The 576,716-nt window shown below is 37.6% G+C and overlaps 2 protein-coding genes and 1 pseudogene across 2 annotated transcripts; 1 reads left to right on the top strand and 2 right to left on the bottom strand.

The window, feature by feature from the left end:
- Nucleotides 1-76,349: 76,349 nt before the first annotated feature.
- On the top strand, nt 76,350-186,277 carry SLC12A2 (solute carrier family 12 member 2). Its single transcript, XM_032628141.1, has 27 exons — nt 76,350-77,585; nt 104,527-104,646; nt 105,872-105,947; nt 106,254-106,349; nt 120,700-120,839; nt 122,533-122,643; nt 123,216-123,324; nt 134,271-134,398; nt 134,495-134,579; nt 137,054-137,205; nt 142,582-142,689; nt 143,773-143,896; nt 144,941-145,042; nt 146,877-147,032; nt 147,625-147,724; nt 152,289-152,400; nt 153,857-153,997; nt 164,552-164,658; nt 166,656-166,735; nt 169,033-169,158; nt 171,945-171,992; nt 173,948-174,070; nt 175,553-175,664; nt 177,394-177,480; nt 178,759-178,894; nt 181,733-181,800; nt 183,047-186,277. Exons 1-27 carry the CDS (start codon nt 76,851-76,853, stop codon nt 183,180-183,182), a joined length of 3,618 nt encoding a protein of 1,205 aa, XP_032484032.1. The 5' UTR covers nt 76,350-76,850; the 3' UTR covers nt 183,183-186,277.
- A 9,242-nt stretch (nt 186,278-195,519) lies between these two features.
- On the bottom strand, nt 195,520-195,617 carry LOC116752385 (annotated as a pseudogene).
- Nucleotides 195,618-233,682: 38,065 nt separating this feature from the next.
- Nucleotides 233,683-481,251, bottom strand: FBN2 (fibrillin 2). The gene is made up of 65 exons (XM_032626668.1): nt 480,354-481,251; nt 479,465-479,547; nt 473,867-473,965; nt 470,848-470,943; nt 462,634-462,729; nt 409,440-409,637; nt 388,297-388,422; nt 353,492-353,617; nt 342,679-342,831; nt 340,959-341,192; nt 339,899-340,036; nt 335,939-336,058; nt 334,167-334,292; nt 333,216-333,338; nt 331,433-331,555; nt 326,018-326,170; nt 323,532-323,585; nt 321,825-321,950; nt 319,777-319,902; nt 314,937-315,056; nt 308,942-309,079; nt 308,299-308,349; nt 307,392-307,517; nt 304,536-304,763; nt 303,580-303,705; nt 299,090-299,218; nt 298,189-298,314; nt 295,792-295,917; nt 295,214-295,336; nt 294,928-295,053; nt 294,476-294,601; nt 293,261-293,383; nt 290,840-290,962; nt 289,135-289,260; nt 283,560-283,682; nt 282,576-282,698; nt 280,051-280,212; nt 279,254-279,322; nt 278,676-278,801; nt 277,358-277,483; nt 276,597-276,749; nt 271,941-272,009; nt 270,930-271,055; nt 270,623-270,748; nt 268,667-268,792; nt 266,743-266,859; nt 265,096-265,224; nt 264,564-264,683; nt 261,638-261,763; nt 260,828-260,980; nt 259,967-260,032; nt 259,527-259,652; nt 258,826-258,945; nt 257,802-257,924; nt 257,237-257,368; nt 252,156-252,281; nt 250,633-250,839; nt 249,557-249,682; nt 247,838-247,960; nt 246,371-246,487; nt 245,623-245,751; nt 243,790-243,909; nt 239,044-239,275; nt 237,427-237,598; nt 233,683-235,577 (listed from the first exon to the last, which is right to left on the bottom strand). The coding sequence occupies exons 1-65, from the start codon at nt 480,605-480,607 to the stop codon at nt 235,203-235,205; spliced, it is 8,739 nt and encodes a 2,912-aa protein (XP_032482559.1). The 5' UTR covers nt 480,608-481,251; the 3' UTR covers nt 233,683-235,202.
- Nucleotides 481,252-576,716: the final 95,465 nt, after the last annotated feature.

Raw genomic sequence — 576,716 nt, 5'->3', positions numbered from 1 at the left:
GATAAACAACCGGCTAGAGAGGAAGACAGACGCTTTATCAGAAAATCCAGGGATACTGGGTTGGAGCACAAGGGGTAAAATTATACTTAAGCCCAATAAAGAAAGGGGGAAAAATAAGAGATTAGAAAATCCGGCCCCGTAAGGTTTATCAAACACCCGAGATCCAGTGATTTGGTGATTCGGAGAAGATCTTTAGAAACATTATAAACATTCAGCATCGAGTAGTAAAAAATGATTGGTAAGCATGCTCCAGGATTACAGAAAAGGATTCACTTTGTTAATAAATCATTTACTATAAAAGTACCTCTGGGGTGTGTATTAAACAGCAGTTCTTCAAGGGTGGCCGCCAGACCAGCAGCAACAGCATCTCCAGGGGAGTTGTTGGGAAGGCCAGTTTCTGGGCTCCAGAGCAGACCGACTGCATCAGGAACAGGGGGAGCTCAGCCAACAATCTGTGTTTTCACGCGGGCTCCAGGTGATGCTGGTGCTCAAGTGTGACAGCCAGCACCTCATGGAGGAATGGGAATAGAGGCCTGCAGGTGGTTAATGAGGCTGAATTGGCCAGAGGGAGAGCCCCCGGCAAGCCTCTTGCTGGGGGCCGCTGCTCTGGAAAATGGGAAAAAGCACTGAAGCCCCCATGGGAGGATTTTCGGAGTGAACTCACAACAGCTTGTCTGTCGCCAGTGGTAGTAAATCAGAGAGAAATCTGAGCAATGATTCTGCTTCTGCTAGTGAGACAGCACAAGGACTCTTCCTGCTTTCAGAATATCTGCAGGAACGCTCTCCTTTTCCTCTACATGTTTCCTTATTGGGGATGTAGCTGCAATTTATTATGTAGATTTCTTCAAATATTTCAGAATGTGTAGTCATATCCCAACATTGCCAAGAAGCTTTTTAAGTTAGGCCCATCTGTTCTGACTATCCAAATATTTCCTTTTTTTTTTATGATGTATTTATTTATTTAGGTTGTGCCTGGGCTTTTTTTCTTTTTCACTTTAACAAAACAGCTTTATTGAGACTTAATTCGCGTACTATACAATTCACCCATTTAAAGTGTACAGTGGTTTTGTTTTTTTTTTTAACATCTTTATTGGAGTATAACTGCTTTACAATGGTGTGTTAGTTTCTGCTGTGTAACAAAGTGAATCAGCTATACATATATTCCCATATTTCCTCCCTCTTGCGTCTCCTTCCCACCCTCCCTATCCCACTCCTCTAGGTCACGAAGCACCGAGATGATCTCCCTGTGCTATGCTGCGCCTGGTCTTAAGATGGCACACGGGATCTTCATTGCAGCATGCAGGGATCTTTTAGTTACGGCATGCATGTGGGATCTAGTTCCCCAACCAGGGATCGAACCTGGCTGGGCCCGCTGCATTGGGAGCGTAGAGTCTTACCCACTGGACCACCAGGGAAGTCCCTATCCAAGTATTTCTGCAACATAGTAGTTCAGTTGGTGATTTAAGGAGGCTCATTAGATGTGGGTTGTTTTTTTTTTAATCTTTGCTGTTTTTTCTGTCATGGAATATCTGGACACAAGGACCATATAAAGCTAATAGTAAACCCCTCCGTCCATATTAGACTAAGCTTATGAAACCTCCTTAACCTATGTATATTTCTTTTATATCATCTTCAAGTTTAATAAATATTAGCATGTTTCCTTTGTGTCAAAAGCATTCTCATTTTTCTCAAACTGTCCTGAGGGTCCAACTTAATTCCACATCCTTAAGGCTGTGACCTGTTCATCACTCTTGCTGCCTGCCTGCCCCCATCCCAGGTGTCTAGGCAGCACTCAGAAAAAAAAAGATCCAGTACTCTGTCTTGGTTCAAGGCCAGTTTCCCAAACCATCTGTGTCCCACCTGACTTTCCAACCTTCTGATCTGTGGTCTGGTCACTTCTCTAGAGCATCACAATAATGATTAGTGTGATGGTATTGGTATTACCAATATTGGTATTACTTCTTTAGTATGTAGGGGAGGAAAAAGTCTCTTCTACTCTCTTAGGGTCTCTGGCTAGGCCTAAGAATTAAACTGACAAAAGATAAATTAACGGGAGAAAAACATGCAGGTTTTATTAGAATTTTACAGGTAAATGGCGACCTTCACAAGAGAATGAAGACCTGAAGAAGTGACCAGAGCAGAAAGCTTTTATACCTTTTAGACAAAGAAATGATAAATTATAAGAAATAAGACAAAGAGGTTTGAAATAGAGGCAGCACATGGTGGGAAGTGAGGAGGAGATACCTGGAGGGGCAAAACTAGGAAGATAAGGTTATTTTAGTAAGTTTGTACAGACCCATTTCAGCACTGTTTCCAGTCTCTGGTATTAAGGATCAGAGACTTCTCTTGCTTGTACAGGAAGGCATCTTTCTCACTTTATGGCCTGTTTTTAGGTAGAAAAAGGTAGGTCAGAGAGCCCTTCCTCCATCTGCTGCTTCTCAAGTGCCTTCAGCTCAAAATAGTCAATATGCCAAAACAGCATATTTTGGGGTGGCATGTCCTGAAGCCCTTCAGGTACTAACCTCTTGCCATGATCTGCACTGGTCCTGGTCTACTTCTGGAGGTTTTTGATAACAATTGCACAGGATCTAGGAAGCAGCCCATTTCTACCAGTCTTCCCAAAGAGAGCTGGACACCTGGAACCATTTTTAGAGTTTCACTATTTAAAAAAAAAAAAAAAGGTGGTAAATGGAAGTTTTCCACGAATTTTTTTTTTTTTTTTTTTGGCTGTCCCAGGTCTTAGTTGCGGCATGTGGGATCTTTTAGTTGGGGCATGCGGGATCTAGTTCCCTGACCAGGGATCGAACCTGGGCCCCCTGCGCTGGGAGCGCAGAGTCTGGACCACCAGGGAAGTCCCTTCCATGTAGTTTAAGTGATAATTCCTCCAAAAATAAAAACACAGATACTCATTCTATGCTGGTGCCTGCTGCTGGCTAAATTCTGAATGTAACCTACCAGCTGCCCATCTGTGCGTCTGCGATTATGGAATTTATTCCTAATGCTGAAGGCAGTGCACAGCATTCTAATTAGAACTTTTATTAAGGAATGAAGGATTGCTGAGCCAATGAAACTTAAAAGGGAGGAAACATAATTTCTAAAACTTTGATAGAAAAGGACATTATTTTTTAATGTCATAAAAATATCATGACTCTTAGAGTCGGCGTTTCATGAAAATAACGTAGCCTAAATAGAAAGGATTAGATATGGTGAGCCAAATGGAAATTTTAATGCACTTCTTTCTCTTTCCTATTTTATTTTAGTTTGACCTCCTTAGATCCAGTGCTTGTGGAAGAACTAGTGGTTTTATGTGCAACAGCAATATTTTTATGTCCCCATTACTGAGCACAGGAGCCAATGCGCTAGGTAGCTTTATGTATCACTAAAATGCCAAAGTTCATAAGTAGTTCAGTTCAGTAATAATAATAACAATAATAATAATGACAATATAATGCTAGGCTAAACCATAGTAACAAAAAAACCCAAATCACAGTGGATTAACACAATCAACTCTTATTTCATGTTCACACAACGTCCAAATACAGTCCAGAAGCTCTCCCGTGAATTCTCCTTTGACAGTGACTCAGGGATCCAGGATCCATGCATAGTGTAGCTACACCATCACCAAGGTTGCTGCTGCAGAGGTAGAAGGAGATGCAGGAAATACACTGGCTTTTAACTGTCTTGGCCCATAAATGCCACTTTCCTCTCACATTTTATTGGCCAGAGCTAGTCACAACCTAACTGCAAGGGAGGCTGGGAAGAAGAGCACAAGAATATTTGGTGAGTCTTTCCTACAAGTAGTGATAATTTATTGATCAATGCCATCTGTATTCCAAGTACTGTGCTGGTTAACTTACATGCATTATCTCAGATGCTCAAAACAACCTTTTAGGATATGTGCTATTAATTTCACTTTATAGATGAGTAAACCAAGGCTCACAAAAATTAATTTTCATGTATTATCTCAGATGCTAGCAAAAACATTTGAAGATATATATTATTAACTCCATTTTACAGTTGAGACTCATAAAAAATCTTTCAAAAGCCAAATGGCAGAAGTGGGATTTGAACTTTAGAATAGGTTCATCTTCTTGCTTCTCCACATGGTATGTGCCAAGTATAATGCTAGGCTCTGGGAATACCAGAAACAAAAGGAAAGGTGGGGAAGGGAAAGAAAGAGGTCCACTGCTATTCCCTGACAGCAGAACTGCCATCAGCACCATGCCTGGCGCCGCAACGGGGTGTTCACCCCTGGACCAGAGATATGAAGAACATTATTTCCAAAGGCAAAAATCCCAGCACGTGGTCAGAGTCAGGTTTTCTGTGCAGTTAATAGCATTTATGGTTCAGAATCCTCACTTTCATAGGCACCTTCCAAGGCCCTGGGAGGGACCCCAGCAATGTACTCAGAGAATATTACATTTTTATAAAATATGGAAAAGGTCTTGTAACAACCATTAGTTAAGACCAAGGTCTCTTTCTACTCCTATGTCCCGACTGTCACTTAAGTTCTCATGTTAGTGGTGACCTGCCTGTAGGCATGTTTAAGATCCAGTTAAATAGAAATTGAATAGGGTATACATTTACTTTGGCTTGAATGAGATATATTGCTATGATTCACAATTACTCCATTATAAATAAGTTATTGCCAACCATCCTGGTGTAAGGAATGGCTTCCAGGAATATCCCTAATGCCTACTATGCTGACTCACCAGACGTCACAACACAAATGTGCAGAGCTAGAGGTAGTATTGTGACTTGAACGTCCTCTATGGCCCCCAGGGACAAACGTATATGGGTGAAAAAGGAAACGTGAGTCTTTGGAAAATTCCTCCAATCATCAGACTTGTAAAATTGTGAACAGAGGATGTAGTTCCCATAAATATCTAGTCAAAGTAAAAGTTCTCTTTCTGTCATGAATATACTCAATAATGCAGCATATACAATTATAAACACACCATATTTTTCCTTTTGATGGCAATTGCATGAAATAAAATATATTTATTACATTTCTGTGTTTGCAGGAATACTAGAGACAGTGCATATGTGAGTGAAACTTTTAGAGGTTTCCCAAATTTGACAACAATCAATAATTTTCATGACCAATAATGGGTTGTGGAAATAAAAGAAACATTTATAAACTATCAATAATGATAAAAAAATTTTCAACCAACCATGCTAGTGAAAAGATTAATTTATTCTATTTCATCTACAGAAAATGATATACAATTTCAAATTGTTGGTATATGAAGAGGTAATCAAAGTGCATATACCCAAAAATATTGGGGAAAGGGCAGTTTAGTTTCAGATATTTAATCTGATATTTATCAGCTCTTTTAAATTTATTTTTGTGTGTAATTTCTTTTTCTATGTATAAATTCACCATCATACCTACTTTGTGTTCTTTTTCTTAGAGACTTCTCTAATTATGTAAGCTTTAGGCCCTTCTATAAACTGAATGTGTCTTACCCCTCCCCCACCCAATTCGTATGTTGAAAGCTAATCCCCAATTTGATGGTATTAGGCAGTTGGGTCTTCGGGAGGTGATTAGGCCATGAGGGTGGAGCCCTCATGAATGGAATTAGCCCCTCATAAAGAGACCTCAGAGAGCTCCCTTGCCCCTCCCACCATGTGAGGACACAATGACAAGACAGTTATCTATGAACCAGGAAGCCAGCCCTCTGCTGACACCTTGATCTTGGATTTCCCAGCCTCCAGAACTGTGAGAAATAAATTTCTCTTGTTTATAAGCCACCTAGTCTATGGTATTCTGCTGTAGCAGCCCAAACAAACTCAGACAAGCCCCCCCAAAAACCTGGATCCACCCTCACACTGGCATACATTAGCAGATAAAATGTCCATATTACTGACCCAGCAGACCATCAACTGTTGTAACATTTGAAAAACATGAAAAAATAAAATAATAAAGGATCTAGATGACAATAAAGTGGTTAGTCTACATGCCAGCCATTTCAAAGCAAGTAAGTTTTTGATGTTTTAAATTATTCAACCCAGGAGATAAGTATTTAATCTGTAAAGACATGTGGATTTGAAATTCCACTGCCAAAGATAAAGAACAGTCTCTAAATTGTTACTTGTTATATCTCCATGCAGATAAATATAATCAATCATCGGTACTATTCAACTTTAAAGGACGCCTGTGGCTAAATTAGGCCAGGAAATAAAGGTCCTTGGATAAAAGTGGCCTTCATAGAACGAAGAAAGACGTCCTTCTAATCCACTCTACACAATTTAAAGTCTCTAGGGAGAATTAGAGTTTCTATCTGGCACAAAGTGAAGCCACCCTCTTGTTAGTGGATATAGGATACTTTTTTTTTTTTTTTGGATATAGGATACTTTTAATCACCAAGATACGCAAAGAAATTAGATAGCACCCAGGAAAAAAAAAAGGGAGAACTTAATGCTGATGATTTGAAGCTTAATAAATAATGTGAATGCTTAAGGTTAATAAATATCTGATTTTTTTTTTTACAGCATTGTTATTACCATGAACATTTTCAAAAGTTCTGCTTGGAAAGCAAAAATAGGATTTCTCATATTGAATGTTTTTAATAGCATGAAGGGGAAAATGAGACTCAAATAAGACATTGTCCTTATCACTCTTTATCGGAATATCTCAAAACACATTACAGAAATTAACTTGGTAACCCTTAAGTTCTAGATAATTCTGAAATAATACATTAGCTGTTCATTAGCTGAGCAATCTGTGGCCTAGAGAGATGAAGCAATTGTTGAAGGTTAAGTAGTAAAGCAAGTGCAAAAATAAAGTTGGGGAGGAGGGGACTGGAAGCTAAAATCCTGAGCACAAATTCCTGGACTAATCCATTCCAGGAAGTTTCTTCCTAAAATACATACTCTGTTTCTTCTTAAGAAGACACTAAGGCCCTGTTTTCAATAAACTAATAAAATTCCAGAGAGGATTTAATGGTCACTCTGAGAGTCATTCAAAGGATCTAATTATATTCCAATCTTTCTAAACATGTGAACCACAGGTAATTTTGAAAAATTTGATTCACAGAAAATCCACAGAACAACAAATCAATGAAAAATGTGTTTATGGTAGAAAATCCCTATTGGATGAAAATAGTCCTGTTCACACTTTGTACTTCCTCCGAATTCTATTTCACTCAAATTCTGGGAAACCAAAAGAGAAGCAAATAAAAAATATTGAAAATTAGATGGATGTAATCCTAGAATTTTTTTTTTAATCAGGAAGGGATTTTATAGATCATCCAGTTAGCCTTCAATGTTCATGTTCTACAGACCCAAAAGTTTAAATGACATGTCTGAAATAGTCATTTAGTTAGAGGCAAAGTTAGGACCAGAAAACAAGTCTCCATTCCTACTACCACAGGACCATGATATATCCCAAACCTCTACCCTACTCCCCTCCAGAAAAAGATATAGAAAAAAAATTTACAGTGGATGATCACATTAAAAAAATAATAGTCCTAGGTTACATGAGCAGAATTTCTAAGAGAGCTTAATTTCTTAAATTGTTTTTAATCAAAGTAAAACTCATCCTCCCAAGAGACAGGTGAGAATGCTATTTTGCTTTTAAGATTAGGGCTGGTGTTAGCACAGAGGTGAAAGAGAAAACTATGTGAAGGAGGAAACTACACAGAACTATACACTCAGCAACCCCATTAAAGCCATATGCTGGATACAGAGGAAAAGGAAATGAAAAGCTTTGAAATGCAGCTGTCCCACTCCCTGCTATTTCCACTCAATCCCAACTATTTTTCCATCAGGATCCAACACATGTGCAGTGACACATGGAAACAGGGTGAGCTCATGAACCCAGGGGAACAGAGAGTCCAGCATTCCCAGAGCAGCACCCTGGAAGCACATGGCCACTCCTAACCTCCACCCCTATAGATGGTGGTGGAAGACCTAGTGATGGAAAAACTCACTTCACAGCAGAAGAGGAAAGCCAAAAGATAATTCAGACACCTGGTTGCTATTTACTAGTTATGCCAGCAGACAAAATCTTTAGATCTAAAACTAATCTAGTTGGACAGTATCTCTGTTTATTAAAATCAGAGCAAGGATCTCCTTTGGGACATTGGAAGGTAGTGGTACCAAAAACTAGTAATCAATGAAGGTTCTACAAACATAGTGGAGTAAGTTGTTCTGTCCATGTTCCTTAGGTAGGTCTTATTTAGAAAACCTCTCGGCTGAACACAGGGCATGACAAAACTCAATGTGTAGAATGGAAGGAAGGCTTCTATTTTTCCATCTTTTCTTCGTGTTTGTATGTTTCTGACACTGTGGTATTAACATTTTAAACTGAATCTATAAATAAGCACTATGATGACAAGCTTCCCTTATTGGGAAGGCCAGGCTCAGTAGATGACCTTAAGTAAGATGATCAGCTGCTTTGTTTCCGGTAATCTGGTTTCGTGATATATCCTTCTCCTAGGTATTAAGGTCTGGTTTGAATTAACTGTACACTCAGCAACCCCAGAACTGCTCAGAGCTGTAAGAGTAACTGAAAGGACTTATTTTTAACTGGTGGCCCAAAAAGGCTTCCTTGTGGTTTGTGGCATACAGTTTATTTATTTAACTACTTACTCATTTGATGGGCATTCATTGACATCCCACACACATATGCCAAGCACTGTGCTAGGTGTACATATAAAACATGACCTAGTTTCAAGCCCTGTTTCTGCCAGGTATTTACAGTGGGTCATGATATTTAACCCCTCTGAGCCTCTGTTTCCTCATAGGTTTATTGTAAGAAATGAAAGAGATAATATATGTAAAGCTTAATAAATAGTGGTTTTAAAAATACAGCCTCTGCCTTTGAGTAGCTCAGTCTGAAAGTATGACATGTACATAAACAACTAAAATGTAATTTGATATTTGCTACAACAGAAGGTGTACGTACCAAGTAATCTGAGAATACAGAGAAAGGAGTGGCCAATTCTGTCTAGAGTGGGGACGGGGGATGTCATCAATGAAGTGTCAAAGAGCAGGTGACCCTGAAGTATGAGTACAGCACGGGAGGGAGAGACATTCAGAAAAGTTAAAATTGAATTCACCAGGTCCCTGGAAAGTGAGAAACCCCTCCAGGTAGCAGCAGACAAGTTTACCCCTAAGGCTTGCGATGCTCCTGTTCTTAGAAGCTGGAAGTTGCTAAGGTGTTGGCCTTTTCCAACTTCACACCACACTGCATGGCCCTGATGCCATTTCTTCTCACTCCCACAAGCACAAACTGAGGGGCCTGACTCTCCCAAGGCAGTAGTTTGGGAAAAGGATAGGGTAGATGGATCCAGTCAGTAGATGGATCATAGAGGAAGCAGGGAGGAACTACTGGATAAACCTAGAGTTAAAAAAAATAATTCAAGTACATAGTACACTCAGGGTATGTAGGACTTAGTAAGCATTCTGTTAGTAGAAAACATTTCCAGTCCCCAAATATTGGAGTGGCTATTTCTTCTAACACGTAAGAACAGTAATGTACAGTCACAAACTAGTAATTTATCACTAATGAAGCAATGACCTAGTAAGGAGACGGCAAATAGAAGGTACCATTGTCCCCTCCCCAGCCCTGGGCAGACATTATTTATCAATCTTGGCATGCTTTCTCATTGAGCCTAGACACAACCTCAGAATCTTGGCTCTTATTGTCATGCCTGAACTAGTAGCTCTGTGGAGAACATGCTAAAAACAAAAGACCGTGAAAAACATGACATAGTGCCTACAGAAAGATCAGGGTTGCAGTCTCATCCATCTGATTAAGAGAGTCATGCAAACCCAAAGTTCAGCTCTAGATATTTACTGTAAATGGGGCTGAAACACTGTGTTGGATAATTGTGGATTGACTTACTCAGCATTAAGGCCAACTCCCTTCTAGCATCTAGAAGCTGCAAAGCTAAGAAATGACATCTGGTCCCTTTAAATTTACGGTTTCTGATTTTGATTCAGAAACACTCATAAAGAGAAAGGCAGGTCTGTGACAGATGCAGCATTGTCCTGTGGTTAGCAGAAGTGATGGGCCTCCTGACCCAGAGACTTCTCCCTCCCTGGTGGAGGGAGACTGAAGCATCTCACACCAATGCCCAGGTCTGGAATGAGATTTGAGGAGTCATTACTGGAAGTTCAACCTGGAAGCTGTTTCTTCAGCTCCCTCCTCCACAAAGATTTCACAAACTTCTTAATAGCCAAATATCTTTCTGCTTAAACAGGCTAGATTCTGTTGCCTACAACTGAACTCTGACTGATAAAGGCATGAAAAAACCTACCTTAAACCATATTTTCTGGAGGAAATATATTTAGCAAAAATAATTCTAACAGCATGAATGTTTTAGTTAAAGCTCATATTTCTATAGCATCAGCTAATAGCTCTGTGAAAATGAATTCAAAATCTGTATTTCTAACTCCAGCTTCTGACCCTGTCTGCATTCTCTTATCTCAGATTGCTTCCTGGACTTCCACACTTGGATTTCCTGTCAGCACCAGGAAGTCCTATGTCAATAATTTCATTTTTCATCTTCTCTTTCATTATCCCGGCCACCTGAACTCCAAATTCCAGCATAATCTGACTTCCCCCTTTCTCCCTCACCAAACCCCGAAAATTCTTCCGCATAATCTCTCTTTTCCACCTCTTTCACTATCATCAGTCTAGTTCAGGCCTTCTTCAGCTCATGCTTGCCCTATTATATTATTCTATCTGGTTTCCCTACTGTCAGTATCCCCCCAACCCCCTTAGCCCTCAAATTTACCCTAGCCATGGCAACCCAATTAATACTACTAAAAATCATTCTCATCTTGATACTTCCCATTCAAACATTTCCAGACTTCCAATACTTTTAATATAAAATTCAGGGACTTCCCTGGTGGCACAGTGGTTAAGAATCCGCCTGCCAATGCAGGGGACACGGGTTCAAGGCCTGGTCCAGGAAGATCTCACATGCCACAGAGCAACTAAGCCTGTGCGCCACAACTACTGAAGCCCATGCACCTAGAGCCCGTGCTCCATAACAAGAGAAGCCACCGCAATGAGAAGCCTGTGCACCTCAACAAAGAGTAGCCCCTGCTTGCCACAACTAGAGAAAGCCTGCACACAGCAACAAAGACCCAATGCAGCCAAAAAAGATTCAAACAACTTAAGTTGGCATTCAAGGCTTTCACGATCTGACTGCCAACTATCTACCCAAGGTTATTTCCCACTACTTCCCTCATTGAATCAATAGTCCAGCCAACTACAGCCAAACTGACCTCTTTACTTCATCTTCTTATTAACACACTATTTTGAAAAAACCTGCCTAGTACACACATTTTCCCTTCTTGCAGTGCCCTTACTCTCTTCTCTGCATTTCATGTAATATTGAATGGAAAATCAAAATTCCTCCTCCATTGAAAGGGAAAAGTAGCAGGGAGGTGGACACAGACTCCAAAAGGTATCTGAATGACAAACAGGAGAAAATGTACTAAATTGAGAAAATAACATTTTAGATTATTTTTATTGTTTTAGTCAACTGACTATCAGACATAAATTTTATTTAGATTCTGGAAGAGCTGCAGCCTGGTGTTAATCTTGTGGCTCTCTGGGATTGAAAATACTGTTTGAATGGGCTGAGGCCATTAGACTTTTATCCACGCTGGATGAGAAATAGTACAGCTGACTTACAGAAATGACTTTCTGGTGAATGTAATAGTCACTGAGGCCGGACAAAACTTGGTTACCTTCAGCCTAGTGAAACATCCAGGCAGGTGACTGGCTAGCTGAAACCCTCCATCACCACCATATGTTTTCTCTGTGACAATTTTAGGATCTGCAGCAGAAGTGCATTGTTCATTATACCTATCTCACCAGATGGACTTTACTTGTAGAGCAAGGAAACGCTTTTCTCTTCCTTCATCCTCTCTCCTATTCTGCAGTTTGCTTGCAGGAGCAGGTAAAAGGATTCCCTCCCAGATATGTAGCTTCTTTTTTTTTTTTTTTTTTTTTTTTCAGTACGCGGGCCTCTCACCATTGTGGCCTCTCCCATTGCGGAGCACAGGTCCCGGACATGCAGGCTCAGCGGCCATGGCTCACGGACCCAGCCGCTCCGCGGCATGTGGGATCTTCCCGGACCGGGGCACGAACCCGTGTCCCCTGCATCGGCAGGCGGACTCTCAACCACTGCGCCACCGGCTTCTTAACACATCATCTCTACCCTCTTTCCTGCTGCCACTGCCCTTTCCCACTGTGGGCTATGGCATAGTACACTGAGTGAGGCATCTAATTTCAAACTTGTTGATTATGATCTTAGGCTCACTTTGTTCACCTTGTTTGCTATCTATACCCATATGACACAAGGGATGGATGTCTAAGGCTCCAAGGGTTATTTCTGGTGCCCTGCCAATTGTCACTTGTCAAAACCTGAGAAGCTCCCACAATCTTCTTTCCATGTCAACCGGTGTTTCCCTAGAGGGCTGGGTGTTTCTCTTCATCTTCTCCCCATCTCCTTCATATTTAGTTCTAAGAGCTCTAGACCCGGCAAATGCCTGTTTCTCTGTTCTAACAAGATGTGCCCCAGCCATAGCCAAAAGTCTATCTTCCTATTATTTGTAGCTATGATTTAGAGATTTAAATCCCATCCTCAGATCCCATCTTGGTAACTAGTCCTTACCTTTTAAATTCTCATCAGTCATCTAAAGTCACAGAACTTAATTGGAAAAAGTGAATGACAATTTTCCTATGTCTAAAGTCCATCAATTTATTTTCTAGAAACTTCTTGACAAAATAAGCTTCCAAACCCATTCATTTTCCAATAAATGGGCTCAATAACTCTTTTTAGACTTTCCATACCAACTGTTGCACTGGGGAAAGACAAGCCACATCAAATCTGCAGATTTGATACAATACAAAATTTGATACATACAAGAAATCACAGTGTCCATTTTTCACTCAAAAGGTTGATTTTCACCTAATACTTAAGGCCCTCCTGGATGAATCACAATTCTTCCCAGGTTAGTATGCCATTCTTTGTCCCATATTCTTTCCTTTTATTTTTCCTCTCGTCCAAGTCACATTCTTCTGCTCTCCTTTCTCAAGAGCCAGGTATTGGTTCACCATTATTCTCAGGAGTATGCATACTCCTTCTTTTCTAAAATGGTCCAGATTGTTATACACTTTTTGATATGAAGAGGCTCACACGTACCATCCTTACCTCTCCTTCAGGTAGATTTTTATATCTTCTTCCTCTTCTTATATTTCTCTACTTTTTATTCTCCTTACTCAGGTTTCAATTCTCTTCCATCTTACTAGAATCATATGTTGTCTGGTTTTCTCAATTCTCTCCAAAAACTTTGCATCCAATATTTTTTTCATTCGCAAATTTCCGTCACACTCTGCTCAAGCCAGATTGCATTTAGTTCCTGTATATCTGGTTCTTCCCTCTGACAAGAACATAAACACATTCTCTAGTTTACCCTGAGCTCCATTCCTAGGAGCTAAGGAGCTCTAAGAAGTTCCAGGGTTGGAATCTGAAATGGAATCTTCATTCTTTGTGACTCCTCTCCACAACTGATTTGGTTGACAAAATGTTTAATCATGTATCTCCCTACCAAAGAAGCTGATAATTGCTCTGGAAATTACCCACGTACTTCATTCAACTACTCAGCCACATTTAAAGCTCAGGAGAGGGTGTCTTGGGCCCCTTTGGAAATGTAAAGCACTCCCAACTTGAAAATAGAATGATAAAAGCTTGGAGTCCATCATTCAGCAGGCCTAGAGAGGTAACCCCTGTTATAAGATCTCAGGGGGTTCTGTACCTTTCTTCACAGTTATCATCAGTTAGTTCAGTGATTAATTGCTTAATATCTGAATTCTTAACATTGACACCTACTATTACCATCCAATTTGCTACTTGTTACCCAAAATATGAATCACAGGCAATAGGTTTCACAATCATCACACTGAGTATTCAGCAGTTTATGGAGAGCTAACATTTCAACTTGCAGCAAAGCAAACAAGAAGGACGATGCACTTGTAGGCATGTGCTCTGAACGCAGATGGGTGACAGGCCACAGGCGCTGCAGAAAGCAAATGAAGGACCTTCTGCTTGGGCTACAGAGTCACTGCTAAAGATTATAAACTCCCTTGCTCATACCAGAACTTCCTGGGCAACAGAGCCACAGGAGACATCTCAGTGGGAAAGGCTGCTTGGCTTCAACTCTAATAACCTGAACAAGATGCAGGGCCATTAGTCCCAGGCTGTGCCCTCCAGGGCAAGCTTTTGGTCACCTTGCAACAGGCGTGCTTTCCTCTAGTGGTCCAGAACAACCTCACACTCGTTCCACCCTCCGTGATCCTCCATCCTCCAGGAAGAATCTAGTTTCTTTTCTCCTGCACCAAACTATAACACATTAAACACTTTTTCTCCTGACCATTTAGCAACTTTTTGCTCTTAGGTCATGGAAATTGGAATTAGAACAAGTAATGAAATGCCCTAGGACAAAAGAGAACTGAGTTCTAATCCTAATTTTGCCTTGAGCAAGTCACAGTTCTGGACCTGTTTCTTCAGCTGTTAAATCAGGAGGCCATATGCTTCAAGGTTCAGTTTGGTTTTATTTTTACTTAGGGTAGACCCTCTAGGACAGAGTCTTTCAAGCTGGGGGTCAGAATTTACTAGTGGGTCATAAAATTCATTTTTGTGATAGAATGGAATATATCAGAGTACATTGAAAAGAATAAGAGTATTGTTTATGCAACTTTTGTTGTGTCTTCGTGTGCATCTATGAGTTGGATGTCGAACATATTTCTTCTTGTGGATAAGAGTGAAAAATTTTTTTAATCTCTGCCCTACAGATACAGACAGAAATTAGATTAGTGGTTGCCTAGGGCTGAGGGTAGGACTGGGGGGTGACTGTAAAGGGACTGAAGACTTCTTTTTAAGGCGATGGAAATGTTCTAAAGTTAAGTTGTGGTGGTGGCTGTACAACTCTGTGAATACATTAAATTAAATTACATGCTGAAAATGGGTGAATGTTATGGTATTTAAATTATATCTAAATAAAGTTATTCAAAAATAAAACAGAACACTGCTCTAGAGGTACATGGATTTGCTTCAGGACACCAAAATTATATCATGAATTTTATCTTTCTAAGGAGAAGAAATGTAGCTTTTATCAGACTATTAAGTGATCCTAGACTCACAGAACTATTTGAACCAGTTGATCAAACTGTCAATCTCCTTCTAGTGCTAAAATTCTATAATTGTAAATCCTTAAAGTTCATTTTAACTTTAGTTCATTAAAATTACAGCGATAGGGAATTCCCTGGTGGTCCAGTGGTTAGGACTCTGCAGTTCCACTGCAGGGGGTGTGGGTTTGATCCCTCGTTGAGGGGACTAAGACCCCGCATGCCCCTCAGTGCAGCAAAAACAAACAAAATTACAGTGATAAAGTTTTGCCTCCAAAGCATTTCCAAGAGTCTATCTGTCCAATAATCTGGGTGAATGGGATTATATGTATTAAAATACTTTTAAAAATAAATTATTGTGCAAATTTGAAATATTATTAATAGCCTATCAAGAATTAAGTATTTTATTTTTATTAAATATTATTTATTTTATTATTAAATAGTATTTATTTTATTATTAAATATTTTATAATATTTACCTGCATTTGGTCTATATCCACAGTGTTTTGTGTTTTTTTTGTGGTACGCGGGCCTCTCACTGTTGCGGTCTCTCCCGTTGCAGAGCACCGGCTCCGGACGCGCAGGCTCAGTGGCCATGGCTCACGGGCCCAGCCGCTCCGCGGCATGTGGATCTTCCCGGACCGGGGCACGAACCTGTGTCCCCTGCATCGGCAGGCAGACTCTCAACCACTGCGCCACCAGGGAAGCCCCACAGTGTTTTTTTTTTTTTTTCCCACAGTGTTTTTAATCATAGCTATATCTGCAATTCATATGTTAATTGAATATTGCAATGGTATTTGTACCTCCAATTTTTTTCTCTAATTGATCTATAATACCAAGGATGGTGAAGCTCACAGATCCTCCACAATCCTTTCACTAGTGTGCAAGCTCTTTGGTCCTGAAGTAAACCAGAATATATCACCCCAAAGTATGCCACTTTGGCATATTGACTATTGTCAATAGTCAATATTGACTGTTGGCACTTAAGAAATAGCAGGTGTGAGAAAGATACTCTGGCTCTCCTTTTCCTTCCTAAAAACAGGAGATAAAGGTGCCCTCCCTGCACCAGGAGGAAAGAAGACATTTTTATCAGCCCAGAGATGGCACCAGAGGAATCTGCAAACAAACCTTACTGTATCCACATATTTACCTTCCCCCAGTCTGTGCCCTTGGCAGCCTGCAACTACTTTCCTCTATCCTGTCGTTACTTTACTAATCTCTTGTTCCTGGTTGAAGATGCTATATAAGCTGGAATTCTAGGCCACCATTTTGAGTTACTTTTGGTTTAGGTTTCTCTCCCACGATGTGGGCTGTACACATCAATAAACTGTTTTTCTCTTGATAATCCGTCTTTTTGTTAAAGAATCCCAGCTGAAAATCTAAGACGGGTAGAGGTAAAGTTTTGCCTCTCCTAAAGTACCAAAGATGAAGACTCGAGACAAAAAGGGAAAAAAAAGGTGGGGGATGGTTCCTATATCTATGTAAAGAGAAAGGCAGACTGGGGATTTTTAAACAAAGTGGCAATATCAAGACAGGAAAAAGTATTTCTGGGTGATGTTGGATTCTTATGTACAGGCCATGAACTGTCAGCCAACTACACTTACTAGGTTGTGAGTTCCTTGATGGCAAAAGAACACTTCTAATTTATCTAATAATGTTTGAAATAGGGCTTTATACAGAGTAAGTATTTAGTGTTTGTTAAATTGCAATGTTTGTTAAAACGCACAGTGGTTGATAATAAACTAAGGACTGGATGCAACCTAAGTGTCCATCAAGAAGGGACTGGTTAAATAAATGGATACTTTCAAACTGTTATAATAGTGAAGTATGTTTACATAGACTGTTATAAAATGATCTCCAGAGTACAGTATTAAGTGAAAAAAGCAATATGTAGAATATCCTCATGAAGTCCAAGAAAATTAATCTCATCATGCCACTTACATTAAGAAGTTCATAGGAAAAATACCAAATGGACATCCTCTGGCATACAATATTTTGTGCCACACCTTTTTGCAGTAGGCTAAAAATTTTCCCCTAAATCATAAAACTCTAGGTTCTAATCTGGAAGAGTTAACCCAATTTTTGTAAATAGTGAAAATCTTTTTGTACTGCATGAAAATTCATCAATAAAATGGTGTTCATTCACATTAATTATAGTGGTGATTGCTTACGGCTGTGCCGGATAATATAGTCCAGGCTCAGGTTCTATTTTTAGACAACTGCTCTGAGGATCATTAGACACCTGTCCTATTTAGCAGCTGGAACAGTTAAGCATCATAGTGCTTTTAAAATAGCAGACAAGCCAACCACAAAGACATATTTTAAACAAGGGAGTTTTAGTACTGAAGATCATGATTTGAATTCTTTCAATGCTATCTTAATAAAAGTATTTTAAGCTCTAAGATATGATCCAAGCAAAGTCAGATGGAGAAAAAGGTGGATTTGCCTGAAATCAAATGAAAATAAAAATTTCTTCCCCACCTCTCCACTTCTATACCTTGGTTGTAGTACCTAGAATCAAGTAAGAATGAACTTGGACCCCATAAAATTCACATTAGAATGGAGAAGGGAAATTTTTAATAACTCTAATATGCCAAGGTGTCTTTTAGGCTGAAAAGAATCTTCAGAGATCTAGTCTAACTTCAATACCCTTGTTTTACAGAACAGGAAACTGGGGCTCAGAATGTTAATGTGATGGTCCCAATGTGGATTCTAAAGACTGTCCGAAGAATCATGGTAAAAATGAGATTCAACGTGACTTGTAATACTATATATAAAATAGGTAAACAGCAAGGACCTCCTCTATAAAACAGGGAAATATACTCAATATCACGTAATAATCTATAATGGAAAAGAATCTGAAAAAGAATATATATATATATATGGTATATATATATATATATATATATATACCTATATATATATACATATATATATATATATATATATACCAAATTATATATATACCTATATATATATATACCTATACCAAATATATATATATATATATATATATATTTGGTATATATATATATACCAAATTACTATGCTGTACACTCGAATCTAACACAACATTGTAAATTAACTATACTTCAACATAAAAAAACCATAATGTGACTTGTATTTCTCATCCAGTCCCAGGGTAAGCGAGCATGGTAATCCATCCTCATTTGATGGAGACTGGGTTACAGGTAGGTATGTAGCCCAGCATCAGTCAAACAAATATAAGGGAAATTTTCTATGGGGGATGGTTTCTGGAAAAGATTTATCTGTAATAAGAAGAAAAACAATGATGAGGACTACATCTTCTTCTGGCCGTGAATGCAATAGTTTCAAGATGCAATTCCTGGAGCTACAATAGCCATACTGAAACCTTCTACGACAAGCATTAGAATGAAAAGTCAACCCATTGAGGTTGAAAGGAAAGATGCAAAGAACGGTGGCTACCAATAGCATTGTTAAACTGCTGCACCCAAGTAGGGGTACTTATCTTTAGACTTCTTATTATCTGACATCATTAAATGTCTTTAATATTGAAATACTGATAATCTGATAAACAAGTATTGTGCGACTTACAATCAAATGCAGTCCTGTCTTCTACAGGGCCATAAAAACCAAGTCTAGGTAATTGATTTATTTGTACTTGACTGTGAACCCTTAGAAAGCAGGGACTGTGACTTTTCTTTGAAACCACAGAAACCAGCAGAGTCTAGAAAAAAAAATAGGTCTCAGAATGTTTGCTGTCATTGGGATTACAAATGGCACAGCCACTTTGGAAAATAGTTCTGGTCGTTTCTTATAAAGTTAAGCATAAGCTTACCATGTGATCCAGGATTTTCACTCCTAAGAATCTACCCAAGAAAGTGAAAACATATATTCACACAAAGATTTGTACACGGATGTTCATAGCAGTGCTATTCACAATAGCCCCAAACTGGAAACAACACAAATGTTCTTCAGCTGGCGAATGATTAAACAAAACGGTATATCCATATATGGAAGAGTATTCAGCGATAAAAAGGAACAAAATACTGATAAATGTTACAGTATAGATGAACCTCAAAAACATTTTCTTAGTGAAAGAAATCAGACACAAAAGACTCTATATTGTGTGATTCAATTTGCATAAAATGTCCAGAATAGGCAAAGTTATAAAGTCAAAATTGATCAGTGATTACCTGGGGCTGAAAGTAGGAATAGGGGTTGACTGCAAATAAGCACAAAGGAATTCTTTCTGGAGGGGTAGGTGATCAAAATGTTTTAGAACTGGATTGTGGCAAGGGTCACACAACTCTATAAATTTACTAAAAATCATTGAATTGTATACTTTCAATGGGAAAAATTTATGGTGTGTAAATTATACCCCAACAAAGCTGTTAAAAATAAAACTGTGTTGCATTATTGAAATAAATAAAAAACTTTATTGTTATTGAAATATATAAAATCACTCAGTCAAGGATTTGATGCAGGCAACTGTTTACTTAGTAGTGCATAAAGTACCTAGTAGTGCAGAAGGCATGAAGGTGCAAAGACGTTGCCTTCCAGTGGGTTAAGAGACATTGTTGTGGCTGAAAAATTATAACAGTTCAGCCCAAAGTGAATGAAGCAGATAAGAGACTACTAAAAGTTCAAAGCAAGAAATAATCATTGATAGCTGGATTTTAAGGAAGATACTCTGAAGATGCAGAACTTCAACCAGGCTTGGAAGAAAAAGAAGTATCTGGGGCAGAACAGGAAGCTGTTTACCATACTCTGGCAGCAGAAAAACAAATTAGGGAAGGGAAAACATACAATGTTAAATGTTACGTCCGGTGTTTTAGTTTGTGTTCAAAACGGGCTATTTACAGTTATTTAGGTTTCAAAGTAATATTCAAAAAAATTTTTAACAATGTTTTCTTAAGCCTTTGAGATCAACATCCAAATCTTCCACTTAAAAATCTAATTGTTATATAAAACAGGAAAAACCATTTTCATATATTCCTTTATTAATGTTCAACTAACTTTTGTTGAACAGATTAAAATCACGTAAGAAGTTCTGTTTAAATACTTAGTTAATTACATTTTGTCTCACATTTTAAATTATACATTTAATAAATCTGAGTTTTGGTAAGCATTTCAAATGCCTGAACAGACACATTTACAGCCCTAACAAGAAAGATCTCCCTCAGCTCCTACGTAACTCTTACAAATATAATAAATTATATCTACAAAAAATATGAATCACAATTGTCCTAATGTCCTTAAATAGTACAAAACTGATGTTTTAAATTATTCCAATTTTATTATATTTCTCCACTTAAGTCACATGTCTAAACCAAATACATATTTCAAATGGAAGTCACATGTGTAATCTCTCAGATTAGGTAACAAATACACACATTTTCCTAATGATTGTGTAAAATGTTCTTATATAAAGGTAAATTACCATGGGCTTGATTTATTTCATTGTATTCATATTTAACTTTAAAACCTTCCTGAATATCAAGACATTTAATTAATGGTGATTTATCACCTCAGGTAGAATGAAGTGATTAATTCAAAGTTCTAGGACTTTGATATAGTTACTCATAGCTCAGAAATTTAAGCCTAGAAAGTGGGACTTGAGATCTACATATCCATTATTTTGCTGAAACCACAAGTGGACTTACCATTTTTATATAAACTGTGTTAACAACCCCATGCCATTCATGAAGTCAATTTTAATCCCCGAACTGGGATATCTCGAATTCTGTACCCTCATCCTGGTTGCAATTAACTTCCTTCATGCTTTGATTTGATTCTATTAATCACTTTACTGCATCATGAGATGCTGCAAACTTTTCTATTCATTTAGTCCTGATTGGATCTTGCCTGCCTCTCATACTTTGTTCTGGCTCTAGATATGACCTATAATCTTTTTAATGACACAACTGGCTTTGCAGAGGATCTGGCCCACAGTGTCCTATGTCTTTTACCAGAAATCTCTTACCAAGGAAGAGGTGCTAAAGAAGGTCTGATATAGATGGCCGACAGGCACATGAAAAGATGCTCAACATTGCTAATTATTAGAGAAATGCAAGTCAAAACTACAATGACATATTACCTCACACAGGTCAGAATGGCCATCATCAAAAAGTTTACAAATAATAAATGCTGGAGAGGTTGTAGGGAAAAGGAAACCCTCCTACACTGTTGGTGGGAATGTAAATTGGTATAGCCACTGTGGAAAACAACATGGAAGTTCCTTAAAAAACTAAAAATAGAGCTACCATATGATCCAGCAATCCCACTCCTGGGCATATATCCAGAAAAGATGAAAACTCTAATTCGAAAAGATAAATGCACCCCAATGTTCATAGCAGCAGTATTTACAATAGTCAAGACATGGAAACAACCTAAGTGTCCACTGAAAGGTGAATGGATAAAGAAGATGTGGTACATATATATACACACACACATATATATATAATGAATGGATGATGAATGGATAAAGAAGATGTGGTGTGTATATATACACACACACACACACACACACACATATACAATGGAATATTACTCAGCCATAAAAATGAATGAAATAATGCCATTTGCAACAACATGGATGGACCTAGAGATGATCATACTAAGTGAAGTAAGTCAGACAGAGAAAGACAAATATCATATGATATCACTTATATGTAGAATCTAAAATATGATACAGGGACTTCCCTGGAGGTCCCATGGTTAAGACTCCGCCCTTCCGCTGCAGGGTGCACAGGTTCAATCCCTGATCAGGGAACTAAGATCCTGCATGGGTGCGGCCCAAAATATAAAAAATAAATAAATTAATTAATAAAATTAAATATGATACAAATGAACTTATTTACAAAACAGAAATAGACTCACAGACACAGAAAACAAACATATAGTTACCAAAGGGGAAAGGGGGGAGGGATAAATTAGGAATTTGGGGTTAACAGATACACACTACTATATATAAAAGAGATAAATAACAAGGACTTACTGTATAGCACAGGGAACTATATTCAATATCTTGTAATAAACTATAATATAAAAGAATCTGAAAAAGAATATATATGTATATATATATAACTGAATCCCTTTGCTGTACACCTGAAACACTGTAAATCAACTATACTTCAATTTTTTTTTTTTTTTTTTGCGTTATGCGGGTCTCTCACTGTTGTGGCCTGTCCCATTGCGGAGCACAGGCTCCGGACGCGCAGGCTCAGCGGCCATGGCTCACGGGCCTAGCCGCTCCGCGGCATGTGGGATCTTCCTGGACCAGGGCATGAACCCGTGTCCCCTGCATCGGCAGGCGGACTCTCAACCACTGCGCCACCAGGGAAGCCCCTATACTTCAATTTTTTTTTTTTTTTTTTTATGCGTTACGCGGGCCTCTCACTGTTGTGGCCTCTCCCGTTGCGGAGGACAGGCTCCGGACGCGCAGGCTCAGCGGCCATGGCTCACGGGCCCAGCCGCTCCGCGGCATGTGGGATCCTCCCAGACCGGGGCACGAACCCGTGTCCCCTGCATCGGCAGGCGGACTCTCAACCACTGCGCCACCAGGGAAGCCCACTTCAATTTTTTAAAAAAAAAGGAGAAGAAGGTCTGTGAGGTCATGAAATTGAGGTCCAGGTCATGGAAAGCTCAAGGTGGAAGGTAATCTACAGTGTTGGAACAGTCAGAATAGAAGTCAGGCAGAGAGCAAGGTCAAGGGGGCCAAGGAAGACTTCACTGAGAGAAATGATAATAGCTGCCTACAGAGGATGCAGAGCTATGAGAATGTGGTCCTAAAGGAGAAATGACTCTATTCAAAGTCTCTGGGAAATTCATGACAGAAAATCTAGGGTAACGCCATGCCCACTTGTGGAAACTATGTGGTGAAGATGAAGATGTACAAGGTTACAGAGACTCAGAGATTTAGAATGAGCCTAAGGTTTACTAATGAAGATGTAAAAAGCATTAGGGTTGATGGCAAAGGTAAAGTGAAGAAAGAAACTTGATCCCAGAGGTCCAGCAATGGAGCAGTGACAGCCCCATGGCAAAAAGTCCCAAGTCAACTAACATTCTGTACAATCCAAGGATCTAAGCAACCAGTCAGTTACCCCTTTGTTTCAAGTGATATCTGAAACATCAAAAATCCCAACTATAACAAAAACTGAGAAAGTACAGCTACTTTAGAGCTGGTGGTGATGTGGGTATTTGATCTATGGCAACTTTAAAACTCGTTTTGTTGAAAGTAAAGTTATGGGAATGTTATAAAATGATATCCCTGTTCTTTTCTGCATTTACTAATCTCATCCATATTTAAATTTATATTCCAAAATTGGTCTGCCCTGTCTTTTATAAACTTGCAAACGTTTCTGAATTAGGTGGTCTGTGTTTCAAAATGAAAAACTAAAATGCAGAGGTTAGGAAACTTCTCATTTCCCATAGAATTCCTAGCAGAAAAGAAGAGGAACAACTATTGACACTCAACTTGTTTCTCTAATTGTTATATGGAATTATCACCCCATCCTTAATTCGAGTGTATTTGTTAGAAATTTATCAGGAACAAGCAAAGACAAATTTAACCTGACCTTTGTCGAAAAATCAACTATATTTTTGGTGCAAATTTTAGTTCCAAATAGAGTTTCCATATTTAGCAAGTACAACTATGAAATACTTAGTTAAATTTGAAATACAGATAAACAACTGTTCTTTTGGTCACATGTCACAAACATTCCATGGGACATAGTTATACTAAAAAGTCATCCCTTGTTTATTTAAAATTCAAATTTAATTGGGTGTGCTGAATTTTACCTGGCAACACTAGTTCTAAAGTGAGTGGTTTAGCGACTTGAAATCAATGGGCCATGAAACAGGAGTATTTGACAAATACACTAATAAAGGTAATAACCTAATCCAAGCTACTAATCTCCTTTCCTTCTCTACCCTTCACTCCTATCTCTGTAATACAGGTTTTTAAAAATATTTATTTATTTGTTATTTATTTATCTGGCTGCATCCAGTCTTAGTTGTGGCACTCAGGATTTTTGTTTTGGCTCATGGGCTTCTCTCTAAGCTGTGGCATGCAGGCTCAGTAGTTGTGGCATGTGGGATCTTAGTTCCCCAGCCAGGGATGGAACCCACGTTCCCTGCATTGGAAGGCAGATTCTTAACCACTGGACCACCAAGGAAGTCCCATCCCTGTAATATAGTTTAAATTTAATCCATATTTTTATACAGCCAATCAGAGACTCAAGTGAGTAGTAACTCTGAAAAGCTGCTTGTCTCTAACAGAAAATCAATCCTTTAATCAGTCAGAGAAGGCATTCTAGATGAAAATTCCTCATTTATTTACATCAATATTTTAGCTTATAAAATAACAATAGTTTATACATAGTTGTTACAACCTACTAAATCAGCTAAAACTTTGCCTGTTTTTTTTTTCCTTTTTTTTGTTTGGTTTGGTTTGGTTTGGTTTGGCCACGCCGTGCAGCTTATGGGATCTTAGTTTCCCAGACCAGGGATTGAACCCTGGCCCTCAGCAGTGAAAGCACAGAGTCCTAACCACTGCACCGCCAGGGAATTCCCAAATTTTGCCTGTTTAATAACTGATTTACATGTCATATAAATGAAAATAAGTAACAGTAGATTACTGACTTCAGATTAATTGAAATTAAAACACAAAATACTGAATTCATTATGTGTCAGTAATAAAAAATCATCCCCATTAAACGTAAGGTGTCAAATGCTTGAGAGTAAATGAAATTCCTGAAAGAAGGGCATGAAGAGAAGACAGAATGTTCATGATTATCAGTACAGACAGGGAGAGGAGAGGAATAAAAGCATTAGCAAATGAATGTCTACCAAGGTACGGTAGGCAGAATAATGAACTCCCTCCCCCAAATATGTCCATGCCCTAGTCCCCAGAATCGGTGAATATATTTCCTTACTTGGCAAAAGGGACTTTGCAGATGGGATTAAATTTAAGGATCTTGAAATGGGGAAATTTTCCTGGATTATTAGGTGGACATAAACTAATCACATGAGTCTTTAAAACTAGAGAACCTTTCCTTGCTGCACAGAACCAGAGAGATGGCAGCATGAGAAGGACTCAACACAGTTGCTGGCTTGGAAGATGGTGGAAGGGGCCAGGAGCCAAGGAATGCATGTAGTCCCGAGAAGCTAGAAATAGCAAGGAAATGGATTCTTCCTTAGTGTTGCCAGAGAGAAACTCAGCACTGTCAACACCTTTATTTTAGCGCAGTGAGACTGGTGTCTGGCTTAATAAATAAACATAAATTTATATTGTTTTAAACTACTACATTTGTGGTAATTTGTTAAGGCAGCTATAATACAAAGCTAACACATAAGGCTTGACTCTTTCCACTTAAAACACTTATAGAATTCGAGATTAGGCAGTTTCACAGGGATGGTCTCAGTGTATGGAACTCTGTGAAAAAATAAAAGAATTTTCTCTTGATATCTGGATGCGGATTTGCATGCTGTCTCCCACTGATGATCACACCTTCTCCACTAATTTACAGAGTTCCCAAGGGTTGTCAAAATACCCCACTTTTTTGCTTTGGAATCTACCCATGTGGCTATGGTGACACATATTATTTTTAAGTCACAAAATAAAATTCAAAAAAGAGGGGTATTCCAACTAATATTTAAGTTCTGAAAGCAGAAAATAGTTCAAAATTTTATTTCCTAGGAAGACTTGCATTCTGTTAAACATATACCAGAAACTCACAACTTTAAAGGATGTTTTAAAGAAAAGATTTCTATGTGGGTGTGAATAATGTCATTTAATATGTGAATAATAAAAGTCTTAAATTTCTATTTTTTAGAAAATATTAACGTTTTATCATAGAATTTATGTTACAAAGGACCTTAAAGATAAAATAATCCAGCATCATTCATTTATTAAGCAAATGCCTTTTTACCCATTTTCATGTGACATAAAAACAAACTGCCTTAACAAAATGAAGACAGAATTCTTAATGGGATGACAGTAGTATGAATAATTCAATAGAAGCAAGGAATTTTAGTACGGATGCATGGATGCACTTCTAAAGCTAGGAAAACCTTGTCTGTTGTCTGTAAAATTTCTCAGTTAAATTGGAGAAAACCCACTCAGCAATAGAATGAACATTGAGAACTTTAATCCCGGATGATGAATTGGTTAAAGAATTTGGTGGCAGGTTATTAAATAATTTTCATTCACTAGCAGAACACAGCTGCACTATGGCAAAAATCTATCTGACTTAAAATTGATGTATTTGCTAACAAAGAGAATGTAATTTACAAGCAAGTCTAGAAATTAGCAGGTTAACACCATATCTTTTCAACATCTACATTCTCTTCTTTATGGATGGATTCAGCACCGTTTTTAAGAAAAGCCCTCAAAATTTGACTTCTCTCCTGCTTCCTTGCCAAGAACAGATGAATGTAACATGACACCGTTTCTAACTATGAATGAATGCCACACACAAAACATGATATTTACCAATGGAAAGTATATACTTTTCAAATACATCCGGGAATTATATAAACAAAACACAGCCAGTCAGTGTTGATTCAGAGGGCATGCTTTTGAATAACGTTTTGTCTGCACTTTTGGCTTTTCTTGGCTTTTCTGCTCACCTAACTTTCCTTTCTTGTCTTCCTTTCTCAACACTACAAAGATTTTTAGTTTATTCTAGAGTACTCATCATTGCCCAGCTTATAATTTCAAGCTAAGCATGACTCAGAATGCCCTTGATTTTGAACCTTCCACAGCCTTTGGTTATCTAAAGGTTACCTCTTTCCGATGTCCTTATCAGTCCGCTGACGTCAGGAAACGAATCCTACATTTTAATGATTTTCCTCAGAAAAGTGAAGACAACTGTTAGGTAGTCAGTCTGAAGCACTTGTAGTTTGAATATAAACCAGGTGCTTCTTATATTTCAGTTCTTTTTTTCCTTATCTGTATTTGGCATTTCTCCGCAGCATTGTAAAGTAACTATAAGCCAGCTGAGAATTTTTAAAAGTGGCAATAAAAGTCCTGAGGTAAATTCAGTGAATTATAAGCTTTCCCATGCATAATTCTGATTTAGGTTAGCTCTTATTTGAAGGTCAGGGCGGAATCCATGTGAACCGATGCTTTCATTCATGTGAAAGCTGTAATAATTTGAAACTGCAGATGCTAACTAAATTTATTATACAACATAAACAAACAGCAACACCTTCCAAAGACAAAGGATGAATGCTCTGTGGCTAAAAGCAACCAAGAAAGAAAAGGTGTGGAAGATAGACAGACTGCGCTGATCCCATGAGCCCCGGGATTTTGCATTCCCTTGAGATGTCTCAGTGCCTGGTCCACAGCTGGGGGAGGAAAGGTCAAAGTGAGCTGCACCAGTAATCAATAGTATGGAGGCAGAGTAGGTGGCCGAGGAGGGGAGGGGAAGAAGAGATTTAATAGTGGGAATAAGAAGAGGAGGGCATTCTAAGAATATAAATTAATGGGTTCGGGATGAGAAAAGTAACACTCCAGGCTATGGGAATGGCTAATGCACAAACTGAATTACGATGAAATCTGGTTCATCCTTGGAATGCTTTTATTTCTATAGTTTCTGATAGTCTGAATAAAGATTCCGACAATTCCAAATTTCTTCTCCAAAAGTTTAAGCATCAGTTAATTTAGAAAATATACACTTAGAGTTTGAAAAAACAAAAAATATTATTTTAATAATAAATTTGCAGACTTGTTCATTATTTAATTTACTCCAAGTATAACTTGCAGTTGGAGGTCCTATATTTAAATGCTCATGAAGTATAAAATAATCATATATAATCCACTCATTTCAGAGAGAAAACATGGATAGTTAGTATTTTTTTTAAAACATCAATAAAGGATCTACTTCAAATTCCCATTAAAATTGCCCCATAAGTGCTAAGCTTTATAGTTTTTAAAGCAAAAACCAGGAAAATTTACTTAAGTTGAGTATACCAGGTAAATAAATAGGTATTTTTAAACTTTTGTTCAAATCATGACTTTAGCATATTGTAATTTAGAGAAAAAATTTGGGGACCTTTTAGTCTAATTCCCTTCATGGTGGAGGTGAAGTAATGATGCCCACTAACACCCTGGGTACCCAAGTTCACACTGCACATCAAGATCCAACGCAAAAAGTGAATCTAGTTCTCTTAATTCCTGGTCTACCTTCCTTTCCATTGTATCACACTTTACCAGAGAAAAATAATTTTAAAAAATAAATAAATACCATAATGCTAAGATATGGGCAGAATGCTCCATTGATAATGTTATGCTTCATCCTGGTCAATGTTCAGTATAAGCAGACTATAGTCAAAATTAAAGAGAAGATAGAAAAGAGGAAACATATACTGGTATAGTTACCATATCTTGACAATGTATTTGTAAAACTTAGGGAAAAACTCTAGATTTAGCTGCCTAGATATAAGTTGTATTTAAAGAAATATGGCTATTCTGGGAGATTTTTCAGGCAAAAAGAGAAAAATTAGGATCGGTTTTGCTGTTATTGTAGGAGTAGTAGAAGTAGCATAAATTCATCAATTACTCTTTTTTTCTTTTAGGGAAAAGAGATGACCAAGGGCCAAGAATTTGCATAGACCACCAAAAGGAAGCACAGATTGTCTCACATTTGTTTCTCTTCTCATGTCCCAGAGAATGAAGAATTGTTTAGGCATTTTTGTCCCCACTAATGTGTGATGTGTCCCCATCACTGTATTAGTGTGACCACTAATACAGTGATGGTTGCCCTGTGGTTTTCAGATTTGATTAAAATGACTGGTAGAATAAATGTGTGTTATGGTTGATAGCCTTCTAAATTTGATAAAGAAAACTATAATTACAGCCAATCTTACCTGATGCTGTAAACAAAATAGTTACAATATGCAATGAGGATATCTTTGTCCTATTTATGACCTGTAAAATGGCTTAGAAATTATAGTTTAACTGGATGCTTTGATATGATTAAATATATATTGACCTGACTACCTAAGGTATCCATGACAAAAATAAAAATGTAAGCTAGTGGGGTTTTGTTTGTTTGTTTTAGTTTCCCTAAGAATTATTCACATCTGCAGTCAAATGTAGATTTTTCCAAGTAATGCCTATTAGACAGAAAAAGAGAATAAAGGATAAACTATACCTTTTTCTGAAAAGGGCTTCTATAATTTTAAATAGATGCAATAGGACTTACCTGGCGGTCCAGTGGTTAAGACTCCACACTGCCACTGTAGGGGGCATGGGTTCGATCCCTGGTCAGAGAACTAAGAATCCACATGTCACACTACGTGGCAAAAAAAAAAAAAGAGATGCAATATTTAGGGGAATCATATAAGTCTATAGCAAAAAGAGACTTGGAAAAACTAGAAAACAAAATGCAGCTCTTCATCCTATTTCAAATATAAACAGAATTAAGATCTTCTACTTAGGTTTTTTCACTTTTCATTATCTTTAGTATCTTTAAATTCTTCTCTAAATTTTTTTTTATGGTGCAAATCTCTCTTCCCATGATTTGAGCCCAATTCTCATTTTCCACCTTCAACAGAGGTAGAACTATTGGTGGGGACTATAATATGTGATAACCTCCAATAGAATAGTAATTACCAGCTCATGAACAAATGTTTTGTACTGTTAAGGATGGCTTATAAATATGTTGTTTCTATTGAAACTGTATGCTGGTGAAGGCTCTGGTCTGTTATTCTGATTACAGCCTGAGGTATAGTTCCTTCTCAGGGTCATTTGTACCTAATGACAAAGAACTCTCTTTCTTGTCACCTCTCACTATCCCTTTATCCAATGAGAGCAGGTGGGTGGTGGGACGGGGGTAATAGTGGTGTATTTCTCGCTCACATGAATGTCTATAGGCAGTCATACATAACTGCCTCTTAGATCCCATTGTCCAGAACTGAATTACCTGGCCATAACCAGCTGCAAGGGAGGGTAAGAAATGCAGCCTTGATTTTGGGCAGCCATGTACGCAGATAAATACCAGGGGCTTTATTAATGGAGAATAAGTGGAAAATGGATTTGAGGGAACAACTAACAGTCTCTTCCACACTCCGCACCACACATTTTAACTTTGTATTAATAATCAAATGAGTTGTGCCTAGTTTCTGCCATAGTAATTTCCTTAATTTCGGTTGGACCCTCAACCAAACTAACATTATTCATAGTTTTCAAGATACTCAAATGTACTTCTGCAGAGAAAATATAAATTGGAATCAAGGACAATACAGAAGAAAAAATCTCTAATCATCATGTTACCTAGAATTTACAATGAGATAAGCTTATTGCATATTTTAGAAGTGAAGAAAATAATTACATAGATTTCGCTCTAGGGAAATCTCTTATAAAAATTGATTTATTTTATGTATTAAGGGCTTGGCTCTGATCTTTTTTTCTAGCGACTTGCTGCAGTTCTTAAAATAATATTAAGTGTTACATTAAAGGGACAGGACTCAGCCACAAAACTTAGCTTTGTTTGGGAATTCTAAAACACGGCCAGTTTATTGTCATGCCAGAACATTTCAAGGTGCTTCACAAAAGATGTACAATTACTTATGAACTGTAATGCAATCTGTGGTCCCAAGATAAGGATTGAAAACAGAAGGAAACAAGTGAGTCATTACAATTATTGGCTTCTATTTTTGATAAGATTATAAAAGAATTGCCTGCTTTCAGTCTTAGCTGCTTCCTATGTGAATATGCACGAAGAATGTAGGTGTGGCATATAAAACAGAAGAAGCTATTTTCATAACATCTTGCACATACTTTTAAACTGAGTTAATTGAATGCTATCTAATCTTCAAAAAATTATATTACATTAAAAATTAAAAGAAAAATAAATAAAAATTAAAAGAAAAAAGCAGATAGCTCTTCCTATCTTTGCTAAAATAAGGTTCGGATTTGGTGTCCTCCGAATTCCTGCCTACTTGCATTCTACATAGTATTATTAACATTATCTGTATTAAATCTTTCAATATTTAAATGTTTTTCTTTTTCCTTTTTGGCCAGGACTATTGGATATACAATCACGAACACTTCTAGGTTTCTGGGCTTTATGTAGGAGCTGGGGGAAAACTGGATAAGAAAGAATTTTTTTTCTTCAAAACTATATGATTTTCTGACTTACTATAGCCTCAAGCAGAGTCACTCTCTGATCCCCATCTTTCTGATGGGTTCACAGTTTCATCACTGCCATTTTGACCTTCCTGGACTTTGTATACTTTTGGCTTAACTCTTTGTGTCTTTAATAAACATGCACAGAAACCTGAAGGAAGGCCTTGAAAAGATGACTAATTGTCAGAATGGTAAACACAAATCTGGAATTTCCAGTGAGGATGCCCTGTGATGAGTTTAATTTAATTTCAAACTAGGGAACTCTAGCAGCACCTAGCAGATATACCTGACAATGAGGGTTATAGAAATCACAAGTTCTATGCTAATGAATTTTTATCCTCAGCATTTAACACTTTTTCTTTAGTGGTAATAACAGTATCAATAGCTAGTGTTTATCAAGCATATACTAGGTATGGACAGTGTTGTATATATAGTATGCATTCTCTAATTAAATTCTTCTTCTAATAATTTATAAGGTAGGAATCATTTTCTTTCCAGTCTAACTTTTAAGGTAACTGGACCACAAAGAGGTCAAGAATTTGCCCAAGGTCACACAGTTATGATATAGCAGATGGGAGATACCTACCCAGGCAGTCTAACTCTAGAACCCATCCTCTTGATCTCCACACTAACCCGTCTTCCTCCTTTGTTCATGATGTAAGTCATACTTTCAAAAAGACATTTCTCTTAAAAACAAAATTGAAGATGTCTTGGAACAATCTATGTTTTGTGGCTCTTTTAGATAACATTTGGGTTGTTGCTTCCTGATCTGATAACTACTGTCTATTCTCCTTCCATCCATATGGCTATAATGGGAACACCAATTGACTCTGTCTTCTAGACCAAAATTTACTGATCCATGTGTGAACACCTGACTCAAGATAAGCCCCTGAGATCTTTTCCAGGATATATAGCGTTGGTTGAGGTTCCAGTTATAGCCTGGTTGTCTTCTTGAATAGTGAACACATAAATGAGGAAGCTGGTAGCAACGGTCATTTTCTACCACACGGACAAGGTAAAGGAAAAAAACTGGTGTGCAAATGAAAAATAAAGCAAACCTTCACAGAAAAGCAGAGCTGACTTCCTGGGTTTACTGTAGTGGGTAGATTGCAAACCTGATTCCAATTCTTCACTCCCCTTCCTATACGTCCCTCCCTTCACAATATGACTTTACAGCTTTTCCCATCAACAGGCAGAGCTTAGTATCTCATCTCTTGAATCTGGGCTGGCCTTGTGACTTGGTGAAAGTCAGAGAGTGCCAGTTTCAAGCATAGATTACAAAAAGCCTTGCATGTTTACCCTTTTTCTCTTTGATCCATCCACTCCCTGAGAACATGCTTGGCTCACTTGCTGGAAGGATAAGGAGCACGACTATAGTGCCCTAACCAAGGTCATTTTAAGAAGCCAGTCCCTAAAGGATACACAAGCTGACCAAAGAGACATGAGGAAACCCAGAGGAGATCATGCAAGCCCAGTCTACCCAACCAACCCACAGACTCATGAAAAATAATAAATGATTATTATTATAAACCACTAAGTTTTTTACTGTTATTATACACCACTGAGTCTTTGTTTGCTGTACAGCATTCGCTAACTGATAGTTACCTACAGTGCTTCCACCCATGGTTTTGGAGGCCTAGACACTTCCCAGCACTGAGGTTCTATGGCTCACACTTACAATAAATTTTCCAATTTGTCTTGTTTCCTCACTTGAGTTTCTGTCATTTACAACCCAAAGAATTTTAACTAACTAGGGTTTGATGGGATCTGAGACTAGCAGGGACAACATCTTACTCTTACCCAGGGTCCCACGAGAGGTAACCAGATCTTGTGATAGGATGCCTCAAGGATACTAGGTAGGGGAGATACAGGGTTTGTTAATCAGTTTCTAGTCAAGAAAACAAAACCCAAGTCAGATATTCCAGTTAGAGGAAATTTAATCCAATTGCTTATAAAAGTACTAAAAGAGAGAAAACAGGGAAGGAAGGAGATGGAGGATGACAAGCAAGAAGGATGATACCCAAAGACTAGAAACTGCCAGTGTTCCTAGGCTGTGGTTCACAAGCCTGTACCTGCCACTCTGCTGATAGTGAGTTCTGGATGTGTTTGTAAGGTGCCACCCCAACTGCGGATGGAACTTTGGCAACCCTGTCACTGTAGTCATTACCATCATTGCTGCCCGAGATACTGTCAGAAACTGGAAGCCACAGAATGATTATCTTTTCCTTACTTCCTGACTTCCAGCACCCTGCTAGTGCCTCCTATTAGCAGCCCCAATCAGAAGCCTGCTGGCAAGGGACCCTGGGAAATGTAACTTGCAGACTTTCAGCTCTCTAGAATATTAAAAGAGGAAAGAATACCAGCAGGAACAGAGCGGAAAGCAAACAGAAAAATGACTGGTATAGGAGAGGTAGCAATACATTTTAAGAGGATTATCTTGGAGGGTTGTTAAAGGATCCTCATGGTCACACTAAGGGTAAAAGAAGCTGAGGTACCGCCACACAAGGCCTTGCAGAACTGGACAAGCAACATGTTCACACTGCTTAGTGTCGAAGACCAGAGGTTTACTCCTAGATGGGTGGGCTGCACAATGTCCCTGGGACTCTGGCAGAATCCTATAGCAGGGGAAAAGAAGTCTGAAAAAAAGATTGACATTGAATTTTCCCTCAACACAGTAAAAGAGGAATCAAGATTCAATTTTATTTGGGAAAGAAAAGAATGTGACATTTCTTACAACCAGAGCATTCAAGCCAGAGTCGTACACACTCTAGAATGGTGGAGTTCCAAGAGACATCAGCATTCCATAACAGGATGGATAAGGAAACTGAATGACATGCTCAAGGATCGCACAGTTGTTACAGGGCAAGGCGCACTGACTCCTGAGCTAATCTTTCCACTGGATCACGCTGCTGCCACCATTACACAACAGTGAGCTAGAAATAGATGTACCATGAGATCCACGGTAAAGGCTTCAATGTATTTGTGACCAGGTTTCTACTTTTGTTTTGTTGGTTGTGATATTGGCAGTATTTTTTCTAAATTATATAACTAATATATGACTATATTCTCATTGCAACCATTTGAAAGTATACATATGCCTAAAGCATGAATATGAAACCCCCTTTGCCACTCACACCCATAGTTAAGACCCTCCTCAGAGGAACTGGCGTAGGAGCTGAGATTACTAATCAAGGAAAAAGGACCTTGAACTCATATCTGTACTGAAACCTGGCCAACTGAAACCTGGATGGAGATGAAAACCTTACAAAACTGTCAATACAGTGAGCTGCTTTTTATGGTTTGTTTGTTTTGCAGTATTGAATCTACTTTTAGGGCAGATTGCTTCTTTGATCTGATAATCCTGACTAGGCCATTTAGTTATGTAAGTATTAAGCTGATCCCTCATTCGAATAGAAGGTGTTTGAGTTGGTGAGCCTCCCAGCCTTGAATGTTTTAGAGGTTCACATAGGAGGCTGCCTACATGGGGAAGCTAAGTGTTCTTAGCTTACATGCATAAGTGCTAACTGTGTGACAGGTATTATTGTTTGAGAGAACTGTTTTGTTTTATATATTTGGTTTGAGATCTCACTCTCCTAAAAAATGTCACTTGTTCTTACAGATAAGGATAAATATGTGTATCTGTTTGTAGTCTTGCTGACAGGAAATTTAGAGCTGAGCTCTGAGAAGCTGAAAGAGCTGTTTTCTCCAGAGTCATGGACATGTCAATGCTGCTTTGAGGTCCATGAGATAGTTGGCAGCCTTCTAAGCACTGTGAGATGGAAGGTTCCTTCAAACGGGCAGGGTGATGGTGAGGTTCCTTCAGGGCCGTTTTAGTCAGTGGACATGGACTCAGGGGAGCCAGAGCAGGGAGGAAAGATGGTGGTGTATACCTCCTGGGGATCACGACAGACTGACTGCACAACAATTAGAAATAATGTGAGTATTAGATATTAATGCAAGCCCAGTTTTCAATTTCAGACTGTCAAAGCTTGCAATATACCAGTTAAAATTTATATAAATATATGCTCCCCAAAATTTGTTTTTTGAAAGAATACACAGCAAACCAGCACAGACTATCTCTGGATAATAGGATGAAGGGTGCTTATGAATTCTTTTTTGTACTTTTGCTTTTGAGTATTTTCTATTTTTAGCAGAGTACATGTACGAGTTGCATAATTTTTTCTAAATAACTAAAAATTATTCCAGAGGAGGGAAACAAAAGACTATATGCTACATTTCAGTTAAGATCAACACTTACTCTGTTTTATGCTTGTGTGACAGCTTTTGAAGAGCACGTGAAAACATCTTTTACTTTTTGAAATATCATTAGTTAATACGATTTCCATTCATTAAGACCAGATTATCTGGAGCAACAGCATTTGGGTGTGTGCTGATAATTTGGTAAACATAGTCTTTTACAGTCACTTGGGACTTGGTCTGTTTATCTGTTCTTTGGGGGAAATAATAGAGCTGTGATTGGAGGACTTATCCTGGTAAACAGGTCTTCAGGTCACTGAGGTTACTTGTTTGGTCCTGTTTGCTATACATTTAACACCCCTCTAAGTCTCCAGAATTCTGCAGAGCAGTCACAGGAAGAATAAATAAGACATCTGTTCTTCAAGTTTGCTCTGGTAGAAGATCATGGAGTCTTAAAGATGGACCTTCTTATTTAAGTACATATAGAGTGGCCAAATATCTTTGATTGCTCAATTTTAGATATTGTCAGGCCATTTGTCTTGAAAAATACAGTTTAAAAGTAGGGGTCTTTGGGGAATTCCCTGGCAGTCCAGTGGTTAGGACTCTGAGCTTCCACTGCAGGGGGCACGGGTTTAATCCCTGGTTGGGGAAGTAAGATCCTGCAAGCCACGTGGCCAAAAAAAAATAGGGGACTTTATACTTTAAATGAGTGAATTGGATGATATGTAAAATATATCTCAATAAGCTGTTTTACAAGAGGAGGCTAGGGCTTCCCTGGTGGTGCAGTGGTTAAGAATTCACCTGCCAATGCAGGGGACACAGGTTCGATCCCTGGTCCAGGCAGATACCACATGCCACGGAGCAACTAAGCCTGTTCACCACAACTACTGAGCCTGTGCTCTAGAGCCTGTGAGCCACAACTACTGGGCCCACGTGCCACAACTACTGAAGCCCACGCACCTAGAGCCCGTGCTCCGCAACCAGAGAAGCCACTGCAATGAGAAGCCCACAACAAAGAGTAGCCCTCGCTAGCCACAGCTAGAGAGGGCCCGCGCGCAGCAACAAAGACCCAACGCAGCCAAAAATGAATAAATAAAATAAATAAATTTATAAATAAATAAAAGAGGAGGCTAGAACACAGGGTGACGTATTGGAAAACTTTAAAAAACACAATACACTGAACTCAATAATTATTTGCTGAATAAATTAATAAATGAATAATAGCCTAAAAAGAGAGAAACATTTAATCAACCTATTTTTTAAAATAAGTATAATATGTATAATTCAGAATTTAGATCATTGGTAAAAATGTAAGAAACCCAAGCCCTAAACTTTGGACTATTGGAAGAAAGTCTCCACATACAAACCGTAAAATTACAATTAATTTGTAGCATTATAGTGAGTACCAAGAAAAAAGTAGAAGGGAATCAGATCTAGAGATGTAAATATAAATCAAGTTGTGAGGGCAGTTTTTAAGATCTGAGAATGGTGTATGTGTTAGCCAGCCTACAAGATGATCCCCAGTGATTCCCACTTCCTGGTATTCACATAATCCCCCGCCCCCAAGCCCCTTAATGTTAGAGTTGTTCTACATGACCAGTAGCATAGGGCAGAAGTGATGGTTTGTCACTTCCAAGGCTAAGTCATAAAAGACAGTGTAGATTCTATGTCCCCCTCCCTACCAACTCTCTCAGGTAATTTGCTCTGGAGGAAATGAGCTGCTGTGTCATGAGCCCTACGGAGAGGACCTTGTAGTGAGGAAATGAGGCCTCCTGCTAATGGCCACACGAGTGAGCTTACAAGCAGATCCCCCAGTTAAGGCAAGCCTTCAGATGACTGCAGCCCCAGCTGACAGCTTAACTGCAACTTCACGAGGGACCCTGAGCCACAACCGCCTGGCTAAGCTCCTCCTGGATTCCTGAGTGTCAGAAACTGTGTTGGATAATAAGTGCTTGTTGTTTTAAATAAACTAAATTTGGGGGTAATTTATTACTCAGCAATAGGTAAATAAAGTAGAGAATAAGAGAACTGAGAAACATGTAGAAATCCCAGACTTATATAACATTATAGCCTTTTCTAGATAACATAGAACTGGTGAAATTCTGTTCACCTTGTGCCTTCTATCCTATTATTTCCTTCTTCTCCAAAAGATTTCAACATGCTTGACTGGAAGATTTCACTCTCCTGTGGAAATGTTTTTCTAATTGCATAATGAAAGTCTGTAGAAAATGTAGATTTACTTTAAGTTGGTCATGGTTTTTCTTTATAAATATTAATGTTCTATTCTTAAATACTAGATGTACTTTTCTTACAATAACCATAAAATTCATTATGTAAGAAACATTATTTTATATTTAGGTCTAAAAGAGAAGAGTTGACAAATTTTAAGATTGTTTTTCCATCATAGAATTTTCTTTTTTTTTTCTAATTTTTTTAAATTGAAGTATAGTTGATTTACAATGTTGTGTTAATTTCAGGTATACGGCAAAGTGATTCAGTTATACCTGTACATATATGTAGTTACACATATATATGTAGGTTATTAGAAGATACTGAATATAGTTCCCTGTGCTATATAGTAGGTGCTTGATGTTTATCTTTTTTATATATAGTAGTGTGTATCTGTTAATCCCAAACTAGAATTTTCTTATTCTTATTATGATTTTGACAATAGATAATTTTTCATTTGAGTCAAACTAGATTGTAGAGGATGGTATCTCCTTTGTAGAAGTATAAGCTGAAAAATATGTAAAGGTGTTGCTGTCCACTGTCGGATAAAATGAATTCAGTCTTGGAAAAAGCTATTCTTATTAAAGAAAGAAAAAAAGAATTTACTTTCTTTTGCTGGTTTAACAATGCCAATTTATTACAATGAATATCTCAAAATAAAAATGTGTGTGATGAGTGACGGAATTTATAGATCATCTCCCCAGTCCCTCTTTTCCTCCCTACCATTTATATGGCTATTGGGTGACTCTTGGCAATCAAGTTCACCAAACAACACCCTTTGGCCCAAGTTGATTGTGCCAACGTGAACATCTGCTAATCCTGGAAATCTGGAATTGTGAATGGGGTGGGGAGATGAGAAAGGATTGGGATCGATTTAGTTTTTCTCAGGATGGCTGAATCTGTGACATATAAACTTGGCTGCTGTCTGTGGCCATGTAACATGAAGCAGCGGAAGACTGTTGGCTGAGAGAGAGGTAATGAATCAGAAGTACAGAGACGAGTATACATAGGAGTCGAGAGAATATTTCCAGCTCCATCCTCGTCCTTAGGTTCCTCAAAATACCCCTGGTGTTCGTCTAATATATTCCTCTTTTTTGTTAACTCAGGTGGGTTTCTGTTACTTGAAAATAAAAGTTCTAATACAGAAATAATGCGGTATATTCTAAGGATTAATTAAGGAAATCAGGAAAGATTTAACTACACAGCTGTTGATCACAGCATTGAGAACACTAAACACAGCAGAAACTAACACAACATTGTAATCAACTATACCCCAATAAAAGTTTTAAAAAAAGAAAAAGAGACCAGATTTGTGGTTATCAGAGGCAGGGTGTGGGGGGATAATTGGTTGAAGGTAGTCAAATTCCAGTTATAAAATAAATAAGTACTAGGGATGTAATGTACAAGATGGTAAATATAATTAATGCTGCTGTATGTTACATATGAAAGTTGTTAAAAGAGTAAATCTGAAGACTTCTCATCACAAGGAAAAAAAGATTTTCCTATTTCATTAATGTTGCATCTATATGAGATGATGGATGTTCACTAAACTTTCCGTGATAATCATTTCATGGTGTATGTAAGTCAAATCATTATGCTGTACACCTTAAACTTATACAGTGCTACATGTCAATTATGTCCCAATAAAACTGGAAGAAATTTTTTTAAAAAAACACTAAACATTTAACAGAAACAGATTAGTACCTCTATAATGTACCCAATATAAATCATGTTGTAGGGTAATATTAGGATAAGATTATGTGTTTATGATACATGCTAATGAAAAAAGTAAGTTTGGGAAGGTTATATCATATTTAATCACATTTTTGTTTATATAGACATACGAGAAATTATGACATTGTATAAACTAAAATGTCAGTAGTGGTTCTCTCTGGTAGAATTGCAAAATTTTTATTTCCCCTCCTTTTTAAAAATCTCATTATCAAAAAGGAATTTGCGGGCTTCCCTGGTGGCGCAGCGGTTGAGAGTCTGCCTGCCGATGCAGGGGACACGGGCTCGTGCCCCGGTCCAGGAAGATCCCACATGCCGCGGAGCGGCTGGGCCCGTGAGCCATGGCCGCTGAGCCTGCGCGTCCGGAGCCTGTGCTCCGCAACGGGAGTAGGCCACAACAGTGAGAGGCCCGCGTACCGCAAGAAACAAAAACAAAAAACAAGAACAAAAAAAAAGGAATTTGCATTTCTTGTGCATTGAGAACAAAGCAAGTTTTACACCAAAAGAAGAATTAAAATAACATGTGGAATGTTTGTCAGTCCACAAGTTAAGCAAAACTAAAAGCTGTAAAAGTTTAAAAAGAGTGAGAGCTCAGCAGTAGTCTAATATCAATTGAAATAATACCATGGTCATAAGAATGTGAAACAAGAAAAACAAAAACAAAAAACCTCCTGCAAGTGCATTACAGTTTGATTGTCATAGTTATATTGTATAGATAAGCAAGAGGTTTATCACAACTAATTGGATAAACAATATGTGGTTTGTAAGGCTCACTTATTCTCTGTGGGCAACTAGCCACTGTCTGTAATCTCACTCATTCAATAACTATTTAATTCAAAGTATAAGTCCAACAGATAATAAACATACCCTGGAGGGATGAAGTGTGCTAAAATCTAAGCACACAGTGATATACTGTCATTTATATTTAAAGCAGATGGTTGAAAATCACCAAAAAGAAAACATTCAATGGAAAAGTAGAAAATGATCAGATTGCATATTGAAAATATTTTTGCAGAAACAGATTAACTAAACCATGATTCATTCAAATATAAAACATCAAAGTCAAACTCTCTCTCTAAATACCTGCATGGCATCTCACCCTTTCTAACCTGTTTTATATCAGAGAACTTTAATCGCAAGATGCAGTTGGCAGTATTTCAGAAATTCTGTTCAACAGTGCAAAAGCCTTTCTTTGGAAACCAGGATTAGCTTACTGCAAATATGGGTATGTAAAAGTAGGCACTGAGTTATGCAATATTTATGCAAGTGGAATTCTTCCAATATTTTCTGGAAGAGAGGTACTTTTCAATAATGGTCTAATGTAGACCAACATCTTAGAGAAAGTGCTTATGAGTATGCTTTTTTTTTTTTTAAATGAGTGTTCTTAAGAATAAAAAGGCAAGAAAGTGTGAGAGCAAGATAAATCTCAATTTTTAAGTAACTAATGACTAATTTCAATAAGTTTATTTAGAAATAAAATAAGCTCAGGATATATTTTATATGTAAGTTCTCTCCACTACCTTTTATCCATTTATTAAGTTCTGAAAAAAAAATTGCTCAGATTTACAAGCTTCTAACCTCTCTCCTTCAGTTCACAATAGCAAGCTTGTGTGTCAGGAACGAACTATCTCCACCTACATCATGTGTGCAGTAAGCCCTCTCCATCACTGTCTCCATCTCTTCACTGTGTATTACCTATTTTCATCTTGAGCCTCTTCAGTCTGATCCCTGATCTGATGGTAGAATTGAACTATATGTTCCCTCCCACCATTATACATAGCCCTAAACTCCTATTTTCCTATGTTTCTTTCTTTTTTTTTTTTTTTTTTGCGATACTCGGGCCTCTCACTGTTGTGGCCTCTCCCGTTGCGGAGCACAGGCTCCGGATGCGCAGGCTCAGCGGCCATGGCTCACGCGCCCAGCTGCTCCGCGGCATATAGGATCTTCCCGGATGGGGGCACAAACCTGTGTCCCCTGCATCGGCAGGCGGACTCTCAACCACTGAGCCACCAGGGAAGCCCCTATGTTTCTATTTTTCATTAGTTTTTTTCTTTTTCCTCTTGACTTCTGAAATCTGATCATTATCTGAAATTCAGTCTATAGCCATTGGTTATCTCTTCAAAAGTCTTCTTTTAGAGAACTTATTCACTCTCAAGTTTTCAACTCTCAATTTGATTCCTAAATCCTAGTCCCAACTGCCAGCTGGGTATTACCATTAAATTATGACCTCATCTAGAATAGAACTCATCATCTTGCTCTCTAAGGTCACTATTCTCATTCTTCATTATTTTATTACTGAGTTCTAACAATTCTTTCGTAGAGTCTCTGAAATCCATCTCTCGATTTCAGTTTACAATTACCTTTCTTAGGCCATGGCCTTATCATCACATTGATTTCTCCCTGCCTGGTGTCTGACATTGGGTCTCTCAAAAGAAAAGCTAAGATAGGCTTGCATATTGGCAGTTTATGTGGGCAGTGATCCCAAGAAGCATGATTAAGAGGCTGAGGGAGTGGGACAAAGAAGGAGGGAGAGCCAGTCCAAAGATGCCTTATTGAATTGGCCCCCACTGTGAGTAACTGATGCCAGGTCTCACCAGGATCTTCTAGTGAGCCTCATGAAATGCATCTCTGGAAATCCACTGGGAGATGAAAGGAGGAAATATTTATTTATAAGATCCTGTCCCCCATTGATTAAAGATGGCTCTGCGGGCAATAACTCCCCTGTACTTCCTGATTGTACATGCATGAGACTATGCATTTCTACTGGCCTTCGAGAAGCTCTAGGCAGGAAGTAGTAGGTAACTGGCAGGAGCTTACTTGAGTTTTGTCCAGTTATAGGTCTTTTGTCCAAGACCTATAAGATGTGGCACAGAGGGAAATGAGTGGCTTATAAAAGGCATATGATGTATCTTATTATTTAATTTGCCGTGTGTATGTCTCTTGTCTCTTCAACAGGACTCTAAATGTCTCGGTGGCATATACCCGATCAGTAGAGAATTTTACCAACAAATACTACTGCTACTTCCAGGCTCTTCCACCAGCCAAAGCACGCCCTGCCACACACACACACACACACACACACACACACACACACACACACACACAGAGTTTTTAAAGTTTGTATTTCGAATTGGTTTTTTCATGATATCACTGTGCTCCTATTATCTGCTTTCCTTAAGACCATAGAACATCTATGTAGGAAGTCTGGCTAATTTAGCAACATAGCCACTGGCTAAAGAAATATACCAAGGGAGTGGGCTGTCTAAAGCTGGAATGCTGGACTTATTATCCTTCACATTCCAGCCAACTAGCCTAGTAACTTAAGTAACTAACCTAGTAACTTAAGGTTAGTTTTCATCACATTTTCTTATTTTTACATCCTACAGCTTAGACAGATATTTTTTGCATTCTTTAATCTAGTCCATCAAGATGGGTTGGAAGACTTTAGCTGTTATAATGATCTCAAACTATGTTTATGTCCTACATAAATAGAGTTTATTTCTAAAATGTTCTAAAAATGAAAAGTGAGAAGACAAATTCACCTTTTCATCCTCTGGGTACAATATAACATCCATAGAATTTATCAAGCCCTTTACTTACTTGTCAGTGGTTTTCAAATGTTGAAGACAAGTTAGCAGAATACCTCTCCTAGAGGAAGTCTGAGGAGTTCTTCTGACCTGAAATAAATGTCCTTAATGTTTTTAAGGGAGAAAAATTCAAGAATTTGAAAAATGTATTCATTCACTTCACAAATATTCATCGAGGTTGTTGTGAAAAAGCACTACAGTAGTCCCCCCTTATCCACTTTTGCTTCTCACAGTTTCAGTTACCTGCAGGCAACTGTGGTCCAAAAATATTAAATGGAAAATTCCAGAAATATATAATGTATACATTTTAAATTGTGCGCCGTTCAGCGTAGCATGATGAAATCTCGTGCCATCCTTCTCCGTTGTGCCTGGGATGTGAACCACCCTTTTTCTGTACATCCCACCCATTAGTCATTTGGTAGTCCTCTGGGTAGTAGTATTGTGTCCTAGTAACCCTTATTTTACTTAATAATGACCCCAAAGAGCAAGACAATGCTGACAATTCAGATATTCTCTTACTGTGCCTAATTTAGAAATTAAACTTTATCATAGGTATGGATGTACAGGAAAAAACCTAGTAGTATAGGTGGGGTGCAGCACTACCCGTGGTTTCAGGCATCCACTAGGGACGTATGGGCCATACCTGCCATGGATAAGGGGGACTACTTCACTTCAAAACCTAGTTTTAATCGCTTCAAAACCTAGTGTTTATTGTTCTACTTATAAAAAATTAACTATACTCTCTGCAAAATAAATAAACAAACAAAAAACTTAGAAACATAAAAGCACCTGTAATCACACCACTCAAAGAGAAACACTATTAATCTCTTATGGATGGCTAGTGCTTCTGTGGTGGAGTCCTCTTGAAAATGCTTTCATAGGAACAAATAGAAGGTTAAAAAAATTCAAGAATCTCTATTCCAGTAGACTCCATGTTTTCCCATCATCAGGATTATGTTTTACTCTCCATGGTATCTACCCCAAGGGCTGACACATATTATGGGTTAATAAAAATATTTGGGGGGGCAGTTCCTGAGTCTCATTAAAAACTAAACCAAAAAAAAAATACATTAATAAGTCCAGTTCCCCAGAGTGTCCGCTGTTAAGTGAGACATTTAGAAGGTTTAGTCACATTAACTCCTTCTGATCATAAAGGGACATTCACCAACTGTAAATAGAGTTTCCATAGGTTCACCACAAGATGATAAGTTTTGGTGTTTATTAGGAATGGAATTTGGTGGCACAGGCAAGAAAAATCTATACTTACCTGGTTGTTGAAAATCAGGAGTGTGGTATCATTTGAAGCACATATGGTGATGGTGTCAAGTTCTCAACACTCTTTCATATCACTTCAATCAGAGGAGTAAGACAAAGACTGATTTATCGTATCAGTGACTCATTTTCACATATGATAAAAGGTGACTGTATTGGGGGAATCTTCAAGATGGCAGAGGAGTAAGACGTGGAGATCACCTTCCTCCCTACAAATACATCAAAAATACATCTACATGTAGAATAACTCCTACAGAATACCTACTGAACCCTGGCAGACTTCAGACCTCCTAAAAGATGCCTGAGGGAGACCTACACACAGAGGTGGGGCCAAAACCAAAGCTGAACCCCAGGAGCTATGTGAACAAAGAAGAGAAAGGGAAATTTCTTCATGCAGCCTCAGGAGCAGTGGATTAAATCCCCACAATCAAACTGATGTATCCCGCATCTGTGGAATACCTGAATAGACAATGAATCATCCCAAAATTGAGGTAGTGGACTTTGGGAGCAACTGTAGACTTGGCGTTTGCTGTCTGCGACTGATTTCTTTCTGACTTTTATGTTTATCTTAGTTTTGTTTTTAATGCTTGTTATCATTGGTGGTTTTGTTTATTGGTTTGGTTGCTCTCTTCTTTTTTTAAATTATAATTATTTATTTTAAAATTATTTTTTTCTTTCTTTTTTCTCCCTTTTCTTCTGAGCCTTGTGGCTGACAGGGTCTTGATGCTCCAGCCTGGTGTCAGGCCTGGGCCTCTGAGGTGGGAGAGCCAAGCTCAGGACATTGGACAACCAAAGTCCTCCCAGTCCCATGTAATATCAATCGGCGAGAGCTCTCCCAGAGATCTCCATCTCAATGCTACAACCCAGCTCCACCCAACGGCCAACAAGCTCCAGTGCTGGATGCCCCGTGCCAAACAACTAACAAGACAGGAACACAACCACACCCATTAGCAGAGAGGCTGCCTAAAATCATACTAAGTTCACAGATACCCCAAAACACATCATCAGACGTGGCCCTGCCCACCAGAAAGACAAGATCCAGCTCCACCCACAAGAACAGAGGCACCAGTCCCCACCACCAGGAAGTCTACACAACCCACTGAACCTACTTCATCCATTGGGGGCAGATACCAAAAACAATGGGAACTACAAACCTGCAGCCTGCAAAATGGAGACCCCAGGGGCTTCCCTGGTGGTGCAGTGGTTGAGAGTCCCCCTGCCGATGCAGGGGACGCGGGTTCATGCCCCTGTCCAGTAGGATCCCAAATACTGTGGAGTGGCTAGGCCCATGATCCATGGCAGCTGAGCCTGTGCGTCCAGAGCCTGTGCTCTGCAACCAGAGAGGCCAGAACAGTGAGAGGCCTGTGTACCGCAAAAAAAAAAAAAAAAAAAGGAGACCCCAGACACAGTAGGTTAAACAAAATGAGAAGACAGAAAAATACAGAGCAGATACAGGAGCAAGGTAAAATCCCACCATACCCAAACAAATGAAGAGGAAATAGACAGTCTACCTGAAAAAGAATTCAGAGTAATGATAGTAAAGATGATCCAAAATCTTGGACATAGAATGGAGAAAATACAAGAAACATTTAACAAGGACCTAGAAGAACTAAAGAGCAAACAAACAATGATGAACAGCACAATAAATGAAATTTAAAATTCTCTAGAAGGAATCAATAGCAGAATAACTGAGGCAGAAGAACAGATAAGACAGACAAAACACTCTTTAAAATAAAGACTATTACAAGAGACAAAGAAGGACACTACATAATGATCAAGGGATCAATCCAAGAAGGAGATATGACAATTGTAAATATTTATGCACCCAACACAGGAGCACCTCACTACATAAGGCAAATACTAACAGCCATAAAGGGGAAATTGACAGTAGAACAATAATAGTAGGGGACTTTAACAACCCACTTTCACCAATGGACAGATCATCTAAAATGAAAATAAATAAGGAAACAAAGGCTTTAAATGATAACTTAGGCCAAATGGGCTTAATTGATATTTATAGGTCTTTCCATTCAAAAACAACAGAAAACACTTTCTTCTCAAGTGCTCATGGAACATTCTCAGGATAGATCATATGTTGGGGCACAAATCAAGCCTCGGTAAATTTAAGAAAATTGAAATCTTATCATGTATCTTTTCCAAACACAATGCTATGGGACTAGATATCAGTTACAAGAAAAAAATGTAAAACAAAATGAACACATGGAGGGTAAACAATATGCTACTAAATAAACCAAGAGATCACTGAAGAAATCAGAGAAGAAATTAAAAAATTCCTAGAAACAAATGACAATGAAAAGACGACGCAAAACCTATGGGATGCAGCAAAAGCAGTTCTAAGAGGGAAGTTTATAGCAATACAATCCTACCTCAAGAAACAAGAAACATCTCAAATAAACAACCTAAACTTACACCTAAAGCAATTAGAGAAAGAAGAACAAAAAAACCCCAAAGTTAGCAGAAGGAAAGAAATCATAAAGATCAGATCAGAAGTAAATGAAAAAGAAATTAAGGAATCAATAGCAAAGATCAATAAAACTAAAAGCTGGTTCTTTGAGAAGATAAACAAAATTGATAAACCATTAGCCAGACTGATCAGGAAAAAAAGGGAGAAGACTCAAATCAATAGAATTAGAAATGAAAAAGGAGAAGTAACAACTGACAATGCAGAAATACAAAGTTTCATGAGAGAGTACTATGAGCAACTGTATGCCAATAAAATGGATAACTTGGAAGAAATGGACAAATTCTTAGAGAAGCACAACTTTCTGAGACTGAACCAGGAAGAAATAGAAAATATGAACAGACCACTCACAAGCACTGAAATTAAAACCATGATTAAAAATTTTCCAATAAACAAAAGCCCAGGACCAGATGGCTTCACAGTCAAATTCCGTCAAATATTTAGAGAAGAGCTAACGCCTATCCTTCTCAAACTCTTCCAAAATATAGCAGAGGGAGGAACACTCCCAAACTCATTCTATGAGGCCACCATCACCCTGATACCAAAACCAGACAAAGATGTCACAAAAAAAGAACACTACAGGCCAGTATCACTGATAAGCATAGATGCAAAAATCCTCAACAAAATACTAGCAAACAGAATCCAACAACACATTGAAAGGATCATACACGATGATCAAGTGGGTTTTATCCCAGGAATGCAAGGATTCTTCAATATAGGCAAATCAATCAATGTGATACACCATATTAACAAATTGAAGGAGAAAAACCATATGATCATCTCAATAGATGCAGAAAAATCTTTCAACAAAATTCAACACCTATTTATGATAAAAACTCTCCAGAAAGTAGGCATAGAGGGAAGTTACCTCAACATAATAAAGGCCATATATGACAAACCCACAGCCAACATCGTCCTCAATGGTGAAAAACTGAAACCATTTCCTCTAAGATCAGGAACAAGGCAAGGCTGCCGACTCTCATCACTGTTATTCAACATAGTTTTGGAAGTTTTAGCCACAGCAATCAGAGAAGAAAAAGAAATAAAAGGAATCCAAATCAGAAAAGAAGAAGTAAAGCTGTCACTGTTTGCAGATGACATGATACAATACATACAGAATCCTAAAGATGCTACCAGAAAACTATTAGAGCTAATCAATGAATTTGGTAAAGTAGCATGATACAAAATTAATGCACAGAAATCTCTTGCTTTGCTATATACAATAATGATGAAAAATCTGAAAGAGAAATTAAGGAAACACTCTCACTTACCACTGCAACAAAAAGAATAAAATACCTAGGAATAAACCTGCCTAAGGCGACAAAAGACCTGTATGCACAAAACCATGAGACACTGATGAAAGAAATTAAAGACAAGACAAACAGATGGAGAGATATACCATGTTCTTGGATTGGAAGAATCAACATGGTGAAAAAGACTATACTACCCAATGCAATCTACAGATTCAATGCAATCCCTATCAAACTACCAATGGCATTTTTCACAGAACTAGAACGAAAAATTTCACAATTTGTATGGAAACACAAAAGACCATGAATAGCCAAAAACTCTTGAGAAAGAAAAAGGGATCTGGAGAAATCAGGCTCCCAGACTTCAGAATATACTACAAAGCTACAGGAACCAAGACAGTATGGTACTGGCACAAAAACAGAAATATAGATCAGTGGAACAGGATAGAAAGCCCAGAGATAAACCCACGCAAATATAGTCACCTTATGTTTGATAAAGGAGGCAAGGGTATACAATGGAGAAAAGACAGCCTCTTCAATAAGTTGTACTGGGAAAACTGGACAGCCACATGTAAAAGAATGAAATTAGAACACTGCCTAACACCATACACAAAAATAACTCAAAATGGATTAAAGAACTAAATATATGGCCAGACAATATAAAACTCTTAGAGGAAAACATAGGCAGAACACTCTATGACATAAATCACAGCAAGATCCTTTTTGACCCATCTCCAAGAAAAATGGAAATAAAAACAAAAATAAACAAATGAGATGAAACAATGAAACTTAATGAATGAAACCTAATTAATTAATGAAACCTAATGAAACTCAAAGCTTTTGCACAGCAAAGGAAACCATAAACAAGACCAAAAGACAACCCTCAGAATGGGAGAAAATATTTGCAAATGAAGCAACAGGCAAAGGATTAATCTCTGAAATATACAAGCAGCTCATGCAGCTCAATATCAAAAAAACAAACAACCCAATCCAAAAATGGGCAGAAGACCTAAATAGACATTTCGCCAAAGAAGATATACAGATTGCCAACAAACACATGAAAGGATGCTCAACATCATTAATCATTACAGAAATGCAGCTCAAAACTACAATGAGGTATCACCTCACACCAGTCAGAATGGCCATCATCAAAATATCTACAAACAATAAATGCTGGAGAGGGTGTGGAGAAAAGGGAACCCTATTGCACTGTTTGTGGGAATGTAAGTTGATACAGCCACTATGGAGAACAGTATGGAGGTTCCTTAAAAAACTAAAAATAGAACTACCATATGACCCAGCAATCCCACCACTGGGCATATACCCTGAGAAAACCATAATTCATAAAGGGTCATGTACCACAATGTTCATTGCAGCATTATTTACAATAGCCAGGACATGGAAGCAGCCTAAGTATTCATCGACAGATGAACGGATAAAGAAGATGTGGCACATATATACAATGGAATATTACTCAGCCATAAAAAGAAATGAAATTGAGTTACTTGTAGTGAGGGTGATGGACCTAGAGTCTGTCATACAGAGTGAAGTAAGTCAGAAGGAGAAAAACAAATACCATATGCTAACACATATACAGAATCTAAGAAAAAAAAAAAAAAAAAGAAGTGGTTCTGATGAACCTGGGCGCAGGATAGGTATAAAGACTCAGACATAGAGAATGGACTTGTGGACACGGGGAGGGGAAAGGGTAAGCTGGGACGAAGTGACAGAATAGCATTGACATATATACACTACCAAATGTAAAACAGATAGCTAGTGAGGAGCAGCTGCATAGCACAGGGAGATCAGCTCGGTGCTTTGTGACCACCTATAGGGGTGGGATAGGGAGGGTGGGAGGGAGGCTCAAGAGGGAATTTACATGGGGATATATGTTTGCATATAGCTGATTCACTTTGTTATACAGCAGAAACTACCACAACATTTTAAAGCAATTATACTCCAATAAAGATGTTTAAAAAAGGTGATTATATTAGTAAAATTATCATTTTAATATTTGTGCCAGAAGATTGAAATCAAGCCCATTATTTTCCTTTTGTTTGGGAATTACATAGTACTTTCCTTCAGAAAAATTTGTTTTCCAGCAGTTATTCGTATTATGGATATGAACAATTAGCCTTTTTTAATATGGAATATTTTCCCTTCTACACTAGTATTCAAAGGAAGATTCTGATACATCTTTGGAGAAGAGAACCCATCTTTGTACCCTCAGGACATAAAACAAATATTTCCAATCTTCTTCAAAGAATGGAGATGAGTCCCATGTTTGTAAAACCAAGTTCTTTTTTTCCCTTAAGGAAATGAAACCAGCTTTTGTTTTTTGACAATAACTTTTGCTATAGTTTTACTATGCAGTCAAGCTTTTTATGAAAGGAAAGTGTAGATCCTTTGAGTTGAGAGGTTAAAAAAAAAGTAATAGGTCTGACACAGGAGGCCTGGGGGCGATGGATGATTGTACCATTAGAATCAGTTATGTATGACTAGTTGATGCCTGTGATAACAGAATTCAACCTCGGTCCTAAGTCCCTAGCACTGGTTTGTTTAGCTGAATTTCTTCCTCGGTCCTGGTTCTCATTCTGCTCCAATACCGCAAGAGTAATGAGAATCCTGTCCAGCCCGTGTGAGGCTCCTTTACTGGGGCTTGATATCAGCCTCTCCCATTGAATGGCAGGTCAGTAAGGAGGACCATTATTTAGGGACAGGCCATGCAGGTGTTACTTCTGGTTTGTCTTCCAAGGCCAGCTAACTGCTTTACCTAGAATCCATGTTGAACAGTTTTTTTCATCAAACCGTCTGTACCAAGATGGCAGATCATCGGTCATTTAGAAGTCAGGCCTCTTCCTCACCTCTCCACCTTGTGAAAAATCAGCTTTATCCCAGTCGGTTCTGAGAGGGCCAAGTTGTTCAGTTAAGAGGACAGGTTTTCAGACTATCCATCTGTTAGCTAGAGAAAATAATATGCTATGGGATGAATGGTCAATAGCATAATATGAGAAACTAAGAATAATCAGTGTCTTTAAGATCCCATCAAGAAGGAAAAATATATGCAAAATAGCTTCAATCACTAGTTTGTAGCAGTTTTCAATAAGGCACCTCTGTTTTAAGTTATGTATCTCAAAATGTGACAAATGCCGCTTTTTCAAAATAAGGCTTAAAATTCTGAAGTATGGAGTTTGAATTATCAAGTCATATGAATGGTATAGTAAAGGAAAATTCAGGCTAATTGACTGAAAAAGCCCTCAATTACCTTGGCAATGTAGAAAAATTAGTGTGTCCTATCCCGATTTACCCAAGTAATTATGGTTATAGACCTGAACTATTGCCTTTTTATTGTAAATAATGTTCTGATTTGAGTTGGCAGTCTTTTAAGTGACGTTTTAGGGGTCAGCTTCTTTCTTAGGAGACAGAAAACTTAAGAAAGAGGTCTTTTAGAAGACCTTGCTTTGTAATAGTTGCTAGTAAACGAGGAATAAATTCCACAACCAGAGAGACGAGTCTGAAGTTGAGTCTATGCTGACATTTCATAGATAAAATTCTAATTTTCTAGTGTAAAAAGACATAATCAAATGCAAACATAACTGGTTTTAAAAGAAGTTAAAGATTTATTTTATTGAAAATATTAAAATTGTTTGTTTCTAATCAAATTTCCCAAGGCTGCCAAACTAGCTCTCTCTTACGCATTTTGTCAGGCTGTTGTAAACGGATCTTGACTTTATTTTATTCAAGTCTACTGTAGAATCACTGAGGGGTTCTTAGCTCTAGAATTCACTCCCCCTGGTGGTCCAACAAATTGTAAACTTACTAGCCTTCAGGGAATGGCATTAAATATTTTCATCTTGGCAACTTTGAATGCAAAATGATATAATGCTTTCATGTCAAATGACCAACTATAGTTTTTTTAAATGCATTTTCATAAACAAAATACAGTATATGTTTTTAGAAACTAGTAAATAATTCTATTAATATAGTTATACCAATTGTTTAATATCCTAATAATAAATAAAAGCTTTATTGACAAACAAAATAGCAATTACCAATTTAAAGTAGTCAGTTAATAAGCCTGTTTATACTCCATTGCATTTGTGTAGAGAGCACCTAACATATTTTTATATTGATAATGCTTTCCCAGGCAAAGTAAACCAAATATTTATCTGGTGAGTTGAGGCAGCAGAAGAGAACATTGGCAATTTATGTGTTCAAGCCAATTTGAAGAGAAGTTACATACCTCCTGCAAGTAATATAACCTAATATCCAAATCTTCTGACCTATCCTAAACTTACTAGGATTTTGCTCACTCCAGCTCCTGAGACCTTCTATGAAAGTCTATAACATTATCAAATGGCAAAAAAGATGACATCTATTAATAAGATGTATTTTTCCCAGTAACTCATAGGGTGCTATAAATGCTAAGCATTTATAAAACAACCGATGACATGAGAGGGTTACCAAAGCAAAGATAACATTTTTCTGTTTCTCCTTTGAGGGCCAAAAAGCCGAATAAAATGAAGAAGATATAGGTAAAAAACAATAAAAACCCTCAAAAAACCCCACCTTGAGTGACAACCCAGAACATCCATGGGAAGCCAGGTAGAAGGTAGAAAAGGTAGGAACAGATCTTAGCAGATATTAATTTTCTTGAGTCACCCAAATTATTTAGGACAACTGCAATTAATTCTAAGGCAAGTTTAACAATCAAGAAGAAATTGATTTGGAAAAGTTAGGTTGAGAGTTTAATTGCATATGAGCAAAAAGGGATGAATCAGTAATTGAATAACTATATAAGAAATGCTGATCCAGGAATTAAGCAAACTGGCTGAGATCTATTAAACGGTTCAATCTTCCCATAATTTCTCATCTGCTACTGGTGTCAAGGCAGAAAGAGTAATTTTCAAATATCGATAGTAACCGCAAACATATTTGGAGTGCTGTGCTAAGAGCTTCACCAGATTAACCTCAGTTATTCTCACAGCCTCCTGTTGAGACCTACTCAGACCCCCAGAGTTGGTAAGAAGATAATTTTAAACTAAAGACAGTTGAGGGTTTTTTTGAATTTTATTTTATTTATTTTTTTATACAGCAGGCTCTTATTAGTTATCAATTTTATACATATTAGTGTATAAGACAGTCGATATTTAACAGATGCAGAAAGAAGTCTTTTCAGAGCTTCTCTTACCAAAATAAAGGCAGAAATTTCTGGGAGTGAGGATGTCATAAATTCCCTCTCTAGGGGAGCTTTACTGGCCAGAAAGAAGATGGAGAAGACCACCGGCACCTGCATCAACAAACATTATCACAATCTTTCTTACTTCCCATTTGTTCCCCTAAAAACGCATTTGTTCCTCCCATAGAAGCCTTTTCTCCCCCTGCCCATTCCTATTAACTGTTTGGAGAGTCTCATTTTACCTTGTGCTCCCACGTAAATAGTTGATTAAAAGCTGTCTTTTCTCTTGTCTTTTCTCTTTGTCAGCTTAATTCACACATCCTCAATTATTGAACCCAAGAGGGTAGAAGAAAGGTTTTCCTCTGACAAATCCTGCAATGTAAGTAATTTCATCTTCATTGTAGACATGAGGAAACTTAAGACTCATAGAAATTAGGAAACTTGCCCGAGTTCTCTGAACCAGAGGAATCAAGATCTAAATACAAGGCTATATTGCTCCAGAGTATATATGCTAGTTATCAATTCATTTAATTATTCATATTGGGTCTAAAGGTTCTACCATCCCAAGTGCTTAAACACAATTCTTCCAAGACCCTACCACTGATGTCTTCATTCTGAATGTATTGGTATTTACCAAGAGGGACATTATTCAGATGACTGCAAGGTTTACCCAAATTTTGGGGTAAAAACAAAGTAAACAAAGCATTTAACTTTATTTTACTTCCTTCACAAACTGGTTTCTAAGGTTGGTATGTTTAATTCACTGGAAGAAATTCTTTACATACAATTGGAAAACTGACTCAAGGTGAAAGAATCTAGCATGAGTAAGACTGCATTGGTCATATGTTACAAAGAGGAAATTGAGCAGACAATACACAGGACCTAGAGCAGTCAGAGACCAATGTCTCTGAAGCCCTAGACATGCCCCAACTTTGCAAAGGTGAAGAAGCTGCCCTAGAACATCCATTACTAACAGCCATAAAGGAAGGCAGCTAGCCAGGTCACAGAGAATTAACTGCAGCTCAGAGGATGAAGATTAAGGGAGAAGTAATCTGGAGATGGGGGTCAAAGGGAAGTAGGATAGAGGTGCAATGGCAGAAAGAAACTTCTTGTGATGGACACAGAAAAACAAGTAGCCTGCAAAGCACTGGAGTAGGTAGCACCACAGAGCTAACTGTGTTACAAGAAGCTGGAATAAATATTACTACCTTCCTCCAGTGGAAACAATTGGGGTGAACATGGAGAGATTTCCAGGATATTTTTGAGAAAAAAATCAAATAACAAAACAATATGTACAATATGACACTATTTTTGTTTTTAAAAATCCATAAAGCATCCAAAGAAGACATACAGATGACCAGTAGGCACATGAAAAGATGCTCAAAATCACTAATTATTAGATAATTGCAAATTAAAACTACAATGAGGTACCACCTCACACCAGTCAGAATGGCCATTATTAAAAAGTCTACAAATAACAAATGCTGGAGAGAGTGTGGAGAAAGGGGAACCCGCCTACACTGTTGGTGGGAATGTAAGTTGGTGCAGCCACTATGGAAAACAGTACAGAGCTTCCTCAGAAAACTAAAAATAGAATAATCATATGCTCCAGCAATCCCACTCCTGGGCATATATGCAGAGAAAACTCTAATTTGAAATGATACATGCACCCCTATGTTCATAGCAACACTATTCACAAAAGCCAAAACATGGACACAACCTAAATGTCCATTGACAGATGAATGGATAAAGAAGATGTGGTACAGATATACAATGGAATACTATTCAGCCATAAAAAGGCATGAAATAATGTCATTTGCAGCAACATAGATGCAACTAGAGATTATCATACTAGGTGAAGTAAGTCAGAAAGAGAAAGACAAGTGCCACATGATATACTGACATGTGGAATCTAAAATATGGCACAAATGAACCTATCTACAAGATAGAAACAGACTCACAGACATAGAGATCAGACTTATGGTTCCTAAGGGGAAGGGGGAAAGGGAGAGGGATGGACTGGCTGGGAGTTTGGGTTGGTAGATGCAAACTATTACACTTAGAATGGATAAACAATAAGGTCCTACTGTATAGCACAGGGAACCGTATCCAGTCTCCTGGGATAAACCATAATGGAAAAGAATATAAAAAAACCAATGTGTATATATATATATATATATATATATATATATATATATATATATATATATATATATATAACTGAGTCACTTTGCTGTACAGCAGAGATTGGCACAGCATTGTAAATCAGCTATACTTCAATTTAAAAAAATCTATAAAGCAGTATATATTTCCCAAGCGTACATATGAATATCCATCTGTAAATGCATAATAAAAAGACTGGAAAGCTATTGTGGAAATAAACAAATGAGAATGATAGAAGGATATTTATACAGGGCTTGCTATAGCAAGGGAGTCAGCCACCATCACTGATATTTGGCAGAGGCTGAAAGACAGGCAGGGGAGTGGTAAAAAGAAGTATTATAGTGGGAAAAGGGAAGTCTTCAGGTATTTTGTGATCAGAAGTTGTTGGCATGGAAAGCTAGAGGCTGGCTAACTTGAAGCAGGGGTATCTTATGTGATTGGTTTAGGGAACGTACTTTGCTCTCTCTAGTTGGTCCTGAGTTGGAAGCTGACAGTCATCGACCAAGCTCAGACACTTCTGGACCAATTGCTGCCGAACTTGTGGTTTGACTTACCAGTCTGGGTGCTAGAGAGAGTGTGTGTCAGAGTTCTATTGATATACATGGTCTGGCTCTTGTTCATTTGTATATTCAGTCCCTCGTTATGCACTAAACTGATATTACTAGTTACCATTAGCAAGGTGGGAAGGGGTATGGTCATCAAAGACTAAATTCCTTACCTGTAATGTTTTACTTTCTTATAAGGAGAATACATTTACTCATTTTTTAACTGTGCAATTTTTTAAAATTCTGAAGCAAAATGCAGAAGGACAGTAGTTGCCATTTCTAATTTTTACAACACTGCAAGATGGGTCCTATTGTTATTTACTCTTGAGAATACTAAGGCACTAGGAAGTTAACCTCCCCAAGATGACACAGTTGATAAATAGCAGGCAGAATTTAGTTCCAGGTATATCTGATCCTAAAAGCTACTTTTCATTATGCCATGCTGCTGCTTACAAAGGTATAGTTATTCCATCATTAAAAGAGAGAATGGTCAGTTATACCATTTACAAAGGGTAAGCATAAGACATTTTGGATTAGCACAATATTAGCATCTATTAGTACATTAGACTCTATCCACCAATATGATATTAGAACTCAGAAATGATTGCTGCCCTTTTCAAATTGAATTTATAAAGCTATCATATAACAGTCCTGAATGAATTATTACAAGTCTGATCCTTCGTATTTCTGGAAGGGTAGCTTTGGCTTTTGAAAGAGATAGCGTCTAAAATGCAGTTATAACTAGTGAGAAAACAGGATAGTATAGAACCTTTTTCTATCTTTCAAGAATTCCTTGCAGAGCACAATTTGTCACCTATACTGCTGAGGAAATGGCACGTGCCAATTTCTCCTCTAGGAGATGCTAATGAATCCATTTCCTATAGGTTTAAAGCACATGAACAAGTTGACTGTTTTTCATGTGTTAATGTAGCTAACCTAACTTCATCAAGTTGATTAAGAGCTTATAAATGTGTTATATTTACCTCTGGCTTAAGGAGTGCAAACCAACACTGAATTCTCCTCTTTCTTTAAATCTTTAATTGGGATCACAGGTTATGATGGCCTATGAACTTTTAAGTAATTTTCATAACAAGTAACTATAGTATTCACATGAGACAACAGATTATCTATAAATATTTTTGTTATTTTTCTGTCTTGAATATTATCTCCGTGATTTACACAATAATCTAGTGGTTCCACACTGAAAAGGCACATTAAAGTCTTCTGAAGAGTTTAAAAAATAATATCACTGCTTCACCCCTCTCCACCACCAACTCTCACCCAAGAAATTCTGATTTAATTGGTCTAGGGTAGAGTCTCTGCATCTCTATTTTTAAAAAGCTCAGCAAGTGATTCTAACCTGCAGCATGAGTTGAAAAGCACTGCTATAGATAGACTGTGAAAATTAATAAACAGAAACCTTAATTAAAATAGAGTCAGGAGGCCAGAAGGGGGAGCTCTCATGCCCTAAGAGGATAGCAGAGACCAACAGGACTCCTTCTTCCTGCTTGGCAAGAGCTCAGCCAGTGAGAGACTGTCACAACTCAGCCAATGAAAAGTCACTATACTTCCAACTCTCAATTCTTCCAAAGGACTCTTTGTTCACTATAACTCTCTCAACTTCCTTTCCCCTCTTAAAAGAATTCTCCTCTCCTTGTGGTTGGGGACTTGCTCAGGGCACACCAAAGTGGTAGACTCCAAATTGCAATTCTTTTATTGATCCCAAATAAAACCATTCTCGCTGGAGAAATAACTAGCAGTTTATTTGTTTTAGGTCAGTTAAGACCAAGATAGTTGTAATGCAAAGGATTTCATGACGCAGTTGTTTAGTTTGTTTGCCAGCATCCATTCCTTTGGGGAATCATTGTCTCCTCTGCTATGAGGTCTTGGCAAGACTGACTTTACCCCTACCCATCCACAGCCAGTCCTAGTCATACGCACACAACCCAGTTCAAGGTAGTCCAGAGCGTGGCGGGAGACCTCCCCGAGAAGTTTCTGTCAGTTAATGGGAAGTGTGAATGACAAAAGATGTTTATCCTCTACCCATCTTAGGTTCAATGGCGGGGGTTTAAACTGACAAAAGAGAGATTAACAAGAGCATACAGAAGTTTATTAACACATGCATTGCACATACACACGGGAAAGTTCAGTGATGAATAAGTAACTCAGAGGTGTATTTAGAAGTGGGGCTTATATATGCTCTTAACAAAAGAGAAAAAATTTGTAGAGAAGTGACAAGACAAAGGAAAGGGTTTTAGACTTCTAAGGGTAGCAAACTGTGGGAAGGTAAATATATGGGGAAACTAATGGAAGATAAGGGCTAGTTGGTAAGGTATAGTATGTAGATTTCCTCTGGTGCCATCCCAGGGCTGATAAGAGTCTAGAGTTATCTCCAATGACTAAGGGTTGTTCTGCCCTTTGTGGTACAGATGGGGAGGCCAGAGAGTTTTTCTTGTCTGTTTTTTCTCAATTGCCTTCAGCTCAAAATAATCCATAGGCCAGAGTGGCATATTTTAGGGTGGTACACTCTGAACCCTTTCAGAAGTCCTCTTCTGTGACTGTAAGCTGAAAGGACAATGTCAGGAATGGCTTATGGCATCTTTATTACTGCATGGAGGAATCCTTCACCAATGGAAGAGAAGTGATGCTAACGTACGAAGAGGAAAAAAAAAATCTAGAGTTGGAGAAAGAGCTCTGATTTTCATTCAATAAATATTTATTTACTATGTGTGTTGGCTGGTGGTGAAACAGAGCAGGACCCTATGGTCCTTGCCCCTTACGTCCTCCACCTGCCCTTTGTCTGTGGCAAAACTTCAGCCAAAGAATAAGTTTAATCAGAGATGTGAGAAAATGCAGAGACAAAGAAAAACAGTCTAACAAGACTAAAAATTAATAATTTAGTCGTTAAGAATAGTTAAGGACCTTCAGTTCCTTCTCGATTGTTATAGGTAATATTCTGAGCCATACCCGGTGAGCTGCCTTGTAGATACTGAAACCCTCACCAGATGGAAGAACTACATGATGACCAGACTAGAGCCATGACATAAGCTGCCATAATTCTAAGAATTGGCCTCAAGGAAATGGGAACAAACTGACCCTGGAACTAAAGATGAATTGTACTTAAAACAATCAAGATGTCGCTGGTCAGACTACCAATGACCAACTTCAAGATGACTGTCAGAGCTGACTGCGCTGTTTCTGCATGTAGCCCCCTCCCTCTGTCTATAAAACTCTTGCCCACTGATAGTCAGTAGTCAGTGGTGGGGGTGGGGGAAGTCGGCCTCAGGCGTCCTCTCCCCCACCCCCACCCCGTTTTCTGGCATCCAAAACAAAGCAAACTTTCCTTTCCACCAACTTTGCAAACTTTCCTTTCCACCAAGCTTCTGGCCTCCACTTTCGGTCACAGTGGTTGATGACTGATAATGAGCCCCTGGATCCATCATCAGAGTTTCGTTTAGATGTTCTATAGAACTAGCTTAAGCTATTTCATGCCAGTTTGAGTTGGGTTTCTATCGCTCGCAACCAAAAGTGTCCCAAAAAATATAATACGCGTTTAACATTTTTGTAACATCAGAACCATTTTTTGAAGTCATGGAATAGCTTACTCCCCTCTCCTGTCTTCCAATCATGGTTTTAAAATCTTTTTGTGTGTGAAATAGAACAGCCTTATTGCCAGTTGGAGAAAGTTTTAGTGGTCTGGATAGAAGATCAGATGAGCCATAATAACATTCCCTTAAACCAAAGCCTAATCCAGAGCAAGGCCCTAACTCTCTGCAATTCCATAAAGGCTGAGAGAGGTGAGGAAGCTGCAGAAGAAAAGTTTGAAGCTAGCAGATGTTGGTTCATGAGGTTTAAGTTTAGAAGCTGTCTCTATAACATCAAAGTGCAAGGCGAAGCAGCAAGTGCTGATCAGAAGCTGCAGCAAGTTAACCAGAAGACCTAGCTAAGATAACTACACTTGGCTACACTACACAACAGATTTTCATTGTAGATGAAATAGCCTTAAACTGGAAGAAGATGCCATCCAGGACTTTCATAGCCAGAGAGGGGAAGTCAATGCCTGGCTTCAAAGCTTCAAAGGACAGGCTGACTGCTGTCAGGGGCTAATGCACTTGTGACTTTAAGTGGAAGCCAGTGCTCATCGACCATTCTGAAAATCCTAGGGCCCTTAAGAATTATGCTAACTCTACTGTGCCTGTGCTCTATAAATGGAGCAACAAAGCCTAGATGACAACACATCTGTTTACAATATGGTTTACTGACTATTTTAAGCCCACTTTTGAGAACTACTACTCAGAAAAAAAGATTTCTTTCAAAATATTGTTACCTAACTAAACTTGTGTCTGCTCACCTGCATGCAGCAAAGCCAATCTACTGACACCAGATTGGGGTGAAGGAAAGTGCAGCATTTATTGTAAGGCACCGTACAAGGAGTCCAGGACAGCTAATGCTCAAAAAGCCTGAACTCCCCATGGATTTCAACAAAGCATTTTTAAAGTCAAGTTGAGGGAGGGGAGTCTCAGGGTAAGTGATCAGCTCATGTACAATTCTCTGATTGGTTGATGGTGAGGTAACAGGGTGGTGTCACAAGGGTTAACATCATCAATCCTTAGGCACCAGTAGGCCTGAGGGCCTGGGGGTCATCAAGTAGTTGACACCTTCCATTTTGTGGGGGTTTTAGAATCTGTAAAACAACCCAGGAAATGTGCTTTAGATACTACTATCTAGGTACTTCAGAGAGGAGCTAAAGTAGAAGATATGGGGGAGAGGTCTGTCCTGGGAAGCCCTCATAGGATCCTGCTTGGTTACAAAATTACTGCTCATAGACCATGCACCTGGTCACCCAAGAGATGTGATGAAGATGTACAATGAGATTCAAGTTGTTTTCATGTCTACTAACACAACATCCATGCTGCAGCCCATGGATCAACGAGTTATTTCAACTTTCAAGACTTATTCTTTAAGAAATACATTTCATAAGGCTATAGCTGCCATAGATAGTGATTCATCCGATGGATCTGAGTAAATTAAAAAACCTCTGGAAAGGAGTCACCTTTCTAGACGTCATTTAGAACATTCATGATTCATGGGAGAGATCAAAATATCAATGTTAACAGGAGTTTGGAGGAAGTTGATTCCAACCCTCGTGGATGACATTGAGGGATTAAAGACTTCAGTGGAGGAAGTCACTGTAGATGTGGTAGGAATAGCAAGAGAATTAGAATTAGAAGTGGAGCCTGAAGATGTGACTGAATTGCTGCAATCTCATGATAAAACTTGCATGTATGAGGAATTGCTTCTTAGGGATGAGCAAAGAAAATGGTTTCTTGAGATGGAATCTACTCCTGGTAAGGATACTGTGAAGACTGTTGAAATGACAACACAGAATTTAGAATATTACATAAACTTAGTAGATAAAACAGTGGCAGGGTTTGAGAGAATTGACTCCAATTTTGAAAGAAGTTTTACTGTGCATAAAATCCTGTCAAAGAGCATTGCATGCTACAGAGAACTCATTCATAAAAGGAAGATTCCATCAATGTGGCAAACTACATTGTTATTTTTAAGGAATTGTCACAGCACCCCAGCTTTCAGCAATCACCATCCTGATCAGTCAGCAGCTACCAACATTGAGAAAAGACCCTCCACCAGCAAAAAGATTACAACTCACTGAAGGTTCACATGATGGTTAGCATTTTTTAGCAATAAAATCTTTTAATTAAGGCATGTACATTTTTTAGACATAATGCTAGTGCACACTTAATAGGTTACAGCATAGTGTAAATATAACTTTTTGTTTGTTTGTTTGTTTTCGGCACGCGGGCCTCTCACCGTTGTGGCCTCTCCCGTTGCGGAGCACAGGCTCCGGATGCACAGGCTCAGCGGCCATGGCTCACGGGCCTAGCCGCTCAGCGCCATGTGGGATCTTCCCAGACTGGGGCACGAACCCGTGTCCCCTGCATCGGCAGGTGGACTCTCAACCACTGCGCCACCAGGGAAGCCCTAAATATAACTTTTATATGCTCTGAGAAATCGAAAAAATTGTGTGACTTGCTTTATTGTGCTATTCACTTTATTGGGGTGGTCTGGAACTGAAATTTAGCCATCTTTATAAATTTACAAAACAAATGACAACATGTGAAATAGGCTTCTAAGCAATTTTCAAGTTATGTACAACCCCCAAACCATAAAAAAGATTAAAACTTAGTCCAAAAAAGTTACAAAAATTAACTACAAAATAGGAAAATATTTGTTAACACATAATAGGCCAAAAGTTTATTTCTTTAATTTATAATGAGTTTTACAAATCACTAATGAAATTGAGCATGAACTCGCAGGGCCCTTCTGGACGCAAAAGCCTTTCCTTGTCCCCTGTTTCTTGTTCGTAGGAAAAAGGCTTCAGCCTCCTAGACCTTCCAAAGGTACCAAAGGGCAGATTCAAATACTTGCTAATCAGAAAAGTGAGGGAATGCAGAAACAAAGGAGGAGCAATCAACAAACAATAGTGCAGCAGTAAAACAGAGTTCCAGCTCCTTTTCAAGGAATACACATAACAATATATCTTTGAGTTCTTTGGTAGGAAATAAGGCCCCCACCCGGGTGGAGGATGGTAACTCCAGGCTGAGCACCGAAGTCCTAGAACATTGTCCTGTTACCTCACCACCAACCAATCAGAAGAAAGTCACACCCTGTAGCCCTCACCCCTAATTTTGCCTATAAAAACTTCTCCCAGAAAACCATCTGGGAGTTTGGGGTTTTGAGCACAAGCCACACGTTCTCCTTGCTCGGCCCTGTAATAAACCTTTCTCTGCTCCATACTCCAACGTTTCTATTTGTTTGGCCTCACTGTGCATCGGGCACAAAAACTTGCATTCAGCGACACTAAGAGAAAAAAATGCAACTACCCAATACAAAAACAGGCAAAGGATATTAACAGGCAGTTGAAAGAAAAAGAACAACAAATAGAATCATCCTTAACTTCACTCATAATTAAGTAAATGCACACCAATATTTTTCAATGATCAGAAAAGCAAGCATAAAGTATTCTGCTAATGCACAACGTTGGCAAAAGCAGGTGATGGAAATGTAAATTGATACAACTTTTTGGAGGGCAATTTTGCAATATCTATCAGAATTTAAAATGCTTGTACACTGTGAACTGTAAGTCTACAGCTAGGATTTCATCCAGTGAATAAACTCTCAACAGTTACCAGGCATATGTTCCAATGTATTTACTGATCCATCATCATTAATAACAAAAACCTGGACATGACCTAAATATCCATCAGTTAGTGTGCTTGGTTGAATAAATTATTATATACCCAAACAATTCAACATTATTTAGTATTGCAAATTAAGAGTTATACATGCTGTTAAAAGAATGGAATCATACATGCTGTTACATAAAGTGAATATAAACAAAAAATACTGTAACAGGAAAGAACAAAATCTGACTCCATGTTGGATCTGTTTCTTTTACTTTAACCTCTGCTCTCAGTTGCTTTTTGTATGTTGTCTATAGCTATTGGCATACATAATGGCCTCCCTGGGGGAAGCCTGTCTCTCTGCCTAAATATTAAACTACAAGTGCCTTTGCTGATCTCACAGGGAAACATTCTGACCCTGCCCACCTGTGAATGGCTGCAAGAAAGAAGAAATTAACACATCCTCTACCTGAGGCTGGCCAAACCAGCAGATGTTTTGTAAGACTTATGGCCTTTTTACTTTACTTTCACACCTCCTCCCCCTCTCTGTTCTATAAAAATAAAACTAGCATCGAGACCCCAGTAAGATGGTACTCTAGGACATTAGTCTGCCATCTTCTCGGACTCCCGGCTTTCCGAATAAAGTCGTATTCCTTGCCTCAACACCTCATCTCCTGATTTTTTGGCCTGTCATGCAGCGAGCAGAGCGAGCTGGGACTCAGTAACAATACCATATATATTCTCATCTGTTTATGTACATGGAGAAATATATATAAACAATTTTCCAGGAAGCATACAAAAGAAACTGTTAATTAGGCAGTCAGTTAAGGCAGAACTTTAGGGAGAAGAATTAGTAGAGACTTTACTTTGCATCTTATGACTTTTGCTTGATTTAAAATTTTATTTTACCATATATATTTATCTATATTATATATTTATGCTGTATTACATAGTATATTTGATATATATTTACACATTATATTATATTATATGAATATATCATTGATAAATTATATATACTATATTTTATATATTAATACTGAATAATTTATAATATAATAAATATTTTATATAAGATATATTAATATATCATCCATATTGAGATACCTTTTTAAATCATGACTGGGAAAGAATGGGTTTCCATCCTTTCTAGATGGTGTTTTAAAATTTATTTTATAGAAACTAACATAAAGCAACTATACTCCAATAAAAATTAATTTTAAAAAAATCATCCAAAATAGCTTTAACATAATATCATTTTCCTGATTATTTTAATTATTATTTCCTTCTGGGTGCTTATGGTTTGTTCATTCTACAATCATCCATCTTTCTTAGCAGATAGGCAAAAGAGATGAAAATGTGTGGTGAATAAAATGTACTGTTGTTTCTATAAAATAAAATTTTAAAATAAAAACAAAATTTATTTTATAATAAAATACAATACCATAGTATAACCAGTTTGTTTTCCTCTCTCAAGAAACTTTTAGCAAATATTTGAAGATATGGTAAAGAATCTTAAAAATAATACCATTCTTGGTACAACCACTTGGAAAAGTTTGCCATCTATGGTTTGTCACCTTCTATAGAAGGTGAAGAACATACCCTACGAACCAGCAATATCCTCCCAAATATAGACCCTACAGAAACACACATATATTCACCATCACGTGTACTAAAATGTTCACGACAAAAATGTTCCCAATAGCAAAAACAAAAGCTAACGTGGAAACCACCAAAATATTCATTAACAGTAGAATGGCTACATAAATTGTGATACAGCCATACAAGGCAAAGCTATAATGTTGTGAAAATAAATGCACTATGACACATCAGCGTGGATCAACTGTACACACATATGCTGAAAAGAAGCAAGACACAAAGAAACATGCAGTATGAATCCATTTATATTATGTCTAGGGGTGTATATACAGATAGGAAAACCAAGGAAATGACTATCACAAACTATCTGGGAGTGGGACAAAAGGGCTGTAAGGACGAAAAGGCATACTTGGGGGCTTTTGGAGACCTGGCAATGTTATGTTTGGTTACCAAATCATGATTTATACAGATATTTGCTTTGTAATTTTCATCAAAATGTACATATATGTTTAAACACTTCCCTGTATCTGTTATATACCATGATTAAAAACTATAAAAATAAAACAAAGCACCTAATACACAAAACCAATATTCTGTCTATGATACCAAAGAATATTTTATGTTAGTTTCCAAGGAGTCATCTTTTGGGCTTGCAGGATGAATTCTAAGGTTTGGGCATTTATAACCCCAAAATAAAGTACAGAGAAACTGAATATAAAACTGTGCCCAAACCATCACAATAAAAATCAGTCCCATTACTGAGTATATTTAGAATAGATGAGAAGATAGAACTTCAGATTATTCTTCATTATTAGATCTTTAATAGTTCTTCCTAAATCAGATATAGGCCATTCCTTTTCAAGAACATAGTATTTCTTGATGAATTTACTACATAAATTGCAAATCCTCTTAAATATTCATACTAATGTATTCTTCCTATCATCATTGCTTATATTTACCCACCCTGCAAAAAAGGAATCTGAGAGCTGAACAAAAGAAGTACGTGAGATATGTCAAGAGGCTTAAAATCATCTAATTAAAAGAAAATCGCTTCTCAACTTAAGGTCCACATCCAAATACATATTGGTGGTGATGGTGAAGGAAGAGGAAGAGAAGCTTTGAATTGCTATGGTACACCATCACACACACACACACCATTTTGTATGGGGAAGCCCCCACAAAATGTTAGCTATGTATAATTTTCACTTAATATTTCTAGGTACATTTTCAGTTCCATGTTCAACATAATTGCCATTTTAATAGAATGTTTTATAACCCTTCAAAATGCAGATTTCTACCCACTGGCGGGACTCATCATCAAAGGGAATTCCAATTCCATGGGTTTTGGCTGGCCACATGACTGCCCAGTAAAAGATGACATTTCCTAACCTGCTATGCATAGCCAAGTGCCTAAATTTTGGCCAGTAAGATGCAAGAATGCGAGTATGTGTGTGTGTTAGTATGTGTGTGTGTGTGTGCACGCACGTGTGTGTTATTAAGGAAGTTGCTTGTTTTCTACTCTCTAGTTCCCACTGACTAGAAAAAAGCAAGATAGAAAGTAACTGCCTCTGACCCAGAGATGAGAGCTCCTGATGAGAATGGCAGAGCTACCTGGCCAGTTTGAGACACAGTTCTGCACTATAGTCTGAGTAAAAGATAAATGTTTATCTTATTTCTGCACTGAAATTTGAGGATACTGTTTAAAGTGGACTTTAATATAAAAGCCAAAATACAAATTATTTGAAGAAAATTATTAAATCATTGCCTTATACCAAAGCAAAAGTAAATGTTATAAGAATTAGGAGATTAAACATTAAATGTTTAACTGAAACATATATACATACTAATTTTATGCACATGGTCTTGTAATGGCAAGGTTCTCTCTAAGCATTATATAAAAGGTAAAAATCACAGAGGAAAAGATTGAGATATTTGATCGCAATCTGTTTTAAAAATAACTGCATGTCAACACTAGGATGAACAAAACTACAATGCAACTGATAAACTGAAGAGAAGCAATTGAGTTTAAGGTTTATGTCTGTGATACCTAAAAACTCCTAAAATTGGTAAGTAAAAGACATTGGAAAAATGGCAAGGAACATTGATAACTATATATACAGAAAGATGCTCATGTTACTGGTAAGTTTCAAAAATTACAAAACAAAATATATAATAAATCTTTTTGTAATATCAAAAAGCAAGCCATGGGAGCCAACTCTGGTTAACTTAAGAGTGAATTACTGGGAGAATATAGGAAAGCTAAAAGCAAAGAGAACTGGATGCAAAAAGGACAAGAGAAGTAGTTCCAGAGGGACTACTATACAGACTTTTCTGAGTGCTATCACTGAAATAAAAGGACAGTTCCATGGAAACAGTTTGAGGTGGAAGATGAAGTTTCGCTGGTGACTGCTTTCCGAAGATACTCCTGTAAGGAAATGAGGAGGCGAGACTGGGCAGAGGAAGAAGCCAACTAATGCTGCAGATGCAGCTGGAGCCTTAGCCAACCCCACAGGGAGCTCGTCAGAGTAGTCCCAAGGAGAGGCAAAGGCCTTTGTTTTGTCCCTTTCTCCAGTCCACCCTTCGGCTGCCCATAGGCAAGGCAGCTCTCTAGTTAGGGAGGCAGTGAAGTACGAGCAGCTAACAGACCCAGCAACCAGACTTACTTTCTGACTTTGCACCACACCCTGCAAAATTCAAAAGTCTTAGGAGAACCAGACTGGCACATTTGGTCATGTGCCCACAGTTAGGCTGGGGCAGTCAAGGTCCTCCAATGTTCTGTCCTTCCAAAACTGCACAGAGAGGCCATACCCACACCCCACCAAAAAAACATTTGCACGCTATTACCAAAACAAGGCAGAATGGAAGCCAGACTTCTAGGATACAGAATATGTCTATTATAGATATCAACAGGCAATTCAGAAATAATGATATGTAAATGATGAATAAACTTTTAAAAGTTCACCCTCACTAGCAAGTGATGATCTGAAAATTAAAACTTGCTAATGAGACTGACAAAGATTAAGAAGGATCTTTCTCAGAATTTCTAAGGATGGTGGGAGACAGGCACTCAAATACAAAGCTAATAGAAGAATAAACCGATATAACCTTTCTGAAAATCAATTTTGCAATGTATGCCAAAAGTTTTAAAAATACACATACCCTGAAATTTCACGTCTAGGAACTTAGCCTAAGAAAATAATCAATTATAAAAAAATTTATATGCACAAAGACATTCAATGCAACATTGCTTGTTATATTTATAAAGGAAGGAAATAAACTAAACATTAAAAAATAGGTGATAGGGGCTTCCCTGGTGGCGCAGTGGTTGAGAGTCCGCCTGCCGAGGCAGGGGACACGGGTTCGTGCCCCGGTCCGGGAGGATCCCACGTGCCGCGGAGCAGTTGGGCTCGTGAGCTATGGCCGCTGAGCCTGCGCGTCCGGAGCCTGTGCTCTGCAGCGAGTGAGGCCACAGCGGTGAGAGGCCCGCGTACCGCAAAAAAAAAAAAAAAAAAAAATAGGTGATAGATTCAGTAAATTATGGAAAATCCAAATAATGCAATATTATGAAGCTATTAGGACTCATGCATTTGCAAGATAATTATATATACAGAAAGATGTTCATGTTACTGGTAAGTTTTAAAAATTACAAAACAAAATATATAATAAATCTTTTTGTAATATCAAAAAGCAAAAGGTAAATGCTATTGTAGGGTGATGGCATTATAAGTACTATTTCCCTTTGATTTTTCCTATGACTTCTTTATTAAACATGTGTTACCTTTATAGTTAGAAAAATATTATAAAAATCTAATTAATTGACCTCATAAATGTGGATTTTTAAATTTATATTCTGGAACTTTATGTCTTTAGAAATTGGTTGAAATAGTGGTGGACTTTCAGTTCAAAACTCTTAAAAAACAAAAAACATTTTTTGACTTATCGGAAGAGTTGTTACTCAGGGTCATCTTCGAAGTCAGATGTGGTAGCCCAGTTTAAAGAAAAAATAATTACTTGAATTGTAAAAGTCTGTCCTTAACTTTATGATCTGTTGTTTTTTCTGTTTTGTTTTGTTTTTTGAATTTTGGCTGTGCTGGGTCTCAGCTGCAGCATGTGGGATTTTCCTTGTGACATGTTTTAGTTGAGGCATGAGGGATCTTTTATTTGCAGCAGGCGGACTTCTTAGTTGCAGCACGCAGACTTCGTAGTTGCGGCATGCGAACTCTTAGTTGCGGCATCCATGTGGGATCTAGCTCCCCAACAGAGGATCAAACCCAGGCCCCCTGTGTTGGAAGCACGGAGTCTTACTCACTGGACCACCAGGGAAGTCCCTGTTGTTTTTTTAAGTGGAATATTGAATTTAATAGTTTTGGCCCACATATAAAGAAGATTAAATTACTTGGAAAGATCCCAGAGAAAAGTAATAAAAATAATTACGTACCTAGAAATTGGGCTCTATAATGACGTGCAAGAGGAAATCATTTAGAAAATAAAACCAAAAATAACCTTACATTTTATGGGTTTCCATAACCTCTGAAGGACATGAAGCAAAAAGTCTGAATTGTTAGAAGAATAATTTAGTTTAGCCATTAGGAAGAATATACTGTTCTTAAATAAGTATTTGAGCATTTATTACATGTCTAATACTATGGCTGTAAGGACTTGTAACCATGAGTATGTGTTACTAAAGGAAAAAAAAGTTTGTTTTTTTAAATGTCCAAGGCAGAACAAGTACTCTATTCCTCAATATAGGGGTTTACTATATAATCCTTTAAGATCCCTTCCATATTTATGACTTTGAATTTCAGGAATCTTACACAATTACAAAAACATATCTCAATTATACTTGTGGCTTTTTGAAAGCGAAAAACTGGAGTAATCATTAAGGAATATAATAGAGGATAAAAAGTTAGAGATTTTTCATTAAGAGTGCAGAAAATGCAGGGAATTCACTGGTGGTCCAGTGGTTAGGACTCTGCGCTTTCACTGCCAAGGGCACGGGTTCAATCCCTGGTCAGGGAACTAAGATCCCACGAGCTGTATGGTGCAGCCAAAAAAGACAAAAAAAAAAAAAAAAAAAAGTGAAGAAAATGAAGGTATGTAATTCAGTTATGGGGTACATTACAATATTTGACTCCATAAAGTAGGTGCAATTTAATTCTTAAGGCCTGTGTGTTTTGTTAAAGTGTTGATGTGTGTATTTTTAATCTTTATTTTTGGGAAAGTATAGTGAAATAGAGACAAAACATTCCTATAGCATACTTTAGTATGTAACATACATTAAGTGCATAATGGTTTTAGTAACAAACCATTAGTTTTAAAGGGCACAGTAGGAGGAAAAATGGATTTAAGGTGAATAAAAAAGAAATCCTCAGTCTGGGCTGCTGTTCTATCTTCCAAATTAAGTGGCAGTGCAACTAAGGAGTCCATGTGCTGCAACTAAGGAATCCATGTGCCGCAACTAAGGAGCTGGCAAGCCGCAACTAAGGAGCCCATGTGCCGCAACTAAGGAGCCCACGTGCTGCAACTGAGGAGCCTGTGAGCCACAACTAAGGAGCCCACCTGCTGCGACTAAGACCTCACGCAACCAAATAAATAAATATTTAAAAAAAGATTTAAAAAAGACAAATTAAGTGGCAGCAAAATAATTATACTAACAACTGCTTAAAAAACCCCAAATCTGTAACAGAAAAAGATAGCTTACATGCTACTCAAAAATCATTTAAAAGCTTCTCAAAATCAAAATGAAAAGCAAAATTTAAAATTAAACAGGACACACTCCCCCAAAAAGATACAATTTAAATGTTTAGCCTTAGAGCCATTTTTTTAAAGTTTCAGTAAAACATTAAATGCTTCAAATAATTATTTAATGTTTATATATATTAGGGCTTACCATGTATCAGGCACTGTCCTAAGCAACTTATAGATAGTAATTAATGTAATCCTCATAACTCTATGAGTTAGCTACCATCATCATCTCTATTTTACAGATGAGAAAACTGAGGCACAGAGGTCACACTAGTCCACGTCACATGACTAGTAAGTAACCAGTGAAGCTGAGATTCAAATCCAGGTTATTTAGCTATGGGGACCATGATTGTAATCACTTAGCTATTTTGTAAAAGTATTTATTTGACATATTAATATTTGATAACAATTTTGAACTTTATTGCAAATGTTCACAGCCTGCAGAATTAGAAGTAAATCAGTGCAGACACAAATAACTTTTCCAATACAAAATTTTAGTGATTTCCTTGATTAGCTTTTTTCTTTTTTTTTTGCAGTACGCAGGCCACTGTTGTGGCCTCTCCCGTTGTGGAGCACAGGCTCCAGATGCGCAGGCTCAGCGGCCATGGCTCACAGGCCTAGCTGCTCCACGGCATGTGGGGGATCTTCCCAGACCTGGACATGAACCCGTGTCCCCTGCATCGGCAGGCGGACTCTCAACCACTGCGCCACCAGGGAAGCCCCAAATTTTGTTTCTTATAGTTAACTAGGAGTTAACAACATTTATCACTTAGAATATTTCTAGTAATTAATAATGTTGGAAAAATATTGCATATCTATTCTTGATTAGCTTTATGACAAACACATGTGTAGGTGGAGGTAGGGAATGAGAAAAGAGATTGTGTTTACTTTAAACGTATTTGTCGTGAATTTACTGCTTGGATAAACAAAACATAAAAGATTTCGATTCAGTAAAATCTTGGGCTATGTTTTCTGAAAGACATAATTTACAAATACTAATTTAAGTGTTATTTAGATAAAAAGCAAGTCAGATTTTGATTAATGTTTAATTCTATGACTGACTTTAAAATCTTTATATTTTTAATTTAAGAAGAATATGATCAGACTTAGATAAGAAAACAAAATTGTAACATTTATAGCATATACAAGCTTCTCTAGGGTAACTTATTTTTCCCATGATAATCAATTTCTCAAGGTCAATACCATTGACCTAACCTGTATGCTGATTGCTAGCTAGTAAAAGTGGGAAACCATAACCAGGTAGAATGTGAGCACAGCAAGCACATCTAACTAAAACTCAGTGTAAAAAAAAGATAAATAAAAACTGTGACTTTAAAGCTCCACAAGGTTTTGTATCTCACATTCTCTAATGGTGCAAGATGTGAAGAGTTGCAGGTCTAACATAATTTTTATCTCCTTTTAGGACATTTTAGCATTTGTGAAATGAGAAGCTTGGAACAACATCCTAAGTCCCTTCTAGTCCTAAAATTCTGAGTACATTCGATACATAGTAAGGACATTGGTACATACATGGCCAGACCGACTTCCTGGCAAAAGGGGAAGATGAGCAAAATGCCTGGGTTACTCCTCCATCGTGGCCCTTAGAAGTCTGTTCTCCTCAGAGTGTCTCTAAATTGACAACCGGTAAATCTGATAAATGTTTGGTAGCAGTGAACTACACGAGACTTCTCCTGACAGTGTTTCTACAAGTTTCACATGCATACTTTGATTCTATCTCCTGGAGCCCTTGCTCCCTCTCTCATTACCCTCTCATTATGTTGGCTAATATATGTTACTAAATTCAATATATATTCACCTCTCATCTTCTTCCACCTCAGGGCCAATTTAACACAGCTGATCCTACTTTGCAAATGCCTTCATCTGGTTTTCTTCTCATATCTCAGGCCACTTCTCCTTTAATCTAGTCATCAAATGTTGGAATCACACAAGTCTGGGCCCTAGGCCTTCTTTTGAACTCTATACCTATGCTGTTTTATATGGAAGCCACTAGCCCATGGGGCTGTTTAATAAACTTAAGTTAACAGAATTTAAAAATTCAGTTCAATTGCCCTAGGCATTTCAAGGGCTCAAAAACCACAAGTGGCTCATGGCTACTGTATTGGGCCACACTGATACAGAATGCTTCCAACATTCTATTGCACGGCGTTGCTCTATTCCATCTTACTGAGTGACCATATTCATGCCCATGGTGTCAGTTACTATCATCTATTTGCAGAAAACCCTCACATCTGAACTCTCACACAAACTTCTTTTTTGAGCACAAGACCCATGTAGCCAAATGCTGTCTTAATTTTCCACTTGGATATCTCAAAGCCCAAAATGCCCCAGACCAGCTTTTTCATCTTCAAACCTAGCTTTAGAATGTCCTTCCTCACTAATGTCACTGCCAACTAACTCCAGGTGAACAAGTTTGAAAACTCGTTATCCTTCATTTTCCCTCATTCCTTCAATCCATTTCCAAGTCCTCTGAGTTACATCTTAAGTACCATATCGTTCAAATTTTTCCCCTTCCTCATTTCCCTGCATCCTCCATAATCCAAACTCCTATAGCTTGATTAGTGGAGAAATCTCCCTGGATTTAAATCTTGGTTTTGGCTGAGTGACCTCAGACAAGTTTCTTAAACTCTTTTCCTTAACCAAGCTTTTCATCTGTAAAAATAGGAATAATACTATAATGTTCTTCATAGTGTTGCTGTAAGAATTAAATAAGACTATGAACGTAGAGTTTAGCACAGTATACAGGAAATAAATTCCCTATAAATGTTAGCTACTATTATTACTATCAGCTCATGCCTAGATTACTGAAATTGTATCCCGACTTTCCATACTTATTCTTGCTCCTCTCCAATCTTCTGCCCGCAATATAATAACTAGAGAGACTTTTAGTAAATGTAAATCTGATCATTTGTGCTCCCCACCCCAAATCTTCCTGGAAACCCATTTTATAGGTTTTATAGGGCTTTTAGAATAGACTCATCTTTTATTACTCTTGTCCCTTAATCCCTATTCTTTAACCAAACTGACCAAGTTCATTCCAAGAGGCCTTTTGCTCACCGTATTTCCCTTTTCTCAAACCCCTATGAAAGTTATAGTTTAATTCTAGTCATCCTTCAGACCTCACTGAAGAGTCACTTCCTCCCTGACTAAGTTTGGTCCCTCTCTTTTGCATTCTCATTGTACCATATTCCTCTCCTAGAACTTCTCGGTTTGCCATCACACGTTTATGAGTGACTATTATTTGTTATTACTATACATTTCTTTGTTTCCTCCAACAGACATATCCGTTTGAGCTCATGATATTCCTCCAACCCAAGCCTGCTCCATTCACCATCTTCTACATCTCAGAAAATAGCAATATCATTCTTCCAGTTGCTCAGGCCAAAACTCTTGGATTCTCTACAATACTCCACATCCATCAGCAAATTCTATTGCCTCCACTTCAGAGCTTGACCACTTTCCTCCCATTTCCACTGCTACACACAGTGGTCAAAGCCACACCTTCACTTCCCGGATTGCAGCAATACTTCTTAACACATCCCCTTGCTTTTTTCTTTGTCACCACTGCTTACCCACTTGTGTATTTACAACAAGGCAGCTAGACTGATCCTTTATATATCATCAAATCATGTCATTCCTCTACTCAGACCCTCCAATAACTTGCCATTGCTAGGGACTGTACTGTGTCTCCCCAAAATCCTTATGTTGAAGTGCTAACCCACGTGACTGTATTGAAGATATTGCCTTTAATGAGGTGATTAATGTTAAATGAAGTCATAAGGGTGGAGCCCTGATCAGATAGAAATGGTGCCCTATAGAAGAAGAGACATCACAGTTCTCTTTCTACCATGTGAGGACACAGTGAGAAGGCAGCCCAAGCTAACATACCATCCCACTCAGAGTAAAAGCCAAAGAGGTGCTATACATTCTGGACTGTCATGTCCCCAACCCCTAAACTCTCTGACCTTTGATTCTCCCCATCCCTTAAGCAGCTTCAGCCACACTGGCCTACATGCAATTCCATCAACATTTCAGGCATGCTCTCACCTTCAGGCCTTTGCTTTTCCTCTGCTTGGAACACTCTTTTCCCAGGTATTTGCATCACTCATTTCCACACTCAAATGTCACCTTCTCACTGGGGCCATCCTATGAAAAATTTTACCACCTCCATCTTACACACATATCCCATTCCCCTTTCCTTAGCACTCACTACTAGCATGCTACATATTTTACCTATTTATCTTATCGCCTCTCCCGCTAGACTATGAGCTCCACGAGAGAAGGGATTGTCTGTTTTGCTCATTGCTATATCCCCATAACACAGAGCACCTCATAGTAGGTGCTTACTATTTGTTTAGATCAATGAATGTTGAATACCCACAGCCACCAAATTAGCTCTGGAGCTAAAAGGTACCACATGCATCAACTACTAAGGCAGCAATCTTGTAGTAGAAACTGTACTGCCTAAAGGACCACCTGATTGTTCTGGCTTCTTCTAGTTTTCTAATATTACTACAGCTCATGAGGGACTTTAAAAACTGTGGCTCCATGATCCAAGAGTGGTTCCTTCCTCTCTCCATCTTTACAACAGAGATAATAAACTGAGATGAAAAGTTGTGAATGTCAAATAAAATCACGGATAGGACAATTTTTTTTTTTTTTTAGGACAATTTTTTGAAAATTGCCTGGTTGCATCTTTCTTGGTGGTATTTCCAAACAGTTCCGCAAACTCTGCCTCTCTTTGATCATGCTTCCAGGATTCAGCAAAGGATGTGTTTATTCCCATTAATAAAATTTAAAATTACGTAAACATCAATACAAGACTAAAAGACAAGTGATGGAAGAAACCATTCATGGTTATCTGTTTATGTAGGGCTGTGGGTAGAATTTAGGTTAAAATGGATTCTACCGTTAAGAAAGTTACAAAGTAATTATATTCCCTTATTTTTTAAAGAAGAGAAAATAGGCCTGCACAGAAGAAGTACCTTTCTGTTTTACTTGAAATAGCGGGATTCTTCACAACTTAAACCACGTCGAAACTTCCCGGTTAGTGCTCCACGGTTAGTTATTGCTCTCAGTGTATTCATTTCTATGCTTTTTGGAAATGCCTCCGGTTAAAAATCGTCTTGAAACAATACGGTATCACAACTAGGCTCCCTTCTCACCTTCAAACATCACAGCTTTTAAAATGAAGGTGTCATAGGAAATGTGGATACACTCAATGCATCACGACTGGAATTAGTATCTGGTTATGCAAATCTAACGCTGCCAGGCAGGTAAACGCCTCAAAGGCAGCACAGAGGAAATCCTGCCTCCGTCTAGGCTCAGGCCTGGAGTGAGTGAGGGGAGTCGCGGCGGGCCGGTGCTCCGAGCAGGCCTCGCCGGGGGAGGCGCCTCCCCGGGAGGCGCACCTTGCCCGCAACTCCGGAAGCACCTGCGGTCCGGACGGGATAGCCCCCGGCATCACCCGCAGGAGCTCAGGGCAGCCCGCCGCTCCTGCATCGCCTCGGGTACCACGTGCCGCAGGGGAAGCGGCCCGGTAGCCCTGGCAGCATCTCGCGAGATCTCGCCGGCTCAGCCCCATATTGAGAGCTTAGAACTTAAAAAAAAAAAAAAAAAGCGAGCGGGCGACTGCCTCCGGAGCCGCCGCCGGAGCATCAGCAGTCGGCGTGAGCCGAGGCAGGGCCCGCGCGCCCTTTCTCTGGCTGGGTGGGCCGGACACCGTCCGCAGCCTGGTCTGCCGTGGCTTGTGCCGTCGGCCCACTGACGCGCTGACCCAGGGGCGGGGAGAGAGGGAGGAGGCCGGGGGGCCCCGCTCCTTTTCGCCGCAGAGCGGGGCGGGGGAAGGAGGTGGAGAGGTGGGAGGAGGGCGACGGAAGAGGAGGTAGCGGCGCAGAGATCTTCCCGGCTACGGCGGCGAGGCGGCGCTTGGCCGCTCCCGGATCGCGGTGCTCATGCTGCCCGAGGCCCGGCGTGGACGGGCCGGACGCGATCCCTGAGTGGGGTAGCGCAGGAGCCAGGACTGGCCGAGAGCCGAGGGAGCCTCCGCCGCGCGCCACTGCGGGACCGCGGCTGGGCGGGCTGAGGGGCGGACGAGTCGCGGGCCCCGCCTCCCGCGTGCTGCAGCGGGAGCCACCAACGCCGCGGCCCCGCCGAGGCTTTAAACAGCGGGCCCCGCGCCCGCCGCACTCGCGCGCAGACTCCGCTGCCGGAGGCGTTCGTGCCGGCCTGGGCTAGCGGCGGCGCGTGCGCGGCTTGGAGAGTGACTCCCTCACCTGGCGTTGCGGCCGCAACCACCGCCGGCCGGGGGCGCGGAGGGCGTGCAGCCCGCCAGGTCCGCCAGGCTCTCCGGGTCCGCCGAGCGTCGGGCGACGATGGAGCCGGGGCCCACGGCGCCCTCCTCCGGCGCCGCGAGGCTGGCGGGGGTCGGGGAGACGCCTCCAGCCGCCGCGCTGGCCGCCGCCGGGATGGACCTGCCCCGCACGGCAGTGCCTTTGGTGCCGGAGGATGCTGCGACTGCGAGCCGGGGCGGCGGCGGGGTCCGCGGGGAGGGCGCCGCGGCGGCCAGTGACGGGCTGGGCAGACCTCTGGGGCCCACCCCGAGCCAGAGCCGCTTCCAGGTGGATCTGGTTTCCGAGAATGCCGGGCGAGCGGCTGCGGCTGCGGCGGCGGCTAACGCTGGGGCGAGGGCCAGGGAGACCACCGTGGACGGGAAAGCTAGCGGCGAAAGCGGGCTAGCCAAGGGCAGCGAGGAAGCCAAGGGCCGCTTCCGCGTGAACTTCGTGGACCCAGCTGCCTCTTCGTCGGCAGACGAGAGCATGTCGGATGCAGCGGGGATCGGAGGCGACGGGCCCAACGTGAACTTCCAGAACGGCGGGGACACAGTGCTGAGCGAGGGGAGCAGCCTGCACTCGGGCGGCGGCGGCGGCAGTGGGCACCACCAGCACTACTACTATGACACCCACACCAACACCTACTACCTGCGCACCTTCGGCCACAACACTATGGACGCCGTGCCCAGGATCGACCACTACCGGCACACGGCAGCGCAGCTGGGCGAGAAACTCCTCCGGCCCAGCCTGGCGGAGCTCCACGATGAGCTAGAAAAGGTGAGCTCTCCCGGCCCTCTCTGCAGCCCTCTCGCCATCCCCCCCACCCCAGCCGCTGGTCCGCGCTGACCGCGGGATGTAGCTGCCGGCTCTTGTCTGCTGAGGCGGCGTGAATGGACGTGCACAACTCGCTGGCATCTCTGGATTCAGCTGTCAAGGGTGGAATTGCAGAGGAATGTAACTTAATCTCTTAAAAGTTGGCAGCGGGTTAGGCTAGTTACGTGATACCGCAGAGGCTGCATTTAACAATCTCCCCCATCCAGTTATATATCTTGTGTATGCTTTTTTTTTTCTCACCCACTCTTAACAATTACCATCCCTCTGAATGACAGTTGTACTTTTAGGCCCCGAGAAGGGAATGTGCAGGAGGTTTAGGTGGTGAGGACGTTTCTCAGGAGGGAGTGGAGAGCACCTACCATCCGTGTCTTTTTTTAAAGGTTGTGTTGTGTGGCTTATGTACACCCGTTAGGGGTCCCAAGAGTGGAAACATTAGTATTTGAAGGGAGAATCTTAGCAGGGTGTGTTTGTGGTGTATGAATTATTAAAGCTCAATTCCTGCAATCTTGATATAGAAATCTTAAGTCTTGGGACAAGCTCTTCCTGATAATGGCATAAATCCACTTTTATAATGTAAACCTTTTGGAAGAGGGTTACATCAAAAAGGCGGGGGGCAGAGTCTAAGAGAGAGGGAGAGAGAAATAGAATTGTTTTTTCTGTGGAGGATGTCCAGAAAGACCTTCTGGGGTTTTGTCTAAGCAGTTATACTTGGTGAACAGAAACCATCCCTATAAACTCTATTGATTTCTGTAATTCTTCTTTTATGGCCGCATACAACTTTTATTTTTTCAGGGTACAAAATCTTTTTCTTTTTTGTTCTTTTGAGATGACATTGATGCTTTTGAGATTTGATTAATAATTTTTTATGATTTGGGATTACTTGAAGACTGCCTTTATAAGTGTATAAGACTACATTGATGGAATTTTGTGAATGCAAAGAGTTAGCACCATATAGTTTGACACGATCGAAGTGTCGGAAAGTTTAAATACAGAAAGTATGTAATTTCTTTTGGATATGATTATTTGACTTCATACAGTCATTTCATACAAGACTGTACTTGTCCCAGTATTTGAAAATGTAACATTCATAACATTCATTGAAATAATTGCCGAGGTCCCAACCCTTACAGCTTATTGATTGTTTAAAAGCCTGACATCATTTAGCTTTGGGTAATACTACTTCTTTCATTCTGTTATGGTATTTTGTCATATAAGAAGAAAAATGATTTTTAAAACACTTATTTCATCCATATTCCTGTAGTTTCTTTCAAATCTATTATATTTTCCTTTCAAAACTCAAAATTCTCATAAAGCAGATTATATAGCTGATAATTTCCCTTTTAGAGCATTTTTATTATTGGAAATATTATATAGATGGTTTCAGATTTCACTAAAGCCCTGTAGTTTAGTAGTAAAACAGTCTGTATTTACCCATAAGTCTTAAAAGCTTTTTTAATTGAAGGATATTATATACCTTGATCTTGTATGCTTCCTAGGAATGTTTTTGTTATTTTAAACTAAATTCTGTCAATAACAAAGCCCTTCCAGTTCTCCAGATTTTCAGGTTTTTGTTTGTTTGGTGTTTTTGGTCAGTTCACAGTATATAAAAAAGAACACCTGTATTGTTTAGATGTATAGTAGTTGAAGAAGTCACCTAGCTTCTCAGCCTCAGCTTCCTCACCTTTCAGAGTTATTTTGAAGATTAGGGGGAAAAATGTATGCAAAGGCCCACGTTCAGTGCCTGCAAAATAATGCTAGTATAGTTACCATTTGAATCTTATATTGGCCCTTAAGAAAATACATCGTTAAACTTTAGGACTTCAGTTTTAGATTCTCCTAATTTCTGCATTTTTCAGTGAATGTAGTATCTAAAATGTTATGTTCAGAATTTCATTTGTGCAGCATGTAGTGTAATGAGTTCTTTGTAGTTTTTTACCTTTTACCATTTGGGCCCTTTATGGGCAGCAAAAAAGGTTTATTAGGTTAAATAAGCATAGAACCTCCTCTTGAAGATAATTTTGTTTAGAATTGAGTGAATGGATTAAAGAGATGTGTCATGTTAAGGAATACAAATCTGGCTATAGATAAACCACTGCTGAAGGAGGGCAGGGGAGGCCTGATAGTATAGGTTGGCTCGATCCCCAAAAGTTGTTCTTCACTTTTTAGATTGACTCTTACTCCTTAAAACCTTTTCTGATGCTTGTAGCTCTAGGTGAAATCATAATACTTAGAATTCTGTAACATTTAATCTTAGCTCTTGAGTGACTGTCATGTAGTCTGCTTGGGTCACTGAATGCTTAAATATCTACCATGGATCTAACTTTGTGCTAGGAACTATGGAAGAACAAAAGAAGTAAAAGAAATGCACCCCAGAAACTTGTTGGGGGAAAAGACTATAGTGTCTTCTACGTGAATTCCTTTTTTTGCCCAGCATTGTGACTTTTTAAAGTATTTTGCCTAGAAATCCAACTGAAGGGGAATAGTTAAATAACCATGGTGCGTCTTGCTATATTATGCAGCCATTCTAGGGCCAGGACTCATGAGTTCTCCATTTTATCAAATATTTATTGGGGAGAAGAGTTTCTTAGGTGTGGGCCACCTGGCTGTGGCACTGCGGGATGATGCCATGATTAGCAAAACAGATACTGACTCTTGTCATACTCAGGCATACGTTAACCAAATGGTTGCACAAATAACCTAGTTACAAACTTTTTTTTTTTTTCCCAGTGCTATGAAAGAGAAGGGTTAGAATGCTGGTGAGGATATAATAGGACCTAATTTTAACTGGGGTTTGGGAAGCCTTTTTTTTTTTTTTAACTGTGATTAGGTATTACCAAATAAAGTAATAAACAACTCTTAACTTAGAGTGCAAAATGAAAGCACCTTATTATTTTAAAGGTGCAAAAGCAAGAAAATACAGTATAAACTTATCCATTTTTAAACAGTCGTCTGTGTGATGGGTATACAAAGTATGACATTGAAGCTGAAACCTGAAGGCTAAGTTGATGATAGGGCAGAACAATATTCCAGGCCAAAGGAACAAAATCTGTGAAGATAGTGAGGTGAGAAAGTGGTATGTCAAAAGAACTATGAGGAGGCCAGTATAAGATTTTATTATAAAGGTAGTGCGACGTTATTGAGTTTTGTGTGAGGTAGCAACATGATCTGTTTTGTTTTGACACCTTTTGATTGCTGGATGGAGAAGGGTGAGAATGGAAGCAGCTTTTACTGTGGTCTCCTTACAGATAGTAAGGATTGGGGGCAGAATGAGTGGGATGTAGGTGGATTGGATGTGGGAGTGAACGAGAAGCTGATTCCCAGCTTTTGGACTTGAGCAGCTGAATAGATGGTTGGTACTTTGCCTAAGATGGGAAAGGCTGGAGAAGGAATATAGATTGGGGAGGAAAGAAAATGCTTTCGAGTAGCCTGCAAGATATCTTAGTCCAAGAGTCATTTTGAGGGAGAAGGGGCAGAATATATTTTATATGTATATGAAATATATGTGTGTATGTGTATATACATATATATTTACATACATATGTACATGTATATATATTTATGTATTTATCATCTAAAGTTGTGCATGAAATTACTTGGGGAGAGTGGGTAAATAAGAGAACAGAAACAGGGTCTGGGATTGGGCCTGGGGAATGTCTAAAGGTCTACTAGAGATTGTGGCAACACTAGCAAAGGAAATTAAGAAGGAGCTGTTAGGCTGGTGAGAAATAGCCAGGAGAGCAGTGTCAGGGAAGCTGAGAGAAAAGTGTTTTAAAGAAGGCACAAAGTCTTCAGAGATATGCCAGTAATTGATTTTTTTTTTTTAAGTATTTCAAAGAATGAAACCGAAGTAGTGATTCCTGCCCCTATAAGAAGAAAGTAAAAAGTGGGGGGTAAACAAATAAGTATTTGATAGACAACTTCAACATGTATGATGGAAAGCATGATTATCAAATGTGGGAAAGTGTGTGGTGGAGAATCCATAATAGCTCCTACTGGATTTGGATTTTAAAGTAGTTTGAAAAGAGTGCATTACCACTGCAGTTTTGTCCGTAGGCCAAGACTTGGAGCCTTTTGCTGGTGGTATGTCAAATCTTTGTATGTGGCCTCTCTATTTTAGCCTCTCTTATTAATAAAAAGGGAAAGGTCAAGGGAACAGCTGTATCAAGTGTCTTATGTTTCACTGAACTTGTTGGTTTTTTCATTTAATTCCTAAGAAATAAGTCTTATATACATTTTACTCATGATAAAATGGGGTCATAAAAAGTGAAGAAATTGCTTAATGCCGCTCTCACAGAAAGTGGTACAGCTGGCATTCACACCCAGGTTTTTCTTATTAATGCCAGGACATGGTAGCTCCTCTTTATTGTTATTTCTTCTTTCTCCCTATCCCGTGGACCTGCTCTGAGATGGCAGGGATGTTGAGGGGGACATGTTGGGGGTTGCCAACATCACACTTCTATCTTGACCTCCTGAGAGTAGAATGGTTACATAACTGAGAGAAAAGAGGAGGAATTCTTGTGATAATGTAATTACTGACCAATATGACTGTCTCTTTCACTAGGATCTGAGCTGGTGTCTCATTCATCTCCAGACGGAGAATAGGTAGTTAATAAAGATTCGTTTATCGAATGTACCAGGGTGGGCAGTTCCTCCCACTTAACAGGGACTTTAAAACACTAAACAAGTGTAGCTGCTGCTCTAAATGTGCTGTGCTGAGTCGTGGACAAGAAATTCCACACACTACTAATCACGTCAGTACAGAGCTTGAGTCTTTGAAGGTCGCCCTGGGGGAACCAGAATGGGTCACATCCCTGGGGATAAGGAATAGAGTAGGTCCAGCAATGAGTAAAGGTGGGACCTTGATCAGAAATAGTTGTGCAGGGCACAAACTTGCAGTGTTTCACAATTTTGCCAGGGGCCCCACCCTCTAAACCCATGCCACCAGAGCTGAAGTCTGGTTTACCTGTAAGACTGTACACATTCTCCAAGTATATACCAACTAACTGCCTGGGGAGAAGGAAAGATAAATTTGGGGATTTAAAATCTGGCAAAAAATCTGTACACTGCTGTCGTAATCAGCGTCTTCTCTATGTGTGTTTGGGTTCATAGTCACATTCCCAATCTTGTTAGACCAGAATTTGAAGGACCAAAAGAGCCTTTCTAGGTTCTTATGTATTTAGTGTGTTTGTTTTCACTAATTTTTAATTACATGTTTCATACGTGTTTGTAAAGTCTGTAGCACTAGTCACATTGGCTCCATGCTGAAGTGAAATGAATGTGAATTTAGTTATTCAACAAATCTTGATTGAGCATCAATAATAGCCCTGTTCTGAGTGCTGGGGTTACAGCAGTGAGCACAACAGACTTGTGGAGCTTTCATTCTAGCAGTAGGAGAGAGTAAACAGATAGGTCAGTGTAACTGCCGAGAAGAAACCGAAAGGTGGATAGATGCTGATAGCTGGGGTGGTGTTATTCTGGGGGAGTTAGAGAAGCCCCCTGTGGTACATGAGCAGACACTAGACGGGAGTGAAAGATCAGCCCGTGAAAACACCCGAGGGGAAGAACACTAGGCAGAGGACGGCAAACACCAAGACCTTGAGATGGCAGTGTGCCTGGGGTATGCTTGGCATGACTGAGAAGCAAGAGGGCCAGCAAGACTGGAGTGACTAGCAGGAGAGTTATAGGGGAGGAGGTTAGAGCAATAGTGAAAAGCAAACAGTGTAGAACTTGGTAGATCGTGGTGAAGACTTGGGGTTTTACCCTGAGTGAGGTAGGGAGTCATGGAGAGCTCTGAGCACAGACTTGACATGACCTGACGTACATTTTTAAAACATCACTCTCATGCTGTGTGGAGAGTATCCTGTAAGGGGGTAAGAGTGGAAGCTGGGAAACAAGTTAGAAGCCTACTGCAGTGTTTTAGTTAAGATGATGATGACTTTTATGAAGGTGATAGTGTTTGATACAATGACAGCTGTTTAGATGCTGGATATGTTTAAAAGGTGGAATTGTTGGGATTTGGTGACTGTTTGGATGGGGGGTTTTCCCCTGTTGAGAATGGAGTCGATATTCATGAAGAGGTGGGAGACTGGGAAGAGCAAGTTTTGGAGGTGGACTCAAGAGTTGGGTTTCATTTCTACAAATTAGTTCTACAATGGGGCAAACACTTATAAAATTGCAGCTACTGGTTTGTGAAATAATAGAACCTAAGAAAATGGGTTTTAATTTGTAGTATAAAAATGTGCTTTTATGCTGCAAATTTCAGGTAAAACCATGAGAACCGGTAGTTTTTCAAATAGAGTATAAAGCGGTGGGGAACTAGTGGGTTGACGCCACAAAGTGAGAGAGTGAGGAATGGACGAGGAAAACTACTTAAATACTGAAGTTAAAAATATATCAATGGTTTCCCATTAAATATGAAATTTATCATCTGCCATTGGATTTATGATTCTTCCGTTTTTCACTAGAACCTGTAGTAGTGCTTTCTTAAAGCTATTATGAAAAACTTGGAGCCCATGGAGGACTTGGGGATTTCTGATTAGAAGAAGCGGGAAGTCTGAAAGGCAAACATAGCTTAGTGGAATCTTGTCTCTCTGCAGAAGCTGATTGTGGCTGGTGTAGTCATAGTACCCTTGGGCTCAGAAATTTCTCTGCCTTAAATTTTCACTATGCTGTTCCTGAACGCTGACAAATTAGCTATTCATCTAAAGTAAGAATACTAGAAACCTCTGGATGGTTCTTTGTTGGGTTGGTATGAATTGGTTCCTTCAATGATGTAGCTTCTAACAGAGTTTAGCGTGTGAGTCATTTTGGGGCTTTTTTGTGGGTAGGTGGCTTGGTAGAGCAGGCTTTATTATACTCCAGTGGAGGAAGACTTAAAGGACCTATGAGGACCCTGATCATCTGCTGTAGCATGACTTTTACCCCATCGTTTCACCTAAATAGTTCTTTTTTTAAAAGATTTATTTATTTTTGGCTGCACTGGGTCTTCGTTGCTGTGTGCGGGCTCTCTCTAGTTGCAGAGAGCAGGGGCTACTCTTCTTTGTGGTGCGCGGGCTTCTCATCGCGGTGGCTTCTCTTGTTGTGGAGCATGGGCTCTAGAACGCAGGCTCAGTAGTTGTGGCACATGGGCTCAGTAGTTGTGGCTCACAGGCTCCAGAGCGCAGGCTCAGTAGTTGTGGTGCACGGGCTTAGTTGCTCCGTGGCATGTGGGATCTTCCCGGACCAGGGCTTGAACCCGTGTCCCCTGCATTGGCAGGCGGATTCTTAACCACTGCACCACCAGGGAAGCCCCTCACCTAAATAGTTCTTATTAAAGTCACCAGTGACCTTCTCCATCCTTATCACCAATTCCAGCAAACGTTTTTTCTCAGCAGCATTCAGCCTTCCAGCAGCATTTGATATTCTTTTGAAGTCTCCTTGATACTTCCTTGGCTTCTGTAACACCACTCTCTCCTTTAGTTTTCCTTCTTTCTCTCTGGCTCTTTCAGCCCAGTGTCTTCTGCATTTTCCTTCGTCTCTAAACTGGCCATCCTCTAGGCTTGATTCTGGCTTTCCTTCTTCCTCTGCCGTCTTCTCTCTCTGTATATCTCCTGTCTATATCACCTGTAGGCTAACTGCTCCCCAAATTTTGTCTCCTACTAATACTACCTTTGTGAGTTCTGGGCATCCAGAGCCTGCTGGACGTTTTTGTCTCCTGTCTAAAGGACACCCCACACTCACAAACTTACGATTTTTCTTCCTCTACCTCTGAAAACAAAACCACCCAGGCCCTCTTCCTGTGCCCTGTGTCTCTGTGAATGGTACCACCATTCATCATATTGCACAAGTGAGAAAACTGAGTGATCCTTGACACTTTTTCTCACCTCTCTACATCCAGTTCATCACCGAGTTCTTTGTATCACCTTTATTTCCTAAATATTATTTTCATCCTCACTGCTACCATCCTAGAGCAGTCTGCAGCATATCTTTCTCCAGTAGCCTTCTATGGTTTCCCCTGTTCACTATGCCCTCCTATTACTATTGAGCCTGGAGTGATCTTTCTAAAACAAAATTGATCATGTTATTCCTTGGCTTAAAACTAGCCCTGCATTGTCTAGTTCTGGCCTGCCTCTTCTTTAGTGTTTCAATTTCTCAATGGCACAGTACTTCCTCTGGCCATAGTGCCTTTGTATGTAATACTATCCATGATTCTTCCTCCCTTCTCCTCCATACCACACTGATAACTTTTCAGTCTTAATATTTCACTTCAATCTTTATTTCCTGAGAGAGGAAGCCTTTATCCTCCAGTCTAGGACAAACCTCTTTTCTCTTCGAGCCCTTATTTCAGTTAGTGGGAGTATGTTTGTTAAGATGGTTATTTGAGTAAACTTGAGTTGACTTCAAGTTCCATGAGGAGCAGACTATGTCTGTGACTGTTTATCATTATGTCCCTACTACATAGCAGACCCTCAATCAATACACGTTGAATAATAGAACTATTCTTTATAAATTATTGTAGTACAGAAGAATCTTAAACTCTTTTATGTACCTTATATTGTCATCTAGAATCTCTAAAGGACATTTGACAGGCAGATGGCCCCAGTTTGCACATTTGGAATTTAAGACACAAAAGAACTAAGTAACCTGTCCAAAATCATAAGACCTGTAACTGGCAGAGCCACGGCTGGAACTTGCAACAACCATTTTGACTCCCAGTTGATGTTAATTCCAATGTCCTACAGTTTAATACTGTGTAAGTTCTTGCTATTTTGGTTTTTTTTTTTTTTTAAATTCCCATGTCAGTTGTGTTTTAGTTCATTGAAGATAAAGTAGAAAAGATTTGGACCCCTCAGTTTCCCTGTATGGATAGATCTTTTCCCAATAGAAAAATATTTTAAAAAAAATTTAAGTATAAGAAAGTTTCTTATAAATGGAATCACAGTAAGTTTTGGTTTTTTTTAAATTTCTTCTGCTTTTCTTATCTGTATCTCCCAAAAGTGTGATGTAAATGTTTAAATGTTCTAGTGTTGCACTTTTCAGTACTATAACCACTAGTCACATTTGGCTGTTAAACTAAATTTTTTTATTTTTTATTCTTTTAATATTTATTTATTTATTTATTTATTTTTGGCTGTGTTGGGTGTTAGTTGCACACGCGGGATCTTTCACTGCAGCGTGCAGACTTCTCTCTAGTTGTGGTACGTGGGCTCCAGAGCACCGGCTCAGTAGTTGCCGTGCACGGGCTCCGGAGTGTGTGGGCTCTGTAGTTGTAGCAGGTGGGCTCTGTAGTTGTGGTGCATGGGTTCCAGAGCGCGTGGGCTCTGTAGTTGAGGCATGCAGGCTCTCTAGTTGTGGTGCATGGGCTTAGTTGCCCTGCGGCATGTGGGATCTTAGTTCCCTGACCAGGGATTGAACCCGTGTTCTCTGCATTGGAAGGTGGATTCTTAACCACTGGACCGCCAGGGAAGTCCCTAAACTAAGTATAAATTAAAGTTAAAAATGTATTTACTTGAGCCAGATTTTAAGTGCTCGATACCCACATGTTGGCTAGTGGCTACCATACTGGACAATGAAGATACAGAACATTTCCCTCATCGCAGAGAAATCAGTTAGCCAGTGCTGTCAGGGGAAGTGATATTTAAAGGAACTTTTCCCTTCCCTCATTCCTCCTTTCTTGGATTTCTCCCTTCCTTTTCTTACATGTTAAATAGTCACCACTAGTTTAAAATTATTAAACAGTCAAATTTTCTCTAATTTTTCATGAGATCCTTCCTTAAATAAAGTTGTCTAAACATATTAGGCCCTCAATAAAATGTTTGTTGAATCAGTGGACTTTATCTCTGTCTGAGAATGGAGATCTGGGTCTTTAATATTGCAAAGGCTGTGAAGAATTTCTTAATGTTGTGTAAAGTGTTAAGTTTACAAAGCACTCTTAACTCATGTATCTGTATTTGATCTTCAGATCTATCTTTGGAGGAGATGGGTTTTCAGAAGGTCGTAGAGTAGCAGTCATATTTTGCAAGGTTGTGGTTTGCCTAAGCACTTAACTAATACTTGGTAAGGCTGCATCTCTTTGAAACTAGCTCTCTGTCTCCCTTTTCTTTTGGACTAGTGATTCCCAAATTTCTAAAAGAATTACCTGGAGAAAAATTACAGATTCCTCTCTCTCAAAGAATATACATGCCATTTTAAAAAAGCTTTCCTGGTGATTCCCAGAGAGCCAGGTTTGAGAACCAATGTCCTAGACAGACTTTGGTTATCATCATGACAGTAGTACATAGTTGTGGGGTTTTTTGTTGCTTTGTTTGTTTGTTTTGATATGCTGATTGTCAGTTTTGAAACATTCTACTATAGGAACCTATCAAAGATCTGGATTTAACCCTTAGATAACTGTATAATGAATTGTATAATGTTACCAATTATTCAACATCTGTCATGTTTCAGGAGCAGTCTGTAGTCTGTGCACAGTAATCTTCCAAACCAGTTAGTTTACAGATAGACAAACTCAGAGGCTAATAGCAACTTGCCTAAGTCTCACAGCCAGTGAGTGGTAGATGCTGGATTTAAACATAGACACGTTAGTGAAAGCTCACATGTGAGGTGCTAGGACAAATCCTGTAGGGAAGTCAGACACACAAGTACTAACTGGTAAGTCTGAATCCTGATGAGTTCACATGGAATAGTTGGAGTGAGATATTACCTCTCTTTTATAGAACCTAATGGTTTCAGACACAAATAATCAGGCTTTACTATTTTAGAAGTTAAGCTTTATGATAAATTATTCTTAGTACTGGCTTACCTGTAAGTTTCCAGAAATAATAGATTTGGCTTGTAGCACTTGAAAAATTATCGTCTCACCTATTTCAGTCCCAATTATTTGGCAGATTTGCTGATTAGAAACAAAGCTGATTCAGTAATTAAGCAAAGCAGCAACAATAACAACAAAAAGGCCTCATTTAAAAGGGTTCAGCACACCTGCACTTGGGGACTACATAGTTAAACTTTATACACAGTTATAACAAATATGGCCTTCTGGTTTTCAGAACGAGGGCAGATTAGAAGAGAAAACGAACACTGGCAGAGGTGGATTCAAAGATGACCAGCATGTTATACAGATAGAAAATAAGAAAATCATAAAAAGCAGAAAATAGCAGTCTTAGAATAGCTCTTGAGTAGACGCAGAGACAGGACCTGAGTTTTGGTTGTCACAGTATCTCCGTCTAGCATAGTGCTGGCACAAAGTAACCATAGTGTTTTAAATCTCAATACAAAAAGAGTCAGCCAGCTACACATTTGGAAAATTTCAGTCTCATGTCATCCTAGAGTATCGCATTTTAAGAGGCTAAGTATTAGTCCTTTTAAGAACCAACACTTTAAAAATTTATTCCAAGGGTTTTGTTGTACTTTGTTTATTTAAAATGTTTGTTACCGTATCATTATGAAGAGAAGATAACATAGGAGGTTTGAAAAACAGAGAAAGTTAAAGACCTCAAATCCTTAACACTTTTACATTTTTATACATGTAAAAATTATGATTTTATATCCTACTCTTCCCACCTAGCATTAAATAACTAATCATAAGTAATCAGTTTCCTATGTCACCCATAGTAATCTTCTATTTAAGTGAATGTTTTTATGATAGTCTCATACATGTATCGTATGATATGTGTACCATAACTTGCATTTTCTCTGCAGACTCTTTAGTTCATTTACATTTATTGTGATTTGGCTGTTATTAGGCGTGGTATTTTGCTATTTGTTGGTTTTCATACCCATTTTTGTTCCTCTAATCCTCTTTTCCTGCCATCTTCTATGCTAATCAGATATTTTTTAATATCCATTTTAATTCTATTTACTTTCTTCTTATATATCTCTTTGCATTATTTCAGTGGTTGTTCCACTTACAGAGAATATTGAATTTTTTCAGCTAAAATATAGGAACCTTAAAACAGAATACTTTTCTTAGTACTTTGGTCATCGTGTAAATTACAAACCCAGCAATACAGTGTTGTACTTTTTGTTTTCAACAAAAGTCCTATGACTTTAAAAAAAAAAGGAAAGAATGCTTATATGGTGTTTTATTTTTTTTATTTTTATTTTTTTTTCCCACTTCTTCTTGTAGATCTGTGTTGCCATCTGATACTATTTCCCTTCCTTGAGTAGTTGTTGTAAGGGAGGTCAACTGGCAACAAAATTCTTTGTTTTTATTATCTGAAGATGTCTTTACTTCACTTTTAAAGGATAGTTTTGCTGGATGTCAGTTTCCTGGTTGCCAGAATTTCTTCTTTCAGTGGTTTGAGTATGCACTTCCAGTGTTTTCTGCCCACCATTATTTCTGATAAGACAACCATTAATCATACCATTGCTCATCTGTATATGATACATTGGTTTTCTGTGGTTGCTTTCAAGATATATTCTTTACCTTTGGCTTTCAGGAATTTGTACGTAGGGGCTTTTCTCTTTGTGTGGATCCTTTTTGGGTTTAAATTTCTTCTATCTGTAAGTTAATGGGTTTCACTGCTTCCTCCAGCCATTTCCACTCTGCTGTTGAATCCATCTAATGAATTTTTTATTTCAATTATTTTGATTTTCAGATTAAGAATCTCTAATTTTTAAAATATAGCTTCCATTTCTCTGTTGAGATTCCCTCTCTGTTACTCACTGATACCGTATTTACCTTTAATTTTTTAGTATGTTCATTATAGCTATTTTGAAGTCTTTGTCTCTCATATCTAACATCTGGGCCCACTTGGAGTTAATGTCTAATGACTTTTTTTCTTGATTATGGGTTATATTTTCCTGTTCAGTAATATTTTGGGGTAAAGACTAGACTTCTATGTAGATAACACATTGTAGCAACTTTGGGTAGTTGTTTTTTTCAGTATTCTCCTAAGGATTATTGTTTTTTGTTCTAACAGGTACTTAAGTTGCCTAGATTCAAACTGCACACTGAGTCCTCTATCCCCACTATGCTGTACCTGATACCTCTGTTGTGTCCTGTGTTTTCAGCTGCTGCTTTTTTAGCCTGTCTCTTTGCGTGGGGGTGTGTGTGTGTATGTGTGTATGTGTGTGGTGCAGATCCTCCCCTGTACCTGTGTGATTTAGTGGTCACCTGAGATTTGGGGCTTACCCTCGCTATCATTCTGTTTTTTTTTTCCTAGAGATTCCCACTTAATTTCTAGTTCCTCTTTTGGCTCTTGGGCTCTCTTTTCTAATATTTCAAGCTAGGAAGGCTTCACTTTAAGCCATCCAAGTTACACACACTTGGGGAAGTGCTCTCAGTTGAAAAAGAAAGCAAACTCAGTGCAGCTGTATCTAAGAGTATTTCCTTTCTGGTCTTTGCTTTTTTTCAATCTCTCCTAGTTTTTTTTCCATACATAGGTAGTTTAGCTGTCAGTCAGGGGTTTAAATCTTGGCCTTTCTGCTTAATGCTTGTGTAACCTTCAGAAAAAGAACTTGTCACCTCAGAGTCTCAGTTTCCTTCTATAGAAAATGGGAAAGATGATAATTCATAGTGAGAAATAGCACATATTCATGTGAGAAATACATGAACTATCAAGTGCACACCACATGCTAAATGTAGTTTTTGTTATCGCGTGGTTCTCCATGTATATTGCTTTTCTAATACTTTACCCATTTAGGATATTGCTAAGTCATATATTTATATCTTTGACAACTTTTGGTTCTCCTTATTTTAAAAATAAAACAATTTGAAATGTAAATGACACAGTTATACCTTCCAGTATCACTTAATAATATAAGTTTTCTGGTAAGTTGAATTAAAATGTTTTTAAGCTATTTGTTGACATTAGCAAGTTGTGTGGGATTTGAAATAATGTATAAATTATGCTATGCATAATGCATTTTGTTGTAACTCAGTCTTGAACACGATGGGCTAGGTAGAGGACTGAATTCTTTGACTGCAATCAGCAGTTCTGACTTGGTTCATTGTAAAGTCACATGCTCACAGCATCCACTTTTATCTGTGGCACTTGAGTTTTGAGCTTTGCATTAATGCCACTGGATATTAATAGACCATTGTTAACCAGAGCAGATTGGATTCCTGTAAAACAATACCTTGTTTTGAGAGCATAGTCTGTATGGGGAGCATTACACTGAATACACCAATCACCGACAGCACGGATAGGAAATGTTGGTAGCTTTGGGGTGATATAATTGGCTAGTACTTAAAGAAAAAATGGTTAGAATAAGCCCAGCCACTTTGGCATCTAAATTTGCATATGTATGCGTCCATTTTTAGTTACTGATTTGGCTTTGTTTCATAATATTAATTTAACACTTTAGCTTACTTTGGTATTAAGAAGATGCTATTAAACTATATGAGAAATTCTTATCCAAAGTATCTTGATGAATACTTTAGTTCAGAAGTTTGTTTTTAGGATTTAAATACCATTTTTTGGTGAACTTTAACTTTTTTGAAGTGTAATTTTGGGTTTTTTTTTTGAAATCAATAATATGCTGCTTGTAAAGAAAGCAGTGAATTCTTTTATACTAACTGTGCCCTGAAAAGATTCCCCACTCCTCTGAGTGTCAGTAACAGTGATTTTAATTTGCTTGAATAAAGCTGGGCCCACAAGTTATGCTTCTGTTCTCCTACTGTACAATTTAATACTAACCCTAGCTAGTGGTGCTCTGATGTACTCATCAGGTGCCACCAAAGAAGACAGCACAGGGAGGAAGCTTTCATTTATTAAACACATTCTTAGCACTAGAGAAGTTACAAAAGATTTCTAGTAGTGGGATCATTGGTCCTCAAAGCCAGGTTCTTCACACTATATCCTATTGACTTGTTGATGGTGTAGGTAATAAATCTTTTACCACCATTCAGAATGGAGATGCCACATTTCTATATATAGGTCAGTGTTTTTGTTCATTCTTCCAGAGGTAATCTTCAACTGCCAGTATTATAGGAAGCAGTGTAGTAGAGTCTAGATTAATAATGTTTTGCAGTACTTATTTTTGTATATTTGTTCAACATCCAGTTATTTAAACTCACCCCATGGGCAGTTGAAATAATCATTTATTTGTTGTTTATAATAATAGCCAAAATTTATCAACCACTTACCCTGTTAATGTCAGACAATGTACCAAGCAGTTAATACATTTTGTTTTTTAATCTTTTAAAAGTCTTTTTATTTTATTGTTTTGGACATTTTGCCCATTGCTTTATTTATTTATTTATTTTAAAATTTTTATTTTATTTTTGGCTGTGTTGGGTCTTTGTTACTGCGTGGGCTTTCTCCAGTTGCAGCGAGCGGGGGCTACTTTTTGTTGCGGTGTGCAGGCTTCTCATTGCAGCGGCCTCTCTTGTTGCGGAGCTCGGGCTCTAGGCACACGGCTTCAGTAGTTGTGGCTTGTGGGCTCCAGAGCACAGGCTCAGTAGTTGTGGCTCACGGGCTTAGTTGCTGTGCGGCATGTGGGATCGTCCTGGACCAGGGCTCGAACCCGTGTCCCCTGCAGTGGCAGGCATATTCTTAACCACTGTGCCACCACGGAAGCCCTAAAGGTCTTTTTAGAATGGTGGTATATAGCAGAGAAAAAAAATGTGAAGACTAAATGCATAACTTAATCAAGTGATCACCACCCAGATCAAGGAATAGAACATTGCTGGCACTCCAGAAACCCTCTGTGCACCCCATACTGATCTCCCTGTGCCAAAAGTAGCCACTATCCTGACTTAATGGTGATCATCTATTTGGGTCTGGGTCTTGGTATTTTGTTTGTTTGTTTGTTTTTGTCACCTTTATGTATTCTGGAAGACCATTAGTCTAGTTTTGCCTGCTTTAAAACTTTATATGGAATCATACAGTGCTTTTTTATCTGTCATCTTTTGCTCACTGTTATGTTTGTGTGTATTTTTACTTCATTCATTTGTATTGCTAATTATCTTCCATTATATGAAATGCTACAATTCTGTAGTTGTGGACGTTTGAGACTGTTTCTGGTCCTTGGCAGTTTTTAGCAATGCTGATATGAACATTTTAATATACGTGTCCTACTTCATTTAAGTGTTGTTTATCTATAGGGATATATCTAGGATTAGAATTGCTGGGTTAAAAGGTATGCATTTTTTTCAGCTTAAGAAGATAATGCCCAAACTTCTTTTCCAAAGTTGTGTACCAATTTATATTCCCACCAGCAGTGTACGAGAGTTTTTGTGTTCTATACAATCATGATATTTTCTCACTTTATCTTCTCAAACACTATGGGATAGGTAATATTATCTCCATTTTACAGATGTGGAAACTGAGGGCCAGAGGTGTTAAACAACTTGCCAGAGTTCACATAGCTAGTGATAGCAGAGCTAGATTTTGAACTTGGATCTGACTCAGGAGCAGACACTTAAAATTTTACTTGTTACTATTTCAGGACATTATTTGGAAAACAGGGATTGCCCATAAAGACTTAATATTCATTCACTATATCTTTGATTAAAAATGACAGGGAGAGGTCTGTACCCTTGTGGACCTTCCATTTTAATACACATTGAAGGAGTGGAGGTAGGTACATAGATTACAAGAGCTGAGTAAAAAAAAAAATAATTACTGGGTGTGATATATGCTATGAAGAAATAAAAAGGGGCACTGCTGAGAAGAAACTATATGTTGGGTGGTCTGGGAAGGAGGCTACACTTGAGCTAAGACCTAAAGTTTGAGAAGGAGCCAGCCATATTCAAAGTGTGTTAAAGACAGGGAATAGCAGGCAAAAAGTCCCCCAGGAGAAAATACTTTAAAATCAACATTTCAGCAATAAAGCAGTATTATATCAAATTAAATATTTGATAGAACTCTTTCAGAAATTTTCTAACTTAAAGGATAGGATTTTGAAGGTGTATAAAAAACTTCAAGGAAAATTAATAGAAATAATAAAGTGGTGTATGACTGGAAAAATACAGAGACTTCTAAAACAGACTAATATTTACTTTTTCTTTAATCATGTCAAATCTTACTATGTGTGGTAATAAAACATTGATGACAAATCTCAAGGATTCTGTGTGGATAATTTTCTTTTTCAAGCCTTCCTGAAAGGGCATGGACGTGTAAGTGGACCCAGGGGTGAAGAGGTTGCAATGGTAAAGCATGTACGGGAAGAAGGAACCTAGTATGACCAAGAGCATTTGATCAGAAGGAGTTGCTAGCTTGCGCTGCTAATGTCGGTTTTTAATTGGAAAAAGAAAATTCTAGGTAACATAGAAAGTGAATGATTTATTGGTCTGTTTTAACTACCTTGTCTACCACCATAGCCTCCAAATAAGCTCCTAAAGTTAAATAACTCGTATAACTCTATTTAGGACACAATTTCATATTAAACATTTTACGTGCCTTCCAGGTGGGTTATATCTGTACACTAGCAATTGTTTCTCCTCCGTAGGAGGTCTGATCCAGCTGTCTGTAACAGTCCTGTAGGGCAAAGAGTTTCGCACACACTGTAGACCCTGGGGGAATTTCTACAAAGAGCAAAGAGATTTTAAAAAATACCCTCTGGTGTCATACACAGCGCAGAACTTCTGCTGTCATTTTTATGAGAACTGTGTCAGAAATCCTTAGCTTCTGTAGATTTGGAAGCAGAGGAAGGAGGGAAGGATGAAGCAAGGTAAAGAGTGAAAATAGCTGAGGAATTGGGAAGTTTGAGCAGGACAGTTTCTTAAGTTGGGCGATTTGTCTAATGTCTCCTTGTCCAAAATAGGTAACTTAAAATAATTCACCTTGGCTCCCTGTAATATGTGGAATTCTACCATTTAGAAGATTCTCTGCATTGCCACATTAATAGCTACACGGTTTGGGGTAAGTTAACCTGTCAAAAGACTGTTCCCACATTTGTTAAGTGGAGATTAGATCTGTCTCTCAAAGATGTGCCAGTTCAGGGAAATAGGGTGTGAAAGCATTTAGGGAAGTGTCTGGAACACAGTAGTATTTCAGTAAATGTTGGCTGTAATTAAAGGAAGCCGGAGAGATTATGAGGGCCTCCTATACTACGAATTCTTATTTTACCCCATGAGTAATGGATAGCCAAACCTAGATTATGTACCACTGTATTTTGTATGAAACTTTTATTTCTTGACAGTAGAAAAACTACTGTTTTGATGTATCTTGCAATATTACTTAGCACAAAAAATCTGGTGTATATCACAATAAACTTGAATTGGGTTGGATTCTATGCCAGGGTTCACCTTACCCCAAATATGCAAAACCAAATTATTGCCTAACCTATAAATCAATTCTTATCCAGAGTCAAACTCCTTAAAAGTCATGGAGAAAAAAAAATCATCCTTTTCCCTGTTATATTTTCCAAGTGTGTTTGTAGTTATAGGAAATAGTAAGAGAATTGCTCAGAAAAAGATGGAAGAGGCAGATTGTTACACTGCTAAATAGGCTTTTCCATCTTGTTTTTCATTTAGTACAAATACTAATTGGGGAGAATTTAAAACTTCTGGAATGGATTATTGTTTCAGTTCTGTTTATGTGTGATCACCCTTCATGTTGAACTTGTGACCTTTTTGGTAGTTGTAATTAACAGAAATTTTTAGCATTTAGATGATATGGTCTGCCAGAATAATTTGAAATCAGATAATTTGAATGAGGGTAGACAGTTCTGTATATTTAAAAATTTCTCTTATTTCTACCATAGCTACTACCCTGTACATAACATCTTCTAAATAAGTAGTTGTTAAATGCATGCAAAATTTTATAAGCTATATATCTGCCCCCCACAACATTGTTTTCCAGTTGAGGTAGTTTTTTTTTTTTCTGTTGCTTAAGATTATTTGGTAAGGTTGATTTACTGTGTAAAAAGTAACATCAGTTGTGATTGGGATCCAAATTTTATTTCATAGATCAAAATGCTAGGATGCAGTGTAGTTCCCTAGTCTTCATTTGGCAGGGTAAATGATTGTTTGATGCATATTTTGTGGCAGCCAGAAAATGATTAGCCAATACATATAATTTTGTTATATTGAAAAAACAAAGCCATCTCATATCTTTATTCCTTTGCAGCTTTCTTCATCTTCAATAATTTTAGCTTTTTTTAAATGTAAACGAATACCTTATCTTACCCAATCCTCACATTAACTATGTAAGTTAATGTATTAGTTTAATAACCACTTTCTAGTTGCAGAGATAATGCTAATAGAAAATTTTGTTTCCCTATGGACTTCCCCGGTGGTGCAGTGGTTAAGAATCTGCCTGCCAATGCAGGGGACACAGGTTCAAGCCCTGGTCCGGGAAGATCCCACATGCCACGGAGCAGCTGAGCCCGTGCGCCACAACTACTGAGCCTGCGCTCAAGAGCCCGCGAGCCACAAGTACTGAGCCTGCGTGCCTAGAGCCCGTGCTCCGCAACAAGAGAAGTCACCACAGTGAGAAGCCAATGTACCACAACGAAGAGTAGCCCCCGCCCGCCACAACTAGAGAAAGCTCACACGCAGCAACAAAGACTCAACACAGCCAAAAAGAAAAAAAAAAAGAAAATTTTGTTTCTCTAAATAAATGAACCTTAACACAGAAGCATGGATTCATAATGGATCCATAAAACATGATCAAGATATATTTCAGAGATGCAGTGTGGGGACAAAAGGAGGAGGACCCTTAGTTGCAAGAGGAGTTAAGGGATGCTCACTGGCATGGGTTTTGGTCCTCCGTATTAACATGGAGGACCTTTTTATAACATTCATAAAAAATGAATATATTTGAGTTTGAGCTTCCCAGCAGGTGCCACAGGAGCAACACTGACTGGGCGCTGAGAGCATGTACAGCCTCACGGAAAAGAAAATGCTGCCTTTGCTCTGATAGGGTCAACTGAGTGTGTAATCTTGTTCTTGTTGAGAAGTGGCTGGGCGTTGAAAAGCCAGGCCATCTAGGAATAATTTTCCTACTAATCCTTTTGAAGTGTGTAACTGTGAGTCACACTTTTACATTTCTAACATGGCACTGAAACTTAAATTGCTGTATTATAATCAAGCTGTATCAGTTGGCTTGATAGTCAAGCCCGAGAAACCTCAGCTGCTTTATGTGGCTGTAACACATTGATCTTTATTTACAGTCTTGAGACTCCAAGGAAATGGTACAGGTGGTCAGGGATTATTATCTCCATTTTACAGATTAGGAAACTGTCACAGAGAGGCTGTGACTTGAAAAGAGGCATCAACTGTTCTGTTTTTCTTTTTTTAACTGGATTAAACAATTAATAGAGGCTTCTTGGTATAGTAGAAAATGCCCTGGATAGAAGATAGAAAACCTACCCGTCATCTCTAGCCTCTACTATAAAAATATCAACTCTGGGAGGGCTGAAAACTCCCTAGCATGGTTCTTGATAAAACTGCTTAATAAATATTTGTTTAATGAATGAGTGGAAGGATGTGGTTGTGGTTTATGCTCAGAAACTGCTTTTTGCAACTGTAGAATCTTCAGGTAACAGAAAAATAACAGAAGTTACTTTAAGGGACTGGTACATTTCCCTCTTCAAAAAGTGTCCATACTTGAGCATCCTTAAGTCTACCTGGAAACAATATTGTAGCAGCCATAGACCTAAAGAGATAGTTTGGTACAGCTTTGCTCAGTTGTTCTTTGAAACACCAGTAAGACAAAATAAAAACCCAAACATTTTCCCCTCCTCCCAAATTTTAAAAAAATTATGTAGGTTACTGTCTTTTGCCTACTATGGCCTGAAATTGCTGAGCTGATATACTTTTGCCAAGTCTTTACCAGTTTAACTATAAAAAAGAGAATAAATTTGTATAAAAATGAATATATTTGGTAATAGGCTTTGCCAGAAATATGTCTTATTCTAACTGTACTCAAAAGTTGCACTGTCTAGACAGTCTTGATTTTTCTTTGTACAATGATAAGCACCTTAATTCAACTTTGGACAAAACATGATCATAAATCATTGTGAGCACTGCACAATCATCTTTCATGGGTATTAACATCCTTGTCCAGTGATGTCACAAAGACCATCTACACTACCTTGTATACGTGAGATGAAAGTCTTGTGGACTTAGTAACTGGGATGTCTGAAGAAAGAAAATAACTGACATTTTAGTGTAATGTGTACCTAAAGCATTTATCAATGAAAAGTGTGTTGGTGTGCCCATGATGAGGATGTACACAGAAGACAATACTGCACTCTCGGTTACAGAGCCAGTGAAAGCAGTGTTAAGGTTTCTAACTGTAATTTTTTAAAAGCTTGGATAAGTATTTTTTCCTAAAGCTTTATTGTTCATCACTTTAAAAAATCTGTCTTCATCCTAGGTTGTCTCTAAAATACTGAAGAAAATTCTGGTGTTAGGGAAGAAACAATAGCTTGAATTTTTAAGAATTTTTTTACTGAGAAATCATCAATAAGTCTAGCCTTTGTGTTCAGTTGTATTTTTTTTTTAGGTCAAGCAGAGTATGAGTTATGACCTTTGATATGTAAAGGGTAATTTAAATCAGTGAATTCAAAACAAGTTAATTTTTGGATATTGGAAACTGAAAAACTAAAATTTTAAGATGTGTATTGCAGAATAAATCTAAAATCAATTTACATTATAAAGGATTTTAATTATTAAGAATTTTTTTGATGGAAAGTTTTTTTTAAAATTTTATTTAAGAAATTTTTATATTGGAGCATAGTTGATTAACAATGTTGTGTTAGTTTCAGGCATATAGCACAGTGATCCAGTTATACATGTATCTATTCTTTTCAAATTCGTTTCCCATTTATGTTACTACAGAATATTGAGCTCTGTTCCTTGTGCTATACAGTAGGTCCTTGTTGGTTATCTGTTTTAAATATAGCAGGGTGTACAAGTCACTCCCACATTTCCAATCCATCCCTCCCCCCTCCCCTTCCCCCCGCCCCCATGGGTAACCATAAGTTCGTTCTCTAAATCTGTGAGTCTAGAACGTACTATCTTTCTGTTCAGATACCTTTTTTGATATTTAAGTGTCCACTGAAACCTTTAAGAATTAAAAACTAATCCAAAAAAGAGAAACTGTTTCCCTCTCCTTTTCATTTAGAGGAAAGTTGTTTGTAGTACACTGACAATTTCTTTTTTCTTATTTGGTAAGAATGGAGTAGTAAAAGTAATGAACTATAAAAGTGGCAACATCAGTATTTTACACACAGGGCTGATATTGAGAGGGGAGGTCTGATCTGGAAAAGTATGGGAGCCGTCACTTATTACTTATCACATACGGATGGTGTTTAAAGCTACAGGTCTGGTGAGATGTCCATAGGAGAAACAGAGTGAAAAAAAGAGATGGGTCTAAGACCAAGTATTGAAAGGACTCTTACCATTTAACTTCTGGGTGGAAGAGGCTAAGAGAGTGTGGTATTTCAAAAGAAGTTTGAAGAAAGAGGGAGTTGTCAACAGTATCATGAGCTGTTTCAAAAGTCCTTTGAGACAGGGACTAAAAACTGTACATTAGATTTATTAGATTTGGTAGCAGAGAAGTCCTTGGATGTCTTAAAACTATTCCAGTGTTGTAGCATGGTGAAGCCAGGTTGGTGTGCATTGATGAACGTGGGGTAGTATTTCAGCACGTTTGGCTGGACATTTGGAGGTGGGGTGTGTGGTGTGCAGCAAAAAGATAACTATGGTTAGAGGACAAAGAATGATCAAGTTGAGGTAGAAATTTGAATATACAAGGGAGAGTATCCACAGTGCAGAAATTCTCCTTTACTCCCTGCAAAGAAATAAATGACCATGGAAACCAGAGTTCCCTTTCATTCTTATGTTTTCTGTATTCTCAGAAAAATGCTCAGCTACTCAGGTTTTCTTTCCCAAAGTTTCTCTTTTCATTCTTTTTCCATAGCTTCACCCACTAGCTCTTTATCCCTGGCCCCTCTCCTAATTTCCAGTCATGAATTTTTTAACAGCCTGGTGGAACTCTTTGTTTCATGGCTCCTCAAATTAAGAAATCCTTCCAGTTACTGAGGGTCTACCTCTCCGTGTTTTCCATTGTTTCCTCTGTCTCTTCCTCTCTTCCCCACTCTTGTTCTCATGCCCAGTATTTTTTTTTTTTTAATTTATTTTTGGCTGCTTTGGGTCTTTGTTGCTGTGCACGGGCTTTCTCTAGTTGCGGCGAGCGAGGGCTACTCTTCGTTGCGGTGCACGGGCTTCTCATTGTGGTGGCTTCTCTTGTTGCAGATCCCGGGCTCTACGCGCGTGGGCTTCAGTAGTTGTGGCTCGTGAGCCTTTAGAGCGCAGGCTAAGTAGTTGTGGTGCACGGGCTTAGTTGCTCCGCGGCATGTGGGATCTTCCCGTACCAGGGCTCGAACCCGTGTCCCCTGCATTGGCAGGCTGATTCTTAACTACTGCGCCACCAGCGAAGTCCCTCATGCCCAGTCTTAATCCTTGCTTTGTAGACTCAGATTTACAGTGCTACTTTTTGAAAGATTATTTCCCCAAATAAATTTAAATTAGTTTGTTCCACCTCATTTAATATGGTGTTATCCAAAAAATCATGTTATTTTTGACATTGTATTCATTATGTGAAAAACAGTAAAAAACACAAACCCTTCATTTCTCTGAAAATGGTAGGTAGATTGAAGATTTTATTTATGTACTTTTCTATCAGTATAATTTATAGTTCATAATTGTATATGTGAAATTTTCCTGGTAATAAGATTTGAATACAGTATTTTGTGTGTGTGTGTGTTTGTGTGTGTAGATAAAACGCCATACTCAACAATTTCCTTATTTCTCTGAAACTAATGTATTTATAGAAACAAAATGTATTCTACCTTGGTTTCCTGTTATTTCAGGAAATAAATATAAACCCAATTTTATTTAACTTAAATCTGTTGATTGAAATATAAAAAATAACATACTCAATTGATTTTAATTTTTGAATTGTATTTTAAAGATTAATAACACTTTTTAAAATAGAGCTATTGGAACATGATAAGGAAGTTAAACTTAAATTTTATTTGGATTCATTTTTGTTTTAAAATATGTTATACATGCAGAAAAATCTTACGGTGTTGTTTGAATATAGTTGTTCATAGTATTGTGGAAACTGGTATAATTATTGCTAGATCTTCAGTTTTCAGGTGGAATTCTAATAAATACAGCAAAAATATTAAGACGCCTGCCTGCTTCTGAATTATTAAAAAGACATGCACATCAGAATTTAGCCTTGGAGAAAGTAGCCTATTAAGTACACACATCTTTAGTTTTCTTTTAATAGAGATGGGAATAGAAATATCTCTCTGTGTATAATTATAGGCATTGTATTTTCTTGTGTATTATTATAGGCATTATATTTTCCTGTAATACTTGCAGGTTATGTAATATTTTATGTTATTTTATAACTGAAGAGCACCAAATATCCTAGAGTGAAATCTAAGGAACTTCTGTCTACTTTAAAGTTGATTGAGTTAATAGGCAAACATTTTTGTTCTGGCTTTATTTGAATAATTGAACAGTTGAGCCATCAATTCTCTTTTTTTTCTTTTTTGGGGGCAGCATTGGGGGAATTCATCAGTGATGTCCTACTGTATAGAACATAAACAACAGTGGACGTAAAGCCAAAGTGGGTTGCTAAGCTACACAGGCCCCTGATTAGATTTTTTCCTGTTTGTACGTATTTCTCACACGTTTAACTATTACTGGTTTCCATGTTTATACCAAATTCTAAGCACAAAAGAGGGATAAAAATAGACACATGGACTAAAATGAGGAGTGAGAGTCTGCAGACTGATACAAAAGAAGAGGTGGGAAAGACAACCAGAAATAGTCATTGCAAAAACTATTTCATGGCCCAGAAATTCTAGGTATATACCCAAGGTAAATGAAGAACACATGTCTACACAAAAACTTGTGCACAGATATTCACAGCAACGTTATTCATAATAGCTAAAATGTAGAATAGGCCCAAATGTTCATCAGCTGATGAACAGATTTTAAAATGGGATATATCCATACAACAGAATATTATTTGGCAATAAAAAAGAGTGATATGTACTATAACATGGATGAACCTTGAAAACGTTATGCTGAGGAAAAGAAGCCGCACACAAAGGCCACGTGTTGTATGATTGCATTATTCCATTTATATGAAATATCAGAAGAGCAAATCCATAGAGATAGAAAGTCAGTAAGTAATTGCCAGGAGCTTCAGAAAAGGGGAAATGGAGAGTGACTGCTCACGGGCGTGGAGCTTCTTTTGGGATGATGGAAATGTTCTAAAATTGACTGTGGTGATAATTGTACAACTTTGTGAATATACTAAAAATCATTGAAATATGCACTTTAAATGGGTGAGTATGTGAATAAGAGCTCAGTAAGGCTGTTTTAAAAAGTATAGAGGATTGGGGTGATTACAGAATTTTTATGAAGTGTCTTATATGCCATAAGCCTGGGGCATCCTTTTTAAAGTACAATAATCATTTGATACAGTAGACAGTAGTTATGAAACTGTGCTGTAAGGGAAATTATTATGATTTATTTCTCAGGATCTGTTTTTAAAAGTTTGTGAGCTGTCAGAATTAGTCAACATTAAAGTTAATTTTTAAGTTCTTAGTAATATTAAAATGAGTTATTTTCCATGTATTTCATGTAGTTGAAGTTATAGCTATGTCTTTTAGCGTAAACGTGGAGATTAGTTTAAAATTTGATTATTTAGAAGAGCCTAGGTAAAATAATTTCAGAAAAATATACTTAAAGAAATTACTGCATCTGACTTATTATACTGTTTCTTCTATTGCTTAAAAATCTAAGAATTTGCAGTAAGTACATTATAAAAATATGGAATATAAGAGCTGATCTAGGTTGACAGCACTTTGAAAGGCCATATAGCAATAATGCATTAAGGGAATTAAATGAGTCTACTTGGCTAACAGAAGTCAAAGAAAAAAAGGAAGTTTGGACTATTACATAGTTTCTTCTCTGTTGTAACACAGAACTTGCTGCAGCTCATTTCTATGAAAAAAATTATATTCAGAATTCAGTAGAGGGTATAACCACTGAAAATGATTTCTTAAAAAAGTATTGTAGGAAATCTAGATCACAGTGTTCAGGATTAAATGATAATTTAGTTGGCTCTTTTTCATTTAAAGACTGAATGTTTGAAATATAGCTGTACTTTGTTCCCTGCTGTTGAGATATGGGTAGAGGAAGAACTATGGGGCTAGTGTTAGGGACAGGATTCTAGATCTAGAACATTTTCTATTTCCCAGCACCCTTCCACCCTTCATGATCTGTTTAAGGCACTGCCACTGGTTTGGAAGTTTGTCATGTGCCTTGGGTGTGTTGGGACTGAACAAAAGTTGAGAGCCATGGAGAGAAGGAAAGAGAATATAAAGAAGAAAAACTAAGAATTATAGAATCAGACATGAAACATAAAAGCCTTAGAAGGAGACACTAGTGAAAATGCATTGTGTCAACCAGTTCACGTCTGAATCTGAGAAAAATTAGAAAGGAAAGAATGAAGAGTGCTGAGTGACTGAACTCAGGAGTGAGTAAAGGCAGGAGTTAGGGGTGAATCTTGGGATCCACGGAGTGCCGCTGTCAGAGACTATAAAGGGAAAACTGTTCACTGGTGACGAAGAGGAGTTTTATATTGTTAACACTGAAAGTCCAGATAGGGGAAGGGTGGCATCCAGGTAATATAAAGTTGTGGTTGGAGAGACAAGGTCTGAATTGACTGACCTGGTTAGCCTATACTTAGCAAATAGTATTTTTTGTGTTCTCCAGATACCAGCAAAATGTAATTAAAAGTTTAAATTATTAAAATGGGTTTCATGATAATTAAATTTTTAAAACTCAGTCCTTAGGTAAAATATTCAGAAACCCTTGATTCTTGTAAATACACTAAGTGTACTTAGTGATGTTTGTTTTTATCAGGTAATTTTAAATTTTAAATAATTCTTAAGCATAATTCACATTTCCTCTTATAACCAGGAACCTTTTGAGGATGGCTTTGCAAACGGGGAAGAAAGTACACCAACCCGAGAGGCTGTGGTCACATATACCGCGGAAAGTAAAGGAGTTGTGAAGTTTGGCTGGATCAAGGGTGTGCTAGTATGTACCTATAGACTTAATTTTAGAGTTACACATTTCTGTTTATTATACAATCTTCCTAATATCATCATTCTCGAGATAATGCTTTCTCTTTTTTAAACGGTTTTATCTGATTGTTATGGAGGACCAAATTAATACTTGCACCTCCTTTCCTTGTGGGTATTAAATTCAGTGAAGTAAATATATTTATTAATTTAATCAAATTATATTTGATTACTTCTAAGTTATATTTTATAACCTCTTCTGAATCTCACATATTGTCACTTTTCAAAAATTAAGTATGAAGCTATTAAATTGATGAGAGCAACGCAATCAAGAAAGCTGGGCAGGTAATATAGCTGAAATGTGCCTGCTTCCTTTCCTGCTACTGTATTGTCTTTTGAAGAGAAATGTATAGATGTTAACAAGCAACAGAATAAAGGAGACATAAGTGTTGGGATCACTTCAGTAGACAGGTTTAGGTGATTAAGGTTCAGATTTACTTTCTTTTTCTGTGTTTAAATAGGCACTAAGGATCTGACTGGAGTAGAGAGTCTCATTGGGACTTTGGAAGCACTAATATAGAGTTGTATTGACATTTAGGGGAGAAGTAGAGGGAAAAATACCAGTTCTAGTAGTGATTTTATTGTCTAATCAGTAGAGTGTATTTTAAGCTCTGAGTTGTATTGTTTGCCTATTCTTAGATTTTCCTATTTTGGAAGGCTGTATTCTATGTACGAGCATAATAAATAAAAGTAAAAATAAATTGAGGATGCTGTCTTACAAAGAGTAGGTTTTCGAAATATGTGTGAACAGTTGTCATTTTGTGTTGACAGATATTACATAATACTTAAATCTGCTGTAGAAATCATGAAGTGAAGACGTTATAAAAGAATAAGTAAAAAACTGACTTGCATTGATAAGGGGGAACGTAAACTCCTTTTTTTAGGGCTGAAGTCTTAAAATATTCCTTGTGCCTTTCTTGTTCTTTTGCTTCTGCTGCTTCAGATAAATGTGTGTGTATAAAGTACATACACCCACATATACTCGTATATTACATTATACTTTAATTAGCTCACATTTAAGCTCTCAATAAAGCTCTTTAAAAAAAAACTGTTAAAGGGTGGGATAAGAGATTTGAAAGGACCTTCTATAGTTTAAAATGTATGTTATCCTACTATTGGCTAGTTTAGCATTTACTGTGTATTTAATTACTTTTCATCTGTGACTTGGCCTCTTTTTCTAGGTACGATGTATGTTAAACATTTGGGGAGTAATGCTCTTTATTAGATTGTCATGGATTGTGGGTCAAGCTGGAATAGGTAAGTGAAGTGACATACTGCTTGATTCATTTGAGAATGAATAGGGAAAGGGCTGTGTGCATGTGTAGTCTGAACCTCATAGAATTCAAGCAGTTGGAATCATTCTACATTATGTTCTCCTTTGTATCAGACTGTTGTCTTAATGTCACTTTTTTCATAATTCTGATTTGATCTAATATGAGATAAAAGTAAGATAATTTATAGGTTGTAATGTAAATTCAGTATACTTAGACTAACCAGTTCTAGATGTGGCAGGTTTAAATGAGAGTGTAAGTATTCTCAAGTCTCTTTTCTTTTTCGCTAAAGGTCTGTCAGTCCTTGTAATAATAATGGCCACTGTTGTGACAACTATCACAGGATTGTCCACTTCGGCAATAGCTACTAATGGATTTGTACGAGGAGGTAAATTCAGTCTTTTTACATCATCAGCATTGGATTACTGATACTAAATGAATTGAGATTTTAAAATATCTCTAGTTATTTTTTACCTTAAAGAAGCAACATATCCGGTTCTATATAGGCAAGAAAGTTGCTATCAAGTACTTTTTAACTAATATTTTGAATATAAAATTTTAAATTGATCCATACACAAACATGTATGCTTCAGATTGTTCAGTGTGTTTGGTAACAAGAATGGAGCTTCTAACTGGGTTTCTTCTCCACCAAGGCACCCCTTGTTGCCTTCTCCCAGGCTTCAGCCCTTGGATCAGTGGTGTACATCCTGCATTTGGTCAGTATTGTACAGGTGTTCCTTCCCCACTGAAGGAAACTTAGGCAGAGTTCTGTCCTCATGGTCTAATAGCTTGTGTGAGTTACACCTGGGACTCTGAATCCATGCCCTCAACTCTAGCTCTCTTCTCTGGGTACCCTGAGGCCTATTTTATTGGAGCCCACAAGACCTGCCTTGTGAGGTTTTACTCTTCCCAGGGAGAACACCCAGGACACCAGGAGAATGGCCTTGGGACCCCTGAGAACAAGAAGAAAAGAAATCCATTTTCCAAACAAAAACTCATCATTCAGCTGGAGGAGTGAGGGGAAGATCCTAAGAGAAAGAAGAGAAAATGTATACCAGCTTCTGTAAATTCATCATAGCAGATCAAATGAGAAAAGAATCTACCTGTTCCGTCTGCCTCAACTATTTTGCAGATCTGTATTTGACATTATATACATGCAATTTCTGCTTTTTCTGCATTAGTACTTGGAGAAAGAGAACTGGATTGAGCTTTTCATTTTTCCCCAGTCGTCTTCATATTTTTTTATATACCAGAGAATTCAGATCACTATGGCCCTAAGGGAAGCTGGTAGCTCACATCTATAGTTATGACTGTGCTGAGCATGCATCACCGCTGGCTGAAGTTTTATATGTACGTGAATCCGGGTTGAGCAGATTGGGGTCCAAGATGTGGTTATGTCCAACAATTGATCAGACAGTGCTGAGAGATTCTTGGTTTCTTATGTAACTGGGTGCTCCATGCTTCATTTCATTCTGCTGCTATTGGGGAATGGACATAGGGGGAGAAATGGGATGCTGTGTTAGGTATTTGAGAGGATCAGCAAATCATCATCAAATTTCTCCTTGTCTTCAGCCCTTCAAATCTAGGTTGTAAGCCTCAAGGGGAGTGGGGCATGGACCCACTGTCAGCACAAACCCCATTCTGTTCTCTGTGTGAGTGCAAACTTAAGGAAAGTATAGATTTTCCTGCGTTGTGACTAAAAAGCCATTTCATGTTTCAATACTACCAGTAGTTTTCATATATTTTTATGAATACCTCAGAGACTTGTATCTAGTTTTCTGTCCTGGACACCAAGGAAGTATGAGAATATGGAGTGCATGAAGATGTGTCCCAGCAAAGTACCATATGTTGTTGCAGTTTTGCCTGAGTTCCCTCAAAATGATAGTTCGCAGAGAGTAACTAACTACAGAGAAAAAAAAATTGGATTATACAATTTGGAATTCTTCTGTTATCATTTGTTCATAAATGACAAAGTAAATACATTTGCTGAAATAATGAAACCTATAGAAAAAGAGAAAGCCATTAATTTAAAGAAGTGACGAAATGCTTTGAAGCTTTGCTAGAAGGCATTGATTTTTCCCTTAGATCAGTTAGTGATGTTAGAAAGCTGGCTAATCCTTTATAGAATAATAAATGAGCTGCATCGTCTGCAGTGAAAGTTCCCGGAGATTCTTGCAATAAATGTAAACCCCTGTGTCTTCTCTCCATCTGCTTTGTAGACTTGGAGATCCCTAACAGGATTTATTTTGGTTTCTTGGAAAAACGGTATTTCCACAAGGGAGAAAGTAGATATAGGTATAAAACTGGTGAGATTACATTGTATTCTGTATTCATGGTTCTAAATTGAAAGTATCAGTATGACTCACACATTTTATCCCAAAAGTATATATTTCTTAGCTCTGTCCACAAATATCACCTGTAACAAATGACCAGCCCAGTATCAGTGAACACCCTTAGTGCCCACATTGTGTATTTCCATTCAAAGGAACCAGGGAACCTTGGAGAAAGCATTGATTCCAGATCTGGATAGGAAATGTACTAGAGAAGTCTAGACATCTTTTCACATCAAAAAGTAAAGAAGGTAACAAAGCCTACTTTGTTTCATGTCAAAAGGACCAAGGAGCCAACTTGAAGAAACTAACACTGACTTAAATTTGGATAGAACAGCAATACTACTACTAATAGTAACTGATTTAAATGAAAACATAAAATCCCTAGGTTCACAGACATCACACACACACAAAAATGTCATTTTCACCTTTGAAGAATGCTAGAGAACTAAAACTTACTTTGAAAACTGATAAAGAATCTAGTGTGAATCAAGTTTTCTGAGTGAAAACTCCTTACCTGAACTCATTGTAAGCAAAAAATTGATAAGAGATTTATCCTTTGGGTAATTTTTCTACAAAATAAGTGAAGAAGAAAAGGGAATATTCCAACTTTGTAAATGTTTTACTTAATAAGACTACCTGTGAAATATCGAATATGAATCACATCATGCCTATAGCTTCAGGAAGCATAGAGTATTCAGGGGAGAGAGGAACTTACTAAATGACACTGTAGGATGACGACAGCAAATGCCAGACTAGGAATCTCTCTGGAACAAGGAATCCTTGTTCAATAAAACTTTCCAAGGAGCAAAAAACAGAGAGAGGGAATTATGGTTTAAAACAAACTTTAAGAGACTTAATGTATAGATGCAGTTTATTTGCTGTTCTTCACAATAAGCTTTTTATCTTTTAGTAATATGGGACCTAGGGTGCCTGCATTGGATGCCCTCTAGCCCAACCACTGAGGACTTTATTTGACTTCCTTCCTTGAAAGGGCTGCGTAAGAGGAGAGCAGTAGAGCTAGAGCTATCTGGAGGGTCAGGGTGCAAAGACTTAGGAGAAATGGAGGGATACTATGGGAACAGAGATGTCTGGAGATCCATCTTAATTTTCTGTGGACTGAAAGTTGACTATTAAGGGCATTAACAAGGAAGTATTTTACTCAAAATATTGCTGACAGGTTGTGGCTGCTAATTTCTGTCTTAAGAGCCCTTTTGTAAACTTGTGTGTGTAGATATTAATATAAAGAACTATTTTGAGGTAGTGCTTGACGTTTTAATTTGTTTTATTTATCTTCACTCTTAACTGAATTATGACATGTATTTTTATATTAACACTGAATAATATTTTATTCTTGTTTTGTGAGGTATATGTACTTCCAACTCCATGTAAGTGTGTGAAATGTGTACTTTTCCTAGTGTTGTGTGATTTATGCCACAGCTATTTAATGTTACTAAATAGCCTTAACGTTGGCTTTAACAGTACATTTTAGAGATTAAACAGGTACCAATCTAGAAAAGTGTAGTTTTTTAAAAAATATAAATTAACTGTCAACTTGTGAACAAATGTAATAGTGTCCGATTATGAAGTCTAGGATAAAAATAATGTGGAAATATTCAGGGTTTCTGGGAAAAAAAGTAAAAACTTAGAAAATACAAGATTCTGCGTTTCAGTCTTGATTAGACTATAGTAATATGGGGGGTTGCTATTTAAAGCTACTGGTGGCAGGTTAGAGAACCATCCCCTAGGTCCTCTGCCTCTACAGAATAAAACTAGCACCAGCAACTAGCTGATGGAGTCACTGGCATACTCCCTGCCCTAGCACACATATTCAGGCACTACAGATTGTTGCACCTGGGAGCCCAGAGCTCTTTCCTGTTCTGCAAATCCTCCCAGTGTCCTTGAGATCTTGGATTTTACAGAATTTCCTTGGACCGTGTGCAACAGGTTCTGCAACTTACATGGCGCTGGCCAGCAGCCACTGTCACTCAGGTCTGCATTTCCTAGATTTCACAGACCAGAGTCTCTTCTGTTCTCAGATAATTAACCTCTGAATATCAACTCATCTGTGAAATAGAGAACAACCACAGGCAACCTTTTATAAGATGGAAATGTAAATTCTGCTTCTGGATTATAGTGTATTATGTGAACTGAGCAATAGAAGGGAACAGTTCTTCAACCACTTTCTGGTTTGGAGTATTAAAAACAGAGGTTAGTACACTTTCACATAAAAGCCCAGGCTACATCAAATTTGTGATGGGCAGTTCTGAGAATCTAAAGTCAATAGAAATCTGCATAAGTGACTAAGATCAAATTTTTATATTCCTTGTATTTCAGTCAATCAACAGATAATTGTTGAGCACTTTGTGTCAGGCACTGGGTTTGTAACAATGCAAGCCAGACAAGACCCTATTTTCTTGGAGCTTATGTTCAGATAATAGTGACAGTTATTTTTTGAGATCTAACTGCTAGGCATGGTACCATGGTCTTTGAAATACATTGTCTGATGTCATACAACATTGATGTTGCATTATGCAAAAATGAAACAGCCTTTTTTTAAACAAAATTTAATTTTATGCAAATTCTACTGGTAAACCTTTTAAAAATGTCTGCAATATGTCAGAATTACCTTCACATACTGGTATCTTTTTCTTCTCTCTGAAATAATTGACCTCCTCACTTTTGTATATAGTTAAAGCCAAACCATTGGAAGTGAGGAAAAATTAACATTTTTCACATCTTGTAAGTGACAGAAAGTACTCTCTGTATTGGTAAAAAATCAGATTATCATTGATTGTCAGATTTTTTTGTTTAGCCCATTGTATAACTTTATCAGTTCCTATCATTACCAACCAAGGAGTTGTAAATTAGATTTCAGCTCTATAGTTCTTTCCTTTTATTGCTAAATTATTTCAAATTGTAGTTTTTCAGATCAGTGAAATGTTTGAAGAAGCTGTAAAAAGCAGTTCTATAACAGTTGGGACTTCCCTGGCGGTCCACTGGTTAGGACTCCTTACTTCCACTGGTTCGATTCCTGGTTGGGGAAATTAAGATGCCGCATGGCCAAAAAAAAAAAAAAAAAGAATAAAAAATAAAAGCAGTTCTATAACTTATATTATGAGTTATTGGACTTAAACATAAACATTGTGTTTTCAGTTCAGTAAAGCACTACTTATGCACCACAAGTAACTCAAACGTGAATCTGGCAAGTAATTGTAAATAATTTGGCTTGGGTTTTCTCTTTGACTCATTTGGTGACCTTTCAATTTTGCCAGTCTTTAATGATTCAAAATACTTTAACTTGGTTCCCAAATTGTCTGCTGCAGAATTAGAGCTACATGTCTTTGATTTTAAAGTTTAACGTATTCAAGTGATCAGTCACAATGATAACATAGTACCGAATTATGGTCTGAAGATTGCATGTTTGTCACTTGGCCTTTTCCTGTATGGCTTCATAATGGCAACGGAATAGAGGAAATTTACTGAATGTTAACAGGCAGATTCCTTGTTGTGTATTTGTTAACCAGGGTATTAGGATATATTTCCTAGAACAATAACTAAAATGGATGTTGAATCCATTTGGATCCATCATCACCCCATAGCATTCCTAAAGTTGTTCCTCAGAATTTTATACAAGGTGTCTTTGAATAGACTGTTAAGTGAGTGTACAGAAGTAGGTAGCTTACTGCTCTGACAAATAAAGGATTCTGGAGTATTTGCTAATCATACCAGATGAACTCTGAAGAGTAATTGCTGAATAGTTTTCTTTCTATACTCAAATCTTTTGCCCAGTGTTTTGGAGGGTATTTATTGAGTTTATTTTATTGTGGTTTCCTACTATTGAGTTTTGAGTTCTTTATATATTTTGTATACAAGACCTTTGTTGGTATGATTCGCATTTTACCTTGTATCATGTATGTATTAGTCTGGGTTCTCCAGAGAAACAGAACCAATAGGAAGTGGACATAGGTAGAAAGAATTATTGGAAGGAGTTGAGTTATGTGATTGCAGAGGCTGGGAAGCCCAAAATATTCAAGAGTGAACCAGCAGTCTGAGGACTCAGGAATGAGCTGATGCTTCAGTTTAATCTGAAGGCCATCAGGCTGAATATCCAGGAATGGCCTGAGTTCACATGTGAAGGCTTATCTACTATAGAGTTCTCTTTTGTTGGAGAGGGGATGTCTGTCTTCGTTCTATTTAGGCCTTCAGCTGATTGAATGAGGCTCACACAAATTATGGAGGGCAATCTGCTTTACTCATAGTCCATCAATTTATATGTAAATCTCAGCCCAGCACCCTCACAGAAACATCTAGAATAATGTTTGACCACATATCTGGGCTCTAGGGCCCAGCCAGATTGACACATAAAATTAACCATCACATTGTCACTTCACAAAACTGTTTAAAACTGGAGCTTATTACCTTTCAGACTTTATTAAATTTTAAATGTGTTCATTTTTCTACCTCGTAGTTGTAGTTTGTATTTTAAATTGAATGGCCTTCAAGCTACTCTTCGAAAGAAATTCATTTTGATAGAAAATGTGTGTCAGAGTTTGGTTTTGTTCAGAGATTGTTACCCACAACCTTGAGTCACTGAGGATGTCCTAGGCCACATGCTTGCTGTGATTTTTCAGCATCACAATGGACAGTAAGATTTGTTGTCCAACTTTTGTCTAAGAGTGAGCATTAGTTACAATAAATGAAGATTAAATAGTCCAAAAGAAATTAACTTGGAGTTGAACAGGTTTGTTAGTGTTTCTAAAAATTCAAATATTTTTCACATTAATATGAAACATTTAGTCCACCTTAGCACATAGAGCCATATGGTGCTGTTGAGCCATGTGTGATTTATTTTTATTTTTATTGGGATATAATTGACATACAACACTGTACAAGTTTAATAGGGCATAAAATGACTTGACTTATATATATTTTAATAATTACCACATTGTTTAGTGAACATCCATCATCTGTTATAGATACCAAAGGGAAAAATTTTTTTTTCTTTGTGATGAGAACTTTTAAGAGCCACATGTGGTTTAAGAAATGTCTGTTTTGTGGCATAGTTATTAGACGGACATCCAGAGTGCCTGGTCAAAATTTAATAAATACTGCTCCTACCTTCCTGCGTATAGTTGTTTGGGTTTTTTATCTTTGTGCATATTACTTTAAAGGTTCTATGTAGTTTGAGTTGAAGTCAGTTGTGAGTATTCGTGAAAGCTGTATCTGATAATGCCCCTTTCCAAAAATCTCCTTTTGAAGTCTAACATACATGATTCTTCCTATCTCATTTTGACTATGGTACAATTTAAAAAATGTTAGTTGTTGACAGTTGATTTATAGCTTATTAAATAAGCATTATTGAAGTAAAATTCACATGTAGTGAAATGCACAGATTTTAAGTTTACAGTTCTGTGAGTTTTCATAAGCGTGTAAACCTGCGTAACATCTAGCTCAATCAAAACATGGAATATTTCCATCACACTGGAAAGTTTCTTGACAATCAGATCCTCACTGGTAGCCCAGGCTGGATTATATAGAAGGTACTCTTTTTATGTCTCATCTCTTTCACCTAACATAATGTCTTTGGAATACATCCATTTTAGTAGTTTCTTCATTTTTGTTACTGTGTAGTATTCCATTTTATCACTATAAAATTTGTAATAGTAAAAAATGTGTTTATTTAGTGCCTATTGATGGACATTTGGGCTATTTTTTTGTATGAGGTTATTATGAATAAGCTGACATGAACATTCTTGTACAAGTCTTTGTGGTTTTGTATGTTTTTGTTCATTTTGGGACACTACCTAGGAATGACTTCTTGATTCATGGGGTAGGTATACTTTTCAATTATAAGAAACTGCCAAGTGCTTTTCTACAGTGGTCGTACCATTTTATACTCCCATCAGCAATCTATGAGACTACCAGTTTTTCCACATTCTTGCCAACACTTGTTACAGCTTTCTAATTATAGCTGTGTTTATGGAGGTTTAATAGTGTCTTACCGCCACTGCATTTCCCTGATGATGAATGATGATGATGATAATTATCTTTTCATGTGCTTGTGACCACTTGTGTATCTTATCTTGTAATATTTTCATATCTTTGGCCAGTTTTTAAAGTGGGTTATCTTTTTGTTTCTGATTTGGAGGAGTTTTAAAAAATATATTCTGGATACAAGTCTTATGTCTAACGTGTATTGTGTATATTTTTCCTAGTGTGTGACTTGCATCATCTTTTTTTATCGTTTTCTAAATCATGTCTTTTGAAGAGGAAACGTTTACCATTTTGAGGAAGCCCAGATTCTCAGATTTATTTATCTGTCTATTTAATTTATTGACTAGTGCTTTTATTGTTCTGTCTTGAAATCTTTGCTTATCCCAAGATCATGATGATATTTCCCTATGTTTTCCCCTAGAATCTTTATAGTTTGTTTTTAGATTTTTAACTATGGATAGCCTCACATTATGTGAGACAGAGATTGTTCTTCTCTCCCCTACTCTTATCCCCCCATATAGATAGCCACTTCTTCCAGCACCATTTGTCAACCAACTGTCTATTCCATGTTGGATTAGTTTTGGTACTGTTGTTGAAAGATCAGTTTTCTGTGTATTGTCCGTATTGTATCCTGTTCCACTGATTTGTTTGTTTATTCTCTTATGCCAGTTATTCTAAGACTACCCAGTTTTGATTGCTTAGCTTTATATGTCCTAAGTCTTTCAACTCTGTTCTTTTTCAAAATTGTTTTGGCTCTTCTAGGTTCTTTGTATTTCCATATAAATTTTTGAATTAGCAATATCAATTTCTACAAAAACAAAAAACCTTGCTGGGGCTTTGGAATTTCACTCTTAAAAAATCTTTTTGGGAAGAATGGTCATGTTAACAATATTGGATCTTCCAGTCTCTAAACATGCTATATCTCTCCATTTATTTAGGTCTTTGGTTCTCTCAGTAATGTTGTATATTTTCAGTATACAGGTCTTGCATGTTTTGTTAAATTTACCCATCAGTCATGTTTTTCATCTGGTAAATGGTATTTGTAAGTTTCATTTTCCAATTTTTTTATGATTGTGTATAGAAATGCAATAGACTTCCATATCTTGGTTCTCTATTCTGTGACTTTGCTAAACATAAACAGTCATGTCATCTGTGAATAGAGATGGTTTATACTCTTTCTTCCCAATCTTTAGTATTTTCCTCTCTCCCTCTTTCTCTCCCTCTCTTTTTTCACACTGTTCAATTAGGTAGGACCTCCAATACCGTGGTGAATAGAAGTGGTGAGAATAAACATCCTTGCCAGTTCCCAGTTTTAGAGGGATTGAGTTCAATATATCACTATTAAGATGTTAACTATGGAGTTTTGGAACATGTCATTTGTCAGATTGAGACAGTTCTATTTCTGAATTGCTGACTGTTTATTATGAATGGATGTTGAATTTTGTCATGATTTTTCTACATCTGTTGAAATGGTTATATGGGTTTCTTCTCTTATTCTGTTATTATCACAAATTATATGATATTTTGAATCTTAATAACCTAGCATCTGTGGCATAAACCCCACAAAGATCAAAGATATATTTGGTCAAAGATATTATGCTTTCTGCTACTTTTTACTTGCTAACATTTTGTTAAAGATTTTTAAATCTATGATCATGAGGAATATTTGTCTAAAATTTTCTTTTTTTTGTAATAAACTTTGTCAGGTTTTGGCGTTAGGATTATGCTAAACTCATAAGGGGTGTTGGCTAGTATTCCTTCATCCTCAGTTTTCTGAAACAGTTTTTGTAAAATTGATCTTATTTCTTCCTCAACAATGGAGCTACCTGTGCCTATGGTTTGTGTGTGTGTGTGTGTGTGTGTGTGTGTGTGTGTGTATTACAAATTTAATTTCTTTGATAGCTATAGAATTATTTCAGTTTACTGTTCTTGTTATAGTTTTGGCAGGTTTTTCAAGGAGTTTGCCTATTTTGGCCTTATTGATTTTTCTTTATTGTTTTCTGCATCAGTAGTTTTAACCCTTTATTATTTTTTTATACTTTAGGTTTACTTACTTTTTTCTGCTTTCTTAACGTAGAAGCTTAGATCATTGATTTCACCTTATTTATTTATTTTTAATTGAAGTATCATTTTTTTAATATAAGAATTTAAAACTATAAATTTCCCTGTAATTCCTGTTTTAGATATATCCCACTAATATTGATGTTTTCTTTTCATTATCATTCAATTCAAAATGCTTTTTAATTTCCCTGTGGTTTATTCTTTTACTAGTGGGTTACTTAAAAGTGTGTTGCATAATTTAGAAATATTTAGGCGAAGTCTATACATTTAATTTAACACTGTTGTGGTCAGTAATACTGTCTCATTTCAATTCTTTGAAATTTATAGTGACTTATTTTATGGCCAGTAATCATATGGCTCTTGATTAACCTAGTCAGTGTTTTGGTTGTTGATTTGAAATCTAGTGAGAGCTTCAGGGGCATGTGTCCCCAGATCAATGTGTAGTAATAATGGAACCCAGTGTATATAGTATTGTCATTACTTAAGTATCTCTCGTACCTGACTCATTGATGTCTTCTACACTCAGGAGACAAGGCATTTTATGGCCAAATTATGAGAGTCCATGAGGATATTTTTTCCATATTGACTTCCTGTGTTTGCTTGAGCAGTAGATTTTTTGTAAATAAATAGTTATTTTTTCTATTGTTGCCTCTTAATTCATCATAATTTTTTTCATACTCTTCAGCTTATTCAGTGATAATAAAAAAGCTAATTTAATTATACCTACTGTACCAAGTAAGCACACAAGTCAGAGAGACCTGAGTTTAAACCTACTTCTTCCCTTACTATTTGCATGACCTTGGTCAAGTTATTTAACTTCTCTAAGCTTTAATTTTCGTATATGTAAATGGGAATCGTAATAGTACAGTTGTCCCTTGAACAACACATAGGTTAGAGGTGCTGATGACCCCTGTGCAGTCGAAAATCCATGTATAACTTTGAAGTCCCCCAAAACTTAACTAATAGACTGTTGACCAGAAGTCTTGCAGATAACATAAACCATCAATTAACACATATTTTGTATATATGTATTATATACTGCATTCTTACAATAAAGTAAGCTAGAGAAAATAAAATGTTATTAAGGAAATCGTAGGGAGGAAAAGGTACATTTACAGTACTGTACTGATCCCATATGTTTTACATCATCTGTTTGCAAGATGTATCATCTGTCACTACCTACATCAATATTGTCTTATACAATACAAAACACTGTGTAGTGTATGTTACACACATTACTAACACTAGAGATAAATATGAAAAGATTCACTTTGCTGTACACCTGAAACTAACACAAGATTGTAAATCAGCTATCCTCCAACAAAAAATTTTTTTTAAATATGAGAAATTTAAAAAACATTAAAAAAAGAGAGGCTAATGTGGAAAAAGAAATTTGTATTTATTTACAGGTATAACAATTCATACATTGATAACAAAGAGGCAGCAATATGATTGCTTTATTGTAACCCAGTATAATGATACGATTGTGTCAGGATAGCCTAGCCTATACACTGAGTGAATCATTGTACAATTTTTATGGCATATAGCAGTACAGTCATATTCATAATACAGTATTGTAACATTTAAAAAAAACACTTATCTGTGATGATAGTCAGTTTCTCTAATTAGAAGAGGTGAGGGGAGATATGGCACATACTGAACGGTAATTAATTCTCTGAGAGCAAAGTTACATAAAAAACTAAGAAAATTAACACATTAATTTTATATTAAATATCACTCAACTCATACCTATGTAAGGATAGATGGGTATCCACATATATTTTATGCATTCATGACATACGTAACCTTGTCTTAATCTTTTCAATATTTCTATGCTGTGTGATTCGTCTGTGAGTTTTTTCAAATTGTCGCAAATCTCCAAAAAGTTTTTCAATATATTTGTTGAAAAACATCCACGTATAAGTGGACCTGCACAGTGCAAACCTGTGTCATGCAAGAGTCAATTGTACTTGCTAGAATTGTTAAAAATTTAACAAAATTTAAATTTAATAAAAATTTTAATTTAAGATGCCACTCTATGCTGATTAGTAAATAGACCAGTCTTTCAGAGTAGTAGATCTTTTATACTATCTATTTTGTTGCTAAGGAAAAAAAGGGGGAGAAAGCTGCTCTTAAAACTGGTTACCTCTAGGATGCAGGAATGGAAGTGAGAAGAAATAGGGCAGAGTACTTTTGCTTTTCATCAGGAATTTAAAGTATAGGACGATAAGCAGATGCTTTTATATTCTTCATGTGTAACTTTTTCTTAAAAAAAATAAAAATCTTTTAAAAAGTAATGAAACTGCGTCCTAGGTTTTAAGTTTAGGTATCCCAATTGGAAGAAGATTTTTAAATAGTTCTGAAATGTCAGAATTTGTTACTTATATTCATTTCCCTTCTGATTATCTTTATTCATATAAAGAATATTCATATTTCCCTTCCCATTATCTTTACCCATGTTAAATGCCCCTTAAGATAGATATTTTTGGGGGGCTTCCCTGGTGGTGCAGTGGTTAAGAATCCGCCTGCCAATGCAGGGGACATGGGTTTGAGCCCTGGTCCCGGAAGATCCCACATGCCGCAGAGCAGCTAAGCCCGTGCACCGCAACTACTGAGCCCGCACTCTAGAGTCCACGAGCCACAACTACTGAGGCCCGCGTGCCTAGAGCCCATGCTCCGCAACAAGAGAAGCCACCGCGTTGAGAAGCCCCTGTACCACAACGAAGAGTAGCCCCCGCTCGCCGCAACTACAGAAAAGCCTGTGCACGGCAACAAAGGCCCAATGCAGCCAAAATAAAATAAAATTAAATAAATAAATTTTAAAAAGATATATATATTTTTAGTAATAGAAAGATTTGAAATTTCATAAAATCAAAACTTTAAACACATAACAAATGAATTCCATGCTTTTATAGGCTCTCGGTGATATTTATCATTCTAAAGTTTGTATTGTCAACTACTGAAGCACGTGAATGGCTGACTGATTTCAATTAACCTTTTATTGTGACTTAATTTTCTTATCTATAAAATCGGGATACATAATACTTTTCTTAATTCATTATTGGTATTGGGATTAAATGAAATAATTTACATGAATTTTGAAAACATGTTTGTTAAATGTAGGCTGTGATTAATTATATTCCAGGGATTTTCCTTTTGATTAATTAAACTTGTCATTATATAAGTCCATTAGAATTTTTAGTGTTCAGAAAGATTTGGGGGAAATTTTTAAGTCATTTCATCTTATAAAAAAAATGAGACTAATACTAAATGGTCAGGTTGCAATTCTTTTTCTTCAGAATTTTCAAGATGATAAAAATTATTAGTAAAGTGAATTACTAAGGTAGTTTTGTTGGATAGGTTTAAAGTATATAATATTTTGAGAAACTTGATAAAAATTAACTACAAAACCTATTACAGATATTTCCAAAATAAAGTTTGCACATTTAGTAGTTTATTAAATTGTAGAATCTGTTGTTGCGTTTGTCTTCATTATACTGGGAAAGCAGTAGAAATAAATATTAAGCTGTTTAATGGCATTTCATTATATGGTCTTAAGAATAAATACTTCATCAGTGTCTAGAAAATGTATACAACTTACTGTAACTTCATTGTTATTAAAACTAAGTTTTGATTATGACCTACAGGCCAAAAGTAAATTAGAATTTTAGGAGAGCTCTTAGTGACTTCAACTAAGCATTAGACTGACTCAAAATCATACTGATTTGTTTTTCAAGTTAGAAAAATACTTGCTTCATGACAGTTTATTTAATGTCTTTGTCTACTCTGCCATTTAGGCAGGATTTATTAGAATATAAACTATTAATATATCTGTATTATATATATATATAAGGGTGCCAGTATGTGCTATCCTTTAAGTTTCTTCTGATACTTTCTTTTTTGCCTTAGTATTCACGTTACCAGCAAATTACCACACTAATTTAAGTAACTGGAATCATGTCGATTGTGAATTTAAATGTTACATTAAGATTAAAACTATTACTTAGAAAATCATTGGGAAATGATCTTGGTGTCTCTGAATATGAGGAAGAGGCTGTTACCCATTTTAATCTAAGTTTTAGAAGAGAAAGATATTTAAATAGCAGGATGATTTTATATTTAACATGAGGAGAATTCTCTGGATATTCAGAACTGTTATGAATGAAGTGGGTTGTAAAGAATTCTTTCTGGGTGTTTCTTCCTAAAAATATGCTCACCCACTTGCCTGTGAGTTTAACTGCTGTGTTTACTGGTGGCATGTGCTTTGTGAAGTCTTGTATAATTAAAAGGATTGACATTTAAAATTCTAACATTAATACTTTTGGTGTGTTTTTTTTTCCTTTTCTTTAGGAGGAGCATATTATTTAATATCTAGAAGTCTAGGGCCAGAATTTGGTGGTGCGATTGGCCTGATCTTCGCTTTTGCCAATGCTGTTGCAGTTGCTATGTATGTGGTTGGATTTGCCGAAACTGTGGTGGAGTTGCTTAAGGTAATTCACCTTTTTCCAGTCATTTGTTTCCCAAATCTTTATTGAGGGTTTATGTGCCACTTACCATATATGATGCTAGGAAAGCAGCAAGGAACATGAAACTCGCCTTTCAAGACGTTTAGTATGGGAGATAGACAAAAAAAATTATTATAGAGTGTCAGAAATGGCTAACTGTAGGGGGCCGTGGCAACACAAGGGGGATCACTTAGTATACCATCCAGGAGTGGGGTGTCAGAGGAGTGTCAAGGCAGGGTTTTCCAAGGAAGGGAGTCTAGCCATTAGCAGGCAGATAGGAGAGGTAAAGTATGGTATGAGGGGAATAGGGAAGAAAAGGAAACAGATCTAGAAGGAGTAGAGTATGATATATTAAAAAAGAAAAAAGAAAAACAGAATATTTCAGTATGGCTGGAGCACTAAGTGGCAAGAGATGTAAGATGAGAGGGAGAAAAAAGGATCATGCCAGGAAGGGTTTTATTTGCTCTTAAATTTGAATCTTACCTTGACTGGAGTTGCGGATCCATGATAATCAGATTTGGGGCCTAAAGAAACATCTGACCACAGTATAGAGAATGTATTTGAGGGATCACAACTGGAGATGGAGACCATTTAAAAGGTTGTTGTAGCTGTCCTGAGAGGAGATGGTGGCTAATATTAAACCAGTGACCGGTGAGGCTGGAGAGATGTGGGTGTATTTGAGAGATTTTTAAAAAGTTGAGTAAGTGGACTTGATGGATGAGATGTGGGAAATTAGAGAAAGAGAAAGGAAGATGTAGATGGATGGTAATGCCATTTACTGTGAGAGAGAATGCAGAACATTTTCGCTTTGGATGTCTAATTTGGTATATCTATGTAGAGCTGGCCAGAAAGTGGTTGATAATATTGCTCTGGAGTTGAGAAGAGAACTTGTTTGAAAAGAGTAATTAGTATGTGTGTAGTTAAAGCAGTACAAGTGAAATAGGATTCAGTATTATTAAATGAGAGGAACCTTGAGTAACACCTATAGTTGTCATGTTAGGTTGTAACTGTTCATCTACTGTAGTACATGGTATGTTAGGAAGTGTGACATCTGAAAGGACTGACTCTTGCATTGGCGTTGACCTTAGCTGTGTAGGCCAAAGAGACAAAGCAAAGGAAGTAAGAAAGCGGTGTAATCATTAAGAATTCATATTCATTCATTGTTTAATTTAGTATATGTTTTTGATGTCATTGATATTTAGCCACAAGTAATTTTGCTCTTAGAACGGATTGGTGTGATTTGGACAGCTGCATGATAGTGTGTTCATCTCTTTTCCTTATGCAACATAAGAGACCATTAAAAGAATGAGCTCACTAACCACAATGAATGCAAAATATATTTCTGCTTTGTAACTTTAAAAAATGCTATTAGTACTACTTAGTCATATTATGATTTTTTCCTTACTTGTAGCAATTCTTTTTTATATTTGAGTCTGTATAAAATACAGCAGCGTTAATAATTTGATCATATTTTTGATATCTTCAGCTGCTTGAATGACACCTTAATAGTAAACAGTAATTCATTCCTTTTCCCTAGGTCTCTCTATTCATTCCTTAAGTAGGCATTTATTCAACTTCTGCATGTGAGGCACTGTGATAGTTCTAAAACTTTCAAAGAGAATTGAAGAATTTATCTGAACTAACTAATACTGCTCATCCTATTATTTTCTTTTTGTAGGAACATTCCATACTTATGATAGATGAAATCAATGATATCCGAATTATTGGAGCCATTACAGTGGTAATCCTTTTAGGTATCTCAGTAGCTGGAATGGAGTGGGAGGCAAAAGTAAGTAGTGATATCATTGGAACATTTGTAAATGTTGAATGTACAAACTTTTAGACCTTGTGTTTTAGGAATGTTCTAAGGTGTAGTAATATTTTCAGATTTTGAAGGTTCCTAAGTGGCCATTTTCAAAGAAGTTCACGTATAAGATCATTTTCTATTTGGCGACGTAGTGAGGATTTGGAGATAACAGTCATTTTAAGAGGTAATCAGAGTATGTAGGAAAAAAAAGAATTATAGGGTATGTCAGGGATTTAGTAAAGGTAATATAAGTACTGTGATTTTTTTTCCTATATTTTTAAAGTTTCTGTTATTTGTTAACAGGACATGCACATCTTTAATTCATTTCAGAAATATATGGCCTGATCCTACTTTTGCTATTCATTTTGGATAGTTCTTTAAAGATTGTTCATTTAACAAAAATTTATTAAGCACCTGCTTTGTGCTTGGCATTGTGTGAGGCACCAGGGAAACAAGACAGAAGCTTTCCCTCATGGAAGTTATATTCTAGTCGAACTGAATTAATGTATAGACATGGTATATTTGATTTTGATTTTTCACGTTTAAAATTTCAGGCTCAGATTGTGCTTTTGGTGATTCTACTACTTGCTATTGCTGATTTCATCATAGGAACATTTATCCCATTGGAGAGCAAGAAACCCAAAGGTTTCTTTGGTTATAAGTGTAAGTAAGAAAGATAGAATTTTTTTTAAAGGTGCATATCACAGCATTCTAGTGTTAAATAAATTTAGTACATTTTACATAGTTTGTAATGTAATTGAGTTTGGTGTAGTGACTAACAGTAATTGACTGTCCAGTTTAGTTTGGTTCCTCTATGTTTGTTGTGTAATTGGAGTAAAAAAAATCACTTTTATTTACATCTTTCATTTCTGATTACTAGCAACACAAGGTGATAGAATGTAGAGAAATCAGTGCTATTGAGGAAAAGTGCTTTTGTTCTCTTCTCATTTGGAGAAATTGTTACTGAAATTTTAAGTTTTGTTCTAACATCACTTTTTCATTCTTTTAGTTGTATTTAAACACAATAATCTAAAAGTGCCTAAGAGTGAAAGCAACTAGAAATATTAGTTTCTTGGTATAATTGCAACCTAAGTTTTTCTACAGTTTACATTATTAATTGTGTGAGAATTTTCCAGTTTTTATCTTCCATAGCCTCTTTCAGTCTGCATCTAATTTTCACTACAGGTGAAATTTACTTGTCACTTATTGTTTCCTAAAGTGTCTTTCTGCATCTCCTCTTCTCCCCACTCCCTCCATTGAGCAGCCGTTCTGAACCTATCTCTGCAAGGTAGAATGAAAGCCAGAAAGAATAGTTGCAGTAGCATCAGAGGTGCTTATCACTTAGGGTAATAGGTGTGTCTGTCTTAAATTGACAAAAACTCCTTGTTTTGAAGCCTTAGAAGGAAAAGCCTAGCTCCACTTCTCCTGAGTTGTTTAGCCCAGAGCTATGCATACAGATTTGTGAAAAGATGCAGAATGTACAATAAATCAATGCACTTCTTCCTTCAGAAAGTCTTACTGGAAAAAAATTAGTTGACTAAATTTTGGATCCTAGAGACCTAGTTGATTTACCTTCTGGTGTAAGCTCCTTCATCTAATTGCCGACTGGTAACACCACACCATCCTTGGAACATATATGAGTCGCGCTTGTTTGGCCTGTGTCTGACACTGACTTGGCTGGGCAGTTTTCACATAAGAGTTGTTTCAAGGTGCTTACCTTAAGCAAGAACACCTGCCTGCAATAATTTTACCTACTCATCCTGAGTTGATAGTGTGATGTCTGTTCTGGTTACTAGCGCTTATGCCTACTTCTGAAACCAGGCACTAAATATCTAATCATGATTTCCTGAATTAGGGGAAGAGGTATCTTTTAGGCATGCCAGAAGTGAAGATTAGTATTATTAGTTAGATAATTTTCTGTATTTCGTTCTCTCATAAATTGTATTTGTGACATTTCTTCTAATTATGAATGTGTTTTTTACTTAAATTTTTTTTACATTATAGATTTTTGAACATTCGTTTTTGCCACCTTTATTTCTAAAATTATAGTAGATGGTTACTTCTAAAAAGATTCCTAATATGTATTTTCTGTTTATGGCTTTAATTGATTTAAAAATATCTGTAAATATCTGCTAGGCCATATTTTTCATTTCCTTTTTTTCAGATCCATCCTTATCTAGTATAGTAATAATTTATATTGTATTCAAATAGCACATCTGGGCTTATCTCAATCTGAGGTAAATAAATTTAAATATACTTTGGAATATGACTTTTCCTTTTTAGCAGTTGATACTGCTTGGCCTTCCTTTTATTAAGGTAGTGTCTGCAGTGAACAGGTTATGTTAATAAACTTGTCAGTTCAAATGACTACCTAATAGGGATATTCATTTTCTCCTTTTTCCTTTTTGATATGAGAAATATCTCCCTTTTGCCAAAGACCGGTGCCTCTGCTGTGATCTAGATCCCATTTCCTTTACTTTCTCAAAGGCATTTATCTTTTGGTAATTTACTTGCTTCCCTACATCAAAACTGTCAGCTCTGTATAACCTTACATACTTGCTCTAGTAATTCCCATCCTTGAAAATACTACCTCTGGTCTTTTATTCTCCTCCAGTTACCACCTTACTTTCCAGGCCCCTTTCACAAATTTCTCAAATCCTTACCTCCCATTTATTGCTTGTTATTTCAAAAAAAATTGAAACTTACAGACAACTTGAAAAATTAATACAATAAATTCCTTGGAGGCTTCCCTGGTGGTTCAGTGGTTAAGAGTCTGCCTGACAATGTGGGGCACAGGGTTCGATCCCTGGTCCAGGAAGATCCCACATGCCGAGGAGCAACTAAACCTGTGCACCACAACTACTGAGCCAGCGCTCTAGAGCCCACGAGCCACAACTACTGAAGCCTGTGTACCTAGAGCCCGTGCTCCACAACAAAAAGAAGCCAATGAGAAGCCCACGCACCGCAGTAAAGAGTAGTCCCTCTTGCTGCAACTAGAGAGAGCCCACGTGCAGCAACGAAGACCCAACGCAGCCAAAAAACAAATAAATAAATAAATTTATAAAAAAATAAATGAATTCCTTGTACCCTTTACCTACATTCACCAAAAAATTCACACTTTTATGTTCTTTTTTTGCCACATTTGTTTTATCACTCATATATCTAATTGTTATTACTATGATTGCTAAACCTTTTGAGAGAAGTTGCAGAAATCATGACGTCTTACCTATAAATACTTAAGTATGCATCTACTAAGGAAAAGGACAGTTCAGGAAGTTTAACTTTGGCATAATGTTATATATAACATATTTTTCATGTACAAATTTTTCCAACTCTTTCTTTCTTTCTTCCTTTCTTTCTTTTTTTCTTATTTGTTTGTGCTGGGTCTTAGTTGCGGCAGGCAGGCTCCTTAGTTGTGGCATGTGAATTCTTAGTTGCGGCATGCATGTGGGATCTACCTCCCTGACCAGGGATCGAAACTGGGCCCTCTGCATTGGAAGCACAGAGTCTTAATCACTGCACCACCAGGGAAGTCCCTCCAACTGTTTCTACAAAGATTATGTACAGACTTTTTTTTTCGTGTTCCAGGATCCAGTCCATGATCCTGTATTGCATTCACTTGTCATGTCTCTTCAATCTCCTTTTTTTAAAACTAGTTCTTTACATAATCTTCAGTCCCCTTTAATCTGAAACAGTGCCGTAGCCTTTTATTTTTTATTTATTTTTTTAACAGCTTTTTTGGAGTATAATTGCTTTACAATGTTATGTTAGTTTCTGCTGTATAACAAAGTGAATCAGCTATATGCATACATATATCCCCATATCCCCTCCCTCTTGTGCCTCCCTCCCCACCTCCTAATCCCACCCTTCTAGGTGGTCATAAAGAACCGAGCTGATCTCCCTGTGCTATGCAGCTGCTTCACACTAGCTATCTATTTTACATTTGGTAGTGTGTATATGTCCATGCTACTCTCTCACTTCGTCCCAGCTTACCCATCCCCCTCCCTGTGTCCTCAAGTCCATTCTCTACGTCTTCATCTTTATTCTTGTCCTGCCCCTAGGTTCATCAGAACCTTTTTTTTTTTTTTTTTTTTAGATTCCATATATATGTGTTAGCATACGGTACTTATTTTTCTCTTTCTGACTTACTTCACTCTGTGTGACAGATTCTAGGTCCATCCACCTCACTACAAATATCTCAATTTCGTTTCTTTTTATGGCTGAATAATATTCCGTTGTATATATGTGCCACATCTTCTTTATCCATTCATCTATCGATGGACAACTAGGTTGCTTCCATGTCCTGGCTATTGTAAATAGTGCTGCAATGAACATTGTGGTACATGACTCTTTTTGAATTATGGTTTTCTCAGGGTATATGCCCAGTAGTGGGATTGCTGGGTCATATGGTAGTTCTATTTTTAGTTTTTTAAGGAACTGTTAGAAGGAACTGTTTAAGGAACTGTTTTTATGGAACTGTTCTCCATAGTGGCTGTATCAATTTATATTCCCACCAACAGTGCAAGAGGGTTCCCTTTTCTCCACACCCTCTCCACCATATATTGTTTGTAGATTTTTTGATGATGGCCATTCTGACCGGTGTGACGTGATATCTCATTGTAGTTTTGCTTTACATTTCTGTAATGATTAGTGATATTGAGTCTCCTTTCATGTGTTTGTTGGCGATCTGTATATCTTCTTTGGAGAAATGTCTATTTAGGTCTTCTGCCCATTTTTGGATTGGGCTGTTTGTTTTTTTTGATATGGAGCTGCATGAGCTGCTTGTAAATTTTGGAGATTAATCCTTTGTAAGTTGCTTCGTTTGCAAATATTTTCTCCCATTCTGAGGGTTGTCTTTTCGGCTTGTTTATGGTTTCCTTTGCTGTGCAAAAGCTTTGAAGTTTCATTAGGTCCCATTTGTTTATTTTTGTTTTTATTTCCATTTCTCTGGGAGATAGGTGAAAAAGGATCTTGTTGTGATTTATGTCATAGAGTGTTCTGCCTATGTTTTCCTCTAAGAGTCTGACAGTGTCTGGCCTTACATTTAGGTCTTTAATCCATTTTTTTTTTTTTTTTTTTTTTTTTGCGGTACGCGGGCCTCTCACTGCTGTGACCTCTCCTGCTGCAGAGCACAGGCTCCGGACCCGCGGGCCCAGCGGCCATGGCTCACGGACCCAGTCGCTCTGCAGCATGTGGGATCCTCCCGGACCAGGGCACGAACCTGTGTCCCCCGCATCGGCAGGCGGACTCTCAACCACTGCGCCACCAGGGAAACCCCTTAATCCATTTTGAGTTTATTTTTGTGTATGGTATTAGGGAGTATTCTAATTTCATTCTTTTACAGGTAGCTGTCCAGTTTTCCCTGCACCACTTATTGAAGAGGCTGTCTTTTCTCCATTGAATATTCTTGCCTCCTTTTTCAAAAATAAGGTGACCATATGTGCGTGGGTTTATCTCTGGGCTTTCTATCCTGTTCCATTGATCTATATTTCTCTTTTTATGCCAATACCATACTGTCTTGATTACTGTAGTTTTGTAGTATATTCTGAAGTCAGGGAGCCTGATTCCTCCAGCTCCATTTTTCTTTCTTAAGATTGCTTTGGCTGTTCTGGGTCTTCTGTGTTTCCATACAAATTGTGAAATTTTTTGTTCTAGTACTGTGAAAAATGCTATTGTTAGTTTGATAGGGATTGCATTGAATCTGTAGATTGCTTTGGGTAGTAGAGTCATTTTCACAATGTTGATTCTTCCAATCCAAGAACATGGTATACCTCTCCATCTGTTTGTATTATCTTTAATTTCTTTCATCAGTGTCTTATTGTTTTATGCATACATGTCTTTTCTCTCCCTAGGCAGATTTATTCCTAGGTATTTTATTCTTTTGGTTGCAATGGTAACTGGGAGTGTTTCCTTAATTTCTCTTTCAGATTCTTCATCATTAGTGTATAGGAATGCAAGAGATTTCTTTACATTAATTTTGTATCCTGCTACTCTACCAAATTCATTGATTAGATCTAGTGCTTTTCTGGTAGCATCTTTACGATTCTCTAGGTATAGTATCATGTCATCTGCGAGCAGTGACACTTTTCCTTCTTCTTTTCCAATTTGGATTCCGTTTACTTCTTTTTTGTTTCTGATTGCTGTGGCTAAAATTTCCAAATCTATGTTGAATAATAGTGGTGAGAGTGGGCAACCTTGTCTTGTTCCTGATCCTAGAGGAAATGGTTTCAGTTTTTCACCATTGAGAACGATGTTGGCTGTGGGTTTGTCATGTGTAGCCTTTATTATGTTGAGATAAGTTCCCTCTGTGCTTACTTTCTGCAGAGTTTTTATCATAAATAGGTGTTGAATTTGTCGAAAGCTTTTTCTGCATCTATTTAGATGATCATATGGTTTTTATCCTTCAATTTGATAATATGATATATCACATTGATTGATTTGCATATATTGAAGAATCCTTGCATTCCTGGGAGAAACCCTACTTGATCATGGTGTATGATCCTTTTAATGTGCTGTTGGCTTCTGTTTGCTAGTATTATTTTGAGGATTTTTGCATCTATGTTCATCAGTAATATTGGCTTGTAGATCTTTTTCTTTGTGACGTCTTTGTCTGGTTTTGGTATCAGGGTGATGGTGGCCTTGTAGAATGAGCTTGGGAGTGTTCTTCCCTCTGCTGTAGTTTGGAAGAGTTTGAGAAGGATAGGTGTTAGCTCTTCTTTTAACGTTTGATAGAATTCACCTGTGAAGCCATCTGGTCCTGGGCCTTTGTTTGTTGGAAGATTTTTAATCACAGTCTTAATATCAGTGCTTGTGATTGGTCTGTTCATATTTTCTTTCTTCCAGGTTCAGTCTCGGAAGGTTGTGCGTTTCTAAGAATTTATCCATTTCTTTCAGGTTGTCCATTTTATTGGCATATAGTTGCTTGTAGTAATCTCTCATGATCCTTTGTATTTCTGCAGTGTCAGTTGTTACTTTTCCTTTTTCATTTCTAATTCTGTTGATTTGAGTCTTCTCCCTTTTTTTCCTGATGAGTCTGGCTAATGGTTTATCAATTTTGTTTATCTTCTCAAAGAACCGGCTTTTAGTTTTATTGATCTCTGCTATTGTGGCCTTCATTTCTTTTTCATTTATTTCTGATCTGATCTTTATGATTTCTTTCCGTCTGCTACCTTTGGGGTTTTTTTTGTTCTTCTTTCTCTAACTGCTTTAAGTGTGAGGTTAGGTTGTTTGAGATGTGTCTTGTTTCTTGAGGTAGGATTGTATTGCTATAAACATCCCTCTTAGAACTGCTTTTGCTGCATCTCATACATTTTGCATTGTCATGTTTTCATTGTCATTTGTTTTTAGGTAGTTTTTTGGTTTCCTCTTTGATTTCTTCAGTGATCTCTTGGTAGTGTACTGTTTAGCCTCCATGTGTTTGTATTTTTAACAGTTTTTTTGCCTGCAATTGATATCTCGTCTTACAGCGTTGTGGTCAGAAAAGATACTTGATATGATTTCAATTTTATTAAATTTACCAAGGCTTGATTTGTGACCTAAGATATGGTCTATCCTGGAGAATGTTTCATGAGCTCTTGAGAAGAAAGTGTATTCTGTTGTTTTGGGATGGAATGTCCTATAAATATCAATTAAATCCATCTTGTTTAATGTCTCATTTAAAACTTGTGTTTGCTTTTTTATTTTCATTTTGGACGATCAGCCCACTGGTGAAAGTGGGGTTTGTTAAAGTCCCCTACTCGGATTGTGTTACTGTCAATTTCCCCATTTATGGCTGTTGGCATTTGCCTTACGTATTGAGGTGCTCCTGTGTTGGGTGCATAAATATTTACAGTTGTTATATCTTCTTCTTGGATTGATCCCTTGATCATTATGTAGTGTCCTTCATTGTCTCTTGTAATAGGCTTTATTTTAAAGTCTGTTTTGTCTGATATGAGAATTACTACTCTGGCTTTCTTTTGATTTCCATTTGCATGGAATATCTTTTTCTATCCCCTCACTTTCAGTCTGTATGTGTCCCCAGGTCTGAAGTGGGTCTCTTGTAGACAGCATATATACAGGTCTTGTTTTTGTATCCATTCAGCCAGTCTGTGTCTTTTGGTTGGAGCATTCAATCCTTTTACATTTAAGGTAATTATCGATATGTAGGTTCCTATTACCATTTCTCAATTGTTTTGGTTTTGTTTTTGTAGGTCCTTTCCTTCTCTTGTGTTTCCTGCCTAGAAAAGTTCCTTTAGCATTTGTTGTAAATCTGGTTTGGTGGTGCTGAATTCTGTTAACTTTTGCTTGTCTGTAAAGGTTTTAATTTCTTCATCGAATCTGAATGAGATCCTTGCTCGGTAGAGTATTCTTGTTTGTAGGTTTTTCCCTTTCATCACTTTAAATATGTCCCGCCAGTCCCTTCTGGCTTGCAGAGTTTCTGCTGAAAGATCAGCTGTTAACCTTATGTGGACTCCCTTGTATGTTATTTGTTGCTTTTTCCTTGATGCTTTTAATATATTTTCTTTGTAGTTAGTTTTTGATAGTTTGATTAATATGTGTCTTGGCATGTTTCTCTTTGGGTTTATCCTGTATGGGACTCTCTGTGCTTCCTAGACTTGATTGACTATTTCCTTTCCCATGTTAGGGAAGTTTTCAACTATAATCTCTTCAAATATTTTCTCAGACCCTTTCTTTTTCTCTTCTTCTTCTGGGACCCCTATAATTTGAATGTTGCTATGTTTAATGTTGTCCCAGAGGCCTCTGAGACTGTCCTCAATTCTTTTCATTCTTTTTTCTGCTCCCTGGCAGTTATTTCCACCATTTTATCTTCCAGATCACTTATCTGTTCTGCCTCAGTTATTCTATTGATTCCTTCTAGAGTACTTTGTATTGTACTTTTAATTTCAGTTATTGTGTTGTTCATCATTGTTTGTTTGCTCTTTAGTTCTTCTAGATTCTTGTTAAGTGTTTCTAGTATTTTCTCCATTCTGTTTCCGAGATTTGGGGTCATCTTTACTATCATTACTCTGAATTCTTTTTTCAGGTAGGTTGCCTATTTCGTCTTCATTTATTTGGTTTTGTAGGTTTTTACCTTGCTCCTTCATATGTAACATATTTTTTTGTTGTTTCTTTTTTTTTTTTTTTTTTTTTTTTGGGTGGGGCTGTATTCTTGTCTTACTGGTTGTTTGGCCTGAGGCATCCAGCACTGGAGTTTGCAGGCAGTTGGATAGAGCTGGGTCTTGGTGCTGAGATTAGGACCTCTGGGAAGCCTCACTCTAATTAATATTGCCTGGGATCCTAGGTTCTCTGTTAGTCCAGTGGTTTGGACTCAGAGCTCCCACCACAGGAGCTCGGGCCTGACCTCCAGCCTGGGAACCAAGATCCCGCAAGCCGGTCACTGGGGGTTCCTCCCATCCCCTTATGTGTCCATGGTCCCCCACTGGTGCCTGGTAGGTCCCCTAGTTGTGCGGATACATGATTTCTGCATCCTCTTGGTCCGCCCCACAGCCTTTTATTTTTCTTTCCCTACATTGACATTCTTCAAGAGTACAGGCCATTTGTTTTTTTAGAAAGTCCCTCCAGTTGGTTTTGTTTGATTTCCATAGATTCACTTGTTTACTTTTGCCAAGAACACTACATGAAGAGTGTGTCTTCAGAGTCTCACATCAGGAGACTCACAGGATGTCAGTTCTCCCCATCATTGATGGTGTTAAATTTAATGACTTGGTGAAAGTGCTACCTGAGAGTTTTATCTATTGTTAGGTTGCCACTTTCTTCTTTGTAATTAATAAGTAGTTTGTGGAGAGATACTTTGAGACCGTGTGTAACTTATTTCCCATGTTACTTTCACCAAATGGTCTTATTTCATTCATTCTCAACCCCTATTAACTGGCTTCTGTCTGTCATGGTCACAATAACATGTTGCTAGATACATGTGCAGTTTTTTAGTCTTCTGACTCTCAGCAACATTATATTTAGTTGTCCCATTCTCCTTGAAACACTTTTCTTGTTTTATTTGATGTCAGTCACTGTGTTCTAGGGAGTTCTTTTCTACCTAATTCACTGGTCACTATATCTATTACTCCTGTTACCCCTTCTCTTCTTTCCAACCTCTAAATGTCAGAGTTGCACAGTGTTGTCCTGCATCTTCTAACTGTATTCTTTCCTTTGGCAATATCTTTTCTCATGGCTCAAAATGCTCTCAAGGGATTCACATATTTCTATTCCTGCATCTCTCCTTTAAACTCCAGATACAGGTATACATTCAATTGTTTATTTGATGTCCCTCCTACCTAACCGTTCTCAGACCTCTCCATCCTAGTAAGTGAAAGAAACCAGGATTTCAGTGTTTTCTACTTGCCCTCTTGCTTACTAATCCTTCTCTAATCAGTACATTGTTCTCCCATCACTAGATTGAACCACTGCTGTACCTCCTAATTGGTCTCCCTGCTTCAGATGCTGATGCTTTCAGTCCACTGTCCATGCAGCATCCACATAAGCATCATGTCAGTTGTGTGGTTCTGCGCCCACCTTGGCATAGGACAAAATCTGAACTCCTGTAAAATTAAAATTTTGCATAATCTCACCCCTGCTGATCCTTTCCATCTCATTTCATCTCCCCCTTACTGTGAGGGCTTTGCATCTTTTAGTTCTCCAAAAGAGGTAAACTTTTTTCCTGCCTCAGGGCCTTTCTACATGTTGTTGGTTATTCCTGGTGTACTCTTTCTCCTGGAACATCACATGGCTGATTCCTGCTCAATAAAGTCTCAGCTTAAGTGTTAGCTCCTTAGTTGTATCTCTTTAGCCTTCTGTAACCACATTGAATTAGTTTGTCTCTCTTTCATTATTTATCACAACACCCTGTTTCCATCCGTACATTTACTGCTATTTGCAGTGACCTTTTTCTTAACTTGTTTTGTAGCTCCTCATTGATACTCTTAAGTTCCATGAAGGTAGCTCGTTGCTGTTGGATCTCTCAGTACTTTGAGATACTGGATGGTTCCAGTACAGGATCTGGCACGTGGTGTATACGCAAATGATGGATGGATGGATGGATGACCGTTAATTGGTTTTTTCAGTGTCAGGGCCTATCAGAATAGATGGAAACAGCAGGACTAGTTGAAGCTTTCATTATTGTTGAAATGGAAAGGACCTTTACCTGGTTTGTCTTAGCTACAAATTATCTGGATGCCTGATGAATAGCCTCAAAAGTCAAACAAGTCACCACTAGGAAATAGAGAAAGCTGTACAAATAGATAGAATATAAGCTGGATGTAAGGAAAAATGTGGTTCCAGGTTTGTATTATGTCCCTTTTGTTCTTCTGCCTGCTTTCTTCTTTGACCTCTTGGAGAGATAACAATCAAGTTAGAGGTGTTTGAAACGTAATTAGTAAGGTATAAAAAATAGTGGGGCATGAACCAGGTCAAATCATTTTGAATGTAAACCATTTCCCTCATATAAGAAAAGAGAAACACCAATACATACTTGAATTAGGAAATAATTCAAGAATTTACCAGTTACTTGAGCTGAAGAAAAGTCAGGGGTCTTAGATAAACACTTATTCTTAACCTAAATTATCATGGTCTAATCTGCTATCCATTAATTGCCAAAAATATTTTGTTCTCTACAGCTGAAATATTTAATGAGAACTTTGGGCCAGATTTTCGAGAGGAAGAGACCTTTTTTTCTGTGTTTGCCATCTTTTTTCCTGCCGCAACTGGTATTCTGGCTGGAGCAAATATCTCAGGTGATCTTGCAGTAAGTATTTTAAAATGCTGTATTGATTTTATACAAAAAGTGATTTACATATATTTATTTTTAAAGGTAGACTTAAAAAATGTTCTTGTCTTCTAGGATCCTCAGTCAGCCATACCCAAAGGAACACTCTTAGCCATTTTAATTACTACGGTGGTTTACATAGGAATTGCAGTATCTGTAGGTAAATAACCTTACATTTGTTATGTGTTTCAGAAATTTAATGATGTACATACTATAAACATTCATTTTCATGACATTATATTTCTAACTTTTAAATTAAGAAGTATTTCAATAAAAAGATTCTAAGTTTTGTATTTTCAAAAATACTTAAGTAAACTAGTGGTGATTCTGTAGACATTATCTAAGTCACTAAATGCTCTAAGGTTTTTCCTTTAGGATTTCTATTAATTAGTAAGCTAGAAAGTTATGTAAAATCTTATCTGCAGATTCTTAAATTTCACTGAGATACATTTACAGAAAATGTAATTCATATGTAGAAGTAAATGCATTATACTTTCTGAGTTTTACAAATTTTGGAATATTTTTGTTTATGATGGTTATTTTATATTTTTATGTAATCTTGTTGTATGAAGATTGTTTCAAGGCTATTAAGAAATACCTGGCATTTTTTACCATAAAACCTAATTTCAATGCACAGGAATTGAATGAAAAGTGTTATTAAATTAATGAAAATGGTTTTAAGCCACTTTAATACATTCATGGAATCATAACATTTTAGAACTTGAAGAAAGGACTTAAGTGATCAGCCAGTCTCTAAATCTTTTATAGATAAGGAAGTCAAAGGTCAGAGATTTTGTTACCAACCATATGATAATGGCACTTCCTTTAAAAAACTGTTTTCATGGCAAAGAGGGTTTTGGTGTTTTATTTATTTATAAGCAAATAAATAAATAATTTAAAAAGGCTATTTGTAATAGGAGGTTCTTAACGGAAACATAGTACAGAAAAAACTTTAGTAACTACTGATTTTACATATAATTTGCATACATTGACTGTAGATACTGTCTTGTCTTGAATTTAGTACACATTCATGAAAGTACATAGTTTACCCGGAAAACATGTTTTTAAAATGTAAGCATTGTCTTTAATATCTAAATTCTAAAATTCAGGTTTTATAGTTAAAAATTTTAAGCATACTACAAGAATAAATCTTAGTCTAGTACTAATCAGAAGAATTACAAACTCCAAATTCATTGACTACAGAATATAAATTTTCCATGTATTTGAGTAAGAAAATTTTTATTTTTGCCATATATTCAATCGTGTGTTGGGAAGTAATGACAGAACTGTTTTTACAAACTAAGCTGCTAATTTGTGTAAATGTAATTTTGAAATTTTATTAAACAAGAGTTAGAAATGCTAATAATATTATCATGGTGGGCTGTGTTAACATTTGAAAAAGTAACTCAATTACATTTATCATTGCAATGCATACAGAAATTCCTGAAATTCATTTTGAAAAAAGAAAATGAATTACGTTTATAAGCTTATTAGCAAAATATTTTTGTATTCCCCTAAAAGTTTCTAGCATGCTTGTATACAGGGATCCCCAGCCCCCGGGTTGCAGACCGGTACTGGTCGCGGCCCGTTAGGAACCAGGCTGCTCAGCAGGAGGGGAGTGGCATGTGAATGAGCGAAGCTTCATCTGCCACTCCCCATCGCACGCATTACTGCCTGAACCATCCACCACCACCCCACGCCACCCCCCACCATCCCCACCCCGTCCATGGAAAAATTGTCTTACACAAACCCAGTCCCTGGTGCCAAAAAAATTGGGGACTGCTGTTTATATACATTATACATAAGCTAGAAAATTTACTTTTAATTTAAAAAATGATATAACTGATTGTTTCATGGGAAATAATTTGTTATTGCAGGAAAACATTTCTGTTTTTATCTGATGCTCCAATAATGCTTGCCCTTGTACTCATTTCATTCTGTCTACACTAGGGCAACAGGAGTAGCCCTTTCTCCCTGATATTCAGTAGCGGAGTCAGTAAAGATCACCTCTACACTAGTAATTGTGTAACTAGCTCAAGCAGTGGAACCTTTTTTCCCCAGACAATTCTGATGGAGAACATCAAAATATGAACTATAAAAGCATAGCTGCTTTAAGGTTAGATAGGGCTCTCTCTGTTCTGCCCTCAACCTCCAGTGGTTTCAGGAGTACCTTTAAGGAGATGGTTTTGCAAACACTGCTCTGCAAGTCCAAAGAAGAAATTTAAGTATGAAGAACTGTATACAGACTGTTTAGTCATTAAAAAAACTCTTCCTTTCAAAACTTAATTTTTGTTTTATTGTTTAGTTTTTGTTGTAATGCCTGTGATTTTTACATCATATATGATGAGAAAGCATTGTTCAAGTGCTTCAAAAGTAAGAATATATGAACTCTAAGGAATGGTCATTACTGTTAGTTGTACATCGTACGTTATTCCAAATAATTCTTAATACTGAGGACCATGATGCTTTCCAAATTCTGTTCCAGGTAAACCTTTCTTAATTGTAAATACAATGTATGCTATAATAAGCAAGTATATACAGTCAGCACTGTAATTTCTTTATGGGTGTATATAATTTTGAAATGAATGTAAGCATTAGTTTGATTTTTTGTCCTCATTGTCACTTGTGCTTCAGGTTCTTGTGTTGTTCGGGATGCTACGGGGAACGTTAATGACACTATTGTAACAGAGCTAACAAACTGTACTTCTGCAGCCTGCAAATTAAACTTTGACTTTTCATCTTGTGAAAGCAATCCTTGTTCCTATGGCCTAATGAACAACTTCCAGGTGAGCATCAAATTTATATTATACAGACATTCTGTGTTCATCTAGAGGTCAGACTGCTATCAACTCTGACCATTCAGAGTATAGCAAAAACTTAGAAGGGAGGATTGTTGTTACTTTATACCCAGGTATCAATAAAGACTGTACTCAGCTAATTGTGAAAACAGAAAAATATGAAAGAATGAAATCTGAGCCTGTTCAGAGGCAAAAGGGCCCCAGAGGGCAACACTTTATTCCTAGGGTATAATATATAGTACATATATACAGTATACTGTTTCAGAAAGCAAGAAAACATCTCACACATGGTCATATGTGCTGGATCTATTTTTTGGATTCTCTGTTGTGTTCCATTGATCTTTGTGTCTATCCCTCCACCAATGCCATACTTTCTGGATTACTATAGTTGGTTGTAAGTCTTGAAATTGGGTAGCTTGATTCCTCCTACTTTATTCTTTTCAAAATTGTTTTAGCTATTTTAGTCCCTTTGCTTTTCCAAATAAATTTTAGAATAATCTATGTTTATCTACAAAAAAGTCTTGTTGGAATTTTGATAGGAACTGTATTAAACTTGCACATGAATTTGGGGAGGATTGATAGATTTACTATGTTGAGTGTTCCAACCCATGAACACTTACGTTTCTCCATTTATTTAGATCTTCTTTAACTTCTTTCATAAGTATTATGTAGTTTTCAGAATATCAATCCTGTACATATTTTGTTAGACGTTAAGTATTTCATTTTTGAGCAATTTAAACCCATACTAATTGAAATGAGTTCAGTTTTCCAATTTGAGGTTTCTCCATAATTGCTTTATATATGAATGCCCTTTTAAAAAAGTATTGATTAGTATCAGTAGTTTTATTTAATTAGATCTGGCTATCATATAGTGATGCTGTGTTAAACCACTATTGAACAACAGATTAATAAAATTATTAATGGATGCTTAAAAGTTTGTGAACTATTAAACGTATGAACTGTGTGAAGATTAGTATTACTGCTCAAGTATTTGGAGAATATCAGTTTTATTATTACCTCTGTAAGATACTGAAAGCAAAATGAAATTTTTGTAAAATTTATGGGTTTTAGATAGAAGAGGAAAAGGAATCAGTAAAATTTGGAGGATATTTTGAGAGTTGCTTGATAAGCCTCAGGATGCTAGAAACAAAAGAACATAAAGGTGTAAATTCAGGAGATTAAAACAAAATATTCTGTGGTAAATTTATAGAATAGATGGTACTGCTAATTCAAAGTGGAAAATAAAAATTTCGCTTCCTATTGTTTCTCCAGTAATGTGTAAACATAATAAACAGAATAGTTGAGGATTTAATGTATTGTAGAACATTATATAGACATTTTATGTAGAATCTATGTATTTTACATTAAAATTTTATAACTTAAATATTTAATGCCATTATTTGTATTTTCTTTTGTATAGTTTCAAGCAATTTACTGCACTTTCAGTGGTTAAAAATATTGAATTCAATTATGTAATAGAAGTTTGTTTTTTCTAGTCATAAGACTAGGCAAAATCGTAGGAATGAAAGAAAGTATTCATGTCCAGCTAATTATTCAGGCCAATTCGGACATTGATACTGTGTATGAAAGGCACAGATGTTGGTCTCTGCCCAGTGACTGAAAATGCCAATCAGATTTCTGTGTTGTTGCCTTGAAATACAGAAGTGTGTTGTCTTTATCAAGTCTAAGTATGGACTCATTCAAGCAAAGTGTGAGAATTTGGTGTACGTAAAGTTGCTTTTCCAATTTAAGTAAATTAAAAAAAAATACTTTGTAAAGCGATACAGAATGGAAAGAAAATCCTGTAAAATTATCAATTGCTTGTCACTTGGAAAATGAACAATGGTGAATAGAACGTAACTGAGGAGCATGTAAGTGGAGACTCCATCATGAAATCCATACAAAGACACACTATATAATACTATTTTGCATATAGTTGATAAATATATGCATATATAATAGGGTCACTTTATTTTTCTTAAATGTTTAATTTTCTTTAGTTTTATGTTTCTTATATTTCTACATTTTAATGTCCTCTGAAACCTTTGACTCACCACTGCTTAATAAAATGTGAGCTTCTTTGCTCCGTCAGAGCCTTTCATACCCAAACTTAAGTCCCACTGCTTCTATCCAGACTGAACTCCAGTCATTACGTGTTTGTATATGTATACATGCACACGCTTACCCTACTCTGTTGCTTTATTTGTTGCTTCACTCTGCTTGGAATGCACTGGCTTTTTCTTTTTATATGTCCAAATCTGTCTGCTCTTCAAAACCAGTTCCATGAACATTTTTTTGGACCCTAAATCATCAACACACACACATTCCCCACACAAAATCTCACCATTCGTTTTACTTGCCACTTTTTTTTTTTTTTACTTTTTATTAGACTTTTGTCTTTTATCCCCCCCTTATTAAAGACCAGACCATCTTTTGTTTTTCAACTTTGTTTCCACTTTATATTTTTGATAACACTGATGTTACTATTATTTGAATGCATTTCATTTACTTGCTACTCATATTTTACCATAAAATGGTGGGAAACACAAAGGTTATTGGATAAATGTATAACTAGAAAACAGGAAACTTGGCAAATCATGGAAGCATAGTTTCTAGATGCTAAGCATGGAGCATTATTTATCTTAATTCAGAGGTGATGGAAGAAAAGAAAATGAATCTTTTCCTCAAAACATGAAAGGTGAAATGTTATGGTTATATGTAATGTTGCTGGTGTCAGTTTTGGCTTAATCTATCACTGTATCATATTCTTTTTTCTCCCCTTTTTCTTCATTTACCTCCTGCCTTTGTACTTACTTAACTTTGAAGGCATTACAGACAGACATGGAATTTTGTATTATCTGAGAAGTATATATAACAGAAATCAAGTCTGCATATTTTTATCTTGGTCCACCTTATCTATCCTTTATAATCTCCTTCCCTAAGGACAGATTCGGCAATGCTAGATAATCTAGCATTAAATAATAACTGTGTAAAAATAGTGATTATGAAAAATGTATCATGTGTATGTAACTACTAAATTGGTATTAAAAGGCTGAATAGAAAATCATCTTTTCAATGAGTTTTTTCTCCCGGAGATTCTCAGAGAAGTCAATGCTAATGTTTCTTAAAACTCTTAAATATGTTCTTCAGGTTTAAACCTAAATCTTCTGAAAGATGCAGGGAGAGACATTTAAGTGAAACAAGGTGGTTTATGTACACATGAAACCAAACTTAGGTATTATGGCCAGGGATTGTGCCCAGAGCTAGTTTTACATCAGACTTAATATTAAATTATAGGCAAGTGTATAGTAAACAGCCTAAAACCTGATTTCCTTATCTCCTTGGTCTCAGTTGGCATGTTCTTGGTCAATATAAATGAAAGGTAAATCTCCACTAATGAAGTAATGAATCTAGATGTTGATCATCATTCACTACTGGTAAAATTTATAATGCATAGATCAAGTTGACAGTACCTGAATCCATTAAACAACTCTTAGGAATCAATTTAATACTTTGACAGATTTCAAAGGTTCACAAGGAACAGTGCAATGAAAACCTGTGTACCTACCCTTCATTTGTATTTACTAGTAGTTTATATTTTGCCCCATTTGCCTTATCTTTATATATATATATATATATATGTATAGTATTTTTCTCCTCAAACATAATTAGAATAAATTATAGACATCACATGACAATCAGATTGAAATATTTAAAACATTCTGTACAAGCACGGTACATTTTCCCACCCAAGTAATTCAGTGTTGATGAAATACTGTTGTCTAAATATATATTCCATATTCATACTTCCTCTCTTCTTCCAGTAATGTCCCAGATCAATTTTTCTCAGATCCAGGATTCAATCTGGTGTCACACATGGCCTTTAGTTACTTTAAAATTCTTTAATCTAGAGGAGTTCCCAGCCTGCCTGTTTTAACCTTTCAGGATGCTGACATTTTGAAGAGTCCAGGCAATTTATTTTGTATTGTGCTCCTCTGTTTGGATTTATTTGATTGCCTTCTCATTGTCTAAGTTAGTGATCCATTTTTTTTAAACTTCATCATAGGGAAATGTTTGAACACGTACAAAGATAGAGAAAGCAATATAATGTACCTAACATACACATTTTCCAAGTTCATCAGTTATCAGCGCATGGCTAATTTTGTTTTATTTATGACTCCCCACGTCCTAGATTATTTAGAGGCAAATCCTGGAGTTAGATCCTTTCAGCTGGATATTTCTACTTTTAGCTTTAATAAATAAGTACTCTTTAAAGACAAAAAACATAACCACAATACCAATCTACTATCTTAACATTAAAAAAAGGAAACAACCTTCCTGACAGAAGTATATCAAACCACCTTGGAATATTCTTGCCAGAAAACTTGTACCTCAGTCTGATCAACTTGTCTAGATCTACCTACCTACCAGTTGACTAGAAATAGAGGTGAGAGGAACAAGTTAAACAAGGCAGTGGAGATTGTCGGCAAAATCCAGAGCATGGGGTTTCTCTAGGAGAAATGACATAAAAATCATAAAATGTAAAGGAAAGGGTGAGCCTGTAGATTGAAAAAGACTTAAGAGACATATCAACCAAATTTAAATGTAATCCTTTTGTGGATCCTGATTTGAACAAACTTTTAAAAAGCAAGAAAAGAGGAATAATTTGGGGATTTTGAATGTGATTGGGTATTTTATGCTGTTAAGGAATTACCCAGTTTATAAGCTGTGACAGTGACTTTGTAGTTACAGTTTTTTTGTTTTTTTTTTTTTTTTTGCGGTACACGGGCCTCTCACTGCTGTGGCCTCTCCCGTTGCAGAGCACAGGCTCCGGACGCGCAGGCTCAGCGGCCATGGCTTACGGGCCCAGCCGCTCCGCGGCATGTGGGATCCTACCGAACCGGGGCACGAACCCGTGTCCCCTGCATTGGCAGGCGGACTCTCAACCACTGAGCCACCAGGGAAGCCCTGTAGTTACAGTTTTTAAAGGTTTTTACGCATTAGAGGTACACACAAAAATTTATGCATGAAATGAGATCTGAGGTTTAATTCACAATAATGAAAAGATTGGCCCTGTTGAAACTGAGCGATGGATACTTTGTAGTTCAGTATGTTCTTCTGCCATTGTGTGTGCCTTTGACATTTTACAAAATAAAAAGTTTTTTTACGTTTAGGGCTGGTGGTAAATCAGTTTCAGAAGTTTGTACACACGTAACCATTATTACTGTTTATTATTGTTATTTTTATCAGATTTCTCCCAGAATTACTATTAGTGTTCTTCATAGGAATAATAAAGATGAAGTGTTGTGTTCTTTTTTGAATTTTATGTAACACTTATTTTTCCATTTTTGTCACTTTTTTAAGGTAATGAGCATGGTGTCAGGCTTTGCACCACTAATTTCTGCAGGTATCTTTTCAGCCACTCTTTCTTCTGCATTAGCATCCCTTGTGAGTGCGCCCAAAATATTTCAGGTAAGTATTTTCATGTTACAAATTTTATTAAAGGGGCAGTTAAGGTAATATATTTAAATATGGGATTTTTAATATTTTTAAATTATTTGTTTACTTCTATCAAGCCCATGTATTGATATTTATATGACATATACAAACACATATATCCAGAGTAGCATATTTAATTTTATGCATATGAATGTGGATGTGTATATATAAACACTTGGCCTATATCTACTCTCAGGGTGTAAGTTTTGAGTTGTCTTTCTGGAAGTGGTGATGAATTTTTGCTTTATGGACATACTGTTAGCATAAATTTTCATAATGTCTTACCAAGGATAAAAAGTATAGTCCAAGACCATAAATCAAAAGAATTAAAGTATCTTATTCCTATTAGCATAATGCCAACATTAATGTTTAATTTTATGAATATCTGAATGTCTAATACGTGCTATGCATTATGTTAGGTACTCAGGATATAATAATAAATATGATAGACATTGTTTCCCTTTAATGAGCATTAAATAAATGGCTGATACTGGATAGAAAAAACTTTTTATTACTAAAACAAATAAGATATCGATTCTGCAGCTTTGTTAATTTCCTTTGTTCTTTTTGTTTGTTCTTAATTTTTTATTGTAGCTAGTTAGTACAGTAGAGGTGTAGAATATTTACTAAAATTATTTTCAGTATTGTTTTAAGAAAGGTGATTATGTTTTATAATTAGAATTTTCATTTGTTTTGAGTCTAGGATTTGGACTTGGTTTTCTTAAAATAGGTCACACGTCTGTCATACTTCTCAAGGTTCCACATTTCTTCTGTGTGTATGCCTGCTCCTTTGGCTCTTTATTCATATAAGAATTTCAACCTGGGGTGGAATAAAATGGATAAAAACTTCAGTGTATTCTAAACCTCCTGTCTTTCTGATGCTAGAAATGTTTGAATCTCCTTTACAGTTTGTAGGTGAAGCAGCGTGAGGGGAAAGAAAGAGGACCAAGAATTAGAAACTTGGGCTCCATTCCTGATTAACCTATTGTAACTGTAAGCAGATCTGTATGTCTTATTTCGATATATTTCATTTTAATGTTTACATTTCTTCATTAGGCCTTATGTAAGGACAACATCTACCCAGCTTTCCAGATGTTTGCTAAAGGTTATGGGAAAAATAATGAACCTCTTCGTGGCTACATCTTAACATTCTTAATTGCACTTGGATTCATCTTAATTGGTTAGTCTATAAATGTATGCTAATGTAGATTTTGGTGCATTTATAGTATCAGCTGTCAACACTGAATTGTTAAATTATAAACAAAATGTTACTTTGCCTGCAATACTAAGTTAGTTTCTTTTTGATCAAAGGAAAGAGTGTTTAGAAAATAATGCAAATAATAGCACTTGTTAAATATTTGCTAAAATTCTTACCATCACTAATTCTCCATCAGGGCTAGAGGGAACTCTTAGGTTCTTGTCCCTAAAACAAATACGATAATAGCGTAAGGAAAAGGATTCCAGTGTCTTTCATGAAGGTAGAACCTCCGCCGATCTACTTTTTGGTACTGTTGCCTCTGATCGTAAGGAAGCTAATGGGTCTTTCACTGCTCAAGAAGACTTTGGACTTTTATTAAAAGTCTGATTATACTACTGGAAACTAACTCTCATGTGATATTTAAGAATGTATTTGGTTAAGTTTCCTGTGACCCAACAGTTCTTTTTAGGGGTTTTTACCCTATAGAAACTCACATATATAAGAATATTCTTAGTGTCATTAATTATAATAGTGATAAATGGAAGCAACCTGAGTACCTATCAACAGAAGAGTGAAACTGCAGAATAATATTCAGCAGTAAAAAATGAATAAATTTGGTTTTCATATATTAATATGGATGAATCTCAAATATAATAAATGTAAAAATAACAAATTACAGAATGATAATATAGTATGATATAATTTACGTAACTTTTAAAACACCCAGAACAGTGCTACACAATGCTTATGGACCATATATATGTGTAGTAAAACGAAATGTCATTGGAAACAATATTCCAACTTTGATGAGTTGAGGTATAAAGGGGGCTTCTACTGTGTACATAAGGTATGATTTCTGAAAATTAAAGTATATAAAGTATATATGGCAAAATTCATTAAATCTGGTTTGTGGATGTAGGAGTATTCATTATGCTGTTATCTACAGGTTTGAAATAATTCATAGTTTTGAAGAGTTAAAAAAAGGTCTAATATGTCAGTTAAATATGCTTCATGTTTCTTTTGCAGCTGAACTGAATGTTATTGCTCCAATTATCTCTAACTTCTTCCTTGCATCATATGCGTTGATCAATTTTTCAGTATTTCATGCATCACTTGCAAAATCTCCAGGTGACTTTACGTTTTTTTAAAAGTTCTGTAAATGTGGTAATGTCTAATTTTAGAGAAAATGAAACTTTTTTATATATAAATTTATTTATTTTATTTATTTATTTTTGGCTGTGTTGGGTCTTTGTTGCTTTCTCTAGTTGCAGCGAGCAGGGCCTACTCTTCATTGGGGTACATGAGCTTCTCATTGCAGTGGCTTCTCTTGTTCCGGAGCATGGGCTCTAGGCACGCAGACTTCAGCAGTTGTAGCGTGTGGGCTCAGTAGTTGTAGCTCGCTTGCTCTAGAGCACAGGCTCAGTAGTGGTGGCGCACAGGCTTAGTTGCTCCACGGCATATGACATCTTCCTGGACCAGGGCTCGAACCCATGTCCCCTGCATTGGCAGGTGGATTCTTAACCACTGCGCCACTAGGGAAGCCCAAGAAAACAAAACTTTCACACATTTTAAAAGATGGCATGTGGAGAATTAGCTCATGAGTGCTTCACTCTGCCTTTATAGTTGAGTCAAACTGAGTCTTCAAAGATCTCTTTATCATGAAGTTTATTGGTAAATAATGCCTGTTTCTTGTCTTCAAAGAATTTAAAATAGCATTAATTTTAAATTCTGACACTGTGAAAGAATTACTTTGCTTTTTTCTGCTTTTATTATTTATTCGGCTGATTGCTATTTCAGTTCTAAGAACATTATTATGATATAGTTAACCTATCCAGGAATATTTTTAACACAATGAGTTCTGTGGAGTTCTAATATAAGGGGTCTTTATCAACTGAAAAATTACTCCATATACATTTTTTATGGGTTTTGTTATAAACCATGATAGCAGTTGGACATCAGAGAAGGAAATAAGGAACAAAAGCACTGTTCCTTCTAAGGGTCTAAAAGTTTCTCAGAAAAGGAAAGATAAAGTATGGGAACTTAGGACACAAACATCTTAGCTTCAGTTTTTACTTTAAGAATATAAATTTTAGGGGTGGGTATGGGTGTGGCTATAAAAGGGCAACACAAGGGATCCTTGTGTTGGACTTTTCCTTATCTTGACTGTATTAATATTTTAGTTGTGATATCGTGGTATCATTTTGCAAGATGTTATCATTGGGAGTAACTAGGTGAAGGGTGTCCGGAATCTCTATGTATTATTTCTTACAACTTTGTGTGAATCTGCAGTTATCTCAAAATTTAAAAGTTTAATTTTAGAAAAGAATATAAGTTTTATTGAAATGATTTAAAAATAGTATTTTGGGCTCTGGAATTACCTATGAATAAAAATTTTAAAACACGGTCTTCAACAGTTTTTCGAGTGAGCTTATTAATTCATAAATACTTCCCGAAATGGGAAGGTATGATTCTATAGTCAACTCACAGTTTTTCTAGCAAGTAGATTACTTTTTTACTGATTCTGAAGAACAGTTTGTTTGAATTGTTTTATACATTCATTAGGATATAGATGTGTCTCCTGCTAAAACACAGAAAATAAAACCGCACTATTAAGGACTCAATTTGAAACCTAATGTTTTAATCTTCTCTAATTTTTAGCATTCACTGGGGTAGGCTGATTTATACTTTTTTGGTAGGGAATTTTTTGAATACAGAAACTAGTAAGATAGGGTAATGTGGACATAAATAGATGTGCCCACTTCATGGCTGTCAGGAATCATGATTTTGTGATCAGTAATGGTCTATGACTTCACTGTTATAATTAGCCTTATAGTTCACATTTAAAGACCTTTTAGTGTAGCAGCCGCAGAGAAATTTATTTTGTGCATACGTATGTACCACTGTCTAAAGCAGATGAGGTATCCAAGTGACTTTATTTATCTATTTTGTTTGTTGTTGTTAGGATGGCGCCCTGCCTTCAAATACTACAACATGTGGATATCACTACTTGGAGCAATTCTTTGTTGCATAGTGATGTTTGTCATTAACTGGTGGGCTGCATTGCTAACATATGTGATAGTTCTTGGACTTTACATTTATGTTACCTACAAAAAACCAGGTAATTACATTTTGTAATCCAAGTATGAGAGAATGAAGTTTTGGATTAGAATGGTGGCTTTAGAAATGAAATGGACAAAGAAGACACTGTTTTAATCATCTCAGAAACAATTATTTCTCTAATATGCTTATTAAGTCTCTAAAGTAACAAATGTCTAAAATCATCATTTGTGTCCAGACTGTTTGTTTATTCAGTAAGAGGTAAAATTTGCCTGTTCAAATAATTTAAACTGTTCAGTACTATAAATAGTACTTTATAACAACCATAGATCTGCCTGTTTCCTTTGAGACCTTTGGCTATATAAGCAGTAATTTTTAAATGTTTTATTTGTAAAAGGCTCATTTTGAGTTGCATGCACAGCATGTCTGCAGCCCTATCATCCCAGTCTTTTCTAAGTTGTACTTTTTTTTTTTTAATGTAATTGTAGTTCAGATTGGCATTGTCTTAATTTCATGCCATGAACTTGAACTACTGAAAGTCCTGAGGACAACAGTTTATTTTAGCAATTGACTTTTTAAATGTGAAAGTACTTGTTATTGATGACTTGTTACAACCGGTATTAAGCTGCTGCATGAATACTGTCTTCCCACAGATGTGAACTGGGGATCCTCCACACAAGCCCTGACTTACCTGAATGCACTGCAGCATTCGATACGTCTTTCTGGAGTGGAAGACCATGTGAAAAACTTCAGGTAAGTCATAAGGTAACAGAAACATTTTGTCTTAGGTGGCAATCAGTTCTTCCTTTATTGTTCAGTAACATTTTCATATGCTGATATTTCATAGAAATTTCTCTAAAAGCATAGGGTATTATTTCTTGTTTTGGTTTGATTTGAGCAGTTTATTCAAAAACAAGGTTGAGGCTTCTTATCAAAATTTTACAAAGAGATAAATTATAATCTACCCTGCAAAAATGTTGTGAAAGTTTTGGAGGTCTGTCATTTGATAACTTTTAAATAGTAGGTATCATAAAGTAAACTTTTTTTCCCCCCTCTGTGGCCTCAGTAGTTATATAACTACTGAGGATGAAATTCATAAAAATCCCCTTTTTGCAATTTTACTAAGGCAATAAATATTTTCATGTTAGTGGCTTCATTCTCATTGTGGTACTGGAAACCAGTTTTAGTGATAAAGAATCAATGCCTTAGAGTGAAGAGTATTTCTTACTTTCTTCAATAAATTATTTTTTATCTTATAATAGTTTATCAGTTATCATTTTAAAAACTATTCCTTAATTTAACATGCTTCTAATAATTGACGATATTCAGTTACTAAAGCACTGTTGTAAATCCAGGAGTATTGTTTATTTATATAGATTCTTAGAAATTGTAGATTATTACTTATACCAAGCTATAAGTAGGCTTGTCATTTTTAGACAATAGATCATTTAGACAGCCATTCTCATACTGTTCATGTAAGCCTGGTTCTGAACAGGTGACTTTCCACAGTCACGAGTAATCACTTCTCACTGGCGTCTGCACAGTAATCACAGAAATAAATTCCTTGTTTCAGTAAATCAAAAGGCAAAATCTTTTTTAAGGAAAACTTCCAGAGTGGATACGTGCCAGAAAAGAAGTGCTCTACCAAATTTCCCCCAGGAAGAAACATCTTTGTATATCTTTTTGTTAACTCTTTGGGTTCTCCCCCCCCCCCCCGCCCTGCCCGCAACTTTCTTCTAGAATGAAAGTTTTCCAGAGACCACAGATCTTCAGCTTAGGAGTAGAGAGAAACTGGAAAAAGAAAAAGAAATGAGAGCCCTGGGAGGAAAACTTTAAATGCAGTACATTTTGAACATTTTGACTAGTCGATGCCAAATATGGCAGAAAATAGAAATCATTCCTTTATGTAAAAAGTTGTATTCCAGAACTGAGAGTATGACCAAGAGTCAGAGTTAATTTGCCATTAATAAAAAACTGTTGCTTTGGCTTATTACAGTAATGGGGAAATTTAAAAAAAATTTTATTCTAATAAGTGTTTTAAAATTTTTATCAGAATTATACATGAACATAGTTTAAAGAGGAAAAACTTAGGTTTGTCATGAAAATTAGCAATTGCCCCAGTTCTCAAATCCCTGTTTCTCTGATGCCACAGGCAACCACTTTTAACTGAATCGTGTAATATTTACTTCATATTCCCAAAAAGAGGGTTTGTCTTGTTGTATTGCTTGAGTTTTAACTTCAGGCGTTATCTGCTGATTTCTTTCATCCATGTATGCCCACCACACATGTGCACCCTTCCCTTTACCCTACCGTCCCAGGGTATTTTTTATGTCATTATTTTGATTATATTAGACTTGATATTTATATTCTGACATTTTAAGCATGATTCAAGAGCCCAGCCATGTAGTAAATTATAGTTGCTTTTTTTTCCTGTACAGGCTTTTTGTTTTCTGTGTAGGCAATAAATTTTTTTTCCTGTTTAAATTTCTATTTATTAGTATCTCAGCGTTCACCAAATTTGCCAAAAGATTTTGTTTTCTTCGCTTCATAGTTTCTATAGTTTCTATTTCCTTGAATAGTGAGAAATAGTCTTTCTCACTATTTCCTGCCTCTTTAATTTGGGTTCTTAGATTTAGCATTGTCTGAAGTATCTGTGATCCTGGGCCAGGGAAGTTCTGCATTGGTGGGTGGGGCTTGTCAGTGAAGCCCTTGATGTAGATTAATGTGGCTTTGCTGGTTCTTTAAGAAATTTAAGTCATCTTAAAGGTTTTCTATTTTGATCTGATTAGATTTCTCAGAAAAGAATCTTTTAATCTTCTGCTTATTGATAAAGTTCTGGCTACCAGAGTTCTGAGCCAAGTGGGAAGGCAGCTCAGAGATCTCAGGGTTCAGCATATAGTAAATGTTCTCCTAACTCCCCTACTTAAAGTAGCTGCTTATGCCCTCAGACCAGAGATCTGGGACATATGCTTATGCTCCCAGACCAGAGGTCTCTCTAGCAAATAAGCCCTAGCCTAACAGGATTGGAGAGGGACAGGGACAGTTGCCCATCATAGTGATGGAAATGATTTGGGTTCATCTAGGTGCTTCTTATGCAAACTTTAAATCAGTCCTTCTTATTTTAGTTTCTTTAACATATTGCCCCTGCCATTTCCAAAGACTCTATTGCCTCTAAGTCCTAGGCATTTTGATGGTTCTTAGGTGTAAAATCAGATGGCTTCATAGTTTTCTCTTATGCTCATTTGTAATTTAGCCTTTTCCTGATTTGTCAAATCCTTTATTTTTCTTCCATCTGCTTTCTGGCTTTCAAAATTCAATGCTATTGTGTCCTATACTGTTCTCCATATTTTTGGTGACTTAAAAAATCCCATCATACTATGGAGATTTTTAAGGAGGGAGTAAAGATGAAGGCAGATGTTCATACTCTGTCATTGTTACTAGAAGTAATCCCTAATATATTTTGTTCTATAACTTTCTTTAGAATGATAAAATTACACCCAAATTATGCCTTTGTGGTGTGTTTACTATTTATTGATAGTAAAGATAGGGACTACAAGTTCATTTCCCTCAGTAATAGGTTATATTAGTAATAGGTTAAACTACCATAACAAAAAGCTGAAAAAATAAAGTGGCTAAACAAGATAAATATCAGTGTTATGTGATCATCCAGAGGTAGATGGATATTCATGGCTGGTAAGTAGATTGGCTGCACTTGGTTATTCAAGTTCCACATCCCTTTTATCTGTCAGTCTGCCATTCCCTAGGATGTGTTTTTCTGTCCATGTGGTCAAAGACATCACCCCCCCTCCACCACGGCCTAGCTTACAGGAAAGGAGAAAAAAGTATGGAAGGTGGCCAGCTTCATTTTTAAAGGACAGGACAAGGAATTAGGGACATCGTACGGGCTGGAAATCAGTCATAGGGCCACTTTCAGCTGCTAGGAAGGCTAAGAAATGCAATGTTTAGCTGCAGAGCCATGTAGCCTGCTGAAGCTCAGGTGGAGAGACTGGACTACTAGCAGTCTGGGCCTTAGAGGAGGACTTCATATTTGATTGCCCCAAAGCAATTCCCCCAAGCAAAACTGGCTTTTCACATAGCTTGCTAAAATTCTGAATGAGTTAGTACCATTTTTAGGTCTTTATTCAGGTTTTCCTGCTTATTTTATAAGTATAGTTAGGAACTACCGTAACAATTTAGTAGGTAAGTCAGAATTTTTAGTCTATTTGCTTTTTGTTAAAGTTTGTTTTAATTATACACGTTGTGATTCATTTTGCTGTGCCGTAGAAGCTAACACAACATTGTGAAGCAACTATACTCCAATAAAACTTAATTTTAAAAAACAATCAAAAATTTTTTTAAAAAAGTTTTTTCTGAATCTGTTTGAATTCATAACATGGATACCTGAATTTTTTTTCCTCAAACAAGGTTGATTTTTATTTCTCGTCAACAAAAATCAAGAGTTAAAAAAAAGGGCTTCCCTGGTGGCGCAGTGGTTGAGAGTCCACCTGCCGATGCAGGGGACGTGGGTTCGTGCCCCAGTTCGGGAAGATCCCACATGCCGCAGAGCAGCTGGGCCCGTGAGCCATGGCCGCTGAGCCTGTGCGTCTGGAGCCTGTGCTCCACAACGGGAGAGGCCACAAGAGTGAGAGGCCCACATACCGCAAAAAAAAAAAAAAAAAAAAAAAATACATGAAAGTCTTGCCACTGTCTTGTGTTTGCAAAGGCAACTGAATTCAATTTTGGCTTTCATCATAATTAATTAGTATTAAAACTTTTAGTTCAAATAGAAACCTTTTCTTCACCACAGGTGGTTTTACTCATATGATGTCATTAAAATTAAACTAGATTGGGGGGGGCTGATGTTACAAAGTAGAAGTTAAGTATGATGTGATCAAGCTAAGAAGGAAAGTGACCTGTTTTTTACATGAAGGCAAGGCCATGCTCTCAGGAAGTTTTGTGGACTCTGTGAAAGAACTGGAATATTTATTACCTTTATAAGATGAAAAGTTGTTACATGTTTTTAACCAGCATGGTCATTTTTTTCTGTAGTGCCTCCCAGAATCTTGATGTATAATATTACGTATTAATTTAGGACATTTGGTATGATGGTTGTTCAAAGAAGGTTTTGTTTTTCTGCATTTCTCATGTACCAAGGAACCCTAGTTATGTCATCTTCTGTGAGAATCTTGTGGCCTGTCTTGAGGACAGTTGCATAAAGGAGTGGCTAGTGTAATAATATATTCTTAGAGAAGTGACTTAAAATCATGTCCATGTTATCAAAACCCTAAACTTCTCTTTCTTTTTAATCTTAAATTAGGCCACAGTGTCTTGTTATGACAGGTGCTCCAAACTCACGCCCAGCTTTACTTCATCTTGTTCATGATTTCACAAAAAATGTTGGTTTGATGATCTGTGGTCATGTACATGTGGTAAGTACTAGTTTTGTTTTCTATATTAAAACGTTTTTCACTCTGTGTATGTAATTTGTGGAGCTTTCTAGATTTGAAATAATTTGAGTAGGTCTTAGCAAACTATACTGCTTTGCTAAGAAAAATTACTTCCCAATAACTAAGGAACCTAATTGGAATTCAGTATGTGTTTTTTCTTGCTGATAAATCTCATAAAGTCCTGAGAATACTGGGAACATACACTTATCAGGAAAAAAAAGAGGCTGGAGGAAGTGGACAAATCATGGTAGATATATCTAGTATCTGATATGTAAGAAGAGTAGAGTGCTGAATTTCCAAATTCAAACACTTTAATTGCTCATTCATTTTAGTTTTATTCATGAGCAAGGAAATTATTAAAAATAGGGGTAAACGGTCATCCAAAAGTAGTTTTTTGTTTTTGGCATCTTGGCTATTGAAAACAATTACTAGATGATGGATCACCTTTTCTGCGTAAGAAATTGGAGTATTTGCCAGATTAACTTATCTCCCAGGCTCTACTGTTCATTTTATTTTGGTGCTAGAAATGTGTGTTATATGCCCTACGTCCCAGCCCCTGCTAGAGTTGATCTTCTACTTGTATAGTAGCAAAGTGAGTGTGCATTCACGTGCGTGTGAGTGTGCATGTGCGTGCGTGTGGGGAGGGGGTAGTGGAAAAACACACTGAGACACTGACTCCACTCAGGACCTGTGGTGTTTCACAGTTATCTTAGATCAATTCAGGTTGGGGTCTTGAGCATAAGAAATTACAAAGGGGAAATTCTTCTACTAGGAAAGATAAATTGTACTTTTCCTTGTCTTATTCATGTATAATTAGGGTGTACTTTTAATCTTATTTTTAGATTTTTTAAAAATACATTTTAGGTAAAACATGTAACACATTTTATGTGTTGCTTACAAGGATCAAAATAGAATGGCAAGTTAAAAACGCCTTTCTTGTGTCATTTCATCATTTAACAAGTACAAAGAAAAAAACATATTTATATAGCTCACTTTGACTTGTAATGATACTTCTAGGTTTCTGAGAATTAACAACTCAGACATTTGAGACAAACAAAAAATAAGATGGGAAACTTTCCACAGAAAAACAGAAGGCTCTTATTTTTCTCTGTGTAATCTCTTCTCCATTTTCAATAATTTATAATTTCTTTCATTTACTAGTATCAAAACATTTATTTTTCCAAGTCTGTGTTTCTTCCTCTCCTCTTATTCCTTCTACTGGCACCCTCTGTGTCTTTGTTCCATCAACACTGTTTTATCATAATCTTTATTGAAAAGAATTCACTGACAGGAAAATGAAACGCTATCATTATACTTCCCTTCTCCCCCACCGCCATGTTTAGACACCTTGTTTAAACCAAGATAACAGGAGGATTTTTATAAAGGGGGAATAGATTACCTTTCAGTTAAAGACATTATTAATATTTTTACCTTAAAGGGCCCTCGAAGACAAGCTATGAAAGAGATGTCCATTGATCAAGCCAAATATCAGCGATGGCTTATTAGAAACAAAACAAAGGCTTTTTATGCTCCAGTACATGCAGATGATTTGAGAGAGGGTGCACAATATTTGATGCAGGTAAATTTGTTACATCTTTCAAATGACAGTATTTTAGTTTTGTGTAAGCTTTCAAAAACTTGTTTATTCCAGGTTTCATTATTCACATTAATAAAAATCATAAATCTTTAAAATATCTTTACTGAAGTAGAATACTACAATTTGTATAATTTGAGAGTTACAGAAATACTGTGCTGTTGGCTGACAGTGAAGAACCTCTTTGTGAATTATCTTAGCCTATTTCTGTCCTTTTCCTAAGATAGTTCCCATTCACTCCCTGTTGTGTTAAGTAATGGCAGTCCTTATTTAATTTTTTAAAAATTCTAATTCCCTACTATATTTCTCACTATTATTTTACTGGTGCTAAACTTAGACTTCTCTTTCGGTTTTGTGTGTGTCCTAGTAACCAGAATGTGGGATTTGGAATCAGTCCTAGGTTTAAATGCTAGCACTGCTACTTCCTTATTATGGATTTCGGACCAATCAAGTTATTTAACTTCTCAGAAACTCAGTTTCTTCAACCCTTAAAGGTTGTAGGGAGACAGTGTTTGCCAACTTATTTTTATAGGAACCTCTTTCTTCAAAAGAAAGCTTAAGCAAAAGCCCATTGACTGTGTCGATTGTGGAGCTGCTTTGTTAGAGGTGGGGGACTCAGTGCTGTCACTGGGCCCTTTCTGTTTTGTGTTTTTTAAAACTTGACAAGCACATGGTTAAGAATAGCCTAGGCTATCCTCAGGAATAATAAGGGGTGGGAGTGGGATTGCTTTGCCAGATATAAAGGCTTATTAGCATAAAACTATAGTGATTAAGACATTGTGGTATTGAAGTAGAGACAGACAATTCAACTGAGTAGAAATAGAGCCACTCATATAGGAAATTTAATACATGACAGAGGTGACATTGAAAAGATGAGCTGGGATAATTGATAATTTATGTGAAAAATATATATAACACATCCTTATAAACCAAACAACAAAACATTTCCAGATAGATTAAAGACCTAAACATGAAAGGCAAAATTTGTAAGCTTTTAGAAGAAAATAGAGAATAATTTTATGATCTTGGACTAGGGAAGAAGTTTTTAAATGAGACACAAAATGTTGAATTATGAAGAAGAAACCAATTATTTTTTAGTTAACATTTATAAAACTGTGCTTCTAAAGAAAGCATGAAAACAAAAAATGAAGCCACAGACCTAAAGAAGATAATGTTACCAGCAAAAGAATATGGTGCACAATATATAAAGAAATACTAAATCTATAAGAGAAAAAAAGAATAGCAAAAGACATGCAAAGAAGAGGAAACCTAAATGACAGAAGTAAAAATTAAAACTGCAGTACAGCTTTATTCCATACCCGTCAGATTGATCAGAATCAGGTCTGCCAATACCAAGTGTTAGAAATGGTGTAGAAATCTTTGCACTGCTGTAGTAAATGTAGACTGGACAATCACTTGGGACAGCAACCTGGCAGTATTCTGCGTCTTTGAAAAGTGCGGATATCCTGAGACATTCCATTCTTAAGTGTATACCACAGAGAAATTTTACACATGTGAAGAAGGCTATGTGAAGTTTCATAGCACTATCATTTCTTACAGTGAAAAGGAAATTAAAGTAACTTCAACAGCCATTAATCACATTATTGAAAATTGTGGCATAATCATGCAGTGGAATTCCATATAGTGCTGAAAAGGTACTATACATATCAATGAGGATAAACCTCAGACAGAAATGTTAAGGAAAATAGCAAGTTAAAATAAGAACATGAGTAATATGAAGATGATATAAATTTTTAAAAATATGTAACTTAAAAATTCATATGTATATATGCCTAGATAATGGAATATATAGTAAAAATACAAGGAGATCTTGAAAAGGATACACTGGGTACTTGATATGTATTTGTGAAATTTGTTTTAAGCTGAGTGGCGGATACATGATTATTTATTACTTTATTCGCTTTTGTATGTGAAATATATAAATATTTCAAATGGAATGCTACCCCTGGTCATAAGGTTGTTTCTAGTGGGTAAATCTTGCTTGCTTTTGTGCAGTTTATAGGAATACTTTGATAACTACTCTATGTATTTAATAAATGTTATGAAGGAAATGAAAATATTTACTTACAGCAATGGTTCTTAACTTCAGCCTGCATCAGAATCACGTGGTGGACTTGCTAAAACACAGACTGCTGGGCTGCATCTTTACAGTGATTCAGTAGGTCTAGGGTAAGGCCCAAGAATTTGCATTTCTAACAAGTTTCCTGGTGATCACGCTGCTGCTGCTGGTCCAGTCCAGGCACTACACTTTGAGAGCCACTGCCCTCGAGGGTTTCTGTGGTATAAATGATGATATCGTAAATTGGCCAAGAGTTAGGAACCGTCCTCCTTATCATTCTCCTCTACCTAACATACTCACCCCTGTGGGTCATGACAGTTTCACCAGTGTGGGGCAAAGAGAGCATACATAGAACAGTGTCATTTTGAGACTGCCCTATAAACCTGGCAAGTGCTATTCCCTTTACAAAGATGCCCAGGAGATGGTTTATTCCAGTGGCAGAGCTGTCTGAGGAACTGTTTAAAATATCCTTACAGATAGGTGAATTGCCTCTTTAGAACTAATCACTGAAATTTTAGTGTAAGTTGCCACTGAGTGTACTTCTCTTTCCTTCGAACCTTCTCGAAACCTGTTACATAAAGTGGAAAATGCCTTTATGTCTGTTAGAGGTTTATAATCTTTGTCAAAATAGTTTTTTGTACATTGATTTCTTTATACAGTGACTTATTTTATAGTTCTAGCGGGGCTGTTTTAGATGGGTTTGTTTTACTGTACATTCTGACTTTTCATTTCTTTGTCCCTTCATTTGTCTAGTTATTAGTTATAAGCATTTATTTAGAGATTCACTGTTTTAAGGAGAGGTAGTCTTGTCAATAACTTGCTTATGGAGCCCTTTGGCAGTAAGACATTAACACTGCTAACTTCTTTGTTTAAATGGATTTTTCTTTTGTTTTCTTTTTCTTTTTTTTTTTTTTTAAGGCAGGAGCCACTTGATTGTCAATCCAATTTTAAACATTCATTTTAAATTAGCAAAAAACTCTTGTTTTTACAAAAAATTCAGATTACATCATGATGCCCTTTAAATCAAGTAGATCTCATTTAGTCTTAGTGTAGCTATAACTACCTTTTTTCCTGAGCAAAGCTAGTCTAGAATTATCCTGTAATATATACTGAGTGTTTCTGAAACGTTTCCTCTTCTTCATTAGCCACATTTTGAGGTAAACAGCAATTTTTTTTAAATTTTCTAAAAAAAATGTAGACCGAAATAACATTGCCAATAAGAATATTTAATATATAAATTATACCCAAGTCCTGTAGCCCCTTTCCAAATATATATACACACATATATTTAATGCCATGATATTAAATTAACTAAGGATAATTTAAAGCCATCACTATTAGCTCAACCTTTAAAAACTAACCACCTAGAATATGAAGCCAGAACTCTGCATTTTTGTTCAGTGATGCTTTTTTCAGCCAATATTTTATTATACATTTCCATTGTCAACAACATTCTTTAATTAATGTAACATTTAATGACTATTTTTAATGGATTTAGCATAATATGCTAAAGCAATTTTTTTAACATCTTTATTGGAGTATAATTGCTCTAAAATGGTGTGTTAGTTTCTGCTTTATAACAAAGTGAATCAGCTATACATATACATATATCCCCATATCTCCTCCCTCTTGCGTCTCCCTCCCACCCTCCCTATCCCACCCCTCTAGGTGATCACAAAGCACCAAGCTGATCTCCCTGTGCTATGCGGCTGCTTCCCACTAGCTATCTATTTTACGTCTGGTAGTGTATATATGTCCATGCCACTCTCTCGCTTTACCCCAGCTTACCCTTCCCCCTCCCTGTGTCATCAGGTCCATTCTCTACATCTGTGTCTTTATTTCTGTCCTGCCCCTAGGTTCTTTAGAATCATTTTTTTTTTTATTCCATAAATATGTGTTAGCATATGGTATTTGTTTTTTTCTTTCTGACATACTTCACTATATGACAGTCTCTAGGTCCATCCACCTCACTACAAATAACTCAATTTTGTTCCTTTTTATGGCTGAGTAATATTCCATTGTATATATGTGCCACATCTTTATCCATTCATCTGTCGATGTACACTTAGGTAGCTTCCACATCCTGGCTATTGTAAATAGAGCTGCAATGAATATTGTGGTACTTGACTCTTTCTGAATTATGGTTTTCTCAGGGTATATGCCTAGTAGTGGGATTGCTGGGACGTATGGTAGTTCTATTTTTAGTTTTTTAAGGAACCTCCATACTGTTCTCCATAGTGGCTGTATCAATTTACATTCCCACTAACAGTGCAGGAGGGTTCCCTTTTCTCCACACCCTCTCCAGCATTTATTGTTTCTAGATTTTTTGATGATGGCCATTCTGACCGGTGTGAGATGATATCTCATTGTAGTTTTGATTTGCATTTCTCTAATGGTTAGTGATGTTGAGCATCCTTTCATGTGTTTGTTGGCGATCTGTATATCTTCTTTGGAGAAATGTCTATTTAGGTCTTCTCCCCATTTTTGGATTGGGTTGTTTGTTTTTTTGATATGGAGCTGCATGAGCTGCTTGTAAATTTTGGAGATTAATCCTTTGTCAGTTGCTTCATTTGCAAATATTTTCTCCCATTCTGAGGGTTGTCTTTCTGTCTTGTTTATGGTTTCCTTTGCTGTGCAAAAGCTTTTAAGTTTCATTAGATCCCATTTGTTTATTTTTGTTTTTATTTCCATTTCTCTAGGAGGTTGGTCAAAAAGGATCCTGTTGTGATTTATGTCATAGAGTGTTCTGCCTATGTATTTCTCTAACAGTTTGATAGTGTCTGGCCTTTCATTTAGGTCTTTAATCCATTTTGAGTTTATTTTTGTGTATGGTGTTAGAGAGTGTTCTAATTTCATTCTTTTACATGAGGCTGTCCAGTTTCCCCAACAGCACTTACTGAAGAGGCTGTCTTTTCTCCATTGTATATTCTTGCCTCCTTTATCAAAAATAAGGTGACCGTATGTGCGTGGGTTTATCTCTGGGCTTTCTATCCTGTTCCATTGATCTATATTTCTGTTTTTGTGCCAGTACCATACTGTCTTGATTACTGTAGCTTTGTAGTATATTCTGAAGTCAGGGAGCCTGATTCCTCCAGCTCCATTTTTCTTTCTCAAGATTGCTTTGGCTATTCGGGGTCTTTTCTGTTTCCATACAAATTGTGCAATTTTTTGTTCTAGTCTGTGAAAAATGCCAGTGGTAGCTTGATAGGGATTGCATTGAATCTGTAGATTGCTTTGGGTAGTAGAGTCATTTTCACAATGTTGATTCTTCCAATCCAAAAACATGGTATATCTCTCCATCTGTTTGTCTTGTCTTTAATTTCTTTCATCAGTGTGTTATAGTTTTCTGCATACAGGTCTTTTGTCTTCTTAGGTAAGTTTATTCCTAGGTATTTTATTCTTTTTGTTGCAGTGGTAAATGGGAGTGTTTCCTTAATTTCTCTTTCAGATTTTTCATCATTAGTGTATAGGAATTCAAGAGATTTCTGTGCATTAATTTTGTATTCTGCTACTTTACCAAATTCATTGATTAGTTCTAGTAGTTTCTGGTAGCGTCTTTAGGATTCTCTATGTATAGTATCATGTCCTTTGCAAACATTGACAGCTTTACTACTTCTTTTTCGATTTGGATTCCTTTTATTTCTTTTTCTTCTCTGATTGCTGTGGCTATAACTTCCAAAGCTGTGTTGAATAATAGTGGTAAGAGTGGACAACCTTGTCTTGTTCCTGATCTTAGAGGAAATGGTTTCAGTTTTTCACCATTGAGAACAGTGTTAGCTGAGGGTTTGTCATATATGGCCTTTATTATGTTGAGGTAAGTTCCCTCTGTGCTTACTTTCTGGAGGGTTTTTATCATAAATGGGTATTGAATTTTGTTGAAAGCTTTTTCTGCATCTATTGAGATGATTATAGGGTTTTTATCCTTCAATTTGTTAATATGGTGTATCACATTGATTTGCATATATTGAAGATTCCTTGCATTCCTGGGATAAATCCCACTTGATCATTGTGTATGATCCTTTTATTGTGCTGTCAGATTCTTTTTGCTAGTATTTTGTTGAGGATTTCTACATCTGTGTTCATCCATGATATTGGCCTGTAGTTTCCTTTCTTTGTGACATCTTTGTCTGGTTTTGTTATCAGGGTGATGGTGGCCTCGTAGAATGAGTTTGGGAGTGTTTCTCCCTCTGCTATATTTTGCAAGAGTTTGAGAAGGAGAGGTTTTAGCTTTCTCTAAATATTTGATAGAATTCGCCTGTGTAGCTATCTGGTCCTGGGCTTTTGTTTGTTGGAAGATTTTCTTTTTTTTTTTTCGGTACGCGGGCCTCTCACTGTTGTGGCCTCTCCCATTGCGGAGCACAGGCTCCGGACGCGCATGCCCAGCAGACATGGCTTAGAGGCCCAGCTGCTCCACGGCATGTGGGATCTTCCCAGACCGGGGCATGAATCTGTGTCCCCTGCATCACCAGGCGGACTCTCAACCACTGCGCCACCAGGGAAGCCCTGTTGGAAGATTTTTAATCACAGTCTCAATTTCAGTGCTTGTGATTGGTCTGTTCATATTTTCTATTTCTTCCTGGTTCAGTCTCGGAATGTTCTTCTTTTCTAAGAATTTTTCCATTTCTTCCAGGTTGTCCATTTTATTGGCATATAGTTGCTTGTAGTAATCTCTCATGATCCTTTGTATTTCTGCAGTGTCAGTTGTTATTTTCCTTTTTCATTTCTAGTTCTATTGATTTGAGTCTTCTCCCTGTTTTTCTTGATGAGTCTGGCTAATGGTTTATCAATTTTATTTATCTTCTCAAACAACCAGCTTTTAGTTTTATTGATCTTTGCTGTTGTTTCCTTCATTTCTTGTTAGTAATTCTTAAATATGAATCTCATGGCAGTACTTAACTAAATTAGATAACCATGATGTTTGGAAATGTTTTTACTTAATAGTCATGACAGAAATAAAAAGCCACATACTATTGGGGAAAGAGTTGTTCTTTCTGCTACAGTAAAAATGGTTATGATGATACACAGAAAAATATTATAGCAAACTAAACGCCTTTCTTGTCAGCAAGTTCTGGTGGAAGATTCACAGAAAACATTGCTAACGATTCAAAAAAACAACACAGTAAGAATGTTTTGATTGAAACCGAAGCTATTTGTAATAAGCTTCAGATGACTGCATTTTGCTATATCAGTTTCAATTATGGAAGTCCCTGAAGAACTGATTTTCTATGAGCCAAAAGGAATATGTTCCAGAGAAGACATATTTTCAGTAATGTTATTTCTTTAAAACACATGTTTTATGGAAACTGAAAACATTACTTCTAACTGAATAGGTACTTCGATTAGAATTTACAAAGGATTTAGGACGACTCATGTGAAATTTCTTTACTCAGTCATTCAAGGGAAAGTTATTACAATAATGAAGTTGAAAACAGAAGTGCACAGAGTACCTCTGAATGTTACTGTCAATTTTATAAAAATAAAACCTTTTAATTATAATAAGGTTGTAACCAAAGTTTGTGATGAGAAACGGAGTAACTCTCACAGTATTTTGTACCATCAAGAAGTTGCTGGTCATCATGTAGCTTACTTCATTAAAAAACAATAAAACTTGAAGATATTTCTTGGTTTTCTTTTACCAAAAAACCCCCAAAAATATCAAAATTATGTTGTGTGGTTAGTGGCTACCTTGCTATGTAACAGTTTTTTAAATAAAAATAAATATTCTTTATCTGTCTCCTGAGGGCAAAGCATTGTTTATAGTAGAGTAGAAAAAAAATTTATTTTTTGAAAGAAACTTGTGCATGGATAGAACATTTTGAAAATGAATGTAAACTTTACATGGTTAGGCTTATTTCTTTTGTTCCCTAATTATGCAGAGTCTTTACAACAGTGTCTGGCACATGGTCAGCACTTGGTAAGTACTTGAATTAATTTAATCTTTAACAAAAAATGATTAAGTATATCACCTATAAAAACTTAAGTGTGACCTCATGGCACATAAAATATTAATTCAAAATAGATCTAAGATCTAAATATAAGGGCTAAAACCATAAAGCTCTTTAAAGAAAACATAGAGGTAGATCTTCATGACCTTGAATTTGGCAATGGATTCTTAGATATGGCACCAAAAGCACAAGCAACAAAACAAATAAGTAAACAAATTCGACTTCACAATTAAAGGACATCTAAGGACATTATCAAGAAAATGAAAAGACAATCTACAGAATGGAAGAAAATCTTTTTACATCATATATCTGATAAGGTTTAATATCCAAAATATACATAGAAGTCCTAAAGCAGCAACAAAAAGACAGACAACCCAATTAAAAAATTTGCTAATAACTTGAATAAACATTTCTCCAAAGAAATAAAGATAACTAATAAGCACATGAAAAAATGCTCAGTATCATTAGTCACTAGAGCAATGCAAATCAAAGCTACAGTGAGATACCATTTTACACTACTAGCATGTGTGTAATTAAACAAACAAACAGGAACTAACAAATGTTGCTGAGGATGTGGAGAAATTGGAATCTTTGCGTTGCTGGTGGGAGTGTGAAATGATGCAACTGCTGTGGTAGACAGCTTAGTAGTTCCTCAAAAGTCTAAACAAGGAATTACTGTATATCCAGCAAGTCTACTCCTAGGCATATACCCAAAGAAATTAAAAGCTGGGAGTCACACAGATATTTGTAGGCCAGTGTTTGTTGCAGCATTATTCACAGTAGCCAAAAGATAGAAACAACCTAAGCATGTATCAACAGATGAATGGATAGACAAAATGTGGTATACACATAGAATGGAATATTATTCAGCCATAAAAAGGAAAGAAGTTCTAATAGATGCTGTAACATGGATGAACCTGGAAGACAGTATGCTAAATGAAATAAGCCAGACACAAGGGACAAATATTGTGTGATTCCATTTATAGGAAATATCTAGGATAAGCAAACTTGTAGAGACAAAAGTAGATTAGGTGTTACCAGGGCCTGGAGGGAGGAAAGAACGGGTAGTTATTACTTAGTGTTTACAGATTCTGTTTAGGGTGATGAGAAACTTTTGGAAACAGTGGGGTTGGTTGTACAACATTGTGAATGTAATTAATGCCATTGAATTGTACATGTTAAAATGGCTAAAATGGCAAACTGTTTTATTTATCTTTTACCATAAAAAAAAAAATCTTATGTGAGTAGCCAACCTTGGGAATAGAATTTTTAGTGTGTTTTAAAATACTATGAAAGAGGACTTCCCTGGTGGCGCACTGGTTAAGAATCCACCTGCCAGTGCAGGGGACGTAGGTTCAAGCCCTGGTCCGGGAAGATCACACATGCTGCAGAGCAACTAAGCCCATGTGCCACAACTACTGAGCCTGCACTCTAGAGCCCGCAAGCCACAACTACTTAGCCCGCGTGCCACAACTACTGAAGCCCGCGCGCCTAGAGCCCACACTCCGCAACAGAAGAGAAGCCACTGCAGTGAGAAGCCTGCGTACCACAATGAAGAGTAGCCCCCACTCGCTGCAACTAAAGCCCGTGCAAGCAACAAAGATAAAATGCAGCCAAAAATTAATTAATTTTTTAAAAATTACAAAAGAAGAAATTAATTGGATCTGAGGGCATATTTGTATAAGCATATTGAATTGCATCTCTACATGAAGTTGCAAGAAAAACTGATGGAATTCTGAACTGTAGCCAACAACGCATGTATTCAATTTGGACTTCTGCTTCTAGGTTTTAATGGCAAAATATGTAACTGGGAATACCACTGTATTGTTATGATTTTTATGAAAGGCTAAGTATATTCCATCATCTTTCCCTTCCTAAAAATGAAAATTCTGATAAATCATAAAAGTACAAAATATACATTTAGAACTTTTCATGTGTTTATCTTCTATTTTTGTGTATGTTTAATCATAAGTAATATAATTAATGTATATATAATTTATAAATATGCATGCATTGGATGCTCAACTATTTTTGCTGATAAGGGTACACAATTTTATAATGTTTAGGGACTTCGCTGGTGGCACAGTGGTTAAGAATCCACCTGCTAATGCAGGGGACACTGGTTTGATCCCTGGTCTGGGGATATCCCACATGCCGTGGAGCAACTAAACCCATGTGCCACAACTACTAAGCCTACGCTCTAGAGCCCACGAGCCACAACTACGAAAACCCACGTGCCTAGAGCCCGTGCTCCGCAACAAGAGAAGCCACAGCAGTGAGAAGCCCCCGCACCCCAATGAAGAGTAGCCCCCGCTCACTGCAACTAGAGAAAGCCCACGCGTAGCAGCGAAGACTCAACACAGCCAAACATAAATAAATAAAATAAATAAATAAATTTATAAAAACACGTTAAAAATAAAAATGTTTAGAGGCTGTCCATTAGGAGGATATTGTCATTTAAAAAGCATTTTGTGAGTGGCATATCTTTAAAGTTGTATTTTTTCTGTGTTTTAGGCTGCTGGTCTTGGGCGTATGAAACCAAACACACTTGTCCTTGGATTTAAGAAAGACTGGTTGCAAGCAGATATGAGGGATATGGATATGTATATAAACTTATTTCAGTAAGTATCCTTTTAATTCAGTAACTTAGTTGATTCAGAAAATATTAATTTTGAAAGCTTGCACTGCTTTTTGAAGTCTGTTTCTCATATAGTCTCTTCTAGTAGAAGCATAGAATGAAAATAATCATTTGGAAGTTATTTACATTTCTTTTTTTAAAATGCACTTATATGTTTGCTTTTCCACCCCCTTGAAGTATTAAGTTCTGTGTTTACTATTCACTTTTCAGTGGTATTTCCAATGATGTTTATAAGACAGCGTAGTTTTGATTTACTTCACTTTAATTTCCTTCTTACAGGTTGTCTAATGAGTTCTTATCCTTTTGTTACTTTGTCTTTCTGATTTGAATCTATCCATGTTATTTTTGGATACGTATCTGTTTAATCTATTACAAAGGTGTTTTGGGACTGAGTTATTTAATAAAAAGAATAAAATTTCTATTTTTGTCATATTTTGTTTTTAATCTTGAAAAGTACTTTTTCTAGTATTCCTAGTATTTATTTAGCAAATCTCTTTATCTCATTCACACTGTTTTATAGAGGATAAGGATTCTCTCTTAGTACATTATACTTGAAGAGTAGTCTTTTTCTTGTCATAGATGCTGATGAAATAGAACTGTTCACTCCTTATAAAGTATTTCTTTATAAAAATTGTCATTTAAAAAAAATTTATATTTGGCAAAATAACTCTAGTACCAGATTCAAATCCTACTTCTCTGTGAATTTTTATCTGTTTATCCTTAACTCACTGGAGTTATTTCCCTTCCTGGAGCTCCTGTTGTATCTATTGGTAGAACCATATAATTATTTGCCTGTATCACATATAATGCTTTGGTTTTCATAGCTACCTTGAAACATCTTTGTGGAAGTAACCAGATCTCATACTTTACTTTCATAAATCTCTAATATTCATTAGTAAAATATACGATACTTAAGATTTCCCAAGTAATTGTTAAATGGTTTTTAGTAAAATTCAAGCTCTGCTGGTTTGTCAGAGGTTGTGACTGGTCTTTGGCTTTGGGTTTGTTAACTTTTTCGTAAACAGCACTTCACTCTCCCTTTCTAATTCTGTAGTCTGTACTTTGTATGCATGGATTAGGGAAAGAAGGAGACTATGAAAGAGACTACATCATGTGGGCTTTGAGCCAAAGAGTATGCTTTTTTTCTTTGAAGATGTAAGACCAGTGAGATGGAGTAATTATCCTAGAAAATAGAAAAAGTGACATTTTTGCAAATAATTCATTCATTATTAGTTGTAGTTTGTCATAATGGGAGCACTGAAAGAAAGGAGTCTTTTCTGACACTGATCTTTTAGGAACTGAAGTGAATGTTTGCTCTGAGAGTCAAGTATTAATCCAAGTATTATATGTCAAGCAGCAGTTTAAAGATAGGTAAAATATTGCTCTCTGGTTTCTGGAACCATAGACGTTGATTGCTATTTTAAAGCAGTGATACTGCTTACTCTTTTATCTTGTGACACTTATGTTCTGGTTGTGATTTTAAATACCTTGAACAGTTGAGGTATACTTTATTTACTATGTATGTATTAACAGTATGGAGGGTCTGAAACTGCAAATCAACTTCTATAGCTTAAAGAAATTATATAGATTATAGAAATTTCTATACCTTATAGCAAAAACATTTAGCTATTTTAGTCTGAAGTAGACTAAGAGCTATATTCACTGGATTTTCTTTAAGGAAATTGATTTTGATTCGAATCAACTATTTTTTAAAATACTTGTAGTTATTTCTTCTCTAATAGTTAATTAGATCTTTCACAGTACAGCAGAGGAAGGTTTACATGTCTATTAATTTTTTCTCCAGTGAATCTGTAGAAAGTATGGATGTCACTGTAATTTTTAAAGCATATTATAAGAATCAGATACTTAAAGCTGAAAGTAAATTTAGAGATCATCTACTATTGCCTTCATTTTATAGAGGAGAGAGACAGAAATTTTTGTGATTAAAAAAAATTGTTTTTTGTTTTTTTCTTGTTACAGTGACGCCTTTGATATACAATATGGAGTAGTAGTTATCCGCCTAAAAGAGGGTCTGGATATATCTCATCTTCAAGGACAAGGTAAATCTTGTTTGAAATACATTTTTTATCTTAAAAATGTAAATTACTTTGTTAGAAAATTATATGTAATTCTACAAATTCTTTAATATTTACCATCTAATATGTGTCATATACTTATTGTATGGCATTTTAAGATCAGAGCTGATTGGCTCTACCAAAGTTTGGATTTTCTCTTTGTACCAACCTGAATGGTGGCTAGTAATTACTAATAGAATAAAATTCAATTCAAATCATAAGTTTAAGAGAAACAAACATTAGTTATGATTGTAGTTTGGCCAAAGTTACAAAACTACATGATAAAATAATCAGAGGAAAACATTTTAGACATTTTCATGTTTATGGAAGATATACTTTGTACATAGAGGTGTATTAATAATGAAAAACTAAACTTTGTTATATCATTTACTGTTTCTTCAGAAAAGACTATATTTTGTAACTTTCTCATTTTGAAGTAATTATAGATTCACAAAAATTTGTGTACCCTTCCTCCAGTTTCCCCCACTGGTAACATCGTATCTATAGTTCTGTATCAAAACCAGGAAATTGACATTGGGACAATTTACATACCATATTCAGATTTCACCAGTTTTACATACACTTGTGTGTACAAATGTGCACACAAGCACATGTGTGTGGTTCTGTTTCACTTGTCACATATGTTGTTTCATGTAAGATACAGAGCTGTTCCATCACCACAAAGATCTCCCTTGTGCTACTGCATTATAGCTTCCATTCATACCCTTTCCCTGTTCTCTAACCCCTGACACCCACTGATCTCCTCTCAAACTATATAATTTTTTAAGCTTTTAAAACTTTTTTTTCATTAAGCTTAAAACCTGTTAAAGTATACTTAGCACTTTTGGCAACTTTATAAAAACTATGGAAAATTCCATACCCTCTAACGATTTCCTTGTAGCTTAAAAAATACTGTAAGTTTAAGAAAATTTGTGTACCTAATATTTTATCCTTATCAATTAATTAACCAGGTCATCAAAATTAGCTAAGGCTAAATAGCTGAGAGGCCTATAATGAACTTTCCTCATCTGTTCATGTATTTAAGCTGTTCTAATCCTCCCACTCCCCCCACCACTTTAAGGGTATTGTGCATTTCTGAAAGGAATGCTTTGAGGTCTTTATCCATGTAACACAAAAGTATGGCCTGCTGAAAATGCATTTTCTTACTCTGGAGTAGGCCTTGCAAAATACTATTTATTATGCTTGTTATGCTCTAACAGTAATTTTGGTTTAGGATACCTGTTAATAACTCTGCATAATTATTAGTAGTGTTCCCTTTCACTCTCAAAAACATCAGAGTTTGGCTAATAAATGATATACTCTGTAATTTGCTGAGATTTAAATGTGATTGGAAGTTCAAGAAAATATTTTCACGTGTTTATAATCATAAGAATTGTTTTGAAAGCCTCCTTATTCATCATTAAGATTTGGAGACAGGAATTTGCTTTAGCACAGGGCTTAAGAGCATAGGCTGTAGAGTCAGATATGCTTTGAAAATTCCAGCTTTTTCTCTTAGTAGTTTTGTAGCTGGGGCAAATTTGTTGACTTCCAAGCCTCAGTTTCCTCATCTTTATTCATAAGGCTATTGTGAAGATACTGTCTGTGAAGCTCTTAGCATAGTGCTGGCACTGAGGCTTACATACTTTCTATTGTTATTTCTCTTAATATACACATATCAGTGATGAGGATTATGGATAGAAGATCAATTTCATATTATGTTTGTCTTTATGATAAATCCTTTTTATTGTGGAAGCTAAACGTTTACTAACTCCTTCCCAAAAAACAAAAAATGAAGAAAGTGCTTTAAAAATAGAGACGGCACTTTCACCATGAGCTTAGGAAAGAATTCTATCCCCTAGTTTTGGCTTTATAGTCATGGGTATAATTTTTCACTGTTGTCTGTCATCTTATATGTATATGAACATTTGTCACATCCTACATTTTTTACATGTGTAAATGACTTTTAGAGTAGAGTTGGTTCACATTTTATACATCATTCTTTTGTCTACCAGATTCTTATGTTCTGTACATCTCACTCATTACTGATTCCCCATCACCTAATTCAAATGTCTGACAGTTAGTTGTGGCTAAAGATATTTAGTTGAATAGTCATTTCAAAATTGATTGTCACATTTGTTTATAATAAGAAATTATTCATTATAAACTTACTTACCATTATCATTATAAACTTTGCTTAAAATTGTCATTTAATTGCTATTATACCATGATGCCCTCTTTTGTTAAAAGATTCAGATAACATTTTGAATACTTTATGTCTACAGAAGAATTACTATCATCACAAGAGAAGTCTCCTGGTGTCAAGGATGTGGTACTAAGTGTGGAGTATAGTAAAAAATCAGATTTAGATACTTCTAAACCATCTAGTGAAAAATCCATTACACATAAAGGTAATTTTTATTCAAACAAGAAATTTTATTAATGGTAATGTTTTAATTTTGGAAGAAATAGTTTTTATTATATGGTATGTCTTACAAAGTAACCAGTTCTCAAACGTGTATTGTTCATTTCTAGTTGCTCAGGTAAAATTTATGCCTTTCCAGAATGGCTACAAATGATTATTTTTAAGGTATTAAGTAGATCATAGAACAGAAACCATGCCAGTTAATTAAACATGCTCTTGTATGTTTTTATTTATACTTAATTTTAATTTGAAGCATAGATTAATCTGAACTTGGAAAGAAACATGGTAGTTTTAGAGTAATGTGTATATAGCATATGATAACACTGAAAGGAATGATGTTTATAAAATTAGTTTACATAATTTTTTTTGTAAATCAAGATACTTCAATACCAGGGGTTTTGTTTATGTGCTGAGATACTCAGAATATTTTTACATCTACTGTACCTGGTATTATTCAGGTAAAACAATGTAGTAAAATATCAAGTGTAATTTTATTGCTCAATGTAGTCCCCTCCCAAGAAATGAGCAATTTACGTTTGTCTGCTGAACTGTTGGGCCATAATTACAGAAATAAATACTCCTGGTGGCTAATGTGGTTTAAGCCACAAAAAGATTTCCAAATCTCCTGAGACTTTGGGATAATTTCATCCACAAATCTCTATGTCATGCTTATGAGAAGGAAAGAGGAATGACTTCCAAATCTTACTCTCCCACCCTCACTCTCCTACCTCTGTTTCAGCCTAGTATCTCCATCTGTCCTACTCCCAGCTGACATGCAACAAGAAAAATCTGCACTGTAAATCATCAAACCGTATCATACTTTTGCTTCCTGTAAAATAATTACCATTCTTTTTCTGAAATTGATAACCTTGGACAACTCCTATCTCTGAAATCTCTTCTAGATTATTTAGAAGCATTAATGTTGCTTTTTCTTTCCTCCTTATTTACCTTGTTTGCTTAGAGTAGTGGTAGTTGAGAGTTTAGTTGAGACCCATTTTCCATATCAATTCTTTGCTGGCTTGATTATAATCTTTTTTTTCTATTTCACCTCAAAATTCTATAAACTGATTCTGATAACTCTTCTTATGTTCCTGCATTTATTTTTAGTTTGTGGTATACATTCTTTCATTTCCTCTTGTTTGTTGTTGTTGTCCTTTTCTCTTGCCTAAAACAGATCCTTTCTTTACGGAATCTGTTAGGAATTAACAGGTAAAACTATGATAGGAGGAGAAGTAATATATTTATCAGGCATCTACTGTTCCTCTCACATTGTAGTAGATGTTATCCATTCATTAGCTCATTAATGTATGTCACAATCTTATGAAGTCTATTTTTATAGAGTAGGGAACTGGGTCAGTACATTTCTACTCATCTTTTTATTATAAAAATGTAAATGCCTTTAACTTAGTTTAAATCATTTTTCAGTGTCAAGATTTCCTTGACATTTCTGAGCTCTTTGAAATGAATACAGAATGTCCATAGTTATATTTATGTTTTTTATTATCATTAAAAATAGATAATATCAAATATCTACTTTATATGAACAGTAATATTTAATACAATTAATTAAATGTAATAATTGAAATGTTTCTTGTTCCATAACAGGCATAAAAATTAGCATTCAAAAATAGCATTTATTTTGTGTTTATTTTCTATTTAGCCAATTATTTTCAAAATTAGTACAGAAAACATAGGAAAGTTTATATAATTTTAAACGTCTTCTGAATTTTAAACATTCTGGTATAGTTATTATATTTGGTACGTCTGTCTTATTGAGGCAAGCAGTATGCAGAGGGACAGAAAGAGTACCCTTTGAATATATGTTTTGTGCTAGGCACTGAGCTGAGTGCATTAATGCTTGCAATATGACAACCTTAAGAGGTAGGTATTGTTCACCCTTTTAACAAATGAGGAAAGTGAGGAGTTAAGTAAAGTAACTAGCTTAAGGTCACACAGCTAGAAGAAGGGTTAGAGGTAAACTTGGAATGCTGGGAGTCTGACTCAAGAGCCCACTGCAGTGTACTCTTTCCTGTCCAAGTTGGGAGTTTTATGTGCCTTAAACAAATAGTACAGCTTAGAATACGAAAAATTTTCAGATTAGGAAAACTATTAACCTAGGAAATATTTATAGACATGTAAATGGACCGACATATGCTATATACATGCATGTACACACACGTGTATATATGTGTATATATATACATATACATATATGTATATATATAAATTTATGTATTTGAAAAATCACTCCTGTATAACCTGGCATTTTATATAAACCAAAAGACTCTTGTCTCTGATCAAATTCCTAAATATTTCAAGTGGTGATTAATTTTTACAAATACCAAATATATCTATTAAGTGCTTCTAAAATTCCTTGTCAGTCATTTGCACAGTGATGCAGTGGCATGTTTGAAATTTATGTATTACTTGCAACACCAGTTTTATAATATCATATTTCTACTTTATAAGCCAGAGCAACTGATTTCAAGTATGAAAGTTTAAAAGTTTAAAAATTCTAAAGTTTTTGTCAGTTTTACAGGAATGAAATTTAGGGGTGGGTGTTACTCAGTAGCCCTGTTGGAGGAGTCTAAAATATGTTTGCTTTTTCAAATCCTGAACACTCAGTGTAGAAAATTTCTTCAGTCTTAATTATTTTTCACACTGTTTCTTCATACTATGTTTTATTTATAAATGTGTTCTAGTTACATTTTCATTATTTTATTAATAAGAAGGCAATTAACTTATATTTTGTGTTTTTTAAACATAATCTAGATGAGGAAGAGGATGGCAAGACTCCAACTCAACCACTGTTGAAAAAAGGCAGGCATTTTTCATCATTTTATTTTAATCCTTTTTCTCATACTGTTAATTCTTTAACTCCAATCTTATTATTTTCTTTCTTTACCTTGGTTTTTATTTCCATGGTGAGGTGATGTTACAGTTTTTTATTAAATGCAGATTAGAAAAATTATCATTAGGCCAACTAAAGCATTAAATTATCCCAGGAAAAGGTGATATATCAAAGACAAATTCTTTTAAATCAAAGACAAATTCTTTTAAATCATGGTAGTATTTCAGAAGTATTCAAATCCTGAAAGTCAGTATTTTAATTTTTAAATTTAAACTGCATGGTTTAGATGATAAGTAGAGACACTGAAATAGGTTTATTTACAGTGTCACTTGCATTCTTTACCATCAGTTGTACCCAGCCAAGTCCTTAATTTTGATACTAATATATTTCTCATTTCAAAAATTACAATATTTCTCACAGTCCTGCTGCGTTTGGGAGATACAGTCATGTCAACGTACATGAATTTTATGAGAAGGAGATAGAGGTGAGAGTTATGGAGCAGTGTGGTTTGGTAGCCATATTATTTCATCATGCAAAATCATTCGTCATGTTTTGCGTACATCATGGCAGCATGAAAAGTGAATGATAGACATTCTACAAAAGTGATCAGACTTCCTTCTGTGGATTTATGCTTTTAAAATTTGGTGTAGGGATTTCATTATAGTCATTTGCTTGCTCACAGAATCAGTGCTGATTTTTTTTTCTTCCTTTTTAATTCCTGGGGATACATAATGGGAACTCCCTTGATAAACTGTTCTTTAGACCTACAGTAGATGGGTGCCCCTCCTAGGAGTTCCCACAGTCTTTCTGTGATTCAAAGAAAGATGTGGTGGTTATATGGCTTTAGAATTGGGCCTCACATATTGAGGGGACAAAAGTTAGGTATAGATGAGGGAGTTTTTCCTTAGACTGAGAGGTTTCATTGTGATAACTGCATGATTGTATTGATATGTCTCCCATTTCTGTCTTTTATATTACAGATAACATTACATTTAAATTTTTTTTTGAGCTTTAAATTATTTTTATTTTTTTATTTTTTTTAAACATCTTTATTGGGGTATAATTGCTTTACAATGGTGCGCCAGTTTCTGCCCTATAACAAAGTGAATCAGCTATACATATACATATGTTCCCATATGTCTTCCCTCTTGCGTCTCCCTCCCTCCCACTCTCCCCATCCCACCCCTCCAGGCCGTCACAAAGCCCCGAGCTAATATCCCTGTGCCTTGCGGCTGCTTCCCCCTAGCTATCTACCTTACTACGTTTGTTAGTGTGTATAGGTCCATGACTCTCTCTCGCCCTGTCAAAACTCACCCTTCCCCCTCCCCATATCCTCAAGTCCGTTCTCCAGTAGGTCTGCGTCTTTATTCCTGTCTTACCCCTAGGCTCTTCATGACATTTTTTTCCCTTAAATTCCATATATATGTGTTAGCATACGGTATTTGTCTTTTTCTTTCTGACTTACTTCACTCTGTATGACAGACTCTAGGTCTATCCATCTCATTACAAATTGAGCTTTAAATTATTGAGAAACCAGATTACAAAAGAAATTATGTTCATGGAATGGGCATAAGCTTAATTTGCCCAGTTAGCCTGAAACAGCTTTTCAAAAATCAAAATCTAGCGATCATAATTTTCTTTAGTAGTTTTTATGATTCTCTTTCATTCAGAATGCTTCAAAATATTAGAAATTAGGCAAGATAATTTGGATGAGTTTAGGTATTATAGAGATATTATTTATCTGTAACCATTTAAAAAGTATATTTAAATTGTAAACAAGTATAACCTTATGATTGATGTCATATATACAACTACATTATAAACATTTGAATATACAAAAGTTAGGGAACTATGGGAACTTAGCAAAATATACTTTAATATTTACCTCCTCCCTAATATCTTATTTTTCTGCTTGATCCTTCAGAACCCAAAGGCCCTGCTGTGCCTTTAAATGTAGCTGACCAAAAGCTTCTTGAAGCCAGTACACAGTTTCAGAAAAAACAGGGAAAGAACACTATTGATGTCTGGTGGCTTTTTGATGATGGAGGTAAGGTTGCTAACATATGTTTTTAAGAAGTTTAAATTTTCTGAAGTTTTGGGGGTAGTACTAGGAAATGGTATATACTCTTCATTGACCCCATTCCCGTTAAGCCAGGTCCCCCAAAGCAACAGGATTAGTTCCAGAATCAGGCATCACACTTTGTTGTCCTGTCCCTTCAGTATCCTTCAAATTGAAAGTTGCTCAGTCCTTCCTTGAGTTTCATGACTTTAACATTATTTTTAGATATTACAGACCATTTTGTAGAATGTCACTTGATTTGGAGTGCTGTTTAATGATTCATCATAATTAGTTTCTGCGGGTAGAAGTATCACAGAAGTGATGCTGTGCCCTTCTGTCTGCGTCTTATCAGGTGGCATAGTGTTGATTTGTCTCATCACTGGTGAAGGTAGCTTTGACCATTGAGTAAGGTGGTTTTCCCAAGGTTTATATACCGAAAACTTATCGTTACCCCTTTTATGATATTTGGGGCATGGGGAGTTACTTTGAGACCATGCACATATACCATCGTTACTGCTATTTTTGGCACCATCTTTAGCATCCATTGATATTTCTGCCTGAATTTATTCTTGCTGTTACTATTGTTGTGGTGTGTTTGTGGTGTCCAAATGGTGATTTTTCCAATCCTGTCATTTCTTCATTTATTAGTTGGTGTTTAACTATAAAGAGGAGCTTTCTCTTTACTTCTATGTGGACTTATGGATTCCTGTTTTATTCAGTGGATTATGATTTTTTCATTCTCATAGTTTGTTTTGATGTTGTCCCAGATTTGGCCAGCAGTATTCTCTTTAGGATAACTTCTGTGTCCATTTGTCATGTCCACATCATTCTTTAGTTTCTGATAAAATAAGACATTCCAGGCTCAGTTTTGTACTTTACCTACACCAACACTTGAATCACCCTTTATCCAAAGAGGCTTGATTCCTTTTAGTGGAGAATGGTATTTAGAAACAAAGGTCAGGGCATTAGAAATGCCCGTTTCTACTAGGGTGTGACTGCTCCCAGGCCCTCTTAGTGGACAGATGTAGGAAACACACCCACCCACCCCCCCACACACACACTTATTTGTATATACAGGTATAGATTGAAACCACTTCCATTGCAACACTGCAGGGTTCGCTCCAGCTTCTCCCTTTTTATGTTTCTCATTCCATTGAGAAACATGGCTCCCGTTAGCTTCAGTGAATACTCTCTTTTCCTCAGTCCTGATATAACCAGTCTCCCTACCCTGCCAGGCCACTGTCTCATTTCTTTGACTTCCTCGCATGGGCCCTGACTCCACTGGGCCTCTCTCCTTATTCAGGCCTGCCAAGTGGCTTTTTGACTGAATTATTAAGGAAGGACTGAAAGAACAATTTTGTTTCATATTGAGTTATAATAAAGGTGTTTTTAGCAACTAACTTGAATTAAAAGTTCTTAATTGAGAAATTAGTGTTTTAATAAGTGATTTGTTATATTTTTATGATTCAGGTTTGACCTTATTGATACCTTATCTTCTGACTACCAAGAAAAAGTGGAAGGATTGTAAGATCAGAGTATTCATTGGTGGAAAAATAAACAGAATAGACCATGACCGGAGAGCGTAAGTCTGTTTTAAATTGATGGGCATTTATCTAGTAGTACTTCATCATTTCAATATAGATTTGATAGGGATAACAATTAGACAACACAGAAAATGTCAGTCACGTTGCTCTGTTCTGTAGTGAAGCTGAAAAGTCTAGCTAAACAAGTAAAACCTCATTCTCTTTTAGTCTTAACGTTTAAGTTTAGATTCTTGATTTTACTTATATGTAATATTTTTTAACATATTGACATTTTAGAAAAGCTTTATTAAATACTAGCAGCATCAAAGTGTTAAGCAGCCTTTTTTAAAAAGAAAAATCAGGGTAAAAAATACACAAAAGTGATATTTGTATATGCGTTATATTTTGTAGACTTCTAGACAACAGAAATACAGGATGGCATTGTCCATTTTCTTATTTCTGTCTGTCATGTCACAATTCTAGTTCTGGTTTCATTGCTTCTCTAAGTACACTGTGTCTCATCTCTGATCATTTCATAATATATCATGCATATTGCTCCCAATTTCACGTTTAGAAAGCGAAGCTTTGATCATGTGATGCCTCTGCCCCAAATATTTTTAACTTCTTCTCTGTTACACACCACAGAGAGTCTAGGCGACAGGGCCCTTTACAATCTGTCCCCGTTTCCTTTCTGTCTATATCTCCTATTCCCCCAAATACGCCTTGTACTTCAGTTTACATTGCTGCATCTGCTCTAAACAAACATATGATTTCAGACTTTCACTTCTTTGCCTGCTCTCATCTGTCTACTACAAATAGTTGTTCACTTGCCTCCTCCCTTCTCTGTTAAAATAACTCCATTCTTTAAAACCCCAGTACTTATTGTCACCTTCCTCATAACGCCTTCCCTGTTTCTTTCTAGTTGTTACATTCCCCTCCTGAAACATGATATACTTGATACCAGTCATTACATTCTGAGGCTTGAATTATTTTCTTATCTTAGATTTGAGTTTAACACATATTAGGCACTTAGTAGATTTACACTGGAGTTGAGCTAAGTGTTTATACATTTCAAATCATGATTTATGCAAGAAATACTAGTAATTTAAAAGTTAAACCTATAGCTTGTTTGTTTTCTGTTTCATTTTATTAAAAATAAAATCCTGTTTTGTTAATTGCTTTTCCTGTATGTGTGTTTCAACTTTTTTGTTGTTACCACCAAAGTTTAATTGCCAACTCTGCCTCCAAAAAGGTATTTATTTACTGAAAAATTAGAGGTTTATTGGAGCTCCTTTTCATGTTTGTCCCAGTTTAAAAAAAAAAAAAAAAAGCTGTGAACTTAATCTGCCATCAGTTATAGCTTCAGTTTTGCCCGAAAAGTCAGAGTTGGACCTTGAAATATGCATTATTTGTGGATAGAAGAATAATCCAAAAATAATTTTAAAATAACTGTTTACTAGTTTTTACTGAAATACATATACTTACCAATATAATTTGACTAAAATTAACTTTAAAAAAACTAGTTGCCATTCAGATTTCATTATTAATGTCTTGCTCTGTCCATTCATTATTGGATACTAAGGAGAGATTCAGAGAAAGTAAAAGAATACAACACAAGTTTCTACTCAGAATTTAGATGTCTACTTTGTGAATGAACAGTAACTCATTTAGATGTCTACTTTGTAAGTTAATTTAGATGGACTCTGTTTAGTACCTATCGATTCAGCCCTAAATAAAATAAGAATACTTCTATATACATCCTTCATGTGTCTCAATGCTTTGTTCTAGGATGGCTACTTTGCTTAGCAAGTTCCGGATAGACTTCTCTGATATCATGGTCTTAGGAGATATTAATACTAAACCAAAGAAAGAAAAGTAAGTTATTGGATTAATTACTTTGTATAAATTTCTGATTCTTTTATGGATGACCTACTCAGACATGCTAACAGATCATTTAATTTAAACTAATTACCTGGGGACTTTGCCTGCCGTTAGTTACATGTGAAGTCAACTTATTTTTAATCTAGCAGATAGTTGGCATGCCTATTGCAGATATTGAAGTAAGTCTAAAGGGTTTTTAATATTTAGAGAAGAATTCAATTACTGATTTACAAGTAGTTTTTGAAAATCATTAGTGCCACAGAAATTCCACATGGTTCTTTAAATTTCCATTGTTCATTATGACCACTCAGTCCTTACTCCACATGTGTAATACCTTCCACTATTTTGGTTTTTTACTGAAATAGGGAAAAAAATAAATCTAAGAATTTGCCTATAGTAATTGCATTCAGAATTCTCAAGAGTCAAAGAAAAGTAGACTCGTGGACTATTCTACCTGGAAATGATATATGGAAGTTGTTATAATTATATATATTTATATTACTGTACATAATTTTAATTACTTTCAGATATATGTTGAATATATGATGAAGCTGGTATAAAGAATTCATTTTAAGTAGAGAACAGTAAGGTATACCTTGTAAGGTTGTAGTCAGGGAGACATTTTTTTCTCTTATAGAAGAATATATACTAGGAGATTTGTATGAGACTGGTTCTGAAAAATATGTTTTTTACATTCATAGAGGTTTAGAATGCTGTTCATGTTCTTCCACTATCTTTTGTCCTTTTTAGTATCTTTGGACCTACAGCTTAATTCTGGATTTTAAATGTTTAATATCTGCCCTTTCCTCCCTTCAAAATGTTCTAGTACCTTTTCTTACACTACTTTTCTTCAGTGGTACTTGAACTGGGAAAGCAATTGAGTGTTTTGAGTAAAGGAGTAACACAATTAGACTTATTGTTTAACAGGATCATTTTGGCTTATGTGATGAAATTTATTTAGGTTGGCGGGCTGGGGTATAGGAGCAGGGGCAGATATAAGGAAACCTGCACTAGCAGTTAAAATTGCAGTTCTTTTATTATGAATATGATTCTAAATTTCTAATCAGTTAGAGAAACTAGTGATTGCTATTTTCAAAATAAATTGCCAGAGTGATTGTTATAGTCAGAGTATGGAAGGGAGCACGATGGTTGGAAAACACTAACATCTATAGTTATAATTACACTAATTTTTCAAGTTATAATTTAGTGTTTAAGATCTTACTGTTAAGTAATTCAGCATAAGGTTAATTATCTGTATTCTGTTTTTCTAAGTATTGTAGCTTTTGATGAAATGATTGAGCCATACAGACTTCATGAAGATGATAAAGAACAAGATATTGCCGATAAAATGAAAGAAGATGAACCATGGCGAATAACAGATAACGAGCTTGAACTTTATAAGACCAAGGTATTCTTTCTCTCCTACTTCCTTTTCATTAATCTTCCATGTGATTTAAAAAAAAAAATAACTTAAGACATATGTATCAAGAACTACAGTGGGACATTAAAAGGATCATACACCATAATCAAGTGGGTTTTCTCCCAGGAATGCAAGGATTCTTCAGTATTTGCAAATCAATCAGTGTGATACACCATATTAACAAATTGAAGGAGAAAAACCATATGATCATCTCAATAGATGCAGAAAAAGTTTTCGACAAAATTCAATACCCATTTATGATAAAAATGCTCCAGAAAGTAGGCATAGAAGGAACTTTCCTCAACATAATAAAGGCCATATATGACAAACCCACAGCCAACATCGTCCTCAATAGTGAAAAACTGAAACCATTTCCTCTAAGATCAGGAACAAGACAAGGCTGCCCACTCTCACCACTATTATTCAACATAGTTTTGCAAGTTTTAGCCACAGCAATCAGAGAAGAAAAAGAAATAAAAGGAATCCAAATCGGAAAAGAAGAAGTAAAGCTGTCACTGCAGATGACATGATACTATACATAGAGAATCCTAAAGATGATACCAGAAAACTACTAGAGCTAATCAATGAATTTGGTAAAGTAACAGGGTACAAAATTCACAGAAATCTCTAGCATTCCTATACACTAATGATGAAAAATCTGAAAGTGAAATTAAGGAAACACTCCCATTTACCATTGCAACAAAAAGAATAAAATATCTAGGAATAAACCTACCTAAGGAGACGAAAGACCTGTATGCAGAAAATTATGACACTGATGAAAGAAATTAAAGATGATACAAATAGATGGAGAGATATACCATGTTCTTGGATTGGAAGAATCAACATTGTGAAAATGACTCTACTACCCAAAGCAATCTACAGATTCAATGCAATCCCTATCAAACTACCACTGGCATTTTTCACAGAACTAGAACAAAAAATTGCACAATTTGTATGGAAACAGAAAAGACCCCGAATAGCCAAAGCAATCTTGAGAACGAGCAACGGAGCTGGAGAAATCAGGCTCCCTGACTTCAGACTATACTACAAAGCTACAGTAATCAAGGCAGTATGGTACTGGCACAAAAACAGAAATACAGATCAGTGGAACAGGATAGAAAGCCCAGAGATAAACCCATGCACATATGGTCACCTTATCATTGATAAAGGAGGCAAGAATATATAGTGGAGAAAAGACAGCCTCTTCAATAAGTGGTGCTGGGAAAACTGGACAGGTACATGTAAAAGTATGAAATGCGAACACTCCCTAACACCATACACAAAAATAAACTCAAAATGGATTAAAGACCTAAATGTAAGGCCAGACACTATCAAACTCTTAGAGGAAAACATAGGCAGAACACTCTATGACATAAATCACAGCAAGATCCTTTTGAACCCACCACCTAGAGAAATGGAAATAAAAATAAACAAATGGGACCTAATGAAACTTAAAAGCTTTTGCACAGCAAAGGAAACCATAAACAAGATGAAAAGACCACCCTCAGAATGGGAGAAAATATTTGCAGATGAAGCAACTGACAAAGGATTAATCTCCAAAATTTACAAGCAGCTCATGCAGCTCAATATCAAAAAAGCAAACAACCCAATCCAAAAATGGGCAGAAGACCTAAATAGACATTTCTCCAAAGAAGATATACAGATTGCCAACAAACACATGAAAGAATGCTCAACATCATTAATCATTAGAGAAATGCAAATCAAAACTACAATGGGATATCATCTCACACCGGTCAGAATGGCCATCATCAAAAAATCTAGAAACAATAAATGCTGGAGAGGGTGTGGAGAAAAGGGAACCCTCCTGCACTGTTAGTGGGAATGTAAATTGATACAGCCACTATGGAGAACAGTATGGAGGTTCCTTGAAAAACTACAAATAGAACCAACATATGCCCCAGCAATCCCACTACTGGGCATATACCCTGAGAAAACTGTAATTCAAAGTCATGTACCAAAATGTTCATTGCAGCACTATTTACAATAGCCAGGACATGGAAGCAACCTAAGTGTCCATCAACAGATGAATGGATAAAGAAGATGTGGCACATATATATGATGGAATATTACTCAGCCCTAAAAAGAAACGAAATTGAGTTATTTGTAGTGAGGTGGATGGACCTAGAGTCTGTCATACAGAGTGAAGTAAGTCAGGAAGAGAAAAACAAATACCGTATGCTAACACATACATATGGAATTTAAGAAAAAAAAAAAAAGTTCATGAAGAACCTAGGGGCAAGACAGGAATAAGGACACAGACCTACTAGAGAATGGACTTGAAGATATGGGGAGGGGGAAGGGTAAGCTGTGACAAAGTGAGAGTGGCATGGACATATGTACACTGCCAAACGTAAAATAGATGGCTAGTGGGAAGCAGCCGCATAGCACAGGGAGATCAGCTTGGTGCTTTGTGACCACCTAGAGGGGTGGGATAGGGAGGGTGGGAGGGAGGGAGACGCAAGAGGGAAGACATATGGGAATATATGAATATGTATAACTGATTCACTTTGTTATAAAGCAGAAACACAGCATTGTAAAGCAATTATACTCCAATAAAGATGTTAAAAAAAAAAAAAAAGAACTGCAGTTGGTTGTGAGAGGAACCAGTGGTGTAAACTAAATCTACTTTAAGTTGTAATTATATTTGGATAGTGCAAAGCATTTTTTTTTTTAATTCTGGAAAAGATATTTTTATTATACCAAAATTGATTTTGGTTTCTTTTTGTCTACTTAATAGCTTTATGAACCAGGGTAAATTCCAGTTTTCAAAAGGTCTAGTAATGACTTTGTTCTGTTTTATTTCAGACATACCGGCAGATCAGGTTAAATGAATTATTAAAGGAACATTCAAACACAGCTAATATCATTGTCATGTAAGTAATACCTATACAAAGATTTCCTTGGGTATTCATTTTATGATAATTCAATTAGGATTCATTTCTATTACCAAGTATATATCTATATAACATCCATAATGACTTTGTGGTTATGAGGAAAAATACTTATTAAATACTCTTTGCTTTAAGCATATGAAGAAATCATTTAAGATAGGAGGAAAGAAAAACAAAGATATTAACCTTAAGCTTGCATGAATCTAAGTACTTCTTTATCATAATAGTTTATTCTGCGATTTTTCCTTTATCCTTTTTCCTACTTTTAAAAAATCCCTTAGCTTTGGAAACACCACAGCATAGCCATCAACATTTGTGGGGTATGAGGGCTGCAAGTTAAAACGTCGATCCCAGGCAGCTGCTTCATAGAAATAATTCCATCAAGTTATGTGGAGGATTAAATTTAAAAAGTAGTTCCTATCTCAATTCCCACCAAGTTCCCACACACAAAATTTACATCTAAACGCATTGTCTTCACATTGAATATCGATGCTTATGCTTACTCTGGCTTTTGCTCCACAAAACCAGGTTAGCTAGATCTTTCTTGAACCCAAATTTTCTCAGTCCTGGAGCCTGGGCCCTTATATAGGTAAAGAAGGCTCAGATCTCTGAAACATGCCAAATGATGAAATAAAGTAATACCAAAGGATTGTTAGTTTGATTAACAACAAATATTTAATACACCAGAAAATTTCAGATTTTGCTGATGATAATTAAGTATCTGTAATGGAAGTCACTAAAACATAGAAATCTGGAGAGAGACACTCTGTGGAGCAACTGGACATACTATCACTATCTACAAATGGAAATGAGAGTCCAGAGAGAGATAAAGGAAATTGAACATTAATATGTAGAATTAATTATGTTTGAATTTCATTTGTCCATGTATAGATACCACTATCAAAATTCAGATAGAAGAATTTCTATCTAAGAGAATTCTAAGGGGAAATTTGAGGTTTAATGTTAGATACCAGATGTGTTAGGGTTTATAGAAATATTTATTTGCTATTCTTATTTTTGAGAAATATTTTGTTCAAACTTGAAAAAAATGGGAATAATTATATGTGAGTAGTTACTAAACAATATGCAGAATTTCCCTGCACTCAAAAATATTCTGTAACTATAGTAGTTTTTAGTTACTATTACTGTGACTTAGTTTGTAATTCTTACATTTTATTCTTCTCAACTTAAATGCATTGTCTAATTTCCTTTCTTTTTTTGATACCAGGAGTCTCCCAGTTGCACGAAAAGGTGCTGTGTCTAGTGCTCTCTACATGGCATGGTTAGAAGCTCTATCCAAGGACCTACCACCAATTCTCCTAGTCCGTGGGAATCATCAGAGTGTCCTTACCTTCTATTCTTAAATGTTCTGTCTGCACAGTGGACAGCCCTCCAGACGGTACTTCAGTGCCTAGTGAAGTAACTGCTATCACTGAAATCTTCAATGACACGTTAACATCACAATGGCAAACTGACTTAATTTCACTATTTCATTAATTTGAAAGCACACAGAGAAGTTGCTCCATTGCTATGTGTATGGAGACTTCAGTTTTAGTCAATTCCTTATCTCTATCTTAGTGAATGATGATTCCTTGTTGGACTGAAGCTTGTGAGAGTAAATTTTTCCTTTGCTACTTGAATAGCAATAAAAGTGTGTTATTTTTTGATTGATGAAAGGAGTACAAAAAGCCTTTAGCCTTGAGGTGCCTTCTGAAATTAACCAAATTTCATCACTATATCTTTTATAAATTTGTAGAATGTCAAACTTTGCCTTCAGCTATTTTTATTTCTAGTCTCTTTCACCTTAAAATAAAATGGACACTGCTTTTCTTTTTCCACTGACCAATTAGTGTTGAGTACTGTATGTTTTCTATTACTTTTGTAAAGGTGTCTGTCAGATATTAGTGAGAATTAGGGCGAATTAATGAAAATGCAAGAAAAAAAATGGGAACCAAAAAGTGACCCCAAGTTTAGGTTTTCATGAATATGTATCAATGTAGATCTAGGGGAAAAAAGGCCAAATAGACTTCTTTTTTTTAAACCTCTAATTGGCTGTTATTTATATCTTATTTGATTACTATTTCTTGAAACCTTAGGGAAGGTTGAAGATTTATCCAGTACTTCTATATACCATGCTGAAAAATCACATATTGTCATTCTTTAGACAAAAATCTTTAAGATCGTTTGTATTTATTAGAAGAAAGATCTGTCCTAATTTAGGGTTTTCCTCAAATCTGAGGAACTTTTAAGAAATGCTAAAAGACTTTTCTGGAGGAAAATTAGACAAAGCATTGTTGTTTAATAGAATATTTCAATAAACACATGGAATATCACTATATCATCCTTTTTATAAATAATTAAAATATTTAGTGTTTCACTGAATGGTTAAATGGACCACTGGTTTCTTAGTGAAATGTTTTTAGGCTCAATTCATTCAATTGTCAAGCTCATAGTCTTAATTAATATACTCAGGTTTGAACAGATTATTCTGAACATTTAAATTTAATCCATTCTTAATACTTTAAAACTTTTGTGTTAAGAAAAACTGCCAGTTTGTGCTTTTGAAATGTCTGTTTTGACATCATAGTCTACTAGTACCGTTTTGACAGTGCATTATGTACTGTTACTAAAAGCTTTATATGCAATTATTAATGTGAAGTTTTTCATTTTTTATTCAAGGAAGGATTTCCTAGAAACATTTCAAGGGATAATATGTCTACATATCTGTATGTGTGTGTGTATATGTATATGCATACACAGATGCATATGTGTATTTATAATGACATGTTGCTGGTTTTTTGCATTTTAAAGTGATCAAGATTCATCAGATTAAATTTTTTTGTTTCAGTAAACATGAGTTCACAGATTGAAAGACTGGTTTCATGGAGAAGAAAGGTGATCATTTGAAGGGCATATAACTTCACAGTTATTCAGTTAGAAAATGGAGAACATTTCATCTAAAGTACTGTTCAGTGTGTTCGTTGGTATGAGTTTCACTGGTGCAGAGTTTATGTAGGTTTTCATGAATCTTGATAGAAATCTATAAAATTACTACTGTTGTTCAGTAGTGCAGTATTTTTGCTGCATGAGTATGAACTAAGTTAACACCATAAAGGAGATCTGATAATAATTTTAAATTCAGAATGTTAAGAGAATGAGGTAATTGTTTTTCTAACCGTTTTCTCCAATGTTATAACTCATAGCATTGTACCATTTATTGGAGGTTTTGTAGTGTTTGGAGAGAAAGACAGTAGAAATGTCATATTATTCAGTAAACAATATGTTTGAGCTTTTAAAATGGTTAATAGGGCATAACTGAGTGCTGCTATCTTGAAATGTGCACAGGTACACATACTTTTTTTTTTTTTTTTTAAGTTTTTCCCATTCAGGAAAACATCATTGTGATCTATACTGCAGGAACCAAATGTCGTGCATCATACATATGTGTATAAAGTACATAAAATATATCTAAATATGCATAATGGGGGAGGGTAATATTGTCTGTGAAATAATGTTAAGAAGCTTTTCACTTTAAAAAATAATGCATTACTTTCACTTAACACTAGATACCAGGTCAAAATTTTCAAGGTTGTTGTAGTGCTCTAATAAATTTCAGCAATTAATTCTTAGAGATGCTAGCTAGTGTTGAAGCTATTCTACTCTATTTTATTTATGCTGAATTTCATTATTTTAATGCCAAATTTTTTTAAGTTCTAATCATTGGTGATAACTTGGAAATAAATAATTATGTAATGGCATATGACACGTCATTATTTCTGTAGGTAAAAATTCAGTGGGTTTAGAGAATGGTGGTGTTAAGGTGATTATTAACAGTTAATTAAATCAAATATTTATTTGTTACATTATTTCATTTGTATTTTAGGTTTCCTTTTACATTCTTTTTTTATGCTTTCTAACAGTACATATTTTTAAAGACTATGGAAAAATAATTTAAAGATTTGAGCTCTGGTGGATGTTTATCTACTAAGTTTGAAAATGTAATATTTTGATAATACTGTACTATAACTGTCACAGAAATGCTTTTCTAATGTTTTACTGTTGAGTATTGCAGTTGCTGCTTTGTACAGAGGTTACTGCAATAAAGGAAGTGGATTCATTAAAACAATTTAATGTCTACTCTTATATTTTATGTTTTATAAATCTATGTCAACTTTGTGATTTAACCACATTTATACAATTTACTTCATGGATGTCTGAGTTTTTTAAATGGCTTTTACTTTAATATTCACACCTTGGAAAAGTTGTTTGAAATTTTTCACTATCCTTAAGCCTTTGGAATAATCACTAGTTATATTGACAGTGAGACTGAGCCATATAAGATGCAGCTCATTTTGATATTTTGTAAATGATTTAACTTTTCTAATTCTGCTTTGTCTTTTGGTTAAATCACATGGTTATGAATGAGGAAACTAGAAGATTAAAATGGATTCATAGCCCCTGAGTATAATCTGATTCTTTTCTTTCTAAGATTTTTGGCAAAGCTAATTTACAGTTTTACAAAGCAGTTTCACTTTATCATTTGAACATTACAGTAGGTGTGTTATATGTTCAGGATAGCTATTTCTCTCTCTTCTGCTATTTAGCTTGGAGCATTGTAGCAAATTCCCAAGGTCATGTCAACAAAGGATGTTGGCCTAGAGCACAGATCTTTCATCTTCAGGGATGTCGCCATTATACATTCACTGCTGCCTGATCCATAACTTAATGGCTGGAATAGATTGGTCATCTCCAAACTACTCACTTATCTGCCCAGCAAGTGTGTGCTCAGGTAATGCAAGTTGCAGTTACAAGTATAGATTGGCCACAGGCTACCTAATAGATCTGAAACAAATGTAAGTGTCCATTGTATGATCTTTGCTTTTTGCTTATTCTCCAATAAGCTGCTGTTCGGGCCAGTTTGCTCACTTCTTTATGTGTATGGGGTGTTTATGAGAATTCAAAGGCAGCTATGAATGTGGCATTTACCATCAGAGCATCCAGTGGTTTTCAAAACAGGAATGTAATTACATATTTGAGCCAGCAGGGTTTTTTTGTTCTTTCACTGGGAATAAAAGATAAATGCTTTGATACACTTCTGTCTTTGTTTATGTATCAACAGGATGTCTGTAGGATCAGAGGAAATAGATGGTAGTTTAACTATCTGAGTAAAGACAGCAGAAGTCCTAGGATGCCCTCATCAGAAAGTACTTTTTAGCTAGTTCAGATAGTAGATACATAAAAGGTATTGGTGGGCTAATCAGTTAGAAATAGATTTTTTTGTAGACTATTAAAATACCTGAAGAACTCAGTCTTCTTATAGAGTCTGGAGGCAATGGTTATAGACCTGTTTTACGTGTGGCACAGGAGTTTCAGGTAGGCTATTAAATGGTAGCATTAAGAACTTCAGCCCATTTTTTCCCCTTGAAGCTACAACTGAATTTTGTGTTACACAAGGTTAAGAGTTTGAAACTACTGTTTTAGAGGAAAATGTGAAGACTTCTGAATATGTCTCTTCCTGCAGCCTTACTTGTGGCTGCTGTCCTCACAGATCAGGAACTCATTCCCAAAATGATGGTGTCTTGTTAACACATATCCTTTGTTCCACTTTTTGGGGATATGAATGCCAATTAGCAAGATACTCTGCCCTCAGCTACAAATGAAATTTACTTGTTTAATCCACAGAATAGGATCAGTGATCCATGGATACTGAAAGCAAAAACAGACCTCCCAGACTCGGTACTTGTCAAAATTTCATTAGAATACTGCTAATTAAGCTTTGGGGGTAGAGAATTGTGGAGATTTTATTCTGGAAGTGTTAACTTAGTCTGAAAAAGGGAAGCAGTTTACAGGATAATTTCATATCCAGCTCATATCTCTAATAACAGAGCAAAAACTTTTAAAAGTAAGGAGGCAGTGTGTTTTTGATTTACATATAGTACACAGAAGACATATAACAACTACTACTGTAAGATATGATTGCATTTGCTCTTTTAAAATTAAGTCCCAAGTAACCTGTTTTTAAAAGGAGGTCATCACAGTTTGAAAAGGAGTGAGCTTTAAGAGTTTATCTGTATGAACAATATAACACAGGTTATTTTTATTTCAAGCACACAACATTTTTGCTTAAGCCATGAAAACTCCTTTGAGGTTCCTAGAAGTGTTAACTAGTCAAGACATTTAAAAGATGACAAGAACTATTTGGGAATTGGGGTGGGGGTAGTAGGATGGAAAGTTACACTCCAAGAGAGGTTCATGGATTGTGAAAGACTGCTTTTATGGCTAAAAGTCTTGCATTCATTCTTCCTTCTGGGAAACAGTGAATTGTAAAGAATGGAAGTTAGTTTTTTTGTTGTTTCTTTTTTTTGTTCTTTTTCCTGAATTTTAAAATCTGTTGATTTTAATCAGCATCTCCTCTTAGCTACGTGGTACTAATCTCAGAGGTATGACCTAACTCTTTCAGGTAGTCTTTCTCTATGGCTGTTCCATCAGTAAAGATAATCCTTTGTTTACTATCCATGCACCTGTGAGTTTAGCATTCTTGAGGTAAATTTCACAGTTGGTGTTTTTCAGAAAATTGAAGATAAGGAAGCACAGATGTATTATGTATTGAAACACTCACTAGAAGAGTGGTTCTCAAACTTTAGTGCATCAGAATCACCTGGAGAGTTTGTTAAAATCTAATTGCTCCTGCCAAACAATCTCTGTTTTGAGTGAAAGTCCTCCCCTTCACAAATGCAGCTTCCCAGTATAACCCTCTCTTTACGGTGGCCTTTGTCCTTTACTCATGCCTTATCTATTGAGTTTCTTCCACAGGGTACACTTATTTCCATGTCCTCAGCTGTGAATTCAGATAATGACCTCCCTTCCACATTCCTCGGTGTTTTCCTTTTATGTTAGATCTTCTTCAGTGGTAGGAATAGAACCTAAAGCACACTAACAGAAAAAGAAGTCCAGGAAGACAGCTCAGTTCAGGGACTCAAGTTTGTGTAAAAGCAGAGACTCTAAGGTTCTGTCTCTACCTTTCCTTCTCTCTCCTTTGCCTCTCTTGGCTTCACTTGATTCTTCAGGTAAGACTGTCACTGCATAGTGTGCTCTATGGCTTCTGAAAAAAACAACTCAATCCCAGTGGTTCAACAACAACTGTAGTAAAAACGTGGTATGTTGATGGCTACAATAACCTCATTAGTTTTCAGAAGCCATGCCCTCTTCTTTGGGTTTGCCCTGCAGTCTGGGGTTTATGTAGCCCAGGAAATTAGGGAAGGGCCTCAGCTCTCTTCTTTGGTCTACACCAGTGGCTGGTTCCTTCTCCAAGTGATGGCTTGCCCAGGTTCCAGAGGTTGATTCAAAGGTGAACAGCTCGCAGGCCAAACCCAAGCCACTGACAGCTTTACTAGGTTTCCAAACTCTGCAGCCAAATGCTTCAAATCCACTCCCCTCCCTGTCTTCCAACCCAGCCATCCCTGACTCAAAGTTTCTGTTCATAGGGTTATTTGGCAGTGGATTCCTGATTCCCTAGTCTGCAGCAACTCCATTTGCACACCCATCTTGTCCTTTCTCCTTAGGGAAGTATCTCTCCATAACTCCCTCCCACCCCAGTCCCTGCCCACACTGGGGGGGTCAGCCTCCCCCAACCCCAGAACAAGAACCAGCCTTTCCCTTCCCCTTTCCCTGACAATGGTCCTCATGGGAAAATTCAGAAAAGCTCAGTTAGTAGGCTCCAGATCACAGAAGATTCAGCTTTTCCTACAGTATCTAGAAATGCAATAGCCATTTAGAAATGCATTTAGAATGGTAATAGCAGAGTCTTCCCTCACCAAAATAGGCACAGTACCGTACTTTTTCTAAAGAAATTGAAAGCAGTTTGGTTGATTTTTCCTACTATGTTGCACTAAATTCTCAGCAGCTCACCCTGTTACCCTTGAACCATGCCCATGCAATGGTAAGCCCCAAAAAGATTTTAAAAGTGTAGTGCAGGATTAACTTCTCTGGAGAAGACATACATTACCGCCAGCCTACAGTAGAGGGAGCCAGTGGGCACTGGTGGCATGGGTATCAGATGGAAGGTCATTACAATAGTTGTAGAGAGAGATGTCAGGGGAGTGGAGGGTATTGAACCAAGTGAGTAGCAGGAAGAACTGAAAGAGTTTAGATTCAGAAAACATATTGGGAAAGAGTTTTTAAAGGCAATAGAATGTAGTGTGGTTAGGAGGAGAGACTAGGGGATGAGGTGAGGATGACATCAAGGTTTCTGGCTTGGGCCACAGGTGGATGGTGAAATTGAAACAGGAAGCCGAGCAAGTCCGGGGAAAGGTGTGCATGCGGGAGGAAGATAAAGGAGCTGTTTAGAACATGAGTGAAAGATAAGTTTCAGGGTCTGGAACCCAACACGACAATTAGCTATTGAACACCGAAATAATTTACCAACACAATTGGGACTAGAGCCTTCTTCAGAAGCAATGCTTAAATTATGCTGATTTCGTTCCACAGTTACAGTTTACTTAGGTTTTCTATTCCTTGCTGTGTCAGTTTTAATAATCCTTCATTAAATGTTTATTCCTATGTATTGAAATTTCTAGCAATTCGAGCATGATTTGATAATCTCAAACTTTATACACTTGATATATTCATTTTCTTTTTTACATTTTTTTTCTCCTTTCTCAATTGGATTTGTTTCTGATCCTTAGAAGAGACACTTTTGGATTTATCACTTCCATTAATTTTCTCAGGTGTCACGGCTAAAGAAACAAAAATAGAGAAGCAATGCTCTACATTTAATTCTCCCCTTCCTAAATCACATGGAATATGAGTTTTTTTCCTCTTAATCCCAGAAAAGTATACTCTAAGATACAAATCTATGAAAAAAAATCGTTAGTTTCCAAAAGGTATCACTATCTTGCAAATAGCAGGATGTAGATAAAGGAAAAGTCATGCTCCTATCTCCAACAGGCTTAAGTATTCCAAAATATCAAAGATACTCTTCTATTTCTAAAACCACGGCACAACATTAGCTCCTTGGCAGAAAGCTGCACATGAGCTCAGGTTGCACAGAGAGCTGACATGTTCTGTTGGATGAACTTGTTGTACTGGAATAGCTGATAAACAAGAGCTATCTCTTGAACTTAAAAAAATGATAAAGAAGAAAGTCACCAGTATAGTACAGTGAAAGGAATATTATTTTCTGCTCACTGCAGGAGACCATATTTTTTCAGGGAAGTTGAGTATAAACATACTGGAAGGTCCTCTTGTGAGAGGAAATAGAAATGTAGACGTGGCTTTCCAGAGAGACTGACCTGGGTTCCCGTCCTGACTGCTATTTACTGTGATCACAGCCCCTCTAAGCCTTGCTCCTCGACTCTACTATGAGGATAATACTATTCACTTCAGAGAGGGGTTGTGAAATTTAAATAAGTTAAAATATGTAAACAGGTGACATATGGACAGTGTTCAGCTGATGTGAGCTCTTTCTCCCCCATCTCTTCTGAATTAGAAATAAGAAAATACTCAACCACTCAGGGCACCGTGAGTGACGCCATCTTCTTGCTCACCCCTCAGGATAATCCATCACCCAATCTTATTGATGTTTTCCTCCTAAGCAACTCAAATTTCTACCTCTCTCCAACCAATAGATTAGCTATGACATCAGTTCCGATTTCCAACACTGTGAGACTGACCACGTCAGGCCTGCTCTAATCCTAACGTGATGGTAAGAAAGAGTTCGGGATTTTAAAGTCAGGGCAGAGGAATGATTCCCACACCTGGAGGAGACGGACCCTTCCTTGGGTACTGATGTGGGCCACGCTTTTGGGCTCCTCTCTCCCGAAGGCTCTCTCCCTCCATATCCCCTGAATGTGGTGGGTGCATTCCTGAGGAACTAGAGGGCCACCTCAGAGCTACATCCACTGACTTGTATCCTTTGCACTGTTTCTTTGCTAAATTCTTCAGCACACCCAAGCGAAGGCCACTTAAAACTAAGTCCAAATCTTTATTCTCTTCTAGTCCTCTAACTCAGACCCGGACTTTGTGGATTAGCCAAAATGATCATATAGTTCACATTATTACAACAGGTTTCTCATTTGTCTCTTTGCCTCTCATATTAATTACGTCATTCTGAAAATGAACTTCTTTAGGTTCATTTTCAGCTCCCACTGTCCTGTGTCTTTAACTCTCTACTCCAGCCAGATTAACCATCTGCACAGAGCTTTTGCTTCCAAGCAGCTGAACATCTCAGTTTCACGGGCTGGTCTGTCCTTGACCTTGCTCTTCAAGAGGAAGCTCAGAATCAACTGCTCTGGGAAGTTTTCTCTGGTGCCACCAGGCTGCATTAGCGGTCCCTCCTCTCTGCTGTGCCCCTCTGTGCTCACCCACTTGCCCCTGCCATAGCCTCACCACCGACACTGGAGTTACTTGCTTTGTTCTGTGTTTTACACCATCCTGGGAGCACCCTAGGAGCAGTGACTTTAAGCAGGGCTTACAACATAGTGGGCACTTAATGTTGCTGAATGTCTGAATAAATGAAATGAATGATGAACAAAAGAACTGTTTTTTTAATCGTATGAACCCTATGGACCATGTAGTTTATTTTGTTTCCATTTAACCTTGACTGATAGGTGAAGTATTAATACTATTAGGACTATATGGCACATACTCAAATTATTAGGGCTACCCCTGGATTTTCACATCCTTTCTCTTTTCCACTCCACTCCAACTTCTTCACCGATACTGTAGTATCAGTACATTTTTGGAACTAAGTGGGAGTGGTGAAATATTTAAAAACTGAACGAATTTGTTTTATCATTGTGAAAAAGCATGTGCCATCAATGCCTTGTCTTGCCAAGTATCTGAGGACCAACTGCCTCCCAAACCCATGCTCTTATACATACTTTATGAATGAGAAAATGTTACGTAAATATTACTCATGACTTTTCCCAACTGGCAAAATCCTGCTCTTTCTTTATGACACATCTCAAAAGTCAACTTCTCTGACACCCGTTGCCGAACTGCAGCCCTCTCATCTTTTTTCTTGGGCCATTGGCATTGTTATATATTTGATTTCCCTATTAATTTAACTGACATACTCATTTTCGTATCTCCAGTGGCTTATCTCAGTTGTGAACAGCTAGGAGTTTTCAATATAGGATTTGGGAATTAATTAATTAGTGAAAAAATTAATTATATAGAGAGGAAGGCTGATGATAACAGGAGAATGGATGAATGAAATTACAGGAACAGGAGCCTTACTAGGACTGGAGCTTTCTGAAATGGGCGATTTGATTTAGTGCTCTAGTGGTAACAACTACACAGTAATGATATGCATAAGATGTATGCTTGAATTCTTGAGACCTAACCTGCAACAACTATTTCAATTCAAGAATTTATTTTGTTTCCTTCATGCTAATCACTAGGCTATCATTATTTGCAGAAGGGGTCATTTAATAAGTGGTTATTGGTGGCTGTCTCCCTAATACTTAGCACAGTGACTGGGACATAATAGGTCCTCAGTAAATATAAAGGAGTAGAATCGTGTAAGGGGAGGCAGTGGAGGAGAAGAACGCGAGATGACACCCAAGGACACGGGGGGCTGGGCAGCTGGGCGAGGGCGCCCTCCTTTAAGGCATTTTTAAAAGGTCGATTCCAGGCGATTTGACCCCCAAACTCGGCGCGAGAAGCAAGCTGGGGGAAAGCGTGTCAGGAGCAGCCCTGGGGCTCCAGCCCACCCTTGTCAGAGGGCGATAGGGCTGGGGGTGAAATGCTCAAGTCGAAGAGGAAAAGGAGCCAGTGTTTAGTTAGGTGTCAAAGTACTTAAGAAATTACTCACCCGCTTGGCCAAGTCCAGGCACCGGCTGTTACCTCAACTGCCCTTTAAACGCTTTTCTTAGTGGCTTTCGTTCTTTGAGGATTACTGAACAATTCGGACCCACAGGTGCCCGCTGTTTTGAGAAAACTTTGTGTCAAAAAATACACAAATTGAAGCAAATCCTCATTTGTTGTTAAACCTCCAGTCTTTTGAGAGGTCCTTTTTCTGAGAAGACTGAAGGTTGACATACTCCTCCATTTAGAGGGCCTAAATGGAGCGGGGAATTTTCCTGCTTAACCCGGCTCACGCCCAACTCTGGTGCAGACCAACTGAAGAAACCTTGCTAATTCCGCCCGCCCGCCCTCCTCTCCTCGTTCCCTTCTCTCCTTGTCTGCGCCCTCTTCTTACAGTTAGTACAAGTGTAATTATGACTTAGATCGTACCCTTCGGTCTTCTTTTTGACAGTTCTCAAATTTCACCATTTATTTAATTGGAGGGGGAGGGTTTTGAAAATAACTCAACTTTAATACCTTTTATAGTTTTAAAAACATCTTTCTTCCTTATTCTGACTTCAGTTTTATCAAATGCCAGTCAGAGCGGAGTGAAGACTGGCTAGGGGGAACCTCGTCGGCTCTCTGCGGTTTAGAGGAGAGGCAAGACAGATCTCGCCCGCACGTGGAGACCCGGCCCCACGAGGCAGCGTGGGCCTCGCCCTCACGTGGAAACCCCGCCCCACAAGGCAGCGCGTGCCTTGCCCTCACGTGGAGACCAAACCTCACTGAGCAGCGCGCGCCTCGCCCTCACGTGGAGACCCCCAACCCACGAGACAGCGTGGGCCTCACCCTCACGTGGAAACCCCGCCCCACAAGGCAGCGCGCGCCTCGCCCTCACGTGGAGACCCCACCTCACTGAGCTGCGCGCGCCAAGCGCTCCCGGGGAGACCCCGCCCCACGGGGCAGCGTGCGCCTTACCCTGACGTGGAGGCCCCGCCCCACAAGGCAGCGCTCGCCTGTCCTCACGTGGAGACCGCACCTCACTGAGCAGCGCGCGCCTCGCCCTCACGTGGAGACCCCGCCCCACGGGGCAGCGTGCGCCTTACCCTCACGTGGAGGCCCCGCCCCATAAGGCGGTGCGCGCCTTACCCTCACCTGGAGACTCCACCTCACTGAGCAGCTCGCGTCTCGCGCTCACGGGGAGACCCCGCCCCACGGGGCAGCGTGCGCCTTACCCTCACGTGGAGGCCGCACCCCACAAGCCAGCGCTCTCTTCGCCCTCGCGTGGAGACTGCGCCTCGCTGAGCAGCGCGCGCCTAGCCCGCAGAGGAGCGCTTGGGGCTGCGGAATCCGTGTTTATCCTGACGGGGCTCCCCCATGTGGCTCCTGTGGGCTGTGACGTCTGTGACTTGAATGTTTATACCTCCATTCTCTTTTGAGGATGGAAGAAGTTCAGGGTCTTGCCCTCCGGAGCAGAGGAGATACTCTTGTTTTCTTTTTAGCACATTTTTGCCTCTCTCAGAATAGAAAAAGTTTCCAGGTTTTCTCAGTAACATTCAGTAACATCCAGTTTCGAGTAACTGAACTGCCTGGGAAAGCATTTGGGGTAGAATTACCGCAGGAAACCCCAAGGCTGCTGTTGTCACGCGGATGAGGGAAAGGGGAGGTTAAGACCTCGATTAACTGAATACCCACTAGGTGCCAGGCATTTTACGTCATTATTTAATCTTAGAATATCTTAAGTAGGAATTATCCCCATTTTTTAAATTGAAGTATAGTTGATTTACAATTTTGGTTTCAGGTGTACAGCATTGTGATTTGGTATTTTTACAGATTATACACCATTAAAAGTTGTTACAAGATAATGGCTATAATTCCCTATGCTGTACAATATATCCTTGTTGTTTATACATTAAAAAAATATGGCCTTTTCCTGACATCCTTGCACAGGGGCCATGCTAATCTTCTCTGTATCCGTCCAATCTCAGTATATGTGCTGCCAAAGTGAACACTGCCATCCCCATTTTATAGACAAGGAAGAAGATTCTCAGAGGCACAAGGTCTCAAAATGATGTAGCGAGGGTCCAAACTGTGACCTAAGTCCAGAGCTTTGCACTAATGAGACCACTTACAAGAAGGCAGCATTTCCTGCTCAATTTCTTCTCCTTAGAGATGTCACATTCCAGAGAAATTTCCTTATGTTGCAACTCCAATATCCTTATATCTGTATGGCTCATCTGAGTTATATGTGAGTGTGTCACTTCTGCCTCTGCATTTGTAAAGTGTGTTGCGTTTGCAGATTTCATCTCAAGAATAGTTTTTTTGTTTTTTTATTTCAGTTTTACTGATGTATAATTGACAACTAAAATTGCAAGATATCTCAAATGTACACAGTGATGATAAACATTGTGAAGGGATTCTCCCCAACTAGTTAATTAATACATCCATTATTATTATTATTATTATTATGAGTTAATTCATAAAATAAAGTGAGGCCAAGGGAGATGAAGTGACATGCTTAAAATTATTACAACTAGCAAATGGATTTCGTTAAGTCTAGTGATGTGAAAGCCATTTTGATTCTCATATCAGGCTGTCTTACATCTGCTTTTATAGAGTAGATTTTTAAACATTTGTCAAGTGAGAGCATCACTAAGTTTCCTCCTAACCCTCCAGTTCTGGGAGTTCGGATTTTCTGATTCTTAAGGACTTTCACGTCTTATCTCCCCTTATCTTCAATGCTCTTGTCAGGGGATGCTAAGGCCATAGAGAGGTTTAAGACTTGCCCTTGGTCACACAGACGGCCTCTGCCCCACCCAAGCCTGGCATGCAGACTCTCTGACTTGTAGCCTTGCACTGTGGGGTAGGCATTAGCATTTGTTTGGCCTCAGTTTGCCTCTTTTCTTTGATGAGTGCTTATAATTTCCTTCTTTTCCTGTCTTGTTTTAGAGGGGCTAACCCCATCCTGGCTTTTAGGGTAGACACCTGACTCTGGCCTGGCTACTCAAAGTGATTGTTACAAAAACAAGCTTATGATCCAAATTGAGCCAATAGCAGGCAGCTGTAGGTTTCACTAGCACCTTTGGGTGAAAAGTGTGTCTTTCACCTGGTCTTGCAAAAGGGGTTTTTATGGACTGAATGCCTGTGCCTCCCGCAAAATTCATATGATGGAGCCCTAACTTCCAGTGTATTTGGAGATTGGGCCTTTAGGGAAGTAACTAAGTTTAAAAACGAGGTCATAAAGCTGGACATCAAATCCTATAGGATTAGGGTCCTTGTGAGAAGAAGAGACACCAAAATGTGTTATTCCCCCCAGCCCCCAACACATGCACATACTGAGGAAAGGCCATGGGAGGACACAGAGAGGAAGTGACCATCTGTAAGCCAGGGAGAGAGTCCTTACCTGAACTGAATCCTGCTGAAGCGTTTCTCTTTGACTTCCCAACCTCCAGAACCATGAGAAATAAATCTCTGTTGTTTAAGCCACTCAGCCTATGGCGTTTTGTTATGGCAGCCTGAACTGGGCAACATAGTGGTAAAAGACCATCGGGGAGCCACTGGTCATCATCTCTGCTGCCAAGTGAGAAGGCCAACAGAGGGAGGAAGAGCTGTGAACAGGAGAGAGACTGGGTCTGGACCCTAGACTGTTCAGTATGTGAGCCACTATCTTTGTTTAAACAGCTGTATTGAGGCATAATTCAGATTCCATACAATTCACCCGTTTAAAGCATGTAATTCAGTGGATTTTAGTACACTGAGAGATATGTGCAACCATCACCAGAGTCAATTTTAGAATATTTTCATCACTTCAGAAAGGAACCCCATCCCCTTTAGTTATCACACCCCTTCTCCCCAGTCCTAAGAAACCATGAATCCTTTCTGTCTCTGTAGAATTGCCCATTATGATTATTTCATATAAATGGAATCATATAATATATGGTATTTTGTGTCTTCTCACTTAGCATAATGTTTCCAAGGTTAATTCATGTTATGGCATGTATAATTTCTTTCCATGGTGAAATAATATTCTGTTGTACACATATACCACATTTTGTTAACCCACTCATCAATTGATGGATATTTGCGTTATCAGCTTTTGCTTATTATAAATTATGCTTCTATAAACATTCATGTGCAAGTTTTGGGGTAGACTTATGTTTTCATTTATTTTGAATATATATACCTAGGAGTGGAACAGCTGGGTTATATGATAACACTGTTTAATTGTTTGAGGAACTGCCAAACTGTTTTCCAAAGTGGCCACACTGTTTTACATTCTATCAGCAGTGAGTGTTCTCATTTCTTTGTCAACACTTATTATAATCTGACTTTTAAATTCTAGCCATACGAATGGGTATGTGAAGTAATATCTCATTGTGGTTTTGATTTGCATTTCTCTGGTGAATAATGATGTCAAGCATCTTTCCTTGTGTTTATTGGCCACTATATATCTTTCTAGGAGAAATATCTACTTGGATCCTTTGCCCATTTTTAAATTGAAGTATTTGCCTTTTTATTATTGAGTTGTAAGAGTGTTTATATATCTTAGATACAGGTCCCTTATTAGATATAATAATACTGAGTTTGAAATATTGCAAGTTACTGAAATATGACACAGAGACACAAAGTGAGCAAATGCTGTTGGAAAAATAGCACCAATAGACTTGTTTAACTCAGTGTTGCCACAAACCTTCAATTTGTAAAAAGTGCAGTATCTGCAAAGTGCAATAAGGTGAAGCATGATAAGACAAGGTGTACCAGTATTTGAAATTCAGTTCATTTTTGCATGTTGAACCAATATATTTTTGTTAACCTTAATCCTGCTTAAATTGTACTTTTAGTACTTGGAACTGAAAGAACGCTAACCAGTATTTTTCTCTAGACTTCACCATAACTGGCTTCACCAAAGGTTGGGATTTAGAAATATATTTAAGCTTTTACATGACCTTATTTGATCCCTGCTCACCTTGGGAGGTGTGCAAAGTGGATACTTTCATCTGCATTTCAAAGGTAAGGAAACTGAGGCTTGAAAGGCTAAATGACTAATCCAGATTTCAGTTTAGTAAAGGGGCATATCTGGAACCAGGAGATGATTAAATTCTAGTGCCCACCCTAAGGAAAAATGACTACTTGTCAACCACAGAAACTTTTTTTTAAAGTCATAATTCTAAAAAGTATGGAAAATAAAATCTCACCCCCCTCAAATGGTTTGGAATATTTGTGGTAGATAATTTACTATATTAGGAACTATACAAACTCTTTAAACTGCAAGGCCAACATCTAAGGAGGCCAATTTGGCATTGCATTTGTAAAAGAAACATAATTATAATGGAAGTTGAAGCAAAGGAAATTAAGTAGAGTGTGTGCTGTACTTGGCATGTATCTAAACACCAAGTTAGGGCCAGTGAGGAAGGTCCATTACTTGGCTTGAGTGTTGAAAAATTTCTTTGTAATTGCTCTCCACTGTAGGTCATTATTTTTTTACTTAAAAACTGTTTCAACCACGTTTTCACACGTCAGTAGGGTGCCGACAAACATATACATTAATAGTGTCAACTTAAAAGGAAGAATTATTTCAAAATTCTCCATCTTACTCTAAACTGAGTCAAAATCAAATAGCTCCACTTAAAAGATAAATGCATTTTCTTTTCATCCTTATTCATCTGTGCATTCATCTGTGCATGTTGGATAGTGATGGAAAGTGAGTAGGCAGTGCCAACAGTACTGTTTTGGTCATCAAATCTCCTGTTAAGGGCATGGTTCACAACTGGCATGCAGTCTACTTGTGGCTCGCCCAAAGGAGTGGTAGTGATGGAGGTGGAGGGCTGTAATCTGTTTTATAATAATTTGTAGTAGGAAGGGGTTAGGAAATTCCTCATTCATTAGAGTCCTCCCCTATTACAACTAAAAATATTTTCTAATGACTCCATCTCTATTTGAGAACTAAAAATCCTGTTTATGAGTACGGATTATTGCATATGAAGATTACAAAGAAGAAAGCTTTTTGTATTATTTAGAAATATGTGTAGATACATGTTCATCTATGAACCATTTAGGATGATGGCAGAGAAGGCAGAGATAAAAATGTTAAACCCAAGTTGAAGGCCAAGCTGGCATTCAGAGGGACAATCTACTAAGTGAAGAGGTCCAGCGTTCAAAGCAGAAAAGGGAAGTAGGAAAAATAGCCCATGCTCAGTCCACAGGATGGCAAATACAATATATACTCCTTACCATCACTATCCCATGTCACAGTGACACTCAACGAAATGGGTAAAAAGCTTCCAGGAAGGCCCCAAACTGGAGTGCTTTCCCAGCTTGCTGTCATCTGAGAGTTCTGTGGAGGACAGAGCTACTGCTGGGTGTGGGTCAGAACAGCTCAGGCACCAGTTACCACCACTGGGGAACTCCCTTCTTCACTGGTGCTAGGGGAGGTAGCCAGCCCCTAGTTGGTCTCCTCCCTTTCCCTTTCTATCATGCTTCTATCTTATGGGGCTGGGAAAGGAACCAGAAAAAAGCATCTGTCTTTATTTTCCTTAGGTCATCCTCCTCTTTCTCCTGCCATACACCAAAGAGTGTAAGCTCCTACTTCCCCCTTGCCTTAGGACAGACAGTTCCTGCCCAAAATGGATTCTCAATGGATTTTGTTAAAATGAATTGAATCTGCAATCCATTTTACTGAAATTGTGGCTCTGTTTACCTCAACGGTAGTGACAACGCAGGGTGGTTTTGTGGTAGTTTTTTCTACTGGAGTGTCCACCTCTCTGTTTCTGCTTTTGAAGATCCAGAAGAAGTTGTTTTTTGCCTGCTCTAGCTGAGGCCTTGAGTGTGGATTAAGTGTCTATTTGGCCATTGAAATATGTTCAGTTCAAGTAGCAGTGGCCATTTTCTTGAAAGATCACAAAAGTCTAAGCCAATATAAAGATCTCTCAAAAATTTTTAAATGCCCGTTTATAACAAGAAAGGAAATGTAAATATTTATCCAGGAAAAATGGTCTCTCCAGTGCAAATTCAAAGAAATACAAATTAAAGCAAATTTGAGATGCCATTTACAACTACTAAATAGGAAATATCTGAACATGATAATCAAATAAGCTAATGTGAATCAGATTTATTTTTACAGCTACCCTGGGAAGCAATATGACAATATTAATCAATGTCTACCAATAGGATTTTAGTGAGCACAACTCTACAATGGAAATGGTGGCCCTGAACATAAAAATGTTTATCTTGTAGTCTTTGCTCCTGGGTTTTTTTTTCCTGAAAGCATAATGGGAAAGAAATTAAAAACTGTATTTGAAGATGTTGAGAACTTCTAGTGCTGGTAGTGTTAACAGACTTGGTTACCTGAAAATCTTCCCATTATAAACATCTTGAAATGATAGGTAAAATATAATAAATATATATTAAAATAAATGGATTAGAGTTACATGTGTCAACATTAAATTTCAAAAATGTGATGTTAACAAAAAAAGTTTCACATACAATAGGATGAATTTATGAAAAATTTTAAATGCTAACTAATATTGCATATTGTTTTTTGACACACACATTTTTTTTTTTTTTTTTTTGCGGTACGCGGGCCTCTCACTGTTGTGGCCACTCCCGTTGCGGAGCACAGGCTCCGGACGCACAGGCTCAGTGGCCGTGGCTCACGGGCCCAGCCGCTCCGCGGCATGTGGGATCCTCCCGGACCGGGACACGAAGCCGGGTCCCCTGCATCGGCAGGCGGACTCTCAACCACTGCTCCACCAGGGAAGCCCACACACATCTATTTTTAAAAGTATAAATTCAACCCAGGAATAATACTAAATTCACATTACTGATTACCTCTTGGAAGGAACTGGGAGTATTTTATCAGGAATGGGCCTTCTACCATATAATTAAATTTTCTTTTTCTTAAAAAGATCTAAAACAATATGTCAAAAAAATGTTAAGATTTGACAAAAGAACATTCATGCTAGAAGTATTTTTTAATAAAAAAAATATTCATTCCAATATTTTAACAACAATTAGTCCCTGGTGGCGCAGCGGTTGAGAGTCCGCCTGCCGATGCAGGGGACACGGGTTCGTGCCCCGATCCGGGAAGATCCCACATGCCGCGGAGCAGCTGGGCCCGTGAGCCACGGCCGCTGAGCCTGCGCGTCCGGAGCCTGTGCTCTGAAACGGGAGTGGCCACAACAGTGAGAGGCCCGCGTACCGCAAAAAAAAAAAAAAAAGAAACATTCTAAATGTTCAATAAATTTTGGAATTATTAGATAAGTCATGCCATTTAAATTTTATACCACATTATTTGGTTGTTAAAAATGAACATTTGTAAGGCACATGATGTAATCAGAATAAAGCTAGGCAGTTCTGTAAACATAAATGCCATGGAGAGAGTCATTCAAAGAAATATCACTCTGAAATCTAACAAATTATTAGAGAATCAATCTAATTCTCTTCTGAGAGCTCTCAAAACGTTATTAAGAGCTCCTTCATTCTTTTTTTTTTAAAAACAGTTTTCTAATATCTTTATTTACATTTGGCTACATCGGGTCTTAGTTGCGGCATGCAGGCTTCTCTCTGGTTGTGGCATGAGGGCTCCATAGTTGTGGTGCACAGGCTACAGAACATGTGGGGTCTGTAGTTGCGGCACATGGGCTTAGCTGCACTGTCGCATGTGGAATCTTAGTTCCCTGACCAGGGATTGAGCCTGAGTCCCCTGCACTGGAAGATAACCACTGGACCACCAGGGAAGTCCCAAGAACTCCTTCATTCTTAAAGCACAGTAAAAGCTCTTAAGGTTATCTTTCTGTATATCTTATTCTTACTGTCTCAGAGGATGGTTAGCTACCTGGGAAGCCTCTATTCCCCCTTCCTCCACGTGTTTAACTTGACTCCAAGACCAGTCCCACAGACTATCTTTTCATCTCTTCTTTCTCACATTCTTAATTTTCTTTTTCTATTGCCAGTAACTCTAAGCCCTTTCCAATATAAACCACTCAAGCATGTTCCAAAGCCTTTTCATTCTTCCTCCTCATTCATTGTCTCAATTCTGCAAATTAAACGTCCTGGAACTGAATTGGCAAAGAAGGAATTCTTAACCAGTGGAGGAAAGGGAGTGGCCTTGAATACACTGCATTAATAATTTATTTTCCTGCTAGTAAAAACAAGTGAAACGTTTATATCTATCTTCTAGGTAAAGAAAGTTACACTATAAAATTCATGTTTACTATGACAACTATTGATTCAAACTAAAATGGTCCCTATTTCAACTAATAAGGTGGGCTAGGTATTTGGACCTGCCTTCCCAGCAAAAAAAAAAAAAAAAAGCAAAATTCCATGATAAAATATTAAAAAGTATTTTTTAAAAGCAGCAGAATACTGAATAGTAAGGAATTATTGGGCCAATATCTAAGTGAAGGTGGGAACCAAAAAAGTTGAAACCACAGTGCCCAGAAGGCATTTTCCATATCTGCTCAACATGAGTTTCAGTTCTAGGACCTCAAGAGGCACATCAGACAGCAGACAAAGTTCATGGCCCACTCAGGGTGCGAGTCTAGCAGAAGATCTCAGAAAATGCTGAGAACCTCAGAGAGCATCACACCATCAAGTAAATTTCATCTGGAAATTGATGTGTCCAAACTCCTGACTTTAGGGCAGTGCTCCCCAACCTTTTTGGCACCAGGGACCAGTTTTGTGGAAGACAATTTTTCCACGGACCGGTGGGTGGTGGATGTGGGTTCAGGGGGTAACGCGAGCCATGAAGAACGGCAGATGAAGCTTTGCTTGCTTGCTGGATGCTCACCTCCTGCTGTACAGTCCGGTTCCTAACAGGCCATGGACTGGTACTGGGCAGCAGCCCAGGGGCTGGGGACCCCTTCTCTGGGGGGTATAATGACAATCGCTTCAGTAGAGTAAAGGAAAACAAACAAGCATAAAACAACCTATAACCAGGATTTGCAACACAAATTACAATGTGATCTAAAAAACTCTATGAGCCTAATTTATAACTGTCCCGGGATAGCAATAGGTAGAGTCTAAAAAAATAATACCAAACCAAAACAAAAAAACAGGCTCATAGATACAGAGAATAGATCATTCATTAGTGGAGGGTGGGGTGAAGGGTGGGAGAAATGGGTGAAGGGAGTCAAAAGGTAAGGAAAAAACCCAAAACTAATTAGTATATATAATTACAGTTGAACCAGAATCAGAGGAGCTGAGGTGAGGTTTCTGTGGCTTCGTGTCTTGAGGGATTATAGAAACTGAGGTTACCTAATCTGTTCCTAAACAGCTCAGAGTCTGTGAGTGATTATGAACAGCAGGGGCGGGGCCAGGGTGTGTGTGCGGGTGGGTTTCCAACCCTTCCCTCTCCTGCTTTTCCCAATAACTTTAGTTTTGGAAAGCCCCTTGTCTGCACCAAAGTAAACCAAAGCCTCCTCTTCCAGGGTGTATACCCTGGCCAGGCCATGGGCTTTGTCCACTTTGATCCCAATTTCAGGAGGGAAATGACCCCAAAAAGAGCTGGAATCTAAGGGCTAGAATCCAGTCCAGTGGTAGAGACGAACACACTTCCAAAAACGTGAAAAACTCCACTTGTTCTAAATCATTTTGCTTCCTGTCCAGGATGTGAACAGGGGTCCTTGTTCTCTGTGAGGAGCAGGGCGTCCTTGTTCTCTGTGAGGGGTGTGCAGTTTATCCCGGTAGGAGGTAAATACACGTTACATTATTTTATTGTTTGTGGAAAATGAACTGTTACCTTCCAGATTATTACGCAGGAATCTTACAGTCTTGGTGTCTGAGGATCACACCCAGGGGCAGAAACAATTCACCAGAGACTGAATTAACACCAACGTGTGGAAGAGAGCCATTTGAAGATGAAAGGTGTTTCCCGGGGCCAAGTGAGGTGATGGAAAAACAAAACGCCAGACATGTACATAAATGTGGAAAGGGTACCTTTTCTCCAGCTTCATGAAGTACTTAGGACTTGATTTTGCAAAGTGCCTTTCATACAAGCTGTTTCCAAAACCACTTTACAGTTAACAAAAAGCTCTGTATTAGCCATTTGTTGGTATGCAGTAATAAATCATGGTAGAGGCAGAGGAAAAAGTTACATCCAGGAGACGACATGGCTGTCAACTGTCTGTGGGGCGGGGCAAGTTGAGGATCTGTTGCTAGGGCACCACAGAGCTGATCTAGATAGCTGACTCCACTCTTCCCAGGTCTTATGTGGATCTGTCAAGCAAGTGTAACTACTTTTTGAGCAGTAACCACCGATTGGCTTCTCAATATTTCTCAGGTTTCTCCCACCTCCCAGTACTCCCTGCCTGTACAATTTTCAAGGCAGAGGTACCAAACCACACACAATTTGCCACCCATTAGTCAGTTTTAAGTATAACTAAATCGAGGGTGAAGGCTTGAGGACAGATACACATGGTACAAAATTTGGGAAAAGAAATTTAACTAAATTTATCCAAGACCCATTCTCAACATCGAGCCACCTTCAGGCCCCAACAAGAGATTTTCAAACAGTGAAACTCTGTAAAACGGAGTTTATTCTGGAAGCTGAAATAGAGACTGCATTATTAGTTATAGAAGGAAAAAGACTTTCCCGAGCTTTACATTGTTAAGACCAAGCAGTTTCTTTTCAGTGATTATGAAATGGAAACAGTAGAGGGCGACGTTGCCCTTATTTTGGGGGGAAATAGCTGCTTGTTAGAAGCTGGTGAACTGAGGCAAACACATTTAAAATCTAGGTTTAAAGTGTCGTTTCAGTTGTGTGAGAAATGCACACATTGTACCCACTAGAAGCTAGAGAGTTTCCCTCAACTTTTATTAGCTTTTTATATCTTTCTGTTGTTTTGAGGTTGTGCTTTTATATCCCAAGCTGTGGCCAGAGTAGTAGGTGTAGGGAAGGAATTTACCCTAACCCCAGGCCATTTGCTCTGACCTCCAAAATGCTCATCAAAGGAAGAAGTCAGGAGATGATGAAAATCTATCAAATTATCAGTTTTGAAAAAAGTACTCCAGATATTTGTTTGGAAGAAATGGTAGACCAATTGTAGAGTTGATACACTTCTATGATAGCAAATTTCAGGAACAAATAAAAAAAGAAATGGTAATTACAAATAGATCCACCATTTATTGAGCTTTTGCTCTGAGCCAGGCAGCATGTCAAGTATTTTACATCTGCCATTATGTAATTCTCAGACAAATCTATAAGGTAGGTATCATTACTCCCATCTTACAGCGGAGGCTTTCAGAAAGTTTCAGGATTTTTCCCGAGGTTTTGCAGTTAGTCACTGGATTGGTCAGAATTCAATTATAAGCTTGTCTGACTTTTTACTAACATCCCTGGACTATGAAAAGAATTTATCTCACTTTTTCTAAAGCCAATCAAGATAAAGACAAGTTTGCTGTTTTCAGAATGAACCTTCAAAATTTATATATGAGATATATAAATATGTAAATTTCAAGAATGGGGAATAAAGAAGCTTGTGGGGTTAGAGGAAATACTTTTTTCTTAATTGTTAGAACTTCGTGTATCCTACCCAAAACAATCAGATCAAGTTTGTGTGTGGGTGTAGGTGTGAGCGAGTACACACATATATAGCATTATGGACTAAAAAGGCTGCCTGCTTATTTTTTAATGATATTGTTGCCAATTCAAAAGAGCTATGTGGTGCAAAAATAAGTTTTCACAAACCGCCCATCTCATAAATCAGTAAAAATGTTTCTTAATCATTCTACTCTTAAGTGTAAATTCATGTCAAGGAAACACTTTTCCCACAGTGACACTAAGCAATAACCTTCCACTGTGGGGTTAAGGGTAACAATGGATAAGCTCACAACCAGTACAGGGAAGCTCATTCAGAGTCTCTACTGTACAGAATACATGTACCTCCTTTGTGAAGTTAGAACTAATCAAATCCTTCTGAAATGTCAACATGATAGTACAAAATTCCTTGAGTATGTACTTGTGAAGTTAGTTACAATTCAGATAAGCACAATGAACAAAGCATTAAAAAAAGCCCTTTAAAAGTGGCCTTTGGAATATCTTGACTTTGGAAAGATTGGAGAGGCAGAAAAAATGTGCCAATCTAATTCCCTAGTTGGGGTTTGCTCGTGCCTTTTAAAGTGCAGTCAAGGCCAACCAAACCACTCCACATATTCTTCAATTTACTTCAAGACAGTTTATGAGTCTTTATAGGAAAGGAGACAAACCTGGATGGATACAAACCCCACACCTGATACAAGAGTACCCACCCACCCCTCATGTTTACAAGGTCGGGGGGAAGAGTACAAATGGAAGCCCTGTACCGCATTATCTCATTTTAACGTTATAAATCAAGCTAAAAGCTGTTGAATAAAATATGTTCTACCATCCAAAGTTGACAAGTATACTTTCCTAATGTCATGGAAGGGGTCTGGATTCTCATTGCCCTCAAGGTCCTGCCCTAGAACACACAGGGAGAGCCAAGTCCTGGGCTGCTTAAGAGACCTTATGTGCATAGGTGTGCACACCTCATTCCACGTGTCCATATTCTGTCCGTTCTTCTCACAAACACCTTCCCCTTGCCCTCCACCCCTAGGGCCTTATGAACATTGGAGGAAGGACCCAGAGAAGAAGCAGATGTGGGTTCTAGAAGCTGGCAGGGGCCAATGGGGTGGGAAATTTGGGGACCATGTTTGAGTTGTGGGTGGCTTGAGGGCTCTGGGTCATCATGCTCCCTTGACCCTGCAGACTTTCCACCGCATGGAGAGGAGCACAGCAGAGGACGGTCAGGGCAGGGCACATGAAGCACAGGGCCTGGCTGGGGCTCTCTTGCATGGATCTCAATGCACCGAGTGTAAGATACTCCATAATTGGTCAAAAGTATATGTGAAGGTCAGCTTTCTCTGTAGGAAAGGAGATCGCAAGAGGAGACAGAAGACCAAGAGTAGGAAAAATGGCAGGAAGAAGAGTCAAGAGAACATCTCTCAGCAGAGGCAGGAGGCAGGGTAAGGTAATGACTTTGCATGCTCAAGCAGAGGAGTTCAGAGATGAGCCAGGTGAAGTGGTTTGAGGAACAGTATCGACCCCTGAACTGCGGAAACAGCATTTGAGAACTCATCTCCAGTGGTCTCTTTTGGGGGTGTACAATTCCGTGACTTGATTCCACGTCCTGGGCTGCAGTTTTGTCTTATGGAGGTGAACGCTGAGCGTTCACTGATGCTGTTGTAGCACCATTCCCACGCAGTAACAGCCTGCTCTGCTTTCATAACCCCCTTGGAGCGAGGCGTCACCTCCCTGTCCTCTTTCCTCTAAGAACTCAGTTGTTTGCCAGACCTCAGGAGGTCATTTTCAAAATCCACATCTCAGAAAAAACACAGGCCTTTGGTGACCACAGTGTTGAGGGAGCCTGGCAGAGGCTTTGCCAGGAGCCAGGCTGTTGATCCTGGCAGGGTTTCTGCCCTGATGTGGACAGAGCACAGGAGACCAGCCTCCCCTCGCTCTCACTCTCCCTTCCTGCTCCCCTGCTGTGCAGTAGGCTTGGGTTTCTGAGACTCCCAGTGGGAGTCAAGCAGCTTGTCTCAGGCCAGGGGTTTGTGGTCTGTGCCCATGGCCTCCCTAGCTAGCCTTAATGTGCTCAGATGAGCTTCACCGCAGACCCACGGCTAGAAGATGACTCGGGGCCAGAAGCAATCAGACTCTGGGCCAGCCAGGTCTTAATGAAAACTGGAATATCGCAGATCACACCTAAGGTGTATGTCATATAAAATGAATGTGGTAAGAGGAGGTGAAGCATTAACTGGGGTTCTCCACCTCTTTCCACCACAATGCTTTTGCCAGTTGGCCTGAGACCAGAGCCTGGCATTGTCCCCCAGACTGGGGAGGAGTGTCAGGAACGAGCTGGAGAACAAAGACAGCAAGGTCTCAGCTCTTAATTTCAAAAGCCTTGGGTTCGGGTATTATAGGAGCTTGAGAAAATCAGCCAGAACTAGTACCACCTTATCTCCCACCCCCACTAGACAGAGGTGCCCTAGGCTGGGGGAAGCAGTTGTTGATGAGAGAAAGGAAACAAGAGTTTGAACTGACTGTGCATGTGATGGTTGTTGAGGAGAGGGAGGACTCTGAACCCAAGCCTATCCTTGTATTTCCTGGGCCAGACCTGGAGAGGAGACACCAATATCCCCAGTAGGTTTGGTGGCCCCAGAGCAAAGTGACCCTGTGAGTTGATTCCCAGAGTTCGGCCTTGGGAAGAAACTCCATGTCCAGTGTGTGCTCTTTGAGGCCAGTAGACCAGGGGAAGTTCACGGAGCCTCCAGCAGGCCCAGTGTCATCCCTCAAAGTATTGTGAGACAGCACCCAGAAGTTTCAGTGGCTCTCTGACTGGGTGATGGAAGAGAGCAGAAAGACAGCCTGCAACCCCTGGGGGCCATGGCTGGCAGGTAAGGCAGGCACAGAGTAACCTGCATAGAACTGACAGATGGAGGCCAGAGGTCCCTGGAGATGCCCACAGGGCTGTGTGGAGGGGCCGTCAAGGGCAATGATAGGAGGACTGTAGGTATCAATGGGACAGTCAGTCAGGTGGGCTATTTTCCTCTCTGCCTGCCATGGCCTTAGGTACACTCCCCAGCTCTTCCCTCTCTCAGTGCCAGGGTTTTAGCAGTGAGTTTGTATGGGTAATCTTCTATTTATATGTGTGTAATATTGTACTTTGTTTGTTTTGAAAATTATACTTTAGTATCCTAGACTCCCTCTCCTAGACTTAATAACTCACTTGGCATAAACAAATAAGCAAACTTATCTGGATCTTCTAGCCTCTCTTATTAGAATGTGCGTGTGGGGGGTACTTGTTGCCTTTTGTCCTTGGTTGCAGTTCCATGAGAAAAATATCCCGTTTAATATCCTGTTTCAAGTAGGTGTTATTACTACCATATTACACACAAAGAAAGTGAGGTTCAGAGAAGTAAGGTACCTTGCCCAAGGCCACTCAGCTAGTGGTAGCAAAGGTGGGATTCATACTTCATACCTGCATGTTTCCCGTCTTTGCTTTTCCATCACACCACACGAACTTCTCTACTACTAGCCTGAGTCAAACATCAATTTGTATATGAAGAAACAGTCCAACATAAAGTAACCTTTTAGTGCGCCTGTGCACACGTGCGCGCACACACACACACATACACACATACACACACACACATAAAATGAAAAGAGTGAATAGAAAGACAAATCTCCACCCAATCCAAACCAAAACAAAACAGACTCTAACCCCATAAAATAATAACTGCTTCTTTCCATGCTTTTATCCAAAGGCATAATCCACATTGAGCTCTTATCCTCTCTCCCACCCCTGTCTGCTCTACCTCCTGTATTTCTGAGCTTGGTTGGTGGCAGTACCATCAACCACACAACATCCCCCTCAAGTTAGAACCAGGTTGTCATTTTTTCTTTTTTTTACTTCTTTCTCTCTAACTTTCCTCTCTGCTAGTGTCAAATTATTAGCCTTCAGAGTTGAAATACTCTCCAGTAAAACCCTTTTTCTCTATTTCTTCTGCTGATACTTGAGAGGTCTTCAGAACTTTTCTTTTTTTGCCTGAATATTCCCCAAAATAATTTTGGAAAACTATGTAGCCCCCATATATTATCAAGCTTCCCTCTAAAATGTTTGTTATACATAAGACACGACACCATAAAACTCCTAGAAGAGAACACAGGCAAAACATTCTCTGCCATAAATTGTACCAATGTTTTCTTAGGTCAGTCTCCCAAGGCAATGAAAATAAACAAATGGGACCTAATCAAACTTACAAGCTTCTGCACAGCAAAGGAGACCATAAACAAAACGAAAAGACAACCTACGGAATGGGAGAAAATATTTGCAAATGATGCAACCGACAAGGGCTTAATTTCCAAAATATACAAACAGTTCGTATAACTCAACAACAAAAAAACAAAAAACCCAATCAAAAAGTGGGCAGAAGACCTAAAGCGACATTTCTCCAAAGAAGAGAAACAGGCCAATAGGCACATGAAGAGATGCTCAACATCGCTAATTATTAGAGAAATGCAAATCAAAACTACAATGAGGTATCTCCTCACACCAGTCAGAATGGCCATCATTAAAACGTCTACAAATATAGGCTTCTCTGGTGGCTCAGTGGTTGAGAATCTGCCTGCCAGTGCAGGGGACACGGGTTCGAGCCCAGGTCTGGGAAGATCCCACAGGCCGCGGAGCAACTAGGCCTGTGAGCCACAACTACTGAGCCTGCGCGTCTGGAGCCTATGTTTCCGCAACAAGAGAGGCTGCGATAGTGAGAGGCCCGCACACCGTGATGAAGAGTGGCCCCTGCTTGCCGCAACAAGAGAAAGCCCTCGCACAGAAATGAAGACCCAACACAGTCAAAAATAAATAAATAAATAAATAAATAAATAAATTTTTAAAAAGTTATTTAGAAAATGTTAAATTAAAAAAAAAGTCTACAAATAACAAATGCTGGAACGGATGTGGAGAAAAGGGAACCCTCCTACACTGTTGGTGGGAATGTAAGTTGGTACAGCCACTGTGGAAAAGAGTATGCAGGTTCCTCAGAAAACTGAAAATAGAATTACCATATGATCCAGCAATCCCACTCCTGGGCATATACCCAGACAAAACTATAATTCAAAAAGATACATGCCGGGCTTCCCTGGTGGCGCAGTGGTTGAGAGTCCGCCTGCCGAAGCAGGGGACATGGGTTCGTGCCCCGGTCTGGGAACATCCCACATGCCGCGGAGCGGCTGGGCCCATGAGCCATGGCCACTGAGCCTGTGCATCCGGAGCCTGTGCTCCGCAACGGGAGAGGCCATAACAGTGAGAGGCCTGTGTACAGCAAAACAAAACAAAACAACAACAAAAAAAGATACATGCCCTCCTATATTCATATCAGCACTGTTCACAATAGCCAAGTCATGGAAACAACCTAAATGTCCAACAACAGATGAATGGATAAAGAAGATGTGGTACATATACACAATGGAATACTACTCGTCCATAGAAAAGAACAAAATAATGACATTTACAGCAACATGGATGCAACTAGAGATTATCACACTAAGTGAAGTAAGTCAGAAAGACAAAGACAAATACCTTATGATATCGCTTATATGTGGAATCTAAAATATAACACAAGTGAACCTATCTATGAAACAGAAACAAAATCAGGATATAGAGAATAGACTGGTGGTTGCCAAGGGGGAGGAAGGTGGTAGAGTGTAGGAGTGGGAGTTTGGGATTAGCAGATGCAAATTGGTATATATAGAATGGGTAAACAACAAGGTCCTACTGTACAGCAGAGGGAACTATATTCAATATCCTGTGATAAAACCATAATGGAAAAGAATATGAAAAAGAATGTGTGTATATATATATATATATATATATTTATATATATATAAATAACTGAATCACTTTACTATAGAGCAGTAATTAACACAACACTGTAATTCAACTATACTTCAATAAAAAATAACTTAAAAATAAAATGTTTTCTATAATTTCAAATATTTGCAAAGAATCTAACCCAGCATATTACGAATACTGACACATGAAAAGAAAAACATTTCATTCCTCATTATTACTCTTTAAAGGTATCCAGTAAAGTCTAAATACTAATGATCGATACCCACCATCATTCATGTTAAATAATACGTTTCAACAAATGATGTTGGTACAGTTGAATGTCCATGGTACAAAATCTGAAGCTCAACCCATACCCCCTCATATTTTACACAAGAATTAACTCAAAATTATCATAGGCCTAAATTTAAAACCTAAAACCACAAAACTTCTAGGAGAAAACATAGGAACATTCTAACATTGTAAACCTGGGTTACTAAAGTGATTTCAGATGTAACACCAAAAGCATAACCCATAAAAGAAAAAAATTGATAAAGTAGACCTTACCCAATTAAAACATTTTGCTCTGTGAAAGGCACTCCAAAGAGGATAAAAAGACAAGCCACTGACTGGGAAAAAATATTTGCAAATCATATGTCTGGCAAAGGACTTGTATCTCTCAAAATCTAATAATAATAATAATAAACCAACCCAATAAAACTGTGACAAAACTATTTGGACACCATTAAAAAAGATATAGGGATGGCAAATAAGCACAAGAAAAGATGCTCTATGTCTTTAAGAAAATGCAAATTAAAACTGTAATGTGATATCACTAAATACCTATTAGAACGGCTGAAACTAAAAAACAAAACACAGAAAATAATACCAAGTGCTGGTGAGGATGTGAAGCAAGTGGAACTTTTATGCATTGTTGGTGGGAATGGAAAATGGTACAGCCAACAGCTTGGCAGTTTCTTTAAAGTTAAACACGTACTTGCTGCATGACTCAATAACCCACTTCTAAGTACTTACCCTTATGAGATGAAAACCTATGCTCACACAAAGACCTGTATACAAATGTTTATAGAACCTTTATTCTAATGGCCAGAAACTGGAGAAAAACTCAAATACCCTTCAACTGGTGATGGATGAACTGTGGCCTAGCCACACGTGGAATACTACTGAGCAACGAAAAGGAATGAACTATTGGTAAGCACAGTAAAATGGTTGAAGTCAGACCCCCAAAGGTTGCATGATTCCACTTATAAGAAATTTTGGAAAAGATGACACTACAATACTGTATCAAATATTGATACAGTGGTTACCGATGATTGAAACGGAGGGAAGGATAGACTCCAAAGGGGCAGCATGTGAGAATTTTGCGGGGTGAGGCAGCTGTTCTGAATCTTTTTTTTTTTTTTTTTTTTTTTTTTTTTACGTGGACCAGTCCCGAAGTCTTTATTGAATTTGTCACAACATTGCTTCTGTTCTATGTCCTGGTCCCTTGGCCACAAGGCATGTGGGATCCCAGCTTCCCGACCAGGGATTGAACCTGCACCTCCTGCATTGGAAGGTGAAGTCCCAACCACTGGACTGCCAGGGAAGTCCCTGTTCTGCATCTTGATTGTGATGGTGAATACATTTGCCAAAAATCCGTACAACAGTAACTCCAAAGAGGGACTTTTCCTGTATGTAAATTTTAAAAATTTAGGGCTTCCCTGGTGGCTCAGTGGTTGAGAGTCCACCTGCCGATGCAGGGGACACGGGCTCGTGCCCCGGTCCAGGAAGATCCCACATGCCGCGGAGTGGCTGAGACCGTGAGCCATGGCCGCTGAGTCTGCGCATCCGGAACCTGTACACCGCAATGGGAGAGGCCGCAACAGTGAGAGGCCCTCGTACCGCAAAAAAAAAAAAAAGAAAGAAATGGTGTAAAAATCTACAATTATTAAAGAAGATGTAGTTCATATATATGTATATATAAATTTTTCTTTTTTTTGCGGTACGAGGGCCTCTCACTGCTGTGGCCTCTCCCGTTGAGGAGCACAGGCTCCGGACGCGCAGGCCCAGCTCCCATGGCTCATGGGCCCAGCCGTTCTGCGGCATGTGGGATCCTCCCAGACCAGGGCACGAGCCCGTGTCCCCTGCATCGGCTAGGCGGACTCTCAACCACTGCGCCACCAGGGAAGCCCACACCATAACTTTTTCTTTTTAAATTTGCATTTCCATTTTACCCCTCCAAGAATTTTATCCTAATGTAATATATTTTTATACTTGAAAGTCTATTATTGATAACCCCAATATACTTCTCGTTTACAAAGTATATATAAATTCAAAATTAAGACATTAAAAAAATTCCTTTTGATCATAAGTCTATATGCAATTTAAAAATGCTGGTTACACTTACTTCCATCATTTATAGTAGTTCAAAATGGACCAAAACAGCAGAAATATATTTTTAATTTTGGTAATTAATGAATATAAATTTATATAAAAAGACATTTATGTAAAAAGTAAAGTTTGGGGGAAAATGTGTCTGTTAATAAGATGGATGTTTATATCTTGAATTGTCCCCTTGTTTTCAACCTCTCTGTCCCCACCCCAAGTCTTTTTACTCCGGCACATTACACTACAGTAAGATTCTTGGCGGTGAGAGGTGCCTTTCTTTCATTATGTGGGAAAAGGATGAGTTGTGGAAGGAGAACCAGTCCAGCCACTGCAGGCATGTTCTCAGGACGACCAGTTTGAAGAAAGCAAGCATATGAAGATGAAAGCTCTGCCTGGGTAGCACTTACACTTGGATACCTGCTGCCTTTGAGTTCAGCCTTCCCTCTGCCTTGGCCATTTCAGCAGCTTTAATCCCCCGTCTCCCTTCTGATCTGTTCCCCACCCAGCCATCAGGCTTATCTTTCTGAAGGACAAACTTGACCATTTTCCTCTTTGGCTCACAAAGTTCACTGCCCAAACCTTCCCTCTCCCCTCCCACCCTCCATAAATAGTACCCTCTTTATCTACTATACCCAAACTCCTGAGCTGCTTCTTTCATGATCTGGGTCATGAACACCCCCATTATATCCTTATCTGGCCCCACTTGCTCTTATCACCCTCTCTCCCTTCCAGTCTGAGCATTCTGAGAGCATGTTCCATACATTTCTCAGCTCTGAGCTCCTGAGCCTTGCAGAGTGCCTGTTGTGTAACAGGCTTTGGGGGAGTTACAGAACACTGAAGTCAGAGAAAGGGAAAGAAGAATACTGGTATTTCTTTCCAAATCACCATAAAATGTTTCAGGGTGGAATAAAAAGACACAGAGAGAACTTACACCTATCAAACATTAAGGTTTATAGGCCCATTTAAAAATGATTGGTTCATGCCTGTGTGGCATTTTAATATTTTTATGGAAAGGATATGCCAGATGTGAGCCTTGCCTTTTTGGGCTGTAAAGTCTGATTGGGAAGGGCCACGTGTGTGTTCTCCCCATTTCTTCACTCAGGGTGGGCTCTAAGTATATATTAAATGACAGTGAATTGCCAGAGGGTTAGGCTGGTTTGTTAATCTTGGCACTGGGGTTAACCATGGTGATGTTAATAATGAAATTCCCTTTTTTTAACCCAGCCCCTTTTCATCCACACTATGACATAATGTGGCTTTGAAGTAATTTTATGAAGAGGAGAACAAAAAGAATGTTAGTGTTATAAAGTTCCAATACTGTGTTTCCCCTTAATGCATCTTTTAGCTGCACTTCCATTAAAAATGCTTGGTTTTGCAGCAGATAGGGACCTCTCCTGTTCTTCCAAGAAGGAAACCGAGAGGAGGGGAAACTGCCAAGACACTTGCAGCCTGTTGATTTGTACAACAGATTCAGCCTGCGTGGGAAGGCTGGACTGGGAATCAAGTTTGTGCCACCAGAAGGGGCCAGATGAGTCTCAGAGGGAGGGCAATGTCATGTAGTCAAGTGACAGCATCCGTCACCAGCCCTCATGGTGGGACCAAGGTCCAACCACAGAATGCCAGTGAGCTCCCTTGAGAGGCTGACTGGCATCCTTACAATATTTCAGTTCCACTTATTGTAAAAACCCGTAAATTTTTATTCAATTTGGCATCTCCATGGCCTTTCCAGATAATGTGTCATGGGCACATTTGAGGCTTTTGGGAGCCCTGGGGTTTCCTGGCAAGGTGAGTAAAGAAAGCCATTAGCAGAAGCAGCAATAGGTCTGCGAGTTACTTGCCATCCATTGTCAGCCTGTCTTTTCCTGTGGGCCCAGACCCATAATTGCTCTATGACACACAGCTTTGTCAGATCTCCCAAATTACTGAGATTCCCAGCAGCCTTAAAGGGCTCGGTGCATAAGAGTATAAATTCTGTTGATGGAATGGCTCTGAAAATTCAACACCCCCCCATTTGTTTGACTTCATCAAGACTCATTACCTGAATGAGCAGGTGCAACCCATCAAAGAACTGGGTGACTTCATAACCATCTTGTGCAAGATGGTGGCCCCCGATTCTGGCATGGCAGAGTATCTCTGTGACAAACACACCAGGGAGATGGTGATAACCAGAGCTAAGTCTTAGGCTGGCTTCCATAGCCATGGGGGTGATTTCCCTGGCCACCAGAGCATGCATGTCGGGGTTAACTTTATCTTGTGTATAAGATATATCAAAACATCTACTTAGATACTTTCTTTGTACCCTTCCTTCAAGTAATGTGATTTGGTCACCCCACCCTCCCACCCCCCAAGAAGTAGATAAACTTGCTGAATTTTTAGCTGAAAGAAGACAGTGCTATATACAGATGGGTGGAATCGGGGGAAGTGGTAGGAGGGTCACAGAGAAATAGATGAGTGCTCAGCAATGGAAAAAAAAAAGACTGCTTCCCTCTCTCCTGTAGCCAGCTGGATACGGTGCAACTCTTAATTATTAAATGCCCTTAGAAGAAAGTGAAGGAAACATAGAGACTTTCTAGCATCCTACTTTGACCTGGTGGTAGTGGCAGTTGGTAAGAAAGAGGTAGATTTGGAGAATGGGGGTTTTGGTGGGGAAGGGAGAAGGTTTTCAAAGGGTGGAGTTTCCGATGCCTTAGCCATTCAGGGCCCGGGTTCCTGGAAGTAGGGAGGACACTGCTTTTCCGGGAGAGGAACTGTGCTAAAGGGGACAGACGGGCCTAAATGTATGCCCAGTGGCCTAGGGGCATGTGGCCCATTGCCATGGAGAAGAGGGAGTGAAGTATTTATTCTAGGGAGCTGTGATAGGAAGATAACTCTGGCCTGGGTCATACCTGTGCCTTCTCTACAATTTCCATATCTGACCAGCAAGGGTTCCTTGAGAAAGAATTGTGGCCCCTTGAAGAATCACAGCACCATATGTATTGTATGTATTTCTTTAAATTTTCTCCCTTATTCACTCTGAATATCATAGTAAGACCTGGTTTGGTGAAGGAAGCTCCAAGAAGTTGTAAGCTTTTGAATTAAGGAATAGAAGGCAAAAAATGAGCTGGGACAAGAAATAAACTCAGGTCAAGTAGGGAGGGACCACAGGAATGATCTGGATACAACACTATCACTGTATGAGTAAGGAAAACAACACCGAAAAGTTTCTAGCCTGGGACACACAGCAGCCAAAGTAGTAGGAAAATCAGAACAAGAATCCACGCTTAGTGACTGACAATTCAGCATAGTTTCTTCTTCACCAGGCTGTTTTAGCAAAGGGTCCATACTAACCTCTATGTATGTGTGTGTGTGTGTATGTGTGTGAGAGAAAGGGAGAAAGAGGTAGAGATCAGTACCCATGGGCCCACAGCATACGCACACGCATATTTCTATGCTGAACTATATTAACCCTTAGCAATGACACACTTGGCCATTGGTGGGTTCTCTGATCTCATAACATACACATACCCCTATCCTGGCTCTGGTGATGGACAAATATAGCTACACCTGCTCTTTTGGCTCCTTTGGTGAGGCTGACTCACTGAGTTCGCAAGCTGCTGGCTAGCTTAGGGAATGGTTTACTTCCCCAGGAAGAAGTCACTGACTCTTCATACATTTATGGCCCCTTGACTGTTGATAGGAGAGACCCAGGCTTGTCCCTATTCTGGGGCTATGTGTTACATGGTCTTGAGGGTGGGCAGCAATGCAAATTCCTGCTCTGAGTAGGACTGTACTTTTCTGAAGCCCTGTTGACCATTTGACCTGCTCTGGCCCTACCAAATTTGTCGCAGCAACGGATCTGATTTGGCACCATTTTTAGGGTCTCCTTGTCCTCCATAGATACCATAAAGAAAGATGTGAAATTAGTTTATTAACAAAAATCACCCATACTATTTAAAAAGATAATTTTTAAAAATCTCCTATGAAATAAAAAAATCTCCTATGAATATTTATTAGAGATATTAACCCAGGTACAATTAACATGTGCAGGACCTCACCACACTGCATCGATTGTTTTAAAAATTTTATTTACTGTTTTATACAGCAGGTTCTTATTAGTTATCCTTTTTTTTTTTTTTGCGGTACGAGGGCCTCTCACTGCTGTGGCCTCTCCCATTGCGGAGCACAGGCTCCGGATGCGCAGGCTCAGCGGCCATGGCTCACGGGCCTAGCCGCTCCGCAGCATGTGGGATCTTCCCGGACCGGGGCACGAACCCGTGTCCCCTGAATCGGCAGGCGGACTCTCAACCACTGCGCCACCAGGGAAGCCCCTAGTTATCCATTTTATACACATCAGTATATACATGTCAATCCCAATCTCCCAATTCATCCCCCCCACCACCACCCCCCCACCACTTTCCCCGCTTGGTGTCCATACATTTGTTCTCTACATCTGCGTCTCTATTTCTTCCCTGCAAACTGGTTACCACACTGCATCTTAATTGTGCTTCTTTTGTGCCAAGGAATTGAGATTTGATTCTTTCTAAACTCTACTATTGGCCGACCTTGCTGGGATTAGGTCATTAAACACCAGTAATTCTCACCTAGATTCTCTGCAGATGCTACACATTAGAGCACTCATTTGTTTTACTGTCCCTCTTTGCTAAAGCATCTGTTGTAGGTGGCGTTGTTCCAATCCCACTACTCAACAAATTAAACTTTCCCAGGAGCAAAGAGTAGTCCTTAAAATTTCCTGAACATCCTTGGCTTCCTCTGGGCAAGCTTACTTGGAAACACATCCTGGTAAAAGCTGAAGGGTGACTAATGCTACCAAATATGGGTGTTCTGAATCTTGCATGGTGGTCTCCCTGGTTTGCACTGAGCGCAGCAACCCACATACCACAAAGAATGTGATATACAGATGGGGATGCAAGCATGTCATGGCAAGGGCCAACTTGTGGGCACTGTTAGATAACGCAAGAAACGCTAGGAAATTGTAACTATTTGAACCTCACATTGTCCCACTGTTAATTGCTGGAGTCCCATGGCAAGCACTTCTATTCCCCACAAGAAACATCATCATGGTTCTCAATATTAATGAGTCAGCCACAATGTCTTTATAGAATGTGCTTTTAAAAGTTAACCTCCCATGGGCTTCCCTGGTGGTGCAGTGGTTGAGAGTCCGCCTGCCAATGCAGGGGACACGGGTTCGTGCCCCGGTCCGGGAACATCCCACATGCCACGGAGCGGCTGGGCCCGTGAGCCATGGCTGCTGAGCCCGCGCGTCCGGAGCCTGTGCTCCGCAATGGGAGAGGCTACAACAGTGAGAGGCCCGCGTACCACAAAAAAAAAAAAAAAAAAAAAAGTTAACCTCCCTTAGCCAAAGTTTCCCCCACTCCTTTTTTTTTTTTTAACCAAGAGTGTTTTCTGACTTCAGCTCATATGTTAGTATGACTGGCTTCATTCAGTGACACCTCACTTTCTAAGCTGATTATGCTGCTCAGGTATTGTACTTGGGCTTTTTATTGCATGTGACTTTTTCCCCCCACTGTATTAGGAGTGACAGGGAGAAAAATAACTCACAATTCTGAAAAGTTACCGAAAATGAACTTTTGGAGAAGAAAGCCCAAACCAATCCTGGATCAGGGTAAAGCCCACAGGTTCCCAAGACTTATATTTTGCTTTCCTTTGATCAAGGTATATTCTGGGTGTGTTCCTGAGAACTTTACTTTTTCTAGAAGGTTTAGGGAGGGAGGGGCTGGTGTGACTAGTAGTAAAGAGCTGACATTTCTGGGTTGACAGGGATTAAGTGCTGTTTGGCAGCTATCTGATGATGGAGGTGTAAAAAAAATCACTGAATAAATTAAGTTTGACGCATAACACTAAAGATAGTTGGAGGTCACACCAAAAGAATTTGTTCCACCTCTTCTAACCTAGACTTTCTCCATATGGAGAGAAGAAGGAGAGACAATCAATCATTTAAGGGTCTTGACCTGAATATGGGAGAGTCTTACCTGCAGGAAAACCAGCGTCGAGCAGGGAATGGAGGTAGACAGATGCTGAGCACTTTCTCTGTGCCTGACTTTGTGCCCAGAGATCTAAATGCCTTACTTCAGTTAACCCTGCAGCAGTTTTGGGTATGTCAATAGTAATCCCTACTTAGTCACTGAAGTGAGGTAATTTGCCAGAGTCATGGAGAGAGTACACATCAGAGCAGGACCTCAAACCCTTGTCTATTTCTGAAGCCCATTGTCTTTGTTCTTTTTTACACTGACTGGCGTTAGCCCAGATATGAAACGAGAAAGGTCTTTTCACATCCACTTGATAGCAACTTCTTCACTCAGGGATGAAGAACATTTAGAACTCATTTATTTTTTTCCTAGAATGCCCAGAATTTACCCTCATGAAAACCACAAATCCAAATCAATCCCCCACCACCACCAAATTTAAATAAACTCTGTAAAATAAATAATTTCAAAAGCAGCTTTTATACTGAGAAATGATGATGAAATATTACCCCTTCCTCAAAGGCACTACTATAGACTGAGTATTTGTGTCCATCTAATCCCTCCATCTGATGGCATTTGGAGGTGGGGCCTTTGGGAAGTGATTAGTGCCCTTATAAAAAAGACCTCAGAGAGCTCCCTTGCCTCTTCGACCATGTGAGGACACAGCAGCAAGCTAGCCATCTATGAACCAGAAAGTGGACCCTCTGCTGCTGCCTTGATTTTGACCTTCTCAGCCTTCAGAACTGCGAGGAATAAATTTCTGCTGTTGATAGGTCACCCAGTCTATGATATTTTTTTGTTTGTTTTTTATTTTTATTGGAGTATAGTTGATTTACAATGTTGTGCTAGTTTCAGGCATACAGCAAAATGAATCAGTTATACATACACACATATCCACTCTTTTAGATTCTTTTCCCATATAGGTCATTACAGAGTATTGAGTAGAGTTCCCTGTGCTGTACAGTAGGTTCTTATTAGTTATCTATTTTATATATAGTAGTGTGCATATATCAATCCCAATCTCCCAATTTATCCTTCCCCCTCTCCCCCTCTGGTAACCACAAGTTTGCTTTCTACATCTGTGGCTCAACTTCTGTTTCGTAAATAACTTCATTTGTACCCGTTTTTGTTGTTCAGATTCCACATATAAGCGATAATCGTATGATATTTGTCTTTGTCTGGCTTACTTCACTCAGCATAACAATCTCTAGGTCCGTCCATTTTATGGTATTTTTGTCGTAGTTACCCCAACAGACTAAGACAGGCACATAAAATAAATTTTACCTTCCTCTGCCAATCAGGAGAGAACATTCTTCTAGACCTTGTGATGGGCTAAAGGGGAGCTATATTTTATTTCAGTCTTACAGTGACTTCTCCCTAGAGTTGCTAAGGAATTAATATCTTTGTGCACAATTTTTTTTTTTTTTTTTTTTTTTTTTTTGGCGGTACGCGGGCCTCTCGCTGTTGTGGCCTCTCCCGTTGCAGAGCACAGGCTCTGGACACGCAGGCTCAGCGGCCATGGCTCATGGGCCCAGCCACTCTGCGGCATCTTCCTGGACCGGGGCACGAACCCGTGTCCCCTGCATCGGCAGGCGGACTCTCAACCACTACGCCACCAGAGAAGCCCTGTGCACAATTTTTTAACGGTTGACTCTGGCAGAAGAAAGAAAACCATAAAACCATCCAGGAGTCTTGCGACAGTTGTGCCACTACCTTATTTAAGGATTATAATTTCCAAAGCTGATATCTAATCAAGCCTTGACAGAAGGGCCTCCCTCTGGCTTTCTCCCAGTGTGCCTTCCCATGCCTTTGGGGGAAATCCTTCATCGATGAGCTCGGGATGCACTCAGACTGCTAAGTCTGTTATAACATAGCAGCCAAATGTTTCTTTCAGAGTTTGACAAATGATTTCTACTCTTTTTTGCACAGGTAGAATGCCCAGAGAAGTGTTCAGAGCCCCCATGAAAAAATCTTTTGGAACACCAAAACTCAAAAGAAAAGAAAAGAAAGAAAAAAGCAACACTTCCATGGAAAATATCATTGTCATCTGTTTCTTGTTATTTTCTTATCTGTGTCTCATCCTTCATTTTGATAGGTGGGGTTTTATTTTTAGACTCTTGTCTTTCTGACTTGAGTGCTCCTGCTGTTGTTTTCTACACGTTTTCACCACCATTCTTGTCAGTACACTTTTAATCGGGGATTGTTTGGGTTATGAACCTGGCTGCTCAAGTTTAAGTGCAGCTGGCATACATAGTGCTGGGTCCATGCTTAAAGTACGTGTGTGGAGAGTGTTACGTTTGAAGTGGAGTTTGGGGATTTGGTTGTTCCAGTTACCATTTCCCACGGGGAATGTTTTTGAATACTGTTGTTTTTTGAACCATCCTTGTGGCAGGTCTGATTCCTGACTATCAGAACCGGATTGAATTTTTCATCTCCTCTTTTGGAAGAAGTGCCTTTTTATTTGGGAGCAGGCTGGAAGAGGGGTTCATTTTGCTGCTGGTTCCAAAACCAGGATTGGAGAAGAGACACAGAAGGCTATAGGATGTCTACTAATTGCTTTCCAATGCATGTCCTTTCTTTCTCCTGAAGTTACCAGTACTGTTTCCTATAACTTATCTTATTCTGTGTATTGCTAGATCTTTCTATTAGCCCTTTTCCTTTCCTTCTGTGAAAGGATAACCACATGGTGGTGATGTTTTACTGATCCAAGTTTCTTGAATGTTTTTTTTCTCCTTGTACGTATTTATAGGAGGATATGGGGAACCAGATAAGTTGCGGCACTTTGTTTCTAAGAGCCTGGTTCATGTTCTGCACGTGGAATGGATGTGCAGAGCAGAGGAGGACTCTGAAAGCAGTGACCGTTGGGGAAATCTTATGTTTGCGTTACATCTTCTTTGCTCGATAAAGCCCACATGACTTCTAAATATTATGCATCTTCGTTGGAGATGGCAATTAGGAGAAAATATTTTTTCTATCCATTTATCAGATAATTTTGATGCCAAACCAAGCCATACTCTGGGGCAACAGCTTCCTGATGGGCAAACATGTCCCAACAGGACTCACATCAACCTGGAGGAAAAGACAATTTAAGTCTCTAGCTTGGAAGAAATGCATGGTGGTTTAAAGAAATTAATTCCAACAAACTCTATCTTTTGTGGGGCTCCTACCTGGGCAACTAAAAAGGGACACATTGAAATTGTCTGGTATTTTCATGATGTCATTGGTTCAATGACAGCAAAGGCTGTTGCCATGGGGCCAGCCTGTTCTGGCACAGAGGACAACAGTTGCAGTCTTTGTCAGGCTCAGTCATCATTCAGGGATGCTCCTTATTCCAACATGATCCTTTACTCCTTTATTTTTCCTTTAATATTCCATGCTTATCTCATCAATAAACTGTGTGGGCTCTACCTCAGACGTATCTCCTTCCCACCACCTCCACCATATCTCCCCTGGATTACTGCTGTGACCTCCCCCCAAAAGGTGGTCTTTTTGCTTGTCCTCATATGGAGGAAGGAACAAGAAAGCTCTCTAGGGTTTCTTTTATAATGGCACTAATCCCATTCAGGAGGGCTTCACTCTCATTACCCAATTACCTCTCAAAATCCCCACCCCCAAATACCATCACCTTGGGGGTTAGGATTTCAACAAATGAACTTGGTGGATCGGGGCAAACACACAAACATTCAGTTTATAGCAGATTTTCTGCTTTTAAGGACTCAAATGATTACATTGGGCCCACCTGGATAATTCAGGCTATTTTCCCCATCTTAAGGTCCTTAGCTTTAATTACAGCTGCAAAGTCCTTTTTGCCATGTAAAGTAACATATTCACAGTTTCTGGGGATTAGAGTGGGGACATTTTGGGGGTGCCATCATAATTTATATTTTCTAAATATTCTATAGTGAATTTTAAAAATAATTTTTTAATTTGGAAATTTAAAAAAGCTATTAAAAAAATAAAAGATTCTCAGACTGAGTTAAAATAATGAGCCAAAAAAACCTCTTTCCATGAAACATATAATATTAATAAGCACCAACCATGAAATTACTGTTTCTTTGTTGACTGGTTAATGTATATGAACATTAATTTTAATTACAGTTTACTTATTTATGCATAGAAATGTTAAGTTTATGATAGATAGTTACTATATTTGGCCAAGCATATACTGCAGGTTGTTGTTTACTTGTGCTAATTTTATAAATTTTCCTTATTTGATGGGCTGTACATCCAATAACTTCATTATGAATAATGTACAGGTTTGGAGAAGTTACATTATCCTGAAATGACTTCAATCAATGATAACTTTGGTTTTTATAAAGGTCACCTGGTAGAGGTATAGTGATTTTTTTTAAGGAAAATAAATTTAATAGGTTAAGTAATTATTCCTGCAGTATATCATAATTGCAAGTTTCTTACTATCTTTTAAAGATGCTTTTTAATAACCATTAAAAAAGCAACATGATGAGTGATTTCTCTGTTAAGATCATGAATATACATCAAAGGATGAATGAAAATAATCAATTGTCCTAATACCATGCAAATGAGCACTTGTAGCTTGAGAAAAAAATTGCAGTACAGCCTCACTGGAAAAGTGCCATATCTCAAAAGTTTAGGTGACCTATATGAGAAAAGAATCTAAAAAAGAATGATTATATGTATAACTGAATCCCTTTGCTGTACACTTGAAACTAACACAACATTGTAAATCAACTATACTCCAATAAAACTAAAATTAAAAAAAAAAAAAAGCCCCCAAACAAACAAAAAAACAGTTTAGGTGACAGTGGAGATAGCATACTTTGGAAATCTGTGTTAAATGATTTAAAAAGTGCAGCACATATATAGGGCAAATATGCATGCAAGGAATGTAAATAAAAATAGTTTATAGGCCTTCCCTGGTGGCGCAGTGGTTGAGAGTCCGCCTGCCAATGCAGGGGACACGGGATCGTGCTCTGGTCTGGGAGGATCCCACATGCCACGGAGCAGCTGGGCCGGTGAGCCATGGCCGCTGAGCCTGCGTGTCCAGAGCCTGTGCTCTGCAGCGGGAGAGGCCACAGCAGTGAGAGGCCTGCGTACCGCAAAAAAAAAAAAAAAAAGTTTGTAAAATGTGATTGTAGAGAAATAAAATGTTAAATCAGTATATCATTTTAGATATTATACCATATTTAAATAGGTGATTAACTAAATTGGAAACAGAAAGTAAACGTTATTAATTTATACAGTTCCGAACATTTATAGATTCAATTTGGCCCTGCACTCTCTCTCTCCCTTTTTAATAGTCTCAGTTGGGAAAATGGGAGCTTGCTTACACTTAGGATTGCCTCATATTCAGGCTTGTATGTTACATAGGAGGCATGATTTGTTTGAGGATTTGTCAGGGGACAGCTATTGGATGGAGTCAGGGCCAGGGGCTCAGCAACACAACTCCTCATCTTGGCTTTTTCTGATTCCAGCATGACTTCAGTTTCCTCTTTTGAAGAGGATCAAGCAATCAGGCAATTAGATTCCTTGCGGCAGAAATGGCTGCTATTAAGAGCACCCTGGAGAGATACCCACGCGTCACTGGCTTTCCCTTCCTTCATCAGCCCTCAAAAGAGACTTGAAGAAGTGAGGGAAGTGGATGTTTATAGTTTGCGGACAAGATCTATGCTATAAAACAGAATTGCTTTTACTATCAACAGCAAAAGGGAACTTACAGATATATAAACCTTTGGGGCCTGGTTGATATCATTCCTCTATTTTGTTTTTGCTCTAAACAAATATGAGGAAAAGGTAGAGACATCAAGTAGATAGAAACCAAATTTAGAACAGACACTGGAAAGCTTTTTTTTTTTTTCTATTCTGAAAACCATTTGTGTGTAGCAGGACCAAGCAGACAAGGGTGAAGAATTAAATCGCTAGGTTGCTGGAGAAAGAGTTAGCTGACATAACTGGCATTTGGAGAAGCTGGCTTTTTAAGATGTGAATTAGTTTTGTTAGGCTAAATGCATTTATTCCTTCAAAAACATCTTGTGTAATGATTTATTCGTCACAACATTTTACGTGCATGTCCTCAATCAGCCCATGGAACAGTTTAGCAGAATATTGCAGGAAAAGCAAAGGATAACAGCATGGAAAGAAACAATTAAAGTGGCTGACAGCATTTAATTTATCTCTTTTACTTAGCTGGGCTATATCCAGGCTTCTTGGGGCCGTTGGGCATAATCCTCGGGGATCATGAATGGTTCTTACTACAGTTTTCCTTGGTCCTTTGTGAAATGTAAAAGTTTACCTCCTGGGCAGAGCAGACGCCAACGTGTGCTTCAGAAACAAAGAGGCCTGGCTGTGGTTTCCCTCTCCTGGGATGGGGTCCAGTGTGCCCAACCCAACTCCATCCTGTCTAAACCAGAAAGATGGGGAGTATGTAAGAAATAATGAATCAAAGTGGCAAAGCTCTTGTGAACGGCAGACCTAAATTGGCTTAGATATTCATGGTAATAGAGGGCACCAGAGGTGGGACTGAGAAAAACTCAGTTCCTTCTTCTTGACATCATTAAAGCAGTTGTACTCTAGGTCCTATGCTTGGAGAGTTCCACAGTTCTAATCCTCATAATAATCCTAGGAGTACGGTAGATATTAGCATTCTTAAGATGAAAGCAACAACTTGTTCTAACAATTAAAGTAACTGATTGAAAGGAGAGCTCAGAGAATTTTGGGAAAACTGAAGAATCAGGCTTAGAAAGAAGATAGAAGGGAATAGTTCCTGGGATCTAGATTGCTGGAACTGACCCACACTGTCATTGGGGTACTGTTTGGATGAATGCAAGAGCTATTATCTGCTCTTGCATTATTCTGGTCAAGTCTCAAGTTTCGTGGAGAGAGAATCTAATGGGGGCAAGTGGAAACCCTTAAAGTCCTAATATGACTGTATGCGATGGTGGCTGGGTAGTTACCCAAAGTAAAGTTGGTATGTTGTCACAAAGCACCGGGAAGGGATGCTGGAAAGGCAAAAAATGCAGATGTGCCACAAACGGAAACTTAGAAAACTTAACATAACTTGACTAATACCACCCAGTGAATGAGTGGCAGCCAGGATCAGTTCTTTTTTTGCCTCAAAGGCTACCCTTTTCCCACTCTGCCATGCTATGTCTCAGATATACAGGTGGGACAAGGATCATGCAAACCATTTATTTTGTCATTGTTTGCAACAAAGTGACTCAAGTGAAGGAAGAGATGAAGATTGGAGGGTGTGGTGAGTAGATATGGGTGGCAAAGGAGATTTGATTTTCTTTTTAACATCTTTATTGGAGTATAACTGCTTTACAATGGTGTGTTAGTTTCTGCTTTATAACAAAGTGAATCAGCTATACGTATACATATATCCCCATATCTCCTCCCTCTTGAGTCTCCCTCCCACCCTTCCTATCCCTGGGACAAAGTGAGAGAGTGGCATGGACTTATAAATACTACCAAATGTAAAACGGATAGCTAGCAGGAAGCAGCCGCATAGAAGATTTGATTTTGTTAGCAAAAGATTTTCACGATACTTCTCTTAAATACCTTCCTATCTAGGTATCTTTGATACTCCTCTCTTCTGGTCTTTATCACTTCTCCTTTCTCTTTCTCCCAGATGCTCTGTAAAGCTCCTCATATTCTATTTCCCAGGGCTTGGTCCTAGGTCCTCTCTTCTCCATCAACTCTCATCCATACACCAATGACCATCACTAGCTCTTGACTAAAGGATAAAGTCCAAATGGCTCAGCAAGTCCTTCAGGGTTCCTCATGTCTAAGCCCCATACTACCTAATGATCTTCTCTTTTGTTCTCTATGGTACCATAATTCAAGACCCATTAGCCTGTCTTTTCTTTGTGTTCCAATAGGCCATCCACACTATCACTTCCAAGGTTTGTTTATCTTATTCTATACTCGAGGAAATCCTTCCAACTTTCTACCTTGTATCCAAATCTGCCTCATTCTACAAGGTCCAGTTCAATTCTCACCATCTCCAAAAGACCATCTCCAGTAGCTCTACATTTCAATGGCCACTTACTTTTTCAAGGCAAAGTCTGGGGGACTTTCCAGGTGGTCCAGTGGTTGAGACTTCGCCTTCCAGTGCCGGGGGTGCAGGTTCAATCCCTGGTCCGGGAGCTAAGATGTCACCCACATGCCTCACGGCCAAAAAACCAAAACATAAAACAGAAGCAATATTGTAACAAATTCAATAAAGACTTAAAAAAAAAAAAAGTCTGGGGCATTTGTCTGGGCCCTTAACCACATACCACTTCATAATCTTATGTGGTTATCTTGTTTCCCTGAATTGACTGTAGGTTTTTGGAGGGAAAATCTTTTTAGGACTGGGTAATAACTACCCAACAAATATTCACATAATCAGTTTGCTTCAAAAACAAGAGGTGTGTAATCTGTGTCTTACGAAAAGAAGTTATTGGGCCTCTTCTCCCACCCATGACACTACAGAAGCAACAGTAGCTTCAGTTCAGGTTAGGACGGGGGTGTCCCCTCATGTGACAAATCCAAATTATAGTCAGCCTTCCCAAAGAGCTTTCAATCTACTATCATCTTGGGTTAGATCTATGAGGCTCCCTAGGAAGGTGCAGAAAAGCAGCATAAATCAAGAAAGTCCTCCAGAGAGAAGGGAAGATGCCTCCAGAGTGACCTCCAGAAATCAGTCCAGATGATGTCCAGTGAAATCATTACTGTGAAACCACCCATTCCTTGGACGAGGCCCAGCTCCCCAGGTGGTCCGTGGTGTTCTGTGGCCATCCACTACTACCCAAGGCGGTAGATCCTATGGAGAGTCTTAGAATCCTCTCCCTCCTTTCATTTACTCATTGACTACTTTCAGGCCTTGGCTCTGTGAATTACCAGAACGACTAAGGTACAGATTCATCTCACATTGAGTTCCTAGGTGCTGATACATGATGGGTCTTAGACTCTGTCTCAGGCCTTACATTCATGAACGCACAAGCCCGAGGCTCTAATTTCATCCCTGCATGAATGGGTTCCCTCAGTACAGGGGTGCTGGGGTGTGGAAGGAAGGCGGTAAACCCAGGAGCAGAAACCTAGGCAGCTTGAGCAGGCCAAGGCGCTGCTTTTTTGACGTTTCTCAGGAATTGGCCATTCACAGCCTTCACTGCTATTTCATTAATGGAACTCACACATGTAGCAGTAGTTGTCTGGGGAAGGCTAGTAGTGCTAACTTTCCCTACGGTTTGCTCTCAAAATCGTGTAAAGCGTTTTCCTGTTTTCCTTTGGAAAATGTCTACACTACATCCTGACATTTCATCTGCAGCCCTAACGGGGGTGACTAATATGAGCTGTTGGTTCTTGGCTCTTTCAAAAGTAAGCCAGCTTAATCTAGTAATATCTTTCTTAGGCTCACAGGAAAAGAAAAAACATGACAATTAAGCAACACAAGCAACTAGTGTGCTTTCCTTAAGTGTTCTTACTGAAACAAAAGTGTATGTGGTTTTTTTGGTTTGTTTTTTTAATGTTTTGAAGGTCTGGTTTAAATAAAATATTTAACCCTTTGAAAGTCAGAGCTCTAGCGTGCTTTTAAAGCAGTGCGTGATTTAAGTGGGGTCTACTCTGTGGCAGCTAGTATCTTGGCATTCTAGTGTGTATACAAACCTCTGGTCTACAGGAGGTTGGGTGCAGTTACACAGAGGGTGGGGTGGACAAAACAAAAAGCAGTGCTTGAATCGTGCTTGGAAAACATTTTTGGATTCAATGTGAGCCAAAACCATGGGAACTGGCCTATATCCTTAGGGTTTAAAAGAGATCCAAGTAGGCTGACCATGTAGTGGAAGTATGAGTAATACCAGACTACAACCGTGCAGCCAGGGTTCTGGTCTCACCTAGGTGGAAACTAGCAGTACAATTAGCTCAGTTACGACTCTGGGCCTCAGTTTCCTCACATGTACATATGGGTAGGTTTCCAAAGGCCTCTGTAGCTCTGACTTTCCATGGCACTACATCATTCTAAAAATGATTATTAGATGTCTGTGTTCTCCTTCAGGTTTGGTTTCCTAGGCATCTGTAGCTAGGAGGGCTCTGGCTGTGCTGGTGGCCTGAACTTCCAGGGCTGTAGCTGGTGACTCCAGTAAGTGAAGAACACAGTGGAGATTGTAAACTCTCATGACCACACCAGGACTTCGCCCTAGAGGTACAGATCACTTAGGAGACACGTCCTGGGTGCTAGTTATCCCATACAGTTCAGTGGGAAGGTTGTAATTTCAGGGCCACACTTGGGAAGGAGTTTTGTGTGACTATGGGGGTGCATTCTACCCCATATTGTGGCTGTAGGCACGGTGGGAGGAGGAAGAGGAAGAAGAACAGCTGACAGTTACTGCGTGCTTGCTGTGTGCTCAGCCCTCCGCTGACTGCGCTGCCCGGACCATCTCACTCTATTTTCTCAGTCACACTGCAGGGAAGCATCATCCTAGGAAAGAGACCAAGGCTCAGGGACATTGTGTAGCTTGTTGGATTGAGTCCTTCCTTTTAACTCCTCTTTCGTTTACAACTAATTGGACATGAATAAAGTGCCTTGCACATCACACCAGGACACCCAGGAGGCTTCTACCCACCTGTCCATCCAAAAGTGGGGCAGATAGGATCTCAGAGCGGGCAGCATATCCAAGGCAGTCGGTGAGCTTGTCCTATCCTCCACTTGCTAAACTCAGGCCGGCCTGATCTGAAAATCTCTTTCTTTTACCTGCAAAGTGATACCGTCTCAGTGGCTAAAATGCTGAATTCAGTGAGCTGCTCATTGTGTTTCAGGACTCTCGCTCTGTACATCAAATGGATCTTCAAAGAGAACGAAGGTCAGGAACACGTACTTCTTATTAAGCAAGAAAACCATGGCTTTGTATTTATTTGAGAAAGCTATCATGCTAAAAAAAAAATAAAATAAAATAGAACCATAAGCTAGATATCAAAGGCAGGCTTGGCTGAGATTGCAAAACAGCTGTCACCTTCACTTCCTGTGGGGTGTTAATGAATCACCATCTTTCCTGTCTCTTTAGAAGTAACGATTCCTAAAGTTTCCCTTTTATTTTTTTAAAAAACATGGGCTATATTTAACCTTTCCCAATGGATTTGTCTTTGTCTTTAAACAGTTTCCAGTAATCCCCTCAAGGTCCCAAAGATGTGTGATTTAGACTCTTTCCAAAGTCTTTGGAGCATGAAAGAAAGTGGCTGTTTGAATAAATTATGTACTTTCATTCTCTTGTGGACTATTGTAAATTAGAAGTTCAAATGAGCCACAAGCAGCATGGAAAGAAGTGAACAGAATTGATTCTTTCAAAGAGAAGGGAAATTTTCAGATTTCCAGCCTATTCTTGAGAAACATGAATATTTCTGAACTACTTATCTATCGAACCATGTGAAATTACCATTTTGTAAGTCAAACATGGCCAAATATTGGCAATTCCTCACGGTCCAATTTAACATATGAATTGACTCATTTCCCTTGAAGCATCAAGGATATGAACCAAAAGGTCTGTAGGTCTCAAACTGATGCTCTGTAAATTTTAGTTGTGTTCCCCACTCTCTACCATAAGCATTTATTCTTGAACCAAGAAGGCAAACCAAAACCTTAGAAGGGACGGATCTATGAATTATCCTGTTTGATATTCCTAGATAATGAAATAGGGGAGATGTTAGAATTTAGAGTAAAATCATTATATATTACCTTAAATTATTTTCACTGTTCATGTGCAAATGTAACCAACCTTCACCTACCACAAATAAGGAACAAAATAAAAAGTACTAAACGGGCCTAAATTTTTTTTTTTTTTTTTTTTTTTGTGGTACGCGGGCCTCTCACTGCCGTGGCCTCTCCCGTTGCGGAGCACAGGCTCCGGACGTGCAGGCTCAGCGGCCATGGCTCACGGGCCCAGACGCTCCGTGGCACGTGGGATCTTCCCGGACCGGGGCACGAACCCGTGTCCCCTGCATCAGCAGGCAGACTCTCAACCACTTCGCCACCAGGGAAGCCCCAGGCCTAAATTTTTAAAAGCTCCAAATCTAAATGCTAGTGGAAAAGGAATTCATGTCAGCTGAAGACCAAATTATTGCTTATTATTTTACTATTACATGTACCTGCTGGACTTGGTTTATATGTCTGGGCTTACATTATTAATTTAGTCTTGTGTGAAGTTTTCTGTAAGTTCGCCAAGGTAATTTCTGAGGGGACAGTTAATGAGAAAGACAAAATGGTACAGGATCTATCATTAGCATTTAGTTACCAGAGGCACAAACTAATCACAGCTGTGTCAGTGCTCACAATAACGGAGTTGCAATAAAGCTATCAGACGTGCCCAAAAAGGTTCTTCCTGGAAGGAGCATCTTGAAGTAGTCATTTCCTTCTAGTACATTCTTCTGTGTAAAGCACCTAATGATTTTTTTTTTTTTCTCTTCTGTGTAAAGCACCTAATGGTGTGGATTCTCAACTTCCTCCAGAGCAGGTTAAAGCTAAACTAAGAGTGCTGTTGCTCAACATTCAGAGTCAAGTTTGGTTCCAGGTAATTTCATATTACAGCACTCATGCTGTACCAGTAACAGATGCCAGATGAAACTGAAGACGCATGTTAAGTTTTAAAGGATGCCTCAAGGCAAATACTTCCCTTATTCCATGCAGCTAATTTCTGGTTGGCTAAGAACAGCATTAAGATCAGTCATAACATTTCCTTGTTTTCTTATTCCTTGGATGAAAAATTTCAGCACACACATTCTCAAACTTTGTGTGGAATTAACTTCAGAGACGTGTCTGTTCTCATTTCAGCTGTGTATCAGAAGAGAGTCCCTGTTCAACGACTTCTCCTATCTATACACTTGTCCTGTGAGGACAGTGTACAACACCGCAAGAGACAGGAAGCTCTCTTCCTGTTATTTTTGGTGAAGGTGCCATTTGGACCGGGGTATGCCTGCTGCATACTTTTGACTAAAAACTCAAGTTCAGGAAAACCCTAAGAAGGAAGACTCTTTAAGAGAATGTTTCACTTCCTCACAGGTGTCTTAGGGTGCTTTAACACAATGGCACCCAAACCACAGGTGAGGATGAAGTGAAGAGATTCTGAGGTCTCTAGGAAGATGGGTCCTTGGAGGCTTAGAGTCTATGCAGAAGTGAACAACCAACTGCCTTGACTATGTCCTTCAATTTGGATATGACCTTACATTGTAATTGTCAGTTGGACACTCCTGCCTACTTTGTGTCACAGACTTGACAGCAGTCGCTTGTTTTCTTGTAAATGTGCCTGGCTTTCCTTCTGGTACTTTCATACAGGTCCCTGTAAGCAAAGCCCCCGGCCCCTCCCACAAACAAAACAGGGGTTGTAGTCCCATAAAACTCTCAGTCGGAAAGCTACCCCAAAATAAGCTTTATTGCAAGAAAAGTGTCATATTTGATACACAGACCTACGAAAACAAACAAAACCAAAAGCCATAAGTTTTTCCTCATAAACACTTGATTACAAATTTACACTGTTTGTTTTTTTAGTTATTAGAAAACAAAACAAAGTCCCAAACTGGATCTAACTGGTGACTAATCTTTGGTCAGCACAGGTGTGAGAGGAACAACCCAGAGCCTGCATGTGCTTTGGCCATTTCACATATGAGGTTTGGTCACTGGTCCAGGGACAGGTTCTTGGGTTGAGAAGAACGCGGGGACTTACTCTTATTAGCACATCCTGGTACAATATCTTTTTAAATGACTAAAGCAAACTAAACATCAATTCATTGTACAAACATCTTTCATACACAATAGGCTATGATAAAACGAGACATATGGTGTATAACTACAGTATTAATGAAAATTCTAAAAAAATTGGATTTAAAAAAAAAACAACATATATTCCTTGGCTGTACTGCATGATTTGTTTGCACATATGGCAATCCTGAAATAGCTTGAACATAATAAATGCACCATTAATCTAAGACAGCACCAAACACTACAGAACGCCAGGTGTTCCTTTCCGAAGGAACAGCAGTTCTTCAGCTGCCTACAGTACCACAAGTATGCAGCACGCCCTGGGTAAGAATGAGGTGTTGTGGGTAGCACATGTGCTTCCTTGAGGTTATGAGAAGGAAATACAGTACGGTTTGGCCTGCAACGCTACTGGTCTCACAAGCAGTCAAGGTATTTTGCTACAGTGGTTGTGTGCTTCATCTTCTGTTGCCTGGTGTGTCTGGTGATGTGAAATATCATCACAATGAGCTGCTCTGGCTTTGATCTCCTTTATAAAGGATCTAATGACACATTGATTACACTGCCCGTTCAGCTCTGTGAGGCTTCCTTTAAAATAATCAGATGTGTACCAGTTGGATGACTGGCAGAAAACCAACGGAAACACCTCTTGAATCTACTGAATTTTTTAAAAAGCACCTCTAAAAGAAATAGCTCAAATTTATAAATCTAAAGAAAAACAAGTGAGTTTCCCTTTTTGTTTACATAGTTTGTTCATTTCTCCATATATTACTGCATTAAAAATAAATAAACATCTATATTTTTTTTAATTAGCAACTATAGCAAAATACCCAAAGTGTTACAGACTGCTAACAGGAAAAAAAAAGCTCACATTATTTTTGTGCATTTAGTGCCATATGCTGATCTCTTGAATATTTAGGTTTTTTTTTTTTTTTAATATATTTTAAAGTGAAGTTATATAGAAAATACAGTAACCACGGTTGCCTCTGTACTCAAATCTTTGGCCACACCAGAGTCTAATTATCACTCCCTGTGAGGGTCAACATCCTAAAGTCTGAAACAGGGAGGAAAGAAATAAAAGTCTTTTTTTTTCCTCTTTAAAATTAGTCATTGATTTCTCAGAGGCTTCAGAAGGCTGGCTGTGCAGGGATTTGAGCCTGGAACAAAGTCTGCAAGGGGTTAATAGAGTTGAATCTGCAGCCTCATTCTGAGAGCCTCCCCGAGCTCCCCTAGGAGGTAGTCGTCCTCATTGCTGTCTTCCAGTTTCTTAAGCTCCTTTTTCTTGTAGAGAGGGATGCTAGTGACTTCCAGTGTGTATGTGCCAGGCACGAGCTTCCTCTTGGCCGTGTGCAAGTAGCTGAGCCCATTCCTTTGGTGGATGCGGAAGATGCCATCGTCATTCCCTTGGGAGATGACATAGCGGATGTGGTTGTTGAGTGGCTCAATGGCGGGCATGAGTTCTAGGATGTGCTCCTTAGAGCCAAGGCCGGAAAGGTTGAACTTCATTTTCACGGGGCTGTCCATGTCGACACTCTCCAGGCTGATCTGTTCAACCTGGAGAAAGAGCAGGAAACGATGTGGGAAGACCTTCGACAGCACAGGTAGATGACTCGAAAGGAGCCTGTTGTCGGGGTGCAGCCACAAGGACGATGTGTCTCTGCCCCTCTGCACTCTGCTTGTAACTTACTGTCAGCTGGGAGAAAAGGTCAATTCCACAGAGTATGCCCTGTAAATCTTTACGACTTCTCACTCAGCCTTATCCAGGTAAAGTTTCAGGTCTGGGCCTATGGGGAGCACTCACATTTCAAGTTTTCTTTGTTGAGTTTATGGAATATCATGCTTACTAATAATAAACAAGAGACAATTTAGGAAATGACTGTAATTTTTTTTTTTTCCTGGAGTTAAAACGAGAAGTGCAGCTGTTATCTAACAGCAGGGACTGTCCCCAGAGGGCTCTTCACTCTGAAGGCCCAGGTTGATTTTATGGTCACAAACCGTGAGTGAGTGTCTTTGCTGGGAGCTGTTAGTGCAGAGGGAGGGAACTGCAGAGTCGTCAGGGCTCAGGTTTGAACCAGCTTTGGTAAAAAGCCAATGGGGCATGGCCCAGATGAACCAAGTCTCCCTCAGTCAGCGGTATGGGAGGTTTAGGAATGATATTTCAGTAAGACAGGCAAAAAAAAAAAAAAATCAATGCATTGAGTGGGCACCTGCCAAAAACTTGAGAAAAGTGGTGCAGAAGTGCCCCCATCAGTGTGCAGACAAAATCCTGTCCCCAGAACTACGATGGGAAGGTTTTATGAGCAGAATTTCTGGATTTGTAGTTTGGGATACTTGATGAATATCTCAGTTGCCATACTTAAATATCAGTTAGACACCTCAGTCTCCGCAAGGTAAATGTAATGCTGGCCTATTTATTATTATAAAATAGAACCAGAGACTTTTTGGCTAGCGAAGTCTTATCTAGTCTTACAAATAAGTTTCTGAGGCCCAGAAAACTGAAACAAATTGCCCAATTCACACAGCCAGTGAGTTGAAGACTAGGTTTTTTGATGGGGAATTCTGCAGTAACACTAACTGACAAGGATGGTACTCTCCCTGATGTCTGGGGGAAAACATCTCCAGATACTGGGTACTATTCGGAGAACACGTACGATGCTTATGCCAGGCACCATTCCAGGAGCTTCACAGTAATCACTCAATCTTCTTGTCAGCCTTCAGAGGTAATTATTTTTATTCCCATTTCACAGGTGAAGAAATTGAGGTAGAGAGAGGTTAAGTAAAATGGCCCATGTAACATGGGTAGTAAGTAGGGAGGATCAGGGAACATATTCAAAATCATGAAGTCTGTGGCCTGCCCCTTTAACCACTCTGCTAACTACTATGAACAGCAAAGACATAGCAGCAGCAGGCAGTTCAGATCTTCAGCTCCTTACAAAATACAAGTTATGTGGAGATAAACTCTTTATGGGAGGAACACCTGTCTTATAAATATTACAATATAAGACCAAGTTGGCTTACCTACTGAAAATTAAAATCAGCCCAGTGCACTACATATGTATACAACAGAACTGGACAGATTCAAAATAATTTTGGTTTTTGAATCATTTCAAAATAGCTATTTCCTAGAAGGCCATATTATTGCCTTCTGGCACAAATCAAAAAAATGAAAACATATGATCTGAAACTGTGAATCTTAAAGTCCCCCAGTCCTTGTGTTTTGAGCTAAAAATGCCTCTAATTTTAATTTACTTGTCTCTGCCATAGTGTGTCCATGAATTTAGCCAATAAATTTCATGACAGTTTTAGCTTCACTGAGGCTGAAACCTACATAAAAGTTTACTGCAAAATATACGTGACTCCATATGGATAAAATCTGGTGACAAAACAAAGTGAGGTTACTCACAGCAGTGGGTTTGGGTTCATAAACACTTCTCTTCTGTCTGCTGTCTTTCTTAGAGTAGCCGTTGATTTTGCACTCATAGCATGCTTCCGGGGACAGAGCGTTCTCTTCATCCACTTCTGCATCCATTGACAGGTACTGCCCTTTGTTAAATCCCATTCCTGAGACACAGTGGCTATTTGCAATAGGATGCAAGGTGATGTTAGACTTCATTATAATGTTGACTACTGTTTTCCAGAGGTAGAGCAGAGATTTTTCCAAAATAAGAAACCCACAAAGCAAACCCTAAGATCATAAATATAAAAACCTAATAGTCTTGGTAACTCTTTTCTTCAACACTTAATACATGAGATTCTCCTTTATTCTGAACAGCAAAATTCTTCTAAGAGTGAGCCCCAAGTTTCCCCAATTTTCTATCCTAATTAGACTGAAGCACTATGTGTAGTTAAATCAGGAAGATAAAAATTAAGTATGAATTTCCAAAGAGAGTGCCAGAAGTTCTTTTTTTTTTTTGCAGTACGCGGGCCTCTCACTGTTGTGGCTTCTCCCGTTGTGGAGCACAGGCTCTGGACGCGCGCAGGCTCAGTGGCCATGCCTCATGGGCCTAGCCGCTTCACGGCATGTGGGATCTTCCCGGACCAGGGCACAAACCCGTGTCCCCTGCATCGGCAGGCAGACTCTCAACCACTGCGCCACCAGGGAAGCCCCAGAAGTTCTTTTGATTCAAAAGCCTGAAGCCTATGTTTGCTGCTCACAACAAAGCTCTCTGCTTTACCAACTGAGATTTCTGAACTCCAATTCTGGTTAGTGAAAGACTCAGCGAGCTGGCTCTAAATGACCCTTGTCTACACCACGACTTTTGTTTCAAGCATTATTATGTAACCACAGTGGACATACTAGTCCACGACCCTCAGCGTCTGACTCACACACTGCTCCTTCTGAGGAGGGTGACCCTGACTGACTCCTAAACTCTTATCTTCTATGCTGTTGAGCACTGACTTCCTTGAAGGAAGGATGCAGGTGGCCAGAACCTCATCTGCAGCTGATAGGACTTGAGACAGCTGCACTTGGGAAAGTGCGACTAGCTGGAGGGAACCCAGCCTTGAGGAGACAGTGTCACACCAACCAGGCGCATCCTCTCTGTGCAACAAAAAACCAGATGAGCAAAGAGAGAAACAACTCCTTCCTCAGGGAGCATGGAGCTAGCACCTGCCAAAATTCACAGAAGAATCTGGGGTGAAGCCATTTCCATTTGTACTTAACTCAGGTGTCTCTGACAACACGTGAGCCACAGCATTTTTAGACAACTGCTTGTCTCTGGCCTTGAGGGATCCAACTGAATCCACTCAGGCCATTTTAAGAGGCAAGAGAGTGATACCTGTACACACATTTGAGTCTTATGCTCACCACAAAGGAGGTAATCCACATGCCTTCTTCCATGTGCTTCCTCCTCCCATTCCCTAAGTGCCCTGATCAATGCTTTTCCCCTGTGGGCTTTTAATCACCATGAACTTCCCCCCCCACCCCAGTGCCGGGTGGCCAGGTGGCCTGAACACAGGGAGGGCAGCCTGAGCTGGACCACGCTCGCCTTCCTGTGTGCGGGGAGGTGGAGGGCCTTACCCCTGTCCCACTCTGTAGTAGCCAGGTGGGCAGCCGCAGAGGTAGCCCCCTTCCGTGTTGGAGCAGCCGTAATTGCACGGGTTCTTGGAAGACGAGCACTCGTTTACATCGTGGCAGGCACTGGAGAACTGGTCGAAGGAGAACCCAGAAGGGCAGGCGCACTTGTAGCTCCCCAGGGTGTTGTAGCAGGAAGCAGAGCCACAGGCATTTGGATTGGAGCACTCATTCTCATCTATGAACATAAAGCAAGAGACCCTTACAAGGGGTAGGGGCAGTGGGGCAAAGAAGAGCCTGAGTTTCAAAGTACCTACAATTTTACAGGGGAAATAGCTCTAGAACCGTATTTTTTAAATGTTTACCCTGATGATCGATTTGCAAAGCCTATGAAATTAAAAAAAACACAAAACCCAACAAATCCCCCTAAATTATGACTTAAAACCTTGCCCCGCCCTTTTATATTCTGTTTGTACTAGGTTTTTTGGAATACCCTGGCAGCCTCTGGGGACAGATATTTGCAGTTTGACTACTGAAGAACTCTTCTATTCTATTATCAGAAGGTTACTTCAAAAGGCTACACTTCAGATAGATTCACAGAGACAGAAAGCAGATTGCTAATTGCCAGGAGTTGCAGGGAGGGAGAAATGGAGAATGACTTCTAATGGGTATGGGGTTTCTTTCTAGGGGGATGAAGATGTTGTGGTGTTGACGTTTGCACACTGCTGTGAGAATATACTAAAAACCACTGAACTGTACATTTTAGAAGGTGAATTTTATGGTATGTGAATTATATGTCAATTTTTTAAAAGCCTCTATTTATATCTGTATTTTTATCCATTCTCCCAGCAATTCCCAAAGCCTTCACTATATATGGAAAGAAAAGCAGATAAAAAATTTAAATACCTTAAATGAAAATAACTGAAATAAACATTATTTAATTGAACATTCTGAACCAATAACCTTGTACATTTTTAACACTTGAGAATGCATCAAGTGCAGACTTTGCCTTCTGACATGGGTTTGCACCAAGCCATCAGCTGACATAGGTTTTACTAGTTTAATGACTCACATTATACCATAAATGCCTGACAGCAAGATAATTACAGGTTGATACTTTCAGCTGCTCTTATCATTTTTACAAAGTCAAAGCTTGATTGTGCTTTTAACTTTGGAGACGACAATTTTGCTCTTAACTATCTGGTTGATACCTATTTTGTGGCTTGACCCCTGTTGGCTTTATTATAATCCAAATGTCACCCTGGGCACCAGTCACATTTGGTCTGTGGAATTCTTTCAAATTCTCATGACTGCACTGGAGCATAGTGTGTCTGTTTACCTAATACCTGACAAGTCTATGGTTCAGCCCATGTGGGGAAACAGGCCCATTTGCAATTAGGTGTACCCTTGGGACACAGCAGCTACAGGAAAGTGCTTATCTGCAGGAGCTCAGAGAGATTACAGAAGATGCAGATACAGTCTCAGTGAAGAGGCCTCTCACACAGGAAATTAAACTTCATTAGCTATGGCGCAGAGGTTATTGAGAGGGCTGATGTTATTAGGCACATTTCTGTACCGTGATTATAGTTTCAGAATTAAACCAAACTGCCAAATGTAGAATTCTTAATTACTGGATATGAAATGTGCTACGATTACCTAATATGTACAAATTCTTAGCCTTCATTTCATGGGGAGAAAGTATATGAATAAATTCTTAATAACCAGGCTACCTATGACATAAATATAACTATTTTATTTCTACATATGAAAGACTTGGAATTCTGCCTCAAAGGCTCATCTGCTTTTATAATTAAATCTGACATTTATATGTGGTGTTTCTCTCCTAATGGAGAATGTGAGTTAGGTTATAATTTAACAAAATGATCCTGCTATGAATATAGTATTCGACACTGTGTTAGGTAGAAAAATTACCAGGTAAAACTAGTTAGTTGAATAAATTGCTTTTAAACATACCACTGACACGAACATTTCTAAGTAGGTAAAATTTCTGGAAGCACCAGGATAGACTTCACGTTTATATGCTATAAACGTACATCACAGCATAATTCTATAGGCTTAGGTAATCTGACTTTGAAAATATGTTCCTGTTTGAGACCCACTTTGAGCTGACTCAAGCCTCGCTAAACCATGTTCAAGTTATTTTGAAAAGGACATACAAGGAACTAGAAGTTGCTGACACCACATAACCCAAAGCTTCATATACTTAGAAGTAACCATATGCAAATGTTAATAATATTCCCTTATTTTCAATTTGGAATAATCGTCATGCTTGCATATATTTGAGAATGTTACCTAAATCTGTACAGTCCACGTACCAGAATGTTATAAATGTTCTGTGGTAACTGGCTGGAAACTTCTGAAAGTATTCATTTGAATTAAAAACGTTTTTCATTATTAACACTTACAAGAACTGTCATTTTTCTTAAATTGGTAGTAGTATTAACAACATTGTAGGTTTACAATTTAATATTACTTAAGTTATCTGATGCACTAACATTTTTGTCTTTTTACAAGGGGACCCCACTTAAATCTGTCTGAAACACTTCATACTATATTCCCCCCTCAATCATATGAATAACTGAAGATATTTCATACCCATAGTGACAGATAAAAATGATTTGTGGCCTTTCGATTTGCATTTTGTTATAATGCTTGTTATTTTGCTAACTTGTTACTTTTATTAGTTCCCAATGGGTTGTTTAATTCTCTTACTGCCATATATTTGAGTTAAAATTCCAACTGTGTTCTGTGGGTTCAAGGCAAGAAAGTCAGCAATTTTACTAGAGACCACCTGGACTGCTCAACCCCGCACAGAAGAATCTCGAATCTTTCAAATTAAACCCCTGCTTCATCTTACTTACCAGGGGCCTGCTGCTTATAGAGGCCCATTTTAGCAGAGCAAGCTAACAAATTAATTCTTGCAATTGGGGATATCTGTTTATGTATCTTTAGCTTTGAACTCATCTTTGAAACCACTTATCCCTCTGTCCATGGGGGTCTCTCCTGACTAGAAGGCACACTGGCCTCTGGCTAGACTCCAGCGTGAGCTGCTTTGGGGTGACTGCCTTGCTTAAGTGCCTATTCCAAGGATCCCAGCAAGAAGAACTGGGATACATCACATAGCCCTGACTTTAAGTTAGACCAAATTCAGTGAAAACCTGTGTGGCTATTTTCGCACTAAATGCTTACAGACAGAAACTCCTGGAAACTTAAAAACGTAGAAATTGAGTGGATACTCCATACATGTTCCTATTTCCACTCATGATCACTTTAAAAACAAGAATTTTAGTTAAGCTGACACGTGTGAAATATTAGAGGATCATTCTTTTGCTTTAAGTTCTGTAGAATTAAACAAGAAGTCCGTGGTGTTAACCAAATAGAGGCTTGGGCCTCATATTTTATAAACAACACAATAAAATCGTTTCACATTGTTTTAATAGCTATCTAAAAAAGTACCATTCCCTATGTTCTGAAGAGTGTGCCTATACTTTATCTCTGTTTATGAATCAATAAATCAGGGCATAACAACTTCTGCAACATTCTTTTTTCTATGAAGAGAAAAGAAGTAAACTAAACTTATGAAGTTATTTTGATTGACTGCCTAACTCATCATTTTGATAATCCTTTCAAACTCTGTCCTTAACTCCTAGATCATTGGTGGTTTTTGCATTTCCCCCACGAGTGTCTATTTGTGGTGTGGCTAAGCATCTGTCTTTAACCTGGCACAAGGCCACAGCAGACTTGCGATGACGTTCAGAGTTGCTTTCCCTCCTTTGAAATTTGTCTTGATTTTCTCAATTCACTAAACTGTCATTAGAAATTTCTTTTCAGAAGATCACCAAGGATAAAATCAGGTTAATTTATTTAGTGGATTGCTCACAGTAAAAGATCTGAAATACACGTGGGGTAATTTAAATGACTACAGAGAAACAGGAAGTACCCCACTGTTTCTCAGCAGGACCACTGTTCCCCTTTCTGTTCTGCTGTGCCAGCATCTAATGTCACACTGTGTTGGATGGTGCCTCTATGAAGGGCATTCAAATGGAGCCAAGAAATTAGGCATATGCTAACTAAGTTAGCCAGCCATTCAAGTAGAGGGTAATGTTCTCTTTGATCAATCTCTCCTTAAAAGGAGAATTTCCATGACTCTATCAAGTGCAAGAAAGGGAGCTGAGTGCCTACAGATTTTATTTTATAAACACTTTTGTATGGAGTTTTCAATAGAATTTGCTGTAACTAGGTACTTTTTCTACCTTAAAATCCTTTAGCCTCTTCATTAAATATGTGACTGGAGAGCACAGATGAATGGTGCTCATTAAGTTGATCTGAATCCCTTTAGATTTATATGAGGGCGATGGATGGGCAATCCTTCAACCCCCAATCAAAAGATACTAAATTACCGATAAAAGCCCTCTGACCTTAACATGTGAAGATGATGATTCTTGACACCATCTTCAGAAACTTAGAATTACACCTAGCAGAAAATTAAAATTATGAAAGCTCTAGTTGAGTTACTATTTAGGTACTTAATATTTTTATTATGTATATTTTCAAATACACACATGTACAGAGACTAGTTTAATGGATCCCCGTGCATCAGTCCTAAGTACTGGTTTTTAAGTTCTAGGGTTTAAAGCTACACTGAAATGCCAGTCTTTATTGTTCGTTCTTTTTACTCAAAGATACTTTAAGGTGAGAAAAGCAGATGCTGTGTAACAAGCGAGTGCTCACCGACACACTGATTCCACTGGTAATGCTGAATATATCCTTGAGGGCAGCCACACCTGTAGCCTCCCAGGATGTTCTGGCAGCCATGCTGGCACCTATGGTTTCCATCACATTCATCAACATCTGCAAAAACAATCCCGGCAAGATCTTTATGTAACCTTTCTTCTACTATTCTTAAATGAACTCCAAACACAGCCTGGGGTAACTATTATCGCAGGAACAAACAAACAAGACATACTGAGGGGCTGTGATTTTTCCAAGTCACATGGTTATTAATCAGTGGTGGTGCAGAGAACAGTTCTGAGATAAGAAACCACATCATTCTTATGCTATCCACCAGCCATGCCACGTCAGTGCTCTAAATAACAACTTAATGTCAGCAAATCAACCATAGCAACCACAAATGTTGTGCATTTTGGATGGATTAACTACATACGGTATGATTTATTTGGTAAATGATATAAATATCTTTGCATTACATATTCCAGTAGGTTCAAAAGTGATTGACATATAATCCTCATTTTTGGGAAGATACAAGCACTACAGAAATACCTAAAAAGTATAATGGTTTGCACACAAAAAATTTTATTACCATTCAAGATTAATTAGATGCAAATTTAAAGTATTCTAAATATGTTATTTTTAGACACGATATAGTATTATGACACATATGGAATAATTTCTTTGTTCAGACATGCATACTCTTCTGGAATGACAACTGAGGCTTTGAAACCTACCCATAAAAAGTGAAATGAAATTGGCATGTCTGATGTATGCATAACAAATTTATATGGATAATTAATAAATGGTATCTTATGTGGATGGTTACAAGCCAAACCCACACATGGCAAGCAGCTGTATGTTCAGAATACTTTCAAAGTCTCAATGACTTCGAATACAAAATATTAAAATAGAAAATTTTTAAACTGAATTTTTCTTGGCGGAAAATTAGATGCATATAAAAGTCCTATAATTCTTAGAGTATATTAAAAAACTTTGAGTAATTCTTAGAGAATATTAACAATTTTGAATATATTTCTAGAATTCAAAATCATATATTTCTAAGAATAATTAATTAAAGGGTGACTAATATCAATAAAGACATAAATTACAATTGTATATAAAAATATAAAGGGGATGTATATGCTCTCAGAATCTCTGGCATGAGCATTTTGTAAAAGCTACCAATCCTAGTACATTTGTCTCATACGCTAGCACTTGCAATAGAAATACTGAAGAACAATATAATATTTTATTGACCACAGGCAAATTCTTATTTTATTCCTACTTAAATGTTCCCTTGGACTTAATAGGAAATACCTATTGTGACAGAGACTTTATAGGAAATGCCCTTTATAGAAAAGAGAGTGAATCAGGAGTCTCAGACCAAATAAAATCGCCATCAGTTTTCCCCAGAGCTTTCTGTACATTTTTTCGGTTCTCTATAATTCGTTCTTTGTCTCACACGTAACAGTTACACATTCAAGTATCATGGAACAGACATCAAATTTTTTTCTGGTATACTCATACACCACTGTAAACTAAATTAGGTACAGAATTCTTTTTCAGTTCAATTCTTTTTTAGATCAGTAATTAGGTAAACAGTTACTTTAGAAGCCAATTTGTACTCACAGAATTTTTGTTTCATCACATTAAGGTTTTCCTCTGCCCCCAAAATGATATATGAAATTTATGAACAAAAACATCAATTTCTGGGTTTTATTTTGTTAATTTTTTTTCTTTTGAGATGATCTCAACTGCTCATTGAGTGGCTTGGAAGTTAAAAGAAAACAGTTTGCTGTATTAGAATAAGAATATTTGAGCAAATAAACTCACCTTCACAGTTCAGTCCCGTGGCATCAAGAGAGAACCCTCTTTGGCATTCGCAGCTGAAACTTCCAGGGGTGTTTTGACAGATTCCTTTTGCTCCACAAAGTGAAGGCTGAGACCCACATTCATTGTTGTCTAGCAAAGCACAAAGTGGGAGAGCGTCAAGCTTCCCAATTATTGTATGACTCAAATTTTACTACATGAAGTAAAAAGTGAAGTATGAAAGCCTAAGTTTCATGATGTGAAAACAGAATTTTCGGGAAATGTATACCATTATTCATGGTCAAGTTAAAGGCAAAAATGGTCAGAAAAAATATATTTCAAGAGATTTGAAATTAGAGCATATTTTGGGGTCAATTGAGGACACGGTTTTCGATAGTACAGACAAAGTCTCTTAACCTGTGTGCCTTCTAACATAAAAAAAAAAAAAACCCAGCATGTTCATTAGCATGTTCTAAATTACAGTGAGCCTTTACTCATATTTTATCTGAACAAACATGGTTATATTTAGAATGCAATATAAAGGCATTGCCTGGAATACGCCTCGTGTGCATGTGCTTGGACTATATAGGATTTTTTCCTTTGGATATTGTTCTAGTGAAAAAAAATCTATTATTAACAACATTTTTAGACCAGTAATTATGAGGGATTGGTTTTAATGTAAATACTGAGCCATTATTCTACCATTTTTTAAGTACAGTTTTAGGCTTCTACTAAAAGTTTGCAAAATTTCTCTTTTGTAGTTTTGTCTTACCAATACAAGCAGTGTGATGCTGTGTGAAACCAGGTGGACATTTACAGGTAAAACCTCCCAGAGTGTTGACACAGAGGAACTGGCAGTTGTGCTGTTTGGTTTGACATTCATCAAGGTCTGCAATGAAAGAGAAGCCTATGAAAATTGGAGCAGAGTTATCTAGCTTTGCCTCCTTTCTCAGGAAGCCACGAGGAGTATTTTGTCTAGATTTTTGTTGGAAGCTTTGTACATATCCATATGCATATGGCAAGGGGTTTCTTTTCACATACTTAAGCAGCATAAATATGATGAGCTACAATGATAGGATGGATAAGGTGATACATACCACAAAGTTTTCTTAAAATAAAAAACTGAAAGGATGAATCATAGTGGTGTTCATGAACTGTTCTCAAAACTAATATCCAAAGGTTATAATTCTTGTATTTAATGCACAGTTTAGTACATGGCTGGTCACTTATTTCTATTAAAGAAGGGATTAAACAAAAATAAAACAGAATCTGAAAATTGATGAAGGTCTTAACACAAACACTGAGTCAGGTTCTCAGGATCCAAATGAAAACACCATCATAAACACCAGAAGAAGCAAAATCACAGCATCTATAATTCTAGTCATAAATGGAACTAGTATTTGAACTATACTGATAGAAAACTCAAAATCTGATTTTGGTTGGATTGGAACTTAATATGGGAAAACACATTTAAATAAATTCACAGAGCAATGTAAGATGCAGACAAGACTAACTATTTTAAAGCTTAAAACACACACACACAGTTGCACTCAAATAAAAATAACTATAAATGTGCAAAATTAAATTGACTCATAACGGTTCACTAAGTAGAGCCAAGGGTCTAATATTGCTTCCTATTATTTTATTCTATTTGTTTTCTGGTATTTCTTGGAAGTAAAACTTCATCTTCTTGAGAATAAACTGTATTTCAAAAATTTAATTAGGAATTTCCTCAGTCCATTATTTTCATACCGATGAGGTTTACTATAAAATTGAACATATGAGTATAGTATTGAAGCTCTTTTAATTATCTAATTTAGTTTGATAATTACTACTAAAACTATGTAAGCAAAAATTTAAATTTACCTATTCATTTTCAATCTTCTGCAGTAAATGTGTAATAAAGATAGTTTAGAGAAATGAAATCTCAGATAAGCAACAAAATAAATATTATTTTAGTTGTTCAAGCTCTTCCTTCACCATAGCTTTCTGTATTATTTAATTTATTTTTCAGTTTGGGTGGTTTGCTGTAAGAAGCAAACCACTGTAACCCGGGTTTTAATTCTCTCTGCCTCCTGGCATGTGTCCTTTGGTAGAATTTTCTATGAATCATAAAATGGTCACTAGGAAGATGTGCTTTAGTGAAGGTGAGATACACAGTATCATCCCTGATTAGCTGACTTTGAATCTGGAAAAAGAGAGGACTCTTTTTTCAGAAGAATGCAGACTCTTCACTCACCTTTGCATGTCTTTCCGTCCTCCTGTAGGACATAGCCCCGAGGACAGGAGCACTGGTAACTCCCCTCCGTGTTCTTGCAGATGAAGTTGCAGGGTTTTGGGGACTGTGAACATTCATCAAGATCTAAGCAAAAGTGATGTGAGGATTAAATTATTGGTTAGAAGGAAAAACCAGTCCCTTTCCTCCCTCCATATTCTCACTTCATCTTTTTCCTCTTCAACTTAAAATGGAAAATAGAAATGAGGCACAGAACAATTTTCTCTAAATTAATTTACCGGTTTACTCTGTCGAGCGTGTCTTGGGCAAATATTATAATATCCGGAACAACTGTCTGGGTTCAAAAAAATACACTAGATTTTTTTAGATTGGTGTACTTTGGTTTACAGCTTGAGAATCATAAACTTAAAGGCTAGAGTTTCTTTCCTTTGACACGTGGATGTGGCAGGATTTCTCAACCTCTCTTAGCTGACACTCCCCTAAGAAGCTTTTGGCATCACAGACTGTGCTGGAAATCTCCCACTTCCCCCTTCAGATGCAGTCCTCACCCTGGTCCACCCTGTTTTCGGGCCCAGGAGGCTGAACTGCACAGACACCATTAGCAGGCTCTCCTGCCCTCTGCCTTCAGGCTGGTCCTTAATTCCTCAATTCCCTCCTCGCAAGATGGGATCAGAGGTCACAGATGCTCTCAAGGCAGGTCTCTGGGCAAAACTTCTTCCCTCTTCTAAGTTTCAATCTTTCCCTCTATCTTTGGCCCAGAGGTGGTACAGCCCCAGCACTCACTATTATCCCTTGCAGTTTCTGCCCACTCTACCCACACCTTTATATACTGTCTCTTTGTCAAAAACAAGTCTCTGTAAACTGTCCTCATTTGAATATGCCACCTTCTTTCTGCTAGGACTCTGATAGCAAATCACCTCCATTTCCCCCATAAAACACATTGATTGATAGCCCACAGAATGCTAAAAGCTCATGATTGATAGCCTAGTCTCTATCACTCTCTTGCCCAAACAAGTGAGTTGAATGTTTACTAAGATTTAGTTTGGTTTTTCTTAACCTTTTCATGCCAGGTACGCTTGTTATTAAAACAAGTTGATGTAAGTTGATGAAATACGAAGGAGAAAAGTTTTTTTTCTTTAATGAAAACTAAATGCTTTGGAAAGACTCAGAAAGGCAAGCTACCAACCCCCTCCAATTGTCATAGAATGGTGTCGATGAGACAATAAAATAAATTAGAAAAAGAGACTGTAAAAATGTAGAAGGTCTCTGTACTGAGACTGCTTTGCAACTGGAAATTTTAGATGATGCTTAATTGGTATATTTTATGCAAAAAAACCACAATGAGACAAGCAAAAAGCACTCTCTCCATACGCAAACACACAATTTCACAATCAAAAGTCCTATTCTTTCATTAAAAGAATGACAAACAAACGTGCCTTTATACATTTTAAATTAAACATAAAATGTTGAAAATATATTTTTAATAATTTCTATGTTTCCCTAGTTGCACAGACTTTTTGATGAATTAAACAATTCTGTGTCTCATATTACTAGACAAGGCCTTGTACAATTCCTATGATATTAAGAACCACACTGCTGAAAGGAATGGCATTTTTTAACAAAATGTACATTCCAAAGCTCCATAATAAAGATACTCTGCTGACAGTAAATGACATGTAGGAAACAACCACCCAGATGCAGAGACGCCTCGCCTCGCCTTACCTACACACGAGGTTCCACTGATGTCTGTGGTGTAGCCAACCTTGCAGAAGCACCGGAAGGAGCCCATGGTATTGATGCACTGACCATTGGTGCAGAGATTTGGCATAACTTTGCATTCATCAATATCTGTGCGCCAAAAACCCCAAGGCAAAAACAAATGTAATTTAATACAGATGCAAGAATAAAACTGGTTAGAAACTAAGAGAAATTAAGGAATTGACAGATCATTAAGAACCAACAATCGCAATTGTGCTGGTGTACCTTTTCATCATTCAGTCCAGTGGCAACGTGGAAGGGAGAGGAAAAAAAAGAATCTGAAGTGATAGGAAGAGGTAAACAAAAGGAAGGCTATGTTTAAAGCCCCACTGAAGTCTACTCGTTCTGCAATCTAAGTATGAATTATTTTTTGGGAATCTAGAAAGCTACCCCTCTGAAGTTCAACTAATTTGGAATTTGTGATAGTATACCATGGATTGGCTTTAAATTCACACTTGTATTAGACTGAAGAAAGTGTTTCATTAGCAAAGTAATCAAGCACAGGGTCGAGAATCTGTATAGTAATAGAGGAAAATGATATTTTTAGGACATTAGTATACTGATTGTACCAAAAAAATGGAAACTACTAATCATTTATGAGACTTGCTGGTTTGTAAATATGTTGCCAACAGAATGAGTCCCTGCGTACACTCAAACAAATGCGTTACACACAAACAAACAAGTAACCTTTATTTAAATGAAGCAAGTATAGTTCAGGAGTTATCCATGGCCTTTGGGGTTAGACAGATATGTTCCATTCCTTGGTCCATCCCTTAAAAAGGCTGTGATCTTGGGAAAATGATTTATCGTTTAAGCTTTGTGCTTCAGTTTCTATCTTTTAAAATAGGAATAATAATAGATTCTGCCTTTTAGATTTAATATGAAGATTATACCTTTCAAAGTCTCTGAAGCATTAGCGAAAAGCATATACAACCACAACATACGCACACATATTTTAGCTATTATTTTACTTCCTTCAAATTAATCTGATTTAATGTTCACTGTGTTAATAATATGCATGAATTTCCTCAACTCCTTACCTCTTCCATCAGTGGTATATCCTGGGCCATGAGGACATATCTTTTTGTACTGGGCAGTTCCAGGAAGTGGGCAGAGCTCACACTGGTGACCCCAGCCTCGCCCCCCATCGCAGCAGCATTCTGACTTTGTGACAAGGTTACGGCTGCTGGATGCCATCTGACACATGGTCTGCAATACCTCTGCAAAGCAGAGTCCCTGTCGATTGTCTGAAATGAGAATGTAGTTAATAGGCATCAATGTCAAGGAACTGACACCTTGGTCTTCAAATTAAATAGGACAATCAATGTTCTCCTTAGAAATACTTTCTTAAAAGCTAAATATTCTTTTAAGACAATGTTTAAGACAATGATTAGAAAGTTTTGTTGGAGATTAATTTCATGGAGTGTTCTTTCACTAAACACAGTTTATTAAATTTAATAATAAGTGAAACTATATTTAAGAAATAGATTGGGGATTTTTCTTTTTTTTTCATCTGCAGCTAAGTGATAGTAAACTACCATTCCTGTAGAATCCAGATAAAAGGAAAATCAAAGAAAATTATTTCCCTTTAATAAGCAAATGAGCAACAGGATTTGTTTTTGAAAAGCAAATTCTAGACTATGTTATAATTTTGGTACATATTCAATCTAATCTCCTGTATTTTAGACATCTAAAATACTGTTCAAACATTGGATTAAGTAGTTTTTAAATTATAAATAAAGGGATTTCAATGATATAAGTAGGCAAAGAGATCTTTTATGTGGTTTTAAGAACCATCCTAATGAACTATTAATAATATGAACAGAAAAGAATACTTTTTCTGTAGGTTATCTTTTCTATTTCCAAAAAGGTCTAGATTTAAGACAATAGCCAATTTCTTGACTAATAATTTCCTAGGATTTGAAGCAGATGACAGCATTTTGAGAACAATCTGATGTAGTTGAAATGTTCTATTTTTGCACCAAATCCAGTGATGAGTGCTAGTTCTCTGTTTGCCTTAAATTGTACTACTCCATACTTTTACACCTGCTCATAATTAACTAAAATGGTTTATGATGTATGCATGTTATCATTAAAATGTCTGAGACTTATATTTTCCAAAAGAAAATATTTTGTAAAACATTTTCCTGTACCATAAAATAAAAATCAACTTTCACTGCATTTTTGAAATGTGGCATATTCTTTAATATCATTAATACAGCAAAGCTTACCTTACATAGCAAATATTTTCTTTTGGAATTAAATCATCCCCTGATGTAAGTTTTACTAAAGTCACATTTTCCATAGAGCTTAATTAATCTTAATTTTGGAAAGACCATTTAAGATGGTTATTTACATTAAGCATAGATGTAGGTACAACACATACATATACAAATATGTCATTTTAATAGATGTCTACCTTTAAGGAAGAGGTATGTGGATTATTACTCAGATTGGGGAATCTGTTTAGCAGACAAGGATACATATGTAGAACTCTTCTGTGATGATGTCACAAAACAGATGTTTCATTTACCAAGTAAAATATACTCGTTTATCAACTTACCAAGGCATTCAGTGCCTGAAGAGCTTGACTGAAAGCCTTCATTACACTCGCACCTATAGCTCCCAATAGTGTTAACGCAACGCCCATTTTCACAGATTCCTGGCTTGGTCCTGCATTCATTTTCATCTTTAGAAAAGCAAATAATGTGAATCATGAGTAGACTATAAAATTGTAATTTACAAGTTTATCTTCTAATGGGTTATATCATACTTAAAACTTCCTCACCAAAATACTAATATGATAGAATACTAATTTATTTTTAAATATACCTCATCCTTCCAAGACGGGTTCTTGGTTAACAAAGTGTTTTTTTCCCTTTCTTTCTTTTCCTCTTCCTCTTTTCGGGGAAGAGGTGATATTTGATGGAGAATAAGAAAATTGGCCTCCAAAAGGGATTACTGACAAGGAGAGAAAGAACTTTGGGGAAGAGGATGCCAATTTATGTGATATGAGAGAGAGGCTGAGGGCGGGAGAGGGGGGGTAGGTGTTAGGGAGAGGTGGAGAGTAGGGTAAAAGGGCACTTATGCCATGGATAAAGGACAAGTTCCTAGACTGCCTTTGAGTAAAATCACAGGAGTGGAGCAGTGTGTTAAGGGCGGCTAATGGAAGAAGGAATTTAGGCCGTACTGCTCTTTTGATTGGTGATAAATAAATAAATATATTAGAGCAAAATTGTTTTATTAAAATCCCTATATACTTACTTATTGTGTTTATTTGATATTTTGTATATTTTGTTTGAGGTATTTTTCAAATCAATGTTGTCAGAAGCATGAGAACTCATGACAATTAAATCCTTCTGATTAATTGCTCCCTTCATGTCTATACTTTTCAATCTTCAATCTGTTAATATTTATTTTGCATGTGCTTGCTTTTTATTAGCATTTGCCTTGAATATCTTGTCCTACCCCTTTATTTTCAATCTAGCTCACATTTTGATTTGGTACGTTTCTTGTAAAAAGCACCAAGCTGCATTGTAAAAGAATTTTTAAAAGTACATTTGCCTTTTAACAGAAATTTGAACTATTTCCAAACTGATATGTTTGGACTCTTGCCTGCCATTTTATATTATTTTATATTTACCATGCTATTGCCCCCTTCTCTCAATATTTCTTCGATCAGTCTAGTTTTCTCTGCCCTCCTCTCATCCCTAACTCATGTCTGGAAGTTGTAATCTTCTATTCTTCCAGTGGTAACCATGAAACAACTTCAACATACACTTTAATGAATATTTTTCTATTAATATCAAGAGGTATCTGTTTCAAAAGCTTCTGACCATAACGAGTACCTTGGTATGACTTCTTTCTCTTCTCTCCCTGTGTCACCTGCCATGTTGATGTGGTCGAGAAATTTTGGTTTGTTATGTTTTTGTTTTTATTGACCACCAGCATCTATTTAAACCACATAATAAGCGTTACTGGTTTCTTGGCTTACCATTGCTTCACGTATACTACTACTTCCTCTTGAATTAACTTTAAAAAATATATTGGAATATAATTTGGTAATCATTTCAGAGAGGGTACGTGGGTGATAAATATTCTACAACACATTTCTGACAATGCTATATTTTTGTTTGCTTTATCACTAGATTGGATATAAAATTTTAGTTCAAAATTATTTCTCCTTCGAATGTTTTGAAAATACTGATGCCCCACTGTTTTCTTTTACCCAGTATTAAGGTTCATTTGTAGGGAATCTGGTTTTGCTCTCTTGGAAGCTTTAAGGATTTTCACTTGCTCTTATTGTTCTGAAACTCACTGTGATGTTTCTTGTTAAAGATATATATTTTTTCTTTTAGGAAACTTATTGCATAAGTTTTAAAGTATACGCAAAAGTATTAAACTGAGTTATGGATTTAAAAAATTGTACAGTGTTTCTTATTTCTAGAATCTGAGGGTTCAAGGTCTACCTTCTTGATCTCATCCTGTCCCTAATGTTGATACCATTATTTTGATTAGTATTTTAGTTGTCTGATTTGAATTACTTTTTTCAAGAAGGGCTTTTGTTGGATATACTGAGTGAGTTCTGCCATGTTTGATGATATATAGTGCAGCTTTTATACTTGAAAGATAACTTGATGTATCTTAAAGTCTTGGATTACTTTTGCTTTCACACCTTTGGCACTGAGAATCCCTGAGATAACTTGACAAAAAGAAATTACAATGGGGACTTCCTTGGTGATGCCGTGGTTAAGAATCCCCCTGTCAATTGCAGGGAACATGGGTTCGATCCCTGGTCTGGGAAGATCTCACATGCCGTAGAGCAACTAAGCCTGTGCGCCACAACTACTGAAGCCTGCACGCTGCAACTACTGAGCCCACGTGCTGCAACTACTGAAGCCTGCGTGCCTAGAGCCTGTGCTCTGCAACAGAGAAGCCACCGCAATGAGAAGCCCGCGCACTGCAACGAAGAGTAGCTCCCACTGGCCGCAACTAGAGAAAGCTCGCACGCAGCAACAAAGACCCAATGCAACCAAAAAAAAAAAAAAATTACAACAGATCTCATGCATAAGAAGAAGTCAGAATTGTAACAGTGTCTTCCATACATGTTATTTCTACCCTTTCATACACTTTGAGAAACATATATTACTCTATAAACATGACTTAGGAGTCTAGGTTTAACTTGGTTTTCAGATCTTGTAAGAACAGTGTTTTCAGATCTTAGAAAAACAGTGTTTTTGAAAGAACCACTGCATAACCAAACCTCTAAGGTGATCTATTTTAACTTTATTAAGTAGTGGATTTCGAATGAAATATCTATTAGATTAAAAGAAACTATGAAATCCAATTATAATCTGATGGGTTGTTGCAGACATTTAAAAATTAATTTAATATTACATATGTAATTCAGGAATTCACTCTTTTGTAAAAAATTAAAATTGACACATACAGTTGAATTCACTTCAGACCAGTAACCTCTAATAGCGTCCCTGGATGTAATTCTTTTTTTACGAATTGGTGTTTATATCCTTTTTCTCTTAAATTTTTGCCCACTAATTTTAGCATCCATCTGGATCTTGTCTGCTTTAATGTTATGTTTTTTGTAATTCAAAACGTATAACTGAAACACATCTAAAAAGACCTGATTGCTACAAATCTTAGATTTATTTTCTTTCTTTTTTAAAAATTTTCCTGACAATGCAAACAAATGTTGGGAAATTTCTCTTGAGCGTAAGATTTTCCAAGTTGCCACAGAAACCTAGTAACGATAGAAAAGATTAATAATATTTTACAGTTTGCATATTGTATAATGAACCTAATAGAGTCTTTTAATTTTTAATCTATTTGGCTATTTGCAGAGAAAATAATACACCATATTTTTCCAGTTTGATAGCTAAAATTCAGATTTTTCTGGTTGCTGAATACAGTAAAATGATATAATTACCTTATATCCCTCTTGATTCGTGTTATATCATCAATCTTACTACTTTCAAATCATTTTTCTCTCCTAATAATATTCATTACACCAAATTTATTAAATATTCACAATGCCTTAAGTCACACAAATCATATTTTGCTTTTGCATGCACATCTTGTAACTGAATATATGTTACCAATAGTGAGAACCTGGAGTGTAATTTGTTGTGGAAGAAAGCATGCTGGCCTTGGGGAAAAGCTTTTGTATTCCAATATGATGTTGCAATATAAACACAAAAATAAAGAATTAATGGTTAAAAATAAATAAATAAATCTTTTCCTGTGTATTTACTGGCTTGCATATGTACCTACAGAAAAAATATTGTATGATTTACAATTTTCTTTAAAATATGACACATTGTATATATTATTCTGTAACCAAATATTTAGAGTTATTTTTACTTCAGTACATACACATATCTATTTTATTCCTTTTAACTGCTCTGTAAGGTTTCATAGCATTGCCATGCCACATTTATTTAGCTGTCGTCCTGTGATGGGCATTTAGGTTGTTTCCTACTCTTTTTTGTTGTTGTTGTTGTTGTTACTACAACCAAAATTTAGTGGACATCCTCATGTTTCTTTTCTTATGGTAGATTCATTTTTAAAAACAACTTTACTGAGGTATTATTTTCTGGCTATAAAATTTCCATTTTTAAGTGTACAATTCAGTGATTTTTAGTAAATTCTGGAGTCGTACAGTCATTGCCACAATCCAGTTTTAAAACGTTTCCATTTCCCAAAAGGATCCCCAGCAACCGTTTACAGCCACTCTCCATTCTGACTCTTAGCACCAGGCAATCACTAATAGATTTATTTTAAGAAATACTATTATTATGTTATTTTTTCCCAAATAAGAAATTATTAGTAATCTTCAAATGTTCCTCCAAAAATATCCACATTTTTCCAGGTATTGGAGGTTAAAAAGGGAGCACAGCAGATTCTTAATTAAAGAAGGGGAGACACTTATTCTCAAGAAGGAGGAAGACTGTGTCGTGGGTTGCAGTGCCTCAGGCGACAACACTTTAGGGAATAAGTGCTGAGATACTGGATGGGGTGGCCATGACCAGCTTACACGGTGTGATACTTCAGTACTCATCATAAAATCATAACATTTCAAATTCCTGAGGTGATGTTAGAGCCCCAGCCCTACCTCCTCCCTTTATAGAAGAATTAACTGAGGTCCAAAAACATTAAAAAATATGGCTAAGTCACAGAAATACCCAGCCTGTAACAGAGTTCTGGAGATTACCTGCCTCATTACTCTCCTCATTCATGGAGTGATACAAAAGCGAGAATATTAACTCATACTTTTAATTTTGCTACATAAGTAAGTAGCATTGTTTCAAGGAGTTTTTTTCCACACTTCTAAATTTAATGATTTAGATTTACAAGACAGAGAATTATGATAAACATGAGGGCATATATTCTAGGACAAGCATCATCTCCACTGTATTATCCAGAACCTACTGTATTAGCATGGACCCTGAGATCGAAGAAATCTAGCTATATAGCACAGCCTTATAGCTGTGAAAATAGAATAGAAACAGCTAATAGAAACAGCTGGAAAATAGCTGGCTTGCAGTTAGGATGATTTGGGAATAGCGCTGTAAATCTGTCTTGGAGTAGAAGTATTAAATAAAAAGACACCATCCCATAAAGCCTTACCTACACAGCCTTCTCCATCAGGCCTTCGGGTCATCCCAGGCGGGCAGATGCACATGAAGGTGCCAATCAGATTCTTACACATCATGCCCCTAGATTCACAGTCATGTAGCCCTTCAGCACATTCATCCAGGTCTATAAAATATTTTTAACAGGAAAAACATAGAAGTAAGAAATTTTCAGGAACAGGCTATTGTTTAGTATTTTTAAGTCACTATTTTGGTCTTCTGGCTCTTATTATGTAACAGAGAAAGGAGGAGCCCAGTCTTTTTCAACCGTTGGCTGTATTCTAGATTTATAAAATTTCAGCATTGGTCCTAAAGATAAGAAGTTCAGGAAAGGGCTATCTTTGCTTTAATAAGAGCTCAAGAGTGTGACATCTTATTTTTGACTTGACTGGACAGACCATCAAGTATCTTGTTATCTAGATATGGAAATCTACCAGAAATGTTGTCAGATACATTTCTCTAAAGCTCTAGAAGAAGATAGCTGAGAACCATAAACTCATTAAAATATATTTCCAGCATGGCAAATAAAGTGCTAACTACTCCCCTGTCTGTGGCCTTACCTTTGCACATCTTCTGGTCTTCCCTGAGGGCATAGCCAATTGGGCATGTGCATTCGTAGGACCCGAAGGTGTTCATGCAGCGGAAAGCACACAACAGGGGGTTCTGGGCACACTCATTGATATCTGATCAAGAAAACAGGCAGGCATGTGCTCAGCCTAGAGTTCTAATTACTTGCTCAAATAAACACTGATGTATTTGCACCTAACTAATCCTCCAACAAATAACAACTATAAACTCTGAAAAAAATACAAAAACAACACCTCAAGTGGTTTTTAGTGGTAAACTGAAAGTCAGCAAACAACAGGCAAAGAATAGGTTCTCAAATATTTTTTTCCTGTGGATAGCACCAGTCCTGACAGCAGCACCTGGCAGCTACATCTTCAGTAGAACCTTTCTGAGCTTCTGTCCAGGAGGATTCAGGGAAGGGAGCCTTGGGGCAACCAAGGCTGCTGAAGAATGAGGAGGAATCCCGGAAATGAGAGGACCACAGGTAGAGAAATACCTTTTTCATTTTTTTGCACAAACGCAGCCCAAGTTGCTGACTTAACCATGCATGTGTAGGCCAAAATCAAAGAAGCTAGCCACTAGGGTTTAAAGAACAGAACTGAAATCTGAACCATTGTCTTCCATAGGCCTGACAGTCCACTTTTATGTTTATCCAAGTTAACTGCCTGCTAAGACAAAAGTGTCAATATTCTTCAAAATAATATAACTGATTCCAGAAGACATCATTCACAATATCCAGGGCATAATCCAAAATTACTTAGGAACCAGGAAAATGTGACCCAATCTCAAGGGAAAAGATAAGCAACTGACGCCAACTCTGAGAGGACCAAGATGCTGGAATTATCAGACAAGGGCTTTAAAGTAGCTTTTGTAACTAGGCTCACTGAGATAAAGAAAAATATGTTTGTGATGAATATAATCATCAATAGAACGTCAGAATAGTATAAATAAAAGCTGAGACATGAAAAACACTTTCTATATCAAGAAGAAATAATACTAAAGAAAAGTATCACTTGCCTTCACAATTCATCATGGGCCCTGGCTCAAAGCCTTCATTGCAGTTGCATTCAAAACTCCCAATAACATTGGTGCACGTCCCATTTCCACAGGGATTGCCAATTGAACATTCATCGGTATCTGAAAAAGAAGAATAAGAAAGTGCCACAAAATCTGGAGAAGGTTTAGTTTTATAGGAGTATGCCCATGAATATCCATCTGGCCCTCACACATGTCCCAGATCTGTGCAGGGCACACATGACTCTTGCAACCCCCCTTGGCCTTGGCTGGCTGGCCTTTATGCAGGGCAGAGAACCCCGAGAGATCAAGTGTGCAATGATCTGAGCCTTCAGACAGCCGTGGCTTGCCCTAAAAAAAAACACAAACCCAGGGAGGGATGTGGTCTTCTGCCACCAGAGCAGAAGTGGAAAGTCATAAAGTAAAATGGATCTCTTTCCCAGTTAGTGGTTTTGGCAATTGTAAATCTCTAGACACATCAGAGTTTGTATATTTGGTTGAAGGCAGAGGTTGGGCAACTCTCCCCATCTTCACATAAACCAGGTCTACTGGAAAATGTAGAATGGGAGAAGAAAGAGCAGTTACTAGCTACTTATCCTGGCTTTGTAAATCCCGCTGCCACCCATGGTGCCTGAGAGACCTTTTGCTGAATATAAGAAAGAAAACAGAACTTTCAAAGTGTGAAATGTGGAGTCAGCACTTACCCACACAGCGTACTCCAGTGTAATCAAGGTTGTAACCCATTGGACATTCACAGCGAAAAGACCCATCTGTGTTGATACACTGACCATTTGAACAAATGCCAGGGCTCTCAAGACATTCATTGACATCTAAAATACAGAATCACCCATGAACTCTCTTACAGAAAAAGATATGCCCAAACTGTATATATCTATTCAAAAGAGGCTTAAAAATTTTAAAACATATAAACAATTCTTTTATCAGAGAAATATATAATGTATTTCACATGTTACAACATAGTCTTATGATAAATATAGTGCATATGATAACTATATAATAAATATTGTATTTGTGCATTAAATGCAATATACTATGTTATACAGTAAAATCAGCATGATTATAAAATAAATGTACAAAAATTTACTTATGTAAGACTATAAAAATAAAATATATCAAACCACACCTTCACGGGTATCATGAAGACTAGGAACAGTTCCATGGCCATAGGGACACAAATCCTGGAATGCCACTACAGAGAAAAACACAAATTACCCCTTAACAAAGAGTCTCAACTATCAGAGAACTTAACTGATTACTGATAATACATGAAATTAGGCTTACTTCTCCTCTACAAGGCTGTTTTTAGTAAGAGTCTTTCTATTTTTATAATTTATTGCAAAAGCAATGCTGAGCATATTTAGAGAAGGTCACCTGAGCTTGTCCAGCTCCTCCCAGAGTACCACCTATGGAGGGTGTCTGCTTCTGTCTGCTTGCTTGTTTAATGTTGGTCAGCCAAAGAGCCTCTCTGCCCATTACACACAGAAGCTACCTCTGGCCTACAGACCAGGCCAGTTCCAAGACTGCTGGAACAATTGTACCCTTCAGCTGTGCTAACTAGATCTGTGAGGTTCTTGGTCTATTCCTGCAAATGGCTATTGTGCTGACTCAGCTTCTCAGAACTTCACATAAGAGGCTGGGAGCCACAGCGTGGGATACAATACCCATGTGGGACTCCCGCAGCAATCTAGAATATAATTTTCATCCCCTCCTTGGATCTCTTGCCCTGCACCTCTCAAATTCATTCCTTTCAAAACAAGTAATACTAGCCTTGGTGGGAGAAATGAAATAACGTGGTAACTCCCTGCATGTACACATGTTGAATACAAAAGTTCCTGAGACTAGGTTGCTCACTGAACCATTAAAGTTTATAAGTGAGGGGATAATTTCATCCTCAAAATATTCATAAATTACATAGTCCAACTGGGTTCCGCCAGACAGTCCCAAACTAGTGCAAAGTGGCATTTTATGTAGTTGTTGCTCTTACCTTCATCATCTTTGGGGCACAGCTCACAGGGGTCTCCCCATCCCTCTCCTGGCATCTTACTACAGCAGCATTTCGCCTTTGTGGTATTGAAAGCTTTGGGTACGGAACACTTTCCATTTTCAAAGTTTGTGAAACAGAAGCTCTGGCGAGTATCTAATCAAGAAAGCAAACATCACAGATCTCCTTACTGGTCATTTTAAAAGATGGAATAATTTGTACATAACTCTGTTTCCAACAGAACATTTCTCATGGGCTGAACACGTGATGCAGATTAGATTAGCAGTTAAAAGATAGGTCTGGAAATCCTCAATTGCTGATAACACTTGCCAGTTTAAACTGACCGCTCTGTAAAATTATATTTAATTATTTACAATATTTTAATAATGTGCTTAGGAAATGTGACAAATTATGCTCAATATTAAAATAATTTCCATGTCTTTTTTTCCCCCACTGTTACATTATAGCCTAACAAAATCAATCTAGGTAATTTTCAGTAAGTTACATCATATCAGAAGCAACTCCTCACCAATGTACAAAACATCTATGCCAACAACAGAATGAAAATGATGAAACAAGAAAACAATTTTTCTTTTAGTATGAAGTTTTTTTAAAATGTAGAAACAGAGCCAATGATTCAAAGTGCCTTAAAAATTGTCCAGTGCATATACATCTGAGACCTACATTTTAAACTTACAGATGATGTATTTGCCAGAGACATATATTTTTAGTGACAAACACTGAATCATGGCTTACTGTCTAGCTTTGAAGTTTAAGGGCCAATTATGACAGAGAAGCCATTTCAAAACTTACCGAAGCATCTCCGTCCATTATCAGACAATACAAAACCAGGGGGACAGATGCACTGGAAGCCCCCAGGAGTATTGGTGCAGGAACCGAAAAGACAGATGTTGGGATCTTCATCACATTCATTTATATCTGCAGAAGAGCAGGATAATTTATTGATTGAATCAAATCAAAACATTGTTCAATATTTGAAAATAAATAATTTGTCCACACTCTAACAGTCCACTAGCCATTGGATATTTAATATGAAACAATACATTGTATTATGTATACGTTTAACTTATCTTTAAAAAATAAAGTGTTACTGCCTCAAAAGTCAAAGATTACATCCAGTTTCAATCAACCATAGCCCCAGACTCCCAAGTCGGTCTCTAGCTCTCCAGACTTGACCCCTGGGGGTGTTTTTACATCCACCTGCCTACCTGACAGGACCACTTCAATGTCTCACAGGCATCGCATCCTCAGCAATGGTCCCCTTCTATGATGCCCCTCTCAGCAATCCACACTGGGGACCTGGAATCACATTTATTCCTCTCCCTGACCTTTCAACTTTCACATGCAAGCAGCATGTGGCCTGTAATTTCTATCTCCTCTCTACATTCAAACTCAACATCATTTGCCGCCTGGATTATTGCAAATCTCCCAGCTGGACTGCTGCATCTCCTTCTCTCCTCTTCACACTGCCACCAGGGCTGGTTTTCTAAAACACACACCTATTTTGAAAATCTGTGCCTGTGGAACTAGGGGAACTCAGACATGTGTTGAGAATTTTATCATTTCCACCTGACCCCAGAATGGTTCCTTAAAATATACAAGGATTCCTTACCAGCAATGTTTGGCCTTTTTTCATTGGAAGTGCTTATTTAATGGGTTGTTTTAACTAAATGAATAAACATTACACAATTTCAGGCACATTAGAACATAAGCTCCATGAGGACTTATGTGATGTGTCTCTTATGTGATGTGTCTGTGTGTCTGGATCACTGCTGTACCCTCAGCTTAGTCTAGCACAGTGTCTGGCACATTCTACATTCTCAATTTGTATTTGCAGAATTTTAATGAGTGAGTCGTACCACATTGTTTCTAAAGCAACCTGCAGTGCTCCATACTGCCTGCAACACTGAGTGCAATCTTCTGAGCTGGCCAATCGATGCCCCTTACCACGTCTGTGCTGCCCCTCTTTTCAAAATGCCTCTCTGTTCCATTTCCTTCTTTGATTAGTAAATTTCTATCCAACATTTCAGAGACACCTCAAATGTCACCAATCCTTTGTGACAGGCTTCCTGACATGCCATCCTCTCACCACCACCATCATTATTCACAGCCTCCTACTGTGATCCCACATCCTGAACAGACCCCAGTACAGTGTCCGTCATGCTGAATTGTAAGGATATCTTTACAAAATGGGGTTTCTTATGAAATATGTCTTTTCTCTTAGGCAGTAAGTTACCTGTAGGAAAAAAACTTCCTTTTTGCGTTTCCAGCACCTAAAAGATGCTGTGTCCACTGTAATGTCCACTGAATGTCAGGATGGATTTATATGTGTGTGTGTGTGTGTGTGTGTGTGAGTGTACATATAGTCACGTTAGAAAGCATGTCACCTAGGAAAATTGGTAGAAGAGATTCTATTGATAGGATGAAGGAAATATTCTTACAGTGAAGTAAGTTAGTTAAAAACCCATTCTTTCGACATGTGAAATAGTGATGTTGTTTATCAGTGGATAAAGAAATACTCCTGAGGTTTAAAAATATGTAAGTGAATCATAGATTTTTTTCACTAAGAAAAAAGGTAGCTAAGTCTTTCTGATACAAAGAGACATATGCATTTCTATTTCCTCCTTATGGCTGACACACTGCTGCTATCCTTGCTCCATAAAGAGATGAATCACAGGGATGTTGAAGAATTGAGATTAAATATAAACAAAGAAAATGAAAGAAAGGATCTTAAACTTTTCAAGAAAGTTTTTGCTAAGATGCTTCTAGTATTATTATTGATTATTTTTAAGTATTAAAAACACTAGACAATCTTACAAGGAACTATACAAGTCAGACAAAAAAGGGACAAGATATAAACACCAAATTGGAATGACTAGGGATACCTATTATTTGTAATTATATGGTCTGAAAAGAAATTAAATTTAACTAAGTGAACTGTTTCCTTCAGTTCCATCTATATAAGTCCCTTGAGTGTGAACAGTAGAGCTACTTAGAATTTTTTTAAGAAACTGGGTAACTCAAAGGCAAAAAAACTCTTAACAATCATTTCACGTTAGAAGAACCACACTAAGATGCTGGTGCTTCTGAATTTCAACAAAACTGTTAAAAATAATTTGTACAAAAGTGAAATAAAGTAACTGTAAAAAGGTCGGTCTTCATCATGTCCACCAGGCAATTCTGGGACCCACTTTTGATGTGGTTACAGTGTTCTTGTACACTGGGAGAGTTTCTGCAGAAAAACATCTGTTCTGACAAATGGATTAATATTTTCTGTTTTGACATGTGGCCTTCCCACGGAAAAAAATGTTTCAACAGCATTGTCAAGATTTTCTGCTTCACATTTCTAGAACTCCAGACACCTTTAATAGCTGTTTTAAAATTGGTTGCCAAAGATTACAATTTTTGTAGACACTCTTTAAATTCAGTAGAAAGTCTCTGTTGACATTTGGAAAAAAGCTTAGAATGCACTGAAAATTCTTTGACTAGTATGAGATTTCTGTTAATGAAAAATCCCACATCCTTAAATTCTTTATTCCCACCACTGCACCTTCAAATCATTTCTGATGTTTCAATAAAACAGATGTAGGTAGCTATATGTTTAATTCCTTGGGTCAGCATGCTTACAGTGGTTTGGATTTAATATATTTCCACAGAGTCTATACCAGGTCTTATTATACTAAACAGCTCACGGACTCAAAATAAACGTTAGCCTTACCAATGCAATTCTCGCTTTTTACTTCATACCCTGGGGGACAGATGCATCTGAAGGATCCCTCCAAATTCTGACAGGTGCCAGGAGAGCAAGAGCCAGGAAGGGCAACACACTCATTAGTATCTTTAAAGAGAAACACAAAAAAAAGGATTTAAAGATGAGACGATTGTTGCCAAAGGATATTAACATGAATTCAACTCAGGCTTTCTGATCTACCACATCACTCTGGGCAAATATGCCCTTAGAGACTTTTGACATATTGAGTATTACTCATTTGGCAAGAGGCTAATTTTCCTTTGTCTACGTTTATTGAGACACGGATAGCCTGAAGCTCTATCCCAATAAAAACACTGCATACGAGTCATTCCCAACTGTTGGCTTATACCTTTTACCAAAATTTCCCATGAAATTTATCTTGGTCATGTAATCAGATGACCAAATGAAATGCAAATGTGTCCCGAAGCTGGTGTGTGGGGGAATCACATCATTATTTTACAAAACAAAACAACATAAAGACTGTTTATTATGTACATACCTATACAGTTCTTGCCATCTGGAGTAAGTTCATAGCCTTCATTACATAAACACTTGAAGGAGCCAATTTCATTAAAACACCGTCCATTTCTGCACACCTGACCAAAAAAGGAACTGCACTCATCTACATCTGTAAGCAAACAGGAGTTAGCTTTTCAGAGAGAGCTCTTAACACATATTCTGTCACAAGTTGCAACTTAAAAACATATTCATTGGTAGACATTTACAAAACCCTACATTACAATTCCTCATCAACACAGAGAAAAATGGCTCATATCATAAGGATCAGGTGACTAGTAAGGTCACACAGATCTCTCCTGTAGGCTTAAGGTGAAGCTTTCCATGCTTTCCAATTGAAATACAGTTCTCATCCTGGAGGTAAGAGGATACACGGATTTAACTGGACTGCCCAGTTTGCAAGTAACTTTACCTGGAGGTAAGCTGACTATATTCAAAGGACAAATAACGAAGCATATCAAAAATACAGAAAAATCAATTATATGAAAAACACTCTAGAATTGCTGACACGTTTTTCTGTCAATTGGAAAAAGAAGTTCTTAAGTGGTAGGTTTTCAGTTAAGCTTAGGGTTGATCCCGTTTGAGTAATTTTTTAGTTTGTTTGCAGATTATACTTTGATCAGAGCCATATTTGTATCTTTCATTCTCCCTGGCTGTACAAAGGGTCTGAGAAACTACAGACAAGAAGGTGGTTCAATAAAGTGTCTAGTTAGCTCTAAATTTTTTCACCGTTGCAGAATTTTATAAAATAAAGAATGCTGAGAGGAATATATATTGGATTAAATTAGGAGGTGGGTTTGAGCTGTGATGGTTCCATTAAGGTAGAAGGCCTGAGTTACTTTCACATACCTTACAGGATAATGTGAATTAAGAGATGTTATGTAGTAAAGCACCAGTATAGTGTCTGGCACATGGTAAATGAAATATTGTCAGTGTTTGTTGTCATATCTTTTACTATCTTCTGCAGCAACTACAGGACCCCCTCCTCCTCCTTCAGTCACTTTCAATTTTTATTTCAATCACTGTCTGTTAGAGGCAAAGGCTAAAATTCTGTGCCATGTAGAGAAGACAGTTTTATTTTCCACTGAAAGTTTACAGTTGTTCACAGAGATGAAATAGGTTTCTGAGGGCTGATTTGGAAACCTAGACACCACGCACTCTTTCTGTAGGAAAAGGCATCCCTTGCTTCAAAAGCTGACGGAAAATAAAATTTCAAAACACAACAGGGTTTTCAGTTGTAGATTGTCAGTGTTTGAATGTAAATCAAGAATGGATTTTATGAAATATGAAATAATAGCACTGAAACCATAACAGGTCTAACTTTGATCTCATCTAAGGGGTAAAAATAACCCCAAACCATAAGTCAGTCCCAATATATTTACTATCATCTGCATGGCCTTTCCCTTGAATCGATTAGTTGATTGACATAGTATTCAACCCAGCAGATTGTCTTGTGATTATTTAAGCCACGAGTGTGACTTCAGTTAACCAGAAATTAGTTAATGATATTACATATCTTTTGCACACATGCACAATTTGAATAATAAACATATTTATTCTTTGGCTTTATTCTGTGTTTCAGGATATTGCGTAGAAATGAAAGAGAAGCAATAAAGGACTGAGTACTTACCCAGGCAATCATTATTATGAGTGAGTTCAAAGCCTGGGTAGCAGAGACAGTTATAGGATCCAACGGTGTTTTTACAAGTTCCATTTCCACATGGATGCCGCTCACATTCATCAACATCTACAAAGAAACACTGGCTCAAAGGAATTCAATTTTTTACTAGAAAAACGTAGCCTATTAAACTTTTAGATTTTTTTAAACTACTGGCTTACTTAGATTTTCCTCATTCAATACTAAGAACCCACATTTATTTAAGGAAAGTAAGTATGAGGTAGAGCTAACTCAGAAGTAGAAAATTATAGGAAAAAGTGCCACTTAATGACTTACAGGAACATATACGACTCAGAAAAGAACTGGACTAATAAGCCAGCAACTATCTCCTTAGTGAGAGGTTTTAATGAATAGGTTCGCTTGTCAGTTGTAAGGAAATCAATCTTTTGAAACACTAGAACAATTTGTTCTATTAAGCATTATAAATGCTCCCCCAGAAATTTTCATATCTTAATGTGATCAGCACAACAAAGGTAAACTGTGATTTCCTAAATTTTATGAATTAGTGGAATCTAAATTGAAGAAGTCTATTAGAGTTCAATTATTATTAGCCTTTGAAAAAATGGAATTAATATTGAAAGGTCATGGCATATAAGAGAGGAGACGCTAGACTATGAATTCCAGGATGCTGAAAAAAAAAAAAGAGGGTATTACTGTTCCTTAGGAAGGAAGCTTTGTTTAAGAGAGGTATTACCAAGGAGTCTAGCTGACTTTCATCATGGATGAATTGTTAGGACCAAGGACAGATTTTCACCATATGAATTTCTGAACCATATATCTCAGGGGTTTTTCTTAGCAAATCATATCCTCCCTCTCAGAGAGAACAGCCAGGAGAAGCATATATAAGCAAGCAATCTCAGAAAGTTCATGCAAGTAGGGCCGCATCCTCCGTGTGTCCTTTGCACAAGCACTCCCTAGAGAATTTTTCCTAGGACCATGGGAAATGTCTGCAGGGGAGCTCTTAGGAGGCACTGCAAGAATGGAGACGTTCTCCAGGTGGTCCTCACGTATGGATACGCCATAAAGGAAACTAGTTCTGCCGTTCTGCTGTACTGAAATCTGACCTTACGATTCACAAAGATAGTATCTTAAATACCAAAAGAGTAGATGCACTTTAGCTTTTTCTAAACTGAGAACATGATAATTATAAATAGCCAACTTTTAAATTTAATTTTCCTCCTTCAAGCGCAAAGTGCTTCAGTGGAGATGAGCCAGTGGCCGACAACAGCTTTAAGTAGTTAAGCTGAGTTCCAAGGTGTCCAGCCCATCTGCTTTTGAAATGTTATTAATCATCAGCTCAACAAGTACTTACTGAACACAATTATTGCTTAACTAACTGTACATTAGCTACTAGGGCTTTTCAAAGTTCCGCTATCTTTGCTTCTAAAAATTGTTTATAAGAGTTAAAAAGCAAAACAAGTAGATAAATCTCATGTATTCAATGGTTCGGGTGAAAGAAGCATATGTACGTATGTGTGTGTTTATATATTCATTTCAAAACTGTCACTCTGCTACTACTCCCTTGTATTCCTGCATTCCAAAAGGCTTTCTTGAGTGGGAATAGAGAGGGGTAAATGGGCAGCTGGTACCGTGGTGATCTCTACGTAACCCTGAGTGTCCCAGAGCTCAGGTTAATAAGTATGTGAAAGTCACCTAGGGAAAAAGGCCGTAAACACTGAACCCAAGAACATATTGTGGTGTGTCCTGCTTGCAATTTTTACATTGAATAAAACCATAAACAGTTTCACATAGCTCATTTTTTGTAAGACTGTTTCTGACAGAGACTTGGTAGTTACTGTGGCGAGTGACCAAACTGTAATCTCTTCTGGAGTCTCAGCTCCACGTCACCCCCTGAAACTAATGTCCTCCTTCTTACCCATGCACATCGTCTGGTCCTGAGAAGCCTTAAAGCCGTTGTGGCAGATACACTGGTAACTTCCTTGTAAATCCACACACAGGCCATGACTGCAAACATTAGGAATTTCTAAACATTCGTTGCGATCTAGCACAAAAAATAAAACACATGTTATACATATCTGATCTTTATTAAGATTCCTTCATTTTTTTCCACAGGCGCTGTTTCTATAATCTGCTATTAATTATTACAGACAGTCTGAAAATGAACCATAACAAAAGCTGAATCAAAATAAGCAAGGCTTTAAAAGTATCCAAACCTCTTTTCAAAAAATTTTAAATCATGCAATTTTTACATGCTGATTGGTATCTCAAGGACATTATTTTATTTTAGGTCCAATTCCAGGAAAATCCATTGAGAGACCTCTTCTTTTCCTAACAAAAGAATCTAAAAGATATGGTGAAATAGGTTCAATATGAATGAAAAGATTTACTTAGAAAATCTTTCCAAATTATCTTTTTTCTCTTTTTTTAAGTGGAGTATAATTGTTTTACAGTGTTGTATTAGTTTCTGCTGTACAGCAAAGTGAATCAGCCACATGTATACATATATCCCCTCTTCCTTGGATTTCCTTCCCATTTAGGTCACCACAGAGCATTGAGTAGAGTTCCCTGTGCTATACAGTCTGTTCTCATTACTTATCTATTTTGTACATAGTACTGTATATATGTCGATCCCAATCTCCCAATCCATTCTATCCTCCCTTCCCCCCTTGGTCTCTATGTCTGTGCCTCTATTTCTACTTTGCAAATAGGTTCATCTATACCATTTTCTAGATTCCACATACATGTCCTAATAAAAGTAACCAAGCAATCACTGAAAAACTCAAAGAGGAAATAAAAAAATACCTAGAAACAAATGACAATGAAAACACAACGATCCAAAACCTATGGGAGGCAGCAAAACCAGTTCTAAGAGAGAAGTTTATAGCAATACAATCTTACCTCAATAAACAAGAAAAATCTCAAATAAACAACCTAACCTTACACGTAAAGCAACTAGAAAAAGAAGGACAAACAAAACCCAAAGTTAGTAGAAGGAAAGAAATAATAAAGATCAAAGCAGAAATAAATGAAATAGAAATGAAGAAAACAATAGCAAAGATTAATGAAACTAAAAGCTGATTCCTTGAGAAGATAAAATTGATAAACCTTTAGCCAGACTCATTGAGAAAAAAAGGGAAAGGACTCAAATCAATAAAATTAGAAATGAAAAAGAAGAAGTTACAACTGACACAGCAGAAATACAAAGGATCATGAGAGAATACTACAAGCAACTATATGCCAATAAAATGGACAACCTGGAAGAAATGGAAAAATTCTTAGAAAGGTACAACCCTCCAAGACTGAACCAGGAAGAAACAGAAAATATGAACAGACCAATCACAAGCACTGAAATTGAAACTGTGATTAAAAATCTTCCAACAGGGCTTCCCTGGTGGTGCAGTGGTTGAGAGTCCGCCTGCCGATGCAGGGGACACAGGTTCATGCCCCAGTCCGGGAAGATCCCACATGCTGTGGAGTGGCTGGGCCTGTGAGCCATGGCCACTGAGCCTGTGCATCTGGAGCCTGTGCTCCGCAATGGGAGAGGCCACAACAGTGAGAGGCCCGTGTACCACAAAAAAAAAAAAAAAAAAAAATCTTCCAACAAACAAAAGTCCAAGGACCAGATGGCTTCACAGGCGGATTCTATCAAACATTTAGAGAAGAGTTAACACCTATCCTTCTCAAACTCTTCCAAAAAATTGCAGAGGGAGGAACACACCCCATCTTATTCTACGAGGCCACCATCATCCTGATACCAAAACCAGACAAAGAAAATACCTTTTTTGATAGGAAAGCATGGACAGTTTTTCAGTGCAGGAAGTGTAAAGAACACTGTGCTCAGTATCAAAGAACAAGTCATTCTCTTTCTTACCTACACAGGCTCCGTTGGGTGAAAGTTTGAAACCTGCAGCGCACTCACAGCGGTAGCTGCCGGGACTATTGATGCAGTCGGCATTTCGCTGGCAGAGGTTATCACCGTTGCTGCACTCATCAATATCTGAAAGAGCAACAATTCCGTTTTTAAAACTTCATTATTGCATCAGTATTATATTCACTTAACCAATTTGGTGATCAGCTCCCAAATGCTACAGAAGAAACAGTAAAAATCAGAAAACTGTCTAAAAACCAGTTATGTCTGCCAAACTTTTTTGGATAAGGTCACACATCATTCAGATTACCTTCACAGACCAGGAGCAGGTCATTGTAGCTGAATCCCGTAGGGCATTCACAACGGAAACTGCCAATCTGGTTAATACACACACCATTTGCACAAATGCCTGGAATCTCTTTACATTCATCAATGTCTGCAATTGAACAGATGTGATCAAATATACAGGGTTCTGCTTAATGTATTCACCATAAAACCTTGAATAATACTATGTGTACACTGGAGTGAAAACACACAGTGTCACAAAAATCAATTCTATACAAGTATGAATGATTTTGTGGTTTATAAAAGCATATAGACCATAAGATATTATATCCTTTGAACAGTGATGAAAAAAATGAAGCAGCTGATCAAATATACCAAGTGATATTAGTGTCAATATAGCAAATGAATTTCCTAGGGAATCAAGCTTCCTCTTAAGTTACATGTCAGGCTCCCCAGATTGCTATCAGCCATCTGATAAAGCCAGCTATGTTTTTTTAATTTTATGTCCTTTGTTATACATGAATTGATAATGGACACTTAAAATTATATTGTTTATTTAATCTTTGCAGAAGAAAAGTAGATTGTGCAACAGAAAGTACATTCAGGAGGAAGTGATTTATATAATTAATAATTCTGCAAATTCATAAGTAGATTGGGAGAAAGGAATACTGTAAAAATACACCCAAAACTTAAACGTATACTTATGAAAAAACAGATGGTAAAGGTTAAAATAAAGTGGATTATTTAGAGTCATGTAATACAATATTCATGAAGAGGAAAACTAAAGTTTCAGCTTGATATGTACGAAATCTTGAGATAGTCACATAACTATCATAACTCAATCACCAGACTATGTTGATGGACTAATCCCACTGTTAAAACTTGGTTAGAGGCTGTAAACATGTTATTTCTTTCTTGTCTAACTATATTAGATCCAAATACAGATTATTATCTTTTATGGTACTTTAAAAACATTGAACAAATTTTTACAAAATGCTACATGTATTAAAATAAACATAATTTAGTAAAAACTCACCAACAGCTTTTCCAGTGTGAATGTCAAAGGTGAATCCAGGAATATTTCCACATATAGTTTTAAAGTCAGCTTTAAAATATAAACAAAGAAAATGCACTCTTAAAATTCTCAAACTCCTTCAAAATAACATTTTACATAGTATTACTTTTACTGACAGATATATTTTATATTATTCACAATGAGACATTTTAATTTCAATTATATTTATTTGATAACAATGCCAGCTTCTGCAAGAAGTGAATCTAGGCACACTTTATCATTATTATTATTGCTATTCTTATTATTATCATCATTAACTTTTTACTGCTCTGATATTAGAAGTAAATCATGAGATTCAAAACATCGACTTTAGGCATTTAAATTCTTTTTATTTGGATATGGAGGGCTTTAAAAATGACCCGATTTACATAGATTGATAAACCAGGTTAGTGTACAAATTTAAAAAGGGATTAGAATTGCACAAAGGCATAGGCATGCAAAAATAATTCTGTAGTGGTGAAACATGTTAACAATGAGTAATGAATGAGACATGAATTATGTCTTTTTTTAACATAAATGTCTATTTGTTGGAATGTGAAATTTGAGGCATCAAAAACAATGCATCGTGGAATAAAATAGAGACTATGAGAGTCACTCCACATAATTCACCAAACTAATAGTCTAATTTTTAAGAAGCATATTTCTTCTAACGCCCATTGCTACACACATGAATAAACCTCTTGAAAACAGTATCAAGTAAACACATACTACAGACTATACGCCAAGTGCTATCTGGGGAGGGACTTTGTCTGTTTCATCCACCAATATTCACCAAGCATATAGAAAGGCACATCACAGATGCTCAATTTAATGGCTTCTAACTGCATGGCAATATGCGAACCGTAATTTGTATACATCATCTCATTTAATCATCACTATAGGGACTTCCCTGGTGGTGCAGTGGTTAAGACTCCATGCTCCCAGTGCGGGGGGCCTGGGTTCGATCCCTGGTCAGGGAGCTAGATCCCATATGCATGCGGCAACTAATAGTTGGCATGCCACAACTAAGGAGCCTGTGAGCTGCAACTAAGAAGCCCAGCTGTTGCAACTAAGACCCAGCACAACCAAAAATAAATAAATAAATGATCGTTCTTATAACCATATCAATTAGTCACTGTCACCACTGATTTATTATCCTTATTTAGCATACGAGGAATCAGTTTCAGAAAGGATAAATAATCATGGCAGAGCTGTGATTTAAATACAGACCAGTCTATCAAACCTAAGCCCTTTACTTCCTCTCACCTAAAAAGTAATATTTAATTCCTTTATTATCCTTATTTAGCATACGAGGAATGTTTCAGAAAGGATAAATAATCATGGCAGAGCTGTGATTTAAATACAGACCAGTCTATCAAACCTAAGCCCTTTACTTCCTCTCACCTAAAAAAGTAATATTTTATTCCCCAAACCAATGATTTTCAATTTCTAACTGGTGAAGTTTTCAAATTACAGAATTATAAAAATGTTCCTATTTGGTTTATTTGGAATAAAACTAGGGCAAGATAGAGCTAAGAAAATCCACTTGTGCCAAAGCAATCTTAACACATTTTTGACTGGAGATGTATTACAGCCACAGGCATTAGTTTCTGCAAAAATCCCCCAGTCAATAATGTATTAAGAAAGAAGGACAGAGCTGGAGGTATTAAGATCCCTGATTTCAAACTATACTACACAGCTACAGTCATCAAAACAGTATGGTGCTGGGCTTCCCTGGTGGTGCAGTGGTTGAGAGTCTGCCTGCCAATGCAAGGGGCATGGGTTCATGCTCCGGTCTGGGAGGATCCCATGTGCCGCGGAGTGGCTGGGCCCGTGAGCCATGGCCACTGAGCCTGTGTGTCCGGAGCCTGTACTCCGCAATGGGAGAGGCCACAGCAGTGAGGGGCCTGCATACGGCAAAAAAAAACAAAAACAAAAAAACAAAAACAGTATGGTGCTGGTACGAAAACAAACACATAAATCAATGGAACAGAATAGAGAGTCCAGAAGTAAACCCACACTTATGTGATCACTTAATTTATGACACAGGAGCCCAGATTATACAGTGGGGGAAACACAGTCTCTTCAATAAATGGTGCTGGGAAAACTGTATAGACACTTGCAAAAGATTGAAACTGGCCACTTTCTTACACCATATAAAAAAATAAACTCAGAATAAATTAGAGACTTAAATGTAAGACTGGAAACCATAAACTCCTAGTAGAAAACATAAGCAGTATGCTCTTTGACACTGGTCTTAGCAATATTTTTTTGAATCTGTCTCCTCAGGCAAGGGAAAGAAAAGCCCTCAGTCAAGGGAAAGAAAAGCAAAAATAAACAAATGGGACTACATCAAACGAAAAACCTTTTGCACAGTGAAGGAAATCATCTACAAAATGAAAAGGCAATCTACTGAATGGGAGAAGATATTTGCAAATGATATATCCAATAAGGGGTTAATATTGAAATATACAAAGAATGGTCACAACTCAATATAAAAAATACAAACAATCTAGTTAAAAATGGGCAGAGGACTTGAATAGACATTTTTCCAAGGAAGACATACAGATGGCCAACAGACACAAGAAAAGATGCTCTATGTCAGTGATCATCAGGGGAAGGCAAGTCAAAACCACAATGAGATATCACCTCACACCTGTCAGAATGGCTATTATCAAAAAGACTACAAATAGGGCTTCCCTGGTGGCACAGTGGTTGAGAGTCTGCCTGCCGATGCAGGGGACACGGGTTTGTGCCCCCGTCTGGGAGGATCCCACATGCCGCGGAGCGGCTGGGCCCGTGAGGCATGGCCGCTGAGCCTGCGCATCCGGAGCCTGTGCTCCACAATGCGAGAGGCCACAACAGTGAGAGGCCCGCGTACCGCAAAAAAAAAAAAAAAAAAAGACCACAAATAACAAGTGCTGGTGAGGATGAGGAGAAAAGGGAACCCTTGTGTACTGTTGGTGGGAATGTAAATTAGTGCAGCCACTATGGAAAACAGTATGGAGGTTTCTCAAAAAATTAAAAATAAAACTGCCATACAATTCAGCAATTCCACCTCTGAGTATTTATGGGAAGAAAACAAAACACTAACTCAAAAAATTGTATACATTTTTATGTTCTCTGCAGCATTATTTACAATAGCCAAGATATGGAAGCAACCTAAGTATCCACTGATGGATGAAGTGATAAACAAGATGTGATATACTGTATGTATATATACACACACACACATATATATATACACAATGGAATATTACTCAGCCATAATAATGAATGAAATCTTGCCACTTTCAACAACATAGATGAATCTAGAGGGCATTTTGCTAAGTGAAATAAGTGAGACCAAGAAAGACAAGCAATGTATGACTTCACTTATATGTGGAATCTAAAAAACAAAACAAACGAACGAAACAAAACAGAAACAGAATCATAGTTATAAAGAAAAACTGGTGGTCACCAAAGGGGAAGGGAGTTGGGGGTTGGGCAAAATAGATGTGAGGGATTAAGAGGGTCAGATTTCCAGCTATAAAATAAGTAAGTCACAGGAAAGTAATGTATCCATAAGGAATGGTCAATAAAATTGCAATAACTTTGTATGGGGACATATGGTTACTAGACTTATTGTGGAGATCAATCCGTAATGTATATAAATGTCAAATCACTATGTTGTAATCCTGAAAATAATATTGTATATTAATTATACTTCAATTAAAAAAAAGAAAAAAAGAGAAAATTCATTTGCCCAGTGAATTTAAGCCACTGAGAAAGGCCCCATATGTCACTTTTCACCATGCCTCTCCTTAATTTCATCATGTTAAATGAAACATTTTAATAAATATACCCTAAGTAATACTGTATTTGGTAACAAATGCATAACCATTGTTTCCTATTTGTCCTATTGGTTCATCTCTTAGTATCTACAACTATTAAGAGTGATCCCTTCTCAGGTCATAAAGGAACCTGAGTGGGCAACAATTTTAAGACAACGTTTTTGCTCTTGTCTCTATTATCGTTCAGTTTTTCTTTCAAAAGAATCTGTGCTTCAAGAAAAATTTTACTGTGTGAAGACCAGTTCTCTTTTCTGCCTAAAAATTTCAGGTAAGTTTGAGGGAAATGATGCATAAGGAAAACTTTGACACTACATTGCTTTTATGTTAAGTTTGCTCATCAAATCCATTTTTTGCATATTTTCCAAGGTCGAACTAAAAAGATACTCACTGAGCTTGCTGGACTTTATAAATGACCACAAATTTTTAAATCAAAATGACACCTTCTAAATATAGCACAATGACACACAATAGTTTCTCAATAAATACTTGTTTTATGAATAAAAGAATAAGTAAGCAGCACGTTTTAAGATAATAAGTTTAAATGGGCTAGCATTATAAATTTTAATTTCAGCAATGCGGCTTATTTTCAGGATCCAGACTCCTACTCAACAGACATCTCAGGAATTAGTGTTTGAATCCCAAAGAGGGCTGCTTCAGAAACCGAGCCATATGAGCTCTTGGATATTTTCAGAACGGAGTGTGTCTGCTTTCCGTACTTTTAGTACTTTTTGCTTTTCCTCTACTGTTACATGTATACCTGTGTCACTGACTCGGCCTTCAGCAGAAGCAGGAGCTGTGTGCTTACCCGTTCCTGGCGTTGGGCATGGTTCACAAGGTTTGTTCCAGGCTTTGCCCACATTGTATGTGCAGCAGCACATCCTCTTTGTCACATTAAAAGGCAACTCATTCTCACAAGTGGTTCCATTATAGCTTCGGTAGCAGAAGCTTTTTCTCATGTCTACATAGAGAAAAACAAGTAAGCCAACCAATCCTATCAGCAAGCAGCTAATAGCAAACCCCACACACCTGGACACACCAAACTTCCTCAATTAACTCTGAAAATTTTCACAGTCGTTTGGAGGTATCTTAAAATAATTCCTTAAGCTGAACACAAATCATTTTTAGATAAGCATCTTTCCTGTTTTTAAATAAGGGGTTTCATTTACAATTTTCTTAGGGGGACAAAGTTAACAGATACTTCTCTATTCAAATGCATTTATTTAATTTAAAAAGGATTACATGTTAAATTTTAAATGTTCTCTTATTCATAAAATAATGTTCACTTTACATGAATGGAAAATAAAAATTATTCAAGAATATATATTTACAATATTTGATGAAATTTTCTACCTGACTCATGCTTTGTAACATGCAATTATGTAGTCAAAGTTCAAAAATATGGTACAGACCCAGAAGTTTATAAGACTTTGAAATACTTCACTATTCATAACGATTTAACTTCCAAACTTTCTGAATAATAATTCTGAGATGTAAGTATCTGGGAGATAACTGTTGGCCAGGAAGCCAGCAACTGTGACCTAATCAATCTCAGAGACCTTTACCTACCCATACAGTTGTGGCCTCCATTGACCTGCATGTATTCAGGTGGGCAAATGCAGGTGTAATTTCCCAGGGTGTTGTAGCAAGTCCCAGGTCCACACACACCAGGATGTGCAAAACACTCATCAATATCTAGAGGATGCAAGAATGTCCATTAATTAGTAAATATTTTCCCCATGAATTTATATCACTTAAACTACTGAACAAAGCATATGGTTGATTCCCCAAATTCATGTTTTTATAGAATTTATCTTATTTTTATAAAATTTAGAATTTAAAGCAATTACATAGGAACTGCCCCCAAATATGCATTTACATGATATAAAACATGTCCTTCTTCTGAAGAATAAAAACCTAACATTCAAAAATAAAGATGATCAAAATAAGCTATTCCAAAGTGGCAAAAAAATAACTTAAATGGCACCTATACTTTTTAATTGAAATTTCATATTCGTCAAATGGAATTGCTTTAAAGCTACTTTCCTCTCATGTCATTGAAAACCAAATATTAGTGTCAATTTTAAACTGAATGCAGTTAGAAAAGCCTTTTTCTTTAAAATTAAAAAGCCTTTCCTTTCAAATTAGCACCCATTCAGAGATTCTAGAAGTAGCACAGCTGCTGGGTAATTCTCCTTATTAAATCATATTTCTTCCAGATGCATTTATCTAACATGTTCCAAAAGAAAGGTTATAATGGAAACAATTACATTACATGTTTAAGGTTCATTTTTTAGAAGCATTCATTCATTCATTCCATAAATAAATACTGAGATTCTACTGTAAGCTAGAACTTGTAGCTATAAAGATGAAATAGATGTGGATCTTGCTTCAAGAAGCTCCCAGTTTAGTGGGGAGACAGACCTCTAAAAGGATGATTACACCGCCATGTGAGAAGTTGGGGATGGAACCAATAAAGGCATCTGCATAACCTTTGAACTGCTTCATACTATGTTGTCCAACATTTAAAAGTTACTGAAAATATTAGCCTAATGGTTGCATTTCAAACTTACCTATTTTTCTATATAAAATAGAACTTATTGGTATTTGAACTAATAACTTATTTTGATACTGAATATTTTCATATTATTCCAGCTTCCCCCACTTATTACCAACCCATTTACTCAGAGAAAAATAATGGTAAGTTGTGGCAAATAATCTGTAAATTAATTTATCTATCATCATACAACTTAGCAGCACTGATAGGAAAAGAAAAAAGCTATGAACCAGTCTCAACATATCCTTTGATAAAATCTGAAGATGGACCCTTTTCCAGTAATTTTGTTTTAAATAGCACTAATAATTTTTAGGTATAAATTTATCTCACCTTCACAGATGCGGGTTTCCTCACTGAGGTAGTAGCCTTGAGGGCACTCACACTGGAAGCTCCCGAAAGTGTTGATACAGTTTCCACCCTGGCAGAGACCTGGTAACTCCTGGCATTCATCAATATCTGCAAAAGGGGAGACAGCTCAGATACCATCATGAAAGATAAGAGTTACTATGAGAGCTTTCAAATGTGTGATACTGTAAGACCTGCAGACTTCCACACATCCAAGTGAATGCACACTTAGATGAGAGGTTTATTCTGACCATGAATTTTCTTGGCTTTGTCACGGAACTTTGCTATAATCTGAGAAGAGTAATTACAGCAAGCTGAGGATGATTAAAGTTGGGGATAATTATAAAAAGAGTTTCTCTGCAGAACAATCACACATCAGGTCACTGCAATGGGTCAAATCTTTCTGATTTACAAATGGTTATTCATCAGACTGGTAATTGTCCATCTGTAATTTTGCAAAATAATCTTGTTGGGACTGTTCCACACTAACTTTTCTACCAGATTTGCTCTAAAGTAAATTCTTTACCTTGTTTAAATCTGGTGACAATTAGAGGTATGCTCACCTTCTAAGATGATTGTGATGGGGTTAGGTCTGAAGCCTTCACCTCCAGGACACAAAGTGTAATATTCAGCTGCAAAACAATGGAAAAAAAGAAATTTGATACCTGTGTACAAGAGGCTGACAGTGAATTAGCACTTAACAACTGCCAGGCTCAAAGCGCATATCCTAAGGGGTGTATCTATATTTTCCTTAGTGCCTTTTCAAATACATTATCTTTAAAAAGTACATTACATTTTACTTGAAATAAGATGATTACTTCATAAATTATATACAAAGTAGAATAACAAAACCCATTTGCTTTTAATTAAAGAAAAAGATTATTTTCAGATAATTTATATCACAACCCTTTTGGCTAGTAAATAAAAACTAAAAGACTCAACAATTCAAAAGTTTCACCTATGTTCATATCAGGACATACATTTCAATTTAAGACATAATATGACTGGACTTGAGGAATACAACTCATCTATGAACCTGAACTAAAACAACTGTGGAAAAGAACCAGGTATGGTCTTTATCTGTGACACCAGGGAGAACTGATATTATCATCATTCATATTGGATTGTGGTTAAAAACTGTTTTTTCTTTTTAGCATTATCAAGAAAAACAGTAAGAAGAGAGGAATTCAGATTCCTTTTATATGACACACTCTTGGCTGGTTTCAGCACAATCACTGAAAGTAGTCCAGATTCAAAGTTTTGACCCTCACTACCTCCCTCACCCCCTAGCACCAGAAGAAAATGGTAGCTAGTGCTCAGCTACCAGTGTTTCTTTCCTCTTCTTCCGTTCCATACTCACTGCTATTGACAGGGGGGCAGGTCTCGCAGGGGTTCCCCCAGGCCTTCCCCAGAGAGCAGCAACAGGAGGAGCGGCTGACGCCCACCCCAATCTCAGTGTTGCAGGAGAGACTCCCGTCGCCCCGAGGACCGAACTTCAGGTAACAGTTGCCCACTCGATTGTCTGCAGGGCAACACAGGAACTTAAAATTGTCCTTATCAGAGTAAGAATGCCTGTTTTGGAGAATGGTCACTCAAATGATGAAATTCAAATTCTGTACATTAATCCCCAGAACAGAATAATCTCTTGCTTTAAACTTTTTCAAGACTGAGTTGCAGGAATTAAATAAATTACACTTTCCTACATCTACACATCCATATAGATCATGGACTAAACAAGATAGTAAGCAATTACTCATCTGGGACATTCTGGACCTTTAATAATATGATTGCAAAAAATGTTTCCTATAATCAATCTATAGCATGAGTTTATCAATAAAGGGAGTGAAATCCAATATGTTAATTTAAAGCAACGTATCTTATCACTGAAATATTGATAACTCCATCTCCTTCCTCTCCTCCCCATAATCTCCATTCTCCCACAGTTTAGTTTCAATTTGCACATTGAGTTTTGCAGGTTTTGGGAAAGCCAGTCTGTAACAACTTTGGGGAGGCTACTTAAGAGATCAATGAATCTCAGCCTTTGTCTTGTCTCTATCCATAATTACCATCTAGATCACCTCATTAGTTCCATGACTTTAAATACTATCAAATTTGTGGTTCCATCTTTCACCTCTCCCCTGAACTCAGATCTTTCTGCCATGTGCCTAGTATTTGATTTCTCCTCTTAGATAGCTAATGTATTTTAGAGTTAACACGTCTAAAATCAAACACTTGATACTCTTTCCTCCACATACAAAACCTGCTCCAATCCTCTCCCAGGCTTCTGCATTTTCAATAAATGAAAACTCCAATTTTTTAATTGCTCAGGCCCTATACCTTGCAGTCAAACTTTGAATCCTTACTATCATGCCTTATTCAATCCAGTAATAAGGTCTGTCAACACTACTTGCAAAATATATCTGGACTCTGATGACTTACCACTGCTTCTAAATCACTATAACCTGAGCTCAAGCCACCATCATCCCTCATCTGGACTATTGCAATTGTTTCCTAACTCATCTCTGGACCCAACTATAGTCTATTTTCCCCACCATAGCCAGAGTCATCCTTCAGAAGCATTACCTTAGCCCAGGCCACTCCCAGTGGTGTCCCACATCAATCAGAGTAAAATCCAAAGTCCTTATTACAGTCTACCAAGTAGTTTTCATCTCCGGCTGCACATTTAATCACTTGGGCAGCTTTATATTATTTTATTTTTCTCTTTTTTTTTGTTTGGTTTTGTTTTTGTTACTGACTCGGGTGCAGACAGAGGTGTTAACTCATGGTTCTGCTCTTACTAGGCTGTATTCATTCCTCCTTCCTTCCTCCTTCCCTCCCATTCTCTCTCTTTTATCCCTGCTCTCCATTCTCATTCCTCATCCCCTACTCAACCATATGAATGTGTTTAATATTATTCTTTTGGTCTCTGCTCCTGCAAAATTAGTATTTTTGTTTTCGTGTGCATATTTTAAATTTCTATAAATGGTATTTTGTCGTATACCTCATTCCATCTTTATAACATCCAATCCGTCAACTCCACAGTATTCAACTGCAATTCTTTTTCAATCTATCCACTCTCCAAATATGGCTTCTAAATTCTTGCCACTGCAAATAATGAGGCACTGAATATTTTTCCTTATGTTTCCGTATGGGCCTGTAAGTTACTTTATTTGATATCTAAAGCCCAGAGAGGAGCTGCTGGTTCACAGAGTTTGCATATTCTTAGCCTTTGGTATCAGGAAAAACAGTCCTTGTTACTGCCATATGCATCCAGTGAACCTTTTTAATTTTTTATATTTGTAAGTCATTTTGAAAATAATCTGCAGAGGAAAAAGGCACAAACAACCTTACTAGAAATTTTAATAGGAATTTAATCATAGCTAACTCAAATTTTATTCTGTATTTTCTTGGTTTTGAAAAAATATATACCTGAAATGGTCCTATAAATGCCATTAACTGCTTGCCTGTTAGTTGTCATGCATAAACCTGAAACATATTCATTTTGTAAAACTGATTCCACATTTCAAACACATCTGTCCTGGCCAATGTACTGGACAGGGAGCCAGGCAACCCGGGACACTGCTTCAGCTCTGCCATGTGCAAGCACTGAGACCTTGAACAAATGACTGCACCTTTAGGGCCCTGGTTCTCAAGTCTGTGAGAGGAGGTGGTGGGAGCAGATGTCTTAAAAATTCCTGTTTCAAAATATGACTTGGAAGATAAGCAGGATAAAAGTGACCATATATTTTGGTAATCTAGAGTTCCTTCAGGTAAAGGACTACTATTTTGTTCTCAAGTTAATTGTAGTAAATGGTCATCACAAGAGAGTATGAGTATTTAACTCTATGTACTTCTATTCATTTGTTTCATATAGCTTTTGCTTACCAACACAACCCACACCGGTGGGGTTCAGCTGGAAATCGGGTGGACAGTTACACTCATAGCGACCAGGAGTGTTGACACATAGGCCGTTCACACAGTTTATTGGATCTGCACATTCATCAATATCTAGGAAAAACATTTAAAATGCCCACATTAACATCTTTACTTTCCTTGTGCATACTGCTGTTCCAAAGAATTTGGTGGAAATTTTGCAAGTCAGTAGACTAAAAATCTTTAGGAGGGACTCAAAACAATGAAATAAAAATGAAATACTTGTATACACCTAAAGCAGTTTCCATAGATCAGTCACACAGTATTCATGATGATATCATTTAATATCCTTAATAAATAAATTATAATGAAACGTTGCAATTCTGAAGAAAAACATTTTATCACTGTTTGTTTAATTAAACTTAAACATATGTATTATATATTTGTACATATATGTGGACATCACAAATACATACAAAGAAATACTTTACTAATTTCGTGTTGGATATTTAATATTAAGTTGTTTATATTACAATGGATCAATTCAATAGTTAAAAATAAATGTATCAGCCAAGGGGGAAAGGGGTGGGGTGTGAGGAATTGGGAGACTGGGATTGACACATATACATTATTGACACTATGTATAAAATAGACAACTGATGGGAACATACTGTATAGCACAGGGAGCTCTACCTAATGCACTGTGGTAACCTAAATGGGAGGGAAGTCCAAAAGGGAGGGGATATCTGTATGTGTATGGCTGATTCATTTTGTTGTGTAGTGGAGGCTAACACAACATTGTAAAGCAACCATACTCCAATAAAAATTAATTAAAAAATAATAAAACAATAAATGTATCAGAATGTAATTTTTTTTCAAAAAAATGCATAGCCCAAGGCATAGCAGGCTAAGCAGAAATTTGAGGAACTTCTATATCTAGCACAAAATGTTCATTTCTACTAATAAGAACACAATTAAGCCCTTAACTGGCCATACCTGTACAGTTCCCTCCGGTTCTGTCCAATTCGTAACCATCATCACAGATACAATGAAACATACCAGGCAAATTATTACATGTTCCAAAGACACAAATATTTTGGAAGGAGCATTCATCGATATCTGGAGATTAAAAAAAATAGTAATCTCTTGATTACAAGGACATTTAGATTTACTGTATGACATTAATAAATTATTCTATCTCCTCAGATGTTTTTATGCAGCAAAAAATTTTCTTTTTCTTTGACCAGAGATGTCACATAAATGGCAAGCAACTAATGTTTATATGGGTCAGAAATATGAAAGAATATTATCTTATTTTATTGACAGTATTTTACTGTCTTGACCTGTAAAATACTTCAGAAAAAAATTGGCCTAGGGCATAAAAACCTTTTAGAAATTAAATATGAACGTGTTAAAGGAATAAGATTGTAAAAAATTAAAGATAAAAACAAATTCAAAGATTATAATAATTAAGTGAAAACAGCAGATGTTTTATAAACATCTACAACATACAAAATATACAACATAAATATTTTAAATATATCTTTTAAATTATTTAAGTTTAATTTTTTAAACTTCTTTCTTGTTATGTAATCTGATCTGTTATAATAAAGTCAGTTATAAACAGGGAAAGAAGTTTTTTCCCAGTAGTGTGTAATAAGATCATCCATTGCCCCACATTCCTCCAAATCTCATTAAGATATCTCTACTGGACTGAAATCATAAATTCAGTTTATGAAAGTCTTCCATGAAGCTTTAACTCAAAATAAACAAGAAGTTATTACTCCTCATTTGTATGAAAATGAAGGCATAGTGTGCCTGTACAGCTGTAGAAGTAATCTGTATTTCTACACATAGGAAGAGGATGGACATTTTTGTACACAAATTACCTCATATCCTGAGAATGCAGACCAGGCATGCCATTTTAGGCTAGACTAGACAAGTCATTCTAAAATGCTGTCTTGAGACAGTTATATCTTAAGTATAAACGGGTCTTTTGGTCATTTATGATTGTCAAAATAAAGCATTGCAACTATCTTATATTTAAAGTATAATTCAAATTGTGTCTAGAAGTTCAATTGATGTGTAAAGTTGTCTTTACTTGTGTTGGGGCAATAAACAAAGTTATTCTTTTTATATAAATCAGTAAAGACTCATTAAGTTAGTTTATAATTGAGTTGTGTTAATCTATAAATTGCAGTGGAATTGTATTATCAGCCTTCTGCATATGCATTTTACTTTTAAGTGAACTTTATTAGAAATAACTTCCATTTAAATAACATAAAAGTTGCGTGGAATAAGGTATTTTAAGAGAATACTGCCTTGTTTTTACAAAATTGATGCATATTCAGAAAATTGAACAATACAGAAAAGTGGTGATAGGAAACAGAAAAGATAGGAAACACAGAAAATAAGATAGCAAGAACAAAAATCACTCAAAAATGCTTCTATCCAGAATTATCATTGTAATTGGATGAACACCATTCCAAACATTGATATTTCTCAGTGCATATTCACAGAGAGTAAAGCTGAAACAATTTCCAGGCATCAGATCAATTTTTCATTATCTCAGTATCTTCTAAAATGCTTTCTAATGGTAAGAATTGATGAAAACACTAAAACTGTATCATCTTTTGGTTTTATGTTAAAATTCAAACACAATTTTAAGACAGTATTAATGGATTCTATACAATGATGATTAACAATTAGCATCCATATATGCTTCCAACTCATTTTTGTTATTCATATTATTTTCACTTTTTAAATGTTCATGGCATTTACCATAATCTCTACAGTATTTAGTACTAATTCTTTAAAGGAATCAATAATGTTTTTATTGTCACTTCTCCATTTACTTCTTGATTGGCTGTTTTTCATTGCTGATAAGTTGTGTGTCTTTTTTGTTTCTGTTTTTGTTTTCGTTTTGCCCAAGACAAGAAGGGAGATCCCACAGGTGGTTTCTTTCTGAATTATTTCACTTGTCAGGATATGTCTATTGTCTTTTTTTTTTTAATAAATTTATTTATTTTATTTATTTATTTTTGACTGTGTTGGGTCTTCATTGCTGTGCGCAGGCTTTCTCTAGTTGCGGTGAGCAGGGGTTACTCTTCGTTGTGGTGTGTAGGCTTCTCATTGCGGTGGCCTCTCTTGTTGCAAAGCATGGGCTCTAGGCGCGAGGGCTTCAGCAGTTGTGGCGCGCGGGCTTCAGCAGTTGTGGCGCGTGGGCTCTAGAGTACAGGCTCCGTTACTGGCGCAACTGGCTGAGTTGCTCCTTGGCATGCGAAATCTTCCCGGACCAGGGCTCGAACCCGTGTCCCCTGCACTGGCAGGAGGATTCTTAACCACTGCGCCACCAGGGAAGCCCTGTCTATTGTCTTTATAATTAACTAACTCTGAGGTATAGCTTTCTTGTCACATGTGTCCTTATAACTGTGAGGGCAGCATTCTAATGTGTGTTGGTACTGAATGTTTGTTTTGTTCATGACTTGCCTTTTCTATCTGCAGTTTGAAGAATCTCTATTACTTAAGTTGACAAATTCAATTAGGTTAAATAAAAATGATTTACTTCTTTCTGTATATTCAGTTCCTTCTATTTCAGGAAAATGTTTGGTTGTTTAATACTTTTTTTCTATTCAATTTTTAGGGACTCTTCACTTCAGAAACACCCATTATACTTAAGTTTATGGTCTTTGTCTTTTCTCTAATAGTGTTAATTTATCCTCTCCCCCCTTTTTTTTCACTGTGATTATCTCACCTCCATTCTCTATGGTACTAATTACATTTTCATCTCCTCTGTTCTTTGCTGTGTCTATTTAATTGTTCTCTTATTTTGCTGCACTGGCCCACGTTTTTTGTTTCCCTTAACTCTGCAATATCTCTTTTTGTCTTTCTTTTCTGTTTTTATAATCACTTTGAACTTGTTCAATCATATGTTTTTATTAAGGTTATCTGAGGTACAATATACCTATGCGAAATTTGCTCTTGTTCCTTGAGTAGTTTTCCTCTACTCTGGATTGATTATCTGCTTTTTGTATGCTTTTTTTGTTGTTGTTGTTTCCATAGAACACCTGCACAGTTGCTGTTGTTTCAGTTTGTTTACACATTACTTGGTCAGCTCTTTCAAGAGTTTTATATACAGTTGATGCTTGAACAACATACATTTGAACTGTGCAGGTCTACTTATACATGGATTTTTTTCAATAGTAAATACCACAGTGTATGTAGTATAACTACACTATCTGCAGTTGGTTAAATGTGTGGACATGGAACCGCGAATGCAGAGAACTGTGAACACTGAGGGCCGACTACAAGTTATACACAGATTTCCCCCCATGCTGATGGTAAGTGTCCCTAGCCCCCATGTTATTCAAGTGTCAACTGTACTCTGAGATACAGTTTAGATGGAGCTTCTCGACATCCTCCCTTCTTTTTTGATTTGGGCTTTCTTTGGAAGACAGCTTGGGGTACGGTTTTCATTATAGCTTCTATTCTGTGGCCCAGAGTTTCATAAGGTGGGGGAAGAGGAGAAATACGGATGGGAGGACCTCCACTGGGCTCTGTGTGCTCTTTGTTGGTGAACCTGGCCCCTGCTCTCTCTTCGGAAATCATACTAAATGCTCTGTATCTGGGTTTACTCCATCTGATGGAGTCCTAACCTGTCCCTGAGGAGGTTCTTGCAGGTTCTGTACCTTCCCATTTTGGTGAAGAATACTGGGAAATGGCCAACTCCAGCAGTTTTTTAAACTCTATAGAAATTCTGAGAATTTATGATTAGAGGTAGATGCTGAGTGGAAAATGTTGTTTAGAGGATCAATTCAAAGGGGCATCAATTTATAATAAGATGGGAAAATATCAAGGAATTAAAGTAATAAATTCAGGATAAACTGTCTAAATGTGCCAGATCTCATAGAAAGAGAGAAGACAAAACCATAGAGAAACAGGCAGAACCATGGAATTGCATTTTTGGGATCTCAAAAGTTGGCATCTGGTTAAATGGAGCAAAGGGTGAGCTACATGTGTGCCACTCTCAGGTGCCCTGGCAACTGGGATTTCTCTCCATGGAAACAACATATTTTGGGAAAGCCAACATGAGAAGGAAGTACAGTAAACAGAAACTATTTAGCATCACCTTGAGGGAGGTTCTGCGAGAAGTTCTGGAAGACCCCAGGCCACAAATAATGGAACAGAATTATGAAAGGGAAATGCTGTCTTATGTATAAAGGATTAATTTTGAAATTTTATGTTGGCAAAAGTGTCTGGCTATTGCTAACTTGTCCCTTTTCCCACCAATTCTTGTCAAGCTGACGTGGGTAATAAATCATGTAATTCCATAAACACATTGACTCACAGTTTCTACCAATTGACTTCAAAGCTTAGAAGGAACCAGGACTAGGAAAAAAATAAAGCTCATTCTACAGCTGCCTTGTATAAAATGGTTTAGGTTCTGCCCAACCTAGCAGGTCAGAGTAGAAGCATGAATACTTTCAGTTTCTAATACCATCTTCCCAGAGCCTGCTATTCATTCTCTCATTCTGATTCTCTCCAAATTGGTAGATATTTATGGAAATTGCCATGATCTTTTAGGCACACTTTCTTTCTTCAGTGACACTTCTGGTGGTGGGGCAGAGTCAGGCTCTACTCCAAGCTACCCCAGATTGCATAATTTTTGTTTGGTTGATGCTGGTGAAATGTGTGTGTGTGTGTGTGTGTGTGTGTGTGTGTGTGTGTGTGTGTGCACGCGCCCACGCTGGCATTTACTATTTCTGTTCATTTGATTAGATACTCATGTAGGGAAAGCCTGTAATCTGGTTTCATTTTATAATCTTTGCTAGCAGTTAGCCTGAGTTTTTTTTTAAGGTTTTCTATGAATCACTAATTTTGTTAAAACCTTATGGCATATGAATTGTTTTCAATCCTTCTCCTTTATTTACATTTTCATGTACTTTTATGAACACAATGATGGCCCAAACTCTATGTAATGTGAATTGAGTCTCTAATGTAAAAGAAAATCCAAATTCTTTTTCTTGGAAAGATATCACACTAGTCACAAAGTCCCATTTCTAGGAAAGGGGGTGATGTCATAACTTAGAGGCAGGAGACATGACTATTAAGCAAAAGGTGTAGTTCTTGATGAGTCCCTGAAGAGGACTTCCAGTCCCAGACATACAGACAGTTGACTAAAGCATAAAGGTAATGCCAAAAATGAGCTACTTAGATTTTGATAAACACATTAAATAGCAGTGATTGAGGTACACAATATATTTTAAAAGCTGACCAGTTTATCCACATTTCATTCATTTAGTGATAAAAAAAGAAATAGTTAAAAAAAAAAAAAAAAGAATAAGCCAAAGTTCCAACTCTTGGCTCCTGGCCAGGAAAACTTCATAAGAGATGAAAGCCACCTTCATCATTATTCATTCGGCAAAATAATCCATGCTTAAACAAATGACTTTTATGTGTGCAGCATGTGCTGTGTATTCTGCTTCCAGGTGGAGCCTGTTCAGCCCTTTTTGTGGTTTCATTTGTTGTAGTTGATCCAACTTGGAAATGAGTTGGAATCCTGGTGACCCACCTTGGCAGGATCTGCTGTCTGAGGCTGGAGTGAAGCCCATCTCACACTCGCAGCGATATGCACCTGGGACGTTGAGGCACTGTCCATTCTCACAGAGATTTATGTTTTCTGCACACTCATCAACATCTGTTGAAGGAGCAAATTACATCTCTATTAAGTTCCAAATCTCATGACATTTTTTTCTTTGCTCTATAACTAAACCAGTCTCACTGGCTTGAGTTAGTGCTCATTAACATCAAACAACAATTATCCATATACACCTAAATAAGGGTATACAACTTGATAGCAGAGCTGTTTATGCCCTAACATTCAATTCCATTATGATAAACAGGAGGAACGAGGTGTCTCTCACATCTGTCTCAGTTCTCTTTAATGCTAATTTGATGCATCTGTGTTACACCAACATCATTTAGATATAACCAAGAACATTGGAATTAATCTTAAAATGGTGTTAATTCATTTGAAAACATTACAGTATTAAAATGAACAACTTTTTCACTAGTTCAAGTATTTTTAAGCAAGTAAGGGACACTCTAAGGGAGTGAGAAAAGTTTCTTTCATGCCATTACAATCTCATTAAAATATTCTTATATTTAGGGCCTAACATTTGCCAAGGAGTGTGCTAGCTGCCTGACGTTCATGTTTTCACTTAGTTCACCAACCCTGTGAGGTTTACAAGAGGAAGAAGCCGAGGCTAAGAGGAGGTGACTGATGCCTGGGAGTCACAGTGATCTAATCTGCGGCTGAGCCAGGGTCTAGGTCCAGCTGTGTCTGATACCAAAGCCATGCCCCTGCCCTCACACCACGGTGCAGAGACATGCTAAGAAAGATGCAGTACCCGAGGTTTAAAAGTAAGGAAGCTTTACAACTGAATAAACATGTTTTCTTAAAGAGGCATTAGAAAACTGTAAGTCTGTGTTTTTGATGTCACTAATTAGAAAAAACTATCTTTTAATTTGGGGTTTAAAGTGTGCACTGAAATTCAACTGAGAAACACCTATCTCTCAAGCTTAAAAGTATCATTCTTTATGTCCAGCAAGATGATCTAGTCTTTTACGTGAATATAATAAGTGAATGTTTTATCCTCAAGGAATGCAGAGTGAATTTACTCACATTCATTAAGCTCTTATGATGCATGTTTCTAAGCTCTTTACTTGTATTATTCCATTTAATCCTTTCAATACCATGTGATAAACTGAGATTCTGATAAACATAATAAATAGCAGTGATTGGGTAGGTCATAGATTTTATTTTAAGAAGCTATATAGTTTTCCCAACATGTCATTCATTCAATGATATAAAAGAAAAAGGGAAATAGTACTTATTATTATTATTACCACCATGTCCATTTCAAAATGGAGAAACTAAGGACACACAGGTTAAGTCATTCACTTAAGTCTATATGGCCAGTAAGCAGCACAGGCAAGATCTGGATCCAGATGGTCTGACTCAGAGCCTGTATTTTTGACCATTATATTAATTAATGAATAAAAGGAAATGACAGTCACTAAGAGTACATGATAGTAATAAATGCCATTATTTTAAAAAATTTCCAGGTTTTTGTGTTTAATGTAAGCAAAAGATACATATTCACCTTAAGTCAAGTGTAAAAACAGAGGTAGTGATTTCAGCCTCCTTTAACTACAGTCTTCTTCTGATGATGAAAACATACAGAGTGTTGCATGAAAATCAGGACCTCACCCACCTGAGCAGGTAAATCCATCTCCAGTGAACCCTTCGGAGCAGGCACAGCGGTAGGAGCCTGGGGTATTGACACACTGAGCATTTATGCTGCACTGGTGGGTTCCATTAGAACATTCGTCCAGATCTGCATGTCAAGAGAACATAGCAATAAAGTTCAGAAATGAAAATGGAGTATTTAAACACCCAGGAAGATTTTCATTTGTCTTAATTTAAATGTAAACTGGCCCCAAACTGGCCAAATGGAATGTATTTTAGTTTACTGGTCAAGTTGCAGTTCTATATAATTTTCTAAGACCTCAGACCTATAATCCAAAATGTTCATGCTACAAACCTGGGCAAAAATAATTAGTTCAAGCATTTTGTGAGCTGTCTAATCAACTAGAATTATAATGTTTAAAAGAAAACCAGGCCTAGATTTCCTTCTGATTTCTACCGAGGGTGAATTTTATCATTGGCTACCTTATCACTAAAAAAGGGGTCAATTTTCAAGATAATACTGAATTTCAGAGCAGGAAAATTACCATAGAATTTTCAAGTTCATTTTATAGATGAGGAAACCAAGATATGATTCTTGACCTCATGGAACCCCTAGTCTAATGGAAAAGACAGATGTTAAACACAGAGAATTCAATTAAATTAAATACTGTCATACATGTACCATGAAGAAAAGTTACAAGGTATAAGGAAATAAGAAGGGTGTGTAATTTGGATTGCAGGAATTAGGAAAGCTCCACTGAGGAAGTCATTTTCAGTTAACTTCACATCTGAAGGATGAGCAAGAGTTGACCTGCGAACAGAAGTAGGGATGGGTCTTCCTTGCAGAGGGAACAGCACGTATGAAAACACTGAGAAGGAAAAGAGCTCTGATGTGACAAAAATTAAAGGAGGTTAGAGTGACAAAGCACAATGTAGGAGACCAAGGATGAAGGAAAGTGAAGCTGGAGAGATAGTGGGAAGATGCCATAGGGTCTTATAAACCATGTGAAGGAAGCTGAAGTTTATCCTAAATTCACTGGATTAAGATGACAATTGTGAAGAAATCAGATCCATGGTTTAAAAAAATCTACCTGGCTGCAATGTGGAGAATGGATTGCAGGAGGACCAGAGAGGGAGTAAGTCAACATATGAGGAGGTTCTTTCAGCAGCTAACAGAGAGAAAGGGCTGGGGTGGGGGCCAGATTGAGAGAGAGAACGGTTGTGATGAGAGCAGGGGGATGGAGATGGAAAGGAGTGGAGGGATTTGGATGCCATTTTGGAGTAGAGGTGCCTGGACATGGTTAAATCTTTGGTATTAGTGGCAGGCTATTTTTCGATAGCTGGCCAGAGTGATAGATGGACAAGAAGCACAAAAAAAGGGAGGCTAGAGGAGGGAAAAACAGTAAACAAATGGGACTAGAAAACTGGGAATGGGGATATAGCTGAAAAGTTGTGAGATTAATGATAGAGAAATGGCTGGACTCAAGTGGGTAGCTAGTGGACTTAGTGACACCGTGAGAGAACCTTCCCTAGCAAAGTTATTTAAAAACTATGTTAACTCAAATTCTGGAGTCAGCTCATAAACATCTGACAAGTATAAAACAATTGAGTAGGTAAGAAAGTACATTCAAATTAACTAATATTATTAATAAGAGATCTTAAAATTATCCTTTAATTCTTGCTGCAGGCTTATCAGGTTTTAATGAATAATCATGGGGAGGTCGGTTTTGCTTGCTTTAATATGTATTTTAAATAGACCTGGATACTTTTTACGAGTTGCAACATGTCTTATTGTTGAGGCACATAAAACACTGAACGTACCAAGCAGCACTATGAATGACATCAAGGGTAAAATCCAGTTCCTTGCCTCACAGCTATAAAGGACTTATTAGACTCTGGTCAAGAACTATAAAACTTGGAGAATGGCAACTGCCTTCACATTCTCCTTCTAATCTGGCTCCTTGGAATCCAAGACATTTAGATTTCTCTGGAAGAAGAATTCTATTTTCTATTAAGAAGCTGGTATTGACCACTTACTATAGACCTAGGTTATCTGAAAAAAATCATTTCATTCCCTTCATTTATTTCACTGTGTTTTAAATCTCACTGTTACTCTATGAAAAAACTGGAAAAATATATTAGTTATGTTTCATCCTACAGCTGTTTGGATTTCTGGCTGCACATCAAATATTTTTTACTGAACAACACCACATTAAAAAGCAGATGCCAAGGCATACTGTTGTAATTTGATCATTTATACCAAAGTTAAAGGAAACTCTTAGGCAAGAATTATCTTGCAACGAAAGACAGCCTTTAATTTTCAAGAGAATAAATGAAACTAAGAGCCATGTTCCTACTTAAGTATGTAGGTTAACAACTGTGCAAAGAAGAGCCTCTAGGGATTTTGTGTCTTAGCGAAGGTTATTTACATTTGCAAAATACTCACCAATACATTTGATGCCATTTCCAACCCAGCCTTCTCTGCAGCTACATTTGAAGCTTCCTGGGACGTTTAGACATGAGGCATGCATGTCACAGTTGTGGGCACCAATTTCACACTCATCCACATCTGAGAAACCGTAGTTAATATGAAGATAAGATACAACCTAGTTAATTCTACTTCCAAGAGATTTCTGTATAGGCAAAATTTTAAAGTAAACACAGAGAAAACATTAACGTCACTTTTATTTTTAATATGTTTAGACTCCAACAGGATTTGGAAGTTCATGATCCAAATCAAACAAGGCCTTCCCTGAAAGAAATTGCCAGCCAGAATATATAAAAATAATCACTGGAAATGTTTTCTGGAAAATGACCAGATGCTTTTATCAGTATTATGTATATAGTGACTGTGTATGTGGTACACATACATATGAACATGCAGAGTTCTTCTTTCATTACTTGCTCTTTCCTGGAGGTGTCAGCTTAAGGCCTAGGTTGCAGTCTAAGTCACCCACCACCTGGCTTGAGCAAAATACCACACTAAAGCCTTGAGCAATGATGGACATTTGGCCCAAAGTACTGACCCTGGGAGCTCAACCCCCATCCGCCCTTCAAAAGACTAAAACTATTTAGTAGAGAACAGGAATAAGAGATAAAATGAATGGGGTGAACAAAGAAAAAAAGCGAAGAGAGGAAATTTGGGCAGGGAGAAGAGAAGGCAAAAGCAAATGGAAAGAGAGGAGGGAAGAGCAGAGAAAAAGATGGGGAAAGAAAGGAAGGAAAAGAGTCTAAATATAAGTTTTAGATTAATTTTTGTTAGTTTAAAAGAACTGTAAAACTCAGCAAACACCTGGGATTCCTCCAGGTCTTTTGGTGCTTCTTCCTTACGTATATCTCCTGTTTGGGCAGGAGAAAGTGAACGCTGCCCCAAGAGCTACCAGGAGCACATCAGAACCATGGGGGCCAGATTCCACACCCATTCTCCCACTCCGTGACCAAGCACGCAGCCAGGTCTGCGGCTTGGTAGCTGAGACCGTGCTCATCTACCACAGAGAAGAGACAAACGCATCACACATGCTCTGGGCCAGTTACTCATCACATAACTGTCACAACCTGGTGTGGGTGAAAGTACAAGAAATTCCAGGGAACAAATGATGTTGAAGGTTAACCTCTGAAATATAAGAAGTTGAAACACAGGGGATACAAGCTTGAGACCTACCTGTGCATCCCGTGGTCCCCTTCTTTACTGAATAACCCAGTTGACAGTGGCAAATGAAGGATCCCTTGGTGTTCTCACATTCCCCAAACATGCAGATGTTTGAATTTAAGTCACATTCATTCACGTCTAGGAAATTGATTTTCAACACCTTGGTTAATACTTGTTTATTCTAGTAATTCAAAAGCTATCTTTTAAACTGAATAGCATACCAATGAGATATACAAATAACGTTTAAAATATAATGTATTTGCAGGACACAGTATTACAGATAAATATATTGTCTTTAAGGATTTTTTTTTCAAATAATTCTTCCTTTTTGGCTTTCACATCTTCTAATACAATGGTTTGAATTTTAAAAATAACCAAAAAAGCCTTTTCTTCTTAGGTGCGCGCGTGTGTGTGTGTGTGTGCACACTGTACATAAATATTTATCCTGTTCTTATGGTACCCACCAATGCATGTTTTCATGTCCATTGAAGCCATGAAGCCATCATAACACAGACAGCGATACTCTCCAGGAATGTTGGTACACTGCCCACCATCACAGATATCAGGATTATTTTCACATTCATCAATATCTGATGATACAAAATCAAAATCAAATGAAAAACAAGGATGACTTTTATTAAGCTCATGCATTTTTTTCCATCCAGTTCCACACAAAATATGTAAGATATGTAAGATATGTAAGATAAGATTAACCAGATGTACAAAGTCTGTGTATTTTCCTTCCTGTACCTGCACACGACCTCCCATCTGGCATCAGGGCATAACCTTCACTGCAGCTACATTCATAGCTTCCTTCTGCATTAGTGCACTGGGTGTCACAGCCTCCGTTCATTATCATACATTCGTCAATATCTGTAAAAACATTGCCACCACGTTACTTGTCAGAGATACTTCCTTAAAAAAAAAAAAAAAAAAAAGAGAGTTTTTCTACTTCTTCTTAAACAGACAATGCTCCAGTGACTTTGGATTTTTCATGTTGATTGATCATTGTAACATTAGCCTTTCTTAGTTCCTCTCACTTCCTTTTAGACAGCATTTCATTTGACATTCAGCTCCAGTAACCTAAGATTAAAGAACTCAGATATACCATATAGGATGAAATATATATATAGAGAGAAATATAGGATGTTTCTTATTATAAAACCAAAGGTTCCTCTGCAAACACCAAACCATGGCATCTGCCCCCATTCTTAGATTTGTTTTTAGGACAAAGGACTCCCATCGGTGTCATTATATATTCCGTGCCAGAAGCATTCCTCGACTGACTTGAGAAATACAACTTCCAGACCTGCCTGGCCTACCCTTACCTGTACAGCCCTGCCGGTCTGGCGTGGCCTGGTACCCAGCATTGCAGGAGCACTGATAAGTTCCAATCATGTTTACACATTTTCCATTTCTACAGAGATTGTCACTCAGGGAGCATTCATTAATATCTATAAAAAGATACACAGAGTTAGTGTTTTATGAAATCACAACACCACTTAAACTATCAAGAACATGCAGCATCAGAGCAATGGTCTCCAAAGGGCTTTATTTACTTCAGGGGGAAGTAAGACGGTCTCTTGCAGCAATTCAAAGAAAACGCCAGAATCTGTATTTCTCTTAGTTCTATCTGCAACAGTGCTCTCCGGTGGAACTTTTTACACTGATGGAACTGTTACATATCTGTGCTGTCCAATATGTAGCTGTTACTGAGTGCTTGAAACATGGATACTGTGACTAAGGAACTGAATTTTTAACGTTATTTAATTTTGATAAAATTAAAATAGCCACGTGTGGCTAGTGAGTACCACATTAGACCACATCCACCTAGCACATGCCAGAAATAAAGCTTGTTAATACTTAATCTATGAATTTACACTGGCACCCTCGGCTGGTCTTAATTGGATGGTTACGTGTTGTCTAAATAACATGAAGGTTCCTGAGGGAAGACAGCTGGTTCCAAAAACAGAGGGGCTGAAAATAGGGCCCTCAGTTTTTAACTTTTCATGGCATTGTGTTTACAGGGCCTGGATAGGTGGATTACAGATTATATTGCCTGTTTTTAAGTAAACTAACCCTTATAAGACGGGCAGATGCCTTAAAGAAAATGCCTGCAAAGATCTGTGGAAGAAACTAGTACTAATAATGCAAAAAGAGAAGAGCAAGAAAATGGTAGAGTGACACTTCCTCACACAAGTTACTCGTCAAACACAATCTAAGGTAAAAATCAGATATAACAAGAAATTCACCCCAAATTCTCAAAATTACTAAGAAGACAATGTGGCAGATTTATGTTTATAATCATGAAATATTTATTTTATTGAACATGCAAAAATACATATTTTATAATGTACATTATATCATTGAGGGGAACTTTTTTTTCAGCTATAAAACCCATGAAGGGCTTCCCTGGTGGCGAAGTGGTTGAGAGTCCTCCTGTCGATGCAGAGGACACGGGTTCGTGCCCCGGTCCAGGAAGATCCCACATGCCACGGAGCGGCTGGGCCCGTGAGCCATGGCCGCTGAGCCTGCACGTCCGGAGCCTGTGCTCCGCAACGGGAGAGGCCACAGCAGTGAGAGGGCCGCATACCACAAAAAAAAAAAAAACATGAAAATTAATTAGCAAAATAAACTGAACTTAGAAACAGATCTCTGAATCACTGGTATCACAACCATGAATAAATATTCTGTAATTATCTGTGTGAAAAAGCTTTTTGAACTATTAAAGTGGAATTAAAAATATTTAAAACCTTCACCTTTTAAAAATGTCTGTTCGAAAAAAGAAGCAGACTCACAGATACAAAGAACAAACTAGTGGTTACCAGTGGGGAGAGGAAACGGTGGAGGGGCAAGATAGGGGTAGGGGTTTAAAAAAAAAAAGGGTTATTATGGGATTACACAAAAACATGAATGCAAAACTTCTGAGAATTGTAAAGCACGAAAGAATTTAAAGAATCTTTCATTGAATAAAAAAACTTAAAAAATAAATAAAATGGTCTGTGATTTAAGATTCACCTAATCATTAGCATAGCGATATAAATATGGGTTATAAATAAATACATGAGTAGTCGGGAGGTGTGCTCAAGCTATGTTTTTATTTGGGGGTGTGGGATCTGTCTATTTTAAACTGTTTTATTTGCTTACACTTTCAAGAAAGACTTACTGTGAGGAAAACATTTCCTGGCTAAATCAAAGCTTTAAAGCCTATGGAACGCTTCTTCAAGACCAGCCGTGGTCGCACCTACATCCTCCGCCCCCCATCCCCGAGCTCAGGGCCGGTAAAGAGGCCTCAGTGCTTCTGTGAGGAGGGGGTTGGAGCGTGAGCTCACACACAGGTGAGCAGACCCTGTGACGACTGACACGGGGCACCGAGTGCATTCTTGTGCACAGGTGTGCACACAGGCAAACTATCAGGGAGCAGCCCTTCCAAGGGGAGCAGCTGTCCCATCCCAGCTGACCCGGAGGAGGGAACTACAAGGCCTGACACAGGGTCCCTCCCACAGGGTTCTTTCCAGTGCGCTTGTAACGAAAACGAGGGGAACTGGGGTAAGCATCTTCTAAAGACACAGCCTGAATCCAAATGTACAGACTCTGAATTCCCAAATTTTAATCTGTTAGATTTCACAGGCCCAAAACAACCAGTTCATGAGAATGACCTCTGATCTTTATGATATTTACCAGTTGAACTGGGAGGGTTTTATGTGCTGAGGAGACAAACTCACCCACACAGTCCTCACGTGACGGTGACAGCTCATGTCCCAGTGGGCAGTCACACTGAAAGCTGCCCTCAGTGTTCACACAGGTGCCACCCCTACAAAGGAGAGGGTTACGTTCACATTCGTCAATGTCTGAAAGGTAAAAACGTGAGAGCCATTAAAGAACTCTGAGGAAAAAATGCTCACGCACACAGCATGGGAGAAAGATTCATTATCTGAGGTCATTGTGACTCAAACGTGAGACATGGGTTAATAAGAGATGGGATAACGCTCTCCTCACTTTATGATCAGTAGATAAAAGGTTAAAGTTCTACTCTGAAAAGATAGTGAGCTATCAAGGCTTTTACTTGTATGAAATGAGCAGGCTCATGAGAGGTAAAAATAAACAATATTCGCTTTATATCACTCTAAACTCCAGACACCATATGTCTCTATCTCTAATTATAGTGAAAGAAAACTCTTAGACTGATCACTTTCTGTATCCCATGAGCTGAGTCCTATAAGTTGCTAAAAATCAAACGATGGGCTAAAAGGTGGGCAATGCCAAGAGTGTGTGTAATAACACCCAAGTAAGGAAAAGGACATGGGATTCGCATGACAATATAAATTTGGGGGTCACCACCCACTACCATACATTTTCAGTGACTCCCTCCTCAGCAGTTAGTCTGTGGTGACTTCAGATTCTATAAATAAGCAGAACCCAGTCTCAATATCTCACTGCCATTAAGGCACCGAGGGGCTGGGGCTCCCCAAGAGCTATCGAGGAGCGGATTTCCTGTCTGACTCTTAGATCTGTTCTCTCTCTCACCACAGCTCCTTGCCAAGCACGCTGTTCACAGCTCTGAGACAGGCCAAGGTCGCACTAAGGAGTCTGTGCTACACCGGTTTGCAGATCCGAGCAGCTTACCCATGCAGTTCTTCATCATCATGAACCCGCTCTCGTAGCCTTCGAAGCACTCACACTCAAAGCTGCCCGGCGTGTTGACACAGATCCCACTCCCACAGAGGTCAGGAGAAATCCTGCACTCGTCAATGTCTAGTTCACAGGGTTTAAAAGAAATTCAGAAAACCACAGTGAGATGAGAAGGTGTTAGCAAACAGAGAGGTTTGGCCTTCCGAGCAAAAGTGCTGGAGGAAGCAGGGGCGAGGCGTAGAAGGATGCATTTTCAGGAGGTCACCTCGAGGGGGACAGGGCTGCAGGCATATTCCTTTCCCCAACTGCCAAAACTGTCACAGCCAATGGGCAGGGGGGCCCTTTTTGTCCGTAAGAATTCTGGAATTGTGGATTTCTCTTTGTGGCTTAGAAATGATAACAGAAGGATGAACCAAGCAACTGGGATATGAGCCGACCAAGGCAGGTGGCAAACGAGGAAGCAGTGGCCATATGGATGGAGTCCCATGCAAAACGCAAAGCCCACACTGGTTCTGCTGCATTAGCCCACGTCCGCCCTTGGTGCGGGCGTGAGAGGGCTGCTGCCTCTGAGCAGGGGTGGCTAGCCGGCTACAGAGACAGCCTCAGAGGCAGACGCGACCACTGAACCCTGAGCCGGAGAACGCGCCTATATGGCAGGGCCGTGGAATATGCCCCAACTGTGTTTCTGCGTCATATTCAGACGGAAGAGCCTACTGATTTAATTTTAAAATTAAAAACAAACGATAATGATGGGCATTTGCGTTTGTCAATTTTTACATACTACAGTAAATAAGAATCTTTAATAGCAGCACTTAGACTCTCAAAAATAGGATTCTCTGAGAAATCTCCCATTCCTGAAATCAAGATTTTCCATAGAGCAGTATGTCTGTAAAATAAGATTAAGAAAACATGACTTGCTTAAATATTTTTGTCAGAGTGGGAAAAATGTTTTTGCCAGCATCTGTTTATTCTCGTGAATTTAAATTTTTAAGTTTTTCTATCACAGGATTTATAAATGGCTAATTTGCACACGTTCTCTTGCGGGGGGTAGGGGGGGTAGTCTCAGCCCCTGCTTTCTCCCAGCTTTTGTTTTCTTTCTAGTGATTTTTCCCAAATGCAGGACATACTGAAAAAATGCAGGTACTTTCTTTTAAACAAAAGTCTCAACAAAATTGATTGATTCAATTAAGCAGGTAATAATATGCACACTAATTCTCTTAATTTTTATCTATCAGTATCTAGGAACTGGTGATGAGAGCCATATGAAGAACACAGAATAAGTTCAATGGCAGAGGAGGGACAGATTTTGGCTGATGTGATGTGGTGGGAGCTGCATAGTGTAGATTATGAACTCTGGAACCAGATGACTGGGCACAAATCCCACTTCTGTCATCTTCTGGGTGTAGGGGCTTGGGAAAGTCACTTAATTTCTCTGTGCCTTAGTTTCTTTATCTGTAAAATGGGGCATGTAGTAGCACCTGCCTCATAGGAGTAAGCGAACCAATGTTTCTGAAGTGCTGAGAACATTTCTTGTCTCATAAAGAGGGCAGTATATATGAAAGCTATTTGCTGTTAAGAATTAGCATTTTGGAGGAAGTGGCTTTTGAACTGATCCTGGAAGATGGCATAGAAATTCTAACTTTAAAGATGTAGAATAAATAGAAGGGCAAGAGATAAAATGCACAGATGAAGAAAACTAATGCATTTCAGAGAACATCAAGTTATAGAGAGGCTGATAATGGGTGCAAGTACAGGTAAGATGGGTACGGTTACTGAGGGCGCCAGCGTGGGGAGCAGAAGATGGGCCTTACATGCTGTGAAGAAGGGCAGCCAACCGTGTCCCACTGTCCTTTCACATTGCATCCCACAACACCGCAGTGCTGTCAACAAACTTCTCTTATACAGTATAAACGAGTTGAGTTTCAGAGCCATTAAGTGACTTGGCTAATTTCACACCAAAAACAGGGCAGTCAGAACTGGAAAAGCTTCTTTATCTACGTCTAGGATCATCTAAGTCAATAGAAGTTGTTTTGCGGGAAGTTATGCAATCCAAGCCCTGCTTTAGGATGAAAAACCTGGTGGTTGTGAAACTGAAGGATCTAACTGGAAACTTACTGGGGTGGGAGACGCTGGAGGAATCTGCAGTGTAGTAGAGACTGCGATGTGTTGCCCAGGTTCCCCTTCAAGAAGGAAGGACTCACGCGTCCTTGCCCTCAGCTGTTGGGACTGCGGCTGGCAGAAAGTCCTGAGGTGAGAACTGTCTTCAGGAAGCACCTCAGCTAAGCGGACCTTCCTCACAGTCACATCCCTTCTTGGGGCAGATGTATGCAAAGATTCATCATGCAGGTACATAAACACCTAGCCCCTCTGCCCTAACTCAAGACAACTGTGATGTGCTTCCCAGATGCAGAGCTCCCGGGGCAGGTGGGCTGAGGACCACGTTGGGACTGCATCACAGCCCACTTCTGCTTCCTTTCCCCCCGCTCCCAAGACCAATCCTTAATAACCTTCGTGCCTGCTAATCTCTGCTCAATCTGTTTCCTGAGGAGCTGAACCTACAGCAGCAATAATGTAGAAGAAATAGTACAAGTACTTGAAATAACCATTTTGATGGAAGAGAGGTGTCAAAATTAAGTCTGAGGCTTCAATCCTGAGTGAAATGATACTATTAATGTATCCAAGGAAGTCCCTAGGCAGAGGAAGGGGGATGGGACAAAGGGAGACGAAAACAAAGAGAAACTGTCCAGATGGAAGTTAGAAATGCAGGAGTGGAACTCAGGAGGACTAGAGAGCTAGAGATGGCACCTAGGAGTCAGCTCAACAGAGGCCATCCAAAAAGGCGTGATGGTAGATGCAATTCTGAGAGGCAGAATGTTCAGAAAGCAGAGGACTTTGGAAAATGCCCAAGGGATGGAAAATGCCAAAGACAAGAAGAATCTGGGAAGATTAGAGATGGAACATCATAGTCATGATAGGACAACTCAGATGGGAAATACCATGGAAGCTAAGAGAGAAGAAAATCAAGGAGGGGGTTGGCCAGAGGTCAAGGAAAATATGCACTGAGAGAAAGATTTTTTTGAACTTGGCAAAGGTGTTTTGCAAGAGTATATATATATGTGCCTGAAGGAGGGAGGTCAGCATTCAGGGGCTACAAAGCAAATGGTTACTTAAAAGAGAGGAATGAGAGGTGAAAGTAGGAAAAGAGCATGGTAGCTTGAGGGAAAAGGAGGGCTGAGGAGATGCTCTGCACTTGTTTACAGGTCTAGGGAAAGAAACCAGTAAAGAGGGGGAGATGCCAGAGAGAGAGGAGTGAACTCTGCTAAGAAGGGCCTGGAGAAGAAAGAAGGAAGGAGAGTGAAAGCAGAGAGTTTCGCTGGAAAATTGCAGAAGAACATCACATTTCCTTCTCTGGAAATGGAGGAGAGAGTAGGGCTGGAAAAGGACATATTATACCAGAGAAGAGGGTGTGTGAGAAGGGTCCTGGCAATCAGGTTTGACTTCAATAAAGAAGAAAAGGAATGAATAGCGATACGAGAGGGTGTGTAAGCCAGAAGAGGTTTAGAAGTGCCGCTAAGAGAAATTTATTAAGGGACGTAAAGAGGTGAATACAAGTATCGCTCAGCAGCAGCAAAGGCCTGGTTGAGGGCGAATGCAGGGACCTCGGTCACCTTTTCTCAGGCTCTCCCCACCAAGTGCAGCAGCCCCGAGTGGAGAAAACAGTGGTGAGGGGGTTAGGAGTCGGGGATTGGCATGGAAGGCACGGCAGAAAGACGAGATGGCAGAACTCCACAAGACCAGATGGATAGTTGTGAAATGCTTAGGGGAGAGTCTAGGCTGGGTAGGGCCAGGAGTGAATCACTAGGATCCTATGGAGTACGAAGCTAGGAAGAAGTCAAGAGAGACACTTCAATGGAGATCAGGAACGCGTAGTGGGGGCAGGAGAAAAGGGAAAATTCCAAAGAGAATATGTAAAACGAGAGTTCTGAAAACAAGACCTTGGAGACATACTTCAAGTGTTTGGAATAATTTGTTATATTACCTAACAGAAAAACTTGGAATTTTGTGTATTTTCTTAGAGAGAAGGATAAGGGTATGGATATGGATTGTGACTGAAGCATAATATTAAGAAAACTGCCCACAGAGGAGGAAAATAAGTTACAACTTCTCTATTACAAACCTTAAAATTTGTAACAGAATGTCAAGTTTATACAAGTGTTGATTTAATGGCTATATTCTTTAGTACTCATATATTCTGAAAATCCTATTGTTATATTGTTCTTGTAGGTAGCACAGATATTATTTTCATGCTCTTTTGCAGCTCTCTCACAAGTTTGCTGGAGAAGTGGTTCAGGCATCGGGAAAAGGAAATAAAAAGAACAATGTACATGTTCCTAGTGAGAAGATGGGCTTTTAAAGGCAATACTTCCCAATAGCAAAAGAAAGAGAGCCAAGGTTTACCCAGTACAACAGAAGAATAGTCTCACCTGTGCAGTTTCTTTCCTCCAAGTCTAGAGCAAAGCCACTATTGCAACGGCACTTGAAACTTCCAATTGTATTCCTGCACTTTCCATACGTGCACATCCCAGGGAATGCTTTGCATTCATTGATATCTACAGGCAGAACAGAGCTGGAATGTAGAGCCGGTTGATATAAAAGAGTAGGTCCAGCTTACCCTTAAGCTGGGATGAAGTGAGAGCATGGCATGGACATATATACACTACCAAATGTAAAACAGATAGCTAGTGGGAAGCAGCTGCATAGCACAGGGAGACCAGCTCGGTGCTCTGTGACCACCTAGAGGGGTGGGATAGGGAGGGTGGGAGGGAGGCTCAAGAGGGAGGGGATATGGGGATATATGTATACGTATAGCTGATTCACTTTGTTATACAGCAGAAACTAACACACCATTGTCAAGCAATTATACTCCAATAAAGATGTTAAAAAATAAAAGGGTAGGTCCATCATTTTCAGTTAAAAATCTAACGTGATGGAAAAGAATGTACTCAAGTAAAAATGTGGGATATCAAATTTTTCAATGATTACATTGATGCCACACAGGAAGTGCCAACTGTGAAAAAGATCCTGTATTTTTACTGAACAGTTCTGATCCTTTTATTTCTGACCATTTGTTTTGTAAAGTTTAGGGGAGATAGAGAACTTTTTGCAACATCAGGGCTGCATCTCATCAGGCTGTGCTGAGGAAAGCAGCAGTACAGTAGAAGGCTGTAAGAAAAGTGAGATTAGCTGCCTTTTTTAGTATCTTCACTTCAACACCAACTTGTACAGGTGATTTATACTCCTGGGCCATAAGGCTGGTTGCATGTTTTGTTTAACAAAGAAAATAAAGTGGGAAATCAAATGTTTAAGGCAAAATCAATCTTCAGAGAATGCGGAAGGTGAGCTTTAGTGCAGAGGGACCAAATGCGCTGCTGACAGTTACCTTTGTAAAATGGCCTCCCAGTAAGAACGTCCCCTCTGTTAGCAAAGCCAGGCCCCCGGGGGCACAGGGTCTCGTACTCCGTGGTGCCAGGTTTGGGGCACTCCTCACACTCAGTGCCCCAAGCCGCCCCGACTGCACAGCAGCAGGCATCCATGCGGAACTTCCCAGGAACAGGATGGACGCATTCATCCTCATCCCACTTCAAGTAACACTGCTCCATGCGGATATCTACAGGGTGAGGGAACCACAGTTTGAGATTAAGCTGTAAGATGCACTGAACATTCACATACCAAACACCTGCTTAGGCCCTGGGATGAGGCCAGGCCCTGGAGACACACTAATGAGCAGGAGACAGAGTCCCTGACCTCCTGAAATGGATACCATAATGACAGTCATTTAAAGAGAGAACAGGTGGGTTCTCCTTCAGTGTTACCTAATCTCACCTGACACCTTCAGGAAGAAAAGGTTCCCTTGGGATAAGATTCCTTCTTATCATCAGCTATGATCCTTTTTTTTGTATCACTGACATCAGAAAGAATAAATAACTTTAGCATATTTTAGGGCCACTGAAATATGAGCAATTCTGTGATTAGTGGGGGGAAAAAAGCATTTGAATTACATATGTAAAAAGTTATAAGAGCCTGGTAGAGTAATCCTGTGCCTTTACTACTGAGTTTCATATCAATATTTACATCAGGAATCAAAACATTGTCAACATATGGCCTATGAATGTTTTGATTTTAATATTAATTTTGGAAACCTTTGGATAGTACATGTGCTTTACAGTTTGTTGCAGTCTCCACTACTCCTTATTACCACCTCACTCATTTATGTTAACTTCTTGGCCCCTGCAAGCATCTGAGTTTGGAACTCCTGATTTAGATCAACTTCTATCAGAGCAGTTTATCTCTTTTGTTCTCAGAATATTTTCCATTTTCATATGCCAATCTCTTGAAACCTTCTCACATTCACAGCCATGGTAAGTTATTGTAGCAAAATTTAAGTAGTGACAAAAAGCATTTAATGATAAAGATGTTAAAAAAAAAAGCATTTAACAAAGTACAAGGATGAAGAATCCGATATATCCTCTTAGAATATTACAAAGGAATGATTTTGAGTGATATTACTGAGAATTTATTTTGCTGAGTGATAATTTAAAATCAATGATATAAATTCATATATAGCATCATTTAGTTACTGAAGGCAATTTGATTTCATTAGTTATTGGACCATACTGATACTATTACTTTGTCATCTTCAAAAGATACTTTACATTTTTCTAAACTTTGGAGATAATTTAAGAATAAAACTCCAGAAAGAAGTTTTCTTTACAATTGGACTTTGGATATTATAATTTCTAAACAATTCCATATGATTTTTTTTCCAAATGATTTTACAGTCATACTTTGTATCCAAATTTAAATATGCTGTCAAAACTTAGTTTAAAATAAAATTTGTGTTAATTATAATAACTAAACTGTATGCTGTTGCAAACTTTTTTCCTACTACTAATTTTAAAAATCCCTGTTTTTAAAATACTTTAAAGATCTTTGAATAGAATAATTTAAAAATATTTATTATAGAGTTTTGGAATAATTTTTAATATATAATTTTTTTAATACTTAGTTAATATATAATTTTAGAATACCTATTTAAATACCTTGAAGATCTTGGAATATAATACTACCATTGCTCACACTTTGTCTACAAGCTTAAATTTCAAATACAAGCCTATGTAAAGTTATTTTACAAACTAAAAACTTACTGTTTCATAAGATATTGGGAAAAAATCCCTTAAGTAAATAAAAAATTGTTCAGAGACAACACAGAATCAATAGAAGTTTCTCTTTCAATCATGAAACTTAAGTTTAGTCAAGAATAACACTGATAAAAAATAAAGTCAGCTAGGCATTTCTATAATACAATGCTGACAGAAAAAGCTTCCTTATTTAAAATCTTTAGAAAATAAAGCATTAAGAAAATTTAAATTCTGAAGATGGTAAAGGAAAGGGTAGGATCAGTCAATATTTTCACACAGAAGCCACATCCAAACTTTGCCATGACTTTCCCCACTGTCTTGTCAAGGAGCATAGCTGCAATGGGCTGGTAAATGTTAAACTTCAAACGTGAGTCTCCCATTTTTTTCAATGTTCAAAATATACATAGTTCTCTTCTTCCATTGACTCAGTGTGAAAGACTAAACAGCCTAAAATATCTGATTAAAGAACTTATAATTTTTGTGTGTGTGTGAAAGTAGGGACTTGAAAATATATTTGTACGGCCCACGCTCATAGAAGCATTATTCACAACAGCTGAAACCCAAGCATCCATCGACAGATGAGTAGACAAATAAAATGTGGTACATACATACAATGGAACACCACTCAGCCTGAGAAAGGAGAGAAATACTGATACATGCTACAACATGGATGAACCTTTAAGACACCACACTAAGTGAAACAAGCCAGTCACAGGAGGACAAATATCATATGATTCCTTTCCTATGAGGCACTTAGAGTAGTCAAATTCATAGAGACAGAAAGTAGAAGCATGGATGCCAGGGGCTAGGAGAGGGATAAATGGGGTGTTAGTGTTTAATAGGTACAGAGTTTCAGTAGGGGAAGATGAATTTTTGAGATAAATTTGAGAGTATACTAACTTTCTGTATTATACAGAAACCATTTCATTTAAATTCATTCACTTGAAAAATATCCTCTGGTGAGTTTCCCCCAAATATCTCACTTAAAGCAAGTTTTCCAGCTATAGACCAAATAGTTTTGGTCAGGCCACTCTCCAAAAAAATAAGAAAATTCATGCTTGGTTTCATGCATAAAACACAAGACAGCATGGACTTACCCAAACACACACGGCCAGTTCCATCCAACGTAAGGCCTTCAGGGCACTCACAATGAAAAGATCCTTTGCTGTTAACACAGCGTCCATTTGGGCAAACGCCAGGAAACACCTCACACTCATTAACGTCTGCAGGGAAATGAAGCAAGCAGAGAGAAAAAGACGTTACAAGTAGAAAAAGCAGGTGTAGTCTTACTTCCTGTATAGCATATTCATTCTGCAATACAACGCAGATTATTACTTGAGTTAAGCAGAAATATTCCACAACGAAGCCACCGGGTTTCCTGGGTACCAGCTGTGAAAACTACCACAGTCTTGCCCGTCCATAAAACACATCCCAGACATACACCTTTGCCAGCTGTTCTGTGCCTTAAAGGCTAGTGATGTCCTCACAAAAATTCACCCAACAGCATAAAGAGGAGAAATGGGAAATTCTAAGCTGTTTCCTAAGAATATTATTCTAAAACATTTGTTGACTACATCTAGTATTTTTATTGAAATTCCAAGGTTTTTGAAAGTGATAAATATCTCCAAAGTGTGAGTGAATGTTAATTTTTTTAAATTAATTTTAAATTCTTTTTTTTTTTAAACCCCACATTTGTTTATTTATTTATTTTTTTGGCCGTGTTGGGTCTTCATTGCTGTGCGGCCTCTCTTCATTGCGGGCCTCTCACTATCGCGGCCTCTCTTGTTGCGGAGCACAGGCTCCAGACGTGCAGGCTCAGTAGTTGTGGCTCACGGGCCTAGTTGCTCCGCGGCATGTGCGATCTTCCCAGACCAGGGCTCGAACCTGTGTCCCCTGCATTAGCAGGAAGATCCTCAACCTCTGCACCACCAGGGAAGCCCCAGTGAATGTTAATTTTAAATACTGCTCTAAAGACTTAACAATGTCATTCAAGAATGCACCCACCTTCACAAGTAACACCTTTAATCCTGGCAAACCCTCTTGGGCAAGCTGTATCTGTGAGAACAAAGGACACATTTTTACTTCATTACAAAAAACACAACTGTCTTAAGCTCAAGAAACAGTATAATGGAATCTAAATTGAACTAAATAAAAACCACAATCTGGGCTTTAGAGGCAAAGGACTCCAGCTGCCCTCTGTTCAATTCAGTGGAGCACATGACATGCTGTGGTAACTCCATTGGTGTTGACCCATATTGAGATTCTCATAATTTTTCCTACAATTTCCTTTTGCTTTCACACTGTCAACCAAATCACAAGTAAACAAAAGATTTAGAGAAAAGAGACATCATGCTCTACTGGGACACATGCAAATAAGAATATTGGAGGATACAGATAGTCACCCAGTAGCTAAATTCTAGTTGATTCCCTTCCTTATCCAAACTATTCAGAAGGTCTGCTTATAGTAAAAGGATAAACCAAATACATATTTCAAGAAGTGAATACATTTTACGAGAAAAGACAACATGTTGGGGAGGGTAATGATCTTATGGTCTGCCTCATGGTGGAAATATACAGAGAAAGAGATGCCTATTGACGAAGAAGCTTTCCGATGCGAAGCCCAGAAGCCCGCTGGCCAGGCTCCTACCTAGTTCACACCGCTCACAGGGGCTCCCCCAGGCAGCCCCGAGGGTGGCGCAGCATTCGGATTTCAGAGTGGCTCCATTAATGTTCACCTCACAGCGGTTGTCCTGGATGTTGAGCCAACACGTCCCTTTCAGGCTGTCTGAAAAGGAATAGGAAATAGTGGGGAGCTCTCATCTCTGAAGAAAACAGAACTCAGTTCTATACACCAAAGGCATTATTTAATAGTATTAAAAAACAAAACCTTATTTAAAAAACTTTTTTATAGACATTTACACGTACATGCATTTAACTATAGCATATTACATACATGAAAATTAAATATGGTACTGTATATATTTCACACGATATGATAATTAATACAATTATATCTATGGGTATTCTAGGAGCAGCTGCTACTGCCCACGATTTCGTACTGGGATTCGCAAATACAGGGCATTACTGTTATAAGATCATTACTTGTATGAAAAATATTCATAAGACTTATTCTTTATGGCAGATACTTTGATATTTAAGATTTTATCAAATAACATTCTCCAAATAATCTCCTTCTCTTTTAATTCCCCACCAAATAAACCACACACAATTTCCGTTCTGTTGGAGAGAAGCCAGTGTCTCTCCAACCGAAGATAATTATTTGATGAATAATTTGAATAAAAGAAATCTTAAAGATAAAAAAAATAAACATCACTCATAAAACCACCATTAAGACACACCAAGGCTAATATTTGATGTATTTTCTTTCAGGCATCTTTCTATAATACATATGTATAGCCTTATCTCTAGTTCAAAACGTAACACATGTTTATGATAAACTACTTGAAGAAATAGCAGAGAAAATATAAAAATCACCTGTAATCCAACCATCCAGAGGCAACTACTCCTAACTTTTTATACTATGTTTCTACATCAGATTTAAGTTCTTCCTTAAATGCCCATTAAAAAACCAATTTTGAAGCAGAGAAGAGGAATCCAAAGTTGACATGGCAAGTATTAACTGAGTAAAATAAATCATATGTGAAGTTTTCCTTGCAGTACTGTGGCTCTCAGTTTACTGTGCATAACATTACCAAGCTTCTTGTTAAAATGCAGACTCATAAGTTTCCAGGTGTGTGGCCCAGGAGTCTGCATTTGACAAGCTCCTGAGGTGATCCCTCTGCAGGTGATGTGTAAAACAATTTAATAAAGCTTAATAGCGTAGTGTGGTCACAATCTTGGAAAACAATAAAGAAAAAGGCTATTCCTACAGTATTTATATTTTTTTCATTTTTTAAAATAGACTTTTTTAGAGCAGTTTTAGGTTCACAGCAAAATTGAGCATAAAGTACAGAGTTCCCATATACTCCCTGCCCCCTCACACACACAGCCTTCCCCACTATCAATATCCCACATCAGAGTGGTACATTTTTTACAGTCAATGACTCTATACTGCTATGAATATCAATATCGTGTACAGGTTTTTGGGTGGACATAAATTTCAGGTCATTTGAATAAATACTAATGAGTGCAATTGCTGGGGTGTATGGTAAGAGTATGTTTAGTTTTATAAGAAACATCCAAACTGTCTCCAATGTGGCTGTACCATTTTGCATTCCCACCAACAATGAATAAGTTATTGTTGTTCTACATCCTTGTCAGCATTTGGTGTTCTCAGTGTTTTGGATTTTCACCATTCTAGTAGGTGTGTAGTGGTGTCTCATTGTTTTAACTTGCATTTCGCTACTGAAATATTATGTGGGCATTTTTTCATATGCTTATTTGCCATCTGTATATCTTCTTTGGTGAAGTATCTGTTAAGATCTTTAGCTTATTTTCTAATTAGGTTGTTAGTTTTCTTATTGTTGAGTTTTAAGAGCTCTTTATATTTCAGATAACAGTCTTTTTATCGGATATGTCTTTTGCAAATATTTTCTTCCAGTTTGCGGCTTGGCTTCTTATTCTCTTGACCATATCTTTTGCAGAGCAGAAGTTTTTAATTTAATGAAGCCTGATTTATTAATTACTTCTTTCATGACTCATGCTCTTGGTGTTGTATCCAAGTCATTAGCAAACCTAAGGTCATAATAAATTAATATAAACATAGACATTACACCCTTCACCAAAATTAACTCAAAATGCATCACAGACCTAAATGTAAACTACAGTATTTACTTTAAAACTCATCTAATAATAAGGTCAAATAAAGTTATACTGCTAAAATCAACAATAAAAAAAAATACAGGGCTTCCCTGGTGGTGCAGTGGTTGAGAGTCTGCCTGCCAATGCAGGGGACACGGTGGGTTCGTGTCCCAGTCCAGGAAGATCCCACATGCCGCGGAGCAGCTGGGCCCGTGAGCCATGGCCGCTGAGCCTGCGTGTCCAGAGCCTGTGCTCCGCAACGGGAGAGGCCACAACAGTGAGAGGCCCGCGTACCGCAAAAAAACCCAAAAAAACAAAAAAACAACCAGAAACACAGAAAGGGAATTGCAGTGAAACTGGCAGGCCCATGAAGGGAGATGTTGTAATCTGATTCCCTATAGAACAAGGTAGTGGGTAAGAGCACATTACCTACAACCCAAGCCCTCTGGGTCAGAGGATAAAACAAAACAATTCTGTCCTTGACTGAATACAAAAAGTTATGGGGCAAGGCTGTGGGGAAGAAATAGGCAGTCCGTTTGGTTTTTTCTGCTTTGAGATTCAGTTTGGATAAAAACTGTATGCAAATGAAAAAGATTTGCTCAAATGCATTTGTATCAGGTCTCAAATTACAGGTTTTTTAGATGCTTAAACCTGTACATCCCATAGCACAGAGGAAACTGAGATGCTTGTGTAAGGCTACTGTGTATTGAAATGGTCTTTTAAGGACTGGGTTAATTACTGATCTATCACTTTGGCTGTAGTCATTTTAAGTAAGATATATTCTAATAATATTTGCTAATATTTATTGAGGTAGCAACAAGCACTGTTAAAGGCTTTCTATGTATTAGTTTATTTACCCATTAAAACAACCCTATAAGGTGTGAACAACTTTCAGATGAGAAAACTGAGGCACAGGGGTCAACTAATTTACCCAAGTAAGGTCACCCAGCTAGGAGAGTGTCAGCATCAAGATTCAAACCTGCGTTGTATGATTTCAGAGGCTTTACTCTGCTTCTGTAGGCTGGTATTGTATCAACACTGAAAAGTCCCCAAATCCATCCATACACACACATATACAATCCATCTCTATCTCCTGACTGTTTTTTCTTTTGTGTGTGTACCTATATACCTACACACACACACACACACACACACAGAGTCACAATATAGACGTAGTTATATAGTCAGAGGTTGGTTAAGATCTCTGAAAAAAATAAAGCAGGGAAAGCAGATAAGCTAGAGGCTACAGTAAAAATCAAGAAGAGAAATAATGGTGGCTTGCACTGGGGGTTGTTGATCTTGGTGGTGAGAAGTGGTTGAAATATGGATAAACTTTAAGTACAATCAATAGGATTTACTGATGGATTAAATGTGCAGTTTGAGAGAAAGGCATCAAGGATGACTCCAGGATTTTAGAGGCTGGCAATTACAAGAATGGAGTTACCATTTGACAAGGCAGAAATGATTCTAGGAGACACAGATTTAAGCTGAAAGATAGAAATTTGCTAAGTCTGAAATGTCAACTAGACACCCAAATGGAGACACTGTGCAGATAATTAGAAATACAAGTCTGAAATTAGCAGACAGATTAAGGATGGAGAGAGAAATGTGAGTCAATGTAGAGGCCATCTAAGCATGAGTGTAAGACAGAGAAGCAAAGAGGTCCAAGGACTGACCTGTGAGACATTTCAAATTGGAAAACAGGAGAATATGAAAGATTTAACAAAGGAAACTGAGAAAACGGGCCAGAAAAGTGAAAGGAAAAGAAGAGGAGGCCATAAATGAAAAAATTCTTGAGAAGGGATGAGTGATGAACGGTACTAAACGCTGCTAATAGGCTAAGATGAGGAGCATTGCGCCTGTCGTGTCCATGCCCAGAATGCAGATCCAAGCCAAAGATGAGGGAGATTGGACTAGATTATGCAGAGCTATCAGATGTGAACAGTGTAATGCAGGAAAGATTAACCAAATTTATTGTTCTATTATATTTAATCATTTCAACCAGCATACAGCAGTCTCTTCAAGCAGTTTATAGAACAGTTCAAGATTGGTTTATACTTAGGAAGTTTGCATAATATCTTCTAAATCCCTAAATATTCTTTGTATCTAACTAATTCATGTACATTCTGACAATTTTAAAGTTTTAATTATATCAGGGAATTTTTATCCAGTTCTAAATTTAGAGATTTGGCCCCTACCAAGAACAGCTTGCAGGCTAATTACTGATTAAAGCCATTTGACAGTCCTATTAAAAAGTACATTCATAATATTTCCTAAGTATATTTTACTATTAACTCCCTTTTTAAAACTAGAATTCTGTTTTTAATAAAAAAAGAAGAAAAAATGATGTCTAAAATTTTAAAATATTAAGTAAATTTCTTTCTGAGCAGCTTTAAGCTGGGATATTCAAATATGATCACAATGAATGAAAACACGTAACACGTTGGCTGAGAAAAATATGGTGGTGTTTAGGTGTACAACATAATGACTTGGAAATAGAAAGTCTTTGTTCCTTTTCATTAATAACTATAAGGGTAAAGGCCAAAATCATAGACATGTTTATGACAAAGCAAAAACTAAGATATCTTTGATGCCCAAGTGGCATACAGAGTTAGTTTTCTGAGACATTAATTGACTAATGCTGAGTTCATTTCCTTTGCATAATAAAACGAGTCTATCTCAGTTGGAAACTGTGGCTTAGCAAAAATATTTCTGCCTTACCAGATCCAACCCACACGTCCTCCCCGCAAACCAGGAATTCTGTGAGAAAAAAAAGTAACGCCCTAGGCAGATGGCAGTCTATTTCCTAGTATGGAGAGCTGAGCAAGGCTCAAATTTCACCAGCTGTACCTCACTGGGAGATGAAGAGTTGGCATTTCCAAAGGGAAGGTTTTCATTGAAACTTTGGACTTGGTCAGTTCTCCTGTGACAAACAGGTACTCTAAGCATCCAGCTAAATATTGCTAGCATCAGACATAATACTGAAAATACTATTGTCTTTGGAAAATACTAAATTGAAAATTGATATTGAATAAATAACAAACAAAAACAGCCAATTTATTTGGCACTATGTAAAACTGAAACATCTCCCTAACTACTTGGAAATACATATTTAGTGCCCTTTAAAGGTGGATACTAGGTAATAATATGAAGTATGTATACCTAGCCAGTGTAGCCATAGACACTAGAAGCAGGAAAGAATGACTGGGATCGTTTTTTTCCCTTACATATGCTAAACGGTTGCTTATAGTGATAGATCAGACTATTTCATTTTATATATCTCCTATCGTCAAAAACTGACCTTATATGTTTTGAGATACATTGAAAGATGTCTTGGAAGTTTTGGAATCTTTCTCTCTTAGAGATTTCCCAAAGCAAGAAAACAGTTATCTTCTCTTCCTTGGAGCTCATAAATTTATGATTGATGGGAGAAATGAAAAAAAACAATAAATTCTTTCTATTTGTTTAAAGTTTAAACTCTTCAAATTCTTGTTAACTGAGTCCAAACGCGATCACATTTCTGTTTACCATTGAAGGTTGTTTATAAAATGTATGCAGTAAGGATTTGATTGTATTGATGCCTAAGGCATTCCTGGGGAATGAATATAAATATGTGTGTGGTATGGAAATGCTTATAACGTATAGCATAATATATATACTTATAAGAAAGGAACGCTTCCCAGAATCTAACAAAATATAAGAGCCTGTCCAGTTTATGCTATCATGTTGTACTCCTATCTTGATAACAAGAGAAAACAACTGAAGTAACTCCTAATTATTAGCTTCCTGTGATTGTGTTCTGTTTTTATCCACAGAAGTCCTGAGGTCTCTGCTTATCTTTGTAGTGAAACTGAAACATCAGCACCATGTATGAATCTTACCAATACAGATCAATCCTGTAGAGCTGAGTTTGCTGCCAGGAGAACATTCACAATGGAAAGATCCAAGGTTGTTCCTGCAGGCCCCATTGACACATGGGTTGCTTTCACATTCATTTATATCTACAATCCAGAAGGAAAAGATTCTGTTAGAGCTGCCATGTGTTTCTGGAAAATATTACTCCAACAAGCCATGCTATGCCAGAATGTCTGGTAAGCTTGGCTCTTGTAATTTTAATATGGTTCTATGAGGCATAAAGTGAATGGGGAAAGGAGAAGTGCATTTTACCGTGTGAATACACATGTGCACGGCCGGGGACTCAGTAGGACTATAGGAATCAGCCTATTTTGAAAGGGTTTAGCATCTAAAGCTTCACTGTTTCACTACAACTTTACATAAATTGGATTCATTTTCTCCCATAATAAGATGTAATTTTCCTGTGGGAAATCTGAATTCTGATTCCACGGAAAGCAACATATTCCTGGGTGCAATGTGTGCTGTGCACAAAAGTGACTGTTTCTGTCATTTGTGGCTCCGAGAGGTTTTGGAAGAATTTAAAAAGCCTGTAGTAGAGACAACATATCACACTGCTGGCTTTAATTCCAAATTTCTGGATACAAATCAGGGAATAAGGGATGAAACTTTAATACTGGGTACAGCATTCTCCTCTAGCCCTTATCCACCTTCCCGTTCACATTTCCATGTTTGGTGTGAGACATTTTTGTGGGCCTCTCACTGTTGTGGCCTCTGCCATTGCGGGGCACAGGCTCCGGACGCACAGGCTCAGCAGCCATGGCTCACAGGCCCAGCCGCTTCCGCGGCATGTGGGATCTTCCCGGACCGGGGCACGAACCCGTGTCCCCTGCATCGGCAGGCAGACTCTCAACCACTGCGCCACCAGGGAAGCCCCCTGGTGTGAGACATTTTTAAAGCACAACTGATTGTGCCAAAATTAAAAAGAGAAAAAAATCTTTTAATTGTTTTAAATAGACCTTTACCATCATTAATTTGATCTGAGTCCTAAATCAAATCATATACCATAATCTAAACAACTCCTGTTGACGGTCAGAAGTATGACGGTCAGAATTAGAGTATGCCTATGTTCTCAAGTGGTGACTAAACAAAATGTCAAGCCAATAAAGTTAAATAGCTTAACATGAGTTAATTAAAAATAAATACAAGATTTAGCTAAAGTGTTTAGAAACAATATCAAAGACTGACCTTCGATATAAATTAAACCACTCAATTTAAGGAAGAGAGACATGGATTTCTTTCTGTATTTGGTTAACTATCCGAAACAGGTCAACATACCTCAAGATTTTTTTTTTGAACACTACAGTTTCCGAGTTCACCATAATACTTATTTTTTTCTAAACACCTCTTTGAATTAAACATGAATACTATATATACCAAGGAAAACATGCAAATAAATAACTAGAAGATTGTAATGTTTACTCTTGAACATCTCAAGTCAAATACAAACTAAACTGGTTCTGAAAAGGCAGGGCTTGCTGATTTTCAAGTCTATGGACTTGAAATGCAAATTTAAAAATCCATGCGGAAAACAGTTATGTTCCTTCTTTGCTATTTCAAAACTACTGAAGAAGAACCCAGGTATAAAATGAATTCTTCAAGTAGAAATTGTGTGAAGAAATATAAATGCATCTTTCTTTCAGGTCATTTGTAGCAAGAAGGCCTCTTAAAAGAAAAATACAAGAGCAGGTTTTATAAATATAGCACAGATTTGGAATGAAAACATCTATTCCAGAGTACTAAAATTCTTTCAATAAAAACACAATGTAAAAAAGAAATCAGCCAAAAAAGCAGCAGATACCTAATCTGAAGACAGATGATATACTACCTACTAATTTTATTTGTAAGAAGCTCCCCAGAAGAAAAATGTCAGTATCATATACTTTCAAAATCCCTATTTTATATTAAGCAATTATGAACTCAAAAACTATAAACACATGCCATGACAGCTACAAATATAAACTGTTTAATTTTTCTTTAAATACAATGTTTTTATGTTATAAATGTCATGGAACCAGGAACTGAAACAGTTCACTGTACATTCCTGGAAATAAACTTCAAAGCACATCTGGTTTACATTTAACTAGTTATGTCACTGGAAACACAATCTAAACCACAGTGCTTGCTATAAAAATTTTAACCTTCACAGTCTCTCAGAGCTCAAACAAAAAAGTAAAATAAATTTTTGTAACTTCAGTTTGAAATATCAGAGAAACTTGATCACTGCTATTTATTACGTATTTAAAATAGCCTGTTGAAAACAAGAATGACAAGCAAAATTAGTGAATCTAGCAAATATATATAGAGAAAGCTAGAATCGGCAGTGAATTGGCTGATACTGATAATTCCCTGCCTAGTCTTTGGAAATTAGTTTAGAAAGAATAGCATGCAGAGAACTGCTTCAGGCAGACAAATTTATTGTGTGAATGCAAGGCTGGAAATAAGGAGGACACCCAAGGGAAAAAGATATCCGTTGTCTGCAGGTCTATTTCTTTTTTGCAAAACACTTAATAAAATGCAAATAACTTAATAGTGGGAAGAAAGTGTAGAAATAACAGTTATTTGTTTGGATTTCTCACCATAAATCAATTTTATTTCCACAAATGTCATAAGGCTAGAACCAAAATATTTCTCTATCATTTCTCTTTTATTTACATAATATGAACTTCTTTCTTATAAACGACAGATAATAAAACATATTTCGTATTAAAGAAAAGGCTCAGGTTTATCAGAAACAATTATCCTTTGGACAAAATAAGTAAAGACCATGTTTTCTAACCATCACTGTTGCCTGATTTGGTATTAATATGCCTTAATATTTATGTAATCATCCAATGTCATACTATTAAACACCATTAGCTCCTACTCTTCACTTTTTCACATAAGTAGGCGAATCCCTTTTATTTACCCTTTGGTATTTCACCTCTCAGTACCCTTCAACTTCATCTTACTCGTTAAAATGGAAGAAATATGCTATAAATATTGATGATTTGGTATGCAAACCAAAGTGACCAAACTGAATCAGACACCAACCATTTAGTTCCCCGTTATGTGTCTCCCTCACAAGAGCACCAAAGGGTTCTGTCGCTATGGACAGGGAAACCAGTCCTAATAATCATCAGCTTCCCAGTTAAATCAAGATGATACCCTTAGTTATTCTTGCTTTCAGAGCTTCCTGACATTTAACAGAAACTTATCTTCCAAGAGACAATAGATAAAACTGATAAAGGGCAGTGAGAAGGAAGTGTAGAAAGTAGGGAATAAAAACAAAATGGAAAGAAACACAATTCTTGAAATCCCTTCTCCCACCCTCCAAAAAACTCATGGAGGAAATATGGCTAGAATTTGTTTTCTTCTACAAAGTTTCTCATGGCAATTTTGAAGGATAAGAGGTGTTATGGGGAGTGGGTGCTAGAAAATAAAGACTCTGGTTGAATACATTTAAGAAGCTTAGGCTAAACACATATTATGTGAAAATATTCAAAATTCTTAAGTGTGCCCCCGTCGTCTCTGCTCATCTATGGACAGGATGAGTCTTCAAGTACTTTAGCTGGGAATGGAAAGTGCGCTTTTCTTTGAGCAGCTCCTGCCACAGGTGGTGGATAGGAGGGGAACTCAACAGTTATCAGAACTAAGTTCAGAAAAACTGCATTTTATGCCGAGGTTTTCTTTTTTCTTCCCTTTTTTTCTTTCTTCAGGTTAATTACTGCTTTTCAGTGGTCCCTCAAATTCAATCTAAACTGAGAATTGCACTTTGTGATTGCATTTCATTGACTTCAGCTAAGTCCTTTGTGTTCTGGCATCTTGTTTGAGTCCTAACTTGTTTCTGTTCATAAGAATGCTTTGAAGTTAAACAATAAGATGAAGAGAATGTTAACATCTTTTTGCATAATATTACTATTGCAGTTTTCTTGGCTATGAAGTCACTAGGAAACAAATACTTTAACAGATAAAAAAGGGCTACTCCAAATAACTAAAGATGAAATTTTTTTTTTGAAAAGGTTACTATTCGGAAGTAGTTATTGGATTTGAGAATGTCATGGGACACTTCTGTAGGCCCACACAGTGAGACTTAAAAGGAACAATGACTAGTAGTCATACCACAGAGTATTCTGAAATACACAGTACTTTGATCAAGAAACAAAAACATAATTGAAGGCACTCATTGCTTAGCTGGTATCTACTGAAAATGAGGCCTTTCCTAAGCATTTAACTCATTCATGTAACTCCCACTGAAGAAAAATGAGCTTAAAAGAAAAGGAAGACGTTTTTAAACAGTGATTCACGATCTTTAAGCCCAAATTATAACTTCAAAATTTTCAAATGCAAAGAACAATTTTCTTGGACTATAAATTTAATTAAGGTGACCATTTTTACTCAAGCCCCAAATATTTTCTGGGCCAACCCCTGAGGTCTATCAATCATTTCATAAATAAAATGCCTAAGAGCTGACTTTGCCATTACAGTGCAGGTTCCCCCAGGCTAATGTGTCACAGTAGTTTTAAAAAGGGAAAAACAAACAAAAATCTGACATTTTATTAGCAAGTAAAACAAATTGGCTCCTTTCACTTTTTTTCCCATTAAATTCAAAATGTTTGGTGATATTTCATCTGAATGGGACAAAACTGATGGTTTTATAAACTGGGTTAGGCGCATGCTATTTCTAAAACTGGCAGATTAGCTGAAAGAGATTATAAAATTTTAAACATATTCAAACAACATTCTTTCTTCTCTATTGCTTCATAACGTACTTGTGGTTCACGCATATTGAGGTGCTTACTGTTCACAACGAAGGAAGATGGCTCTTACCTTCACACGTCTCTGTCTCAGTCCTGAACACATAGCCAGGTGGGCAGGTGCAGCTGTAGCTCCCAGGTGTGTTTCGGCATAGGCCATTGTCACAGAGCAGTCTGTTTACCAGGCACTCATCAATGTCTGGAAGCAACCGTTAGAAGACAGGACACACACACAGTGAAACAAACAGCACAGTGATCAAAATGTTTTATTTTTGTTGTTTGTTTTTTTCCTCACCCCATACCTTGACTCAGTCAGTCTCTTCGTATCCAAAACACATTCCTGATCCTAAGCAAAATATATTTGGTTTTACTCATATGGAACATTCTTATTCTTGTGGCTACTTTTAAGGTGCTTTTGAAGTTCCTGGGAGGTGTGTAATGATTTGGAAAAGGCACATTACTACTTTGTTCTTCATTTACTTACTGCCCCACAGCGGTATTATATTTTAAGCATCACCATAATCTCCCTCATGATTGTACATTTAATCAAGTGGCTGAATCACTATTTATTTATCCATTAGTCCATGCTACGGGTTGAAATGGGTCTCTCAAAAAATATTTTGAATGCCTAATCCACAGTACCTCAGAATGTGACCTTATTTAGAAATAGGATTGTTACAGAGTAATCAAGTTAAAATAAGATCCTTTAGGTAAGTTGTATTCCAATATAGGTATGGACACCAACGACTGGAGTCCATATGAAAAAGGGCAAATTTTGACATAGGGACAGACACATACAGAGGGAAGCTGATGTGAAGACACACAGGGGAAAGATGGATGTGTGGCTAGAGTGACACATCTAAAAGCCTAGGAATGCTAAAGATTGCCAGCAAACACCAGAGACTAGAAGAAGAAAGGAAAGATTCTCCCCTAGAGCCATTAGAGAGAGTGTGGTCCTGTTGACACCTTGATTTTGGACTTCTGACTTCCCAAACTGTAACAATCAATTTCCGTTGTTTTCAGCAACCCCGTTTTGTATACTTTGTTAGGGCAGCCCCAGCAAACTAAAACTGGAATTCGGCTTCATTTTTATTTTTAAAATCTAGTTTTAATTTTATCAAAATTATGCACATACCTACTTTAAAGAGTTGAGTAGTGCCATGAACCATGTTCAATGTGTGAATGCTCACTGAATCTCCCTGTTTTCAGTAGGATACTCATGTGCTCAACTGTACTTGGACACTATGCTGGAAGGAACTTTGCTTCTGGGGAATAAAAACTAGCTGGCTTGCATATTTTTATAAATGTTCAACAATCTCTGGCTGGTGCCCTTCCCAACAGATATCAAAATCTGTTATAAGTACATGATATTTAATATAGCTTTATATATCCATCTGTATGTATGTCTTCAACCCAAGGTGAAATGGATATATAATAACATAAATCAGTAATAAAACCCAGAGCCATAAACATAGAAAAATGTATTTCTTTCTAATCATAACCATCAAGACTTGGATGTAAGAGTCATCAGTGGTTAGATGTAAAAATTATTATATATAATAATGGATGGAATAACATTCGTTTTATAAAAGTGAACTCAAGTGCTCCACGGGAAAATCTAGATTCTTCACAAATTCTAGAACATTCGAACTACATACTTGAGTTTTTTCAAACATTCCCTTATAAATTACAAAAGGAAACACCCATCTCAGTTATCATGTCTGGATATGTTGCAGCAACTGATTCTTTATAAGTCGACCTGTAATATTTAATTTTCTTAACTTATTATTATCCACACTGCCTCATTAATTTTTGAATCCCACTTCCTAGTGAAAAATTATAGGATTAAGATATATGCAGATATAACAGGCCGATAACTGACTCTGTGTCCATTCACTTGGGAAAAAAATAATTTAAATACTAAATTGTGCCACTAAAAAGTTTGTTACTATGTAACAGCATTTGTTTGATTCCCATATTTTTCTTTCTCTGCACTAAAAAGGAAACAAGAAAAACTGTAAGATCTCTAGTTTTACTCATTTATTTGTAGTTTGATTTCTCCTATAATCCATGGGATTAAACTATACAAAAGGCTCTTGTATAATAAAACAAATAACTTACCAATACAGTTTCTTCCAGAGGCATCTGGCTCATAGCCACTGTTGCAATTACAACGGTAACTACCACGTAAATTTTCACAAATTCCATTGGCACATATATCAGGATCCAGAGCACACTCATTGATATCTGCATTAAATGTTCAGAGTTTAATGCTCACAGCCACTTACTGTCTGTTGATACATGTATGTCTAGTAAAGATCACTCAAAATACGTAGTGTCTAACCCTGCAAACCCCCAATTTGCCATTCAGAAAGGGAAACGAAATGAAAATAAGGAGTGAGAATAAAATAGAGAGATACGGGACACTTCCTGGTAAGTCAAAAGAAAAATGAAGGGAACCGGCAGAAATTCAAAGCATTAAGCCATGTAATGTGCTGGCATTTATGATAAAATTAATAAAGAAATTTATAGCCTGTTGGCTCAAAACCCAAAGGAAAAGTCAACTTGATAGGTATTATAACCATCTAATTAAAAGGCAAAGATTTATTAGGGTGTCTGTATAATTTTATGGTCCTGAAGGCCTGGAATATTTCTATTTTATTATCATTTTTTATAGTCAACTAAGTAATATGATACTTATTAAATGTTACTCATTGTTGATAAGTTGAAATTAATGGAGAGGACAGTTCAAATGTGGATGCTTGAGAACACAATGTTTTACAACAAGCCATGAACATGACTACGCTCTGTCACCCATGGGCCGTGGGACTTGAGGAATGATGTGCTTGTATGAGCGACCATCTAGTTGCAATGGCTCTGTTGGGGAGGCCATATTGAAAGGGAATAAAAAAACGGAGTCAGCATAAAATAAAATTTTGGTAACTATGCTCAAATTTTAATCCTAACTACTGTGTTCTAGAATTTGGGAAGCCTTAAATACTCCAGAAATGTTAGTCTTTTAATTTAATTTTTGGGAGAAACATCATTGTAAAAGTTTGCTCCTTTACTCTGGTTTCTGATGTTCTTTGCAAAAAAATGTGATATTTACTGTCAATTAATCTATAATTTGTCTAAAGTCTCCTCAAACATGAAAGTATTAGAATATATATGTAAACTAAAGATTAATAGCACCCTACAATTTTATTTTAAAAAAACAAAGGACACTATTAACATATAAAATAACTTTATAAACACATATGTACTTAATGTTCAAGTTCTATATTGTAATTTTGTTAATCATAGTGCTAAATTCTAAAAAAGAAAACTTTAATGAATCCTTGTACTTCTTTGGTTGGACAGAAACATTTTAGTATTCTTAGTCATAAGTAGTCAATTTATTTTTAGGGCAGTATATCTCAAATATCTCTTAAAAATCCATATCAAATATCTCTTACAGATTGTTTTTGGTTAAACCATGTCAGCACCATTATTTAACATTTTTCTTTAAATTGTCTTGTTTTTCTTTTTTTTTTTTTTTACAAGCTCTAGCTTCTTCTTAAGTGACGGTATCCGTAAAATCATGGTTGTAGTTTGTTAGTGACATTTTAAACAATGCATATTTAACAGATAAATATTTATCTACTATGAAAAATGTACATCTACATACTTATTGATACCATCTAGCTTATAACCATTGTTCTAGGAGATAATTTATTACTTTATACTGATACATTTTTATAATAGTAAATACATCTTATCTATAATATTATAATAATAAAGCTATAAAACTATATAATTATTATAAGATTGAGAATTGAATAGAGCTACCTCTTCCATCCACAGTGATACCTACTCCACTACTACAAAGACCGTGGAATTCAGCTGTAAGATAAAAACAAATAGAGAAATCAAAAACTCTAAATTCTGTTCCATACACAAGTCACTTACATAACTCCAAAACTATCATTAAGAATTACCTGCAACAACTTAAAATGAAAAGGACCATTTTCTAGCACAAAATTATTTTAAGAATTCCAAAATCACAGGTAAGCATAAAAAAGTAAATAAAAATAACTGTGATTATCACCCTGAATTTCATTAATATATTGTAATATATATATATAATATATTGTAATAAACATTACAAATATTTTCTACTTATGTAAACTTTAAAAATATCTAAATTGTACAACAGAGATTGCTTTTCAGATTTTGTTCTCCTCTCAATAATAAAATAATAGAAAACACGTAATAAATAGCATTTACCACGTGATGTGCCTGGTGTTGTTCTAGCATTTTCCATCTAATAATTTATTTAATCCTCCCAATACCACAAACTAGATACTGTTATTTTTCCTCTTTTAATCCCAAGAGAGCTTGGATAGAGATGGGAAGTAACATGCTCAGGTCACAGAGTTTGTAAGTGGGGAGCAGGCTTGGACCCTCTGTACTCTACAATAGACATTTCATGTAATAGCCTATTTATAATAAGACGATTTAACATCTTTTCTCAGTTATGTGGATCTACCACACTAATTCAATCAATCTCTTATTGATGAAATTAGGTTTGTTCAACTTTCTGCAATTATAATAAAAAAAATACAAAGTTCAATTCTATCGCTAGGTTAATCTCTTGGAAGTAAAACTGCTCAAAGTTTATGTCTCTTTTAAGGTTTTTGATAGTCCCCCTCTCCCTAAATATCCCAGGTTACCCTTATAACACCAATGTAAGAGAGTACGCATTTCTGTATATCCTCCCCAACACTGGGGAAAATCAATCATTTGTATTTTACCAATCTAATAAACAAAAATGACACCTTTTTAAACTTTTCTTTTAATTTTAGATAGATTTCTTTTAATTTTTATATGGCACTCTACCATTTGCCTTTCTGCTTTGTGAAGTTGTCTATGTACACTGTACTTTTTTCTATAGAGGATTTCAACTTTCCTTATTGATTAATGTAAATTCTTTATAAATTAAATAAAATATTTTTCTACTTTATATGTGTATTTTAGTCTTTGGGGTCTGTTTTGAGAGTCCTTTATCATTACAAGATAACAAAAAGTTTGTATCTTCTACAAAAAATTTATTTTGTAACATTTAATGTAGGGAGCTAACTCCATATTTTTTCCAATATTTATCAACAATATTAATTACTTAGTTTAATTTGTTCTCACTGATCTCAATGCTATCTTTATTGTGTCCTATATTTCCACTTATATTCAGAACTCATTTTATTAGTCACTAATCTTTTTACCTAGTCTTGTTATCAATTTTTGCACTTCTTTCATAATATGCATAATTCACTTAACATTTTAGGGGAAGACTTCCTTCATTAACTCCTCTTTTTAAAAAATGTCATACTCAGTAATTCTTCCCGAGGGACTCTCACCATTTTGCTAAGGTTTGAACAGTCCATTTAGGATTTTTAACAGAATTACAAGCCACTTCCTTTGCTGGAATTCATTTCTTCCATCTTCTACCTAGGAAGTTCTTATTCCTTTTTTCAAGACCTAAGTAAGCCTCCACCCCTCTGTGCAGTCTTTCCCAGCCTCCCCAGGCAACTAACTGCTCCTTCCTTTGTGCTCTCCCAATTCTTTATGTCCCTTTTAAGGCAGCAATCATACCAAACTGTAATTTATATGTTTGCCTACCTATATTTTCAACTATTCCCAACTTTAAAGGAAAAGAGATTGTGTTTATTTCTGATACCCTACTGTACTTACATCTATTCAATACAGTTTTCATAAAAATATGAATAAACAAGTCATAGAATAGTCAAAGAATTAAACTGTTTAATGTGCCTATAATTCATGACAACATTCAGAAATAAATTTATGACTTTCTGGAACTACTGATATTCCTGATAGACTGGAACTTCTGATAGACTGTAGCCTAAGACCATTCTGTGTAAAGATTAAAAATAAATAAATAAAACCAGGTTCTCATGAACTTATTATAACCTTGAAAGTGATACGTAAATTTTATGCTATTTATCTTCAGAATGACAGAAGGGATGGAAGATTTTGAGGCTAACCTATTCACGTAAAGAATCCATTGTAACAGTCATAATTGGATCATAAAATAAATAAATAATCATAAAATTCACCGTGTGTTCTCTGCCTAGAGATCATAAGTAAAAACAAGATAGATCTCTTTATTATATGCTCCATATGTCAACACAGATTTGGATTTCTTTTCTTCCATTAAAAATAAAGACAAAACACTTCAGAGCTGAGGTACTCTTTGGCCAAATATCTAATGTGACATTTCTAGATTCTTTATCAGGTGTGAAACTGGCGAAGGTGACTACCTGAATTTTTAGCAGGGCATGGCTGGCAGGGCTCTCCAAAACCATAGTCTGGATTGGCACAGCAGCATTCAGACTTGGTCACTGCACCAGGAAAAGGACGGACACACACTCCCTTCTTGATTCCACCATAGCATGTACTGCGCATGTGAGTATCTAAAGGAGACAGAAGAACAATGATTTGAGACAGTGATAGAGACAAAGAGATTTCAAAACTGAAGGCTTCTTGTAACTTAAGTGGTCACTATATGGGAAGCTTCTAGAAGGCATCTGCCACTTTTCTTTTTCTTTGTATCTTTAGCATCTCATAGTGTTAAGAAATCAACAAACGTTTGTTGAGAGAGGAAAAGAATAAATGCATTATCAACAATTTTTTTTTTTTCTCCAAGAAGTTTTATGTGCTACACAAGCATCAATTATCCCACTTTTCCTCACGGGCCTGTCACTGAGCCAGGTATATTTCCACAGTTATAAACAAGACTTAGAGCTCTAATCACTGACTACATTTAATATTATTTCTATTTTAGAAGTTCTTATGAACAATGAAGTGCAGTGCAGTTAAACTACCTTGAGATGATACTGTTTGGTCATGAACTTTCTTACTTAAATTTCTGAGTTAGGTGACCTTTCTCTTCAACCCCCAATTTACTGTTGTGACTGTGTTTTAATCATTGCAGACTCTCAATAAATCCAGTTACACAAATAATATTCAGTAACTATCATTATGTATCTGTGGCATTGTGCTTGTTGCTTTACAGACATTATCTTGTTGAACATTCAGGCCAACAACTCCATAGGATAGTGATCATTACCCACTTTTTATAGATGAGGAGGCTGAGGTTCAGAGCAGTTATATAAGTACCTCAAAGCTGTAGACTATCCACTGTCTGACCTGGAATTCAGACTCAGGCTTGTGTGACCTCCAAAACTTTTCCTCTTTCTACTATGTCCTGTTACACCCCAAAGAAGTGTATCCTGCTTAGTTCTCTCATTCTAAATTCTCATAAAATATAATACAACTTTATGAGATGGTAAATGGTGAACTATAAAAAAACTCAGATCATCATACAGGCCAGAGAAGCAGTAGAGCTTTGAAGCAGTCTATTGATATGGCAATTCCATCAAAGAGATAACCATTATTATAAATATCTATAATTATTTATAACTTGTTGGAAATAACTTTATCTGCTTGTTATGCAAAGTGAGTCACCTATGTCTTACAATGTGGTGATGTTTCCCGTTAAAACAATGAGATGTGTGGCCGCATTAAACAATGAGATCTGTGTATGCTCAGATAGAAGAAGGTCATAAGATTTTACCACTCCAACCCTGGGAAGGGGACGTGCTGTCCCTTTCTGCTTCTGCTATGGCCTGGTTTGGCAGTCAGCTCTGAGTTACACATAAGAATAGGACTCAACACAATGACAAGTATGCACAAATACCACATAGTTCATGATTTTCAATAAGATTTTTGTGAGTTCTTAGGATGGTACCACTTATCTCAAAAGGCATCATAGAATGGTCAAAGTTATTTCCGTTTTCATGTTAAGAACATAAGCCAGGAACAATTTTTAGAAGCAAGTTGATAAAAAGCCTATGGTACTCACTTCTATTTTTAATGAAGACAGTTGACTTTCTCCTTTTCAAAGACCCCACACTGGAACCTTAGTTCACATTATTCTCTTCAATGTAACCAAGCCACTGTTCCCAGTGGACAGGATTAGAGGTACCGATACCAGCAGCACGATCAGAACATGCTCACATGAATATTTTGGTGGGTGACTCGACTTCATCCTAAGCTATACCTGTTCCATATGTTATCAAATTTCTCCATGTCTTTTCTTTCTTAAAACTTGGAATTGCTGAAGGATTTTTTCATGGAACTATCATACTTTATCTTTACCAAAGGTAAAATTGGTATGGACACAAGATGCTAGCTGTATTTTACATTCTTTAGTATCAACTTTTCTTTATAGCTTAAAGCAGCAACTCTAAGACTATTTTTGATGTAACATCACTATTCCGATTTAACAGAACAGTAATAATTGTAGTAGTTAACTTATTGGGCATGTTTTATGTGCCAGACATCATTCAAGCTTTACACAAATACGTCTAATGTTAACATATTTAATCTTCAAAAACAACTAGTGAGCAAAGGAGGCACAGAGAGGTAATGTGTCTTGCCTAAGGCCTCACAGCTAGTAAATAGCAGAACTAGGGTAAAGAAAAAAATTAACCTTTTACCTGACAGAACTGTCAAACAGGGTTCATGAAGATATTGAAATACTAACGTAACAGGATGCTAAAAAGGAAATTTAAGCTGAAATCCCATGGTGCTAAATATCATATAACAAGGTGAATTTTGAGACTCCATCCTGAAGGAAGTAGAGATGGAAAATTGGTTGCCAGGTCCTTAAACCCCTCCCAATACCAAGGATACAATTTAGAGAATAGCAATTGAGAGTTTTTGAGGAGGATTTTTTTGGAAGAGCCAGATTACAAGTTGGGCATGCTTCCATCCTCACCCCTGGTCAAGAGAGCAGAGCTTCACAGGGAGCAACTTGAAGAGCTTTGCACCCAACTCTGTCAGGGACACGTAACACACAGAGGAGAGTGGCTGCTATTCCCACTGTAGAACCTCTGTTCACTCGGTTCAGAGGGCAAAGGGTGGCACGTCCTATGGATGAGACATGGGCCACACTAAGTGAGGTTCCTAAAACGACTACGTGGAGGGTGATGAGACACCATTAGATCTCTGTCTGAAGTGGACTGCAGAAAGACAAGACGTTGAGCCAGGAGTGGCCACCAGGAGAAAAATGCAGTGTCTGCATCTTGGGAAGGGCAGGCCAACGCCCCTGACATAATCATGAAATCACCCACGAGGAAGAAATTGGCTTTAAACTCGTGTGAAGCCCAGAAGTCTTGAAGCCACCCTAGGACACTGTCACTGCTTCTGCCTTCTCACCTTTCCTCCTGCACTTGAGCGTGGAGTCAGAAATGTCTTCCTCACGAAGGTCTGAGCTCGGGAGGGAAGTCATAACTTCAAATCAAGTTCGAATATTAACTATTATATGATGCTGGACATTCTAATTGCTAAATTGAGATTATTTTCATTACCTAATGTAGTCATATAAATTTTTGCTATCTAAAAATAGTAAAGTAAGGGGCTGCCTGAGTTTTCTTCCTTACTTATTGGATAAACTGCTCCCATTGAATAATTAAAAATATATTTTTAAAGGATTGAAAAAAACAAAATACAGTTGCCTTTGTTCATATCCTGCCTGTGAGTCATGCTTGTTCAACATACTAGTTACAATAGTAATTTAATTTTCTGAAAATAAAAACCCACATCGCACTCTCTAGGGAAACAAAAATGAACAAACAAAATCTAGAATTAAAGTGCTAACTCTAATAATAATCCATAGTAATGATTCATTTCTAACCTCAACAATCAATGCAACTGAAAGCATTTCAAAAGGCAGAAGACATGAAGAAAAAATATCTAGCATGTTAAGGGAACAGTAATATATAATTTTACACACAGAACAAATAGTGTTTTTATTCTAAAAAGTTTAAGTAACCACAATTGTGAAAAACTGGAGAGCGTTTCCCAAAAATTTCTAATGCCTTTTCTGTATGTGGACAAGAGAAAGAATATTTGTGTTTGAACACTGAATTCCTAACAACTACTCATATCTCGGTTGCTTAAAAGAGAAATTATTTCTCCCTCTAAAACTGGTTGTGTACTCACCATAGGTTTCAGCAAAATCATTTAGATAAAGGAAAAAAGCAACTGAAAATATTTTAGCTCTCTAAGCAGCAAGGAGCTACATTCTTCTAGTTACTGTATTTGAAATAGCCCTGAACGAAGTGCTGACAATCTTGTAAGCTGAAATAAATCCTAGATTGGATAGAGTGGATGAAACTTTAAGTGGTCAGATTATTTCCATCTGCTGTTGCCTCTTTTTTTTTTTAACCTTCAGAATCCAAATGTTTTGATTTCCATAGGTAAGAATAAAGTAAAACCAACTATGTCTGAGAAAGACTTTCATTTCTCTCAAATATACTTTTAAACCAGTGAGTATGTCTGCCTTTTACTATGTGACCTGAAAACAGATGGTGCACAATGGCTAATTCACCCTAGAAGTTTCATGAAAGTGCTTTGGAGCGAATACGGCATTCAATGTATTTTTACAACACACTCACTCTGCTCTTGCTATCATTAGGACACGTTGAGTGGGTTTCGAAATGCCAATGACATTTTCATTTTGCCTGCCTCTTTAAAGCTGATGCCTGGTAACTCAAAAGTATCCAAGAGGAATTTTGAATCGTTTCAAATAAAATATACATTCTCTCTCATACTCTTCCCAGGTTTCTATCATTAGTTACACAGTGATGAAGAATAACTATTTAGAAACATTTCTAGCTTTTGATATACGTCAAAGTTCTCTTGTATAAATTATTTAGATTTAAAATTTTGTTTGGGAAAAAAAGCAGACTCACAGATACAGAGAACAAACTAGTGGTTACCGGGGGTGGGGCAGGGGGAGCAGGCAATATAGGGGTAGAGGAGTGGGAGCTACAAACTGCTGGGTATAAGATAGGCTCAAGGATATATTGTACAACATGGGGAATATAGCCAATATTTTGTAATAACTGTAAATGGAAAGTAACCTTTAAAATTGTACAAAAATAAAATTAAAAAAAATTTTTTAAACTCAGATGGAAAAATAAATAAATAAATAGATTTTCTTGGGATAAAAACAAGAATTTATTTAGATACAACTACAGTACCCATTTCAAGTCTTATTTGTTATTAATTATAAAATATAAATCCATTGTATTTAGAGATGTGGTTATCTAACACTATAAAGAATGCTGGTAAAGGACAATTTTTTTTTCCTTCTCCAGCATTTCTGACTTGCATCTCATCAGAGGCTTCTGAAGGGAGCTAGCCGGGCTCTTTGTCCATTTCTTTTAAACCACTTTATTAATATATAATTCACATACAAAGAATTCACATATTTAAAGTGTACAATTCAATAGTTTTTAGCATATTCACAGAGTTGATCATCATCCTAGCTGATTTCAGAACATTTCACCACCTCAGAAATGCCTTTGGTGATCACCCCCTTCTCCCACCACCCTCACCCTCTCCTGCTCTAAGCAACCACTAATCTGCTCTGTCTCCACAGATTTGACCTTCACAAACATTTCATTTGGAGTCGTATACTATGTGGTCTTTTATGTGTGGCTTCTTTCACTTAGCGTAATGTTTTCAAGTTCATCCATGCTTTCGTATGTGTCACTACTTCATTCGTTTTTATGGCTGAATATGATTCCATTGTATGGATATATCTTTATCCCTTTTTCAAAGATCATTTGGTCAGTGGGGCCATTACAGAATGTTTCACTTACCAACACACACGCGTCCATCCACACCCACAGCCAGGCCTGGGGGACAGTCGCAGCGGAACGACCCTTCATTGTTGATGCAATGCCCATTCATGCAGATTCCTGGGGTCTGGCACTCATCAATATCTGCCCAGAAGGAAACACAAGCCGGGCCATTACTGGGTAAATTTAACTTTCCTACAGAGTTCACCTGTTGCCACCACTCTACATTATCAACACTTTGTTTTCAATTTTATAATTTGTGGAAGAACACACAGATGTGACAACAAATCTTATACACAAATGCAATTCTTTCAAACGTATTTTTCAGAAAGACTGAGTGAAAGTTGCCTCATTTTACCACTTAGAAGAGTCTCACAAATTCATTTTTCATTATTTATTTGGCAATTCAGCTTAATATTAAAGATGTTTAACTCAAATTAGTTAAGTGAAACAAATTCTTCAGACTGAGGTCAGTGTTTGTATTTAACTTTTAGCTACACACAGATAAAATTCTAACTAAGATGCTGTTTTAATTTTAATTCAATTAGTTCATAATAACAAAATAATTTGGGGTCTCCCTTGTAATTTTCAATTCAATTGCTTGAATTTATGAACTGTAACCCACCATTAAATGGTTTCCCCCCAAAAGGGAAACAGCCTTCCAAACACGGGGCTGCCAAATCATGAGCATTTCAAAATTTATGGATTACAGCATTTGTAATTAAAAAATTAACAGAAAATTCAATAAAGCAGGAACTGGTGAGATTTAGGTGATCTTTATATGTGTACTTAAGCTTCTTAAAAACTGCTAAAATGTTACATGCTGTAATGTCATGCTACACACTGGAACAGAATGCTAATCTCATACCCTGTGATTAATCCAAGTCAGCTAACCTTGAGATGACATCCCATGCATGAGATCAATCAGCAAAGCTACAATATTTCTATTTAATACTGAACTCCCCTTTCCTGAATAGTCGAGAAACTACTTTTATTCAGAAATACAAGAATGAGTCTTGATTTTTCACTCTCTACTGTCTCCAGAATTTCACTGAAATTACAGGGATTGGTTATGAGTATTATTTGGTATTCAGATAAGTTTGTATAATTGAAGGCAGAAAGCATTCATGGAGTTAATTTTGTCTAAAAGAAGAAAACTGTAAATAACTTGTTTTTAAGTAAAAACTGCAAAATTTGTTCCATCTTACTAAATTCCAATTGTGAGTATAAACATAATACAGTCTTATTTATTTCCAAGAGTCATATATTTTGCTTCCTAAAGTTATCGCTAGAGCTTGGCCTTCAAAAGGGTTTTATAAACAAAACAATTGCTAGGAATATTCAAATTACTTCTACATGAAATCAATGTAAGATTTTTAGGTAATGATATAGTAACAAATGATCCGTGGATTAGCTTATGGAAAAGATATAATGCAAAACCAGTAATGAATGACAGTGGAAAATCTAGTTCTGCGAACACAAGATTTTTTTCTTCCTCTTTTTTATTGAGGCAAAGAGTAGACAGAAATTATTTCTATATTGTCTTTTCCAGACTTGCTAGAACCAATCTGTCATTCCCTTAATTCTTCCTATGCCATTATTATTTTTGTAAAGATATTAGTGTTCCATAAACCACAATGTATGTTTTTCTAGGAAACTCCAGACACCTGCCGTACTGAAGTAGTAAGAAATGTGAATAATACAAAATCCACATAAAGAAACTGAAGTAATTCTTGCATGATTGAGTCAAATAAAAAAGATGGTTTCAATCATGGTTACTTTCCTATCTCAAAGCCATACATACCAGTGCAGTAACGCCCATTTGGAGCCAAGACAAATCCTGGTTTGCAGATGCACTTGAAGCTGCCATCTTCATTAATACACATCCCATTCAAACACATGTTGGTAGTTGTACATTCATCATGATCTGCAGAAGGAGAATGTGACTTACACCACTGGCCTTGAGGAAACCAGTTCCCCCTCTTTCTACAATCACTAGTCATATTCTACTGCATAAATGAGCCATGTGGTCATGGATTTTTTTTCTTATGAATGCCAACTGACTGAGGGCAAATAGTGTAAAAACATGAAGGGCCTTTAGTGTAAGGGACATAAAGAAAAAGAATTAAGGAAACTTTGTGCTTAGTTTCTATTAAAACCACATGAGTAGTGTTTTATTTTGATTACCAAAAAAGTTAATATGATTTCAGGGGATGTTTATATTGTATGAGAGAATAAAGCAATGACAACCTCACTGCAAGTGAAATGATCTGGACTTTCATTAGTTGGTGAAATACATGTTGCTGTGCAAATAGAATATCTGTGGAGTACTGATATTTACTACACTGTTAGACATCACCAGGACCAAAATTTAGAGGTTTGATTATCACATATGTCAAACATTTTTATGCTTCCCCAGATTGGAGGTGGGCCTTTTCTATTTTGTCAGTGTTATAACCCCGACATTCAAAATACAGTAGGTGCTAATAATTACAAAGAACAACTGCTACTTACAATTAAACATATGCCACACAGAAAATTTCCAGAAGTAGTAAATTATTCATTTGTTATGACATTTCCCAAAAACCTGTCCCTTCACTTTAATAGTCTTATGTTAAATGTATTTATATTTTACCTAAGTCATCTGAACAACGCTCACATATGTGTTGTGTGAGCTTTCATGAAAATAGAATATATAAATAAAAATGTATATCCTTTAAAAAATATTTTGCAAGGGAGCAGGCAATTTCCATACCAACACAGTTTTTTCCATCTGTAGTTAATTCAAAGCCAGCATTGCAAATGCACTGGAAACTTCCATCTGTGTTCACACATCGACCATTCTTACAAAGAACCCCATTCTGGATGCATTCATCAATGTCTGGGAAAATTAACAATAGCCAAATATTAGTCTTTTAAAATAATTATAGATAAAGACAATAAAACAATAAATGTAATTTTAAATATCTAGTTTATTTTTACATGTAATATTCAAGATCATGTTGCTTCTTCAGCAAAATTTTCATTTCTCACCAGCTTTTTTCTTGGATATGTAGGTTTATGCAATTTTATAGCCCTCACTTATAATAGCTGAAGAGGGAAAGAAAGAGAAAAATGAAATGGATGTGCAGTGAATGTAGGAGAGGGTGGACGGTGCAGCTGGAATTACCGGTGCAGCTGCTTCTGACATAGTGGTTGAAGACCTAAAAGTCAGAGCAAGTGATATCGCTTATATGTGGGTTCCAAAAAAATATACGGCACAAATGAACTTATTTACAAAACAGAAACAGAGTCACAGGTGTAGAAAACAAACTGATGGTTACCAAGGGGGAAAGCAGGGGGAGGCATAAATTGGGAGATTGGGATTGACATATACACACTACTATATATAAAATAGATAAGTAGTAAGAACCTACTGTATAGCACAAGGAACTCTACTCAATAATGTGTAATGACCTACATGGGAAAAGAATCTAAAAAAAGAGTGGATATATGTATATATATAACTGATTCACTGATTTGCTGTACAGCAGAAACTAACATAGCATTGTAAATCAACTATACTCCAATAAAAATTAATTTTAAAGAAGTCAGCAAGGAGTTGAGTAAGAGTGAAGTAACTGCAGAATATCTGGATTAAGAGCTACATGACAAAAATTGCTGGAATAGGGCTTCCCTGGTGGCGCAGTGGTTGAGAGTCTGCCTGCTAATGCAGGGGACATGGGTTCGAGCCCTGGTCTGGGAGGATCCTACGTGCTGCGGAGCAACTGGGCCCGTGAGCCACAACTACTGAGCCTGCGCGTCTGGAGCCTGTGCTCCGCAACAAGAGAGGCCACGATAGTGAGAGGTCCGCGCACCGCGATGAAGAGTGGACCCCGCTTGCCACAACTAGAGAAAGCCCTCGCACAGAAACGAAGACCCAACACAGCAAAAATAAATAAATTAATTAATAAGAACAAGGCACCGAGACCTGCAGTTTAAAAAAAAAAAAAAATTGCTGGAATAAAGTGATTCAAGTAACTGCCAGGGGATGAATAGGAAATGAAAAAGAAGACAAGCAGAGTCATCTGCTAAAAGAATTCTGGGATGAATCAGTAGTGAGGGAGAGGTTTGGACGAGGATGGTGGGCATAGCAAGGAAACTGTGACTAAAGAGCAGGTTAGATTTGGTGTCCGACTATGTGTGAGGTTCAAAGAAACAGAAGTTGAAAACGACTAAATCGTAAGCTCCGTTAATCAGAGAGCAGTAATGCTACTGATGTTACTTGGAGAAAGGAAGCTGTGATCTAGGGAAGGAAGAGAAACCGAATTTTTTTTGTGAAGCCAGATACCACATTGCCTGTGTTACACATGCAAAAAGTGTTTATGTTTGAAGAGAGCACTTTGAGGGTAGCATAAAGTAAATCTATAATAATGTAACAGCATTTATTTCATTCCATGTCTTATTTTAATATTCACTTTTAACCCCAACAGCCTGGGTCACTATATTTCATGGAACATCATCATATGTGAAAGCAAACTGCCTTACCAATGCATGCTTGCTTGGTGGGAGTCCTCTGGAATCCAGCATGACATTTACAATAATAGGATCCAGGTGTGTTAACACAATCTCCATTAGTGCAGGGATTCGATGTGCATTCATCAACATCTGTGAGTAGCAAAAGAAACCATTATAGACTTCACTCCATTTCTAGAAATGTTTGTTTAAAGTACATTTAGGCCTCCCAAATTTGAGAGAAGGCCAGTCAGTGGTAATAGTCTAAATATCAGAGTATTTATAAATGAATAAAAATTCCTTTCTTCAACTACAGAGGCCAGTCTGGAGATTTACAAAAATAACACCTATTGGAGAGTACAAGGGAATTTGCTTTAATCAAGAAATAAAAACTTTTCAATTTGAGTAATGCACAATGATTAAAACCATGGACTTGGGAAAGACACAGCCACGAGTTCCAATACGCTAGAAAATGCTCATTATCTAAGTAATCTGGGCAAGTTAATAGCCTCTTTAAAGCTTAGTACAGAGTTAGAAGATAATTAAAGATTTTTAAAGATATACATTTATATTACGTGTTGACACTTCTACTAGTTTTAAAAAAGAGACAAATTATGGAATTTTTTGTTAACTTTTTTGTGAACTCAACTATATATATGTAACTATGCATCAAGGCTTGGATAATATTTTGAAGTAAAAAACAAAGGATGGGGTAAAAAAATGGAAATTAAGTAAAACAAAGTCTATTACATTCAGTAGCTTCTGGTTTCTTTAGGATCTTAAAATTGGCACAGGCATTTTTTTTGTATGAAACCGAGTTTTATGCAAATACTAGTTCTGGTCCCAAGTGTGAGAAACATCACTGCTTTCCTTCAGGTTCTCTAAGCCTTGATTAAATGCAAACCCATCACAGAATTCAAGGACTGCACAACCAAACAACTGACTAGACAGTGAAGATTAGTCAAATCCCAGAGAAATCAAGTTTGCCAGTGTTAGAAAAAGTTTAATTCATCTTCTTTCAGCAATGCCCACTAATTATTATTTTGAATGCTGGAGAATTAAAAACCTGGCTGACTGGTTTTTAGTCACGCATAGTGACTTGCCATTTCATATACATGAGAAGCCATTAACATATACAATTTCAGCTAAATTGGAGAATACAACAATAAAGTCAATTCACAGGTTTACCATTTTAATAGACAGATTACTCCTTTCACAGATGTTCTCAAAAGAGGAACTGTACTCTACCAAACTCACCAGCTTCACTGATATATACACTCAGGCTGAATGCAATTAAACCCTCTCTGGTAAAGGAGGAAAAAAAGAATCTCATAGCAAATAAAAACGACAAAGGAAAACAGGATTAAATACTTTTTCAATTCATCCAAAGATGCCTTCAGCTCATTAAGACTCACATTTGCGCTTTTGGTTGATAAAATCAATTCACTGAGCCAAAGGAATGAAGCAATATGAGAAAAGACAGAGCTTAGAGCATTAACAAGCATATCAAGCATAACTAATGGTCTGTCCAACTGGCAACATTACCTTCACTAGGCAATGCTGAAGATCCCTTAAATTCTCTGTGTACCCAACATCGAAATGCAACGATTAGAAAGGTGTCATAGATGTACCATTCTAGAAGCATCATTGTAAAGCTCTGTTCTAGTGAAGAACATGAGAGACCATGCACCCAACCCCCTCTTTTTAGGTAAACCTTCTGGGAAGCAGGGTCACTTTTCAGGACCTTTTCCTCCCCTTGAGAACCTGTTCCCAAGGTCCCTCATTGCTATGACAGTTCTGCCAGTTATTTTGCCATTTACAGCCCTGATTCATTTCTGTTTCCTTAGCCCCTTAGGGACCTCACCAAGGTTACAGCACACGGAGAAGATATAGTAGTTCACTTATTTATTTCTTCTTCGGAAGTGCAAACAGTCACCAAAAACTATTAGTGACTTCACAATTCCATGTGATTTTAAAATCCCATTTGTTTTTTTGTTTGTTTTGTTTCCCAGGATTATTTTAAGATTTTAAGTTTTAGGCTAATCACAAAAGACCACTGCCACATTCTGAAATGTATATTTCATGCTTTTCCTTTACTCTGAGTCTCAATGCCTATTACCTCCAAATGATCACCTTTGTTTTGCCTTGTATAGAGGAACAGAATTTAAATATTACAGTCTGTACACTTTGATTCCTTCCTCTGTTTTCACTGAGGACTGAATATTTTTAAGCAAAATTCATAAGGATTTTAAACTCCTAAAATAAATGAAGTAATTGAGAAACACTGATTATCAAAATGGTTAAATTCTCAGATACTACTGTGGTAAGAAATGTCTACCCTTGAAAAGTACTTTATATTCCAACTTAGAAAACACTTTTAATTTTCAAGGGCTGTAAGATTACCTTTGCTCAACAGAAACAAATTATTTCTTACTATTCCAAAATAGAATGATTTGAGTTAAAAACTCACCTGGGTGCTAACATGAACTAAATGGAGGTCTTTGGATAATTTTTACAGAAAATATTAAGCTTATGGCCTATTTTTATTTGTTGGTTGATGAATCATGCAGTGATACATGAAGAGCAAATATTAATAGCAAAACAAAAATAGTCAATCAAATTTCAGTTTGATAGATTGTAACTGCTTATGTATGTGAAAGAGGGGATGTTTTGTATGTTGTATACTTATAATCATATTTTCTGGCAGTAAAATCATTCTTAAGTCATATAAGTAGAATAAATATATCAGTATGTCCTGGTGTTCCAAAAATAACCACGTGGTCTATCACTTAAACAAGCACCAAGTAGTATGTGCTAAGGCAGGACGGATGTATATGGTTATACCCTGCACAACCCTGGGGTGTGCTATTTATTTAGATTATGTGAATGGTACCCTCTACAGTTGGGCGGTGCAAAACCTGTGCACCTGTATATAGGGACCCTGGGCTAAGCTTTATTTAATCATTCTGATCTTGTGTCTCTGTACACAGTTTAGAATGACTGATTTTTCCAAAGCACCATATTTGGCTTACATTTTTTTCATAGTCATAGTGCACTTAGATGTTTTCAATTTTACTTGGGAAAATTGTGATACTACCTGTCTCTGTTCCTGGCCTCTCATCTATATTTTATAACAGAAGACCTGAACCCAAATCTGGTATTTAGGGTTATGCTAATTACAAAACACATACATGATTATTTGCTAATAAGAGGAATAAATAAAAGAATAACCTCAAAATGGTTCAATCCCCATGGTCCTAAAACTACCCTTAAAAGATCATCAAAACTCTCTTCATTGCCAAATACAATAGTGGTTTTGTCCTCACTGTATTTGATTTTTTTGCTGCACTTAACACTTGACACTCCTTTTCTCTTGAAAGCATACCGTTTCAAGGCTTCAGTGACATGTATTTTCAGATTATTTTGCCAGCTCTCCAACATTACTAATGTTGCTGGTACACAGGGTTCCAGCTGCACTACTCCTGTTATCTTTTTACTCTTCCTGTTGTTCAGCCCGGCTGACAATATTCACCCTCATGGTTCTAATAAACACCTCTATGTTACTGACTACTAAATCTCTAACTCTAGTCCTGAACACTCCTCTTAGCTTGAGACCTCTATAATTAAGTACCAGAGACACCTAAAACTCAACATGCTCAAAAAGAGACTCATCAACCGCTTCCTCCCAATCTCCACCTTCTCTTGCATGTTAATGATGCCACCGTATATCCAGTGTTGTTCGGCTAAGAAGGAAGGAAAGGGGGAAGCAGAGACAGAAATCACAACATTTAGGACCAGAAAGGGAAGGGGAGTCTTGAAGTGGTCCAGCTCAGCAGTAGGTTAAGGGAGCACATGGAAGAGCATGCACACAGGAGAGCCCGTTTGGAAATTAGCTTTACTTCAAAAGACTTTTTAAAAATCATATTCAGCCCAACTTGTTCCTGTAGTCTAAAAGCTATTAGAAAACTAAGAATTAAAGAAGCATGAGCTTACCTATGCAATCCCCATTTGCATCCTGCTTGTAACCCATGTTGCATTCACATCGGTAGCTAGAAACAGTAGGTATGCAGCGTCCGTTTAAACAGAGATTAGCATGGTGCTTACATATATCTATTGTCTGGTTCAGAATAGCTAAGGAAAATTAGAACACAAATGATATTTCATCATTCCAACATGGATTGCTTTTCTTAAAGTCGATTTTTAAGAGGATATATAATAGTATATTATTTAGGTGTACATATCAAAAGCCCAAATTATTCTATATTTTATTAAAACTTTAACGTTGAGAATCTAAAAACTATTCTTGAGACACATGGCTGTAACTTGCACTTGTTAATATACATCTGGAAACTTTGCCCATAATGGTGTCTTTTTAAAATTTCAGGAATGTTCTACTGTACATTTGAATACTTTCCATTTCTTTTTTTTTGTAGTTGAATATTCAGATATAGTAAATAGGCAATATGCCAAAAAGAATAAACATAACACTGTAGGACATCATTAAATATTATTAGCAAGAGCAGTTATTTTAAAAAGAATGAACTGAAATGTCAAGCACACCAATGCCAATTCTGGCAGTTCTCAATTTCTTAAGTTATTCAACAAAAAAGGGCGAAGAAAAGAAAGATATTTCATTATAATATTTGTATAGGCACAGAGCAAGATTTATTCAGTTTATCTCAGTTGAGAAATGGTTCTGGAAAACAATTCAAAGGTTGTATGATCAGGGCAGCTGCAAGCAGCCAAATGAAATACACTGGAACCAAAACACGTGATCTTTAATGGTGTCATCTGGACTTGGAATATTATCACGCTCTCATCTCTATTTTCAAAGAGAACCTGGGTCACTCATTCTTTTCTCCAATTTAGAAAGTTTATGGAGCATAAAAATAATACTTTCCTAAGATTCTGTTTTACTATATTATGTTTTAGACCTTGAAATAAGTTTCTGCACACACACACAGACACAAACATACTTTGGAAAAAAAGTTAGATATTATAAAATTATTTAAGGTGGAAAACCAAAGAGTCTATGCACAAAGTGAACACTCACTTAGTCCAGTGATGATGGGCCCCTGTCCCCCAGCCCCTACACCGGCTCCCCCAACGCCAGGAGAAAAGCCATTGCCTCCAGGAATGGGAATGAAGCCTGTCCCTCCTGGGCCATAGCCATTGCCATTGCCACTTGGAGCAAAGCCACTCCCCCCAGTGCCTCCAGGTCTGGAACCAGCACTCCCTGGAATCCCTCCTATTGGAAGTCCATCCATGCAAAGTCTGCGATATTCCTCTAAAAGAGAAGAAAGTTCAGTTAACCACAACTGAATGGATTTCTGCATAATAAAGGCAATTTGTGTACTGTAATAATCATTTTAGGTTATCCTCACCTGATGATATGAATAAGTAAGTTATTATCTTAATAAACATTTTCAATGCTAGCAGTGGCAGAAAAAGATACAGATGTTTCAGAAAAAATTAAAATATGTATACCATATTTTAACTGAGCTGCATAACCAAACAATTATCTACACATTTTGATTTTATGTCCCTAAGTGCAACTCATAAAATTCCAGATATAACTGTAAATGCAAGAAATTTACTTGAATGGATGAAAATTAAACCTTTAAGTAATTCATTCTGTATGTTTGGTTTTACTTAAATCTCCATCAGTATTGTACCTACACATTTTTCCTACCTCTTCTCTTCTCTTTAAGGGATTAATATGGCTTCAGAATAATTTTTTTCTAATGTGGATTTTTAACAGAAGACAGTATTTAGTAAACTTTTAAATCTGCTCATTATCTGTCCAAGTATCAAAGCTGAGGGAAAAGAAGCAAGAATATAGTGATTGCCTTATTTCCTTAACTGTTCTCAGAATTAGGGCACTATATAAGAAGAAGTGAAAACTATTTAGCTCAAGCAATTGTTTGAGTATTGACATTACTATCATATACTACTAGTGGAACGATGAGTTTCCAAAATTATATACTATGCATTAACTCTGCTTTTTAAAAATTTTTACTATTCAATTTTGGAATTTCATGGCTTAGAGATTTAGGAAGAATGTGCCTTAATTTTTTTCTCCATAATAGTACACAGACATACATATCTTTATAAGCATATTTCAAAAAGTGTTATTATTTTTCATAGTATTTATAATATAACATGAAGATAACAACATATTATCAACATACCTTTATGTGATAAACACTAATTGTACTGTACTATGCATATTATATTAACAAGAGGAACTACTTCTCATTCATCTTAATTTCCCAGTATAGCTTCAGGTATACAGCAGTTAATATAGCAAAGTGAATGAGAGGTATCCTCCTACCCTTGTATTCTTAATTTTTAAGGTCATTAGAAAAGAGAGGACATATCTTTAAGGAATGGGACACTATAAGCTAAGGGCATTCCTGAAATAAAGTATAAGTGAAGGCCAAAATTTGTTATTCAAGCTTCAAATAGAAGATTAGGAGGTTTTAAAACTGAACTGAAATACTGACATTCCAGATAATTATTAAAAATTCTTGCTTAAAGTCAAGTAATGATCAGTTTTTAGGAGTTTTTCTAATATTAACAAAATGGATATAATAAAAACTGATCCCAATAACCAATGCCACCCTAACCCTCACAAAAAACACCCAAGTCATATTGAAGACACTAATAGGAATGCAAACATGACTTGTCTTTAAGGGAAACACTAAAGTACATTATTGTTACTAATTTTCCTAACACTGTCTGTCCTGAGGAACTAGCAGCCAGCAGCTCACCAGAGCCTCTGATGGGACAGGCTTCAGGAATGGTTCCAACACCCCAGCAGCGGCCGGGCTCACAGCAGCATTGCATTTTTGTCATTCTGCCCGGAAGCTCTTGTGCACAGCGACCATTCACCAGGCCGGAGAAACATGTGCCTGTTCTCTGATCTGAACATATGAAAATTAAATAGAAGACATGACAGAATTACCTGGAGTTCACATCAATTATTTCATGTTAGGAGATGCTAAGCGAAGGGAATTATTTTACTTAATTTCTATTATATCTACTCATTCGTTTAATTTCTATCACATTTATTCATTCCTTTACTTATTTACCAAGCAAATATTCACTGAGCACCTATGCCATGCCATATCCCAGGCATACAAAAATGAAAGACGTGAAGCAGATATGAGCCAACACTGCAGTGAGAAGCCACACCCAGACAGACCCAGAGCTTGAAGGAAAGCGACAACCCAGTCTCAGCCTAGACTGGTCAATTAGTCACCCAGCCAACCTGCAGACATGTACTGCTGTTCGCTACTGAGAGTTTTGTGGTTATTTGTTACCCAGTAATAGCACCTGACGCAGGTGCTATTTTAGAAAGGTTGAGCAGAACAGCTCCTTTGAGACATCTGAGAAGAGACTTTAATAAGATGAGAGCATGAGCCACACAGGTACCTGAAAGAAGGGCAGTTCAAAGAGAAAGAAGGAGATGTGCTTGACATATGTGAAAAATGAGGAACCCATGTGACTGGAGAAGAGCAGGCATAATGGGGGTGGAAGACCCTGAGCTCAGAGGCATACAGAAGGCAAGAGCATGCACAGCCCTACAGACCATGAGGGAAGGACTTTCAGATTTTATTCAGAGAGTCAAAAAAATGTAAGTCTAGTTTCACTATATATTGTTTAACTTTTATCCAGATGCTTCCAAGAAGTTTTGTCTGTGACAAGAAGAAAGATGTACCACAACAAACAGGAGCTGCATGTCACTGATGAAGATGAAACCATTAATTACAAATAATGCTATTAATAGGGAAGGCCTAAATTTTTTACACTAGATATTGAGTTTAAAATAAATATATTATTTCCTTGAATGGTCCAAAGTATACCTCAGGTTGCTTCTACGCTATTGTTAAAGAATTGGTTTGAAGGTACTCCATGTAAGAATCAGAATGCCTTCCATTTCCCAAAAGAAACCCAGTATGCCCAAGAGCAAAGTACTAAATGTGATGTATGCGTGCATACTTAAAGGCACTGCAGATATTTCATAAACGTTACAAGCTGGGCTTGGATAGGCTGTCACTGGGAATAATTTCACAGAGAGGTTTCTACTCCCAAGAATGATCCAGGAAAATAGTTTTTAGGATATTCATTCCAGGAACCCACAGTATCATATTCCTAGATTTACTTGATTGCTACACTCCTCAAGAATAGGATGTAAATTAAGATAAGAAAGTCCTAAGCTCTTTACAGTAATCACTGTTACAAAACACATTCAGGGCTACATGGTAGATTGACTGTATTGATCTCTTCAAGGCTCTGTAAGGAGGAGGCTGTACCATAAGACTTGGGAAAAAAAAAAAAAGAAGAGTCATGGCTTTGAGTCAGGATACCTAGGTTTACATCAAAATATTATTACTGTTGACTCTGTTACATATCTTTTCTTCTTTATGGAACAGGGCTGATGGGAGAATTAAATAAAACAATATATGTTCTGTTTCCAGGAGAATGGTGTATTAGCTACCCTGAGTGTCTCTCCCAATTGAAACACCCTGGATAAAATATGAGAAATTATTTTAAAATATATATCATCTTGCTGACATCAAAGAAGGAAAAAAACAGAGTCTCAAAATGAAGTGAAGACAGGAATCTTAGAAGGTAAGATCACACCTAGCTTTCGCTTTAGGGTTTCTGCAAAACTCTGGAGATTTTGATTTTCAACTCTGATAATTTCACAAGGGGTTAGAGCCTAAGATATAAAAGCCCAGATTCACCTCGTTAATGCAAAATGTAATAGGAAACTCCCTCATAAAGTAGGAGTCCCAAACAGCTATATCCTTGTTATGTGGCTAATGTAGAGGAAGGCAGCTAAGAGACTTGCCTGTTTATACCTCAGTGCTGGGTGGAGGGAAAAAAAGATTCTTCCTAAAAATCTGAAACCAAAAGCTCTTTCTCACACAGACAGCTCTGATGTCAAAACATTAAGTTTGTGTCCTGAAAAACTTCAAAGGAAGAATATAACATAAAGAGGTCTCCAGGTAGGGATATTCCAAGTAACTCGCAAAAATCAGTACAATTGAGGACTTAATACTGACATAGGTCTCAAAGAATTCCCATAGATAAAGTTCTAGGAAAAAAGGAGTAGCTAACAGCAAAGTAACTAAATAAGTAAGTAAATAACGCACAGAGAGACAAGGCTCAATGAACAAAAACTAGCTGAATAAACAGCAGGTTTCAGATACTGGAATGGTCAAACCAATTCTGAAAATCATTGATTTTAATTGATGATTCATTAAATATTAATTAATAATGAAATAATCTTTAATCTGTTTAAGGCAATTAAAAATCTAAAAATGGGAACAGTAAAAACAAGCCCATAAACAATGAAAGAAAAGACGTAAAAGACTTCAATGAAACTTCTATAAATGAAATGATCATAACTGAAATAAAATGCTTAGTGACTATATTAAGCAGTGTATTGCACATAGATGAAAAGAGAATTACTGAGCAGGAAGATATAGCTGAATATATTATTTCAGTGTTGTTCAGAGAGTCAGAGATGGAAAATGTTGAGAAGAAGTTAAGAAGTATGCAGGTGAGGGTGAAAAGGTAATTTGCATCTAATAAGAGTACTAGAAAGTGTCATACGCAGACAGTTGTGGGAAGGCAATAGTCAACAAATACTAGTTTACAACTTGCTAATGATGTTGCAAGACAACCTCAGATCTAGGAAGTCCAATAAATCCAAAGCAGGAAAAATAAAAAGAAATCCACAGCTATCCATATCACTGTGAAACTGAAGAACAACCAAGAAAAGGTGAGGATCTTAAAAACAGCTAGGAAGAAAAGACAGATTATCGGCTAAGGAATGATATTTAAGTCAATCACTGACTTCTTAATAGCACCAGTGGATGCTAGAACACAATGGAATAGTATCTTCTGTCTGCTGTGATAACTGTCAACCTAAAATTCTGTACCCCAAGAAACCAAAGGGAAATTAAGTTCATTTTCAGGAAAAAACAAACAGAGACAATTTTCTACCAAAAGTTTCTTGCTAAAGGAAATTTTAGATAGGTGTTTTAGGTAAAAAGGAAAATAATTCCAATGGAAGGTTTGAAATGTATGAAGGAATAAACAGGGAAAATATTTTTAGATACATGGACAAGTACTAAAATATCAAACAATAATAATAATGATTAATTTGTTGCAAACAAGGGAGTGACAATTGACAAGAATTTTTTAAATTGGAAGGGGGAGATCAAAGTCTAACCATTCTAATATTCTTTTATTATTTAGATGTGGGTAAAAATACAGATTAATTCTAGGCTTTAAGTTACATATGCATCTTCAAACAGCTAGGATAACCACTAAAACCAAAGAAATAAACTACGTATTTCTAAACAATAGAGGAAAAAGAATGGGGTGTGGAAGAATGGAGGGCAGGAAGCCTGAATAAATCCAAAAGAAAGCAAGAAAGAGAAAGTAACAAAAAAGCAAGATAAATGGGAAGCAAAAAAGAAGATAATAGAAATAAAAACAAATATATCAGTTACTGTAATAAACACAAATAAATTTAAATCTCAATTTAAAAGACAAAGATTTTAAGACTATGCCCCCCAAAATTTAGATTTAGGCTGTTTAAAGAAGCACATTTAAGACAAAAGGAAACAAAAGATTGACAGGAAACATATCCAAATGGCATATATTTAAACCTTCCTCTCCAACTCACAAAATGTGACGCCAAATAATATGAAATAAAATGAACCAAGGGAAAATATTTAGAAACAGACCAAGAAGAAAAGAAAAAAAACTTTAGAGAATCAATATACATCAAAAAATGGTTCAATTCACCAGGAAAATATAATACTTTTAAACATTCATCACCTTATAACATAGCATCAAAATACATAAAACAAAAGCTTAAAGGGCCACATGGAGAAACTGAGAAATCTACTACCAAGGTGGAACATTTATACAACTCTTTCAGTAACTGATAGACACAGTAGATAAAATCTAGCAGCTCAAGAGAAAATTTGAACAGTACAGTTAACAAGTTTGATCTCATATCTATCCAACAACTGGAGAAAACACAAAACTTTTTCAAGCCAACATGGAAGATTTGCAAACCAGGTAAACTCCTTACACTTCTAAACAACTCATGTGTCAAATACAATACCATACTGAAAATAAGGTGATATGTAAAAAAAATGAGTAGGGGCTCATCAGGAATCTGTACCAGTCTCAGATTTTGGGAGTCTGCAATGTTATTGTGAGGGCTCCACAAATTTATACTTACACTGGACACTGCAATGCAAATGAAAATGCCTCATAATATACAGGCACTACTATGGTTCCTACTGATGGAGATTCCATTGTGACTAATAAAATACAAATTCATTTAAAATTATTACTGAACATCCAGTAGTTTTTTTCATTATGTATTTTCTCAAAGGTATTGGGTTATCGTCATGTGTGGATCTGAAAACATTTTTGATATTAAAGAGGGGGTCTTCAAATTCAATAAACATAATTAACTTCTGTCCTACACAGTTTGGAAACCTCTACTCAGTCTTATAAGATATGTTGGAGGAAACCATGGCATTGTTGAGAAGGTGGAGGGGCAGAAAGAGAAGATTCGAAAGTAAATCATAACTTTTTTCCATAAATTCTATAATTAGTCTCTTCTAATAACATCAAGGAGGTACACAATCTACTTCCAATCCTTTGCATCAAAAACAGATCAGGATGAGATACAGACACATGTAGTGTGATGTCTCACAATTAAGGTCTCTCCAAAAATACATTTCAAAAGGAAGACAGTGGCTGAAAGTTAGGTCCTTTCCTTTGCATATCTGAATTGCATGGTGCTTAGAAAGTACTGTGTTGGAAGTGTGCCATATGGAAGAATTAAAAGGGGCACCCTATAGAACTAACTAAGAGTTGTCTAGGCACATCATCCCTTGAAATAGGGAATTATTAGGGAAAAAGGCAGAAGAAGCATATTTATTACAGCATTAGGACAAATCCTTCTAATACCTGGTATATACTTAACTGTAGAATTGATATGTCATAAGTAACAAAACATGTCTAGTCCTCTAATAATCTCCTATCACCCTCGCTACACTCCCAGAAGATTTACATCAAGTCTTATTTAAACCCACACTGAGGAAGAGGAAGCAATCCGTCTCCTCTGATTAAAATATAAACCTATCTTGAAACGAAATAATGGTACTCTTATCAGAGTTTGTTTCATGGCTTGACATTTAGTCTAAACCTGATTTACGTGAACTAACAGTTAATTATACAATCTGATGAAAACTTGGTAAAAGATGGAGGTGGGGCTTACCTTGAAAAAAATACGTCTCCTGTTGAATGAGCTTTGCTTATTAAAAATGAAGGGGTCAGCCAGAAAACCCTGATGAGGTTAGCTCAGGTCAGAAGACTAGCGATAGTAGGTGTTCAGTACATAGAAACCATTGTCTCAGACATCAGCCCCTCATACTGGAGACCAGCACTTGTCTCGCTGAGAGTCTGGCGCCAACCTGAGTTCCACTTGATTAATTCTGCCGAGTCTTGCTATTCCTAAAACACTTTCATGTTGCTTTTGTGTTTCTATCATACAAGACCAACTAGAACTAGGAACAATGAAAGAAAGAGAACGACTGTGGCTCCTAGGTTTACTTCTTCCTTTAAAATAGTGAAGTTTGTCTTCCTCATTGTCTAACCTTCTCTTTCTAGGACATTCTTTCTAGTTAAAATTACTACCCCTGTTCCACCAGTCGCCTTTTATATGATTTTGGGGTTAAAACTCGAACACTATACAGTATACTGTTTCATCCCTGTCTCCCTTCCTCCATTAGTTAAACATTTTTAGGAGTTTTGGTTTATCCTTCAAGCATTTGTTGCAAACGCACGCACACACATGTAATCAACACCCATCATCACACAGAGTGCTGCACAAGGACAGCATATCCTGACCATCACTGTCAGAAGATCTTCCTCATTTCGCTTAAACAGTCTTCCCTCATTGTCTTTTGTCTCTGTGCTGCTCAAAATTCTTGATGGGCTCCAGCATCCTCAGGATCAACCTGCAACTTCTTAGCATGGCAGTTAACGAGCCTCAACAAGAGTCTTCATCTTAACCCATCTTTCCTGTTTTGTCTCCAACTACTTTCTCACTCAGCTCTCTTTCCCAGACAAGCTCTCCTCACTGTCTCCAAGCCCCCTCACTTTCAGCATCTGTACGGCTGCTGACACCTTTCTCTTCGCTCAGTGCAGTCTTATTCCTTTGTTTAGCTGTCATCCATCTTTCAAAGTCTCTATCAGTGCTCACTTCCTTGAGAATTTTAACTGTAATAATCAGGACTTTCTTTTGGACTTACAGCACTTATTGGCTAAGAAATTATTTAGCAATTAACGACCCACTGCCTCAAACTTTCTCTTACGTTACTACTTTTCACATTATGTTTTCAGGTTTTGTTTTCTCAAGAATACTCCATGGCAATACTGTGCACTGAAACTTTTGTAAAGCTCAAGGAAATGCACAAGGATATTGTGGCAACATCATATTACCTTAAGGACTTCTAAATGCTTACTTTCATTTTCTGAACTTCACTTGCTGCTGACTATCACTTTCCAGTCCCCCAAATAGGGTCCCTGCTAGTTCTGTGTGCACGACAGTAGCTGGCACATTAACCTGCATACAGAATTTGCTCACGGCTGCTTGTCAATCATTACTGACTCGCTGACTGCCAGTCACTCTTCTTGCCTCTACTGCAACGTGGAAATTAGGTATTAATAATGCCATGAATATTATAATGACATTGAATTACTAAATGATATAAGGGTCATTAAGTTGTGCTATTAAGAATGCTTCTAAGAAAAAAAATATTAGGTATGGGTGGACTCTTTTTCGAAATGACATATGTTAGTACTCTTTGTTAAAAAGGAGAGCTGTTTCCAGTATATTTTTTAAAACTTGATGGAAAACAGGAGATAAAATCAAATTAAGATTTGATTTTTATATTTAGCATAAAATGAAATGGGAAAACTATCCTCATTTATAATTAAAATGCCCCGCTAAACTCTCCTGCCATATAAAGCTATTTCCTACACATAAAAGAAAAAGGCAGTTTATTGATGCTTTATAATGTTGTATAGATTCAAGATGTTTTGATTAACTAGAATAAGGGATTAGGGCAGCATTCAGCATGTGCCACTCTTAAAATAAAGGTGCAGATAACATGCAGTTTCTTACTTAAGAAAAAGCTTTGAGTTCATCCAACTCATTATTGTTAGCATACATGTGGTTACAAAATAAACAGCATGGAAATATTTATGACATATATAATTCAATCATAAATAAATTCCATCTAAGAAAATACAGACTCAAATTTTTAAAAATCAAAACCAAAGATCTCTTATATATTAAAATGCTAGATTTATTTTTTTCATATGTGGAAAACACATACTTATTCCAAATGAAACATAGTTATTCAAAAAAATTTTAAGCTGCTTATTACTTAATTTTAACATTGGTTTTGCAATTTTGGAACGTCATTCTCCCCTCCTTAGGGGCTTTCCTCTATTCCTGGGTCAGGATATTGATACTGAAATGAATGGGAACTCATGGTTAGCAAAGAACTCACTGTGCCTCAGGTCTCTGGAGCTCAAGCAGGCTTTCTCACCTTCTGAGCATTGGGGACTGTAACTCAGTGCCGTCATATCATGTCCAGCAGGATGCCAAATGATGCAAAGCAGTTATTAACCAACATTAAATTCTTACATTCAATGTCATCTCATTCATTCATTTGCTGGTTTGCCTATTCATTCAGAAAAGATTTACTGAGCCCAAACTTCTAAGGAAGGGACTACATAAGGCACAGGGGACAGAAAGCTGCATAAGGCAGGACCTAACGGAGCTCAGAGTCTGGCCAATGAGTAAAGCACAAATACCTGTGACACTGTGATAAACCCAGAAATGAAGGAAATAAAAAATATTATAGGAAGGGCGGATTGATTTTGCCTGACAAGAAAATGTGGGTTAAGCAGGGATGGCTATAAAGAAATGTGATATCTAAGTGGGTACTTAAAGGATGAGGTGGGTTTTAACAAGCATAGAAGGGGGAAATCAAGATGCTTCAGGCAGAGGAAGTACTGTGGGCAGTGTGCTCATGTACTGCAATAAGAGAAACGTGAGTGTGAAGTATAAGTGGTTAGAGACGAGTCCTGAATACAGGCTGGGTCAGGCTCTAAAGGGCTTTGAAAGTCCAGTAAAGGCTGAGAACTTTATATAAAGAAGCAAGAGATAGAGTTTACCATGATTTAATGGTAAACCAAATATCTGACATTGAAGAAAACAACCTCAGAAAATCACTGGGCATCTTGATCATCTGAATATGATGAAAAATATGCTTCCTTTTCAATGCAAAAAAATGAGCATGTGTTGACTAAAGAAAGACTTAGAAACTTAAGAAATGAGGGAGAAAGAAACAACTTAGAAATCTGATATAAAACACTAACATTTGTTATGGCAAATTCTTTCTTCTTACTAGTTGGTCTAGTTGTACAATTCATTCCCAAAGGCCTTCAATTACTCCACATTGTCTACCAAATAAAATACATACATCTTATTTGGCGTTTTCAGAACTTCATGGTGATAACCTCACTTATGTCTCCAGCCACATTTCTTCTAGCCATTTCTAGAATATAAGTTTCCTTAAGTCAAGGTCTATGGCATCCAGCCAGTGATGTTCAACAATGACTCCCAAACTGACATTTTTCCAACAGAGTTGAGTTCATGCCTATTTCAAGCTGATGACTGCATATATATGTGTATGTATATGCACATTCTTTTCCTATACAGTTTAAGAAAATTAAGCCAAGTATAGGTAGTTCTACTAATTTTCAATTCTGTTAAACTATGTTAAATGAATCAGACTTACTATGCAGTGAGCCAACTGGTAACACTGACCCTAAAAACAGTTAATTTGCTCAGTTTTATAGACTTAACGCCTCTATAATGTTTTACCTAGTGTAAGATAGAACTCGGATTCATTCGTGAAGAACAAATAATTGTCATTCAAATCTCATAATACTCCAACGGGAAAGGGAGGCTCCAAATGGACATTGTACTTTTCAAAGCAGACTGTCAGCGTGGTGGTAGAGAAACCACTCATGCTGGAGACCTTGATATCTAGGCACAGGGTCTCTGTCACCTTAAAGCAGATAAGGAGACAGTGTAGAACCAGGAGACAGTGTAGAACCATAGTAACACAGGTGCAGAGAGATCTGGATTCAAATCGTGGCTCCATTTGGCAGCCCTGGAACATCATGTAAGTCACTTTACCTCTCTAAACCTCAATTCCTTCATCTATAAATCAGAATAATTATGCCTATCACACAGGGCTACTTTAAGGAGTACATCTTCATTCTCCTATACCTCCTCCTTCCCCTAATGATAATAACAGAAGTAATAAGAAATATTTTATTGAACATTTACTAGAAGAAACTGAAGTATAGACAGGTCAGTAGCTTACCCAAGGCCCCACCACTATGTGATAATAAGGTGATACAGGTGTCCAGTGCCTTACACGTGGTATGTATTTCATAAATGGCAGCTGTCAATTTTACTACCACTACCATAGCTGCTTCTTTGACTGCTACTGCTACTTTTCTATTACTATTTACGATGACACCATAGTATTCTGAAGGCAGGATCTCCATTTCTCATGTTTGCTGTTGCACGGCCATAGCATAGTGTTTGGCATATCAACACATTTTATCCAGTGAATTCAAGACTTTTTACTGGTGGCCTAGGACTTCTAGCTTACATCCTGAACCCTCTGTTATTTCCTCTCTTCAACCCAGTTCACTTGGACATCCTTTGGATTTACAATGTTCCTGGAAGTTAGTTGCTCACACACCCTCCCAGTGGGGATGGGAGACGGTCATTGCCCAGACGGTCATCCTCCAGCAAACTAAGCAACTCCCATCTTTGGGTGCTGCTTTAATTTCCCTAATTCCTGTACTGTATGAATCTTTAGTGCTCTTAAAGTCTAAGGCTTGTTCAAAAATAGACAACCTACACATGACTGTTTTATCTTTCTAAACAAAAGAGAACATGAAAATATATATGCCTTTAATTAAAATATGCTTAAAACAAAATTAAAGGTATCGATTTCTTTTTTGTAATAACTATTTTCACTAGAATAAACACATGCTAAGTAAATAAGACACTACATTCATGATTCATAGCAATGACAGAACACTTAATTACTACATTTTGTCTCCCAAAGTAGACTTTAAAAAATCTTTCTCATGCCTTTGTGTCTGTAACACTTGGCAAGAGCAGTGTCTTGAGGAAATCTTTCTTCATTTCAGAAATGGCTTTGACAACATAAAGCAAACCCAGATGACTTCTGAAACTGAAGTTTTTGCAAAGAGCACCTGGTCGATCAGTCCCTCAATAGTGGTACCGTTTATTTTAAACAACTCTTCCAGCATTTTCCCAGTCGTTTTATAATCGTTGCCATCTCCGTACCTGTTTGGGCTGTTCTGTCATTAGAAAGAAGCAGTGTATTGTGCCTTCAAAACTACAAGGCTTACCGATGCACCGAGAGCCATCTGTTGAGGTTACATATCCACGTGGACAAACGCAAAAATAGCTTCCCACGGTGTTGGAACATTCGCCAGTTTCACATATCCCAGGAATGATGCTGCACTCATCAACGTCTAATCAGGGGAAGAAGGAGAAGATGACTGAGAAAGGCCTTCATTATAATTAGCTTTTAAAAGGGATTTTTTAAAAAGAGTATGAGAGCACTCATGGTTGATTAGGTCAGATCATATAACCCTGAAGATACTCTTGTTTCAGGCCCTAAAGAATTTCTCACACATATCTATGGGAACTGAGATGAAAGTAAACTCCCATGGCAGTAAAACAAGGCCAACTAAAGCAAAACTCTATATCCTTTTTTTTCCCCCAAATGCAATTTAAATTGGAAATAAGTAAAGATGTAAATGTTTTAGTTTCCATTCTACATCAATTAGAGAATTATCCTACTAGAGACTTTAAAAAAAACACGTGCATGGATGATATTTTAAAATATGAAATAACTACATTTAAAAATGTATAGCTAATTTTCACATTAATTATTTGAACCAATGGAGGGTGGCAAGCACTTTTCTTTTTCTATTTGGCTTCAGGATACGTTTTTGTACTTAAATGTGAATATCGGTATATTTGACATGCTGGAAATTAAGTTCAAACCTAAAATAATACAGTAAAATGGCAAAGGGCAAACTTGGGTGGCTTTGGGAAGTGTCCAGTTTTCCTATTGTGCCTCCCTGCACTTATCCATTCAGTTTACTCAATGTTAGGACTAGTCTACTCCCTTTCACATTAATGAAAGGTCTGCTTTCTTTTAAACTGTCCCCAAACCAGAAAACCTGGCCATTTATATAAGCTTTAATGTACTTTTCTTTTAGTTCAATAAGCAGAGAGAGGTGGAAAGTCAACAAAGCTACAATTACGTACACTGGAAGCTACTTGTTAATACATTTAAAAGGAAATGAGCCATTGTGAGGAGAATCCAGCCACAGATGCCTCGGAGTTAGCTGTCCTTTTTAAGGAACAGAGCTAGCAAAGATCAGTGAATACAGGGAACAATTATAAAAGCCATAAGCATAGATGATTACTGAAAAGTAAACCTGAGCTTTTAGTTTTGTTCTAGTTTTTTTAGATGGATATATATATACACACACACATATATGTTTAAGTGTATCAATGAAAAGCAAAGGAAAATTATATGCTAATTGTAAATACAAGGAAATAAATTTTAAACCCCACAATTAAAGAATGGTTGACAATGCCTTTCTTAAATTCCTCTATTGCTCTATTCATTCTTTTTTCCCGCCGTTTACTGACAAGTCATTCTTGCCTACAAGCTGTATCATGAAATAACTATATGCCTGTGTCTTCTTGGAAAGTTCTTAATAAAAAAGTTACCAGATTCAGACTTTTCTGAAATAATATCTTCATTAGAGGCTTAACAGTTAGCCACTGAAGGCACAGTGGTACAAATCATAATCTACCAATTCCCCTAGAGAGCTCAGAATTCTAACATGAATTGGTTACATGAGAAGCAAACATATAATGTGGTGAAAGAGTTACCATCAGATTTAATCCAACAAAATGAAACCATATGTGCAAAATTAGGGTCTGCTGCATCCTGTGTTGCTATCTTAGTGTAGGGCATCTTAATAAAACCGAATGTGGATTCAGAAGAGAAAGGAAACTAGAACAGCTATACTCTAATCACCAAATAAACTGATAATCACTTCTAGATAAGGAAGACAAAAAGAAAAAGAGAATAGCACACAGTAAAGCAGCAAGCACTACAAAAGTGAAGGACCAAAACTTTCCTTCTGATCCTCTTATATCCAAAGTTATGACAACAATCAAGGCACTTATGGAGCCCAGGATTGATCCAAATTCTTAAAAATTAGGAATCTTCATTTAGTCCTTAATTTAAGCATTTACTCTTATTTTCAGCCATTTCCTTTCATAATAAAAAACTTCTTTGTGCTCTACTTCCAAATAGCCTCCTGACAACAAAAAGAGTAGAAACTGAAAGATGTTTGACATTTTTCTTTTTTAAGTGGAGAAAAATAACCCTGGAACATAGAAGAACACATGGAATGATATTAAATTTGTGGGTTTTGTGTTAAATATTTTATTTTACAAAAACTCCATGTTTCACAATTCTCCTTAGAATTAAGTAAGAACCTTGAAAAGTTAGCTTCCAAATAATTATATGTAAAAGGTTCTCAGTAAAGTATTTAAGAATTCTATATGAACAATAGGAATATTTTTCATTTATTTTTGGGCTAGGCTCCCCCTCAAATTTTAATAATTAAAAAATTTGGTGTTTTGTTTTTTTACTGATCAAAAAACCCTGCCTTTCGATGTACCCAATATTTATTCATCAATTTAAATTTAGCATTGACATTTATGTTAAGAAGGATGCATGCATTTAGCTCTTTTGTAATAATAGTTTTTCAAGACCATACGTCACAATCAGATTTGGAAGTAGTATCTTCACAAATACAAAACATACATTGCCTAGGTAGGTACAAACAAGTAAGCCTAATAGGGACAAGTCTATTCACAGGAAAAGGCAGTCTTAATGGGAATTCATTTCATTCACGTTCTGCATACCTAATATGCTTCTGTCCATCTCCCCTTGAACTTTTTAAAAAACGTTTATTTATTAGTTTGGAGGCTTTGGTCTGCAATAGAAAAACTGATCCAAACTGACATAAACCAGAAATTTAATAGCTTGCATATCTGGCAGTCCAGAAGTGGCAAGGATTTTAGGGTTGTTTTAAGGCAATGTCTCTTGCTCGGCTTCTCTGACATCTACTCACCTATCTCTCCTCTGTGCTTTGATGTCATCCTTAAGGCTGACTTCCCTGATGGAAGCAAAATGGTTATAGCAGTCCTAGGCTAGATCTTTGACTGGGACATCTAGTGGAGAAGAGAGGGTGTCTCTTCCAGCGGTTCTCTTCTAAGAGGAGGAGAACTTTTTCCCAGGAGCACCCAGCAAATCTTCCCTTTTCTCCTAATATCCTGAACTGAGTCACATGCTAACTCTTTTGAATGATTCCTCTAGCCAGGAAAATGTGCTCATTGACTTAGGCCTGGAGTCCTGAACTAATTACTGCTGCAAGTGGAATACAGTTAGCTTTAGACTAATAAGAAACAATGAAAACAAAAATAAAAGCCAAAAACAGTATGGGTGAATACAACTGAAAATACAGCATAGCTGAACAATGGAAAGTGTACCAGCACAGTTGGGAAACTGATGAAGATAAGCTTAGCTAGTCAGCCATATGCTGAATCCTGAACCCATATGAGAGCTTTCCCAAGAACTTTGGCTTTTTTCCTGAAATGATTTAAGGTGTCTATGAAGAGGTTTAAATTAAACAAGAACATTTCATAAGCAAATCAATATTTCAGAAAGATAATCCTTGTGTTTAATGTAGATAGACAATAAATAGTCCAGTGATAAATGATGAGAGCCTGAAGTAAGCTTTATGATGAGGGAGAGAACTCATATTCAAGAGATTCTAGAGGGAGAATTCAACAGGACTTTGCCACTAGATAAATATCTCAGACTTCTGGCTTGATTGAGAAGGGAGCTAATGGCAGTGCTATTAACAGGAAATGGGATACAGAGGGAAGAACACATTTTGAGGTTTGGTTGAGTTTGGGACATTTTGAACAAGACATGTTGAAGAGAAATAGGCAGAAATTCCAACTCTTCACCTAAAAATTTGAAACTCAGTAAAAAAAAGTAAGGGGTAAAGATGTATATTTGTGGTTTATCATCGACTCTGCAGATTGCTTTTGAAGTTGTAGCGATAAATGAGATTTCCAAAGAAGACACATAAATGAAAAGAATTGAATTTAAGGAGGGAACTCTGAGAATCACCACTATCCAAGGGAAAGTCAAAGGAAGAGAAGCCAGTACAGGAGACTGGGAGGAAGAATCAGGGAAGGTAAAAGCAAGAGTATGATGACGGGATAGTAAGGAAGAACTCTGTCAAAAAAGACGGAGCTTTAAGGGTGCCATGGGAGGGTAAAGAAAAAGAAGGACTGGAAAGTGTTTGGTAATTTGAAGAAGTGGAATACAGGGTTTTTTTGGTTTTTTTTTTTTAAAGGAAAGTAGATCTAAGCAAAACCATCTGACAGATTTCTGACTGCCAAACCACATAACCTCATATTTGTCAACCAACATTTACAACATTCACTGTAACTCTTACTCTAAGCAGAATATAATGAATAATTTGGTAAGTAGTGCTAAGTGTGATCTCAGATATCACTGAATTCTAAGAACATTGCCCTAGAGATTCTGTCAATTCCAATATTTACATGTCATACATAAAAGCAGTCCATGTAACAATTATGTTACAGAGAACTTAGAACAAATAAAATAAGAAATTTTGTTTAAAAAAAGTGCTCATAGAATATTTTCTTTCCATCCCATGCCAAGGAACCACATGTATTTGGCATATTCCATATAACTTTTCTTTTGGTATAGAAAAAAAGTAAATATTATTTCTCTTCTATGTACACTGAATTTTTATTAATATACTATTTGAAACTAGGAAAACTTATGGCTAAATTTTAAATACAATAAGTTGCTATTTCAAGCTTTTATAGGGACAACAGGCATTTTCAAAATGATAAAATAAGTTGTAATGGAAAAGTAATGTTTGCTTTACCTTTTTCAGATATTGAAAGGATAATGTATATCAATTGCACTCAGAATTTCACTGTATCTTTATAAAGAGCTTTATCAAAATATAATAATTGCACGGTAATATAGTCATCCACCTAAAGTACAAAATTCAACAATTTTTGGTATTTACAGGGTTGTACAACTGTCACTACAATTTAATTTTAGAGCAATTTCATTCCTGCCAAAGTAATTCCACCCCATTAGCAGTCACTCTCCCTACATCCCTCTAAGCCCTAGGCAATAGCTAATCCATAACTAATAGATTTATGACTTATAACAGCTAACCTGTATCTATATATTTGCCTATTCTGGACATTTCATATAAAGGAACCATAAAATATAAGGTCTTTCATGACTGGCTTCTTTCACTTAGCATGATGTTTTCAAAGTTCAACCATGTTGCTGCAAATGTCAAAACTTCATTCCTTTAATTGCTGAATAATATTCTATTGTATGGATATACCACATTTTAGTTATCCATTCATCAGTTGATAGATATTTGAATTGTTTTCAATTTTTGGCTATTACGAATAAAGCTGCTATGAACATTTGAGTACTACTTTTCTCTGGACATATGATTTCATCTCACATGGTATGCACAACTAGAAGTAAAATGGCTGAGTCATATGATAACTCTATATTTAACTTATTAAGGAACTGCCAAATTGTTTTCCAAAGCAGCTGTAATATTTAACATGCTCACTTGCAATGTATGAGGATTCCAATTTCTCCACATCCTGCCAACACTCATTATTACCTTTTCTATTTTAAGGATGTGAAGTGGTATCACATTATACTCTTGGTTTGCATTTCCCTAATGACTAATAACGTTGAGCACACTTTAACGTGCTTATTGATTGCTTTTATATGTCTTCTTTGGAGTAATATCTATTCAATTACTTTGCCAGTTTTTAATTAAGTTATTTGTCTTTTTAAAATTGAGTTGTAAGAGTTCTTTATGTATGTCCCATATCTGATACATGATTTGCATATAAATTTCCATATGAACCTTAGGATCAGATTGTCAATTTCTGCAAAAAAGCCAGTTGGGATTTTGACGGGGACTGTGTTGCATCTATAGATCAATTTGAGGAGTACTGTCATCTTAATATTTAGTCTTCCAATCTGCAAACAGGATATCTTTCCTTTCATTTAGATCTTCTTTAACTCCTTTCAACAAGGTTTTATAGCTTTAAGTGTACAAGTCTTTCACTTCCTTTGTTAAATTTGTTCATAAGCATTTATTCTTTTGGTCCTATTGGATGTGGAATACTTTTCTTAGTTTCATTTTCAGAATGTTCACTGATAATGTATGGAAATACAATTAATTTTTATATGTTGATATTCTATAGCAGCAACCTTGCTGAACTGTTTACTGGGTCTAAATATAGCTTTTTAGAGGATATCTTCTCCACTTTAGTGGATACCTTACTCATTTTAGTTGATCCCTTATCCACTGAATGTGTGTCATCTGCAAATAGTTTTTCTTCCTTTCCAACCTGGATACTTTTTATTTCCTTTTCTTTCCTAACTGCCCTGGCTAGAACCTCCACCACAATGTTGAATAGAAGTTGTGAGAGTGAACATCTATTTTATTCCTGATCTTCAGGGAAGCACTGATTCTTTTGCCAGTTAGTATGATGTTAGCTATAGTTTTTTATATATGTCCTTTATCAGGTTGAGAATGTACCCTTCTATTCCTAATTTATTGATCATTTTTATCATGAAAGGGTGTCAGATTTTTTTCAAATACTTTTCCTGCATATATTGAGATGATCATATGGCTTTTGTCCTTTATTCTACTTATATGATACATTACATTACTTGATTTTCAGATGCTGAACCAACTTGCGTTCCTGGGATAAATCCTAATTGATAATGATGTATAATCATTTTTATATGTGGCTGGATTTAGTGTGCTCATGTTTTCTTGAAGATATTTGCATCTATGCCCATAAGAAATGTTAATGAAAATGCTATTAATTCTTCATAAAACTCAATTTTCTCTCATTAAATCAAATAAATAGATTTAAATTCAGCATCTACCATTCATTCATGAACTCACTAAGTAATTGCTGATTAAAGTCCTTTGTCATATAACATGTATCAGCCATACATAATCTCTAACCATCATGAATTTATAATTTATTAAGTAGGTAAATTTAAAACAAGGCATGATATGATTGATTCCACCATATAAGATTAACAATATGCTACTTCAATTTAATTATGAGAAACAGGAAAAGTTCTTGGAGGACATAGTAGTTGATAAAAGACCCTAAAGAATGGGGCAGAATTTAAACAGGCAGAGAAGATGGGAAAAAGTATAAGCCAAAAACTATGGACGAGGAATGAAGACTTTCCCATGAGCTGCGGGTATTTATAAGGAGTAGAAGATACAACTAGAAGGTTAGAATGACATTCTCAGGAATCTTTTCTTGCTCTGTAGCAACGAGGAGCAACTGAATCACTAAGCAGGAGAAAGGGAATAAGAATATTACTTTTGGAGGACTTCCTTGGTGGTCCAGTGGTTAAGAATCTGTCTTCCAATGCAGGAGATGTGGGTTTGATTCCTGATTGGGGAACTAAGATCCTACATGCTGTGGGGCAACTAGCCTGCATACTGCAGCTACTGAGCCTGCGCACCACAACTAGAGAGCCTGTATGCCGCAACTAGAGAAGCCTGTGTGCCACAATGAAGAGCCCACATGCCACAACAAAGACCCAGCACAGCCAAAAAGAAAAAAAAAAAAGGATTATTACTTTTGGCAATGCTTTGTGCCAGTGTTGATAAAGAAGAACAGTGCTAGGGTAAAAATGGGGTCAGAGGCAGATATGGTCTAAGCTCCAGTTAATGAGGGTGGGACTAGGAGAAGAAAGAATAAATGAAAGGGAGACCTTCAAGATGGCAGAGGAGTAAGACGTGGAGATCACCTTCCTCCCCACAAATATATCAGAAATACATCTACATGTGGAACAACTTCTACAGAACACCTATTGAATGCTGGCAGAAGACCTCAGACTTCCCAAAAGCCATGTGAATGACAAGGTCTTGGTGCCCCAGCCGGGTGTCAGGCCTGTGCCTCTGAGGTGGGAGAGCCGAGTTCAGGACTTTGGTCCAGCAGAGACCTCCCAGCTCCACATAATATCAAACGGCGAAAGCTCTCCCAGAGATCTCCATCTCAACACAAAGACCCAGCTCCACTCAACGACCAGCAAGCTTCAGTACTGGACACCCTATGCCAAACAACTAGTAAGACAGGAACACAACCCCACCCATTAGCAGACAGGCTGCCTAAAATCATAATAAAGTCACAGACACCCCAAAACACACCACCGTACACGGCCCTACCCACCCGAAAGACAAGATCCAGCCTCATCCACCAGAACACAGGCACTAGTCCCCTCCACCAGGAATCCTACACAACCCACTGAACCAACCATAGCCACCAAGGGCAGACAGCAAAAACAACGGGAACTACGAACTCATATAATCAGTGAGATGAGAATATAAAGGAAAGAGAAGAGAACATAAGAGAGGGTGTTAAAGATAGTTACAAAGGAGGTATATTCACTTGAAGGAAGAAAATCAAGAATAAAGAAAAAGTAAAAAGGTCACCAGAATTATTGAAAGGCTATTTAATTTTAATCAAGTCAAGTGTGGTAGGTAGGGGGACCTTGAAGATGGCGGAAGAGTAAGACGCGGAGATCGCCTTCCTCCCCACGGATACACCAGAAATACATCCACACGTGGAACAACTCCTACAGAACTCCTACTGAAGGCTGGCAGAAGACCTCAGACCTCCCAAAAGGCAAGAAACTCCCCACGTAACTGGGTAGGGCAAAAGAAAAAACAGAGACAAAAGAATAAGGACGGCACCTGCACCAGTGGGAGGGAGCTGTGAAGGAGGAAAAGTTTCCACACACTAGGAAGCCCCTCCACGGGCGGAGACTGCGGGAGGCAGAGGGGGTTGTTTCGGGACCGCGGAGTAGTGCACAGCGACGGGTGCGGAGGGCAAAGCGGGGAGATTCCTGCACAGACGATCGGTGCCGACCAGCACTCACCAACCCGAGAGGCTTGCTGCTCACCCACCGGGGCGGGCGGGGCTGCGAGCTGAGGCTCGGGTTTTGGTTTTGGACGGAGCTCAGGGAGAGGACTGGGGTTGGCGGCTTGAACATAGCCTGAAGGGGTTAGTGCACCACGACTAGCCGGGAGGGAGTTCGGGGAAAAGCCTGCACCGGCCGAAGAGGCAAGAGACTTTTTCTTCCCTCTTTGTCTCCTGGTGCGCGAGGAGAGGGGTTTAAGAGCGCTGCTTAAAGGAACTCCAGAGACGGGCGCGAGCCGCGGCTGAGGGCGCGAGCCCCCGAGACGGGCGCGAGCCGCGGCTGAAAGCGCAAACCCCAGAGACGGGCGCGAGCCGCGGCTGAGGGCGCGAGCCCCCGAGACGGGCGCAAGCCGCGGCTGAAAGCGCAAACCCCAGAGACGGGCGCGAGCCGCGGCTAAAACCGCGGACCCCAGAGACGGGCGGGAGACGCTAAGGCTGCTGCTGCCGCCACCAAGGGGCCTGTGTGCGAGCACAGGTCACTCTCCACACCCCTCTTCCGCGGAGCCTGTGCAGCCCGCCACTGCCAGGTTCCCGGGATCCAGGGACAACTTCCCCGGGAGTACGCACGGCGGGTCTCAGGCTGGTGCAACGTCACGCCGGCCTCTGCCGCAACGTCACGCTGCCTCTGCAGCTGCAGGCCCGCCCCGCACGTAGTGCCCCTCCTACCCCCATCCCCCAACCCCCGGCCTGAGTGAGCCGGAGGCCCCGAATCAGCGGCTCCTTTAACCCCGTCCTGGCTGAGCGAAAAAACAGACGCCCTCCAGCGACCTACACGCAGAGGCAGGGCCAAATCCAAAGCTGAGCTCCTGTGAGCTGTGAAAACAAAGAAGAGAAAGGGAAATCTCTCCCAGCAGCCACAGAAGCAGCGGATTAAAGCTCCACAATCAACTTGATATACCCTGCATCTGTGGAATACCTGAATAGACAAGGAATGATCCCAAATTGAAGAGGTGGAATTTAGGAGCGAAATCTATGATTTTTTTCCCTTTTCCTCTTTTTGTGAAGGTGTACGTGTATGCTCCTGTGTGACATCTAGTCTGTATACTCTAGCTTCCACCATTTGTCCTAGGGCTCTATCCGTCCATGACTTTTTTTTAAAAATTCTTTTTCTTAATAATTAAGTTTAATTGTAATAACTTTATTATACTTTACCTTCGTTCTTTCTTTCTTTCCTTCCTTCCCTCCCTCCTTTAGACAACGAATCACCCCAAATTGAGGAGGTGGTCTCAGGGAGCAGGATTTATGATTTTTCCCCCTTTACCTCTTTTTGTGAAGGTGTATGTGTATGCTTCTGTGTAAGATTTTCTCTGTATAGCTTTGCTTCCAACATTTGTCCTAAGGTTCTATCCGTCCCTTTTTTTTTTTCTAAATATTTTTTAATTCAATAACTATATTATACTTTATTTTATTTTTACTGTATCATCTTTCTTTCTGTCTTTTTTTCCTTCTTTCCCTCCTTCCTTCCTTCCTCCCTCCCTCCCTCCCTCCCTTTCTTTCCTTCTTTGCTTCTTTCTTCCTTCCTTCCTTTCCTCCTTTCCTTCTTTCTTTCCTCATACTTCTACTAATTCTCTCTACTTTTTCTCCCTTTTATTCTGAGCCGTGTGGATGAAAGGCTCTTGGTGCTCCAGCCAGGAGTCAGGGCTCTGCCTCTGAGGTAGGAGAGCCAACTTCAGGTCACTGGTCAACAAGAGACCTCCCAGCTCCACATAATATTAAACAGCGGAAATCTCCCAGAGACCTCCATCTTAACACCAGCACCCAGCTTCACTCAACGACCAGCAAGCCACAGTGCTGGACAACCTATGCCAAACAACTAGCAAAACAGGAACACAACCCCACCCATTAGCAGAGAGGCTGCCTAAAATCATAATAAGGCCACAGACACCCCAAAACACACCACCAGACGTGAACCTGCCCACTAGAGAGACAAGATCCAGCCTCATCCAGCACAACACAGGCACTAGTCCCCTCCACCAGGAAGCCTACACAACCCACTGAAACAACCTTAGCCACTGGAGACAGACATCAAAAACAACGGGAACTACGAAAGTGCAGCCTGCAAAAAGGAGACCCCAAACACAGTAAGATAAGCAAAATGAGAAGACAGAAAAACACACAGCAGATGAAGGAGCAAGATAAAAACCCACCAGACCTAACAAATGAAGAGGAAATAGGCAATCTACCTGAAAAAGAATTCAGAATAATGATAGTAAGGATGATCCGAAATCTTGGAAGTAGAATGGACAAAATGCAAGAAACAGTTAACAAGGACCTACAAGAACTAAAGATGAAACAAGCAACGATGAACAATGCAATAAATGAAATTAAAATCACTCTAGATAGGATCAATAGCAGAATAACTGAGGCAGAAGAACGGATAAGTGACCTGGAAGATAAAGTAGTGGAAATAACTACTGCAGAGCAGAATAAAGAAAAAAGAATGAAAAGAACTGAGGACAGTCTCAGAGACCTCTGGGACAACATGAAACGCACCAACATTCGAATTATAGGGGTTCCAGAAGAAGAAGAAAGAAAGAAAGGGACTGAGAAAATATTTGAAGAGATTATAGTTGAAAACTTCCCTAATATGGGAAAGGAAATAGTTAATCAAGTCCAGGAAGCACAGAGGGTCCCATACAGGATAAATACAAGGAGAAACACGCCAAGACACATATTAATCAAACTGTCAAAAATTAAATACAAAGAAAGCATATTAAAAGCAGCAAGGGAAAAACAACAAATAACACACAAGGGAATCCCCATAAGGTTAACAGCGGACCTCTCAGCAGAAACCCTACAAGCCAGAAGGGAGTGGCAGGACATACTGAAAGTGATGAAGGAGAATAGCCTGAAACCAAGACTACTCTACCCAGCAAGGATCTCATTCACATTTGATGGAGAAATTAAAACCTTTACAGACAAGCAAAAGCTGAGAGAGTTCAGCACCACCAAACCAGCTTTACAACAAATGCTAAAGGAACTTCTCTAGACACGAAACACAAGAGAAGGAAATGACCTATAGTAGCGAACCCAAAACAATATATAAAATGGAAATAGGAACATACATATCGATAATTACCTTAAATGTAAATGGACTAAATGCTCCCACCAAAAGACACAGATTGGCTGAATGGATACAAAAACAAGACCCTTATATATGCTGTCTACAAGAGACCCACTTCAGAACTAGAGACACATACAGACTGAAAGTAAGGGGATGGAAAAAGATATTCCATGCAAATGGAAACCAAAAGAAAGCTGGAGTAGCAATTCTCATATCAGACAAAATAGACTTTAAAATAAGGACTATTAAAAGGGACAAAGAAGGACACTACATAATGATCAAGGGATCGATCCAAGAAGAAGATATAACAATTGTAAATATTTATGCACCCAACATAGGAGCACCTCAATACATAAGGCAAATACTAACAACCATAAAAGGGGAGATCAACAGTAACACATTCATAGTAGGGGACTTTAACACCCCACTTTCACCCATGGACAGATCATCCAAAATGAAAATAAATAAGGAAACACAAGCTTTAAATGATACATTAAACAAGATGGACTTAATTGATATTTATAGGACACTCCATCCAAAAACAACAGAATACACATTTTTCTCAAGTGCTCATGGAACATTCTCCAGGATAGATCATATCTTGGGTCACAAATCAAGCCTTGGTAAATTTAAGAAAACTGAAATTGTATCAAGTATCTTTTCCGACCACAACGCCATGAGACTAGATATCAATTACAGGAAAAGATCTGTAAAAAATACAAACACATGGAGGCTAAACAATACACTACTTAATAATGAAGTGATCACTGAAGAAATCAAAGAGGAAATAAAAAAATACCTAGAAACAAATGACAATGGAGACACAACGACCCAAAACCTATGGGATGCAGCAAAAGCAGTTCTAAGGGGGAAGTTTATAGCAATACAAGCCCACCTTAAGAAGCAGGAAACATCTCGAATAAACAACCTAACCTTGCACCTCAAGCAATTAGAGAAAGAAGAACAAAAAAACCCCAAAGCTAGCAGAAGGAAAGAAATCATAAAAATCAGATCAGAAATAAATGAAAAAGAAATGAAGGAAACAATAGCAAAGATCAATAAAACTAAAAGCTGGTTCTTTGAGAAGATAAACAAAATAGATAAACCACTAGCCAGACTCATCAAGAAAAAAAGGGAGAAGACTCAAATCAATAGAATTAGAAATGAAAAAGGAGAAGTAACAACTGACACTGCAGAAATAAAAAAAATCATGAGAGATTACTACAAGCAACTCTATGCCAATAAAATGGACAATCTGGAAGAAATGGACAAATTTTTAGAAATGCACAACCTGCCAAGACTGAATCAGGAAGAAATAGAAAATATGAACAGACCAATCACAAGCACTGAAATTGAAACTGTGATTAAAAACCTTCCAACAAACAAAAGCCCAGGACCAGATGGCTTCACAGGTGAATTCTATCAAACGTTTAGAGAAGAGCTAACACCTATCCTTCTCAAACTCTTCCAAAATATAGCAGAGGGAGGAACACTCCCAAATTCCTTCTACGAAGCCACCATCACCTTGATACCAAAACCAGACAAGGATGTCACAAAGAAAGAAAACTACAGGCCAATATCACTGATGAACATAGATGCAAAAATCCTCAACAAAATACTAGCAAACAGAATCCAACAGCACATTAAAAGGGTCATACACCATGATCAAGTGGGGTTTATTCCAGGAATGCAAGGATTCTTCAATATACGCAAATCTATCAATGTGATAAACTATATTAACAAATTGAAGGAGAAAAACCATATGATCATCTCAATAGATGCAGAGAAAGCTTTCGACAAAATTCAACACCCATTTATGATAAAAACCCTCCAGAAAGTAGGCATAGAGGGAACTTTCCTAAACATAATAAAAGCCATATATGACAAGCCCACAGCAAACATCATCCTCAATGGTGAAAAACTGAAAGCATTTCCACTAAAATCAGGAACAAGACAAGGTTGCCCACTCTCACCACTCTTATTCAACATAGTTTTGGAAGTTTTAGCCACAGCAATCAGAGAAGAAAAGGAAATAAAAGGAATCCAAATTGGAAAAGAAGAAGTAAAGCTGTCACTGTTTGCAGATGACATGATACTATACATAGAGAATCCTAAAGATGCTACCAGAAAACTACTAGAGCTAATCAATGAATTTGGTAAAGTAGCAGGATACAAAATTAATGCACAGAAATCTCTGGCATTCCTATATACTAATGATGAAAAATCTGAAAGTGAAATCAAGAAAACACTCCCATTTACCATTGCAACAAAAAGAATAAAATATCTAGGAATAAACCTACCTAAGGATACGAAAGACCTGTATGCAGAAAATTATAAGACACTGATGAAAGAAATTAAAGATGATACAAATAGATGGAGAGATATACCATGTTCTTGGATGGGAAGAATCAACATTGTGAAAATGACTCTACTACCCAAAGCAATCTACAGATTCAATGCAATCCCTATCAAACTACCACTGGCATTTTTCACAGAACTAGAACAAAAAATTTTGCAATTTGTATGGAAACACAAAAGACCCCGAATAGCCAAAGCAATCTTTAGAACGAAAAAAGGAGCTGGAGGAATAAGGCTCCCTGACTTCAGACTATATTACAAAGCAACAGTAATCAAGACAGTATGGTACTGGCACAAAAACAGAAAGATAGATCAGTGGAACAGGATAGAAAGCCCAGAGATAAACCCACGCACATATGGACACCTTATCTTTGATAAAGGAGGCAGGAATGTACAGTGGAGAAAGGACAGCCTCTTCAATAAATGGTGCTGGGAAAACTGGACAGGTACATGTAAAAGTATGAGATTAGATCACTCCCTAACACCATACACAAAAATAAGCTCAAAATGGATTAAAGACCTAAATGTAAGGCCAGAAACTATCAAACTCTTAGAAGAAAACATAGGAAGAACACTCTATGACATAAATCACAGCAAGATCCTTTCTGACCCACCTCCTAGAGTAATGGAAATAAAAACAAAAATAAACAAATGGGACCTAATGAAACTTCAAAGCTTTTGCACAGCAAAGGAAACCATAACCAAGACCAAAAGACAACCCTCAGAATGGGAGAAAACATTTGCAAATGAAGCAACTGACAAAGGATTAATCTCCAAAATTTACAAGCAGCTCAATAACAAAAATACAAACAACCCCATCCAAAAATGGGCAGAAGACCTAAATAGACATTTCTCCAAAGAAGATATACAGAATGCCAACAAACACATGAAAGAATGCTCAACATCATTAATCATTAGAGAAATGCAAATCAAAACTACAATGAGATATCATCTCACACCAGTCAGAATGGCCATCATCAAAAAATCAAGAAACAATAAATGCTGGAGAGGGTGTGGAGAAAAGGGGACACTCTTGCACTGCTGGTGGGAATGTGAATTGGTTCAGCCACTGTGGAGAACAGTATGGAGGTTCCTTAAAAAACTACAAATAGAATTACCATATGACCCAGCAATCCCACTACTTGGCATATACCCTGAGAAAACCAAAATTCAAAGAGAGTCATGTACCAAAATGTTCATTGCAGCTCTATTTACAATAGCCAGGACATGGAAACAACCTAAGCGCCCATCATCGGATGAATGGATAAAGAAGATGTGGCACATATACACAATGGAATATTACTCAGCCTTAAAAAGAAATGAAATTGAGCTATTTGTAATGAGATGGATAGACCTAGAATCTGTCATACAGAGTGAAGTAAGTCAGAAAGAAAAAGACAAATACCGTATGCTAACACATATATATGGAATTTAAGGGAAAAAAATGTCATGAAGAACCTAGGGGTAAGATAGGAATAAAGACGCAGACCTACTGGAGAACGGACTTAAGGATATGGGGAGGGGGAAGGGTGAGTTTTGACAGGGCGAGAGAGAGTCATGGACATATACACACTAACAAACGTAGTAAGGTAGATAGCTGGGGGGAAGCAGCCGCAAGGCACAGGGATATTAGCTCGGTGCTTTGTGACAGCCTGGAAGGGTGGGAAGGGGAGAGTGGGAGGGAGGGAGACGCAAGAGGGAAGACATATGGGAACATATGTATATGTATAGCTGATTCACTTTGTTGTGAATCAGAAACTAACACACCATTGTAAAGCAATTATACCCCAATAAAGATGTTTAAAAAAAAAAAAAAAAAAAAAAAAAGTGTGGTAGGTAGAATAATAGCCCACCAATGACATCAGAGCCCCAATCCTGGAGACCTGTGAATATGTTAGTTTACATGACAAAGGGGAATTAAGACTATTAATTGATTGGTCCTGCAATGGGGAGAGGACTGTGGGTTATCTCGTCCTGGCTGCAACATAATCAAAGGTCCATTTGAACAGAAGAGGGTGGCAGAAATGTCAGATTCAGTGAGAGGTTTGAAGATGTCACACTGTTGAAGAGAATGGAGGCCACTAGCCAAGGTATGAGGTCAGCTTCCAGAAGCTGGAAAAGTCAAGACAATGGATTCCCCTCTAGGAACTCCAGAAGAAATGCAGTCCTGTCACCACCTTGATTTCAGCCCAGTGAGATCCATTTTAAACTTCTCATCTCCAGAATGTAAGATAATAAATCGTGTTGTTTTAAGCCACTACGTTTATAGCAATATGTTACAGCAGCGATAGGAAACTAATACACCAAGGAATCATATTTAAGAAGAAACAGGGTAATCAAGAATAGCGAATGCTATGAGGGATTCAAGAGAATAAAGGTAATTTTATGAAAGGATAAGAAACAGGTGCTAAGGAACTTAAGATTGCTGGTACAAACTAAGCTTTTAGGCGACTGTAGTGAAGAAAGTCAGAAAAAAATGGTATAGTGAGATGTGACCAAAGAGATGGAGGAGAGAGCTTTTGTGTTAATGTGGTTTAGGATGGCCTTGATTGTAGGTAAAGAGTAAGAGTCAGGGGTTTCCCTGATGGCGCGGTGGTTGAGAGTCCGCCTGCCGATGCAGGGGACACGGGTTCGTGCCCCAGTCCTGGAGGATCCCACATGCCGCAGAGCGGCTGGGCCGGTGAGCCATGGCCGCTGAGCCTGCGCGTCCAGAGCCTGTGCTCCGCAGTGGGAGAGGCCACAACGGTGAGAGGTCCGCGTACCGCAAAAAAAAAAAAAAAAAAAAAAAAAAAAAAGGGTAAAGAGTTAGGAAAGAGAAGAGATGCAAGCTAGAAAATGAATTTATTAACGGCAAGAGTTAAAAGGAGTCTAGAAAGGTGATGGAATTAAGCATGGAGCTAGAACATTCTACTCTGGAAAGATGGGAAGACACTTCATCAAAGGCAGAGAAAATGGAAAATGAGGATGTAGTAATAAAGGGAATCTGAGGTTGAATAAATTCATGTCAAATAGCTTCAGTCTATAGAATAAAATAGAGCACAGATGTTACAAAACTTTAATGTGCATAAGAATCACCTGGACAGCTTATTAATCATGCAGACTTTAACTTCTAGTCAGGATTTGTTGGTACTCCCCTTCTGCTCCAAACACGGAACAATGACAGATAATATACAAAAAAGACAAAAAAAAAGAGCCAGCTGGTTTCAAAATACAAGATGAAAATTTCCTTGGACCAGAAATAGAATTGCTAACCTGTAACTACAGCTGAAACCAGGGGTTTGCTGGACTCCTTCCCCAGAAGCTGGCTGTGATGGGCAGGAGATCAGAATTATCCCTGATGACAATATGGTGTGATAAATACTAAAGCAGGAGTAGTGCAGGGTGACAAGGGAATGCAGAGGAGAAACGGGTCAGGAGAGACTTACACAGGAAAGTGACAGTTAAACTGAAACATAACAGGCAAATAGATCTAAAACAGGCTACAAAAATGAAACAGAGTATTGTTACCCAAGCAAAGAGAAGAGAGCACAAAGACAAGGCAACAAAGAGCACGACTTGAAGAACAAGTAAAAGTTAATGTGTCTGAATCACAGACTGCAGAGAAAGAAACAAGCCTAGAGATGTAAGCAGAGGATGACATGCAGAATCTCTGTCTCGAGAACAGGAGACTAAGGAGGGATATGACCAAAGCTTTGTTCTAGAAAAACCATCGTGGCTGCAATGTGGAAAAAAGATTGAGAAGAACAAGTAGGAGATAGGGAGACCTCAAAGAAAGCTGTCTCAATAATCCAGAAAAGAGACCATGGTGATAAAGGCAGAGTGAAGCGGATGGATTCAAAATATATTTAAGATGTGGAATCCATCCAAATTCTTGGTGATAAAATGGTTTTATCAGGAAAGAGAGGTATTAAGAGTGCTATCCAGATTTATGTCTTGGGCTAGAAAGTGGATAGTTGGGCCAATCACTGAGACAAGGGACTTGAGAAATGCTGGTAAAGGTACACACAGAGAGTTTGAGATAACTTGGGGGCATCCAAAGCATACATGTCTGGTACGCAGCTGCATACAAAGGTGGGAAGCTCAGGAGAGATCTGGGTTCCGTTTCTGGGAGCCAACTGCGTATAGATGTTGTTGTTGGGGTTTTTTTTTGGCGGGGGCGGCGGGCAGGAATGTCAGGTAACATAAGAAATGGGGAAAGTCCACCTAGTGAGCTGGCTGAAATTAGTTTCACTTGACTGGTAGGGATATTCTCTAGGTTACAATGGGTTCTAAAGTAAGTCAGAAGAAACAAAGAATGACTGTAGATAATCCCTAAGTGTGATGTGAAAGGAAGAAAAAGAGAGGGCAGTGGCTCAAGGGAAAGACGGAAAGGAAAGGGTATTTTTTTAGGATCATGGAAAACACCACAATCCACTGTACATCCAATGTATGGAGGATTAAAGCTTGTTATCTACTATGTAATATCAACATTTTTGTGTTATTTCAGGGTTTTACTATAGTATGATTATATATACCTTTTTTGTCCCTTTTCCTCTAGTTATCGGGAAGTATATTTAAAATACTCTGTGATAACATTAATAGGCAGTAAAGGAACCTTTTAAATTAAAAGGTTTTTTGTCCGCTTAGGCAAAATAATAGCATTTTCTTCTACGACTGTAGCAATGTAATGCATGGTTCCTTTTTGGCCTGAAATCAAGAGTGCATCTTTCTAAATACTAATTTGGAGTAACTCAGGCATGAAGTAATGGCAGCAAGAGGCAATTCTATCATAGTGTTTTTAAGACTGCAACAACAATTGGAGAGCTATTTGTATTTCAAAATACATGAAAATTTCTGATAACATAGTCAAACAATATGAGTTTAAATTTTTGGTCTGCATCCCCAAATGATATCTCTTGGGAAGTGTAGCTATTTACCAGCCATGGTTTTTCCTTTTCTTCCTATTTTTTCTTTTTTTTTTTTATTTACTCAGGGTGGCAATATTTTGTTACCTTTTGTTAGTCCAAGACAAATAAGACCAAATTATTTACAGGCTGCAAAATACTAAAGGCTTAAAAGGATGACACTGAGCTTCTGTAAAAGAATATTTCTAACAACTGAGTGATGAACTGTTTAAACCACGTCTTCTAAAATCTTTCTTTCTTCCAATTTTCTCTGCCCTCCATAATTATCTTAAAAATTTTAATATAGAAAAATTAAATTGAAAGGCTCTTTTAATGTTGAGTAAAACCTACAATTTTAACAACATAAAAGTCAGGAAATTCCAAAGTTAAATTCACTATAACCATTTGGACTTGGCAAAGATGCAAGCATTTAATATTTTCTGTTCCCATTTTTCCTTTTAAACATCAGTACATTAAGACATAATCATAAAACCCTTGGGATTTTTAAATGTATTTTTGGCATAATGTAGTAGGAATCTTAATTTAAGAAATCTTGATCTTTCATCAATAATTTGATGATGCATCAAGGCATTTATTTTGTACTTTCTAAATAAATGGCATTAAGTGAAAATGTGTCCTACCTTCCATTATAGAATTATTATATAAATATTCATTAGCCTCTGTGCTTTTCATACTTATCGCCATAAAAGGAAATAAATTCAACAAAAATGGTATGCCCAGTTACTAAGACACATACTATATGCAATTCTTATAAAAAAAGTTAATCTTTGAATTGTTACAGTTGTATTTTCCTGGGTTTGGCTGATTTCCTTATTCCCCTGATAGATTTCATTCATATATATCCAGTTTAAATTCAATATGTAACTGTACATACACTGAACTGCACAGACATATCTGTGTTTGTGCACAGATTGGATTGTGTAGGTGTAAGTATGCAGGGGTCACTCCTAAGGCTCACTCAGCCTGTAGAGCACACAATCTGATTTGCTCAAGGAGGTGATGGAGTTGCATAAATCCAACAACTCATCCACTAGCATTCTGTGTCCAAGTGGCAAATTCAAAATGGCTGACTGGGAAAACTCACCAAGACTGATTGGACCTCACTGGGGTCACACTCTGGGCTGACAGAGCACAGACACATTTGCACAACATATTGAATGACTGCTTTACAGTACAAGAGAGAATTGTTGCTTATCCACAGGAAGTAATCTGGACAATTCTCAAGGACACTGAAGCACCTCAGGGGTCTTCACTGAGATTCTGAAAGACCTTCATGTTTGAAATTCACTTTTCTTTAAATTACTCACAGGATCTGTCTGATGATTTATGCAAAAGTTAAATGTTTGCCTGTAGACTTACAACTATAAGTCATGAAGTTGAAATGTTTTCAAATAAACTGAGAAAATATGTGGTAATGAGTATTTGAAACCGTAAGGGTGCAAGCAGAAAGTAACTTTTTATTTCTCCCACTGCCATTTTGCACATTTTCTTTTGACCAGTTCTTTCTTGATCCTAGGAAATTTCAGGCAGCTCCCTTAGGTTTTCCTACCCTTTTTAGATGAACAAAATGTCTGCTCAAATGCAACAAACCACATAGTTCTAATTTCTCATCCAGTTAAAGCTTTTCTTCTTCCCAGTTTGAGCCTGCGGAAGCTTAGAAGCCTTCAGCAGTGGAGATGTGGTTGTCTTTTTTCCTATTTTCCTATTCCTCCCTCCCAAGACAGCAGCTATTATGAGTTCTTTCAATGCTGTAGTGGGGAGGAGAGAGGACAGGTACTGGTAACAAAGATTTTACTTGGTTGGTGGAGATGTTATCTCACAGATTTTTCCTTCTCAGTCTCCTTTGCTGGTTCTTTCTCATTTCCTGGACCTCTAAGTGTTGAAATGTTCTAGGGCTCAGCCCTTGGACTCTTCTCTATCAAAATGCTCCCTTTATGATCTATCTATTCTCATGGCTTTAAACATCAGCTACAAGCTGAAGACTCCCAAATTTATATTGTGAGCCTCAACCTTGCTCTGGACCTTAACCCATATATGCAACTACAAATGGCTACCTGAATGTCTAATAGGTGTCTCAAATTAACCATCTAAAGCTGAGGTTATGGTATCTACCCCCCCACCCAACTATGTACCCCCCACAGATGTTCTCCATCTCAGTTAATGGGAACTGTGTGACCTCCCTTCCGAAAACCTTGGAACTACTCAATTCTTTTGTTTCCCCAGCTCACAAGTGACCCTCAACAAATTCTGTTGGTTCAACCTTCAAAATACATGAAATTCAACCATTTCTCATCACGTTTACCAATAAACTCCTGGTCTAAGCTATCATCAAAACTCACACTACTGGAATAGCTTTTTAATTGCTCTCCCTGCATCCACATGTTCCCTTATCATCTTTTTAACCACCCAGCAGCCAGAGCAAATCTTTTTAAATGGAGGTCAGAATATTTCACTCCTCTGCTCAGAACTCTCCATTGACTCTCATTTTGAGAACTCAAACTGAAGTCCAAAGTACTTACCTGGGCCTGCAAAACCCCACAAAATCTGGCACCAGACTGCATCTCTAAACCTGTCACTTCCTAGTTACGGTCCTCCTTACCCCTGTGCTCCAGTCACACTGGCCTCTTCAACATTCTCTCCATCCCTCAGGCATGCCCCTGCTTCAGAGCCACTGCACTTGCTGGTCCCTGTCAGGCATCTACCTCCTCACACAGCCATGGTTTGCCCCTCACCTCCTTCACACCCTCATTCTCACCCAGCTTTGATTTTCTGATGGCTTTTTCACATCTGACAGACAGATTTTTACTTGTTTACTGTTTGTCCCTTGTTTTTACAATGTAACCTGCATGAGAGAAAGGATTTTTATCTGCTTGTTCACTACTCTTTCCCCAGGGTCTAGTAGCGTGCTAGGAACTCAATAAATATTTTTCTGAATGAATGATTCTGGCATCAGTGCCCTCTAGGCATGGTGGCTACAAAGCCTAATACTTTTACTGATATTTTGGGAAACCTCTCAATGCTGAGGTCTCTCACTTCTCACCGCTGAGCCCAGGGATACCTCCTCTATCTGACCACTTGTAAGTGTCTCATCAGCCCCAGTTTTCTGAGAGTTTATCCCCAGGCTAGGATCACCCACCCTACAGGAATCCATGTGGCAAGAGCTCTTTTCAAGAACACCCAACCCATCTCCTTTCTGTGGGGTCCTCACTTGGGAGGCGGGAAACTCATGTATCTTTTGCCTTTCAAACTCTGGAAATGCAGAGCAGAGACTCTTCAGATCTGGGTTGGGCTCCACTTCTTTTGTTCCCCCTCCTACACTCTAGTTCATGGGCAACACTTTCCAAAAAAGATCCTCACTACCCTTCAACTTCTTTAAGGATTCTCTCTTTTTACACAGCCCAGAGGTGAGGGATGAACCAATGAAGGCAGAACAATCTTCCCCTTTCTTTTCTCCCTCATCTCACTCCATTGTTCACAAGTTATGCAAATGATAAAGACAGTAGTTACATATAATATAGCAATATTCCTAAAAGAAAAACACAATCAAATTTTAATTAAGTGTTTAAAGAGGAGCATGTCCTAGAATATATTTTACCATGAGATCCACATACTTTCTTGATTCCAGATAGAAATATTAATACCCGATTAACTAGTCACTACAAATAGAGTGTCCACACTAGTACACAGGATTTATATAAAATGCAACATCATACTTTTTGGAAAAAGAAACATCAACGTGAACAATCTTCTATCTTGAAGCTATAGGGAATATTTTTAATGTAAAATCAAGTTTCAAACAAATGCCAGAATGCTATACTTCCTGTTTTTGTTAGTTAACTATAAAAAATATTTTTTCTATCATATGGTAAATTAAGGGAAAAATATTCCATGTGGTAGGAAAAGTTATGATAATCTAATTGGTGATTATCTGTATTCTATAAGTTTGTTATGAAGAATTAATTTTCTAAGCCAACAACTAAACATTCACAATATGTATTTACTAAAGTATTAGATGAGAAATTTTTAGCAAACTTCAAATGTTTTCTATTACAAAATATCTTCAATGGCTTCCAATTTGTTGTGCTTAGAACCCAGCAAAACAAGAAAGGAACCTTTGATATTTTTTCCCAGCATTATTGAAAGCATTTTCTTATATGCCTTCATGTTAAAACAGAACCTATCTATGTATAAGCATATAGCAGTAGTTTTAGAAAAAGTTTGCTCATATTTTTGTTTGAAAATTTTTATTTTAAAAATAAAATACTAACTGCGGTAGCATACACATCCCTTCTTTTTGAGTGCTGCATTGATTCATAGACCACATACAGGTAGATGCTTAAGAGTAGAATGACCTGGAATGATGTTAATGATGTCAACAGAAATTTTCTTCTAATTTCAGGAATGACCAGGTTTCTAATTACAGTCTAGGTGACAGCAGAGAAGAATAGAAAAAGAGCAATACTATAAGAAAGGGTGGGAAGAAGAGGAGACAACAATTGGAGATAAGAAAGATAGACCTAGAAAGAAGGATAACAGAGCTAAATTTTTTATGATCTTATTAGCAGCCCATTCCTTTCCTTTTGGAACTCTCTGGCAAACATAATGGTGACCCTGAGTTTCAGTTTGGAGAACACATTTTCAAAAGTAAAACAGCTTTGTGATAATAATAACAATAACTATAATGATGATAATAATAAATCTTACAATGTCATTTCTAAAATTCTAGTCATTAAAAATCACATCTCCATACCAACTGCTATATCCTTGAATCACTTATATTACTTTTTACTTAATATATTTCTATATGCATACTCATTTAAAAAATTTAAATAAGAGGATTTTTAGGGCACTGAAAATAGTCTTTATGATACTGTAATGATGGATACATGTCAGTTTTCATTTGTCCAAATCCAATGTGCAATACCAAGAGTGAACCCTAAGGTAAACTATAGGCTTTCGGTGATTATGATGCATCCATATACATTCATCAATGTAACAAAGGTACCACTCTGGTGGGGGATGTTGATAACGGGGGAGGCTCTCCAGTGCTGAGTCAAGGACTATAGGAGAAATCTCTATACTTTCTTCTCAATTTTGCTATGAGCCTAAAACCGCTCTAAAAAATAAAGTCTCTACAAAAAATTTTAATTTGAACTTTGTTATAATGAGTAATACTTTCAGGAATAGCATTCATAAACACATAGTTCTGATGTATTAGTTATGTCTTTTTCCTTAAGACATTTTAATGGATTATAACTATTAAAATAAAATTTGTTTGTCCATGACCCACCTAAAATCATCTAACCAGTCACTAAGAAAATAGCTATAAAATTAGGTAAAGGGAAGACAATTTGAAATAGGGCAAGAATAGTGATAACCATGATAATCAAGAACAGAGGTTGGCAAACTGCAGCCTATTGCCTGTCTTTGTAATGAAAGTTTTGTTAAAACACAGCCACACTCATTCATTTATGTATTTAATGTCTATGGCTGATTTTGCATTAGGGTGGTAGAGTTGCATATCAGCAATAAAAGGTGACTTCCATCTCCAAAAATATTTATTATCTGGCCCTTTACAGAAAAAGTTTGTCAACCCGTGATCTAGAAGGACTCTGCACTCAAGAGTGCCTTGAGTTTACTTTAATTTAAAGAAATGAAACTGGAAATCATAAGCATTTGGGGGAGGTTTATGAGACAATGAAAGTTCCTGAGGTCACTTGGGAAACCACTCTCAAAAAGAAGGCCCACTCCCTGTAACAGAAGATTGGAAAACGAAGGTCAACACAAAGTTTTAAGTTAAACTGAAATGTTAAAGGATGTATCACTTTTTTTATCTTCTCTTTTCATTTTTTATTAACTAGCAAATAGTACTGATTTTGCTGGATAAGAAAGTCCTCACCATAATCCCTAATACATATAAGAACAAAATGAAAAGCTGTTTACTTCTATGTGATATGAACTCTTATGATATTCTATCACAAATTAGAGAAGGGAAATTTTGATTTATAGTCACATACTCCTGGTAGCATTTCCAAGAATTTGGAAGTTGAAACCTAAAGCTGAAAAATATGTTTATGCTTCAGATTAGCATCAGCTACAGCTAGTTAAATCAAGCCGTACTAAATTTAGTATGATGGTGTACAGCTGTTAGTAAACATTGTCCAAATTGTCTTCTGCCAATCACCAGAATTCAGCCACGCTAGACTGTACAAACCCGCAACTTTGCCCTGCATTTGTCCTATGTGCACTGCTGCTGGACTGACACAAAAATATACCTCAGACAGCTTTCATAGTTAAACTGAAAAAGACGTGTTAACATGTGAACTATGAAACCACCGTCCATCAGGAAAACCAAAGCTTACACAGAAAACACAGTAACTCATATAATATCCATATGATGACACTGAAAGAAACTTGCACATACTATAACTAAATTTATTCATTTGTTTGTTTATTTTAAATTCTGTGTCCTTGAAATAAGAGCTGCTTAAAATAGTTGTCTTCTGGAAGTAAGTAAAACAACAGGTACTTGGAGAAACAATTTACTTGACCTTTTGACCAATACAGCAGGAGACTATAGTTAAAATTTTCAAAATCATTTATATTATCCTTAAATATAATTAATTGTACTAAAATCTAGCAAAGGCAGAGTATAGATGAGAAACACTTTACACTGAAATATGAAAGGATTATATTTAATAAAAAGAGAGATTCCTAATTTGGGACTATGAAAGAAACACAGCTTAAGCATTATCACAGCTTTGTTTATTTATATCTTGACTAAAATGGAAGCTCTAAAATTAATTAGCAGCTCCTAAAAATTTTCACCAGTCCTTCATACATTTTTCCATGCCTAGGTGGTGAATGTAGTATACACAAGGTCAGTAACTGACAACACTTGTAAAAAATGCAGTCATGGATCAAGGTATTATATTTCAAATTTTGTTACATTTTTACCTGACCTCACAGGACATTTCTTTAGAGTAGACTAATTTCCTTCAGGCACTGAGCCATGGTAATTTGTGAGATAGCTTTTCTTTCCCTCCCTCTCTCTCTCTCTCTCTCTCTCTCTTTCTCTCTCTCTCTCTCTCTCTCTCTCTCTCTCTCTCTCTCTCTCTCTCTCTTTCAGTAGAAGCTAAATTTACATATTGAGCATATTATAAAACCAGCATTTTATTTTGTTTATTTTGCCCTGCATTATTGCCTTTACATTTCTACTATAAAACAGCAATGACTTAGTAAAATGAATAAATGAGGGAGTATATTTGAGTTTATATCTTTTTTTTCTAATGTCAAAGTTCAAAATGTTCACCTGATCCTTTCATTCAAGGGTAGAATAGATTTTTCTATCACTAACACACACCTACTTTTGCATCTCTGAGAACGGTTTTTTGCAGGCTCTCAATTTTTCCAGTGATCTTCAGCAGAAAGTGAACTGCAAGAATCATGTAAATTACTTTACCATGCTTTTTTTCATATTTTTTTAAAAAGGGATTTAAATATACAATGGCACTGGGGAAACACTGGTTCCACCATTTGGGAAAATTTCCCTGAATCCACTAAAATACAATTTCCTGACCATTGTGTTATGCTAAATAAATAAAAGTCCCCTGGGTCTCAAATATCCATTTCTGTAATTTGGGTGAAACTGGGGCTAGAGTAGTAAAAACAGGGTGAGACGTCAGGAATTAATGGATAATCTTAAATCCCCAGTTCCACGTTCCTTCATCATGATGATGGGTTTGAGTCCATTTCATTGTTTGTTAATACTTTGGTCAGAGTAGGCAAATATATGCTCCAGTAGGTCAATTTTGTTTTGTTTTGTTTAAGATTAAAAGAGTTTATTTATAGGAAACTGTACTACAAGTAATAACTGAAACGTTATATTAGAACTCTTTTACAATTATTTTTTTAAGATCTCAAATCACATGGTTTATTGAATCTTTTATAATTAAATTGTCTATGCTATATATCCTTGCCATCTTTAACAAAGACCTAAAAAAGGCCAAATGCTTTCTTTATCTTATATAATACTCATAAAAACCTTATATAGAAAAGACCATTATTATCTCTACTGTAAAGATAAAGGCATTAATTTGCTTGAGATCACACAGTCCCCACATGCTGCTGAAGCACAGACCCTGACATTTGGGCCCCAAATCTTGTACTATTTGCTCCTATGCTCTCTTCTCTCTCCATATTTATTTCCTGAATTGTACTTGAAACTTAAATTGTCATTTCTCTCTACAATTTTCCTCTTGTTCTTGGAATGAAAACTTTAAAAAATAAATTTCTTGTAAAAGAAAGTTAAATTGTAAAGCAATTATACTCCAATAAAGATGTTAAAAAAATCACATTAAAAAAAAGTTAAAATGTGACCTGAATATTTCTAATTTTGATTCAAAACCTAGATCACAAGCTAAAGAATATCTTTTTGTTAAATAATTTTCTTTTGGAATATGTATTTTTCACAGACTTCATGTCTGCAATGATGATGCTACCCATAATGCCGTAAATAAAGAACTCTTTCTCCTTCAGGCTTTCGTGGAAAACTATGTGTGCAACTTTCCATGAAAACCATTTCATTTAGGTTTAAATTAAGGGAGAGATGTCACTTCAGTAACTCAGTATGAAATATTGCTGTGAGTTGCCTAAGACTGCCAAAGTAGTGCCCAAGTTACTTAATAGATGCATTTTAATAGCAGAAGTCATTTGTGGGAAGAAGCTGAAAGAGTTTAGACTGGCAACTTCTGATAAATACCCTAGAAAGTGATATGTGCTGATTTTGCCTCAAATGTCAGCCCCAGGCTGCTGTTTGGCTGCTCCTCTGGACTTCCTATCATTCTTGCCTGCTGGCCTCACTTTCTTGGATGTGACATTTCCATTCATGAGACACATGGGGGGCTTCTAAAGTCAAAATTGAAAACCCCACTGCTAACCTGGCCCATATGCCCTTCCCAAATGGTTATGAAAGCATAAATGCTTCAGATTTCCATTTTAGATTTTAACTCTTAATATATATGCAAAAAATTTCTAAGCCACTCAAGGCTCTGCCTCCCAAGATAAATGCATCATGAAAAGCAGATTCCTTAGTGCAAAGAACTTTTACTATCAATTCATTTGATTACAAGTCACTGTCTACCTTCTATGGGGGGGGCGGGGAGAAAGAGAGAGAGAGAGATGAAAACACAGGGAACTTGCCGGATGTCATTTTTGCTTAGCACACACAGGAAGCAATGGCAAGTTGAGCCAGGCTTTGATTCTCAGAGCTAGTAGTTCCATTTAAATAAAGTTTCCATTATTGTCCCTGTGTTATAAAATTAATAACTTTGTTTCCAGGGGAGAGGGTATGGGGAACTGGGATGAAGGAGGCTGGGGACTAAGATCAGGTTAACTTAGGAAGATGAGCTTTAGCAATCTTTGTCAGTATGCTGGCCTTGCCCAGAATTTAATCCTGTTCTCAAGGAGGCTTTTGGGCTATTATAGGCTCCATCCCTTCTATTAATATACCTTAAAAATGAGACTGAATATTGAAGGCTGTTGCCAGGAAAATGCTATGCTTCAGATGAGGTGATGCTTCAAAAGCCAAGATACGGAAACAACCCAAGTGTCCATCAACATACAATGGATAAAGAAGATATAATGGAATATTACTCAGCCATAAAAAATGAAAATTTACCATTCGCAACAACATGGATGGAAATAGAGAGAATTATGCTTTCTGAAATTAGTCAGAGAAAGACAAATATTGTATGTTATCACTTATATGTTGAATCTAAAAAATAAAACAAATGAATGTATATGCAAAACAGAAGCAGACTCACAGATATAGAAAACAAACCAGTGAATATCAGTGGAGAGAGGGAAAGTGGGAGGGGCAAGATAGGTGTATGGTACACAAACTACTATGTATAAAATAGATAAGCAACAAGGATATATTGTAGAGCACAGGGAAATATAGCCATTATTTTGCAATAACTTTAAGTGGAGTATAACCTATAAAAATATTGAATCACTATGCTGTATACCTGAAACTAATTTAATATTCTAAGTGAAGTATATACCTCAATTAAAAAAAAAAGAGTAGGTAATGCTTAATGCTTTGGGAAAATATAAATAAATTGTAACATGTGCAAAACAAAAACTAACAAGATATGGAAATGTTTGCAGTATCTTTGCTTCTCCTGTATGATTTCTTAATCTGTATCATGAGCTCAAAGCCTCGAAGAAAAGACCTAAGGAGTAATTTAGAAGATGGGAGTCTAGCCCTGTGAGCCAGAGTGGGCTCACTGATCGCTCAGCAGATGCTTCTCTGAAAGGCAGCACACAGGCCTGGGATGAGGGGGGAGGCACCCTAACTGCAGAGTGTCAGGCTCTTTGTTCCCCAATCAGGCATCAAACAACAGTAGGTGGAAACAAGGCTCAGCATGCTAAGCCTTGTGACCTAAGCTGCCTACACAGACATCAATCCTAGTGGAAATGTGAATGAGTCACCCTTTGGGAAATGAAGGGATCAAAAAGAGAGGTAGATATCCCTCCGGAAAATCAGCGTATGTGTGTCTGCAAGTATACTGACCACTACTCACAACAGGAAGAACCAGAAAACGATGCCCATCAGTGAGAAAGTGGATAAACACACTAAGATAAAGCCACATAATGGAATATTATATCCTATTCTAAAGAATGAACTAGAACAACATGCAACTATATAGACGAACCATTTCATTATAATAAAAGTTCCACACAGATCAAAATCTTTTTGTAAAATTTTAAAAACTGAAATAATAATTAACAATAATAAGTGAAATATCTATAGGTGTAATACAACCATCTAAAAAAGCCAGAAAAATGTAGAATCCAGATACAAAGTGTGGTTGAGGGAGCACCATGATCAATACGGGTTATTATCCTGGCCCTGGCTTTTATTTTTGGTAGTTTCATGGGTGCTTATTACATTATTTAAAGCAACTAAAAAAAGCAGGCTATGACACCCAAACATTGAGAGGACACTTGGACACAGGGTCTGAAATGACACTGACACCTGAAGATGGCATCATGGTCCCACATTAGTATGAGGATACAGAAGAGCCAGGCAATGAATGAAGCTCTGGACCAGGTTCAGGTCACAGTGGGTCCACTGGGTGCACGGACCCAGCCAGTACTCACTTCCCAAGACCTCAAATGTCTAATTAGTCGGAACACACCTATTAGTTGGCACAACTGGCACAGACAGCACTTGGCCTGTAGGGCAAGAGCTATTATAGTGAGGAAGGCCAAGTGGAAGCCTCTGAAATTGCTCCACACTTTTAGATAGGGAATCAAAGAAAAAAAGAAAGCAGGGTTTGTGTGGAATAATAATGAGATTATGCCATGAAACAAATACTGTGATGAATAAAATTCTGTGCAACTGAGAGAGAGAGGGAGCATAGATATGTAGGTAGATGTGTGTATATGTGTGTGTAGAGAGAAAAGAAATCCTGAAATAGACAAATGCAATCACCATAAAGTAGAGCTAGATTGACCTGTTTCCTACTTTAAAAGTCCTAACCTACCTATTTGCAAAGGAGCAGCCTGTGTTTTGACTCCTACATCAGCTGTGATTTCACTGGGCCATGAAGCTCATTTGCAGCTGATGACCAGGATTTTTGCTGCTTTTTGTTTAAAGATGATTTAAGAACATGTTTCTTCACAATACAACTACCACATACACCCTTTAAAATAATACTTATATTTTTGCCAAAAGCAAATTATAATCAGCTTCATTGTATTAACATCCTGATCTCTTCCTCTTTTACTATTAATTTCTCTAGACCTCTGCTATTGACTCCCTTCTGTGAATAAAGACAGAATTAGTTCGGTTCCACTTTTCCCTACTGTTGTTCTCCTTCCCCTGCAATTTCAATTCTAAAGTCATAAAGAATGGATTATTTTAGGACAGTGGTACATAATAAACTTTCATTTTAATAAATAGAAAATATAGCAAAATCTCCACAGCCAGTACCAGGATCACCAAAATGGGTCTAACTCTGGACTTGCTGGATTGCAGGGCATGACCACAGAATGCAATGAGCAAACAGGTACCCCTGTTGCTTCTGCTGTCTCCATGAGTTTCCCCCTGTAAATACAGTCCATGAGTTGGAGTGTGTGCTGCCCGGTCACCCACCTTTGCTTGCTCAACAAAGCTTGCTGAGAGTGAAAGCTCTGGAATGAATCTAGCAGGTTGGACCCCTGGCTCCATGGTTTCCTAGCCATTAAACCTTGCAAAAGTCACTCAGACTCTCTGTGCCTCAGTCTCTTCTTCTGTAAAGTGGGTTAATAATAGTAACCAACCTCACAGCACTGTATTATGATTTAATAAGAAAACCCATGTAAAGTGGTTTAAGTATAGTCGAGAATAAATTAAGTGCTCCATAAATATTAGCTTTTATTAATATGTTATTTTGGCACAAATTACCTGCAGGCAGACTCAGACAAAAAGTTACTAATAATGCACAATAAAAAGTGTTGTGATAGAGGAATACCTTATTTGTTATGAGAGCAGAAAGTAGATTTGAGTTTAACAGCGTGGGCTTTCTTATTTAAGGGAGAGGGGATTTATGTTTTAACTACAGTGTCGCAAATTTCTTAAGAAGATTTAAAAGCTAGTTCTGTGTTTTTTTAAATTAATGACCTAAAACGTTTTCCAATGTTTACAGTCCCCTTACTTGAATCTCAATTTTTAATATGTAGTTTTCTTTGGGAGAAATAGTCAATCAATTTATTTATTATTTATTTTAAAGTTAATACACTTTTGGTAATATGAGTAAAAGTAAGTACCTTTCAGTTTAGCACAGACGTTTATTTTCCACGGTTTATCAGAGTTGGAACAGCAGCTAACGATACTGTGCCAACAACTTTCATAAGTTTCATGAGCATAAATAAATACATTTGTTGTCACAAATCCCAAACAACTAAATACTGTGGTAATGGAGCAAAGCTGAAGACCCTTCGGAATAAATTGCAAACAACTATTTGACATGTAAAGGGCCACAGAAGGGAAACTTTCCAATACAGTGATGCTATTTTCCTGCCTTCCTTTTAAGCCAGGAAAGAATAACTAGCTCAAGGAATGTCAGAGAAGGTATAGTCTGGGAGGAGGGATCATTTAAGGACATCTGGTACCTACTTGTGCTTTATCCAAGTGGACTGAAATTCAAAATAACATATTTTATTATAAAAAAGAAAAATGTGGACAGTCTTCTGATACACCATTTCACATTATATTGATATATTCTGCTTTTCTTCTTCATTTAAATTAAACAGACATTTAGATGAATGAATCTTTGAAAAGAGTAAATAACTGAAACAACTTTCTTTCTGGATGTGAATAAATAGTTTATTCCACCAAACAATAATTTTGCCCACTGTATGACAGAATTAGGAAAAGGTTTTGTAGGCAATCTGGCCCAGGAGAAATAAGATATGACTTTTGTAGACATGAGAGGTTTTATTGAATCTGGGATACTAACTTAGTGATGGGGGGAAATAACTGATTCTTTTACAGACAAACAGAGAGAGAGAAACATATATTCCTTTCTGCTTTGGACTCAGATTAACTGCTCGGACAGTAGCCTATAACTGAACGTGAGAAAAAAGAATCCACCCGACTAATGATGTGAAACAAAACAGGCCTCAATGATAGATACAGAGTCACAGGTTTCAAACATTAAATTAAGAGATGAATGCTCCTTCACCATTTTTTTTTCATTTTAGTATATACTATATATGTTCAAACTTCCAGCAGAACAAGTCTTTTAGGATAAGATTTTAGTTAAGAAGATATCCCAATGAACAGGCAGAAGATAGTTCTTCCTTTTAAATAGAGAGTGAAGGTTCCTGACCTCAAAAGCATTTCCTGCAGGTGACCAAAGAGGGACAATGACACAAAAATCTAAAAATGCTAAACTGCACTTAATGTTCGTGCTCTTGGTCTTTGAATTGCAACCAAAGTAAAATAAGATTATTAAGAAAGTGAAAAAAAAAGTCAGATGAAGGAAAAATTCCCATCATGAAGATCACTGGCCTCTTTCCAAAAACAATTTCAACTCTGGCCCCATATTTTCTTTTCTTTTGGACATTCAACCCAAGTAAAAGAACTTAACTTATTATCTAGCCTGTTCCCAATGAATCAATATAGCTTATGATATATCAGGAACTGTTTCAGGCTCTTTGATATAACATGAACCAAGACAGAGTTTTTGTCCTCAACGATCTTACTCAAGTGTTGAAGTGAGATGGTCAATAAACAAATACACATACAAAAAAATCAATAACACAAATTTTCAAAGTTATTAACGTGACTTTGCAGTTTCTTGTTAATGCTACCACCACTCCCCTAATGACATATTCAAAGCTCTAGAGTTACCTTTCTTATTTCTGAACAGATCTAGTAACTTACAGACTGAAAAAGATTTCTTTGGAGAATTTCATTGCCATATGAACAGAAATATAAAATGTGCTATAATAGAAATAGGGAGGGCATCATTTGAAACTAAATCTTTTAGTACTTCTATATTTCACATTCATTGTAATCCACATAAAAAATTAAAATCTTACCTTTGACAGTTGGTCAAAAGTAATTGCTATCATCATATTTTTATTTAGAACAAACAGTAGCTTTAAACTTATGGCAACACTTTTGCATTGATACTACATAAACTATATGTAAACTGACTATAATTCAAAACCTGTAACTGAGTGTAGCAACAGTTTATAGTCTTTCCAGATATATTATGCCACCAATTACACTAAATAATTTTATGTAAGGAAACACCACTTGATCTTTTACATAAAGAGACACTATAACCCAAAGAAAATTGATAATACTCACTTTTAAGACCTATTCAAATAAATATGACTTAGACACAAAGTAAAGGCTTCATAAAATCCTTAGCTTTCAAATTCTAATCACCACTTCTTCCAATCATACTATTCCCCACCAATCCCAAACATTAAATCACATAATTTTTTCTCGGCTTTCGTTAAATGGATTTGGCTGCCTGGGCAGGAAATAAGGAAAGAGACGACTGGATTCAGGGCTCCAGGTGGCGCCTACATTACATCAATAACCCCCTTTCCTAAAGAACATAGACAAGTGCGAATAGAGTGGCACTGACTTTCGCCAAACTGTGTCTTGGTTCTATATGTTGTTTTTATGAAACGTGCTGTAGAAAAGGCTCATTCCATTTCAACTAAGAAGTAATACATTGTTGGATGATTAATGGAAATGTCACAACCACTCTCATCAATCGGCGGCTGTGCCTTCTCACGTATAATCAAACACTCTCCTTGTTCCTAGGAACTAGTCTGTACCCAATTTTAATGTTTGATATAATTTCATAAGTGAAATAGAAAACTATTTCATTAAGGAAAAAATATAAATGGCTGGATTACTCCGACTCTTACTAAAACAAACTGAGATAACAAATGTAAAATGATCATTGGCTCTTTTTCCAAATCAACCCCATTAATTGCACAAACTAATACAAAACTACTCTAAGGTTATTCCTTCACTTTCATATTAAAATAAATAATTACAATTGTGATTAAATCCTTCAAAACTCAAAATGAAGTCATGTTTTTCTTGGATTCAGAGTCAACAATTAGACATGTCCCTCAAAATAGAGACCCTTACCTTCACATTTCTGAGTAGTTTCACTCTGCTTGTGACCAGCAGGACATTTGCATTCAAAAGAGCCCACTGTATTGATGCAGTTTCCTCCCTGGCATATCCCAGGAATAGCCTGGCATTCGTCAACGTCTGTAAGAAGAAAGTATTTTCAATATAGATATCATTGATTTTCAGAATATCTATGTCTATTTGTACATACATATTTCTTGAATGCACAGAAGATATTCGCTTGTTCGCAAGAGAATGAGGTGTGAGGAGTCAGGATCCTTTTGCATGCATGCATTTTAACTTACATAAATGGTATATGTTAAATATCTCATTTTGTTTCTTGATTTTTTCTTTTAGAATTTTGTTTCTACAAACCATCCATATTGTTATGTGGGCTACCAATCCCTTGCTTTGATTTGCTGCAGAACACTTAGCGTGTTAACTCTCCCGGTGATGGGCACTCAGCATCCTCCAACTTCTCACCACCTCAGGTGAACAAACAGATAATATGACTAGACGTACATCTATTAAAGTAATTTAATTCATAGTTTAAAATCTTTGCCCGAAGAAAACTTCAGGTCTAGTGGCTTTGCTGTTAAATTCCTTCAAATATTTAAGAAAGAAACAATACCAGTTGTACACAAATTCATATAGAAAAGAGAAGACACTGCCCAACCCATTTTATTGCGCTCGCATCACCCTGAAACCAAAGCCAGACAAAAACATCATAAGAAGGAAAACGAGGGGCGGAGGGGAAGATGGCGGAAGAGTAAGACGCGGAGATCACCTTCCTCCCCACAGATACACCAGAAATACATCTACTCGTGGAGCAACTCCTACAGAACACCTACTGAATGCTGGCAGAAGACCTCAGACCTCCCAAAAGGCAAGAAACTCCCCACGTACCTGGGTAAGGCAAAAGAAAAAACAGAGACAAAAGAATAGGGACGGCACCTGCACTAGTGGGAGGGAGCTGTGAAGGAGGAATGGTTTCCACACGCTAGGAAGACCCTTCGCGGGCGGAGACTGCGGGTGGCAGAGGGGGAAGCTTTGGAGCTGCGGAGGAGAGCACAGCAACAAGGGTGCGGAGGGTAAAGCGGAGAGATTCCCGCACAGAGGATCAGTGCCGACCGGCACTCACCAGCCCGAGAGGCTTGTCTGCTCACCCGCCGGGGCGGGCGGGGCTGCGAGCTGAGGCTCGGGCTTTGGTCGGAGCGCCGGGACAGGACTGGGGTTGGCAGCGTGAACACAGCCTGAAGGGGTTAGTGCACCACGGCTAGCCGGGAGGGAGTCTGGGAAAAGGTCTGGAGCTGCCGAAGAGGCAAGAGACTTTTTCTTCCCTCTTTGTTTCCTGGTGCGCGAGGAGAGGAGTTTAAGAGCGCTGCTTAAAGGAACTCCAGAGACAGGCGCGAGCCGCGGCTAAAAACGCGGACCCCAGAGACGGGGAGCCGCGGCTAAAAGCGCGAACCCCAGAGACGGGCGCGAGCCACGGCTAAAAGCGCAAACCCCAGAGACGGGAGCGAGCTGCGGCTAAAATGGCGGACCCCAGAGACGGGTGCGAGCCGCAGCTAAACGCGCGGACTCCACAGACGGGCGCGAGCCCCGGCTAAAAGCGCAGGCCCCAGAGACGGGGCTAAGGCTGCTGCTGCCACCCCCAAGGGGCCTGTGTGCGAGCACAGGCCACTATCCACACCCCTCTTCCGGGGAGCCTGTGCAGCCCGCCACTGCCAGGTTCCCAGGATCCAGGGACAACTTCCTGGGGCAAACGCACGACGGGCCTCAGGCGGGTGCAACGTCACGCCAGCCTCTGCCGCCGCAGGCCCGCCCCGCACGCCGTGCCCCTCCCTCCCCCCGGCCTGAGTGCGCCAGAGACCCCGAATCAGCGGCTCCTTTAACCCCGTCCTGTCTGAGCGAAGAACAGACGCACTCCAACGACCTACACGCACAGTCGGGGCCAAATCCAAAGCTGAGCCCCTGTGAGCTGTGAGAACAAAGAAGAGAAAGGGAAATCTCTCCTAGTAGCCTCAGAAGCAGCGGATTAAAGCTCCACAATCAACTTGATGTACCCTGCATCTGTGGAATACATGAATAGACAAGGAATCATCCCAAATTGAGGAGGTGGACTTCGAGAGCAAGATCTATGATTTTTTCCCCTTTTCCTCTTTTTGTGAGTGTGTATGTGTATGCTTCTGTGTGAGATTTTGTCTGTATAGCTTTGCTTCCTCCAGTTGTCCTAGGGTTCTATCCGTTTTTTTTTAATAATTAATTTTAATAACTTTATTATACTTTATCTTCTTTCTTTCGTTTTCTTTCTTTCCTTCCTTCCTTCTGTCCTTTAGACAAAGAATCATCCCAAATTGAGGAGGTGGACTTTGAGAGCAAGATTTATGATTTTTTGCCCTTTACCTCTTTTTGTGAGGGTGTATGTGTATGCTTCTGTGTGAGATTTTGTCTATATAGCTTTGCTTCCAGAATTTGTCCTAAGGTTCTAGCTGTCCCTTTTTTTCCCCAAATAATTATTTTTTAATTTAATAACTTTATTATACTTTATTTTATTTTACTGTATCTTTCGTTCTTTCTTCCTTCCCTCCTTCCTTCCTTCCTCCCTCCCTCATTTCTTTCCTTCTTTTGTTTTCTTTCTTTCTTCCTTCCTTCCTTCTCTCCTTTCTTTCTTTCTTCCTACTTCTACTAATAATTTCTCTCTACTTTTTCTCCCGTTTATTCTGAGCCGTGTGGATGAAAGGCTCTTGGTGCTGCAGCCAGGAGTCAGTGCTGTGCCTCTGAGGAGGGAGAGCCAACTTCAGGACACTGGTCCACAAGAGACCTCCCAGATCCACATAATATCAAACGGCAAAAATCTCCCAGAGATCTCCATCTCAACACCAGCACCCAGCTTCACTCAACGACCAGCAAGCTACAGTGCTGGACATCCTATGTGAAACAACTAGCAAAAAAGGAACACAACCCCACCCATTAGCAGAGAGGCTGCCTAAAATCAAAATAAGTCCACAGACGCCCCAAAACACACCACCAGACGTGGACCTGCCCACTAGAGAGACAAGACCCAGCCTCATCCACCAGAACACAGGCAGTAGTCCCCTCCACCAGGAAGCCTACACAACCCACTGAACCAACCTTAGCCACTGGGGACAGACACCAAAAACAACGGGAACTACGAACCTGCAGCCTGCAAAAAGGAGACCCCCAAACACAGTAAGATAAGCAAAATAAGAAGACAGAAAAACACACAGCAGATGAAGTAGCAAGATAAAAATGCACCAGACATAACAAATGAAGAGGAAATAGGCAGTCTACCTGAAAAAAAATTCAGAATAATGACAGTAAAGATGATCCAAAATCTTGGAAATAGAATGGACAAGATGCAAGAAACATTTAACAAGGACCTAGAAGAACTAAAGATGAAACAAACAATGATGAACAACACAATAAATGAAATGAAAAAGATTCTAGATGGGATCAATAGCAGAATAACTGAGGCAGAAGAACGGATAAGTGACCTGGAAGATAGAAGAGTGGAAATAACTACTGCAGAGCAGAATAAAGAAAAAAGAATGAAAAGAACTGAGACAGTCTCAGAGACCTCTGGGACAACATTAATCGCACCAACATTCGAATTATAGGGGTTCCAGAAGAAGAAGAGAAAAAGAAAGGGACTGAGAAGATATTTGAAGAGATTATAGTTGAAAACTTCCCTAATATGGGAAAGGAAATAGTTAATCAAGTCCAGGAAGCACAGAGAGTCCCATATAGGATAAATACAAGGAGTAATACGCCAAGACACATATTAATCAAACTGTCAAAAATTAAATACAAAGAAAGCATATTAAAATCAGCAAAGGAGAAACAACAAATAACACACAAGGGAATCCCCATAAGGTTAACAGCTGATCTCTCAGCAGAAACTCTGCAAGCCAGAAGGGAGTGGCAGGACAAGTATGTATGAAGGAGAAAAACCTGCAACCAAGACTACTCTACCCAGCAAGGATCTCATTCAGATTTGATGGAGAAATTAAAACCTTTACAGACAAGCAAAAGCTGAGAGAGTTCAGCACCACCAAACCAGCTTTACAACAAATGCTAAAGGAACTTCTCTAGGCAAGAAACACAAGAGAAGGAAAAGACCTATAATAACGAACCCAAAACAATTAATAAAATGGGAATAGGAACATACATATTGATAATTATCTTAAATGTAAATGGACTAAATGCTCCCACCAAAAGACACCGATTGGCTGAATGGATACAAAAACAAGACCCATATATATGCTGTCTACAAGAGACCCACTTCAGACCTACAGACACATACAGACTAAAAGTAAGGGGATGGAAAAAGATATTCCATGCAAATTGAAACCAAAAGAAAGCTGGAGTAGCAATTCTCATATCAGACAAAATAGACTTTAAAATAAAGACTATTAGAAGTGACAAAGAAGGACACTACATAATGATCAAGGGATCGATCCAAGAAGAAGATATAACAATTGTAAATATTTATGCACCCAACATAGTAGCACCTCAATACATAAGGCAAATACTAACAGCCATAAAAGGGGAAATCGACAGTAACACATTCATAGTAGGGGACTTTAACACCCCAGTTTCACCAATGAACAGATAATCCAAAATGAAAATAAATAAGGAAACACAAGCTTTAAATGATACATTAAACAAGATGGACTTAATTGATATTTATAGGACACTCCATCCAAAAACAATAGAATACACATTTTTCTCAAGTGTTCATGGAACATTCTGCAGGATAGATCATATCTTGGGTCACAAATCAAGCCTTGGTAAATTTATGAAAATTGAAATTGTATCAAGTATCTTTTCTGACCACAACGCCATGAGACTAGATATCAATTACAGGAAAAGATCTGTAAAAAACACAAACACATGGAGGCTAAACAATGCGATACTTAATAACGAAGTGATCACTGAAGAAATCAAAGAGGAAATTAAAAAATACCTAGAAACAAATGACAATGGAGACACAACGACCCAAAACCTATGGGATGCAGCAAAAGCAGTTCTAAGAGAGAAGTTTATAGCAATACAATTCCACCTTAAGAAGCAGGAAACATCTCAAATAAACAACCTAATCTTGCACCGCAAGCAATTACAAGAACAAAAAACCCCCAAACTTAACAGAAGGAAAGAAATCATAAAAAATCAGATCAGAAATAAATGAGAAAGAAATGAAGGAAACAATAGCAAAGATCAATAAAACTAAAAGCTGGTTCTTTAAGAAAATAAACAAAATAGATAAACCATTAGCCAGACTCATCAAGAAAAAAAGGGAGAAGACTCAAATCAATAGAATTAGAAATGAAAAAGAAGTAACAACTGACACTGCAGAAATAAAGAAGATCATGAGAGATTACTACAAGCACCTCTATGCCAATAAAATGGACAACCTGGAAGAAACGGACAAATTGTTAGAAATGCACAACCTGCCAAGACTGAATCAGGAAGAAATAGAAAATATGAACAGACCAATCACAAGCACTGAAATTGAAACTGTGATTAAAAATCTTCCAACAGCCAATAGCATAAGATGGCGGAAGAGTAAGACGCGATCGCCTTCCTCCCCACGGATACACCAGAAATACATCTACACGTGAAACAACTCCTACAGAACACCTACTGAAGACTGGCAGAAGACCTCAGACCTCCCAAAAGGCAAGAAACTCCCCACGTACCTGGATAGGGCAAAAGGAAAAAAAAAAAAAACAGAGACAAAAGAATAAGGACGGCACCTGCACCAGTGGGAGGGAGCTGTGAAGGAGGAAAAGTTTCCACACACTAGGAAGCCCCTCCGGAAGCAGAGACTGCGGGAGGCGGAGTGGGGAGCTTCGGGACTGCGGAGTAGTGCACAGCGACGGGTGCGGAGGGCAAAGGGGAGATTCCAGCACAGAGGATCGGTGCCGACTGGCACTCACCAGCCCGAGAGGCTTGTCTGCTCACCCGCTGGGGCGGGCGGAGCTGTCAGCTGAGGCTTGGGTTTCGGTTTTGGACGGAGCGCAGGGAGAGGACTGGGGTTGGCGGCTTGAACATAGCCTGAAGGGGTTAGTGCACCACGACTAGCCTGGAGGGAGTTCGGGGAAAAGCCTGCACTTGCCGAAGAGGCAAGAGACTTTTTCTTCCCTCTTTGTTTTCTGGTGGGCGAGGAGAGGGGTTTAAGAGCGCTGCTTAAAGGAACTCCAGAGACGGGCGCGAGCCGCGGCTAAAAGTGCAAACCCCAGAGATGGGCGCGAGCCGCGGCTAAAAGCGCGAACCCCAGAGACAGGCGCGAGTCCCGGCTAAAAGCGCGGACCCCAGAGACGGGCGGGAGACGCTAAGGCTGCTGCTGCCACCACCAAGGGGCCTCTGTGCGAGCACAGGTCACTCTCCACACCCCTCTTCCGCGGAGCCTGTGCAGCCCGCCACTACCAGGTTCCCGGGATCCAGGGACAACTTCCCCGGGAGAACGCACGGCTGGCCTCAGGCTGGTGCAACGTCACGCCGGCCTCTGACGCCGCAGGCCCGCCCCGCACGCAGTGCCCCTCCTTCCCACCCCCACCCCGGGCCCGAGAGAGCCGGAGCCCCCGAATCAGCGGCTCCTTTAACCCCGTCCTGTCTGAGCAAAAAACAGACGCCCTCCAGCGACCTACACGCAGAGGCAGGGCCAAATCCAAAGCTGAGCTCCTGTGAGCTGTGAGAAGAAAGAAGAGAAAGGGAAATCTCTCCCAGCAGCCACAGAAGCAGCGGATTAAAGCTCCACAATCAACTTGATATACCCTGCATCTGTGGAATATCTGAATAGACAAGGAATGATCCCAAATTGAAGAGGTGGAATTTAGGAGCGAGATCTAAGATTTTTTTCCTTTTTCCTCTTTTTGTGAATGTGTACGTGTATGCTTCTGTGTGAGATCTTGTCTGTATACTCTTGCTTCCACCACTTGTCCTAGGGCTCTATCCATCCATGGTTTTTTAAAAAAAATTTTTTTTCTTAATAATTAATTTTAATTGTAATAACTTTATTATACTTTACCTTCGTTCTTTCTTTTTTCTTTCCTTCCTTTCTTCCCTCCTTTAGACAATGAATTACCCCAAATTGAGGAGGTGGTCTCTGAGAGCAAGATTTATGATTTTTTCCCCCTTTACCTCTTTTTGTGAAGGTGTATGTGTATGCTTCTGTGTAAGATTTTCTCTGTATAGCTTTGCTTCCAACATTTGTCCTCAGGTTCTATCCGTCCTTTTTTTTCTAAATATTTTTTAATTCAATAACTATATTATACTTTATTTTATTTTTTCTGTATCTCCTTTCTTTCTTTTTTCCTTCTTTCCCTCCTTCCTTCCTTCCTTGCTCCCTCCCTCCCTCCCTCCTTTCCTTCTCTGCTTCTTTCTTCCTTTCCTTCTTTCTTTCCTCATACTTCTACTAATTCTCTCTACTTTTTTGCCCTTTTATTCTGAGCCGTGTGAACGAAAGGCTCTTGGTGCTGCAGCCAGGAGTCAGGGCTCTGCCTCTGAGGTAGGAGAGCCAACTTCAGGACACTGGTCAAAAAGAGACCTCCCAGATCCACATAATATTAAACGGCGGAAATCTCCCAGAGACCTCCATCTTAACACCAGCACCCAGCTTCACTCAACGACCAGCAAGCTACAGTGCTGGACAACCTATAGCAAACAACTAGCAAAACAGGAACACAACCCCACCCATTAGCAGAGAGGCTGCCTAAAATCATAATAAGGCCATAGACACCCCAAAACACACCACCAGACGTGAACCTGCCCACTAGAGAGACAAGATCCAGCCTCATCAACCATAACACAGGCACTAGTCCCCTCTACCAGGAAGCCTACACAACTCACTGAAACAACCTTAGCCACTGGAGACAGACATCAAAAACAACGGGAACTAGGAACGTGCAGCCTGCAAAAAGGAGACCCCAAACACAGTAAGATAAGCAAAATGAGAAGACAGAAATACACACAGCAGATGAAGGAGCAAGATAAAAATGCACCAGACCTAATAAATGAAGAGGAAATAGGCAGTCTACCTGAAAAAGAATTCAGAATAATGATAGTAAGGATGATCCAAAATCTTGGAAGTAGAATGGACGAAATGCAAGAAACATTTAACAAGGACCTAGAAGAACTAAAGATGAAACAAACAATGATGAACAACACAATAAATGAAATGAAAAAGATTCTAGATGGGATCAATAGCAGAATAACTGAGGCAGAAGAACGGATAAGTGACCTGGAAGATAGAATAGTGGAAATAACTACTGCAGAGCAGAATAAAGAAAAAAGAATGAAAAGAACTGAGACAGTCTCAGAGACCTCTGGGACAACATTAATCGCACCAACATTCGAATTATAGGGGTTCCAGAAGAAGAAGAGAAAAAGAAAGGGACTGAGAAGATATTTGAAGAGATTATAGTTGAAAACTTCCCTAATATGGGAAAGGAAATAGTTAATCAAGTCCAGGAAGCACAGAGAGTCCCATACAGGATAAGTACAAGGAGAAATACGACAACACATATTAATCAAACTGTCAAAAATTAAATACAAAGAAAGCATATTAAAAGCAGCAAGGGAAAAACAACAAATAACACACAAGGGAATCCCCATAAGGTTAAGAGCGGATCTCTCAGCAGAAATCCTACAAGCCAGAAGGGAGTGGCAGGACATACTGAAAGTGATGAAGGAGAAAAACCTGCAACCAAGACTACTCTACCCAGCAAGGATCTCATTCAGATTTGATAGAGAAATTAAAACCTTTACAGACAAGCAAAAGCTGAGAGAGTTCAGCACCACCAAACCAGCTTTACAACAAATGCTAAAGGAACTTCTCTAGGCAAGAAACACAAGAAAAGGAAAAGAACTATAATAACGAACCCAAAACAATATAGAAAATGGGAATAGGAACATACATATCGCTAATTACCTTAAATGTAAATGGACTAAATGCTCCCACCAAAAGACACAGATTGGCTGAATGGATACAAAAACAAGACCCTTATATATGCTGTCTACAAGAGACCCACTTCAGACCTAGAGACACATACAGACTGAAAGTAAGGTGATGGAAAAAGATATTCCATGCAAATGGAAACCAAAAGAAAGCTGGAGTAGCAATTCTCATATCAGACAAAATAGACTTTAAAATAAGGACTATTAAAAGAGACACAGAAGGACACTACATAATGATCAAGGGATCAATCCAAGAAGAAGATATAACAATTGTAAATATTTATGCACCCAACATAGGAGCACCTCAATATATAAGCCAAATACTAACAGCCATAAAAGGGGAGATCGACAGTAACACATTCATAGTAGGGGACTTTAACACCCCACTTTCACCCATGGACAGATCATCCAAAATGAAAATAAATAAGGAAACACAAGCTTTAAATGATACATTAAACAAGATGGACTTAATTGATATTTATAGGACACTCCATCCAAAAACAACAGAATACACGTTTTTCTCAAGTGCTCATGGAACATTCTCCAGGATAGATCATATCTTGGGTCACAAATCAAGCCTTGGTAAATTTAAGAAAATTGAAATTATATCAAGTATCTTTTCTGACCACAACGCCATGAGACTAGATATCAATTACAGGAAAAGATCTGTAAAAAATACAAACACATGGAGGCTAAACAATACACTACTTAATAATGAAGTGATCACTGAAGAAATCAAAGAGGAAATTAAAAAATACCTAGAAACAAATGACAATGGAGACACAACGACCCAAAACCTATGGGATGCAGCAAAAGCAGTTCTAAGGGGGAAGTTTATAGCAATACAATTCCACCTTAAAAAGCAGGAAACATCTCGAATAAACAATCTAACCTTGCACCTCAAGCAATTAGAGAAAGAAGAAAAAAAGAAACCCCAAAGCTAGCAGAAGGAAAGAAATCATAATAATCAGATCAGAAATAAATAAAAAAGAAATGAAGGAAATGATAGCAAAGATCAATAAAACTAAAAGCTGGTTCTTTGAGAAGATAAACAAAATAGATAAACCACTAGCCACACTCATCAAGAAAAAAAGGGAGAAGACTCAAATCAATAGAATTAGAAATGAAAAAGGAGAAGTAACAACTGACACTGCAGAAATAAAAAAAAATCATGAAAGATTACTACAGGCAACTCTATGCCAATAAAATGGACAATCTGGAAGAAATGGACAAATTGTTAGAAATGCACAACCTGCCAAGACTGAATCAGGAAGAAATAGAAAATATGAACAGACCAATCACAAGCACTGAAATTGAAACTGATTAAAAATCTTCCAACAAACAAAAGCCCAGGACCAGATGGCTTCACAGGTGGATTCTATCAAACGTTTAGAGAAGAGCTAACACCTATCCTTCTCAAACTCTTCCAAAATATAGCAGAGGGAGGAACACTCCCAAATTCCTTCTACGAGGCCACCAACACCTTGATACCAAAACCAGACAAGGATGTCACAAAGAAAGAAAACTACAGGCCAATATCACTGATGAACATAGATGCAACAATCCTCAACAAAATACTAGCAAACAGAATCCAACAGCACGTTAAAAGATTCATACACCATGATCAAGTGGGGTTTATTCCAGGAATGCAAGGATTCTTCAATATACACAAAACAATCAATGTGATAAGCCATGTTAAAAGATTGAAGGAGAAAAACCATATGATCATCTCAATAGATGCAGAGAAAGCTTTTGACAAAATTCAACACCCATTTATGATAAAAACCCTGCAGAAAGTAGGCATAGAGAGAACTTTCCTCAACATAATAAAGGCTATATATGACAAGCCCACAGCAAACATCATCCTCAATGGTGAAAAACTGAAAGCATTTCCACTAAGATCAGGAACAAGACAAGGTTGCCCACTCTCACCACTCTTATTCAACATAGTTTTGGAAGTTTTAGCCACAGCAATCAGAGAAGAAAAGGAAATAAAAGGAATCCAAATCGGAAAAGAAGAAGTAAAGCTGTCACTGTTTGCAGATGACATGATACTATACATAGAGAATCCTAAAGATGCTACCAGAAAACTACTAGAGCTAATCAATGAACTTGGTAAATTAGCAGGATACAAAATTAATGCACAGAAATCTCTGGCATTCCTATATACTAATGATGAAAAATCTGAAAGTGAAATCAAGAAAACACTCCCATTTACCATTGCAACAAAAAGAATAAAATATCTAAGAATAAACCTACCTAAGGAGATGAAAGACATGTATGCAGAAAATTATAAGACACTGATGAAAGAAATTAAAGATGATACAAATAGATAGAGAGATATGCCATGTTCTCAGACGGGAAGAATCAACATTGTGAAAATGACTCTACTACCCAAAGCAATCTATAGATTCAATGCAGTCCCTATCAAACTACCACTGGCATTTTTCACAGAACTAGAACAAAAAATTTCACAATTTGTATGGAAACACAAAAGACCCCGAATAGCCAAAGCAATCTTGAGAACGAGCAACGGAGCTGGAGGAATCAGGCTCCCTGACTTCAGACTATACTACAAAGCTACAGTAATCAAGACAGTATGGTACTGGCACAAAAACAGAAAGATAGATCAATGCAGCAGGATAGAAAGCCCAGAGATAAACCCACGCACATATGGTCACCTTATCTTTGATAAAGGAGGCAGGAATGTACAGTGGAGAAAGGACAGCCTCTTCAATAAATGGTGCTGGGAAAACTGGACAGCTACATGTAAAAGTATGAGATTAGATCACTCCCTAACACCATACACAAAAGTAAGCTCAAAATGGATTAAAGACCTAAATGTAAGGCCAGAAACTATCAAACTCTTAGAGGAAAGCATAGGCAGAACACTCTATGACATAAATCACAGCAAGCTCTTTTTTGACCCACCTCCTAGAGAAATGGAAATAAAAACAAAAATAAACAAATGGGATCTAATGAAACTTCAAAGCTTTTGCACAGCAAAGGAAACCATAACCAAGACCAAAAGACAACCCTCAGAATGGGAGAAAATATTTGCAAATGAAGCAACTGACAAAGGATTAAACTCCAAAATTTACAAGCAGCTCATGCAGCTCAATAACAAACAACCCAATCCAAAAATGGGCAGAAGACTTAAATAGACATTTCTCCAAAGAAGATATACAGACTGCCAACAAACACATGAAAGAATGCTCAACATCATTAATCATAAGAGAAATGCAAATCAAAACTACAATGAGATATCATCTCATACCAGTCAGAATGGCCATCATGAAAAAATCTAAAAACAATAAATGCTGGAGAGGGTGTGGAGAAAAGGGAACACTCTTGCACTGCTGGTGAGAATGTGAATTGGTTCAGCCACTATGGAGAACAGTATGCAGGTTTCTTAGAAAACTACCAATAGAACTACCATATGACCCAGCAATCCCACTACTGGGCATATATCCTGAGAAAACCAAAATTCAAAAAGAGTCATGTACCAAAATGTTCATTGCAGCTCTATTTTCAATAGCCCAGAGATGGAAACAACCTAAGTGCCCATCATCGGATGAATGGATAAAGAAGATGTGGCACATATATACAATGGAATATTACTCAGCCATAAAAAGAAACGAAATTGAGCTATTTGTAATGAGATGGATGGACCTAGAGTCTGTCATACAGAGTGAAGTAAGTCAGAAAGAGAAAGACAAATACCGTATGCTAACACATATATATGGAATTTAAGAAAAAAAAATGTCATGAAGAATCTAGGGGTAAGACAGGAATAAGGACACAGACCTACTAGAGAATGGACTTGAGGACATGGGGAGGGGGAAGGGTAAGCTGTGACAAAGCGAGAGAGAGGCATGGACATATATACACTAACAAACGTAAGGTAGATAGCTAGTGGGAAGCAGCCACATGGCACAAGGATATCGGCTCGGTGCTTTGTGACCACCTGGAGGGTTGGGATAGGGAGGGTGGGAGGGAGGGAGACGCAAGAGGGAAGAGATATGGGAACATATGTATATGTATAACTGATTCACTTTGTTATAAAGCAGAAACTAACACACCATTGTAAATCAATTATACCCCAATAAAGATGTTAAAAAAAAAAAAAAAAAAGAAGGAAAACGAGAAGAATATCTTTTTGGGATAGGCACACAAAAATTATTAGCAAATCAACTTTAGCAATATATTAAAAAGTTAATACGTCATAACTAAGTGGAGTTTATCCCAGGAACTAGGTTGTATCAACATTCAAGCATAAATCAATTCATCATATTAACAGATTAAGGAAAAGAAAACATGAGTATATCATAGATGTGAAAAAAGCAATGACAAAGTTCAACATTCATTCATTGTTTTAAAAATCTTGGTAAACCAGAAATACAAGGGAATGTACTCAACCTGATAAAGGGCCTGTACAAAAAAACTAGAGCTAATATATTATAGGAGATTGGGAAAAATTCTTTTATTTAGAGTTTCTGAATCTTTCATTTTATATCTATGTAAACTTGCCTTATTTCTCTTTGTGTAAAAGGTAACTCAGTATATTTTTATGATGAACACTGTATATAAAAGGAAATATAATATATAAGCTTATGCAAACTTACATTACCTAGTCAAATTGACAGGCCAACATAACAGATTTATTAGTATTACATCTTTAATTACATAATAACATATACTCATTGTAATAAACATTAAAGATGCAGAAAATAGAAAATTAAAGAGATAGCCATTGATATAAGTGAGTAGTCTGTTCTTTTAGACTTATTCACACACACATTCAGAGTGGTGGTCCATTTATTTCACAAGAATAAGATCACACTGTATGTGTTGTTCTGCATCTTGTTTTTTTTCCATTAAAATATTTTGTGGATATATTTCTATGTCAGTATATATTTATCCTATTTTTTTTTGGTAAGCCCACACGTTTGGTGTATCTTAGTGTGTAAATTAGGGAATTTAAGTCTACAAAAGAGCTTAGCATTCTTATTATTTCTTCAGCACTTTAACTATCTGTCTATAAAACTAATTACAATAGTCCAAAGTATTTTTATCCTGAAATTAAAGTAGATATCATTGTCTTATTGAAGGATAGCTGATCCAAACAAAAAGCAACTGGAATGAAATACATGACAGGAGGTTTATATCCTGAACAGTTTAATTTACATTTCGAGCTGTATTATTTTAAAAATGTACTAAATTTCCACCCTCATTACAGTGTGGTATAAAACATACCTAGAAACCTCTTTTCCTGGCAGATAAATCAGAGAAAGAATATCTCGGTATAAGCTAAAATATGAGGCCAAACCTATAAATCCCTTAATACTATTCATAAAAGCTTTGACTACTTATTTAGTAGATTCAGTAATTTTTCAAAGGAAAAAGCAATCTGACTTTACAGGGTGTATTTTGTAACTGCCTAAAAAGTACTTTCCTAGAAAAAAAGAAATAAAACTTTTATTTTTGAAATATCCTAGAGTGAGCAGCTATACAGAATTAATTTCTTTTGGGTAGATCAAGTTAATCACTAAAAGAAAACTTTAAAGAAATCTTATAGAAATAATCAACATGAAACTAGAAGCACAGATGAGTGCTCCCTATAAAATCAAAAGAAGTAAGCCTCAGACCTCCAAATTATACAAGAGTTTCTGCATCTTCCAAGTGCTAGCATAAGGAACTACTAACGTCTGATTAGTTTTCCACTGTGCAAGTTATACAGATGGGTTTCTGTTCCTCCCTTCAACTCAGGCACAAACTTACTATTTCTTTAAATGCTGGATAACTTCAAATCACATGCAAGGATTTTACAGAATAATATTGAATCTTTTGAAACTTAAACCTTATATAATCCCTTCAGTCTATGTCTATTAAGGTTATAAATAATGTAACAAAGCAATAGTAATTCTAGTTTATGAACTCATTTCTTCTCCAACTTCTTCAAATAAACTTGCCCTAAGAGATTAAACTGATTTTATTATATAAATTAGTATTAGATGGTATATTATTTTTAGTTGACATTAAAATGTGAAAAAATATGTGCCAGTGTTACAGGCATATAAAAATGGTTCATTTAATTTATATCTGTGGGAACTAAGGACCAATTCCTATTACTGTATTAATAGTGCATGATTTTTTAACTTGGCCTGTTCCCAAATTAGACACATTTTTAAAATGTAAGTTCTTATTCTATACTCCACATATATTCATACATAGTACTTCTGCTTCTACAAAAACAAATGCCAATCTTTAAGTACAACAATTGAAGAATAGGTCTGTCTCTGACTGGAGCCTAAGACATACAGGGTATCTTGGCAACCGTTCAATGTGGTTTGATTCGGCCAGAATACCTATTCATGTATTCACAAAATTCCAATGTTGAATAAATGATCATCCCAACAAGCAAATATTGGTAACTTACTACCTGTAGGACTCCAAACTAAAAACAAACAGACCATGGTTCTGTCTCAATCTTCCTTATCTCAACAAATGTCATCATTGTTTATCCTGATGTCAAAGTCAGAAACCTAAGAGATAAACTCGGCATCCTCTCACTTGTCTCACTTCATTCCATCAGTAACAAGTGCTTACTTCCCAGATATATCTCAAATCTTGGCCCTCTGCCTCTATTCTGGTCTCAACCTCCATGATATATCACCTGTACTGCTGCAGGAAACTTCTGTTATTTTTTGCTTCCACTCTGGCCCCCCTAGAGTTGATTCTTTACAGAGCAACTAAAGGACTTTTATTTACATATGTGTAAATCAAGGACAGAAGTCTGTAGACACTGCCACACTGTTTTCTGATCTATGAGTTGCTCTACAGAAGTTTGAGACCAGTTAAGATATTCCCTTTAACAAAGATATTTGCTTATTCTGTCTTATTATGCCCACAAAATTTTCCTTATCTTCTCTCTCTTATTGAACTTTTGTGCCTTCCAATCTGCAAACTGAAGCTTTTATCTCTTTTAGAAAATGTTTCTATATTATCTTTATGCTTTTTTTCAGTTCCTTTCTTCAGCTTTCTTTACAACCTTTCTGCTGACTTCACTACCTTTCTGCTTCTTTACAATCATTATTTATTGTCCTCAGACATTTTGATTTGTGATTTCCTCAAGGTTAACCTTTGTCATTGAATTTTTTCAGTCTTATGTATGTTTGTATGTATATGTGTAACATTTGCCTTTCATTAGGTAAAGTTTCAAATCCTTCTTCAGTTTCTTGAGTGCTACCAATGCACTATCTCTGATTGTCTTTTCTGAACTCTTAACAGTGCTTCTTTGAGCACCTGTTAAGAGAAGAACCATATTATTTTTCACTTCCTTGAGATAAAAGAGTATATGAACTTTGTGTTTATTTAGTTAATTCTTCCATGAAGCATGTTCCTCTGCCTTTTCCTTATGTTATTTCTCTCTTTTTTCAGCTTTTATATGTAAGCCTTTTCTCTTTAGTACTCACCTTTAAATGGGGCATTTCCTGCTGAAGCAAAAGTGGAGAAAGCCAAGAAGAAACAGGTTGATTTGAGAACTTCTGTAGAGATTCATGCAGCTTCTTACCAAACTCTCTCCACTTTCTTTTCCTCCTGGGTATTAATTTTAAACTTTCAGGTAGTGGTGTAGCTCCCACCTTCTGTCCTTTCAGATACAGACTCTGCAAGCTGCTCACTAGTGGCTCCCACATCCTCTTTTCCTTCCCCCTCCTTTACCTAAAGGAGCATCTCTGGGTTGGAAGGCTGGCTAGAGGATATTAGAAGTGGCTTGCCACCAAAGACTCTCTTTCCATATGCCTTCAGTTACTCCGAGGGCCTGCAGTAGAATCCCTCTCTTATGGGATATACTCCTCCTCTTCAAGAGACCGTCCACATCCACTCAACAGCCTTTCAGGGCGCTAATGCTCATGGCAAACACACAGAAGATTTTCCCTGTCCCCATGACTTCCCAACAACCGCCATGTGTCCATCACTGCTCTGAACTGGGGGTTGCAGAGTTTTATTTTAGAAGGCTTGTTCTGTATTATTCCTTTTCTTGTTAGTTTTTGTTGAGTTAGAAGAAGGGCAATATCCTGCTATTTTCAATACGAGTTTCTATAATCGACTATGTTTTAGGTAAATTTTTTGGATTGTTTAGAAACGGCTTGTGTTCACATAGTGTGAACTACAGTTAAACTTTGCAACGATCTGGTTAACTTGGTCAATGCAGACAGCCAAGATAAATTTGTGTTTAATAATTTATACTAATCAGATGAACCAAATCTCCTTTTCATTTTGTGCTATACAGAAGGCCTGCAAATAACATTCCACTGACAGCATCTTCCTCTCAGGATACACCTGAGGAACTAGCCATGCCTGCCTGGTTTCAGATAAGATTCAACTTCTCTACATGATTCATGTGCAGTCTGATTGAAGGACTAAATATTTCTGAATACTAATCCCATTTGACAAGAACAGGCACGAATACTTGTTTTGCAGGGACTGACTCAGGGTCTATACTGCTCTTTCTTTAAGTCCCTGTCTTGTGTCCTAGCTAGGTCCTGACTCTGTCACGTATGTCACAATTTCCATGCCTCTCACACTGCTTGGAATGGAGCAGAGGCCCAGCATCAGTCTATTACTATTGTCTATAATAAAGCAAAAGATGGATTTAAATAAGCAAATTTCTTCTGCCATACTTCCAGTTTTGAAACATCTGGAGTAGTTTAAAAGCCTAATTTCTAAAAATCAAGCAACATAAATTAATAATTATACAAATGTTAATATATTAAAAAAATTTTTAAATATATTTGAAAATCTAAAAGACCCAAAGTCAAGTACTATTCTTAAATAAAATACCCTTCTAATTAGAGTGAATGTGTAAGATAGTAAAGATTTAAAAAGAAGAACCTATTTGTAAAAAAATAATACAACATATGCACATGACAGTTTATGACATATATATTTAAAGTTTGTGGATATTCTTGGAAAAGAGCTTAATGCCACTTTTATTACCTTTAATTCACTCATTTTTATGCTAGCTTAAATTTTAAGGCTTATGTGAGCCAACTTTAGTCCTTCAATGTTTAATAAAATGAAGAATGTACAAGACTAAATGTAGATTAGACTTAGGCATAAGGGCTAGAACTGAAATGCTCTATATATGAAAGAAGTCAAGAATCATTATGATTGACCTCATAGTACCCTAGGAAGGTATACTTTTCTGACACTGCTTATTTGAGTACAGAAAGTCATGACAGCAACAGTGAAAAGTAAAAAAATTTACTAGTTTCCTCACAGCTTAGTTCTTGTTGTTTTTTTTTTTTTTGCGGTACGCGGGCCTCTCACTGTTGTGGCCTCTCCCGTTGCAGAGCACAGGCTCCGGAGGCGCAGGCTCAGCGGCCATGGCTCACGGGCCTAGCTGCTCCGTGGCATGTGGGATCTTCCCGGACCGGAGCACGAACCCGCGTCCCCTGCATCGGCAGTCGGACTCTCAACCACTGCGCCACCAGGGAAGTCCCACAGCTTAGTTTTTTTAAAGTGTCATCTTAATTTTCTGTTGGCCCTCATTTTCCACATTTATTTGGTTTACTACAAGACCTTATTTCATCCCCTCCTAAGCCATAGATAAATAATTCACTAATTGCATCAGCTACAGGATAATTTTATATTTAGAACTTCAGAAATGTCCTCCCTTGGCTAATATAAACCATGTTTTAAAACCAATATTAAACTGGCTATCATCTACACAGCTGAAATTTATTTTTAACTCCACAAAAATTTTCAGTTACACTATAAAAAAGATCACTATTATTAAAAAAAAGTCTGACATGTGTGTACCATGTTTTATTATCTTATATTTTTACACCCTATTATCTTCCAAATTAATTTGGCAGAGTATTTGGGAAACAGTCTAGGAATTTAAAGGAAAAAATGAAATCACAGTAAGATGGAGTCTTAAAATAGCCTGAACTGAGGATTAGTGTTTAATTGAGAACTTTCTGACGATGCCATGATTTTGAAATAAAGCAGAACTTTTTCAACTTTTCCAGACCTTTTAACAATGTGGCAAATTTCATTTTGCTCCTGTAGCTGTATTAATCCATTATACTCTTGGGCAAATGGAGCCCAAAACTTATCTCTACTACATAAACAAATAAGCCTTCAGACATTACTCAATCCTGAAGGACATTCAGGAAGTTTGAGATCAGATCACACACTTTTTGTAATTGTGTTCAGAAAAACTAGGCCTCTCTGACAAAATATCAAGGTAAAGAAGCCTAAGTACAAATATAGAAGATGAGGAGAGTCAATAATTTGCAATGTTTTGGTTGAAATTGAGGGCTTTTCTCAACCTGGACTATTTCTACGAAACAGTGGTTTTTGGAAGTATTTTAATATCAATTCCATTTATTAATTCAAAAGATATTTACTGAGTATCTACTGCATGTTAGAATGCCTCAGAGACATTAATGAATAAAACAGATTTCTGCCCAAATGGAGCTTACATTCTATCTGGGGGACAGTAAAAGCAATAAAGACCATAAGCAAGTGCGTTAGAAGGTGATAAGTGCTAGAGAATAAACAAAAATTATTACTCTGGTAAATCTAGTCAGTATTTATCTAGTAGATCTATACAGCGTTTTATCTTTAATAGTAATCCATTAAATTACATAAATTATACAGTAATCTATACCTAACCTAGGAATTCTATGTAGTATGGTAAATACTATATACTATATAGTATAGTGTATCTTTTATAGAAAAAACTTGCTTTATCAGGAACTCTATAGAATCATACCGATAATCATATCAATGATTTAGAATGTTATTATCCATAGTAAACAACAGATTAAAAATGACATTTAACCCAAACTTCATATTTGTTGTGGTTGGTATTAATCCAAGAGACAAAATACTCACAAAACCATTCTACGTCCACAGCTGACAAGGCTTTTACATGCAAGTAAACATAAAGTTGTGAATCTGCTGGGTTATATGGTCATCTCCTGGGTATCCCGGTAGTTTTGATTTGAAAAGTTTAGATACGGATCATTTTTTAAACTACCTTTTATAAAACTACAAAACTAACACAAATCTTTGGAGGCCACTATTGGAGATACACTTACCAAATTACACAGAGCACTCAGATTTTATTATTCAATGGATTGAGGTTATATACAGGCTCCCCACACTAAAATTTTCATTTGGGTTTTAGGGCACTGGCCTGGTTTTCTGCAATATACCATTTACATGGGCTGGATAGGTAACCTCTCTACCTCTGACACTGGTTACTAACATCAGTTTGAAAGATTTCACATCTAACTTTGTACATGATTTAATTAGAACAAAAAAACCTAACTCTCATAAGTATGAGTAACATCATTTCTGTGAATAATACAAAAGTACTTTCCAGTTTCCTGTGACCCTACTACCATTTGAAAGCTCATTACGGCACTCTGTTCCAAGCTCTAAAAACGTGTTTAATCCATATGATGTCAGAGAAGTTGCCAAAAAAGGCTAAGAATCATGGTGGCTGAAAAGTAATTATCCAGTTAAGTATTTAACAATTTCCGGCTATTTGGTTTAAAGTTTATGGTTGTAGCATCCTCAGGGCCCCAATCTAGCCCTGATATGTGGTTAGGAAGATTGCCTGGAGACAAGATTGTAACCAACTGGTTGTAAGCTCAGAAATAACTACAGTCATGGATGGAGTTAATACTTTGTCTCTGAAGACACTATTAATAAAAATACCAGACGGCTCACTTCTCCCTGTCACCTGGGTTCAGGTTCTTATATGTTGAATGAGATTGGAAAGACAGAAAAAATGTGTCACCTGGGTATTTACATATGCAAAGTTTGAGGGGCTGTAGCAGGGAGTGTGTAGCACCATCTGGATGAAGACATGGAATGGCTTATCCTGACGGTATTGAATATTTTTAATTGTATTTTAAAATTTTTCCCCAGTTTTTCATACTTTTCATATGTCTCTTCTCTTTTTTGGTCAATTGAAAAATATTTATTAGGTGGCTAGAAGGTAAGCCATCTCTAGTCAGGCTTGCTGATGGGGCTCCTCTTGGAAACAGTATTGGGTTAAAGGTTCCCATCCACAGTGCCAGATTCTCCAAGAGCACTGAAAGGAGCCCAGACACATGGGTGACTCTGTGCACACAGGCTGAAGGCTAACTCACCTTGGCAAGCTCCAGTGCGGATGTTGGGGATGAAGCCCCGCCGGCAGGGCTGAGGCTGGGCGGGACACATCTCACAGGGGTGGCCCCAGGCCCGTCCAATGGTGGCACAGCACAGAGTCTTTGTGCAGACAATGCCTGTCAGCTGCCCTTGGCACATCTGGTTGTTGACCTGAGTGAAACATGGGCCTGTCCTGTAATCTGGAATGTGAAAGAAGACAGAAAGACAGGTTTTATGATCACACACCAATCTTACACCAGGACCTCCAAATACATAAAACAGAGACTCTTCTGATGAAAACATTGCACAACAAAAGGCCAATGTGTTTGATTTTGAAAATTCTTAATTTTTCAATATTGAGAAGTGCATTACAAGAATTCAATGTATTCTACCCTAGACACTGTAAATAGATGGCTCAAGGGCTGTGTCTGGGACACAGATGTGTTTTCTTGGCCGCCTAATGTTTTAAAAGAATTTAAATGAGTATCCAACATTTTTAAATGGGGAAATTTCACATGAAATTTATATTTCTGGCTTATCTTAAAAAGTTGGAAGTTCTGCCCATGCTAGGCCTGATATGTTGCATGGCAGTAGTGGAGTGAAGGGTGTCCCCTCTATGACAGCACCGCCACAGCCACCCAGCCCTCTTTACTCACTGGTGTGCGTCACCTGTGCCCTGATGGCACCTGCTTTAATGGCTCCTCTTTACCTAGAAAAATTTCTTCTTTCACTAGGTGGTCAAGAGTTCAGAAAATCAAAACAGAACCAATGAAGATATACCCTTCCATATCACATCTATATTTGGGCAGTCCAGAATGTCTATAATCATTTAGTTCTAACAATTGATTTCTGTTTCCTTGTCAGTCTGTTTAGTTCTATGTGTAGCTCAGCTTGGAACACAGTACTAATAAGGCCCATGGTCATGGATTCTTTCCAAGTTAATATTATATGATCTCTATTCTCTAGAAGATGATTGTACAATTGTCCAGCTCGGTTATGATGATGATAAAAACGTTAGCAAATGTGTGTCACTTATGATCTACACGCAGACTCTTCTATGAATATTAAGGACAGCTATTATGACCCTTGGGTCACAAAGTGGTTCATGGACCAGCAACATATGCATCACTCAGGAGCTGGTTAGAAATGCAGACTGAGGCCTCATACCAGACACACTGACTTAGAATATGCATTTAACAAGATATTTAGGAGAGCCATACACACCTTAAAGTTTAAGAAGGACTGATCCAGACTACAAGCAACTTGAAAGCTGCGCATTTCTATTATATCTCTCTCTTCCTGCTATAATTTACTTAAATGACTCTTTAAGATGATCGGGGGCTTCCCTGGTGGCGCAGTGGTTGAGAGTCCGCCTGCCGATGCAGGGGACGCGGGTTCGTGCCCCGGTGCGGGAAGATCCCACATGCCGCGGAGCGGCTGGGCCCGTGAGCCATGGACGCTGAGCCTGCGCATGTGGAGCCTGTGCTCCGCAAAGGGAGAGGCCACAACAGTGAGAGGCCCGCGTACCGCAAAAAAAAAAGAAAAAAAAAAAGATGATCGGTATATGTATATTATTTTAAGCAGACTGAATTATTAATGGATTTTTAATTTGTTGCTTGTGTTTTGAAAGACACAGAAAATCAGAGAAAGGTCAGTTTCCCGAAGACTGACCAATTAAATGATTAACATTTGTTATAAAATTACAACAGAAATATGTGAAAAAGTTTTTCCCCCATTTACAGAGATTTGTATGCATACAGTTTATTAACTCTTGGGAATGTAAGAGGATAGTCAGGATTTACTGATAAGCCTTAATGCGAATGACATAATTCCATTTGAAGGGGAAAGCCAGAACAAGTTTATTTCAGATTTTTGTAAGAACGAAACAGTGTTACATTCCATGGAAGAACAGTCAATAATGTTGGTAAGATTTTTATGAAAAACTGTTACTGGGAAATATCAAACTTGGATATAATTTAACATTCAAAATGCTAAACAAGAACAACTTAGATATCATCTAAATGCTACAGTATGACAAAAATACACCTTAGAGCCACATAAAATTTCTGTTTCTTAATGAAGAATGAGGCTTTGTCAGATACAAGAACATTTTAAAAGTTCAATATAAAGGGAAAAAATCTAAAATAGATAACTTTTTTAGCAAGCTGGCTTAACATTCTGTTACTCTGCAACTGAACTTCAACAAAAATAGCTCATTTTAATCCATTACACAAGAACAGATGTGCTGGCTGCAAATCGCGTTTTTGAAGAAGACAATCTTTGTATTATACATGTAGATATGTCAACCTTGTAAAGAAGCATGCTTCCCATACCACAAATTGCCAGGTCATAAATCCACTCTATTGTCCTTCAGGCAACACGTTATTTTGCCATTTTAAATAAATATTAGACTTACGATAAATTGTATCACGTTCTGAACAAGTAGGGAAAAGCCCACTTTTCACCAAGTCTCTTTTTCTGTTTTTTTTTTTCATAGATTCATGCATATATACCTACGTTCACATTCTGTACCCTTTTAGGATTCCCAGAGAGAAGCCTGCATAGCCTCTCTCATAATCTCATTCTTAAGTAAACCAGTTTGTCAGGAAATGCCTTCCTTCTAACTACAGCACCTTCTTAAAATTATGTCCTCTTAGTCTGATCTTCTTGGAGAAGAGGACTATCTTGACAAGGATAGCTGTTTGTCCCTGCAAACGACCTTGCATGTTAAAGGCCCTAATTAAGCCAACCCCAGACTCCCTTTCCCGGGAACAGAGTTTACCATTCCTTATTTCTTCTGCCTGTATTTCCCTTCATTAAGACTGTGCTTCAGAATCTATTTTCTTACATGGTTACACTTTGCTTTCTGGTTGGCAAGTGATTACCTTAAAATTTAAACTTACAATGTAACCTATTTATTCCAGAATTACTCACATGTAAAATGTGAACAAATATTAGATACTGAAAAGAGATTTAAATTTCCTGATCAGATTTAAAAACATTCTGTCCCAGACATTACTAGCATTTTAATTATGGTCAAAGAGTACTAAGAGACCTTAATTAAATGTTATGATTGGCCATACACTCATAAAGTTTTCACTTCAGGTAAAATATTATTGTACACCATGCTAACCATTCATAGGTAAGGACATACTTGCAGTGTGTTAAAGGAGTAAACTGCTTAACACTTGGTATGCTGGAACCAGTGGGTTGGAAACCGATATTTTCCTCATTACTATATGACCAAGAAAATTTTGTTAAAAATTATCCTGTGAAACACAAATGTTGCTATTTTGATTTTCAAATATCTAACTGCAATACAGTATATTAATTGGCTTTATATAATTTCACTTTTATTCACATTAAGCAATTGGTACAATTAGCAAACTCATCAAAAACTTAAATTCATTAAGGTATAACTTATACATCTGTTTTAAATGTATAAACTATTCGGTATATAACTATTTAAATGTATAAACTATAAGGTATAACTATTCATCTGTTTTAAATGTACAATTCAATGATTTTTCATAAATTTTATTGAATTGTGCAACCATCACCACAATCCAACTTTAGGACATTTACATCACCCCAAAAAGATTCCTTGTGCTCATTCCCAGCCCCCATCAACCACTAATCTTTCTGTCACTATAAATCTGCCTTTTCTGGACAATTTCATAGAAATGGAATCATATGATATGTGATCTTTCTTGTCTGGCTTCTTTTGGTTAGCATAACGTTCTTGAGGATCATCCATGCTATGGCATGGGTCAGTACTTCAATCCTTTTTACTGCTGAATAATATTCCACTATATGGATATACCACATCTGATAACCAACCAGTGGCCTTTTGCTGGGCCGTACAGTGAGCACATGTTTAACTTTTAAAGAAACTGTCAAACTGTTTTCCAAAATGACTTCATGGTTTTATATTCCTACCAGTAATCAGTGAGAATTCCAATTCCTCCACATCCATGCTAATATTTTCTAGTTTCTATCTTTATTATTATAGCCTATGTTACCATTTTACTTTAAATAAATACAATTGAATATAGTTGGGAATTTTGCTATATTTCACAAGTCCTCTTAATATAACTAGAGATGCTAAACAGTGATAGCTAACCGAAGATGAGCATTATTGTCATATGGACAACCAGACAACCTTTGCAGAGGTTTCCAGAAGGTAAAGACAAAAACAGGTCTGCTGGGGATTTGGGATTGAGGGAGAAATTATTTATTTATTTATTCTTTTTTTTTTTTTGCTTATTTATTCTTTTTGTTTTGTTTTGTGGAAGAGATGAGGATTACTAAAAGTCAATGGGAATGACCTAGTTGAAAGGGAGGGTTTCTGATTACCATAGAGAATAATAATTTCTAGTATAAGACCCCTAAGGAGTCAGGCTGAGAATGAAACCAGAATTTTTGTGGAGTTATCCTTAGACAGGAGAAGAAAAGCACTGTTCTTGTAACCCAAGGGAGGAATGGCAGGCTGCACAGAGATGTAGGCATGTTTATATAGTAGAGGAAAATGAGCAATGTCCTCTCAGATATCTTCTCTTTTCTTTGTAAAACAGGAGGTGGGACAGTAGGTCTTTGGCAGAGGTTAGCTGGGGTATCAGATCTCGGAGGCTAACTGAGATGGACACTGCAGATACCAAGAGAGGGAGCTGACCTGAGAATCCAGCAGATTCCCAGGTGACAACAGCACCTCTCTATGGTGGAAGAATAAGATGAACTTATAATGGGACCCATGTGTCTGTTTTGTGACTTTTTCCAACAGCTCTAGGCAGCTGAGAAGCTCACTCAGAGATAAGCATTCATCTAGGATTAGGGTTTTGTCTGTCAGAGAAGAAAAAAATTCAGAATGGCAAGGGGGTGTAAGGTGTTGTTAGACATATTTTGAAATTATAGACTACGGAATCTAAGCTGGATGAGCTGGGAAGTGAAAAAAGGAATGGATTTACAGATTAAGAAGTAGGAGAAAGCAGTAAGATCAATAGACTAGGTGTCCCCAAGAAGCCCCACATGAGGCGGGATATTAGTCACAGTGATAGCAATACATCAGCTGTCCATGTGGCTGTAGTAGTATTTATTTAACTGTCCGCAGAACGCAGTTAAGGTTCACAACTGCACAGATGTACACTCCATAATTTAGGAAAGCTACCCACAACCACTGTAATGTAAATGACATCCCCTGGAGTTGTGCAGTCAAATAATCCCATAAAGATATCCAAAATTCCATTCATCCCCACTTTAGTACACAAATAATTGCCTGATCCCAGAAGGTGTATGAAAATATGTGAGATTTCCCATCAAGCTGCACAGTCTTTGGACTTAAGCAAGAAGGCATTTCCATTCTTTCCATTCTCAGGAACCAAAGAAATACAACATGCAATCAAGTGATCGTCTTGTGTGGGAGCTGCAGACATGAGTGAGTACAATGAAGAACTATAGAATGTGTATAATCTAAGTCTAATGATCCTGGCCATATGACAGCCTCCTTTGAGTAATGGAGTTTTTGACATAGCAATTACAAATAAGGTTTAGTGCATTCCATTATGGTTCTAACTGAGAATCTATCTAGTCAGTCTGCCAGCCGAAATATCTGATCACAGATATAACTGGAGCATGCAGAAAAGGCAACCACTCTAATTATAGTTTCCTTAGTCTCAATAAAATTTGCCTAAATGTCTGCTGGTCCAGAATTCATTCCGGGTCTAAATATTCAGAGTTAAGTAAAGTGAAATAAGATAGCGATTATCTTCCATGATGGAAAAACATCTGTCATCCTCAGGAAATTTTAGAATTAAGTACAGAAATGTTTAAGAGAATCAAAGCCATTAATTTAATATTTTTGCTTTTAGGAACTTGTGCAAAAATTATGTACCTGTAATGTTTAATAGCATCTTGCCCATTCCATTAGATTGCCTTGTAACCACAGTTTAAAAGAAATAATTATGTAACTTATTTAGAGTTGTGATTTTTATGTTAAAATGTGACTGTACTTATACACACAACGGGATCATTTAAGTGAACTTCAGATTTTTATAAATTTGTAAGTTTGTGTACTTAGACATTTAGATTTTAATTAGGTTTATGAGAGTAACTTGAGTACTTACAAAGGTTTTTAAGTTGCACAACTGAAGTACTTAAGGGAGATATTAGGTGTACTTAATATATTAAAGCAGTTTAAAAGGTAGGGAGGTGTTTCATTAGCTACATATGAAAATGGGACCAAATACTATTTAAAGACCTCTTAAAGTGACTACTAAAATCTGCTAAACTTATTAGTAGATGAGTGATATTTATACGCTGAATTTGAAAGCTCAAGGAATATACGCTAAAGAACTGAAAGCAGGGATCTGAAGAGATATATGGACAACCATGTACACAGCACCATTATTCACAATAGTCAAGAGGTGGACACAACCCATGTGTCCATTGATTGATTAATGAATAAACGAAATACATACAATGGAATACTATTCAGTCTTAAAAAGGAAGGAAATTCTGACACATGCTACAACATGGGTGAACCTTAAGGACATTATTCTGAGTAAAGCAAACCAGCGACAAAAGGAAAAATACTGAATGATTCCACTCTCATGAAATGTCTACAGTAGTCACATTCATAGAGACAGAAAGTAGAATGGTGCTCGTCAGAGGCTGGAGGGTAGATGGGGAGTTAAGTGTTTAATGGGTTTAGTTTCAGTTTTGTAAGACAAAAAAGTTCTGTGGATGGATGGTGGTGATGGTAGCACAACAATGTGCATGTATTTAATGTCACTGAACTGTACATTTAAAAATGGTTAAGATGGTAAGTTTCCCATTACGTGTATTTTTCACAATTAAAAAATATTTTTAAAAAGCTCCCGGGGCTTCCCTGGTGACGCAGTGGTTGAGAGTCCGCCTGCCGATGCAGGGGACACGGGTTCGTGCCCCGGTGCGGGAAGATCCCACATGCCGCGGAGTAGCTGGGCCCGTGAGCCACGGCCGCTGAGCCTGCGCGTCCAGAGCCTGTGCTCCGCAAGGGGAGAGGCCACATCAGTGAGAGTCCCGTGTACCGCAAAAAAAAAAAAAAAGCTCCCAGAATGACCAGGGTTTTGAAAGTATACTTAAAAAAGCAAACCTGAATTTTTAACACCAAAACAAATAAACTTTGAGTCTTTTTCATATACAGAGTCACCACTGAGGGCACTGAAACATCCCCCTTCCACACTGCTCACCTGCTTTGGGATGGATATTTATGCTGTTTACAACTGAGCACAAGTGCACACAGTGCTGCATGGGTCTTCTTCACTGCATAGCTTGGCAGATTTTCTGTAAGGTCAGTTCCGAGGTCTGGAATTGGTGGGTCAAGTAGCCAGTTTGAAAAATATTACGGAATTGCTCTCTGAATAGGTGGTACCAATTTACACTATTATTTCCTCACACTCCTTCCAACACTGAGTAGAAGCAAACGGTTTAATTTTTATTAATTTAATGAGTGAAAAATGGTATCTCATTGTTTCCCTGACTCATTGTCCCTACTTATTGACAATCAAGAGAAGAAAATTAACTCTGTGGCAGGCACTTTATAATGACCCTTTCTATAAACTATCTCACTTTATTTTGATGTGCTAACAAAGTATTTTTGTCATTTTTACACATGAAAAAACTAAAAATCAGACATTAAGTTATATGTGAAGAATCAAAGAGCTGGTAAAAAGAAATGTATGGATACCAAGGGGGAAAGGAGAGGGGAATGGGAGGAATTGGGAGATTGGGATTGACACATATACATTACTGATACTATGTATAAAATAGACAACTAATGAGAACCTACTGTATAGCACAGGGAACTCTACTTAATACACTGTGGTGACCTAAATGGGAAGGAAATCCAAAAAAGAGGGGATATAGGTATACGTATAGCTGATTCATTTTGTTATACAGTAGAAACTAACACAACACTGTAAAGCAACGATACTCCAATTAAAATTAATTTAAAAAAAAAGTGAAGCTGACATTGGACTTGGCCATCCACTTCATACCAAAGCACTGCACCATGCACGACGGCATTCATGAGACCCCGAGAGTGAACATCCACAGTCTCAGCTTTTGGTAGCTTTGCCTTCTCCTAACAGATCAAAGTCCTTTAGCATTTAAATGAATATTGTCACCACTCCACAAATGCCTCCTCCCATCCAATGTACAATCTCCTAATTCCCAATGAGCAAGCCTGGTCTTGCTTTGTTTCTGATTTCTCCCAAAGATGAGTCTCCATCTAGCCAGATTATGTTAGGGACAAATTCTCTCTCTTACACTGAGAGAAACATTAAAGACTTTGCTTCTGCAAATAGATGAGTAACTATTTTAATTACCACAGTTGCATTGCATTTTGTTTCTAACATAATATCGTTATTTAATATTTCAGTGGAATGTGGACTCAGCAAATAAGGACCCCTTTCACCACCCTCTACGTACAGTCCTTCAAAGCACAAGGCTACTGCTGACATCAAAGAGCACTTGAAGAATGAAGAGGCAGGAAAGATAATTAGGTACTGGCCAGTGATGCAAACAAAATTGCTATCTTTGATGTCACGTTTCATAAGGATGAGGGCCATCAGAGATGTGGTCCTAAAACTCATGGCCTATGAACTTAAAGTGCACTCTCCCAAGAGCAAAGCCAATTAACTTACTTTAAGGATGACAAAAATTGCTTAAGATTATAAACTAGTAAGATTATTTAAGTAGAAAGATATTGTCACTTCTGAAAAAGAAAGTTAAAAAGACAAAAATATGTTGTCATGAGTTAATAAGGGAACCACAGACATAAATGATTAACACAGAAGATGGATAATATGCAAGTCAAATCAACAAAGTACCAAATTTTATGGTAGCTAAGAAAAACCTATAGTATAATTAAGTAAGCCTGAATAATTTCAGGGAAAAGTAATATGGGCTCACAAACATTTATCCATTATCAATAAACTCAGAAACAGAATCAATGGAAACCAGTGTTTGAACAGACCTTATACATCCCTTGCACCAAATACAATGAGGTCACAAGACTGGATTAAAGCAGCAGTGAATAAAATATTAGGCACAGTTTGATGACAGAGTCTTTATGTAATAATATGGATGCAATGTACTGTTTTCTTTTTTTTTTTTTTTTTTTTTTTTTGGTACACGGGCCTCCCACTATTGTGGCCTCTCCCGTTGCGGAGCACAGGCTCCGGACGCGCAGGCTCAGCGGCAGTGGCTTAGCTGCTCCGCGGCATGTGGGATCTTCCCAGACTGGGGCACGAACCCACGTCCCCTGCATCGGCAGGCGGACTCTCAACCGCTGCGCCACCAGGGAAGCCCTGTACTGTTTTCTTTCTGAAATTTCTGCCTAAATCAACTCCTCCTGAGCCATGTAGGCAGCTATATACATGCACTGAGTCAACCAAACGTCATAAATCACAGCTTTCCCAGGAAACATGTCGCAGTATATGACTGGAAAACCAAAGCCCTTCTCTATGATTCTGCCCTGACATAGAACTTCCAGTATAACATTTAACCAGCCAGGGCGGGGCTGGGATTTCTCCTGAGAAGAGAGCAAATGCCATGTGATCCATTTAATGGGGTTTTAACTATTTGGGAGTTTTAGGGAAATGCTGAAGAGCAAAAAAGACCATAGGTCATAAGGCCTTCTAAAAGGACACAGGTAGCATCTATCATTAGATCCATTTGACTTGCAAAGGGGGAGGCCCTTCCTCTGGGACTAGCCACGTGAAGAACAGCAGAGAGTCCCCAGACCCTGCTGGCAGGGGTGGTCCAGCATGGGTGGTGGTCTACACTGGTAAAGTGATTCATTCCTGGCTCTCTGGTTGGAGCCTATACCTGTTCCTCGTACATCAGGACCAGGAGAGGCTCAAGAGCAAAATATGCCCCTGTGACCTCTCAGCAGGAAGGTTACAGTACTAAAATTGCAGCTCAGTAAAATAAAAAAGGACTATATCTTACACAGCCTGCAAGTTTGTAACCGCTGGAGAAACCCAGGTAGCTTGACTGGTATAGGTATTAAGGGAATTTGCTTCATGAATAGACAAACACATATTAAAAGACTAAAGTCCTTTTTTTGGTTCAAGAAAGTAAACCCTTTCAATATTCAGACTCAACCGAAGAACAGAAAAACAAGCGGTCACTGTCTCAAGCTAAATTAGTTGTCTAGAAGATCAGACAGAAGAAATAGCTTACAGCACAGAGCAAAATGTCTAAGAAATTAATATAATAAGTAAAAGATGAGACTTGGAAGACAGAGATTGAAGACAAGAATGTAAATAATATGAATTCCAAAAAAAGATTTAAAAAAAAACAGTAGAAAATAAAGAAATAATAGGAAAAAAAGAATTCCTAAGCTTAAGTGAGAAGTAGCTTTACATCTTTTGGTCACAGGGTAAAGTAAGTCAGAAAGAGAAAAACAAATATTGTATAATATCCCTTATATGTGGAATCTAGAAAAAGGATACAAATTAACTTATTTGCAAAGCAGAAATAGAGACACAGACATAGAGAATGGACATATGGATACCAGGGGGAAGTGGGGGTGGGATGAATTTGGAATTGGATTGACATATACACACTACTATGTATAAAATAGATAACTAATGAGAACCTACTGTATAGCACAGGGAACTCTATTCAATGATCTATGGTAGGGGGACCTTGAAGATGGCGGAAGAGTAAGACGCGGAGATCGCCTTCCTCCCCACGGATACACCAGAAATACATCCACACGTGGAACAACTCCTACAGAACTCCTACTGAAGGCTGGCAGAAGACCTCAGACCTCCCAAAAGGCAAGAAACTCCCCACGTAACTGGGTAGGGCAAAAGAAAAAACAGAGACAAAAGAATAAGGACGGCACCTGCACCAGTGGGAGGGAGCTGTGAAGGAGGAAAAGTTTCCACACACTAGGAAGCCCCTCCGCGGGCAGAGACTGCGGGAGGCAGAGGGGGGAGTTTCGGGACCGCGGAGTAGTGCACAGCGACGGGTGCGGAGGGCAAAGCGGGGAGATTCCTGCACAGACGATCGGTGCTGACCGGCACTCACCAGCCCGAGTGGCTTGTCTGCTCACCCGCCGGGGCGGGCGGGGCTCCGAGCTGAGGCTCGGGTTTTGGTTTTGGACGGAGCTCAGGGAGAGGACTGGGGTTGGCGGCTTGAACATAGCCTGAAGGGGTTAGTGCACCACGACTAGCCGGGAGGGAGTTCGGGGAAAAGCCTGCACCGGCCGAAGAGGCAAGAGACTTTTTCTTCCCTCTTTGTTTCCTGGTGCGCGAGAAGAGGGGTTTAAGAGCGCTGCTTAAAGGAACTCCAGAGATGGGCGCGAGCCGCGGCTAAAAGCGCGAACCCCAGAAACGGGCGCGAGCCGCGGCTGAAGGCGCGAGCCCCCGAGACGGGCACGAGCCGCGGCTGAAAGCGCAAACCCCAGAGACGGGCGCGAGCCGCAGCTAAAACCGCGGACCCCAGAGACGGGTGGGAGACGCTAAGGCTGCTGCTGCCGCCACCAAGGGGCCTGTGTGCGAGCACAGGTCACTCTCCACACCCCTCTTCCGCGGAGCCTGTGCAGCCCGCCACTGCCAGGTTCCCGGGATCCAGGGACAACTTCCCCGGGAGTACGCACGGCAGGTCTCAGGCTGGTGCAACATCACGCCGGCCTCTGCCGCAACGTCACGCTGCCTCTGCAGCCGCAGGCCCGCCCCGCACGTAGTGCCCCTCCTACCCCCATCCCCCAACCCCCGGCCTGAGTGAGCCGGAGGCCCCGAATCAGCGGCTCCTTTAACCCCGTCCTGTCTGAGCGAAAAAACAGACGCCCTCCAGCGACCTACACGCAGAGGCAGGGCCAAATCCAAAGCTGAGCTCCTGTGAGCTGTGAGAACAAAGAAGAGAAAGGGAAATCTCTCCCAGCAGCCACAGAAGCAGCGGTTTAAAGCTCCACAATCAACTTGATATACCCTGCATCTGTGGAATACCTGAATAGACAAGGAATGATCCCAAATTGAAGAGGTGGAATTTAGGAGCGAGATCTATGATTTTTTTCCCTTTTCCTCTTTTTGTGAATGTGTACGTGTATGCTTCTGTGTGAGATCCTGTCTGTATACTCTTGCTTCCACCATCTGTCCTAGGGCTCTATCCGTCCATGACTTTTTTTTAAAAATTCTTTTTCTTAATAATTAAGTTTAATTGTAATAACTTTATTATACTTTACCTTCGTTCTTTCTTTCTTTCCTTCCTTCCTTCCCTCCTTTAGACAACGAATCACCCCAAATTGAGGAGGTGGTCTCAGGGAGCAGGATTTATGATGTTTCCCCCTTTACCTCTTTTTGTGAAGGTGTATGTGTATGCTTCTGTGTAAGATTTTCTCTGTATAGCTTTGCTTCCAACATTTGTCCTAAGGTTCTATCCGTCCCTTTTTTTTTTTTTTTTTTCTAAATATTTTTTAATTCAATAACTATATTATACTTTATTTTATTTTTACTGTATCATCTTTCTTTCTGTCTTTTTTCCTTCTTTCCCTCCTTCCTTCCTTCCTCCCTCCCTCCCTCCCGCCCTCCTTTCTTTCCTTCTTTGCTTCTTTCTTCCTTCCTTCCTTTCCTCCTTTCCTTCTTTCTTTACTCATACTTCTACTAATTCTCCCTACTTTTTCTCCCTTTTATTCTGAGCTGTGTGGATGAAAGGCTCTTGGTGCTCCAGCCAGGAGTCAGGGCTCTGCCTCTGAGGTAGGAGAGCCAACTTCAGGACACTGGTCAACAAGAGACCTCCCAGCTCCACATAATATTAAACGGTGGAAATATCCCAGAGACCTCCATCTTAACACCAGCACCCAGCTTCACTCAACGACCAGCAAGCCACAGTGCTGGACAACCTATGCCAAACAACTAGCAAAACAGGAACACAACCCCACCCATTAGCAGAGAGGCTGCCTAAAATCATAATAAGGCCACAGACACCCCAAAACACACCACCAGACGTGAACCTGCCCACTAGAGAGACAAGATCCAGCCTCATCCAGCACAACACAGGCACTAGTCCCCTCCACCAGGAAGCCTACACAACCCACTGAAACAACCTTAGCCACTGGAGACAGACATCAAAAACAACGGGAACTACGAAAGTGCAGCCTGCAAAAAGGAGACCCCAAACACAGTAAGATAAGCAAAATGAGAAGACAGAAAAACACACAGCAGATGAAGGAGCAAGATAAAAACCCACCAGACCTAACAAATGAAGAGGAAATAGGCAATCTACCTGAAAAAGAATTCAGAATAATGATAGTAAGGATCATCCAAAATCTTGGAAGTAGAATGGACAAAATGCAAGAAACAGTTAACAAGGACCTACAAGAACTAAAGATGAAACAAGCAACGATGAACAATGCAATAAATGAAATTAAAATCACTCTAGATAGGATCAATAGCAGAATAACTGAGGCAGAAGAACGGATAAGTGACCTGGAAGATAAAGTAGTGGAAATAACTACTGCAGAGCAGAATAAAGAAAAAAGAATGAAAAGAACTGAGGACAGTCTCAGAGACCTCTGGGACAACATGAAACGCACCAACATTCGAATTATAGGGGTTCCAGAAGAAGAAGAAAGAAAGAAAGGGACTGAGAAAATATTTGAAGAGATTATAGTTGAAAACTTCCCTAATATGGGAAAGGAAATAGTTAATCAAGTCCAGGAAGCACAGAGGGTCCCATACAGGATAAATACAAGGAGAAACACGCCAAGACACATATTAATCAAACTGTCAAAAATTAAATACAAAGAAAGCATATTAAAAGCAGCAAGGGAAAAACAACAAATAACACACAAGGGAATCCCCATAAGGTTAACAGCTGATCTCTCAGCAGAAACCCTACAAGCCAGAAGGGAGTGGCAGGACATACTGAAAGTGCTGAAGGAGAATAGCCTGCAACCAAGACTACTCTACCCAGCAAGGATCTCATTCACATTTGATGGAGAAATTAAAACCTTTACAGACAAGCAAAAGCTGAGAGAGTTCAGCACCACCAAACCAGCTTTACAACAAATGCTAAAGGAACTTCTCTAGACACGAAACACAAGAGAAGGAAATGACCTATAGTAGCGAACCCAAAACAATATATAAAATGGAAATAGGAACATACATATCGATAATTACCTTAAATGTAAATGGACTAAATGCTCCCACCAAAAGACACAGATTGGCTGAATGGATACAAAAACAAGACCCTTATATATGCTGTCTACAAGAGACCCACTTCAGAACTAGAGACACATACAGACTGAAAGTAAGGGGATGGAAAAAGATATTCCATGCAAATGGAAACCAAAAGAAAGCTGGAGTAGCAATTCTCATATCAGACAAAATAGACTTTAAAATAAGGACTATTAAAAGGGACAAAGAAGGACACTACATAATGATCAAGGGATCAATCCAAGAAGAAGATATAACAATTGTAAATATTTATGCACCCAACATAGGAGCACCTCAATACATAAGGCAAATACTAACAACCATAAAAGGGGAGATCAACAGTAACACATTCATAGTAGGGGACTTTAACACCCCACTTTCACCCATGGACAGATCATCCAAAATGAAAATAAATAAGGAAACACAAGCTTTAAATGATACATTAAACAAGATGGACTTAATTGATATTTATAGGACACTCCATCCAAAAACAACAGAATACACGTTTTTCTCAAGTGCTCATGGAACATTCTCCAGGATAGATCATATCTTGGGTCACAAATCAAGCCTTGGTAAATTTAAGAAAACTGAAATTGTATCAAGTATCTTTTCCGACCACAACGCCATGAGACTAGATATCAATTACAGGAAAAGATCTGTAAAAAATACAAACACATGGAGGCTAAACAATACACTACTTAATAATGAAGTGATCACTGAAGAAATCAAAGAGGAAATAAAAAAATACCTAGAAACAAATGACAATGGAGACACAACGACCCAAAACCTATGGGATGCAGCAAAAGCAGTTCTAAGGGGGAAGTTTATAGCAATACAAGCCCACCTTAAGAAGCAGGAAACATCTCGAATAAACAACCTAACCTTGCACCTCAAGCAATTAGAGAAAGAAGAACAAAAAAACCCCAAAGCTAGCAGAAGGAAAGAAATCATAAAAATCAGATCAGAAATAAATGAAAAAGAAATGAAGGAAACAATAGCAAAGATCAATAAAACTAAAAGCTGGTTCTTTGAGAAGATAAACAAAATAGATAAACCACTAGCCAGACTCATCAAGAAAAAAAGGGAGAAGACTCAAATCAATAGAATTAGAAATGAAAAAGGAGAAGTAACAACTGACACTGCAGAAATAAAAAAAATCATGAGAGATTACTACAAGCAACTCTATGCCAATAAAATGGACAATCTGGAAGAAATGGACAAATTCTTAGAAATGCACAACCTGCCAAGACTGAATCAGGAAGAAATAGAAAATATAAACAGACCAATCACAAGCACTGAAATTGAAACTGTGATTAAAAACCTTCCAACAAACAAAAGCCCAGGACCAGATGGCTTCACAGGTGAATTCTATCAAACGTTTAGAGAAGAGCTAACACCTATCCTTCTCAAACTCTTCCAAAATATAGCAGAGGGAGGAACACTCCCAAATTCCTTCTACGAAGCCACCATCACCTTGATACCAAAACCAGACAAGGATGTCACAAAGAAAGAAAACTACAGGCCAATATCACTGATGAACATAGATGCAAAAATCCTCAACAAAATACTAGCAAACAGAATCCAACAGCACATTAAAAGGATCATACACCATGATCAAGTGGGGTTTATTCCAGGAATGCAAGGATTCTTCAATATACGCAAATCTATCAATGTGATAAACCATATTAACAAATTGAAGGAGAAAAACCATATGATCATCTCAATAGATGCAGAGAAAGCTTTCGACAAAATTCAACACCCATTTATGATAAAAACCCTCCAGAAAGTAGGCATAGAGGGAACTTTCCTAAACATAATAAAAGCCATATATGACAAGCCCACAGCAAACATCATCCTCAATGGTGAAAAACTGAAAGCATTTCCACTAAGATCAGGAACAAGACAAGGTTGCCCACTCTCACCACTCTTATTCAACATAGTTTTGGAAGTTTTAGCCACAGCAATCAGAGAAGAAAAGGAAATAAAAGGAATCCAAATCGGAAAAGAAGAAGTAAAGCTGTCACTGTTTGCAGATGACATGATACTATACATAGAGAATCCTAAAGATGCTACCAGAAAACTACTAGAGCTAATCAATGAACTTGGTAAAGTAGCAGGATACAAAATTAATGCACAGAAATCTCTGGCATTCCTATATACTAATGATGAAAAATCTGAAAGTGAAATCAAGAAAACACTCCCATTTACCATTGCAACAAAAAGAATAAAATATCTAGGAATAAACCTACCTAAGGATACGAAAGACCTGTATGCAGAAAATTATAAGACACTGATGAAAGAAATTAAAGATGATACAAATAGATGGAGAGATATACCATGTTCTTGGATGGGAAGAATCAACATTGTGAAAATGACTCTACTACCCAAAGCAATCTATAGATTCAATGCAGTCCCTATCAAACTACCACTGGCATTTTTCACAGAACTAGAACAAAAAATTTCGCAATTTGTATGGAAACACAAAAGACCCCGAATAGCCAAAGCAATCTTGAGAACGAAAAAAGGAGCTGGAGGAATAAGGCTCCCTGACTTCAGACTATATTACAAAGCAACAGTAATCAAGACAGTATGGTACTGGTACAAAAGCAGAAAGATAGATCAGTGGAACAGGATAGAAAGCCCAGAGATAAACCCACGCACATATGGACACCTTATCTTTGATAAAGGAGGCAGGAATGTACAGTGGAGAAAGGACAGCCTCTTCAATAAATGGTGCTGGGAAAACTGGACAGGTACATGTAAAAGTATGAGATTAGATCACTCCCTAACACCATACACAAAAATAAGCTCAAAATGGATTAAAGACCTAAATGTAAGGCCAGAAACTATCAAACTCTTAGAAGAAAACATAGGAAGAACACTCTATGACATAAATCACAGCAAGATCCTTTATGACCCACCTCCTAGAGTAATGGAAATAAAAACAAAAATAAACAAATGGGACCTAATGAAACTTCAAAGCTTTTGCACAGCAAAGGAAACCATAACCAAGACCAAAAGACAACCCTCAGAATGGGAGAAAACATTTGCAAATGAAGCAACTGACAAAGGATTAATCTCCAAAATTTACAAGCAGCTCATGCAGCTCAATAACAAAAAAACAAACAACCCCATCCAAAAATGGGCAGAAGACCTAAATAGACATTTCTCCAAAGAAGATATACAGAATGCCAACAAACTCATGAAAGAATGCTCAACATCATTAATCATTAGAGAAATGCAAATCAAAACTACAATGAGATATCATCTCACACCAGTCAGAATGGCCATCATCAAAAAATCTAGAAACAATAAATGCTGGAGAGGGTGTGGAGAAAAGGGGACACTCTTGCACTGCTGGTGGGAATGTGAATTGGTTCAGCCACTGTGGAGAACAGTATGGAGGTTCCTTAAAAAACTACAGATAGAATTACCATATGACCCAGCAATCCCACTACTTGGCATATACCCTGAGAAAACCAAAATTCAAAAAGAGTCATGTACCAAAATGTTCATTGCAGCTCTATTTACAATAGCCAGGACATGGAAACAACCTAAGCGCCCATCATCGGATGAATGGATAAAGAAGATGTGGCACATATACACAATGGAATATTACTCAGCCTTAAAAAGAAATGAAATTGAGCTATTTGTAATGAGATGGATAGACCTAGAGTCTGTCATACAGAGTGAAGTAAGTCAGAAAGAAAAAGACAAATACCGTATGCTAACACATATATATGGAATTTAAGGGAAAAAAAATGTCATGAAGAACCTAGGGGTAAGATAGGAATAAAGACGCAGACCTACTGGAGAACGGACTTAAGGATATGGGGAGGGGGAAGGGTGAGTTTTGACAGGGCGAGAGAGAGTCATGGACATATACACACTAACAAACGTAGTAAGGTAGATAGCTGGGGGGAAGCAGCCGCAAGGCACAGGGATATTAGCTCGGTGCTTTGTGACAGCCTGGAAGGGTGGGATGGGGAGAGTGGGAGGGAGGGAGACGCAAGAGGGAAGACATATGGGAACATATGTATATGTATAGCTGATTCACTTTGTTATAAAGCAGAAACTAACACACCATTGTAAAGCAATTATACCCCAATAAAGATGTTTAAAAAAAAAAAAAAAAAAAAAATACCTTCACAACAAAAAAAAAAAAAAAAAAAAAAAAATGATCTATGGTGACCTAAATGGGAAGGAAATCCAAATAAGAGGGAATATATGTATACGTACAGCTGATTCACTTTGTCGTACAGCAGAAACTAACACTGTAAAGCAACTATACTCCAATAAAAATTTAAAAAATAAAAATAAATTGCTCATAGAGTCCTAGACAAGAATAATGGGAAAAAAAGATATATTAAAAAAAGCCTCACGAAATCTCTGAATATCTGAACCTTAAGACTAAAAGGAAAAAAAAATCTTTCCATCTCTAGGAAGAAAGAACAGGCTATCTACAAAGAAGATGGACTAGCCTAGCATTAGTCTTCCCATTTGTAGTATAGAGAGTTAAAATACAGTGAAACAACATTTACAGGTTATTAATTTATAATTTTTGAGAAAGGATTCTTGAAACAAAAGAACTATATGGTAAGACAGTAGCCTACAATAATAATGTCTGGAATTGGGGAATAGGAGAGGTACTTGCCATAATGAGAACTTGGAAATAAATTATTCCTAAGATCTCAACTTGGGACTGGGAGATGTGAACAAGTAAAATGTCTAGGAATGAGAGGAATAGGGTTTTTGTTTGTTTGTTTGTTTGTTTTTTGTGTTTTTTTTGTGGTACGCGGGCCTCTCACTGTTGTGGCCCCTCCCATTGCGGAGCACAGGCTCCGGACGCACAGGCTCAGCGGCCATGGCTCACGGGCCCAGCCGCTCCGCGGCATGTGGGATCTTCCCGGACCGGGGCACGAACCCGTGTCTCCTGCATCGGCAGGTGGACTCTCAACCACTGCGCCACCCGGGAAGCCCCAGGAATAGGTATTTTTTAATTTCTATGCCACAGAACTGTTGTAAGAGAGGAACAGATGTTTCCATACAACGGTAATCACTAGTTTAAAGAATATAGAATTTCTTAATTAAGGAAGAAGGGTAGTGGAAGCAGAAGGGTGAAATGTAAGTGATTAAGCCAAAAATGATAGCAAAGGGGAAAAAAGGAAAACTACAAAATATAATGACTTTTATACATAAAGTAAAATGATGGAAATAAACCAAATATACTGAAATCTCAATAAACACAAACATGCTTAGTTTTTAATCAAACAAAAAATCATTTGTAGATCTTATTAAAATAAGAAAATTTAGCTCTATTCTGTCTATAAGAAAACCATCAAAATGAAATGATACAAAGAGTAGAAAACAGGACAAAGAAAAACCAGGGAAAACATAAATGATATAAAGCTGAAGTAGTAATAATCAGTATCAAATAGAATGGAATTCAGGCACAAAAAGCAATATCTGAGTCCAAAAAAGCATATTTACTTAAGGTTGAAAATTACAATTCATTAAGAGGATATAAGATTTATACACTAAAACTATAATGAAATATCAATAGCAAAGTTTCAGTAAAACAAGCGTAAAGTTATGAGGAATCTTTTCAAATCTGACAGAATAGACAAAAAATAAATAGGGATACAATCAAAAAGCTTGCCTCCATAGGTGGACTTACAATTTTGTACCATATAAACAAAGAACGTGATTTTTTTTAATTTTTATGGGACATTGATTAAGGTGATCAAATACTTGGTCATAAGCACACCATCATTTCAGTGAAATTCAATACAACCTCGGGGAGTTACACTGAATATTTTCTCTTCCACAGTGTGAAAGTCTGAATCAGCTCCTTGCATAGGAGGATTTTAAGTAATGGGGCTGATGACATTCACCAGAAAAGAATACCTTGTGTTTTTTTTTCTTAAAGGGATCACAACCAACTTTTTAAACTGCAGAATCTGTGACATGAAAAAGTACTTTAGAGAAAGAAACTTTAGCAGTTATAAATTTCATACCAATGTGGTTTGTTATAATCTGTAACTGTGCTGTCCAAAACAGTAGCCACTAGCCACATGTGGCTCTCTAAATTTAAACTTTATATTTAAATTAAATAAAACAAACATTCAGTTCCTCAGTCACACTAGCCACATGTCAAGCGCTTAAGAGCCACATGCGGTTAGTGGCTACCATACTGGCAGCACAAAGAACATTTCCATCATCCCAGAAGGTTCTACTGATGCACACAGGAGTAGCTGTCTCCCAACACCATGAGGAAACAGAGAATGAGACAGCCTTTGGCGTTGAGGCAACAGTTCTTTAAGGTTATGTTTGAAGCTATAAATCATTCCCATCCTTTTTCAGTGCCTACCATGAAGTTTGTGCAGTACATTATGCCCATCATTTAAAGTTATCTGTACAATAACTTTATTTGGTTGGCATAAATAGCTTTTCTATACAGATGATGACAGTAGGCTCAGACAGGTTAAAGAAAATAAAATAAAAATTAAATAAAATTGCCCAGAGTCACAAGACAGTGCATAACAAAGCCAGAATTTAAATGTCAAATGTATCTGACCCCCAAACCCATGTCCTCAAGCACCACAATCTGCTACCTCTCAGTGGCATCATCGCTGGGGGGCAGTGTCCTGTGTTTGTTCAGTGGTTCTCACTCTGCATTAAATGCTCTTTACTGTAGACATTTACTTTTTTCCCCTGGTTTTAAGACTGTAATCCTTTAATTTAGCTCATAAGGGAAGTCCAGCTTACCAAATACTTCCCTGGACACTTTGATATGCCTCCAAAGAGAGCCACCATGTCTCAGATGGCTGCATGTCCAACTGGATTTAGCCTTTCCACTACTCTCAGTGAGCAAGTACTTCTCAGCTATGGAAATTCTCTTTCAGCAGGCACTCTATGGCATGATGACCCAACCAACTTCAAGTCATACCAGCAGCTTCTCTTCTGTTCTCTGAGAAGGTGGACTACGAAGAAGTATCCCTTCAATGCTAAGACAGGCTGCAGTGCTGGAACTGTAGACATTGCTGGTCAAATGCCCAAGAAGCCACACACAGTATCTATAGAAGGCGAAACACTGCTCTGCAAACTTCCAAAATAATCTGCACTATTAGGTGCTGGGCTTTGCTGCCAGCTTCCCAAAAGGTTTCCAGACCATTCTAGAGGAGGCATAGAAAAGTATTTTGAGAACTGTATAGCATTATTTAAATTTTAATTATTTTCAATAACAACTTTTAAAGATAGAACATCCTTACAGATTATCTGATCATGTGATGAAGAGATGAGGAAATAAAGTCCAGAAAGTTTTGGCAACTAGCCCCAAGTCAAAAGGATTTGATGTAACAGCTTGAGCCTCCTGATTCATTCTCCTGCAGTATTCAACATCAAATTAGAGGCTTACAGCTGATGGAATCTGGGGTGTCAAGGGCTTTTCATGACAAAATACACCCACTGAGTTGAGATCCAGAAATATGGTCTAACTCAATAATTCCCAAGATGTGGTCAATGGAACACCAGTTCCACAGAACATTTGGAGGATTTTGTCAAAAAAGAATTCTGGGGCTTCCCTGGTGGCGCAGTGGTTGAGAGTCCACCTGCCGATGCAGGGGACACGGGTTTGTGCCCCGGTCTGGGAAGATCCCACATGCCGCGGAGCGGCTCGGCCCATGAGCCATGGCCACTGAGCCTGCGCATCCAGAGCCTGTGCTCCGCAATGGGAAAGACCACAACAGTGAGAGGCCCGCGTACTGAAAAAAAAAAAAAAAAAAATTCTGTGATCAAATATATTTGATTTAAATAAAGGAAAAATGTGTGTATGTGCAGGTGAGTGTGAAACTACATGATTTTCAGGAGCCCTCAGTGTACTTATGTGCATTATTAACTGCCAAGAGGAGGGTATAACAGGCAGTGTTCAAAATTTATTTGCTCATAAAATATTTTCATTCAACAGCATTCCTCGAGACTAGAGTGGGGGGCTTCCTGGGTGGTGCAGTGGTTAAGAATCTGCCTGCCAATGCAGGGGACACGGGTTCGAGCCCTGGTCCGGGAAGATCCCACATGCCGCGGAGCAACAAAGCCCACGCGCCACAACTACTGAGCCTGCGCTCTAGAGCCCACGAGCCACAACTACTGAAGCCTGTGTGCCTAGAGCCCGTGCTCGGCAACAAGAGAAGCCACCGCAATGAGAAGCCCGCGCACCGCAACAAAGAGTAGCCCCCAGCTCACTGTAACTAGAGAAAGCCCACACGTAGCAACGAAGACTCAACACTGCCAAAAATAAACTAGAGTGGGATGAAATAAATGCACTTTGGCAAACACTTATCTAACCTTATCAAAAGATGAGTCCTTTGTCGTATTCTCAAACATGACTGCCTGGAATAGATTTAATAAAACGGTATCTTTTGTGTAATTGGCTTTCCTCCAGATGACATCACTACTACTATAAATATCATGGAGAACTTTAGAAACTTATGACATGATTGTAGCATTCAAACTTTCTTAGCAGTTGCCAAACTATTGCCTAAACTGCTAATAATACTGAAATATTTATAAGTGATCATAGTTCAGAGGTTCTGTGTTTCCTTGCATTATTGTTCTATACATCAAAGATCACATCTATTCTTCTAAAAGCCTAAAATCTGATGTCCCATAATCAGTGGAAAGCACACAGTCCCACATTCCTGTGTAGGATGTTGTCAGCAATGTGAGGAAATACACATATAAATAGTGATATGAACAGAGGTATAAAGTACTGTATAACTACTATAAATACATTATGTACTTTTTACTGTTCTGACCATCAAAACAACACCATGACTTAGGTACGATTATTATGCCCATTTTAGGGATGAGCAAACCGAGGTACAGTGAAGTTAGGTAACTGGCCCAAGGTCACAAAGATAGTAAGTGGCTGAACCAGGAAAGAAAAAAAAGATGTGATAAAGAGTCACACAATTAGCTTTCTCACATTTCTTTTCAAAGCAACTGATGATAATGAGATAAAGTGTGTACACTTACTCCACACAGTATTGAGGTTTTCAAGCAGTTTATCTTCTACCTTGAAACCTTCAATGGTGAACTGTCATATTTTGGAGCTCTAGCATTGTATGCATATAGAAGCACTTAACACACTAATTAAGAGCACAGGATTGCAGTCAGACAGCTCTGGATTCACAACCATTCACCTATGCTTCACAAATTACTCACCTATAGCCTTGAGTAAGTTACTTTAACTCAGTTTCCTTATTTGTAAAAATGAGTATAACAAGAGAATTTTACTTAGAGCTTATGATGTGGATGTCAGCCTGTCATGAGATAAAAACTTCCAGTACTTAACACAGTGCCTGGCTTTTAATAAATGCGCAGCTGCTGGTGGCTGTTCTCATGACTGTGGCTATTGTGGCTATTAATAAACAAGTTTAGAGCACTCTCTAGTTTACAGCACACTTTTCTATGCTTTATTTCATTACGGTCAATACAGTGACATTGCAAGGTGAAGGATGAGGGAAGCAGAAAAGCCTCCATCCACCTTTGTTCCTCATAATTATATATGGATACAATTTTCCTGGATGTGAAAGCTGGTAGAAACCACTTGTATGGATAGCAGGATCCTTCCAAGAAATAATATACTTCCTCACGGAGTTATTTTCTCTATTAAAGTTCCCTCTTTCCCAAAGATCTGTTTGGAATCAAAGCCAGGTTTCACAGCCTGAAAATTAATACTGTGCAGCCAGAAATAAATTATTTTGCAAAGAGAAATACCAGACCCACAGAATTTTACTCAGTGAAAAATAATCTCCCTTTTTACCTCGCCAGAAAGTACAATGGACAAATATAACAGCACAACGTTTATCCATTAATGTGGTCTGTAAAAGAAAGCACCCCTTTTGATTCCTGACTCCTAGCCATTATTCCAGCAGTACTGCTCCAGCCTGGCAACAAAAGCACCATCATCAATTTGTGATTAGCCATGACATTATCTGGTTTTCAGATTATCCATTTCTACCTGCAGCCTCTATCTCCTTGCCAGGAGACTATGCCTTGTGCCACTGAGAGCAGGCCCTCAGTAGGGAGGAATCATGGCACAGAATACAATGAGATTGTCAGCATCTGAGCTTATGGGAGAGGCTCTGACTGCCTAATGATGAAGATCAAAGAAAACCCCAGCTAAATGTCCACATGTTTCCAAACTTCGCTAACATTCCAGATACAGAAACACGTCCTGACACTTAAGTAAATTTTAGAATTTCCAACCAGATGTTTGCTAGGTTAAGTATGTGTCTCTGATTGACTTCAAAAATTAGAAGATTATGATTCTTATTTTATATTATCTATTTATATCTTCTGTCGCTAATTAGTAAAGGAAATCAAACTTGAAATTTCCTACTAGAAAAAAACATCTTCCTCGAGTACTCACACATTTCATATTATCTTTTTTGGTATATAATATAAGCATTGTGCTTATCAGATTTCTACTCAGTAAGCAAGTTGTTCTAATTCCTGGGTCATTACAGAATGTTTGTCATAATATATAGACAGGAAGTAATAAACCCCATAGGGTTTCCTTAATTAATCATACATTTTGAGGGCAACTAAACTGTTTAACAAAAGGGCTCTATTTTAATTCCTCATAAATTTGAATAGTTGAGATGGATTTATAGAGTTCATGAAAATCACGGTCAAAAGATATGATGAGCTATGTAGGGAAAATGTGAACATATTTGGCTCTTTCTGCCTCCAAACCTATTTCCCGTTTAGGAGAAAGCTCTATTGTGTGAGTTTTGGTGGGAGAAATGATGCAAAGGTACATATTCAGAAATCTGTCTCAGCAGGAGGACAGGGGAGGCATCAAAGGACTAACTAGGTACTAACCGGCCAAGACCTCAGCTGATTTTTCTGCTGTCAGCTCCCCTTGGCTCTTACCTAGTCTCCAAGTTTCCTTCTCTAGACTGCCCATAGATTCTATATCTACCCTTTCCATTACATACAATTTACTATTATTTTTAATTAAATGAGCCAAATTTGGTTTTTGTGTTTTGCAGTTAAGACCTCTAACTGTTTCAGGTAGCACGCTATTCATTGTGGAAAATATTAAATAAAGTTAAATATGTTAACTAAAATTTAAGACTCCACATAATTTTTTCCATCTGTACTCTTGTAGGTAGGATGTGAAGTTCATGGGCCGCTATCATTCTTTGCAGGGACGTCCCTGTTCTGATTAGAATTTTAGAACATTGCTATATTAATAATATGCCCTGGAGCTCCAAATTTTTAATCATTCCCATGTCACCTGCAAATATTAATAATTAAGATATTTAAATGATGCTTAACCCTTAAAAGGTACACATGCTTGTTTTAGTAAAGATTCTTCAAAATCATTATAATGTGAAAACCTGCTCTTGTCTAATTCATAATAACTTGCCAAGGTGTGGAAACAGCTAAGAGGTTTTTAAAAGACATGAACAAGAAATTAGACAGGCTGCACTGATTTAGGGTTGACAAGAATAAAAAGTACTTTATGAAAGGTGACATCCAACAAGTTATGGAGAGAAGGAATACCAGCTGAAAATGAGATCCAGCCTTTTGGAAAAACTACCTGGGACCGGCTAACTCTTTAACTTATCTTGGAAGAGACTCACAGTCCCTAAGCAATCTGTTACCTTTGGGGCAGCAGACTTAAAGTCTGCCTGTTTCCAAGTTCTGAATTTTTACTAATTCTATGTTAAAATTTTAATGAACAACCCAAGACAGGTAAGTCTGTGGGATACATAAAGTATAATGACTTTGAACCCATAAAAGTTTCCCAAGCATTGAAAAATAAGTTGCCTGGGGGAAAAGACCTCAGAAGATATTACTATTTTTTATGAATCGATGGTTCTTAAAATATTTTATTTTAACTGATAATAGCCGGAAAAAATTTTAAGTGTATAGTAATTTTCTTCAATAATATAATTCTTTTTATAGAGTAGATGAATCTGGTTGCCAGTAGAGGCTACTTAACAGCATTTCAGTCCTTCTGCTGTGTATGACTTGACTGCTATGAGTAACATTTCCACCATATATGTGATGGAAGCCTGTGAGTGATTGGGCTGTCTAATATATTCCCAGAAACTGAACTGCATATGGAATGGGCAAGGCGGAGGGGTGCGAGAAAAACTAATTGTTTAATGTAAAACTTCGTTCAATTTTTATTTTTGTATTTTCATAGGATTACAGCTTTTTTCATGCCGTTGTATTATCTATACTTGAGCACATTCATGCTTGTTCATATTCTCTCTCTTTATGTATGTATTCTAGGTCCTTTAAAGTTACTATAACTTAAGCATGAAGCAGATACAGAATATTAAATATTTTAGTATACCTACATATTAGATACTTTTAAGTAGAAATCATAAAAGAAATTAGTAAAAGAGAATTAGTTAAAACTAAAATATTCTATATAAGAAAAATCACCACAACCAAAAATTCAAAAGCAGACAACAGTCTAAGAGCAGATAGCTGAGCCATATAAATATAAAAATAAATAAATAAATATATATATATAAAAATATATATATACACACACATATATAGACATTAATTCTGTTTATGGTTTATGTAGGTATGACATATGTACATGTACATATATATATCTATATGCCATAAACAAAGAATTAATATCCAGAATATAGGAAGAATGCATGCAAATCAAAAAGTAAAGATGAACACCTCTAGAAAGATAGAGAAAAATATTAATAAACAACTCACAGAAGAGAATACAAATGGTTGATAAATAATGAAAAGATATGCAAACATCCTGAGAGAAACAAAATTAAAATGAGGTATAATTGGACACACAGCAGACAGGGCAAAAAATGGCAAGCACTGTTCCAAGCATCTTGCATATTTTGTGTTGTTTAGTCCTCATGAAAACTTTACAAGGTATGGCTATTATTACCCTCATTTTCCAGAAGAGCAAAGTGAGGTACAGAGAGTTTGGGTCAATAAGCTAGTGAGTGGTAGTCCACGCAGCCCAGCTTCTTAACTTGACAACACAAAGTATTGGATAATACTGGATAAGACAACTCTGGTAAGAAAGGACCATGTTCATGGTCAAGTGAACTGTTGTGGAGAGAAGTCTAACAATGCGTGACAAGTTGAAGATGCATACATCCAATCTTGTTTAGTCAAGAGAAACTCTTACATACATACACAAGGAAACATTTTAAAAGAAGTTCATCGTAGCACTTTTTAATTAGGAAAAATGAGAAAGAATCTAAATGTTTATCAGTGAAAGAATGAATAAGTAAACTGCTTTACAGTTATACAAATGGAATACTGCAGAATAGTTTAAATGAATAAACTAGTTCTGTATGTATTAACATGGGAAGATCTCAACAACAATGTTCAATGAATGTAAGTTAAAGGATACATGGAGTCTGATAGCATTTATGTTCATTAAAAATGTAAAACAATGATATATATAATTTGTGGAAACACTAAATGTAGTAAATGTATAAAGTGAATGGAGTAAATACACTATAAATTATGACAGTGATTACCTCTGGAAAAGCAGGAGAGAGGAAAAAAAGAACAAAGGGGATTTCAATTTACCTGTAAAGATGTATTTCTTTTATAAAAGAGAGGGAGAAAGAGCAAGAAGTGATTTGAAGCAATGTTTTTTAAGTTAGTTTTCTTTTCATTTGGTGGTATGCACATGGAAGATTTCTTGAAATGTCTTTTGTTATATTCCAGACTTTAAAATTTTTCCATAGTATTACACTTAAAAAGATCACTTAATTAAGAACAGAGCATTCCTGAGTGATTAGACAGAATTATGTCCAATTTCCAGGACTAAATCAAACTTATCATTTAAGTACAGAATTTATTTAGAGGCATTTCTCAGAGTTTATTTAACTGCAAGAGATCAGACATATCTCACTAATGCCCATATATAAAAATAACTTTAGGGTTAGAATGTTATGTTATCTGCCCTATATTCTTTTACCCTACAATTTTAATACTTAGACTTCTCTTCTGAGGGCTATCAGAGACAAGGCAAACCATAGAAGAGAAAAACACAGTTGTTCTTATAAACCCAGAAGACATAACATCAAATGCAAGTCTTCTTAAGAAAAATTAGCATATCATGACTTTTTATTCCATACAACTGTACACCTACCATAAATGGAGTACAATAGGAAAAACTTTCACAATCTCAAGATAACCCTGCTGACAATGAATGAAAAAGTTAAAGTAAATGATAAACAATTAGGAAAAATATTTCCTAAGTGGAAAAATAATTGGTCACTATTACCACATTAGTATTTTTAATGGAAGACAGATAATTATTCAAAACAATGACTCTCCTAAACAATATTTAATCTTATAAAAAATTATTGTTGTGGTGCAGTGGTTGAGAATCTGCCTGCCTATGCAGGGGACACGGGTTTGAGCCCTGGTCTGGGAGGATCCCACATGCCACAGAGCAACTGGGCCCGTGAGCCACAACTACTGAGCCTGCGCGTCTGGAGCCTGTGGTCCGCAACAAGGGAGGCCATGATAGTGAGAGGCCCGCGCACCGTGATGAAGAGTGGCCCCCACTCGCCGCAACTAGAGAAAGCCCTCGCACAGAAACGAAGACCCAACACAGCCAAAAATAAATAAATTTATTTTAAAAAATTTATTGTTCACAATACTCCACTTCCGTTGTTCTTTTATCTTCAAAACACTCACCTCTTTCTTATTTCAGGGCTTTTTCCCATGCAATCTCCTTTTCCAAGAACTTTATTCCTTCAGTTCTTAAAATGGCTAGTTCCTTTTCATCCTTAAGGCCTGTGCAAGTCACTAGTACTGCTCATCAAAATCCAATTTTTCTCTCTTTTCAGGCACATAGAAAACTGTATATATCTGTATTTTAAAAAATTAGGTGTTGCCATGTCATGTGACAGATGACATATCATATAACAGATGTCACTTTCAGGCAAAAGCCTTTAAGGGCCAGTCTTCAAGTCATCATATCTTCCTTCTTTGCTTTGGTGACCATGGAGACGTGTTGAGACAGAGTCTCCTTCACTCTGAATCCCTGAGTAACTATGATAAACAAAGTTCCCCTGATACCTCACTGGACGCTTGGTTACATAGGGTGAAAAGAAATTAACCTTTGTTTACTAAGTAAACAAACCACAGAGACTTTAAGGTTGTTACAGTAGCATAACCTAGGCCATCCTGACTAATCCAAGGTCTCAAATTAAATGGCATCTCTAAAGAGTGGAATTTCTTACACGATCATTGAAATTGCTTTAATCCGTTATCTCAGGAAACATTTTGTTTCCTTCAGAGCATTTATCACAATATATTTTTAAGTGTATTTTTTTGTTTGTTTTAAATTTTCCAAACAGACTGTAAGCACCATACAAAAGGGATTTTAAATGTCTTGGTTATAGTGGTTTCCCTAGTACCTAGCACAGTGACTAGTAGATGATATCTTCTTAGTAAATATTTCCTAAATGAATAAATGTTTCACTTTATTTTATTTAAAATAATATGTTATGTACTTTACAAATTTTGATACACAGTTAACATGCTTGGGCAAGAAATTCCAATGACAACAAAGGTTAAAATGCACAAGAACTTCTCACAACACATATGAAAGTTCTGAATTTGCATATCCTATTACTTACAAGCTATTTTACCTTTGGGACACCACTGCTCCAATTAAGACAACATCAATTAGAGAAGACTTCTTGATTTATCAAAAATAATAATAATAATAATTCCAGTTAAACTCAGATGCAGTTCATGTAAACAGAGTGTAGACTTAAACTTAACCAACATATTAAAAAGTCATAAAAGTTACAAGGATGACATTTTATTGAAGTTGTAAAGAACACATATACTCTGCTGGAGCCCTTACTCTCCTGCTAGAAATTTAATAAACGTTTCAGTCATATTTATGACCATTTCATTTTCCACATATCTTTTGTTGCCAGGATAAAACCTTAGGAGTTCATGCTTCAATAAACTCAGACTCAAGAATCTACTACAAAAATGAATTTTAGGCTGGCATCCACTGAAGCCCTAAATCTTCTCATTCAACTGCCAGGATGTAAGGTAAAAATGGTTGCTGTACTAACAGTCTTTGTCAGCTGCCATACTTTTGCCAGTGACTATCAAGCATGGATTGTCGGTAAGCTGCAATCTATCATAAATTTTCTGGGAGATTTTGACATGCCTGGAGGTCTCAACTCAGTAACATTTCAAGGCCTAGCTTCAGACAAGGCAAGATGCCACTGATAGGAAGCAAGTTTAGACTAAATATGGTAAAAATGAACATTTCTATACAATCATGCTAGATCAGAGTCAATAATGGCAATTACACCTGTGGCAATTTAGCTGGATTTGTACTCATTAATAAGTATTTGACCAAGATAGCCCATGAAACACTTGATAAAATTTTATTTGGAATATTTGTTCTCATACATTTAGCTATATTTTCCCCTGATTTGGATTTTAAATGCTTTTATACTCTTGTTTTAGTATTCTTCCATTTAAAACATTTTTTTTCTTTTTATACTACATAAGAAATGTTTAATGCTCTCAGGCAATGCATCTCTCTAATACCATAATGAAGTTAAAAACTCTGGCTTTCTAGTAAATGTGTTTGTATCTATGCCTTGTAATCATGATTGATAAATAACAGATGAATTCATTTTTAAAAGGAAAATAATTACGGTTCTTAATAATAAAAATAGTAGCAAACTTAATCCTATACTCAATAGACACTTGAGGAAACAAAGGTTCTATGAGGGTAGGTACTATGTCCAAAGCAATACAGCAGCATAAAAAACAATAAATGTGTGTGTGTATTAGTTATAATGCATGACCAGGAGAACGATATAGTATACAGACTAGCAGTATAGCAAAGAGAATACACATTAGAGTCAGAAAGACCTGGGTTCAATCTCAGTGCCAACATTTACTAGCTTCCTGACACTAATTTATTGAAAAAATACATGGGAAGAGTCTTTCTACATAGTAGGTGCTTATTAAAAAATAGCTATTTATCATAACATTATTTAAACATGACTCCAATAATTTTCCGTTAATGGTCAGCATTGCCCAAGCACTGTATGATAAACATGCATTATTTCTACAAACAGAAAAAATAAATCATATAAAAAAAGTAATTTTATAATGTTGACAATTTGAGATGAGCCATACCCAGATCAAGTATTAAAAAGGAAAGCTGACCAATTTCATATCAACTTTATTTCAACATATGTTAGCTGTATTGATGGTGAGAAAGGTTTGTGAAAAAGAAATAAGTATTGGTCAGGAGAACTTTCACTGGCATTTCTACTGAAGACAAAACCAACAAGGTTGGGATTAATCATGGAAACCTCAGCAAATGCAAAAAGAAACAAAATAAGAGAATAATAAAAATCTCCCAACATTTCCTTCAAATTCCACAACTTATTCTCTTAAACAGAAACTGGAAAACCAGAGTTTATTCCTTCATACTTGCAGATATTGTATATACTGTGAAGTGGAGATATCAATGCTAGTGCCCACATGGAGACATGAAGTACAGAGAATAATGCAGTGCAATCACATGGTTTGTGTATACATGTCCTTGCCACTCTCTCACTTCATCCCAGCTTAAATATACACTACCAAATGTAAAATAGACAGCTAGTGGGAAGCAGCCGCAGAGCACAAGATCAGCTCAGTGTTTTGTGTCGACCTAGAGGGGTGGGATAGGGAGGGTGGGAGGGAGACGCAAGAGGTAGAAGATATGGGAACATATGTATATATATAACTGATTCACTTTGTTATAAAGCAGAAACTAACACACCCTTGTAAAGCAATTATACTCCAATAAAGATGTTTAAAAAAAATCACATGGGTTTATGTAGCCAGGGGACACGCATCATTTTAAAGTTCACCCATCTATATCCAGATATGCAAGTTTACATTAACAGCAACAAGCATATGAAAAATAAATAGCAACTTTTCTACTTCACTGATTACTGGCTTTTATGAAAAACAAACAGGTTACTCATCAATTCCTTAAGCACTAATGCAGAAATCTTGGAATGCACTTTTTCCTTCCAAGTACAGAGTGCTCCTGAGTTTTTGCTGATCTATTTCCATATTGATTTGGAAATAGATTTGATCCAATACTCAGAAAAACCTTCACCATATGTAATTTCTTCAAATGTTTAACTGATGAGGATAACACCCTACATCCAAAGAAAATGGTAATATGAGATAGAGATAAACTTCCATTATAAATTTTGAGTTAAGAAAAGGAGAAAATGGTCTTCAAAAAAAAAAGGAAAGGCCTTTTTTTTTGAAAGGATACAGAGTCTGTACTAGTTTTTTTTAACACCTTTATTGGAGTATAATTGCTTTACAATGGTGTGTTAGTTTCTGCTGTATAACAAAGTGAATCAGCTATACATATACATATATCCCCATATCTCCTCCCTCTTGCATCTCCCTCCCACCCTCCCTATCCCACCCCTCTAGGTCGACACAAAGCACAGAGCTGACCTCCCTGTACTATGCAGCCTCTTCCCACTAGCTATCTGTTTTACATTTGGTAGTGTATATATGTCCATGCCACTCTCTCACTTCGTCCCAGCTTACCCTTACCCCTCCCTGTGTCCCCAACTCCATTCTCTACGTTTGTGTCTTTATTCCTGTCCTGCCCCTAAGTTCTTCAGAACCTTTTTTTTTTTTTTTAGATTCCATATATATGTGTTACCATACGGCATTTGTTTTTCTCTTTCTGACTTACTTCATTCTATATGACAGTCTCTAGGTCCATCCACCTCACTACAAATAACTCAATTTCATTTCTTTTTATGGCTGAGTAATATTCCATTGTATCTATGTGCCACATCTCCTTTATCCATTCATCTGTCCATGGACACTTAGGTTGCTTCTATGTCCTGGCTATCGTAAATAGAGCTGCAATGAACATTGTGGTACATGACTTTTCTTGAATTATGGTTTTCTCAGGGTATATGTTCAGTAGTGGGATTTCTGGGTCATATGGTAGTTCTATTTTTAGTTTTTTAAGGAACTTCCATACTGTTCTCCATAGTGTCTGTATCAATTTACATTCCCACCAACAGTCCAAGGGGGTTCCCTTTTCTCCACACCCTCTCCAGCTTTTATTGTTTCTAGATTTTTTGATGATGGCCATTCTGACTGGTGTGAGATGATATCTCATTGTAGTTTTGATTTGCATTTCTCTAATGATTAGTGATGTTGAGCATCCTTTCATGTGTTTGTTGGCAATCTGTATATCTTCTTTGGAGAAATGTCTATTTAGGTCTTCTGCCCATTTTTAGATTGGGTTGTTTGTTTTTTTGATATTGAGCTGCATGAGCTGCTTGTATATTTTGGAGATTAATCCTTTGTCAGTTGCTTCATTTGCAAATATTTTCTCCCATTCTGAGGGCTGTCCTTTCATCTTGTTTATGGTTTCCTTTGCTGTGCAAAAGCTTTTAAGTTTCATTAGATCCCACTTGTTTATTTTTGTTTTAATTTCCATTTCTCTAGGAGGTGGGTCATAAAGGATCTTGCTGTGATTTATGTCATAGAGTGTTCTGCCTATGTTTTCCTCTAAGAGTTTGATAGTTTCTGGCCTTACATTTAGGTCTTTAATCCATTTTGAGCTTATTTTTGTGTATGGTGTTAGGGAGTGTTCTAATTTCATTCTTTTACATGTAGCTGTCCAGTTTTCCCAGCACCATTTATTGAAGAGGCTGTCTTTTCTCCATTGTATACTCTTGCCGCCTTTATCAAAGGTAAGGTGACCATATGTGTGTGGGTTTATCTCTGGGCTTTCTATCCTGTTGCATTGATCTATCTTTCTGTTTTTGTGCCAGTACCATACGTCGTGATCAATGTAGCTTTGTAGAATAGTCTGAAGTCAGGGTGCCTGATTCCTCCAGCTTCGTTTTTCCCTTTCAGGATTGCTTTGGCTATTCGGGGTCTTTTGTGTTTCTATACAAATTGTGAAATATTTTGTTCTAGTTCTGTGAAAAATGCCATTGGTAGTTTGATAGGGATTGCATTGAATCTGTAGATTGCTTTGGGTAGTAGAGTCATTTTCACAATGTTGATTCTTCCAATCCAAGAACATGGTATATCTCTCCATCTGTTTGTATCATCTTTAATTTCTTTCATCAGTGTCCTGCAGTTTTCTGCATACAGGTCTTTTGTCTCCTTAGGTAGGTTGATTCCTAAGTATTTTATTCTTTTTGTTGCAATGGTAAATGGGAGTATTTCCTTAATTTCTCTTTCAGATTTTTCATCATTAGTGTATAGGAATGCCAGAGATTTCTGTGCATTAATTTTGCATCCTGCTACTTTACCAAATTCATTGATTAGCTCTAGTAGTTTCCTGGTAGCATCTTTAGGATTCTCTATGTATAGTATCATGTCATCTGCAAACAGTGACAGCTTTACTTCTTCTTTTCCGATTTGGATTCCTTTTATTTCCTTTTCTTCTCTGATTGCTGTGGCTAAAACTTCCAAAACTATGTTGAATAAGAGTGGTGAGAGTGGGCAACCTTGTCTTGTTCCTGATCTTAGTGGAAATGCTTTCAGTTTTTCACCACTGAGAACAATGTTGGCTGTGGGTTTGTCATATATGGCCTTTATTATGTTGAGGTAAGTTCCCTCTATGCCTACTTTCTGGAGGTTTTTTATCATAAATGGGTGTCGTAGTTTTAAAACTGACTTTTACAAGTTTGAATAACCTTTAAAAAGGTCACTTTCTAAAATATACTTGGAATTTTCTTAAGAAGACACTTGATTTTTCTGCAATGCAATCAAATGTTCTCAGGACACTGAAACTCTGCTCCAAGCAGTGAGACCTTGAGATTCTACAATTTACTGAGAACAAAAGCAGGTTATTGGTAAAAGCACTGCTGGCATGCTTCCTTGCAAGATCGGGTGGTAACAGAGCTTAGGGAATAATCCCATTCTGTCCACACAGGAACTGGAGCAAGGGAAGACTGCTAGAGCTACCATGTCACAATGCTACCAGAGCCAAGTACAAGCCACAAGCCTAATGATTTTGGCAGAATACTGGCATTTATGTCATAGACAATCTTCTTACTCTTTAACAGAGCCAAAATTATTTCTTCCAAAATAGTTCCACTATCCGAAGGGGGTAATTTTCTAATGTTAAACAAACACAGTGGGGAAAATGCAGCAACAATAACAAATCAAGAAAAAGCCCACCTAGATGAATAAAGAAATTTTGCCACCAGTTTTAAAAGTTAAAAAACCAATCTCTGAATGACGAGCATTTTTTTCCTCAACCTGATTCTAATTAAATGATACTAATTAAATTCTATTGAGGGCATTGATGCCAAGGTTTTAGAAATATTCTTTTGAGCCATTCTCTCCTTGTCACAATCCCTTCTAATAAACACCATGATCACTTTGAATTTTGATCTATGACCTACAAATTCTCTGAAGAATTTGAATTTGAATGAAGTTTCTCCTTTCCTAATACCAGTTAAAGGTATCGTGATTCATGCCTAAATGACAGTCGTTTTCCCCCCATCTCATTTAATCAAACTCAGAAATACTCAGAGACTTAAAACGGCTGTTTTTGAAAATATTTTTTAACAGTTACGGTTGTTAAAAAATAATGTTGGGGGGCTTCCCTGGTGGCACAGTGGTAGAGAGTCCGCCTGCCGATGCAGGGGACGCGGGTTCATGCCCCGGTCCGGGAAGATCCCACATGCCGCAGGGCGGCTGGGCCCGTGGGCCATGGCCACTGAGCCTGCACGTCCGGAGCCTGTGCTCCGCAACGGGAGACACCACAACAGTGAGAGGCCCATGTACTGCAAAAATAAAAAATAAAAATAATGTTGGGGACCAGATTAACAGAGCTCTTCATGCTGCCATTCTCTTCTTGTGCATTCTATGTAGAGAAATTTGTCTTTTTACTATTTTATTTTCTAATTCATCAACTTTCTTCCTTTCTGGACACTTTTTAAAGAAAGCAACTTTATCCAGTAAATATTGTTATTCCCTCTCTGATTCTTTTCTTGGGCTAGTTCCTTCCTTTCAGCAATGTTACTCCATCCTTAGGCTTTACTTTTCACCTATTCTTCTGAAATCAGACCATTTTTGCTAATGTTTACTGGACAAAGTTGTCTGACTGTCCCATGGGTGTCTTAGGTATGACATGCCTTACCCTGAACCTGCTGTCATTTCCTAGAACTCTGGTTTTCTCTCTGTGATCATCACATCAGATAAGGTCATCAGCATTCACACAGTCATCCAAGCTAAAACCCTTACAGTAATTCTTGACACTTCTCACTCCAGCCCCAGATCTGTCACTAAGTCTTGTCCATTCTGCTTAGGAAATGTCACTGGAATGCATAGCCTCCCCTTCAGTACAACTCTGATTACTTAGATCAGGCCCCCTTCTCTCTCCTAGACCATTTCAGCAGCCATCTTTCTTTCAGTGTCATTTGCCTTCAGAGTTTATTTTCTTCCACGTCTAAGTTAGAATTTCCTAAAGTACCAACCAAACAAAATATTTTTGCTGGCTTCCTGTTAGTATATGATAAAGTCCACGTTTCTTAACTTGACATAGAAGGCCCTTTTTGTATGACTGCACACCATTAATGTTTCTGAACCTTAGGCTGTAAGTGAGGATACTACTCTTTAGAGGAGTTGTGAGGTTTCAATGACATGATGCATGTCAAGTGTTTACCCAGTTCCTGAAATGTTAGCTGTTATTGTTATCATTATTACCTTTTTCCTTCATAACTGATAAACTCCTCAACCTCCCATCCCCAAATTACACTCCACTCTAGCCGTGGTGGGCCAATTTTCTCTTCCCAAACATGCCCTTCCTTTTCATCTTGTGTCTTTGTACTTCATGCTCTCTCTGCCTGGATTTCCCACCATAAAACTTAATGGCTAGAATTCAGAGTTGAGAGAGAGTCCTCCCTTTCTTATCCTCCTACCTTATTTACTATATACTCTATACAGTGTATACACATTACTATATACACTGTAAATACTGGCAGCTGCCCCTTCTGTACAGATATAATAGTTCTTGACTGAGAACTGAGAGGAAGAGGGAGCCCCATTTCATGGGCCATACCTGCTTGGATTGGAGCTTCTATTACACTGCACTGAGGGGTGGGGAAGGAGGAAGCAAGTCATGGCTCAAGTGACACAGACTCTTGTTGTTTTTACCTAGATTTAATAGGTCTTCTTGAATAAGTGTGTCTTTGTTTCCTTGACTCTCATAAGACACTTCAAAAGGCAGGAATGCAAGGGAACTTCCTCAACCTTTTATGACAACAGGTAACCTGTTGCAGGCCATCTACAAAAAACCCGCAGCTACATCATACTTAAGGGTGAAAGACTGGTTGCTTTCTTTTTCCTTAACATCAGGAATAGGACAAGGGTGTCTGCTCTTGCCAATTCTATTCAGCACAATAGTGGAGGTTCTAGTCAGGGCAATTAGGCAAGAAAAGGAAATAAAAGGAATGCACATTAGAAAGAAAGACATAAAACTATCTCCATTTGTAGATGACAAGATCTCATGTATATATAAAATTCTAAATTATCCACTAAAAAATTAATACGTTCCTCAAGGTTGCAGAATACAAGATCATTACACAAAAATCAGCTGTATTTCTATACACTAGCAATGAAAAATTAAAAAGTGAAATTAAGAAAACAAATCCATTTACAATAGCCTCAAAAAATAAAATACTTAGGAATAAATTTAACAAAATTTGACACAGGAAGTATAAAAATCATACTTCAAAACTACAAAGCATTGTTAGAATTAAAGAAGATATAAGTAAATAAAAAGATATCCATAAAATAAAGGAGAAACAAGAACAAATTAAGCAATTATTTTAATACATTTTGGGATACCCTTTCCTAAATGTCTTCAATAAATGGGAGTAAGGTAGGGAAGGAGATTCCTTGCTTTATCTTACGCTGATAATCAGCCTGATGGGAAGGATTTCTAGGGCAGCCTGACGTCAACACCTAGAACACCAAACACCATACACAAAAACTTAACATATGACATGTATGTATGTGTTATGGATGAAGACACTCAAGAAATTCCAGATTCTCAGAGATTTGTAGGCCAGATTTCCTTGGAACTGTGAGTGGAATTTCCTAGATTTGGTTTGGTAATCACCATAAATCTAATCCAAAATGAATGAGGAATAAAGCAGAGGGACAGATAGTTCACTCCAAACTTCTCATAAATGCCCTGAGTCAGGAACTACTATGCTTACTAGTTAAGTAACTACTGTGTTCAAGCTTTTGCTTTAGTGTCATCCTAACAGGCAATAAGATAGTCTGTGACATCCAGAGCCACTCTGTACAGAACAAGGTCACTGCAGTCCCCAGACAGCATAATTCAAAGCACAGTAATCTAGAATTCTGCATTTATTACTGCAAACTTCTTTCAGTACAGTGTTCAGAGAAAGAGATATGTTTTCTAGTTCATTATTATGTCTTTGGGCTAGCAAACAGGGTTATAATGTGATATTTACAATAAGTAACACAATCTCCTAAAAGCTTTTAATTGAATGATTGGATGTATATGTTTCATAATTCTAGTAATTAAATAACAAAGTATTTTTAGGCATCTATACCAAGCAATGTACCAAGTTCTTTATATATTGGAGTATACCTTGTGGACTAACCTATAATGCAGAGCTCCTTACTCCTAGGCCAATCTCTACCTTTCCAGCATTCATCAGCACCAAACTGGCCATGCAGCTAGCATCTAAGGAAGAGGATAAGACCTAAGAAAGTCCTGTTAGGAAGGAAAAGCAAAAGGAAAGGCTGACCCCTCTGTGCTGAGGAGTACTGTCAGAGGCAGGCTGGAGAAGTCCAGGGCGGGGACAATGTGTTAGGTACAGTGAGGGGAATGCAGAGGGCACAATACATCGGCCTTCTTTTGGGACTCCAGGAAGAGGTCACCTCACAAATCCACAGCAATCTGAGGATAACCAAAATGGCTCCTGCACGGCCCCACAAGGACCCTGAAATTACTGGAGGATTTGGCCAGGATGTTTGCAAAATCCTACACTTGTGATCATACCTAACAGATAAGCAAAAACCCTTCAAACATCTTGCCGCAGAGTTGTAGATTGAACTGGGATTCCCTAAAGTCCTTTCCTCACCCCCTCAGCTCCTTGGCCATTATCTGCTCAGCTGCTCTTTCATCTTGTCTGGTTCCGGCTCTAGGTTTTTTCCTGAAGTGCCCTGTGCCTGAAAAAATGTTGCCTGGTATTCCCCGGCCCTAGTCAAGCCCTCCAAACTGTCTGTTTATCCAACAGCATTTCAGATACCACCTCCTTCACAAATCATCCTTTACAATTACAAGTAAGAGATCAAGTTCCTTGTCTCCCACTCAAATACAGGGACAATAAACTATACTTTCTTAGTTTTGCACAGTCATAAGCAACAGGAAGTACACAGTTGTGTAGTGAGAAATAAATACTTATAAATGCCAGTAATTATTTTTAAAAGAGGAAATATTATAACGTATAATACAAAAAGTAGGTGATGTGTCTCTTTGTACATCTCAGTATAATCTACACTACTATAATCTCACTATGATCTACAAAACTATAATGCTATCACTGAATAAGCTACAGAGTTTAAGCAAGATATGATGTCATAAGGTTGCTTCAAACAAGTGAGATTTTCCTTAAAAAAGACCTAGAAAATGGTTTCCATTTTCTACTTGTGATTTTTAAGGTATATTGGGTTTATTTTTTAGTTTACCACACAGTAACCAAGCCAAGATTATAAACATTATAATTGAAGCCATTTTAAACATTGTTGACTCAATCTTGCCCCCTGCAGGGAGTGTTAACATCTTACTGAGGTCACTGAGATTTAAAAATTTGTGAAATGGAGAAAACTTTAAGATAAAGTTGACTCTTTTCAAATCCAATTTTGCCACATCAGAGAGAGGGAAAGCCTATTCTAATATTGTTAAAACATTATAAATCTGTTCAAAATAACCCGATAGTAAGTTTTATTCAGAGTGGCTTCATTTGGGGCTCTAAATGCAAAAACTGAGTTGTTGATAAAATCTTGACTATATTTTTATAAATGATTTCTCAGACTTGTCATAAGAATATTCTGGGTTATTCTGTAACTACCTCATGCTAGACCAGTGTTCTACAAACTTCGCCTTACAGTGGAATTACTTTGGGAGCTTTAAGAAATAAATGCTGATGCTTGGGTGTGGGTCCCATTGTTCAAGATTCTTAATGTAATTGATCTGGATGAAGCCTGGGTGTCAGGATTTTAAATCCTCCCTGGAAATGTTAATATGCCACGATGGTTGAAATTCATTGAATTTGGAGCACTAAATTTGAGTCTCCAAGGTATAGGCGTAGGAATCAATATTTTGGAACAAAAAAACTCCAGGTGATTCTTATTACCAACAAAGATAGTTAAACAGTGATCTAGCCCAGTGTCCTCACATTTCAAACAAGAAATTACTCATGAATTGACTTGCTTAAGAGCACAGTTAAGGGGTTCCCTGGTGGCGCAGTGGTTGAGAGTCCGCCTGCCGATGCAGGGGACACGGGTTCATGTCCCGGTCCGCGAAGATCCCACATGCCGCGGAGCGGCTAGACCCGTGAGCCATGGACGCTGAGCCTGCGCGTGCGTCCGGAGCCTGTGCTCCGCAACGGGAGAGGCCACAACAGTGACAGGCCCGTGTACCGCAAAAAAAACAAAAAAAAAGAGCACAGTTAATCTGTCAAATTCTAATTAAAATCTCTCTGTGACAATCAGAACTTATTTCTTTTTTCTTAAGATGAAAACAGTCATGTTCAAAATTTGGAATGTGCCTTGTATGCTATTTCTAAGTCAGATTAAGACATTCACATTCAGCTTTGTCCATATGGAAGAATTTTGCATGCATTAAACCATGACATTAAGTATGGTCATGGGAAACACAGTCTTTAATCTACAGAAGATGAGGCACCCATAGAACCAGTGTTTCTTGGTACAATAATGTGTACTTAATAAGCCACCACAATCTTACTTGTAAATGTCAACTGCAATATCACAAATCATATCATCTTCTATCAGAAACCCCTATAACCTGGCTTTCCGTGTGACTTTAGATCGATTTCAGATCAAAAACTTGTAAATGTGATATCAACTTCCTGGCAAACACAGGAGATTGAAACCATATCATAGAATCTCCCTTTCCCACTGCTCATATAAACAGCAACAAAAAAGGTAAAATCTAACAAAAAATTTCACTCTCAGCACCTAAAGTAGGAAATAAGCACAAACTCCTGCTATAATATTTGAAAATGGCAGCCAAGGAATGAAATAGGAGACTGCTCCTCCAAATAATACAGGGAATGAGAATGATTCATCAATATCCCATGAAGTCTCACTAATTCTCCCTGGAGAGCTAGTGTGGGTTCAGCTTATGGAGAAATTAGGGAAAGTTTGGAGGAGTAAAAGTCCCTACCAACCAACATAATAGCTCATCAGAAAGCAGAAAAACAGAGAGGAACCAGCCCTTGTGATTTCTACCAGATGGGAGGAAACCAGACAGTGAAGACAGGACGATCCCCGCCACACAGGGTCAATCATCCCGAGTACTCAACAGGAGAAGAGGAGACCCATGGACAATATGGAAAAAGATTCTCAGGGAGCAGGAGGCTGGACTGAAGTCCCTTATGATGACAATAGTGAGGAGGAACTACTGCTGGAGAATGATGGGGCAAATGGGTGAAATCAGCACCGAGCACGATTCTCTGAAATCAAAGGTACACCAGGGACTATAGCTGAAATGGGAGAAATCACTCAAATTTCAGGGATATCCCCTTTGAAAAGAGAATATTCCTATGACCGTACAGAGTGATCCTAGCACAAGTCATACAAAGAATATCCTCAGAAAGTGCAGAGCACAGGTCCTTTCATCAAAGCTGCCCAAACCCCAGCTGAGATCTTCCTCTCCTCTTCTGGGCTCAGAACACCAAGTACTTGAATCCCTGGCTCTCGAACAGGAGCAAGGACAGGAAGATAACTCTTAGGCAATTTTGGAAGGGAGAAAAGGAAAATTCACTTTTACCAAGTTAGTGGAAATAGAAATTCTGGACAGAGCTGCCCATTTTAAGCAAGCATAAGACAAAAAGAAATGGGACACGAACTTTCTAACATACTATAATTTTTTTTAAGGCACAGAGCAGATTAAAACAAGAATACTCTATTATAGGGAAAAAAGAATAATCAAGGAAATAGAAAATAATTATGCATCATTAAGTATAACGTTAGCTACACCTTTTTTGGAACTGCCCCTTTATCACATCGAGGGAGACCTCTTACTCTCTAGTTTGTTGACAGTTTCAGGAATGGATTCTGGATTTTGTCAAATGTTTGTCTGCCTCTATTTAGATAATCATGTGATTTTTAAAAATTTGTTAATACGGTGACTTACACTGATTCTTTATTCTGGGATAAAACAGTTGGTTATTATAAACACTCTTTCAATATATTGTTGGTGCAGTTTGCTGAAATTCAGAAATTTTGTATCATGAAAAATATTTGCAAGCTCTTTTCTTTTCTTGAAATGCCTTTCACCCGTTTTGGTTTCAAAGTAATCTGGCCTCACAGAATGAGTTGGGAAGTTTTAACTCCTATTTTTCTTCTAGAAAAATTTTTACAGGGTTGGCATTATTTCCTTCTTAAATGTTCAGCAGAATTTACCAATGAAGCTATCTGAGTCAGGATTTTTCTTTATAAGAAGGTTTTTAACTACAGGTTCAATTTCTTTAATTGATATACGGATATTTATGTTATTTCTTCTTGAGTGAACTTTGGTGATTTACATCTTTCAAGAAATTACCCACTTCATTTTTATTAGCTTAAAGCTGTTCATCGTATTGCCTCATTATTCACTTATCAGTAAAATCTGGAGCGGTGTTACCTCTCTCATTCTTGATATTGATAATCTGTGTCTTCGCTTTTTCCCTGTCAGTGTGGATAGTGGCTTATCAATTTTATTAATCTTTTCAGTGAACCAGCTTTTGGTTTCAATGATTTTCTCACTTTTTCTGTTTCCTACTTCATTTATTTTTACTCTGAACTTACTTCTTTTCTTCTGCTTATTTTGGTTTAATTTGTTCTTTTAATTTTTTAATGAAGAAGCTGAGGTCCCTGATTTGAGACCTCTCTTCTTCTAATATAGACCTTTAGAGCTATAAAATTCCCTCCAAGTATTCCTTCAATGGCATCTCACAAATTCTGATATACTGTTTTCATTCATTCAGTTCAAAATGCTTTCCAATTTCCCTTTTGATTTCTTCTTTGATCCATGGATACCAGAAATGAGTTACGCAGTTTCTGAATGTTTGGGTATTTTCCAGAGATCTTTCTGTTACTGCTTTCTGATTTAATTCCATTGTGAACTAAGAAGACACTTTGCATGCAGCTTAAAGAATCTGTCAGGCTATGCCTGGGTTCTCTCTGCCCACAGCACAGCCTGAAAAAACTCTCAAGCAGCAACCTGGGAAAATCTAGCAGAGTCCTTTCAGGGATCACTTTCTGTTGTTACTTGAGATCCAATATCTTGAAACCCATTGTTTCATATATTTATTCTGTTTTTCAGTTCTTCTCAGGCAGGAGGGTTAATCTGGTTCCTGTTAGGCCATCTTGGCTGGAAATAGAAGTCTCAAATTTGTTTTAAGTATTATGAGTTTTGAATAAATATTTTACCAGATCTTACACATAAAGAAACTCTAGGTATAAGCATGCAGAGGTATAATCAGAAATTTATACACCAAAAAGATTTCCCTAAGCCAGGTAACAAAAGAACATAAAAATAGCAAGCCATCTCTTTCATTCTATTGGAAGTGTGTACCTATTTATCACTCTCATACTTAACAATTGATACAATATATTTCTAAAGTGTAGAAATACATTACTTTTGCAATTTTGTGTTTCACTCGAAATAAAGTTGTAATTAAGTGTGTGAGTTTTGAGGTTATGCCACTGTGTTCCAATCCTACTTTCTCCATTTATTAGCTGAGTGAATTTCAGCAAATTGTTTTACCTCCTTGTGCCTCAGTTTTCTCATTTGTAATTTGACGTTAAAAACTGATATTTTTGGGTTGCTATAAGTATTAATTTCTCTAAAAAACTTATCATCATCCCCAGCATTACATAATTTTCCATTTCAAATTAATACTACTTTAATTTACGCAGAGATAAATCATAATCTGACTGAAAACACTATACATACAAACGTAATAGATTCATTGCTATTATCTACCTGACGTGCAATGAATTCTCCTGAATGAGGTCTTTGCCTTCAGTCTCTCCACCCTCCATTTCTTTTTGTTTACCACTCCAGATTGGCCTTTATAGGGAACTCCTTTCAAGATTAGAAGTCCTTCATAATCCCTCTCCCCAGAGCCTACTGCATAGAGGGCAGCCTCTTGACTTTGGCATTCCAGACTTTGGGTATTAAAGTCCAAGTTTATTTTTCCAGCCTCATTTTCTACTCTTCCCTTTCACTGTATCTTAGATCCACACTGATGAATAAGCATCCATGAACACTCAAGAACCTCAACTACGTCTGTACTTTTTTCATTCTATTTTTTCTACTTGGAACCGCTATGTTTATGTAGTCACATACACGGCCTGCCTTTTATATACTGCACTGTGTGGAGCAGAGGGAACACAAGGCAACTTAAGATAAAAATATCTGCTCTTAAAAGGCTCACAGCCAAAAAAGTAAGCAGTCACAATGCAATGATGAAGAGAGCTAGTCTAAAGGAATGGGATATATGGCAGGTATAGTAAAAAAGCAGAGCATGCCTAATTTTTGCACCAAAGGTAAGGTAAGGCAGGGAGGCAGGTGGTGGTCAAGGAAAGCTTCACAGAGAAACTGTTCTCTGGACAGTCTGCAGACCCCTCTGACCTACTCTTATTAGATTTAGCAATACACTAGCCCATTGATTACAAGTACCTTGAGTGAAATAAACTACTATATGTTAGTTACACTGTGAAATGCTTGGAACAAGACTTTGTGCATAGAGAAGGGGGAGACTAGAGACCAGTTAAATAGTGAGTAATTACTAATAGCAACACTGGTACTTACAGTAGAAACATGTCAAAAAGAAGATTCAACTGCACAACAGGCAAGGCAGTGATGATGATATATAGTATTTTTCATTTGACCTGTATTATCACAAAAAATCCACACAAAAATTACATTGTTCACAACGGATGCACTCTGACCTAAGACATTCCGAGTGATGCTGGAACAATCTTCCTCATCCATAAACACAATTTTGTGTAGGAGAGCATATCATATCTTGGCTTTATTTTTCATAATTATAGCTTATTATTTATTGAGCACTTACTCTGTGCCAGACACTGTCTAGGCACTTTATCTTTCATTTAATTCTCATACCAAGAATGCGAGCCATTCTTAAAACATGCTATTTATTCTGAGCCCTTACATTCTCAATAAAAGCAGCATTAAACTTTATGTGTGTGATTTAAACGGTTGACAAAATCCCTTTATTCCGTATCTGAAATTCCATTTTTGAATATTCCGCTGTTATCTTTTTGATAACTGGGGAGTTCAGTTAAAAGAGATTAGCATCAATAATGATCATTTATTGGGTGCCAAGTATTGTATCATTAAGTCTCAAAAATTATTCAAGGTTGACACAGTAGACACCTATTATATATTCAGAAACACAGATCAGAGATGGCAATCACATTTCCAAGGTCACACAGGTCTTAATATTAAGGTTTGATTCTGGCTATACCCTGTGTTCCTAAAACACAGCAAATATCACTCAGTAGATGCCTACCATGTGCCAGGTGCTCTGTCTATTATGTGTTAGGAGCTTATTAACACAGTATTGCTTTTAATCTTCCCAACAACTCTATAAGGTAATTGCAGATCCAGAATCCTGTATCTGAAACCCGTGGAGACAGGTGTTATTTAAGAATTTTTAGTATTGGGGAATTTTTTTTTTTTTTGAAATATACAATGATATAATATAAACCCCTCTCCCCACCCATGCACATTTTGTTATTTATTGCTTCTGGCTAAATCCTATGTAATAACCTTTCATTATACTTAATTCGTGTGTGTGTGGTAGCTTCACCTAGTTTCCATACCAGCTAAAACTCTAATGTCTTTGGACCGGATGCTGAAATAGGAAAACAGGAAAGTATTTATGGAGCTACACAAATATAAAATATTTGAATATTTTTATTTTGTATTGCAGGTTCCTCTGCCTCTAGGTAGACAAACCAAAAGCAAACAAAGATATACATAAATAAGGAAACTTAGAGCTGGAATAAATGAAAATACTCACTGGCTTAACTCAAAGGAGTTTTAGAAATAAAGCATCAGGGTCTAACAGGCTGCCAACACATTCAATCTTACTGCATAGATCAAAAGAGCACAGGCTTAAATCGAAGAGTGAGAAATGGAAGCTTGGTCTCTCCCAGATCAGATTAATCAATGAACTGATTTTCTCCAAAACTTAGAGCCGTCCTTTATACAGCCCAGCATCTCCACTCTGAGTTTTAGCTTTCCATCTCCCTTTGCTATCATTCTTCATTCCGTTCTTCTTTTCTTTCCCTTCCACTTTCCACTGCCTGCTTTTTTTCTCTCTCATTTTCCTTCCCTTGTGTTCTTAATGGCATTCAAGATAAGGATGTCATCTGAGCTACTGCCAAAAAGTTCAGTTCCCACAGATCTTCTGGTATTTCTCTGATGCCCATTTAAGGCTAAGTTTAGCTTAGAGAGTGCAAGGTTATAAAACGTTCTTAACGACTTCAGGAGTGCAGAACTGTGTGTGTGTGTGTGAGTGTGCAGGAGCGTGTGAGTTTGACATCTGCGGCTGGTAATGTTTTCTCTCTGTTCCTTGTAATTTCATTCTCACTAAATCTTCTGAGTGCAAGAAAAAGGGAGACCTCTTATTTCTATAAACCAACATCAGCTCAGTAACTGTGGTAACTGGTAATTAATTGTGGAGTTTAAATAATGTTATTCAGTACAAGATTCCATCATGCTATATCGTGTAATATCAACACAGGAATTAGTCCAATACTGTTTTTCCCATTATAATGAGTTAGTTCTTTTCATTCAGATTAATTGCAGGAAAACTTCTGTAATTCTCCCTTAATCAGGAACCATTTCTGAGCTCTCACATAAATTTTTTACTACTCCTATTAGAGTATTTACTATGTTGTATTTTATTTTAGTGTTTAAGCAGATGACTAACTCTAGTCTTTAAACAGATAATTTGCTTCTCATTAACAGGGAGTATATATTGTTTGTAAATTGAACTCCACATACTTGGCCTAATACTAAATAAGTACTCAATAGATATGTGATAAATAAATAAATATTTATAAATAAATTTATTTTAGTTACCATCCTGTATGTTCTAACTTGTGGTTAAAAAGGTAAAAGAATAAAATTCCAATAGGAATTTTAGGAAATTCCTAGGAAAAAACTATAGATATTTATATTTGGAAATGGGGAAGACTTTTAAAACATAATACCAAAGAAATAAATCATAAAAAGCCTTTTTGGAGGGAAATGAACAGAACATATGAAAAGCTTTAAATTTTCACATATTCAATGACTCAGTAATTACATTTCTAGGATATATTCTAAGAATAAAATCAAAGATATAGATTTATCTACATAGATTTTTATCAGAGCTTTGCTAAGAAACAAACCAATAAAACCACAAGAGAACCTGAAAATGACCTTAAATGTTAAATGTTAATTAATAAAAAATGTAATTACAACAGACAGCTATATCACCATAATTGAATTTAAGGTCTGAAATCAGATTGTTGGAGATCCTCCTCCTGTTCTAATACCCCCAATGCTACCATAAGTTTGAAGTGGGCAAAACTTCCTCATCTGTGAGGCAGAGAAAATAACTTTACAAATATCATACAGTTGTTTAGAATGTAGATACCTAGCCCTCATTATTACAACATGCAGTGTAACTATTATAATCCATAATCTAATACAATGTTGGTCATAACCTAAAAGAAGAAGCAGGATATAAGTACATTTCATGTTACAGAACATGAAATATTCTTACAGTTGAGTCCAGTAAGAATGGAAACATCCCATTCTTTGTAAGCAACATATGTGTGGTAGAACAAAGGACTCAAAGTATAACCCAAATCTTAAAAGTAATTAATTCTGACTGGAGAAAAATCATAAATAATTGCATTTCTTGTTTTTCCTTGTCTTATTTTCTAAATTACCTTATAACAAACACACGTTACCTTTAGATAAGAAGATTACAATGGGAGGAATTTTTTCTAAAAGTACTGCCTATTCGTTTCTTGCAAGTATCAAATCCACTGCATACAGAATTCTGCAGAATTCCAGTCTGTTCTCTCACCACACTCCCCTGTATTCCTGGTCACATTATTAATTTACTATGCTACTTGAATGTCCATAGGCTGAACAAACCCACCCTGCATACTTTATAATAAATTCCAAGAGCATGGAATTAATGTTGATTAATAAATGTATAATTTATTTCTGCACAAAGTTTGGTCTGGTCTACATAATCCCCAGAATTCTGGAAAACCCTAATTTGCCAATCTCCACTCTCGTTCTTGGAGAATCTGGATAAGGTCTGAGTAGGTTTAATAACAGTCACAGTTACTTTACCAACTGAAATGTGAGTGGATGAACAAAAACGTACAGAATAATTCAAGACTTCAAGGTGCCATCACACAATCCTGAGCAGTAAGTTATAACGGATGCCTTTAGAGAAGTCACCATCATCACTTTCCCCCTGAATTAGACAGTAAGAGAGGCACTATACATCTGTTAAATGCCCGCTTAGGCAGGAGCATAATAACGCAGAGTTTAAACAGCCAGGACTCTGACAACGGAATTCCGTCTCACGATGGAGGGAGCTAGCGCACACCCTGTGACTGGAAGTATTCGAGCAGAAGCTGAGTTACAACACTGAGTTCATGCGTTAACTGGATGATTTTATGAAAGTTATCCTGAAGGGAAATCCGTCCATTGTACATTTCACATAAAGGCGTGATACTTTAGATTTTATAAACTTTAACATTTGCAACTTGATCTCACTTTTTTTTCTGAGGCAGATTCAGATTAACAAAAGGAACTTTTCTTTAAAACATCAGTAGGTTAAAAAGTAAATTTCCTATCCTCCTTTTTAAGGTACCATTTACTGAAAGATATACATTTTAAAGGAAATATCACTAAGCATAAGGGTATTTGAAATTTTACCAAATTTACACACTTTTTAAAAGTAAGTCATGTTTACATGTTTACTACTACAAACTGTTAAAAAACAATTGTTTAACAATTTGTAGTAGTAATTTATGCGTAATTTAAAAGGGTCTAGGATATATTTCTTGTTTTTTTTGCGGTACGCGGGCCTCTCACTGTTGTGGCCTTTCCCGTTGCGGAGCACAGGCTCCGGACGCACAGGCTCAGCGGCCATGGCTCACAGGCCTAGCCACTCCGCAGCATGTGGGATCTTCTTGGACCGGGGCACGAACCCGTGTCCCCTGCATCGGCAGGCAGACTCTCAACCACTGCGCCACCAGGGAAGCCCTAGGATATATTTCTAACAGATGGTCTCTATATAAGCATCAAGGAAAATTCCATTACAAAATACGATTTCAACAACCATTTAAGGTATAGAAGTTGAAACAGGGACCTGGGGCAGGCCATGTTTTGTTTTGTTTTTTAAAATATTTATTTATTTATTTGGCAGCATCGGGTCTTAGTTGCGACACGTGGTTTCTTTCGTTGTGGTACGAGGGCTCTACAGCGCGTACGCTTACTTGCTCCACGGCATGTGGGATCTTAGTTCCCTGAACCAGGGATCGAACCTGCATCCCCTGCATTGGAAAGCGAAAGTCTCCAGGACACTGGAGTTTATAATAAGTAATCACTGTACTTAGTCCAGAAATCCCTCAGGTAATTTCATTTCTTGCCTGCCTGCCCCCTCCAAGTTTCTACTGATAAATAATAAGGTATATTTTAAGTGTTAGAGAAAAAACACCAAGTCTTGATATATAATGATGAATGCATGTCTATGTATTTTCAGGTTTATATTAAGTGCAATATTTATCTTATTTCAAATGTCATCTTTATGGAGAGAGAAGCAAAAATCATGAATATTGTCATGTGCCTTGGACATAGCTAAGCTGTCTGCATTTTACAATCGGCATGGGACCACAAGAACTCTTTCTTCAATGCTAAGTATAAAAGGTCATTGTACATATCAGCAAGAATGAGGAAAGAACTCCAAAAAGGCTCAGCTTACCCAGCACCAAGACTCAAGTTAAATACCACAATCATGCCAGCCATTGGTTACCATTCAGTCTCTGTCTCCAGTCCGGAAACCAGTCTGCCAGAAGCCCAGATAGCAGAAAAAGCTGCCATGTTTATCACACTACTGATCCCAAGAGACCAACTTAAACAGAAATTATATGTGTTCTACATTAAGAATGAAAAGTATCCCTAATTTTACAAAAGAGTTCTTTCTAGGAGAACAAAGAACATATATTTTGAAAATTCAATCATTGAAAAAGACAATATGAACCGTAAATGTAAACTGGGCACGTGGGCCTATTCACTAATGTCAACATAAATAAATTATTCCTTTTGTAGCTAAGCAGACAATGTTTCTTGAGAAAGATTGTGAACTCCACTTTCAGTGGGTTAGCTATTACACATTAAAAATTCAATTGAAAATATCTTTCAAAAGCTTTAAAGTTCAGAGTTGCAATCTAAGAGTGGAAATTGCTAATTTCTTCTTTGGAAGAAACAAAGTTTTAGAACTTTCATCTGAAGGTTAGTACTTAAAAAGATTTTTAAGAAACAAACCCATGTTTTAAAAAAAAAATCCTTCAGGCCAATGCATTAACTAATGAATTTTGTAATTCTTCTGAAAACATGCTACTGTACGTGTAAAATATATGTTAAGTCTTTATTGAATTTCCATAAATTTAGTAAGGACTAACAAACCCAATGAATGAGTAACTGTTGCAGAAGAACGATGTAATGCCTGGAAGCCTCTTTCTCGAAACTACACAATTCCTTTGCCAATTAGGAATTGAATTTGAAATCTGCTCAAGATAAAAGTGCTACAAAGTTTACATGATCTCCAGAAAAATGAACATCATCTCCACCAATTATAACTATGTTTGAAATTATAAATTTAACTATTTTCCATTCTATGGTGTTTAAATAAACTTATCATCTCGGAAATTTGTTTTATTCCATTCTCAACAACTTATCATTTTATGCTAACATTTCACAATTAATTTTTCTTCCCAAAATAAAAGCATCTGGTGAAGACATTTAAATTTGTCCTAAGTGTAACTATAAACTCTGTCATTTGTGGAATGTACTTCGGTCCCAAGAAATCTCTATTACCTTAGGAATAATGTAAATATCTTAATGTACATATACATACAAGTGTATGTTAAAAGGCCACATACATCTTACTTTTCAAACTTCACCATATAATTCTAATTTCTCAGCTTCTTCTCAAACTTCAACCTGAATACCAGGATTAAGTTTTTGTCAGAGTAATGGATATAATTTTAAAAACACAAGGTTTCTTTGCAATTCAAAGCCTCTACACATATATAAACCATCACCACTACTTATCTGTAACATTTCAATGACATAGCTTCATATACTCAAAGTTTCACAACAAAGAAAGCACTATACAACTTTAGATGCTATGAAAGCCCTGGGAAAATCAATTGAGTATGTATGTAATTATGAATGATTATGTAATATTGATTTTAGTTTAAGCTTATTTTACTTTTATGGTTCAGTGCTAAACAGTTATCCCATTTTATAAAATTTACCTTCTTTGATATGCCCTTTTGCTATCAGAACATTATTAATAGTTCACTTGTTGCATCAACACTGGGGATTTTCAGTAGTCTACAGGTCACGAATTTAACTGCTATTTAAATTATGGTAAATTGTTTTCATATTGCCTTGACCGACCATTTACATGGATAAGGTGGACAATGCTGGATGCCTACCCAGTACCCATTCCCCTACCCCCTTCCTCCTGCCCAACACAACTTCTACTGGGTTGATACCAAACTCTCCTTTTCAGATAGATGACTTTGAGAGGCTTTCATCATCTCCTGCTCCAAAGGCAGGTCCTGGTAAGTCTACATGGAACATATTAATACCATTCCTCTTACCAGGGACTGGTTCAAAAACTCAAGCTTAATCCAATCAGCGTAAGGAGTATCTCTGAAGGCTAGTATTGGCCCATGGTTAAAGGAGAGGTTTTCTCTCTCTAGATGTGAACAAGAAAGCATGTTCCCTTAGTTACTGCTGGCAGTCATTTTACAACCATAAAGAACTGGAGGGTAGGGCAAAACTGACAAAGGAAGGCAAGGCCAAGAGAAGTAGAACAACAGAATGAAAGCCTTGATCATGTCCTACCTGAAGCCCAGTGACTCTGGAATTTTTGTATGCAATGTAATATATTTCCTTGTTGGTTAGGGTTATTTATTTCATAGTTTTGTTGGTTTTGCAGCCAAGAACATGCTACATTGTTTTTTAACAGAGGCCGCACTGCCAACAGTGACTCCTAATTTGAATTAACTCCAAATTATTAGGATCTGCCATCAGTTACTCACTCAGAATTACTCTAGAGCTGGAGTTCCAGAGTTGGCCTCCTGAACTGAGTTCACTCTGGTGGAAAAAACTGAGACACTTCAGCTGCTATTAGCTATATCTCAAAATCTGACCATGCAAGTTATAGACATAATCAAAGAAGAATGAAAATATTATTTCGTTAGAAGATTTTTTCATCGGGTGATAAAAAATTACACATTTACAACAAGATAAACTTCTCCAAAGGGAGGTTCTGTTTTCTCTTCTTACCTCTTTCACACTGTGGACCAGTGAATCCATAAACACAAGCACAGCGGTTGGGTCCAATACAACGTCCACCATTCTGACATCCATTTTCACAGACGGCTGCACACAAACACAACAAGAAGCTCACTGTACAGTAAATGTCCAAGTACAATGTAGTAGTGTAGAAATGTAGCAATAATGGATCTTACCTCTAAAACACGTCACATCATGCATTTAAGTAAATATATTTCAGTGTATATTGAGACCAAAACCTACACAATTCATGTAAATCACATTGTTAAGCAAGCATTTGGTAAAAGTTTTTTTTAAATCAGAATCACAAGGATTGGCTGGCTCTAATGCCCATACAGTCAGAATATAATGATTTGATCCTCTATTTCAGTTCTATTAACACTATAATCTATTTTCATAGGTAAAACGTGACTAAAATATGAAGGAAAAGGATTGTAGACTTTAGAGAGCAGAGAGAGGGAGAAAAAGAAGCAGAGGAAAATGCAATATGAAAAAATAAAGAGGATATGGCAATAAAAAAGAAAAAAACAAAGAAAAGGAAGCCAAAAATGAAGGCAGAATAAATAAATAAAAGGCAAAGCTAACATGAAAAATGGGGGAAAATACTATCAATTCAGCAATAAAATACCAAGAGAAGTAATTAACGTGTCAACTTATAGAAAGAAAGAAAGGGGAAAACCTCACTGTGTCAACACGGAAGGTCCTTTCTTATGAAATTAACCCACAGTTCAAAATGTGTAAGTAATGATGACAAACACCTGCAGCACACACTTTCCCTACTCTGGACTTGCGATAGGGAGACCAGAATTCGGAAGTCAGGTGGCCCAGAGGGAGCCAATGAGTCAGAAAGGAATCTGAACTCTCTCCCCACCCTCTCTCCCCACTGCACCTCCCAAGGGGAGCAACTCAGCAGCCAGGACCCAAGACAAGGAAGTGTCCTAAAAAAATCACCCTTCAGATTACTTGAAAAATAAGTGTTCCTGTGAAACATAATGAGGACAGCTGAATTCAAGAATCTCATCTCCTGCAAGAGAAAATACCAATACTACAAGCTGTGTCATAACCTACCCACCTGTTGAACAGATTAACACTCTGTCCTCACAGAAGTAGAAGAGGATTACATTCTATGACCTGTGCCTCCAAAACAGGGCTTAAGACACGAAAGGGCAGTGACGAGGCAGAGCACCTTTACGTGCGCTTCAAGTGACGGCCATATCGGGAATGGGAAGCTCAATAAATAAAGCAATATCTAAAGATGCAAGAGGGTTGCTATTTCCTTACCAGGAACTTGCAGCTGGATTACCTACCATCATCCAGAGCACACAGAATGGTTTCTCTTCTGCTCATAGAAGCAATACCAAAGCAAACTTTGAAACAAGACACCTTCATCTTAAAGCATCAGTGTGCCAATGGTCTTAAAATTCTTTGTCTGCATCAGGCTTCGCTCCAAAGCAGAATTCTTTGTATGTCTACACAGGAACGTCTCCCTAAGAACCACACCTTCCGCTCCTTCACTTGTCCCAAGCTGAGTTTTACTAGAAAGTCCAATTCATCACTGCCTTGGAAAAACAGTTGGGCAGTAAGTTAGATCGATAAATACACAGGATAAAAGACGCAAAATAAAGGTCGTGAGAAGCATGAGAAAGATGGAGGTGGACAGGAATGTGGAAGGAACAAAAATCTGTCAAGAGAACTCTCGGTAGGGTATAATTTCACAGAAACAGCCGTAAGGATTTGAGTATTTTGATTGCTAAAGGTATACTGCAAATGGGTAACACTCACCTAAGGTAATTAATTAATATGAAAGGAATTTTCTTTAAATATTATCAAGGTGTAAGAAATGTAAATGAAAGTCACTGTCCCAGACATGTTCTGTCATTATACATATGCTAACCCTTATGATGTGAACGGGAAAATGCATCCATGACTGACACTCAGGATCTATCCCTGGGGAGGCGGAGGGAGGGCTTCTCTCAGGGTTTTCCAAGACAGAGCTTCCAAATGCCAGTGAGGGGAAGAGGGCTGGATAAGCCTGGAGCACCTCCTGGAGAGAGCTCGCCCAGTACACATGAAATCCAGGCTAAGCTACACAGGTTAGACTAACAATGCCTCTCTTCTCACTAAATTTTTTTTTGGTGTGGAAAACGCAGTTATTATCCATAAAAAATTATGTTAACGTGCAACATGGTTTCTTGTTACTTCAAATGAAATAATTTTTTAAATTTCTCAATTTTAATTTTTAATACAGTAAATATCAGCAGGTATAACCCATTTAAACAAAAGATCTTCGGTGACTTCAATAATTTAAGGAAGTACCAAGGGTTCCTCTGAACAAGAAGGATGAGACTAGCCGATACAGCCATTTGCTTCTATTCCTACTCTCACCTGAGAGAGAGCTCTTCCAGGAGAGGGACCATAGGGAGTTTGCCTTTGTATCCCCCTAATTTACTGTAGTATTTGATGTACTGCAGATTCTCAAAAGCTCCCAAAATATGTCAAAATCTCGCAGGATTCTTCCCACCTTTTTGGGAGGCGGTACAACGCAGGGAACAGATGAGGAGTTCTGCTGTGCTCAGCATATCCCAATCACGTCATCCTTCCGATTCTCAGCCTATAAAGTAGAGTTAATAGTCCCTACCCCAGAGGAGTTTGAGGATTAAATAAAATGGTGTAAAAAGCAAAGTTCACAGTGGCTACACATTAAAGTGTTCTACAATCTTAAGTCCCCTTCTTTTTTGTACTGCAAAGGATCTGTATGAAAAACAAGACTTGTTCTACAGCAACCAATGTTTACCCTGAAGAGCAATAGCCAAAGAAAAGAAGCAGGCAATGCAGATATAAAGGTGGACCAAAAGGAAAAAAAAGAGGTAATTTCCTTCTTTTGAATAAATTAGGATAAAAGTTATTTTATAAAGTAACAAGACATAATGGCAACAAATTTACCTTTCAACTGTAGTTGGAAAGAAACTTGTATAAGCCTAAATTTCCAACATGGAAAGAATGCTGACCACTCAGGAAGAAAAAAATAATTGCTTACACCTAGTGTGGGACAAAGCAAAAGGCAAGGAAGAAGACGACTATGGAAAGAAATATGAGCTGGTTTCTTAACTGCCTGCCATGATCTGGGGAGAAGGGAGAAGCAAAGCCTGTTTCAAGCTGGTCAGCCTGTGATATAGAACCCTGATCATGACTGCCAAAGCCTGAATATTTTTATTCAGTAGATATTTACTGAGCACCTACTCTGTGCTAGGTAATATGACAAGTGTCTGTTATTACTAGACAGACTCCTGTACCACTCAATATAGGTACAAACACTTGGACATAAGTCAAATCTGAAATTATGGTAGTTACTTCTACACAAACGTATGGGATAAAAACAGATGCTAAACCAGGTTAAAATGTTACAAAGAGGAAAGAAACAAAAGCCTATTTTTCTACATGAGATAATATAAATCTCTACTACAGGCACTACCTTTTTCCTTTGTCTTCCAGGTTACCATGCTCTCCCAGTTTTCCTCCTGTCTCACTGTCTACTCTTCCTCACTCTTTGCTGGCTTCTCCTTTCTCTTCTCCACCTCAAAATGTTGGGCAGCAATCAAGGCTCTGGCTTCAGCCCTCTTCTCTTCTCTACCTGCACCAACTTCCTAGTGATCTTTGTCTAGGCCTACAATTAAAAGATTAACCATATAAAAATTCAATCTATATGCTCCAGAAGTCATATCTCTATCTCTGACCTCTCTCCTAAGAGCTGAGTTCATAGATTTTTTCACTTGGAAGTCTAACAAACTTCTTTAACTATCAAATCCAAAAGAGAACTCTTGATATCCCATGATCTTAGCCCCACCTGACCCCAGTCCAACCCACTCCCCACTCAGTCTTTGGAATATCAGGAAATGGCATCACCATTCAGCCCAGAGCTCAACCCAAACCTTCTAGCTGTCATTATGGATCTTTGCTTTTTCTTTTAGTCTCATTCACTACACCCATTCCATCAGTACACACTTCCTTCCATAGATTCTACCTCCAATGCAAGCTTAATCCAAACACTTATCACATCCTCAGTTACTAGAGCATTTACCAGCACCACTGCACTAGCCTAACTGGCCCTTTCATTTTCTCTCTTGCCATTTCTACAATCCAGTTTCAACACAGCAGCCAGAATGATTTTTTTTTAAATGTTAATCGGATTGTATCACTCCACTGCTCAAACTGCACCAATGGGTTCCCATAATATTTAGGGGATAGTCCAAATTTCTTTCCTTGGTTTATGAGGCCCTATGCCTTTGTCTCTGAACTCATCCCCTGCCATTATTTCTTTCCCTCACTTCAGCCACATAAGTCTTCCTCTTGTTTCCAAAATGTATGTAATCTGTTCCCACCACAGGTCCTTTGTATTTGCTTTTCCCACTGTCTAGAACACTTTTCCCATAGACTTAAAAGCACAGACTCAGGTCTGTGTTCAAAGTCACCTTCTCAGAGATTCCCCAGTTAAAAAATAGCAGAGAACTGCTTATTCTGACCCAGACTTTCTCCCCCTTACTCTCATTTATTGTTCTAGAACTTCTCATTCCCTAAATTTGTATTAGGCATTTCACTTTTCACCTACTTGTTACCTGTCTTCCCTACCACAAGATAAGCTCTAAGAAGTTGGGCATCATCTTGCTGGTCACTGATGTACTCCCAGCACCTTGCACAATGTGGGGCAGTAGTTATTCAATAAACATTGCTGAAGGAAATGAAAGAGTGCTTTCTAAAGAACATTTTCTACATTTCTGGGAAAGCAGCTAAGCAATTTTAATGTTTTTATAATCCTCATTTTAAAAAACATTTCCAGGATTTTTTTGGGTTTACAAGTTGATACTGTTACACCCGCCTCTTTACTCCCAGTAATACTCTCTCTATATACGACAACTTAGAAAGCATCTTCCTTAAACCATTTCTTGAGCTGACATGTACTAGTTATCATACCATCACCTTCTTATGTGCTGGGACTAATGAATTTTTTAAGTTATATAACTTTCTTGAACCCGTGAGTAAATGTTAGGCAAGGATAGTTCCGTCCCATGAGATATCTAGAGGACAAATTTTCAGATGTATGATGGGTTTCTGGCCCAGTGCTTTTTCACTTTCCCCTGACTGAAAAGTGTGGTGACATCAATATGGCTTGCCACAGGGGCAGAAGAACATAAAAGCACCTCCTACAGGATGAGAAACTACTTTCCGTCACCTCATTTCCCATTTCTGTGTGAAAAGCAGGGAACAGACATACCTACAAGAGCTCTTTCTGTAGAACTTTCAGGAAAATACATACATAAACACACATACCCCAGCCAGGTACAGCAGCTGAATTCAGGCAAAAGTGGCTAGATTTAGGATAGGTTTGACGAAATACTCTGAAAGACCAGTTGAGGCAAGGCTCTTCCCCTGCAATTCTAAAGGAATTATGATTTTTCTCCCTGAGGAGTAAAAGGCTGAGTTTCAAGAAGCATAACAGTGTTTCTTCTCTGGCTATTGAATTCTATAAAATAGGGATACAATCAGATCTCCTAACGTTTTTGTAGGTGTAAAAAAAGGTATAAATCTGCTTTGTTATAAATAAAATAGACAAATTATGGGAAATGCTGTATAGCACAGGGAACTCTACCTAATGCACTGTGGTAACCTAAATGGGAGGGAAGTCCAAAAGGGAGGGGATATCTGTCTGTGTATGGATGATTCATTTTGGTGTGCAGTGGAGGCTAACACAACATTATAAAGCAACTGTACTCCAATAAAAATAAATAAATAAATAAACATGGTGTTCATAATAGACTTTTTTAAATAGTTACAATCTGGAGTCCATTGTATAAAATTTGGAAAATGCTTGAATGTATGAAAAAATACAGGAAAAAATCATTTATGAAAAAAGAAATTTTGTTACAATCTCTGATCCACTGTTGTCCAGCTGTTTCCTGCTCTCACCTGGTCAACCCTAGCCTAAAAAAAGTTATTACATTGGCATCTTCTATTCTTGCAAAAAACTGGCCTCAGTGCACGGTGTTCTCTCAAATTCCTTAAGATTCCATTTCCCAGGCTCAATCTCAGGCTAGCTTAACAGCTTTTTCCATACCTGAGAATCACCTACACAAGGGGTCTGCAAACTATGGGCCACTGCCAGTTTTTGTGCTGTCCATGAGTTAAGAAGGGTTTTTACAATTTTATGTGGTTGAAAAATCAAAAGAAGAATAATATTTTTGTGACACGTGGAAATTATATGAAATTCAAATTTCAGTGTCCAGAAAGTTTTGCTGAAATACAGCCAAGCTTTTTTATTTGCATATGGTTGCTTTTGCACTACAATGGCAGAGTTGAATAGTGACACGGATCACAAAGTGTAAAATATTTACTATCTGGCCTTTACAGAAAATGTTTGTCGACTCCTAACCTTAAGAGAATATTTTTCTTTAAATCAATTCACCTGTTTATTTTAAATTATTTTAAAAGAAAACTTTATAGCACTTATAAACAGAAAGCTAAAATTATCCAAACCTGAAGGCAACCTCAAAAATAACATCAACAGCCACAAGGAGATACTTTGTATCCATTAAGATTGCTACCATCAAGAAAACAGAAATAACAATTGTTAGTGAGGATGTGGAGAAATTGGAACCCTTGTGCACTGCTGGTTCCCACCTGTAGTAAAATATAAAACGGTGTAGCCACTATTGAAAACAGTATGAAGGGTAGGTCTTCAAAAAATGTAAAATAGAATTACCATATGATCCCTGGATTCCAGTTGTGGGTATATATCCAAAAGACCTGAAGCAGGGACTTGAATGGATGTTTATCCACCCAGGTTCACCACAGTGTTATTTGTAACCAAAGGTGGAAGTATCTCAAGTGTCCATCAATGGACAAATAGATAAAAGAAGAATATGACATATACACAAAATGGAATATTATTCAGCCTTAAAAAGGAAGAAAATTCTGACACAAGCTACAACATAAATGAACCACGAACACATTATGCTAAGTGAAAGAAGCCAGCCACAAAAGGACAAATACTATATGATTCCACTTATATGTGGTACCTAGAGCTGTCAAATTCACAGAGACAGAAAGTAGAATGGTGCTTGCCAGGAGGTGGGGTGAGGGGAAATGGGGAGATAGCATTTAATGGGTACAGAGTTTCAGTCTTGCAAAACAAAAAATGTTCTGTGGATGGATGCTGGCAACAGTTGCACGACAATGTGAATGTACTTAATGCCACTGAATATACACTTAGTAGTTAAAATGGTAAATTTTATATTATATATATTTTACAATAATTTCAGAAGTTTTTTAAAGTGCAACAAAACCAGAATAAGTTTAGTTTAAAACAAGCCAGATATTCTTGCACATCTAAGACGTGGTCTTGCTATGTTAAAATGGTTAATGAACAATTCTTAGGGAGGCCTTGATGATTAGCAGCAAACCTAGACGCTGCACCTGATGAAATGCAAACGGAGTGAAAAGGGACTTTCTTACTATTTATGATTCAACTTTCGTTAATATCATGTCCTTCTACTCATCCATACTTAAAAATATGGGGATTCCTGTAAGAGTCCCACAATTTGGGAAGCACTAACCTAAAGTATTGCCCAGTGATAAGTCAAAATACAAGAGCTATCATCCTTACATTCTTGCTAAAAGGTTGTTTTTGATTATAATAGGATATTCTCCAGTGAGTGAAGAGCTTTGCTGGATTAAAGCTCCCTCTTTCACAATGACATAATTTTTAAAAAATCATCTCACAGCCCTGTACTGTGGTATTAAATAATAAAATATATTTGAGCAAAGGACAATTTATAAGATTGGCTCTGCTAGGGTTAAATTTGGGATATCCTAAAAACAGAGAGAGATCACAGCGAACGTTACCATTTTTTTCAGACAGGTATCCATGCTTTATGGAACCAGATAAAAGAAAATCAAGTAAATATTTACCTGTGATATATGTCCAATTTGATAAAGCCCTAGTAATATTCAACAACATCAATACTCTAAAACAAAAATTTTTAAAGAACTGGAAAACATTAGGTATTCAGCTATAAGGTATGTCTTTTCTACATCAAAATATTTTTAAAGGATTTTAACATCCTTTACAAGACCTTAAGTTACGACTCAGTACCAAACGCCCACTCAATCAAATTATTTCTAATAAATCGAGTCTATCCCAATGTTGCTTACGTTGTCCACAGTAAGTTCCAATATATCCTTTCTGGCACTGGCAATGGTCCTCTGCACAGGTCCCACCATTCATGCACCTAACGCTGCACTGTTGAACTGCAAAGAACAACAAAAAACATAAAATTATCAATCACCAGAATTATAGTATCTGTGAGAGTTATAAAACTATACTAAATACCCAATTAATGACAAATGTATTCTATGGAAGTAAGTGTTATGACCCAAGCATACCTTTATTTATTTGTAGTAAGTATGCACACAAGCATATCTGTTACAACATATGTTATTTAGTATATATTTAAAATCTATTACACTTTCAATGTTAAAAGAAGGAAATATAAGGTGACTAGAAGAGTAAGTTCCAGGATGCAGGAAGCACTCATGTATCCATTCAGAATATGGTGGCTGAGGCCTGGCACTGCCATCACCCAGTGCTTAAGCAACTGCTTCTCTTTCTCTCACATCAAGTGTTTTAACAAGGTCTGCAGGTTCCACTGGAAAATACATCTCAAATCCATCTTCTCCTTTCTGTCGCCATTGATACTGTGTGGTTCAGCTACCCTCATCTCTCACCTGGACTGTTGCAGTAACCTCCTGATAGGTTCCCTAGCTTCTACTCTTACCCTCTTCAAATTCTTTCTCTGCAGAGCAGCTACAGTAATCTTTTAATAATATAAATGGCATTGCTTCATTTTCTTATTGAAACCCTTTCGATGATTCCCTGTTGCATTTGGGATATAATGCAACCCTTCCATGACCAAGGAGGCTGTGTATTATCTCCCTGGATGTGCCTGCTTCTCTAAGACCTTCTCTTCCCAATCTTCCTCTTTGTAATCAAATGAACCTTTCACAGTTTCTCAAGTGGAGGAAAGGTCTTTTGATTTGCTACTTCCTCTCCCTGTGAGGGTCCCTCCCTGGCTCTTCTCATGCCTGGCTCATTCTCGTCCTTCAGAACTCAGCTCCAATATCACGTCTCATCAGAGTGGTCTTGTCTGGCTCCTGTAACTAGGTTCCCCCTTGGCTCCAGGCTGTTCTCCTTCACAGCAAAGTTTCCTTCCGAGAACTTACCACTATCTATAATGACTCTGTGGTGTTTGTTTACTTGTGTTTTGTCTGTCTCCCTACAGGGATGTAAGCTCCGTGACAGTGGATGCCAAGTCCATTATGACATCAGGGCACTGAGCTCATTGCCATTTGCTGGGGCCAAGGAAACTGTGGAAGAAGTAGACTGTGGTCAACAATGAATCGAGAGTTTCATGCCACAGTTTCAGATGCCTACTATCCATTCAAGTGGAGATGTCCAATAGGAAATGGAACATGTGAATATGAAGCTCAGTGGAGGGATCTACTCTAGAGATAATCATTATGAGTTAGCAACACATTGGTAGTAACTGAAGACATATATGTAAACGAGTTCACCCAGGGAGGACAGAACTCTTGGGAATACCTAGCTGTGACTGTAAGGCTAGTAAAGAAGATACAGAAAGGAGACTAAGAAATAATAATCAAGAAAAGGAGTATTGTGAGCCATTAATATTTTACAAGTGAAGGGAAAAGAGAGCATTTCAAGAAGATACTGATTAATGGTGCTAAATGCTTTGTGGAGCTGGAGCATCTTGAGGACTGGAAAGGAGAGAAAATTTCCTAATGGAAAGGCAGCCAGTATTACTCAAGGCCAAATGAATTCAGGGATCCCCTATTAAATTACATACCATAAACTGAGGGTCAGCCAGTGATTGTTCAGCTGCCCAGGTAGAGGAATTAAGAAACTGAACTGTAAAAAATTTCTCCAGGTTTGGGTTTTTTGCTGAGGGTGTAGTTGAGAAAACTAAGAGAACAGGATAATGAAGATATGGGGAATGGTATCGTCCAGGCAGTCAGACAAGGGAGGTTCAGGAAAGTAGTAGAAGAAGTTTGCTAATCACGGTGGTCAAGAAAGTCTCGATGAATTCTAAATAACAGGTTTCCAAAGGTCGGGAAAATGACAGATTATTTTCACAGAAAACGAAACTAGAGCATTAATCAGAAGTTTCATCATCAGACAATGACATTTGTTATATGAATCTTGAATCTTATATTCCTCAATCAGATAAATTATCTATTACCTTTTCTTAGGGAAAATTTGTAGAGAGAAGTGTTAAAAATATAACAACTTCACACTAGTTTGAGGCAGACAAAGATTTATTTAATTATTGAGCAATTAAATAAATAATATCTGCTTCCATCTTGCTATAAAATATCACCTTAAACACTGGCCTAAAAGATTAGTCTTGGACCTAAAGACCCATCAATTTCTACTTAGGTCATGAAAAACACAATCTTAGCCCACTGTTATTGTGATCTTACAGAGCTGTTGGGAGTCTGTATGTGTACAGCAGAATAACTAATATATGTAAAACATCTGGTCAGTACACAATAAATAGTTGTTGTCATCTCAATCCTCTTATCCTTCCCCTTTAGTTAACCCACAAAACAGGATATGAGCCACAGGAGTTAAGCAAAGGCAATAAACAGAGCTGAGGGTTTGAGACTACAGGCTTAGGCATCAGAATCCCTGGCTTCAAATCCATGTTACTTTGGGCGAGTTAAACTTATGTGCCTCATTCTCCTTCTCTGTCAATGGGGTAATAATAGTATCTCATAATATTCATGTGAGAATTAAATAAAATGATATAGTTAAACACTTAAAACAGTACCTGCAACATGGTAAAAACCCAGTTAAGTTATAGCTATTACTCGCAAAGAATTACTTCTCCACTAAATCCAGGCTCTTTTTCTGAATAGACACATAGCTTCTGGACCAGTATGAAATCATTTTTCTTAATGAAAATCACTCTCCCATTACCCCTTAGTTGTTGGTGGCAACAACTAAGCCACCAAAGATTTTTACTCCAAAGATTAGTACTGACCTAGTTAGGAAAATTATCATGGGTCTATATCCTCATTGAAAAGGACATTTAGTATTTACTCAAAAGCTTACAGATAATGCAGTAAATAAGGTCACACATTAAAAACATACTTGATTTTGATCCACAGGTTGGTGATATTTGGCCACTGGAACAAGTACACATGTTAGGACGGGAACAAAATCCATCTCCACAACTATTTCTACAAATTGCTGTAGAGAGCACAACAGGGAAACGAACGAACAATTAGGTAATAAACCATAGTTTACAAAATAAGAAAACTATAGTTAAAAACAATAAACCTGAAAAACTAAGATATAAAATACGTGATATATTATATACAATGGAATATTACTCAGCCATAAAAAGAAACGAAATTGAGTTATTTGTAATGAGGTGGATGGACCTAGAGTCTGTCATACAGAATGAGGTAGTCAGAAAGAGACAAACAAATACCATATGCTAACATATATATATATGGAATCTAAAAAAAAAAATGTTCTAACGAACCTAGAGGCAGGACAGGAATAAAGATGCAGACATAGAGAATGAACTTGAGGACACGAGGTGGGGGAAGGGTAAGCTGGGACGAAGTGAGAGAGTGGCATGGACATATATACGCTACCAAATGTAAAATAGATAGCTAGTGGGAAGCAGCCACATAGCACAGGGAGATCAGCTCGGTGCTTTGTGACCACCTAGAGAGGTGGGATAGGGAGGGTGGGACGGAGATGCAAGAGGGAGGGGATATGGGGATATATGTATACGTATAGCTGATTCACTTTGTTATACAGCAGAAACTAACACAACATTGTAAAGCTATTATACGCTAATAAAAATGTTAAAAAATGTTTTTAAATATGTGATATATAATGCCTAATTTCAGATATACAACAAAATTACCCATTGTAGACAAGTGAATAAGTCTCTTAAGTATCCTTATGATAATGTTCACACAAATGAAGCTACTTCAAGTTCCATAATCCTAATCATTCAACTCTTATCAACACAGGTCATCTTTTCCATTCAAGGGAAAGAGTTTATAATCAGAATTCACCGTGAGAAGACAGTCTTGGTCCTAGGAAGCTGGGAGGGTTGAGGAAACCTAGAGGTCCTGCATACCTTCAGAAAGTACAGCCAACTCTGTAAAGGACCTTCACAGGAGACAGAGAATGTGAAATTGGCTGAGCTGGAGGCTCCACGCTCTAACGACTTGGCCAAGCCCCAGGGGTTCCATGCACATTCCTTCCCGGCTGGTATCTGACCTGCCCCATCATCAATCTTTGTTCCCCTTAATAATTCTCTCTCTCCTTCCTCCAGCCTTTCTTCTCCCATTTTACCTCCACAACCTAGCCTATTCCCGCTGCTCAGAAAAGCTGCTGCGACATTTTGATGGAGGGAAAGTCAAAGCCTCCTGCAGCTATGACCTCCAAGGTATGAGGGTCATCAGAGCAAAGAATGTTAGGCTCACTGACACAGCACATACCACAGATCCTCAAAATCGGTAGTCCAGTGCCTTCAAATGGGAAGTCTCTCCCATATTTAGAGTCAGTTCATTTAGGAGCTGAGAGATTTATCTCTATACCCACAAGTGAATTCTCTCTGTGCACACAGGCAAGTGCTTTAATGCTCCATGAGTGGATGCATGAAGACAGGAAGAGGAGAGTCTGGGAACGCCCTGAAACTAGCTGTAAATATGTATGTAAATGTGTGTATGTATCTTTCACTAGGGAGGGGGTCTCACAACTTTCAAAGAGATCCGAGCCCCTCAATACGTAATGTAAAGGGTGTGTTCTATAGAAATGAACTAACTCAATAAATGTTCTTCTTCTCCGGATTGCCTTTTGACACCCACATAATATGGCCAGCATCTCTATTACCACTCCCTATAAACGAAAATGTCATATAGTGTGAAGATAAAAAACAATTTTAGGCAAGAACATGGCTTCTGCCATGGAGTTGATTATTAATTCTTAAAATGTGCTAGATTTTCTGATCACCAATAACTTTCCAATGAAAAATGTTTACTAAAACATTGTTTTATCTCAAAGCCCCCTTACCCTCAGTAGGTAGACATTTAGTCTAGGCTTACGTTATATACAAAGTGCCCCTTCCCAGGTCCTAAACCCAAAGAAGGTCTGATGGGCTGGAGACTACTCATCCTCAGACAGATCCCTGTCGTGGCCACAGGTGTACCCTGTATATCCGTGAACCCATGAGAAGCAAGAATGCTTAGGCTCTTTCTCTTCACACTCATCTCAAACTATAGTACACCTCATCTAAATATCTGTCCCTCCCCCAATTACAAAAACGATGAGGCCCAGAAATACCAGAGGGGAAAGGAGAGAGGACCTGGGTGTTGGGATTTCAGTGATGCTGGGAGAAGATGCATGGCACAGTGGAGAGTAAATGAATGGTATGCAAGAGGTCTGAGGTTGAGTTCCCGCTCTGCCATTGACCCACTGCAAGCTTGGAAAAAAAACCACAGCTTCTCTGGGTTTAGTTTTCTCATTGGTAAAATAAAACAAAAGGATTATACTGGAATGTTCTGATGTCTCTTCGGGTCTCAAATGCTATGATTCTGGGCCAACCCCTTCCCACTGTTATTCACTGATCAAAATGCTCTTCATAGAATAATTTCACAACAAAAAAATTAATAAGCAAACTTTTCCATTGCTTCATGTTCTAACAAGATTTTAAAAAAACAAATGGAGAGTGAGAAAGTCAATTTCATCCTTTTGGAAACAAATATTTGGAAGTTTGGAAGTACCTCAGTGATTTTTGCAGGCCACAATTAAGAACAATAACAAGACGCAGACTCAAATCAAAATGCATTAAGTTTCCAGTAGTTTGAGAAGTATATTTTTATTTTAATATCTTCTCATGAAGCCTGGTCAAGGCCAACCAGATTAAAATTCTAGGAGTTGATCATTTTAATATCTCTCTGTAAAGAAAAAATGTTGATGTATAAGGAAATTAATCTTTGGTCCTCCTTTTCTATTTGTATTTCACTTATTCTCTTTTTGTAAGTTTCCTCAGAGCTTTCTTTTGCTAAATGATGGAAATTCAATAAATATAATAAATAATTTGTTATCATAAGAAAGTCATGGAATGAAAATTCTTTTTTTATTGAAGTCTAGTTGATTTACAATATTAGTTTCAGGTGTATAGCACAGTGATTCAGTGTTTTTGCAGATTATACTCCATTATGTTATTACAATATAATGGTTAAAATTCCCTGTGCTATACAATATATCCTTGTTGCTTACCTATTTTACACATAGTAGTTTGTATCTGTTAATCCCATACCCCTAATTTGTCCCTTCCCCACTTCTCCCCTTTGTAACCACTAGTTTTCTGTATCTATGAGTCTGTTTCTGTTTTGCACATACATTCATTTATATTATTTTTTAGATTCCACATATAAGTGATATCATACTTTTTTTCTTTCTCTGTCTGACTTATTTCACTAAGCATAATTTTCTCTAGGTCCATCCACATTGCTGCAAATGGCAGAATTTCATGGAATGAAAATTCTTAATTTTGACTTTATGATGGTTTCAATTTAGTTATTACCTCCATATACTACAGTTTTAAATGTCAGACTAATTGAACTAGTGAATTTAATGCAAAATATTAAGGTAAAATTTAGATGAGACCCATGCAAGAGAATATAAACGCATTACAGTCCCCCTCTCTTTTGTGCACTATTTTATAGTCTTGGGTATTTGAATTACCTTTTAAATGTGCTAATAAATATTTTTGTAGCTATCTCTTGACACAAGTACTGTAAATGTTTCTTGGAGATATAAAGATCATTTCAAAGTTTATGCTTTGTATAGATTTATGATACATGTACATTCCAGTGTATTTCATAAGCACCCAAATACTTGGAGTATCAGAAATGAGGGCTACAATATTCACTGTTACTTTGAGATTTCCAAAGCTGATTTTCTAAACATGTAAAGAGCACACTGTTACTCAAAGAGCAAAAATATATTTAAAGCTGACACTCAGAGGGCCATATATATACGTATACATTTTTTTTCCTACTGCAAATATTCTGGAAGGCTCTGTTCTCTGGAATTCCCATTCCACACTGATCCAATAAAATCTGACTTTACAGATTTTCAACACGTACCATAAACCAATCCCTTCTCCTCGGCTACTCTCCAACTCAATAATGGCAGTCACATTCATTACATTTAGTGAGTCAGACTTTCCGCAGTGCCTAAGTCACTCCCAGCTAGTATGGCAGGTGTGTGGTGAGTGACTTAGCTGTTTCAGAATTCTAGGAACCATGTAAGTTTAAAGCAGGCACGGTAACACCCTACTGGTCTGAAAAAGTAAATGCACCCTCTACACACGCCTCATGTATATGACTTATGTGCTGGAGGGAAAAATATCCAATACCCTTCCATTCTTTTTAATAAAAGTAAAGGCTTATAATCAAAAGGTTTATTTAAAATATTTATGAATCACCCTAAAGAACACAGTTGTTGCTTCCTGTTTTTGCCTCATTACTGGATACTGTGGGATTTTTAGGGTAGAAATAATAAGAAGCTAGTATTCACAACACTTGAGATACCATGCCTTTTTAAAAACTGCACAGAAATAACATCAAGTGTCTATCTCAAACCCACAAAACCAATAAATATAGAGTCAGAGATGCCACTACATCCTTATTATCCCTTGGCTAGTGTGGCTTGCCCTTTTTCTCTCTTCATGTGGCATAATTATCTTTTCCCTGGAGAATATTGAGGTCAATCTAAATTCAAGACTGTCTCTAAATAAATGTGCTATGACACCTGGCTGTCCTCCCAACAAGGCAAATGTGGCTGTGCTATATAAATACACAAGAAAAGGCCAGTCACACTTCAACTCACAAATTCACAGGCATGTGAAGTAAGACATCCCATAGTCCACCACTGTGAGGCTGATAATGATAACTAATGACTTCTCCAATTAAAACTTGGAGAGCCGGGTATACACTTTGGAAACTGAATAAAATAATCAAAAGGTCAGATATGCAAAACTTTTGAAGTTCTAAGACTCACACTTTGGAAATCTACTGTACACTATGAGATCTGGGATCTGGAAATCCTAAATTTCCTAAATGTCTTCCAAAAATTAAAAAAAAAAAAGTCAAGCCATTTGGAAGAGTTCTCTCTTTTAAAATTTTCGTTAACCTGGATCAACTCTAAATCTCTGAGAGTGATCCTTTCATATCTATGTTAGGTGACTGTTGAGATGAAACCAGAGATAATAAAGCGGTTTTGTACGGAGGCCTAAGAAAGCTTGATCTTCAGAAGGCCTAAACCTCCTGCAGAGTCAAAAGGCAGATAATTTACATAATCACATTGTGGTCTTATCTGCTCTCCTTCAGGAAAAAGTGGTGTGGGTTATCTGGGGAATTGCTGTACTCCCCCTTCAGTTTGTATTAATAGACATAGAAAGATAAAACTTCCAAGTATCTTTGAAACCTTTATTATTATTGCCCTTCAACAGAGTCTACAAGTGAAGTCTAAACCGAGGCAAACTGGCTGCTTCTTCCCCACCATTCAAATGGGGCCGCGCGTCCTAATTATTACTGCTATGTGGCCACCGGATTCTAAACGCAAATGTGTGTCCAAACTACTGAATGCAAGAGGTCGGCCCTGAGAGGGGGCCGAGCGTGCTGCCCCAAACTGCGATCCCAGCCTAGCACTCACGGACAATGCATTGGTTTCCTCCAGGGAGCGTCTTCCATCCCGGGCAGCAGTAGGAGTGGAACCTGGATCCGCATACGTTGGGCCTGCGATAGACAAGTGAAGTAACGCACACTTAGAGAGGGGTGCGGTAATACATTAGCAGTTTTCGTAACATTTATGGGACAACCAACAGACCAAAACTACACGTCAAATTCTTGGGGCTTGGGGCTCAGACGTGGAAGTGAATGAGCTAGACACTGGAATGAGGAGGGTCTGAAATGTCTAAACATTGCCTTTCATCCGCCCTCCGTTGCTACCTTTTTAAGGAGCGAAAAGAAACAGGGAAACATATAATTTGCTACTATTCTAGCCTCCGGATGCAGAGAACAAAGGGAACACTCCGTTTCAAAAATCCTTGCCCTTGTCCCCAAATCCATCCCTCCTTGATCAACTGTTACTTTGGCCCCGACATGTCAAGGATGGCGAGTCGGAAGGTGGAGCGCTCGGCTTGATGATTAGAGTGAGCTGTAAGCCCCGCACACGTCCTCAAACAAAAGGCTCGGGAGTTGCGCCCCCGACGGTGGGGAGCAGGCAGGCTTGACCAGCCCCGGCGCGGGGCGGCCTCAAGCGCGCCTTCCGCCAGGAACTTGTTCCCGCACGGCGGGCTCTGCAGGCGCTCCGCGATCCGCACCCGGGGGCCTCCGACCCACCCGCTGCCCAACCCCCCGAGGGAGGTTTTTTTTTTTTTGCCGGCCGAACTGCTGAGGAAAAGGGGGAGGCGCTTCTGGGAGTCTTCGGGGTCTACTGGTGGAAGGGGCCTCGGCTCTAGCCGCCAGAACTGGGTTTTGGGAGGGGGTGGGATGGAAAGCTGCCAAGCCGAGGTTTCCCCCCGTACCGCCTGCCCACCTACCCTCGGAGCACGTCCTGCTGTCCTCGCCTGCGGACGCGGCTGGCCGCCGCAACACCCTCCTCCCGGTACTCGGGCACTGCGAACCCGCCTTCAGAGCCCGCCGCTGCGGGCCTGACCTGTTGCGGCGGCGACTGGGGCCGGGGCGGCTTGGGCGGCGGGGGCTGGGGCTGGCCGGCCGTGCCCTGCGCCCAGAGCGCCACGCAGCCCAGCCACACGAAGTAGGGCTGGAGACACAGCCGCCGTCGTCTCCCCATCGCGCGCGCTAAGAGCGCGCGGACCCTGGTCCGCGGAGACGGAGCGCTCGAAGACAAAATCTACGCGGCCCGAAAAAAGTCAGGTCTAACAAGCCCTTCGTCGGCTCCGGAGACTCCCTTGAGCTCGGGCTCCCTGCTCTAGTGGGAGCCCAGGACCGAGCGCTGGCCCGCTGACTGCCGGCGAGGCGCGAGCTCTAGAGCAGCGGGCGGCGAGGCGCGGCGGCGGAGCGGCCGGCAGCCCCGCGCGGTCCACGTTGCATCCCCCGGGCCGCTGCCCCGAGCGACTCCGGGACCGCCAGCAGGCGGGGGCGGGAAATTACAAAAGTAACCCGAGCAGCCGCGGCGTAAAGTTACAAAGAAAGCGGACCTCAAAAGAAAAAAAAGGCCTGCACGCAGCGACTCGGCGGATTCCCGTGCGCTCCGGGTACAGATCTTGGAAAGCTGCAAAAGTCACCAGAAAGAAGCCGGAAAGCAAACAAAAGTCGCCCCCCAAAGAAAAGGAGGGTCTTCTCCCGGCTCGCCCGGAGTTCCACTGGGCAGCGACGCGCCGGCGGCGGCCTAAGAGCAGGACGGAGGTGCGCGGGACCGGGGCGAGACGCCGGTGAGAGGGAGGCCGGGAGGCTGGACGCCGGGGAAGATGCGGCGGGCGAGGGCGCGGCGCGGGGGTTTTGAGGCCCGGCGGGGCGCTGGGCGGGCCGGCGGGCGGCGGCTGTCAGTGGGGGCTGGAGAGCAGCCGTCCACACGTGGGGCGCAGCCCTGACCGAGGGGCCGGCTCAGAGTGGGCGGAGAAAGAGTAAGGGGGCGATGGGGTGGGGAGGAACGAGGGGAGCCAGGGGCTGGGGGAGGGGAAGAGGAAGGAAAGGGGTAGGGTGAAGGGAGGGGAAAGGACTCAGATTGGGGAGAAGGGGGGCGATCCGGAGAGGAAGGCCAGGGTTTGGAAAAGGGGCTTGGAAAAAGGGATTGGCGAGCTTGGGTACGAGAGGAAATGAGCGGGGGATGGGGGCGAGGTTAGGGCGAGGAGAGAAGTGGGAAAGGGGAGGGAGGGCGGGGGGGCCTGGAGGAGGGGGCGAGGCGCTAGTCGACTTTGCTTCCCGTCCCCCTCAATTGGCCGCTAGCTCTGTTTTGACTGTCTGTACAAAGCGAGCAGACGACGGGGGAGGGGGCAGTTAGGGAGCAGATTTGGGAAAGGCGACTGCAGCCCCTTCCCCTCCCCCTCCGCCCTCGCTGGGCCACGGACCAGGGACGAGGGTCTCTAAACGTGCCTGGCTTGGCTAGACCCGCAGCTGAACTTCCCCACCCGGCAGAGGCCACAAAGTTGAGGATGAGAACGGGTCCTCCTGCAGGGACCCAGACCCAGACCCGGGGATGCGGGATTCTCAGTCAAGCAGGACTAGAGACTCCCGCGGGAGTTGGCTGCAACCTCCATCCGAGGAGGCCGGGCCCTCCCAATCGCCCTCCTACCACCACCTCCCCATCGAGAGCGGCGTCAGTCTGCGGAACCCGCAGAGGGGCTGGGCGTTTCCGGATTGAAATGCGCCCTCCACCTCCAAGACCGAGCTCACGTAGCCGCGGGGAGCCTTGGCAGCTTGCAGGCGCCGCGGTCCTGGGGAGTCCGTACAGGGGGTGTGCTTCGGGGTGAGCCCTGCCAGGACTCTGCATGAGTTCGCAGCCAGAGAAGAGTTAGATCCCCAGAAGTGTGTTTGGGGGGGGGGGGTGACGCGCATGGTGGGTAAATGGATCTTGGGGCATATCCCTGGTTCCTGTCTTAGACTTCTGATTAATGGTTAAACGTTAGCAATTGGTGCATCCACTGGCTGGCCACATGCCCTCTAGATCCGAGAGTAGCCTCTGTGCTCACCCGACTTTGGGGTCTTCCTTTGTGGCCCTGACTTCATGAGATTTCTGTGAAGCCCTAATTGTCTCTCAGCATTTCATAATTAAAAATCTAACACCCCTGAAATATGGGACTGGACATCCAATCATGGTTTAGGATATAGTATGAGACACCAATGTCTGGATTATTCAGGCCTAGAGAAACTTACTTTAAAGATTTATATACCTAAAGATTTTTTCCTGGCCCAATTTGCCCAGATGTGCTATTTGGCAGCCAAAATTCTCTGAGAATTGGCATAGCTCCCTCCTTTTTTCCCCAATGTAGTTAGGCAAAGACTTTTAAGGTAGTATTCCTTCTTAACAGTATTCTCATAAGGAAAAGTAGAAGCAACATAATTTCATGTGGGACACCAATCTGTTCAAATCCAAAGAAACTAAAGACAGCAAGAGAGGTATTTGTCATGTCCTGTCCTTCAAACAAAATCATTTTAATTAAAAGAGCTAAATAAAGTATCCCCTGGGTTAAAGCAGTGTTTTAATTGTACTTTTTAAACATTTAGCCCCATTAAATGGGTTTTTATTTAATAGTTAAATAGTTTTGTGGTTCATTTCTGTCTATCGTATCAAATCCAAATGCTCTAAAATTACATAGGCATTTATCCTTAGACTCACCAATTCCACATTTAGAAATGTATTTAAAAGATAAAACAGGCAAAAAATGAAATGATGAATGCCGTATTCTGTTCATTGCAGCACTGTTTATAATGGCAAAAGATTAGAAATACAAAGTTCCCATCCACAAGAAACTGGTTAAATATGGTTTAATCCATTTGGTAGAATACTATACAGCTGTAATAAATCAATGAGGATCTCTCTATACTCCTATGAGTGATCTCTAGAATATACAATTCAATGAAAAAGAAAAACAAACAAACAAAAAAACCAAACTGCAGATAGACTAGGTAAATCTATTGAGACAAAAAGAAGAATAAAGGTTACCAAGGGCTGAGGTGGGAGAAGGGAATGAGGAATCATTGTTTAATGGGTATAGAGTTTCCATTTAAGATGATGAAAATGTTCTGAAAATTAATAATGTGATAATGATTGCACAATATTTTGAATGTACTTAATGCCACTGAATTGTATACTTAAATATGGCTAAAATGATAAGCTTCATGTTGTGTATATTTTACAACAATAAAAATTTTAATGTAAGGTGCAGGATATTGTATACGGTATGCTACCTTTGGGGGGGCAAACATGCACATGCATGTGTGTGTGTGTCTGTGTGCGTACACTTTTAAAAAACAGAAGTATAAACCATATCTAATAAAAATAGTTATCTTAGAGAAGGAAGAGGATGTGAAGGAATAGATAATGATGGAACCTCTACCTTTCCAAACATGCCTTGTTTTATAGTTCTAACTTTGGAGCCATGTGTATATCTTATATAGTTAAAAACAAAGTTAAATTTAAAAGAGCTATGCCTAAAAATTGAAAAGAAACTAAAACAGATGAATCTGTTTATCACATTAGTGGCATAAATGGAGAGAATTATTATTTAAAGTGACATTTAAACACAATATTTGGACTGTACATCTTTAGTAGGATGTAACCTAAGGATGAAATGAACAAGAAGTCTGAAATTGCATTCCATGGCGGTAATGTGAGAGAGAGAGATTGGGAAGGGGGAGAGAGAAAGAGGGAGATAGATATTAGAAATCATGATTTCAGCATAAGAGAAAGATTAAATATAAAATGAAAGTAAAAACACTGCAAGTTAAATTGAATTAAAATGCCAAGATGTAATCAGAACTTACATTTTTCATTAAAAAATATGTATTTCCTGGTCCTACGCATTGAAAAGACCTGAAAGTAGTGACAGCCCAATAGCAATGAAAACCCACTGTGCTCAGATTGTGGATCCTAAATACCATTTCCCAATAAAAGGAATGAGGGCTCCTTTGGGTAGGTGGCTGACTTCAGGTCTGGGGCAGGAACTATGTAAAATGAGTCTGGATTATCTATTTTGTCATATTTGAAAGCAAGGAAATTATCAAACAATTTAGGGTCATGTCAAAAGGAAACAGGACCTAACTTGAAAAAGATTCCACTGACGAAAGATGGGAAAACCCGAACATCACAAAGAAAAATGACTGCAAAGGACTGAAATATATGAAATGTGTAAATATTCAAGAATTACAAATGATACTTTAAACAAAAATTAATTAGTCACTTTGGAGATTGTTAGGGCACAGCTTATTATAGAAACATTGATAAATAAAATAATCAAACATTTATTTTGCCTTTGCTGGATAGACTCAGAGAAAGTATTTCTTTAAAAAATTACAGTTGTAAACACAGGAATGATAGAATTTTTAAAAATCTCAACTTTGCAAACTCTAATGAAATAATGGATGCAGGCAAGAGTTATTAATGGCTGCTAAAACTGTAAAGTCAAGGATTCTTGATTGGGGGCCATCTTCTCTCTGGAGGACATTTGGCAACATCTGGAGACATTTTTTATTGTCACAATAAGATGGTGTGTATGGGGCAAGAGTGTTGAGGGTACCAGGGATCCTACTAAGTATCCTACAATGCATAGGACAATCCCCCATAACAAAGTATTATCTGGTCCAAAATAGCAATTTATTTGAGAACCCTTGCATTATTAGGTGAACAGTCAATGGGGACCTTTTTAATGAATGATTCAAGCTGTTACCCCCAGAACCTAGTGATTATTGCTAACTTCTAATAAATAGGATAATCAGACATTATGTGTCTTCTTAAGTGGTACAACTAGAGGCACACAGAACTGCCTGTGAAATATGTTTGTCAAAAAAAAATGAACCTAAATGTAATCATAACTTTATATTTAATAATATAAATTTTCAGTTTCTAGGAACTATGGAGAGTAGTAAAACACATTAAATGATACCTCAAGAATACAGTCAACCAGATCTAGAATGTGGGAGATACCACAGGACCAAAGTTTTTCAAATAAATGACGTGAGTATAGAAAAGGGAGGGGAGCTCTTTTGATCCAACAGTCCCATGCAATGTTTGTACCTTATCTGAGATTGTTATTTGAACACAGGTGTAAAACAAAATTTTGAGGCAGTATGTGGGGGTGGGGGTGAAAGCTGATTATTAGCTAGTAAAGATTTATTTTCAATTTTAGGGAGTGTGAAAATGGTATCGTGGCTATATTTTTTAATAATATTTTCTAATACTGACTAAATTCTTTATGGGTGAAATGATATGATGCCTGGGATTTGACATAAAATACCACAGGAAAAACACAGGCAGGGTTCTAAAAAGATGGAGTAGATGTACTTTCCTCTATTCCTCTTGCTAAGTATACTTAGCTGAACATCCTGGATATTATGTACAGAAAAAAAGAGTAAGAAGACTCTGATCAGTGGAGAGAAGATGGCAGACTTGCCAGGGACCTGAGTCACAACATGGAAGTGAATTCCTTGGGTTTTTTTGTTTTTTGTTTTTGTTTTTTTGCTTCATACGTTGTGGACTGGGTGCTGGAGTAGGTGACAACCTGGAAATGCCAACTGGCACAGACCAAAAAAAAAGCCTCCAAAAAAACCCTGAATTCTCTAGCTACAGGACAGGAAAGGGGCATACTAGCCAGCCAGAAAACTTGTAGATGATAACTGCTCTATAACCAGCCAAACATCACAGAAATAAAAAATGTGGTCACCCCCAACCAGCAAAGGCCAAGTGAAGACTTTAAACTTTCATCCTTGCCAGGCTGTAACAAGGTGTCCTTCCCCAGAGTAGTGTCAGAGAAGGCCAAATAGTGGGCCACTCCATCCCCCTGCTGCCCCCACAGTGCCAATGGAGAACCTGGACTTCCACTCCCACCTAACAGTAATGAAGTGCCCCTGTCTGCTGGGATGGTATCAGAGGAGTCCTAGTAGAGAGTCAGGACCCTTATCATTGCCCATCCCCATGGAAAGCCAAGGAGAGCCACATGGGGAGCAATAATAAAGCATGTCTCTCCCTCCCAGCCAGGGTGGTATAGCAGAAATTTAGTGGGGAGCTCGTACTCCCACCCCTGCCCAGCAATTACAAAGTGCTCCTCACATCTCAATTGCATCAACAGAGGCAGAACATGGACTTCTCCTGCCATCTAATAGTAATGAGGCAGCACCCTTCTCTCTTCACCCCCAACCCCGTGCGGTATCAGAAAAGGCTGCTGAAACAGATGACTTAAATAAGATCCAAAGTATCATAACACCCAAAATGTCCAGGATTCAATTGAAAATTACTCCTCATACCAAGAACCAGGAAAATCTCAATGTAAATGAGAAAAGAAAAGTAGTACTCACCAGTGCTGAGATGATGCACGTGTTAGAATTTTCCGACCATGGCTTTAAAGCAGACATGATAAAAATGTTTCAAAGAGCATTTGTGAACATGCTTGAAACAAAAGAAAAAAAAAAGAAAAAAAAGAAAGCCTCAACAAAGAAATAGAAGATATAATGAAGAACTAAATGGAAATTTTGTAAGTGAAAAATTCAATAATTAAAATTTAAAAGCTTAATAAATGGGTTAACAGCAAAATGGAGAGGACAGAGGAAAGAATCAATGAACTTGAAGGTGGAATAATAGAAATTACCCAAACAAAATGAGAAACTAGATTGAAAAAACAAACAACCAGAGTTTCAGGGATCTGTGAGACTGTAACAAAAATATTTAACATTTTGTCATCAGAATCTGGAAGAGGAGTGTAGAGCTGCTAAGAAACTACTTGAAGAAATAATGGTTGAATATTTGCCAAATTTAGCAAAAGACATAAACATACAGATTCAAGAAGCTGAATAAATCTCAAACAGTATAAACACAAAAGAATCCACATCAAGATTTCTCATAGTCAGACTCATGAAAATCAAAGACAAAGAAAGCAGCAAGAGAAATGACACCTTACTGGTAGGGGAAAACAATTCAAATGACAGCAAGTTTCTCATCAGAAACCATGGAGGCCAGAAGGAAGTGGCATACATTTCTCGAGTGCTGAAAGAAAAGAACTGTCAATGCAGAGTTCTATCCCCAGTGACAATATTTTTCAGGAAAGAAAGGGAAATCAAGATGTCAGATGAAGGAAACAAAAAGGAGTTGTCTCCAGCAGAGAGGGGATGTCACCTCTCACCACTCCTGTTCAATATTGTACTGGGATAAGAGAAGAGAAGGAAATAAAAGTTATACAAATTGGGAAGGAAGAAATAAAACAGTCCTTATTTGCAGATGACATAATTGTCTATCTAGAAAATTCTGAAGAATCAACAAAAAACTCCTGGAACTAATACATAGTTATAGTAAGTTTGCAGGATATAAGGTCAATATAGACAAGTTGGTTGCTTTCCTGTATATCAATAAATTATTGGCAAAAATATTAGATATACATCTAACAAAATATGTACAAGATCTATATGAGGGTAACTACACAACTCTGAAGAAAGAAAAGAAGATTTAAATAAGTGGAGAGATATTCCTTGTTCATGGATGAAAAGACTCAATACTGTTAAGATGTCAGTTCTTCTCAACTTGATTTACAGGTCCAACACAATGCCAATTAAAATACCACCAAGTTATTTTGTAGATATTGACAAACTGATTCTAAAGATTATATGAAGAAGCAAAATACTCATAATATCGTACACAATATTGAAGAATAGTCAGAGGATTGACACTACCCAACTTCAAGACTTACTATAAAAGCTACGGTAATCAAGATGGTGTGGTTATTGGATACATGGGTGTTTATTATATTTCTGTCTCTAATTTTGTATATATTTGAAGGTTTTCATAATGAAAAGATTTTTTTAAATGCTACATACTTGTTCCTGAGAGCCTTTTTCAACTGCCCTTTTCTCTATGTTTTCTCCCTTCCCCTAATAACCAAAACTTTATCTACACTCTAGGTTTTATCAGTTTTCCTGATTTTCTGTTTCTTAAATAAGAAATTTCTGCTTTAATCATTATTATCTTATTTCTTATGTTTTCCTTGAAAAACTGCATAATTTAATTTTGTAGTTTTTATTCAGATATATTAGTCCAATGCTTATTTGTTTAGATTCCTTTTTAATTGCTTAAATGTATAAAACTATGAGTGCTCAACTTCAGATAATCCCTAAATTTTTTGATATAGGATGTATTCATAATCTGTATTTTATAAATATTCTTCATTTTTCATTCTGAATTTGAAGTATTTAAGAGAAAGGCACAGACTTTTCTGTGGCTAGATATTTTTCTATTTATGATTATTAATTTTTAGTTTTATTGTAGTGTGTTCATGGATCATGGTCTCTTCTTCATGTATTTGTGTATATATTTGGAAATGATCTGTGTTCTTTATATAGCACTGGTTTTGTAAATTTTCCATGGAAAGAAATGTTAAATTTTCCATGAAAAGAAGGTATATATCTTTCATGTTGTAGAGTTTGAGGCGTATCTGTTAGCTGGAGTATAATTATATTATTAAAATTCTCTGTATGTTTATTTTGATGTGTAGTTGGTCTGTCGTAAGCCTACAGGAACAAGTTAAAATCTGCTGCTAATACTGTGTTTCTATCCACTTCTTGTTTTCCTGCAGTTTTTGTTTTCATCTCTTACTATAAATGTACACATTTGTGGCAGCTCCATTCTCATTGTGAACTGTATACCTCATACCTATAAAATGGACCTCTACCTTATCTAACATTTGTTTTGGATTTAGTCTTGGTGATACTGATATTTTCAATGAAGATATTTTTTGTTACTACATATTTGCCTATCGTGTCTTGTTTTCCCATATAATCTGAATCTTTTAGCTCTGGATGCTTCTTGTGTATTCAACAGATTGTTTGGTATTTTTAAAAATCAAATCTGATAATCTTTGTGTGAATATATCCTTTTTACATTCGATGTGAAAACAAATATATTTTGTTTTAATTTTTTCATCTAATTTTATGTTTTAGTTTTGTTTCAAATGCTTCCCTTGTCTTTTGCCTTCTTGTGCATGGATTTTCTTTCTGTTACTTGGGTTAAATGTATGCAGTGTGTACTTTCCTTGTCATAATTTGGAAGGATTATATCCTCTTTTTAGATATTGCCAGTGAAACATTTGTAAGTTTATATATTTTATCTAACCACTATCTCTTGGTATAGCAAGTTTAGGCAGCATTTGTTGATGTTCCCTGTGAAATTTTAGATAATTAGCACACTGCACTTTCTCCTAACTCTTTTCTCTTTCTCACTTTCTGCTTTTGTCAATTGTACTGTTATTTTAGTTCTGATGATTCCCTTTCTAACATATAAATAATATACTTATACTACTACTTGTCAGTTTGTTCACTTTGCTATGTTTATTGATTTATGACCAAGAGATATGAGAAATGGATACATTTTCTTTCCCCCAGTTTTATTATTTTTACAACTTATGCCAGTTTAACCTTTCTCTCCCCAATCATGCATCCTATAATAGTCTTTTTTTTTTTTTCTTTTGCCTGCATAACGTGACTTATGGGATCTTAGTTCCCCGATCAGGGACTGCACCTGGGCCATGGCAGTGAAAGCACTGAGTCCTAACCACTGGACTGCCAGGGGACTCCCTAGTCATTGTTATATATTTAAATTAATCACATATTTGCTATGATTTCTCCTGTCGTTTCTTACTTGGGTAGAATATTTTGATGTTGTCATTTTTTCTCAAGATTCACAAATATATATTTCATGATTTGTTTGCTTGGTTTTAAAGCTATCTGCCTACTGTCTGAGAATGTCTACCTATTGACTGTATATTTGGATAATTACTCAGCTTGGCATAAAGCATACCATTTTGGCATCACGTAACCCTTTCATTAGCTCTTTGTAGGTTATTGATGCATTTTTTAATGGCATTTAATCTGGTTTTAGATCAGTATGTGGCCAGCCTGATCCTCCCCTCCCACTTCCACCTCACATTCAGCCTGATTTTTCTCCCTGGAAAATGCTTGCATTACTTTTGAAGTTTTGTGAACTTACCTAATACATGTTTCAGAATATATCATCATTTATTATTTTTTTCTTGCAATGTGATATAATATTTTTCTACAGATTCAATTCTTACTATTTTCTAGAAAATTTTATTTTTCTCTGTCTTTGATTATCTTTTCCATTCTGCGTGTTGGTTTCCCGACTTCAATGACAAATATTATTTTTGTTTTGGTCTATTGTCCATTTACGTTTTTATTATTATTGAACATAGTTGGTGGACAATATTATGTTAGTGTCAGTTGTACTACATAGTTATTTACATACATCATGAAATGTTTGTTATGATAATATAGTAAACATCTATCCCTATACAAAGTTATTACAATGTTATTGACCATATTCCTTATGCTGTATATTACATCTCCTTGGCTTATTTATTTTATAACTGGAGGTTTGTAGCTCTTAATCCCCTTCACCTTTACTGCCCACCCTCCCACCCCTGAGCCCCCTGACAACCACCCATTTGTTCTATGTATCTATGAGTCTGTTTTTGTTTTGTTTTGTTTGTTTTGCTTTTTAGATTCCACTATAAGTGAAATCATATGGAAAGATGTCTTTCTGTGTCTCACTTATTTCACTTAGCATAATACCCTTTAGGTCCATCCATGTTGTCACAAATGGCAAGAATTCATTTTTAATGGCTGAGTAATATTCTATTATGTATGTATGTATGTTTGTATGTATGTATACCACATCTTCTTTATCCATTCTTCCATTGATGTACACTTAGGTTGCTTCCATATCTTGGCTATTCTAAAAAAATGCTGCAGTGAACATTGGGGTGCATATATCTTTTTGAATTAGTATTTTTGTTTTCTTTGGGCCAATACCCAGAAGTGAAATTGCTGGATCATATGACAGTTCAATTTTTAATTTTTTGAGGAACTTCTGTACTGTTTTCCATAGTGGCTGCACTAGTTTACAATCCCACCAACAGTGTACAAGGGTTCCTTTTAATAGTTTACAATCCCACCAACAGTGTACAAGGGTTCCCTTTTTTCCATATCCTTGCCAACACTTGTTGTTTGATGTCTTTTTGGTGTTAGCCATTCTGATAGGTGTGAGGTGGCATCTCACTGTGGTTTTGATTTGCATTTCCCTGATGATTAGTGATATTGAGCATCTTTCCATGTATCTGTTGGCCATCTGTAAATGGAAAAAAATGTAAATGGAAAAAAATGTCTATTCAGGTCCTCTGCCTTGCTGTCCACTTACTTTAATCTCCTTCTTTTCCTCTATGTTCATCGTGATTATCTCAAACCTTTTTTCTTTGTTAGTAATTTTGTTATAGGCCAAGTCTAATTTGCTAAATTTAGACTTTTTTTTTCTGTTTAGTTTGGTTTTGCTTCTGTATTTATTTCTTAGGTCTGCAGTTTTCATTTTCCTTCAGCTTTTGTTTGTCATCTCTAAGGTTCTCTGCTTCTATCAAGTTTCATATTTTCATTATGTTCTTCCTCAACACAGAACCTTTCTAGGGAAATTTTTTCTATTTCTTCAATTTTGCTTTTGTCTAGATAAGACGGTCGTGTGTGGCATAAATTAGTAGCAGCCTACTCAGTATCTATCCTTCCCTATTTTCTTATTTCCAGACCACTCACTTTATTCAAGGCAGTAATGTACCCAGCTAAAAGGCAACATTTCAAGACTCACAGCTAAAGGCAGTTGATGCATTTCTTCTTAGTTTCCTGCCCCCACGAGGACACTTAAATCTTCCCATATTTTAGCTTGTGCAGGTACAAGTTTTGTGTGTTGGTTCGCCTTTCTCTGTGTATGAGGGTCTTAGTACAATTTTTTAAAAAGCAGCTTTTCATTAACATTTCTTGCCTACTGTGTGTGTTAGTGAGTGTGTTGGGTGTTTCATGCTAGTTATAGTAATTTGTTTTACTACAATGAACCACCAGGATTCAAGTAAACCTCTTTCTTTTCTCTCTCTCTTTCTCTCCCTACTCCCCCAACATTTTGGGTTGCTCATTTTGGATTGTATGGCATGAAGCTCAGTCCTTTCTTTTAATTGATATTGAGGCATTTTGGCTGGTTTGCTCCTAATTTGTTATTATATCACTAGGTTTAGGGAAAAGGAGAGTTTTAGACATTTTCATTCTACCATCTTAACTGGAAAATCTGTATGAGTACTTTAAATACATTTTAATCAAAGTAATGTAAACAAATGGTAACAAATCAAATCATGCAAAAATATTGTGATAAGAAGCAACTGAACTCAGCTTCACTGCGGCTTTACACAAACCTTACTCCGCAGAGGCACTTTTTTCTTTTTCTTACACACTGTGAAATGCACACATTTTAAGTGTAAAGTCTGATGAGTTGTGACAATTGCACATACCCTGTGACCCCCTCTATTAAAATATAGAACATTTTTATCACCCAAGAAAGATTCCTTTTGTAATTTTGCAGTTAATCCCCACCTCACTCCTCCATCCCAGAGGCAATTGGTGTATGGGTTTTGTTTCACCATAGGTTAGTCTGCCTACTGTAGAACTTCATGTATATTGAATCATACAGTAGGTACTCATTTATATCTGGCTTTTTTCAACTCAGCATAAAATTTTTGAAGATTTTCCGTGTTGTAACATGTTTCAGTGGTTTGTTCCTTTTTATTAGTGAAGAGTACTCCATTGCCTGTTTATATTCTGATTTGTTTATCCATTCTGCTGACGATGGGCACTTAGGTTGTTTCCAGTTTGGAGTGACTACAAAGAAACCTACTACAGACATTATTGTACACACCTTCCTATGTCTACGTTTTCATTTCTCTTGAGTAAAGGACTAACGTGGAGTTTCTGGGTCTTAGAGTAGGTGCACTTTTAACTTTATGAGAAACTACTAGAATAATTTCTAAACTGGTTATACCATTCTACACTGCCTCCAGCAATATATGAAAGTTTTGACTACTCCATATGCTCAACAGCATTTGGTGTTACTGGTTGTTTCACCTTTTCCGTTTTAATGATTTTGCGGTATATATCACTGTGATCTTAATTTGCATTTCCCAGGTGACTAATGATTGATGTTAAGCACTTTTTCATGTGCTTATTAACCATTTTTATTTCTTCCTCTATGAAATGCCTGTTCAAGTTTTTTGCTGATTTTTTATTCGTTGTTTTACTTTTTATTGTTGAATTGTAGGAATTGTTTATATATTCTAGATACAAGTGCTTTATCAGATATAGGTATTGCAAATACTTTCTCCCAAACTGAGGCTCAGATATGTTTTATTAATGGTGTCTTTCGATGAGCAGAATACTTATATTTTGATGAAATATGTCTATCTTTTCTTTTTTATTTTCATGGAGAGTGACAACTAGCTAAGAAATCATTACCTAACCCAAGCTAAATCAGTTTGTCAAGTTCTACAGAAATGTCTGCTTGGATTTTGACTGAGATTGCACTGAATTTGTAGATCAAGTTTGGAGAATGGAATTTCATCAATATTGAGTTTTTACTGAGTCTAACACTCCATGGGCATGGAACATCTATTTATTTGGTTCTTCATTAATTTCTCATAGTAATATAATTTTCCAGTTTTATGTATCAATTTGGCTAGGTTATAGTACTCAGTTATTCAAGCAAACACTAATCCATATGTTGCTGTGAAGGTATTATATTGATATTTTGTAGACTTAATTAACACCTATAGTCAGTTTAAGTAAAGATTATCCTTGATAATCTGGATTGGCCTGATCCAGTCAATTTAAAGGGCTGAGGAGCAGAATTGAAGTTTCCCTGAGGAGGAAGAAATTCCATTTGTGGGTTGCATCTTCAGCTTCTGCCCAAGAGTTTCCAGTTTACCCTTCCTAACAGCTTTCCCTGAGAGTTTCAGACATAACTAGCCAGTCCCTACAATCACATAAACCAGTTCCTTACAATATATCTCTATCCTACTGATTCTGTTTCTCTGGTGAAATCCTGACTCTGAGACACTTAGCATATAGCAGTAAAGATGATTTTTGAGTACTGACTCAAATATTTACCATTTCTTCATTCCTTAGGTGGTGGTGTTCTTCTCACCTAACAGGACACAAGCCTTTGGTAAAGGGAGTACTTTCTGGGATCTTTCAGGGGACATAGTGTGGGGTGGGCAGGACACACTTGATAAATACACGTTAGCTCTCCTGTATCTTGAAGTCTGAATACCTGTTATACCAAGGAATTTCTGGCATTTCAGTTTTATTTAATGAGGACCACTGTTGAGAGTCCATATCTTTGTTTACCAGCACAGCAAGCAGTTAGAACCGTATCTATCCCCTCAAAATTGAAGACTGAATTCAATGTCTGTAGAACATGTATCTTTATCAAGACATAACTAGGTGATGAATTTAATTGACATTGTGTATCAGCAATCTTCATGGTCAGATCCCAAGTTTGGTCTTTGGGTTTGATAGTCCTTTGGCTTTAAGAAATAAGATTATTTTAGCAAAATTATAGACACTTCTTAGGTTCCACTTTTGGTTTTGACTGAGAACTTAGGGATTTGATGTACATATTCCTTCCTTTAATACATTTGAGGCCTTCAGAAGTAGGCACACCATTTAGTAACCTTTGAATTCCTCATGCTCTTTATACTGTTCATTTGCCCTGGTAATGAGTTTCACCAAAGCCTTGACCTCAAGTGGTAGTAGATAACAAATGAGCAGTATGATGATTAACTATTTGCCTTCAGCTCCCACTGGGCCAGATTTCCATACTGATTCCTGATGATCTGTTACCTGGAAAATGGTAAAATAGAAAATAAGCTAAAATTCTTAGTCGCAAGCTGAAGAAGCTGACTATCCTAAGCAGGAAGGAATCTTTTAGAAGGAACTTGGATAGCTCACAAATGTGATAAGAATTATTCAGAGGGGCTCAAGATACAAGCAGACTCAAGAAGGAAGTATAACCACTATATTTTAGCAGGAATAGGCCTTCGGTCACCACTAGGTATTATTGCAGCTACCCTTAAGGATTTATATCATCCCCTTCACCTTTACATCATTCACTTCTGATTCAGAGTTCTGGAAATGAGTGTCCAGTGGCTGAGTTTAAGCACTGGCCCACATGGCCTCTGGGGGAAGACATACCTATTTGTCTTTTGCAGTTGAAGGGATAGAACTGTGCCCCACCAATACTGCACACAATAGGGAATACTCCCCCCAAATGACGTAGGTTGAATAATATTCAGCCAAAAGAAAACAACCACACACAAATTTAAATAACAAGTTGTCCTGAAGTCCTGAAAACATATTTATTCTGACCTATAATTTGTTGGTATTATTTCTTGGCAAGATGTCTCATTTGTCTGCCTCTTCCCCTCATTTTTACTGCTCCATTGTTTTCTGTCAGTCAGGGTGCTGAAAAGGATTAATGCCAGTCCAATTCTCCTGCCTTTGCAAGTGAATTGGATTTTTGTTGTTCCTTTCTTTCTAGAAAATGTGGTAATCTTTATTCTTATTTGAGGTTCAGAAACTTTATAGGAGGGGTCTTTTGTTCATTTATTATGCTGAGTATATCATGGACCCCTTTGACCTCGAGAATGATGGTATTCTTCAGTTATTTGATTATTTACTTCCTCCATCTTTTCTGTTTCCCTTTTCTGAAATACCTAGTAGTCAAACACTGTACCTTCTGGAGATTCTCTATTTAAATTTATCAAAAGCTCTCCTCCATGGGTAAGCTTTTCTTCCTGTTCTTTTCACTGTTGTGAGTTTATTCCTTTTTGCATTTTTTTTCAGTCAGGTCAAGGGAGGGATGAGAGCAAATTCTTATTTTTGATCTTCCTGTAAAGAAAGTGTCTATGCATTAGTGATAATCCCTTTCCTTGTTCAGTATTTGTTGAAAACATTTTCCCTGTTTGACTGTTATCTTTTACTTTATAATTGTGTTTTCTTTTTTATTTACAAAAGTTTTAAAATCTGTCAATTAAAATTTTTTTCTGCTACAGTCTTCAAAACTTAGAAAGCACTTCCCTAAATAGAAATTTGAAGAAAAAAAAAAGAAACTTGATTATTGTTTTGATTTTCTTATATTTTCTGATATTTGGTGAGCTGAATGCCCAGCACTAATTATTAAATACAACACCCCTTTTTAATGATTTGTGGTGTTTTATAATATATTTTTATATGTATTAGGGCCTACTTCCTTTTATGTATTCTGTCTCATTACCCTGTCTACTTTTATAACAATACTACACTGTTTTAATTCCTTTAGCTTTATCAGAAGCCTGGGGGCTCTCACTGACACCAATTCCCTTGCAACCTTCTTTAGAGGAAGATAATTTCTTTTCAAACCTCATGGAAAAAAAGGGGCAGTGTGCAAGTAAATGCCCTCCTTGTTCCTCGCCGCTGCTATCAAAACATCTCTCCTTCTATTTTCAGAGTCCCCAGTTCCTTTGATGCTCTTACCATTGGACCTTATCTTCCCCTGCTTTTCCTCATTGTCCTCTTCCAATTCTTCATCATTCCTTGTCATTTATTGAAGTCTTGAACTCCTAGATTAATCTCTTCTTGTCCTGTTCTACTACTGTCATAATTCTCATGGAACAACATCCATGTCAATAATGTATTCAATACTCTAGTCTCCCAGGTTCTGGACTTCCTTATTTTCAATGAACATTACATCCAACCTCAGGTACTCAGTCCCATGGTCACACATTAAACAATATTACCAGTAACTATTACCATCGTTGAAATAATTGTTTTAAACTTGCTATCATTCTCTTATCTTCACTTGCTATGCCAGCTCGCTTACTCTAATGCCCCAATGCAATAGTTCAACATCATTGAAATTACTGATCCGTTATCCCCCCTTTATACTTTTCTCTGTACTCTCTTTTATTTCACTTCTTTCCTCAGCCAGTCTACATTCCATGGATCTTCCATGCAAATACCCTCAACTCCTTTGCCTCTAACCTAGCAAAAACTTAATCTTGATTAAACTCCACATCTTGTATCGGCTTCCAAAGAATGGAATACTTCTCTGAAATAGTGCAATACAAGAGAACTATCTGCAATGATGAAAATGTTTTATATCTATATCAGTTCATTTTCCTACTTTCAATACAAATATTTAATGCTTTCTGCACTCTCTTAAACCTTCTGCACCTCTCCACATTTTTCCATCAGCTGATGATCTCACTTATGCTTCGTTGAGGTGATAAAACAAATAAGATGAGAACCCCTTCATTTTTTCACTACCAAATCTCCTCAGCTAACTGCATCTGAACTTCTTTGACTCACTTCTACCTCTACTGGAAAAAGTGTCCATTTTTCACTCAGAGGCCAACTCCTCCTTTAACGCTTTGGAACTCTTCTCCTCCAGGCTCACGAAAAACTTCACTCTTCTAGCTTGTCCCTCTGTTCAGCACCAGCATTCCACCATTCTTAAATTATCCCTCATCTTAAAAAAAAAGTCTGCTTTGTCTCTGCGCCTCATTCTAGATATTATACTTCTTTTCTATTCTTCACTGCTGTCCCTGCTTCTTCATCTCTATGTATTTATTTAGCAACTGATAACCAATTTATTAAAATAGTTGATTTAAGCATCTGCAACGGTGACCTCGATCTCTACTCTTGACTCAGTACAGATGGAGGTCTCTGAAGGACTGTTCAAGTCAGTGAGTCACTTGAGAACTGTGATCTGGAAAAGAATCCCAACTCTTAGAACGTTTCACCACAAGGAATTTTTCTTGTAGTGATCCTGAGTGTTGGTAGGCATCCCATCTGGTCTCTTAATTTTGAGGTATTTTTCCTTTGCGTATCTAAACAAGTCAGCACAGAGTTTCTCCGGGGATTTGACATTGCTGTTGGTTAGGGTAATTTTAATTGGGTTCCACAAGCGTCTTTCCTTAGAGGTCACAGCTCCAGTGCTGCTTCCTAATCCACTTGCTCCTCGTTAGAGGGAACTGTGGTGAGTCAGGAGGAGGGGATGGGACTTCAGCTTTGCTGAAGCTACAGCTACATCAGGGGCACCCTATTAGTTCCTAAACTCGGGCCAATTAAGGGGTTTTTTTTGGTACCACTGTATAGAAACTACTCCTTTTCAGTGTTGCCAAATGAATACTAACTTATCAAATCCAGTGGGTATGATTCTGTGTTCATTTTACTCCTACTCGTTTAATAATTTTACTTTACTCAGTCCCAACCGTTGAAATAATTGATCACTCCCTCTTTCTTGAAAACTGCTCCTTACTTTTATCCTATAACACTGCATTCTCCATGTCCTCCCACCTTACCAGTTACTAATTTCAGTCCCGGCACCAGGCCTCGAAACAGACCTGGCAGTTGACTTTCTCTGAATACATTCCCTCCCTAGGTGATATCTTCATATACTAAGAATATGTTTAATATCCCAGAACTAATTCTAGTTTTCCTTAATCTTCATTTTTCCAAGTTGTCATTGCTACCTTGGAATGAATTAAGTTGTGACTAGTAGAAATTCCAACCCAAAGCAGATTAAAAAATAAAAGTACACAGAAGTAAGGCTGTGTGGTGGTAATGGCTCTTAGCTGTAGACAACAGAATTCACTGTGCTTGTTTTATCAATAAGATGCTTATTATAAAGGATATGAGAAAGCATACAAAATCATTGGAAGAACTGGAGGAAGAGGCTGAGGCTCCAGGAAGAATGCCCAGAATCATTCTCTAGAGCTGTGTTTGTTTGTGTTTGGTTTTTCTGCTACTGCCACCACCACTGTCCCCTTCAGAACCATGCTTCTTCCGCTGTTCTCCTGCCCTGACGACCTTGGACACTGAACACACTAATTCTGCTGCCAGCCACTGAGAGATGCCTCCACCCTCTGCCCATTTCCTCATGCAATTCTTTTCCTCTTCAGTCCTCCTTTGGGTATGTTTGGTTACAGAGGTGAAGTCATGGTTCTCAATGACTGAGGCAAAGGAAATTGAGACAGATGGTGGTTTCTCCATTGGCAAGGCAAGACTCACAATGTAGGAAACTATTAAAATCTAGAGAAGGAGTTCAAAATATATTGGGCAGTCACAAATGACAGACATCCACTGTGGAGGGCTTAAAGGCATTGCTTACAAAGATTTTTCACTCCTTTATTATTTTTCTTGGTTTTGCCCTCCTCTGTGTGTCACTTTTTCTCCCCCTGTGCAGCTTCACTAGGAGGGCTGCAGTGTTCTAATTAGCAAGTTAACTTTTTGAAAGTCAACTTGGTGTCAGGCAGTGTTCTAGGGGATGGCCTCTGCCTAACAGGGAGTGAAGTGAGAGTGTCTCAAGTAACTTCTAATTAAGAGAAGCAGTTTTTTTTCTCTGAAGCTTCCAGTAAAATATGCATCCTTCTAAACTAGGTCATAGGACCTTTCTTGATACACCGTGTCTGGTGAGCAAATGGGAGTAGCTGATTGGTTTAAGCCAATCTTGGGCCATCGCTGGCCTGAGCTAGGTGAGCTTCCCTTGAGGACATAGGCCATTTGTGGAAGAAGTGAACACAAGAACATGATAAGGAGGAAATGAATGCTGGGTGACTCCACAGTGTAAACATCCTTTTGCATTCGCTCTATCTATCATTCTAGATGAACTTGAGAACTGCATTGACTTCTATATAAGTTGTATTAATCCAGTAAATAATTTTAGAAGAAGGGGCATATTTATAAAATTTATTCTTCTCATTCAAGAATGAGGGATATGTCTTTACTCGTTGTTATTCTTTATTGCTCATAAAAGGTTTATAATATCTTTCACATGTACTTCCTTGCAAGATTTTTGCCAGGTACCGTAGTCCCCCTTATTCTTGGATTCAGTTTCACTTACCTGCAGGCAACCTCAGTCCAAAATAGTAAATGGTAAATTCCAGAAACAATTTATAAGTTTTATATTTCGTGCTGTTCTGAGCGGCATGATGAAACCTCACTCCGTCCTGCTCTGCTCCGCCCCGGATGAGAACTATCCCTTCCGCCAGCATATCCCACCCGTTGGTCACTTACTGCCCACGCGGTCATCAGATCTACTATTTCCGTGCTTGTGTTCAAGTAACCCTTATTTCACTTAATAACGGCCCCAAAGTGCCAGATTAGTGATGCTGGCAATTCCACTATGCCAAGGGAAAATCATAAAGTGCTTCCTTGAAGTGAAAAGGTGAAAGTTCTCAACTTAATAAGAAAAGAAAAAGCTTCGAATGCTGAGGTTGCTAAGATCTCCGGTAAGAAGGAGTTTTCTATCCGTGCAATTCTGAAGAAGGAAAAAGAAATCGCTGGAAGCAGATGATCTTCCTTCCTTGACAACAGAAGGTGAGTACAAGTCTAATGCTAAGTCACAATGCTTACGTCATTCACTTCATCTCATCACGTAGGCATTTTATCATCTCACATCATCGCAAGAAGAAGGGTGAGTTACAGTACAGTAAGATATTTTGAGAGAGAGCACATAACTTTTAGTAGTGTATTGTTATAATTGTTCTATTTTATTATTGTTGTTAGTATCTTACTGTGCCTAAACTTTATCATCGGTATGTATGTATAGGAAAAAACAATAGTATGTATAGGATTGACGCTATCTGAGGTTTCAGGCATCTACAGGGTGTCTTAGAATGTATCCCCTGTGGATAAGGGGCACTACTGTAGTTTTTATTTTGGTGTTATTGTGAAAACAACTTCTAAAAATATTTTCTTTTTGATATGTATATTATCAATTTGTGTATATTAAATGAAATCATTCTAAATTACATATAAGTAATTTTATAAATCCTAATTATTTATAAAAAGTCCTGGCATTGTAGAATAAAATTTACATTTAGTTTCTGTTGATATTGCCAAAAAAGTACTACTGTGCTTTTATTTCTAAAAAATAAATTAAAAATTTTTTCTTTCATACATTATTAAAATGGTATTAATCACGAGAATGATATATATCAGCTATCAAAGTTTTGCTATTAATTAGTGATACTAATGCAAAATTAAGTTTAATAAGATTACTTCTATTTTTTCACCATTAAATAAAATACTAAAATTGGCTGATACTCTTTATTATGTAAAGAAAGATTTCTATTTTTTATTGAATACTTTTAAAATAAGCTGCAATCAGTGAATCAAAAGACATAATATTTTAAATTTTATCAGTTTGATAAATATTATACAAAGAGACTTCCTAATATGGAATAACCTTCCAACCAGAATTTAAATCCTTTCATTAAATCTAGTCATTATTACTCTCTAAATATTTACCCATTGAATTTTTATTTTTAAAACTTTAAAAGGGAACACGTGAAATCTCTGTTTGAGACTCTTCCTGGTGTAGAAACAAGGATAAGATTCTTAGGGATACGTTAATATTGGCATATACTATGGCTTTAACTTATATAACTGAAATATTCATCTTGAAAATGTTCATTTTCCACTTTCTAAGTCATCTAATTTATTTAAGAAACCAAACCATTTATCTAAACAAAAATTTTAAATTACTGCACTCACTTTTATATTATTTTTACTTTTGTATGCCTTTTCCAAAATCGTTTTTGGCTATTATATTGGCACAATATGCAGGAAATTGATTTAATTTTTTCTGAAACCATGTAAATATAGTCAATAAAAACTCTATTATCCACTTTAAATTTATTTATTCATCCATTTATTTTTGCTGTGTTGGGCCTTCGTTTCTGTGCGAGGGCTTTCTCTAGTTGTGGCAAGCGGGGACCACTCTTCATCGCGGTGAGCGGGCCTCTCACCATTGCGGCCTCCCGTTGCGGAGCACAGGCTCCAGACGCACAGGCTCAGTACTTGTGGCCCGCGGGCCCAGCCGCTCTGCAGCATGTGGAATCCCCCCAGCACAGGGCTCGAACCCGTGTACCCTGCACCGGCAGGCGGACTCTCAACCACTGCGCCACCAGGGAAGCCCTCTATTATCCACTTTAAAAAGAACAGTGAATAAGCAAGTTTTTGCTTTTTCCTCCCCATCAACCAAAGTAATTTCTTAATTCAATTAAGAGTAATTTCCCTAGGAAAAATGAAAATAGATGCAAGTGTTATTAAGTTGCTAATAGACTTACATGTTTAATTTTTAAATTTTTTGAATTAATTATGGATTTGTCTGAATTTCTTTTACACACTCCCATTTTCTTTTACTTCTGTCCTCCTTCTCTTCATCCCTCTGGAATAGTGAAAGTTTCTTATGAAAGTAGAGTCTGGCAGTTTCAGATTTCCCATCTTTAAACTATATTAGGCAATTCATGGAGTGAATTTTTGAAGCCAATTGAAATAGCACATCTAAGATTCTTGGATGAGGAAACCCTTTATAAATAAGATTTTCATGTTCAAATACAGAATGGCTCCCTGATCATTGAAGAGTAATTTAAGCTACTGTGTTAAAGGATGTTCATTCTTAAGATACTTCTCAAAAGTCCGCTTTAAATCCCTTTCTCAATATATAAAGCAAGTAAAATTTTTTCCTATAATTTTCCTTATACTTATATTAATATCTTTTTAGTGACTTTATCACTAAGATGATATTTTTAAAGTTTTACTGAAGACTTTTAAAAGTTTAATTCTCTTAGTGTTTCAGAAGAACAACATAGACTTGGCTACCTTTGGTGTTACACTAGATTTATTTTTTTCATTCAAAAGTGGTATTGAAATATTTTTACCTTCTTTCATGTAATGATTTTTTAAGATGACCTTGGAATTAACATAACAACAGACCATTATGGGTTTTCCTAGGGTTACCATCTTAGTGTTTCTCTACTTTTTCTCTCTCTAGCCTGAATTTTGCTTTGCAGAGTTCCCAGTTTCTTAACACTCCATTTTTATGACCTTGTTTCAAACTCACTTTTCCCCCAAACTAGATACTACTTAGCCTTCTTAGCAACCATCATGCCATAGTAAATCCCTCTTTATATAGACACATTTTTATATAGAACCAGACTGCACAAATCACCTTCCTCACACCCAACTCAGACACAATATTCCCCCTCTTTACAGCTTCTAAAATAAAATCCAAACTTCTTAGAGTGTATTCCAAGATATCAACTACCCTATCTCATATTTGGTAATACCCTTGGCCTGGATTTTCTACTTCTGTGAAAAAAGTGAGATTTCTCTCTAGTCCTACATGTTATTGTCCAATCATAGTTATTATCATCATCATTGATTACTAACATGGATCTTTACACTTATGTTATTGTCTCCAAACTTCTGCATGTGTCACTTTACATAGAATATAACTTTTCTTTCATCTCTAACAAACTGCATTTTAAAATGTATCCACTCTACACTACCTTTACTAATTCCTCTAGAAAATATTTTTGACTACTCTAAAGACTTAGACATAAAACTCTTCCACAGAACTGTAATTAGTTTGTACTGGCTTGTAGTTTGCTTCTTATATGTGTGCTTATGTAATCGTATTTTTTTAATCGATGAAAGAGAGCTCTCCTGTCATTTTGGACCTATGGCTTGGTATTAAAAAACAATCGAGCATCTTTCTCCAGGCTTCTGATATTATGCACTATATTCTGTCACTGTTTCTAAGTTGTATGTCTTTTCAATGGCTTATATAGACAAATAAGCTTCTCTAATAAATTGGAACTCTAATTTTAAAAAAAAGTAAAAAATTGAAGTAAACAAGCCCTTAGGAGTCAAAAATATTAACACCATGAGTGATTTCCCAGTGGAGCCACGTAAAAAATGCCTACGGTTTAGGACTGAATGTCTGATAGCATGATTAATGAAGCACGTGTACTCTGTCTTAAATGTATTTACACTTTTGTGAAATGTAATCTTGGATCACATAGAGTCCATAAATTAAATAGCAAAAGAAGATTCCAAGATGAAATCATTTTATTACATAGGAACGCTTAATTTGTCAACCTTGAAATCCCATAATGCTGTCTTTTTATTTTTCAGTTTTTCCATTTGCTTGTTTTGGTGTTTAGCCCAATGAAAGATATCTCAGGAGACCATATTTTACAAGTGAATGCAAACATATGATGCAACTTGATGGTTTGGAGTTTATATTTAAGCAACTTTGTATTATCCTAGTTTAATTATGTTACCCATAATGTAGACAAGTCATATTTTTATTAAAAGGGGGAAAAAAAAAAGGCTGATCTCAGAAGCACAGAAACTAGAACTGGTGGGTCACATGAATCTATAGAATCAGCTCTGCTAATTCCATACAGATGTGCTAGCGCATTCCTGTAAATTTTCAGACTGGAAAGGAAATGTTAGTTACACCCTTCCCCTTTACAGCCTAGGGTAAAATATTTCGCATATTGTACATATGCTTTACTAACAGAAAAAATAAAAAGACCAAAATTAAGAAGTAGTCACTTTGGGCTTAACATTTTACTGTAAACATAAAAGAACAAGTGTGTTTAAAACTTACTTACAATTCTTTTGTGGATATCAGTCCCCATATTTCAAAGTATAAAAGTGGAATTTGTATTTTTTTAGTGATTCAGTTATACATATATATATATATATTCTTTTTCAGATTCTTTTCCATGAATGGTTATTACAAGATATTGAAAATAGTTCCCTGTGCTATACAGTAGGTCCTTGTTTTTTTCTTATTTTATATACTGTAGTGTGTATCTATTAATCCCAAACTCCTAATTTACCCCTCCTTCACCCCCTTTCCCCTTTGGTAACCATAAGTTGGTTTTCTATGTCTGTGAGTTTATTTCTGTTTTCTAAATAAGTTCATTTGTATCATTGTTTTTAGATTCTATATTTAAGTGACATCATATGATATTTGTCTTTGACTTCACTTAGTATGATAATCTCTAGGTCCATTCATGTTGCTGCAAATGGCATTATTTCATTCTTTTTTATGGCTGAGTAATATTCCTCTACATGTATATCTTCTTTATCCATTCATCTGTCAATGGACATTTAGGTTGCTTCCATGTCTTGGCTATTGTAAATAGTGCTGCTATGAACACTGGGGGGCATGTATCTTTTCGAGTTAGAGTTTTCTCTGGATATATGCCCAGGAGTGGGATTGCAGGATCATATGGTAGCTCTATTTTTAGTCTTTTTAAGAAACCTCCATACTGTTCTCCATAGTGGCAGCATCAATTTACATTCCCACCAACAGTGTAGGAGGGTTTCCTTTTCTCCACATCCTCTCCAGAATTTATTATTTATAGACCTTTTGATGATAGCTATTCTGACTGGTGTGCGATGATACCTCATTGTGGTTTTGATTTGCATTTCTCTAATAATTAGCAATGTTGAGCATCTTTTCATGTGCCTGCTGGTTACCTGTATATCTTCTTTGGAGAAATATCTATTTAGGTCTTCTGCCCATGTTTTGTTTTTTTGATATTGAGCTGTATAAGCTGTTTGTGTATTTTGGAAATTAATTTTATTTGAAACCTACACAGAATTCTTTTGCAGATATCAGCCCCCATATTTCAGCATATAAAAGTGTAATTTGTATTTTTAAAGAGTGATTGAGGGAAACAGTTTATTGAGAAAATTCACATCCATTTCTAACATGACAAATAATATAGTTGTCATGTGGACATGTTTACCTTTGGAGAATTGATGTGATTATACTTCACGATATTAACAGGGATATAGACCTCCCAGAAGGAATTACACAGTGACTAAGACGGCACTCACTGCACTACCTGGAATCCTTGACTGGCATTTCTATATTCTCCAGGCCAATGCATCCAAAATGGCTTATTAGCTAATAGGCCCATCTACAGATGGACCAGCGGCTCCTGGTCAGGCACTGAAGAAATCTTTAATGTCTGTCATGATTTTGCTTTGAATAGGGGAATTCGAAATCAGCTAGTCCGGGAGAGGCAGATACATAGTATGAGTCCTGACCCTTCACCTCTCATAACCTTCTTTCCCACAGAGCCTGAACTTGACTATTGAATCTTTTTCAATACAGCACTATGGTTAGCCATTACTATTCAAACAGAAATTGGCACACGGGAGGAAAACTGTTTATCTTCCGTGATTTAGTCCAGTGCTCTAATTTTCTGAAGAGTAAACCGAGGCTCAGAAAGACTGGTTAGAAATCACTTGGCTAGTAAGTGGCAGGAATAGCACCTGAGTCTCTGAATTTAATCTTGAAGACTTACATTCCAATAGTTCTCTGGTGAAAAGATATGGCGATTTCCTAATAATCATTCATTAATCAACCAATATCTAGAGGCAACTGAGACCAGGCATCCTCTGTTAAAATACTCTGCTATGGGGAAAACCATCAGGCTAGCTATGGAACCATGAATAGAAGCCTCTTGCAATTAGTTACTAGAAGAGTTTTCAAGGAGTGTAGAGCCAAGGAGGGCAGATGACTCTGAGTCAAGGTTAAAACATTTCAGGGACATGTAGATAGCAAGTCTTGTAAGAGGAGAACTGATCCAGTTTTAGGACCCACATTAGGGACTGTGCTTGTACCATAATGTCTAAAGATAATTCAGCAAGGCCTGGGAGAGAGACTTGATTCTGTTGCTCAGTCTGTGAGAGCTTGTCAACAGGAAACAAAGTTGCTTGGCACTTACGTTTAAATTTGAGAGACACTGACAACAAGCCTTGTAAAAACATGGTGGGCAACACAGTTTCAAAACTCATCAGCTAGAGCAGGTTAGTGCGGGGGTCACTGGTGTCTAAGCACTGCTTATAAACCCCAGATAGACCTTGCCAGCCAACACAATTTTGTCAGTAGCTGCTTGGCTGACTCAGGGAAGCCGGAGTTCCTGGGTGTACGACTCAGCATCTGAACCTCACGCAGAGCAAGATGCTGGCCCAAAACTTGGCCTGGCTGCTTCCTCACAGCCAGTCCATGGCCCCTGCCAGAGATCACACCCCTGATTTGCTATTGTCGAGCCCTTGAAGCATAAACTGATCTATCTAGAAGAGCCTCATATGAATAGGACATGTTCAAAATCAAACTGAAGTCTTCTCTGGACTTTGGGAGTTTGAAAGGTTCTCACATTTCAAAAAGTTAGAGTGAGGGTGCAATACATTTTATGGCAGAGTGCACAAATCTTCTACATTTACAGGAATTGGAAGGGGTTCCCTTGATGCTGCTTATAGATGTGAGTTGGAAACATAGGGGAGGCTTCATGTAGGAGAAATGGAGAAGGGAACCTGACTCAAAACTCTGCTTTTCTCCTCCTCCTTGAATGTGGATGCTATTGAATGTATCTGCGTTGCAGGTGTAGAACTTGCCCCAGTTTTATATTTCTAAATGCTTTGGTGAACCCAGCAGAGTAAAGAGAGATTCAGAAACAGTCCTACACTCTACCCCCTAAAAGAACCGGGTGGATTGGTGGGTGAATGGACCATGAGTGGGTGACTCTAGGTGCCACAAGGAAATATGGCAGTCTTTCTAACCAGCAGGAAACTGTAGTAAAATACAGTGGATCTTCCCAGAACAGGTTTTGAGGTAGAGAAAATGGTTGTTCTTTAAGCTAATAACCAGGTTTCATTTTGCTAAAACTTCTAGATGAGCATTTTGTGTGTGTGTGCAGAATGGGATCAGCACATGCAGCACTGTCTGGAAGAAGATATATCAGGGAGGAATGAGAGAGGCTGAGAAAGATACAGACACGCGACATGTACCTTAGACAGTAGAGCTTTGGGGGAAATGGGGATATTGGATTGGCCGGTGGTACTGGCAGAAAACAGATGGCACATTCAAATTAGGGTAATTTGAAGCGAGTTTAATTAAGGGACTATTGATTGAGATGTATGCAGTATGTAGGAAAACCATAAGGGCCAGTGCAGAATCCCTGCATTAATTAAAAAAAAAAAACATTATTATCATTCCCAGATCCGAAGGGAAGTACCATTTATCAGAACCTGGAGTCTGTGAGCCCCATGATAAAATGTCTGCCTATCAAGGGGTAAAACCTTCCATCTTAGGATGTGGGATAAAGGCAACACCCAGACTGGGGGATCTCAGTCTCTTACTCTGTTCTTACTTCTTGCTGAAACTCCCCATTGGCCACACAGCAAGGAAGCCCAATGATATAGTCAACAGAGGTCCACTTTCTAAGGCACAGAACAGGGAGATAGAATCTGAAGGGGAAATGGAAGGCATTCAGAACCGATCTTTGAAGAGGATGATTAGAAAGCCTTGCTATATGGTGTGGGATTTAAACCACTACCCTATCTCCCCATGAAAATGTCAGTAAAAATCAACCTTACTTACCAGTGCTTCATGGAATTAGGTGTGTGTGTTTGATGAAGGGTTTTATGAGTTTAAGTCAGGTTCCACATGAGGTTTAGCTAACAAAATTCAGTTGAATTTGGTTACTCATATTTGAGAGATATTTAGCCAGCAGTGTTTTGCTTAAGAAATAACAGTGAATTGTTCTCCATTTTGACTTAAAGAAAATATAATAATAAATTCTGGAACTCTTTTCCTATTACTGGTAAAATTAAGTCAACGCATTAAGTTGGGGCTCATGAGCTGTAGAGGTTCTTGGGCTTGTGATTAGGGTGCTTTCACAGATGCCTCTCAGTACCTAAAATAGTGCATTGCACTGACTAGGTGCCCAATTTTGTGGCCTGAAATAAACAAATGCATGAATGAATAAATCGATTGAGAGGTTCTTGATTCCCACTAGTGCCTGCTTCTGACAGGAGAAGCCAGGGGAAGTATTGATAACATGCCCCTTTCCAGAAGCAAACTACTTCCTTTCTTTTGATTTTTCCTTCTTGACTTTCCTGTTCACCATGTGGAGACAGGAGAGCTGAGCAGGCATGAAGGCCTGTGGTGCTCAGATGCCACAATGCCAGCCAGAAACAGACAGGGGAGGGGTAGCCCTGCTGAAACTACATGGACTAAAGTCCGAGGAAAGGTGTCTCATTGCTAGGAAGGCTGTGTGGCTTTCCTTCCTAGCTGCACTAAGAACCTAGCCACCTACCACCCTACTGCAGAAAAACGGCACCCTTGCAAACCCAAGATGTGCTTTAAAGGAGGGAGCCATTTCACCGTATACTGGGGTAGACAGCAAAGGAGGACGCTTCGTAAAGACTCTGTCAGAGTCTGATTTTACTACCTATGTCATCATGATACTACACTCTGAAAATTCTGTTACATAGATACTGTATCTGAGTATATTGACAGTCTATCTTTATTATTTACAACTATTTCCAATGATGTTACATTTTCTTAACAACCCAGTGCTTGTTGATGAAACACAGTGAGTCTGCACATGCTATGGCAACAGCTTTTCCACTGCTCCTGTGTTCCTTCCTGCCATTGCTTTTTCATCATCAGTACAGATGTCTCTATATTTTTGCCAATTTATTTGATTGTGTGTGAAAAACTAATCTAAATACTTAAGAATTCATTCTCCTGTTGTATATGTGTCAAATGCTTTATGAAACAATAAATCAACCTAGGCGAACATGTTCAATTTATAAACGTCCTTACCCTTTTCCCCATGAACCATGAAGGTTTTGTATGTCTTTGTCTAAGGACTAATTTTTCAAGTATGTCCGGAGTGCATTATTCCTGAGACTGATTTACCAGATGGTGTTATTAATTGTGTTTTTTTGGTATCTCCTATACTTACTGCCTTAGTACCTGTTAGTGTTCGTAAGTTCACCTCTAGAAGCATCTATACTCTTTTCATGTGCAATGTTGTAACTTACTTTCAGAGAACTTTTTAATGAATTATTAATGTTAGGGTAATGGATAAGTCAAAATTTCGTTTGTATAAATATTTTTCAGTTTCATTAAGCTGACCCATTTACATCAAAGGAAGCTGAGACCCTCATTGTTATGTTTTATTTCAGAATGATGTAACTTAGTAGAGTCCATAAAATACTGTGTTTCCACAAACATAAGATGCTCACATTTAAACATTTTAACATGTTTAATGCCAGGAGGCATTCCACAATAGATATGTGTGGTTAATAGGGTAGGGGCTCTAGGGTTTGGTTTTTTCCCATAAAAGTCATTTTTAAATTGGGTGTTACATCTTAGACTCAAGAAAATGTGTTATTCTGTACATTTTTTTATTGCATAAAACATACTGTAATATGTACCTGGGTATTCTAATTTTTGAGTGATGGTGTAAAAGTTTGCAGTGCTTTTCTTCCCTTGTCTTTCCTCCTGTCGGTATAATCAACAATTGTTGAGGTTCAGGAGATCCAGTATGGTATTATTTGCTATTTTGTCATGACAATAACTGACACTCACGCATCTGGTACTTGTTTTGCAGATGCCTCACATGAGTCCTGGGAGAGTGTTTCTTTCTGACACCTTCCCTTATTTAGTCTCTCCTTCTATGAGCAGGTGTGAGTTTTAAAAAGCCACCATCTCTGATATCTATAAACTCAGAATTTGGGGGAGGAATTGTGAGGGGTGGAGAGGCATAAACAGCATACTTTGGGTGCTGATTGAAAGTGTGGGAAAGATGCAGGATAAGTTCCCAACCTAGTCTAGCTCCTCTTTATGTGTCTTTCCAGGTGGTTCATTTTCCAAACCAGAAAGTTCACAGGGAAATCTTCTTAGTGTGCCCGGGGGTCCCTTACTTCCCATTTTCTCATTATGAGGGTCAAGGAGAAGCAGGATAGGACAGGACATTAAGGAGAGCTACTCAGGAGACTAGGAAGCCCATTAATCTGTTTCACAAAGTGTAGGTTTCCTTTAGGGAAGTCCTGAAAACAGGAAGAGGCAGCTGCAACTGGGTAGCTTTGATCACTTGTTCATCTCCTCAAGGGCAACAAAGTATATTTCTTGGGAGATGATAGCCTCTGGGCGATAACAATCATGCGTTCACTAATGTACGAATTTTCTTCAGATCTCATCAGACCTGTGAAGTATGTGAAGTATGTCCTTGGACCCACCTGTGAGGGCTCTCATCCCTAAAACATCATCCCATATTTTCATCTTCACCAATTTTTCTTAACCACCTAGCTTAAAAATCCAACAGCTCCACCAGGTCCTTCTGACTGAGGGACTCAAGGCCTCAGGTCTACCCCATCATTTGCACAAGTCCATTGTACCCAGAGGAAATAGAAGACAATCCTCAATAATCTGACTGAGTCACAGGTGAGTTCACCTCAAAGTAACTGACTCGGCTTTAAAAAATACATAGAGGCAATGCATTTCAGCTCTGACCATATAAAGAGCTTGGGAGCTGGTACTCCTATTCTCAAAGAAGAAAAATGCTGAACAAAGTGAAAACCAATGACTTGGATCCATTGGAAAATTGGGGTCACAGGACACACTGCCACTAGGAAATCTGGAAAGTCAAGGTGAATACAGAAATTCACAGTCACAATCAGCTTACTATCTGGAACAGACGCCACTGGAGCCATAAACTGGTAAGAACACTTAAGTGGTAATGCATCTTAATCTAACTGACCTTTATAGATACATTGCCCAACAACAGCACAATTCACATTTTTCTCAAACTTGCATGGAACATTTTGATGAATTGGTGGAGGCCAAGTATGAACTAGCTTGAGAGAGAGAAACTCAGGAGGACCCAGTCTTGGGGGGGACCCAATACTTTTGTGTTTATTACCTCCAGGGACCCTACCCTGTTCTCAAGGTGAATATCTAAGAAAAATCCTCTCATGTTTCTGGCAGGAGGAGGAGAAAAGTAGCCATTTGGAAATATGCCCACAGTGTCCTCTGTAGCAAAGGCCTACTATCCACAGGAAAGGACTTTATCAGATCTTATCTGACCTGGGGAAGGGCAGTTAGCCAAACCAGCTCTCTCTAGTTCTCCTGTCTAATCTCATGGGAAAAAAAAAAAAGGCTACGAAAAATTTTTGAAGATTACAACCCAAGGACCTACACCCATTCAAGGAATGAGATATTATCATAAGATTACAGAACACTTCAATTTCCCTCATCTTACTGTCATGTGACAAGGGCCCCAGAGAATCAAAACAGGCAAAACTGACAGAACTGCAAGGAGATACAGACAAATCCACATTATAGTTGGAGATTTCCACACACTTTTTCTTTCCAGCAGCTAAAGAATCAGGAAGGATGCAGTTGAACTAAAAAGCATCATTTATTGCCTGGATCTGATTGACATTTATAGAACACATCACCCAACAACAAAATACACACTTTTCTCAATCTTGCATAGAACACTCATCAAGATAGACCATATTCTGGGTCAGAAAACATACCTTAACAAATTTAAAAGAATAGAAATTATTCCGAGATTTTTTTCAGATTGCAATAGAATTATATTAAATTCAGTAAGAAAAAATTAGCTGGAAGACCCCCAAATATTTGGAGATTAGACAACACGGAGATCGACAATAAATAGGTACCCAATAGCAAATTCACAAGTCACAATTCAAAGATCTAATTCTTAAAAAAAATTTTTTTTTTTTGCCTGCAAATTTGAAAGGAAGGGACAATGTGAAATTTTACCTTCCTCTTTTGACCAGGCACCACAGACACAGATCTGGGAGAGCTGCCTTTGATAAGAATTCTCACCTTTTTCCAGCCTCCACCAGTTTTCCCAGGATCCCATCTGCCGGCTCTAGAGTGAGCAGAGTGTCGCAGTGGGCCTCATCCTGGTCACCAGAAACTGAAGAGGAGGAAAAATAATTCTCCCTCCACACTTTATGGTGAGTGTCGAATTATAGTGGCCACAGTGGAGAACTTTTAACTTAGATAACCTTATTCATTTATGTGGTACCTTAGAGAAAAAGTTCTCCACTGTGGCCACTATAATTCAAGATTATCTTTGGTAAGGTTAACCTGCTTATTCAGCTTAAAAACAAAAGTTTATTCACCTGAGGCCTAACAGCTGGACCCAGTTCAGCTTAAGTCAGGCCCAATCTGTTCCCACACCTGGTCCGATTTCCAAGCAAGACCCGGTCCGTCCTCAGACCCAGTCTGGTTTCTAAGTCAGACCCAGTCGGACTCAAGCTGGTTTCTGGACCTAGTCTGGAAAAAGAAATACTCAAAGTCTGAAAGCTCATAAAATAACACAAAGCTGCGAAGCTAGAATCCGAGAAGGACTTCCACACGACCTCCGGAGTCTGCAAGAAAGCAGCGAGTTCAAGGGGCTCAACAGGTACCTCTGTTTGCTCGGTGCTCCTGAGGGCCCTTTGGGATCTCTTTCAGTTCCCTCTTCTGACACCCAAACAGTTAAAAGAGAAACTGAGGTACCCAAAACTTTTTAAGAGTTTATTTGAGCAAAAATCAGTTTGAGTCTAGCAGCATCCAATCTAACAGATATAAAAGGCACTGTGAAGAGATGTACAAACTGAAAGACTTTTATAGGCAGAAGGGAGCAGGAACTTGGAAGTTATATGAGGCAAAAAAAAGCAGGCTGGTTAATTGCATAGTTACTTTCCTTAGGGGATGGCAGGGGCCTATCAGGCAGATTACCTACCTAGGGCTGATCAGGTGTTCCTGATGGACTGGTTTAAGATTCTGTTTCTCAGAGAGCTGAAACTATAACTAAGTCTTGGTTTGGTGATGTGGGGCTTAGCATAAGTGACTGCATTTGGGACATGTTGTCTTTTTTTTAAACAGAACCAAAACTGCCATACTTAAGATTACGGCTAAGATTTGTGTCCTTACTATGTGCTAGGCATTATTCTAAGAGTTACACAAGTGTTTAACACATTTTTATCCTCACAACAATCCCCAAGAGGTGGGTATTTTTATTATTTCTATTTCTGAGTTGAGAAAATCCGGGTACAGAAAGGTTAAGTAATTGTCCATGGTACATAGCTAAAGGCAACAGAGGCAGAATTTGAGCCCAAAAGTCTTGATCCTGAACATGTACATTTAACTGCCTTGGAAAAGTCTCTGCATGTATGCAAGGTTTTCTAGGTTACAAACACAGAAATGAAACTGCTGGGTTACAAGGTATGAGCATTTTACTATTTTTAGAGTTACTGTACCAATTTATATTTACACCATCACTAAATGCATGTTTTAGGCCCCGGTCCTGTCCTCGTGAGAAGGGGAACTACTCTGCATGATCTGAACTGGTCGTCTGTACTTGTTGATCACTCAAAGCCCAGGAGGTCTATGCCTTCAGCTACACTTACCACTTCAAGTTTTGTTTTGCTTTATTTTATTTTGGTTCTATTATACTTTTTTGAACATGGCTATCTTTCAAATTTTTCTCTTTTATAGGTAATCTTAACTGTTACAACTTTGAGTAGAGAGCATCCTCAAACCATGAACTTTACCACTACTCGGACCTTCAATTCTATTCATCTTTCACTACAACCACCAATATTTCTTTTCTTAGAAAAAATTTATTTTATTGAAGTAGAGATAATTTATAATGTTGTGTTAATTTCTGCTGTACAGCAAAGTGATTTAGTTATACATATATATACACATTCTTTTTTATATTCTTTTCCATTATGGTTTAGGATATTGAATATAGTTCCCTTTGCTATACAGTAGGACCATGTTGTTGATGGATTCTATATGTACTAGTTTGCATGTGCTAACCCCAAACTCCCAGTCCATTTCTCCCACACACACCCCTTGCCAACCATAAGTCTGTTCTCTATGTCTGTGAGTCTGTTTCTGTTTCACAGATAAGTTCATTTGTGGCATATTTTAGATTCCACATATAAGTGATATCATATAGTATTTGTCTTTCTCTTTCTGACTTACTTCACTTAGTATGATAATCTCTAGGTCCATCCATGTTGCTGAAAATGGCATTATTTCATTCTTTTTTATGGCTGAGTAGTATTCCATTTTATATCTGTACCACATCTTTTTTATCCATTCATCTAGACATGTCCTAGATGGACATTTAGGTTGTTCCATGTCTAGACTCTTGTAAATGGTGCCGCTATGAACATTGGGGTGCATGTGTCTTTTCAAGTTAGAGTTTTCTCTGGATACATGCCCAGGAGTGGTACTGTTGGATCCTATGGCAATTCTATTTAGAGTTTTTTGAAGAACCTCCATACTGTTTTCCATAGTGGCTACACCAATTTACATTCCCACTAACAGTATGGGAGAGTTCCCTTTTCTCCACATCCTCTCCAAAATTTGTTATTTGTAGACTTTTTCATGATGGCATTCTGACTGGTGTGAGTCTGTACCTCATGGTAGTTTTGATTTGCATTTCTCTAATAATTAGTAATGTTAAGAATCTTTTCATGTGCTTTTTGGACATCTGTATATTTTCTTTGAAGAAATATCTATTTAGTTCTTCTGCCTATTTTTTGAATGGGTATAACCACCAAATATTTCTTAAAACTCTCTCCCTTTGTTCTACTTACCAAGGATTCAACATGTCTTTATTGATCATCTTCTGATGAACAACACACTGTGCTAGATACAGGGCAAACAAAAACAAATTAGGCAGAATTCCTTGCTCTGGAGAACTTAGAAAGGAATTAGCCACATAAACAACTAATTATAATGAAATTTGATAAATACTGGAATGGAAGTATAATCATATGCTATGAGAATATACATAATAAAGCATTTCTTTTTGCTTTAGGTGGGGCTTAGGGACAGTGACATATATGCTGGGAATTGAAAAAGAAGTAGGATTTTTTTAAACTTTGAGGAGAAAGCGAAGGTGTTTACTGAAAGGGAGGAACATAAACAATTGCTTGAAGGCCTGAACATTCATAGCATATTCATGAATCAGCAAATAGTGTAGTTCAGATGGTGGATGATGGGAACTGGGAAAGAATTTACAGATTATATGACTGAGAAGGTAAGTTGGTCAAAACTTTGGAAGTGGTTGTCTGGAGGTGGCAACTGAGAGGAGAGAAAGGGTCATAACTCACTACCACCATCCCAATTCAGCTTTTATTGGTTCTGTATGCAGTTTAACTTCACAAATCACTTTTCCCCTTAACAGCTCTTGAAAACTTATACCACTTTTTAGATAATGACTCCTTTTTTTCCAGTATAATGACTTTTTCTCCTAAAATCCACTAAATAAACATACTATGCAAAGTTATATTTCAGCATTATTATTTCAAACAATGGCACACTTACACATTTATTTTATACAACAGTTTCTAGTTAAAGAATATTACTTGGAACGAATTTGAAATGCATGCTACATTTGGATGAACCTTAATGTTGTGCTTTGCCTATGGATGCCAAGTAAGAGGAATTCAGATGTGTCCTCTTCTGCTACTCTTCATTCTTGTGCATGTATACAATTTCCTCATGTTTGGAAGCACATATTTTTCTACCCAAAGATTCCAGTCTTTTCCATTTACGTCAAAGCCTTTCATATCAGATAGTTGTTTTAGGATTAAAGCCTCACGGGAAAGAGAATTGTCAAGTCATATGATGCTAACATTAAATGCTTGCCCAATATTCAAACAAGTGACTTTACCTTTTGAAGGATGATATTTCACCCCTCTTCCTCAGCCATCATCAATCTTCCTTCTTGGAGAATATAATAAAACACATTACATTACTTTATATGTACAAACAGTATTTATTCACTGTTAAATTGATTATTATTTTTTTTACATCTTTATTGGAGTATAATTGCTTTACAATGGTGTGTTAGTTTCTGTTTTATAACACAGTGAATCAGTTATACATATACATATGTTCCCATATCTCTTCCCTCTTGCATCTCCCTCCCTCCAACCCTCCCTATCCCACCCCTCCAGGCAGTCACAAAGCACCTAGCTGATCTCCCTGTGCTATGCAGCTGCTTCCCACTAGCTATCAACCTTACGTTTGGTAGTGTATATATGTCCATGCCTCTCTCTCGCTTTGTCACAGCTTACCCTTCCACCTCCCCATGTCCTCAAGTCCATTCTCTAGTAGGTCTGTGTCTTTATTCCTGTCTTACCCTTAGGTTCTTCATGACATTTTTTCCCCTTAAATTCCATATATATGTGTTAGCATACGGTATTTGTCTTTCTCTTTCTGACTTACTTCACTCTGTATGACAGACTCTAGGTCTATACACCTCATTACAAATAGCTCAATTTCGTTTCTTTTTATGGCTGAGTAATATTCCATTGTATATATGTGCCACATCTTCTTTATCCATTCATCTGATGCTGGACACTTAGGTTGTTTCCATCTCTGGGCTATTGTAAATAGAGCTGCAATGAACATTTTGGTACATGACTCTTTTTGAATTTTGGTTTTCTCAGGGTATATGCCCAGTAGTGGGATTGCTGGGTCATATGGTACTTCTATTGGTAGTTTTTTAAGGAACCTCCATACTTTTCTCCACAGTGGCTGTATCAATTTACTTTCCCACCACCAGTGCAAGAGGGTTCCCTTTTGTCCACACCCTCTCCAGCATTTATTGTTTCTAGATTTTTTGATGATGGCCATTCTGACTGGTGTGAGATGATATCTCATTGTAGTTTTGATTTGCACTTCTCTAATGATTAATGAAGTTGAGCATCCTTTCATGTGTTTGTTGGCAGTCTGTATATCTTCTTTGGAGAAATGTCTATTTAGGTCTTCTGCCCATTTCTGGATTGGGTTGTTTTTTTTTTTATTGAGTTGCATGAGCTGCTTGTAAATTTTGGAGATTAATCCTTTGTCAGTTGCTTCATTTGCAAATATTTTCTCCCATTCTGAGGGTTGTCTTTTGGTCTTGTTTATGGTTTCCTTTGCTGTGCAAAAGCTTTGAAGTTTCATTAGGTCCCATTTGTTTATTTTTGTTTTTATTTCCATTTCTCTAGGAGGTGGGTCAAAAGGATCTTGCTGTGATTTATGTCATAGAGTGTTCTGCCTATGTTTTCCTCTAAGAGTTTGATAGTTTCTGGCCTTAGATTTAGGTTTTTAATCCATTTTGAGCTTATTTTTGTGTATGGTGTTAGGGAGTGATCTAATCTCATACTTTTACATGTAGCTGTCCAGTTTTCCCAGCACCAATTATTGAAGAGGCTGTCCTTTCTCCACTGTACATCCTGCCTCCTTTATCAAAGATAAGGTGACCATATGTGTGTGGGTTTATCTCTGGACTTTCTATCCTGTTCCATTGATCTATCTTTCTGTTTTTGTGCCAGTACCATACTGTCTTGATTACTGTAGCTTTGTAGTATAGTCTGAAGTCAGGGAGCCTGATTCCTCCAGCTCCATTTTTTGTTCTCAAGATTGCTTTGGCTATTCGGGGTCTTTTGTGTTTCCATACAAATTGTGAAATTTTTTGTTCTAGTTCTGTGAAAAATGCCAGTGGTAGTTTGATAGGGATTGCATTGACTCTGTAGATTGCTTTGGGTAGTAGAGTCATTTTCACAATGCTGATTCTTCCAATCCAAGAACATGGTATATCTCTCCACCTATATGTGTCATCTTTAATTTCTTTCATCAGGGTCTTATAATTTTCTGCATACAGATCTTTTGTCTCCTTAGGTAGGTTTATTCCTAGATATTTTATTCTTTTTGCTACAATGGTAAATGGGAGTGTTTTCTTGATTTCACTTTCAGATTTTTCATCATTAGTGTATAGGAATGCCAGAGATTTCTGTGCGTTAATTGTGTATCTTGCTACTTTACCAAATTCATTGATTAGGTCTAGTAGTTTTCTGGTAGCATCTTTAGGATTCTCTATGTGTAGTATCATGTCATCTGCAAACAGTGACAGCTTTACTTCTTCTTTTCTGACTTGGATTCCTTTTATTTCCTTTTCTTCTCTGATTGCTGTGGCTAAAACTTCCAAAACTATGTTGAATAAGAGTGGTGAGAGTGGGCAGCGTTGTCTTGTTCCTGATCTTAGTGGAAATGCTTTCAGTTTTTCACCATTGAGGACGCTGTTGGCTGTGTGTTTGTCATATATGGCCTTTATTATGTTGAGGAAAGTTCCCTCTATGCCTACTTTCTGCAGGGTTTTTATCATAAATGGGTGTTGAATTTTGTCAAAAGCTTTCTCTGCATCTATTGAGATGATCATATGGTTTTTCTCCTTCAATCTTTTAACATGGCTTATCACATTGATTGTTTTGTGTATATTGAAGAATCCTTGCATTCCTGGAATAAACCCCACTTGATCATGGTGTATGAATCTTTTAACGTGCTGTTCGATTCTGTTTGCGAGTATTTTGTTGAGGATTTTTGTATCTATGTTCATCAGTGATATTGGCTTGTAGTTTTCTTTCTTTGTGACATCCTTGTCTGGTTTTGGTATCAAGGTGATGGTGGCCTCGTAGAAGGAATTTGGGAGTGTTCCTCCCTCTGCTATATTTTGGAAGAGTTTGAGAAGGATAGGTGTTAGCTCTTCTCTAAATGTTTGATAGAATTCGCCTGTGAAGCCATCTGGTCCTGGGCTTTTGTTTGTTGATAGATTTTTAATCACAGTTTCAATTTCAGTGCTTGTGATTGGTCTGTTCATATTTTCTATTTCTTCCTGATTCAGTCTTTGCACGTTGTGCCTTTCTAAGAATTTGTCCATTTCTTCCAGGTTGTCCATGTTATTGGCATAGAGTTGCTTGTAGTAATCTCTCATGATACTTTGTATTTCTGCAGTGTCAGTTGTTACTTCTCCTTTTTCATTTCTAATTCTATTGATTTGAGTCTTCTCCCTGTTTTTCTTGATGAGTCTGGCTAATGGTTTATCTATTTTGTTTATCTTCTCACAGAACCAGCTTTTAGTTTTATTGATCTTTGCTATTGTTTCCTTCATTTCTTTTTCATTTATTTCTGATCTGATTATTATGATTTCTTTCCTTCTGCTAACTTTGGGGGTTTTTTGTTCTTCTTTCTCTAATTGCTTTAGGTGCAAGGTTAGGTTCTTTATTCAAAATGTTTCCTGTTTCTTAAGGTAGGATTGTATTGCTATAAACTTCCCTCTTAGAACTGCTTTTGCTGCATCCCATAGATTTTGGGTCATCGTGTCTCCATTGTCATTTCTTTCTAGGTATTTTTAAATTTCCTCTTTGATTTCTTCAGTGATCACTTCGTTATTAAGTAGTGTATTGTTTAGCCTCCATGTGTTTGTATTTTTTACAGATCTCTTCCTGTGATTGATATCTAGTCTCATATCGTTCTGGTCAGAAAAGATAATTGATACGATTTCAATTTTCTTAAATTTACCAAGGCTTGACTTATGACCCAAGATATGATCTATCCTGGAGAATGTTCCATGAGCACCTGAGAAAAATGTGTATTCTGTTGTTTTGGATGGATGTCCTATAAATATCAATTAAATGCATTTTGTCTAATGTATCATTTAAAGCTTGTGTTTCCTTATTTATTTGGATGATCTGTCCATTGGTGAAACTGGGGTGTTAAAGTCCCCTACTATGAATGTGTTACTGTCGATTTCCCCTTTTATGGCTGTTAGTATTTGCCTTATGTATTGAGGTGCTCCTATGTTGGGTGCATAAATATTTACAATTGTTATATCTTCTTCTTGGATCGATCCCTTGATCATTATGTAGTGCCCTTATTTGTGTCTTCTAATAGTCTTTATTTTAAAGTCTATTTTGTCTGATATGAGAATTGCTACTCCAGCTTTGTTTTGGTTTCCATTTGCATGAAATATCTTTTTCCTTCCCTTACTTTCAGTCTGTATGTGTATCTAGGTCTGAAGTGGATCTCTTGTAGACAGCAAATATATGGGTCTTGTTTCTGTATCCATTCAGCCAATCTGTGTCTTTTGGTGGGAGCATTAAATCCATTTACATTTAAGGTAATTATCGATATGTATGTTCCTATTCCCATTTTCAAAATTGTGTGGGTTCGTTATTGTAGGTCTTTTCCTTCTCTTGTGTTTCTTGCCTAGAGAAGTTCCTTTAGCAGTTGTTTTAAAGCTGGTTTGGAGGTGCTGAACTCTCTCAGCTTTTGCTTGTCTGTAAAGGTTTTAATTTCTTCATCAAATCTGAATGAGATCCTTGCTGGGTAGAGTAATCTTGGTTGCAGGTTTTTCTCCTTCATCACTTTAAATATGTCCTCCCACTCCCTTCTGGTTTGCAGAGTTTCTGCTGAAAGATCAGCTGTTAACCTTATGGGGATTCCCTTGTGTGTTATTTGTTGTTTTTCCCTTGCTGCTTTTAATATGTTTTCTTTGTATTTAATTTTTGGCAGTTTGATTAATATGTGTCTTGGCATATTTCTCCTTGGATTTATCCTGTATGGGACTCTCTGTGCTTCTTGTACTTGATTAACTATTTCCTTTCCCATATTAAGGAAGTTTTCAACTATAATCTCTTCAAATATCTTCTCAGTCCCTTTCTTTTTCTCTTCTTCGGCAACCCCTATAATTCAAATGTTGGTGCGTTTAATGTTGTCCCAGAGGTCTCTGAGACTGTCCTCAGTTCTTTTCATTCTTTTTTCTTTATTCTGCTCTGCAGTAGTTATTTCCACTATTTTATCTTCCAGGTCACTTATCTGTTCTTCTGCCTCAGTTATTCTGCTATTGATCCCATCTAGAGTATTTTTAATTTCATTTATTTTGTTGTTCATCATTGTTTGTTTCATCTTTAGTTCTTCTAGGTCCTTGTTAAATGTTTCTTGCATTTTGTCCATTCTATTTCCAAGATTTTGGATCATCTTTACTATCATTATTCTGAATTCTTTTTCAGGTAGACTGCCTATTTCCTCTTCATTTGTTAGGTCTGGTGGGTTTTTATCTTGCTCCTTCATCTGCTGTGTGTTTTTCTGTCTTCTCATTTTGCTTATCTTACTGTGTTTGGGGTCTCCTTTTTGCAGTCTGCAGGTTCGTAGTTCCCGTTGTTTTTGGTGTCTGTCCCCAGTGGCTAAGGTTGGTTCAGTGGGTTGTGTAGGCTTCCTGTTGGAGGGGACTAGTGCCTGTGTTCTGGTGGATGAGGCTGGATGTTGTCTTTCTGGTGGGCAGGTCCCCATCTGCTTGTGTGTTTTGGGGTGTCTGTGGACTTATGATTTTAGTCAGCATCTCTGCTAATGGGTGGGGTAGTGTTCCTGTCTTACTAGTTGTTCGGCATAGGATGTCCAGCACTGTATCTTGCTGGTCGTTGAGTGAAGCTGGGTGCTGGTGTTGAGATGGAGATCTCTGGGAGATATTCACCGTTTGGTATTATGTGGAGCTGGGAGGTCTCTTGTTGACCAGTGTTCTGAAGTTGGCCCTCCCACCTCAGAGGCACAGCACTGATTCCTGGCTGCAGTACCAAGAGCCTTTCATCCACACGGCTCAGAAAAAAAGGGAGAAAAAGTAGAAAGAAAGAATTAGTAGAAGTAGAAAGAAAGAAAGAAAGACAGAAAGAAAGGAAGAAAGAAAGGAGGGAGGGAGGGAGGAAGGAAGGAGGGAAGGAAGGAAAAAAGAAAGAAAGAAGATAAAGTAAAATAAAATAAGATAAAATATAATAAAGTTATTAAAATAAAGTAATAATTATTAAGAAAAAAAGGAAATAACAAAACAAACAAAAAAAACGGACGGAAAGAACCCTAGGACAAATTGTGGAAGCAAAGCTATACAGCATAAATCTTGCTCTCAAAGTCCACCTCCTCAATTTGGGATGATTCCTTGTCTATTCATGTATTCCACAGACATCAAGTTGATTGTGGAGCTTTATTCTACTGCTTCTGAGGCTGCTGGGAGAGATTTCCCTTTCTCTTTTTTGTTGTCACAGCTCCCAGAGGCTCAGCTTTGGAGTTGGCCCCTCCTCTGTGTGTAGGTCACCGGAGGGCATCTGTTCTTTGCTCAGACAGGATGGTGTTAAAGGAGCCGCTGATTCGGGGCCTCTGGCTCACTCAGGCCGGGGGTGGGAGGGGCACGGAATGTGGGGCGGGCCTGCGGCTGCAGAGGCCGGCGTGACGTTACACCAGCCTGAGGGCGCCGTGCGTGCGTTCTCCGGCAAAGTAGTTCCTGGATCCTGGGACACTGGCAGTGGCGGGCTGGACAAGTTCCCCGGAAAGGGGGTGTGGATAGTGACCTGTGCTCGCACACAAGCTTCTTGGTGGCGGCAGCAGCAGCCTTAGCGTCTCATGCCCGTCTCTGGGGTCCGCGCTTTTAGCTGCGGCTCGCGCCCGTCTCTGGAGCTCCTTTAAGCAGCGCTCTTAATCCCGTCTTCTCGCGCACCAGGAAACAAAGAGGGAAGAAAAAGTCTCTTGCCTCTTCGGCAGCTCCAGACTTTTCCCCGGACTCCCTCCCGGCCAGCCGTGGCGCACTAACCCCCTGCAGGCTGTGTTCACACCGCCAACCCCAGTCCTCTCCCGGAGCTCCGACCAAAGCCCGAGCTTCAACTCCCAGCCCCGCCCGCCCCGGCGGGTGAGCAGACAAGCCTCTCAGGCTGGTGAGTGCCGGTCGGCCCTGAACCTCTGTGCGGGAATCCCTCCGCTTTGGCTTCTGCACCCCTGTAGCTATGCTCTCCTCCGCGGCCTCAAAGCTCCCTCCTCTGCCACCCGCAGTCTCCGCCCATGAAGGGGCTTCCTAGGGTGTGGAAACGTTTCCTCCTTCACAGCTCCCTCCCAGAGATGCAGGGCCCGTCCCTATTCTTTTGTCTCTGTATATTCTTTTTTCTTTTGCCCTACCCAGGTACGTGGGGGGGTTTCTTGCCTTTTGGGAGGTCTGAGGTCTTCTGCCAGCGTTCAGTAGGTGTTCTGTAGGAGTTGTTCCACGTGTAGATGTATTTCTGGTGTATCTCAGCAGACTCCGTGGCTTCGTCCTCTCCAGAAGCAGGAACAGCCGGCACAGGATTCTCAAGGCTGACTGGACTGGCACCAGGACCCAATTTCATTTCAAGGCACATCGCAGGAAGCCGGCGCCGACTGGGGACACGGTAAATTGATTATTTTTATAAACATGTTTTTATTATTCAGTTGATATATTATCTGAGAAAAATGTTGGATATATTAGATTGGTATGGACACATTGCATGTTTTTATATTTAACAACTTTTCACTTAGTGGTATTATTTTTAGGAATAAGTTAAGGCCATTACAGGAGGAATAGGTGTATTTAGATTTCACATAAGACCTTGTTTGTGAGAGCACAATAAAAAAATTGCAGTTTACTTCTATAGGTTGACAAGATTATACCTGTTATATCTGATTGCAAGAAAATAATTCAATTCTAAACACTGAAGCAAAAACATAATTTATTGGAAAAAAATTGTTTCACTTATTTCATCAAAGAATGTTCTAAACAACCAGTCTGAGACGGTAACGGTGAGCGCTGCTGGGCATCCCAGTAGCCAGCAATCCAGGACCATCTTTTTATTTGTCCGACTGTTCCTGTCTGCTTAATTCTTGTCTATCTCTGCATCAGATTCAAATTCCAAGGAGAGATATCTAATAGCCATGGACTGGTTTATTCCTATACTTCAGTGACTACTTTGAATGGGAGACAGTTTCCCAAAGTAGGTTTTTTAACTATAAAAATGAGGAAAGTGCTTGATATAGGAAAAACAACAGATGCCCACCAGATTTTATCAATACCCTACCAGTACGTGTACACAGACACACACACACCCACACACACGGACATATTTTCCTCCGCATGTAAATATTTAAAAATCCCTTCAGCTGACATAATGGATCTATCTCCGACAGAAAATGCTCTCAGCGCTGTAGAGCAGACTAACCAAATGATAACCATTTAGTGCATTCAGGTTCAAGTCTGGAATCTCTGGATTATCGATCATCCTTGTTTCTGCAGCTAGCCATAAGGCTTTTCCAGCTCTTTATGTCTTCCCTTCGCAATCTTTTGTATGCGTTGTTGTGGTGGTTGTTATTTTTCTAAACACCTTTTAAACAGTGGTGACCTTCTGGTGAACAGTCACATGGGACATAAATATTATTAGCCCTGGTCTATTCTGAGAGCTCCATTCAGGCAAACTATTGGCCAGTGTCTATGCATCAGTGTAGAAACTCTTCTTTTGTTATAAGAAACTCTTCTTATATTATAAGAAACTCTTCTTATGTTATGAGAAGAGGTGCAATTCAAAAGACTGCCCATTGGAAGGATTGTCTTTCTCCACTGTCTTCCAGGGCCACAAGTAAGTAGGACCATAATTCAATAGAAGATTATATTAGCTGTTGGAGAAAAGCTTGGAGAACCATCTGAAAACGAAACCAGATTTCATTCTTGGTCATCCAATCAAAAGGAATTGCCAATAAATCTATTGATATGGGTTTAAGAAGAAGTTCATCTTTGAAATGTTTGACATGAAATCTCTGAAATTCTCCCACGTGGCAGACTACTTGCTATTTACCGAAATAATTATTCTTTTATTCTTCCTGGAATTATTTCCAGGTTATGTCTAGCAGCTTCCTTTGTAGTTAGTTAGGTGTGATCATGTGACTGTGATCTACCTAATGAAATGTAAGCTATCAATACCATTTTCAGGGGAAGGTATTTAAGAAATCTTGTGCTTCTTTTGCAGTCTTACATCTTCCCTGCTGTCATGTAGATGCAGAGGATAACAATGTTCTAGGGAATGGCAGAGATTTAAGAGGCAAAAGTGCTGAATCTCTGAGTCACTATGTGAATGAATGCCACCATCCAGGAACACCCATACTTGACTGTCAAATGAGCAAGAAATCCACTGCTATTGGGTTAAATGCCTGAAATTTGCATGTATTATGGAAATTAGTATATTAGACCCTGGATGGAGGAACACTGATGTCTTGCATTTGGCCCTTCCTACTATAAACCTTTACCCTGTGGGTCAGTGAGCTAGTGTAGGGATTCTGTCAGTGGCCAAAGATGTCCATTCAAATATACACCAATAAGCTAAGAAAATAATCATTGGATGGGTTTGTTGTTCCACTGGCCTTGGGCAAGTACTCCATTTTGGTACTTATCCTATTAGCCTTACTCTGTCAGACCATGATGATTTAATGGGTTTCTGGAACTAAGATTAGCTCAGTATCCAATACTACCTAAAAGGTTTTGGTGATTCCCTTCCTTGCTTTTTCACAGAGCAGAGTATCTTAAATTTCTTTGGGGAAGACTGGGAGGAAGGACCAGAGAACCTATGTATGGTGTTACAGTAAATCCTTCCTTAACATGTGTGATTTTGACCTTATTCAAGGGCCTCTAAGTTTGGAAAATGGGCTCAGAGGCCATGACTCTGTAGTGTGGGTAGCTTAATTTGGTCTCTAGAATATTTTTGATTATACAGATCTAGTAAAATCTTACTACCTGTTACTTCTATGGTTCCATGATTAACACACTTCAGCTAGAGGTCTCTGTGGGTCAGGCATTCTTGGAACTAGCATGATCATGTTGACTCTGTTTTTGATATGAAAACCAGGGATGACATTTGACCAGTACACACCGGAACTTTGTAGTGGCCAGTATCCATTTTGATTCTTGGTGCCTGTGCTCTATTGCTCATTAACTATTTTGAGTTTACCCCTGATGATAAAGATGTATACTGTACTTCAGCCACTATCTGAACTTGGCAGCCCAGAGATCTTCCCATTCCTATTTTTATCAAAAACCCAATTATGATGGTTGAAGACTAGTTGGGATTATATGTTTATCTCAGAGGATATATATTATAGAAAAATTAAGTTACATTTCTCACATGGTTTTAAATGTAAAAAATTGTATCAATTACAATAATTTAAATTTTATTAAGTATTATAAACCAGATTATTTAATTAAATGCTACTAATGAAAACTTTCTACTCTTCAGGTTCTCAGAAAGAAACATAAGATTGGCCACCATGGAAAAGCCACACTTTGCTGATATTACTTGCATGTGTTTGTGCAACTTTTACAAGTTTAGTAATTTAGATCTTTTATTTCTCTAAACATTTCAGTAAAAACTAATATTCCAGGGAGCTCTGAACCCAGTACTCTGCCACTTACCTCCATGTACACATATACTCTACTATGAGATGCATACGGAAAAGATGCAGGCACAATTGGAGGCTCACTAAAAATGTTTTAAGGTCATTCCTAGTGCATCTATTTTATCTTTTTCAGTTATTAAGGGCTTTGTAATGTGTTGAGAGTCAAAAAGTGGGGGAAGAATGATGAGCTTGAGGATAGTGATAAATGGTTGAAACTTTACCCTTAGCTTTGGGAAATTGGAAATACAATGGATGGGTAAAATGACTACTAATCGGCAATAAACCTCCTTTTTCACACAGCTAAGAAATAATGATCTTGGGGACTTCCTTGGCGGTCCAGTGGTTAAGACTTCACCTTCCAATGCAGGAGGTGCGGGTTCCATCCCTGGTCAGGGAGCTAAGATCCCACATGCCTCATGGCTAAAAAAACAAAACATAAAACAGAAGCAATATTGTAACAAACTCAATAAAAACTTTAAAAATGGTCCACATAAAAAAATCTTAAAAAAAAAAAGAAAGAATGATCTTGAATAGAATTGAAGCCAAAGTACCATGAGGTTTTGCTCCTTCTGCTGTGCCATGTTGCCTGCCATGGGTTTCACAGCTCATTACATCAGTCTGGACTTATGTAGTCAATAAAATGATGTTTGTTCCAGATATTACGATGGATTTACAATAGTGGACTTTGAATAAATATTCTTTTTCATTGATATCCCAGTTCTGAGTAATCAGGGAAAATGGTGAGATTGTGGCTAATGCCCAGGGGCTGCAGTACTGAAAGTAAAATGTAGTAGAAGCCTTCCTTAGATCTCAGAGTGAGTAGCATGTACCAATACAACATGAAGAATCATAGATCCTGTGTGTTTTTCTTTAGTGCTACCCAAGAGTGAAAGAAATGGCATAACTTATCAGATACTCAAAGGAAAGGTAAAAGGATTTGTTTTTCTGGTATTGAAATTTTTCTATGGTTAAAACACCAGTTTTACAATGTTGTAGAACAAACACTGTGAAGACTCTGTATCTTATCATTGGCATGACAGTTTTGTCACTCTGTGTGGGAATGTGAAACTGTCATACAATATTACTTCACACAAGATTAACAACCCTCACTCCTTTGTCGAGACAATGCCTGAAATAGAGAATCAACTATTATTTTTTTTCCAGTTAGGCTGGACAGAACAATGAAATCTGAGTGATTATCATTGTCTTTTCTTTTAAAAAGGACCAAATATGGTAGTAGTCTTTGAAAAGTCTCTTTATGTTCAACTCCAGGCACCTCAGATCTTCTATAAAAACTCCAGCACTTACTGAGTCCCCTAAGAGTGATCAGCTGAAGATGTGTAATATGAAACTTCTGTGCGAATTGTTAACTTCCCTCAGATGGGGCAAACCACAGTGTCTTTTAATGCACTAATGGTATCAAAATGCATAAACATCAAATGCAACTGCACTCTCACATTTGATACCAATCTGGTATTTTAATAATGAATTATAATGCAGGGCACGAGGGAAATTATAGCATATCCTCACATCCAGCTTACTACTGCTTGACAATTTCATAAAGGCTTCTTTCAATCAAACCCCTCTTCCCAGGTTTGAATAATAGGATCATAACAAAGAGATAAGGCAAAAATTAGAATTTAGGGCTCCCCCATATTAACGACTAATGGATTTCCCATATCCCATTAAACACTTTAACCATTGCTCATTGGCTCACAGGGAATATTACTTTCCCTCTAGTCTCAAACGAAATATAAATAATAAAAATACTTTAGGAAACTTCTTTTCAGGATCTGCTCTTAACTCATATTAACACTCATGGAAAGTTATGCAACTACTGGACTTTGAAAGACAAATGGAACCTTTAAACACCTTTTTTTTTTTGGTGCGGTACGCGGGCCTCTCACTCCTGCGGCCTCTCCCGTTGCAGAGCACAGGCTCCGGACGCGCAGGCTCAGCAGCCATGGTTCATGGGCCTAGCTGCTCCGCGGCATGAGGGATCTTCCCGGACTGGGGCACGAACCCGTGTCCCCTTCATCAGCAGGCGGACTCTCAACCACTGCGCCACCAGGGATGCCCTTTTTCTTTTTTTTTAATGCTAAGTTCCAGCTATGAGATTTGACCATAAAAAAGCCTTCACAATGTTGTGGTTCAAATGCTTTCATTCATAATTTCATAACTTTCATCAATATTTTGTATTAAAATGGAAAAATTAATACCCTATACTTTTCCTAAGAACATATCTTAGTTGCTAAAATTTTTACAAAATTAAAATGTCAGACTTGGAAGGGTCATACAGATACACAGTCTTCCAGACAAACAAAGTTTTCACTTATTTCCTCATAGTTCACAAAATGCAGAAGAGAGAAAATTATTTTAAAAATATGCATAGTAGTACAATTTCTGTTGCTATAGTGTTTTTATAACAATCCTAAAAGGGAACTTCAAACCCTTCATATCTCATCTTTTCAATAAAGGAAATGAATCCAGAATTTCAACAGTCTTATCGCATCTATAACTTCCACCACATCTATTTTAAGAATGAATTAACCCAACACCATTTGTATCCTTTCTCTTCCATATCTTTTAAGCTAAAGCATACTGAAGAATTGACAATTCTAAAAATATTTTCCCAAATTAGATATATTGATGATATACTTGATTCTAAGATATGTTATTGGGGTTGCCGGTGAAAGTAGCTATCTTGTAAAATGGAATTTGGTGACATATTCACAAATGTTTCACATTTGTCGATTGCACAGTAATTTTCCTACTTAGGCTTCAGAGAAAACATACAACATCCACTAAAACTTTCATTTCTACTTGAAGTGCAGAAGAATTCTCAGAGAAGACAAGTTTGGAGGTCTTTGCATTTTCAGTACAAATGTGCATTTCTCTTCTGAAATAGTGTATGATTTCAGGCCTCAATTTTAAACAACAAAAAAAGCATTAGAATGAAAAGATGAAATGTGTGGTCAACCAGGGGCTGACAATGTGAATTTCAGGTTTCCAGAAAACCAAAAGAAAACAAGGGATTTTCCTGAGAAAAATTAGGCTGAATGTTTGTATGTAAAGTTTACTGTTTATAACCCCTGGGTGTGGTAGAAGGGTCAAGAAAGCTCCATTCTTTTCAAAGGTGGTAGATTCTTATTTCTTTAATGTCAAATGACAAAGTGAAATTTCAAAATGTAGTAAACCTATCTTCCATATTCCATAATGTTTTATCTTCATCAGTCTGCTAGGCTACTTCTGGCTTAACATGATAAATGAATGAATGAATGAATGAATGAATAAGGTATTGCTTTAGTATACTAGTAGAACTTGAAGGTCTTGGGGCCAGGAATGAGACTCTAGAAAACAAAACTGAAGAATATCTTATTGCCTACAAAATGTGTCTACCTATGGAGTGGAAAATAATAATAGAAAAGCACCCAAACTTATGAATCATTCATTCATTCAGAGGTTTTTTATTGTTTACTGGGTACTAGATAGGCTGACATTGAAAAGCATACAGTCTACTGCCTTGGGGATACTGACAAACAGGAAATTACAATTTGACAATGGTCTTTTCAGAGCTTCAGACACAGTGCTAAGGTTTGAGCAATCATCGAGGCTTCTGGCCTAGGTGATATCTGAGCTGCAGTTAGGAGGGGCAGATTTAGGTAGGGGAATAATTGTATGGAGAAAAAGACATTCGAAGCACAGTCCCTCCTTTCCCCCAGGCAAAGCCTCAGGCACAAGGAAAGGATAGTTTGGGGAAATGCAGGTGGAACTGCAAGGCAACAAGTGTCAAAAATGACACTCCATTGGCAGTAGAGGATTACATTCTGTATGGCCTTGAGGATATGCTAAGGTACATGGACTTCTTCCTAAGGCAGTGGGTAGCCATTGAATAATTTTAAGCAGAAGAATGATCTGTTTTAAGAAAGTCATTTCGGTGTGCTGTGGAATCAACTGGTATACTCTTGAGGGTGGAGCAGAGGGGGGTTGATGTTCCAGAGGGCTTGAGGGGCTACTGCTTGCGATTCGTGTGTGATATCATGAGGGTCTGCTCAAGGGAATGGAGAGAAGTGGACAGCTTTGAGAGGACTGGTGAGGAGGGGAGAGGTAGGTACCTAAGTCAATTCCATTTATTTGCTTTGGGGGGCCTGGCTGATAGTATTGAGAGAGGGAGTGCAGGGGAAGGCTGGGGCTCACGAGGCATGTTTGAAATAGAGATCGCATTTGGGCACCACACTGCCTTGCTGTACATTCAAATGAATTCAGCTGAATCTGGCTGAGGGAATAGCTGGCCAGGCCCAAAGCTTTATTTCCGTTGCTAGACTTAGACTAACAGAGGAACGTTGAATTATTGGCCTCTGTGAAGCCACTGACTCCAGAGGAGAAATTCTCCCTTCAGCAATGTTGGGCACTAGTCCATTTGGAACAAAAAAGCTGGAAGAGGAAAAGACAAAAACTTCATTTGGATATTGTAAAAGGAAAGAAGATATTTCAAAATTGTCTACGTAAAGAGGAGTTAATACAAGTATTGCACTCTGTAGCAAAATCTGTTTTATGTATAGTCGTTAAATTGTAAAGAAAAGTTATTTATGTGGACAGTTTACACAGTTTTTGAGTTTGTGCCTTGATTTACAAAAGTTCACTTTGTAGACTTGTTTTCCTCCATTGTCTTGCTAAATGTAATTCTCAATTCTGTGCTGTTTTCAAAAATTAATTAGTCATACCTAATTTGGGGATTCCATTAGTGGCAGCATCCCTGCACTTAATTACATACTATCTGTTGAATGACTCTATTTGTTTTGGGGCATCTAAGACAGGGAAGGTCCTTTGGGAGCCATGAATCCCTGAAATTATATACAAAGCTTGTGCATGGGTAGTTGACACCTTTGTCAAACAGTGAGTGCACTGGAGTTGGTGCTTGGACAGGCATGGGGTCAGGCTTTTCCAGGTCTCAGTTGTAAATCCTGTGATGTTGCCTCCTTTCTCTTTTCTCTCATTTATATTAGCTTGAGGCAGAGACTTTGGCTCAATATTATCTGACTTTCTGACGTATTTGGTTCCTGGCTGCAGGCAGAAAGGGTCTCTTCTAACAAAGCCATATATTCTTCCCTTCCTGCTTTCAGACGGGCTAGCGCTGATGAAGTGGCTGTCTCTTCTAAAGTAGTGAAGCAGTTTTGTCTCACTTGGCTCGTGATTGCAGGTAATGGAAAATAATTCTGTCTAATTTAAGGAGAAGGAATTTATTAGAAGGATATAAGGTAGGAGGCAAGGAGAGGCCAGGAAGTGGGAGCACAGGCAGGGTCTCACCTCTGAAATGCTCTGGTTAGGGCACTGCCACCGGCCCTACGTCCACTGTTGACAGTCTACTGACAGTAAGGCTATTATCACTACCCATCCCTGCCACTGACACTGCACCATAAAGTTCATCTCTGCGTCACTCACTGGAGGTATGAAAGCTGGGGAAAAGAGCTCAGCACCTGAGACTAGGCACGTGTACCTGTGGTTGCTGCTGAGGCAAGACGAGGGTTCCTGTGTATCAGGAGGTGGGCCGTGTTTCTCTCCAGGGCTCACACAATGAGGATCCCTCCTAACTGGAAGGGGTTTGTGTAGCCAACAAATGACAAATATTCATTACAGTTTATTCTTTTGGCTACCTCTATTTGTTCTTCCACACATATTTACATTACAAAATACCTTCACCCAACATAATGTAACTATTCCACATACAACTTACAATGTGTTTCTTCCTTCTGCAATGGGAGGAAGCCCAAAGTGACTCAAGCTCCAAATCCAGAAGCTCTGGGTGATGTGTCTATTTTCTCTAGTTTTGTACAATCCCACTTCAGAATTCTGCCACTAGTGACAGGATTACATCATTAATTACTCCCAACAAACCTCCTCAAGAAAAGGAAGCTTTATTAAAATGTGTAGATAAAGCCATGTCTCAACAGGGAAGAAGAAAATAGGTAGAGGCATTAGTTTTTGTTTCTGCAACTGGCCTTGAGGCAGTAGCTGGTATTTATAACTTTCTTCCTCCACCAAGCCTTTCTGTTTGCTTTGTACTCTGCTAGCACCTCAGCTGGCTGGGATTCTTTACCCAGTGGGGTCACTCAAACCTTCATTCCTGAGGGATCTAAGCTTTTGGTGGTTCTGCCTGAATAGATTGCCAGAGTCTTTGATTAACCTCAAGCCCTGGCCTTGGTAATATGAGAAGGTGTTCTATTTATTCACCTCCCTGCTTCCATTGTATAACAGCAATCCTATTTTTCCTTGAGAATTAGAATCAATCAAGCCAAGCTAAAATTCTCTCTCTCTCTCTCTCTCTCTCTCTTTCTCTCTCTCCCTCTCTCCCTCTCTCCCTCTCTCTTTTTGCCTGTCTTCATAATGACATAAGGAGTATGAAATGGCCCAGTGGAAGTCTCACCTCCATTAAATGCTGAAAGCATTCCTATATTTTCTATTATCTCCACACCAGTAGCAGAGCCTGGAGATGATGGAATGGAAAGAAAAATTTTGTGAATTGTAATTAGTAGTTAGGTAATTGTGAATGGCACCATCTTTCCAGCCCTTGGTTCCTGGACTGATACAACTTGGCTTTGGGAAAAGCAGGATCACTTACTGCTTGCTGGTTCAGAATAGTTACTGCATCTACAGAAGCACACCATGAATTTTCAAGGTATTTCTCCTACATGATGACTTAAATCAATCTACACTAGCCTGTTCCACCTCTTTTTGACTCTAGATGTTGGGCACATGATAAAACCAATGTATCCAGTGGTCTTGTTTAATGTAAAGTAAATGCCTTGGTCAGAAGCAGTGTTGTTTAGGAGGCTAAGACTTGGTTTACCTTGATGTGGACAAATGCCCATTAGTTTTTATTCTATGGAGAGTGGTGGATAGCACTAGAAATCCTAGGTTCTCAGGAATTAGTGTTGGCTCTCAGACAGTGTCTTATATTTCTCTAAATATCTGAATTTTTTCTTTCCCTATGACACAGTTAACTTGGTAAATGCCAAAAGTCATGCAGTTAGTAAGTGGTGGAGCCAGAATTTGAATTCAGGTAGACTGACTCCCAAATACAAGCTCGTATCTCTTCTCTGAAATATGTTACTTACAATTTTATTATCCTTCAAGATCACTAGGCCCTTCTTTATTAATAGAGGCTTGGGCCTGGTAAATTACCTCGTTCTAGGAATTAGGAGAGAGGTCAAGAATTTAATTTCTGTATTGGTAGTCTTTTTTACCAGACCCCAAAGGTTTTTCAATTATATAATTCAAGTAAGACTTTAGTGGGTTGGCCTTCTATTTGAACTCCAGAAACCCCATGGTTGATTTATCATTGCCAAAACTACCTAGGTTGGAATGTTCTGATTGCTATAGTAACTATGCCTTTTTTCCCTCTGAGGATTAAATGCCACTTAATGGACATCTTACTAAAACCAAGGAAACTGATTCATTGGGCATTTCTCCCAGTAGCATCCCCAAGAGAACTATTATGAAAATACCTTTCCAAAATGCTGGTGCTATTCTCACTAATGTATAGCTTCTTGGTGAAAAAAGTGAGTTCTGGGCCCTCTCAGGGAATGTACAGAGTGAATTAGTTCACACATGGTAAATCCACTATGGTCTTCCTATTTTCTGAAGTATTTTCATTCCTTCCTTTTTGACATACCAAGGAATGTCTGGTATTTCAACGGAAAGGATATGGAAAAATAAATCCTCACTATACCTGTAGTTGCACTAGATCGAAAAACTTTTAAATTAAATTATAAATTTTATAAAAGCAAGTGCATGTACACACTTTCAAAAGCCAAGGAAGAAATAAGGCTTATGACAATAGACAGCAGCTTTCCCCCATTTCTGCTTTCAGGGATGAAGATTATCAACTATTAGCTCCTTCTTCTGCTATATTTGTAAATGATCTGCTTACTTAAGTAATTTGGAATTTTCTTGATTTTTCAGTTATAGATACTATCTATCACTTCCAGTGTAATTATAGCATAATTTTTGGTTAAATCAATACGGAATGTCTACAATCCTTTGACTATATTAATATTGTTATCAGCTGAGCTTATAGTGTAGTGATATTTTACTTTTGGTAAAGCTCTTTGTTTTTCTTGGAGTTGGTAATGAATTCTAACATTTTTGCTTATTTTATGTATACTCATTTCTAGCAATCACCAAATTCTTCAGATATATGGAACTCCTCACAATAAAATCATAAATCAAGTACAAATCTATCAATCTCATTTTTTTTTCTGAGCAACATCCCTTTTTGATCTGTCTGTTCTGCAATGTTTGTTATCTAGACCAAGTGTACATTTGTCATCCCGGAGCTTTTTGTTACATTTAAGCTGGGGATTGTCCTTACATTGCCCATACATTGAATCTCATTTCCTGGATGCCCTATCTTCCTTCTTCTTAGTTTACTCTTTTGTATTTGTGAAGCATATCCTACCGAGAAAAGATTTTTATAGGCAAATTTTCTACGATCCTTAATCTGAACATGCCTTTATTTTACCCTTACATTATCTTCTAGCTTCCAGTCTGATGCCACTATATTTTTTCGTCTTTTTTGTACCTCGCCTCTTGAAGTCAATAGGATTTTTAAAAAATCAGCAGTGTCTGGGATTTCTTATGAAAATTTTTAACCATATAGAAAATTTGAAAGAATTTTACAGCAAATATTCATATACTCTAACCTAGATTCTACCATGAACATTTTAATATGCTGTCTTTATCACGTATCTGTCCATCTAGTCATCCTTCTATCCACCCATTAAACCATCCTCCTTTTTTAGTGAATCTAAGTAAGTCGCAGAAATTAATATACTTCTCTTCAAATATTTCAGCATGCATATCAACTAGAGTTCAGTATTTGTTTACAGTTTTTGTTTTGTGGTAAAATTTTCATGTGATAAAATGCCCAAATCTTAAGCCTGCCATTAGATGAGTTTTGTGCAATCCAAACCACTATCAAAGTACAGAACATTATCATCACCGTAGAAAGTTCTGTCATATCTTTTCCCAGTCAATGCCTATCCCTAACTCCTTGAGGCAGCCATTTTTTTCTTACCACAGATTAGTTTATCTGCTCTAGAACTTCATGTAAATGGAATCATGTAGTCATTATTCCTTTGATTCTGATTTTTTTTTTGATCTGCATGTTTTTGAGACTCATCTATGTTGTTTCACATTTCTTTTTATCGTGAAGTAATTGTGTTAGTTTTGGTCCTCTGAGAAGCAGATAGAAAGACAGGATTAGATATGCAAAAGAGTTGAGGGAAATACTTGTGAAGGTTAAAGGGAAGGGGGTCAGTGTAAGTAGGAAGAGCCTCCAGACTGTCGTGTGGGTCTGACACTTGTGATGTAGAGGAGGATAGAAGGAACAATGGGTGGGAAGACTGCAGAGTATCTCTGAGAGTTTCAGGCAGGCCAATGGGGAGTCCTCAAGCCGGAGTTGCCTGTTAAAGGAGTCCCATGGTCTCCATTATTATACCTACCACGTCCAGTCATCTACTAGAAGCAGCCATGAGAAACCTAGGAGTTGATCCAGAGGGGGATTAGCTGGGGCTGTCAGTGAGTTATGCCTACCCCAGCAGATCTGAGTGGTGTCTATTCATGACCACCACAGTAGCATTCCGTTGTATGAATATAACACAATTTGTTTATTTATCCTTTTAGTGATAGAAACCTAGACTGTTTCAAATTTTTGGCTGTTAGGAATAAAGTTTCTATCAATACTCTTAAACAATTCTTTTTATATGCATATATCTTAATTTCTCTATTATAACTACCTATGGGTGGAATTATTAGATTACAGGCTTGGGTGTATGTTTGTTTTTATAAAAATTGCCAGAGTTTTTCCCAAAGTGGCTGTATAATTTGTCACTCTTACCAATAATGTATGAGAATTCTAGTTGCTCCATATACTGATTAACATTTAGTGTTTTTAACTTTAGCCATCTTGTAGATGTGTAATTGATCTCATTGTTATCTTACTTTGCACTTCCCAGATGTACACTGAATACTTTTTCATGTACTTTTTGATCATTAATTTATTTCCCTTCTGAAGAAGACCATTCGATTTTTACTTTACTGAATTGAATTGTCCATGGATCATACTGTCTTAACATGCATCCCCCTAATTCTCCTTCAAACCCTGTATCACAAAATTAAGTGTGAGCAGATAACTTTTGGCCTACTTAATTCAAATTTTTAATGATGTGAACTCTACATCTTTCTCTAGGAAATGATATAACTTTAATTTTTCCAAAAAATAGTGCATTTTATTTTCTTTAGTTGAGAAATATGTCAAAAACCTTTATGGGTTTCAGTTCCCATCTGTTCAATATAGCAGGTGTGAATTTGGTGGTTGCCACTGAGGGGATACTGCTTGTTTGGAGGATAAGTCAGGCCTTTCTGGAGTTGTTTGTCTACATAGTGGCTTAACGCAATAAGAGTTTATTCTTTTTCATAAATCTGCGGTATGACTGGGAAAGTTCTTCTGCTTAACGTAGGGTTGGCTGGGGCACTGGGATGGTTAGAAAGTCCAAAATAGTCTCATTTGTATGAACAGCAACCGGTACTGGCCCCTTGCTGGGAATTTAGCTGGGGCCTCAGTTGTCCTCTACCTGGGCCTTCCTGCATGGCTTCTTGGACGTCCCCAGTATTGGATTCCAAGAAGGAGCCTTCCAAGAGGGCAAGTCTTAATGTGCAAGCACTTATCAAGCTTCTGCCTACTTTACTGGTGCTAGTGTCCCATTTGCCAAAGCTAGTCACATGTAAGGCCAGAGTCACATAGGGAAAAGACTCCTGGGTGGTGTGCTTCACTGAGGGTCATTGAAGTTTACCACAACTTTCCTGAGGTATTCCTTGGTCTCATTCTCTGCTTATGCAGCTATTTCTTTTTTCCTTGATAGCTCTGTTTATGATTCCCTCTAGAATCTAATTTTAAATCTTTTTTTTTTACAAAAAATTAATTTATTTATTTTTGGCTGCGTTGGGTCTTCGTTGCTGCGTGCGGGCTTTCTCTAGTTGCAGCAAGTGGAGGCTACTCTTCGTGGAAGTGAGCGGGCTTCTCCTTGAGGTGCTTCTCTTGTTGTGGAGCACGGGCTCTAGGCGTGCGGGCTTCAGTAGTTGTGGCATATGGGCTCAGTAGTTGTGGTGCACGGGATTAGTTGCTCTGCAGCATGTGGAATCTTCCCGGACCAGGGCTCGAACCCATGTCCCCTACATTGGCAGGCAGATTCTTAACCACTGTGCCACCAGGGAAGCCCCTAATTTTATAATCTTCTAAAAATTATCTTTCTTATTTTTTTGGTCTCTATCCAATGTTTGAATAAAAGTTTAAAATTCAAACACGTTTTAAAACAAATATAATTTAAAAACAAAAAGTGATGTGAATATAAGAGATAAGGAGGAGGTCCTAATTTTTCCCCTTTTCCTTATATTAACATCTTAAATTATCTCAGCATTAAAATTGTATATATCTTTAAGAAAATACAACATCTTGGTTTTTTGTTTTGGTGTTTTTATTTTTTACCTTGAAAATATTCAAGATGCTTGGAAGGAGTTTATTTGAGAGTGGTGGTGATTTCCTCCTCTCTTTAAATTAATTTTTCTTAAGTTTGAAATTATAGAGTGGTGGCAATCAAAGTTTTTTTGTAAAGTTTTTTTACATTAATAAAAAGCCATACTCATTTATATTATACAATGGGAAAGGACCTTAGTAATAGTGAATATCACTGTTTAAGCACTTTCTGTTTTGGAGTGATGATGGTAAGTGATAGAGATAGTGGATACTGAGTACACCTACTTTAGCAATAGGGTGTGAATTATTTATATTGAAATGTATACCATATATATTTCAAATATAACTTACTGGGTAATCCTAACCTCCCCCTTTCCTCACCAAAGATTCACTGTTGATTCAAGTATCTGTCACTACAGCCTTTAATAAACTAAACTGGTAGTATTGAATTTAAATAAACAGTAAATTATAGTTAAAAACCAAGGGTAGAAGCAATTGATTACTCTGACCAACTCAATATCAAGGATGCACTGGTAACAAGCCATCTTGAAAAATGTATGAGAATTCTAATTAGTGTCTCACCGCTAAACTATGTATGGAAGCCAGTTGACTCAACACTTTTCTTCAGAACGCAACATAATTCTTTAAGAAACTTATTTTTCTATTCTTCTAGAAAACCATTAGAATATGGAAAATTCTAGCACTCTGGGAATTTTACTCCTCAATCTCTGGAAAAACTACTTGTGCCCCCAAAATATGTTAGAAATATCCCAACTTCAGGGGTGGTCTCTTCCTTTTCTGTAAAAATACACACACATACACACACACTCCAAACTGTCTAACCTTCAGCATCAGGAAGGATAATCTACTTTGGGAAATTGGTTATAAAACCCCAAATGCACTGAGGTTGAATAGCTGTGAGATAAATTTTAATCTCACTAGTCAAACCATGGCTTGTTCTTGATGTCATTGGAAGTGATATAAGTGTACTAGTCCCACCACAATAAAATGTTCATTGTTTCTGAATTCTACTAATTTTTTGAACTATGAAAAAATGTATTCATCTAAGAAAGTGATTGAGGTGAGATAGGACAAACTGAAGTGGTTTTGAGTACCATTTTTTTATGTGAATGGGGACCCAATGGATGTGACTTTCATTTTCCCACTTCTCAGTGAGTGGGTGGTTGTTTCCTCCTCTTTTTTTCCCAGGAACTGAACAGTATTTTTAGGTTTTTTTCCTGAAGTTTTTTTTTTTTTTTAAGTTAATATAGAACCTGTGTGTTTAGTCACTATTCACTAAAAATCACATGCCATATACACTATAGAGATATATTCGCCTGATTTCAAACTGCAAAGTCTTCTTGGCATTCTTAAATGAAGGGAGCATTTAACTTTTGAATTAGTTAACAACAACCCCAAGTGAACAATTCTAAATGAAAAATCAACATTTGAAAAAAATCGCAAATATACAGTCATTATAAAAAACTTGAAAAATATGATTGAAAAAAATAAAAGCTCAGGAGCCCATGAAACACACTATTAATATTTTCGACTATATCTGTTAGGACTATTTTTAAGTAATATATATAAGGTATAGGATAATTTATTGAAATAATAATTTTTCTTTTATCCTTTTGCTGTAGGCAATTTCTCCTTTCATTTTCCAAGGTAGTGGCTAAATATTTTTTCCTTACCTTAGGAAGTTGATAATGGCTTTTGTGTGGCAGGGCCAGAAGTAAAAATTGCCAGACAAAGAAAAAACAATGCATGTTGAGAGCTTTTGTTAAAGGTGGACTCATGGAGAAGTGAAATCAGATTGGCTAAGTGGAGGAGGACTTCCAGGAACTGGGCGAAGCTGGGGAGGAGCTTCACCTAGGACTGGATATGGGGAAAGATGTGGGAGGCCTTCTGCGCCCTGCTGTCCTCCCAGGACTCCAGGGACTGTCGGGGCTTCTAGGGGACTGGATGAATGGTTTCCTCTGAGGCTGGGTACCAAGTACTATGGTGCTCCATCTTGGTACTGGCCCTGGGCTCAAACTCGGCATCTCACCAGCAAAGTCTTCGACTTCAGGGTACCAGGCAGGATGGGACGATGAACACAACTGCAGCAACCAGTTTGGACTACAGACCAAGGGGATTAGAGCAAGGGGAGCTTTCCCAACTGCCCTGGCCTACATATGCTTCTGGGCTTCTTGCATAAGCCTAAAGGGGAAGAAGGTCCTACACACTTGACTAAATAAAAATCCCCACCGTTCAAATTGGTGGGCATTTGGAGGAAATACTGTTTTAGAGACACGTATGTGACATTTTAGGGTAAAATTCTGATCCGCTGTATGTAAGAGTCTAGCTGGCCCTGCACCCAGGTTGAGTCACAACCCATGGAACTGCAAACATTTGATTGGGTGCCCCAATATGACTGAGATTTCCTTCCATCTGAGGATCCAGGAAGTAATTTAAGTTTATTTGAAGAAAATAAAGAAGCTGTGCTATTTCTTGAAACCTAGCACAGTGGTTCAGAGTGGAAACTCTAAATTGCTGTATAGGTTCAAGTCATGTCTCTGCCATTTAGGATCAATGTGACCTTGGACAAGTGACTTAGCCTTTCTGTTACTTGGCTATTCTATCTACAAGATGAGATCAATAATAGTACCCGTGTCATAGGGTTGTTTTCAGGAATGAATGAGTTAGAACAGTAGAACAATGTCAGGCACCTAGTAAGAGCCTAATAAACATTAACTGTTGGTGTTAACTTTTGTAGTAGCCTGGGATTGTTCCCACTACTTGTGGGTCCACATCCAGGATTGCTGAGCATGTTCTGCAGCACCCATCTGTTCCAAAGATGCATTAGAACCCTCAAAGGATGTTTCTTTGAATCAGTATTTTCGCCCTTGTTGGTAAATTGTTGGGCTGAAATGAAGCCAGCTATCAGAAGGCACTGTGGCTTCTGGGTCCATTAGGAGACAGTAATGAGAGTGAGGTAGAAAGGATCTTAAAGAATGCTTAAAAACCTCTTTGTGGTCAGAGGGAGGTAAAGGAAAGAAGGGGAAGCAAATGCACCCTTTTTAGTATGTGCTCATGACATGACTTTCTCTAGGATTCTTAGATTACAGAAGAAATGTAGAAGGTAAACTCTAAGAGCTCCATATGCACTTTGAATTTACACAAAAACAAAAGCTCTTCTTGGAGAGTGAGAGGTACCCATTGGCTGCTGTTGCTCTGGGTCCTGGGGTTAAAACACACCAGAGGTACTGCTGAGAGCATGGGCTATCTTACTGGGCCAGGAAATGAGGGAAAGTGTTCTGCTGTGAGGGTAATAATAAATTATTGAAAACTGGAGGTGGTTTCTTAAAGGAAAAAGCCATTTACCACCTTGCAACATACCACACATACCCCTTTGAAACGTGCCTTGGGCATTTGGCTGAGATGCGGCAGCAAGCGTGGTTCCCTGGGCTGAGAAATGGTGAGTGATGGAAGAATTTAGGCACAGTGGCAGCGGAATTCCTTCTGCTGTTTCACTCTTAGGTGTCTTGTTCACTGCAGATTTTTGGTATATAAGCATAAACAAGTTAAGGAATTTCTTTTTTATTTCTTCAAGGGTTTTGTTTTTGAATGGGTTTGTATTTTATCAAATGCCATTTCTGTATTTGCTGGTACAGTGGCGAACTACAGTAATAGGTTTTAAAATATTAAATCAGGCTTGCATTGCAGTGAGGAAGCTTACTTGGTTGTGGTATGTTGCATTGCGTATATTGTTGGAATCAGTTTGCTCATATTATATTAGGGCTTCTTAAATGTATGTTCCTATGTAAAATTGGTCTTTAATTTTCTGTTTTTGTACTGTCCTTTTCAGAGTATGGTATTTGAGGCTATACTCATCTCATTAAATGATTTTAGACTCTTTCTAGAGTTTTAATTCTCGGAAGCAGTAAGTGTAAGAGAAGAATTACCTTTTTCTTGAATATAAGTTAGAATGTACCTGTTTATCTGGTCCTGGTAGGAATTACTCTTGTTATTGTTGAAAGATATTTAGCTCCTGATACCATTTCCTCAAAGGTCAAAGGCCAATTCAGGTTTTTAATTTTTTATGAGTTAATTTACTTATGTTAGGATTTTGGGGGATAATTGGTTATTTCATTCAAGTTTTTAAATTCATTGGTTTAAAGAGATTCATGGTTTTCTCTTGTGATTTGTTTTATTAATGTCTTTTTTTTGCATGTATTCTTCTCTGTGCATTGTTTTAGGGCTTTTCTATTTTCCTTGATCAATATTATAAGAGGTGTATTTATTTTATGAATTATTACAAGAGGATTGCTTTTAGATTTGTTTCCTAGTTTTTTCTTTTTTAAAAATTTCATTAATGTTTTCTACCTATTAAACATACTTTAGAATTTTCTTTTACTGAGGGTCTTTAGGTATCAAACTTTCTTAGTGTTCATTTGCCTGAAAATGTCTTTAGTTTGCTTTCATTCCTTTTTTCTGTTTTTTATTGACGTATAGATGATTTACAGTACTGTGTTAGTTTTAGGTGTACAACATACTTATTCAATATTTTTATAGATTATACTATAACGTTCTTGTAAAACATTGGCTATATTCCCTTACTTTCACTCTTAAAAGATATTGGCTGGTTTTATACTTCTAGGTTGACACTTATTTTCTCTCTGTGTATCAGCTATTCATCTAACAGTTGTTCATTTGGGAATAATATATCTTTTGTTTTGTTTTTTAAATTCTGGTGGTTCTTAAAAGTTTCTGTTTTTCTTTGGTGTTTGAAGTTTCATTATGGTAAGTCTAGAGATATGGATTTCTTTTTTTTTTTTTTTTCTGTACGCGGGCCTCTCACTTTTGTGGCCCCTCCCATTGCAGAGCACAGGCTCCGGACACACAGGCTCAGCGGCCATGGCTCACGGGCCCAGCCGCTCCGCGGCATGTGGGATCTTCCCGGACCAGGGTACAAACCCGCATCCCCTGCATCGGCCCGTGGACTCTCAACCACTGTGCCACCAGGGAAGCCCTGGATTTCTTTTTATTTATCCTGCTTGGCATTTTATAGGTATTTTGAATCAGAGCGTTGATATCTTTCATCAGTTCTGGAATATTCTCAAATGTTGTTATCTTCAAATAATTATATCTGGCCCTTCCTCTTTTTTCCATATGAAACTGTCTTGATATATGTTAGTCTTCTTACTCTATTCTACATGTCCCTTATTTTCTCTTTGCCTCTTTGTGGTACATTCTGGATAACTCAGATCTATCTTCCAGTTAATTATCTTTTGAGATATGTGTAAACTAATATTAAATCCATACATTTATAATTTTTACCATTATATTTCTCATTTGTAAAAGTTTTATTTGATTCTTAAAAATCTGCTTAGTCATTGCTTGTAGTCTTAATATCTGCAGATATTTTCATTAATGCCTTTTATTTCTTTAAACGTGATGAGTATAATGTTTTCAGAACCTGTGTCCTGATATTTTTAGTTTCCAAAATTCCTATATTTCTGGCTCTTCTGTTCGTTGTTTTTGCTTATTCTTCCTCAGAGAGCTTTATTTCTTTGTATGACTAGTTACTTTTGACTATGATTTGATCATTTTTATTGTCAGTTTATTTGGAGAAATTCTTTGAGCCTAGGATCTAGGTGATCCCTCCAGATAGGACTGTATTTGCTTCAGCTAAGCTGTGATAGCCTTGTAATTCTTGGATCACTCTGAATTACATTTATGAATTGGGAAATTTTGGTCTGCCTGGGTAGGAAAGGTTCAGGCTGAAGAGGCTACTTTCCAGTCCCAGATTTTTAACAATAATCCACTCCCCTCCTTTCTTAGTGTCTATATAGAGGAGAGTTTATTTCTACTCACCCTTGAGAGGTTCACAACTTGAGAGTCAAGTTTTATAAGCAGAGGAAATTTTCTCCCCTTAGATTCCCCCTTTTGATTGGGCTTTGAAGCTTATCCTTATCTCTTACTCCTGCCTGTATAAAGCTGTGAAAATCTAGGTTTAGAGCAGCATCTGGGAATTGTTTACTTTTCTGCCAGCTTATCTGTGCTTTTATGAAGACTATTTTATTTTTAATCTAAGACTTTCAGTTGATTTCAATGAAAGGGTGATCCAACTACTTAGCTTACTATGTTAGCAGAAACTCAACAGTGTTAGGTGTTTATCTTAATGTGTATAAGAAATCATTTAACTAGCATATCAAATCTGTGATTTTACTAATATTTTACAGAGTGCAATATTCATTAAAATAAGGAGTGGATTTAAAATTGATTGAAAAGTATGTAGATCAGGCATAAATCATGAAGATGGTAAGCCACATGACTACTGTATTGACATATGTAAAGAGTAGGTTTCCACTGATGGTGAGAGCAGATGCAGAGACTACTGGGGTATGTTAGATAAAGCTGACATAGTCAAAGGATGGAGAGTGAAGCCTGAGCAGCCACAATTAAGAACAGAAAGAAAAGAAACATTTCTCAGGTCACGTAGATATGCAAGCTCCTAGACCTCAAAATCTTTATCAGGGTGTCAGACAGTTTCAAGTGGTAACATGGGTCATTGAAGATCACATCAGAGCTTCTGGAAGCTAATCTGCCTCCTCCAGGTCTACCTTAAATATGGAAGGCCAGAGCCATTTATAGGTAGGCTGGTTTGGCTGTGTGTTGGATATCCCCTTGTCATGAGGTGCCAGGTGCACCTCATTAATCTCAGTGTTGTGCATGTACAATATGACTGCAGAGCACATTTTGGTACAGAACACTCAGGTCAGACACACAGCCCCCATCTATCACCTTCTCCCTAGCCCAGGCTGCTCAAATCTGGTTCAGGGATGTTTCTGAACTCAGTGCTATGGCACAAGGTCAAAGATAAGTTGCTCAGACCTCTCTGACTACAGTCCTTACAGGAACAGCTGAAGGTTTAGCAACACAGGTCTAGTAGAAATAGTTTGTCAGGAATTATGGGTTATCAGGCAGCACCACAAAGGGAAAAGCTATCACACTCAAATTAGCATAATTTGAGAAGAGTTTATAAAATAGACTAATTACAAAGAGGTGTGTGTGTGTGTGTGTGTGTGTGTGTGTGTGTGTGTGTGTGTGTGTGTGGTAGTGGTGGGGAAAAATGAGGGAAAGAAAGGACAGAAACCTGGAGCTAGCAGAAACAAGCTTTCACCATTCCTAGAGCTGAATGAACAATGGGAAGAGGATATTACCAAAACCTAGAAGGAGAGACTATCTTATAGAGCAGCCACCTAGAATATAAAAGTGACCTTCTATCAAGGGACACAGGCTGTGCAAGATGAAAGAACAGAATGGGAATTAGGAAAACAAATACTCTGGCCTCAGTTTCCTCCCACTCTCAGTTTCCTACTGGTCAAACCAAAATGGAAGCCAGAGGACTTGGGAGCCCATTGGTATAATCCATGCCAGTCAGCTTCCCTAGATAGTGAGCAAGGTGGAGAAGGGTGGAGATTAGATTTGGAGGCGGAATGAAGTCAAAGATTTCTGGCATCTCAGAACTGACCTATAATCCAAGATGAGTCAATAACTGCATCAATTTGTAAATCAACTGAAATGTCTGATGCTTCACATGTGTAATCATCAGTAAAATTTCTTCACTCTTATTTCAACAAGAACTTATTCAGTGTGTCACTCATACTGATTTTCTTCACATTTTGTAGTTCAGTCTTTCTAATTTCACCTACTTTATGCTCTTTGGATGTTATTCTGATTATAGGTCTTTCATACTTTCCCAAAATATACTAGTTTTCCAGGAACTCTGCCACTGGCCTATTTCTTACTCCTCAAAATTTTTGAACTGTCTTGGATAAAATCCATGTAGACAGAGTATTTATTGATATTGGGTCATGCTAACTCATTTATCACTTCTGTCTTACTGACTTTGAACTCAGTGCAGTGTGGTATAGAGGCAGTTGAGAAGAATGTTCACTAGGGCTTTACCCTTTTCAGGAATCATGTCAATAATGATTGTATGGTGACTTTTATTGATGATTATACTACACTTGTGTGCATAGATGAATAATATATAACTTGAGGTACTTTGGATAATTTATTTGGTAATAGAATTCTTAAAACTTAGAACGTTTGAATATTGGACTGTATTGGGTTTCCGAGAGGAAATCGTAGTTTAAATGAAGTGGCACCAATAGACCATGTTGTGCGGAGGCTCACATAAAGAGGAGGCACAAAGGACTTAATATTTTTTGATCACTTACACAGGCCAGTTGATGTGTTAAGTATTTTACACATGGCATTTAATTGAATCACATAAACATTACAACTCATCAGGTTATCTGAACTGAGAGAAACATATTTTAAGCTTCCAGAAAAATATTATTGGATAGCATTTTAAGGTCTTTACAACCAAAGTAAAGTAAATATTTGAGGTAGGAGTCTCTCTTCTCAGTGGTAGCCCAGGAGTCCAGTTACTATTCAGTAGAAAGGTTTAAGTGTCCCAAGACACTTGAGGATAGCAAGTGCCCTGGATGATTATAGTGTTCTGCCTGTCTTCCCAGAGGTTATTCCATTCCATTGCTGTACTATTACTTGTGTTTTTGTTTGTTTGTGTTTTTTTGGAAAAATTCAGTCTAGCCACATAAAATCCTCAATACGCCCCTATGAGGCCCTAAATGACCTGACTCTCTACTTCTCTAGCTTCAATTCACAATTCACACTACTTATACTACTGTTGCCTGGATCATTCTTACCAATGTCTATTTCTGAAAAGTTCCCGTTCTTCTTTCAGGTTTCAGACTAAATGTCACTTCTTCAAGGAAGCCACCACTTGTCCCTCCACATCAGTAAGGTTCCCTGGTATTCTCTCTAATAGCATCTTTCATTTTTCCTTCAGATTTCTTTTTTTTTTAAGATTTAATTTTTTTAAATTTATTTTTGGCTGTGTTAGGTCTTTGTTGCTGCGTGCAGGCTTTCTCTAGTTGTGGCGAGCGGGGGCTACTCTTCGTTGTGGTGCACAGGCTTCTCCTTGCAGTGGCTTCTCTTGTCGCGGAGCACGGGCTCTAGGCGTGCGGGCTAGTGGCACGTGGGCTCTAGAGCACAAGCTCAGGAGTTGTGGTGCACTGCTCTAGTTGCTCCGAGGCATGTGGGATCTTCCCGGACAAGGGATCGAATCCGTGTCCCCTGCATTGGCAGGCGGATTCTTATCCACTGTGCCACCAGGGAAGTCCCTCCTTCAGATATCTTACTGTCCTTTGTAAGTATACATTTGTTTCTGTGGTTGTTTTCCTAACGTCTGCCTTTCCCATCAGACTGTATGTTCCACGAGGTCCATTGTGGTATCCCTATACGTGGCCTAAGGCACTAACTAGGTCAATAACCTGTGCCAAATGAGGGAATAAATGACTAAAGTGCAGTCCCTGTCCTCAAGGCATTTCATGTTAGAGATGGCTATGTAAACAAATACCATCCCTTCAGTGTGGTAAGTCCTGGGAAAACTGGCACACAGTAACACACATAGAGCATATCAGGAGAGCCCTGCATGTAGGCTCAAGCCATTGGTCCCTTGGAGAAAAGAATGAACTCTTTCTTTTCAGTAAATACCATATTGAATATATGATAACTCAGCTAGTGACAAGGGACTGAACGGTAGAGACACTCATATGTGATGAGGACACAGTCACAGATTTCCTGGCATTTGCATCAATTTACATTACCAAGGACTAAGGAAAAAGCTAAACAAAATGAAATGTAAAATGTAATTAGGAACAGCCAAGCCAATCTTGAGAAAAAAGAACAAAGCGGGAGGTATCATGCTCCCTGACTTCAGACTGTATGACAAAGCTACAGTCATCAAAACAGCATGGTACTGACAGAAAAATAGATACATAGACCATTAGAAGAGATTAGAGAGCCCAGAGATAAACCCACACACATATGGTCAATTAATCTATGGCAAAGAAGGTAAAAATATATAATGGGCAAAAGACAGTCTCTTCAATAAATGGTGCTGGGGAAACTGGATAGCTACATGTAAAAGAATGAAATTAGAATATTTTCTCATACTACATACAAAAATAAACTCAAAATGGATTAAAGACCTAAATGTAAGACCAGAAACCATAAAACGCTGAGAAGAAAACATAGGTAGAACACTCTTTGACATAAGTCATAGCAGTATTTTTTGGATCAGTCTCCTCAGGAAATGGAAACAAAAGCAAAAACGAACAAATGGGACCTAAGTAAATTTAAAAGTTTTTGCACAGCCAAAGGAAACCATTGACAAAATGTAAAGACAACCTACTGAATGGGAGAAAATATTTGCAAATGATATGATCGATAAGAGGTTAATATCCAAAGTATATAAATAGCTCATACAACTCAATACCAAAAAAGCCAAACAACCTGATTAAAAAATGGGCAGAAGACCTGAATAGACATTTTTCCAAAGAAGACATACAGATGGCCAACAGGCACATGAAAAGATGCTCAACATTGCTAATCAGAGAAATGCAAATCAAAACCACAATGACAGGACTTCCCTGGTGGCACAGTGGTTAAGAATCCACCTGCCAATGCAGGGGACACAGGTTCGAGCCCTAGTCCTGGAAGATCCCACATGCCACGGAGCAACTAAGCCCGTGAGCCACAACTACTGAGCCTACGCTCTAGAGCCTGCGAGCCACAACTACTGAAGCCCACATGCCTAGAGCCCTTGCTCCCCAGCAAGAGGAGCCACCACAATGAGAAGCCCATACACTGCAACGAAGAGTAGCCCCTGCTCACCACAACTAGAGAAAGCCCGTGCACAGCAATGAAGACCCAACACAGCCATAAATAAATAAATAAATTTATAACAAAACAAAACACAATGACATATCACTTCACACCTGTCAGAATGGCTAGCATCAAAAAGACCAAAAATAACAAATGTTGGCGAGGATGTGGAGAAAAGGGAACCCTCCTACACTGTTGGTGGGAATGTAAATTGATGTGGCTGCTATGGAAAGCAGTATGGAGGTTCCTCACAAAACTGAAAATAGAACTACCATATGATCCAGCAATTTCACTCCTGAGTATATATCCAAAGAAAACAAAAACACTAATTAGAAAAGATACATGCACCCCAGTGTTCACAGCATTATTTATAATAGCCAAGACATGGAAGCAACCTAAAGGCCCATCAACAGATGAATAGATAAAGAAGATGTGGTATATACTTATATGACAGTATATTACTCAGCTATAAAAAAGGATGAAATTTTGCCATTTGCAACAACATGGATGGACCTGGAGCATGTTATGCTTAGTGATATAGGTCAGACAGAGAAAGACAAATACTGTATGTTATCACTTATATATGATAACATTTATTTTGAAAGTGTTCCATGTGTCTATTACACAGTCAAGGTTTATCCTTAGAATTTAATAACTGATGAGGACTAAATGAAAATAGAAGTTTTATCATATCCATTACCTTTACTAAATCATTCTCAAGTGTGTATACAGTTGTCCCTCAGTATCCATGGAGGATTGATTCCAGGATCCCCCACAGATACCAAAATCTGAGGATGATCAAGTCCCTTATATAAAATGGTGTAGAATTTGCATATCACCTATGCACATCCTCTAAATCTAAAAAGTAAATCTAAAGAATAAAAAAAATCTAAAAAATAAAACAAATGAATATGACAAAACAGAAACAGAGTCAAAGAGAACAAACTAGTGGTTACCAGTGGGGAGAGGGAAAGAGGGAAGGCGAAGACAGAGGTAGGGGTTTAAGAGATACAAACTACTATGTATAAAATAAATAAGCTACAAGGATATATTGTAAAGCACAGGAAATATAGTGAATATTTTATAATAACTTTAAATGGAGTAAATCTATAAAAATACTATGTTGTATACCTGAAAATAATATAATACTGTAAATCAACTATACTTTAATTTAAAAAGTAATGGGATCCATGCCTGTACAGGGCTTACCCACATAACCCCCCCAGGGTAATCTTCTATACTCTCTGTTTACCTTTCTGCTAGTTGATTGGAGAGGACCCACAAACACCTGAAGGGTTGAACTTGAAGTTCTGAATGACCACACAGAATGTCCTCCCACCCCCCAATGAAAACTCACACTGGACTGTGGTATGAACTAGAATAAATATATATTGTCTTTAGCTACTGAGAAAAAATGTAATTAGGATCAAAATAGATGTATACATTGAGCTGTATGGGTAGTAAGAGAAGGAAACAGGTCACCCTGAGAGGGATTCTTGATGGAACAGCCCTTTGAAGTTGACCTTGAAGCATCAGCAGGACCTAGGTAGGTGAGATTGGGTAGTGGAGTATAAAGGGAAAGATTCATTATAGGCAGAAGATACTCGGGAAGAAAAGGTACACAGAACACTATGGAGGTGGTTTGAGGGAAGGAGTTGTCTTGATTCAGCTGGGAATATTGGTAAGGGTCTTAGGTAGGCAGAATTCTAAAATACCTACCCCTTCAAAGATTTTTTTCTAATCCTTGGAACCTGTGAATATGATGAGATATCACAATTATGAATGTGTTATTTACATGGAAAAAGGGACTTTGCTGCCTTTCAGCTTTCACTTTACCTTCTTGGTGGTCTTCAGTCACAGCTGCAGCCTCCAAGCTGGATTTCCAGGAGTCTGTCCTTCTCTAACCTTCGGCTCAAATATAGAGAGAAGCTCTTTCTATTTTTTCCATTAGCACAGTTTACACGGGCTGGAGCTTCAAAATGACTGGGGAAAAATGAAAAATATAGAGACAGTATAAGCAATATAGCCATTTTGGTGTGCAAAGCACACAATTCTGAGTCCATAACTACAGAGTGCACCACTTTGCATTCTGTCTGGAGTCAAGTGCAGGCACCCATAGTTTTCAGGAAACTTCCTCACATCCTGGCCCTCATATCCTGGCCCTCACATCCCTGTGGTTACAACGATCATAATGCCTACCATTTGGGCAAGGTCCTATAAAGATATTAGAATAAACGTTGTCTTGTAAACATTGATCTTAATAAACAAAGACTTCATTGTTTTCTGATTTAAAAAACAGTACTGTTTTATTGTGTAACACTTGAAAATGAGATTAAATTAGAAGGAAGAGGGACTTCCCTGGTGGTGCACTGGTTAAGAATCTGCCTGCCAATGCAGGGGACATGGGTTCGAGCCCTGGTCCGGGAAGATACCACATGCCATGGAGCAACTAAGCCCGTGTGCCACAACTACAGAGCCTATGCTCTAGAGCCTGCAAGCCACAACAACTGAGCCCGTATGCCACAACTACTGAAGCCTGCGTGCCTAGAACCCATGCTCTGCAACAAGAGAAGCCACCACCATGAGAAGCCTGCGCACCACAACGAAGAATAGCCCCTGCTCACAGCAACTAGAGAAAGCTCGCAGGCAGCAACAAAGACCGAATGCAGCCAAAATAAATAAATAATAAATAAACAAATAAATATATTAAAAAAAGATTACATTGGAAGAAAATTAAAAACCCCATAATCTCACCATCTGTTTATACATAATATATTTATTAAAACATAGAATAGTACTATTTGGATATTAGCTCTCTTCTCTTAATTACAGATTGGATAGCTTGATTTTTCTTCCATCATTAAGATCAGGGGAGATGGAGTAACTTCTGTGTCCCTTGGGACCTCAATTCTTATGTCCTAAAGTCAAGAATCTAAAACATTACTTCATCCACCTGTTAAGCATTCTGTCTCTTACCACAGAGGTGTGGCTTTGTTGTTATGGGCCTTTCAGCAGAGGATGCAAGCATGTTTAATTTAGTCAGCATAATGTTTAAGACAGTTGATTTTAAATACTTCTAAGTAGAAGTGTGTACTGCCAGAATCACACATTCACTTCACTTATCTAGCTCCTAATGGCATTTGAGATTGTGACCATCACCTTAAGAAGATCATCTAAAACAAGGAGTAATCTAAAGTAACAAAATAACTAGTCTTCTTACAATATGAATTATGTAAATATCTAATAGGAGATTGTTCCCTTCATATAAACCCACTCTCCCATTATATATTAGGGAGGAAATATTAATAAAATAATGGCCCATTATGGAAGAAGAAGGCCACAACTGTGGCACAGATATGTTTCAAATTTGAAGGCTGTGAAGTGGTCCTCCTATACCTATGCCTTCAGAGTTCTCTATCAGCTGCCAAGAGAGAGACAAAAGTTTTCATATCCTACAGATCTCTGTTAAAATACTAATGGTTGTGGGTGGAGTGACACACAAAGGCACTGATGTGCCCTAACATATACTGAAGTTTAGTTGATTATATTAGTACATGTCATCTAGGATAACAAAGAGAGCTAGAGGAAATGGAACCCAAGATGAAAGAACAAAGGAAGAAAAGGTCCAGATTGTGGTGCACTGTCTGAAGTTACATCCAAGCTGAGCCTCACAGTGAGGGACTTAAAGAGGTTAAATAATGAAAGGGAAACAACCAGGAATGCTAGACATAAATCTCACTTACTACAGTGTTTTGCTTGAATTCAGTTCTGTTTCCCAGGCCTTTACAGTTTGTTCCCCAACCTTTCTGGTCAAAAGAATCATTATTCCACCAGTGATGATAATGGTTCCAAAGAACAAACTATCAGATGCTCCCCATCCAGCCCTCTAGTTTTGAAATATGCCAGAATATTCTTGGTTTGTGCTAGGATGAGGGGAATTAAGCATTACTGACTGGAAAATGATTTATTAAATTCCAGCCAAAGAGGCATAATTTTCTTTGTTCTCAAGAGGTCATTCAAAGAAGACTGAAAGACAAATAGGTTATCTTTCTTCCAAAGGGACTGTAGCAGGGGCGTTCCATAAAGAGAGTCCATTAAAGCTATTTGATCTATAATGTCCTTTTACTGGATATTAGTTAAAAATATTAGAAATATACAATTGCAATATTTTCTTTCACAGTTTAAAGTTTTTCTGGATTATAGTTTAAAACATTATGTTCTCTTGGGACATTTAAAGAATTTTTAGTGAAACATCTTAAATTAATCATTTTGAATATTTTCATCAAATTGGGTTTGGTTATTTTACTCCAAATTATAAATTAAAAAGAATGTTTTTAGAGCTCGAATTTATGTAATTCTAGCTCGGTTTTCCTTGGGATGAACCTGCATGAAGTATATTCTCCATATTTTTAATTATTATTCTATTATTTTCATATCACATTTGGTTTTCATGCCGTCTTCTAGAGTCTAAAATAAACAGATTGTGTTTCTGTAATCTGTAAGTGTCTCTGTGTAATATTATAAAAACCTTTTTATTTTTCATTCATTTAAAAAATTCAAACAAGTCAATCCACCAACTTACAGTTCTTTAATCGAAAATCAGTAATAACAATGAAATTTGCTTTAAAAATCATCTTTACCCAGGGCTTATTTTCCTAAGAGGTCATATTTTCTGAGCATTTTAAAAAACTCCTATAGAAGTAATATCTATATATTACTATATAGCTACATGTGTAATACTATGGAAGGTGAGTTTCAATGTGCATTATAGCCATGAAATAGCTTGCTCATTGATAGCAATAATCCAGAATATATTATAGTATATTACAGGAAAAATTCAGTTTAATTCTTTATGTTAAAGAGAGCAATATAATTCAGAAGGGAGAAAATTTTCCTCTTACCTCCTCACATTTACTTCTAAATTTCATGACACAGGATAAATTTGTCACCATGTGTTGGAAACATTATATACAATGGAGGACTTCTGTTGTAGAAGCTACTCACTCATATTTGCTCCTTTTCCTCCAGGACACACAGCTGTCCTGCATATCTTGCTGTTCTTTGCAGTTTAATGTCTCCAGGCAACTGAATTCCGTCTAATGCCACATGGATAGAATTGATGTATACCTCTTTCAGGCCTGGTCCATTAAAACCTCTTGTACTATTTCCCATTCTTATTCTCTTCATAAGTTTCTTGGGTGTATGCAGAAAATCCAGCAGGGGATTCCCAGGCCTTAAGGAAAGACTGAGCCACATAATGGGAAAAGCCTTGGTTCCTGGTTGATGCTGATCAAGAACTCAGAATTCAACTCTGTATGAGTGACAGAAGAACTTATATTTTGTATACCACTGAGATTTGAGGATTTATTTACTAGTTAAGTTACTTACTCTAGCTAATACAGGTTAGACACAAGGATTAGAATCTCTGATATGAAGTTCTGAGATCTTGAATTTTACTTTTTCAGTAAACTTATACCAAAGTTAAGGAAACTGGGTTTCTACCTGGCTATGGGCAATTTGGTTTTCTCTTTTCAAGGGAAAACTGGTAAACTTAGACATGTAAAAAAATTTTTTTCATCTCTCAACAGTCAGTAAAAATTAAGAAATATAAAAAACATATACTAGATCTAAATCAATATCAAGAATTATTTAAGAAAAGGAGAAACAGCAAAATAAGTTAAATTGACAGTAGTCAAAAATAATCTTATTTTTCAGTAAGTTGTGTGCAGAGGAATATTAACCTAAATCCACGCTCTGCTTGTGGTTCATAGGAGATGAAACAGTGCTATTAGAATTCAGTTTGGTTCTCAGAGGCAACCAGAGCAGAGCAAGAAAGCTGAACATTGTCTGGGTGTTCATTAAATACATCAGGACATTTTGCTCCCTAGCATATAAGTTTCAGGTTTAGTTTCTTTAAAGAGGGGCGAGAACTTAAAGAGAGTTGTGACGGAATCTGAGTGCAGAATCTTTCTGCATTTTTGTTCCAATCTTATTCCATTTTATCACTTACACTTAAATTAACAGTATCTTTTTAATAGTGACTTAACATTATTGAAAAATTACTTAACTAACTTTCAAAGAAGCAATGATTTTTTGCATTCACTTTTCACTGGTTTACATAATATTTGACAAAACTTTGTTTTCATAGTCACAGGAATAGTAGGTTTTGTAGCAGAATGTTTGATTCCTGGTAACCACCCATGTGGTAGAAGCCAAATTGTGTGACCATGGCAGAGATTGGCTTTGTAGCAGTGAGTGTTCAGTAGGATACTGTAGGAGAGAGGCTACTACTTCTTAACATTAAGCTTGGGAAAACAGTCTTTAAGTAGAGGGTACAAGGAGAAAATTTCTTAGGAGAGAACACTGGGTGCTGTGAATAGCCATCTCTCCTCTCAAAGGTGTAGGATGGGGCTGTATTGCCTCTTAAGTATCAGATGTAGAGAGGAGGTTTTAATGAGACCATTCTAAGAGTGACGTCTTACTCTCACCTGTGAAATCCCTAGAATGAGTGATATCAGGCATCATGCTGGCAATTAGCAATGGAGAGTGGCCTCATTCAAGGTCTTGCTTTCAGATTTTCTTGGGGCTAGGGAATGTTACCCATGAATAAGGTGTGGAGATGAAAGTCAACACAAGGAAGGTCCTAAGAGGGCATCCACTAGACTGAGGGATGAACAGATTTTTGCAGAAGGCAGCTGAAGATACTGTCATATTTCTATGAGCTGAGAAGGGGCTACAGAAAGGGCAGAAGATACCTTAATTGTAAATCAGAGTTTTAATTATTAAAAGGTTCTGGACATTCTAACATCTCTCTTGAGACTATTACTTCCAAGGACAGGGAAAACCTAGCCCCACCAAATAAAATTAAGAGACAGTGGGAGACAAAATAATGTTTTAGTATTATATCCCCAGAATAAATTGTGTTTCAACTTATTGAATACAACTCTACCCAATACAGCATTAAATGCTGGTTTTCAATAATCAAATACATTAAACGGTCTAGAATAGTGATACATACTTAGAAGTCTATCACAGGAATAAACCTACAGTATCTATTTATATTTTCAAAATTTAATTGTCATTTTACTTTCTTAAAAGTTCAAATATTGAACTCATTGGATGTTATATACAGAATAGCCTGAATGACTAGTCAAAATAGCCTAAGTGAATAAGATAAAACTAAATGTCAGTGACTAATATCTAAGATAACTGGTTTATTTTTCATTTCTAATCCAACTTTTTTTCATATCTTCATAAAACCCACCCTCTTCACCTCTAGTAGCATCATATTTTTTTATGTTTGAGTCCCATTTTTAGTATGATTATATCTGCTGAACATATATCATGTCTTGTATTTCAATTAGACATTGAGGCAGAGCCTCACTATCATAAATATCTCATAATGATAACCTCTTTTCCATTAGTGTCTTGGGATAATCTGTCATTGTGTAGACTTACTATGTTTAAGTACAGTTACAGCAACATTAAGACAATGTTTTACTTCTTTGAAACATCTGCATCTTCTCATTCACAGTTACTTGCTGGCTCCTTGTTTATTTATTATTTTTTAATTACCCAGAGGCTATCCATGGCAATTTGCCTCTATATTTTCCTAGTGATAAATCCCAATACTTCAGCGACCTCATATTTGAGCACATTAATTTGCATCTTTGTTAATAGATTTCTTATCACAGTATGTTTCTTATATTTGTTCAGGTGCCAATTTCTTTAATTTCCTTAATAACAGAGAATTGCTGCTGTTCTTCTTGCTAATATAATTCCCTATTATTTTATAACTGATGTGGAAGTAATATTTTCTTTTTATTACTAGGTGAAGGATCTAATGTACACTGTTAACTCTAGGTAGATTAGAATCTCAGGATTTGCATAAAGTGAAGTATATAAATCTAGAAAAGAAAGGTAACATAAAAGGCAGATGTCTATAGACATGACCATCACAGTATGAATCTTTGTGAACTTACAGTCTGCTAGAGAAGGAAGGGACCCAAGCATAGACAGGACACCAGGGCTCACTTAAGGGAAAGGAAGGTTTACAGCTTTTAAGAAAAGGGGATGACAGAAAAAGAGAGGTGGGGAAATCTTTAACAATTCAGATACACAGATTACAGGTTCTGAAATTTATTTAAGGAACATGAATCTAAAATTTGTGACAATATTCTACCAATAGTCATGATTTTAGGATTTTCTTCATGTCATCAATTTTCCTGTTATAAGTAGAAGCTTTATCATTTTGAAAGGAAATGGAACATTTATGGAACAGAATAGGAGACTGTAGGTAAGTTGTAATTGCTCAGGCAAGAAAGACAAGCAGGGACTCCCCTGGTGGTCCAGTGGTAAAGAATCTGCCTTCCAATGCAATGGACGCAGGTTCGATCCCTGGTTGGGGAACTAAGATCCCACATGGCACGGGGCAACTAGCTCCGCACCCCACAACTACTGAGCTAGTGCGTCTCAACAAGAGAGTCTGCGTGCTACAAAACTGCAGAGCCCACGCGCTCTGGAGCCCTTGCGTCACAACTAGAGAGAAAAAACCCACACACCACAACTAGAGAGGTAGCCCGCCGAAACTAGAGAGAAGCCCGTGTGCCGCAACAAAAAAAAAGATCTTGCATGCCTCAGTGAAGATCCCGCATGTTGCAACTAAGGCCCAATGCAGCCAAAAATAATAAATAAATAAAAATAGTTAATTAAAAAAAAAGAAGGGCAAGCAGAATTTGCAACTTAAAGAGCACTATTGACAGTTAATTTCAAGGGGCACAATGGTAAAATGGAAAGGGTGTGGAGTAGAGTTCTTATAGCTGCTCTACAGCAAGATACCCAAAGCACAAGCTGAGTAAATTGCTTAAACTTTCTGGGCCTCAGATGCCTCAGGTAGAAAATGAGAGATTCCGTCTAAATATCTTTAAGGTCCTTTAAGAATGCTTTTGGAAATCATAAAAGAAAGCGTTGCAGATCTTTATCAACATGCATTTACAAGATGTTCTGTTAGAACCCTAAAAATGTAAGGAGATTATTTAAAGAACATGTACACGGTGGCACCACAGTGTAAATTTATTCAGACCATGTAAGTCATTTGTGTCTTACTGCTTATATAAGATAGCACTACTGTTCAAACCTGTAACTCTGGCATGACTTTTTACTTGTAGTTAAGAGAGTGGACTATCTCACAGTGCTCCCATCTTATACAATGAGACGGGATTCAACTTTGCACAGATTTCTCTGTGGAAAGTTGCTGAGTCCAAAAGGTGATGATTTGATTATTCATTCTTGACTTTAAATTTGTGTGTGTGTGTGTGCTCACATGTGCATGTGTGTGTATAATTTCTATTATGCATCTATTAGAATAACTAAAATCAAAAACACTGACAACACCAAATGTTGGCAAGAATGTGGAGCAACGGGAACTCCCATTCATTGCTTGTGGGAATGCACAATGGTACAACTACTTTGGGAGACAGTTTGGCAGTTTCTTAAAGCTAAATATACTCTGACCATAGGATCCTACAATCATGCTCTTTGGTATTTACTCAAATTAGTTGAAAACTTGTATCTATAGAAATATTTGGATGTGGATATTTATAACAGCTTTGTTCATAATTGCCTCAAATTGGAAGGAACTAAGATGTCCTTCAACAGGTGATTCAATAAATAAACTATGTTATATCCACACAATGGAATATTATTCAGTACTAAAAAGAAATGAGTTATCAAACCACAAAGACATGGAGGAATTTTAAGTACATATTACTAAATGAAGGAAGCCAATCTGAAAATCAACATACTGTATGATTTCAAATATATGATATTCTGGAAAAGGCAAAATTGTGGAAACAGTAAAAGTATCAGTGGTTTCCAGGGGTTAAGGGAGGTGAAATGGATGACTAGGTGAAGCACAGAGGATTTGGGGAGCAGTGAAACTATTCTATATGATTCTTTAATGGTGGATACACGTCACTGTACATTTGGCAAAACCCGTAGAACTACAACGCCAGGAGTAAACCCTAATTTAAAACTATGGACTTTTATTGACAATGGTATTAATGTTGGTTCATCTGTTGTAATAAATGTACCACTCAGGTGAGGAGATGTTGATAGTTGGGGAGGCTATATATGTCGGAGTGGGCATATTAGAATTCTCTGGTTTTTTCTCTCAACTTTGCTGTGAACCTAAAATTGCTGTAAAAATAAATTATATTTAAAATAATTTCTCCATTTTAGTAAATGGAAATTCCATCCTTATCCTTGCTCAAAAAACCACAACAAAAAAACTCCTAGAACCGTAGCACCAAAGTCATTCTTGATATCTATTCTGTTTATATACCATATCCTATCCATCAGCAAATTCTGTTGGCTCTATATTTAAAATTTACTCAAAATCCACCTACTTCTCACCACCTCCACTGCTACCACCGCAGTCCAACCCATCACAATCTGTTGCATGGATTATTATAAAATCACTTTCTAAAAGGTCTTCCTGTTTTACTCTGCCCAGCCTTCCCTAAAAGCCATAAATGTGTCCCTCTTAAAATAGATTACAGTAGACAAAAAAAAATTGATAGGAATAGAGAAAACATTTGACAAAGCCAATCACCATTCATAATAAAAACTTTCAACAAACAAAATAGAACTTCTTTAACCAGAAAAAATACATTTACAAAAAACCTACATCATACTTAATGGTGAAATGCTGAATGCCTTTCCTCTAATATAGGGAAAAATACGAAGATGTTCACAGTCACCACTTCATTTCAACATTATATTGGAGGTTCTAGCTGGTGCTAGATTAATTAAGCAAGAAAAAGAACTAATCGTTCAGATTGAAAAGAAAGAAATAAAACTCTTTATGCACATGACATAATCTTATACCTAGAAAATTCTAAGGCATCTATGTTTAAAAACTACTAGAATTAATAAATGGGTTCAAATAAATGGGTTCAGTAAGTTTGCAGAATACAAGATCAATACACAAAAATCAGTCGTATTTCTGTATACTGGCAATGAATAATCCTAAAATTAAATTAAGAAAACAATTCCATGCACAGTAGAATCAAAATATGACCACATCATATTTCAGTTCAGAAACCTGCAACAATTTCCTTCCATAGAGTAAAATTCCAGTGTGCTCATCATGCCTTGTAAGGCTCAGCAATGATCTTACTTCCAGCTACTTCTCTAACCTCATCTCTTTCCATTGTCCCTCTCATTCACTCTGCTTCAGTCCCATTGACCTCTTTTCTGCTCTTCAAGTATGGCAGGTATGCTGCTTGGAACTCTTGCTTCACAGATAGCTGCATGGTCTGCTTCTTCACTTCTTCCTGCTACTTCATCTTTGCTCAAATGTCAGTGTACTAGAGAGGGTCTCTCTCATCACAGACATAAAACAATACCCCTACCTCCATCCTCATTGCTCTTTATCCCCTTATATTTCTGTACACACGCACATGCACACGCACACACACACACACACACACACACACTTATCCTACAGTATTTCGAAAACTTTCAAGTTTATAGAAAAGCTGCAAGAAAGGTCAATCAACACCTTGTACTGTTCACCTGGTTTTACCTACTTCCATGTGCATTTCCCAAGAACAAGGTCATTCTCTTAATAATCACAATAAAATTATCACACTTAAGAAAAATTATATTGGTCCCATGCTATTATCTAATCTTCAGTCCACATTTAAAGTACTCAGTTCCAATAACTTTATTTATATCTATTTTTTCTTCACTCTAGGATCCCAGCAAGAATCACATATTACATGTTATTATATCTTTAGTCATCTTTAATCTAGAACAGTTCCCCAGCTTCTTTTTGTCTTTCACTTTATTAACAATTTTGAACATACCCTTTAATTTTAATGTTTTTAATCATTTTCTCATGATTAGAGTCCTGTTCAGCATTTTTGACAGGAATATCACACAGGTAATGCCCCTGTCTCAAGTCAGGAGAATGTGATGCTGCCTCGTTTTCCTCATTTTCTTGCTTGTTTATCTTTCTCCCTATTTGAATATAAGCACTATAAAAGCTGAAGGTGTGCCTTCTTTGTTCACTCTTTCATCCCTAGATCTCATAGGTGCTTGGTAAATATTTGTTGAATGGATGAATGAGTTCACAACCCACCAGATTTGTATCCAACAGGACAGCTGACTGCCCCAGTTTGCCATCAGGCAGTAGCAGGCAGCAGGCCCACTGACTTGATACCCCACATACTGAGATGGCTAAGAGGTCCTAGAATGGGGGGCTGCCTCAGAATCTGTGATATCCGTTTAGACAAACATTGTTGATCATGTGTCTAAACGTATGTATATCCATTTTTACATTACATCCATATGCTCCTGTACTCTTTGTCTCTATTAGGTGCATACTAAATGGATACATAAACGTTTTTTTTTTTAATAGGTTAAAAAGTAAATATAGATAGAAATTGTACTGTTTTCTTTCCAGACCCCAACAACTTGTTTTCCCATTCCCGGGAGGGGGGCGGTCCACAAACTTCCTTTTGAAGAGCACTATTTTTACCTTTCCTTGTGCAGAGAGGTTTTAGTGTTTTGAGTGTCCATAGGAGTCTCGTCACTGTTCAGAATTTTGAAAGGGGTCCCAAAATTCTTAGCGAGCTTCTGGAAAATTGTATGTTGCCTTGTCCTGTCAAATACCAGTCGTATCTGTTGAGGCCTTCCTAAGAGACTCATAAAAGTTGCTCCAACTTGATAGTATTTATGATAAAGATGCTCAGAATCCCAATTTTTGACTTCTAGACATTCAGCCAGGAAATTTCTTTAGTTCTTGGAAAATGGTAAATTCTCAGAGGATAGCCCTTCCAGACCAGGCTTTAAATGATGCAGCTCAAAATGTTACTAGGAATCTGAATCATCTAGCATGCCTTTGAAAATCAGTCCCATAATTATCTGAAGGGCTCCTTTAATTAAATCCATGTTTCAGGATGCTTAATCCAAACTGAAACATTCCAGAAGTGTACTTACCGAAAATAATATATTGTGACTGTTTAAACCCCTGTTGCTTTAAATCAGCTACACTATAGTTGGTCCTCCGGTATCAGGGTCTTTGTTCCCAATTCAAGGTCTCATTTAAGAAGGATAGCTTCCCAAAGTGTAATATCAATTCATGTTATTGTTTCTTTACAATTTTTTTGCATGGTATGTCCATATGTACCCTCCTTCTCTTATGAAATTACGTAAATTATGTTCGTCTTCAAGGCCTTGGAAATTTACATTTTCATTATGCTTTAAAGTTATTCTTCACCACAATTCTGTGATTTAAGGCACTGTTGCTTAATGAATAATCAAATCACCTTTGAAGGTGCAAAGACCAAGGCTTCCAGAAAAGTTAAGTCTCCTTCCCTGTGAAACACAGATTTTCTGGGAGAGTAGGATTTTGCTTCATCTCCTGAATCATGTGTCCTTCAATATGCGCAGTGTTATTTACAGTGGTTGGGTGTCCGGTGAATGCATCACGCCATTTGTTTAAATTACGGAAATTGTTTCTTAATATTTTTCTTCATAACATTTTTCAATAAAAGCTTAACATTTTTAAATTTCAAAATGCTTCGATGATATACATTTACTTCAAATGAGTGTACAACTCCTAAGGGGACGAAAGATCCAGTCAGTATTATAAATTATGTTTGGCAAATGTTATTGGAGAACATTTAAGATATTTTAGCAATAATTCCACTCAATCTTTTATTTGGGACACATTATCATTTTCCTTGTGAGTCTGTGAGTGATTAAAGGTCTTTTGGCCCGTCTCATTAGACAGAAATTGTTGACCCTATAAACAAGACATTTTAAAAGACAGATGTCCAGAGATTCATAAGCAAAAAATAAAAAAGAAGCCATGAATTTAAAAGCATACACACACTCATATTTTTTATGTGTAAACAACAGCTGTGGTTGTTGGCATCTGCTCCAGGTGTGCAGCATTAAACTTTACAGTTTTCTAAGCATCTCAGGTACCATTTTATACCATTCAGTTGTATCCAGCTTTCCATTTTTGCTGGCAGTACATCCGTTGGAATGTCTGCTCTACTCAGGGGATGATCTGGTGCCAGCCTCTCATGGAGAAAGAGACAAAAAATAATCTGTAATTTAAATAAAAAATAGTTGTATAATAACACTGGCAAGGAGGCATATATCCTTAAAACCTTCATACCCTGAACAGAACTCCATTTCAGAAGGGTGGAGTTTTCCTAAAACATTTAAAATGATAAGGATCCTCAGAGAAAGATACCTTCCCTTATCCTCGGTCAGAAGTTACTTGGAAACTAAGTCAGTAAAACATCTTAGAGACATCTAAGCATGTACTTTTAAAATTAAAATCTGGCTTTGCTCAAAGTAAACTGAGACAGAAATGGTCTTGGATATATTTTCCGTAGAAGCACCTGCTTTCGGTACAACCACACATAGAAGGATTTTGGCACAATAAACTGTCTAACCTATTCAAGGGATGATAATCTGGATACTGTTCATGGCACCTTTTAAAGGCAATTTTTAGTGTTCTGTCTAGACTTATGTTCCAAGGTCAGCACACAGTCTTCGAAAACTGTTGTTGGTTGAAATCAGAGAAGGGACAAGGAAATTCAAATTAAAGCCTCCCCCTCTTTAGTGAGGCTGTGCCTCAGACTACAGGGCTTTTGGGGAGAATACCACTGTAAGAGGCCAAATATGTCAATCTGAGCCAAAATGAATTGCCTTTGTGACCAGGATTACCCTTGTAATGTTACCTCATAATACATTTTAAAATCTAAAATATATATATTTTTAGCTTTGATGATTGAAACATAGGAGAATGACTCAGGTCATCTGATAAAATTATATTACAATTGTCCTATCTTGTTCATGAAATATATATGTGTGTCTTTTTTCTGGCAATGTAAACATCTTTTCAGTTTATTAACTTTTGATTCACTAATATTGGGAACAACCTTTTAAAACACATCACTCTATGGGATACTTGAAATACTAATGATAATTAATTGTGTTCCCTGACATTAATTGCGCCTTGTCACTTGGTGACCGTGAGTGACCCCTAGAAGTTTGCCCCTGCCACATCAGAGCTGGGCTCTACCTAAGCAGTGTGTATCTAACACAGTGATGCTTCGTCCATTCAACTCTGCAATTAGAAAGTTGAAGCTTGAGATGAACTTTCTGTTAGATTTTTCATCCAAGCCTAACAGATGTGAATGTGAAAAGAAAATCTAAATTAAAAATTTTTATGCCTTTAAGAACCATTCCTTTAAGTAGTTTTCCTGGTATTTAAAACAAACACTGATTATATGTACTGGTCATGTACTTTACTTTTTATCTGTTTTAATCCTTGATCCAACCCCATTTTACCTATGAGTATACTTAAGCTAAGAGTTGTTAAGCACCTTAGCCAAGGGCATCAGCTAATTAGTGCTAAGTACTAGATATTAGACTTGAATCAAAATCTAACTGGCTCCAAAACTAAGACTCATGCTTGTGAATTATGGTGCTATGCTACCTATACTATGCTTTTTATTTTTCCTTTGACATTACCATCAATGTTGAAAGAAGTTTATGTTCCCCTAAATCAGGTGCTTTTTTTAACTCTAAAAACATATGCAAAATTGTACATATATGTAGGTATATGCATTTCTTCTAGGAACATGGAGCATAATTTCTGTCAGGTTCTCAAGCTTATCTGTGACTTAAAAATGAAGAACACTAGAGCAGCGTTTTAGTAACTAGCAAAGAGTGCCTCCACCCCTCTAAACAAAGAATCAGATGCATCATTAAGGCTGTTTAAAGAATATATAATATATGTATAAATTATATGTATAGCTGATTCACTTTGTTATAAAGCAGAAACTAACACGCCATTGTAAAGCAATTATACTCCAATAAAGATGTTAAAAAAAAATTACACACTGACATGTGTATGAGAAAAATGCATGGTTTGTTACTACTTCTACTTATACCAGTAACATTTTATAATTTGTTGCAATTATGGTGTCCTTCAAATTTTAGATTTAGATTATGTCAGCCAAAACAAAACTTTGTTCCAAATTAGAAGTGATGGAAAATATGTAATTTATGTGTAGAATGTTACTGGGAGACATACTTTCTTCATGTTGTATACATTAGCACAAGGGGAAAACATGACATCCTTGTTTGGAGAGGCATAGCACTACACAAAGAGGAAACTGATGAAACCAAAGGAAAATAATTGATAAACCTTGAGTGCTTCTGTTGTAAGCCAGATGTATCAAAAGTAGTATTTCTTCAATAATGAAAATTAGGAAGAAAATAAAGTTAAATAGTGCCTTAAGAGATGTACAAATGATCGTAATTGAAGTTTATTAAGAGTGATAATATGCTATTTTTATGATTTATGTCAATTAATACTGGCATTATATTACATTCCTTGTTCCAGTCAGCTTAATCTGCAAGACATATTTTCTTCTCACTGTGATCGTGATCGGTCTCCACTTTGTTCTGTACCTTTAGATTCTCCTTTTATCAATACATAAACAATACATAATTTTTCCCATCACATGACCCTCCCCTTAATAAGTCTTCAAGATATTGAGCTCCTTTCCCTTCCTTTGATATCCATTATGAATCTGACTCATTATTGCAATACTTATGGCTAGGATTATCCATAATCTCCTCAAAGCTGCCTTCTATTGTCAATTTTTAGACTGCATCTTAAATAGTGGCTCAGAAACATTTGAGACTATTAAACATACTCTCCTTAAAATTCTCTCTTTCTTTTGTTTCTGTAGCACTACTTTTTCATGGTGCTTCTTCAAGTTTGATCTTGGCTGCATTTCAGTCTCTTGTCATGGGCTCCTTTTCTTTTGCTAACTCTTTAAATGTTGGTGTTCCTCAGGGTTCTATTGCTAACCTTTTTGTCTTTTCTCATTCTACACTCCCCTCTTCCACCCTCACATATTATTCCAAACCTTGGTTTCAGCCACCACCTAAATTATGAAAACATTTTTTAATAAAGAGGATCATTTCATAATAATAAGGGGGTAAATTCGTCAAGAAGATATAAAAATCCCCAATATTTATGCATCTAATAAGAGTTTCACTATGTGTTACGTAAAAATTGATAGAACTGCAAGCAGAAATAGATAAATGCACAATTTTAGTTGGAAAATTTAGCACTCTTTCTTATTAATTAATAGAAGCAGACAGAAAATTAGTAAGATCGTAGAAGACTTCACCCAACTTGACCTTGACACTGACGTTTATAAAACAACTCACTGAATAACAGCAGACCACACATTCTTTTCAAGTACACACTGAACATTCACCAAAGTGGTCAATGTGCTGCATTATAAAACAAATCTCAATAAACTTAGAAGGATTGAAATCATAAGGAGAATATTCTCTGATCAAAGCAGAATTTTTAGGAATCAATAACAAAAAAATTTGGAAAATCCTCAAATATTTGGAAAATAACACACCTTTAAATAAGCTTTTGAGCAAAGAAGAAATCACAAAAAATATTGAAAGTATTTTGAACTGAATGAAAATACAACATATCAAATTTTATGGATTACATTAATGCAGTTAGAAAAAAATGTATATTTAAATGCTTATTAGCAAAGAAGAAATATCTAAAATCAGTGATCTAAACTTCTGCCTTAAAAAGCACAAAAAGAGGAGTAATTACATCAAAAATAAATAAAAGGAAAGAAATAATAAGAAAATCAGTGAAGTAGAAACAGAGAAAATAAATGAAACCCAAAGGTGGTTCTTTGATAAAAGCAATAAAGTTGATAAACTGTTAGCTAGACTGAACAAGAAAGAGAAGACACAAATTACCAGTATCAGACATGAAAAAGGAAGCATCAGGATGTATCTTACATTAACAACAATAAAAATAATACAGCAGTACCATAAACAACCTTATACACAAAATGGGGCAACTTAGATGAAATGGAAAAAATTCTTAAACAATGCCAATTACAAAATCTAATATAAGAAGAAATAGGAAATCTAAACATTTTGATATTTATCTAAAATATTGAATTCGTAACTCAAAATTTTCCAGCACACACACACAACTCTAGGAAAGATGGCTTCACTGGTCAATTCTACCAAATATTTAAAAAGAAACTGTACCAATCCTGTTAACACTGTTTGAGGCAATAAAAGAGTTGTGGACCACTTACCAACTCATTTTATGAGTTCAACATTACTCTGTGTCCAAAACCAGATATTACTAAAAGAACAGAAAACATTAGACAAGTATCTCTCCTGAACTTAGATATAAATATTCTTAATAAAAGCAAAGTATACCTGCTAATATATTAAAAGGACAATATATAATGGTCATATGGAGTGTATTCCAGGAATCCAAGGTTTGTTTAGCTTTTGATAATCAATATAATTCATCATATTAAGAGCCTTAAGGAGAAAGTCATATGACCATATCAATAAATGCTACTTGGAAATATATTTGACAAAATTCAGTACCCATTTACATTAAAAACTCAGAAAACTGGGAATAGAAAGGAGGTTTCTCTAACTATGTGAGTATATGATATATTAATTAGCTGGACTGTAGTAATAATTTCACTGTGTATACATATATCAAATCATAATGTCCACCTTAAATACATACAATTTTTCTTAAAATATATCTATATCTTTAAATCTATACCAAGCTAATAGGTAGAAGATGTATCTCATTTTAGTTTTTAAAATTTGTGATAGTGAACACAGTTTTCTTATATTTATTGGCCAATTGCATTTCTTTTTGTGAAATGCCTCCTCATATACTTTATCTTGTTTCTATTGAGTTATTCATCTTTGTCATTCTGATTTATGAAAGCTCTTTATATATTAAAGAACTTATATCCTTTTCTATCAAAAAAAGCTCTTTCATCTATCTCATCTATGAAAAACTTAAAGCTAACATCACATTTATTAGTAAAAAAAAAACTGAAAGTTTTCCCATAAGATCAGGAAATGGCAAGTAGGTTTATTCTCAAGACTTCAACTCACATTGTACTGTAGATTCTAGCCAATGTAATAAAGTAGGACAAATAAGTAACAGGCATACAGATTGAAAGGGAATATTACACAGATAACCCAAAGAAATCTACCAAAAAAAAAAAAAAAAAAAAAGCTACTACAACTATTCAGTGCATTTAGAAGAGTTTCAGAATACAAGATCAAATTGCAAAAAATCAACATATTCCTATATATTAGCAATGAACAAATGGAAAATGAAATTTTAAAAATAAAATTTTAAAAAGCATTTAAAATGTAAAATAGGGAAAAACATAATAGCATTTGTGTAAACCTGCACAATGGAAAATATGCCAAAAAAAAAAACAACCCTTAGAGAAATTTTAAAGTGCCTAAATACATGTAGCAATATATCATGTTCATGAATTGGAAGGCTCAATATTGTTAAAATGTCAATTTTCTTTAAATTGATCTATAGATTTTATGCAAATCTGATCAAAATTCCAGTAGGATTTTTTTTGTTAGAAATTGACAATCTGATTCTATCATTTATGTGAATATGTAAAAGGACTAGATTAGCCAAAACAGTTTTGAAAATGAAGGACATTTGATTGACAAATGATTTCAAGACATTATAAAACTGCAGTTATCAAGGAAGAGTGGTATTGGCATTAGAATAGTCATATAGATCAATAGAACACATGAGTAATTCCAGAAAGAGATCTGCCCATATGTGCTTATTTTATTTTTGTAAAAGATTCCAATGTAATTCAAAGTGGGGAAATGTCCTCTCAACTAATGGTGCTAGAACTGAATATCCATTTTGGAAAAATAATTAACTGTAAGCCTTACCTTGTATTATACTCAAAAAAAAAAAAAAGAAAAAGAAAAAAACCAAAAACTCAGAATGGATCTCTACCTAAAACTGTAGAGTGGTTTTAAAAACATCTGTGAAGTTAACCTTTCAAAATGCTGAGTCTTCTTGAATATAGGCCAGCTTTGACTATGACTAGGCTTAGCAATTTACTTTAAGAAGAGAATGTAGGTGACTGCCTGACTTCTGAGTCAAGGTCATAAGATATATGACATCTTCTTTCTGGCTCTTTTGTTCATGATGCTGTTTGAACCCAGCCACCGTATTGTGAGGAAGTCCAGGCCACATGTAGGTGTTCTGGTCAATAACCCCAGCTATGATCCCAACTGATAGACAGTATAAACCACCAGGCATGTGAATGAATGAACCTTCAGATGATTTTTCAGCCCTGGCCTTCCAGCTGTCCCAGCTGCCACTGAGTAGAGCAGACATAAGCAATTCTCACCAGGCTTGGCTCAAATTGCAGATTCATGAGCCAAATGAATATTGTTGTTGTTCAAAGCCACTAAGTTGTGGTATGTTTTATGCAGAAATAGACAACTAGAACAATGTAAAAGCTAAACTATAAAACTTTAAAAATGAAAACATAGGAAAATATTCATGACTAGGGTTAGGCAAAGATTTCTTAAAGGGACACCAAAACATAAATCACAAAAGGACAATATTGATATATTGTTCATCAACAAAATTAAAGAACTTCAACTCTTCTAAAGACACCGTAAAGAAAATAAAAAGGCAAAATTTGTAATGTATTTATCTGAACAATTATTGTTGCTTTCTAGATATTGAAGACAGTAAATTTTTATGTAGAGGGCCTTCCATGAAACTCCAATTTATATCACATATACAATTTCACATATTATAAAGATATTCCTGGATATTTGTAAATAAAAAATTTTCCAGAATATAATATAGAAAACTGTACCAATAGAATCAACTCAAACTCAACTTTCTCAAATATAGATAGAGCAGTCTCTCTGTTGTCTACAGGGGATTGTTAAGCATGAATGAAAGAAGTATTTTATTTTCCCCAGGGAATATCTACATATTAATAAAAAATTTTATATGCTTTTTCAATAAATAGTCTGGAATAGAGTTTCTATCCCTGAGGACAACCCAGTCTCTGGAGTATATTCCACAACTGTAAACCTCACTTAAAGGACTAATTTACATAGTTCATGGATCAGAATTTCTATAGAGAATTGTGAGAGCCTCCTATAAGAGCTGGGCAAAAAATTCAAATCAATTCCAAATGTTTTATGCTTCACTTAGTGTTTATCTTGAATTTTTTATTCATTACTGAGAAGAATTGGCTGTGTATACATAAAAAGTAATAGCTTAAGTATCTAAATTTTAAAATATATGTGCCTTGTGACTGTTGACAGGCTAGTCTAATGGCATTTTGAATTATGTTTTTATTACATGCTTTTATGAAGAACTGCTTAAGTTCACATTTCATTATTAGTTAGGCATTTCATGTTGTCCACAGTTAATATATGTTTATGTTAATGTTAATATAATGTTTACTTTTCTAGGGATAGGAATTTTTTCGGTCGAGATGAAAACTATAAATGACTGTTTACATGAAAGTGGAAAAAAAGGGAAAGTGGAAAATCTTACTTGGTTCTAGAAATTTTGGGGAAAATAATCACCTATGTTTAGTTAAGAAGGCTTCTAAGTGGAATGATTTGTAGAATGAATCCCTACAAAACCAGAAACTTCAAAAACAGAGACCAGATTAGAAGAAATGATACATACTGTTTTTAGGTTGACGGCACAAAAAAACCTCACATTCCATGTATCTGAAATACCCTGGACAGGTTCTTGGCTACCCAGTCCCCCACTCCTAGAACCCTGACCTCACTTGGCATCCTCTTCCCTACCCCCAATCAGTGACAGCCTGCTGCAACCCACTACAAGGGCACTCTGGGCCCCACAAGGCCTCTATTTCCTACCCACTTCAGCAACCACTATTGCCCTCTGCCTATAATGGGGGCCTGAGTGTGGACATGAGAGAAGGCTGGTACTTGGTGGGGACATGGCAGTGGCTGTCCCCACCCTGGACTGGCAGTATAGGGTGTTCAATGGGTGACGCAGTAGGGGTGAACCACTCACCTGTCCCTGATCCTAGTGTGTTCCTGTATAGCGGTTGTATTCCCTTGGGTGTTGCTCATCTATTATGGGTTGGTGAAGTGGAAGGTGGGAAGTGGAGGTTGACGTTCCCAACCCTGACTGGCAGGAGGAGAAACCTAGCAGAAGGTAGGCTGCATGTGCCAAACCATAGGACAGGCTCTGAGATGATTGTGAGGATCTGCATTCACCCAGCGAGTAGTCCCATGCCTGATACTAAATAGCAAATGAATTGCAAATGTGTGATACTGAATAGCAAATGAAAATCACAATGATCAGACAAAAGAGAGATTCTGGAAGAAAGGAAAATGTTTGATATTTTAGTAACTTTAATTTTACCTTTTTTCCTACTTTGGGAACAAGGATCCCCATATTTTCACTTTGCAAAGGGCTTCACAAATTATGTAGCTGATCCTGCTGAGATTCCTGGGTTCTATTAATCACAGGAAGCACAGGAGATATGGCCTTGGGTCATGTAAAGTGGGAAGTTTGAATTGATACTCCTGGGTAAGTCAGGACCACTAGAAGGCCATGCTCTCAGTGAAAAGGAAGACTGGGGGAAAATATCCATGGTAGCAAAGGGAGATAGTAAGAACAATCCTTCATCTCAGCCTGGACTTAGGGTAGGAAATAATAAAAATTTTCTTGAGCTAGTTTTAAAATAAAGACATGCTCCCATGAAGATTTTGGGTTTGAAATATTTCCACTTTAGAGTTAAGGGAAACCACAAATCAAGAAATTTACTCCATGATCCCAGAGTGGTAAGGCAGTGCCTAAGGGCACCTCACAGAAGCAAACAAAACTCTTTAACTCAGACCAAGTAGGATTTCTGTAGGGAAAACCCAGACATTCAAACATGAGTTCACAATCCCAAATTATAAAGCACAATAAAGAAGAGTAACTAAAAATAGAGCAGAGTAAGACACAACAAAACAGTCCCCCAAGAACTCCTAACATTGAAATTATCTCATGTAAAATGTAAAATAGTTATATTCAATGTAAAATAGTTATATTCAAATTGTTTAAATAGATGAAAAACAATTATGCATATGAAAAATGCATAAAAATCTGAGAAAAGATAACATATTACAAAAAACACATACATGCAAAATAACTTAATAGAGCTTCCACAAATAAAAGTATATCATGAAATTAAACAGTAAAAATACAGCTCTTGAAGAGGTAAAATAGCAGAGTGGACAGAGTTAAACTAGAATTTAGAGCTTAAGATAGTAACTAGAAAGCTGCACTGCAGGAGGAATAGATGGGAAATATGAAAATGTAATTATACAATATGCAGAAGGGAATGGAAAGTTCTAACATTTGTCTTCTTGGAGTTCCAGAAAACAGATTAGGGAGAATAGGGGGAGAGTCAATTTCAAAGAGGTAATAGTTGAGACTTTTTCAGAACTGGTGAAATAAAGAAGCACAAGAATCAAAATGAATCCCAGTAAAATATAAAAAGGAATATACACCAAGATACAATGTATTAAAACTGTAGTAAAACAGAGAAACATTTAAAAAGTTAAAAACACTCAGAGAAAAACAGATTATCTGCAAATCTGTTTAGAGTGACAGCAGAATTATCAACAGAGATCAGAGAACAGCTGTCAAAGGAGAACGTCATATTGTTTTACATTATCATTAGAGAAGAGTGTGGAAACAAAGTCATTATCAGACAAAATAAAGGACATTACTGGGACTTCCCTGGCGGTCCAGCGGTTGAGACCTCGCTTCCAATGCAGGGGATACGGGTTCAATCCCTGGTTAGGGAGCTAAGATCCCACATGCCTTGTGGCCAGAAAGCCAAAACAAAAACAGAAGCAATACTGTAACAAATTCAATAAAGACTTCAAAAATGGTCCATGTCAAAAAAAAAAAAAAATGACATTACCTATAGACACTTACTAAGGGAACTCCCAAAGGACGCATTTAGAAGGAAGGGAAATAATTCCAGAATGAATGTGCTAAATCCAAAAATTAACAGTGAACATACAAATTAAAATAGGTGGATAAAAACTTTAAAAATGACTTTATAAAGCAACAATGATAATATCCATTGGGAGTTTATTTGATATATAAGATAGAAATAAGCTAATAAGCTATAAATTAGGAGTGGGGTGATTGGAACTGAAGTGTTTTAAAGTCCTAATAGTGTATCAATTAGCTTTTATTAAGTATATATTGTTAGAAATAAAAATGGTCACTTAATACTTAAACAATTAATTTCATAGGAAAAGATAAATAGTCACTAATAGTCACTAATGAGTGACTGAAATGGTAATCACTCAATAGCATAGTGTGGTGATTAATTTTATGTGTCACCTTGTCTAGGCTATGATCCCCACTTTTTGGTCAAAACCTAGTCTAAATGTTGCTGGGAAGGTATTTTTTATATGTGATTAGTATTTAAATCAGTAGACTTTGAATAAAGTAGATTACCCTGCACTTCTTCCAATCAGTTGAAAGGCTTAAGAGCAAACAATGAAGTTTCTGGAAGAAAAGAGATTCTCAAGACTGCAACATAGAAACCTGAAGTGGGTTTCCAGCCTGCTTCCCTGTGAAATTTGGGCTCAAGGGTACAGCATCAACTCTTGAATTTGCATCCTGCCCTACAGATTTTGGACTTAATCCCCCACAGTTGTGTGTGACTCAATTCCTTAAAATAAACCTCAGTCTCTCTTTCTCTCATCAGAATGGGACATTTTAATACAGTTGTCTCTCAGTATTTCAAGTATCAAGAAGACCAAAATTAGTATGGTTATGGACAATTAGAGCAACATAATCAACAATAGGACCCTGTACCTGACAATTCGGATGTATACATTCTTCTTAAGTACACATGGAATGTTTACAAAAATCAACTGTTGGTTAGGTTCATAAAGCAGATCTTATGATATTATGAAACTGGTATCATAAAGGCCACATTTGACCACAGCACAATTTTAGAAATCCATAAAATTACCTCAAATACATTTGATTAATTCAAAGCATAGTTTTTAATAACTTATGAATTAAGGAATTAAAACTAGAAAATATTTAGAACTAAGTGATAATGGAGATACTCTTTATCAAAATCAATGGAATATTGCCAAAGTACTTGTAATTTATAAACTTCATATATATAATAGAAAAAGAACAGAAAAAAATAATGAGCTACGTTTTAAACTTAACAAGTTAGAAGTACAACAGAATAAATGAAAAGAATAGGAAAAATAATGGAGAAAGCAGGAAATGACATAGAAAACAAAGCTTGCCTTGGATTTATATGGAAGTAACATATTTGCTGGTCAAGAATAGCTGAATACTAGCAATTATGATTTAACCTAAATACAGTTGAGACAATGAACTGTAAACTATGAACCTAAAGTTGATCCTTTGGAAATACAAGCAAAATGGAAAGAGAATGGCTGTGAGTATGAATGAAGCAAAGCTGGAAAAATCTCTTCTTGTCACTTGTTATTTGTGTGGCATTGAACAACTGACTATCTTGACCCTCAATTTTCTTAATAGACAAGTGTGAACAATAATAATCTTCTAACTATTATGTAAGATTTTAACAAGACGTAATATGCTTATAACATTTCTTATAGTTTATGTATTTAGTTCCCTTCCCTTTTTCTTAAAATACAAGATACTTTTCATTCATTCATTCATCTTTTTTTTCAAAAAGCAGAAACATCTGCTAGGTTTTACTTCTTGTATTAAATTAAAAAACAGTATCTTTAAGTTCATTTTTCTACAGCAAAACCTCAAAGAAAATAACACATGAATACAGATGATTTGTCCATTGCAGAACACGTTATAATTAATAGCATTATGTTCAACCAAATTATGTTGCTAAGAAACTATTGTTCCCAACCTAGCAATAAGATACCCTCTTGTTGCATCTTACTACGGATTAAGCAGAAATAGGAGAACACACAGCAGAAGTAAAGACCCTCAAATATGGACTTTAATCAGGAGTTAGATTCTAATTCTGTGCCAATTGGATAGGCTTCCTCCCGTCTTCACTGTGTAGCTCTCCATATGTCTCCAATTTTAAACAAAGCCACTCCCAACAGGAGCTCTACCTCAAAGAGGCCTGAGAAATGGCTGAGTGTCAGAGTCTTCAGGGTACTTAAAATACATTTGCTCTGACAGGATCTTGAACACCTGCAGTTATTTCAAAGGAATTTTGATCCAACAATAATTCACATAATTTATCATCTGGAGATGCCAAAAATTCTTTGAAAAACTGTGCCGTGGTTAGCAAGAGGAAAAAAAGAAAAAAAAATGATGGTGGGTGGCAGTATTTTCACATAGGATGTTTTTACAGGAATCATTAAATTCTTATGTTTTTTCTCTCTGGTCTTTGTTGCCTTGTGGTTGAACCATTGACTGTTGATTTTATTTTGGAACTTTATTGTGTGTTTACAGTTAACACAATGGAACTATTCTTTTATTTCAAAGGATTTGGGTTTGCAGTTTTGTTTTTATCTCAAATGAGAGAATATCTGGGAGTCTAGCCTTAATAGCATTGATCATTTTTAGAAATTCCATGATTTTACACTGAGATTGAAAATATTTAGTGAATAAGTGAAGAAAGACACTTAATCAGAAAGACTAAAGATTTGGATTCTTTACAACCACAGTCACAGTCTTTCATCCTGATTGAGGGTACTGAACAAGCTGGAGCAGCCAGGACACTGTGTTGTGATTCCCTTTGTGAAAACAATCAGCAGTGCTCAGGAAAAATATCTGTGGGGAGAGAGGGACAGTCTGGACATTGTGGATTATAGAGAACCAGCTTTGATTAAGAGAAATTAGGAAACTAGTGGATCCACTCAACACTCAGAATGAGTAAGAGAATTAATACTTTCATAAGCAGATGAATGCAAAGTGGAGTTAATTGGAGCAAATCTGTAAAAAGTTTCCAGGTCATCATTATGGAAAACTTATTTAGAAAATGTGCTTATAAAAGTTAATTTCTTCTAAAGTCACGTAATGAGTATCTTTGTATTAAAAAGAAATACTAATACCAAATAGAGAGAAGGCAGTTGGTGCTATCATCAAACTGTTTTAAAAACAAAAATGATTGATTCTGTTGAAAGGTGCTCTCCTCCTCCTCTAATAGCAGCTGAGTCTGATTTTTAAGAGAAGTCTAATTTCTCCTTTGGGCTGGCCCTCAGTGGAAACCACTGTGCAGAGTGTTGTAGCTTTTAAGGTGAAGGCTGAGTTTCTTTGAGAAAAAGGAAAACTTATACATTTTTCTCTATCTCACGTTCTTCCTGTTTAATAGAAATTATTCTTCAGAAGATCAGAAATTACCAAAAATCAGTGTCCTTTCAATCAGTTTAAACACCTGAGTAGTATTT

Source organism: Phocoena sinus, chromosome 3 (assembly GCF_008692025.1).
Source record: "Phocoena sinus isolate mPhoSin1 chromosome 3, mPhoSin1.pri, whole genome shotgun sequence".
NCBI lineage: Eukaryota > Metazoa > Chordata > Mammalia > Artiodactyla > Phocoenidae > Phocoena > Phocoena sinus.
The sequence above is the reverse complement of the archived record's forward strand: the minus strand, read 5'-3'. Positions and strand labels throughout refer to the sequence as shown.

Coding starts and splice junctions, on each gene's coding strand:
- FBN2 (XM_032626668.1), bottom strand. CDS start 480,607: ATGGGGAGACGACGGCGGCTGTGTCTCCAGCCCTACTTCGTGTGGCTG. Junction 283,683..289,134: donor AGACAGCAGATCCTGCCAAG/GTGGGTCACCAG, acceptor TTTAATCTCCAG/ATATCGATGAATGCTCCTTC. Junction 250,840..252,155: donor TTCAGGCACTGAATGCCTTG/GTAAGTTGATAA, acceptor TTCTCATTTCAG/ACAATCGACAGGGACTCTGC.
- SLC12A2 (XM_032628141.1), top strand. CDS start 76,851: ATGGAGCCGGGGCCCACGGCGCCCTCCTCCGGCGCCGCGAGGCTGGCG. Junction 105,948..106,253: donor TGTGGGTCAAGCTGGAATAG/GTAAGTGAAGTG, acceptor TTTTCGCTAAAG/GTCTGTCAGTCCTTGTAATA. Junction 177,481..178,758: donor ACTAAACCAAAGAAAGAAAA/GTAAGTTATTGG, acceptor TGTTTTTCTAAG/TATTGTAGCTTTTGATGAAA.